The sequence below is a fragment of the Rhinolophus sinicus genome, chromosome 3 (assembly GCF_057876585.1).
Source record: "Rhinolophus sinicus isolate RSI-liver-muscle chromosome 3, RSI-T2T, whole genome shotgun sequence".
Lineage (NCBI taxonomy): Eukaryota > Metazoa > Chordata > Mammalia > Chiroptera > Rhinolophidae > Rhinolophus > Rhinolophus sinicus.
In genome coordinates, this window is record NC_142503.1 from 24,439,083 (window position 1) to 25,015,798 (window position 576,716).

General features: G+C 38.6%; 5 protein-coding genes, 3 long non-coding RNA genes and 4 pseudogenes across 21 annotated transcripts in view; 6 read left to right on the forward strand and 6 right to left on the reverse strand.

Annotated features, from left to right (window-relative positions):
- The window catches only part of NIPBL (NIPBL cohesin loading factor), a 189,437-nt gene extending 180,838 nt beyond the window's left edge, over window positions 1–8,599 (forward strand). For 3 of the 5 annotated variants that reach the window (XM_019737211.3, XM_074328993.2, XM_088796488.1), the window contains 5 exons: window positions 1,829–1,975; window positions 3,360–3,634; window positions 4,884–5,058; window positions 6,871–7,059; window positions 7,622–8,599. In XM_019737211.3, coding sequence (XP_019592770.2) covers window positions 1,829–1,975; window positions 3,360–3,634; window positions 4,884–5,058; window positions 6,871–7,059; window positions 7,622–7,987 — 1,152 coding nt within the window. In that variant the 3' untranslated portion in view covers window positions 7,988–8,599. Of the gene's footprint in view, window positions 1–1,828; window positions 1,976–3,359; window positions 3,635–4,883; window positions 5,059–6,870; window positions 7,105–7,621 lie in introns of those variants that run through there. The other 2 variants (XM_019737212.3, XM_088796487.1) reach the window with 2 other exon arrangements.
- A 14,560-nt stretch (window positions 8,600–23,159) lies between these two features.
- Window positions 23,160–28,774, forward strand: LOC141570720 (uncharacterized). The gene is made up of 3 exons (XR_016020609.1): window positions 23,160–23,422; window positions 27,784–27,860; window positions 28,638–28,774. It is a non-coding gene; the product is annotated as an uncharacterized LOC141570720 (long non-coding RNA).
- LOC148758465 (high mobility group protein HMG-I/HMG-Y-like) lies at window positions 23,502–24,737 on the reverse strand (annotated as a pseudogene).
- On the reverse strand, window positions 27,849–124,562 carry CPLANE1 (ciliogenesis and planar polarity effector complex subunit 1). 6 transcript variants are annotated; one of them, XM_074328990.2, is made up of 54 exons: window positions 123,937–124,348; window positions 117,121–117,249; window positions 115,035–115,170; window positions 114,803–114,922; window positions 113,718–113,950; window positions 112,161–112,267; window positions 111,047–111,203; window positions 109,896–109,999; window positions 108,572–108,754; window positions 106,105–106,354; window positions 105,779–105,934; window positions 104,831–105,600; window positions 104,072–104,280; window positions 103,792–103,872; window positions 101,149–101,313; window positions 96,685–96,858; window positions 94,949–95,177; window positions 93,737–93,876; window positions 91,159–91,376; window positions 88,769–88,933; window positions 87,599–87,737; window positions 86,401–86,510; window positions 86,091–86,249; window positions 85,868–85,976; window positions 84,375–84,675; window positions 82,094–83,003; window positions 79,399–79,547; window positions 78,633–78,799; window positions 78,034–78,116; window positions 76,312–76,391; window positions 75,152–75,229; window positions 73,483–73,675; window positions 70,784–71,074; window positions 69,823–70,590; window positions 68,458–68,621; window positions 67,143–67,275; window positions 66,206–66,260; window positions 64,414–64,518; window positions 61,812–61,880; window positions 60,531–60,652; window positions 60,030–60,213; window positions 59,666–59,815; window positions 55,812–56,080; window positions 54,017–54,104; window positions 49,288–49,464; window positions 42,085–42,115; window positions 41,437–41,568; window positions 38,584–38,749; window positions 37,134–37,192; window positions 36,507–36,674; window positions 34,885–35,009; window positions 28,709–28,887; window positions 28,400–28,457; window positions 28,148–28,313 (listed from the first exon to the last, which is right to left on the reverse strand). In XM_074328990.2, the coding sequence occupies exons 2-54, from the start codon at window positions 117,199–117,201 to the stop codon at window positions 28,297–28,299; spliced, it is 9,666 nt and encodes a 3,221-aa protein (XP_074185091.2). In that variant the 5' UTR covers window positions 117,202–117,249; window positions 123,937–124,348; the 3' UTR covers window positions 28,148–28,296. The 6 variants fall into 6 exon arrangements, 5 of the variants coding, with proteins under 5 accessions (XP_074185089.2, XP_074185088.2, XP_074185090.2 ...); XM_074328988.2 differs by lacking the exon at window positions 28,400–28,457 and having other exon boundaries at window positions 27,849–28,313; window positions 78,633–78,796; window positions 123,937–124,345; XM_074328987.2 differs by lacking the exon at window positions 28,400–28,457 and having other exon boundaries at window positions 27,849–28,313; window positions 123,937–124,344.
- LOC141570719 (uncharacterized) lies at window positions 28,882–58,991 on the forward strand. 2 transcript variants are annotated; one of them, XR_012495163.2, is made up of 4 exons: window positions 28,882–29,275; window positions 29,407–29,604; window positions 30,686–30,851; window positions 57,628–58,990. It is a non-coding gene; the product is annotated as an uncharacterized LOC141570719 (long non-coding RNA). The 2 variants fall into 2 exon arrangements; XR_016020608.1 differs by lacking the exon at window positions 28,882–29,275 and having other exon boundaries at window positions 29,323–29,604; window positions 57,628–58,991.
- LOC141570718 (uncharacterized) lies at window positions 123,439–141,491 on the forward strand. Its single transcript, XR_012495162.2, has 3 exons — window positions 123,439–123,749; window positions 138,943–139,084; window positions 140,536–141,491. It is a non-coding gene; the product is annotated as an uncharacterized LOC141570718 (long non-coding RNA).
- LOC109450177 (aldo-keto reductase family 1 member B1 pseudogene) lies at window positions 127,874–131,169 on the reverse strand (annotated as a pseudogene).
- Window positions 132,089–185,220, reverse strand: NUP155 (nucleoporin 155). The gene is made up of 35 exons (XM_019737278.3): window positions 184,931–185,220; window positions 182,529–182,666; window positions 180,879–180,975; window positions 178,481–178,551; window positions 175,327–175,419; window positions 174,397–174,563; window positions 172,628–172,733; window positions 171,840–171,913; window positions 171,454–171,545; window positions 169,638–169,735; window positions 169,004–169,156; window positions 165,164–165,264; window positions 162,658–162,828; window positions 160,807–160,917; window positions 159,770–159,864; window positions 158,940–159,028; window positions 158,216–158,278; window positions 157,546–157,693; window positions 156,379–156,445; window positions 155,213–155,328; window positions 152,895–152,992; window positions 150,553–150,683; window positions 148,053–148,244; window positions 147,243–147,381; window positions 146,381–146,516; window positions 145,551–145,704; window positions 145,229–145,333; window positions 144,493–144,647; window positions 141,487–141,616; window positions 140,031–140,144; window positions 139,221–139,341; window positions 138,672–138,782; window positions 136,570–136,706; window positions 135,473–135,579; window positions 132,089–134,856 (listed from the first exon to the last, which is right to left on the reverse strand). Exons 1-35 carry the CDS (start codon window positions 185,085–185,087, stop codon window positions 134,718–134,720), a joined length of 4,176 nt encoding a protein of 1,391 aa, XP_019592837.2. The 5' UTR covers window positions 185,088–185,220; the 3' UTR covers window positions 132,089–134,717.
- LOC141570436 (large ribosomal subunit protein eL33 pseudogene) lies at window positions 166,566–168,014 on the forward strand (annotated as a pseudogene).
- A 410-nt stretch (window positions 185,221–185,630) lies between the features above and the next one.
- WDR70 (WD repeat domain 70) lies at window positions 185,631–424,014 on the forward strand. The gene is made up of 19 exons (XM_074328991.2): window positions 185,631–186,081; window positions 190,631–190,783; window positions 190,880–190,945; window positions 193,037–193,120; window positions 199,142–199,262; window positions 208,395–208,587; window positions 235,357–235,416; window positions 239,611–239,744; window positions 258,676–258,829; window positions 276,702–276,778; window positions 336,569–336,743; window positions 378,789–378,888; window positions 381,578–381,662; window positions 383,121–383,259; window positions 399,996–400,096; window positions 401,683–401,762; window positions 403,757–403,873; window positions 406,049–406,211; window positions 423,834–424,014. The coding sequence occupies exons 2-19, from the start codon at window positions 190,759–190,761 to the stop codon at window positions 423,919–423,921; spliced, it is 1,962 nt and encodes a 653-aa protein (XP_074185092.1). The 5' UTR covers window positions 185,631–186,081; window positions 190,631–190,758; the 3' UTR covers window positions 423,922–424,014.
- On the reverse strand, window positions 375,790–376,721 carry LOC109450170 (cytochrome b-c1 complex subunit Rieske, mitochondrial pseudogene; annotated as a pseudogene).
- Window positions 424,015–454,067: 30,053 nt separating the features above from the next.
- GDNF (glial cell derived neurotrophic factor) lies at window positions 454,068–480,563 on the reverse strand. 4 transcript variants are annotated; one of them, XM_019737208.3, is made up of 3 exons: window positions 480,081–480,563; window positions 475,360–475,458; window positions 454,068–457,495 (listed from the first exon to the last, which is right to left on the reverse strand). In XM_019737208.3, the coding sequence occupies exons 2-3, from the start codon at window positions 475,430–475,432 to the stop codon at window positions 457,011–457,013; spliced, it is 558 nt and encodes a 185-aa protein (XP_019592767.1). In that variant the 5' UTR covers window positions 475,433–475,458; window positions 480,081–480,563; the 3' UTR covers window positions 454,068–457,010. The 4 variants fall into 4 exon arrangements, with proteins under 4 accessions (XP_019592767.1, XP_019592766.1, XP_088652619.1 ...); XM_019737207.3 differs by having other exon boundaries at window positions 475,282–475,458; XM_088796493.1 differs by lacking the exon at window positions 480,081–480,563 and adding an exon at window positions 472,969–473,088 and having other exon boundaries at window positions 475,282–475,415.
- Between the last annotated feature and the right edge of the window lie 96,153 nt (window positions 480,564–576,716).

Genomic DNA, 576,716 nt, shown 5'->3' on the forward strand with positions numbered 1-576,716 from the left:
TCAGTAGAATAGTCAAAGTATAACTGGAATATTTTTGTCCTGAACACCTGAGAGAATAATAGGATTGTTCCTAAAAGCAGTTTGAGAAGGAGTTGGCTTGGGGAGGACATAGAGGAGGAATAGTTAGAGCTCAGAAGAGAGACAACTAAGGACGAGGGTTTCAGGAAGGAGAGAGTGAATAATAGCGTCTGATGCTACTGAGAAGTCAAGGAGAATAAGTAAAAAAGAAATAGGGTGGGATACTTGGTGGACAGAAACAGTTAAGCATTGAGGCACAAAAGCATGATTTTAAAGAATGGTGGGGAAAACATGGGAGGAGCAGCCCTTGACTAGTCTTTTAAGAAGTTTGATTTATGAAAGGAAGGAGCAGTCTAGGACTTTCTTATGACCAAAGTTGAAGAATTTCAGAGTTTTTAAAAGGTTTATTCAGAGTAATCTTGAACATTCTCAGTTTTAGGAGAAAATACATGTATATAAATTATAGTGTTAAAACCAATAGATGAGGTAGAGATCTATGTCTGCATTTCCCCAATTTTAACGTAAGTGTTGATACATATTTAAAAATAAAAAATAGGATGAGAGTCTCATGAATACGAATAGCAAGTTTATTCCATGTGTCCTATGGGATTTTTGTTGCTGCTGCTGCTACTATTGGGTTTTCTATTGTTTGGATGGCAGGATAGGAGAGTGGTTTATTTTTTAAAGATTTTTTTACTGGGGAAGGGGAACAGGACTTTATTGGGGAGCAGTGTGTTTTTCCAGGACCCATCAGCTCCAAGTCCAGTTGCCGTTGTTCAATCTTAGTTGCAGGGTGCATAGCCCACCATCTCCTGCGGGAGTCGAACCAGGAACTTTGTTGTTGAGAGCGCGCGCTCCAACAAACTGAGCCATCCTGCCGCCCGGGAGCTCAGTGGCAGCTCCGCAGCAATTTGTTGTCTTCATTCTAGTTGCAGAGGGTGCAGCTCACTGGCCCATGTGGGAATCGAACTGGCAACCCTGTTGCCCAGAGCTCACGCTCTAACCAACTGAGCCACCCGTCCGCCCGAGAATGTTTTTTTTTTTATTGCTGTTTTTTCTTTTTCCTTTTTTTAAGCTATAAATGTTTTAAAGAAATTTAAGTTATTAATATGTCTTTCTGTTTATATTCTATATGATCATGAAATGCTGGAAGTCTCTGTTACTTCTTTTTAAAGCAACCAACTAGTAGTAACCATAATGTTTCCTTTAAGTCATGCCTACCTTAAAGTTTTTAGTGTGAAACTGTGTTTGCATTGTCAGAACAACTCTGATATTCTAAATCACATATACGTAGGAAACTGACAAATGTTTTATGAGTAGATGAACTTTTTTTTAACCCACATAATTAGTACTATAATTACCACTTATTTTTGAGGGCAGAATAGTAACTGTGTGTAACTGATCTCCACATGGGTTAAACTCTTAGAAGCACAATGGCAGATAATTATGAATTCATATGTATACTTTTTGATGTGGTATGGATTTATCCTAAAGATTCCATATACCCTATAAGAATATAGAGGGAATTCCACTTGGGTGCACCAAAAAGTTTCACCTCCTCTCTTCTTGAGGTACTATGGTATAAGTCATTATGAAATCTCTTTAAATGGGTATTAGATTATTTTATAAGATCCATTTCTGTCCCCCCTCCTCCCTTTTTCTTACCTCTGTCCCTCCCTCCCTCCCTCCTTCCTCTCTCCTGCTCTGAAACATTGAGGTGAAAGTGCCTATAATATTTTTTCTAAAAAGCCTTTTCGGATGGATTTCTATATTCACTAAATATGTATACCGTTTTTTTTTAAATCTACAGAAAACAGAAGTGAATATGCTCTTGTATATAGCAGACAATCTAGCCTGTTTTCCATACCAGACACAGGAAGAGCCGTTGTTTATAATGCATCATATAGACATTACCCTCTCAGTCTCCGGTAGTAACCTACTGCAGTCATTCAAGGAGGTAAGTTACACACATTACTATTCCTAGTGCATCTGTCAAAGTGCAGGCATGCTGTTATCACTGTTTTGTTTCTCATTGTTCTTTTTATTCTTTTCACAGGTTTCTTTCTAAATGAACTTACTGAAATCTGGGTAGTGCTTGAATTGGGGAGAAGTGGGTTGCCATTTCATTTCTATTAAGAAAGACCTAAAACTATTCCATTTCAGATCATTTAGGTGGATTGTGTGTGCGCGTGCGCGTGCGCGCTCGCTCCTATGGCTTGTCCTATTGATAAGCCATCCCACTTCTTTATTTCTCTCACTTTAAGCACTTGACCTTAAGTGTTTGGTGTCCATTCATATATTCATTTAAACCCCATTTAAAGCACCTTGCTATTCTATAGGTCTGGTAATGCTGTAGGTCATAATAGTATACTTGAAGAGATACATAGATAACATACCAAAAAAACCCACAGAAAATGTTTACTACTATTGCTTTCCGTATCTCTGAACAGCAGCATCATAATCAAGTTGGTGTATTATGTGCCCAAAACTTTACTAAATTTGTTATAAAACTTAGGTCTTCTCTTTCATGGTTTTTAGGAAGAAATGTAATTGGTTTAATTGTAAAAGCACCTGGTATAGCACCAGGCACATAGTTGGCACTCAGTAAATTGTTTATAAATTAATTGGAATATTTTCATGTGCCTGATGATACAAGTAGATCTCATTTTACAAAGTCATATTGCTCAAAACTCATCCTGATTAAATGAGTAAATCAGGGAGATTATTTCCGTACCTGAGGGTTGGATGACAGAGGTACGTAACCCTCGCTTCCTGGTGTGTGCGCCAACCCGGCAGCACTGGCCTCTCCTGACAGCATTTAGGACTGAAGAACCTTGGGCCCAGTTTTCATAAAGTAAAAAGCAATAATATAAGTATTTAAAAAAAGTTGCATATTGCTGAAAAGTTCTTGACAGGGAGAGTTTGATAGAAGCTGGGGGTGTTCAAGCCTATGGTATTATTCCCCAGTTAAATTACAATTACTGCTTTTTTTAATAATGGCTTATCTATGTACTAAATTGATACTTTTATAACATTTTTATTACTTTACTCTCCTATAAGAAAATTATTTCCCTTCGAATGATATTTCAGAAGGGTTTTTTCCTGGGGTTAGGGTGGGATGAGTGGTCAGCGAAGTGGATTATGTATGATTTTATTTAGTCTTAGAACCTAATAAAGGTTATATCTCCAGTCATTTATGGAAAGGCAGAGGGTTTTAGTATATAAACTATTAATATAAGGATGGTTTTAGAAGCTGTTAATGGAGTATATGTGTATTTGTTAGTGGTATTTTGTTTTTATTGTTTTTCAGTCAGAATAATTTCTTTTTTTTTTTTTTCCAGTCTATGGTAAAAGACAAAAGGAAAGAGAGAAAATCATCACCTAGTAAGGAAAATGAGTCAAGTGAAAGTGAAGAAGAAGTTTCCAGGCCTCGGAAGTCACGGAAACGTGTAGATTCAGATTCAGATTCAGACTCAGAAGATGATATAAATTCAGTGATGAAATGTTTGCCAGAAAATTCAGCTCCCTTAATCGAGTTTGCAAATGTCTCCCAGGGTATTTTATTGCTTCTGATGTTAAAACAACATTTGAAGAATCTCTGTGGATTTTCTGATAGGTAAGGTTTTGTAAGCAGGGAAAGAAAATAAACTTTACTCTGTTAAAATAATAAGGAAATATGAAACCCAGTTTTGATTGCACTCTTACTTTAATATTGAAAGTGCCTTTTTTAAAAAAGTTTGTTTCTTTTTATTTATATAGTATTTTGTTGTATAATTTTTCCATTCTGTGTTTGAACAAAGGAAAAGCATATTCCTTTACTTAATATTAATGCATTATAAGTTAAAGAACTTATTTTGTTGATTTCTTTAAAAAGGTCTTATTTGAGAATTAGTCTAATCTTAAAATAGATTGCAAATTTAAGTGTTTAAAGAGCTATGAATGAAGAATAGATGCAGACCAACTAAACTAAGCTCTAACAGAACCCAAATAGTCTTTAATGTACTCTATAGGTTAAGAGATAGAAAGTACTAATAGTGAATGCCCTGAAATTTTATTCACCATTAGTCACTGTAGGTATCTCTTTCCTACCTGTACCCAATGAATTTTGGTCATTTTTCACATTCATTGCAACCTTACATAAGGAATGACAAGGTCAAATGTTCATAGGGGACAGATAATGAAATGAGTCAAGTGGATCTGGTAGAAGATAGGTCACTAGCCAACTCAAAAGACAATGTTTCATCTAAAGGGCTCAGATATTCATCAATTTGTTGCCACAGACGAGAGGGGGCACAAAATGAGGTCAACAGCTTCTACTTTTTCAAGAGAAGCTAGATAATCCAGATCTTTATGACCCATATCTTGACGTTAAATGTTGGCAACTAATTCAAAGTAATTTAAAACCTTGAAAGGTCTTGGGGCAGTGCTAAGAAGTTAGAAAGATTTTAAGCAGAGTTGTTAACAATATGGTTGTAAACAATCATTCTGGCTGCTGTATAGGGAATAAATAGTGCAAAAAAGCAGAGAAGGAGTTAAACCAATTAGGTAGTATTGAGTAATTATATTAAAACTTAAAACTTCTAAAATTACAATCATGGTATTAAAAAGTAGACACGAGAAAACTACTTTCATTTAAATGATGTTTGTATTCAAGACAAATACTGAGGGAAACAAGAGAACATTATTCTTGTTAATCTTTGCCTTTATGTCTTTACTTCCTTTGTTAAAATTATATTTTGCGTCCAAATCACTGGTTGAAATTTGTATGACTAAAAGTTTAATTATTAGTAAATACAATTTAGGAGTAATTTAAATGTAAATGCCTAAAAATTTTTTTAGTTATTGGTTCTGTTTTTCCTAAACAGTAAAATTCAGAAATACTCTCCATCTGAATCTGCAAAAGTATATGATAAAGCGATAAACCGAAAAACAGGAGTTCATTTTCATCCCAAACAAACACTGGACTTCCTGCGAAGTGATATGGCTAATTCCAAAATCACTGAAGATGTGAAGAGGAGTATAGTAAAACAGTATCTAGATGTGAGTAGTAAAACCAAAATATATTTCCTTCTAATAGCTTTTGTGAAAAGTAAATTTGGGGAGGGAGTTGGTTACCCTCCTTTACATTGAAGGTAAGCTTCATGAACTATCAAAATTTTTCTCTCTGTAGTTATAAGGAATTACTTTAACCTTGCTTTCCAAGGAATGACTTTCAGCTTGCTTTCCCATTTCACCCATTGTATCATAATTATTTTTTCTTAGAAAATGCCAGCCTACCACTAATTTTATTTTAGCAAAAATGAAAGTTTTTTAGGCAAATTTTAGGAAAAAGCCATGCCCATTTATATATATATTTTTTATTCAATGGATTATTACATAGTTTAAATTTCATAAAAACGGTGAAAAGTTATCTTTCTACCCTCTTGAGCCATTCTGTTCCTCTCCTTTCTGGCAATCAATATTACTACTACTTTTTCACGTGTTCTTACAGAAGTAATGCAAGTGTGTGTGAGACAGGGAGAGAGGGAGAGAGAGAGTGTGTGTGTACATATATACATACATATATATTTGTCTCTATATATACTCAACAAGAATGTGAATGTATATACGTATAAAATATGCTTTTAAAATATCTTTAAGGATAGGCAAATTTATAAAGACAAAATAGAATAGAGGTTACCAGGAGCTGAGGGGTGGGAGTAATGGGGAGTTATTGAATGGGTACAGAATGAATTTCTGTTAATGATAAAGTTTTGGGACTGACAATGGTAATGGTTGCACAATATTGTGAATATACTTAATGCCATTGAATTGACACTTTAAATAATTAAAATGGTAAATTTTATGTTCTATATATTTCACTGCAATTAGATTTTTTAATGTTATAAATGTTGTTAAAGACTGTCTTAAAAAATAAAAATGAATCTTTTTAAAGCAGATAGCAGAACATAACTAATAACAATTTTTTTGATCCAGAATGAAACCTACACAATGTTTTTATATTATTCGTAGACTGCAAACCTTTAAAGTTGAAAATTATTTTATTTCTCATTTAAAATTATTCAACATCCTTTGCTTCCTCTTGTACCCTGTTTCCCCCAAAATAAGACCTAGCCGGTCAGTCAGCTCTAATGTGCCTTTTGGAGCAAAAATTAATATAAGATCCAGTCTTATATTACGTAAGACCCAGTCTTATAGTAAAATAAGACCAGGTATTATATTACACTACATTACATTACATTACATTACATTACATTACATTACATTACATTACATTACATTACATTATATAGTAAAAGACCTGGTCTTAATTTTTGCTCCAAAAGACACATTAGAACTGATTGTCCGGCTAGGTCTTATTTTCAGGGAAACACAGTATGCTCTTATCTTGACAGAACACAAAGAAGGCAGAAAATTTAAAAATGTCTATCAATTGTTAATCACCTGGTTGCTTTTGATACCTTTTACCAGCATCAGCAACTTCCTCCTTATGGGCCAAATCTGGCGTGTTTTTGTAAATAAAATGAAGTTCAGTTGAAACACCCATGCCCATTCATTTATGTATTGTGTAGAGCTGCTTTCACACCACAATGGCTGAGATGTGTAGTCGTGAGAGAGACTGTAGAACCTGCAAAGCCAAATACTGTCTGGCTCTTTACAGACAATGTTTGTCAGCCTAACTTGGACAATAGCTCACGTCTATTTCACCCACACCCAAACTACTGCCATAGAAAATATTTAAGGAAAAAAAAATTTAAAGAAAAGGAAACATGGAGGGATTTGACAGTCTTGTTTGAAATACTTAACTTAAAGTATGCTTAACTTAAAATTCTAAATATCTAATTCTTGTAGTTCAAACTTCTCATGGAACATCTGGACCCTGATGAAGAAGAGGAAGAAGGGGAGGTGTCAGCTAGCACAAACGCTCGGAACAAAGCAATTACCTCGCTGCTTGGAGGAGGCAGCCCTAAAAATAATGCAGCGGCAGAGACAGAAGATGATGAAAGTGATGGGGAGGATAGAGGAGGAGGCACTTCAGGGGTGAGGCGGAGGAGGAGTCAACGTATTTCGCAGCGTATTACGTAAAATGATTTTTATGTGCTTATATATGTCAGTCTTTTAAATGTACACCAAGTAATGTAATACTTATGAGAGAAAACATTTTGTAGATAGAGATTCTCTACTTAACCATTTATACATCCTTTTGTAGAAAGTTTAACATAAAAGACAATAAAAAAGAAAAAAACAGAAATGAGATTTATCCAGCATAAAGGGTTATTAATTTTTCTCTGGATTGTATTAATGTGTGTTATCCTTTTTTATTGTTGCTAAGTTTTATGTAGCTTTATGGTTCATATGTATATATAATTTTATATATCAATAAGAGTAAAAACACGGGTACAAATTAAGAGTTATATGGTTTTACAAGTATATGTTAACCCCTTGGCGCTGGCGGTCACGGTGCGTCTCATTGCCGGCAATGGAAGTGTGCTGGGAAATCCCAACTCCCGGCGTCAAGGGATTAAAAGCAATAAAAACAATAATTTCACTAAAATTCTTTTGTGTAACACTTGGTCTTTTTTCCCCCCTCCCAATGTTTTAGTCATTGAGAAGGTCAAAACGAAATTCAGACTCTACGGAGTTGGCAGCACAGATGAATGAAAGTGTTGATGTCATGGATGTCATCGCTATTTGCTGTCCAAAGTACAAAGATCGACCACAAATTGCAAGAGTAGTACAGAAAACCAGCAATGGCTTCAGTGTTCAGTGGATGGCAGGCTCCTACAGTGGCTCCTGGACTGAGGCTAAGCGCCGTGATGGCCGCAAACTGGTGCCTTGGGTAGACACTATTAAAGAGTCAGACATTATTTACAAAAAGATTGCTCTAACGAGTGCTAATAAGCTGACTAATAAAGTTGTTCAGACTTTACGATCCCTGTATGCCGCCAAGGATGGGACTTCCAGCTAATGAATTTGTACATGCAGCCAAATTTACAGGATTTTTTTTAAAGGCAGAAAAACTTGAAATATCAACATTCTGGCAAAAAAAAAAAAATCAGTTTTATGAAGAGTAAGAATGGAACCTGGGATGCAGGAACAAAAGGAGGAAATGTTGGGCAAACATTTTTGTGGGAGCTCCCTTCGCTGTTGTGCAGCAGAAACAGATTCTCAGTTCATTTTTACTCCCACTGTATTATAGTTTAACAAAAATTGTTTATATCTTGGAAAAAAACTTTCTGTTTAAAAAATAAACACGTGAATGTTGGAAATTAGTCTGTTAATGTTCTTAATAAAGTGTTCTTGGAGTTTAACCTAGCAGCGGATGGCTTTCTTTAGCTTAGCCCAGTTTCCAGGGAAGCATTGTTTTTTCCAGGCTGTAAAATGGCAGAATCTCCTGGATATATAATTTATTCTGTTGAAAAAAAAAAGCATGCAGTATCTATGACCTATCTACAGAAGGAGTTTTTGTAAATGTAGATTTTGATGTATTAGGTCACCCTGAAAACAATACAAGAAAAGGGATCCCCAGGCAATCTGGTGGAGCGAATACTGCAATAAATTTTTTTACTTCTCTTTGTTACTTGTCTGTTTCCATTTGAATTTCTTATTGTAAAGATCTGTTTAAATCCATTTATATTATTTTGCAGTCTTTTATGTAAAATTTATTATATCACTGGTTTTCAAAGCAAAACAAAATATTGTTTATACAGTTTGTATAGGCTGAATAATTGGTATCTATTATTTTCATTCCCATAAGAGGGTGTAAACAATTAACTCCAGGGTTTTATTGTATCCTGCAATATTTAGTATTAACTATATATGATTTAGCACTGTGCCAAACACATTTTCAAGAGTACATTTTGATATAAAAAGAAACTATAGTTTATTCCTTGTATGCTTCAATTTCTTTCTAGTGATGTCATGATGGTAATATTTATTTTTTAAACCTGGGGTGGGGGGGAATAACAATCTTGGGGAAAGGTAACAATCATACTATTTTGGGAAACTAGCAGTTCTCTTCGTTAAAAGAATTCCATGTGTTATTTTAGAAATATAGTTGAAACGAGAATGACACTTAGTAATTATATTACATTTTCGCAAGTTATTTTTTAATACTGGAAAAGGAGTAATTTTACTAGTTGAGATGTTTAATTCATTTTCTATTTTAAATGTTTTATACATCTTTTGGGAGCAGTTGTCTTTTATCTGTTTGTACTACAAATGGGGAGGTGGGTATTTAATTAATTGATTTACATTTGCATACTTAATGCTCAGGATTAGTAATGCCTAAAATCTACGGGAGATAAGGTTTGCTTCAAACTTAAATCTTTTAAAAAATGTGCACTTATTTTTAAGTCAGGTTTTAAAAATTGACCTCTAGAATGTTAAGTTTTATGAAATTGGCCAATAAATGAAGATAGATATTCACTTTGTGAGGAAGAGTGACATTGCCACAAATACCTCTGTGAACACCTATTAAACCACGATGAAAATAATTTCAGGATCTATTTCCTATGTGGAATGCTTTCAGAACAGTTTCTTGAAGGAAATGTTTTCTCTTTTTTTCTTCCACTTAATTGCATGTTTCCTCTTCCTTCTTACTGTGAACTCTGTGGGACAAAACAAGATTGGATTTTTTCCCCCTTGGAGTTTATTTTATCAGCAAAGGATTGGCGGTGGCTTATAAAAACAGCATGATTTATCAAAATGTGAAATACCAGTTAGAAGAAATATAAGACTATACATCCAGCATATAGAATATGAAAGAATAAAGATGTGGGTTAAAAAAAGCCAATTTGGAATGCCATGAGCCTAACATTTAATGTGTGCTGTCACTTAATTCTTTCAAAAACTTCTGCTAGTTAAATATTGTTTCCCTATTTTGTGGATAAGGAAAACTGAGGCTCAGAAGGAGTCAGTAATTTGCTTGTAAATGTTGTAATAGGGATTTAAATTTGAAATTGGAGTAATTGCATCTTAGTACTCTAAGCTAATTGAAAACAAGCATTAGTGCGAAGATCCTTGTTGAAAGTAAACCAGTTCCTAAAGGATTCTTGAAGTGTATGTACCTTAGGTTCCTAGAGTGAGCATTAGGAAGCAGGGACTCATTAGTAAGGCTGTCATAAATGATGGCAACAGGTGAATTTTCTGTGTTTAAGAATTTTCCATATGTCCTAAGGTCCAGTATTGTTTTAGCTATAAATATAAGCCAAATGTTGATACAACTCATAAGCCTTAACTTTTAAATACACAAACCAAAGTTTTCAAAAGTAGATTTCTCAAATACGACTTTTTAGGCCTTAACACAAAATTAAGTTAAGGCCTTGCCAGTCAAATATACCAAACCAAACTTCAAGTATATTGGAGATTTATAAAGTCCAATCTTAATCTATAATTTGTTGATAACTGTAGTAAGCCATATCATTTTTAATGACTTGTATTGAAAAGATGTCACATTTATATAAAAATTTCCAAGTATCTCTATTAATAGGAAATTTTAGTATTTTCTTATTTAAATTATTATTATTTTGACAAAGAATTGGTAGTTTAAAAAAAAAAATCCATAGCAAAATACAAGCAGAAAACACAATTTTGTCATGTCTAGTAGGAGAAATTTGAACTTTTAGAGAAAAGTAACTCTGTTCAAATGTTGAGTATTTGAATTGTTAGCAGGTAACTGAAGCACACAGACAATCTTTGACGACTAGTCTATCATGAATACAGGTAAGTGAAACTTTTTTGTCCAATGTAGATTTCATAACCAGCAAGCAAATTTATGAGTTCATTTAGGAAGTAAACTGGGAAAGTATATGGTTCTCCCTCCCCCACACGCCACTTTTAGATGCGCAGACTTCATTCTGGTTGCTATTTGAAAGTCCACGTGGTCTGCATATTCAGAACTATTGATGTAGACTGGAATAACGTTGCGTTTGCAAATATAAAACCTGTCAGATCACCGATTGGAAATAATGATGTAACTTTAAACCCTTGATAATTTTACTCTACAAAATTTCTATTTGTTTGAGCCTTTCACTGTTTGCTTTGCTCATTCAAAAACTTAGCTAGTTTTTGTCACAGGAAGCATATTTATTATACAAATTTATGTTTAATTTTTATTTATTAGAAGACTTTTTTAAATGCACTCCTTGTCCTGTTGGTACTATCTGAGAAACAGCTACATGTAAATATAGTGTGATAGAAAGGTCGCCAACCAAACATTGCAGTTCGCATAGTTTAGCGACCAAGAGACCCGAAAATCCTGGTGTGTTCTGCGTGACAGCGGAGTGAATACCACCAACCCAGCTGTCCTGTGTAAGACTCCACTTGTATATGGCTTCGTTTGCTCAGAGTAATGCACACAATTTTTTTCCTCATCAGAATTTTTTAAACTTTTTTCTTAGAAACCATCACATAGCTATTATCAGTTTCAATCATTCTGAATTTTTGACCACGCTTGTTTGAGTTACAACATACACTCCTCTTTCTCCTATTTTTCTGAAATTAGACATATTTCATCTATAAATATGTCATCTTTAAATATTGATATCAAATATCCAGTAAATGTTCAAATTCTCAATTTTCTCAAAATGTATTTTTTTAGGTCTTAATCCATAGGTTTCTTCATATGCCTTTTATTTTTTGCAAATTTTTCATGAAACAGTGTCTTTGGATTCTTAAGAAAATGGTTGATTTTTAGAGGAACAACAGTTATTTTCTGGTTTGTAATATTTTTTCTTACCTGAATTTATTGTAGGTTTGAGAGACATTGTCTCTTCCAAACTCATGTATTATTCTTGAGCCTGCATAACTAGAACAGAGGTAACTATTACAGACATAATGAAGTAAAGAGGTAGGTTCTGTTTTCAGAAAGATGGTGAGAAACAATCCTTTGAATATTAGTTGGCAAATGCCAAGCAGGCAATTGGAGATGAAGAACTAAAGTAAAGAACAGAAGTTTAAATAGGTCAGCCACTGATTTAAGTTTTTCTGTTAGTCAGAAAGTGTGTTAACTTACTGCTTGAAATACGTGTGCTACCGACTGATTATTACATAGTTTATAGGCATTCTAGTTTTTGTTGAATGGAATTTTACCTCTATTTTAGTATTTGTGATGTTTTGCAGTCACTGTTTAATCTCAGTCACTTAGAACCTTAGAAATGAAAAGTTATCTTGTGTTACTTTGTTCAAATAATTCTAGTGTCCTCACCCTTGACGTTAACCTTTCTTCTGCTAAGAAATGGCAGTGTAAGTTTGTCTTGAGCGTAACTTGCCTACAGTTACAATTTAGGGCTTAACCTTACTAGATTTAGATCCTAGAACAAAGAACAGGAGAAAGTAATTATAATCTAAGTTTGTTACAAAACGTAAACCAATAATGGATACACATTCCAATTTCAAAAAATATGTATGGAATCATCTAGTATGAGGGAGCTGAGAAATCATTTAACCAGATGTTCTTAGCCACATTTCATGAACCTCTTTGAGAAAGCCGTGATATCTCTCTAAAAAACTGAACAGAGTCACACCCAGAACTACATGCAATTCCAAGGGATTTGTGGTCACTCCCACCACAGTTCCATATGTGATCTGTCTTGGAAATCTATGGACTACAGGTTACAAGATCCTTTCTAATCCAAACCCTTTTTCTAAGGTGAAATTCAGGCTCAAAAAGGTGAATTGATATCTACAAGTTACGTGCCTACGTAGTACCAGAGTCAAGAGCAACGCTCGGGATCTTATCTCCAGATGAATTGTTCTTACAAGGAAGGTTTCATTTGGAAAGTCCTTATACAGTCACCTGTTAAGATCGGAATGTATGTTGACTACTTAATGACTAAATGTACTTTTATATCTTTTCAAAAGATCTACTTTTATATCCTCAGATTTTGAGAGGCTTACTTACTATCCTGTTTGATAAATGGAAAAGGTAAAATGCAATATTTTATGCGCTCTATTTTTTATTTTAATTATCTTCTACATTACCTGGCTTGATGTAGAGGACAAACTTGGATTGGTGAAAAGATGATTAACTTTGAAGTCAGAAGACAATCTGAAGCCTTGTGTTTTTGCAACAAGTGTAATACGAAGTTTGGTAAATAAAATCGCTTAGCATGTTATATGGGAACTTATTTAAAGAAATCTGTAATTATCTTTTGTGCATTTTTGGATCCGCAGAATGTTTGGTTAAGTGGGGAGATGGGGGATGACATTCTGAAAGTGTGGATAGCACAGTGAAGAGGAACCAGGGTGGGTGGTACTGTATCAAAAGATGAAGCTATAGAAAGGAAGGATGGAGGAGTATAAAATTTTAATGTCTAGGCAGTGGAAGGACTTGAAGCAATGAATTAAAGAGAGCTCACTGTCTGCTACGTAGAGGATAGATGTGAGGGTGTAAAGAAGAAGACACCGATGCAATAGTCTCCGAGATGGTGAGAGGGAACTAGGATGCTGATGGTAGTAGGGATAGAGAGAACATTGGAGACATTGCAGATGTATTTAGGAAATAAAAAAGCAAAAGTAGGACTTGGCCATTGAGTGAGGTGAAGGAAGACAGAGACATCAAGGGTAACTGTCAGGTTTCTCTACTTTGCATGACCAGGTTCAGGTTTAAATACATTTGAGAGTGAGTACCTGTGGGCTGTTTAGGTGATGTCCAGAAGGTGAGAACACACACAAGCATGACACTTCCGGGGGAAGTTTGGGCTGAGGCTGCATTTGGGACTCATCGACATATAAACTGTGGAGGAAGCAAAACAGCCAAAGGAAGACCTTGGAGATTACCAACATTTAAAGTGCAGTGGGAGGAAAACGAGTTTTTGGAGGAGACAGGAGAAATGATTAGAGGCGAGGAGAATGGGAGGAATCTAAGGGATTACAGAGTTTCAAGAGGGAGCTACAGAGCAACATATGAAATGCAACAGTAAGATGAAGACTGAAAAACGGCCCTGCCATTCAAGGTGCCCATGGTAACCTGTAGGGAGAGGAGTTTTAGAGAGGATGAGAAAAAACCCAGATTGTGGTTGAGTTGAGGAATGAGAATCATTGGGGGAGAATGGTAGGGCAGGAAGAGACAACAGTACTGAAATGTTGGGTGTTGAAGCTGGAGATAAGCAGACAATAAAGGGCCTAAATAGCCACATTCAAAAGTTTGGAAGGACTTTAAATGGGGTATAAATACACTCGGGGTTGGGGTTCAGGAAGATCACTCACCAGCTGCAATGTGGAGATTGTGCTGATGCCAAACTGCATGATTGTGTTCGTTTTCTCCATAGTGCTCAGCTGCACAACAAAAACTGATTTTTCATTGAGCCAGGATTCAAGTTTGTTGGAGGTACAGTTGAAGAGCCAGATGGGAGAAAATGGCAGGATCCAGGTTCAGAGGTCTGCATAGAGCAGAAGTGGAATAATGGAATGACAGACAAAGGAACGTGGGGTTTCTGAAGTCTGGTGGTTCTGGAAACAGTGCAGAGCGTGACCCATCGGAATGAACTATTTAGTAAAGTGAAGATGTTAAGTTTGGCATTGGTGAGATCACAGAATCATAGGCTACATTCTGCACTCCTTTCCTGAACTTGAAACATTGGATTATTTCTTTCCTGTCATACTAACAGTTTGTCTTGTAGATCACTTGGTATTGACATTAGTTCCATTGTTTTGACTTTGCAAATTGAATTGTTTGACAAGTTAATGTTAAGCAAATGCTGAGGGCCTACTATGAGCAATGCACTGTGATGGGCTCATGGGCAATATGCTTGTGTTCTAGTAGGGGAGTCTGGAAATGAACCACGAAGCACACATGGTTATTAAATTACATGGTTATTAAATTACAGTTGAAATGAGTGCTTGAAAGTAAGAGTAACAGAAATCACGACAGTATGTAGTACTGTACTGGTCTGGAGGGCTGGGGGAGATCAAAAGGCTTCCTGCTCCAAGTGAAACTAATTCTCAGAAAAAGCCTGACATGTAACAGTTATAATAGATACCAAATAATATTGTTTGAACCATTGAGAACTGGGAAATGATTTTGTTTAATGGCTCCCAGCAGTTTGTTCCATAGGGACATGATGGCCGAGCTCTGAAGTCTGCAGAAAAAAACAGACGAAGGATGCAAGGAGAATGGCAGATTGATGACAGCATGTGCAAAGGCCCTGAGGTAAAGAGCATATCGCTTTTAGAAGCTTCTAGTTCCTATGAATGGCAGGAAACAAATGAGAGTAGAAGGATGAAGCTGACGAAACAGGTGGGCCAAATCCTGCTTTCGTAGGCCATGTTAAGGAAGTCCTGCGACCATTAAAGATACTAAGATGGGTGGGAGTGAAGTAAGGATTTGCATTTGTGAAATCAGATTGGCATTTTTAATAGATCCCGAGCTACAATGTATGCAGTGATTGGGGGGATCCCAGATGGTCCAGGTGAAAGATGATGGCACCTTGGTCTGGGTAGTAAATGGAAGAAGTATCCTCATTCGTAGGACTGGTTAGGGCGTTCGAAGTGATCACACAACTTTGGTTGGCTTTGATTTAAATTGTAATAAGGAGAAAACAGGTATGAATTTTCTTAGTAAGTTTTGGTGAGTGAGTCAAGTCTTCCTGGGTAGGTATCCACGTAGAAGACAACATGATTTATCCCTTGGTTCTTCTGAGGACGGCCCATGAGGAATGACCATGATTTGAAGCAAGGAAAGGAATCAAAAGATGTGACATACAAAAAGGGGAAACGTCGTCATGGTGGATTTCTGCACAGCTTAAAACTGTCAATTGAATCTTTAAAATCCTGCCATTTATACAATTCAGAGTAATTCCAAGATAAAAATTTTAGTGAGACAGGCTTTTAACATGCTAATAAACTTTCTATTATTTAGTAGTTTAATGTTCCTAATTAAGTTTAAAGAAATAAGCCCTTGTTCATATAGGATACCACTTTTAGCTCTTTGGGTAGTTATATCCATATTTCTGTAAATCCAAATTACTGTTATAATTTATTAATTCTAGACCTTATATATTGAATTATATTAATGATCTATTGACTTATGTATGACTTAAATAAGGACTTGGCTCTTACACTCTTCCCTTCTCCTTCCAGTATGGGCATCACTATATTCAATGAGCACTTATGAATATAAAACTATGTAAATAGTGTTCAGTCAGAGCCATCATTTAGTGTACTATGAGTGTATTCCCTTTCTTCTATAGTCGGTTTTCCTTTAGTAAAATTGCGTTGCTTTTTTACTCATACAATTTCCACATAGAAATCTTTAAACTTTTTGGAGTGTTCTTTCATATCATTCCTTAGTTTGAATCTCTCCCCCTTGCCAGCCCCCACCACCACCACCACCCCTCTCTCCCCCCCCCTACCCCCCCCCACACACACACACGCACACATACAATTGCTACATCAAGAAACTCCTTGGAACCGTTACTTTTGCACCAATCTGGACTGATTTTTCAGGACTTCTTCAAAGGCATTGTACCAGACTTTTCTTCTGGTTGGATCCAGAACCTGTGTCTGGAACCCATGCCTTCTTCCTTTTGCTTAAAAATATTCAGTTTGCTTTAGTAAATCCTGCAGTAACTTCGTAAGAATGGACACATAGGAACAAACCTTTTGAACCATTAGATGTCTGAAAATGTCTTTATTCTCACCTCAAACTGATTGATAGCTGGGACTAGAATTCTAAGATGAAAGTTTTCCCTTGGAAAATATTTAGGAAATTTTCTGTATTTCTCATATTCTAAACTTTCAACCATGTTGGTCCTTAATGGATCTCTTTGTAAAAATTCACTTTGCAGGCATGTAATATAGACTTTTAAACTTTTAATGTGTCCTTAGCTATGAAGAATTTTCTTTGGTAATTCCTCCCTCCTTAGTTTCTTTATTTTCTGTGATTTCTGTTAGTCAGATATTCTTCCTAGACTGATCTTCTCAGTTATGTTTTTTTCTCATTTGTTTGTTTGGTCGGTCAGTCAGTTGTTTGGCTCTGTCTTTGAGTTTTTCAACTTTATCTTCTAAATCTTCTATTTGTTTTTTTTTATTAGTTTCAGGTGCACAAGACAAAGCAAAACTTAGACATTTATCATTTATATCCCTCACACTGTGTGAACCCTCCTCCCCCCATCCACTATCCCTCTGTACGTTCCCCAAATTAGTTTTCAAAACCCCATGGCCATCTTGTGGTTACCGACTATTTTCTAAAACTCTCACCTTCCCCTTATCCCCACCCCTCCGCCCCTCTAGCAACCCTCAGTTTTTCCTCCATGTTTCCAAAACTGTCTCTGATTAGTTCATTCACTTATTCTTTTCTTTAGATTCTGCATATAAGTGAGATCATACGGTATTTGTCTTTCTCTGTCTGACTTATTTCACTTAACATAATGTTCTCTAGGTCCATCCATGTTGTTGCAAATGGTAAGATTTCTTTCTTCTTTATGGCTGCGTAATACTCCATTGTATAAATGTACCACAGTTTCTTAATCCAGTCATCTACCGATGGGCATTTCGGTTGTTTCCATGTCTTGGCTATTGTGTATAGTGCTGCAATAAACATAGGGGTGCATAAAGATTTTTGACTTTTGGATTTCTCCGGATAGACACCTAGGAGTGGGATTGCTGGATCATAAGGTAGTTCCATTTTCAGGTTTTTGAGATACCTCCATACTGTTTTCCATAGTGGCTGCACCAATCTGCATTCCCACCAACAGTGCACCAGCGTTCCCTTTTCTCCACATCCATGCCAGCACTTGTTGTTTGTTGATTTATTGATGATAGCCATCTTGACTGGGGTGAGGTGGTATCTCGTTGTGGTTTTTATTTGCATTTCTCTGATGGTTAGTGAGGTTGAGCATTTCTTCATATGTCTGTTTGCCATCTGTATGTCCTTTTTAGAAAAATGTCTCTTCATGTCCCCTGCCCATTTTTTAATTGGGTTGTTTGTTTTTCTGGAGTTGAGTTTTTTATAAATTTGTGATATTAACCCCTCTTCTATTTGTTTTTTAATTTCAGCTGTATTTTAAATTTCAAAGAGTTTCTTCTTGTTCTCTGATGTTCTTCTCATACAGTAACTTGGTCTTATTTTATGAATGCAACATCTCATATCTGTCAGATTAAAAAGTAGAATTCTCAGTTCCCATTTGGAGGCCTGAGCTCTCAAATCACAGGCAATGCCTCATGTATTCAGGCTCAAGAAGACTGATAAATCACATTCCTCCCTCCTTTAAGTTCTGATTAGAATTAAACTAGAGTCAGACAGACTGAGATAAAATGAACAGCTTTATTGTCAGTAGAGCCAGAGTAGGGAACATATTGTAGCCCGAACCTGCAACCACAGTTCAGCTTGCTGCCATCTGTCCCAAATCTAGACCCTGAGATCCATCTGCTAGGTAGAGTATTCTGCACAGCAGATAATCTACTCAGCCCACTGAAGGAGAAATTGCTGCCCCTCACCCATCAAGTACCCACAGTAGGGAAGAGGATGAAACACATATACTTGGTTTTTAATACATGTATTGCACTTACTTGCCAATGGCAATCAATTGATATTGAACCCTTGTAACTCACCAGAAATAATAAAACCTCTTGAACACAAGTAACTTCATGGAAATGTGAGAATAGGGTTTCCTCTGTCATTGTCTGACCATTCCAACTTTAGTTCCATAAAAACATTTCCTCTATTTCCTGCATGACCTGTTTTCTCTATTATTTTGCCCATTTAATTTGAATTTTCTCCTTTTCATGATGCGGGCTTTCCCCATGTGTGCAGTGATGCTTAATTGTCCATTCTGGTTTTAGAACAAGCTACTAAAAACTTTATTGAAGCTCAGAGTGTCTGTGTGGATTTCATCTGTTGGGCTCCACTGCAGGGCAGTGATCAAGCTTTTTCTGTAAAGGTGCAAAAAATAAGTATTTTAGGCTTTGCAAGTCATGCTCTATGTAGCAACTATGCAACTAGATAGTATGTAAAGGGATGGGGAGGTTGTGTTTCAGTAAAACTTTATTTGCAAGAACAAGAGCGGGCCAGATCTGCTGACTTCTGCTCTAAGGTGATCAGAAGGCAGCTGGAGTCCTGCCTGGGGCAGAGCTGCTGGGAGTTCTCTGTACAAGGTTTGCAGAGATGAGGACGTGCAACTGTTCTACACAACCATGGTTATCTCACCATGCCCCTTTCTGTGCTGCTTAGCTCTGAATCTTAAGTTTACTATTCGTCACTATCCTCTTTGACACAAATTATATTATGGCTTCCTCTACCCTCATACACTTATTGCTACTACTTCTCTCATCCAGTAATATCTCCTCACCAATTCTCTGTATTTGTCTTGAATGGTACATTTTAAAATTCCTCTATTATCCCTTCACTCAGGTCTTAAGACAGAGAAGGAATAATTTATCAATATACTATTCATCTAGGAACCATTTCGAAATACTTAAGACTGAGGTAATTTTAATTAGTTTGTTTTTGTAGTTACTGGCTTTGAATTTTTTTTAATTAAAGTTTATTGGGGTGACAATTGTTAGTAAAGTTACATAGATTTCAGGTGTATAATTCTGTATTACATCATCTATAAATTCTGTTGTGTGTTCACCACCCAGAGTCAGTTCTCCTTCCATCACCATATATTTGATCCCCCTTACCCTTATCTCCCACCCCCCACCCCCCTTACCCTCTGGTAACCACTAAACTATTGTCTGTGTCTATGAGTTTTTGTTTCTCATTTGTTTGTCTTGTTCTTTTGTTGTTTTTGGTTCATATACCACATACCAGTGAAATCATATGGTTCTCTGCTTTTTCTGTCTGACTTATTTCACTTAGCATTATAATCTCAAGATCCATCCATGTTATCACAAATAGTCCTATTTCATCTTTTCTTACCACCGAATAGTATTCCATTGTGTATATATACCACAGCTTCTTTATCCATTCATCTATCGAAGGACATTTTGGTTGTTTTCATGTCTTGGCCACAGTAAATAGGCTTTGAATATTTTAAATACTTCTCTTCAAATTAGTATCACTGTTTTTTTAAAAATTCAATATAAAAAATTCACTTCAGCTAGGCCACTCCTGCCATAGAAATTGGCCCCAGGCCCACAGGTATAGGAACAGGCTGAGTCGTTCATTCCCAACTTACAAACCAACCTTAGCAGGGTGTTTTTCTCTCAGGTGTTCTCTAGATTCAATAGCTTTAAGAAAATAAAAGCATTAGTTTCCCTCAAGTTCTCTTTAATGGTATGAGGCCACAGCCCAGATGCTGAACACACACGAATGATCCGAGTATAAGTAATGCTTAGAGGAAAGTGGAGTTCTGGAGGGCTATCAAAGCAACTTCTGCACAATTATTAAGTGCGTTTCCTTTCTCCTATTTCCTCAGCAAGGTCCAAGGTTTGATTTCTTTTTTTTTTTTTTTAATTTTATTGGGGAATATTGGGGGACAGTGTGTTTCTCCAGAGCCCATCAGCTCCAAGTCGTTTTCCCTCAATCTAGTTGTGAAGGGCGCAGCTCAGCTCCAAGTCCAGTTGCCATTTTCAATCTTTAGTTGCAGGGGGCGCAGCCCACCATCCCATGTGGGAATTGAACCGGCAGCCCCGCCGCTGAGAGCTCACGCTCCAACCAACTGAGCCATCCAGCCTCCCAAGGTTTGATTTCTTGCAGAAAGGGTAAGCCGGACACAAAGCATGGTACATAATAATTATTTGAACTATTGAAATGGAAAATGTTATGAGCTATACTGGTTTGTCATTAGTTCATCAAACATTTATTGACTATATGCTATAGGCTAGAAGCAGTGGGTGCCGAAGTGAGAAAGTAAGTAAAGCTGAAGTCAGTGTTTTTAAACCACGTCGATGGAGAAAAGTTGGCAGCTTCCTTTGCTAACGGATTCCAAACGCACCCAGAATAAAGAGTAGGATGTACAGGTATGGTTTTGGTTTAGTGATAAACTCTACTAAATTTTGTGTATTTTCTAATAAAAATGTGAGCAAAGTAAGATTCAATTTTGAGAAATTGGGGAACCCATTTCATAATTGGTGGTGTTCCTGAGCACGGAAGTGCTTAAAATCTATATGGAAACTACATCTTTTAATCCATGTGTGGGGGGCATGAAGTCTGGGTCCTTCCTTTCAAGTAGAAGGGTCTGAAACACATTCATTTGGATATTTCCTCTGTGTTCAGACACACGAGGCAAAATCATCATATTGCAGTTTTTTGAAGACTGTGGGAACGTAGTCAAGCTAGACACAAAGGCTGCCTCTGCTGATATTCTCTGCCCTCCTTCATTTCTCATTTTCAGGTTTGTAGTACGGATGTATAGCGCACTGAGACTAACTGAAGACATCTTCAAGCTATGACAGTTACTGGTGTACCTGACTTACCCATAAAGTTGGACAAAATAATATATGTGAGGCAACTGCTTTTAGACACCGGACGACGTGCTGCACAAGACGGTGGCCCCCTGAGAAGGACGGCTCGTGAGGTGAGTCTCATGAACACCTAGCTGTCTGCTCAAGGATATTTTCCTGCCTCTGGCATAATGAGCGAGAGCCTGAGCAGACCCCGGTGGTCCCACTGAGCTGAGGACGCGAAGATCAGAGTCGAGGGTAGTAACTGGCGGGAATCTGCATGGTAGGGCAAAAAGAAAAGCAAGCTGTAGAGAGAGGACCCCAGATGTCTGTATGGGGGTTCCCTGTCAGTCCTTGGACCACAGCTGAGCGGCTCGTGTTCAGTGCAAGACTGCACGAGCCCTACCAGAAAGCAGTTACTACAAGGTCGACAGACAGCAGATACTAGAGGTTGGCGTTCTGGGAATGTTCCAGGCCCAGCCCAGCCAGAGTGGAGAGATCTCGTTAACACCTCCTTAGCGCTCCAGGCATCCAGTTCCTACACCAGAAAGGTCCATCCGAGAAGTAAAGACCTTGCCTGAGAATAAGGCTACAAACAATACCCTTCAAAGATGAGGGTGAAGATATAGTTCGGTCAATGAATCCTGAGAGAATTAATTGCTAGAAGATCTGCACTGTCAGAAATCCTAATGACCTTCAGGCTGAAGAGAAATATTAGATAGAAATTTGACCATGAGGATGCATATATCTTTTTTAATTAGTATTTTGGATTTCCCGGAATAAATGCTGGGTCATACGGTACTTCTCTTTTAAAAGTTTTGAGGAACCTCCATGTTGTTTTCCACAGTGGCTACACCAATTTGCAATCCCAACAAAAGTGCATGAGGGTTCCCTTTTCTCCACATCCTCACCAACACTTGTTTGTTGATTTTTTGATAGTAACCATTCTGACAGGTGTGAAGTGATATCTCATTGTGGTTTTAATTTGCATTTTTCTGATTAGTGACATTGAGCATCTTTTCATATGTCTATTGGCCCTGCGTATGTCCGCTTAGGAGAATGTCTATCCAGGTCCTCTGCCCACTTTTGTTTTTCCAGAAAAGGGTACTTTTTAAATTCAATTAGGAAACCAGAGGGAGGGGCCCAGGTTGGGACAAATAATGGCTACCTCCTCCCCAGCAGAACAGGGGGAGAAGGCAGCCCCCTACACACCCAACCCAGGACCCCCTGCTCACTCTGCTGCAGCATCCTCCCTGGGACTGGGGTGGTCGGTCACCCAGCCTGCTCTGCCCCAGGCTCCTTCCCCTAAGAACATCTTGGAGGAGGGGAGTGTGGGCAGAACAGGTGGCAATGAAGATGAACATTTGGCGCTGGTAGCAGCAGCAATGACAGATGTCTAAGAATGAAACGTTGAACAAAAACCACACTGTCCAGAGGTAGTTTGTGAACAGAGGAAAGATGGAACCAGAACCTTGGGGGACGGGGAGGCGCAGGGGTGGGAGGAGGCGAGGCTAGCTCCTTGTTAGTGCCCCATGTGAGGAACCGGCAACCTCGAGGCCTAGAGGGAAGCAGAGGGGATAGGGGCTCGAACCCCTCCATCCTGTGCCCCATGGGGGCCGTCCAACCTGGTGCAGGGACTAGGCAAGGTGGGGAAGGAAGAGAAGGGCGTGGGCCGCACCTGCTAAGACCAGGTTGGTTGGGAGCATCTTGGCCACACCTGCTGCTGCCACCGCCAGAATGGGGGGGGGGGGGCAGCCTGTCAGAGTGAGTGGGGCTTGGGCCCCTTTTAAGGCCAAGGGAGCCCTCCCAGGCCCCTTAATGGGAAGCCAGAGGGAAGAGTAGGGGAGAAGAATCCCCAAACCAGGAGCCCGTCAGCCATGTCCCGACCGCGGAGGGAGTGGGACGCCGGGGGCACCGCGCGCCGCTAAGTGGGCAGTGAGCTCTGTCAGGAGGGCAAGTGCGTGCTCATGGGTGAGGGCGTGCAGGGAACCGGGACCAAAGGAAAACTCCCCACTCAGGCCACCAGGGCCCTGCCGTGGCGTGCTGCGTGCTGTGTGTGGTGGTGAGGACGCAGGTGCAGGTGCGTGGCGGGGACGAGTGGGCCTGGGGGCGGGGGCGGGGCGTGGGAGCGGAGTCGCCCATCCCAGAAGGAAACTGCTCCTTGGCGAGGAATCCTGCGAGATGCCCTCTTCCTCCTCCTCCTCCTCAGTGTTTTGGGCCTGCCCCTTGGTTTCCTCCCTGGAGTCTTGGTCGTTTTCCGGGTCTTGGCAGCACCCTTGTTTTTGCTCCCCTTTGGTCGCTCCCCCATGCCCCCCCACACCCCCGGGTCTCTTAGGTGTGGGCACTTCGGAGGCTGCTCGGAGGCCTGCCCCGCGCTCGCTTCTCAGTGCCGTCCTTTCCTGCTTGGAGGCCAAGGGCTGGCGGGACTTCGAGCTCCACTCGCGCACCTTCCCTTCTCTGCGGAGCAGGCGGAGGAGCGGCGGCCGGGATGCCTGCGGTGCGCGCTCGCGGTGCTGGGAGCAGCGGTGCTGGGCGCTGAGGCCCCGTCTGGCTCCGCCGTCCCCGCCCGTAGCAAGTGCGGCTGCCTTCTTGGCGCCGCGCCACACCCGCCCTCCGCCCATTTTTTAATCGGATTGGGTTTTTTGATTTTTGGGTTTTTTTTTCGTTTTAGGCGTATAAACGGATTGTTCTTTTTGTTGCTAAATTCTGAGTTCCTTATATATTTTGGATATTATTATCCCCTTATCGGATGTATCACTGGCAAATATGTTTTCCCATTCAGTAGGTTCTTTTCATTTTGTTGATCATTTCCTTTACTGTGCAAAGCCTTTTTAGTTTGATGTAGTCCCATTTGTTTACTTTTGGTTTTTGTTTCCCTTGCCCAAGGAGACATATCCAAAAAACATTACTCAGAGCAATGTCAGAGAGGTTACCATGTTTTCTTCTAGGAGCGTTAATGGTTTTGAGTTTTACGTTTAAGTCTTTAATCCATTTTAAGTTTTTTCTTGTGTATGGTATAAGAAAGTGGCCTAGTTTCATTCTTTTGCATGTGTCAGTCCAGTTTTCCCAACACTCCTTATTGCAGAAACCCTTTACTCCATTTGGGTCTTTTTTTTTTAATCCATTCAGCCATCCTATGTCTTTTGATTGGAGCGTTTAGTCCATTTACATTTAAAGTAGTTATTGATGGGTATGTAGTTGTTGCCATGCTATTGTTTTCTGATTGTTTTTATAGTATTTCTCTGTTCCTTTCTTATTCTCTTTCATGTTCATGACTTTCCATTGTGTTATGTTTGGATTCCTTTCTCTTTATTTCTTGTACATATCTGACAGATTTTTGGTTTGTGGTAACTATATGCTTCATATATAAGAAGCTATTTTTATAGCTGTCTATTTTAAGTTGATGGTTGCTTAAGTTTAAACACATTCTAAAATTACTACACTTTTTACTCACTCCTCCACATTTATGTTTTTGTCATTATATTTTAGAGTGTGTGTGTATCCCTTAATTTATTGTTGTAATTACACATGATCTTCCTACTTTTGTCTTTTAACCTTTGTGCTAGCGTTATAGTTTTATCCCCAGTTTTTATTAAGAATTCGTCTTTGTCAATGAGAATTTTTTCTTTCCTGTATTTTCTTATTCATGTTTTTTATCTTCTTCTTAAAGAAGTCCCTTTAACATTTCTTGTAATTCTGGGTGGGTGGTGATGAACTCCTTTAGCATTTTCTTGTCTGGGAAGCTCTTTATCTGTCCTTCAATTCTAAATGATAGCTTTGCTGGGTAGAGTCATCTTGTTTTTTAGGTCTTTACATTTTATCACTTTGAATATTTTGTGCCAATTCCTTTGGCCTGCAGTTTCTGCTGAGAAATAAGCTGCCAATCTAGGGGAACTGCCTTGTAGATAACTAACTGTTCTCTCTTGCTGCTTTTAAGAGTCTCTTTGTCTTTAATCTTTGGCATTTTAATTATGATGTGTCTTGGTTTTGGCCTCTTTGGGTTCATCTTGTTTGGGACTCTCTGAGCTTCCTGGTCTTGAATATCTATTTCCTTCACCAGGTTAGGGAAGTTTTCTGTCATTATTTCTTCAAATATGTTTTCAATTCCTTGTTCTCTCTTCTCTTTCTGGTACCCCTATAATGCAAATGTTGGTATGCTTGATGTTGTCCCAGAGGCCCCTTAAACTCTCTTTTTTTTTTTAAATTCTTTTTTCTTTTTGCTGTTCCAGTTGGGTATTTTCTGCTACCTTGTGCTCCATATTGCTGATTCAATCCTCTGCTTCATCTAATCTGTTGATTCCCTCTAATATATTCTTCATTTAAGTTTATTCTTCATTTCTGACTAGTTTTTTTGTTTGTTTGTTTGTTTCCTATCTCTTTGTTGAAGTTCTGAGTTCATCTATTCTTCCCCTAAGTTCATTGAGCACCCTTATGACCAGTGTTTTGAAATCTGCATCTGGTGGAATGCTTGTCTCCATTTTGTTTAGTTCTTTTTTTGGAGTTTTCTCTTGTTCTTTCATTGGGGACATGTTCCTTTGTCTCATTTCAGCTGACTCCGTGTTTATTTCTATGTAGTAGGTAGATCTGCTGTATCTCTTGGTCTTGGAAGAGTGGCCTTATGTAGTAGGTGACCTGTGGGGCAGTGGCACAATCTCCCTGGTCACCAGATCCAGGTGCTCCAGAGGTGTCTTTTGTGTGGGTTGTATGTGCCCTCCTCTTGTAGTTTAACCTTGATTGCTATTAGCATGTCAGGAGGTGGGATTGACCCTCGAGCTGACTGGCTATGAGGACTGATTGTGACTACATTGGACAAGCTAATGTGCAAGGGCTGACCCCACGGAATAGGAGTCACTTTAGCGGGGCTCTAGTGCCAGCCTCCCTTTGGGTGTGTGGTTTGTGGAGCTGGTTGGGTGGTGCTCTGGTGTGGCCACCAGGTGTGTTGGTTCTGGAGCCTCTTTGGACGGGCTCTGGTGCAGGTCAAGGTCAGCCACCACTTGTGCCTGGCTCGGGGTCATCTGGTAGGAACTACAGAGTGATCTGCAGTTGGTTGCCACTTGTACTGGGCTTACAGGCAATTGGAAGAGATTATTTTGTGAACCAAGGTTGGCTGCCACTAGTGCCTGGCTTGGAACCCTTTGGTAGGCACCATGATGTGAGCTGAGGTCAGCTGCTATTTGTGCCATGTTTGTTGCCACGTAGAGGCTATGTCCCAAGCCAAGACTAGCCACTGCTTATGCCGGCTTAGGGCTACCTGATGGGAGTTACAGTGCAAACTGAGATCGGTCACTGCTTGTGCCAGGTTTGGAGTAGGTTAGCAAGAGGTACGGGGCACACCGAGGGCACCTGCTGCTTGTTTAGTGCTCGTGGACCTTTTGAGATTTTAGGAAAGTTCGCAGTGCCAGCTGAGACAGGCTACTTGTATGGAGGAGCCACTGGAAGGGGTTTGGACAGGTGCATGAGTTGGGTGGGTAGGATCGCAGGGAATCACCAGGACGGACGAACAGTGTTAGCCAGGTTTGGCGCCTGCCTGTGCTGGGCTGGCTGGGTGGTGGGTGGTCTCAAAGGAACAATGGTGCCAGCCAGCACTTCCATCCCTGTAGATGGCTGTTTTGCCCCTTCAGCCCTCGCCCTTAAAGCTCATCAATTTAATTCTTCCCCATGTGTTCCTTGTGCTTTCTGAGCTGCTGCCTCTGTGCTGGAGCCCAGAGTGAGTGAGCCTGTGTGTGGGCCCTTTATTCCTGCAGCTCTTAGGTCTCCAACAGCGCTCCATCTCACTCAGATGCAATCCCTGCTGGTTTCCACAACCAGATGTAGTGGGGACTCCTTTCCCAGGCACAGGAGACCAGGCCTGGGGAGCCCAGTGTGGGGTTGGGTCCCTTTACTCCTCAGGGGGACCTCCAACCCCTAGATTTCCCTCCCAATTTAATCGCCACACTGTGGGTGTGGGACCTGCCCATTCTGCCTCTCCTACCACTGTCTATGTAGTTGCTGCTTTATATCCTTATTATAAGGCTTCTGATTATCTAGTCTTCAGGTGGTTCTCAATGAAGGCTGTTTTATAATTTAGTTGTAATTTTGATATGGTCACAGGAAGAGGCAGGCGAGCAGTGTTTACCTGCTCCACCACCTTGACTGGAAGTCCTTTGGCACCATGGTTTTTACAAAGTTAACCTGATCCTTCTAAAGCCAGGAGTCATTCCCTTTCTTTTCCACCTACAGCATCCATCCCTGGTTCTTCCTCTGTAGCTTTTCAGGTTACAGGGCCGAGAACAGAAGATCTGGCCTCCATAAAACTTTTCTTTAGAAGCTCAGGATTGGTGAAAGGTGGTTGGTACGCCTAGACCAAGCCAGGTGAATTTTGGGATATGTTTTAAAATGGAGTTCATTATTCAGTGTCTCAGGTAAGATTGTGATTTTCTTTCTTTTTCCTATCAGGTTAACCCACAGAAAGTTTTTCCTCAAACTCAAGGGGTACTAAAGGAAGAGGCAAGACAGAAGAGTTTTACTGAAAGGTACAATTTATTTTTTCATCATTTAAAAAATAATACCTAAAGATAAGTCAAATGCAAACACATATAATACATCTACTGTTAAACAACCCTTTCCCATGAAGGCAAAGTTATTGAGAACTATTTCTTTTCCCTCTTGAAATGACCAATCCAGGTAACAATATGGCTGCAGGTGGTTAGTTCACATCACTTCTTTCACTGCTTCTCTCCTGTAAACCCACATCTTTCAGGAACACATCCCTGAGGTGCTGGCCTTGGCTTGGCACCAGTGACATTGAGGCCTTACAGGTCCAGGGCCCCGGGGATGGACGGGCTCCTGTCATCCACGCTGGCGACCATGTCCTCAATGGCGTTCCAGTCCAGCTGGCTGAGGAGGCTGCCACTGCTCTCAGACACGCTGTCTGGGCCGCCCGCCCGGAGAGGGGCCTCAGGCTCGTCTTCAGTGGGTGACAAGTCCTGTCAAATTGAGAAAGACAGGAAATGGTGAAGGAAATAGGAAGGGAACCAGGGCTGTGGGTGCCCGGCCATGAGCTGGGTCTCACCTGCAATATCGAGGTGCTGGCACCAGGTCTGAAGAGTGGACAGAATGGGTTTTTCTACCTGTAGGACAATGATCTGTTCTTACATTTGTGTGTGTGTGTTGTTTGTTTGTTTTTAGTTAAAAAGAAAATTCTGAAAGAAAGTTACTGGAGTATTCAGCCAAAACTGCCGTTGCTTTGACTCACTATTCCAAACTGACCTAACAATCTCAGTATCTCTATATTCCATCCCCCACCCCAGGCAAAAAACAAAACAACACTGAAGAACCCAGAGGAATCACTAGGCCAACTGAAATCCGGAACAGCGCTTACCTGTAGTAGAGAACTGTGACTCTCGTGAAGAATCTTCTGGATCTCTGAAGGTAACATCCAGGGACTCACTACAGTCTCTTCTCTCTCGTACTCGACACACACCTGCTGAGTTGGAGGTGCAAGCCCAGCACCTCCATGCTGCTTTGTACGCTTCAGGGTATGACATGGCGCAGGAGAGCCTTTTGAGGGAAAAGAACAAAGCACACATTGGCACAGAGTCATTCATTGTGACTTATCATCAAATCCAAGGCAGTCACATTTTACGTAATATTTGAATCACAAGGTCTGGATATAGTTCACTTTAGAGTTCTAACAATTCCTGTTCTGTCAATGTGAGACAAGGAAATTCAATTCTGGCCACCTCTTTTGATTTTAAAAGTAATGGTAATTAGCCCCTAGGACAGGAGTCCAGGGAGGCGAGGCGACTGAACAGAACTGTGGAGAAGTCCCAGCTTCAAAGCTGGGGGAACGCTGTGGAAAGTCTCGTGGCGGCGTCCTGGGAGTGATGCTTGAGGCATCTTCCCTCCGGCTCCACGCCTGCAATCGGCCTTTGGCACAGGCACCAGGGTAAGTGTAGTGACGGCACACTAGGCCCTCTCCCTCCTTACTGAGGATCAGCGTGTGTGGAAAAGAAACTTATCCCAGCCAGTGCCCAGAGGCAGCTTAGCAAATCCAACCTAACACGCTTAATGTTCCAGAGCCAATGTCACAGCACGTCCTCTGCCCCTCACCAAGGTGACCTGGGGAAACACCCAAGACATGGAGTATGACGGGAGGTAAACACAGGTCCCAACGAGCAGTCATGTGGCTCCCTGAAGAGGGGAACAAGAGGTAACCGAGTGGTGAAGTTTGGGTCAGCTGACCTTCTAAGCTCTACCAACCTCGTGTGCTGAAAGGTAAGGACCCCTCCCGGAAATAAGCACCCCGCAAACGGCAGCAGCACCCATTAGGCGCTGACTGTGGGCCACATGCACTCGCTCCCATGGACTTCCCAGAGTGCAGGGCCTGGTCCTGTCCTCTAACTCATCTGCACCTGCCCTGCTGACCTGGGCTATAAATATCAGCCGCATGCTGACGGCTCTCACACCTGCACGGCGAGCTTTACACAGCAAACTGCCTACTTGGCATCTTGACTTGTATGTGCGCAGACATCTCAGCCTGAACAGGTCCAAAACCAAACTGAGTGGAGTTTTACCGCTAAACCCATTCCTCCAATAGGCTTCCCATCCCAGGAAATGCTCAGGTGAAAATCCAGTTGTCCTTTAGCCTTCCCTTTTTTACACAGCCTCTACCCAAGCATCAGCAAGTCTTAATTTGGCCTATCTTCTCAATACATTCCAAATTTTAAAACTCCCACCATTTCTGGTGCTAGAAGAATAGTCCAAGCACCATCTCTGTGCCTGTCTGCCTTCTTCTTCTCCCACATGTTCTCAAACACCAATTATATTAGCTCCCTGCTAATTCCCTCCATGGGACTCCCACTGGATCCACAGTAAAACCCAAACATTTTGCCTTCGCCTGTAGTAAGTAGCCAGCCCCTCTCCCCAACCGTCCTTCCCATACTCATCTTTTCTGTCAGGCCATGATTGTTTCAGAGCTTTGAACTTGCTCTTCCTTATCTTTACACGACAACCCCCCTTGCATCATTCAGAACATTCACTCCAACACCCCCTCCTCAAAGGTGTGTCATATCTTAGTTTTGTGCTACGTCTGCGCTGTTGGTGACTAACAGTGCCGAGCATGTGGGAGCAGCTCAGTGGATGGCTGCTGAATGAATGCTCCTTGCGAAATCCTACAAGGAAAGTGTTATTATCTCCATTTTGCAAATGAGGAAAGTGAGGTTACGTAATTTGTCCAAGATGATGGACATGCTCTATGGCCAGGCCTGAGCAATGTGTTAACTTGCTATTCAGAGGGCCCTTTAGGATAATAATCGTATCTGTGGGTGAGAAATGGGTCTATTTATCTGTCCCACAGCTGGCTTCCTGGGTTAGAGCCAAAGGAGGAACGTGGCAGTCCCAGAGGGCCGAGGGATTTCCTTCTGACTAAGCCACGGGTCTGAAAGAGAAACCAGCTTAACATCATGTGTGTCGCTGTGCCTTCCTTAGCATCCAGTGTGACAGCTGCGCCCCAGATGTAAAAGGTTTGACTTTTTTCTGCTATTTAAAGACATCACTGAATTTTTTGGGATGTGACTGAAAGTTCCATGTTAAAGTAATTATTGAAGTAAATATTTACTTAAGGGACAAATTTTGAAAACATCTATGAAAATATTTATGAATATTCAATAGGAACACACACGGGAACAAACAGTGTAGTAAAAAAACAAGCAGCCATTAAAACAGAGAAAGTTGATATTGACAACATGAAAAAAGAGAAACCAGCAGGTGATTAAGCAGTAAAGTAACCATAAGGGTGGGCTGTCTCTCCAAAGTGGATGGAGGCAGGGTGCTGAATTCAAGTATTCAGGATACGATAACAGATTAGTAAAGGTTGTAACTAACAACTAATCCCACCCCCATCTCTGCTACAATGAATTTGATATCTAGACTTCGACACTCATTTTGTCAAATGAACATAATTATTTCCATCTAGAAAGAATGACAAAATCATCAAGTCTACTGAAATTAAGGTTAACAGTCGTGCGTTTCGGGAAAAATCTTTACCTTTGGAGTATCTATGAACCTCGAGAGGCTATCACTGGATTTCTCACCTTGCTTTACCCAAGGATGGCTCTGTAATTTCCTTCAGATCAGAGTGCATTTCTCTAGGATTTATTTGGGATATTCAATCTTGAGATAAAAATACAGTATAAAAACAATGCTGTGGAACTCAGCGTGTACAAAGCTTTTCAAGGTAGAGTGTCCCTGCCCCAGTGTGGACAGAGAAAGCTTTCTAAGGAAAAGGTAAATGATACATCAAGAAGAAACCCCACTGTGGGAATGAGGCCAGTAAGCGCAGCAGCTTCCCTCAGACGCGGTCTCTCTGTGAAAGCGACAGTGAGCGCTGCCACTCTTTTTCTTTCTACCATGTTGCCCGGCAATGTCCAGAGTCTAGCCTGACAACGTGAAGCGGAACAGTAAACTGCATCCATTACCAATACCACCCCCAAAAGAAAAGCCTGCTCCGCCTCTTGCCCTACCTGTGTCAATTACTGCGTCAAAGTTCAGACAAACACCCAAACTAGAAACGTGCAGTGACACTCCATTTCCTCCTCTCAGAGGCAGGGCTACCACTGGACAATGAAAGAACTTCTGTTGCCTCATGCTGGAGCATAACCGATTTCAAGAACACCAAACCCTGGATTCTCTGGAGCGTCCATAAACAACACAATGCAAATGTGCACATCATTTCATCTACTTTTAGGGGCAACATTGTATTTTGGGGCATTTTAACTAAACATTGCTAGATATTTGCTTACAAAAGAACAAGAAGCTATGGGATACTCCAAACTAGAAAACATTTTACCAAAGATGAAAATGAGAGACTGAAAGGCAAACAACGTAGCCTGGAATTATAAAATTAAAAGCATAGGAAATGATGCTTCTCGGACTCAAACTAAACCTAATAACTAGAGGCTTGGGTTTTAATGCATACAGTGGGGGGAAGTATGCAAAAGAAACCAAGCAGAATTTCTAAAAAACATAGGCATTCACATTGAAACTTGAAAGATGAGTTAAATAGAAGAAACACACATGAAGAGACATGTGGGAGCTCAAAGGTGACTCTGCCCAGAAAGGAGACAGCAGCGGGGACGAGGCAACCAGGAATAGACGCATTTGTTTTTCTCATAATTTTTGTGCATGTAAATCAGTGTTTTCATCACTAGCCCTACCAAATTTAGTTCTTTTCTGTAAATTGGCATGATGCCACAGACCTCACTGGATTAGTGTGGGGACTGAGATCATGCACGTGGGTACTAACACCCTGCTTGGCAGCAAGGCGTCCTCTACAACTGTTCCTGTTATTCTTGTTGTCCTGAGGGCTCTGCGTGGGGCCTAGGCCTCCTCAGCTGTGAGGTGGGGTCCGAGTTGCCCTGACTAGCTACCAGGGTCGTCATAGGGACCCAACAGGAGAATGAATGTGAAAGTACCTTTTAAACCGTGAAGAGTAACATGGGGTGAGCCTGGGCTGGGGGAGACATGAGGAATGAAGGTCATTAGGTATAATTTCCCTCTCTCTAGATGGGAGCCCAGGTAATTTGGGCAAGTAGCCAAAGATGGAGCAAAATCAGGCCCCAGATGCCAAACTTCTGGCTCTGTGTGCTCCATGCTACGTGAGCATACACCTCCTGTTAGCGCTGTGGCAAGCCCACTGCCTATGTTCGCACTGTTACAGTCCGTATTTTGCAGGCGAGAAAACTGAATACTATAATACTACAATACCTACCCATCAATATTCTCAAGCAATAATTAGTTTATAATAGTTCGTTTTAGGGGGAAAAAAAACCTAAATAGCCATTTCTTCATTTATCCAATTTTAAATTATTTCATTTGCTCAATATGAGGTGTAATCCGAGATGAAGAGAGAGTGCTGCTACTCTCAAAAAATGTGGTCTAGTGTGGACCTAAGTTTACAAGTAACTACAACATCAGACCTGTTGCAATAGTGACCCAAGAGGGGCATAAACATGTGACTGACCGCTCAGAGGGCAAAAAAGTAACGATTGCAGCTACCATTTATCTCTTAACATGCACAACCACCATGCAAGTATGAGCCCCAATTTAAAAATGAAAATATGGATGTTAAAATTCATTATATCAAGGTAGGAAGAACTAAAGATTCGAGATTAGGGATGTCTTCCAAGAACCAGAGGCGAGGTACGCAAGGTAGAAGGGAGAATTTTAAGGAAGGAATGGGGGCACAGACGCACAGCATGTGGATGGATGGAAAACAAGCCTGTATGCAGCACAGATTACATGGGGCGAGGGGCTGAGGAGGCTGAGAAGGCCAGGGAGAGGGCCTGGCCGCGTGGGGGGGCCACTGGGCGTCTGAGCCCAGAAGCAGTGGCAGCACCTCATCAAGCGCAATCCAGTAAGGGCAGGCGAGGGGACCAACCCAGTAAAGTGCGAGGTGACAATACAGGTCTACGTGGGACAGGTCCAAGAAAAAGACATATTTCCATAAAAGCCAAGACTTTTCCAGCCGATATTCAGAAATCATGGTTCAAGTTTAAAATCCTTGCCAATTTTGAATATTTTGAAATTTTGGCATATGTATCAGGTATAAAACAAAAACATGGTTATTATTTTGAAATTTTAGTTTAAAAAGAGCAGTATTTTCTTATTGTAATTTATCAGAAGCAAGAGTTAACCAAACTATGAAGTTTTATCAAAAGGATTGGAATTTATGGAAATTTCAATTTTCTAAATTGAGGCAGCACACTGAATGGTAGGTTCTAAGTGTGTAGGATCTAGACCCAGACTAGGTTTAAATCTTGGTTCTGCCACTTCCTAACTGTCTGATCTCAAGCTGTTTTATTTCAACTTTCTCTGCCTTGGTTTTCTCATCTTTAAAAGGGGAACATAATAGTACCTATCTCATAGGGTTGTAATTAAAGAGCTTAAACAGAATCTGGCACATTAGTTATTATACATTTTTAGCTGTATACATTTATATTACATGTTAGCTATGATTATACAATTTAATGTGCAATCATTTTACAGGTAAGTATGTTTTACTTTAGTAATCAAAACTCAAATATGGCAAAATTAACTAAAGGAAGGCTAGCCATAAAAAACAGGCATTAAATCTTTAAATGTGGAAAAGCATATTCAAAGGACGAAAAACAGGGTATTATTTCAATCTGATCTTCTTAGTATTCCTCTTCTGTGAGATATTCATTCTGACATCTATCAGAACCTGATTTGTAAAAATGCCCGCATCTTTAGCCAGACACACAAAAGAAACAGATTCCTAAATAAGTCATATCAGATTTACTGACTGTTCAGATTCTATTACAAAAAGGCCACTGGGTTAAAAAGATTCCCAGGGTCTTTTTATTTCAAAGCAATTAAACAAAATCCTAGTACAACTAAGTCTTTATTAATCTCTTGCATTCTGCTGAAATGAGAATTGTTTTGCACTAAAATTTATACTTTCTATTAATGAAAACACAACTTTGGAGAAGAAGAAACAATTCAAAATTTCACAAGATAATAAAGTTTAAGTCTTACCACGTGGCCAAGATGAGCCGTGAGGTTGTCCAAAAGGTTTCCCTCTTGGGATATAACTTGTTTTGGATATATAGCTGACTTTTCCAGGTCGATTTATTGGCAAATTGTGACCAGTTCTATTCTCTCTAAGGTAGAAATCACATTATTATATTATTAGAATCCCACGTGATAAACTATAATATTTCAAAAGGCCCAAATTGTAGCTCAGATGAATACATTTACTTAGTCTATACCTCAGTGATATATTTAGTGTATAACTCTCAACAAATTATTCGTCATATCTCACCTCAAACTTCATTTTTTCCCCAAAGAAACTATTAGGTTGGTGCAAAAGTAACTGCAGTTTAAAAGGTTAAAAAAAAAAATTGCAAAAACCGCAATCACTTTTGCACCAACCTAATACATATATATATGTGTGTGTGTGTATATATATATGTGTATACATATGTGTATATATATATATATGTGTGTGTGTGTATATATATATATGTGTGTATATATATATATTTTTCTTAAAATTTTTATTGGGGAATATTGGGGAGCAGTGTGTTTCTCTAGGGCCCATCAGCTCCAAGTCATTGTCCTTTAGTCTGGTTGTGGAGGGTGTAGCTCAGCTCCAAGTCCAGTAGCTGTTTTCAATCTTTAGTTGCAGGGGGCACAGCCCACCATCCCATGCAGGTATTGAACTGGCAACCTTGTTGAGAGCTCGCGCTCTAACCAACTGAGCCATCTGGCCGCCGCCCAACCTAATATTATTTTGTTCTTTATACATTTCAAATTCTGTGTATTTGGCAGTTTTTATGTATTTAAGACCCTGTTTTATTCTAGAAAAGACTCAAAGGGCGTCTGGTATTTTGAAACTACCCCAAATCACATACACACAAGTGATCTGACTGTATCATGGGTTGTGGTGGGTAGCGTTTCCTTTAGGCTCTGAAAGTATGTGAGTATGTTTATAATCTTAATCATTTATTTTTTTGAAGGTGGTAATTTTTAACAACATTGTACTGCCAATTGTTGTTCTCCTTACAGATCACTAACAAATAATATTTTGTGTATTTGTTTGCCATGTATAAGAAACTTTACACTTGGGTACTTTTCTTTAACATTCTATGTTTAGTTAATTCCTGCCTAATGAACCCACTCCATGTCATTATCATATCCAAACCTATTGCAGGTCATTAATTTAAGAAGAAATATGTCACAGTATCTACAATTGAATTAGTAATAACTGGGCAGGGTAGGAAGAGACAACAGAGGAAGAAGTGGTAAGCTGGTGGGGACTGTTTTTGCAAGAGTGGAGAAACAGAACAGTATTTCCTTCTGTAATTTACCTCCTAGCAAAAACTACAGAAAAGAAAACAGGATTGAGCGGATAAATTTGCATTAGGTATCTGCTTTGTTATATCTTAGTTAGACTGGTAATGCCATTGTCTTCTTCCTTGGTAATTCTATAAACTTAAAAAGGCCTCATAATTAGGGGCCATTTTTTTCTTCACTTTATTCTCATCGTAATTCTGAGCACTGTAGAAGCAAAAATGCTGAACTTGGGTCATAAAAGCGCTCCACTTCTTATCACGCCTGACATTACTTGCCCAGTGACATGCCAACCCTTGTCTTACCTTTTTGGAGAAAGGGAGCATTGCTGTCTGGGACTGTGAGCTGCTCTGGGTCTGTGAGGCAATGGTTTCTGTGCAGTTGCTGGTAGTTGTACCGATTCAGATAACAGTTCATTCATCAGACTGTATGCTTGTGAGATTCGACGACTGTAGTGGTCAGACAGTAGCAACCTTTAGAGAAAGAATTAAATGACATTTATTAAGAGTCACTTTCAGTCCATCTTTCTAGAACGCACATAGTGTTTGCAGACCACATAGCGTATTTTTTTTTCAGTGCTTTCTAAATGTACTTCAAATGCAACATCAACTTTCAGATGTTTGAAAACCATTAGGCAGTCTTATTAAAGGTACCAGTAGTATGGCCTTTGAGGTATTTTCAAAATATATGTATCTGGATTTGGAGAGGGAAAGGAATAGTAGAAATAAAAACCATAAAAATGTAATGGAGTAAATACTATTTGAAAAAAAATTCCAAAATAGGCTAGTAGAGTTTAATTATTTTCCTTGCAGTTGTCTCCCACAATTGACAAAAAATGGGACTCCTGTGAGAACTAGAATTCTTTAAGCATTCTCTGCACCTCACGTGAACAAGCTCGAGAGAATGCTCAAGGCTACAGCTACCAAACTCACCTGTCTTTCTCACGCTTCATCTTTTGTCTCAGCCTGATTTCCCTGGAAGTCATGTAAAACTGCAGAAGGAACATCCAGTTAGTTCGTTATTGTTCAGTACAAATAATGAAATCACTATGATCCATGGAACACATGAAAATTGCACTAATCAATTTTAACAGGAAGTTAAAACATAATCGTTATTTAGGAAATAGTGCAAAATACTGTCATATTTGATGAAGCTTCTGACCCCAGCACACAACACAAAAATATTAAAGCATTATGTAATTAAATAAAATCCAGATTAATAAATGGAATGCAAAATCTATTTCAGTAAATTAATGTATTTTCTCAAAAGGAGAGAACCTTATCAGCTGCATTTAAAAGGGAAAACACGAGCATTTTAAGGATGGAGACACTTAGGCTGTGACCTCAGTCTTGTGATTAATCTCACCAACAGCTTGGTTGACAAAGCAGAAATGAGCCAGACCTTTAAAACCATCATTTTGATGCTTTAAAATGCTTGAAGAAACCTACTGCAGTGAGTTCATTGTGACTTGTAAACTCTTCAAGACTTATGCACCAAGAGGCAGACTGGCAAAGGTCAGCCATGTGCATCTGACTCCAGGACACTGAGACTTATTGTGGAGTCACTAATGAGTTTAAGTCTTTTCACACAATTGTGTCTATAAAAACGTGCACACACAAGTGAATTCACTTTCTCAAGATCCTGTATAGAAGTAGTCAGTAACAAATAAGGATCTTACCGATTTCTGATAGAAATTCAAATGAAATTTTTACTTACATTAACCCCCCCACCAATCCCATACCTTTACCCAAATAGAAACTAAAAATAAAGAAACAAGGTCTGTGATCTTGAAAGATATGTCACAAAGTCTATAAACCAAACAGTTCTGATGCCCTTAGAGTTAATTTATTCTAAATTTGGACACAATTCTAACCATCTAGGGTATTTGCTTGGCTGACAGGGAGGGTGATATCAGAACTCCCCGGCCCATCCGTGGGGGTGGAGGCAGATACACACATACACGCCACTGTTCTGTTGGTACATACTCTTTAAAATTTTTTGTAGATATTATAGGGATAGAAAATTGAATTTTAAAATGGCTTTACCACACTCACTGTCAGTTGTTCAATTGCCATCGACTCTCATTGAAAATTAAGGGAACAACTCCAATTGGTCACCCAATCACTCAAACTCTTCATTTGTTTAAAAACACTAGAGCCGTAATTAGCCTGGGGAAGATGTTTCAAAGGAACGTGGTTTGTACAACACCCTGCTACATTTTGTTAAGGTAACTTCTTAACTTCACCTAACTTAAGTAAAATGCTGACTTTTCTGTCAAATAGACAATGCATTCAAATTACGTTAATCCTTTTCTTGAATTTGCCAGGACAAAACTACATCTATTCTGTGATAATTCCATTATCCTTGATACTGCAGACTTACTGGATTGCTCCGGGGACAGAAAGGATTGTGTTCTTGCCCTCTCTTTCCTGCCAGCTCATTTAAGTACTCTGCCATTCTTTCTTTTCGTTTTCTTTTCATCCAGACTTGAATCTCTCTTCTCTCCTTCTCAGTTCTTTGAGGATGTCTACCAGAAGGACGCCGAATCCTGATAAATTTAACAGGCAGGGTATCACTTGATTGTAAATTTGTTATGGAGATAAGTATCACAAGTAAATACTGTTTGTTTGGAAAGATTTTGCCCCATCTTCAAAAAGTAGTATACACTTACAATCTCTAGTCAACTTGCTCTAACTCTCCCCTGAAATCCACTGAAATGACGTCAGAAAGGCCATCAACGGCCTCTTTTCAGTCTTCATCCTACTGGACTTCTCTGTAACTTTGGATACAATTGGCTTCTCCTTTCTGCTTTAAACTCCCTCTTACCTGGGTCTTTTTCTAACTCTCAAAACACTATGCAGCCTCCTGCATTGGCTCCTTCCTTCTGCGCTCACCACTCCAATGTTAAATGTCTTTAAGGGTTCTGCTTTGGACTTCTTCACCTAGATTTATTCCTGGACTATCTCAATCACTTCCGAAACTTATAATACAGAGATGACTTCTAAAGTGCTGCTTTTGTGGATCGAGCCTCCCGGTCCTGCCCACAGCACACTTCCCAGGGGCTGGCCAAAGCTAATGACCGAGCATGGAGGGACGTAGCCGGCCATTCCTGCAAGACACAGGCGCCTCTGATGGAGACTTTGGCTTGATGTGTCACCACTGAGCTGGCTGAAAGGTTCTTAGAACTACACTATACTCCAAGATCCTACTTACTAACCCTCTTCTTTCCCTCTTTCCTTCACAGGGAGGGAGGCGTCAGACTTGCACTGCGGTCTGATGCCCCTCCCCACTTCTGTTTTTACTCCCTTTCCCCTCACATACATTTCTCTCATTAAACCTTGTGTACATCTAATCCCATCTTAGCTTCTGCTTCTCAGAAGATAACTAACACGAGTAGTACTGAGAGAGGCCCAAGCAAACAGGAGGTTGAGATGGGGATTTGGGGCAGACCCATCACCCAGTGTGTGAAGAGGACACAATCCTAAATGGAAGGTGGGCCAGGGACACAAACGATAAGGTTTATACTGAACACCTGCTTTCCTTCTGGGAGTCTGGACTTGGTATGCGCCAGGCAGACGGTGCCTACCTGACCAGCCTCCAATAAAAACCCTGGGCACCGAGTCTCGACAAGCTTCCCTGGTACACAGCATCTCACATGCAGTGTCACAATCCGTGGCTGGAGGAATTAAGTGTCTGTCCTGTGTGACTCGACTGGGAGAGGATTCTTGGAAGCTTTTGCTTGGTTCCCTCTGGACTCCACCCCATGCACCTTTTCCCTTGGCTAATTTTGCTTTGTCTCCTTTCATTGTAATAAATGACAGCCATGAGCACAGCCATATGCTGAGTCCTGTGAGTCCTCCCTGGGAATTCACTGACCCTGGGGTGATCCTGGGGACCCCAACACAGGGTGAGACGGCACTGGCACTGCAGTCTGACAGCTGTCTCCGCCTCTTCTAGCCCTACCCCACTTCCCCCCACAAATGTTTCTCCAAATAAATCTCTTGCTCATCTAACTCTCATTTTAGCATCTGTATCTGCTAAAATTAATGTACCAATGAATATCACCAACTGAATGTTCTCCTGGCACCTTATATCTAAAACTACATTCTCTGTTTTGCTAAAGGAACCACTATAAACTCAGTCCTCCAAGTAGAGAAAACCATTCTTCTTCCTGACAGTTTCCAGGTTTACTCACGCCTGTTACCCTACACTTGCCATTCTGAGCCATCTTGTGTCTAGACCACTGGAGTGACAGGACCTCTAACTGGTTCTAGTTTGAAGCCCTTTGCTGATGCCCCTGCTGCCTGCAGATGAGGTGACAGCCTGCCTCTGGCCCCCGTGGCAGCCAGCACAGCCAGCCAGACCCTCTCCCCTTCCAAGGCATAAACTCTGGTTACATCTAACGTCCTGCCCTCTGCAAACTGACCATCACACCTCTGCAAATTATATTCTTGCTGCCTAGAATACCTTTTCTTCTAGTTATAAGCCACATGAATTTCTACTGATCTTTTGAAATAAAGCTCCAATACCATAAGTGGGAGGCTGTCTTCTTTGACTGACTCTTTCCCCCAAACTCCTATAGGATACTGATATAATTTGGTCTTATGTCATACTTTTTATAGTTCTATCTACATTCAAGAGTAGAAACCATTTTATTTTTATTCCAATTATTGACATTTAATACATTTATGATATTTATAACATAATCATTAATTTAAAAGAATGCAAATTCCTATTTATGTGATTGAAAGTAACTAAAAGAGTTTTACAAGTAAGTTAGGGTTTGCATGGCCTTGACATGAAGTCATAATACACCGGACAATTTCTATCAGGAACCAGTTCTTAGCTCAGAAAAGGTTGCAAGGGGAAGACATTTTAACCTAATGTTCCATGGAAAGACTATTTAAAATGTATTCCAAGGGTTAAAATTTAGGATAAAGTGCTATCGTTAATTACTTCTAAGATGAAATAGGATAAATTTTTTGTTGTAATTCGAGTGATGAGACCTTGGGAAAACTCACACGATACAAATGTGCTGTATAAGTTAAATAAACCAGTCTATATTCTATTGGGGGAGGGAGAAAATGACACAAACATCACAAAATGTATTTATGAAGAAAAAAATCTAAGCTTTGAGTTTGTTTCATAACAATCATATTAAAATACTGCCAATTTGGAATATTCTTGAACCATAAACACTTTAAATGTGTTAAAAATTAATTATTCAATAATTACCTGGAGATACTTTTAGCTTGTTGTTCTGTTAAGCCCAGCTCCTCACTGGAAACTCCCTCTTTTGTTATAAGGTCATCAATAATGTCTGCAATATCAGTCAATCCTGTCACCTGGAGTGGATCGACTGAAACACTTTGTTTGCCAATGCAATTTGAGAAATATACGTCAGTATCTACAACTTAGTTACATTAAGCAATAATGAACATGTAAACTATGCTCTCCAAGATCATAAATGAACATAAAAATAATAAACATTTAACTATGTTCCTTCTGTTTCTTTAATTCCAGTAATCTTCAGTGGAAAAGCCTAATAACCAATAATTGATGACTTTGTACTTGCTCTTAAAAAAGCAACATAAGGCCCAGGAGACAACTTCTACCTGTCCTGCCTGCCGAAATTTAATACATATGCAGGAAAAGAAAATGTAGCCAATGTAATGTATAGTGTTCTAATTATCTATGTATAACAGTAAGGGATATAAAACAATCCTGTTTCTTAACACAACCCATTCCCGATGGGAATTGCATTCCTTTAATCCATGAAAAAAATGTAGACGTTCACCTACATATGAACAACAAAATTTCAAGAACACATTAATTTATACCCAACTCTAAGTAAAACTATGACTTAATTCTTAAGGTACTTACCTCTCAAATAACTCATCACTGTTATTCACACCTTAAAAAAAAGAAACACTGTTAATAAAAATTTCAGGTCAGCTATTTTTTTATACTTTCGATTATTTACCTGACTTAGAAATTCTATAACCAGAAATGAAAATATTTTTAAACTTTCAAATGGTTTAAAGATATATACATATAGCATATTTATCTTCCTCTTGAATATGCTATTGGCAGTAAATGTTGTCCATATTTTAACATTACAACATTTTTATCCAGAGTACTCTGAATTATACACTTTAGGAGGTACAATCTTTCTTTGCTTTGTACAGTTTAGAATACTGGAGTGCAATTTACTAAAACAATCATAAAAAACAACAGCAAAAATCCTCTGATGATCTAAAAGGAATACATTTGGGAAACTTTCTAATTTAAATCCAAGAAGCCTTTATTGGAAGAATATGACTCAAAGAACAATTGTTAAACCTTGTCCAATATTAACTACATGTATTTAAAGCAAAACACATAATCTACTCAGTTTACTATATGTTTAACCTTCAAAGAGAATTAAATTAATACAGGGAAAAATGTTCTGACATCTCTTCTCAAGAACATTTTCTTGTGAAGATTTTCTTATACTAAGATAAATCCACTCTGCCCCTAAGACTTATACATCCACGTGTTTTTTAATATTAACTAATTTTGCTTTCTTAAGCACATGTGTTTTTTCTTTTATTAATCCTCAAAACAAGGATATTATATTATCTTACATTATCAGTCTGGGCATTTGAGTTCTTAATAGCAATTAATTAAATTTAACCATTAAGAAAAGCCTCCACTACTGAAAGAAAACAATGATAATGGTGTAAGTATAGCTTAATCAGATATAAAACGTCTGTCTACTAAGGAATGAAACTGATTCCTTTTATCCAAGAGCAGAAAAGTGTTATATCCAAATGAATACATTTAAAAATAATTATATAGGAAGATTCTACCCTTACTTCATTTTAAACCATGTTTGGAACTCTTCCTGGGCTGCCGTCACAATTTGCTAAACACAATAGATCAGCTTCATTCCTTGACGATCACAATTCCTTTTTCAAATTTCAAACAGTGACACTCAGCCTGAGCGTGTACTTCACTTATCAGAAATGCCTCTGAATAACTTATGGCTGTTGCCACAAGTTAAATCCGTCCTCAGGGAGAATATTATTTGCCACTTTAAGAACACTCAGCAGAATGTGAGAAAAAGTGGAAACCAATTTCAAAAGAGGACATTTAAGCTATTTCTGAGCACTAGAGGTATAGGAATGACTATGTATCTTTCCAAGAGGCCTACTCTGAAGAAGAAAACACCTATTAGGGCATCTAAATCCTATACTTTTAAATAATAATTAGGTTTCTTTTGAAATTTACAATCAAACGTCAAGAAAAACATTTTAATTTATCCATCTTTCTGATGCCATTTGTTACTTCTCCTTTTTTTCCTCTTGCATCCTAACTTAAGAAGCTATAACAACCCTAAATGAATCACCTTGCACTTTCAATTCTTTTCCTACTTTCTTCCCTTTTGCCTTGAAACATTAGTTTGTATTTATCTCCATCTTGAAATGATCTTTAACTTCATTTGCTTTATCTCATTTTTCTACTTCTTTTTACTATTAGAATTCTTTTTTCTTTTTAATCCTTTTGTATTTTTTTCAATTACAGGTGACATACAATATTTTATTAGTTTCAGGTGTACAACACAGTGATTTAGACATTTATATACCTTACTGAGTGATCACCGTGATAAATCTAGTACCCATCTGACACTATACATAGTTATTACAATATTATTGACTATATTCCTTATGCTATACTTTACATCTCCATGACTATTTTGTAACTATCAATTTGTGCTTCTTAATTTTTTCCACTTTTTCACCCTTCCCCCCAACCCCTCTCTTATCTGTCAACCATCAAAATGTTCTCTGTGTCTTGAGTTTCTTTCTATTTTGTTTGTAATATACATAGACATACAAGCCCAGGAAGTACAGAGTCTCAAGCAAGATGAACCCAAAGAGGCCCACACCATGACACATCATAATTAAAAAGCCGAAGCGAGAATCTTAAAAGCAGTAAGAAAAAAGCAGTTAGTTACCTATAAGGGAACTACCATAAAACTGTCAGTTGATTTCTCAACAGAAACTTTGACAGCAAGAAGGGATTGGCATGAAATATTCAAAGTGATAAAAAGCAAGGACCTACAACCAAGACTCTCTAGGCAGCAAAGCTATCAGTTAGAATCAAAGGACAGATAAAGAGCTTCCCAGACAAGAAAGAGCTAAAGGAGCTCATCACCACTAAACCAGTATTACAAGAAACGTTAAAGGGATTTCTTCAAGAAGAAAAAAAAGATAAAAAATATGAATAACATAATGACAATAACTATATACCTATCAACAGTTACTTTAAATGTAGTGTGTTAAATGCTCCAACGAAAAGACATAGGGGGACTGAATGGATAAGAAAACAAGACCCTTACATATGCTGCCTACAAGAGACTCACTTCAGATCGAAAGACACACACAGACTACAAGTAAAGCAATGGAAAAGATATTTCATACAAACAGAAAAAAAAAAGCTGGGTAGCAATACTTATACCAGACAAAACAGACTTTAAAATAAATACTATAACAAGAGACGAAGAAGGAACCAGCAATCCCATTTGTGGGTATTTATCCGAAGAAACCCAAAAAACTTCAAAGGAACATGTGCATCCCTATGTTCATTGCTTTATTTACAATAGTCGAGATGTGGAGACAACCTGGATGTCCTTCAGTGGATTAAGAAGAGATGGTACAGGGGCCGGCCCGGTGGCTCAGGCAGTTGGAGCTCCAAGCTCCTAACTCCGAAGGCTGCCGGTTCGACTCCCACATGGGCAAGTGGGCTCTCACCCACAAGGTTGCCAGTTCAACTCCTCGAGTCCCGCAAGGGATGGTGGGCAGCACCCCCTGCAACTAAGATTGAACATGGCACCTTGAGCTGAGCTGCCGCTGAGCTCCCGGATGGCTCAGTTGGTTGGAGCGCGTCCTCTCAACAACAAGGTTGCTGACTCCCGCAAGGGATGGTGGGTTGCTCCCCCTGCAACTAACAACAGCAACTGGATCTGGAGCTGAGCTGTGCCCTCCATAACTAAGGTTGAATGGACAACTTGACTTGGGAAAAAAAGTCCTGGAAGTACTCACTGTACCCCAATAAAGTCCTGTTCCCCTTCCCCAATAAAAAAAAAATCTTAAAAAAAAAAGAAAAAAAGAAGAGGTGGTACATATATACAATGGAATATTACTCAGCCATAAAAAGGAATCAAATGTTGCCATCTGCAACAACATAGATGAATCTGGAGGGTATTGTGCTGAATGGAGTAAGTCAGAGAAAGACAAATGACATATGATTTCACTTACATGTGGAATTTAATGAACAAAACAAACAAATCAGAATTCATAAGGGAATCTATATTTATAGCATTTTGACCTGTCTTTGTCCCCAAACTGCCGCCTTCTACTCTTTTTTAAAAAATTCAATTTTATTGGGCTGACAATGGTTAGTAAAATTACATAGGTTTCAAGTGTACAATTCTGTAATAGACCATTTATACTCACATTGTGTGTTCACGACCCAGAGTCAGTTCCACTTCCATCACCATATATTGGATCCCCTTTACCCTCATCTATCGCCCCTCCTCCCGTACCCTCTGGTAACCACTAAACTATTATCTGTGTCTATAAGTCTCTGTTTCTTTGTCTTGTTCCTTTGTTACTTTCAGTTTTATATCCCACATATCAGTGAGATCATATGGTTCTAGACTTTTTCTGTCTTGACTTATTTTGTTTAGCATAATAATCTCAAGATCCATTCATGTTGTTGCAAATGGCACTATTTCATCTTTTTTTTTTTTTTAAAAAAGATTTTATTGGGGCAGAGGAACAGGACTTTATTGGGGAACAGTGTGTACTTCTAGGACTTTTTTCCAAGTCAAGTTGTTGTTCTTTCAGTCTTAGTTGTGGAGGGCGCAGCTCAGCTCCAGGTCCAGTTGCCGTTGCTAGTTGCAGGGGGCGCAGCCCACCATTCTTTGCGGGAGTCGAACCGGCAACCTTGTGATTGAGAGGATGCGCTCCAACCAACTGAGCCATCCGGGAGCTCAGTGGCAGCTCAGCTCAAGGAGCCGTGTTCAATTTTAGTTGCAGGGGGCGCTGCCCACCATCCCTTGCAGGACTCGAGGAGTTGAACTGGCAACCTTGTGGTTGAGAGCCCACTGCCCCATGTGGGAATCGAACCGGCAGCCTTTGGAGTTAGGAGCACTGAGCTCTAACCGCCTGAGCCACCGGGCCGGCCCTCATCTTTTCTTATGGCAGAATAGTATTCCATTGTGTATATATACCACAACTTCTTTATCCATTCATCTATCACAGGACATTTTGTTTTCATGTCTTGGACACTGTAAATAAAGCTGCAATGAACATCAAAGCATACGTCTTTATGGATAAATGTTTTCAGATTTTTGGGGTACATAGGAGAGAGATTGCTGGGTCATATGGTAATTCTATACTTAATTGTTTGAGGAACCTCCACACTGCCTTCTATAGCGGCTGCACCAGTCTGTATTCCCACCAACAGTGTCTGAGGGTTCCTTTTTCTCCACAGCCTCTCCAACATGTTATTATTTTTCTTGTTGATGATAGCCATTCTAACTGGTGTGAGGTGATATCTCAGTGTGGTTTTTATTTGCATTTCTCTGATGATTAGTGATGTTGGGGATCTTTTCATATGACTATTGGCCATCTGTATGTCCTCTTTGGAGCCCATTTAACTGGTGCCCATTTTTTAATTGGTTTGTTTGTTTTTTTGTTGTTGAGTTGTATGAGTTCCTTATATATTTTGGATATTAGCCCTTTATTGGAGGTGTTGTTTGCAAAAATCTTCTCCCATTCGGTTGGTTGCCTCTTTATTTTGTTGATGGTTTATTTTGCTGTACAGAAGCTTTTTAGTTTAATATAGCCCCATTCATTTATTTTAGCTTTTATTTCCCTTGCTTTTGGGGTCAAATTCATAAAATCCTCTTTGAACCAAAGCTCCATAACTTTAGTACCTGTGTTTTCTTCTATGCAGTTTATTGTTTCAGGTCTTATGTTTAGGTCTTTGATCCATTTTGAGTTAATTTAGGTACACAGTGACAGATAGCAATCTAGTGTCATTCTTTTGCATGTGGATTTCCAATTCTCCCAGCACCATTTGTTGAAGAGGCTGTCTTTTCTCCATTGTATGTTTGTGGCTCCTTTGTCGAAATACACCTGTCCATATTTATGTAGGTTTATTTCTGAATTTTCAAGTCTATTCCATTGGTCTGTGTGTCTGTTTTTCTGCCAGTACCATACGGTTTTGATTATTGTTGCTCTGTAGTACAAGCTGAAGTCAGGGAGTGTGATACCTCCAGCATTATTCTTTTTTCTTAGGATTTTTGGCTATTCGGAGTCTTTTGTGGTTCCAAACAAATCTGATGGTTTTTTGTTCTGTTTCTTCTACTCTTCATAGTACACTTTCTCGTGGCTAGTGAAACTGTTAGCCACTCACTTTTCTCTTGACAATCCCTTTGCCAGAGTCTGCTCATCTAGGGAAGGTCTCCTTGCTCTCTAATGGGTGACATTTCACAGGCTGTTTCCTTGGTATTTCCCCTTTTTCTATTTTTCTTGCAGAGAACAGATGAACTCTCTAAATCTTAACTACATAATTCAGTAAAAGGCTCTTATATCTGTTTTTCAAGCCTACACCTCTCATTAGCACTTTCTTATCAAAAAGTAGGTCCTAAATATGGCGACTTATATACTCCAGCATCACCTTAAACTGTTACGTTTGATCTGAAGGTACTCCCGAGTTTGACACCAGACCTAATGATACCCTTGCTCCTACAGTCTGATAACAACCAAGAGCCATTCACTTTTTCCTTCTCCTATTTTACCCACTTACTCAGAGAGTACCATCAGCTGCCTATTCAGAATTCTCCTGTATATTCTTTTCCCTTCCCACAGCACTAACCAGGCACTCACTATTTCACAGGTCAAATGAATTTAACAGCTATGCCTCCCTTCTAGTCTTCCTCAAAACCTCATTTTATTTCTCTGTTCAGAATTCTCCCATGATTCCAAGTATAAAATGGAACTTAAATCTTTTAGACACAATTAGAAGCCCCTATAACCTCTTTCACCTCATCTGTCAATTCTCCCCCAGAAGAGGAAAGAGGAAAGCCACAGGTGACCAAGAACCTACAGGAAACAAACAGATTCTCAGCTAGATGCTTCACATACAATACTCAATCTTCACAACAATTCTGTGAAATGGAAATGATTATCAGTATATGATAACAACTAAAATACAAATGGAATCTAGAAAGAACTAAGAGAAAAAACTACAAGACTTATACCAATTTCTTAATAGCATTTCTTTTATTTAAATGACAGCAATGGCTTTTAAAAATAGCAATTTTTACTGCTTATACTACTTCAATAATGGTAGTAAAACATATCATAAACAGTAAAATCATCATTATTGACCATCAATATCTAGGGCAAAAAAAAATTTTTTTCAACACCATCAATGGTTCGACTGTTGTATTTAGTGTGACCTAGTGTTCATAGGCCAAAATGCATGTTAGTACTATAGAACAGCATTTTTAATTGCCAGCTCCAAATGAAATGGAATGGAAAGTGGCACTGAAGTTTTCTAAATCTCAATATCCTCAACAGTAAAATGGTACTTACCTCAGTCAGGTTTGCACTAGGCTCAATGGATGTAAAACAGCAATGTCTGGCACGTGGCAGAGGCTCCGTGAATTACAACATTATTTTGTTTTCAAATTAAAACTCAAGGTTCTCATAATTGGCAGAGTGTGAATATTTCAATTTTTGTAAAAAGTAAATATAGTAATTCCAGTTATATATTTAACATTAATAAGCTACACAGAGATGACACGTGCTTGCAGCTTATCTTCTAGCAACAGTTCTTCATGTGAATGGTGCAATTTTTAATTTCCCTTTACCCGAAATTTATAAATATTGCAAAATGGCTTGACAAATTCTTCACAACTATATTCCCAGTAAATACTATTCAGTAGTAACAAGAGTATTTTGTTATAGTATATCTTGCAGTATATTAGAAAACAAGAGTGTAAATGAAAAAAGTAAAGAACAATACCAGGAAAAGTTGTATTCTGGGCACTGGAGAGGCTACCAGCTGAATCGGCAAAAGGAAACACACAGGTTTTCTGACTAGAATGAGTTTCTCCTCCGGAAAATTCAGCTTCTAAAGTGTGTTCTTCGTCACTTGGATCTTCCTTATTCATATGAGTCAGAAAATGCACTAATCCAGAGTCTATATTACAATTAAAAGAAAATAATAGAGAAAAACAATCACATGGGAAAGATGTAACACTTAGCTAATACTGCCACATGGCAACAGATATATTAGAAGTTTGGAACATATTATTCTGATAGCTTTCTACTGTATAATGAAATAACTTATGATATATAATATTCACACTCTCCCACTATAAAAAATTATTAAATTTATTATCAAGTTCAGAAAACATGGCAGGTGGGGCTAAAGTGGACAGGCTTCTGCCTGTTATAAAAACACAGAAGACATGCTAAATTTAAAACAAATTGATTACTACACAACAAAGCCCTATAAATAAAGAAATCCTCTGGTGCCAAAAAAGAAATAGGAACTCACAGCTGGACAATAGTGCTGGGATAGTCCAAGGAGGAAGAGAGAGCGTGTTTTCTGCAGAGTGCAGAGGGGGACTGAGCTAGCGCTATATGGCCCAGAGCACTAAAGGACAGCTCTGGCTTAAAAGGGGATAAGAAAACCCTGACCTGGAGAAGCAGCCAAGATGTCTTCTATCTGCCTGGGTAACGAATGGAAGAAAAATAAAACAGTCAGCTCTGTGAAATCAAAATCCCTGTCTTCCCACAAGCAGGTGTGGGATCTGAATTTATACTATCAATGGAGCACAGCTACTCCAAGCCAAGAAATATATACAAAAACTTGTCCTAAAATTTTTTTTCTACCTCAACGACAGCAAGAAGCAAATACAAAACCACTTCAAAGACAAACATACACAATTCAGCAGAACTTCCCTAAAGATGATAAAATATTACAAGTCAAACAAAGAAACAACCATGAAAGAGAGGCAGTATGCAGATTCAACAATTGAGAATATGCACGAGTGGAATAAAACAATCAGAAATGGCATACAATATTATTAAAGTCATTAAATAGATAAAGGGCATAGAAACCACAATAAAAGAACATGGTACTATACCCAAAGAACAGATAGATTTAAAAAAGAAACATAGACATAAATAATGTAGTCACCAAAATTAAAATCCAACACAAAGATGACATGGCAGAAGAGAGACTTAGTAACCTAAAAAACAGATCTGAAGAAATCACTCTGAGTACATCACTGTGAGATAAAAAGGTGGAAATTAAGAAGTGGTTAAGAGATGGAATAGAATCTCAAGGTCCGATGTACCTCCAATAGATGTTTTAGAAAACAGAACAGAAAGAATGGGAAGGAAGCAACACTCCAAAAGAGAATAGATGAAAAATTCCCAATGTTAATCCTGCAAATTAAAGAATGATTCCTATTCCCATATATAATAAATAAAAAGAAATACACACTAGAAACACTATCAAAAATGCAAAATAAGCCAAAACTAAAGAGAAAACTTTAAAAGCAATAAGAGATAAAAGAACAGCAATTAGACAGCACATACGTAGTATAAACTGAGAATTAGAAATGCCAGTAGATAATGGAATAATATCTTTATTTTTTATTTTTTAAAATTGTTTCAAAGGAGGGAGCAGCTCACAGTGGCCCATGTGGGGATCAAACCAGCAACCTTGGTGTTATCAGCACCCGCTCTGACCAACTGAGCTAACCAGCCACCCCCTTGGAATAATATCTTTAAAATGCTGAGGGAAAATACTCATCAACTTAGAATTGTGTACCCTGCTATAAGCCATCACTATAAGCTATTTTCAAAGACAGAGAGAATTTACCACTCACAGACTCTAAATGAAAGAACTAATAAAGGAAGAAGGAAACAATCCTCAAAGAAATTAATATAAGAGGCAATTGTGGGCAACAATAGCAGAGACAGAAAATGCCAGAGTGCATTTCAGGCAATAAGGGTAAAGGATTACTTCATGAAACTGTGTTTTGGTTTTATATACCTATTGTATACATATTTACATTATTTAAATCACAAGTTTTAAAAAAGCAATTGAGGGCAAAGAAAATGGCAAACATGCTGATAAATTCAAATAAATATTGACTTAAAAAAAGACAAGGGAGAATAAATGGGAGGTTTGAATACAAGGCAGAACTAGGGGTGGCCGGATAGCTCAGTTGGTTCGAGCACCAGCTCTTAACAACAGGGTTGCCAGTTCAATTCCCACAAGTGTTTTTTTAAATGTTGACAACCGGCAACATTTGAACACTGATTAGCTACAGAACAATACTAAGATTTTTAAATAAGGCCTGACAATATTATTATGACTATATTTTTAAAAACAACACTTTTTCTTTTAATGTTACATATAAAATATTTATGGATAAAATAATGTGCTGTCTGGGATTTGCTTCAAAATAATCCAGGAAAGGTGGGAAGAATGGGTGAGTATATATAATACATAAAACAGGATTGGCCATGAGTTGAAAATTGTTAAAGTTGGTTGTTGGGTACATGAAGATTAATTGTACTATCTGTCTTCTATTGAAATGTTTGACATTTTTCATAGTAAGTTTTTAAAAAGTAAAATGTATCAAAAAGAGATATACCAGGCAAAATAAAGCAGAAATGTAAATATTAATGTTAGAGAAAATTGACTTTCAGTCTAAAAGCATTATTGGAGATAAAGAGTCATCATTTAATGATAACAGAGACAAAATTCAACAAAAACATATAACAGTTATGAACTATACTCATTTTATGATGTAGTGTCAACTATATAAAGCAACATTTAACAGAATTACAAGGAGAAAGAAACAATTCCACAATCACTGTGGTTAATTTTTTTATGTACCCTATTAAGAAATTAATAGATCAAGGCAACCAAAACCAATTTGACACAATATAGAAAAATCTCGGGCCGGCCCGGTGGCTCAGGTGGTTGGAGCCCCGCGCTCCTAACACCCGAGGTTGCCGGTTCAATTCCCACATGGGCCAGTGAGCTGCGCCCTCTACAGCTAAGATTGTGAACAATGACTCTCCCGTCGGCATGAGCTGCTGTGTGCTGCTGTGTGCTACCAGGAGTGGCCAGCAGCCAGCATGAGTGGCTGGCAGCCGGCGAGAGTGCCATGACGTGCTGTGAGCAGCCGACCAATGACTGGCAGGGAACTAACTCAACTGGGGGCGGGGAGCGCAAGGCTCATAACACCAGCCTGGGCCAGGGAACTGTGTCCTACACAACTAAACTGAGAAACAATGGCTTGAACTGGAGTGGGGGGGTGGGGGTGGGGGGGAGGGGGGAGAAGCGGAAGAAGGGAAAAAGAAAATCTCAGTAAGTTATAAGTGTGGCGTGTGTGTGTGTGTACACAGTTGACCCTTGAAGGAGAGGGTTAGGTGTGTAGTCAAAAATTCATGTATAACTTTTGATGACTCCCCAAAAACTTAGTTGTCCCTCAGTATCTGCGGGGGCTTGGTTTCAAAACCCCTTGTATACCAAAATCCTCAGATGCTCAAGTGCTCTATATAAAATGACACAGGTCAATGCATACAGTTGCCTTTCCACATCTGTGAACTCCCAACTGTATTGAAAACAGTACAGGTATTTATTGAAAAAAATCCACATATAAGTGGACCTGCACAGTTCAAACCTATGTTGTTCAAGGTTCAACTGTATGTATATCTGTATCTATCTATCTATATATATATCCTACATAAACCAATAGAAAATGCTTATTTTTTTCTAATAAACATAGAACATTTATAGAAACTGATTATATATATTAGACCACAAAGGAAATTTTAACAAATATCTAAGAATTGATATTATCATATACTTATCTAATCACAATACAATGAAAATGGAAATAAATTACAAAAATATAGCCCAAATTCCATAATATCTGGAAGCCAAAAAACTCTGAGCTAAAGAAGAACTCCACACAAATAACAAACTATTAGATCTGAACAATACCCAAAGATGGTACATATCGACACTCTTATCTGAGTCCTTGCAGGAATATGTTCAGCCTCAAATGCATATATTAGAAAAAAAGAAAGAACAACATTAGGAAGAAAACCAAGAAGTCCCCAAAAACAGAAGAGATAATAAAGCTAAGAATAGAAATTTATGAAGAACAAAATTGAGAAGCAATAGAATCAACAAACCAAAGAATGGTTTCTTGAACACTTCAAATTGTTGACAAGACTGAATGAGAGAGTATAGATATAAATAACTATAGATGCAGTAAAAATTTAAAAAAATAACTACCCTAATTTCATCCTTTCAATAAGAAATGCAAAAACTTAACACTTCACCATTCCAGGCCATTTAATAAGAACCTCAAATCCCAGCTCAGCTGATGACCACAGATAAACAGCAACCTCAGCACAAAGCTGTGTCTGTCAGCAGTTTGTGGCTGGTGAGGTGGAGTCACAGAAATAAGATGCAGCCCACACTGCCCCACTCTGCTGTAAAAGCCAGAATAGGTGATACCATTGGCTTCTCAGAAAAAAAATGGCCCGAAGTAGGAGCCAGTCACGTTATCACTGAAAAAATCCTTATCTAAAAACTGGAGGGCTTGATGGCTTCAGCTCACATATGAAAACTGTATTTCTGGTATTCCCAAAAGGCAATACTTATTCTTTCAAAGCAAGGCTTCAGAATCACCCCACAATCCCTCACAAACCTTTTTTAGAAATACTAATTGTTCTTGAAGCCATTGTTTTTTCAGTTTCAGGGCCAGAAGACAATTCAATGTGACCTAAAGGTCGAATCTGTAGAAAAACACACAATATAACTGCTATAAATTTCAAATTATCATCAACAATTTTATGTAGTTTTTAAACATTTGCATTAATGCAACAAATGAAAGAAACGGGATTAAATCCAACATGAGCTAACCAGTGGGGATTGATGATGAGGAGGAAATTTTTACTTATTTGCAGCTTAACTGATTCAGCCTTTTAAGAGACTCAGGAAAATAGCATCATATAATTTTAGAATGGGGAGAAACGTTAACTACCATCTAGACAAAACCTTTTATTTTAAAGATGAGAGAACACGGTCCAGAGAAATTCAGTGACTTTCTTAGTGGCAGAAGCTGGGTTTGAACCCAGGTCTTCCTGGCTCCTACTCAGTGCCTGTCCATCGTATCCCTCTGCCTCCTTCAGGCCTATGAACTGTTTTCTTAACTAAAAGGGGCAAGTCAAAATCTTTATATTTATGTGTGCATAATAATAGAGAACATCTTAAACCAATATGCCAAATCCTTCACTTAAAATTAATGCTATTTCCTTCAAAGTAGTCACCTTGGAAGACTAAATACTTAGCTAAGTAGCATTACTTAATAGTAGTTCCACCACGTATATTTTTTCAGTGTAGTTTTGTCTTAACTTTTTTCTTTTTTAAACTGTTTATTTATTTTAAGTGTGTTTTTCCAGGACCCATCATCTCCAAGTCAAGTAGTTGTTTCAATCTAGTTGTGGAAGGTGCAGCTCACAGTGGCCTTGTTGTTAAGAGCACCGCACTCTAAACAACTGAGCTAACCAGCCGCCCCCTAGTCTTAACTTTTTAATAAGTGTTAATGTTTGGATTAAATAAATGCTATAAATCTAATAAATACATCTTTAAAATGTCATCATGCTAGCAACCTGGAATATTTGTTAGGTTAAGTCAACGATGGAATTCTTATCCTTCAGACCAACTTGCATTTCCCAATATAAGGCTTTAACACATTCAAAATATTTTTACAGTTTTTTCTTTAATTTTTATTTTATATAAACTTTACTTCCTAAAAAAAAAGGACAGGATATTTGTGCAAAATAATTAATGTTTGAGACTTCTATATGTCTAAATACCTTGATATACTAATATACATAAACATTAATCTATTATGAATACTTTTTTTTTTTTTAAGGAGGGCACAGCTCACAGTGGCCCATGTGGGGGGATCAAACCGGCAACCTTGGTGTTATTAGCACCATGCTTTAACCTACTGAGCTAACCGGCTACCCCATATGAATACTTTTTTATAAATACTTTTTAAAGATACAGAAAACTTCTAAGGAAGTTTCATTGCATAGAATATTTCAAAGAAATTGAGAATTCCAAATGTTAAGGACAACAATATTTGTAAAGTTATAAAAATCATGCTTAAGAAAATAATACTCTCGAGAGTGTGCTTTCCCCTTTTTAATAAACCCACTGCTTGCTTGGCTTATTCAGTGTGTCTTTGCATTCTTTCCTGCGCCAACCACTCTCTGCTAACACAGGGATGCTACCCACATCTTACAACACACAGGACAGCCGCCCACTACAACGAATTATCAGGCCCACTGTCAATAGTGCTGAGAGGTTGAGAAAACATAGCTTAACGAAATCAAATTTCTCATTATTTTGAAAAATCAAGTGTCTAAAACTTTATCACACTATAAATCTAATTACGTGATAAGAAACAAAAAACTGAAATAAAGACAGTCTACCTTATCACAATGTGGGTCTAGCATTCCGTGTCTGGGGAAATCCTGCTCTATGTTCTCAGCAATGGTCTGTATTGCTAGCAGCTGCTCATCAATTCTCTGAAGCTCAGAGGTGAGATGCTTTAGTCGGCAAGCTGCAGAGCTGGGCGCAGGACGAGTGGGGGAGTTGTCCTGCAGCAGTTCCTGCAGTAGGTGACCTCGCAGCCGATAATCTTCTGCAGCATCTGAATGTGAGCTCTGTTCTTTGAATCGAAAATCTGGTTTCGGCATATCTAAATATGAATAAAGGTAACATCAGAATTGATTATAATGAAAGGAGAGGCAGATGCTTATGATCTAATGTTTTTGAAGATTTCAATTTAAGTCCACATAACATTCCCTTCCAAATCAGTTTTAATTTAATATACTTAGAAATACCATTTCAGCTTCTCGACTTGTGAGATTTGTCTTTGTTGTAAGAATATATAACAGAAAAAAATAATACATAACAGTGTTACTATAACCATAACCTCCATAAACAAAGCAGTTTGAATGTTACTTTTAGCCTCTGCTACAAAACTATACTTAATCAAAAAGCAACTTTCAATCTTTATGGCTTTTTAAAACTCTACTTGAAAACCAACAATGTCATACGGTAAAAGCTAGACCCAATGTTGGCCTGATCCACGGGGGATTTCAGGCAAACGTTAAACGTCCTGAGACCAGTATCAAAGCAATGACTCTCCCTACTCTTAAACTCAATTGATTTCTTGTTCCAGAATTGAAATACTTCTTTCTTAAATGTGTTCTCTCCTGGCTTCCGGGTCTCCTCCCTACATTGCTCTTCCTTCTTAGTCATTGGATCTTCTCCTGCCACCTACTCCTTTGCATCAGTATTTCCTGGGGTACCAGTCTCAGCTGACTTGTCTTTTCACTCTTCCCACTCTCTTGGAGTGGTCATTGATGCCCTCAAATTCACAAGGCACTCTTTCTGAGCTCCAGCCCCTTAAATCCATCTGTGTCCTCGATATCTCATTTAGGCTGCCCCAAAGCAAGTTAAACTAAACTCGTTGCTTCTGCCCCTCCAACTCGCTCCCTTTCTTATTCCCAGCTCAGTGAATAGCATTGTCATTCACCCGGTTTCCCAAGCCAGAGACCTGAGAGTCTTCAAGGTTCTTCTCTTTCCTTCAGATCCAAAGTGACACCAAATAGCGATGAGTTACCTACCAAATATATCCTCCATTCCTACCAGCACTGCTTAGCTGAAGTTTCACAACAGATGGACCCCAAATAGCACCCCTGTCACTAACTTATTTCACTCCCATCTAGTCCATCTTCCACACAGGCCTAGAGAGATCTTTTAAAACACAATCTGATATTATCCTTTTTCCACATGAAATCCTTCAGCGTTTCTCTAATGCCTTCAGCTTAAAACCCCAAAAGCCTCAGTATGAGAGAAAATGGTATTCAGTCTTTCCTCTGCCTACCTTTCCACTCTCCAGTTCATCTCTTGCTAGTTCTTAAAAAAAAAAAAAAAAAAATCCCATACACAAAACTCCATTAACTCCAAGCACTCGGAACTTTAATTTCCTCAAACTCAGCAAGCTCCATCAAACCCGAGTCACTGTACAATCCATTCTCTCAGTCTGTGTGCCTTCTCTCACAAAATCCCACTTTTCTGTAAGATTCCACTTAGATGCCTCTCCCCTAAATAGCCCTAAGCCTCCCAGAGATGGATTGGGTGCTTTACTTCCCAAGAATCCGTCCATGCCACCAGGACAGCACTTTCCATGCTGTACTATAATCACTTCTATGTCTCTGTTCTCCTTTCGCCCTCTAGGTGAGCCACGGGCAGAGAACCTGGGCTTACACTCTTCTTCAGCTCTGACATCTAGTGCCTAACTTAGTGTTTCCTGAATGAAGAGTCGCTCAAATGAAGCTCATGATGCCTGTCCTAACTCACAGAGGTTTTCTGAAGATCAAAACACGGGACAAAATAATCTGGGAAACGTGAATTGCTAAATGAATGTAGGTAGTGCATATTATATTTCAGTCCCACCTGCCCTTCCTGTTTTTCAGCAGCCTGAAGTGTGTCCTTTAATTACTCTCAGGAAAGAATCTGGTGTACAATCTTCAAGTAGAAAATAAAGCAAAAAAAAGATGGACATGCTCAAAATCCAGCATGGCCTACACCCACAATGATCAAGCTTCCCTTTCTCTGGAGAACCTGCTCCGCTCCCGATGAGTAAGAGAAACAAGGAGGACTAAACGCTGAGTTCCAGTCACTCCGCAGTGCTCGCCCCCTGCCCAGCAAAGCGCTGCTTGTTATTGCTAACAGTATTCCGAGCAGAGATGGTTCCTAAAAGAGGAAGCTCCTGTCATTCAAAACAGTGAGCAGGTCCCCACCAAAACGGATTTTATTTTTCATTTTAAATACCTAGGGACGCTGTCCCTCTCTTTTTTGCCTGTAATGCAAATCCCACCCAACTCTACTGTATGGCTATATTCTGAGTATTTAAAGTATATTATGTAAATACTATGATGGAATAAAATATAAAACTCTTCTTTTTAAATTGGCATTTTAAAGTTCTTCTCTTTACTGAGTGCAGAAGGGTCCACTGACATATTTCATCACCAGGCAGCCTCCCCGGAGAAGGATCCTTCAAAAGGCTGATTATAGCCTTGATCTCACTGATGGAGGCTATTAACCTCCATCATGACAGGCTTACTGTCATTCTGAAATGCTGGCCTGAGATATTCAGGGGTCACAGAGAGATGGGTCTAGTTCCAGTTGAAAACAAAACTTCAAAATTCAACTGATGTGAAAATGAAGGGAAACTAACAGGGTACCTAAGTAGCCACCGGCGTTTGGTTAGCTGTAACCCTCCTGACACCCTATGAGGTGGTGTCCCACAGAGATGCAAGTGAGGATCAGATAAGGTTAATTTTCTTGCAGAAAGTCTCCAAAGGTATTGAGTAACAGAGCTGGGATTGATACCCTGTTCTGTTCCATTTGAATCTAAACTCTAAATTTAAATGATCTTTTCACACAGCCTGAAAGCTAGATGTATGCTAGCTTCACACAACCTTCCTCCACTACCCATGCATCTAGCAGCCCTATGACAGGAGAGAAAGAGAGGGCGATGGTTTCAAAATCGGAAATGCTGGCACTTACCTGTCTATGCAGCTGTAACATACATGCCCTGCCACCCATCCCTTCCTTGCCCCTCACTTCTCCTGAGCGTCCAATCTTGATACACAATGAACAGGCAGTGGACTCTGCACCCAGGTATCTGACAACCACAAAGCTGGGTTTACTCCTCGTAACAGCTGTGGAACCCGGAAGAGACATTGGGTCTCTGTTGTAGGAAGTCTGATTGCATATTAATCTAAACAGTCACAGGATGCAATAACTAGGTTTTGAAGAAATATTCTTCTAAATCTTGCAAATATTTAACAATAATAAAACCTGACTTGTGACCGTAAAATGGAATATTTTACTAATAATGTACTGTTGGCAACCATGCCTGTGTATTTTCTATGTCCTATTCTAGAATTTCCCACCATTTTAAATATGAGAATTCCTTTTTAACACCAAAACACTCATGAAATCCAACAAGGCATTTATTTTTAGCCTCATTAATTGAGAAAAGACATATGTACCAATAGATCTGTAGTCTCCTTGTGAACTATCCATGGGTCCCAGTTTTGGAACTCTATCTCTATCTATCTATCTCATTTACCTATGAGCCCCCATTCTCCACAGCAAGGGAAAAGCCTTTTGTTTCTTTTGCCATTACCACGTTCTAGTGCTTATTTCTAACAGAGCAGTCATTTGGGGGAGGGGCCGAGTCGCGCTATACGTCTACGGCACTCACCTTTGTCCGACTCTACATCTGATGCTGTAGGAGAGGTGATTCCAGGCTCCGTCACCTCTGTAATGCCTGCTCTCAGGCTACTTCCATCCAGACAGGATGGAGACACTTTTGTAGATTTAAAAAATAAATCCGTAGCAGAATTGGCAGAGTCTGTCAAGAACATGAAAGGCATATAAAGACTGAGTCTAAAGTTCTAAACAAGGTATTTAGAAGATGAATAGCACATTTCTAAGTGTGAATCTAAACATCTAAAAATACAGTGGGTTTGCAGGAGAGCTAAGAGATTAAGCAAGGTTAACAATGGTATATTAAAGAATTTTTCAAAATGTTTTTTAATTTATTAAAAAGTAGGAAAAATTAATACCTTGACTCTTAAAACTGCATGGGGGAACAGCATTAGTGACGGAAGCTGCCACGTAATGTAACTCTGCAGAAGATGGGACTTCTAGTGGCTGTTCGATGACATCATCTGAAGGCTCTTCTCTAACAGGTACTTCCTCTAGCTCATCAGCTTCGATGTCAATCACGTTTATGTAAGTGTGTCCCACCTGAGCCCAAACACACACAATCAAAGAGGGTTACATCCTTTTACTCTATATGGTCCTATAAAAAGGTTTAATTCTGAAGGCAAGAAGAGTTCATATGAGCCTAATTTAGGGAAAGCTGCAAGAAGTGTGCTTTATAGTCTTAGTTTACAATACTTTGGGGCATAATATTTAAATCTTAAATTAATTTTTGACATTTCCAACAAAGCTACATAAGTGAGATTTTCAGACTCATTTCATCTGTACAATTAAGTAACGAGGATGACCATAATAACTGTTAGTGTAAGTATATTATTAAAATTTGTGAATAAAACACAAACCAAATTTAGTACCCTATCAGATGCTGAAGATGACAAAGGTTTCTCCGATATTTCGTTAGAAAGTTTCAGATTTAGACATACATCTGGAGCCAATAGTTGAGGAACATTCAAAGATTCACATTCTGAAAATTAAGAAAAGAAAACTGAAGGATATAAAAAAAATCTGTAAATAGCTCTAAGTCATTAACTTTGTGAGAACAAGTTAGCAACAAACAACATAAAATGTACCCATTGAACACAAACTTCTCAGTAGAGGTTTTACAGGTATAATTAAATTAAAGCAAATGCTATTCTAAAGGCAATTTACCTTAGAGTAATTCTTAACACTTTGTAAGCGGGCATTTTCTCCGCCAAATCGCGTCGTAACGCGGGGTTTTTTTGACATTTTCTCGCCAAAATTAGACTTTCCGTAAAATATTCATATCTTTCGATATATTTGATATTTTTCTATGAAACTTTCAGTGTTTTAGTTTAAAAAGAGGTCTCTATTTATTTACTTTGCAAAATTTTTGCCGGTTCCAACTAGAGGCGATATGACGAGTTTACTCGTTTCCCACAATGTGTTAATTAAATGCAGATTGACTACTGCTTTTCTCATAATAAAGTGTATGTAAGTCATGTCAAGAAAATGTTGTATTTCCTATTTCCATTTCAGATACATTAAGTCATGATTGTGTATTTAGGAGAATTTCAATCAAACTAGATTTTAGGAAATTAACCCGTAATTGATTTATTGTTTACTTTCAGCTGTTCATCTGTTCATTTTAATAGCTTTATTGAGATATAATTCACACCCTTTAAAAGGATACAATTCAGCGGTTTTTAGTAAATCCACTGATCCCATAGCTAAATTTTACCAGTTAAGAGGTATACCATCTAAATATTATAAAACTCATTAGTTTCTTATTCAAAAGTAAAATAAAGAAACCTGTCACAATAGGTCAGCAGACAGTCTAACTCTGTGCCTTTTGTCCTCGGAGTCTAATCTTATTTGCTAGCATTTAATAGAACATTACTTTCAAATTCTATATGCAGAATATAACTCATTGTCATAGTGGGTACTGGAAAGTTGGTACCAAGGCTTGAATTTAAACCATACAGCAACCATAAAACTAGAAAAAAGGAAAGTGAAAATACTAAATTATCATTCTATCTCTATTAAATCAATTTTTTCGGTTTAATTTTTTTTTTTTTAATACGGGGTGGTAATTCCTGTTTTGGCATCATGCAGACATAACCTTTCATTAGTCATGGCTTCTCAAAAAAAAGAAAAAATCATACCTGATGTGGAGGAAATGATTTGTTGACTTTTACGACATTCAGAAACAACTTGAGAAGCAGCTTCTTTATCTTGTAGTCAATTAGGAGATTTGAGGCAAAAAGAGACAATAGAAAAAGAAAAAAGATTTCACAAACAGAAAAAATTAAATATATGAATGTAGATTTTTAGATATTGGTATAAAAGGTAGTAGAAAAGTAGATTGACAGCTTAAAATTTTAATTAAAAAAAGTAAGATAATTTCAGATGCTATTATTATTCATATCCTGGGCCTGAGAAACTAGATGAATAACAGGCTTCTAGCAAATAGGCTGCAGACTTTAGAATACTGCCAAGCAACAAGGAACTTCCAAGGGCTTTCTCCAAGATACATTTAAGAATGTCTCAAATGATTTATCTGAAGGAATCCAAAACACTAATTTGAAGAGACATATGTACACCTATGTTCACCGCAGCATTATTTACAATAGCCAAGATATGGAAGCACCCTAGGCGTACATCAATAGATGAATGGTACATTTATACAGTGGAATATTACTCGGCCATAAAAAAGAGTGAAATCTTACCATTTGCGACAACATGGATGGACCTAGAGGGTATTATGCCAAGTGAAATAAGTCAGAGAAAGACAAATACCATATGATTTCACTTACATGTGGAATCTAAAGAACAAAATGAAGAAACAAAATAGAAACAGACTCATAGATACAGAGAACAAACTGATGGTTGCCAGCTGGGAGAGGGGTTAGGTGAGATGGGTGAAAAAGGTGAAGAAATTAAGAAGTACAAATTGGTAGTTACAAATTAGCACGGGGATGTAAAGTATAGCATAGTGAATATGGTCAATAATATTGTAATATTAATAAATATATATGGTATCAAGGGGTACTAGAGTTATCGGGGTATCACTTCATAAATTATATAAATGTCTAACTATGCTGTACACCTGAAACTAATATAATATTGAATGTAAACTATAATTGAAAAAATAAAATTCAAGAAAAGCTCAAACGCACACTTATCACACAACATACATGCTCAACCTCATTCAGAAAGAAAAAAAATTGAAAAAACAGTGAGATGTCTTTTTTGACCTTTTGTATTGGTAAAGATAAAAGAACTAAATAATAGTGATGACAAAAAAGGCTCTTATGCAAGAAGATAACTCACTGAAACATTATGAGAGAAAAATACTGGAAACCACTAATGTATTCAACAATAAAGAATTAGTTAAATATTTAATGGCATATATGGAATAAGGAATATACTTACAAAGTACTTTTTGATGATATGGAAATGTTTGGCATAAATAGAAGTCATAGTTAAAAACAAAGGATACAAAATACAGGTAACCCTTGTTATCCAAATGTAATCCATTCCTGCAAATGTGCTGCACAGTCTTATACCAGGAGACTTTACTGCATTATTTCAATGGGAACAAAAAGGTTTCCCAGCCCATCCAATACTCCCAAACATCATTAAACAACTCTTAAACCCCTGAATAACTATCCATCAATGATTACTATATAATATAAAGCATTTTAAACATCACTTAACACATATTTAATCCATTAATTCGTGTGCAATAAGCAAAACAGAACATATCAGATACAACTTACCTTCAACACCACAGACAACATGTACCATAATGTCAGTAAATAATGAAATAATATGTTAAACGTACACTTTAACTAGATAGTGTCCCAAGGTACCTGGGGAAAAACAAACCCTGGAACCCATGAAGGGTTAAAAGTCTTAGGGGAGACAGCAATAATATCTGGAAAATGAGAGTGCAGACAATGAGGGTGCACACCTGTACTATGTATCACATCTAACTATGTAAAATGTACAAAAGAAGAGGATAAGAAAAAAATGTCAAAATGTTACTTTTGAGTGGTGTTATTATAGTTCATCTTCTTCATAGCTTGCTATATTATCCAAACTTTCCACAGTGATATTATTTTGAAACCATACCAATAAATACTATTTTACAGTAATATAAAATTAGAAGTTTAAAAAGGTTTTAAGCATTTACAAGGTTCCATACATAGTTAAGAGAAACTTTCCCAAATATCATACAAAAGAATTACTACAACACAAAGGGCAGAGCACTTATATTAATGAGGACAATTGTCAGGCAAAATTTCAAATAATAGCTTCTCCGACACTTATTTCCTCTATTCTTGGACACAGTTACATACACCCTTCCCCAATTAAATCCAATCTAGTCTTCTTCCCACTCAGCTTTACTAACCACAGATCCAGGCCTCTCACTGTTAAGCATGAAATTCCAGTGAAGACAATTAATGGAACAGAGAATTCAAATTCAAAACATCATTTCTACTGATTTAGGATGTAGTCCATCGCATTTTTGAACAAAAATTTCTATTATAATTAAGATATCATAAATTCAATTTAAAATTTGATTTTAAAAGTTTAAAATTTGTAAAGTATAGGCTAGGGTTGGGGACAAGAACCTGGAATGAGCAACTAAGATCATATAATTTAAAATTCTCTGTAAATCAATCTTGAAGAAAAAGTCGAGATATAGTAAATGTTGCAAAATATATGAATTTTTAAAACTAAAGTAAAACAGCATTTTACCTGGGTCTGTATTTGTACTTGCATCCTGACATTCTATAGCTTTCCTTCTTACAGAGGCCATGAAATGCAGTCCAGCTGAAGTATGAACATCATTTTGTAGCATTTCTTAAATATAACAACAAAACATTGGAAGCAATCATTGAGAAGCCCACATAGTACCAGGCGCCTAGAAGCAGGGTACCCAACTCAAGGAGGGTGAGGTGTGGGGTGTCAAGATGTCATCAAAATGGGCATCCTGAACGAGGTGGTATCTAAGTTGACTCTCAAAGGCAGCTCAGTGGAATCAAAACCAAAACTGTGGAGGACTCTATGCCCAGCAGAGACACCTAGATATTCTTCTGGCTGATGACAGTCCAGCAATGGTTAAGAAGGGAAGTGATATGGTCAGATTAATGTTCTAGAAAAACCACCTCAGCCAGTGTGTCTAAAATAGATTTGAGTGGATAAAACTGAAGTAAGGCAATCAGGTAAATGAGGTTGCTGCATCAGTTCAAATAAGTACCTAGTAATGGTGAGGGATGGAGGAGAGGGATCAATTAAAAAGTTACAAAGGAAGGAATATAGGAAGGAACTGGTTATTAACTGGATGGGATCTAATGGTGCAATTGGTTAGCGTTATACTCAGAATATAAACCCTAAAAGAATACTAATATCTCTAGACAGATTATGGGAGATTTTAAGAATCTTCTTATTCCCTATTTGTATTTTCTAAATTCTTTCCAGTGAACATGGACTACCTTTACAAAGCAAAAAAATATTAAGAATGAAAATGAAAGTGGTTTTAAGGCAAGTGAGTGGGAAAGAATACGAGGTGGATTAGGAGGCTGAGAGATGGAAGCCAAGCAGATGAGCTCAGAGGCCGCTGCTTGGCTAGGTGTGCAGAGGCCTGACGCAGGACAGGGGCCTGGAGAAAGGGAGGGAGGAGCAGGTCAAGGACTAAATGACGGAAGAGGGTAAAGAGGTGGGGAATGAACCAAGGGTGGCGTTCAAGGTCAAAATCTTGACCAGTCAAGATAATGGTGACATCACTAACAGGAAGATTCCAAATCAAAATTTGTTGAATTTAAGGTAAAAGATAAGAGAGGGCAGAAGTATATTTGAGTGTCATAAAAATAATCTAAGAGCTGAAGTCGTGAGAGTGAATGGTGTTACCACGCACAGGAGTGTTTGTGGGTATGAGTATGAAAATCACTGAGGAGAAAGCCTTGGGGAATACATACATTCATTCAGTGGCAAGAAATACATTGACAATTGAAGAAAGAAACTGATCCCTTTATTTTAATGTTCACGTATTTTCTATGATAAATTCAACCCTAAGCATGTTCTTTCATAATTTCCTCTTAGGCCTTATAACTCAGTATCTTATTTGAGGTTCTAATTAATTGCATTGCTGTACTGTAGGAGTCAGCAAGCTTTTTCTGTAAAAGGCCAAGTCATAAATATTTTCGGCTTCGTGACCGTGTGGTCCCTTTTTGCAAGAACTGAACCCCGCTGAAGAATGAAAGCTGCCACAGACAGTGTGTAAATAAATGGGCATGGCTCTGTTGCAATAAAACTTGTTTTTAAAAAAAACAGGCATGTTCTGTGGGCCATAGTTTGTTAAGCAAGCAGTGCTCTATTGGGTAACACATCAATGCACGCGTGTGCACATACACACACACACACACACACAATCTTATCAAAGGTAATGTGAGAAGAATTTGGTGTCATTTTTATATACGTATTTCGAGATATCTAGAAGGCTGGTTTTGACTCTGAACTTAGACATTACACTGATCATGCATATACATACCGAAAGGAACTTCAAAGTCATCCAAAGGCGTGGAACCACGATGTTCTTGTTGCTCCTAAATGAACCCCCAAATGATCAATGTATGATTAACTCAAGGACATTTATTTTGGAAAAAAAAAAAAAAAAAAAAAAAAAAATATATATATATATATAGTAGCTACAAGAATTGTTACATCTTAGGTCCAGGTTCAAATTCTATAGCTCTAGAAATATTTACTCTATCCAATTATTTAGTCTATCAAAGTAACTCTACAAAGGAGTTCACGAAATTCATAAATTCAAAAAAGAGCACTACCAACTTAATGCAATTACTAAATTACGATGTGCAAAACTCTCCTGCACAGTAGCTTTAACGCGATAATGGTATCCCCATCCTATCAAAATTATTCCTGGATTCAACATTTTTACTGACTCCAGATATGCTTTTAAGGACTTAATGAAAAAGTGTGCCTTTTAAAAATCCCTGTAAACAAAATGGTTTCTGTTTACTTAATTTGTTGTTGAAAAAATAGGTAAATAGAGTCACCAAATTTAGAAGGAATGTTTGAAAAGATCTGATTTAAAATATAGGTTACATAATAAACCTGTATTTGGGAAATCTTAGAGGTACCTAAAAGAGATAGGTGAAACTGTAACTGGAGAAACCCAAATAACAAATAATATGCATTACGATGTCAGAGAAAAAAGCAAAGGGTGATTTCAAATACAAAGTCACATAGGCAGATGCTCTAAACTACAGATTTTGATTTACCATCAAGTTGCTTTCCACATTCATAACTGTATATCCACTGTTCATGGAGGGACACAGCAGGGATTTATGCACGTAATGATGGAAAGATTCTCCTAGTCACGATCAGAAGACCAGATAACCCACAGTACATTCTAAATTCAAGTGTATATGCAGCCCAGGGAAGAGTGTCTAGTAGTTTTTATATACCTCGGGTTTCGTAACTATTTCTGAATAATTATCATTAATGATGGAATCCTCTGGGTGGAAAGTGACACTTGGTTTTCCCCTTAGTTTCTCTGATCTTTTTCCTTGCAGCTCTTTCTCAGCTCGTCGTCTTTGCCTGTTAAAAACAATGGTGTAAAATATATTTTTACTATTTTAGTAACATCAGATTTTTATCTGTATCATGCTATATAGGGAGACAGTTGTGAAAATTATATAAATAAATTATTTTCAATGGCATTTAATTAAATTAGCAAGATATTCTGCTAGAATACAAGCAAATATAAGCCAAAGTCAGGGACACATGAAAGTTGTTTCTAGTCTCTCTCCTACTAAACTGACTTTTCTGTGTAAGTCTCTGGAATCTCCAGTCAGTTACATCTTTTAGGTAATTTTCAAACTCTCTTTTCTGCGGATTCTGAGTTGGCCTTATGAGCCCTCTTGAACACCTCCACTCACCTATTTGAAGAAGTTAAGAACCCTTATTCACCTCAGCAAAATCCCAGCAAGGAGTAAAGAGGCCCCAAAACGTTAATGGGAAAACTTACTTTGAAGAGGGAATACCTGTTAAAGATGGAAGAAAGGAAACATTCCTGGGAAGAGAGCACTGGTAGTAGGTCTTATAAATGTAAAATTTTTAGAGTATTTTCTATACTCAGTAATAACATACTAGTCAATACATGTATTGAACATCCATTGTGAGTAAAACAGTATAAATGTTCTTCATCAGAAGTCACGGTCTTCCTATTTACATGCACATTTCTTAGTGCCCTGAAACAATTCACATCACTTGCCCTCCTGTTTCCTATACAAGAGTTTGGAGGATCTGGTAAGATGAGTAACAATAAACATTAGTTCAGTGGATTGGAGAGTACACGGAACATTGCATGAGATACCAAATATTTGTGCTGCACAAGATGACTGCTCACCCTATTACAGAAAAATGTAAAAGCATCCTCCAGCCTATGAATGCCAGGAAAGACTTTCTTTTTTATTTTTGTAATGAGAGTTTGAGTTTATTTGAGCCAAGCTGATGACATGCTGGGAAGCAAGCTCTCAAGTGCTCCCCAGAATTTCTTAATAAAATGGAAAAAATAATAGTATTTGTCTCTCATAACATAGAAATTCTCCTCATCACAAGATGTGTTCAAATGCATGACACTTGACAAGGAAATTGAATATGCAATTGTATACAGGGTAGGAGGCTGAACCAGATGACGTCCATCTTTATAACAACATTATTGTAACTAAAACTTGCACGTATATGGTATTCTCAAATAAAATTTCACTTAAAACTTGCCTTTTTTTACTGTCCTTTCCTTGTCTCACTTCAGATGGTTCTCTTTTGACCTTTAGAAGCTGAAGGTGTCCAGGGTCGCCTTGTTCAAATAAATGTGTTAGTTTCTGTTGGCTTTGTTTGAATGCAATGAGGTTTTCCAGTGGAATAAGCTGTGGGTTTTTGTACTAGAAGAAAGCAACAGCATATTAGTTTAAAATTACAAACCTCAATTATGCAATATGTTAATAAAAATTGAGAAAAACATTTGTTTAAATTAAACTAAGATGTGCTACAGATAGAACATGTCAAAAATAAAATTAATTTTGACTGGTAAAATGAGTATCCAGATCTTAAAAAATAAATGATTTTTAGAGTGCTGAAAATTTTGACTGGGTCATCCTATTCAGAAATTAAGCTAGAAGTCCTCATTTCTTAATTTCTTTTTCATATTAAAAATCTTCCTTCTTATAAATAAAATTATATAATGTGTAGCATTTAAAATTCTTTGGAACAGGGAGGGTGTAGAAGGGTGGAGATATGGATGGAACAGATTAGTGTGTTGATAACCCCTGATGCTGTGTGACGGTAACTTTGGAGTTCGAGATAATATTGTAATAAAAAAATTTCTTCATCATCCTTAAAATGTCTACTTTTCCACTCCTTTAATCCTTTTCCATTCCTTTAATCCTTTCTTTTCTGTTCACAATGTGTTCAGAAGAAAAGAAGCATGGTAAGTACTTGTTCTAAGGAAATGACCATTTTTTCCCCAGTATCATCTTTAAATTTTAAAAATACACCAGAGAATGAATTAGTCGATCACATTCCCAAGATGGTACCATGGAATTAAAAAATAGAATCTAAACAATTTGAATTTTATAAGTCAAAGTTTACAACTTTTAAAAGGATTTGGTGGATTTATTAAGATTCAATCTTTGTGTTTTAAGTACATACTTTAAAAAGAGACTATTTTTTAAATATGTACAACTACTTATAGACCTGAATCTGTTTAACAATTTTAACCTGTAACAGATTTGAAGGCAAATCCGATAATAATTTCTAGGTACCTCAAAAAATGCTCTCTCTCTCTCTCTCTCTCTCTCTGTCTCTAAACACACACTAATTAGAATACTGGTCATTTTATTTTACTACTTTTTTCTGAGAAGAAATATGGGTGAAAGATTTCAGCATATTCTGGTATTGATGCACAAGACGTAAGGCCTTTAAAATATCCAATTATTACTTTAAACCTATTTTTATATGTTATTTTCAATACAGAAGCATTACTTTTACAAAAGAAATGTTTAAGAGATTTTCATGGAATGTATAGTATTTTTAGTATGAAAAACACAGGACTGTGCTTTTGCATCACCCTGCAAAAATCATTACCATATTTTCCTGAGACAGACATGAATGAAGTAATGATAGTCTTGGGTATTTTCTTTCTTCTGCTACGGTGCTGATAGGTATTGAGGGAACTGTAACCGAAGCTCTTGAGACAGAGGGAAACATATAAGGAGGTTTAAGTTGCAGGTGCAATAATGGAAGTCCCAAGGAATTCTGAGGAGATATCTCCAGGGGCCGTGGCTTAACATCAAATAGTTTTTCTGGTTTTATAAATATTGAAGAGTCCTGTTGAGGTGTCAAGGTTTCTTGTCCCACATACTGATCCAGGTTCACATGCTTAGGGATTTCTGTAATTACAGTTTCTTCCCATTTCTTCTGTTCAACTGCCTTTTTCTTGGCGTCCGTATTATACTGGCTCAAATTCGACTGGGACAGCGAAGTCGTGTGCATGCCTCGCTGTGGCAAAGGAGGTCGGAAGGAATGGGATGACCCCCAGGCCTCTCTTGGCTGTGGCAGTGGCCTGAAGGGAACTTGCGGAACTCTTTCTGTGTGGAAGGAAAGGGGCTTAAATTCAGGCTTAGACTGAAATTGAAGCAAAGGAAAACCATCACCTGGTTGGAACGTTTTTGCAGCTGGGATAAACCTAGGTGTCTTTGGAATGGGAGGAGATGTGGACAAAAGGTAGAGGTGAGTATTTGCAGCAGGGGCTGAAGACAATGAAACTGTCGGTAAGCTTCCAGCTGCTGGCGGTAATCCTCTAGTCTGGGGCTGGTCCTCTAACTGACAAGACATATTCCCCTGGGGAACATTCTGGAAGAGAGAAAAAAAAACTATTATGTAAGTTTAGAATGTATTACAAACTCCTTAGTTTGTAAATGATGTTCAATATGCTTTTGGGGGTGGTGGTGATGAATGTAATAACTGCCAAAAATGTTATTTACTCAAATAACAGAAAACCAACAACTGAATAGGACAAACTTTATGGTATTTTTAAATGCATTACCTGTAAATTTCCATTACTATTTGGATCAGACTGCACACCTTTATGGCAGTTTGAGCTGTTCTTGCCAGGCTCTCCAGTGTGGTCTCCCATGGACTGCGGTTTAATGACAAATCTCTCCGTCACATGTCCCCTGGTAGCTTCAGTGTCACCACTCCCTCTTGAAGGGTGTGATACTTGGCTTCCCACCAAATGCACAGACTGAGACTGCTGTAGAAGTTGATGTATATCTGGGAGGTTAGCAAAGGATGATCCCACTATTTGCATTAGACTTATGAAGTTGATCTGTTGCAGCTACAATAAAATAAAAATTAAAGAAACATCTTAAAATATGATGAAAAAAATCTAAAAAATCAACAACAATCATCTGAGTATTTCAGTATTTCACAACAGTCATACCTTTGTCTTCGTACTATCTGTGAAACCCATGAATGCTGAGCAGGAAGCATAGCTGGGAGACAGTTCTTTTTTTAAAGGAAAAAAAAATAGCTTCCTGTGTTCAAGGAGTTGTCAACTGGGAATATGACTGAATGAGACTTGGGACCATCTGTAAAACAGTTTCCATAAACATCCCAGGGATCATAAAGGAGTGGTCTGATGGAGTGGGGTAAGAGTCATTAAATTATTCCTAAAATCGGTATGTGTAAACAGGTTTTCAAGCAAGAAAACAGCAAAGATTAGCAAACAGAGTGAGGAATTCCTATGGAAGGGACTGACCAGGTCAAAGACAAAAGCACACACCAGTGGCTGACAAACTCTGCTGCACATTAAAATCACCTGAAGCAGCACTTAAAAAACCCCAATGGCCATGTCACACCCCATACCATTAAAATCAGAATGTCTGGGGATGGAGCCAGGACTACTTTTTAAGATGACCAGGTAATTTCAATGTGCAAAAAGGTTGGGAACCACTAGCCTACACACTGGCTTAGATGGAACAGGAAATACACAGCAGCTCTAATGAGAAGATAGTAGTGCAGTAGTTCTCAAACCTGAGCGCGCACCACCGTTACCTGGAGGACTTAACTCTTTGCTGAGCCCCAACCCCAGAGTTGCTGATTTCAATAGGTCTGGGATGGAGGCTGCCCGAGAATTTACATTTCTAACATGTAAATGACACTGATGTTACTGTCCCGGGACCACATAGAACCAATGGACTTGTGAGAGTAGGGTGGGAAAACAGGGAAGGTAAAAGATGGTTATGGGGTCTTTCAAGCCCAACAGAAGAATTTGCACTTGGTAAAACAAACCAATAGGGAAATACTGCAGGTTAAAAAAAATGTAGGCACCCTTGAAATATAAAGGAAAAATACATGCTTGTTACCAAAAAAAAAAACCACAACAAAAAAACAGAAAAGCATAAAAAGGAAAAAATCATTCCTAATCTTATGCCCAAAGTTAACTGGTACTAACATTTTTCGTGTATTTCCTTTCACTATTTGTATTTTAAAAACAAGATTGATGTCATATAGTATATAAATTTGTACCTGAAATTTAAATAGGAAAATACAGCATTAAAACAATATCTGAAGAAGACTACCCTAGAAAATGGATATATAAGATAACGGAAGTTTGAAGTTCTAAGACTCTATCCAAGGTTAGCTATAGCTACCATGTTTCCCTGAAAATAAGACCGGGCTCTTATATTAATTTTTGCTCCAGAAGATGCATTAGGGCTTATGTCCAGGGGATGTCATCCTGAAAAATCATGCTAGAGCTTATTTTCCGGTTAGGTCTTATTTTCGGGGAAACACAGTATAGAAAGAGCAAATGGCTATCCTGACAGTGTGGATAAAAGAATGGAGAGGGCATATTAAAATGCTGGATACGAGTAGTGAAGAAGGCAAGGGTGATTTTTCTAAGACAATTATACTTAATCTTTTGTGAACATCAGAATTATTTGGAGAATTTGTTAAATATACAGGGCAGTGACCAGCAAAGTCCCTAGGCAATCCAAAAAAACAAAATGCTTCTTAAATTTTAAGCTGTTAAAACAGGTAGTGTTATTAAATAAAAAAGAAAGGACTAAGGAAAATAAAAATAAAGTCAGTTTCTGTAAGTTTCGTGGGGCAGTGGAACATGCTGAAAAAGTATTCTCATCAGGGCCCATAAGTTCAAAGAAATCAACAATCGCCAATATAAAATGATATGTGACATCACATAAAAGGACGTGGAAGTGAATGTAGAACAACACAGGAGAAGAGGATTAGATTTGAGGGAAATTAATGTTTAAGGAATAACACAAAGAGAATAATTTAAAATCACTGGTGGACAGAGAAAAGGATAACCAGACGAGGAAAAAGACAATGGAAGTTGAAGTGAACAGGACTTTAAAATCAGCTGCCAATTTCAAACCAAGCCAAACTCTGGTTTGAGGATAAGATGACAAGCTGTGTTAGAAAATAAACTTTGGATACCTTTGAGCAGGAGTCCATTGGTCTGGTTTGATTATCACCCCCCTCAATTTTGTGTGCAGCTCTGCATGTCAAAGAGCTCAGGAGAAAGAAGTTTCTGTGAGAAGCGGGGAGCTCAAACTGGAGTCTAGGCCTTAGAGTTATAAACTTCTGAATAAAGTGCCCAAAGCAGAGAAACCCTGAAATTTAATTTTAACTTGTCCGTTTCTGGAAGTCTGCACATATTTTTAAAACTTACAACATATATATCATGTGTAGATTCACTTATTTATATGGAGACGTGCTTACCTGAACTAATTTAAACATTTCATCTTGGAGCATCTGTCTAACAGAATCAGAAGAATCTGGTAACTGAGCCCTGGGTTCATTTCTTTGGGTCGGCTGGGCTGCTGGAACAGGTGTCTGTGAAGCAACGCTGACTCCATTTGTCACCAAAGATGGAACTGAGCAAGATTTATCTTTAAATGCAGAGATCTGGGCACTACTCGTGGAAGCATATAAATAAAAACCAAACATTAATCAAGAAAAAAAAAACAAATTAGATGTTTATGACCTAATATTTTGATGCCACTTTTTTCTTCTACTGTAAAGGCTTTCAGGAAGTTTTCAGGAAATTTAAACCCTGAAGCCTATCTCTCTGTACCCCTCGGTCACCAGACACATTTGTCATCAGCACAGGTATCCATCTGAATGCCTTTTTTAAGGGCCATGTACTGTCTACTCAGGCCTGGTGCCCTCCCGATGGTGTTACAACCCAGAACAGTTCACACATGTATCTTACTTGCCTGGTTCCTGTAGACATCTGAGTTTGACATCTGTGCAATCATTCTGACTAGCTGTACAGACTATGCAATTTAGTTTAAGAATATTTTTTTTGGCTAAATTTAATGCCCCAGAATGGAATTAAGAAAATTAGGGAATGTATGCTTTAAAAAAATGTTTAATTCTAAGATGGGTACAGCAAACTCCTGATCATCATTTAATGCAAAACAACAGTATTGTGAACATTTCATTTCCAAACAAATCACTGTCTATGTTTATAATTAAACTGTAACAACAAAGCTTATTTAGAAATAAATTTACAGGTCAAAGTAAGGTTGGTTATTTTTTTTTAATGATTGTTGGGAGATGATTCCTTAAACATAGCAGGTACTCAATGCTTTCTAAGCAAATCAATTTCATACACTAAATAGGGAGCAGGCATTATCATATCCAAATAAATTGACCATTGTCTTTAAAAGGAAAAGAACATATTGAACTGCATTTAGATTTATTGGGACTCACACTCATTCCCTTCCAGTAATGTTTGCCTTTCATCAAGCTTCTAATGTAGTCAGTAATAAAACTTTATTTGGCAAATCCATGAAAAACAGGCAGTACAACTGACTTGCCTGTTTTAAGACAACTTTATTGGCCTTTGCTTTCAACAAGAGATAAGAAGATAAATTCTAATTATGGACAATTTTTCTAAAGTAAAGCTGTGCTGTATTATCCTCCTATTTCCTCAAGATTTCCACACACTAAACACACTGTTCAACCTCCGTAGAAGAAATTCAAAAGACAGAACTGGATGAATCTGTATTTTAATTAAAATAAAAGAAAATTAAAAGCATTTTATATACTATTAGAAATCTGTTAGAGGTTGAAAACGATTAACAACTACATCTTTCAATAATAAACCCACTACTTGTTTTCAGAGAAGACTGTTCTAAAATAGTTCCTGTGTGTTTTTAAAACACAACTGTTAGAGGAAACTCTTTCAATAATAACCTTAAAGGTGTCAGAAATGTAGCTACACTGCTCTTTTAATGCTCGTGTTGGTTTCATTTTATTCTCTTCGTTTTCGTGAAAACATTTAGTAATTCTTTAAAAATGGTACAATAGGCATCATTTTATTCTCTTATCTATTTGTGAAACATGATTATATTAAAATGGTACATTATGCAAAAATTCTTACCTAGAAATTTCTGAACTCGTATTAACACCAAATGAATGAGGATTGGTGTGTTCAGGATTTGAAAAGGCTTCAGTCATACTATAATTAAAGATTAATAATTGATTAGGAAGCAAGATATTCTACACATTATTAAGGCACAGGTGACCTAATGCTCAGCCATCTCAAAGCTATACATCCTCTAATCCTCTCTGATGCTTAGCTCATAATCACAATCTGTTTACATGTCTCCATAGCAATTAGTACCAGATTCAAACAAAAGCAAAGATTATGTCTGGATGGCTTAACATACGACTTGAATACTGTTGACTGCTCAGCAACAGAAATAATAGAAATCTAAAATGAAGGGGGTTTAATAAGGTTAGCTGGGACCTCAAATTTCACCTATGGAAGAGACAGATACTTTGCTTAGGAACGCTACAGAGCCCATCATCACATTTGAAACTGTAAAGACTAGTTTTTATTAATAGAAATGCCTATATTACTTGTAAAGGCACGTGACATTAAATACATTCTTTTTGTTAAGTATCCACAGAACAACTGAATAAAATTTATATATTGAGAAAAGAAAATCCATGCCAGTTAATTCTAAAATTCTAAAACTTGAACAGTTCTGAAAATTAAGAAATTGTGCTCAAACTACAACAAATTAAACTGCTTTCAGCTCTCCTTGAAGCAATAAGCTAGCCAGCAGAGTATGTGCACATCAGAATAGTGTGTAGTGATTATATCACAACGGTGAAAGATTACACATACATATTATGATTCATAATGGTTCCTTATTTGATCCAATAAAAACAGAATCAATAGGGAAAGGTGGTTCCCTCATTGGCAGTTGAATAAACTCTGATCTGTTTACAGCTATATTTTACTTTGATAGGCTGATAGTGATGGGAGAACAAAAGGCATTTTAGATATTATTTATTTCACTTTACTGAGATTTAGGAGCATAACATTTATTAAAAATCATTTACCATTGCTATCAATTGAAGTCAGAATTTCACTAGGAACACAGTATCACCATAAAAAATACACTGTCAATTACAAGAAAAAAACAAACCTCTTCATCAAGTGAATCTCAGATGAACCTTGAGAGCTTAAGCCCTGCTCACACTGAGATAAATAAGACAGTTACAATCACTTCCATATTTTCCCCACCTTACCCTTTTTGTTCAGTTGATTTTTTCTCCATATATGTCTCCAATGGTTCTTCCCTTGGACACTGAACCTCTCCTGTGGAATGCTGTTAAAATTAATAGTACCCCCCCACCAAAAAAAAAAGACATGAAACAAACAGGTATTACTATTTAGGTATCTTGAGTTTCACATTAGCCATTTGCCCAGAGTAACAACAATTTAAAAGCAAGTGAGAAACCGAACATTAAAATGAACTCCCAATCCTTGTCTGACCAGATGTTCACACTGTGTGAATTGCCTTTGGCCCATCACTCTGAGCCACTGAGTATATTCAAGTACAGAGGCAAGTGATGTCAGGAGAAATCATTTACAATGTATTTACAAATATATTTACATATACCCATCACTACATAAGTAAGCACACTGTGAGAACAACTATAAAAGCAGGAAAAACTAATCCTTTTTAAAGGAATCGTTCCAATCATTAGAAATGTCTGGAAATACAGTGTATAGAGTTTTGAAAAAAATAATACATAAAAGTGCATATGCTTCAGCTGAGTTTTATATTTTGAGTATAGAACATTTTCATCACTCTTGATTAAATTAATATGCTGCAGCAGTTTATGAAATGAAAATTTCTATGCAGTTTATTGTGTCAGGTCTTATGCTTAAGTCTTTGATCCATTTTGAATTAACTTTGGTACATGGTGACAAATAGCAGTCCAGTTTCATTCTTTTGCACGTGGCTATCCAATTCTCCCAGCACCATTTATTGAAGAGGCTGTCTTTCCTCCATTGTATGTTTTTAGCTTCTTTGTCAAAAATTATCTGTCCATATTTATGTGGTTTTATTTCTGGGTTCTCAATTCTATTCCATTGGTCTATGTGTCTGTTTTTCTGCCAATACCATGCTGTTTTGATTATTGTAGCCATGTAGTACAAGCCAAAGTTAGGAAGTGTGATACCTCCATTATTGTTCTTTTTTAAGATTGCTTTGGCTATTCGGGGTCTTTTGTGGTTCCAAACAAATCTGATGATTTTTTGTTCTATTTCTTTAAAATATGCCATTGGGATTTTGATGGGGATTGCATTGAATCTGTATATTGCTTTGGGTAATACGGCCATTTTAACTATGTTGATTCTTCCAATCCATGAGCACGGAATGTCTTTCCATTTCTTTGTGTCTTCTTCAATTTCTTTCAAAAATGTCTTCTAGTTTTCAGCATATAGGTCTTTCACATCTTTGGTTAAGTTTATTCCTAGGTATTTTATTCTTTTTGCTGCAATTGCAAAAGGAATTGTTTTTTGTATTTCTTTTTCTGAGATTTCATTGTTAGTATATAGGAAAGCAATGCACTTTCGTACGTTGATTTTGTAGCCAGCAACTTTACTGTATTCGTTGATTGTTTCTAATAGCTTTTTGGTGGAGTCTTTAGGGTTTTCTATATATAGCATCATGTCATCTGCAAAGAGTGATGATTTAACTTCTCCATTCCCAATTTGGATGCCTATTATTTCTTTCTGTTGCCTGATTGCTCTGGCAAGGACTATGAAATGAAAATTTCATTACCTGAAATTATAAGACATCTTACTAATAACAGACTTTCAATGAAAGAAAAATGCTGCACTGCATGGCTATACTCTACAACCCACAGTGTACTCTTAAGAGAAACAGCCTTGGTTGGATGTAGTGAATCAAAACACTTAAGTGTAACTTAAATAACTTTATCAATTGTTTATTGACTTACTGCTTTAAAATCCTGTGGTGAAGTCTGCATGTAAATGGTAATATTGGGACTTTTGAGATTTTCAACAGGTCTTTTGGCATCTTCTGTAGGGAAACAAGGAGGAAAACAAAACTGACCATTTGAAAAATGATCACTTTACTTTTTAGAAGGTTCAGGAATATTACAGGAAACAAATATAATGGCAGAAATATTTTCTATCCTTCTTACAGAAACATTTTTAAAAAACATCTGGAGACAACCCCCCTTCGTCGAGTGAATCTGAGATGGGCCTTGAGGCCCCACATCAGTGCGCAGAACTTCATGTAAAGCTCCGAGAGTCTGTTTTAAGGAAGACTGCCTAGGAAAGGTCACAGCATGGATTCACAGGAAACATAAGGCCCATAACGTTACATAAGCAAGGCAAAAGGCCTAATAATTCAAATTCAGGTTATGAGTTAATGTGTTCAACATTTCATATGTACTATACGCTCTTTTAACTTTTGGTTTTATAGGCCATTATAAACATACTAATTTAGATGTAAGACTAAGTTATCACAGGTAATCATTCACCAATATCAAAATAATAAAGCCAAACAAAAAGATTAGCCAAATGAACTGACCTTCATAGTCTGATAGGAACGTGTTCATTTCCTCCTGTGTAAATGTTTCTACTTCTAAAAGATCTTCAACAATATCTATGAATTCTTCTCCAGTATCATCAGTGATAGAAATAATCTCATCGCTGGTTTCTTTTATTTCAGGATTTTTTGCTTCAGTTGGCATTCTACTGACAAAAATGAAGCAGCTAAAATTACAACTAATTCTTGGAAACAAAGAGCTTGCTTTCAATTGATTCAATTTATTGAAAAAGAACAAACTTGGTTTTCATATTTATAAAGTCTTTCGTTTTTTAACCGTGTCTGGCATGGCAATAGAAGCTTAATGGAAGGTTGTTCAATGAATGACTGAATTTCCCCATTTTTATTTACTCAAGAGGTAAGAATAATTTCTACTTAGCTAAATTTGCCATTCTCACAAAGGAATCTTCCTCCTGTAAAGGCTTCAGCTTTGGTATTCAAAGATATGTACAAATAGATTAAATGATTAGTTCAACCTCCTCTAACATAGTAAATCAATTGATATAATAAAGGGATCTCTCAGGATGAATTAGCTCCTCTCTCAGAAGATAGACGATAAACTAACAGCGAAGAAACATAATTTGCAATGAATTGTTAAAGCACTTCAGAAAGTAATCACTTCCTGATTCCCTAGTTCAAAGAAATTCTTATTCCTTTAACTTTCAAGGTTTCAATTCTTCCCTTTAAGACCAAACACCATCAAACAAGGTATCACCCACTGAAAAGGCGGCTATAATCAACAACTTACTTCAAAATACTTTGACAAGATTGATTTTGATCATTTGTTTCCTCAGTCCCGCTTTGAGTGGGTACTGCAACAGAACAGCCAACATCTGTTTTGCAATCATTCTCAACATTGGGTCCACTCTGAGGCTCAGTGTACTGATTCTCCTGCACCTAAAATGAGCCATTTACAATATTTACATTTCATTCTTGAATGGCATACTTTTCACTACATTTTTACATTACTTTCTACAGAACTTCTCCTGGTTAAATTTTGCAGCGCACATCTGTAACTCAATAGTTGATGCTGAAGCAACAATGAAGTCTTTATGCCACCTGGGAAAAACAAACCTGACTACCAAAAAGGAAGTCAGCCGTACAAATGTGTAAGGTATATCACCAATGTTTGCAGGCCACAAAACAATAGCAATAAAAATGCAAAGGTGCTTTCATTTCATTCTCTTTGCTATCATAAAGACATTTAGTAATTATTTCAAAATGATATAGGGGGCAAAAATACGTACAGCTAAAAATACAATGGATGTATCTCTTTTGTCTGTTAGAAATTTAGGGATGCTTTACCTAGAAATACAAATTTCAATGAAAACAAGTATTACAGTATCTTATAAACTACCTTAGGATAACAGAAACTAATCTCAAAAAATAAATAAATAAATAAACCCTGCCAAAAAACTCATAAACATATAAAACAACACACACACACACACACACACACACACACACACACACACACTTTATCCTGGAATAAAGTATTTTAGAATGAATGTACTTTAAAATAGACCAAATGTAGAATTAGAACGCGGAGGGCAGTCAGCTGAGATGATGACATAGGAGGCCCCTGAACTCACCTCCTCCCACGAACACACTAAATGTACAGCTACACACGGGGCAATAACCACTAAAAGAAATCCAGAAACTGACTCCTGAACATCAGGCAAATGACAAAATACCCACATTGAAACAAGTAGGAAAGGCTGAGACACAACCTCACCATAAACCCACCCCTGGCACAGTGCCCTGTTCGCAGGAGGGAACTCCCAACTCCCAGCTTCTCTCTAGAACTAAACGGCTTGGACCCCGTGGATAGCAGCTCAACTCTTAAGACTTCCACTCCAGGGACAGGGCCCCAAAACACCTATCTGTGAAAGTCATGAGGCTTGCATCCACAAGACCACAGCAGAAAAGCAGTTTCAGCAGCTGCGTGAGCACTGTCGCCCCTATCACCACAGGGCTCAGCGCAGAGGCAGGCAAAAGCCCCATCTCTCAGGCTTCTCCTGGAAGGAGTCCATGTCTACACTTGCTAGCTGCCGCCTGAGGGTCAGGCCTGTAAGTTCGCACACATGTAGGGGCTGGCTGTGATCCTCACCAGAGACCAGGGAAGCCGATGGACATCTCCCCCGCCTTCTCCACCTAGCCTTCGCCAAGCCACCAGTGTCTGCCTGGAAGGAGCTTGTACACACATCTAGCACCCAGCTTTTGCAGGTGCTGACTGAGGGATGGCTTCCCAGATCGCCTGTCTCCACGGGGCTTGCTCTCATGAGTCCCACAGGACTGTAGCAAACAAAGCAGCAGTTGTTCATGGGTGCAAGAGCCTCCCCCTTGTGCCTACGTGCCCAGGCCCAGGCCACAGAGAGCAGGCAAACACAGCTATCTCCCAGTTCCTCCCCACAACGGCCTTTACTCCATACTTGCCACATGCTGCCTGAGGGTCTGGCTTCCAATGGTCTGCATCTAGGTGATAATGTGACCCACCCCGAGGGACACTGAGGGGTCTGGGCATACCCTCGACTACTTAAAGCCACTAAGAACAAAGAAGGAGGCTTAGACAGTCACAAAGGTTTCAGAAACAACCAAAAGCTCAAGCCAGGTTGATTGATAAGATTCATCTCCTACACCAGACCACTCTGTCCAGACTGGGAGATGTGGCTATTTTATCTAATGTGCAGAAACCAATACAGTCTCAAGGAAAATGAAGAAACAAAGGAATATGTTCTAAACAAACGAATAAGATAAATCTCCAGAAACATGTCGTGATCACTCAAAATTATCTTCTTCCTTTTGTTATAAACATACATAAAGCCATAAAACTCATAGCCTCTATGAAAGCACTTTTACCCTAATTAATTACTTTTAAGAAGGAAAGGAACCACTTAAAGAAAAAAAAGGTGATACATATTATAATCGACATTATCATTAACTTAGTTTCTTAGTGATTTTTTAAAAATGGGGAAATATAAGGGGCCTGCCCGGTGGCTCAGGCAGTTGGAGCTCCATGCTAACTCCGAAGGCTGCCGGTTCGATTCCCACATGGGCCAGTGGGCTCTCAACCACAAGGTTGCGGGTTCAACTCCTCGAGTCCCACAAGGGATGGTGGGCAGTGCCCCCTGCAACTAACATTGAACACGGCACCTTGAGCTGAGCTGCCTCCCGGATGGCTCAGTTGGTTGGAGCGCGTCCTCTCAACCACAAGGTTGCCGGTTCGACTCCCGCAAGGGATGGTGGGCTGTGCCCCCTGCAACTAAGACTGAAAGGACAACAACTTGACTTGGAAAAAAGTCCTGGAAGTACTCACTGTACCCCAATAAAGTCCTGTTCCCCTTCCCCATAAAATCTTTAAAAAAAAGAAAAAGGGAAATATAAACAGTTTTAACCTAAATGAGAATTCTCATTTGTATGTAATAAACAATTCAAGTACTTACCTTACTAATGGCATTTTTTGCATTATATGTAGCAAAATAGGGTTGTTCCAAAAGCCACAGGGATGTAAGAATGGCAGCTGAAGAGGTCTTGACACGAATAACAGGGCTGTACTCACAGGATGACTCAGAGAGACTAGGCTCACACAGCATTCTTCTATCAGACCATCTTATCATCCACTCCAGCAGCCTTCTTATGCTGCCAAATGTGCTATTCAATGCTAGAGGAAGATCTTCCTGAGGGGTAATATCATTGCTTTGAATTGCTTTGAAAATACACCTTGTAGTTTTAATGGATTTGGGAGTCCAAGAAGTATGGTTCGACACTCTCTGGATTAAAGGTTTCTCTGCGTTGTCATCTTGTATTCTGTAAATTGACTTTTGTTTTAAACCAAACAGTCCACTCTTCCCTTCATTTTTATTAACTTCATTCAAAGGGTTCTCTAAAAAAGGTCTGCTCCCTTGATTAACCGTGACTGAAGCTGGACGTGCCTGGCTTTCTGATTTTTCAGCCTCATGTGACTCCAGAGCAACGGCAAAGCAGGAGCCAGCTCTAAATACATTCTGGCTTTTGGTTTTGCCCTGACGTCGTTTCAATGTTGTATGCACATCAAAAAGTAAAGAATTAAGTTCATGTTCTTTAAGATGTCCAGAAAAACTGGTTAGAAATGGAATGCCAGGATCCTTAGAATCGAGTAGGTCTCTTTCAAGAACATAACTCAAGAAAAGATCAAGGAATTTAATATATTCATCATCATCACGTTCAAATTCCCAAACTCCTATGACAGGAAGTGCATTTTGTAATAACTTTCCATGATCTTCTTTTCTTTCGGGGTTTTCCTTCTGATTACATATTTTCTTTTCATTGTTGGGCTTATCAATCAGTGTTAATTCCATGTGATTTGGAGCATTTCTACAGCAAAACAAAGTTGGAAAAGGCAAGATTAAAGATCACTTAATCAATAAAACATCTTAGAATTTATAAAAATTCTCTCCACTGATTAAGTCATTTTTAAATGCCTCAATTTCCTATCTTTCAAATGAGGGGGTTGGTCTAAATGATATCTAAGTGTTTACTAGAGCTGAAGATTCTGAATCTAAAAAACACAACATTAATAGCAAAAGGGAAAATTTGTGTTAAGAGAGATAAAATGTGTTCACAGAAATTTCCTTATTAAAAAATCATGAATTTTTTTTGGGGAAAAAAAAAAGTCCTCTAATAATAGGTCAGAATACAAAGTCAATAGGGGAAAAAAAAAAAGTCCTCTAATAATAGGTCAGAATACAAAGTCAATAAAATCACAAGCCACCAATACACATCTTAGTTTATGGTTTGTTTCTGTATTGCGTCTGCCCCTTTCAGTTTATCTGTACAATGTGCAACAAACAAGCAGGGCCGCCCTCAGAATTCCTTAGCATACAAAAGTTGGGAATTTTTAAAACACTTTCTACTGCTATTAAACCTGTTGGGCAGGTACCGTAACTGCCAACCATAACTATTTTTAAATCTGTTTTCTTTCAACATGTTTCCTAGGGCAGAACACAGATCCTAGTTTCCTCAGTAAGAGAAATAAAAGGTTCCTGCTAGGCACCTGGGCTGACGTGGTGATGCCTCTTCCTATTAAATATGCACAATAAGCAGCCCCCAGGGTATGCCTGTGCTAACATCAAAGTTGTTTGGTGAAACACACCCACCACTTACAATACTATTAGATATGGTTTAAGCAGATGTTTAAAGTAGATGGGATTATTTCACTTAAGCAAGATGGGAAGTCATGGGAATAAACTGCACTGCAGATACTAGGGTTATAAAGAAAAAAATCTGCTCAAATCAGAGTAACAGCGCTTTAAATGATAAGCAAGAATCTCTCAACAACTTATGGGCAAGTTTCAAAAACGAGTGTGCAATTTCTTTCCCTGGAAACTTAAAAATAATATAGCTAACCCGAAACTCTACATGACTTAAGTGTAAAGATTACCGAAAAAACTAAAAGTCCTCCAGGGAACTCTAGAATTCTATCTGTTCATTTGATTTTATATTTTCAGGTGAAAAAATTATTTCGTATTTGAACAATATTTTTAATGGATTTTCAAATGTACAGTGTCACTTCACATTCCTAACATCCTTGTGAGTGGGGCACGTAGCACTGACCATTCCCACTGTTAACAGTACAATGAGTGAGGTTGCTGGGACTTGAAATGAATTCATCAGTTGCATGAAAATATTGAAAACGTTGTTTTCCAAAGAAAGTGCATGCTTGCTATTAAGAGCTCTCAACGGTACCTTTGACAGAAAAGCATCCTACTTTTTTCTTCAACCGACTGAGCTTCAGAGACGGTATCTGCTGTGTCAGCATCACTGTGGGCCAGGGAATTCCCCAGTTCTGTGAGTGTGCTCCTGCTCAAACTAGTCCCCAGGGAAAACCTGTCAAAACCTGGAACTTCAGCTGGTTTTTCTTCTTCAATTGGTTCCCATACATTCATCTCAAAAGAACCTATATTTCTCTGCACACGTTTTAGGGCTTTCACCCTGACTTTATGGGTAGAATGCATGATAACAGACATCATTTCCTCAGTTTGAGGACCTAGAAAGAAAAGAATGAAAGGCTTTACAGTTCATTAAAATGTTTCAACTCAAGACATAAGGGAACCCAATTCTGATCCTTCCTGGGGACATGAAATCTAACTGAAAACTAAGACTTATTTCCACACTCTTACAGATCATGCTTTCTTCAGTATTCGTTAGAAAGCTATGGTCCATACTTTATGCAGAAGCTAGAGAAGGTCCATCAAAGAACAATAAAAGGAACAGGACCCAGACTCTATAAAAAAGTGTACCCTGGGGAAAAAAATTAAGTAGTAATTTAACTACCTCAAAAAGCAGAAGGATAATTATAAAGAGAATCACTAACGTTTTTTCGATTCCATCGGAGTGATAAGAGAAAAATAAGTATAATTTTAGCCAAAGAAACAAAGACACATTTCTAACTTCAAGTAATGGGAAACAATAGGAAGGAAAATTTTTCAAGGCTGCCTATAGAGAAAATTTTAAACATTATTAATACATAAACAGGACATTTTAGAGGATATCAAAAAGTCTTAAGAAAAATATAAATCACAAATATAACATAGTATATTAATAAAATAATGTGCAATCATAGGACATAACCAGAAAGACTAAATTACAGTTCTTAAAAAGCGGGTAATTTAAATTCTTTAAAAATCCTGTAACATTGTCAATGTACTTAATGCCACTGAAATATACACTTAAAAATGGCAAGTTTTATATTATGTATATTTTACCACAATAAAAAAAAAATTTCCACGAGGTCATCTTGAATGTATAGGATAAAATTAGAAGCTTAAAGAAAGGGAGAGGAAGGACACTAGTTTTCAATACAGTATCTACATTATGCAAAGCACTGTGTCCTCCTTTTACATATTTTATCTTACTTAATCTCCTTTCAATACACATGCATAAAGCAGGTATTAATATAGTCATTTTACAAACAAGGGAATGAGGCTCAGAGAGACTGAAAAACTTGCCTACGGTCACAGTTACTAACTGACAGAGCCACGACATGAAGCCAACTTCTCTGGTTCCAAAGCAACAGAACTGGTGCTTCTTTAATGGGGAAGTGCTTCTGCCTTTTCAGACTCCTATCTCCAAGGAAAGGAGACACGCATAAAAACATAAGCACTGGAAAATAAATGCGATCAAGACAAAATGAGAATCTTCAGCAATTTATCAGATTTCTAAGAAATGACAAAGAATACCTTTCACCACATAGTGTCTGAGTCTCTGTTGAAGAGAGTGATATTTTTCTCTTAAAGGAACCCTTATGTCCTCAGGATTAGGAAATGCTTTCACAAAAATTTCTGCTACCTTCAGAAAAATTAAAAAATGAATATTATGAGCAACATCATTCTTAAAACAAAATAAAAATCCTTCAAAGTCTCTAATTATGATTTAGTTTATTTCCACCTACATTCACATTACCTTTCTGATTGGTGGCAGTTCTCCAATAAGGCTCAAAATTAGATCCTGAATAAGTTCTTCAATATTGAAAAACCGAGAGAAGGGTAGCATTCTATAAGCCCATTCCACAGCACTGAGACAGTTCTCAACCATACAGGAATCAAACTCCACTTCGAGGTTCTAAATAGATATTGAAAAAATTCATTTCTCTTTAGATGGACAGACTAGAATGAGTTCAACAGAAAATTTTGCTACAAACAGTAAAATCTATCAAGCAATAATTCCATGAGTAATGCTTGTTTATTTTTCTTATTCTTTTGCAGGTAAATACCTTCTTTCCCTCCACATGTTCTCTTGCTTTCTGATATTGCCTGCAACAATAGGATAACTTATCACGGATATGCAGCATCCAACACAAAGCACAAAGTTCTCTGAAGCAACCTAAATTAGAAATACAAATACGAAAGAAGATTGCATGAGTATGTACATTAATATTATAATAACTTCACTACTGCTGCTTTTTTTTTTCCAAAATAAATGTCTTTATTTTTTTTATTATAAAAGAAACACATGCTCATTGTCAACAACTTACATAAAAGTCATGGAGAGCCTTCCAGAATTTTCATGCATGTTATTCTAGAATATTTTATGAATGTCATTTGGATGAAAATATTGAAAACATTTTTTAAGAGTAAATATCCTACTCTATTTACTAGTAGTTTACTTGCTTTAAACTTCACAATATACCGTAAATCTTTTTTTTTTTTTTTTTTTTGCCCCTGCCCCCCAGTTTTTAAGCCATTGTTTCTCAGTCTAGGTGTAGGGCGCAGTTCTCTGGCGGATGCTGGTATTATGAGCCTTGCGCTCCACCCACTGAGGCAGTCTTGGTCGCCGATCCTCAGTCGGTGGTGACCTGCTGCTCACGGTAGCACACATCAGCCCATGGTAGTACATGGCAGCCCATGGCAGCCCAGCTCCAGGGAGAGCCATTGTTCACAGTGGGAACAATGTGGGAATTAAAACAGAGGACTTCGGTGTTAGGAGCACAGCGCTGCAACTGCCTGAGCCACCAGGCAGCCCTGTAAATCTTTTTAAGACAATACATAGTTCTACTTAATATTATATAATTAATTTATTTGGAAAATCACTTATAGATAGGCATTTAAGTTTAAAATTTTTCTTAAACATAATTTTCAATATCAAACAATTTTTGTTATTTGAAGCAACACTAGTCCACAAAAATATATAAAAACATATTACTCTGTTTTGCAACTAGCTTTTCCTCTTCACCTAATGTATGTATCTTGGATATCTCTCCATGGTGGAAATATATATATATTTTTATTTTATATATATATATATATATATATATATATATATATATATATATATATATATATATATATATACTGTCTTTTCATTGCCAGTATAGTGTTCTGTTATATGGAAACTTTCCCAATCAAATGTAAAATATATTGTTATTAATATTTAGGGCTAATTTCTAAGCAAGCAGTTCATTTTGGACAAACCTATTGCTTTAATGGAAACTTCATCAAGCTTGTGATCGCCAGTTGCTCCAGGTCGAAAGAATGTTACACCTCCTTTACAGTAATTAAGTAACGACTGAGGGAAAGGACTCAATGAAGGAAGGGACCCTTTCATTCGAATCTAAAAACAAAGAATGATAGAAAATGTAAATTAGCAGTGATATAAATCAATTTTTTAAGGAAACTATAAAGCAACCAATAAGGCAGGTAAGAAAAACCATAGAGAATGGTGAACAAGCATGGTCCCTTTACTATGTAAGAAAATACTCCTGAAATCAGCTATACTACCTGCTGGCTAGGCTGTGGAACATTCTGTTTCTGAAAGATGCCTTCATTCCCTGGATCATGGCCCTTTTCAAAGCCAGCAGGGTGAGTTGTGTCCTCAGTCTTCTAATCTCCCCTTCTGCCTTATTTCTCGGCCCCTCCTTTTCTACTGCATGTCACTGACCGATTCTTCTGCCTCTCTTTTAAGGGCTTTTGTGATAACATTGGACCCACAAAAATAAACCAGGATAATCTCCCTATTTTAAGGTCACCTGATTAGTAATATTAATTTCATCTGTAAAGAACCTTCTGGTCAAATTAAAGCAGTATCTAGATGTGTTTGAATAACCAGGATAGAAGAATCCTATGAGCATCTTTAGAATTCTGCCCACTACTTGCACCAGGCTTTAATCTCTCATAATTTATTACTAGCAAAAATGTTTTACAAGGAGGAATGTCTTTAGCTGTGTTGCTAATTTTAAGGGAATCCACACAGTCTTTACATGCCAGCTGAGTTACTTAAAACTGGATTAAGTGATATTATTGTCAGGAGTTGGTAAGCTCAACCTTTCATGCAACTATAATTTACAACTTCAAGTAAATAGTTTTCTACAATAAACAATTTTTAAAATGAAGTTTCCTATAACAAACATTCAGGCTCAATAGATCCTGAAACTATTGAAACAAGCCTTTCTATAATACAGGAAAACTCTGCCCTCCTTAAGTAAAACTACTTAAAATAACTTTGGATGAGAAGATCTAGAATAAATGTAATTTTAACTTATATTTTCAAATCTTTGAGAAAATGTCACAATTGTAAGTATTGGTAGATATTAGTACATTTAAATTACTTAGCATAGCACTTAAATGACTGAGACATCTCCATACCTTCTGCATGACTTTTCTGGCCCATCTCAACTGCAAGATGTACCACTGTGCTACAGGAAAAGAACACCGCGCTGCCCGGAAGAGCAGGAGAACACGTTGAAGGATTCCAGACAGCTTTTGGCGATTATCTTTTTCAGCTTTTAAAAGAAGATCACCACCATCTTCCTGAAGAAAATAAATCAGTTTTAATAGCTAGTAATACAAAAATTTTAAATGTTAAAGTGAAAATAAAGATAGTGCTTCTCAAACTAGAATGTTCCTGGAGATTTATAAAGAAAAATTTGAGGCATGGCCTCAGAGATTTCAACTATAGCTATTTCTAGTGTCAAGCAACCATTTCTCTCCCCTCAGACAATGTAAAGGACCTAATTGACCCTAATCCCAAATCTTTGCCTACGACAGCTAAAGGCCACCACTCCTGACTCCATCTGTGGAATGTTGCAGAGAGCTTCTTTCAAGGAGAATGCCTTTTTCCTTCCTTTCCCTGGAAAAATCCTACTCATATTTCAGTGTCACCTCCTCTGTGAAGTCCTCCAACTCTGCTACGACGCCACTTTGCTCAGACTTCCATTACAGCTTTTACTAATTTACTCTGTACTGATTTATGTATCTGTTTCTCACTACATTGAGAACTACCCAAGAGCAAAGGCTTTGAGATACACATTTGTATTATCATAGTGCATAGAATAAAACCCAACATGTAGTAGCATCCAATAAATGTTTGTTAAAAAAACACTATTCAAGTCAGTAGCTAAAGATTAATTTCCCAGAAAATTAGATAATATGTTGTAAACATTTGCTTCCCCAATGTCCTCCTATCATTGCCACTTTTTAATTGCGCTCTGTTTTTATTGGGTATCTGCCCTTCCCCTACACAGCCTACCTGATCCAGGGAGAACTGATCCCACATCCCCAGCTTCCAGGGAAGATGCTAATTGATTGCCAAGCAGCACCTACCTTGCATTGCCCCCAGCCAAGGTAATGGATTCAAGGATAGGCAAGTGACCTAAGTCAGTCTCAGAAGAGTGTCTCTCAGTACTGCTTCGAATGCTGGGAGAGAAATACTTTTACTCTTTTTCTTTCTCCCTTCCCTTCTCCCTCTGGACATGGACAAGGTGGCCTTAGAAGCTGCTGGCAGCCATTCTGCTCCCACAAAGGGAGCCAGCCTTCAGCCGAAGCTGATATCTTCGAAAGCAAACTAGAAAGAAAGAGCCCATGTCTTTGGTAACATAACTGAGTCCTACCTCTGGCTCCTCAATTATGCCAGCCAGTTTTGACCAAGTTTTCTACTATGTGCTTCCAACCCAAGGGGTTCTAATTGATACAGAATGACATTTAAGAAAAATCCTACCATTGAGGATTTTAATGAAAAATAATAAAATGAAGCACTACTAAGAATAGTAACCACTCAAACTAATAGCACAGCATACAAAAATACCTTCAGTGTGATTTCTAATTTCTAAACCAATATATTGAAGACTAAGATGTGAGAGGAAAGAGGAATTACTGAGAAATACCACGGACTATTTATTCCTTACATTTGTAATATATTACATTTGAAATATCAAGAAATGAAATTTTTTAACCTATTGAAATATTAAATATAACAAATGAGAATACAGCTATAAAAAAAAAACAAGAGAAAAAACGAGAAAGATAGAAGTTGCTAATACTGAAACACTAAGTAGAAAAGAAAATACCAGAATCACTTCACAATATTAATCAAATATTAAAATAATTTAAATGTAAATAATTTACATTAACACTTTAAATCTTAAAAACAGCTAATTACAATGTTATGATTTTCAATAAGAGCAAAAGGAAAGTTCCTAAGAGGAATACAGTGTTGCTATTTATAAGACAATTGAATAGTGCAGGAGATAAAAATGATCTCTCAAAACAACAAAAAAAAAAATTATTTGCCTCTTTTAAAAGAGGCAAAGTCAATGAGGTGAATAAACACTGAAATAATGTATGGCTTCTAAATTCTGACATTTGTTATCCTAAACAAAAGTCTAGTTTTTAAAATATGGATATAGAGAAATGTCTCTAATTTTGTTTTATTATTGCAATAATTTTAACATTTGTTGAATGCTTACTATGTGTCCTAGGCCCTAAAGTAAAAGTTTTTACAGGACATCTTATTTAATCCTCACAATAATGCTATTGGAAGAACTATCATCATCTGCATTTTACAGATAAGGAAACTTAAACAGCAGTTAATTACATTACCCAAGATTCCACAATTAATAAACAGCAAAGCTGGGATCCGGAAGTCTGTCTTCAGAGCTTGCATTTTAGCTTGAAGATTATTATCAGGTTGATTATTTAAAAATTGGGCAAAATCATGTCAACTTTAAAGTAACTGAAAGATGAAATGCTAAGCTTACTTCACTAAGAATAGCTGGTTGTGGACAATATAATGGAGGAGCTGGAAGATACAGGCCGACCGGCACTAAGCCCCACAGTCTCTTACTGAAGTCCTTGGCAGAGGTCATCAGAAGCTGAAAGGTCTCTGAGAGAATATCTGCATCGGCCATCACTGCTGCTTTCAGCACTTCTTGCACTGAACCGAACAGCAGATTTGCATCTTCCTCTTCAATGGGATCTACCAAATACAAAATTAGATAAAATAGCTAAACTTTATATTATACTTCTTATGCTACTTCATAGGATGAAATCTTGTATCTGAAAAGCTGATCATCAAAAGTGAACATATTGGCTGACATGAAAAGCATCCAAACTTCTAGAGAGAAATTTAACAACTATTCTGTTACTTTAGGATTAAAGGCAATCAGAGCACAAGACTTTCCCCAGTATTATACAAGATACTGTAATAAGAACTATATAATAAAAATACTCTTGGAATACAGTCATGAGTCAAAAACAATGAAAAAATATTAATAGGAGAAAAATGTCAAGAAAGACACCAAAATAACATAAAACATTATATGAAGGCAGTAGGATAATTTTTTTTCTTTTTCTTAATAGTCAATCACAGTCCTTTTATAATAAAATAAAAATGACTTATAATATGAACCTTAAAAAAGAAAAATACAAAATGGTCATACAGTATAACTTCAATTATGTAAATATCGACGTGTCCCAAGAGGCATAATGCAAGGGGATGCAGGTGGCAGAACTGGAGACGTAGGAACGTCTATGTTAGGAAGTCATATTCCACTCCTCCTCTCAAGAGGTAGCCACTATCCAGAATTTGGTGTGAATACACTGGCACTCCTATTAGACATGTGTTGTGTTTTCCTATTTTATACTCTGTAAGGTTTAACTTCTCTTTCATATTTTCCATCTCTTTTCTCTACTCCTATTTTGTATATATGCATTTTTATCTCTCTCTCTCTCTCTCACTATATATGTATAGTGTGTATATACATATATGGAGAGAGAGTTTAAATTCATCTTCAGTTCATTAACCATCTGCTGAGTTTTTCATTTTTAAATTGGGTCACTGAGGTATAATTTACATACACTAAAAGTCATCTTTTTTAAGTATAATGAGTTGTGACTAATCTATACTGCCCTGTAAGAACATTCCCATCACCCCAAAAAAGTTCTCTTTTACCCCTTTGTTGTCAATTCTCCCCTTACTCCCTGGCAACCACTGACCTGTTTCTTGTCCCTATAATGTTGCCTTTAATAAAATGTCATATAAATGGAATCATACAGTATGTAGTCTTTGTTTCTGACTTTCATTCAGCATACTGGTTCTGCGATTCACCCATGTTGTTGCATGTTATCAGCAGTTTGTTCCTCTTTATTATTTATTATTCCATTGTACAGATATATTTCAATATGTTTATCCATTCACAAGTTGTGGGCATCTGGGCGGTTTCAAGTTTTTGGCTATCATGAAAAAGCTGCTAAGAAAAGTCATATACATGTCCTCGGCTGGACATGTTTTATTTTTCTTGGGTAAATACCTAGAGGTGGAATCCATTGAGTTTTTATTTCCTCTTTGTTTGTGACTCATGGAAATTTCCTTTAATTTCTTTAAAGCTTAGCCTTTAAGTGTGTATTTTTATATTTTATATAGAACGCATTTTATCTATTTTGGGAGATCATCTAAAACAACATATTGCCAGACCTAGCTCAGACTTGGAATTTTTCAGTCATTTTTTTCAAAACCAACTTTCATGTAGTTACATTATCTTTTCATTTACTAACATTTACTACAGAAAAAAAAAAAGAGAGAACATGACAGAAAATCATCAAAGAAAAGTTTTCAATTCTGAGTTCTTTCCAGAAAGAGAAGTTATAATTAGTAAGTTCTAGGAATCTAGAGTTAGAAGTCTCACTCCCTAATGGAGAATAGCACTAATGAAAACAAAGGGTCCCACAGTAATCCTGGTTTTATCATTATATACACAACTTTAAATAACTGAGTTCATTACTTTTTGTCTAAATTCCTCCATCTATAAAACAGACAAATTTTATAGGCACCTGGGTAAAATCTACGTAATATTTATATTTAATTTTGTAATACCACTTTGAACTTTTCAAGTTAAAAACAAAACCAACTCTATGATTTATGCACTAGGTGAGAGTTGAACTAAATACTTCTAACTACCCTTCCGTGTCTGAGATTCGATGATTATATGACTACAAAAGAAAATAATCCAAATGCAGCAAAATACAACTAGTATAAAGCTATATATGGAAAACTGGAATATGATTCAGTAATTGACCACTGTGTTTGAGCTGGCATCAGTTTTGGATGCTCCCAGGATTAAAAATAAATAGCATATTTTTGTATTTGCTAATCTTATTTCAAAGTGTTAACATATTTGTGGGTGTTTATAAGCTTTATAAATTTTATTTTTTTATTTATTAAATTTATTGGCAATACATTAGTTAGTAAAATTATATAGGTTTCAAGTATACATTTCTATAATACATCATTTATATATTAACCTGATATATGTATTAGACCATATGTAGGTAACACACCTGTAAATTGTTTGTATTTTGAGCCCATTTCATTTTTTGCTTCCAAAGATGCTGGCTGACCTAAAAAACATTGGAGTTTTTCCTGGAAAATCTGTGCTGGAGTCATAGTTAATAGTAGATTCTGACTCTTTCTCTTGAACCTGAAAACACATCAAATTAAGGGAAATTAATCCAAATTTTTAAAAGAATCATGAAATTTTAAGAAACAGTGAAATTCACTTTCTTTGTCTCTCTCCTAAATATAGGATGAATAATCAAGGAAATACTGCATTAAGAAGAGTTTTAAGGCTCTTCACGATTATGGTCCTAAAATATCTCCCCATCCTTATTTCCTACATATGAGTACATACTCTGTCCAAACTGAACCAAACCTGTTTTGCCGTATGCCTTTGCTCGTGTTTGGAATGTTCTCTCTCCCTAGAGCTACTCAGTTTGTCAAGATCCTGTCTTCTCCTTAATGCCCGTCTCAAATGACATTACTACATAAAGTATTTCCTGTCCTTCCCTCACTTGGTATTATTGCTCTCCTCACTGTACCACTGGCACTTTTCTTACCATGCTATGTAAATTACAATGTTTTGTCTTATTTTCTCTATTAAACTATAAATGCCTTAAGCATAGAAACTATGTACCGTTTAAGTTTATATCCACTAATATACTTGGCATAGATAGAGCTTGGTAACGAGAGGTTATATAATAAATATATGCTGAATTATTGAAGTGAAGCATATAAAAGGCACAGCAATACCATAATATCCAAAAGTTAAAATACAGAGATAAGTTTGATTAGCTTAAAATTCAAGTTCTATTTGGTATGGACAATGGACTCTCCCATTGACTATAAGCCCTTTGAGGGCATTACTAACAAATAAATGTTCTAAATAAACATTTTAATACAAATAAGTATACCGCTGAGCTGTCCAACACAGAACTCACTAGTTATATGTAGCTATTTAAATTTAAATGAATTAAAATTAAATTGAAAATTCAGTTCATTGGTCTTACCAGCCACATTTCAAGTGCTCAATAGCTATGCGTGGATAGTAGCTATCACATTGGACAGCTCATATAGAATATTGCCATCACGGAAGAAAGTTCTACTGGACAATGCTGAACTAAAAATTCCACAAAATGTGTAAATGAAGAGAAATAAACATTTCAGATGACAGTATTACACTATTTCTTAACTTAAGATTGCCCAAGAATACATACCTCGTGAAATTGCTATCTAGTTTACAGAACAGTTGGAAGGCCACACCAATTGAAACAGATGTCTTCCAGTCTCCAAGTTTATGTGCCAACCACACAGCTTCTGGAACCAGGCCACCAATAAATAGTAATTCAAGGGCATATTCAACTGTCCACACATTAGAAAGATTCTGATCTCTAACAACACTGGCCACCTTAGAGTGTTGCAGAGGAATAAATCGTAAGGATTGCTCTGTGAGTAAATTAAAGAAAATGGATATGACAATTACATACATCAGAATTCACACCTCCTTACATGAGTACATATATATCTCTTCAATGAGTATTTTCAATACAAAACCACAACAAGGAAGATACTAACAAAATGGGCTAAAATAATACTTAACATAGCCTAGAATCGTTTTTTTTTAATACTAAAGAATGTGCCTCATTAGTGGATCATGAAGCAAATGATAACATTCTTAAAAAAATGAAACAGCACAGAGTAGACAGAGAAACAGAAGAGACAGTATCAGAGTACATTAAGCAAAATAAAGGTAAATACAGTTTAGTGAAACTTTTGTGTCAAATATAAACATACTTACACACTTAAATGTACTGGGTCACAGTACAGAGTTTATTATTGTGGCTGCCCTGAAATACATGCCTATTTATCCTATGAGATTATGACATCTGGGGAACAGAGACTGCGTTTTCCCCGATTCTGCATTCCTCATAGTGTCATGCAATAAAAAAGTAATTTGAGGTAAACTCAAGCACATTAATTGTCCAATATACTAGTGTTTATAAGAAAGTAGAAAAGTGTGATGTTCAGTAATCCTGACTAACCGACAAGATCTTAGTCTAGCCTGGGATTAAATACAAAGGGTAATATCCTTCTCCGTAGCCTTCTACATACCTTTCCCTTATTGAAGTAACTTGAATAAGTAACTTGAAAATATGATGACATAACTGTTACTTTTTAAAAACACATATTGCTAAGATTTTCACTCATTCATTCAAAATAAAATTGGTAAATGATACATGTGGGTTTCTGCTCGCTGAAATTAGTTTCTCATGTGTCCTACATGGGCTCTGCCCACACAAGCACTATCATTTTATTAGCTCTGACAAACACATTGGATAGAAATAAAAAATTTAGTCAATCACTTGAATGCTTGATTCTGCATGGGCAGAGAGGAGATTAACTAAAATTTTCTTACTTTTTTATTCACTGAGCAAAGCACTGTACTATTAAAAGAACTCGAACAATTTAATTTTCTGAAAAATTTGTATACATGTTTATCTCCATGAGGGCAGGGCAGTTACTCAGCACATATTAGGTACATTTTTGACCCCATTAATGAAATGATTAAACAGAACAAAGTAAATGATCCAAATAAAATTATAAAAGTTTTACCAACGAAATTAAACTCAATAAAAGAAAATCAGCATACTCAAAATTTGTTAAATTTCCATATTTTTACATAAATGCAGGTGGCAGCCTTTTTACTTTAAAAATGAAAATTTTATAAGTGCCAATTTGTCCAAAATTTGTGATTAAAATCCATATTCAATAAAAATAAATCCAAGCAAATACCTTTCTCAGATTTTATTCATTCACAAGTAGTCACTGAGCATTCCCTGTGTGTCAGACAGCAAGCTATAACAGTATTATTTCCATAAAATAATGATCACTGTACAATGTGATTTTAAACACACTGTGCAAAACAAGGTGAGGAAATTATTTACTATATTACCTGTTTTAATATGAAGGGGAGGAAGGATATTCACATTGTGAGGTGGCAAAATGCAAAGAAGCTGATTGGTGAAATAGGCGGCCATGAACCGAGCCATGGACTGGATAACTCTCACGGCTGCCTCAGGATGGACATTTCCAGTCATTCCAGATACACACTGAGACGTCCCAGGATCTAAGGGATACAGCACGTGACCAAAGGAGATTCCAATTCAACTATCAAAATGTAGTAATTTTTAAGAGCCCAACATTATACAAGAAAATCATAATTAAAATTTTGTTCTGGGATGGGCACCCACGGCCTCTACAAGCTAATTTATAACAGGTATCTATACTTCTTGAAGACAATAGAACAAAAATAGTTAGCTCATAAGTATGAGCACATACACTTAGGAACTGTTTATGACTTTCAGTTACTAGTTTATTTAAAAACATGGAGGGATCTATACAAAACAAACCACCAGCCATGGTGGACCTGCAAGCTTGGTATTTCATTGTTTATTTTCCCTTCTTCCTTCCCTTTCCAATTTTTTTTCTTTGATGAAGGAAGCAAAGCTTAATACAAAGATAATCTGGAAAGCATCAGAACAGAGATTTTCAATGCTTTTTTCTGTACCATCAGATCTTGGAATTATGATATATTCCCATTAGTAAGAATGGCTCACTATGATGATTCTTTTGGGAGGTAGGAACAAAAGGAATGTGTGCGGTGGAGGGAGAAGGTGGGGGGCGGTATGCGGTAACTTACATCTGGATTCCTGAGGTCATTCTGATATAAACTAACGGGAGCAAATATGTATCATCCCTATTTGAGAACCAAAACTCAAAATATAAACTGGCATTCAAAAACTGGAAATAGTTAAAAACTATTAAATATATAGAAATACTAAGTTAGCATTACTTTTTATGAAATTTATGGCCCCAACAATAGCAAAACATCTTTCTTTCCCAGAAGTCACTTGGTACATATTCACCAGAATATTAGTTCTATATGTGTATGGACCATTTCTATCTTGTCACTATATACCCTAGTACCTACCACTCCACCTCTCATATAGCAGGCACTCAAAAGTAGTGTTAAAAATTCATATATATATAAAGGGGATCTTGAGAATATTTTATGAGCCTGCAAGCAGTATTTTTCATTTGGTCACTAAAAGTTTTAAAAAAGCCATACTATTTCTTCCCATTAAAGTTAAAAATATATGGGTAAGAATTTTTTCTCTTGGTAAAACTTACAGTAGGAAGTATACAAAGGCAAGATTTCCAGGAATGTTAATCATGAAAAACTCAGAATTTAATTGGGAGCAACTTGATTCTAAAACATACTGTCGGGGCCGGCCCAGTGGCTCAGGCGGTTGGAGCTCCAAGCTCCTAACTCCAAAGGCTGCCGGTTCGATTCCCACATGGGCCAGTGGGCTCTCAACCACAAGGCTGCCAGTTCAATTCCTCGAGTCCCACAAGGGATGGTGGGCAGCGCCCCCTGCAACTATGATTGAACACGGCACCCTGAGCTGAGCTGCCGCTGAGCTCCCGGATAGCTCAGTTGGTTGGAGTGCATCCTCTCAACCACAAGGTTGCCAGTTCAATTCCTCAACTTCCACAAGGGATGGTGGACAGCACCCCCTGCAACTAAAACTGAACATGGCACCTTGAGCTGAGCTGCCACTGAGCTGCTGGATGGCTCAGCTGGTTGGAGTGCGTCCTCTCAACCACAAGGTTGCAGCAAGGGATGGTGGGCTGCGCCCCCTGCAACTAGCAATGGCAACTGGACCTGGAGCTGAGCTGCGCCCTCCACAACTAAGACTGAAAGGACAACAACTTGACTTGGAAAAAAGTCCTGGAAGTACACACTGTTCCCCAATAAAATCCTGTTCCCCTTCCCCAATAAAATCTTTAAAAAAAAAAAAAGATAAAAATAAAATAAAAAATAAAAGATACTGTCAACAGAGTAAAACTGCATCAATTCCGAAGTAAAATTTGAAAGCATAATTCTGTATGTGGGACAGTGATGATGTTAATAATGGCAACCTTATACAATAAAAATTAAAACTATATATAGTTGATTAGATAAGTGTGCAGGAAAAGGGTAACATATTAGGCCTGGGTACTTTAAAGGCCTGCTTATAAGGTTGACCCTTAGCTGGCATCTGGGAACTTAGATTTTGGGAGGAGTCCCACCACCTTAACTGCTGACAGTGGCTCAATGGACCTGTTTGCACAAACAATGTGGTTTATACTGAATACTGCTTTCCTTCGAAGAGTATGGAATTTTAGTATGGGCTAGGCAGAGGATGCCTATGTGACCAGCCCCCAATTAAAAACCCTGAGCACTAAATCTCTAATGAGCTTCCCTGGTACACAGCATCTCACATGCGGTGTCACAATCCGTGGCTGGAAGAATTAAGTGTCTGTCCTGTGTGACTCCACTGAGAGAGGATTCTTGGAAGCTTTTGCTTGGTTTCTTCTGGACTCCACCCCATGCACCTTTTCCCTTGGCTAATTTTGCTTTGTATCCTTTCATTGTAATAAATGACAGCCATGAGCACAGCCATATGCTGAGCCCTGTGAGTCCTCCCTGGGAATTCACTGAACTTGGGGGGTAGTCTTGGGGACCTGACCTAGTAGAGATATGCTTGATATATTTTAAACAATCATCATTAAAAACTAAAACAAATACATTACTCTAGGTTCAACTTATGTTGAAAGTTAAATCATTTAATTACAATACTGCTAAAAAAAATGAAGACTATCCAATCCGTTAAAAAAAAATCACACATAAAAGTCTTTTGCTCATACAGCTGGCAGAACTTTCTGGAAGGCAACTTGACAGTAAGCCTCAAAAGTTTTAAAATGGTGGATTCTCTTTGGTCCAGGAACCTCATTTCTAGAAATTTGTCCTAAAGAAATTATTAGTAATACTTGCAGAAATTTACACTGCAGCATTCATTATTTAAAACAGTAAATAGTTGGTAACAACCTAAAACGTGCAATAACGGGGAAAAAGCTTAGTGGGTTTTTTAAAAAGAGTATTATTTGCATTGAAAAGTATTCATCATAATATGAAATTTTAAAAATTTACAAAATAGAATATACAGCTCTAATAATATATATGTATAAATGTATATAGAAAAGTGGTAGAATTATAAGTGATTTTATTTTCTTCTTTGCACTTTTCTGTATTTTCAAAATTGTCTAAAATAAACATGCATTTCTTCCATAATGAACACAAAAATCTAAAAAGATAAAAATCACAAAGAGTAAGAAATCTATTAACAAGTGGCTGAAACCACATAAAACTAAGTTGGCTCCATTTAGAAAGTCCTGATACATTGGGCCTTTCAGACACATTCATATGCGTAGTATACATCTAATGGTCTGTGACCCTATAACCACTATAAATACGTTATGTGTTCATTCATATACAGAGGGTGCCAAAAGAATGTATACACATTTTAAGAAAGGAAAAAACTGTATTAAAATTGTAAAACTCAATATACACTGATAATAAAGATGAATACAAGTCACGTTTGACTTCTCAAATTACAAGAGGTGCTCAAATTGGTTACCATCAGCGTAGTTTTAATAGATTTTTCCTTTCTTAAAATGTGTACAGTTTTTTGGCACCGTGTGTGTGTGTGTGTGTGTGTGTGTGTGTGTGATATATGTGTGTGTGTGTATAAATGTATACACATTTTAAGAAAGGAAAAAACTATATTAAAATTGTAACACAATGAATGATGCTAGCATTCATTTGATTAATGCCATCTTTTGAGTGAACGTCATACTACACATTGCTACTGTAATTCAACTCAACTTCGAAAAGTAATGCTTAGATAACATCTCTTAAAATGTGCACATTTTGTTGGCACCCCGGTATGTATCTATATCTGTCGATACAGACACAGATATAGACATAGATATAGATATATACATACATACACACACACCAGGAGTGTACACATTTTAAGATCCATAGATATATATACACATATACAAATGTATATGTGTATATATATCTATATGCATCTTTCACTCTGGTTATTGCTTAATTCAAATGTACCTTTTTTAAAAATGGCAATCCAGATACTCTACAGACTCCTAAACAGATTTTTAAAAAGAGTCAGAATACCTCAGTTAGTGATTTTCATCACTTTACTAAACCACCTTAAGCAACAGTTAAATATAAATATATTAAGGAAAAATACTTGAGGAGTACCTAATATTTTAACAAATATGGCTGTGAGAAAACAATTATATCAGTTCAGCAGGCAATCATTGCTAAGCTCTGGAAATTTTATTTTTAAAATGTTTTTAAAAAAACGGTTCTTGCTATTGAGAAGCTGTCAGTCCAAAATTTATCATAATAGGGCAGAACAACCAACTTTTATACATAAGTAATTTCATATCTAAACCTATAAATATAAATCAGTAAGATTAAAAATACTGTATTTTAAATGCATACCTGAACTATCTTCATTTGCTTTTACGGGGAGGTGGGACCATCTCAGTACTTCTCTCACTAGCTGATCACACAGTCCTTGGGCATCATTTAAATTATAGCTGTAGAGGTGGCAGTATAAAAGAGAAAGATAATAGCGAATCTGAAGAAAACGTGTCCTTCTTCCTCCTTAAACCGGAAAGAATTAAGCTGACATTAGAAACATGTTAGCAAAGTAATGTTCTTGATCTGGGTGCTAGGTAGACACTCTAGGAGTGTTCAGTTTATGGAAATTCATCAAGCTGTACACTCATATTACGTTAACCTATCTGTATCTGTTTTAGCCTTCAATAAAAGACTTTTTAAAAACCAGGTGAGCAATACTTTGTCCTTTTTCAAGTTCTGAACAATTTTAGTTTTCTTTCACCAGGCTACAGGATGACTGAGATTTCATCCAAAGAGAGCTGCAAATCCTCATCATGTCATCTCTAAGGTCCACTAGCAACATCTATCTCAAGTACCATGGTATGAAACAGAAGGGAATGTGGTTACACACACACACACACACATGAAACCATACGTATGTCAAACAGATGGTCAAAGAAAAACACTATCTAATAAGAGTTCCTGACCACTCCCTTCAAATATCTGAGGGAATTGAGGACTTAGGCTGCTGGTTGCCTGCCCCTTATGCATTCTTCCTGAGTAAAAGAATTCCAACTTCATTTTGGGGTTACAATGCAACCGGATCACAATTTCTCACTAGATGTGGCCATGTGAAAATGTGACTATGTTCTGAACCAAGAGATAATCTTGTGTAGACCTTCCAGAAAAGCTGCTTAAATTCAGCTGGGAGGTAGGTGTACCCTCTCTTGCCTTTCCTGCTTTCTGCCCTGCCTAGAATATGGAAGTGATGGCTAACAGCTCCAGCATCCATCTTAACTCATGTAATGGACTTAAGAATGGAAGCAATGCACTAGGGATGACAAAGCAGAAAAACTAAAGGTCTTTGAAACCTTAGAAACACCGAACCAGCCCCAGACTGTCAACTTCAGGCCTCTTTTCATAAGAAAGAAATAAACGTCTTTTTTTGTTGAAGCCAGTTACTCTCAGTCTCCACTACTGGAAGCCATTCTTAATGGATACAGTGGAAATCAAACTAAAAGGTCCCCAATGGAACTCAATATGAAATCTCTTCTTCATCAGAACTTCTCACCTTGAACACCACCCTTTTTCATCCAGTTGGAGAATCCCCAAATCTGAGAAGTACATTAGACTTCTTTCTCCAGATCTACTCAGTCACAAGTCCGATTGCTCAAACCTATTAAATATCTGTCAGATATGACCGCTGTTCACCAGTACTCTTGACATTGCTTTGGTTTAGGACCTCAACTGACTTTCTTTTTTCTAGGTAAACCCACATCTCTACGTCACTCCTACAAATGACCCTCCACACAGTACCTACTAAAGTGATCTTTCCAAATGGCCTATATTTAAAAAGTTCTCTTTCCTACATCAAGTAGCTTAACTGATCCCACTGTCCTTAGGATAAAATCTTAATCCCTTGGCACTGTATACACTGTTCTCTATCTACCTCTCACCTTAGCTCTCACCTCCCTGTCCCCAACATCACTGACATGTATCATATAATCTAGTCTAGTTCAACTTCTTGCAGTTTACCAAATTGCCATGGTTTCTCATGCCTCTTTGCTTTTGGATTGCTATATATCCTCTGATGAACCATCCCACTACTTTAACTGGCCAATTTCTGTTCCATTTTAATTGTCAACTCCTCCAGGTTTTCCCCAGACTGATGCTTGTACTCCAGTCTCAGACTGTGTATAGTGCAAACAACATAATGAGAAAAGGGCTAGTTGTTTATGGAATCTCTCCTGCAGACTGTAGGCAACTTGTTTATTTCAGTTACTCCTAGCACCTAACACAATTCTAGGAACACAGCAGGCTCTCCATACGTACTGATTAAATAGATGAATGAAAGAAACATACAATACCACAGCAGTCAAAAATACTTTAATAATTGGCCAAATCTGACCATGTAGTAGTTGTAATCAGAGTGAGTTCCAAGGTCGCTCAGAACCTCTGTCATCTTCGTCACACCCTTAGCCCTATATCATAAAAGCTATCACCAGTTTCTAGAATCCATGTCCTTATAGTCTCATCAAAGACTCCACATAGCCTATACCTAACCCCAATAAGTCTAACTCACAGGAAATTGTTAAAATTGAATTACTTAAGGGCAGAGAGCCTTAGCTCCATGTGTCTCTAAGTCTGTAAAAGGTGGTAAACTATTTAACCAATAGTTTCTCATTTAGATACTTTTCAGTCCCTCTAAATGACAAAAATTCATTAAATCTCATTTTTCCCCCATCAATAATAAATCACAAGTTTCATCACTAACCAAAAAAATGGACAGAAGGAGCCATATCTATAGATAACAGAAAAAATTCTTGGTTCGACAAATTCCAAGACTAAGAATAATTTTAAACAAGTATTTCTGACAGTCAAGGTGTCTACAATATGTATTCTATTGGAACATTAAGAAATTATGAGCATTCAGAAATTTGGAATTATTTTTATGCTCTAGAGAATGCTAAAATATGTTCTTACCAATATTATGGCAAATATTATTTTTTAACACTCCCCTACCATTTTCCTGGGTTTCTTGTAGAGCTTTCTCCCACAGTTGAACAGACTTTTCATATGATCCTAATAGGAAACACTCTTCACCTACAAAGTTTTTAACCGACAATTAGTTATGGTTAATTAAATTACTTTATAAAAATTTACTATGTTTTAAAATTCAGTGTATATAGCTCAGCCAGAAATTATTCTGAAAAATAAATAATTGCAATCAATTAATAAAATGAAAGCCCAGTTAACTATATTGCTTTTTCATGGAGTTAGAAATCGTTTATGAGATACTAACCATGAATAGATTTCAGCTCTAAGGTTTGGTTCAAGCAAACTCCAGCAGTCTGTAAGGAAGCCTGGATATGACATAGCAGGGACTTGACAGTAGATGCTTCGTATGTCATCTTTTCAGTTAACTGTCTGTCACCTTCAGGAACTCTTTGACTTAATTGTGTTTGATACCATAAAGTTTTATTATACAGCATTTTCCAGAGAACAATCAATCTGCATACAAAATCAGGTAATCATCAAAACCAAATTTCAGATAATAAGAATGAATATAGCCTCCTACTTAGCCTTTTTTTTTTGCCTGTATTCTTCACTGATGTAATAACATATACAAACTGACCAGATTTAAATATAGAACAAAGCCCACTGATCAAAAATATATATATACATATTTTTTAAATCTTCAGAAATGCATTATGTACCCGCGGTTATTTTTCTACAGTGCTTTACCTAAACAAAAATCTTTCAACAGTATCCTGGAGTTGCCCAAGACAAATAAAATATGTGTGTTGAATAGCATTTGGTGTAAGTCCTAAGATATTTTAAAATGAAATCTATAATGCTGAGTGCTAATGGACACAGGTTTCTTTCTATGGTGATAAAATCCTGGAATGCTAATATTTCTACAACCTTGTGACTACACTAAAAATCATTGAATTGCACACTTTAAAATGATTAATTTTATAGTATGGTAATTACATCTTATTTTTTTGAAAAGGAAAAAATCTATAATGCTAATGGTATCCTAACATTAAAGTAATTATACCTGTGTCCTGGCTGTTGAACAAGATTTACTACTTGAGGATGAATCTTGAAAGATGAGTTCCAAGACCAGTTTTCCTGAGAACCACTATCTTGAAATATTTGAAAAACAGGTACCACCAGTGAGTCTTGATTTGCTGTTCTACTTCCATCAGTTGAAGCTGAAATAATTTCAGGTTGAAGACTGTATATGCCATTCAAATGATCAGCTACCATTTTGAGTAAATGAAAACAGGCTGAAAGCCTCTCTGAGAATAACTGACCCTGCTGTTGCTGAGTCAGCAAAAGCTTTACAGTATTTGAGGTCAGCTTTACCAAATGTCCCACATCTTGTCTGTATCTCATATCCCAATACTGAACTGATAAACACTGATGAAAAAGTTGAAAGATACAAAGCACCCATGCATTATGTCTTGGGCTCTTGCTTAAAAAAAGATCAAATTTGGGGAAAGGACATTTTATAAACTGAAGGATGTAGAAAAAATGAGTGATACAAACTATCGTGTAATTTAACATTGAATTTTTTTCTGCCACATTTTTTGAAATTCCTATAGTCCATGCTGCAAGGAGATTTTTCTGAACAGAATGCAGTTCTATAATGGTTCCATCCGTCTCCTCAGTATTATCCTTTGCATGTATCGTATCAAACATGGATGCAAATTCCAACCTTCCCTCCTTGGCACTACTGAACAATGGATCACTTTTTTGGTTCCAAAAAGAGGATGAGTTGTTTATAAAATGCATGCCTTCATTAGTTTCTTCTGTTTCAAAATCCTAAAACATGAGTGAAAAAAATTATAGTTAATACTACTTAATACCTTACAAATGAATTACTTTGGTGTTCTCAAATTTCTCTTCCCTTCATTAACAAGAGAAAAACAAAATAAAATTTTTTTTGGAATAAAGTCAATACATAATTGTTCAAAGCAAATAAAACACTGCTACTAAGTACCTGTAAATCTGCTGTTTTTTCATTTAACTTCTTTGTATCCTCTACCTGCAAGAATCTGGGGACAGTAGAATCAGCTGAACTTTCATTTCCTTGGTGTTTTAACAGGCTCAACCTTAGGGAATCCAGTGATCGCAAGTTCAGCCCTTTGCCTTTTGGCTATAGAAGAAAAGACAGATTTCCAAGAGCAGAATTTTATCCATAATTCTATTACAAGCAGTAAAAAATTCTACAGACAACTATATACAATCCAGCGATATTACTGTCAGTGTAGTTTTTAAATCTGGAAAGAGGTCAACTTTTACTAATGATACCAAAAAGCACCATACCTTAGACAATATCACACTTTGGTATGTTTTCTCAAGCCTCTGCGTTGAATCAAGTAGAAGGGATCTCATGAGCACTGATGGAGATAGGTTATCAAGAAATCGAAGTGTTGTGACCATGTATCCATCAGAAATAATGAGGTAGGGTAACCGTGAGTGTGCTTTTATAGAAAATCTCTGTCTCATAGGGTCACTATCAGAAGCTGATGAATCTACAGAATTATTTGAATCTTGAAATGTAAACTGCTGTGGTCTAGCAAACAAACATCAAAAGTCAAGAATTAGTAAGGAAAAAATCTTAAGAATACATCATTATTCAAGAAAAAGCAAAATAATTAAAAGTTACAGAATGACGAAAAAGCAAACAAATTAAACACTAAATATTAAATGTGTATATATCTGTAAGGAAAATGTAAGTGATTAGATAACATATAAGTTGTTTTTTAAATTTTTCCCCTAATTGTGGTATTTATTTTGTTTCTAATCTAGTTTTATACAAACTATTTCAGAAAAGAATTAAGACAGTTCATTTTACCATTAAAGAGAGCTGAATAGTTAACTTTCCTTCTTACCATATATTTAAATATACTTACAAGAATAATTATGAGCTATGAATATAGGTGTTATTAAGGAGGAGAAAGAAAAGAAACTGAGAAGAACATTTGGAGAGGATGGTGGTGAGTAGAATTTTATCAGTTTAAGATTAATTTGACTGAGTTTCCATATAAATGTACTTATTTATTATAATGGTGATGTACTTGATTCTGATCACTTAATATTGCTGCTTAACTTTGGGGCTTTATAAATATGAAGAGGACAAATAAAATATAATTTTTTTGGTTAGGAAATTATTCAAATGTACATTTTATTAGGCAAATGATCAACAGTAGGAGATTGATTAATTGTCGAATATACACACCACAGGTATCTAAGGAACCATTAAAAATGGCTTCATAGAAAAACGTAGGTGGGGAGAGGGGTGGTATATGAGGGTAAAAGGGATCAAATATATGGTTATGGAAGGAGAACTGACTCTGGGTGGTGAACACACAACGTTATACATAGATGATGTATTACAGAATTATACACCTGAAACCACCCCAATAAACTTTAATTTTAAAAAAAGATACATTGTTAAACTAAAAAAGCAAAATACAAAACAGCACATATCATATAATTCATTTTGTATTAAAAAACTAATATTAGTATTATTATAGATGTCATATAATTTTCTTAATTTGGATTACACACTAAAATGTTAATAATTATCTCTGAAGAATAGATTACAAGTTTTTCACTTTCTACATTATTTAGTTTTATAACATTTGATTTTCAAGCTTTTTAAAATAATGAATATGTATTACTTTGTAATCAGAAAAAGCAATCCATTTTGAAAGGCCCCAAATATTAACTTTAAAGGAGAATGTGAGGAAATTCAAGTCAGTTATGAATCAAACCATAAAAAAATAAGGAAAAAATACTTTCACTGCAGGAAATAAATATTGATTCCATTAGAATTTTCTATTGCTAAAGGTTAAGCATCATTCTTTATATATATAGCAAAAGAATGATATATATATATATATATATATATATATATATATATATATATATATATATAAAATGTAATAAAAAAGAATATATATATAATGTAATCAAGGACGTACCCTTCCTCAATTTCCTTTCTGTAAAGCAAAGGGAATGGGTGAATTTCAAAGGTCTTTTACCCATTTTTTTGCTCTGCAAATAGCTGTGTGTATGTGTCTAGCCATGTATAATAGCAACACCAATAACGACAAATATTTACTGAGCACCTACTTTATGCCAGAACTGTGCAAAATGATCTATATTTATCTTACTTCATTCCCTCAACTAATCATCATCTTCATTTCACAATAAAAGAAATAGAGGCTTAAAGAATAAATTACCCAAAGTCATACACCTAATAAGTAGAAGAACCAAGATTTGAATTTTGATCTGACTCCACAGTCAAATTGCTACCCCATCTCACAAAAATTAAAATTTGGTTAAATTCTAAAATCTTCTAACCATTTCCAACGTACTTCTTCCCTTTAGGGAAAAAGGTAGATAAATCCATCTACCAAGTTAATTTTGAGTTATTAATTTATCTAAGTGCTCTTCTTTTAAAATAATAAAGTACATATCATGCTGTTATTAAGAACTTTTATATCAAAGAAAACAACTTTCATACCAAAGAAAATAAATTTTTAGTTCTGTTGAATACTTAAATAGCTTATACTTACATAGTTACAATGTCAAATTTTTACCAGGATTAAGCCACAAAAAGAAATAGAAAAAAAACTATAAATAAGAAAGATATTGAGATGACGACTTAAAGAAAGAGTAAGACAGTTTGAAAGATGAAATTTGTCAGAAAAATATACACAGTAAAGTAATACCAAAAGAGAAAAACTTCTATAAACAAATTAAAACAACTTAAATGTCTCACCTATATGTTATTAGCGGGTGAAGAGGAATAAATTCTGCTGGCCCAAATTCTATAGAGCAACCAAATGTAATTAATGTTAGCAGTTCACCTTGGCAAGTCAGTAAAACCAGGGAGCCACGTTTTAACACACAAGACAGAAAAAGACTATCATGAGTCCAGCTGATATCACCAACCCAGTAGGACCTAAAAAAAGCAAGATAATACGTTTAGAAAGGACTCTCTACAATGTCTTTAACAATTTATAATGGCCAAGCTGGGGTGAAACACTTCAAAAAATAAGAGCAAAAGGATGAATAGTAGGCAATTGATAACCATAGTTTATAGATTTCACTTCCCAGAAAAAAAGGTAAGAAAAAAGGAATTTGCTCATAAACATCTACTCCATACAACATATCAATTAGAAAAGTACTTAGATTCATAACCAAATCATAAAATGAAAATACTCCCTAAAAAAAGTTAAGCTTTTTAGTCACTCACATTTAATTAGAACAACTTTTAATCCTACTGGTGTCCACAACTGTTATTTATGATAGATTTAAAGGTCAAGACTGTGCCTGTGCTCTGCAGCCTGCTGGAGTTCCACTTGGCAGCAGACACCCTCTTCTCAGAGCCGTCATTACTACTCCTTAACTAGCTGATAATATGAATGTTTCATACAGACAAAAAGTAGCTCCATCATGTAAATGGACACTCCGTCAGACCACTGAACCGAAACCAGTAATACTTTTAGGCAGGAACTTTTGGGGAGGGAAAGAAAATGAAGAGGCAATGCTGGAGTGACCTGAAAACTTTGGAAATTCAAATAGAATCGATTTGAATTCAGAAAAAGCATTCAGAAAAGGAAATTAGGAGGTCCAAGAGGGAATCTTCCTACTCTGTAATACGTAGGTCCTGGTGGTAACTCATGCGCAGTCCAAAATCACCACTTCATGTTGCTATTGACCTATAGGCAAAGAATGCCAACTTTGTTTAAAAGGCTATGGACACCTTAGCCTCTCTGAGTATATGGTATTCCCAATCCAGGTTTTTTCATTTCCATCTCTCAAATTAAGCCCAGTATTTGTCTACCTAGTCACGACTTCACTCCTCAGACAACAAAGAAATAAGATCATGTATCTTCTACCCTACTATACCCTTCCTTAAAGTATTTAAGGCTTTCCTCATATAAAGCAATTTTTAGAATCTATGAAGCACAAATGTTGAAAGAAACTTGCATTACCTATCTAAATATTTATTTAGACATTATTGAATTGTCAGCCTTAAACTTATCAAATTGTTGGAAAAGAAAAGAAAAATAGTATTTAGAATATAAAAGAGTTCTTACCTGATAAGTGCAGCTGGAACCACAGGATTCTTATTGCTACATCCTTTAAGGCTGCCACGGAGAGTAACAAAAGTCAATGTGTTTATAAATAATACCTGAGTTGCCTAGAAACAAAAAGAAAAACGACAACAAAACCATTATTATGATCTCATTTATATGTGGAATCTAAAGAAAAGAATAAATGAACTAATCAGAAAGTCTCAGAGACATAGAAAAACTGACGGTTGCTAGATGGGGGGGGTGGGGATAACGGGGAAGTTGAGGGGATTAGAAAGCACAGTCAGTAACCACAAGATGGCCATGGGGTTAAGAGAGTTAATTTGGGGAATGTAATCAATAATGTTCTAAAGATTTTGTAGGGTATCCGATGGACACTTGTCTCAGTAGGGAGACCACCTCAGGGATGATGTAGATGCCTGATCACTGCCCTGTACACCTGAAGCTGAAGCTGAAGAATAATGAATGTCAACTACAATTATATATATATATATATATACACATACATATACATATACATATACATATATATATATATGTGTGTGTGTGTGTATACTTACAAGAAGCGGAGTACAGCATTAGGAACAGAGGCAGTAGAAATGTAATGGCTGTGTGTGATGTCAGAGGGGTAGTGGATGGGGTGAGGGGGGTTGTCACTGTGTGAGGGATATAAATGATAAACGTCTAACTATTACATTGTTTTGTGCACCTTAAACTAATAAAAAAAATGTTTTAAAAAAAAGCATTATTAAAATTATTTTACTTAATCATTACTTATAATTCTGGAGACCTAGCGATCTATTATATCAATAAACTAGGGTTCTTTCCCAATTGGCAAAACAATATTGACCACCTATAACTCTTCTCTTTTTTACACTACATTTTAAGAACATCAATTACTGCACTGCCCTTCTTTCGTCCTTTTCCTTTATCCTCTTTTTCACATCTGAAGACCAAGTTTTGAAAACTATGGCAGCTAATTTAAATAACTTCACCAATCAATGTTAAGATGGATCAGAAAACTCCAATTTAAAGAACATAAAGTAATATTATATTAAGAAAAAAAACTATCTTCAGGGGGAAAAAAAAATCTCAAACCTGGACTAAACTCTCTCTTTTATAGGTTACTTCGAAGACAGAGTACATTTACTGACCTTTGGGTCTTTCTGATTAAGAGTCACTGCCAGGGTAAGGCCATCTCTTGAAAAGGCAGAGATGAGAGCTCCTCTTGACTTCACTGGTTCACACTTGGGAATTAGACTACCCAGAAGGCAATCTTGTTGTGCCCAGTGAACATGGTATGGCAATGATCTAAGAAAATAATGAAATAACTGAAAACAGGAAGTATAGTAACTTTTAAATTAGTATATAGTTCAATACAAAAAATTAAATGGTCCAACTAAATTCCTACATATGCACATATATTAGAGGGCCTCTTTGCAAGCATTCAGAAGTTTCATCCAGGTAACAAAAGAGCAGTCACCAATGAAATAAGCTCAGTATCAGAGTTTTGTTAGTAACAGTATGATCCGTAGTCAACCCCAAATACATGTGCTTCCACTAATGGTTTCGATGGACATAGTTCTACATTGCTAACATTTTTAAAGGGATTAAATAGGCAGAGAAGAGGGGGATTTTAGGATAGTGGCAATGTTCTATACTTAATATGAGGATGGTTACACACACATATACTTATTAAAGCCCAGCTGTACACTTAAGATTCGTTCATTTTACTTTATACAAATTACACCTTAATAAGATATTGTTAGCATAAAAAAATAAAGAAAATAAACAGAAGAATCCCCTCCCCCATGTCACATTATTTTAGTAAATCTTACTTATTTAGGCATTATATGCTTTTAATGCATTCTTTCTATTTTATTGGGCTTTTCAGAATAAAACTATTGTAATAAAAAAGTACTCTAGCATTTAAAAGGTACAGTAGTAAATTCAAATAAGTTATGTGCCTCTTAAAATTCAATTACTTTACAAAATAGTTATTTTTATAGTCTTAAGACAAGACCATAGCCTCCCTTATCTTTTATGTATTCTCACTTTCAAGAAGGAAAACAAAGCAACAACAACAAAAAAACCTTTCTAGATTAAACATTTAAAAAATAAAAACCAAAGAAATAGAGCAATACTTATGGGAAGAAAGGATTTGTAAAGTCTCAAAAAAAGTTGAAATTTACATGTCATTTACTAATCTTATGTATTTATGGGTCAAAAGATACAGGACAGAAAATAAGAAAGAAACATTTACCTCACCTTATAGATGTAAATACATTCTCATGCCACCGAATTGCTAGAAATGTTAACTTCAGGCATTCCCCAGAATAAAAAGTAAATGAACATAAGCAGCAGTCTCCAAATAACTGTAGATAAATTTAATATACTTTAGTATATAATTAATCTGAAAATAAATCAAGATATATAATAAAACAAACATATTTCTCATCAGAAAGAAATGAAACATACTGAGATTCTGCTTATATTTTTATTAACATTAAGCTAAGCACTAAGTAATTTATTACTATTTCTGAGCCAGAGGCATGCATGTCTCAAACGGGAAACCAAGCTGTAGTTTATTCTCTTAAGAAAACACTGCAAGAATTGACTGTGGGTGGTGAACACACAATGTGATATATAGATGATGTATTACAGAATTGTACACTTGAAACCTATGTAATTTTACTAACCATTGTCACCCCAATAAATTTAATTTTAAAAAAAGTTTATTAGAAAAAAAAGAAAAAGAAAAAGAAAACACTGCCATTTATTGTGGCTATAACTGGAAAGATTCTTACATACTTATTTTTCTCTTCTTTTATAGTTATATATTATTTAAATTAGGACACTACCCTGTAGATGGGAGAAAGTAGAGGAAAATAATAGAACTTCAAAATACAACTTCTAACAATAGCGGACTGGGTAATAAAATGTTGGTCCATACATACACAGAGCACCATGCAGCTATTTAAAATGTTTTTTAGTTAGTGAATATTATTTCCTGGGAATTAAATGGCTTACTTAATATCACCAATTCTAGCTTGTTTTTCCCCCCCTTTCTTCCGCCTCCCCTTCTCCCCACTCCGGTTCAAGCTGCTGTTTCTCAGACTAGTTGTGTAGGAAACAGCTCCCTGGCCCATGCTGGTATTATGAGCCTTGAGCTCCCCCCCCCCACCCCCCCCACCCCAGGCTGAGGCAATTGGTCAGGGTCTTCAGTCGGCCGCTCATAGCAGCTCATAGCAGCTCATGGCAGCTCTTGCCGGCTGCAGGCCACTCACACTGGCTGCCAGCCACTCACACTGGCCACTGCCCACTCATGTTGGGCACCGCCCGCTCCTGGCAGCACAGAGCAGCCCACGCTGACCTCTGGCTGCTCATGGCAGCCCAGCTCCAGGGAGAGCCTTTGTTCACAATCTTAGCTGTAGAGGGTAGAGCTCACTGGCCCATGTGGGAATCGAACCGGAGACCTCGGAGTTAGGAGCATGGTGCTCCAACCGCCTGAGCCACCGGGCCAGCCCAATTCTAGCTTTTTAAATTAAAAAACTAGTTATATTTTGAAACTAGGGAAAAGTAAAACTAGTGAAAGAGAAAGGAAACTCTAAGTTCAAACCATTTTTAATAAACATATTTTAAAATATGACCGAGAAATACAAATATATCTTTACCATCATTTCACAATTAATGTGACAATCAATAGTGACTAGAGATCTATAGTTATGCCATTCCACACTCTGCTCAAAAGTTTGGGAGATAGTGTCTGTTCTTAAGAGTCTGAGATCTCAACTTCAGTAACACTCTGTCTGATTCGAATTTTACCTCATTTTTTATAAAAACAGCATGCACTACAGCTTCTTTATCTTCAGGGGATGGCAAATGAACTGCTTCTTCAGGTAGGATCTGGGACCACTGGCCCTTCAATGAAGGGCTTTTAGAAGATAAGATATTCTTGAATTCCAAATATTCCCAAAGACATATACATCCAGAAGGAATTATAAGCAGAACTCTTTTCCCATTTCCAGATACATACAAACACAGTTTCAAAGAGCTTGCTAAAAAAAAGAAAAGAAGTCATTAAACCTCTGAAGTTTCAATCCTCCCCAGAAGGTACATAATTTATCTATTCTGACAATAAGAAACCTAAATGATGTTACCGTTTAGAACAGGGGTGTCCAAACTTTTTTCAACATTTTTTACCAAGGGCCATATGCGGTAAAACACACAAACAGCCGGACTACTCACTCGAGTTGAAGTACGTATTGCCTCACCTGGTTTATTTAAGTAAATTAAATATATTTTTGGCATTTGCTGCGAGCCAATTAAAAATGGATTGCGGGCCACAGTTGGCCCACGGGCCACAGTTTGGACACCCCTGGTTTAGGATGTAAAACTACGAATCAATTAAAAGTACAAATATTAATAATAGTAACATTTATCACGTATTTATGTGATATTAGGAACCCACTATTATCACGGATATGTTAGATATGCCAGGCTTTTCTTCTTCAAGATGAATCTAAGTATCACAAGTAAATACCACCAAAGAAATACATACATATACATATATATATGGAATACCGGGGTGCCAAAAAAATGTATACAAGTGGATACTTGGTCAGTGTTGCTCAAGCAGTAGTTCGCCATAATCAGAAGTCTGGATGCTGATGGTAACCACTTTGAGCATCTCTTGAAATTGCAGAAGTCAAACGTGACTTGTATTCATCTTCTGTTATCGGTATATATTGTCTATTACAATTTTAATACAGTTTTCCTTTCTTAAAATACGTATACATTTTTTGGCACCGTGTGTGTGTGACACACACACACAGTTTTTAAATAGTAATAGAAAAATGTTTCATCTTCTTTCCCTCCTATTTATTAAACCAATTTAAAGAAATTCTCACCTACTGCAGCTTTAATCATTTCCTTAGACTTTTCAGTTGCTATTATAGTTTTCAAACAATCTTGATCTTTGTTCCAAAGGAAAAGCTCTTCTGTAGTAAGTGCCCCAGCCAGCCAGGCATCTGTGCGCAAAAAGGAAATGCAATACTTATAAACTAGTATTTCCCTTAATATTACCCCAAATTATTAAAAAATAGTTAACCCAGCCCTTTGAAAATATTAGTACTACTTAACCATTACTGGATGTTGTTAGGACAATAACATCCTTCAACAGAGGCTGCAGACTAGGAATTTTCTTCTTTGTCCTTCCAGATATCAAATTAATTTCATTTATGAATTTACCATCCAAAAGAAAAACAGCTTCATTTTCCTAAGAGATGAAATATGTGAGAGACTTAAAAGGTTCCACAAGTTAATTCAACTTATCTAAGTAAGTTATCTCAGAAAGGAAAAAGTGTCATTTAAGAAAGATTATAAATTTGTACTACAAATCATAAAATGAACAATAAGGTTGATTAGGTAACCTGGAGATTTTTCATTCTATCTTAAAATACCTCTTATTAGAATTACCTGGTAAGATGACCTAATGATTGCAATTTAGATTTCTTTGAAATTTACAACTATAGGAATGTCTTCCAATTCTGCTAGCTAAAACTGAGTTATCTGCTGTTTAATTTCATCAACTTGAACAATAGCATGGGCAAGTTTTTGAATTATTAAGTTAGGTTAAAATAGATATGGCTTCTGTAATCCCTATCCCTGATCATTTTTTATCATCTAGAACAGATATGCTGGGGCCGGCCCGGTGGCTCAGGCGGTTAGAGCTCCATGCTCCTAACTCCGAAGGCTGCCGGTTCGATTCCCACATGGGCCAGTGGGCTCTCAGCCACAAGGTTGCCAGTTCAATTCTTTGAGTCCCACAAGGGATGGTGGGCAGCGCCCCCTGCAACTAAGATTGAACACGGCACCTTGAGCTGAGCTGCCGCTGAGCTCCTGGATGGCTCGGTTAGTTGGAGCGTGTCCTCTCAACCACAAGGTTGCCGGTTCGACTCCCGCAAGGGATGGTGGGCTGTGCCCCCTGCAACTAGCAATGGCAACTGGACCTGGAGCTGAGCTGTGCCCTCCACAACTAAGACTGAAAGGACAACTTGAAGCTGAACGGCACCCTCCACAACTAAGATTGAAAGGACAACAACTTGACTTGGAAAAAAGTCCTGGAAGTACACACTGTTCCCCGATAAAGTCCTGTTCCCCTTTCCCAATAAAATCTAAAAAAAAAAATTTTAGATGATATAATACAGAATTGTACACCTGAAATCTATGTAATTTTAATAACAATTGTCACCCCAATAAATTTAAAAATAATAAAAAAAATTTTTAAAAAAAGAAAAGATATGCTGTTTTGAATTAACCCTATTTTCATATATATTGTAGGGCAGTGGTTTTCAAAGTAACCAGCAGCATCGGCAATACCTAAGACCCTGTTAGAAATGCAAATTCTTCAACCCCAACCCCAGACCTACTAAATCAGAAACTCTGGGAGTGGGGCCCAGCATTTGTTTTAATGAGATCTCCAGATGATTCAGAACCATTGCAAAGTTCAAGGGACACTGTTCTAGAGAAAGTTCATATCTCACAGAAATGAAACTGAACACCGAATTTTTAAATTCATTATGATAAATTCTAAGAGGACTTCATAGGTTTGCCCACTTTCCCTAAGGAAAGTGAGGGATCTATTCCACATATTGTGAAGGGTGTTCCTGTATTGTGGCCCATCTTTATTCCAGTTCTAAGGGGCACTTTATTGCACACTCATGAAAACCACAATGGGAGGAAACACTACACCGACAGGTCTAGTAGGGAAAGGTTCAGAAGATTATATATTCCCCTTTGATATATGCCATCTCAACCTTCTTAAGCATAATATGAAAAAAAATTTTTTGGAAGTAAAATATTTCCAATGGTATTGTAATAGCTATGTATGGTGTCAGATGGTAGATTTGTTGGGGTTATCACTTTGTGAGGGGTGTAAATGTCTAATCACTATGTTGTTTTGTACACCTGAAACTAATAATAAAAGAAAGTAAAATATTTCTTCTAGATAGACCATTCAACTTTCTGGAAAAGCTAACTTGCTCACTATAAAACAAAGCAAAATAAAACAAAACACAAACACACAAAACCCTGTTCAGTGGACAGCTGATCCTTCTAAAGATAGGTCTTATTTTTTAAAGCCCATACAACATTCTTCAATCTTAGATGCAGAGCATACATGTAACACATATTACAACTAGTGTTGTATGGATAAAGAAAAACCTACCTGTCCCAACCAGGAGACTCGTGGCCAGGGTTTTTTCTGCTTGATACTTGTTGATGTCAAAACTTCTAATCTTATCTCCATGCTTGTTAAGGTATCAATGGCCAATTAAGTAAAAAGAGTCAGAAGATACTGTAGGAAGCAAATAATAATAACAACATCAATAATAAATAGCCCATAATATTTACTGAGGATCTTAGAATTTGCATGAAGTTTTGGCAAATTACTTTTTCATCAGCTCAGTTATCTCCCCCCCCACCCCCAGTTATCTTTTTAAGGTAAGATACTGACAATGCATTCAGTATCTCATCTTATATCTTGAACAGTTGGGCTTTTTTGACAAATTATTTCTCCAACTATAAAGAGAAACAAGAACTAGGAAAAGATCTTGAAAATAAAGTTTCTGCGTGACTTGCTTTTCTCAGTGCAGCAGGTTGTATGTTGGCCACAATACCTCCCATCCCACATGCTCTTCTTACACTGTGACTTTGACACTTCTCTCATTGAGCGCTCTGGTTTATGCCTTGTCCCTTGAAATTGGGTGGGATCTTGACTCTTTTAACCAAGAATAAAATGGAAGTAATGCTATGCATTTCCCAAGGCTAGATCATAAAAGGCGGTACAGCTTCTACCTTACTCCCTGGAATAATCACTCTTGAAGCCTCATTCACCACGTAAGCACTCAAACTGCCCTGAGCCATCAAGCTGTAGGAAACTCCAAACTAGCCCGCATAAAAACGAAACCCTGAGATATCACGAAGTGAAGATGCCTGGCAAGTCCCCATGTGGGCTATGGGGACAGCTGCAGTGGACGCCAAGAAGCCTGTCAGAGCCCAAGCAGGGTGAGAGCATAAATCTTGGGCAAATGGTCCATTCTTGGGAGAATCTGAGAAGGATGTTCACACTGTGGGGTATCCTGGTACAGAGCATTGGAGCCTAAGCTAAGCTGAGTAAGGACACAGAAGCCACACTGAAAGGGATCCCACGGAAAAAACCGAGGATTTGACCATCAAAACAAATTATAGTAATGGATTTAAAATCCATGAAACAAAATAGGAAATCATGAATCCATGTAATTATAAACAAGGAAATAAATTCAACATTTGATGAAAAATGGTATGTTTACATTGCCTCCAAGTATCTTCCTATAAAATACTCATTAGTTACAAAGGAGAAAAGAGTAACTTTACAATGAAGAAGCCAGGCAGACTCCATTTAATCCATAGACACAGACAACAGTTTAGCGGTTACCAGAGGTTAAGAGGGGAGGGGAGCTGATAGAAGAGGAAAAGGGGATCAAATACACGGTGATGGAAGGAGAACTGACGCTGGGTGGTGAACACACAATGCAATAACAGATAGATGATGTATTATAGAAATGTACACTTGAAACCAATATAATTTTACTAACAAATGTCATCCCAATAAATTGAATTAAAAAAAAGAAAATTACTAGAAATGGGACAAATGAAAATCATATATGTACCACCTAATAGGTAAATGAGAAAAATAGCTGTGACGTATGTGCTAAAGATACATAACTTGAATCACAAGGAAATAGGCAAACCCAAACTGAGGGACATTCTACAAACAACTGATCTGTAACCTTCAAAAGTTTCAAGGTTATGAAAGTCGGGAAAAGATTGAGAACCTGGTTCAAAATGAAAAACCTGACAACTACACATAATGAGTAACTGTAAATTTTATCCTTTCATTATAATGGACAATATTGGACTACTGGGAAAACTTGAATAGGAAAAGAAACTGAGAATTAGAAGGTTGTAATGTATAAATGTTAATTTTCTGATTTTGATTGCTGTCTTGCAGTTATATAGGCAAATGTCCTCATTTGTAGAAAATACACACTACAATATTCAAAGGTAAAGGAATATGTTTGGCAGTCACTCTCAAATGGTTCATAAAAAAAGTTTCTCTGTACTGTTATTTGCATTTTCCTGTAAGTCTGACTATGCCAAATTTAATGTGTTTTTTTTTAGTTTTTAAAATTGGGAAATCTTGCACAATGATGGCATTTGGTCACAGGCCTGTACTGTGTTCAAGCATAGCCTTAGTCTTTCTTCCTTTTTTAAATTCCCTCTTCCTAATTCTATTTAGTTTATGAAATCCAAAAAATTTACATTTGGTACAATTGATGCCATGTGTAATAATAGCTGATTTTTAAATATAAAACAAGCTTTAAAAGACTATTCAATGGGACTGGCCCAGTGGCTCAGGCGGTTAGAGCGCCATGATCCTAACTCCAAAGGCTGCAGGTTCGATTCCCACATGGGCCAGTGGGCTCTCAACCACAAGGTTGCCAGTTCGATTCCTCGACTCCCGCAAGGGATGGTGGTCTCTGCCCCCTGCAACTAAGGTTGAACACAGCACCTTGAGCTGAGCTGCCGCTGAGCTCCCGGATGGCTCAGTTGGTTGGAGCGTGTCCTCCACAAGATTGCCGGTTCGACTCCTGCAAGGGATGGTGGGCTGTGCCCCCTGCAACTAGCAACTAGCAACGGCAACTGGACCTGGAGCTGAGCTGTGCCCTCCACAACTAAGACTGAAAGACCAACAACTTGAAGCTGAACAGCACCCTCCACAATTAAGACTGAAAGGACAACAACTTGACTTGGGAAAAAAGGCCTGGAAGTACACACTGTTCACCAATAAAGCCCTGTTCCCCTTCCCCAATAAAATCTTTAAAAACAACAACAAAAAGACTATTCAAGTCCAGCACAGAATGACCTATTAAGATTCTATCCAGCCTCATATTTTATACTAAAACATTACGCTTTTCAATTGCTCACAACTCTAACATTCTAGATAACTACTTCCTTAATATTTATTTTTATAAATTTAAATATAAAAATTATAAACAAGAAATTCTTTAAAAAGAGCTAACCAAATGCAAGAGTAATGATAGCATTAGAAAAGCATCACTTGCAGATCTTAGTGAACTAGATCTAGTCAAATAGTATCAGTGGCTACTAAAACTATTAGGTGAAAGTAGATGGGGAACTTCATAAGAAATGAACTGACATGCCCCAACCCCACTTTAAATCAATCTTTAAATTACTAACAGTGAAACAAATGTATGACATTATAGCCTCCTGATATGATGCTACATAGATAGGAACTACACAGAACCATCTATGAAATATTCTTACAAAGATAAAAAATTAAAAACAACCTGAATCTGTCTGAATCTAACCACCAGTTGACAAGAAATAAAGACACTGAAGGAACATACTAAAAACACCAGGAGAATAAAACAACTAAATTCGGAATGTAAGAAATTCTGCAGAATATATCTGCAAAATAAAATAGGAAACCCTGAATCCATATACTTATAAGTAAATGAATAGATTGAACATTTGATGAAAATGATGCATAAATTAGTTTCTTTAGCAAATAAATGGCATTTTAAAAGGGGGGAAAGGGTAGAAACTTATTACATATGTATTTTACATATACTAATGCATAGATAGATAGATAGATATGAGACATACAATCAAACGCAATACATGAAGATCGTTTTTGGACTTCAATTCAAATAAACCAGTTGGGAGAAAATATTCAGCAGCTGCTAAAAAGAATAAGGAAGATCTGTAATAATAATCTGTGAAGTGTAATTTCTAGAATATATTAACTGAAAAAAGTGCAAAACAGTATACATAGTATGCTACCTTGTGTGTAAGAAGAGGAAAATATTTAATTTTACAAAAGGAAACAGAAAAATAAAACAAATTAACAAAAAAGGTTAACTAAGGGTGGGGTCAAACTAAGTAGAAAGGCTAAGGAGGGAGTGATGCTTCTTAATATAGTTTTTGTACAGTTGACTTTTTGACTTATGTTAAAACAAGAATTGGGGGGACCTAAAAATACAAAGACAAGCAAATAAACCTGACTTCATTTCAAATGAAAAACTACACTGAAGAGAAAAAGGATTAATTCAAGTAACTTTTAAAGAGTATTTTGACTATATACTATCAAACTAAAGATAAAAAGAACAAATCTCAAACTTTTCTTAGGTTTGCTTTTCCTAGGTGTGTGAGTATAGAAATTATGAAGCTATTTTGTGTGTATTGTAGGATTGAGCAAATGAACGTATATATTGATGTTGATGGAAGCCAGCATTCTCATTGTAGAATAAAGGGGAAATCAATTATAGAATGGGGAAAAGGTAAGGAAGAGCTGTAAAGAATTGTATTAGAACTGGAAGTATTAGTATAAAAACTCACGATTTCTAGCTCTGTCCTCTAAAAGGGACTAGAAGCAGTGACACCCCAGAAGCAATAAGATAATTTTGCCTTCAAATCTGGGTTTCTAAATGCCATTCCTCAGTGAGAGGAATGAGGGCTCTTCGAAAAATGGCTGATTTCAGGGTTGGGGTAGAGCAGGGACCAGATGGACCTGGACGATCTTGTTCCAAAGTAAGGAAGTAAACATATGATAAGGGCATATCAAAAAGAAACAGGAACAAGACTGAAGGACCAAATCCCACAGGCTAAATTTGGGGCACCCTGAGCATCAAAATAAATAAAATGGGGGCAGCCGGATGGCTCAGTTGGTTAGAGCATGAGCTTTGAACAGGGTTGCCAGTTCGATTTCCACATGGGCCAGTGAGCTGCGCCCTTCACAACTAGATTGAAGACAAAGAGCTGCCGTTACTTCCAGAGGGGCAGACCGATGGCTCAGTTGGTTAGAGCATGAGTTCTCAACAACAGGTTGCCAGTTCAATTCCCTCCATGGCATGGTGGGCTGTGCCCCTGCAACTAAAGATTGAAAATGGCGACTGGACTTGGAGCTGAGCTGTGCCCTCCACAATTAGATTGAAGGACAACGACTTGAGCTGATGGGCCCTGGAGAAATGCACTGTGCCCCAATATTCCCTAATAAAATGAGTAATGGGTTACAATCTATTAAATAAATAAATGAGACCACAGTTATATGGTGGCAGATGTGGAAAATCACCATTTTGCAACCATTATATTAAAAACTTATTTAAGAAAGAACAATCAATGGATGCTAAATCAAGCAGAGGAAAATCCTGATGAGGAACAGGATATTAACATAATCTAGAGGTATCTCTCCACAAATTTCTTAATAATTTGCAAAAGAAGAAAAAATACTAATGATAGCGGGGAAAAGGGATAACATCTTAACCTATAAGGGGCTGACATTATTCTCCTCTGGTTGTGATAACTTGAAAAACACATTAACATTACTTATACAATATTCCAGCCAAAAAATGCAAACCTGCTTATTCATGTGGAAACATGACGACAATGATATAAAATAATAAAGGTACTATTCTTAAAAATATCAATGCCACAAGAAATAAAGGCTCAAGATCTGTTCCAAGTTAAAATTAACAATATAAGTAAATGCAATATAATACCCTGAACTGTATTCTGTACAAGAAAATTTGCAATAAAGGATATTATTGTGACTGTGACATAACTGAAATACGAACTATAGCAGAGATAAAAGTAATGTATCAATGCTAAATTTCCTGAACTTGGTAACTGTACTTGTTTATATAAAAGAAGATCATTTTTCTTAGAAAATGCGTATTGTACTGAGTATTAAGGTGGAAAGAAGCACTCTCAAATAGTTTGGGGAAAAACGTGTAAGAGCACATGTATAAAGAGCAGGATAAAGCACCAGCAAAATATAAACAAGTGGTCAAACTGGATAATGGTATAGGAGTTCTTTATATTTTTCTTGCAACTTTTCTGTAAACTTGAAAATACTTCAAATTCAAAAAAGGCAAAAGGAAAATTGAACACGATTGGGTATTAGATGATACTAAGACATTAATGTTATTTTTGGTGGTAAGTGGTAATTATATTATAGTTTCGTGTTTTTGTTTTAAGGGTCCTTACCTCTCCTAAATATGAGATAGAGTATATACTTAAGTATATATACCAGGGATTTGCTTTAAAATTTCCCAGATGTATACTCAGATATAAGTTTTGCAACTAAAACGTAAAGAATAAAAAGAAAGCTCAAGATGTGAGAATAGAGCCCTACAGGATTTGATGACGGGTAATCTCCCATCTTTTAGAACTCCAAAAGATGTTCTCATTGCCTGTTATGTGGCAAAGATGATTTCTGCTACTTACTCAGCTGACGATAAAACGCAAATGTTTCTGACAATAAACATCACGAAACAAGTATTAACAAAATCAGTTAATGGAAATAAAAGTAACCTCAATCAAACTCACAAAACATGTTAGGTGAGAAATGTTAAGTCTACCCAAAAAAGTACCTTTATTTAAAACACATGGACGACTGTAATTTAAAGTGAACCCTAGTTCGGTGGTTTTCACCACCTACGAGTCTAAGAAATGGCGTCCATTCCTCAATGTTCAACTAAGTTATCATCAAAGGTCAAACACGGGAGTTGCCCCACGACCACCTCGCACAAGCCACCCCCTGAGGTTTTCTACCGGACCCTGCGGAGGCAGCTCGGTCGCGAGGCCCGCCCTCTGCCCCGTGAGGCGCCCACCGGGGACGGGACGGGAGCCGGAGGACCCGGCGCCGCGGAGCCCGGCGCCCCCTCAGCCTGAGGACGCTGCGGCGGGAGGACGGCGCCCGGGAAGCTGACGAAGGCCTAGACGCGGGGAAGGGCAAGTACCAGGCCAAAGGAAAGGACAGGGGGCTGGGAGCGGCGGGGGACAGAGATCGCAGACGTGCAAGGCAGAAGGGTGAAGGGGGGGGGGGGGGGGAATGCAGCCGCCGCAGGAGGCCGGCGGCCCCACGGCTCGGGGAGGGGGCCGGGGACGCGAGGGGCCCCGGGACCCGGCGGGCAGTTACCTCCACCAGGGACTGGCCCATCCGGGGCGGGAAAGGCGCGGCGAGGCCGAGGACGTTTCGGGCAGCGCGGCGGGGAGGCGAGGGCGACTGCCGCGGGCCCAGCCGGCCGCCGGGACGCGAGACTGCGCCCTGGCGACCGCGGAGGGCGGGGAAGGGGGCGCGAGCGCCGCCGGGGCGCCTGCTCCGAGCCGGCCGGGAGCGCGGGCGGGAAGCTCGCGCTGTTCCTCCCTCCTCCTCTTCTCCACCGGGTCTCTCCAGGCTCTGTCCCTCGCGCTGTTCCTCCCTCCTCCTCTTCTCCACCGGGTCTCTCCGGGCTCTGTCCCTCGTCCTCGTCCCCTTCCTCCAGGGCGGCGCAGCGCCTCCCGCAGCCTCCCCGCCGCGCGCACCGTCTTCTCCCCGCCTTCGCTTGCTCGTTCGCTCGCTCGCTCGCTCTTATTCCTGCTCGCCGCCCACTCCCAGGCTCCTCAGCTGCGGCGGGCCTTCTGTTTCCTTCTGTTTCCTATCACCTGGGCGTTCCTCAAACACCTGCCCTTACAGGGCCCACGCTTCCCAGAAAACCGTCTAATCGACCACTATGTAATTCACGGGATGTCACCCCCGCGCCCTACCCCACCCGGTGGAGACCGCCACAGGCCCGAAAATAAAAGGGGTGTACACTGCCCTCCGCAGATTCGGGGAAACGTAAAGCACTGAGGAAAGGTTTGTCCTGGTAATCCCCGAGGACTGCACTGTTTTCGCTTTCTTCGCCCCTGGCCTGGTCCAGCCGACTGACTGGGAACAAGGGTCATGAACAAGCAGCTCCACGGCTGTTTGGCCTGGGAAAGCAGTGTTCTGTAGCTTAAATGTGTAAGCCTTCGGCAGTGGCATGCTCTTCGGTTTCCCTACCCGTCTTTCTCCTCACACGTTTATGTCACTGGCCTGGTGTATTAAGGCAGTTTGGCTTGTTACCTTTGGCTAGGATAAGTATGCTTTGCTGAGTAAATGGAAGAGCTATCCGGTTGGTTTATCATAGCAAACAAAGAATACAGGGCAGGAGAACTTCCTGAAGCATCATAAACCACAACTAACCCTCTGTTTCCATGTGGGATAACTGGCAGCTGGGATACTGGTAGGTCAACACCATTCATCTCAAAAGTTATAGAACTGAGATGGTTCCATTCCGCGGGAAGTCAGGAACACCTTACATAAATCTTGCTAGAGTTAGCACAAAAAGTCTCAAGCAGAAAAATTCGGAAACTGAGAAATTTTAACATTCCCACAGTTTTCTGTGTTCCCGTTTCTAGGCCTTAAGATTTGATACCGTGTTTCCCCAAAAATAAGACCAGGTCTTATATGAAGGTTTGCTCCAAAAGACATGCTAGGGCTTATGTTCAGGGGATGTCATCCTGAAAAATCGTGCTAGAGCTTATTTTCTGGTTAGGTCTTATTTTGGGGGAAACACAGTAATAATGGGATAACTCATTTTGCTGGATGGCCATCAGACCTAGTGGTATAATTCTGGAGTTGACTATTCCATATTCTTTAAAAATTTATGCAAGTGACTACAATTTGCTAAAATGAAAGTTATTGAATGCTTATTATGTGTCAGACATCAAATTAAAATAAGCTTGAGAATTTCCCATCGGATCTGGTGTTTCACAGTTATAGTGCCAGATATATAATAACTGAGGTCCTTTCGGTAGCAGATAATAAAATCAAATTTGACTAACTTGAGCAAGAAAGGGAATTTATTGCAGAGATTCTGGTGTATCCCACAGAATCAAAGGAATAGTTTCAACAACCATCTTTGGGCAAGATTGGAACCAGGACAGATTGTAGACTTTCTCTCTAGAGCAGCGCCGTTCAGTAGAAATTTCTGTGGTGATGAAAATGTTCTATGTCTGCTCTGTCCAGTATGGTAGCCATTAGCTACAAATAGTATTGAGCACATGAAATGTAGCTAGAGCAACTGTGGGGACAGAGCCCCAGAAAGCAGTTTCCAGGCTCTCGGCCTCACATAGAAAGCTGCTGGCTCAGGTAGTAAGTGGCCATCAACTGTGATTGGATGGCCATCAGCTGTGGCTAGTTGGCCGTCAGCTGTAACCAGTGAGCCATTGGCCACTAATATAACTGCTGTGGCTACGCTAGCAGGAAAAAATGGGGGCTAGCGGGAAGATGGAGGCTGAGCTAGCAAGAGCGGATTGCAGAGAGGTGGATGCCGCCAGAGAGAATATAGTGGTATGACTCCCCTACTTATGGCTCCGTGAGTGTTCCTTTTGGCCTCACCATATCCTGCGTTCTTATGTGGGGAGCGGGAGCGGGAGCAGAGACCCCGCCTGACACCCTGCACGACAAATGGTGCAACGAGCAGGGTCCCCCCCACGACAGCAACTGAGATATTGAATTTTTTTTATTAATAAAATTCAAATAGCCGCATGTGGCTACTGGTTCCTATATTGCACAGCGCAGCTTTAAAGCTTTGCCATAACACGACTCAGCCCCAATTATTCTCAGCTCCTATTTCAGTTCAAAATTGCAAACCTCTTGGAGGCAAAATGCAAATGGTGCAGTTTAGGTAAGAGATCCACTCCTGGATCAAACAGCTATGGCTAGGATCACACAGTACAGAAATGGCTGCTGAGGGCTTGTCTGTGTGTTTCTGAGACCGTTCCTCCTCCACAAGGGGAATCATTATAAGCTGTGAGGTCTATGATAAGTGAATTATTTAGGGTAAGACTAGGCTACGTAACAAAAAGTCCCTAAAATCAATCCATGGCCTACAAAACAGTTATTTCTCTCATTGTAACTATTACAAGGTGAGTAGCTTTTGTACACACAATCATTTAGAGATATAGGTTCTTTTATGATACTTGTTCTGTCATTCTCCAGCCTCTTATTGCTTAATCAAGATGGTCACAGTGGATTCCAGCCAAAGGAAAGGGGAAAAGAGAGGGAGAAGGCCCAGTCTTAAGACCTACGCTCAGAAATAATACACAATACTTCTGCTCATGTTGCATTGGAGAGAACTTAGTCATGGTCACACCTGCACGGGAGGCTGGGAAATGTAGATTAGCAATGTACCCAGTAAGACTGAAAAAATGATTTTGATGGACAATTAGTAGTCTTTATCACAAGTGGTTACAATACGAAAAGTAATAATACATATTTCCTGCCTTCAAGGATATCACAGGTTTGGTGAGGGAGACAGAAGAGTATTTAACTAGCAATGAATATGGAGCGTGCTGTAAAAACTCAAAGAAAAGAATACCTAAAACAGTATTTCTCAAACCTGAGTGCATAAATGAATCACCTGGGAATCTTGCTAAAATGCAGATTCTGATTCAGTAAGTCTGGAGTAGGTGGGACCTTGAGATCAGTTTTCCTAACAAGCGTCCAGATGACACCAATGCTGCTGATCCTTGGACCATATTTTGAGGAGCCAGTGATTTTAGATTCAGCAAATACCACGGAAGGAATGACAGACATTTGAACTACACCTTTCTGTCACGGTGCAGTGATTAAGAGACCAGCTTTGGATATTAGATATCCTGTTGAAGTCCCAACTCTGTGACTTACCTGCTGATTTAAATTACTTGTCTTTAAGCCTACTAAGATCTTAAATAACAGAGAACCTCACACAAACTAGATTTAACAATAAAAGAAGTTGATGCGCTCGTTAACACAGAGGTTCAGCAGGTTTCTTGCAAGTTTTCATCAGCAGGTCTTGGTCCATTTTTCTGTAATTCTTTTCACTCTGCCCTTTGTCTTCAGGCTGGTTTCTTTTGTGATAAATTGAGCAGATGGCAAATTTACACTCATTTTACAGAGAACATTGTAGTTCAAAATATTTTTCTATAATTGAACATTCTTCATGAGCCCCTTCCACCTCAATGTGGAGCACAGAAAGTCTTTTTTTTTTCTTCAAGCTCACAAAATATTTTTTCTCGGTGGCAAGGAGGAGGAGGCTGAAACCATTACAGTTCCAAGCAGCCAAAACCCAATTGTTAGTGGCACTATTTTTCCCTTTGTAGTTCAACTTAGAAAAGGGTATCAAGCCGTACTTACTCCAGCCACATAAGAAGAGCAAAGAAAACTGAAAGAGACCTCTAATTTACTGATGTGGCTCTTTATTTTTATTTATTTGTTTGTTTGTTTGTTTATTTATTTAGGGGGGAATGTAATCAATAATGTCGCAAAGATTTTGTAGGGTATCCGATGGACACTTGTCTCATTAGGGAGACCACCTCAGGGATGATGTTGACTCTCCTCTTTAGACCCAACACCAAGCTGGCCTAGCCCTCGCTGGTTCATCTGCAGGTCACTGCCCCACTGCTGAGGGACACAGGCCATACTTACTATATTATATACAGGGAGAAGGAGGCAGGGAAAATGGCAGCAGGTTACTTGGGGAAGAGCAGGCACTCACAACTTCAAAACTCTTCGTTGAAGGGATAATTCTTGTGGGAGGCACAGTTCCTGTTGTAGCTGAGTAAGGTGGTCAATTCCTCACTACTCAGTTCAAAATCAAAGACTTGGAAGTTCTCAGCAACGCGTTCGGGTGTCACAGACTTGAGGATCATGACCAAATTCCTCTGCATGGGGAGCTGGATCAGAACCTGGGCTGTGGTTTTATTGTGCTTGTCAGCTATTGCTTTGTTCCTGGGATCCTCCAGTAGGGAAGGGTCCTCAGGCTTGGTCCAGGGCCTGTCATTAGAACCGAGGGGACTGTAAACAGTCACCACAGTGCCTTTGGAGTGGCAATACTGGATTAACTTCTCCTGACTGAGATATGGGTGCACTCGATCTGGTTAACCACTGGCTTAATATTTTAAGCCAGTTTTATGTAAGATCTTCTCGATTTGGAGGTGGTTGAAGTTGGAGATTCCAATAGCTTTCATCAGCCCTTCATCCACCAGCTTTTCCAAGTCCTCCCATATGTCCACATAATCGGTGTCCTAGGGAATCACGTTGCCTTTCCCATGCAACAGGAAATATTTGTTCCAAGGCTTCAAGCCTGTCGGCCAGTGAATAAGGAAGAAGTCCAGGTAGTGCAGCTTCAGGTCACTGGATGACTTCTGGCAGGCTCCTCTCACCGTGGTGTGGGCTCCACAGCTCGCTGACGATGAAATGGTCCTCACACTTTACCATGTGCTCCTTGTTTCTCCTGGATGGCCACTCCCGCCTCGTTCTCATTCTGGTACACATCATCTTGACAACTAATGTCACTTCCATTTCTTCTTTGATAAAGTCTCTTTGAAATAAATGCTCTATCTTACCGATTTTCTTCTTCTCATTCCACTTACTCTACAGAGTAGATTCATGATAGTGCTAGGAAGGGTTCTATGCCTTAACAGCAATGGCGGAGACAGTGATTGAACTCAAACTTCATTTTCTATATACTTACCCATCACTGCTTCAGGATGTCTGATGTTTGCTCCTAGGTCTTCTGCATTGGTGTCTAATGTGGTACAGCTAGTTCCTCCTTGAGGATGCTACAGTGCCCACAAAGGCTCAGATACATCCTTCATCTTTTCATTCTTTTGTCTCTACAGTGGGGTCCCCTTGCTCTCAAACTCCTCCTCACCCCCCAAGAGAAAATGATATGTCCCTTGAACTTGACATAAAAGTTGAGAGCAGGTAAAGAATAATGACTCAGCTCCTTCCCCTATTACATGTTACGATATATTCTGCTGGGATCACCCCAAATTAGGGATGGGGGAATATCCTAAGAGACAGTCTCCCAATAACTGGGAAAAACTACTCTGCTTTCAACTTCGTCTTCAACCCCATCCCCATCAGGTTTTACCGTGAAATAATACGCGGATTCCTTGTTTCCACTAAGCCATAGCTTTCTTCTTCCTCTCCTTGACCGGGTAGTACTATTACCGTGTTTCCCTGAAACTAAGACCTAATAGAAAAATAAACCCTAGCATGATTTTTCAGGATGACATCCCCTGATCGTAAGCCTTAATGCATCGTTTGGAGCAAAAAGTAATATAAGACCCGGTCTTATTTTTAGGGAAACAGTACATATATTCTGAATCCTCTCTGGATTGCCCCTACATTGTGGTTTATACTAAAACTCCATATTCAGACTTTAATAAAATAATTATGCTTGGAAATTTGAAGCTGAAAACATAATCTTTGTTCTAGGTGGTATCTATCTTCTCTATAAAGGGGGAGTGTGATTGATTCAATGAATGGGTAGTGTGATGGCTTTGTAATAAGTGTTTGGCTAGGCTAATTTTCCAGAATTCCCTTCCCTGTATGTTCCTAGCTAGAATAGACTCCAAGAGAGATTAACAGCACTTGAAACCCAGTATCAGGGTCTCCAGCACACCACTGACTTAAGGCTGGTAAGCCACAAACACCCTGAAAGGGAGAACATCTCCTTGATAGTTATGAGAAGAGTGAAGAAGTTTGTCCAATACGTTCACCTCTCCTCGTATCTCATTAACCTAGATTGAGTCACTTGCCCCGAATATGTCTCAGGTTTCAGGAAACACTAGCACTGTGTGAGGATGGCCAGGTTGTCTTGATTGGCTTTTACCTGTGAGGACCTACTCATTTATATAGGGGGAAGGAAGATAGTCTAATGAAATTGGGTTCCTTTTAGGAAAGTGAAAGAGAAAATGGATAGAATTAAGAATTCATGATACCCAGTAACTTTATAATTGGATACCCCAAATCAGGTTGCTATCAGGAAGCTGAAGAACAGATCATGAATAAAAACTATCCATTATATCAAATACTGTATTTCATTTATTCTAAGATGCACTTCCCATTTTAACATCTCAAACTGGGATAAGTTTTACAAGTTGCCAGCCAGGTAACAGTAATTGCCTGTGAGTGTATGTGCATCAAAATTTGCAAAGTCTGTCAGCAACTTGACAGAAAATTCCTAAGTCGTCAAGAGAACACTTAAGAAATGGCTCTTTACCAACCTTCCAGATGGTCATAAATTATTTTTCAGGGTGTGTGGAGTTTGGTATGTTACCCTACTTGCAAGCTAATAAGCCCTCCTGTTACTGTGGCATGGATGCTGGCAGAAAACATGACTCCTGGGGTTAGAGACAAAGGACTTTATTTCTCCAGGCAAACACAGTAGGCAGAATGTCAGTCCATGAGGTTCCCCAGGCCTCACAATTTCCACAGGGGCAATGTGGGTGCTTACACAGATGAAGTGGGTTGTGTTACAGGAGAGGAACAGTGAGCTGGGAGATTTCCTGCTTTTATAGTGAGTGACCAGCTCATTGTACCGTGTGACCTAGCTGGACAATATAATATTATACCCAGTCCTATATTAATGTTTGCTCCAAAAGATGCGTTAGAGCAGATTGTCCGGCTAGGTCTTATTTTCGGAGATACAGGGTATGTCATTACCTCAGCAAACACAACCCTCCAAGGGCCTGAGTAGAGCAGTTAGGCTTTGCCTTGCCAGGCTTTGCCTGCTGGGCATACCTTGCTAGGGGGTGGGACAGGCAGGGTCAGGGCAGATTGACTATCCCATCAACACTGTGCTGGGAAACACAGACATCAATATCTGAGTCCACAAATAATTCAGGGCGGTTACTCTGTTAATGTGAAGTTGTTTTAAGAATACCTTTACCAAATTGTTTAGCTTCTACTTTCTTTTTATAAATAATAGGTAATAAAGAGTGAGAGAAAAAATAAAGGAGGCGCCATGGGAGTGGGCAGAAGGCAAGGAGAGTGGGAGATTTGGTCACGTTTTGACTGAGGAGCTTTGGAGGTCATCCAAATGGAAATGTTGCTTACACAGGTGGACACTCAGCTGTGGACTGGAGTATGGCAGTCCTGGCTCCACAGGGTAAACTGACCAATCTTACGAGTTTGTCTTCCTGCTGCTAGGAGTTGCCAAAATGCAAAAAGCGTAACTGAGAGTTTTAAAACAAGTGTTATAATTTCAAACATGTCATAATGCAGTAGAAGCAATGTTTATTTGAAACGAAAGAGTAAAAATAGTATTGTAATTACTCCAACATTTGAAGCACAACAACAAAACCGAATAAAAAACAGATTACTTTAGTTCTTACAAAATTTTGGATTTAAAAGTGTTATGTTTAGCTTCAATCTGTTTATGAGGAAAATTTCCTTATCGGGAAAACAAAACTTTTTTAGAAGGGTGTAAATGATTTACTAGAGGACTCAGACATATTCTGAAAAATGTTTTATTATTAAGAGAATTTAAATAAACTGATAGAAAATGAAAGGAAATTATGTGCCCTTTCAAGACCTTTGGAATCAATGCTCCTCTTAGTTCTTCATGTCCTTCATACGACTGTATCACTATCATAACTTTTCTTCTCACAGATAAGAGGAACACAGATGGAGGTGGGAAGTATCCTGAGGCAGAGAACGAGTAATCTGTGAGAGTCCTGAGATGAAATTAACTATAATACATAAAAATGAAGGAAGTTTATGTAGTTAGCAGAGATCTGTTCAGTGAACAAGTCCCTAGTGAGTCAGGTATGTTGTAACTAAAGAAATGTTGAACATACATCACATGCATTTCAGGGTCAATATCCCATAATAACTTGCAGTTATTCAGTGGTTACTCCTAACCATTTTGCCATACTGAAATGATCTACCTGAAACATAAATATGTTACAACCAAGGGCTTCAGTGACTCCTCACTGCCTACAATGAAAGCATTGTTTCATAAACTATGTTCAATTTATTCATTGCCTATATATGTTTAATAGTCCGTATAAAGAAGAATGTGTTGAATGAATACTCAGTACAAAGTATTATCGCGGTGGATACAAGAGCTAGAAGAGTGCGGCCCAAGTCTCACTGACCGCTGACACCAGCATCACAGTGGAGGCAGAACGCGAACCCGGTTTATAAGGCTATCCAGATGATTCTTATGATGCCAAAGTTTTAAAAAACACTGTTCCAGAGGACTAAAAAGGAGGGGACCTAATTTCTGTTTTTTAGGGAGCTTACCCTCCAAAGAGTATTGAAAATATCTGCTGTGCAGTCAGAATTATTAGAGCCTCCCAAAAGGTGCTATGTAAATGAAAGGGACAAGGTTCAGAGTTTTGACTCCTAAGGACAATTTAGCCATCATAACCTGTATCCCTTTTGAAAGAAGCTTCAATATTATGAGTTGAGTATATGTAACATATACATTAATATGCTCGTGTGTAAATGTACTTGAAACAAAACTATAGTTATATATGTTTTATATAACATATATATCTATACATGTATATGTATACATGTGTGTGTATGTATGTATATATATATATATATATATATACACACATACATAAAACCATGTATATTTTTAGGAGAACTGAGTCACGGCTAACTCATAATATTTAAGTGAGACTTTCATTTTAAGCAGCCATGACGAACTTTTAAATTTACAGAATTAACAAAGCATAGCATACATTCGTTTTCCATGTTCAAAAAACTAAATTTAAGGAACTGAAAAGCTGAAAAACATAGGAGGTAGTGGTACCTAATGAATGATATTTTGCCATTCTATTAAATATTATAAATTAAAGATTATAGGAGAAAGGAAGCTAAATTCTAAGAGAATAAATATGGAAAGGACAACCTATGTCTTGGGAAAAAATTGAAAGTGGGAGGAGAAATATTTTCAAAATGTATTTTAAAAATCACTAGACGTGCACTAGTGACAACAGGCAGAAGGTAACTAATCTTGGGAGCGTAAAGGGAGAGGAAAGGAGTGCATGTTCTTGCCTTTTTCGTAATCTTGGTCATTCTCACTCTTTTCTCCTCTCTTGCTGCCATGACTTTGGGGCACTTGGTTTAGTTATTCCAATTTTCTTAAAGACTAAAAACTGCATTACTAATAACTTAGCTTACACATTGTGTGTCTTAAGTAAAACTTGTGGGTTGTGGTTATTGATTGCAGTGGGAGAAGGAATTAAGTAGGGAGCTCATTGCACAAACTACTTGTATCATCCTCTAATGCTGTGGTTCTCAAACCTGACATGTACCAGATTGCTCTAGAGGACTTGTGAAAACAGAGTACTGGGCCTCACCCCAAATTTTGGATTCAGTAGGCTTGGGATTGGGCCCGATAATCTGAATTTCAAACAAATTCCCAGATGATGCTGATGTGCTGGTGTGGTACATACACCGTGAGAATCACTCTAATGAAATCAGTAGTCACAAGGCCAAAGAAGAGCTAGGTAGACACTAAGGAAAAACAGTATCTCCCTATATAGGTTTCCAGACATAGCACAACACTCAAGTTTATCACCTGCTCAAAAAACAACCACGCACATATTAATCTTCAAGGATTGTAACTGACAAAATTAGTAGGTGGAAGGAATTTCTTTCCAAGGATAAATTCAACACCTAAGTAACTTTTTAAAGGAGAAAGTGTTTGTCTATTTAAGGATTCTTGTGAAATCCAGTATTATGGGAATGACCTGCTCAGCTAGCCTGTTTAAGTTTTGATATCAACATCCTTGGACTAACATAAAAATGAGTATTACACATTCATAATTTCTGCCTGCAGTAAAATTCAAAACAAGAGTTTCTAAATATTTTTTATACTTGTGTTAAGATAACTAATCTTACCTAGGTTGTTTTCTAACCTTGTTAAAAAACCAAATAGTAACACTAAAAAAGAATTCATCTGGCAAATGTACTGTTTGTGGATAGTAACCACTTATTAAAAACACATTTCTATTACATTAAAATTGTTCTTAATTTCTTAGATTTAGAGCACCTGATTTTTGGGCCCAGCTGAGATTTTATTTTACAGATCAAAATGCGCGGATAAAAATACATTACAATAATTAATGAAGCCGTTCTAATTTAGCCTGAAGAGATTTAAAATTCCCTGTGATGGTTTGTACTGCTATTGAAGAGCTCATAGACTGGAGCTCAACCAGATAACCGCAAACAGCATCCAGGCAGAGATTTGTAAATCTTCTCCTGCAAAGGAAAACACATCTGATCAACTATCTATACATTTAGAAACATTTCTTCCTATATAACTTTCCTCCAACTTTTGCTAACATTACTTATACTCTCACATAAGAGCAAGGATCATGTGATTACATAAATGGCAAATAAATGGAAACAAAGAAGGAAACTTGGGGGGAGGTACATTCCTACACAATCACCATTTTTCTTTTGAAGATTATTATAATGAGGCTGTAAGGAATGACTTCTTAAATTAATATTAAATTATTGACATTCTTTTGGCCTTTTCAAACAAATATAAATTGGCCAATACTATTACAAAGCTATAACTGAACTGTCCTAGCTCATTAATTCAAAGCAGTAGTTTAGAAGTAATTTGTAAATTATATCCTTTTACTTGCAGTAAAAATTCAGGATGAGATGAGAAATGGAAAAAACTCTAACCTTTCATACATCCCAATTAACATCATTCAAATAGTTATTGTTAACATACAAAAGACTAAATCTCCTACACTTCTTTATAATCTCCGTATCTTTCCCCTTTGTCTCTAAATTTGTTACCCAGATATTTATTAGAAGCATTTAAAAAGCTTTTACTATAACACAGTATCTAATTCAGTTTTACCTTTCACAATTTAAAACCTGGCTAGGATTCTCAACATATCTTGTCAATAGTACATGTATACAATCCAAAAGGTGCAGTGGCTTCTTCATTCTGTTCCAGAATGGATCCTATAAAGAAAATATACATCGTGTGCTATAAGGCAAACTGTGTCAACTGATTTTTCAACCATTTATGTTAGTTAAAACAGCCATCAGAGTCTAAGACAAAATTTACTGATATTGAAATAAGCATTTATCATTATGTAGTTACTAAATTATGTATCTGGTTATGGTTAATATTTGAACAACATTAAAAACTGCATTGTGATGTTATTTATGAGTCAATCCACTTTGTAGAGCAGGTAAATTTCCTGTTAGGAACTTGAGGTAAGAGGAAAAAAACCCATCTCTTCCATGAGCTGTGATACCACTTTTACTGTGAACCTATGCAGATTCAGTTTGATATTGTAAATAAGAGACTAAATTAGTGAAAGAATCTTAATTCTAGTCTGGCTTCACCTGTTACTAGCCATGTGACTTGAGCAGGTTATTTAGCATCTCTTCCCCTGTAGTAGGAGAGGGGATGCTACGACCTGCTCATTTCCATCACAGGTCACTGTGAGGCTTAATGAGACAGACATACAAGTGCCTTATAAAAAACAGTTATGAACATTTTCATGATGCTACTATAAAAGACATGATTTAGTGCAAGGTTTTATTTGGATAAAAATTACAAAATATGTAGTCTAATAAGGTTCAATATGGTGAAAAAAATCTTTAAACAATGATATTTGAGATGAGGTTACAGTGAATAAATAGTTATTTTGTTCTTTTTAAAGTACATGATTTGTAATGTAATGTGTTTAGCCTATACAACCAATAATCAAGTATGTATTATGTTTATTAATATTAAAAAGTAATATTTAACTTTTATTATGAGATATAGCAAAGCCACTCTCATTGATTTTAAAAATCTGAATTATGATTTCTGATACTAAATCAACGAAGCAAATTTCTCAGGTATCAGACAATGAGATACTTATATGTATTCAGAATACGCCATCCCCATATCTAGAAAAAGTTAACTAAGTAAATTATTTTATTTAATATTTTCCTTACCCGTGACTTGAACAAGTGATCATATACTTCCAGCAGTCTAGGTAATGACACTCCAATTTCATTCATTGTCTGTATCACAAATCCCACGTCCCAGTTCAAAGCACAAACTTGCTGCTCTAAGAACTGCACAATAAAATCTGGGGAGGGAAAAGGATCAGAAATTAGGATTGTTAACTCCTTTTCTCCCCCCAGCTTTATTGCTGAGATATAACTGACATATAACATTGTTTAAGTTTAAGGTGTACAATATGATGATTTGATACATATATACTGCAAACCGTTTAGCAGAATAAGGTTAACACATACATCACCTCATATAATTACTATTTTTTTGTTGTTAACTCTTGATACTAAAAAGTAGGCCTTATTCATAAATGAGCAGTTCCTAGGGGAAATGCTTTAAAAAACAACTTTCTAAAAAAATTTGTTAAATATACTAGAATCGGCATATCTACAGAGATGGATAGATTAGTGGTTACCTAGGACCGGAGGGTGGGAAGGAGTTGGAAGTGACTGCTACATGGATTCTTTCTGGAGTGATAAATATGGTCTACGTTTAATTGTGGTGATGCTTGCAAAACTGTGAATATGCTAAAACTACTGAATTATACACTTTAAAACTATTAGGAAAAAAACTACACTTTAGTGAATTTGGAAAATACAGAAAGGTACAAGAAAATAGAGACCATTCACAATTCCACTACTGGAGAGAACCCACTGATAATATCTCTGTAATATACTGATATACTAGTTTCTCAATTTAACAGCTTTTCAGAAAAGAAAGGTGACTGCATCCTGATTTTAGAAATATTAAGTGTTTTAGAAATGCTGTTACCTCCCTCCAGATTCATGTTAGTTGTTTATTTTGATGGTTTTAATATGCTATCCCATTTCACTTTTTACTATGTGTCACATCATAAATAAGATCATAACAGGAACATTCAAATTCATATTTATAATACCTGAAATCTGAGAATGACCAATGTGAATTATCTATGGATAAGAAGAATCACTGAAAAAGCTGCCACTAAACCTACATCTCCCCTAGAATTTACCATACAAAGATTTTGGATAGTTAATAAAAATTCTAAAAACTCTAAACTTGTTCTAATTTGAAATCCCCTGGAGCTTGTTTGCCATTGAGAGACTGCTAGAAAAAAGAAGACCTCTTCTATCCTAAATGTCATTGGGCACAGAACTAAAAAGATAAGTCAAAGCAAAAATATCCTCTAAAGGGATTGTGTAGAATGTGGCCTTTTACTATTAAAATTGTCAGGTTTCGTGTGTGTGTGTGTGTGTGTGTGTGTGTGTGTTTTGCTCTTTATTTTTTAGTCAATGAAATGGCATAGCAGTTAATGGTGTACTTATAAGAAATAAGGATATGATTATAATGGTTTTATTTCTTACCATGTCCAGGAAAAAAATAGTAAATCACAGATGGTCTGTGAACAAGTCTGTATCCTCATTTATAAAAAGCAATTTAATGTTATGTTACATGCATTCTCGTATTTCTCAACATCTTTCAAAACCACAAAGTGATTAACATTCTACTTTATGAAAACGTATCTATGTTGATTCTATTGTCTTACAAGTGAAGAAAACATAATAGGTTGGGAAATGGTTCATAATAATTAGTCACCTACATAACAATTAGTCAGCATATGTGGTTAAGACAATGGTTCAAAAATTACATTTTTAAAACAACTACTCACTATTTTAAAGAAAAATATGCCCTCAATATAATAAGAGCAGTTGAATCAATCACAGATTTCTCATTCACAAAAACATCAGCGATGTTTCTTTTCTCTTTACAAATCTGTAGAGGGTTACCAACAATATAACCACTATGGTCTATTAGTCAACACTATCTCAACACATATATAAACTTGGAAGGTGAATCAAAGAAAGTCCCATCCCCAACTATTCATCAACAAATTCTGCTATTCTTTGGAGGTCTTTCTGGTGAGGTAAGAATTAAACTCTCAACTAAAGAGCAACAAAGAAACGACTTCACTCTAAATACCATTATTTTTCCATGTCTGTGAAGAAAATCATCAAAAGGAAAAAAAAGTCCCAGGACAGCACCTGAGGTTACTGCTTACCTAAAGGAAAGAAGCGAGGTGTGCCAGCATAAATTTTGCCATGGAGCACAATCTTCAGACTAAGCGCATGCATTCTATCTGAAGAGCTCAATGTCACACTTTCGTTCAATTCTGTAAGAAAGAGGCATGTCTGTAGAAATATTTTTTCAAGTGAAGTGTTTAAATTGGCTCTTTTATTGTTTCAACGTATAAAGTACTTTAGAACTGATATTACATTAATATAATGAGCAGATTCTGTTTGTTAGTTTGATATACTCTCTTATCTTACCAGGGCCCTGGTTGTGAGATTCTGAGAGAAGTGTCTGAGTCTCCCTTATTAAGTAGCACAAGCCACCAAAACTGACACACACTGAGAGTCTTCTCCAAAAGTCACTGGGATCCTTCTCTAGAGGACCACCCTCCACCATATCCAGGTAAAACTCCATGTACCCTCTACTTATACACATACAGTTTTCATGGGTCCTAGACATATGAGCCAATAGCAGTTTGGATTCCTTTACCAAGTCACTAAATAATATATGCTAAATGTACTTGTAAGTGGACACTTACCTTTCTCTATGATATCTTGCCAAAGTGTCTGCACCAATATAGGGTCTGAATAACCGGCGCAATGAATTATTGCAAGTTTACACTCTGCGAGTTTAAAGGGGTCAGCAAATTCCCCATAAAGCTGTGGGAGAAAAATGTCAACATTATACATCCAACCAGAGGTCCAAAAATTAATAGTGAAACACTATCTGAAAATAAAAACTAAAGATTTTATTAAATTTCCTAAAACATGATATAAAGATGTAATAATGTATAGCTGGTCGTAACTTTCGATTAAAAGTGGTGAATAAATAGTAAATATGTTCAAATAGATTGCAGTATGTGTGCATTTTTTCTTTCTTGGCTGGGAGATGTTGCAATGCCTTTTAGACTTAGTGTTGTCTAAAGTAGGGTTTGAAGAATAATGGAAATAATGATAAATCTTGGTTAAGGGTACTGAAGCCAAGTCCAAAAATAACTGAAGAAGGAATTGCTCAGAAGGGTACAGAGGCTTGGAGAGTTATGCAAAGATACTACTTTTTCAAGACGAGAAGCAAGGCAATAAAATAGCTGGCAGGAGTTTCAATAAAGCCCCATGTGAGACTGATAGATTCTTGATAGCTACCGGCCTAGAAAGAGAAACATAGCTCTTTCTAAGAGTCAAATACCACAGCAGTGATTTGTCAGCCCAGTGACCTGCTGTCAAGGATTGTTTATCTTATTTTATGGGTAGGTTAATCTTTTCCATGAAACAAAAAGTAAAATGCAAAAGAAACAAAGAACTTGTAGATATTAGGTGGCTGCTTGACTGCTATAGGGATTTTTTTATACCTTAGTTATGTCCATTAGCTCAGAATCCAGCTGAGAAATGGCATCTTGTACAGATGAATGATGGGAATATTGCCTTTGTAGTGTCTCTTGTATCTGAAGTTGGATCCTAGCAACCTGGTTGGGACAGAAAAAAGAAAGCCTTCATTTCTTTTTGAGAAATTAACAGGTACGCAAAGAAATAGGTCCTGGTATCTCACTTAAAAATAATGTGTAAATAAAGACTTCTATCATAATAGACTAGCAACTCTTCATCGCACCAAAAAAGATTTCACACCAAGTGTGCTGAGGCAGAGTCTTTGCTGCCTATCAGTGCCCATTCCTCCCAAGACTGGAGCCAGATAAATGGCTAGACCATACTTCCCAGCCTCCTTTGAAGGGAGGTATGCACATAAGACTAAGTTCTCTGCAAAGGAACATGAGTGGAAGTAAAGTATGTCATTTCAGAGCTAAAGTTTTTAAGAGTGAAAGTGCTTCTTATATGCTCTTCTTTCCCTTCCTCCCTCAGACTGAAGAAAAAGATAAAGCCATTCGTAATGGTAGAGCCAGAAAATGTAACTTGGATCCCAAAATCAACCACGTGGAAGAAAGCCACCTGCCAACTAAGAACACCCACTCTGGATTTTTGTGAATGAGAAGTTTTTGTATTTGGACCATTAACGTGTGGCTACTACTCAGTGTGGGCAAAGCTTAAGTATCTTTAGCACTTGAGTCTCTTAGTTAAGGCAGCTTAGCCCACTCTACTTCATACATCTACTTATTAGCTTCAAGAATAAATGGTGAGGGGCTGCCGGTCGATTCCCACATGGGCCAGCCAGCTGCGCCCTCCGCAACTAGAATGAAGTCAATGAGCTGCCGCTCAGCTCCCGGGTGGCCAGATGTCTCAGTCGCTTGGAGCGCAGGCTCTCAACCACAAGGTTGCCGGTTAGTTGCAGAGGGTGGAGCCCACCATCCCTTGAGCGAGGAGTCGCGAAAGGGATGGGGGGCTCCACCCTCTGCAACTAACAACGCAACTGGACCTGGAGCTGAGCTGCACCCTCCACAACTAAGATTGAAAGGACAACAACTTGACTTGGAAAAGTCTCGGAAGTATACACACTGTTCTCCAATAAAGTCCTGTTCCCCTTCCCCAAAAAAATTAAAAAAAAAAAAAAAAAATGTGAATGTAATATAATCTGCTTCATATTGCAACAGTGGGAAAAACCTTTAGAAGTGCCATAAAGAAAGCTTTTAAAATTACAGCAATGTCCTTTGACCCAAAATGCTGTATCCTTAAAATCTTTTAAAAGATTTATATCTAAATATGAAAATAAATTAAATAAATAAAGGCAGAAGATACTAAATTAATAATACTGACTGCTATAGATAGACCTATTATTTACTAGGGGAGGAAGAGAAAGTAAAATAACGTGTGGCTACTACTCAGTGTGGGCAAAGCTTAAGTATCTTTAGCACTTACTTCCATTTTTTCTTCCAATTCATGAAGGAATTCACCATCTGCAGCTATTGATGAAATGGCAGTGGAACTTTTGGCACTAAGAATGGCTCGAGCAATGTATTCTAGTCTCTGCTGAAGTGAAATTTCTGTGCTGCGGGAAAAAAACATGTATTTTTATTTATATGAATTCTTAAGGATCCAAGATACAAAAATATCAATTATGATGTGCTATTTGACCACAAAACACTATCTGAAACTTGAAAAAATTACTAGAGGATTTCTAATAAAAGAGACCCACGATTTAAAGCAACAAATAAAGAAACACTTATATTTGTGTCCAAAAAAGTAACTTCCAACTTTAAAATTTTAGTTCAGGATATTAAAATTTTGATTCTTTAAAAAATTAATGACAACATTCTTTACGGCTCCTCGTATTCTTCACATCTCTGCCTTAATATGGCAAATACTACATTTCATCTTCCGCAGAGCCACTAGAGTGACTACTTAAAAATAAGTTAGATGTCACATGCTTTCTTAAAAATCCTCTAATAGCCCTCAGCTACTCATCCCCTCTTTCCCCTCTCTCCCTGGCTCACTCTCTCTAACCCCACGGGCTTTCTTTCTTGTATCCCAAACATGATAAACTTACACTTGATTCAGTGCCTCTGCACAGATTCTTTTTCCTTGTGCTTGGATCACTTTCCCCCCATTTCTTTACATAGATGCCTATTGTTATTTCAGACTCAATTTTCATTATAATTTGTCTGAGGCTTTTTCTGACCACTCCTAAAAAAAGCAGATGCCCAACCCCCAGGCACTTTTGACTATATTATACAATTTTTACTGTATTTCTAGAAGCGGAACTTAATTGTCTGTGGTCTTTCCCCACTGGAGTGAGTGGCAATAGTGTCTACCTTGTATCACTGCTCCTTCCTGCAAGCCTTCAACATCAGTGGTGCTCAAAATCTATTTGCTGGTGGACTGACTGATGGTGTCAGAAAGTTCCAAGCCTGTATTCACCTCATGGTGTCCAGCTTCAGTTCATTCAAGTCCCCTAACTCTGTGAGACCTGGCTTTGACATTATAAAGCACTTTGGAATTAAAAACAAACTAACTCATTTAGTTGTTGGCAACCTCTCAGATCAACCAGCATTAAATGGAACTTTTAATATGCCAATTAATTCCAATACGAATCAGAAAACACTGGCTTTCTTTTACTTTCAGAGAAAGTCTTAAACTTTCCTTCTATATAGCTATGGCTCCTACATTTTCCCCTTCCAAAAACAACCAAAAGACAAAAAAAGAATTAACTCCTTTCTTTCAAAGTATAGTAGTATATCATAGTCAATTAGCACTGATCATCTCTGAAGGCTCTACATAAAGGACTGCACATTTTAGGAGGCTTGTCTCTAACAGGGCTTTCCTTTCTTTCTCCTCTCTCTCAAAAAAAAATCTCTTGAACAAAACATTTTAAAAGTAACATTTATTTCCAAATTATTTAATATGGAACATTCTATAGCTGGCAATTTATTTGGTGTATCCTATATATGCAAAAATAATGTGAGAGAGTAACATAATAGGTGGAAAATATTTTATTGTGGGGAGATGGTAAGCTGAAAGCTAAAGAGTGGATGGACAGGGTATCTCACACGAGGTAATTAGGTCTGGTGTGTGTGTGTGTGTGTGTGTGTGTGTGTGTGTGTGTGTGAGAAATATGGATAATGGGTGTTCTTAGAGGTTAGCAAGTTTCTGAATATTTTATAACAAAAATTTAATAATTGCTATAACAAGGGAAAAGGTTAATATTCAAGGAAAGACAATTAATTAAGAGCCACTCTAAATTTCTGAATAAGTAGTATGATAAAGATGGGTGACAAAAATTTATGTGGTAATGGTACCTAGGACGATCAAAAACGAACTGACAGGAGTAGTTCAGATATAAGAGCGAGGGCCTGGATGGGGACACAGTCCACAGGTACCTCCAGCAGAGTGCAGTACGTAAAAGACATTCAAACACTGGATAAAGAAATGAATTGTATAACCTTAAGATACAGAGCTACACTGAATTAAATATTTAATAATGCTGCCAATTCTTAATTACACAAACTATGAGTTAACCAAGGCCTTTTCTAGAAACTGCCTTTTAGGCCTTTACTAACTTAAATTTCTTTCCTTTTATTAAATCAAAAACAAAGAAATTAAAGTCACATATATATGTGATCTCCTGTATGTAACGGGAACTTATAAAAATCAAGTGACTATATGACCAAAAAGGGCAAAATACCAACAAGCCTTGGATCCACATATGCAATAAATCCCCCACATCAGTGCGCTGCGTGCACGTCCGTACCACACTTGCTTTTAGCCACATCCAGACTCTAAGCTACCATTCTGACTAACTTCATTTAATAACAGCTCTGCCTCAGCAACCTCATCTTCCTAACTGAACCGATCACCAGTTTTCAGAAATAGCACTTGTATTATTTTGGCAACAAAACTTTCAAATGCAAATAGAAGGTCCAATTAATAATCTGTCCAAGATTTTATTAAATTGTTTTTTGATATGATAATCTAATGAGAAATCACAATGCTTTCTTTAACAGAATTCTTAATAATCCTCTAAGATCTTTTCAGTAATTTAAACCAATGTCAGAGTAGAGAAAATTAGTCTGGAAGTAGTAAAACATTTAAAATCACAAAGCTTTTGAGAAGTACGTTTTGTCCTTTTAAAAACAGTAATTAATTGCTATTAGTAAGAAGAATCTAAAGACATACTTTAGAGAAAAGGATTTAGAAGATAGTTTGAATAGAGAGGGTCTTAGGTATTATAGTATCTCCTACATATTATTAAAAACAAAAGAAAAAGAAAAAGAAAACTGTAAACTTCAGGTAAATCCAAGTAAAAGCATAAAAATTCTACATATGTAAAAAACGTGAATGAGGTTTTATTTAAATTCTGAAATCTGAATGTAACTAGATACAACTAGGTTATAAACCGTTCTTCACAGTGAGACCATTAGGCCATACCTATGCATGTCAGCCAATTTGGACAGGACACGAGCAGCATTACTAAAACTTCTGTTCTTCTCATAATACCTCCAGAGTAAATCCATATAACGAACTTTGTTTTGATCAACTTTGGCCATTCGGACTAGATGTGGCTCCAGAAATGGAGAAGCAATCTGGAAATTGTACAGTTAGAAACATTTTCCCACCACTCACTTGCTCTTCACATAGTAAATATAACATTTTAAAGACAGGTGTGCCTTGTTTTATGAATATATAAGCAAAATTATAATCCGACAATAGGTAAAAGAGAGGGCAATTTTTCTCATAAATGATAGTTTTACCACAATTAAAGAAAGAGTTGCTATGTTAGTTGCATTAGGCTGATAATAATTTATTATTATCCAATTACAAATCTTTTAATAAACTCTGAGAACACAACTATTGATTCCTAGACTCTGAGCTCAAAGGCATCCTTGAAAAAAATCAAATACCATGTGTTTATATTACAAACTGAGAAACACTGAGACTCAGGGTAGTGAAAAGACATGTGAAGTCACATAACTTACTAGTAGACCTAAAACCAAGTTCGGGTCTCCTAACTCCTAATCCAGTAATTTCCACCCCATAACATAAACTATCCCCATCACGTGATAAATACCAAGAAACAGCACAATGGTCTACTTTGCCCACCAGGAAAAGACATTACATTGCTTATATAAATTAACATGACTGGAATAAAAAAACCATTTTTTACCTGTAGCAATTTATCTGCAAGGTCAGCTTGTATTAGCCAATTATAAAGGGCAATGCTAAAGAGCTCATCTTTGGATCGTTGAGATAATTTAAGCATTTGTTCAAACTAAAATAAAGAAAACAGTAAAAATTAGCACAGTTAAAAGCTCTGTTGCTGGTCATCACGAACCTTTAGCCTTATAACCCCCTGGTAAGACATTAAGATTCCTTAAGTGGTAAGTTCTAAAAGCTACTACTTCTCCCAAGATGATTATGCCATCACTACCACAGAGAACGTCTAAACACAATGTATTTTCAGAATGAAAATGTGCTGTGCCCCTCACATGATGTCCCGCTTCTTCATTACTCAGCATATTGGGATCAGATGACAGCACTGGAGGCCCAGGTTTTTTGGGTACACTGGGAGACTGAGGAGCAGCCTTACTTTGATTTACCAGTTCTTGAAGTGTATCTGTAATGCACTTGTAACTATTTAATCTGAAAAAGAATGGAAAAGGAGCAATTACATTAATTAGACAGCAACTGATTTATCTAATTTTAAATACACACAAGAATTTAAAAAGACTATTTTGGAGAATACCTATATGCACATATTTGGTATTAAAAATAGTAGAAATCATATACTTTTTAAATAGGTTTGAGAAGTGTTTGGTTAAACATAAAAGGGTAAAGTCATAAAAATGAATGTATTAACAAAAACCATGTCTTAGATAGGTTTCATATTTCCTTTATGGACACTTTTTCTTTGATAATCTCTACCAATTTTTGAACATTTAAAAATCGTCCTTTAAAATAAAATACTACTCTTCACCCACAACCAGAAATGGGGTAGGGGGAGAAGCAAGTGTTTCCAAGTAAGTTCTCTCATTTAAAATTGACCTTAATGAAGGATCAGAAAAAGCCACAGAAGCAAGTTTAAAAACACCTGTAAGTTCTTAAGAATTTTTACCAGACTCAAGTTTTATCCCTAGGCAAGGAATTATTATCCAGATTCAGGCCTTTGATAAAACAAGTCGTTTTAAAGTCAAAGCATAATTCAGTTGTATAAGGGTTGCACTTGAAATATTATTTCCCTAATACTATCAATCAAACTTTACACAAAGAAAAGTCTGTATCCATAAAGTCAACAGTCTGCTAAGGTAATAAAACTCGCCTGTCTTGGAAAGACTGAAGTCCCACAATGTCTTCTTCTGGTTCTCCATGTTTATAGAAATGAAGCCCAAGACCCTGAGGATCTTTTTTCTCTGCAGCAGTAAGAGAGAGCTCAACCACACCCTCATAAAATCGTACTAATGGGAAAGAAAAAGGACAAAGACTTAAGGCGTATTATTAAGCTGGATACATTTTTCCTTGGCTGGCTTATACAAATACTGATCAAGATTATCATGTTTCTGCTGTATATTAGTCACCCTGGTGACAATATCATATAAAATATTTCTGATGAAGTCTACCAAAGAACAAGATCCTCAAAGAATGAGATCCTAACATGCCTAAAAGGCAACTGCTAAATATATTTTCTGCATTGGAAAAAAACTTTTGTATTTAAAATAACAAAAAGGAGGGTTTCAGTTTATTGTTGAAAAAAATCTTGGGATTCAAAACTACCTTTGCTAACAGTTATTACTTTTACATTATGTTAGGTTTTATTTAATTTTAAAGAGAGCAGGCAGGTAATATTTTAAGAATTAACCAAAAAATTTTAAGCATCTTAATGCTAAATGTAACCCAGAAAGCAATTTAATACAGATGTAGTTTAACTGGATAAAGACTGAAACGCCAATATTAAAAAGTTACGTATTTCATGATATAAAAAGAGCATTATAGCTTTTGCAGGGGTCAGTGTAGTCACCACAAGGAAACTTAAAACACAAGGAATGAATTTCCTATGTTGCACCTGTGGGCCACTGAAGTTGAAGGAAGATTTGCCTTTTGGAAGAGGTTCTTTATCACTAACTTATTTTAGTCACAGTCATTTGTCCTCTTAAAGAAGATATGAAGATCATTTTGTTTTTCACCTTGTCTATACTGAGCACAAACATTAGAAAGGTCAACTTGATTGCTGATTTTTTGATACTCCTTTAATGATTCCCTTAACATTCTTTCCTTTTCAATCTTATTTTGAACTTGTCGGGAACGCTGGAGAAGCTCATTTGCCTAGAAACAGAGATGACAAGAACTTAAAGAGATATAAAATAAAGCACATCGATGGTGCTGCCAACATAAGTTTTAGTCTATGTCTAAATTTGCATCTGGTTTATTATAATCAATAATAAAAACAACTCTACGAACTGACTTCTTCTTAATTTTAGGCAGAAAAGTTTTTGACCAAAAAATCCCAGCTATTCTTAATTCCTCTCACAAATGTGTTAAGCAAGATAGCTTTTGACTGGTAAATCTCTTGCCTAGTCAATACATTACTGGTCAGCAGGCAGTCCACGTGATACTGACTTTTTAAATTATTTCCACCTGTAGGAAAGGATCAATAAAAATTGCCCAATTAACTCTAATTTATTACAGATTTAATTTAGGTTTAGTGATCATCCTTAATTCTAAGGAGGGGTATAGTTAAATATGGCCTAGAAATACTATCAAAGATTCTTTACGAAAAACTTAAATACATATGAATTTTAATAAATCATGAAAAAAAAACCCATGTATTTCAACCCCATTCTTACATAGACAAGGAACTGAGGACAGGAGATGTTAAGAAACCTATGAAGGTCATGTATTAAGTAAAAGAAGATGGTTCCTGATTCCAATTCTAGTGCACTATTCATACCATGAGACCTGTAAGAAACACTGAAACAGGTAACAAAGCATCGTACCTTAGAACAAACTGCATCATCAGTGCTATACAGAAGCGGGCAGATATCCTGTAAATGTAAACTAATGCCATCAACAGCAGCATTATCTCTGATGTAGCAGTTGATCAGAGAAGAAATTAATGCCCCAGTCAGTTCTTTGTCCCGGATTACCAGATCTTTAAAGGTGGTGATTTTCAATTGCTCTTGAAATTCCTAGGAGTATAAAAGAGAATCCTTTCTTCTGTCAAATATATAGGAATATCATATTTCCACATAGATCGAAATTTCTTTAATAACTTAACCAAAACATTAACAGACTTTTATAACTCAAAAGAGAAAATATACTAAAACTATACAAACTAACACATTTTTGGAACTTTCATAGACTCAAACAGAATTGGAAAAGAAAAGTTTAGTCCAAATCTCACTTTACAAATGAGGAAAGTAAAGACCAGGCAGCATCAAAATTAGAGCCGGGTCTCCTGACTTCAGATATAATCAGGAAAGAGCAATCTTAAGCTACATTAAAAAATGTTGGGCTTACATTCATTACTTTTCCTAATAATGTTAGAATTCTATCATTCAAGGCCTTCTAACATTGGAGTTCAATCTCATTTTGAACAAATTTGTTTGTGAAAATAGAGGTCTAAATTATTGAGGTGATTAATACTAGAGTAATTTTCTGTTTATAGAGATTTGACTATTTTATCTGTTTTTCAGCAAATATACAATCAATGTTCAAATTTTTAGACTAATATTTAATTTGTATTCCTTGAGCATAAGATTCATGATGCAAGGAACAAAATTTTGAAGATGGATCACAAAAAAAACCAACTATGTTAAAAATTTACCTACAGTATAAAACATTCTATCCGGCATAAAAAACGTTTTCATAATTAAATATTAGCTTGAGATTTTTTTTTATTTTTTCAAGTATGTGTTTGAAATAAATAAAACCACCAACAAACAATTCTTTGGACATTACTGGAAAGAACTAGGGGAATGCCTTTGAACTTTGAAAATTGTACTCAAAAGTTAAGAATTAAACATTTCAGGTTAACAAAATAGCCCAAAAGGACAAGGGAAAATTATTTTTATAGAATTGCAGTTAATAAACATGGAAGACATAAGATATAAAAAATTATTGTTTTGTAATACTTAATGAAATAACTCATTCAGGCAATGACTATCAATGGATGATGAAAGTCTGATGGAGAATTTCACAATGGCAGGATTGAATTTACCATTTGAATCTAGCAATCAATCTTAGTATCACTAAAAGTGGGACAGTCAAGCCTTGTGTGTCACCTAATACAGTCTGACACACAAACCACTACCTATGAAGTATTTTAATCTTCCTTAAATAAATGGACCTGAACTTTCAAGCTTCTGTAGACTTAACTTCCATTTTACAGAAAATGCAGGAAATAAAGGAATCCGTTTGCTACAAGGAAGGGAAAAACAACCTCAGAATGTTGGACATTCCACAGGATAGATGACCCAATATTTACAAGGCAATAGCAAGGAAAAAAGAGGAATTGCTCTAAACTGAAAGAGATTTAGGAGAAAAAACAATCCAATTCAACGAGGGAACCATCTCTTTAGACTGTGATTTGAATAAACTAATCTGTAAAAAGATATTTTTAAGACAGAGAAATTTCATTATTTTAGATGCTACCAAAGAATTACTATTAATATTGCTGAGTGTGATAATGACGTCGTTATTCAAGGAAATGCCCATCTTTTTTTTTTTAAGACATACATACTAAAGTATGTAGGAATGAAATGACATGATGTCTGGATCTACATTAAAATAATTCATTAAAGAAAAAGAAAAAAGAGGACAGATTAAGCCACGTTGGTAAAATCTTGAAAATGCTGAATACCAGTAAAGTGTGTCTGGGGATTATTTATACAGTATTGGCTCTATTTTCCGGTATGGTCAGAAATGCTCATGATAAGTAACAGGTAGGAATATAGTCCCCCAAATAACCTGTCTAGTATTTAGATGCATGCAAATTATCATTAAAAAGGATTCAAACAAGAAATGCAAGATAAATATGAAGCATTCATTTCCCACATTGTAAACATCTTTCTTTGAAGTAGGAATGTTTAATTAAGGTTAGTGGACTCCTTGAAGTCACGTGCAAAATTTCTGTGTCCATGTTTGTATGCATTCTTTGAGGGTGAGGAGAGGGAGTTTGATCAGATTCCCAAAGAGATCTGTAGCCCAAATAAGGGTTACAATACACTGTTTTAAAAGAATATTTTTGGTAAAGTAAAATTTCATTCACATACCACTCTCACAGCTCTCATATACTGGAAAAACTTGTGGCTCTGAAAAAGTGAATCCCTCAATCTCCAGAGCAAGTTTTCTATTACATATCACCTTTACCATAACCTAAATGCTTCCCAAAATACCCCCTCCCCCAAATCAAAGTGTAAGATTCAAGATCACTGAAAAGAAAACAAACTAAGCACAGTAGTAACAGTGTGGACTTAAGGGAAAGAAACATCCTACCTTCTGAAGTTCTCCCACAATGACAGTGAACTGATGTTCACAAAGAAGTTTCCATAAAGCCAGAGCCTGGTATGATTTTCGAACCAATTGTTGGATTGCCTGAAGTGAAACCTTTTCACTCAGTTGAGCCTCTAATTACAAAATACAATTAGTGAAGTTTGATAAAATGACACAGGTTAAGTTGTTTTATTTCATGTAAAACAATACTTTATTTCAAATAAAAACAACTGTAGTTAAGGCTGAAATCCTTATTGTTCTCCTCCCTGCCCCCCCCCCATCATAGACAACATGATCATGAGTTGCTGAATTCATGTTTTTATCGTCTCACTATATATACACGTGTGTTTGGTGTGTGTATAGGAACATAAATAAACATATTGCTGTTTCTAAACAATTTACACCATTGCTTTTTCTATTCAGTTATATTTTCACAGGCTATCCATATGGACCAATATAAATCTAATTCATTTATTTTAATTGTTGAATGTTCCATCATGTAAGAATACTACCCCACAATTAGGCGAACCGTCCACTTGAAGCACATTTATATTTTTTTCAGTTTTTCCACTAAAACAATAATGCAATAAATATCCTTAAAATAGGTCTCCTGGAAAGTACAGTGAGGTTTCTCTAGGACTGAGTTTCTTAAACCCTAGGTTAAGATGGACTGGTGAGTCACAAAATCAATTCGGTCAGTCCAGACAGCTTTTATTTTTCTTAAAGAGGAAATAAAATAAAATAAAAAAGGATAAAAATATTAGAATGTAGAACAAAGTTATTTCCTAAAATTTTGTTTTAGTTGTATGTGTATGCCTTTAAACATCTGGGTCATAATTTAAAATGTATTCCTTACTGTGGGAAAACAGTCTGAAAAGCCTGTTCTAGTATACCTATAAGTGAAACTGCTGGCTCTGAGTATATCTGCCTTCTCAGCTTTTACCAGCTATGGCTATACTGCTTACAAAGTAGTCAATTCAGGGTATACTGCCAGCACTTTGAATATTCCCATTTGTATAAATCCTCACCACTAATGCTTGGTACTGTCAGGCCTAAGGCCTTACTGAAGAACCATCAGCAGTACTGAAGAATTTACAAAACAGTAAACAGAAAACTAGGGCCAGCAGGAAGGGAAGAAAGTACCTTGGGACAAAAGTAAATGGCTGGGTCTTAATCAGCAAAATCCCATCAGCTAGAATAATTGGTTCAAACAATAGAAGATAGAAGAACTTAAAAAAAAAAAAATGAATGACAGGCAAAATTTAAGAAGTAACTTATTATTCCAATTCATATCTAGAATAATTGATGATTTTGAGAACTTTTTAGTTCTCTTGTTCTTTTCTTAGTTGTTACTAGTATTTATAACAGACAAAAACACAACCAAAAATTTGATTCACATTTTTAACTCTATAAAATCGAAAAATAACTGGTGACGATGTAGAGAATTGGAACCCTTTGTGCACTACTGGTGGAAATGTAAAATGGTGCAGTTGCCATGGAAAATACTATGTCGATTTCTCAAAAAAATTAAAGATTAAATTACCATATGATCCAGCAATTCCACTTCTGGGTATATAGCAAAAGAATTGAAAACAGGGACTCAAATTTATATGTATTCCACGTCCATAGCAGGATTATTCACAATACCCAAAAGGTAGAGGCAATCCCAGTGTCCAAGGGGATGAATAGATAAACAAAATGTGGCATATACATACAATGGAGTATTATTCAGTCTTAATAAGGAATGAAATTCTGACACATGCTACTGCATAAACTTTGAAGACATTATGCTAAGCGAAATAAACCAACCACGAGGACAAATACCGTATGATTCCACTTATAGGAGACACTTAGGGTAGTAAAATTCAGAGACAGGAAAAAAAAAAAAGAATTGTGATTGTCAGCATCTGGGGGCAGAGTAAAATGAGGAGTTATTGTTTCACGGGTACAGAGTTTCAGTTTGGGAAGATGAAAAAGTTCTACAGATGAATCGTGGTGATGTTTGCACAATGTGAGGTACTAAACGCCACTGAACTGCACACTTAAAAATGGTTACAGTGGTAAACTTTACGTTATACGTATATATTTTACAATTAAAAAAACTCATTAGAAAAAGTGTCTGTCATGTTTTCTGGTTGAAGGGAAAAAATGTATAGGCTGAAAATTATGGGAATACATGACATCCATACTGCCCCACTTTTCCCAAAATCACACTGATGATATTTTAATAAAAAATACTTGTTACCACAAACTTATCTGTTTGATATGTTGATTGTTTTCTATTCAACTAATAAAACCCTTTACTGGGGTCATATACATTTAATCGACCAGAAACAATAATTTACCATGAAACTTCCTCTGTAGCTCCTGTTGCATTTGCTGGGTATTTCCATTTTCAGGACGCATGAATCCAATCAGCCTCTGCTGCAGTTTGGCAGGAGTACTGAAACGGAAATTCCAGAATGTGTATTTGTCTTTCACATCTTTGTTGAGATATAGTTCATATACCATACAATTCAACCATTTAAAGTGTACAATTTAACTTTTTTAAATGTATTCGTAGGGTCGTGCAATTATTACCACGATCTAATTTTAGAATATTTTCCCCTCCCCGTTAGCAGTCAATCCCCATTTCCTCCTTTCTCCCACCTCTTCCCTAAGCAACCATTCATCTACTTTCTATGTCTATAAGTTTGCCTGTTCTGAATATTTCATATAAATGAATCCACTAGGGTGCCCCACTGTTATTATAACTCTTTTAATCCATTTGCAACTTTTTAATGGGTATAATCCATTTATACCCAGATGTAACTGGGTATAAATTTCCCTAAGATCTAATTATTAAAGGATGGAGAGAGCCAGTTGGCAAAGAATAAACAAAACAAACATCAAGTCTCATCTGGTTGGCTCTAGCATCCATGCACAGATTTCCTCTAGAGCTAAAACAAAGTCCATTAAATGCTGTGCAGTATGGACACTGCTACAGTCTCCCAACTCACTTGAGAGAAACTGCAGCTTCACTGGTCTGTTTGGCCCACTAAGGGAATAGCTGTCAGTTGACCTAATCACAGTTTCTTACCATCTTCTGGGCAAAACGATGCCTGGGAGTTTCACAAGAGCTTTGCTTGCATGGTTGGCTACTGAACAACAACCACAACTGCTAAGTGGGCAGATCTAGACAGAGAGATGTATCTATACTAATGAACAAACATATTCATTTACAAACAGAGCCAAAAAAATATCACCAAATATATTTGTTAGCTTAGAAAAGAAACTCTATGCTAGGACGTTGAAACCGGAGGAAAAATGAAGACTTGAAAAACAATTCCAGTTGTATTCTTAGTGAGATTTGGGATTCATAATACAAGTGCTAATTGCCATGAAAAAGGAAAAATTAGAAAATAAAAGCTCTTGGAATTAAACATATAATAGCAAGAAAAATATCAGAGATTGAACAAATGCTACATAAAATAGAATTAAATGACTGAGAACATCAACTCTAGGAATTCTGCAATCTACGTAACACACATAGGAAGGAAGGAAGGAAAGAAGAAAGGAACTATGGAAGAAAAGAAATTGAGGGTAGATTCAGGACAGTCAATATGATTCTCCAAAGAAAATAGGGAAGATGCAATAATACAATAAACAAAAAGAAAATTCACCAAAGTTTAAGTCCTTAGGTCTAAATGCTCATCGAGAACATTTTATTCTCAACTCCCATTAAAAGAAGACATACCTAAAGACACTGGTGTATTTTCTGAATTATAGTAATAAAAAAAGCAAAAGCATAAAAATTTCAAAGTAAGCACAAGTATTTAGAGAGGAAAGAAAATCAAAAAGGCAATGCATTTTTCCTATAGAACATTAAAATTTAGGAAATAAATGGGAACAAAATGTATATGAAGATTTGTTCACCTGATGACCTGACAAATGAATCAAAGAACTCATCCACCCTACATGTGGATCTTAAAAATACTATGCTAAGGGAAAGAAACCAAAACCAAAGGCCACATATTGTATATCTCCAGTTACACAAAGATCCAGAACATGGCAGAATCAGAGAGACAGGCAGATGAGTGGTTACCAGGCACTGTGGGAAGGGGAGCTAGGGAGTGCTGCGGATTGCGTGCTTGTGTCCCACCAAGTTCTTATGCTGAAGCCCTAACCCCCCAAAGTGATGGTATTTAGAGGCGAGGCCTTCAGATGAGGTCATGAAGGTGGAACACCCTTGATGAGACTAGTACCTTTAGAAGAAGACACCAGAGAGCTTGCTCTCTCATTTTCTCTCTGCCACGTAAGGATACAGAAAGACAGCAGCTGTCTATAAATCAGGAAGGGGGTCCTCACCAGAACCCGCCTGTACTGGCACCTTGATCTCAGACTTCCAGCCTCCAGGACTAAGTAAATAAATTTCTCTTGTTTTAGCCAGTCTATGGTATTTTTGTTACTAAGACAGGGAGTGACTGCTAAATGGGTATAGGGTTTCTTTTTGGTGTGATGAAAATATTCTGGGATTAGACAGTGGTGATGATTGCATAACCTTGTGAATATAGTAAAAACCACTGAACTGTATATTTTAAAAGGATGAATTTTATAATATGTGAATTGTATCTCGGCAAAAAAAAGGAAAAAAACTGAGTAAATAAATTCCATTTATTCTTACTTTGGATTTCCTAGTGGTCCTCCTGTAAATTGGGAGTTTCTGTCTAGAAATTCTTGTAAGCCTTTTAGGTCTTGTAGCACTGACTCCAGCAGTTGGGAAGGAACACTGCTTTCAATCTGTAAGAAAGGAAGTATTTTCAAAAGTTTCAAAACAGTGAAAAGGTGTATATATAAAAAACGTAATCATACTCTGTATATCTATAATTGAATATAAAGTGTTAATTTTGAAGTACCCTATCTTTTCTTTTTCCTATATCAATTCACACTTGGTGACCAGAATAAAGGGCTAGATACCCAGATCCCTCCTCTTCTCTCCTGGTTCGACTTAGATATAATTTACAGACTGTGAAATACACAAATCTTAAGTGAACAACATCTTGTTAACTTTTTACATTTTAATACAGTCACCACCCAGACCACAACAGAGAATACTTTCAACACCCAGGAAAGGTCCCTAATGCCCCTTTCTGGTCATTAGGTATTCCATTTCCCATGTAACTACTTTTCTTACTTTTATCACTGTAGATTAATTTATTCTTGCTCTTCATAAATAGAACTGAACAACAACATATACTACGTTCAGTAAATACATCCTTATTCTTAGAAATGTGAACTTGAAAAGAGTATCAAAGTTGAAAGGACATTTGGTATATTTTCATTTTAAAAAGTTTAAAATAAATTGCATTCATATTTCACATTTAAAAATATTTTACTACCTGAATTTATGATAATACAAATTTCTACAAGAAGTTTTCTTAAAGTATCCTAGAAAGTATGCCAGTGCATGGCAATTAGCACTGTGTCCATGTAGTTTTGGGGTATCTGAGTATAAGCAAAATATTTATATAATAGCTCTGAGCAGTATTAAGCGTTACTATTTACTCCATTTAACCCTCACAACAACCTTACGAGGGGGATATATTATTATTCTCATTTTACAGTGAGGTATCAGGCTTTGAAATGTTAAGAAATTTACCCATTAGTTAAGAAGTGACAGAACTCGGACTTAACCCAGGGGGGTGAACAGTTTATCGGACAAGTACACAAACATATACATAAAAGAATTATCATTGCATCTTGTTTAAAACATCAAGAAATGTGAAACAGTTCCATTAACATAAACTGGTCACATACAAATAACAGAACACTAGTATACAACACACTTACTGCAATGATCTCTCTGTTGCCACTCTTGAATACTCTTTCCACAACTAAACTAGCATCCCAGATATTTCTGGAACAAAAAGTGTATTAATAATTGTGCTGTAGATGAATAATAACAATTATAATATGTTATAAATTTCTTTCTATGTGTTTATTAAAGTGTAGCACTGGTTTCCTTTAACATTTTACTAAGTTATCTGAAAAAACGGAAAACAGGAAAATTTCCAAACCTAATATATACAAGCTATTTCATATAATGAAATATTGCTGAAGAAAAATCAAAGGCTCTGGGTAATGAATGATAAACAAGGAAGCTTATAATGAAAAATCAAATTTATAAGAGAGTTTTACACTGTTTCACATTTTTAAGCAAATAATTCAAATGAAAGCTTACATCCCAAATCTAAGAAAAACATATTACTATGTGTTATAATTAACTAGATAGTATGACAGACTTATTGCAAAAATGACTATATTTTATCCCTCCCTATATCTATCCCATTTACAATATAGCTTTGATGCTTCTCTCATATGGAGTTTATTTCCCACCTTTCAAATCTGGGTTGGCCTGGAGGCGTTCTCCTGGCCAAGTGAATGTGGTGGAAATAATAGTATGCCAGTTGTGCCAATTGTGAGCCTGGGCATCAAGAGGCTTTGCGAGTTTCCACTCTCTCATGGAACCTTGCTATCATCAAGTGAATGATCCCTGGGTAGACTGCTGGAGGATAAGAGGCCATGTGGAGGACAACCCAGCTGTCTGAGCTGAGACCGCTCTAGACCAGCGTACAAACATAACCCTAAACATGCGAGTCCAGCAAGATTGACAGAGCTGTCTTCAACTTCGTAACTAACTGCATATGCATGAATGAGCCTCGACAAGACCAGAACTGTCTAGCTGGTTTACAGGACATATTACTGAGTTAACATACATTGAGTTATATGTTAACATGTATAGAGATGTACTTTAAGATATATATAAAATACGGGAATATAGATGGTTAGATTAAAAAAAGCTGAAAGACAGAAAACAATATTATTAATGGATAAGTGAGCTAAAACTCTATGTACAATTTAATAGGAATAAATGATACTCCAAATTTAGAATTAAAAATATTAAACTATATAAACTACGACAAAGTGGGCAATAGTTACTTATTCCATGAAACTTACCCCATAATTCGAGAAAAGTAAATGCATATACCATTGTGTTTTCCAGAGTACACAATCTCCGGTCCAGCCATACAACTCATACTTGTGGCCTGAATTGCTAGATTTCCTGAAGCAGACATTGGAGTTGACATGACAGGAGAATGTATACCTTGTACAAACATAAGAAAACACATCTTAAAACTTAACTGTAAACATTCAGAATTCTCAATAATCCAAGTGTGCTGTATCTAGACCCATAGGTATGAGTATTTACAAAAATATTGGAATAAGTAGATACTTAATTTCCCTTGATAAAAAGAGAAACTTAGACTTGGATGGGTGCTCCCAGGTAGGTTTTCAAATGTCAGCAATGCAGAATAAAAAGGAAAGAGAGCTTGTAATCACTGTTCCTTAATGTTGGAAGTGAAAACAGAACTAATTACACAGATTTTATGGGTGGTGATTAAATCATGGTACCCAAATAAGGGGCTTTCCAGGTACTACTAACTGTGTTCCTAAGTAAAGGCATTCATGGCCAAATGTCAATACTTGCTTGGATGTCACTTCTATTAAATTATATTATTTTTAAGAGAATAGAGCAAATTAATCTTTTTCATACTAAGCATTAAGGGTAATGCACAATATTAGCTCTTCAAAAAGAACAGAAAATCTAAAACAAAGAAAGAGGTACCTTGAGATGGTGTTCCCAAAAAGGATGGATTTGGATATGAACTACCACTAGGAAGAGGAGAACCTAAAAAGGAAATAAGAATATAAAGATTTATAAAATAACTCCCCAATTTTTGAATCTCATCATAATCAGATACAGAAGCTATTACTAAGCATAAGAGTGAGGAATGGCACCACCCATAATATATTCAAGAATTAGGGACTCATCTCATTTCCCAGTAACGTTCTAACAATCCCTACACTGGAAAACACTGAGGTAGCTTATTATTAAATCATTCCTCTCTTTCCTTTTTACTAAATAACAAACGAGTTCTATAAATACTACTGTTTATATCTTATTTTGTTCCACAGTATACATTAAGAACTCAATATTAAGATATCATCACTTTTGGGTGGGGGGTGGGAGATGAGGGTAAGGGGGACCAAATATATGGTGATGGAAGGAGAACAGACTCTAGGTGGTGAACACACAATGGGATTTATAGATGATGTAATACAGAATTGTACACCTGAAATCTATGTAATTTTACTAACAATTGTCACCCCAATAAACTAAAAAAAAAAAAAAAGATATCACTTTTAAGAGACAGACATCTATAGAGTTATTCACCAATATAGTAGCATTAAGTAAAATATAATGAAAAGCTTTGTCTATTAAGATATACCACAAAGTTTGTAAAATTCAAACTCTATCAGAAAGTTTGGTTTCAATGTTTCATACTCACTAGCATAGACAGGGGACCCCAAGATGGGACCGACATTGCTCGGGGCGGGGAGAGCAGCTGGAAATCTCATCTGAGCTTCACCACCATACCTATTTTTACAACAACAAAGGCTGAGCTTATTCAGTGAAACCATCCACCTTAAAAGCTGGAATTGTTCCAAGTCCTATTTAGCTTTCAAAATAAATCCTTTAAACATTAGAGACTTTAATGTAAAGTGTTTACAGTGAAATATATGCATAGATACATTATAAAATATGTATTTAGTAAATGTTAACTTGAATATCAGGAAGAATTATGAGGGACTCTGGCAATTTCTAAAAAGCGTCAGCAATGCACAGAGTTTACTAAATGAGTATATGGCACTATAGTGTTCATACTAGATAATGGTTAGGCAGTACTTAAAAATAATTCTTTTAAACAAATCATATTTCAAATTCTTTACTTAGCTAAGTATCTTGCAAATAAAAATCTCTTTGATACCAAGTTTCCTTGATTCAGAATCTCTCAATGACAATGATACACATAAAGCAGAATTGGTATATTGTGTTTGAGGAAGTAAAAAACATACATGAGATAGTAACTCAGGTAGAAAGGTGTAGAAGGAAGACTAGAGTTAGAGGACAGAATCCAGAGAAAGGGTAACAACGCATAAATTGTGCTCATCTAGCTGTTTCTATTAGCATTGCAATCTTTCTAGATTTCACCTTTTTACAAATTTTAGTAACTTGTCTCTATAGTCACTGTAATGTTTGGCAAGCCCTTAAACTATCACATTGGCCAAGGCAAATACTTTAAAAAATGGCGAAGAACAAAAGAAAACTGACATATACCTGAAGAAAGCCCGAGTAGCCCAGGCAGACACTTCTCTATCACAGGCAGCCGTGGAACAAGCAAGGATAAGGCAAGTTGCACAAGCCTGGTCTTCCTGTAAAAAAAGAACACCTTCCCTTATATTAAATATAAACATTTAAAAAGAAGTTCTGTTTAATGCCGTATCCAGTGTTTAAATCTGTGCCTAGCACACAGGTGCTCAATAAATATTTGCAGACTGAATGAAATCAGTTGGTAAGAAAAAGGAGAAGTAAGCACTATTGGTTTTAAACTTCATCAAAGGTGCTATTATTAAAAGATGCTCTCTTTCCTTTTTATCTAGATTCTGGTTTATTCCCCTAATTTTTTCTCATGGTCTTTTTACCTTTTAGAAAATAACAATTAACAATTGCTAACATTTACTGAGTACCTGTCATGTGCCAGGCACTATTTTAATAGTTTACCATTTATTAATCACCACATCATACACTATTATAACATAACGCATATTTTACATACGAGGAAACTGAAGCCCACAGGATTCAAGTGATCTACTCTGGTGGTGAGTCTGGTGGTTTAAATCCAGAGCCTGTATATTTAACTTTGATCTGATATTCTTGATTTTACATTAAGCATTCCCAGTTCTACCTTGTTTATTCTAGTTATGGCTTTGAAATACTAATGTCCCCATCACTACTGCCTCCAGTTTTTTTCTTAGGTCATTAAGCAAAATAAAAAAATAAATAAAAGGATTTGTCCACAAATGTCTTGTTTCGAATAAAAATGCATTTACCATGCAACTTGAATACCAGCCTCTTACAAGCACACTTTAATAAGAATTTATCAACAAGAGAATAAAAATCTGATTTTACCATTGCTTTATAGTGTATTAATACTGCTCAAGTATCAGTACACATACAGTGATTAATGTAAAAAAAGGAAGTTTGGTAAGATTACCTGCTAATTACAGTATCTTTGGTCCTAACATAAAATTTAGCTATCATTCCCACCGTTTTACTGTTTAAATTATCACATTAAAAACAGTACATATAATTACCTGATGCAATTTAAAGAATCTTTCAATCTCTTCTCCATCTCCACCCACATTACTCACAAGTAGATGCCTTAGTTGATCCACAGGTCTAAGTTTATGAAACATAAGACTCCCCTAAGAAGTTAAAAAAAAGAACATGAATAATAGATTTATCAAGTTTGGCTGGTGACAACTGACCCTGATTATTTAATCAATGAAACAACAACAAAAATATAACTTCAAGAATACAAAGTAAACTGGTCAAAAAGAGCATCTACATTTCAACTCCCAACCTATACTAGATCTATATATGCATAAAGAAAATTTAGTAAGAAAACACTGCTCCATCAGACACAAACAATATTAGTATTGCATGTGCCATTACTATGCATAAGATAAAGGTTTATAAAATGTTATGTCTAAAAGAGCCAGCAACTTTTTTACTTATCTTTTTTTTTTTTAGCAGATGTATTTTCTTATTAAATTTGGAAAGTTCTGATATAAGCTCAAGTAAATACTAGAATTTAGACTACGAAAAAAGCTGAAGATTAAAGTTAGATTATCCATTACTCATGTTGGCACAAGTATGTTCATTTAGAAAAAAATGAAGCTGGATCCTTATTCATGCACACCAAGATAAATTCCAAACATATTAAAGATTTAAAGGACAAAATAAAACTATACTAGTACTAAAATAAACTATGGGTGAATTCTTTTATGAACGTGAGGGTAAGTTTTTCTACTATGATATAAACCTCAAAAAATAACCTGAAAATTTCAACTACTTATAAATTTATCCATATGGGAAAAATCTCAATCGACAAAAATCAAATGACAAACTGAAAAAATATGGAAATAAAATCACAGACAGTTCCTTTGATGCACGAAGAGCTTCTATAAATTAAAAAAGACAATTCAATAGAACAGTAGGTATAAAATAGAAATAGACAGTTCACAGAAAAATAAACTCGCAAAAAGATAGCTCATCTCAGTCTTAATAAGACAGCCTACTGTCCTTGGTGAGGACTGTAGGGAAATAGGCGGTCCACATTCACTGCTAGTGAATGTATGTACATACACGTATATATACAGGGAAATCTGGCAACATCTATCAAAAAGTATAAACGCATATACTCTTTGACCCAGCAGATGCAATTCTACATGCAAAATGATATATGCAAAAGGTAGAAGCATTATTTTTAACAGCTAAAGATGATCCATGAATAGGGGCTTATTTAAATATGGTACAACCATAGAAAGGAATACCTTTCAAATATAAAATAGAATGAGAAAGTTCTCTATATAATGATACGGAAAGAGCTCTACAACTGATTTTTGAAATACGAAAAGCAAAGTATAAAACAGTATATATAATATGCTACCCTTTGTTTAGAAGTATATTTGCATTGGTTGTAGATCTGTAACATATCTCGGGAAGTTTACACAGATGCTGATGACAGTGGTGTCTGCAAGGAAGGGACCTGAACTGGAAGGAAGATTTTACTTTGTATACCCCTTGTTATCCCATTTGAATTTTGTCAGGGCATTATTACTATTCAAAAAATAAATGAGAAAAATTTTTTAATAATTTAAGTGAGAATAAGAAATACACTTTGCTTATTTTATTTATTTCATGCTGCTAAACACTAGTGATAGAAATGCTACCTTAAAAGAGTAAAACATTTCATACAGAGCGTGTTCTTTTTGTTGCATTTTGGGGATTTACAAACTATCTCTTAAGAACATTTCAAGAGTAAACATTTTTAAGTACATACTAAATGACTCTACTAAGCAACTACTGCTTGCAATCAATACAAAAACGTTAACTATTGCTTCTCTTCTTTTTGTGTCCATATTAACAGAATATACACATACCTGTGCTGAAAGGAGAACAAATTTCTTTGGAGGCAACATGTGCTGCTGTACAACAACTGGTGAGTCCGTTATTGGAATACGATCCTTATTTAAGGGTGTAATTATTTTATCTACTTTCAATTCATCTATTGCGGAAAGAGCCCAGGAATGACCATCAACACGGGTCGTCATCTATGTAAAAGAAATGAAATGTTTTAGACTACTATTATTAAAGTTACATAAAGCAAAACGTTTAAAAGGAGAAACATAGACTCAATCTCTAAGTAAATGTAGAATTTAATAAATAATACTGTTACATAAACATTCTCAAAAGTCTGTATTTAATTTTCTACTAATTCTTTTAATCAGGCATGTTCTATGATGATAATCTTTCCACACTAGATACAGGCAAAATTTTCCTAAGATAAACTATAAATAGTATTCACTAGAATTACAATTCATTCTATAACCAAAGACTAACTACCTTCTACCATCTTTCCAGGATAGATTGATTTATCCTGGTTGGTCCAGTGCTTTTATTTTTGGTGACATGTAGATTTTTGTTCTCTTTTGAAGTTACATTTGCTTTCTAAGCTAAGATACTCCTTTAAAAAAACGTATCTTAATCTCCTAAAATACTTTTATTATAAACAATTTCAAGCATCCAAAAATGTTGGAAGTACAGTAAATGTCCATATGCCCAATACCTAGACTCAACAATTGTTAGCATTTTTGTCATATTTGCTTTCTCTATACATGTTTTGTCTTTTACTGAACCAATTGAAACTTATGGACATGGTATGTCACTGTTACTTTTTAATGCATCTCTATATAAGGGTATTTTCTTACATAACCATGATGTTATTAAAACATTTAAGAATATTAAAAGTAAAAACAATTAACAATTCTATAATATAATCTAAAGACCAGCCAATATAGAACTTCCCCATTGTCCCAATGTCTTCTAGAGCTGTTTCTGGGAGATTAGAACTTGGTCAAAGTTCATGTACTATATTTACATTTGTGTGTGTTTTTTTTTTAAAAGTCCCTATTTGTTTGAGAATAACTAAAGTATTATACAAACAAAATATGATGTATAATATTTGCTGTAAAAATAATTAACATTTATCAAGTGCTTCCTAAATGCTAGGCACTGTTCTGACTGCTACACACATGAACTCATTTAATCGCACCACAATCCCACAGAGGCAGGTACTATTATAGACAAGGAAACTGAGGACCAGAGACATGTTAAATCCTTTGAGCCACAGCTGTGAGGAGATGGAGCCAGAATTCCACCTTGCACCCCCTCACACAGCACACCCATCAGGACAAGGTTCATATCTTACCGAGTCCTGAATCCTCAGTCTATCACAATACAAGACACCTACAGGTGTTCAGTAAAGTTCAAATAATAAAGGAAATAATTTGAGAAAAGTGCTCTTTGCCTCCAGACCTACCTCCTGCCCTTACCCCAGCAACTTGGGCCATGCCACACACCTGGAAGAGCCCTTTCAAACCATGTGCCCATCCCTGTGAGTTGGGTTCTTCCTCCTCCCATCTACCCTCCCCTTTCTTACTCCCCTAACTAGAAGAGCTTAAGTTGGAGACTAACTAGAGAGCAGCTGGTGACAGCTGGAACCAAAATGCCTTCAAAGATGGTTCCAAAGAGAGCATAAGACATTCACACCCTTGTGGGGGTTGGTTTATGTGGGTTGATCAGCAGCTTCTGGGAGCAGGCAGCATGGACTATGCTAGGGCATCTAGGAGGACAGATGGGGGTGGGATAGGTGACACCAAGGAGCAGGGGCAGAGATGGACTTTTCTGGCCACAGCCTTAGGGATGCTGGCATCCCCTTAAGTCTTCATGGGCTGGGCTGCGACAGGCAGGGCCGCACTCCTCACCCAGAACTTCCTGGAGACTTTACAGAGACTTCCTGGAGAACATGTGGTTATTTCCTTTTAAAACAGAATTATGTATTTGTGGGTATACATTTGCATAAGCAGGGAAGAGATAAAACAAGATGGGGAAAATGTTGGTAATTCACTAACGTGGTGTTCAAGTTACCATTTTTCTCTATTCTTGTGTATGTTTGAAAATTTCTATAATTAAGAAAAAGTTTAAAAAAATTTAGGCAGAACTGTAAATTAAAGAGATCATCAGAATAAAATTCTAAGTCATAACTACAATGGATGGCCTCTTAATGAAATAACTAAAACTACAATATATTTAAATGGGACAAAGATCATTTCAGAAAAGATAAATGCATTTTCAAGTACATTATGAAAAACATTCTAAGAGGGTTACAATGTTTACCTTAAGGATATTTTTTAATGATTACCATAATGACCTCTAACCTCACAGAGAAAAAACAAAGATTAGGATACACTTCTTTTCAATATGATTTCTAATCTTGTGATATTTTTAGAAGCAAACAGTAATACATCAGAGGATAAAGTTTCTTATAATTTTATTCTTCACTTAAAATTATATAAAACGTTATTTGCAATTCTCAGGATAACTTACTTGGGTTTCCATCATTGGCTTTTGGAAAGGAAATGTATCATGGTTGACACACCACAAAATGTCATTATCTTCATTTTCCGAGGCTGCCATCAGTAGAATACCTAAAAGTTGAACACACAAAATTGTGTAATGCCAAATAATATGCATCACCAATAATGTTAGTAATATTGACATTAGTATGTATACTTTTTATACAAAGAATTCATTGTTGTAAGTACACAAGTTATAAAAATAAATAAAAATAAATCCCTTAAAGAACATATAATTATTGGTAGGATAGGATTGTTAACTGTTTCAGATCTTATATTGTATTTCTTTCAAGTAAACACTTTTTTCACAATTTAACATTTCTGAAATTAGGACACATTTAATATTCAATACATTTATTAATTTAATTAACTTAAAATATGTTTAATACATAAAAAAATGTTGACTCATGAAATAGAGTTCATGTACTGGTTAATTCAAACACACCATAAATAAAATTGATGATGTTTACCAGTAGAATAGCAGAAATAAATATACTATAAAAGCTACATCTCAGCAATACCAGCTAATATTACAGTTTGATTTTGAAATATATTTTCCTGGGTTCAATTCCAGGTCTCCCATTAATTTGCTCCTTCTATAGCGACTTTGGTCTTAAGTCCATAGGACGGTTGTAGGTAATGGGACCACAATTAATAAAACATATAACTAGCTTGTGAAAAATGGAGAGTAGTTGGAAGAAAACGTTTCTTAAAATTTAGCATATGGAAGTTTGAAGAAATGCAATTTGATCACATCATGTACATAATTAAAACCACAGTATTTTTTCCTCAATACATTTCTAGCTTTAAAACTTAATTCTAGGGGGCAGCCGGATGGCTCGGTTGGTTAGAGCCGAGCTCTCAATAACAAAGTTGCTGGTTCAATTCCCACATGGGATGGTGGGCTGCGCCCTCTGCAACTAAGACTGAAAACAGCATTTGGACTTGGAGCTGAGCTGCACCCTCCACAACTAGATTGAAGGACAACTTGGAGCTGTTGGGCCCTGGAGAAACACTGTTTCCCAATATTCCCCATTAAAAAACAACAACAACACAGAAAACTTTATTTATAATAGCATCAAAAAAGAATAAAACACTTAAGAATAATTTTAGAAGTGCAAGATTTGTACACACTACAATGCACACACATTCTAAAAAATTAAAGGTCCAATAACAAGATATCCCATGTCCATGGATTTCAAAACTTAATATTGTTAAGATGACAATACTCTCCAAATTAACCTACGTTTTCAACAATCAAAATCCCATCTGACTTTTTTTAAAGAAATTAAACTGATCCTAAAATCCATACAAAAATGCAAGTGATCCAGAACTGTCAAAACAATCTTAAAAAAAAAAAAAAAAAAAAAAAATCAAAGTTGGAATTTCAAAACTTATGACAAAGCAACAGTAATTAATACTGTGGGTTACTGGCATAAAGACAGACATATGGATCAATGGAATAAAACAGAGAACCTAGAACCCATATATTTATGGGCAATTCATTTGAGACAAAAGTGCCAAGATAATTCAAGGGGAAAGAAGTCTTTTCTACAAATGGTGCTGGGAACTGGGTATCCACATGCAAAAGAAATGATGTAGAAAAATTAACTCAAAATGGAATAAAGATCTAAATCTAAGAGTGAAAACTGTAAAACTCATAAAGGAAATCACAGGGGTAAATCTTCGTGACTTTGGGTTAGGGAATGGCTTCTTAAAAATAAACCCAAGTACAGCAACAAAAGAAAATAGTTAAAATGTACTTTATCAAAATTAAAAACTTTTGTGATTGAAAGGACATCATCAGAAAATGAAAAGATAACTTACAGAATGACTGAAAATACTTGCGAATCATATATCTGACAAGGCACGTGTCTAGAATATATAAAAACTTACAAATCAATAATCCAAAGACAACCTGATTTTAAAAAGGATAAAGGGCTTCTCCCCCCGCCATCTTGGAGCCTGTACAGGCGTGCTGGGAAGACTTGTGAAACGACAAATATGTCTGGAAGGCTGTGGTCTAAGGCATTGTGCTGAATATAAGTGGGGACTCCGGAACCAGAGAGAGCACATCGCTCTTCTTAAAACTGAAGGTGTTTATGCTCCAAATGATGCTGAGTTCTTCTATCTAGGCAAGAGCTGTGCTTATGTGTACAAGGCCAAGAACACAGTGACTCCTGCTAGCAAATCGAACAAAGCCAGAGTACTCTGGGCGTAACTCGTTTGCATGGAAACAGTGGCAGGGTTCGTGCCAAATTCCAAAGCAACCTTCCTGCTAAAGTCGTAGGACAGAGAATCCATGTAATGCTGTACCCCTCCAGGATTTAACCTTATTGGAAAGTAAATAAAATGGATTTATTCTCTTGTAAAAAAAATAATAAAACAAAATAAAAAGGGCAAAGGATCTGGATAGTTATTTCTCCAAAGATGTACAAATGGCTAATAATCATAAACAAAGATGCTCCACGTCATTAGCCATCAGGCAAATCAAAACTCAATGAGAAACCACTTCATAACCACTAGTATGAACATAATATAAAGCCAGAAAAACAAGGATGTGGGAAAAGTAGAACTCTCAGACACTACTGGTAAGAATGTAAAATGGTATAATAGCTTTGGAAAATAGTCTCGCAGTTCCTCAAAGGTTAAACAGAGTTACCACATGATCCAATAATGCCACTCCTAGGTATGTACCCAAAAGAAATGAAAACATGTCCACACAAAAACTTGTACACAAATGTTCACAGCAGCATTATTCATAATAGCCACAGTACAAACAACCCAAATGCCCATCAAATGATAAATGGATAAAAAAATGTGGTACAGTCACACAATGAATTATTATTCAGCAATGAAATAAACATGCTATATTAGATATTAACCTTGAATGCACTATGCTAAGTGAAAGAAGCCAGTCATATACTGTCTGATTTCATTTATATGAAATATGCAAAATAAGCAAAGAAAATAGACAAAGAAAGTAGACTAGTGATTTCCAAAGGCCGAGAAAAGGAAACGGAATGACTATGAATAGGTACAGGGTTTCTTTCTGGGGTGATGAAAATGTTCTGGAATCAGATAGTGGTGATAGTTGTACAACTCTGATTAAAATGAAAACCACTAGTTTAAAAAGCTAAATTTTATAGTATATACATTATATCTTAATAAAACTTATTTAAAAATACCAAGAAAGTGAATATTTTGCAATTGAATAAATGTTATTTGTTATTTTCATCTGGGTGTTGAAAAATGAAGTGTTGAAAGAAACATTAGAATAAGCAAAGAAAAGGCTTTAGAATGATTTTTAAAAAATCAAAAAACATTTTACAAATGCTTTCTCATCATGGGAAATAGCACATACAGATTTTTCAAGTTTTGATGTTTACTTAGAATTTCATTTTTTTGTCAAGATTTCAAATTGTTTCATGAAAACCTCTCCACATGCATAAAGACACTGACACAGCAGGAATGGTATTAGAAAAGTCATTTGAGTTTCCCTATCTTGAAGGAAGAGAGTTTAGAGTCTATTACAGTGGATATAACACTGATTTTGACCAGTGAGTTTATATACAAGACTAATGACATGCTAAAATTAAAACAATTTAAAAAGTACTTAGATATTTTTTAAATACTATAGTTTTTACATACATACCAATTGAAAATGCTTGCAATATAAGGTTAATATAAGAAAGTTGTTAGATAAGAAACCAAAACATCCTGAATTTTATTTGAAAAATCTGTTTATTTTCAAATGCCTCGGATAATTTTAATAATCCCATTTTCAATTTGATAGTATTTCAGAACTTACCTTTACTGTAAAAAGCTTTATGTACTTTTGAAGGCTTTTCCACTGTTGAAGATGCTGAGAATCCAGGAGGTAAGCGGACATGAACCAGTGTTAATGTATTAGGTCTTGCTAATGGCTGTCTGAATGGACAAGTGCTGAAATACAACCTTACACCTGATGATGGGATAAAATTTTATATCAGTAAAAAAAAAGAAAAGACTTTAGGTACATGTGTTATTGAAGCAATTCCGCAGAAAAAAACAGAATTCTGTTAAAGCCATACATCACTTTGCTGACTTATCTAAAATTACCCCGTGTACGTGTACTACCAGCTAAAGTGGATTTCTAAGACAAAGTCACTCAAAATTGAAAGGTGAATCAACAACTTTCAGTAGAAAGAACCTGGAACTAAGTCAAGGGAGGCTTTGTTCCAATTCAGACTCTGTCACTGAATGTCACTTTGCCTTTCAGACCTGGTTTTACATCTATAATGAGGAGACAGGAAGAATCTTCCAATTTTCAAAATCCTTAATTTTATGAATTATTAATATGGCTTGATAATATAGAAGTAAAAACATTTAAAATAATAAATTCCTAAATCTGAGGATTATCAAGTTATAAAAGCAATAATAGACATATAAATAAAACAACATACCTGCATGTGTGACAGCCAGTAACTGACAGTCCAGTGACTCAGAATTTTCAATCACTGCTATTTGAACAATTGGTTTAAAAACAGAACGATCTATAGTCCTAAAAGAAAGGAAAAAAACTAGTTTACCTAAAAAATGTGTCTACTAAATTAGAAGGAACATTTTACACCAGCATTCTTACATGTCTAAATACGTTAAAATAGTTTAAGACTAACTTCTTAGGGAAGTAACAAAACAGTAGCAAGAACTGACAAAAACTCTTGAATGTGTGTTGTTCATTTTTATAGTTAAGAGTAACCCTGTTTTTCAAAGACCATAAAAGGCTAAATCCATTGGGTAAATGGCTAATGGGGAGCAAGGTATTCTCAGAGCATCAAATTACCATTGTAAGAGTTACCGCTAATTAAAAGCAGGGCAGGGGGAGGGAATGAACCTTCTAATGGAAAGACCTGGTGAACACTGTCTTAACCAAGTGTTCAATAGTGGGAAAATTAGAATTATGTGCCCTCTGATGTAATGCTATGAAATTCACATCACCTATGTAATACTAGCTAAAAAAAAATATTACCCTGAATCTAATAAGGAAAAAAAGACAAATTCACAAATTAGGATATTCTAGAAATAACACTCCTGCTCCTCTCTCCCAAATGTTAAAATTTCGAAAAAGACAAGGCAGTGAGAGTTTTGTTTTATATTAAATCGACTAGTGATCAATGCAATTTATGAGCTCTGACTGAACCTGGAGAAAAATGAAAAAACAGCTATAAAAGATTTTTGGGATCATTAAGTAATTTAAATACGGACTGTAAAATTACAAGACAATATTACAAAATTATTAAAGTTTTTATGTGTGGAATTGGTATTGTGTTTATGTAAGAGACTTAGGAGATGGAAGCTGAAAGATTTAAAGATAAAAGTCTGCAACTTACTTTTCAAATAGCTCATGAGTGAGCAAATGAGGTCAAATGTTAACAATTGGTGAATTCAGATAAGGGATATATCAGTTTTTATCATGCTGCTCTTTTCATTTTTTAGTGTATATGAAAAAAACTTCCCAAAAAAAGTTGGAAGAAAAGGGAAACCCTTTATTTTAGATTGCCTTGGAAATTTTTTTGTCACTGAAAGGCAAAGAAAACACGTTGAGTTTTCACTAGGATATCTGAGTGTAGCAATAACCTAGGCACATAGATAACAGAAGCTGAAAATTTGAGGCCTTTGTTATATGAAGAGAGTATCTGTAGCTGAGCTAAATCAGTTGTATATGCAAACTGCTGTGTATCGCGTGTAAAGACTTGGATTCCAGCTTCGGTTCCAGTACATATTTAAGAGTCAGACCTCAGGCAACTCACAATATCCTTTAGTTTGTTTTGTCAAGAACATAATGCAAACAATACAACGACGAAGTTCTGTATTTCCAAACTGCACTTAATGTCAATTATCAGACCAACTATGTAGGTACTATGTAGGTACTATGTAGGCCTGTTGAAAAGGTGGAGTAGTTATGAGGGGGATCTTTGAGACTTGTAGTTTCCTAGACACAACGCCTGTAATGCCTCTATAGACCACCTGAAGTTTCAAGGAAAAACACATGGCAAGCTGTATTTTATACTATAAAATCAGTTACCTTATGTTTCAAACCATCCAACATAATAAGAGTCTCTAGCAGCTCTGTTTCAAACATAACTTACAATGTCATCTCCTTTAAAATGCCTTATCTTTTAGAGATATTCTCAGGATAAATAATTTTAGTAGGCTGCACATAAATAGTATCATTATGCCTGCAAATGAAATGTATGACAATACATTACATATTATTACCTAGCAATATTTCCAGCAGCAGAGACAATCGAATTCTGTGACACTGAGGCAACTCTGCTCATTCCTTGTCCATCGTGGCCCAAATCATAAACCTGTAAATAAAAAATTGTACCCACTGAAACATGACTATAAGCTATATACATTTCACAAAATAAACTTTTTAGTACAATTTTATTAAATACTTTTCCTTTTATGGATCCTTTCATTTTGGTTCTTCATATAGACATGGAAACATTGACAGATTTTAAATTTCATAAAAAAGGGGCCCTAAGAATTTTTTCAAAAGCACACAGTTCATAGGAAAAGTCTAAGAGTGACTGAATATTCCTCCTTAAAAACAGGGATGTTGTTCCCACCGTAAATGGCAATATAATGGTAATACTCACCTGTATTACTCCTTTCTCAGATCGTGTATATAAAATGTTTCTAGAATTGTCAACTGCAATTTGAACAACAGGATCTAAAAGACAAAAAAACAAAAACAAAAGAAAAAAAAGAAAAAAAATCCCAAGATTAACAAATCAATTACAAGAACCACTTATAACAAATTAAAATTGTTAAATTAGAACTTGGCATTCAGGGGCTTTCCTCCTGCTTTGTAGGTAAGTCCTTAAGGACATGTGCTTAAGAACAAAGCCAAGAAGCATTAAAAAAAAAAAAAAAGACATCAAACCGTGGCTGGGTTAAGAGTATCACAAGTTACTCAGTTCTCTAAATGAACCTTAAGCCAAACCTTCAGTCATATTAATGTTTTTAAGTTAACTTATCTTGTTTCACAGAAGCATTTTAAGTAAGTTTGCCTACCTAAATCTCTCATTTTACTGAAAACAGATGCTGGGAATTTGTTCTAGACCAGGCAAAACGTGTGTTCTCTCTCTCTCTTTCACACACACACACACACACACACACACACACACACACACACACACACCTGGCTTTAAGTATGTATAGCTATTTTAGACACGTTCAATGATGCTACATTTATAGGACCTTGGGAATAAAACTCACAGTTTCTATGTTTTATAATCCCTTCTTCCTTTAAGAGACCTTATGAATATATAACAAATGTTTTTTTAACAAGACAAATTATTTCAATTAAGAATGAGAATTTCTGAGGAAAATGTTAACGATCTAGTAAAAGCTTTATTTGCCAAATTTATTGTTTTCTACTTACCATCTTCTGAGAATGTGAATTGTAGCAATGAAGGAACAAGAAAAGAAAGTGAGCTCTTTGAGTGGTTTATTTTCCTACATCTTTGGCTAAACCAACCTGCTTCTGCCTTAAAAGAAAAAATCAAGAGAAAGAAGATTGTAAATGTAAGTGCACCCACGTTTACAAAAATCCTAAAATTTCATAAAATACTAATAATTGTAAGTAAACTGAGACATAATATTCAAACTACGTACTGAATTTAGTCCTGTAATTAAAAATAGAAAATGTAGTTAGCTATAATGAAATCACTGCTCTCGATAAAATCAGCTGTCAACTCCACTAACTTCAGCAGTGCATGTTAGTGAACTCGTATTTTATTTCTTTTAAAAACTCCTATTTGAAAGCATAAGGAACATAATAAGCATAGTGTGTAACTGCCCAAGATAGGATAGAAGTACTTGTATCACCTCTTCCTACTTCTGCTAAAAGGAAATTTTAACATTACCAGCCACCACCATCATAATCTACAGTCTACTTCTCAATGACTGAGTTTTGCCATACAAAACCCTTTTGTGGTAATGAACAAAGCCAAGGGAAATTGGGCAAGAAAGAGGCACAATGTAACACAAAAACCACAGCTGACCTGGGTTCTATCCTAGCTCTGTCACTAATTAGCTGTGACTATGAGAATACTACTTTATGGGTCACATATAACGGTGAAGGGAAGGAGACTAGACTTTGGGTGGTGAACACACAATGCAGTATAAAGACGTTGTATTAGAAAACTCTAGGTCTAAAATTTATATAATGTTACTAACCAATGTTACCCCAATAAGTTTAATTTAAGAAAAAAGAAGACGGCAACAATACAGTAAACAGCAACAATATAGTAAAGACAAACAAAGCAAAGGACACAAAAAGGCATTTCAGAGTAGAAAAACAAAAATGACCAATAAATACATGAAAAGATGCTTAACTAGTATTAAAAAAATAATTTATCTCCATCAGATTGGCCAAAATTAATAAGTTTGATTAATATCAGCATTGGTGAGAGTGAGTGGGCAGGAGGAATACATTCATAGATGACTGTCTATAGAGTCTAAATTTCTTAGAGGGCAATAATGAAAATACGAAATGTAATTTTAAACACATATAACTGTAACCCAACTATTTCAATTCTAAGTCTCTAGACACACACACAAAAAACACATCTAGACATGTGCAAAAGGAGGCCTGAAAAAGAACACTCATAACTTTATTTGTGAAAGGGAAAAATGAAAACCTGTAAGCCCATCAAGAAAGGAACTGTTAAGTACACCATGTACATCTGTTTTATGAACTACTATGTAGAAATCACCGAACATAACATATACTTATCTACTAGATAGTAACAAGGAAAGACTTTTAAGACATAGTTAAAAGCTGATTATGAAACAAAACATAAGCAATAATCCAAGTAAACACACACACAAAGTATACTATGTATTTATATGTGTGTATACACACACGTATAATGCGTATGTATAAATATTTATAGATATAATTATAGATATTCATCAATGTATGTATTATGTTCTAAAAGGACATACTCAGAACTGATAATGGCTTTTACCTCTAGAAAGAAGATTGAGTTTTGTAGGCATGACGTAGTCATGGAAGATGGTAGCTTTAACTGTATGTTCGAATACTTTCTCTAAGAATATATTAATGTGCTTATATAATTACAAAATCAAAATCCATCCCTATTTCATCAAGAGGGAGAAAAAAATGTTTGTAATTGCCAGACTTACTTGGTATGCTACTTCATATAAACAGCCATCCTTTCCAGCCAAGAAAATTCTGCCATTATCGGTGGAAGTTATTGTTAAAAGGTAAGTATTATCAGTGGGAAGAGAATACAAAGGATCTGGAAGCAACTGCATTCCACCACACATACTGTCATTAAGAATTCCAGAACCTATTTTTTTAAAGAAGAAATATGGGAATCAGTTTATCAGATTGAAACAATCATTGTATTATCTTTAGAATTGATATTTTTACTGAATTCTTTCTGATATAATAAAAAGCTTCTATAACATACATTTTTAAATTACTATAAAAAGCCTGATACAATTTGATAATTCAAGAGAAACAGAACCTAGAATATATATATACATATGTGTATGTGTATATATAATATATGTATGTATAATATGTAACATTGTAAAACATCAAAAAACTAAATTTTTTAATTTTGGAAAAGAGCTTAAGGATGTGGTAGTAACAATTTGAGTCACTGAAATTCAACATTATTTCACCCAAAGCAGATTACAAAAGAAACCATTGCGTGTGCTTGTAATTAATTGAGGGAGTCTTACTTTAAAGAAAATAATAATGTATCATATTATAGTGCTTCATATGTTAAAATGGCCATTCGAAAAAAATCAGAAACAAAGAATTTGAAGGCATTATTGAAAAACTCACTATCATCAATTATTATTATTCATCTTCTACTACCCTCCCCTTATACTGTACATTCAAAATGTACACATTAATATAGTAAATACATCCAAAATACTTTTTTGGTGGAGCCACTATCTTGAAAGATACCATCTTCTATAGGGCAGTATTATTTTTCTATAAGCAAATAGCCTGGAAAGTTAACTTAGTGAAAAAGATTGGTTTTGAATTATAATATTAAGTTCACTAACATATTTTTAGTTGAAAAAGGGTTGCTATACCTGTTTGCAAATTAGCGTAGCTGAGTCCAAGAATCACTATATCCACAGGGGTTGCCAAAACCAGAAGGTGTCGTACATGAGGTTGAAAGATGCCTAAGATAAAGTAGACATGGGTTAGGTACTCTTTTCCAACAAAAAAATCCAGTATGTAAGCATTAATGCAGTAAGGTTTTACCATTACAATGAGGTAGTGATTAAATACTATATGAAAAGTCTGAACCCAATTTAGTTAATTTTGATGTTAAAATATTAATACCTATGATCATTTGAAAAAGTAGTTTATTAAAATACAAAGACTTTTATTTGTATATGCATATTCATAGCAGCATAATTCACAATACCCAAAAGGTAGAAGCAAATCAAGTGTCCATTACCAGATGATTGGATAAATAAACAAGATGTGGTATATACATACGATGGAATATTACTCAGTCTTTAAAAAAGGAAATTCTGATACATACTACAACAGGTATGAACCTGGAGGACATTATGCTAAGTGAAGCCAGTCACAAAAGACAAATAGTATATAATTCCACTTACATCAGGTACCTGGAGTAGTCAAATTCATGGAAACAGAAATGAGTTTATACGTCAAATACATTTCCCAAATGTGTTTATGTATCAAAACCAGATAATTTACAGTTTCAGAGGGGACATTACCAAATACAAACTTTTTTGTTAATTCATGCTAAGGTATTGTTTAACTTGGTGGAGTGGCATGAGATGCTCTGTATCTCACTGTCATATGATTTCCAAACATAGTGTCTCACCGATAGGAATACAAGGAAATACATCTTATGTTACGATTATAGACATGTCTTTATGTATATACATTTGGCCTACTTAAGGGTGTTAAATGTCATAGAAAAGACAATAAAGTTTATATCACTTGGTTTTACTTTCACTAATGAACCTCAAGGGGCCCAAAACCAGTTTTGTGTACCAAAGTTCAAGTCAATAAAGCTGAAGGTACAGACCGTCTACTTTAATGACCTCAAAACATACTTGGTATTTCACAAGCTGATTTAAAAAGCTTGAACTTTTTGAAAACAGCTTTCGATCAATAAAAGCCATATCTCAAAGTATTTGGTCACAATGCTAAGCCAAAGACTCATCGTTGATTATAGAAACCTTAATGAAGTTGGAATTTTATAGATTGGTGGAGCTGGTTTATGGCTCGGAGTAATGGAAAAGAAGTAAAGCAGTGCCTTGTCAAATCATGTCATCTTTTCTAAAATCTTTCATAATTTATTTAAGTATTTTGTAATAGATGATAGAAATGGAAGTCGTTTCCTTTTAAGATGCAATAGGGTCAAATGACTGACATTTCTCACTTTAGTCAATTCTCATTTATAAAGTACACGTCTTTTTAGCACCTTTTAGACACTGCCATCGTTTAGGTCTTGGGAATGGTTCAGTTTCAATGCTCAATAAAAACTTGAAAGAAAAAGTTTGATATTTGTGTACAAATATGAGCATATATGATCCTTTGCAATACATCCGTGTTTGTTGCTTTGATGAAGAAACTCAACAGAACCCTAACTCACTGCATTTTACAAAGGCATGCATTGGCACCAAAAGCTTGGCCAATGCTACCTTCAGCTTAAAAGGCAACTTCAATGACAGATATTTTGTCCTGAAATAGGAAAATATAAAGTTCTTCTCTTTTACTAAGATCACTGACCTTCCAGAAATAGCTGAGTAAACTTGAGAAAGCAAGTTTACTTTATTAGAGACGAGGAAAGACCATTCCAAGAATAACTTGCAAGTCCTGAGTTTATACATGATTTGATTTGGTGACAGCTCTACTGGGTCATATAGATGAGGTAAATTGTTAGACTCATAATCACATAATCACTCAAATGAATACTGCCCCAAAGCAATAACCTCTTTCAGCTAAATTACCTCCCTGGATGATGAGATTAAATCTGGACCACTAATTGAATCTTTCAATACATGAGATATGCTTCTTTGTGAGTAAATCTTGTTAATTTCTCTGTAAGCGATAATTTGCAAATGTAAGAAAACATTGAAGAATTCTTATGTTTTATTAAAAAAAAATCATAAAATTGAAACAAGGATTCATAATTTTCTTGCACACCTAGCAGCATCAATAAAGCAGACTACTGTTAAAGGCTTAGTTGACTTAGAAATCAATGACTTTAACTTGAGTAATGTTTCCTTGCAAAAGGCAAAAATGTAGACAGTGTTCGCTGTAACATGGTTGAGAATCAGAATTTTCCATACTTGTAGAAAGCAAAGTCAAAATTATTATCAAAGATAACATTTTTGTTGCCATATCAAACACTATGCCATAGTTTTAATTTTGCATTAAAATTTACATTTGAGTAGAACAAAATTTTACTATTAATTTTAGATGGACAATTTATATTACAATAGGGGGCAAGAACAGGTGTTGACTTTTATATGAATAAACTTTTAAATGAAGAAGTAAGACGGAGATACATTAGGGTAAAGAATGCTTTGAGATTCTATATCTTAGGAAATACATTTCCACTGTAACGTCATAAACAATGTATAAAACTGCATATTTGTACTTGCGTCAATTATTATAATCTTAAAACTGCTGTGACCTTAAAAAATTTTATTTAGGCCTTGCAATCAAGTGAATTTTGTCCATTTCCTCTTGTAGGAAAGTGTATTCAAGAGGTGTGTATTAAATTTAAATCTATCAATTCTATTTGTCAATAGCTCTGATAAAAGATCTCACATAATAAAGTTGAAACTGTAAGTTAAACAATGCCTGTGACTTCTCTAAGATTTATTCTGAACTCTGTTCTCACCTCCATGAGCTATCAAGACTAAAAAAATGCAGAGACAAAATGGTTTTAAATTTACATTCAGTAACTAATAAAAAATATATTATGCAGGATACTTTAGGTAAATCAAAGAGTAACAAAAAGTAAACAAGATAAAATTAAAAAATTATAGTTTAGCAATTTTAAAGGCAGATTCACTTGCACCATAAAGTGAGTAAACTTAAATATTTCTAGTCACTTCATGTTTCTAATTAGAATTCAGAATAAAGATTCAATAGGAAAGTCAACTACTTAAAATGTGTTCTCTTTCAGTCCTAAAATATTTGAAGTCTATGTATATACAAAAGTAATTTCATCCTTATATTATTTCTTACCAGGTTTTGGTTTCACAAGTCCCACAGCAAGAATAGTCTCACTAAGTCCATCAAAATAGGCAAGGTCTCCTCTGTCAATAGTTGAAGAAAAACATGTTATACACATACAGAAAACAAAGTTTTCTCTTCCAATGCTCTTTAAGACTATGGAATATAATGAAAAATAAACTGTTTCAGTTCCAAGACTCAGGCACACATGGCTGCCTACTGCCAAGCATAAACCAGGAAAACAGGGAGTGCTGCTCCCTATTCCAACACCCCCCTTTCCCCCACCCCCACTCCCCCACCAGGTTGCAAGTGTCAAGTAACAGCAAGGGGCAGTGGTGCATCCAGCACAACAAGAGCAGTGGGAAGCGAGAAGGGCAGCACAAGGTTAAGAAAGAGTAGATGAGAGTAGAGTGCAAGCTGGGCCAAGGGACTCAAGTCTCAAGCACTGAGCCCCAAATCGGGCCAACGCATATATTTCGTTAGTTAGGTGTGGAAGTAAAAGAAGTAAAGCTTGTCAATCTCAAGATCTGTGAATCCCATACGTTATAATAGGAACCTGATTCAAGCCAGTCACCCTCGCCTGTGGGCAGCAGGGGCAGCATGACCGTAAGTCGTAAGTCTCAGGATAAGTACTTCCCCAAGGGACAAAACCTTTATGCATGTGAATAGGTGGAGAGCACATCAGTGAGTCACTTCCCCCGCAGGTTGTGGGAAGGAATGCAGCCACAGAGGCAGAAGCTGTCCTTAGACAGGGGGCGGTGGGGGGCTGTGCCCACCTCTGTGAACCCCTTGGATTGTCTGTTGGTCCCCACGCGGCTGTGCCTGGCTTGAGTTGTCCCCCCTGTGGGGACTCTTACCCGTCATTGACTAACCAGCCATCTTTCTGGGGCCAAACAGGGAGACAAAAGGTGCAAGCACAGAGGTGAAGCAAAGTCCCTGAAAGGATCCGTCTCACAGACTCTCCTTTCTTTAGGGGCAGGTACGAGGGGACAGATGGGTAGGCTGCTGCGTGGCAACAGGTCAGGGGCAAAAGCATGGAGAGGACTCTTACAAGAACAGGCTCATAGGGAAAGCCTATGGCTGAGGGTGAAACAGGAATATTGAGAGAAAAATCTCCAGCAACCCAATCTATACCCAAAGTGCAAGGTAATTCTAAAGAAATTTGAAATTTGTGGTCCACTGAGGGTAACCACAGGAACAAAACCAAACTAAACTTTAAAAAGTTACTTGGAAAAAGTTAACTCCTCCCACAATAAAGGTCTATCTGCTAAGTTCTAGCAAAAGAAGAGACATGCCCATTTCTTTTATTTTAACTAAAAAAAATAAATTTATTGGTGTAACATTGGTTAATAATATTATATAAATTTCCAGCATACAACATTATAATACAACATGTCTACTCTATTGTGCCATCACCATCTATTTGACCCCCTTTACCCTCATCGTCTTCCCTCTAGATGCCTTCCCCTCTGGTAACCACAGTTTCTATGAGTTTCTGCTTTTTGTTTTATATCACACATCTGACTGAAATCATACAGTTCTAAGACACACTCTTTTCTAAGGATAAATGCTATTTACTGCACTATCCACTGTCCTACACACGATGTCTGGCTTTCAATAAAAAAGTATGAGACATAAAAAAGCAAGGGGAAAAAAAAATCCCACTCTTAAGAAACAAAGCAATCAACAGAACCAGACTCGACTATGACCAGATGCCCAAACTAGTAGTGTTATTGTTGGTGCGTGGGTTCATTCCTAACAAGTGCATTAATTACTCAGGCATAAGAGGAACATCTTAACTACTTGGGCCTTCCTATCCCACACCTTGCCTAAAGACAACACGGTGAAGAACTGGAAGTAAGCCAAAATTGATCTCCAAAAAGCCCAGAGCGAGAGCACTAGATCAACAGACTTTAAGCAAGAATACCTAGGGCCTTCACTCAGACTCTAGTATACGCATTAAATTCACATGCCGGCCAAGGCCACAGAATAACAAAACAGTTAAGTCACTTTGATAAAAGTCTCCCACTCCATGGAAATGCAAGGAAAACAGAGGTGTTTAAAATGTCACACCATGTTTCACAGATTTAGTGATAGTACTGCAGGGTAAAGAGCTTGGGAACTAGACCTCTGCTACTCAGAGTGGTACCTAGACTGGCAGCATCACCCCTCCCGCCACCCCCCACCAAGCTTGTTACAAGTGCAGACTCTTGAAACTTACTCAGAACTACTATACAGATCCCACATTTTAACCCTCTCCCCAGGTGATTGGTAAGCACACTGAGAAGCAGAGCCAGATATTAAATGACTGAAAGATAAATGAGGCAGCTTCGAATGAGCAGAACACTAGCTGCAATAAAGATAATCTAAATTCTAATCAAGCTAAAGCCAGCCAGCCTTAAATACATACCCATCTTCATAGTTCCACATAAATATGTCGCTGTCAATTGTGAGCCACGCTCTGTTGATAGGAGGGAACACGCCCATCATGCAGTTACACTGCATATCTGAGGTATGTGGATGTAAGGTACAAAGATCTCGATCTCATCTTTCTTAAACTTGTTTCAAACGATTGATTTAAGTTGTACGGTTAAAAAATCATGACCTGTCCACTCTTTAATAGAACGAGCAAGTAAAATATCTTGATTTCCAATGAGTTTAATGAAAGCCATAGTGTATGACAGAAATACTTATATAATTTCTAATGGTGTCTAACCACTTGAAATGTATTCTGCACAAATGTAATGTTTACCACTACTAACTTAAAAAATATGGATTATGAGTAACACCATTGAATTTTGACATTAAAAAATTATTTATTTTCCTGAACCAGTTTTTCCAATTGTATATGAGCAAGAGTGATAAAAAAGCACACGGTATGCTAAAGTCACAGCTTGGTGACAATTTGCAAGCCTCTTGTAAATAGTGCTATTGAAAAATAGGCAAAGATTTATGTTATATAAGACAATGAAACAATTGTGAAGAGAAAATAATTTCCTAGTTAAAGGAAATGTCTCTTGCAAAGTAAAGTATTATCAGAGGATTAAAAAAGACTATTAAAAAACTAAGCAAGGGTAGAGTATGGGATAAGGTAGATTATATACTTAATAACACTATTTTAAAAAAATCTCAAAGAAACAATGAAAATTTTAGGGAAAATATCTATTAGATTTTACTACTTTTTCTATTTATTTTATAAGCGTTTTCCATTTCATTTAAAAAAATCTCCCTGTATTGAAATATGAAACCCTTTTACTCTAAATAGATTAATATACATTTAAGTCTGATTAAATGTTAATGTAGCATCTTGATGTCTTTATTATGAGAGCTATAGATGGATAGATACAAAAGCGTCCCAGCAAATAATTACAAATCTAGTGTTTTTACAGGGTATGCTACACTTTAAGAAAATCAGATACAAGCTTTCTTTTTAGGGGTAAGAAAACTTCTCTAGCTACTCAATCTATGAAGATGCATTGTATTTTGGTTTCTTATATCTTTATATACAGATTATGATCCTCAGAAGTAAAGTCACATATAAATTTCAATTCTAAGACACCAGTAAATGTAAAACCACACCAAAAACTTTTTTGGGGGGAGAAAAAAAGGAACACATAGATGTTTCTGTTTGTTTTTAATCATATTTAGAGCCACATCCCAGTTTCAAAATGTTAAAATATGGGAAAAAATAAAAACGAAAATTATGGGCTTTGAGCTAAAAAAAGTGTGGTAGTAAAAACTTTTTCGTATAGTACTTAACAGGAAAGTAATACTTTGTTAAAAATGCAGAGTTCCTTGTAAAAAAAAATTCATTCTTGTGAATGTCCAAAACAATTAAAATGTGACTCAATTTTCAACATTCAATTTTATATGAAATTTTCTAGGCAATTTTATATGAAATTTTCTATATGGCAAACTACCGATGTACTTAAATATATCTTAAATGAAACCCTTAAATGAATATAAATACAACACTTATTAAACACAAAACAGGAATTAGAATAATGAGAATACCAATTTAAAAAAAATTTAAAGAGTTAAATACAAAGTAAAAGGATACGTCCAAACTGTTCAACAAGTTCAGGTGGGAGAGGAACTCTTCGGATGGAACTGATCTCTGGAAGGTTGGGTACTGACAGCAAACCAGGTCCTTGTAGAGGGTAATCCATATCTGACATGCCAGAAACAGTGGGATTATCTACAAAAAATAAAACGAAGCATTTATTCAAAAGTAATAATGTTTTGGGCATCAACTGGGCATACAGAAGCACTACAAGCGACAAAAAAAATTGTGCATCTGGTGGTTCTGAAGACAACGGGAGAATAGGTCTGACCTGACATTAAGGGCACCGGAGAATTCCAATGTTAAGGTGGGAGAAATCAGTGGTTTCAGCACTAAACAGGTTATCTTTGCCAAAGACTTAATCCATAAAAAAGGAAATGTTTACCTCGATTACTTAGTATTTTTCTATTATTTTACTAAACTGAAATGGGTTATATTAGTATGTAGTATAACAGCTTTGTGAGTTTCAGATCAAACAACCGTGGACAAACCAAATATTGATTGTGGAAAATATAGCTGTTTCCTTTCCCACTTAAACATTTATAGATGAAAACAATCCATGCCTTTTTCCCTTAGATTTTTTCCCCCATAGACCATTAAGATAAATACAAATAATACCACAGAAGCAATATTTTACTGAGAAACATCACAGATTGCTCTACAAAGTATTCTCATCTGGCAACCTTTCTCTTGCTTTAAGACCCAGACACTAAAGGCAGGCAGGAGCAGGCCGGTCCTTCAGCCTATCTTTCCTAGTCCTAAACAAGGTATTCTTTAGATTTGACTCACGAGCTATTTATCCCGGGCACACTTTCAGGCCCTCTAAAGTACAAAGATGTTGGGGAAACCTTACATGTAAAACAATTTTTAAAGGTATTATGGAAATTTAAAAAATATATACTAGAGAGAAAATTGCAATCAATCCCTGTGTACTGACTACCCAGCATCAACAATTACCAATAACATGCCAAATCATATTTCATTCTTATCACCATCCATTCCTTCCCTAATGGATTTTTTGAAGCAAATTCCACACATCCCATTTCATCTTAAAACATAATTTTAATATAACATTGCATGTGTTAAATGGCAGTTGGGACACAAAGAATAGAATTCATATTTCTGGTGAGGATGTGAATGGTTAAGAAACCCTTCACCAACAAAGTGACATTTAAGGGGAGTCTGGAAGAATCATTTGTCAGGCAAAGAAGAACGTTCCAGAAATGAAGAGTGCCTGTAAAATAAAATCCTGATGGGGGGACTTCTTACAGAAAACAGGTTAAATTCAGCGTGACTGGATAAAGGGGGCTAAGAATAGGACAGAAGCAGAGGAAGAGATTAGGTTTAAGAGGTAGGTGTGTGTAAAGATGGGCAGGGAGGATTAGGGCCAGACATGATGAAGGACCAGAATGTATGGATGGTATTTATATCCTGTTTTCAAACCTAAGGAGGTCAAAGTGAGTCATGCTGCTCAAGAGGAGAGCTCATTGGCCACTCAGTTCTTGTAAGACAAGCCCACTAAGTATCTGTCAGGAACAAATACTATCTTTGGCTTTGTTTTTTTCTTTTCTCTGATTACAAGTCTGCTCCATTACAATTTTCATAAGTCGTCAGAGGTGTCTTTTAGCTTTACATTGCATGGATTATCCTGGTTTTTTTTTTTTTTTTTTCGGTTCTTGCTTACCAAAAATCTTGTCTCTGTCTCACTTCCACTTCTGTGCTATTCTGGAATCTGTCTCACAAAGGAGTCAGTTTTTTTTTTTCTTTTTTTTTTCTAGCAACTTATGTAATTCCACATGTCTTGAGGAGCCCAGCCATAATTTAAAACCGTTAAATAAAACATTTTTCCAGCCATCTCACTCTGCCTTACCCTCCATGTCCATCATCAATGATTCTCCTGTTCTCGTCCTTTATTCCACGGGTAGTTTTAACACCTTCCATCATGTCATATTAGATATAACGTCATATAACTCTACACATAATAAAGCATATCTTTGCGAGATAACATGGTAAATTTCGTTTGCTCTTCCATGTTATTCTAATATTAACACGAGTAATTAACGAGGATGAGGCTTGGATCAGGGGATCCTCCTCATCTGGCCTTAGCGATAAACACTTGGAGGCAGTAAGCTCAGTAAGGTTGGGGTCTTTGCCTCTTTCTGCTTCAAATGGGGGCTTGCTCTTCAGTCCTACCCTCTCAATCATCTGCAATGAAGAGTGAGAACGGGGGGAAAAATGAAAATGGCTCTTTTTTGCTCTTCGAAATGTAGCAAACGGGGCCCTCCATATCAAGATGTCTTCGCCGGGTCCGCCGTGGGAATAAGGACCAAGTTAGGGAGTCAGGCGAGAGTCCTTTCGATTAAGAAAGTAGAGTCACCAAACAGGCACCAATCACTTACTGGGGGCAGACACCATGAGGAGGTCGGAAAGGTCCGGGTACATGCGGTCTTCTTGCAACTGGCGGTCGATGAGCCGCCCCGCATTTTCCAGAGTTTCCTGCAGGGCTGCGGCCGATGCGGAGGCCGGCATCGCTGAGCCCAACAAAGAAGACGGCATCTCAAAAATCCGAGATGCCAGCGTCCGGAAAAAGTCAAAAACCGAGGCGATACGAGAGAAAACCCAGCAGCCTAGCTCAGAATCGCGCCTTAGGGCGCGCGCGCCTAACGAGCGCCTCGGCGCCTGTGCATGACGCACTTCCGGTTCGTCTGGTGGGGAATTTGAAGACTCCGTCTTGGAGTTGGGAGGAGGAAGCCGTTGCGGGGGCTGGACGTTAGGGGTGGAGCGAGCGAGCGGGAGGCCCTTTCTTGGAGGTGGCTGGGTGTTTAGGGTAGGGAGGGGGCAATCAGGGAAGGTTTTCTAGGGAAGGAAGGAAGGGGAAAGGAAGGGACTAGGGGAAGGGGAAAGGGAGGACCCGGGGATGGAGACGGCACAGGGTCGGGAGGGCCGGGGATGGGGGAAGGAGCGGGGACCGGGAGGCCGTCCGTTGGGGACCGCGCAGGTTGCTGCGGTTCCGTTGGGTTTATCGCGCGCTGGCTCTTGCCCCCTTGAGCTTCGCTGATCCGAATCCCGCAAATGCAGCTATTTAAAAGTATGCGCATCACTATCTTTGGTCCTCCAAATAACTTACCTTCTCAGAGTGGCTAGGAGTTGGTAGCTTGTGAGAAACAGTTTACATATGAACCAAAATCTCACTACGTTTCTGATGGGCATCAGTGTAAATTAAAACTCATGAGGCTTTTCTATTTGTGTGTCGCTACCGTTTGACTTTGGAGAATTAGGTGTTTACAGAATCATTCGCTGCGCGCAGGGAGCTGCTCCCTTACTTTATTCCCTATTACAGGCAGGAAGCAGACGGTTATAATTCATTGGTGCATTCCCAGCACACAGTAGAGGGACTGGTATAAAGGTCACCCAATAGACCACCCAGTCCTACAGAAACTGAATTCTTAATTTGTTTCAGGGATCGTGCGTGGTGATGGGAATATCAAACTGACACAACGTTCCGGCCCTCGAAGTGCTTTATGCATGGACTCAAGAGCAAAGCAATGAAGTGAATCACCGTAACTTATCAATGGGGTTTGTAGTAACTGCAGTAGAAAGCGAGGAGAAATGAGGGAGAAGAGGTCAGATAGGCTTCATTTCATGCGGCAGGCAGCTCGAGTAGTTAAATCAAAGCACTCTTCTTTAAAACGAACAGTCTTTATTTAGTCCTTATGTAGAATCTCATCCAAGTAAACTCCAGTTCTATTCTTCATAGTTTCTCGAGTCAATGACTTTAAATTGGTCTTTTGCTATGTGAATTACTTTTTACTTCTTCAATAAGGGTTGACTACATTTCTGAATATTAAAGTTCTGTGACATTACAGATCTATGTGTATAATTTAAGACCTCATAGCAAATATACTAGGAAAAATTAGATTTGTGTTATTGATGAATAAATAGTCTGATGGGTCTCCAGCTGTCAGTTTTATTTGGTAGACAACAGATTGAAAATGAATGTTCTGGCGCAGTGTTTGTTTTTAATTTGAGACAAAATATACAATTGAGCGTTTTCAATTCTACAGATTGGATGGTCTAGTAATACTGGTATAATATTCCAGCACAGCTACCACATTCCCAGAGGTCTAAGTCCAACTTCCATCCATTCACATATTGTCTGTAGCTGCTTTCCAGCTACAACAGCTGAGTCAAGTAGTTGCTACACAGACCACAGGGCCTCAAAAACAAAAATATTTACCTTTTAGCCCTTTACTGAAAAAATTTGCTGAAGTCTTCTCTAGAACAGCAATTTGAAAACTTTCTGATCTCAGAACCTCTTGATACGCTTAAAAATTATTAAGAACTACAAAGAATGTTTGTTTTGTGTGGGCTATATTTATGATAATTACTAATATTTCATAAAAAGGAGAAATTTAAAAAATCATTTAAAAGAATAAGCCTAATCCATATTAATATAAGTAACAATTCATGAAAAATTACATAGATTCCAAAACTAAAACATTAGTGAGAGGAACAGCATTATTGTACATTTTTGTAAATCTCTTAAGTGTCTGACAATAAGAGATAATAGAGTCTCATATCTGCGTCTGCTGTTACTATGTTGTGATACGTTGTTTAGGTGAAGTATATGAAGAAAAGCGAGCCTCACACAATTATGTAGTTGGAAAATGGGAGAAGTATTTTAATAACTTTTAAAACCCCTTGTGAATGTTCATCTCTGATAGTGTACCAAATCTTGACAAGTGGTAATTTCTTAAAGTCTAGTTGCGATGTGCAATTTGAAACGATCAGTGAAATTTTTTTGAACTTGATTAAAATCCATTGGTCTGTCTTGTATTTTGAATGGATTTTTTTTTTTAATCCATGCATGGTTCTATAACATTATGTGTTGGTCATTTGGAAAATACTGGTTCTCTGAGTTATGCAGAACTTCCAAACATTGACATACTTCATTAGCCAATAGAAAAAAGTGATTATGTTAATATCACTACCTATCTTATCCAAAAAATCTTTAAGTATTGGGAAGCTATCAAGCTTATGGTCATTGATACAAGTGTTTCAAGATTCTAATTTTCTCTTGAAAGCTATAATTTTCACTAGCAAGAGGTACAGTGAGTTTTGTTCTTTGAAGGGACAAGCTCATTTCATTCATTTTTGAGGAAATGTTGGCCAAATACTCAAGTCTGAATAACTATAGTTTGCGAGTCATACTTTCAAGTAAACTTGGTGTTTCATGAATAAAACTAACACTCAATTGCGCAAGTGGTTTCTTATTTGAGACAACTACATATTTTGATAGGCATCAGAAGTGCTTTACAAGTACTTCTCATTTTGTCACACAATGTATTTGAAAGACGTACTCATGGGTCCAGATTTAATAAAATTAACAATGTTATGGCTTTATTATGGACATTTTTAAGGGAAACTGGTTTTGTTTACAGTAAATATGTAACAGTGAAGAATGCAATGACTACTACTAGCAGTTTGCTTGTCACTGCCTTGATTTATGCTGAGACACTAGCAATTTTACCTACTATTGCTTTTGTATCAGCAGTGTAAATATCAATAGAGTGAAAAGGGCAAATGATGTCTTAGTTTATTATGATAATAGTTTTGATCTCATAGACACCCTTAAGGAGTATAAAGAATACACTTGGAGAAATACTGCTCAAATACCTTCATATGTTGTTTCTGATTGGACTATCTAGCCCCCTTAGGTATTTAAGATTTTTTGTTTTGTTTTTTAAATCTCTTCGTTAGAATGGAAATTCCATTAGGGCAGGGAATATGTTTTTTGTCTTCACCACTCTCACAAACATCTCACACTTAATCATGGCCAGCATTTATTGGGTGTGGAATATATGCCAGGCACAGATGAGGAATTTGAAGCATATAGAGTCTAAGTAACTCACCCAAGATTTCATTATCGGAATCAGGATTTAAGTGCAGACATTCTAGTTCTAGCACTCATTTCCAACAATTGTGCCCCTCCATAATTGCTCAAAGGAGTTGAAAACTTGTCTACTCAAAAACCTGAACATGGATATTTATATCAGCTTTATTCATAATTGCCAAAACTTGGAAGACACCAATATTTCCTTCAATAGGTGAATGGATAAGTGTACTGTGGTACATTCAAACAATAAAATATTATTCAATGCTTAAAAGAAATGAGCTATTAAGTCATGAAAAGACATGGGGGAACTTGAAATCTATATTACTAAGTGAAAGCAGCCAATCTGAAAAGGCTGCATACTGTATGATTCCAACTATACGACATTCTGTAAAAGGCAAAACTGGAGACAGTAAAAATACCAGTGGTCGGCAGGGGTTGTGGGGAGGGGAAAGAGGGATGAATAGTCAGAGAATGGAGGATTTGGGGGGCAGTGGAATACTTGGTATGATACCATAATGATGGATAGATGTTATTATACATTTGTCCAAACCCATAGAATGTACACCACCATGAGTGAACAGTGGAATTCAGGTTATTATGATGTGTGAATGTTGGTTCATAAATGATAACAAATGCACCCTTCTGGTGGGGGATGTTGATAATGGGGGCAGGCTATGCATGTAGAGAGTATATGGGAAATCTCTATACATTTTTCTCAAATTTTCTGTGAACCTTTAACTGCTCTAAAAATTAAAGTCTTAATGAAAAGGAAGAAAAAGTGTATGTATCACCTCAAGCCTTTACCCACAAGTTCTTGACTACTGAGGAGCTGAAATACTTATTTTTAAGGTTGGGGTATGGTTACATAATGAGCTGTATGCATAAAGTTCTATTTTATTACCTAAGGCTTGTTTATCTGTATTCGGAAAAGAGACAGTGACATTAATAATAACTTGTTTTGTTAAAGGTGCAATGAATTAGCCCACTGATTGGAGTTCACATTGACTTTTGACTTTTGTGGTTCAGTAATCTGTGGGGCTGAAACCAAACTTTATTCTCCCAAGTTATGTAACATCCTGCCATGTAAGAGGAGTAGCTTTTGCCTTTACAACTACTTTTTCTCATTCATTCATTTATTCGTTTTACAAATATTGAGCATCCACTGAGGCGTTGTGCAATTAAGGAAGGTTATTAGATTACATAATAGAGAGACCTAACTTAGTTGGAGGTCTGGAAAGCTTTGTAAATGCTTACAAGAGCATTGAAGTTTGAGACCTGAAGGATGAATGAGGTTAAATGAAGGGCATTAGGCTTGGTGACGAGTCAGAGGTTTGAGAACATAATGTTCTGAGGCTTCTTATAGAGCTGAAGGAACGCTGGTGTGGTGGAAAACAGAAAAAGATGAAGTTAGAAAGGTTTTGGAAGCCATTTTATTTTAGGAGCAAATGGACATTGCTTGATCATTATCATTTAGGGTGTATAGGTAAAGCATAATTTGAGGTACACTAAGGAAATAGTGGGGCTAATGAGTAACTTTATGAAAAAATTTTCATTCAGCAACATTTATTAGGATGATACATAGTTTTGGTAGAATTCAGAAATATAGAGATAAGTAATGTGCCATTAGGTTGTAGCATAGATAAGGAGTCATGTAAAGAAATTAAACCCAATAAAAAGTGAAAATATAATAAATATGTGAATAAAATGCTTTGGGAACCCTTGCTGTGGGCTAGGAAACTATAACCAAGCAAATAGGGGGAGGCTTGGACTAAGAGTACAGGTTTTAGAGCATTTTCTGACAACTCTCAGCTAACTTAGGTCTTTCTGGCTTCTGATTGCTTTTTAGTAATGTAGTAGACACTCATTGCTTCCTTAAAATATGCTCAAAAGGTGGAAGATTGTGGGAGTTTCCTCATAGAGAAGCACAAAACACACAGAAAGGGCGTCTTTAGAAACAGGACAAAATTGTGGAAATTTCCTCATAGAGAAGGACAAAACACATAGAAAGGGCTTTTCTTTAGAATTCTGTGAAGATTAAGTGTCACCTTGGCGGTAAACGCGTCTTAAAATGTAAAAGGTGTTAACAGAAATTCCAGATAATGTTCTCATCCAGTGGGGTGAGCTGGAAGTCAGCCTCTGCGGCGCTAATGCCCCGCCAGTCCGCGAGGGCGGCGCTGCTCAGAAGGCCGCCCTCTTTCCGCAGAGGGCGCCGCTCTTGGCGTTTGCAGAGACGCTGATGATAGGAGGCGACGCTTCCTGCTGGGTTTGCTGTGAATCTTCTGCAGCTGCTTGGGCTGCTGCTGATGCTCATTCTGCAGCCGGCGGAAAGCCATGGAGCGCCCTGGACCCAGCGAAGGTGGGTTCCGTTAGGCGGGCCCGGGCAGGCGGGACTGAATCAGGGGCTCTTGGCCGCCGCACTAATGAAGCCCCCATTCGCCCCCTCTTACTCCAGTAACAGGCTCAGACGTATCAGGACCCGACCCGCAGCTGGCGGTCACCATGGGCTTCACGGGGTTCGGTGAGTGACTGCCTTAGGCACAGCCTCATCTCCTTTTGCAGGGGTTTTAAGGGCCGCAGGTTGGGAGGGAAGGCCGAGCTGTCACCTCTGTTCTTTACCTTCCAGCTGTGCCAAATTCTAATTGCTTTAGGCTGGGGTATATCTTGTAGTTTCTTGGAACTCTCTTCCCCATCTATTTTCTAACTCCTGCCTGTCACCTGGGACCAACTCAGGTGACACTTATGGGAATTCTTGTGAGAAAGATGCTTTGTGACCCACGCGGTGGAGAGTGTTGGTTGGTGGAGGGAGTTGTTTCTTTGCGTCCTGAGACCGAGAGGTAACCTCTGACTGTGGTCTGTAATGTGATGGTTCTTTTGGCAACAAATGGGCCATTAAGTAATGTAATAATGGTTTTAAGTCCTTTTTGATTCAAGTCTTTCTTCTCCAGCACCGTCACTTCATTCTCTCTGTAGAGCCTAGTCACGTCACGTTATTGACATAAAGAAAAACGTCTCAAACAGATGTCGTCATCTATTGAACACATTAGTCTCAATAAACAATAAATGTAAATTGTTTTCTCACCGCATTTTTGTTGGGTCTTGGAAAGAACAAATGCCAGGCTAATGTGTCAGGTCTCTCGTTTCTTCTTTCATGTAATCATTTATTCTGGTAATGTCTTGAGCCACATTTTTACTATCTCCTAGGTGGTCTGAGGAAACACACAGTTTTGTTTCAGTTCTTTAAATACAGCTTTCTCCCTAATTTCAAAAGTGACACATATTAATAGCAGAGAATATAAGGAACACAAAAAATGAGAAGAAAGTAAAAGCATTCATAATTTCATGATCTAGAAATCAAGACTTAAATGTGAAGTTTTCCAGTCTTTTGTTGTGTCTTTATTAAGAAAATTAAGACCATATGTATATACAATTTTATATTATTATTATATATATAGTTTATTTAACTCTTAATATTTTGAGGATTTTCCACATTATGAAATGCTCTCCCAAAACATGATTTTTAATAGCTAAATAGTCGCCTATTTAATAGAAGTTCCATAATTTGTAATATTTTTACATAGTTTTTAATTTTACATAGTTTTTAATTTCTCCTTACATAGTTTTTAATTTTAACTTTTATCAATAATATTAAAATGAAAATTTTTATAAATAACCTCTTTTTGTAAAAGGAATTTTATATGTATTTCCTTGGGTAGATTTCTAGAGGGACTGCTTTAATAAAAAATGTAAATATTAAAAAATAACCAAAATTTGAGTATGTATCTTTTGAAAACTTCTTGATATATATTGTCATAATACCCTTCAGAAAGGTTGTTTCAATTTATACCAAAATCAGTGTTATGTAAGAATGCCATTTTTACCATACTCTTACAAAGATGGAGTAGGTATTATTTTAAAACAACAACAACAATAATGAAAACAAGTACAACATTGTTTCCAAGCTCATTCAGGTTGTTGTCAAAATTAGGTACCTTATGGTGTTAGGGCTAAGGCCCCTGTTTCCTTACTGACGATAAAGTGGGAGTCTTTTAGCTTCTTAATGTACCTGCATTACTTGTCATCTTGCTCCCTTCATCTTCAAACAAACTGTAGTACCTTCCTTCAGTTCTTCTGAAACTCCAAATCTCTCTGACTTCCCCCGCTGTATTTGTTTTACATCTTTGCTTGCAAGGGGTCCTGGGATTAGATTAGGCCAACCAGGATAATCACTCTAGTTTAAAGTCCCATAACTTTAATTATATCTGCAAAGCCCCTTTTGCCCTGTAATGGTACATATTCACAGGGTCCAGAGATTAAGGTATGGACATTCTCCATTCTGCCTACCATATCAGTCTTGTAGTTTTCAGAGAAATGGTCTAGAGGAATTAGAGGAGGATGGGAAAATTGGCTGGTTACTTAGTGATGAGATTGTCCTTAAAAATTCTTTGGGAAGTAAACTCTTTCTTTCTGCATATTTTCTGGTTATTGTGTAATCATGCTATAAATTAGACAGACGAGGTGGTTATTGATCAATCAGTAAGTACTTACTGAGTACCTAAAGTTTGGATAGCTTAGTGCAAGATCATAATCTGCTACTTAATTCCTGTTTTAGGAAAAAAAGCTCGCACATTTGATTTGGAAGCAATGTTTGAACAAACTCGAAGAACCGCTGTGGAAAGAAGTCGGAAAACACTGGGTAAGAAGTTCAGTTATCTGCTGTTTTATTGGTTTAAATACGTATACAACTTACATAAGTATATTGACAGTTATTGTAAGACTGTAAAACAATTTCAAAAGTTTAAAATTTCTTAACAGACCATATGTACTGGTTCTTTTGGAAGCAGAGGTTTCTTTTGTTTTGTTTTTAAAACATGGTAAAAGTTGAATCTAAATAGGGTAAGAAGGTCTGAGTGCTAAAATTTCTTAGTACTTTGAACAAACAAGGATTCTAAATTAATTTATAAGAATCAGAATAGCAGTTTCTTTATTACCTCTCCTTCGACCTCTATCTGATTCTCATTTCATTTTTTTCTTTCCTGCTTACAGCGGAACCAGTATTTGGAAGGCTGGGCGAGAGGTGGCTCTCACAGCTGTGTACACCACTGACTGTTGACGCAGGCAGTATAGAAAATTGAGACATATAGTGAAAGTGGCTGCTGCTGAATCTCTGCATTCATGAATCATATCAGACATTTAACGAACGTCTTAATTTCAGACTGTCTGGTTTGATACCAGGTGGTTGGCAATTCTAGGTACCACCTCAGGGTCTTCAAAGGAGACTGACTCCTCTACTGCTTCCTTGGGATTTGTTTCAGGTCATTCTTTACTACAGAGAAGGAATAGGTGTAACCTAATAGAGCAGAAGGGGCTAGAAATCAGAGACAGGACACCTGGGAAAATTTAAGTGAATGTTGTTCTGGAACTTGTCAGTGTTGGTTGTAAAATGATAAATTTCGTAGCAGTAATATGTAATATTTTGGAAGTGAGCTTAACATTTATTTTTTTGTGAAAAGATAGCTCGCTGCATATTTATTATGTGAAATTTCAAACACATACAAAAAGTACAATAATGAACTCCCATGTACCTGTCTCACAAATTTAACTACTATACCAATTCATGGCTAGTGTTATACTGCCTCTCTCAGAGTATTTTGACACAAATTTTAGATACATTGTTTCACCCGTAAATATTTTAGTTTGTGTCTTTAAGCGATAAGGATTCTTTTAAAAAACTTAAATTTTTTTATTACAGTTGACATATAATATTATGTTTCATGTACAATATAGTGTGTAGACATTTATATACCTTACAAAGTGATCACCCGCATAAGCCTAGTAGAGATGAGGATTCTTTTAAAAAACTTAATCAAAATACTATTATTACTACACCTAAAAATGTTAAGTAATTTAATATCATCAAACAAGATACAAGGACATGATATCTGAGGCATATTTATAAATGCCTTAAACACTTAATTTTTAAACATTTTAGTGAAAGAATAGTATGCTATACTATTACAGCATAGCTTTCTTGTATTTACCTTTTTACCATGTGATACAAAATGCTTTGAACAGGAATTGTTCATCTGAGGAAGTTTTATGGTGCCCAGTCCCAGCCTTGCCAGATTGGTTCTCAGTATATATTTCAGAAGATTGAATTGGATATAGGATTGTGAGACTGCCTTTTACAAAATAATCCTGCCTGTTTGGAGGATGTTTTAAAATGGTATGATCCACTATAGAGAGACTGGGATTTGGAATTGAAGGATCTAGGTTTGAGGGTCAACCCCGCATTCTACTAGATGAGTAACATTGGATGGGTTTTCAAATTTCAGATCCTTAATTTTCCCGTCTATTAGGTGGAAATGATAATAAGACCTCTCTTAGAGGTTCTTGAAGGGATTAAGATGCCAACACCTTCGTACCTTTTAAGCAGTAAAGTACTTTATAAATGTCAATTTTAATTCCTATCATTTTTCTTAATAAAACACGTATACATTTAGCACCTAAGAGGAATTCCAGTGAAGTTATTAGATTTTAAAAATTTTGAAAAATTATCTCAAGACCTTGTTCTTCTGTGATGTTTGTGGATGAACGTAATGTGTTGAATGTTTTTGACTTAGCTTTACGTCCTTTGTCTTGGACTGCTGTTTCTATCCCTGATCTAAACGCATGAATCCAAAGTTTGACTCACTTTCTTAAAATAAAAGTTCAAAAACTGTGATATGTGCCTTATTTATCTCATGATTGGTATTGGAATCTTTCCATGGACATTGATATTAGACATGAGGAAAATAAGAACTGTAGTCCCTTTTAATAGCAAGTTTAGTTGTCTGTGTATGTGAATATGAACTGTTTTAGTTTTTAAATGCTCTAGTAAAAGGAAGAATTACTATAAAACCTTAATAAAATATGAGTTATGTAAAATGTCAGGAAATAATAATGGTAGAAATTGTTTTTTTAATATTTGTTATATTCGTGAAAGCTGTAAGTGTATCTTAGACATATGAAAGATAGACCCCTTCTTAGAACTGTTAGACTGTTGAGATAAATGGGGAAGAAAGATTTATTCAGACGCTTGTTTTGCGTCTGGCCATGCTTTGGATGGATTATAAACCTTCTGTTATATGATTGTAAAAAACTTCCTTGAAAAAATGATTAAGATAGGATTGACTATGATTTCAATGGATGATTTAATGATCCTGAGAAGAAAAATTGTTCCAGAAATTTTAGAAATTAGAAAGATAGATAGATTTATTTATTTATTTATTTATTTATTTATTTATTTATTTATTTAATCTATCTATCTATCTATCTATCTATCTATCTGAAATCTCTAAGGCCTTGCTCGTTTTTACCTTTTCTAGGCATTCTCTCAAAACCCCTCTGGACATAATAATTGTTCCCTGCCTTTGTTTCCATAACTCTTTAAAAATATTATAAATTTATTTTAATATTGTTCATGTCTTGAGGATAAGAATCTTGTTCTTGATTTTGATACAAGGCGTAACACAGAGCTTGGTACATAGTAGTTACATTTCTGGATATTTAATGGAGAAATGTAACTAATATAGTTAAAGTGTTTTCTTTTTTCTTCCTAGTATTTTGGCATTAAACATTTAAAATTAAATGTCAACTTTTATGAAATTGGTAGGCTAGTGAATTGTTTAAATTAGAATAACAAAAACATTTAGGTAAATATTTAATAACATGTAAAATATTTAATTTTAGATACAAAGTATATCATCATCAGAAAACATTTATTCTAGCTTATATTTATAATAGTTTTATTTCCTTTGTATTTTGTTTAATTTTCATTTCTTCCTTTAAGTTAAGTGGTTATAATGATTGGCTCTGAGATTTTCAGGTGCCAAATTCAATTCATTTGAATCTGCAATTTGTGTGAATCAGCCCAGCTGGGACAAGGTAGATTTGAATAGTTTGCTGTTAACCTAGACAAAAGCCACGTATGTATGGGGTGTTTTTGCAGAAATGGCTATCCAAAATTCGTTATTATTTGAAAGTAGAGAGATATCAATAAAATGAGGTACTTGGAAGAATAAAATGGAGTAGGTTAATTCACTTTTGTTAAGGAAAGACCTTTTTATAGTGTTTACAGTGTGCTTAATTTCACATTCGGTAGAAATGCACAAAACAATTCCCTCTGTCAGAATTAGAATCTATTGAATTGTTGCCTTTTTTTCCCCCCTCAGTCAACAATGAGGAAACAAGTTTTCTCTACAGTGTCCCCCCCTCCCCCCTCCTCGCCCACTTTAATGAAGCAGGTGACAATAGGAACCCCTCGGAATAGAAAATTCTTGCTAGTATAAAAAAACAGTTAAAATTTTAAATAAAAAAGTTAAATGCTTCACTATGCTGGGACACATAGTTTGGAGTATTTATCCACTGCTGAGGATCTCTAGTTAGATACGTGGGTGGGTCACAGTTTCCAGGTAGTCTGGTGACAGGCAGTGAAGGGCTGTACTTTACAGCCCTTCGAGAGAGGTAGGCTCACTGTTACATAAGGTAGGCGGTACTTGTTGGATAATTTTTTAGTCTCTAGAAAGTCTGGTCACATCAAAGAAAGATCTAGTTGTGGAGCCTCAGTTCACTGCTCTGGGACTTAGTGGTTCTGTGTTAACTTCTCTGTGCCTTAGGATTCCTCAACTGTAAAGCGAGGATAATAAATCATACCTACTTCGACTGAATTGTATAATTGAAATTTACTGAGAGTAGAACTTCAATGTTCTTATCAAAATAGGGGAAAAAAGGAGTAAGTTTGTGGGGTGATGGATATGCTGATTGACTCCACGGGGAATATCTCTTACAGTGTGTATGTGTGTTGTTAAGTCATCACGTTGTACATTACATATCTTACAGTTTTGTCAATTATACCTCAACAAAGCTGAAAAAAGCATCTATTTCAGAGGTTGTTAGGAAGATTAAAAGATTATAGCCAGTGCTTAAAACAGTATCTGGTACATAGTAAACTCCATATAAGTATTAGGTGCTGTTATTTTTGTTAAATTAAGGCTGATATTAAAGATGCTTTTGGTTACTTGCAAAGAAGTTATAGAAGACTTAATTAAAAATGGCTCAGAAAGGAAACATTTGTTATCACACGTGACAAGAACTCTAGAATGGGGCTCTTCCATCTTCTGATTCCCAACATGAAGGACATGCAGTGTTTCCCCTTTGCTGCTTTGCCAGATTTTGGGTGTTGGCTTTTCCTAAGCTGGCTGACCTCATGACCCAAAACTGTCAGCGGAATTTTATTGCATGCTGATGACCACATCTACAAGCTGAAAGGAGACTGTTTTGTATATCTCTGTTTAGGAGTAAGAAAACCTTTTTTAAATGTACCTCTAGCTGACTTCCCCTCATCGTGTTGGCCAGTAGTAATGGGGCACATCAGTTCCAAACAAAGCCATTGGCAAGAGCAATAGGATTCACGTGAAGCCAAGATTCTCCCTCTCTGGGCAAGGAGGGGCCCAGCGTCTCCTGAAGCACAGTGCTGGCTCTTTCTTACCTAGAGAAAATTGCGGTTTTCTTAGCAAGGGAAAAAGGGGGAAATGGTTGTTGGGTAGGTGGGTTGGTATTGTTTCCTGATTAGGGTCAGGGCTGCCCCTAAAAACCTGAGCCTAGAGTCCAGTTTCCCCCCACCCCCAACCTTGCCCTGTGCTGGAGCGTATGGCGAGATTGATTGGAGAAGAGGATGAGGGTAGGAGCCAAGCAAGTGCACTCTTACATTTGTACATTATACCTGCATTTTTCTCCCCACCTCCAGCTATCAGAGTGTAGAAGTGTTGACTCCTAACCTACCTCAGCCTAGTGGAGAGCACAAAACAAAAACAAACCATGAGTGAGAGCTATAGCTTTTGCCTTCTTCCTGGAGAATTTTATCTTCAATGTTTGGAATGAAAGACTATCTAGTTACTTGTGGACGTTTGCTGGTTATCTCGTTTCTCATCCTTCATATCTTAGCAACGACAGATCCTAAAGAACACAAACATTCCAATAACTAAGTGCCCTTTGATACTGCTTGACTTTAGGTGTATTGTTTTTCATTATTAAGGAAAAAATGTTAAAGGTTTTTTCAGGTTATTGAGGATGGTAGCAATTGAGAACCAGACTATTCATATCATTCATTTCTTTCCTGTGTGTGTCCCCCAATTATAGAGTGGGATTATTGGAGGAAAAAGGTTAAATTTCCTTGAATAATTTTTTTGTCTTTCCAAGGTAAACAGCTCCAGAAATCTAATGTAGTTGAAATGTTCTCATGATTTTGGCAGGAAGTTTCTGATAAAAAAATCCAGTGTGGAAATTCAGAAATGCTGAATTTATCACTTAAAACATTAAAAGTAAAAAGTGAAATTATGTAAGATCTTACTTTTGAGTGCTTTATTTTTTACTTATCACCTTCCACATCTTTTTACATAATGCAGTCTGATTTATAATATATTCACATGCTAATTTTGCTTAGCATATCTTAATATTTTCCCAGATTTGTATATTTTCCGTCAATATTAGCTGCATTTTATATTATGTTATTGTATAGTAAGTCAATTTTCCTAGTGTTAGACATTTAGGTTGATAATTTTTTGTTGTTACTGGTAATACTGTAAGTTACATCTTTGTGACTATGTTAATTTTAAGCCTTTTCAATAATGACAAATTTTGAAGTCTAACTGTTGGAAAAATTTTTAAATCTTTCCAGAAGCAAGAGAAAAAGAGGAAGAAATGAACAAAGAGAAAGAATTAAGAAGGCAAAATGAAGATACTGAACCAACACCTTCAGCCTCAAATGTGGTCAGAGATTGCTCTAAATCATCTTCCAGGTGCTTGATTTTCCCAAAAGGATTCTACTAAACATATTTTCTAGAACACAAGTTCAGAACACAAGTTAGGCAAAATTCCTGATAGTAAAAGCTTGCATAATTTCTCCTGTTTTAGACAATAGATGTCCCTAGGACCGTGAAAAAGTCCTGTCACATCGTGAATCAATTGAGTGTCTCTGAAGCATTCCAGATGTAGTGTTAAAATCTATGCCTTTTGACTGCAGAGCATACTATATAAAGTGGAAAGAGGCTGACAAGTTTGTAATTTTTGTCATGTTTATTTTGACATTTATGTCTTTTGTCCCTTTTTCCAAAATTCTGCATTCACGATAACTTTATTTGGTGGGATCCTTTACAGAAATAGATAAGAAAGAATATAAATAGAGGTTCTTTATAAAGTTTACTAGGTTATAGGAGAAAGCAGCCTTTAAAATTCCTTTAGAGTGAAATTTAATACTATGTAACTTAATTACTAGGAACTTTAAAAGACATAAAAACCATATATAGATATCAAATCTGGATGGAATAATACGAGAAATCTAATGTTGTTTTAGGTGTATTTTTAATTGTCAAGTTGGTTCCATAAACTTTTCATGGCAAAATCTACCATTGGATTGACATTTCGTTTGTTCATGTTAGAAAAACATAAAATGCCTGAATACACAAAATATCATTTATGCTATGTAATACTGTGTAATAGTGTAATACTATACTCTTTCATTTTTTGCAAATCTGTTCCCTGGTACATGTCTTTGGTACCTCAGTCTAGGCCCTTGAGCAGAGTCTCACTCCACAAATCTTGTTCTTTTCTATAGTATCTTTGTAGGGAGGGGGCACTATCTACATGGAAGTACAAGTCAGGTTCTCTGTTTTCGTAATAGTGCAATCCTAATATCTGTTTAGTCTGTGAAGTGTGTGAGTATCTTGGTATACATTAGTAAAGAGCGAGGGTCAGCAAACTTTTTCTATGAAGGACAGATAGTAAATATTTTAGGCATTGGGGTCGATACAGTCTCTCAACTACTCAACTCTGCCATAGGTAACAAAAAAAAAAAAGGGCTTGGCTGTATTCCAGTAAATCTTTAAGAAACAAGCACCAGGCTAAAGATTGTCACCCGCCACCAACCCTGCTGCCACTTGTCATTCCTTTATATGCTAATCAAAAAATTCAGTTTTGTTTTGTCTATGGTTTTGTATTAATTGTCAATCTCACGATGTCCCTGGGTTTCAACATAATACAGGGAAAAAACCCTCCTTTTTTTAAGAGGAACATTTAATATTTACCTTTGGTTTTCTTACTTTTGGGATGATTTAAGATGTCAAAAACAACTGTTTTGTTTTCATCTTATTGCTGAGGTTTTCACAAACATAAGGATTCTATTAATTGAAAATTATAAAAATTTCAATAATTCTAGTGATTCTGTATTTTGCTGCAATATTAACTTTAAAACCTAAAGATAAAAAGCATGCACTGCTGGTATTGGGAATATATTTTATTGATATGACAAAACCCAAACATTACTTTTGTCATTAGTGATTAAAATTACAGAACTTTATTGAAATTATAAAATATAAAGGTAGAAATAATCAAGAAAAATATCATAATACAACCTTATTATTGCATTTCATTGATCAAAGAATGGAAGTTTGCTTATTGCAGTTTCAGAAGGCCTCACGTGAATAATCCATGGCAGATGAACAGATATGTCAAAAGCTTAACTGAGGATGTGTTAATACCAGATATATTTCATGTAGATTTCCTATAATCTATTATATGGATTCTTTAAACTCTTTCTGTTCATTGAATTATGTTACTGTAAAAGAACTTCACTGTGGCTAAATTTAATTAAAACTTTAAAGTCTATTTAAATAGCCTTTTTAAGAACACATTTAATGCCTACAAGATACAATCCAAGATATTGTCTACTATATTAGAGTGCATATAATAAGTTATTTTTTGAATTTAGCACCTGGACCAAAAAAAAAAAAAGTCCCTCCCTTCTCTAAATGCTTTTTCTTATAATAGACACATAGAACACTATTTCCCTTTTTGCCACGGTTCCTAGAAAGCTTAGAACTCAATTTAGTGTTCTTTTGTGATTGTCTTGTCCCAGAACTCCAGTTTAGGAAACAATGATTTTGAGCTGGGACCAAAGATCATATACTGGGAATTGTTGCAACCGTCTGGCTAAATTGAGTATTTAGTTATCTCAAATTGCAACATTTACTTTTATTCAAAATCTTAGTAAATCAATGCCCTTAACATTTGTCATATTAAGAAAATACATACAAATGTGCAGAAATCAAGTAACGTTTACAAGGCCATTGAACTCAGTGATTGAATTCGTAATGGACTCAAACAAAACATTGCTGAGTTTTTGCCTGTCTAGGAATTGTTTTTCCCCTTAAGAAAACAAAATATGTTTGTTATAAAGTATGTCATACATATAAAACTTTAGATATCCTACATTTAAAGTAAAGAGAACCAGTGAAACAATCACCCAGCTTGAGAGATAGAGCATAGAGCCTTAACAATACCTTTGAAATTCTCTCCCTACTCACATTTCTCTCTTCCACAATGGAAACCTTCCCTGTGTTTATCCTTCCTTCTTTTTTTTTTTTAGCTAGTTTTACTATATATAAATATATTCCTAAATAATACGTTATTTTGTATGATTTCTTATTTTATATAGATGCTGTTAATGCTATAATGAATGCAATTTTCCCTTTGGCTTTTTTTTCATTCAATCAGGTGTTTTTGAGATTCATTCATGTTGACAAGTGAACCTATAGTTCATTTTTAATGTAGCCTAGTTTTCTATTTAGAAATATACTACGATTTATCCACTGTCTAGTAAATTTAGGTTGTTATTTTTCTGTCTTATTAGAAAGTTTGCTTTTACTGACGTCCTTGTAGCCATCTTCTGTTTTATATGGGAAGAAGCTTCTTTAGAGTATGTGCCTAGTAGTGGGCACGCTAGGTCTTTAAGTACACATTTACCTTTGCTAGCTTTGGCTGAATTGTTTTCTAGAGTTTGTACCAATTTACAATACCGCCAGCAGAGTGTAAGAGTTCCTGTTACTGCACATCCTTGCCAACACTTCTTAGACATTTTTATTTTTGCCAGTCTGATTGCTGTGAAGTGATAGTCTTATAATGTTCATTAGTATTTTGCTAGTTACCAGTGTGTTTGTACATCAGTCAAAAGTTTGTTGGTAATATATTTTCTCTTCTGAATACGATAAAAACTATCTTCTGCAAGATTTTTCTGTTGGGCTGCTTGTGTTTGCCCCTTAATGGATAGTGTATTATTATTTTTATTTTTCAATGGAGTCTTTTTTTGGTTTTTTTATTATTATTAGTTTCAGGTGCACAAGACAAAGCAAAACTTAGACGTTTATCATTTATATCCCTCACACTGTGTGAACCCCCCCCCATCCACTATCCCTCTGTACGTTCCCCAAATTAATTTTCAAAACCCCGTGGCCATCTTGTGCTTACCAACTATTTTCTAAACTTCTCACCTTCAATAAAACATCAGAAGGAGAAATTAAAAAAGCAATTCCATTTACAATTGCTCCAAAGACTATAAAATACCTGGGAATAAATTTAACCAAAGAAGTAAAAGATCTGTACTCAGAAAATTATAAGACACTGAAGAAAGAAATGAAAGAAGATACAAATAGATGGAAACACATACCATGTTCATGGATAGGAAGAATTAATATAGTTAAAATGTCCATACTGCCTAAGGCAATATACATAGTCAACGCAATTCCTATCAAACTACCAATGACATTTTTCACAGAAATAGAACATATAATCCTAACATTTATATGGGACAACAAAAGACCCCAGATATCCTCAGCAATCTTGAGAAATAAGAACAAAGTGGGAGGTATAACAATACCTGACATCAAATTATACTACAAGGCTACAGTAATCAAAACAGCATGGTACTGGCATAAAAACAGACCCATAGATCAATGGAACAGAACAGAGAGTCCAGAAATAAATCCATGCCTATATGGCCATTTAATCTATGACAATGGAAGCAAGAATGTACGGTGGGGTAAAGACAGTCTATTCAATGGAGTTTTTAAATAAATATGTTTCAAATTTTAATATATTCTAATTTATTAATTGTTTCTTTTGTGGCATGTGCTTTTGTATTCTGTTTAAGACATGAGTCCTTACTCTGAAGTCATAAAAATAACTTCTTATATTTTCTTCTAAAGTTTTGTTTTTCATATTTAGATCTTTAATCAACATAAAATTGATTTTTGTGGATACTCTGAAGTTGTTATCCAGTTTTATTTTTTTCCTCCATATGGATAATTAATTTGGCCAGCCCCTTTATTTTTAATGTCTAAAAAAATGTATTTTAAAGCAGTTTGAGATTCACAGCAAAACTGAATAGAAGGTACATTTTCCATCTGCCTCCTGCCCCTGCCCCCGTATATTCATAGCTTTCCCCATTGTGACATCCCCCATCGGAGGGTACATTTGTGGCAGTAATGAACCTATACTGACACATCATTATCACTCAGAATCCATACTTTACAGGAGGGTTCACTCTTTGGTGTTGATTCAGTGGGTTTGGGCAAATATATAATGACATGTGCCCACCATTATCGTATCAGTTGGAGTAGTTTCACTGCCCGAAACATCCTCTGTGTTCCACCTCTTCGTTGCTCCCGCCCCAGCTGCTACCAACTACTGATTTTTAAATTTTTATCTAAGTAATGTATACACATTACAGAGTCAAACATAAAGCTTCATTTCACCCTGTTCATGATTCTTGCTTCCCAGAGGAAACCATTAAAATTTTTAAAAGGTTTTTCTTCTTCTATTTACCTCCATATTTCTAAATTGTATCCTGTTACTACTCTCTTGATTTAAAAAAAAAAATTATTTTTAGTATGGCAAAATTTTTATAACAAAATTTGCCATTTTAAACTTTCTAAAGTATGCAAGTCAGTGACATTAATAACATTTATAATGTTGTGCAACCATCCTTATTTCCAAAAATTTTTACCACTCCAAACAGAAACTAGAATTATTAAGCAATAACTCCACACTTTCTTCTGTCTTTAGCTCCTGGTAATCTCTAATCTACTTTCTGTCTTCATGAATTTGTGTAGTCTAGATATTTCAAGTGGAGTCAGATAATATTTGTCCTTTTGTGTATAGTTTCAATTTACATAACGTTTTGTTTGTGTTGTTATCAGAATTTTATTCCTTTAAGTGGTGGAATAGCATTCTATTGTATGTATATATGACAATTTGTTTATCCTTTCATTTGTTGATGAACACTTGGGTTGTTTCCACTTTTGGGTATTCTGAATGCAATGAATATTGGCATACCAGGGTATGTTTCAGTCTTTGCTTTTAATTCTTTTGGGTAGAAATATCTAGGAGTGGAATTTCTAGGTCATATAGTAATTTTATGTTTAACTTTTTGAGGAACTGCCTAAATGTTTTCCGCACAGTGGCTGTACCATTTTACATTCCGACCAGCAAAGTATGAAGGTTCCAGTTTCTCCACATTCTTGCCATCGTTTATTTTCCATTTCATTTTTTTATTATAGCCATCCTAGTAGGTGTGAAGTGGTATCTCATTGTGGTTTTAATTTTCATTTCCCTAATGTCTATTGATGTTGAGCATCTTTTAATGTATTTATTGTCATTTATGTACCTTTGGAGAAATACTTATTGAAGTTCTTTGCCCAATTTTAAATTGGGTTGTTTGTCTTTCTATTGGTGAGTTGTAGGAATTCTTTATATATCCTGGTTATTAAATCCTTATCAGATATATGACTCGCAAATATTTTCTCTCATTCTGTAGATTTTCTTCTCATTTTCTTATTAATGTCCTTTCTTGCATGAAAGTTTTTAAAGACCAACTTATCTATTTTTTTCTTTCTGTTGCTCACGCTTTTGGTTTCACAGCTAAGAATCCATTGTCAAATTACAGGTCATGAAGATTTCCCCTTGTTTTCTTCTAAGAGTTTTATGGTTTTAGCTCTTATGTTTTGGTCATTGATCCATTTTGAATGACTTTTGTATGTGGTGTGAGGTACGGGTCCAACTTCTTTTTGTTTTGATTTTGGCTCCTCTTAGTGATTCCAGTATGTAACGTAAGGGATGATTCCACGGTACTTTTTAATTTTATTTTATGGATGTTTAGCATTCATTACATGGTGATCATTTTTTTCTTCACTATTTTTTAATGCATACTTGTTATATATAAATTATTTCCTATGATAATTTGAATAGAGGATTGCTCTTCTGTTCTCTTGCCTGTATTTTTTTAGTCCTATATATTTTAAGATTTTTCCTTTGTAGCATGTTGAGAGTCTATTTCACAAAACATACAAATAATTTTTTGAAAATCTACAGTGTTAAAATTTGGTTCAGCGAAAGACAGTCATCGAAGACTACCACTTTTCTTGATTTTAAAGAAATATTATATAGCTGTAAGTTGCTATTCAAAAGTCAAATACTGGGGAGAAATATGTCATTTATCCTATGAAATATAGCTATAGAACAGGAGAGAAATATTGATGTACTTCAAATTTGTAAGGTGGGAATCATTTAGACGTCTGCATTTCCTTTTAAGAAATTAATACCAGAAACAATGAATTTTGCATATGAATTTAATTCCTAAGTTGAAATTGTAAAACCGTGCATCTTAGTTAATACTTAGCTAAGCTGTCTTTTAAGGTCAGCCGAGAAAAAAATTAGGATTTGATTCTTAATTGTTTTCTCATCCAATACATGTTGTTTTTCAGGCTCTGGTTCATAATTTGGCACCACACTGAATCAAAGGCATATTTTAAACATGGAATGTTTTCTATTTTTTGTCAGGGATATTTTTGGACATATTTTATGGACTTTGTTTTTCAGAATATTGAAAATATGTTAAAAATGGTTTACTTTTTTGGCCTGTGTACATTAGAAACCAAAAGACAGAAATGGAATTAGAAGCTGTATAGAGAAGCTGATGCTTTCCATCTAGTTTCATGTGGGTATTAGGCCTGCATAGTCAGCCATGAAATCAACATGGATCCATTTAGTTCTCAGTTCAGTGCTTACTTCTGAACTAGTTAACTCAGTTAAAGTGTGGGTGTTAAGGATTAACATTTCAATTTAGAGTTCTCTATGGCCTGAATAATTTTGCATTAAGAAAGTCTGACTTCTAAACCAGTACAGCTGGCAATTTGTGATTTAATCACAAGGGAGAAAATTTGGGAGTGTGAATACTTTAATACAAATTTATTCAGTCATTCAGTTATTGTTTATTTATTGAACATCTGTTGTGGGTTGGGCACTGGTTTAGGCACTGGGGATACAGCAATTAGCAAGTCAGATGAGATCTATGAGCTCAGGTCGTGAGAGTATTTGAGAGGATGGATAACAGATTATAAACAGCTAAGCTAATCGAATGAGATAACCTAGGATGTATGTAATAAAGATAATTAAAGTAAGGTAATTAAGGTAATGTTGATGGATAGGGGTATATCTGAAAGTTTAGAAAAGGGGGGCTGTGAGGACAGAGCCAGGAGTGCAGTTTCCAGTCTCTTGGCCTCACAGGGAAAGGTGCTCACTCGGGTAGTAAATGGCCATCAACTGTAATTGGATGGCCATCAGCTGTGGCTAGTTGGCCGTCAGCTGTAACCAGTGAGCCATTGGCCACTAATATAACTGCTGTGGCTACGCTAGCAGGAAAATGGGGGCTAGCAAGAAGATGGTGGCTGAGCTAGTAGGCAGCGGAGTGTGGATTGTGGATCGTGTGGCTCCTGCCTCCTGTGTCTCCAACCCAGCTGCTAGCGAGAATATAGTGGTATGACTCCGCCACCTATGGCTCCATGGGTGTTCCTTTTTGGCCTCACCATGTCCTGCGTTCTTATGTGGGGAGCGGGACTAGAGACCCCATAGGCCGCCCCGCACAACAGGGGCCCTATAGGCCTCTTTGAGGAGGTGACATTCGAGGAGACCTGAATAATGAGAAAGAGGCCATGTAACAATCAGTTCCAGCAGAGAGAACTGAAAGAGCAAACACCCTCGTGCTGAATCAAGCTTAACCTGCCAATTCAATTAGAAGGAAGACCTGTGGGACTGGAGCACAGTGAGCTAGACCATTGCAAAAACAAAGAAACTCTATGGAGGTTTGCTCGTCCTACCTTTGTATAAGGGTAACATGTATGTGAGAATGTATTCCTTTCAGTGGTGAACCTCGATGAAAATCCCACTGTTTCTTCAATGAATATGGCAGGCATCATTTAGCTGCAAGAAACAGCAATGAAACACAACAGAAATTTCTGCTTTCATGGAGCTTACATACTAGAAGTACTTCATTAGAAGGCCATGATACTTTGAGTCCTAAAAAATAATTGATTGACTAATTGATACAATTAAGAATGCAATTCTCAACCATTTGGAATGGGATAGGAAGTGGAGGGATGGTGGGTGATGGTGGTCTTCAGAATGCCTAGAGATTTTTGATAAAGACCTTAATGAGAGTTTGTAACAGTTCTCAGGTGTGCTGGGTAGAAAAACAGTTGAGAATCAATATGATACTTCCTAGAGGAAGATAATTTTTATAATCCAGAATGCTGCATTTAACATTTTAGCAACTCAGCAAACTTGGATTAGAACTGAGAAACAATTTGTATTTCAGAAAATATATTGAAACATTTTTGGGAGTAATATTAAGTTTCTTACATGACTGGCTTTATTTGTTCCTATGACAAATGGGATTCAAATATAGTAGATAGTGGTTTTCTTTCTTATGGATGTATTAATAGTATTTTGTGGTTTTTCTTACACATTCCAGTTGTTCTGCTGGCTCTATGAGTGAGGATGATTGAATGGACCTCTAACGTGTAATTGTTGTGCCCTTTATTTCTGACTTTAATTTATGCTTAGGTAAGATAAGCAGAAAAAGAAGTTTTTTACTTTCCTAAGATAAAATATTTGAGTTACACATTTACCATTTGAATTACAAATTTAAAGACATTTAAAATACTCAGTTATTAAGAGGTAGGATTTCCTGAGAAATCCATACTATCTTTAGAGGGTGTTCTTTGTTGCAGCAGAAGCAAAGAGTTCCGTTTTTGTATTTTCAGTGATACAAGCAGCAGTGGAAGTGAAGAGAGTGATTCTTCTTCTGATGAGTTAATTGGCCCTCCTTTACCCCCTAAAATGGTGGAAGAACAAGTTACTCACATGGAGGAAGATATCAGTCGGTTACCGCCGCCTCTCAGTGAAGAACAGGAAGATGATGACGATGATGATGATGGTGATTCAGAAGAGGAGGAAGTAAGTATTTCAGTGGTAATTTAAGAATTTAGTGGAGTAGCATCATCAGTTCCCTGTTTTTCATGAGTGAGAGCAAATCAAAAAGAAAAAAATCTGAGTTGATTACTGGCAGCCCTTGTTCAAAGAACTCTAAAGGATGTACTTCAGGAACAAGGGAATGGAATTCAAAAATAATAAATGGAGAGCAGGAAGAACGTGTTAAAGCAAACCATTGGTATACTTTGTATATTTGATATCTGGAGTGGATCATTTTTTAATACCATCCTCCTCTGTGTGACAAATTATTTTCAGTAGTAATTATGAAATAAAACAAATAATGGTCAGAAAAGAAATTGACAGCTTTTGCACATCTGTCAGTGACTTCACAAAATGGGCATTCTTTGCATATTTACGTTCAGATCCAGTATATCAAATTTGTCAGTATGTTTGTAGTTGATCAAAATAAGCTTTTAATTTTAATTTTGAAAAAAAATTTTATGTGAAAAAACAGATATACACATATATCTGTATGTATGTGTATGTGTGTGTAGTATTAGGAAAAGAGGCATAAGGATAAATTTGGCAGTTTCATGAAAAATCTTGTTTTACAATAATTCCCCAAATTGCAGTGTTGACCATGTATTTTTTCCTTTGATATCAGTTCTAGTGGTTTCAAAAAATATCTCTGTTCTTGAAATATTGTCACTAAAATCTATTTGATAGAAAATTCATCATTTTCTAATCTATTTCATAAAAATTTCTGAAGTTTTCTTTTGTAAAAATCAGATAAAATGGCTAAATAATGGCAAATATTGCTTTAGAACATTTTTGATGGAATCAATTGAGGTGTTTGAACACTACCTTTCTGAATTATTCTGGCAGCCTAGTCTACCATTTTTGTCTTTTCTCCTGGCATTCAAAGAATAGCAGAATGGAAGATACTCAAATTTTGTTTCTTTGTCTTAATCATTGTTTTGAATATGCTGTTTAAATGAAGAAGTGTGTAGTACAACAAGGGTTGGAGGTACGAAACTACCCTTGAAGTAAGCTTGAATGATTTTGAACTATTAAAAACATCTGAAAATGTGTGTAGCTGAGGTTATATGTGCATATATGTGGTGCAGACTGTATAACTGGGAGTTCTCCAAATTAACTTTATGTAGAATACAAGATTAAAAGATAATAAAACTGTTAATTTGTAGCTTACATATATTATCAAAACTCGGTACTAATCGTAGCAAAAAATAACAAAAAACAAATTTCTAAAGTGACGTTTTTAGAATTGTCAGCAAATGGTGATAATAAAAAGCATATTCATCGTTAGTTAATTTTTTCAGTGCTTTTAAATTCTCAATAGAAAAGTGCACTCCCTCTTATCTGCACCACTCCACTGCAATGCTCTTAATATGCCATTAGAGAAAATTCAGTTGTTCCAATAAAAGGCAGGAAGGGAGAAACAAAAAGAAAATCTTGGTAAATAGAGATGACAAAATAAAAAAGTAGGCATAAATACAAATATTTCAGTATTCACAATAGATGTAAATGGACTCAACTTGTCACTTGAAAGACAAATTCTCAAATTGGATTAAAAAATTCAGGCATATTCTGTTTATGAATATGTATTGACATAGAAATGTTGAAAGAAAAAGGAATAGAAGACAATATAACGGGAACATACTAATCAAAATGTAACTACAGTGTTTCCCGGAAAATAAGACCTAACCAGAAAATAAGCCGTAGCATGATTTTTCAGGATGCTTGTAATATAAAATAAGCCCTAATGCATCTTTTGGAGCAAAAATTAATATAAGACCCAGTCTTATTTTCGGGGCAATATGGTAGATCTTTTATTATGAGCATCCTGAAAAATCATGCTAGGGCTTATTTTCCAGTTAGGTCTTATTTTTGGGGAAACATAGTAATTAGTATTATAAAATTAATGTAAGACAAAATAATCTTTAAGTTCATAATCCTAATTAGCAAAATGCGTGTCATTACCTATTAGTAAAGAGAACAATTTATTCTCCAGGAAAATCTGGCAGTCTGAGCGTTTAACACAATATACTCTAAGCAAAAACTGATAGAATTACAAGGAGAAATGGAAAATCTATAGTCATAATGGGAGATTCAGAAGTTGTTAAGACAACAATTAGTAAGAGCACAAATTTGAACAAAACAAATGCATTGAACATATTGAACATATATTGAACATATTCTAGAACCCTTATCCAGCATTTTGGTTTCAAGCACACAAGGATAATCAGAAACAAGAAGTATGCATCTAAGTCCCAGCATGCTATGGACATGAGAAAGATACTCTTAACTTTGGGTGTTTCACAGAGTAGATAATATTTAGGTTGATCTATGAAATGTGAAAATGTTATCTATTGAATGTGTGCTCCCAAAGTTTGTATGTTGAAGCTCTAACCCCCAGTGTGGCTATATTGGGAGATGAGCCTCTTTGAAAGTGATTAAGGTCAAGTTAGGTCATAAGGGTGAGTCCTGCTTGGATAGGAGTAGTGTCTTTAGAAGAAGAGAGACGCCAGAGAGCTAGGTCTGCACATGATGGAGCAAGAAGGGCTGTCTACAAGCCAGGAACAAAGTCCTCAACCGAAACCGAATTTGTCGACACCTTGATCATGGACTTCTAGCCTCCAGAACTGTGAGAAAATAAATTTCTGATGTTTAAACCACCCAGTCTGTGGTACTTTGTTATAGTAGTCTGAGCTGACTAATTCAGGTTTGCAAGGCTGACCAGGGGCTGGAGAACAAAGAATGGAAGAAAGAACGGTGTTACGAGCAGGAAAAAAATTGCTAACGTGAAGTCCTAAGTCTCTGCAAGTCCATGTTGTCGTGGGGAAATGTCATGTGATTGGTGCCTGGCTGAGTTCATTCTACTGGGGGTGAGGTTAAAGATGAGGCAGATAAGATCGAATCCAGAGAACAATACACAGAAGGAATACTTTTTGGAGGAGGTGGAATGGGAATGAGCCTTGTAGAAGATTACGTTTTGATGGTCTGGTGGGGATAAGCCACGTCCTGTCTATGAAGAGTTGATGGCAGGCACCAAGGCACAGTGTACAAGATTAGATTCAGGATGATGGGAAATCAACTTGTCTGGAATAGACAGTTGATAAAAGAAAGACCAGACCTTGGACGTGGAACTGATGTGTGAGTAGACCCAAAGTGCAGTTTTGCAGAGAAGTAAAAACATGCCTGGGTATGGGGCTCCGAAGCCCATTTGTAAACTTTAGCCTTTCATGGCTGTAATTAATGTCTTCAGGATACTGAGTGTGGGAACAGAGTCCGAGAGCAGTTTCCAGGCTCTTGGCCTCATGTGGAAAGGTGCTGGCGGGGTAGCAGATGGCCATCAGCTGTGGCTAGTTGGCCGTCAGCTGTAACCAGTTAGCCAATTAGCCCATGATATAACTGCCGCGGCTGTGTTGGTTGGTAAGTCAGTTGGTTGGCAGGCAAAGAAGCGGATGGCAGGTTGCAGGTCGTGTGGATCCAGCCTCCAGTGAGACTATAGTGGTATGACTCCGCTATCTATGGCTCTGTGGGTGTTCCTTTTTGGCCTCACCATATCCTGCGTTCTTATGTGGGGAGCGGGACCAGAGACACAGGCCACCCTCACAACACTGAGTAACATTTGGCTTTTAAAAAAAATAAGAATATATGCATTCATTCTTTTTGGAAATAAGTCGTTAAGTCTTTTTTTTTAATGTCTTTTTGTAAACATAGTAAAAAGAAAATGCCGATCAAGTAATACGCAGGTCAAAGCAAGACTGTTGGTGACGTGTGCTAATAACAGCCTCCATTTTAAAGTGTGCACTAATTGATAATGCAGAGCTTATTATCACTGTTTCATGGATTAACTCTGAAACTTTAGAAGGGAGACAAAACAGGAGTGGGAGTTCCCTTGTTTCTTTTCCGTTTCTCCTATTTTTTCTGACATACCACAACCAGGATTTCCAAAGCTAGGGCAGAGATGGTGGGTAAAGCAGACAGTTTGGACATTTGGAAATGTTGTGGGTGTGGCTTTGTAGTGGCCTTCCTTGATTCTGATAAGTTACATTGGCCTTACATGGAGGCCTTTGGTTTTCAGACTTTTTGGTTTGATAGTAGATGAGTGGCAACCTCAGGCTGTTTTTTAGGTTCTGAGTGAGAACAAAACTTCTCTGCTGTGTTGTATTTGATATTTTGGATATTCACAGCCTTCTACATCCAACAATAATAGAATCAGGGGATCATAGACAGAGGAAATCTGCTGTTTACTGTCTTGAATGTGAATATTGTGGGATCCAGACAGACAAAACAGCATGATTCATTTTAGGTAATTTGCATAGCAGTGTGTGGGGACAGAGTCCCAGAGAGCTGTTTCCAGGCTCTCGACCTCACGTGGAAAGGTGCTGGCTCGGGTAGTAGATGGACATCAGCTGTAATCAGTGGCCATCAGCTGTTACCAGTTAGCCTTTAGCCACTAATATAAATGCCATGGCTACGCTGGGGCGTTGGTTGGCAGAGAAGCGGACTGTGGATTGTGGCTAGCAAGTGTGGTTAGCAAGCAGATTACATTGTGGATCGTGTTGATCCTACTTCCTGTGTCTCGCCTGGCCACCAGCGAGACTGGGGTGCAGGAAGACCCCTTGTTGGGGTACTGGCAGATGTTTGCTTTTGTGTCTCGACCAGCCGCCAGCGAGACTAGTGGTATGACTCCCCTATCCATAGTTCCGTGGGTGTTCCTTTTTGGCCTCACCATATCCTGCGTTCTTCGGCGGGGAGTGGGAGCTGAGACCCTGCATTACACAGTGTTTGGCTTGTGTTTCAATATTGAATTCAAATGTTTCTGGCCTTTGAAAGAATCTTGTTTTTGTGGTTGGTTGAACGTAGGGTCTAGTTATTTTTTGCTTGTGGATTCAGAAACTGAATTTCGTTCCTTCAGGAAATCAGTGTGAGGTAATGCGAAGCAAAATTATGAGATTGTTTTTTATATCGGAATTATGTAGGTGTTCTTGATTTCTCCTCCTTTTTTTCTCTCATACTTGAATTCTTTACAATCAAACTTTTCTGTCCTTTGTTTCCTTTTGTGCTTTCAGCCTTTTCCTTTCTACTCACTCTTGGCTCTAAGTTTGCAAACATACTAAAATCTTCCTTTAATGCAGTTTTCCATTCAAGCTATGCAGTTTTTCTTTCTCTTTATCACCATATGTCTCAAAAGCAGTATCTATATTTCCCACCTCTGCTTTGTAACCACACATTTTCTCTTTAAATCTGTGTTTTCAGTTTCTGCCTAGATTCCCAGTGATAAACTCCAAATCTCCAAATCAAAGGCCCTTTCTCCGTTCTCATCCTGCACCTCTGCAATATTGGACAATACTGCTTTCTCCTGCCTCGAAATTCTTCCTTTGTCATTTCTTTACACTATTGGGTGGCTGCCTAGCTTTGTATATTCAGCAGATATTTATTGAACACTTCTTATGAGTCAAGTTCTTTCTAGATGTTGGGGATACAGCAATGAATAAAGTAGACAAACTCATCTCTTATGGTGCTTCCATTGCTGCTAGAGTTTGTTTACTAGTTCACATTTCCTTATGTTTCCCCAACCATAAGCATTCCCTGAGGATCTGCTTTTGCTTACCTTGTCATTTCATGTTTGACCTGCATGGAGCTTTGTACATGTACATCTTCTTGTCCTCATGGTTCCTGTTCACTCAGAGCAGCTGGAAGGATTGCCGCATCTCATTTGAACTTCAGATCCTGCTTTCTAACCACTCATGAAACATGTCCGTATTTAAGCTCCAACAATATTCTAAATTCAACATGTAAGATCACACGCAGGCTTTTATTTTTCTCCCACTTAGACTTTTGCTGTAGCTGCTTAGGTTTGTCTCTTTGCTTCTAGATCTTTCGTTTTAATCCCTTTCCTCACTGCTTCAAGATTAAACTGTTTGTAACATGGGTCATGTTGCAAAGAATAGTACTCATTCCGTAAACGAGTAAAAACAAACCACCACAGCAGGCAGGACTCCCTCTGGGGATTCCTGAGTACAATTTGATTATGTTGTTGCTCAGAAACGTACAGGCTCTGTGGCTTTTTAGAGAGACATTCTACTTAGCAGGAGAGCAGCCAAGTTCACATAGTTGAGTGGCTAAATATTTCAGCAAGTATTATTGAAATTAATGGAAAAAATTTTTTTTTAAAATAACTTTTTTTTTTTTACCCCCGTAGTTCTTAGTCTGAATGTAAGAATCAACTTTGGTACAATTAAAAAATAAATATACTCAGGCTCTGTAACATGGAGATGGATTCAGTAGGACTGGGCTGGACTCTGCCTGAACACCTGCAACCTGGTTGTAGCAAAAGGCCTCATAGCTCAGCCTTCTCCCAGTCCACCTGTGGTGGCACATCTTCCCGGTCCACTGGCTTAATTACTTAAATGGTCACAGTTGGGCTCAGAGGTTAACTGGGTTAGGGTACCTTCATAAGTTATGATCGGTGTCATGCGTCATGGATACTTAAGGACATGAGGTATTGCTTGCAAAATAATGCTGCTTGAAAAGAAGGATATGGAATTGCTGCCTTGTTTCTGTGTGACAGTGAAACCACTTTGAAGTTTTCATATAAAATTTATATAAGAACATTCTTTCCCCCGAATAGCTTAGAAGTAATATTTATTTTGATTATTTCTTGAAAAATATTTCTTTCATAACATGTGAAAGTTGATGTCTCTCAAAGTGTTAGTGTTTAGTTGTTTCTGAAGATGACATGAGACTGACTGATGGTAAGCTCCTGGTCTTTTGAATTGTACTCATTTTTATGCCTATTTTGAATTATACCTATTAAGTCATAGCCATCATAGTTTTTGAAGAACTACTGCTATGAACAGGTGCCTGTTCTGGGAATTGAGCCAGTAGCTCTGACAGTGTTTTTTATTATTGAAACTATATTACTAAGTATCAAGAACCTTAAAAATGTCCCTTTCCTTTAAACTTAATACTGTCACTTCTGCAATTCTATCCTGAGGAAATTTAGAAAAAGTTTTATGCGCATAGATTCTTCTTACAGTACTACTTATAATAATGGCGCTCGGAATATGTTCCATGGCGCATTGTGGGGTTGGTGACAGAATGGGATTGCTCGTATCTATTTGCATTTGAGGGAACTGAGGAGAGTGTGTCCATCTCACTGGGGTTACCAAGAAACCAGTTTCCTTGTATTAAGTGTACTTCATGTGTTTCTAATAACGCGACTTTCCAGAAAGTGATATTTATTCTGTTTTTTAAAAGGCAAAGTGTAAATCAATTTCATGATTCCCCCGCAAAATGTTAGGCTTGATCAGAGCTTTCTCTTGACAGAAAGGTCACATGTCTAAAAATGTTTGAAAATAACTCATCTATATAAAATATAGAATAATTAGAAATAACATAAATACCTAATAATAGGTGGAAGAACAAGTAAATTGTTAGTCATATAAAATATGCAACTATTAAACATGTTTAGAGTTTTCAGTAGCACTAGGAATGGATGTAAACATGTAGAGATAGTATGATTCCAAAAACTTAAATGATACACATGCATAGGAAAAAGTATTCCCATTGTTTGCTTCTGGATTGTTGGATTGGAGTTAAGGTTTTTTTCTGCCTTATATTTTTCTATTCTTTTCTAGTTTCCACATTAATCATAGGTGCCTGTAATTAGAAATAAATAATGGGATTACAAGCAATGAAGGATTATAGTCTTTCATTGTAAGGCAATTAAGATCTTAATTTGAAAATCTAGAACAGATAGGAAAAAAAAAAACCCAAACCAAATTTTGAACACCTATATAAAATAAGTCTCAAGTACCAGTGAACAAATGTATATCTTACCTTGTTCTCAAAAGGATTTAATGAAGTGAAATGCTATAAGAAAGCATAAATTAGGAAGAACGAAGGAAAATAGAAAACCAGAGAACATAAATAAAGTTAGTACATGGGAAACAGAGTTCTAAATATTTGCTCATCGATTCCTATCTTTTCCTCCTCCCCCACATCCAACCTTTAATTCATTAACAATTCTCAGAGCTCCATCTCCAAATTGTATACCAGATCTCTCCATTTCTCTCCGTCTCCATTACTACTACCTTAGTGAGTCCAGTGTCAGTTCAACATCAGTAGCCACTTAGGTTGTCTCCCAGCTTCCGCTGTTGATTGGAGTCCTATAATAGTAATCCACGCAATGAAAAGAAGTAAAATACAGATACAGGGAGGGATTATAGAGTCGTGATTACAAGAGTGGATTTTAGAGCCAGGCAGAGCTCCTTCACTTTCAGCTTTGCGACTTTAGGGAAGTTACTTAACCTCTCATATTTTCCTCTTCTGTAAAATGGGGCTATTCAGCTGGAGATGTGTGGATGAGTGAATGAATAGTATGTAGAACCCTTAAATGAGTGAATGAAGAGTATATAGAACCATTAGAATGATATTTATCATTATGGTCATCTATTTTAATAGCAAAAAGTGAATTAAAAAAATTAAGCATGATTTCTAATAAAAACATTTAAAAATGAAACTAAAAGGAAACTTTTTAGACTATATTAAATAATTCATTCATGCTTCATGTCTGCAGTCAGTGTTATAATTAAGGAGCTTTAGAGGTATTCTCTTTAAAATCAGGAATACAATGAAGATGGTAACTCACATTACTATATAGTCTTAGACATTTTTGCCAATTAGATCAAACTGGAATAATCAAGACTAGATATTAGGGCTGGCCCCGTGGCTCAGGCGGTTGGACCTCTGTGCTCCTAATTCCAAAGGCTGCCGGTTCGATTCCCACATGGGCCAGTGGGCTCTCAACCACAAGGTTGCCAGTTCAACTCCTCGACTCCCGCAAGGGATGGTGGGCAGCGCCCCCTGCAACTAAGATTGAACACGGCACCTTGAGCTGAGCTGCTACTGAACTCACAGATGGCTCAGTTGGTTGGACCACGTCTTCTCAACCACAAGGTTGCTGGTTCGACTCCCACAAGGGATGGTGGGCTGTGCCCCCTGCAACTAGCAATGGCAACTGGACCTGGAGCTGAGCTGCACTTAGTTGTCCCTCTACAACTAAGACTGAAAGGACAACAACTTGAAGCTGAACGGCACCCTCCACAACTAAGATTGAAAGGACAACAATTTGACTTGGAAAAAAGTCCTGGAGGTACACACTGTTTCCCAATAAAGTCCTGTTCCGCTTCCCCAATAAAATGTTTTAAAAAAAAGACTATATATTAGAAAGGAAGAAGTGATATGTTGTATTTAATATGGCTCTACCTAAACCAGAAAGGGACAAATAAAAACTTTTATAACATTAATTTAATAACATCCAATTCAAAAAGTTAAAAATGAAAACAGATAACCTGTTTCAGAACAGGAGCAACAACAAAAAATTAGGAGTAAGCTTAGTGAGAGATGTGTCAATATAAATAAAACTAGAAACCTTTTCAGTACAAAAAAATCTGAATAAGTAAGAACAACTAAATAATCACTAAATTTTTCTCATTTTTTCCCCCCTGAGTGGTTAAATAATTTGCCCAATTTGCTTATTTGCTCAGTTATCTGGCTATTAAGTGGTAGAGTTGCAAGTCAAACACTGGCCATCTATGCTTTTAATACTACTACGCTACCTCCCATACTGGGAAACCTGTGGAGTTGGGCTTTGAGCCTGTTTTAAGAGGCCAACTTACATATCAGTTAGTACAGTATTAATTTGGCTGCTCCTGACAAAATGGAAAACAACAATGGCTTAAACAGGATCGAAATCTTTTTTTTTTTTTTTTCTTTCTCACATAAATGAAACCAGGAATTAAATGGACCAGAATTAGTTTGCAGGTCCAGGATGTCACAGATTTAAGGTGCTTCTGTCTTTTTGTTCTGCCATCCTCAATATGTGGGCCTCAAGACGGATGCTCAAGCTGTAGCCATTATTTTTGCACTTTTGTCTGGTTACTCATTTTGAACTTCGTATCTGTCTCACACATGAGAAATACAATGTTTACTTTAGGAAGCCAGTACTCTAGCTAAAATTTAGTGCTTCCGTTACAAAAGATGGATAATGGGGAGAGCCAAACAGCAACTATGTAGTGAGCAATAATGGCAAATTATTTTTTCACTTTTTGGGGGGGACATTTTAGCCATTGTGTATAGTCCTTTAGTATTGCATAGCTTGCATGTATGTATGCTATTTAATTTTATTTTATTTTGTTCGTTGTGAACATATTAGTTGCCTTTCTCCAAAGGAACAAAAACCAAAGTTCATTGATACTAATGCAATCTTTAAACTCTTAGGATTTAGTTACTCTATGAGCATGCACGCATTTCATTTGAATTCCTTTGTGTCTGTTGTGTCCTGCTGTTTAGTTTTTCTGCTGTTTTTATTTCTTCAGAAAATGAGTTGCAATTTTTTTGGTTCTTTTGTTAAAGAAAGATTCCATAAAACCAGACTTTGCTAAGATTTTAGTCAAGTACAACTATGTATCTATCAAGTTCATTTATATAGAATCATCAAAACATTCATAAGAAAATAGAGGTACAGAAACTGACTTTTTAAAAAATTTACTTTGCGAAAAGATTCCCAGTAAGAGATCTTCATGTGAAAGTGCAGTTTAAATTGCTTCACTTGGGGGAGTTGTGCCCTTTTAGTGAAGCAAGTTATATCTGTAAACAAATAAGCAAATTTCCCTCAATTAAGTTCATGATTATCATTTTTTAAAAGGAGTTTTACCTCCTCCCTTGCTGTCTTTCCTCCCTGCTGTTATTTTCCACAACTGACATATAATTCATTCCCCATTTAGCATTGGCTCTTTGAAAAGTTCAGGATATGTTTTTTCAGGGACATGTCTAATCTTTCATCAATATAGGCTAATATTTAGAAAGTCTGATTCCTAAATGTATCAGACCTCCCCAGTTTCCATTTCCCCATTAATTCTCTCTGAGAAAGCAGCCTGCCAGTTTTGAGTTGATACTGACCAAAGCTTTAATGTTTTCTTCCCATTCTTCCAGTTTCTGCTTGTTAAAATTCTGTCCAGCCTTTATGCACCTTTTCAAAGTGATTTCCTCCAAGCAGCTTCTCCAGATACCAGCTGCATGTGTTACATCCCAGGCTTGGTTTCTGCCTTCTATAGCAAATTTAAACGATTTTCTTTGTTAAATCATTATTTGTGTGCTTGTCTGCACTCCTCGCCTATCCTTTGCAACCATATGTAATGACCTCAAGTACAAGGACTTGTGTATAAATGGTACAGTAATTTTTAAAAACATAGCTTGTAGTGGAGTGTCTTTTATATAGTACATACAGAGTATATATTTGTCAAGTGGAATTGAGTGTATTTAATTTTTATAATTGAAAAGCTTATTTTATGATGTTTGAGAGTGTTTCTTTTTTTTTTTTGTGACATATCCCTAGTTTTTACATGGAAAATTGAAGTAGGGATAGAGGAGTGAACAGAAGAAATAGAAATGTAGTTAGACATCTGTTTCTGTAAGAACCGTTATATATGTGCCTTGTCCTAAGCTTAGAATTTAGTTACATAATAGTTTAATAATTCTAAGAGCTGCCCCACGGTCGAATATTATTAATTAGTTAATTTAATTGTATAACTACAACTGCTTATGAACCTACCTGTCAAGTGAGACCGAAAAAGTTGTAGCTTACTCTTCTTAAGACAGTCTTACAAAAATTAAAAAAAAAAAAGTGATGGTTTTTATTGAGGTGTAACTTCTGTATATGCACAGATCTAAGGGTTCAGTTTGATGAGTTTTGACAATTGTATGTACACTGTGTTTAGCCACCATCAAAAATAAAGTATAGGACATTTCCATCACCCAAACAGTTCTTTGTGCCCTGTTCCAATCACAAAACTTAACAATGAGTTTTTGATATGTAGCACTAGAATGGGAAGGAAAATACCAGAGAACATAATCAGTCAGTACATTAAGAACTACAATGCCTGGTTATGATTTTTTTATATTTTATGTGCATTTCACATTAGTAGTTGGTCTAGTGATACTGCTGAAATCATTGGATTGGAAATGTTAATGTTGTGTATCCTAATTTCTTTTGATGACAAGCTTGCTTTTCACTCATCCTTACGTTATTCCGTTTTACTTATCTACAATGGTACTAAAATTGTTCTTTCAAATATGTATAACACAAATGAAAATCATACTTATGCAAACCATTATTTGTCAAATTACACTGACTGTTAAATGATTAGGAATATTTAGTATTTGAAAGTTTATTATTAGTTTTTTGAACTTAATAAGTAAATACAAATTCAAGTGGGTAGGGTCAGAGAAAAGAGGTGAAAAATCATTTTTAAACCATATCTATTACTTCTCCATGTTATTATTTTTTTTAAAGGTAAAGAAAGTTGTAACTTACAATTAAATGGAGACTTTGGGGTGATTGGGGTTTTCCATTATCCTCACTATCCTGTTTCCCATTAATACAGAAAAATTGAAAGTTGCATTTTTATGACTGTAACTAAAGGCTAGATGTAACAGTGACGTTTTAGTTCTGAGCACCTGTTTTCCGTGAACTTTCTCTGACTCCCTGGCTGGCACGTTCTGTGGTGGAGAGTCCAAGTTTGGGCCACCACTGTGCTTCTCTGACTTCTGGTCGGAGGCTTCCCATCCCCTTGGCCTTGGTCATTGCCAACCACCTGTATCAGTCAGTCTCTTTCTCTCCTGCATAGAGAAAGTTGAAGAATTAAAAGTGGGGAACAAGCTCTTTAGTTCTCAGGAGTTAATGTGAGAAACAGATAATTCATGTAAACACTTAGCATAAGGATTGACACATAATTGCTGGTTTTTATCATTGTTTTCATCATGATTACCAATATCTGATTAATGACGAATTTTAATTTAATTGCAGCTGACTGGAAAGAAAAATAATTAAAAAATGTGAGGAAGCTTAATGATTTTAACTTCAGAGAAAATTAATGCTCTTTAAAACAGAGCAATTTAGTTACACCTGCATGATTCTGTCAGCAGAGGATGCTAGAAGCTCTATTCCAAAATCAGTGAATGTATTCCTTAACCATTTCCAAATTGCTAATGTGCAAAGGTCTTCATTCTTTAAGATGGGCACTAGGGGGCAATAGAGACATTTTGGCTTTTGGCAAGAATCCATTTTTTCCCCACTGTCTCTGGTCCACAGTGGAAGAAAAAAAAATGGAAGAAAAAAAAAATGGAAGAGAAAAAAAAAAAAAAGAACCTTATCAACAATATCTTCTACAAATCGGAACAAGTGAGATTTAGGTTGAGATCAATGCTAGAATAATTACTTTAAAAAATAATGCAGAAAAATTCTTTATATTCTTTGGTGATTTGACAATGTCATACCAGAAATACAAGTATATTTATAGTTTTTGTTTTTTAAGCTTTTTAGATCAGTAACAGAGTCATGTATAGGATAAGGCTTTATGGCAGGAATATTAAGGCTAGCCTCTTTACAATTTAAGATTTAAATCTGTGAGTTCAGATAAGAAGGTTTATTTCTCTGATCACAACAGTAATCCAAAGTTTAAAAAACACATATCCAATCTTGTTACTTCCCTGCTTCCCTGTCATTTTCCTCTCAGTAAACCCTCCAATTTCTTTCAGTCACATTATTAAGAAATCCAAGTGCCATGCCTTGCCCTGTAAAGCCTTGCATGACTTGGCCTCTTTAGATGTCTCTGACTTCATCCCTTTCTGTTCCATCTTGCTCACTCTTGTCTACTCACATTGACCTATGTGTTTTCTCTTAACAACTATGCTTATTCCCTCAGAGAACCTTTCTATATATTCTGTACTCTATGTGGAATTGCACTCAGCACTTCACATGACCCCATGATTTCATTTGGATCTTTGTTCAAGTCTTTCGTTTTTCCTGTCACTGCTTTCTGGTACTTATCATTATCTGACAGTTTTGTTTATTGGTTTATTGTCTTTCTCCTCACAGTAATGTAAGTTTCATGAGGGTGGTTACATTGTCTCTTTTCTTACTGTATCCCCAGATACTTCACTGGTACCTGGCACATAGTAACTGCTTAAGAAATGTTTGTTAAATGAATGGCCATCCTTAGCTGTGGTCACAGTTACTCTCTTCCTCCTAAACATTTCATGGAATCAAAGTCAGCTTCTGACTCAGTTACAGTAATCATTTAGAAACTCAGGAGTCCACGTCCACGTTCCACCCTCACATTTCCAAGCTAGCCCTGCCACAGTTTCCTCGTCAGAAGGCTGTCGTACTTTCTAAGCTTCCACTGCCACTTGGGTTTTTGTATCCTCTTAGGTGGCTGCCAGGGACAGTCCCTAGATTGGGTCTTTTCTGCCTCTGAGCAGTGGTTTTTATTTTGTTCAACAAACATTTTATATAACTGCAATGTGAATGACACTGCTAGTATGGGCCATTTTCTTTATTCGCACTAATTAGTGTATAGTGGGGAAGATGGATTAGTTTATGCAGATAAATATGAAGCATAATTTAAGTGCAATGAGGAAGGCAGGAGGGTACTTTTTATCTGACAGTTTGATTGTAATCTCAATTACAAGTTGTTTAAGCATGTAAATATTCAGCATTAAACTCTGGTAAACTTCTGTCAATATTATATATACTGAATCGCAAATCTAACAGCTGTAGAATTGTGTTAAGTCTATGGAAGTTATGTTATGGGTGTCCTTCGCCCCACCCCAAGCCAGTGTCAAATTAGGATCTAATTTTGAGTTAGATCAGTTCTTAATTGAAAAAGAGAAAATTTATGAAGGCCTTGAATATTTTTGGGGCAAACATCCTTCATAATAATCCTGGAAAAGTAAGTCTATAAAGTCTGTGATGCTATGTTATGCTGTTATAAGTTTTCGTTGGAAAAACTACCTCATACTTCCCATAACTTAATACCTGATTTGTTCTTTGTGGAATCTAAGTGTGTTCTGAGTTTCATGCAGTTATAATTTAAATTTTGTTAAAGATTAAATAAACTTTTATCCACAAATTTAAATTTATTTTGAAGTATTTTCAAACCTTTTCAAATGACCCCCTTCTATGAAAATTTGGATCTCCTTTTCAATTGACTACTACTTTTCTTGTAATCATGAAAAAACATTATGCTCTTTCTCCCTTGTATCCTTTATCAATTCTTCTAGCCAGGTACTTTATCTTCTGGATTCACAGAATTCTTGTTCATTTCTCCAAAAACCCCTTGGCACATCCATTGCTTTCTCAAAACCTTTTTTCCTTTACCCAAGGATATTTACTATCCTCAGTACTTTCAATGAAGTAATGAAATCCACCTCCTCTTTTTCTTTCCCCACCCTTTCTGCTCATAACACTGATTCCACCCCCCCCCCCCCATTTTGTGTGTTTGCTCTTAGGTACAGCGAGTTGAATTTTCACACTTCATAGTTCTATTAATACTATTGTAATTGGGCCTTCCGAAGTCTTTCACTTGTTGTTTATGTGGGATTTTTCTCTTTTTCTCTTTTGCTTTCATTTTTCTTTTCTTTCCAGTTCCTTATGCCTTCCTACATCTGCGTCATCTGTTGGCTCTGTTGCACTCATGTTTCATTTTACCTTAAAGCTTTTTTAATAAAAAAACCCAAAAAAACTGAATTCAGCAAAATTAAAAAATATTCCCCCCGATTTCTTACTCTCAGTTTATTATATTAAAATTTTACTTTTGGTTGCTTTACTTATTGATCTCATTTTGTTTTCTTCTGCCTTCCCAACTAGACACTATTTTTTAAAAAAATTTTATTGGGGAGTATTGGGGAACAACGTGCCTCTTCAGGGCCCGTCAGCTCCAAGTTGTCCTTCAATCTAGTTGTGGAGGGTGCAACCCAGCTCCAAGTACAGTTGCCATTTTCAATCTTCAGTTGTAGTCCCACCATCTCATGCGGGAATCGAACTGGCAATCTTGCTGTTGAGAGCTCACGCTCTAACCAACTGAGCCATCCAGCCACCCCTAGATAGTATTCTTAAGAATGAGGGTTAGGTAATTCATGTTTGCATTCCTCTAAATATTAAAGAAGACAACCATAGCTAAGGCACATGGGTTTTTCAGTTTAGTAGGTATAAGCACAGTGTGGGGGCAGAGCCTCAGAAAGTAGTTTCCAGGCTCTCGGCCTCACATAGACAGGTGCTGGCTCAGGTAGTAAATGGCCAACTGTGATTGCATGGCCATCAGCTGTGGCTAGTTGGCCGTCAGCTGTAACCAGTGAGCCATTGGCCACAATATAACTGCTGTGGCTACGCTAGCAGAGAAAGAGGAAAGAGAGAAGAATGGGGGCTAGCAAGAAGATGGTGGCTGGGCTAGAAAGAGCGGATTGCAGAAAGGCGGATGCCGCCAGCGAGAATATAGTGGTATGACTCCCCCATCTATGGCTCCGTGGGTGTTCCTTTTTGGCCTCACCATATCCTGCGTTCTTGTATGGGGAGCGGGAGCAGAGACCCCGCAGGTCGCCCTGCACAACAAATGGCGCAGCGAGCAGGGTCTCCCGCATGACACACAGTATTTGCAAGTAAAACTGCTCCCTTGATCTTTCCTTCCTTCTGTTTACATGAGTAAAAGCGGAAGATTTACATGTGTCAATTTTGAAAAAGATTTCTTAAGGCTTTAACCTTATAATTTAAAAAAGTGCTTTTACAGAATTTTTAGAAAGTCGTGAATATTTACCAAAGTTAATATAATTTGTTTTTCAGTGGAATTAGGTACTTTCCTATTACTGTGACTATAAAGTTTGCATGTTCATAAATTTTGTATTTTAAGTGCCAAGTTGATAGAACAACATATACGTACATGTTAAAGCAGTACCAAGGGAGAGCTTACTTTTTCTTTATTCTATAGACTTTGATCCTTATTTGGAAAGACATTGTGTTAGAAGTATTTATTCTGAGTGCTAGAAGTGCAACTAATTGTGAATTTGAAATAAGACCAAACCACCAAGTTGATTCACATAGCCTACCAGATAGTCGTTGGATGGTAATTTTGCCATTTCACTCCCGATCTGGATTGGAATCAGGGAGTCTTTATTCAGTTCTGCATCCCACAGAGCCTTGTACACTATAAATGGGGATCAAATTTTTTTGTTTGTTTGTTTAAATGAAGTAGTGGCACAGTCTTGATTTTTATTAACATAAAAAGTGATGTGCGAACAAACCAGGAATTTACTGTTAAGCCACAGTTCTGCCTTTTCAGTCCCCTTTTGTTTGACTGATGAATAAATAAACAAATGCTCAAATCTAGAACCAAACAATAGTACTAATAGTAGATCTTTCCTTGGTGTATCAATGTTCTAAGCACTTGAGGTGAAATAACTCATTTAATCCTCCTGTTTTGACAGGTAAGGAAAATGGCACTCAGAGATGCTAAGTAACTTCCCCAAGGCCACCCAGTAGCAAATGGTGGAGCCAGGTTTCGAATCTAGGGAATCTACCCCAGAAACCACGTACTTAACCATTATGCCCTTTACCACGGATTGTGACCTATCCTGCTTCTCAAGGTCATCCTCTCCTACACTTGCCTCATGCCCCATCCATTCAAACTGAGCAGTTTGAGCGCCTGTGTATTTCAGACACTGTGATAGGTAATCAAATAAGTCATAGTACCTGTCCTTAGGGATCTTACAGACTAGGGGGACATAGCAAGCAGACAATCTGCTTCTGTTCTGTAGCAAGAAATGCCTAAGAGCAATGTACAATATTTGGTTGTAGTGGTGGTGGCTTTAGACTATGGAAAGTATGCGGAAGTGTTAAAATGTGTTTGTTCCATATTTGGTAGGATGACTAGGGTGTATAATTGCAATAGCTAGAATTGCAGAATGAATCCAAAAGAACCTATACGTTGGCTTTTGAGATGCCTCCAATTTTCACTGCCTTTGACAATTATGAAGCATATACGTGCTTGTGCCTGTAGGGAGAGTTAAATTAGATATATCTGTTCTGCCGTGTTAAGTTTTTAAAAGAGCTGTAGCAAGTGAGAAGGATAAATATATACTTCTCCGTATCAGGTAAATTTAATAAAAATTTATTATGCCTCAGGCTTCTTTTTTCCCCCAAAATTAATTCCAACCTGAATGACTGATAGTTTGGCACTCTTTATAGTTAAAATTAGTAGAATTTGTATATCTTTAACTAAATATAAAAAGACTGCCCAAGCAATAACTCGATTTTTATAAAAAAGGTATGAAATCTTATGTATAACTCAGAATATTACAGTATATAACCCATGTCAAACTAATTCTGCACTGTATATCTAAGATTCTGAAACTTGGTTGAACTTTTCTATCTGAAGGCATTTTATACCTGGTCTGAAATAATTTCTAAAATGCATACTTTCAAGATAAAACCTTTGTAGCCATAGGCTCATGATAATATCTTATAATGGGATATAATTATACACTGTTTTGTCAAATTAACTCATTTGATCATGACAGCAACTCTGTGACACCAACAGGGCAGGTATTGCTATGGAGGAGGCATTATTGTGTAAGGATTACGTGCATGGACTTTGGTGTCAGACTTCCAAGTTCAAATTCCCTCTCAGTCACTTACCAGCTGTGTGACCCTGGAAAAATTACTTAACTTTGCTGTGCCTCAGTTTCCTCATCTTTACAATGCAGTGATAAAAGTACCTACCAGAGAGTTGTTGTGAGGATTAGATTACTTAATATATTATCTGGTGCTTTGAGCAGTGCCTGGCCCATGGTGTGTGTGTATACTGTTACTATTATTATTTATATCCAGTAGACGGAAGGAAATAGAGACTCCAAAGAGAAGGGAATTTTCATTCTTACCACTAGTAAGTAACAAAATCCATATTCTTGTCTTGTTCTTGACTTGTCTGTTTAACACAGTATGAGTTTTTTTCATTAAGTAGCTGTTGAATGAATGTTTGTATGAATTGGGGGGGGGGAAATCCATATTACCTGTCAGTTTTGGAAAACTGAATTATTTTGCTAAGTAAAATTGATTTCCAGGATTTTCCATTCGAGTATCTTTTTTAGGTTATGGAAGTTATCTTAAGATGTACGTAAAATGTAGCTCAGGCATTATACTACCAAGCTGTGAACTTGTGTTGCAATTAAGTGACAATCTCAGAAAACTTTTGCTTCTCACATCACACTTTCATGTGTATACAGATCTCCTGGGGACCTTGTTAAAAAAGCAGATTCTGATTTAGTAGGTCTGGGGAGAGGCTTGAGATTCTGAATTTCTGACATGTTCCTGGATGATGTTCCGGGGCTGCTCTGGACCACACTTTGACTAGCAAGGCGTTAGAGCACATTTTTAGCTTCTCAGAGAACTGGGGATATTAGGCTGAGGCGTGTATTAATTTCTTTCTTTTTTCTTTTTTTGCTGCAGGTGTGGATCTTGTTCTTTTTTTTAAATACGTTTTTCTTTTTCAATTACAGTTGGCATACAGTATTAGTTTCAGGTGTACAGTGATTAGAGATTTATATAACAAAGTGATCACCCCAGTAAATCTAGTTCCTACCCATCTGACCCCATGCATAGTTATAATGTTATTGACTATATTCCCTGCTTGTATTAATCTTTACTCAACTTATAAGAAGATACTTTGTTTCCCAAGTAACATATTCTAACACATACGTATTCTTTGCAGACAGGAATTTAAGGACTTGAGGCTTTGAGGGGACTGTTAGTTCAAGTTTTGAAGCTGTGAGAATGGTACATCCATTGTTGCCACTGACATGGTTGAGGTGGGTCTTTTTTAGGAATAGGACAGATGGTAAAACTCGGGGACCCAGTCTGAGCAGGTGAAATCCTCCCTCCTCCTGTATAGTTGTAAAACAAAGTCTTCTCTTTGGGGTGGGGGGTGAAGGAATGGGATGGGGGAGTTCCATTATAGGGGTCCTAGAAAGCCAGGTAGCTCCTTCTTAATTGTTACAACCCCCCCCCCCCCCGCCCGCCCCACTTCCCTGTCAGGCTCACCTCCTATATTCTTCCATTCCTGCCTGGAATGGTTAATGCTGTGGGTAAGGGTGGGCTCTTAAAAATACATTAATAAGTTATAAGTGAAAAATAAATATCACTGCAAATGATAGGAATATTGCTAGACTCTTGAGAGTAGTATCATATAAGAAATTACCTGCTTTTCAGTTATGTATGAAACTTTCTTGTTTTCTTAAATGATATTTATTTTCCAGCTTTATTGAGATATAATTGACAAAAATTGTACATATTTAAGGAATACAATGTGATGTTTTGATGTATGTATACATTGTAAATGATCACCACAATCAAGTTAATTAACACATCCATCTCTTCGTATAGTTTACTACTCTCTTAGTAAACTTCAAGTATACAGTATGGTATTAATTATAGTCACCATGTTGTACATTAGATTTCCAGAACTTAATACATATTGTAACTGAAAATTTGTACCCTTTGACTAGAAACTTCTTAAAAGCATTAATTTTTGCAACTTAACTTAGAACAATAGTTTAGTCAAATGTAGAAAATTTCTAAAACAAAAATGGGTGAGTGCTGTGAAATGTCAGATTGCTCCTAAAGGTGGGGAGAGCCGGAGAAGGTTTTCAATGAAATGACCTGGAAAGACTAACATCACGGTAGTGAGCAATGCAGAGAAAACTGGAGAAGATGGAAGTCACGGAAGGACTTTCCGGTGACACAGGGTAGTGTTCATAGTTCCAGATGTGAATAAGTTTAAGGTAAACCACGTCATCATAGAATATCATGAAATACCTCTTTCACTTTTATAAGTGAGAAAGCTCAGTTTCTATACGGTTAAATGGCTTAACGAAGGTTACAAGTGGAGTTAATCGCAGAGTCCGGTCTAGATTTCACATCTTTGGATTTAGCAAATAAGAATAAGAATGAAATATTCATAAAATTTTAGGGTTTCAGGAAATGATAAGGCATGTTCATGATAGCTTTTGAAAATAAATGTGTCATTTGGCATAAATCCTGTTGACTTATCACCTGCCATTGTTGTATGATAAATAAACAGAAAATTGTCCTCTTTGTATTTACTGATAATGTCATGGAGTTTTAAAATAATAATATAATTGCTGATAAAATATAAGAATGAACTATCCTTTTTGAGTTTCTCAGCCCTCACACAAGTATAAAAAGTTATTTAACAGTATACTCTTAAGTCACATTACTGAGACATGTTCTCAAAGATTGCAGCTTGCAATAGGGCATAAACAGTTTGAAGGTAATTTAGAGGTGGTTTGGGAATACTACTAATTGGAGGATTGGAACCAGCTGTGAGAATTAAGTAGGAAATTGTCTTTCCTTCCTGCAATATTTTAGACATGTAACTTTACATTTTTGGAGGAAGATTTTAAACATTTGATAAAGTTTATTAGAGCATTGAGAAGTATTCAGGCTTAATAATATGCATCTTTTTATAATTTTTTTTGGTATTATGTGGGTTATACCTATTAAAATTTATTTTTTAGTTTTGGTAAAATATGCATAACATAAAATTTACAATCTTAACCATTTTAAATGTATAGTTCAGTAGTGTTACATTGTTGTGTAACCAATCTCCAGAACTTCTTCATCTTGCGAAACAGAAACTCTGTACATTAGAGTTCAATAACTATCAATTTCCCCCTTGCCCCAACCTTGGCAACCACTATTTTACTTTCTGTCTCCATGAATTTAACTATTCTAGACTAGTCTAGATACTTCATAAGTGCACTCATACAGTATTTATTTTTTTGTGACTGACTTATTTCATTTAGCATAATGTTCTGTAGGTTCATCCATGTTGTAACATGTACCATGTTTCCCCCAAAATAAGACCTAGCTGGACCATCAGCTCTAATGCATCTTATACTATATATAAGACCCAGTCTTATGTTAAAATAAGACTGGGTATATATTATATTATATTATATTATATTATATTATATTATACCTGGTCTTACAGTAAAATAAGACCGGGTCTTATATTAATTTTTGCTCTAAAAAACGCATTAGAGCTGATAGTTCAGCTAGGTCTTATTTTCGGGGAAACATGGTATCAGGATTTCCTTCCTTTATAAGACTGAATAATATTCCACATTTTGTTTATCCATTTATCCATTGATGGACAGTTGGGTTGCTTCTACCTTTTGGCTATAGTGAATAATGCTGCTATGAGTGTGGTGGATGTATAAACATCTCAAGATACTGCTTTCAATTCTTTTTGTATATATTCACAAGTGAAATTGCTGGATCATATAGTAATTTTATTCTTAATTGTTTGAGGAGCCACCATACTGTTTTCCATAGCAGTTGTATCATTTCCCTCCAGCAGTGCATAAGGGTTCCATTTTCTGTACATCCTCTCCAACACTTTTTTTTAAAATAAATTTTATTGGGGAGTATTGAGGAACAGTGTGTTTCTCCAGAGCCCATCAGCTCCAAGTAGTTGTCCTTCAGTCTAGTTGTGGAGGGCGCAGCTCAGCTCCAAGTCCAGTCGCCATTTTCAGTCTTTAGTTGCAGAGGGTGCAGCCCACCATCCCATGCGGGAATTGAACTGGCAACCTTGTTGTTGAGAGCTCGTGCCCTAAAAAACTAAGCCATCCAGCCGCCCAACTGAGCCATCCGTTCGCCCCCCTGGAAGCTCAGTGGCAACTCGTTGTCTTCAATATAGTTGTGGAGGGTGCAGCTTACTGGGCCATGTGGGACTCTAACTGGCAACCATGTTGTTCAGAGCCCGTGCTCTAACCAATAGCCATCAGGCCGCCCTCCAACACTTTTTTTTTTCTTTTCTTTTTAGCAATAATAGCCATCCTAAGTGTGTGTGAAGTGGTATCTCATTGTGGTTTTCATTTACATTTATTTCCCTAATGATTAGTGAGTTTGAGTATCTTTTCATATGCTTTTTGGTCATCTGTATATCTTTGGAGAAATACTTAAGTCCTTTGCCAGTTTTCAAATTGGGTTGTTTGTTTTTTTGTTGTTGTAGGAGTTTTTTTTTTTTTTTTTTAATATATATTCTGGATGTTAACCCCTTATCAGATACATGATTTGCACATATATTTTTCCTGTTCTGTAGGTTACCTTTTCCGTGTGTTGATTGTATCTTTTGAAGCACAGAATGTCTTGGTGATTTGTTTGAAAACTCAAATCTTATCAAATTACATGGCTCAGAGCTTAAATTTCAGATTGTTGGCATTGTATACAATCTGGCTCCTAGCTAACTCTCTGGGTTATGTGTGTGTGTGTGTGTGTATAAATATACATTTATATATATACATGTATGTACATATATATACATACACACATATACGTATACATATATACACATATGTGTGTCGTGTGTGTGTATACACACACACACACACACACACACACACACACGACACACACACCCTTCCCCTTTTTCCTGCCCAGCAATTTAAACTGTAGACATGCAAAAATATTTGCAATTCAAAAAGTGTCAAGATTCATCTTATTCTCTTCTAGATGTCTTCCACATTCACCTAGGGAACCTCTATTTATTTTTCCAAAGGCATCTCAAACATTTATTTAATGAAAGCTTTCTAATCACCCTCTACTTCCCCAGGCAGAATGGAATTGAACATTGAACCTTGTGTATCCTTCTGTCATAGCATGTGAAACATTTGAGTTTGCCTGTTTGTTTTCCTGTCTGTTTTGCTTTATTGGACTGACAGTTTCCTGTGAGCTGAGTCTTTGTTTTTGGTCGTTTATTTTTAATTGTAGTTCCTGGTATGTGGTATGTAATTAAATAATAAATGTTTGTTAAGTGGATTTGTATGATTAGTGAGTGAATGAATAAGTGAATTAATGTTAAGTCAGTCTTATTGGATCTCCAGACTTGCACTAGAATAGACTCTACTTCTGGTTACCTGTGGTACTCCACTGGTAACTATTTCCAAAATAATTTCTGGGAGAAAGTAGCACTTATTATCAAGCTCCTGACTGGAAATCCCTTTTCTCTCCCTCTAACTCCCAGCGACTTTGTGGCAGATCTTTGTTACTGAGTAGACTTTTTATTATGGGTTATGGTACCATACTATATATGCTATATAGTCAAAAATTATGTACCATATGTAAAAATTAAATTACGTTTTAAACTTATGACAACTTTACCCCAGAAAGGTTACTTCTGATTTGCAAGTCTTTTGAAAAGACTGTAAGGATGTACATCAGATGGAATTGCTCATGTTATTCCAGATATGTTTGGTATCATTGTTGTTACTGAGGGTGAACCAAAGAGCCTGGGAAATAATCCTTTGGTTGGCATTTAAAAGCAAACGAAAACAAAAACTGGTATCTTTTCCCCTCTTCCATTATGCCTGTAGCTCTTGTTATGAATTCTAGTAATAAATGACTTCATTGAAGTCTTGTAGTTTATGATGTCCCCTGGCAGGAAAATCTTGAAAATATCTTACTGTTATAGCAAATTTCATACTAACCCATATTTCAAAGAGTCATTAGTAAAAGTTCTGGAAAAAGAACAGTCACCATCAAATGATATGCTACCAAAAGATGGATTGCTACTATTTTAGATGATTTAGTTGTGCCAATTACATGGGCTTTTTATGAGTTATGCCCTATATGATTTCCAGTAAAACTTTGATTTTAAATGTAAACAGCATTTATTTAAACATTTAATTCATTCCTAATGTAAATACTAAGTTGTTCTGTATTCTTGTAAGTTTTTTTTTTAAGTGTCAGAAATTGTCTATATATAGGCACATTCTGCATTGAATTCAGTGAAACAATTTTCATCCCTCCTGTTGGTGACAGTGTTTCTGTTTCCTGAGTGATGAAAAAGTAATTAGTTATGAAATAAGACACAGACTATGATAGATTCTTCTCTAAGTGAAACATGTGAACTGTTCTGTTTCTTTCAAGGATACTAGCACTTACCGTTTTCCCGAAAATAAGACCTAGCCGGACAATCAGCTCTAATGCGTCTTTTGGAGTAAAAATCAATATAAGACCCAGTATTATATTATATTATATATTACATTATATTACATTACATTATATTATATGTGGTCTCATATTATGTAAGACCTGGTCTTATTTTACTATAATTTACTTACATATTATGTAAGACCGGGTCTTATATTAATTTTTGCTCCAAAAGACACATTAGAGCTGATTGTCTGGCTAGGTCTTATTTTCGGGGAAACATGGTAGGAGGTAAACCTTAGAATAAGTGGTGGCTGCCACTTATTGAGCATCTCTTTTGTGTCAAACTCTGTTTTGGAAGCATATGCTATTTGCAAATGAGGAAACAGAGTCATAACTCTCCTGAGGTTATGGCAGGGCTAATGAATGGCAGAGTTAGATTTAAGAACTCTAGCTTTTATGGCTTTTTGTCTAGGATATTTCCTCCCAGGAAAGAACAGTTTCAAGAGGGAGGAAATAATTAGTAGTTAAAATGCTGTTGAAAGGTTAGGTGTGCAGGTTAAGTTCTGAAAAGTGTCCAAGGGCATTTAGAGTAACTTGTTTATCCATTTAAGAACTATTTACCAAGAGTCTCTTAAGTGCCAAAACTGTGCTAGGCTTTAGGAATTAAATGACAAGTGCCAAACTGGTAGAGATAGAAGGATGGGTGAAAGAAAGTAGAAACAGTGAAAGCTGTAGTGTGAAAAAGCTTGACTGCAAAAGAAAACATAGTGATGCAGCAGTAAATGTTGGGGAAATTAATGTGTGAGTGAGTGTGTGTGTGAGTGTGTGTGAGTGAGTGTGTGTGTGAGTGAGTGTGTGAGTGAGTGTGTGTGTGTCTTTAATATGGGAAGTACTTTAATTGTTTATATGTGGAGGAGAATGAGCTATAGTAGGGGAAAGATTTGAAATCAAAGAACGAGGAGAGACAGGGACCAAAGTCTGTTAGATTGCACCTATTTAGTTAAGTAGATTGCAAGATTATCTTAACATGAATATGTGGTGGCCATAGAATTTTAGTACGATTATCCTGCTCTTGGATAATGGAGACTTGACTAAACAATGAAACTTTTTATTCAAATGATCACTGCGACTTCTTATGTTTGATTGTTGCATCCATTTTTTCTAGCCTACAATTATTCTGCTCATACCCCTGTCTATCATAGCACTTGTTATACTGAAGTAGAATCATTGATGTCTCCCTTTTGGACCGCATGCTTCTTGGGAGGGGAGATGAGTAGAGACTATATCTAATGCCACTTAGCATCTGGTATAATCTTCCTTTAATAAATTTTTATTGAATCAGTGAATCAGTAAATGACTCAGTTCCTTATCTGTATCATTTTTGAACAGCAGTTTTGATTTTTAAACTTTTATGGGTTAAAAGGTATATATATGTGTATATATGTGTATATGTGTAAAAGGTATATACACACACACATATATACATGTACATATATCTATATCTATATCTGTATCTGTATTTATGTATCTACCTAGTGCAGATTTTGTTGTCTATTATAAATTAAGTACATAAGTACTTTAAGGTATGACCACATACCAATGAAAAGAGGACTTTAAATATTTTTGATGCTAAGAGGGTCTTATGGTTTCATACAACCTAGAAAATTTCTTAGGTTTATCTTTTTAGAGATTTAAGATAAATTCATTATCATCTTAAAGTAACCAATTGTAATCTATCTAGATGTGCAGAAATATAAATACCCTCAGACTTTTTATTCCCTGGTTTTTGTTTGTTTGTTTTAAAAAGCCAGTGATGCAAATTTTAAAAATAAATTTTCCTGTGAATGTGGTATGTAGTTTTTACCCCCCAAATATATTGTTATTCATTATGTCATGGAATTTTCCTTTTTCAGAATCCTGTTCAAAAGATCCCTGACTCTCATGAGATAACGCTAAAGCATGGTACTAAAACTGTAAGTTTTAAAAATTTGATTATTTTCTCTCAATAATAGGGCTCTTATGGAAAAGTGAGTTAATAAGATAACATTTATCGTAAGGCTAATTATACCATCAACAGCTAACACAAACACTCTAGACAGTAAGGAACGATTACTTTTCTGTTCAGTCAAAATAGCCATTGGGTTTCATTAAAAATAGGGACACTTATAATTGTCATTGTTATTGTTGGCTTTAAAACCTCTTTTTCTTTGATATAAGAACATTACAAATGAAAGAAATGAAACTCAAGTATGGTTTTCTTTTTTATGGTGTGGGAAAATTTCTCATTACTCTTAGCTTTATTTCTGTACAGTAAAAGGCCTGAGTTCATCTCTTAGATGAATGTTGAGATAAGAAATGAACATAAAATAGTCACTGCATTGCTCTTAGATTATATTACTTAGATTTATGGATTATATTGTTATATTTATTTGTTATTTAAAGTTTAATAATATAAATTTCTGAAATATAAGATGAAATCATTTTATCTTCTTACAAAACCATTAAAAAGTGTTAGTTGAATAATGAAACCTGCTTATGAATAAGTGAAAGAATAAAATTATCTTGATTTTCCTTTACAATTAAGTTACCTTTTTCTAGATGTCTGACATGTAAATAAGCAAGAAAATACATCCCATAATGAGGGGGAAACATCAATCAATAGAAATAAACCCAGAAATGACACAAATGATAGAATTAAATACATTTGTTTAAGTGTTTGTTAAAAGATAGGTTTATTGTTATTTTAAATGACTTGAACAACAAATACTTTAAAATGCCTTAGTTTTAATTTCTGCTATAAACATTGATACATATAATTCACATAAACAAACACTTTTTGGGTCCTCAGTGATTTTAAGAGTGTGAAAGGTTTTGAAACCAAAGTATCTGAGAACTGCTGCCTTGAGAAATAATTTCCATCTAGTTCTTGATATTATATCTACTTTTTACTAAGTCAGACTTTTGATATTTTTATTCTGAAATCGTGACAGAATTTTAAGAACTTTCATATTTTTATGTATAAGGAAAAGAATTATAGACTGTTGATACTTAAAAGGAAGCTTTCGTACCATTTAGTTCAGAGATTTTGTTTTTGTAATTAAGAGATAGTACATGGGTTTCACACGTTTTATTTAAATATTTCCCTTTTTTCAAATCCAATTTTATCTTTTATTAATTTTTCTAAACTTTAATTTTATTTTTTTTTAAGGAGGGTGCAGCTCACAGTGGCTTATGCAGGTATTAAACCGGCAACCTTGGTGTTATTAGCACCACACTCTAATCAACTGATATAACTGGCCATCCCCAAATTTTAACTTTTAAAGAAATGTAATTAAAAAAAAATACTCCAAGTTATGTTGCACATCAAAAATCAATTAGAACTTCTAATTGTACTGTAAGGTTAACTAATTTCTTTTTTTTTTTTTTTTTAATAAAAAGAAATGTTTTAATCCAAGTACCACCATGCAAAGACATAACATTAAGGGAGTAGTTGCAGCAAATATAGGTTTGTGATTGGCTCATTAAATTTTTTTCTTTTTTTTTTTATTGTTGAACAATTTTAATCATAGAAGTGAAAGGAAAAGTTTACATGATTATATAAGGCTAATACTTACATTACAGATTTTTGTTAGACTTTTTTTTATTAGTGTCAGGTGCACGAAACAAAGTAATACTTAGACGTTTATCATTTATATCCCTCACACTGTGTCTACAGCCCTCCGCCCATCTACTACCCCTCTGACATCGCACACAGCCATTACATTTCCACTCTCTATTCCTAATGCTGTACTCCTCTTCTTGTAAATATATATACATATATATATACATATATATATATATATATATATATATATATATATATATATATATATATATGAACTTGTAGGTGACATTCATTATTGTTCAGCTTCAGCTTCAGGTGTACAGTGCAGTGATCAGGCATCTACATCATCCCTGAGGTGGTCTCCTTAATGAAACAAGTGTCATTATTTTTTTTTACATACAGGTGTTTTCTTTTGTAGCCAATTTGTGACTATACAACTTTGATAAAAACAAATGTTACATTTTAAAATTAATAAAGGTACTATTAATACTTGCACATAATAAAAAATGGTCAAACAACACAGAAGGGAGTCAAATGGAAAGTACATTCCTCCCTCTCCACTTTATCTCCCCAGCCACTACTTCTTTCTGTGGAAATGTTCTTTCTTACAGATATAGATGTAAATATAGATATAAATACACATACAAATACAAAATATAGATACATACGTGGTGTGATAAAAAAATACGGTGAATGTTTACATTTAAAAAATTTATTACAGTATAAGACACACTACCATCAACCCCCCAAAACACTCCCCCTCACTCCGAACACACCCACCCCACCACCCCTGCCACCCTCCGAAGCAGCCCCGGAAGTCCTCCCTCGTGAGTGTCCTTAGTTGCGCTGTCATGGCTGCCTCCATGTCCTGAATCTATTTGAAACGTTTACCTTTCATGGTCAAACTAATTGCTTTTTGCAGTCTTGTCTTTGCCCTGCGTGTATTTCAACTTCTTGGAAATGTATCAGCTATTAGGAAGGTGACTCTTTTGTTTGGTTTTGTTTTTTGTTTTTGTTTTCTTCCAACTAGTTATTATAAAAATATTTACATACTCACAGAAGTATAGCGAATACTAAAAGGAATCCACATATTATTTATTTCTGAGCCTTACCAATTATCTACATAAATCCAGTCTTGTTTCCCATGTACTTTACATTTCTAGTAAATCTCTTCCCGCCCCCCTCCCCCACCTTGTGGGATTATTTAAAAGTGAATTCCAGACTTCATATGATTTCATCTCTGAATATTTCAGTATGAATCTCTAAGAGATGAGGTTGGTCTGTCCCTCTCCTCCTCTCCCTCCCCTTCTTTCTCTCGTAATCAGAACATCTTTATTACATCTAAATTTTGTTCAGTAATTATTTAATATAATCTAACCCCACAGTTTTCAAATGTCTTCAATTGTCCCATACACATTGTTACAGTCAGTATGTTCAAATCAGTATCCAGATAATATCTGACTCATTCTTAAGAGAGCCATCGTTTGTTATGTTTCTCAATTTGTAAGTTTTTCTGCTCTCTCTTTTCCTCCTTGCCATCGAAGAAATATGTCTATTTGGAGAATATACTTACAATGGGCAACTGTGTATGCTATGTGATAGTCAACTGAACAGTTCCAAGTGATAATATAGTGTGGTTTGATTTTACTGATTTTTATGTTTATCACGTGAAATAGGAAGAGTTGTTAGATACTGTTATCGTTTTAAACACTGCTTTTCCCCTTACATCCTTCTAGATCAGTTTGATTGCACAGTATGTTGACATTGGAAAGCCAGCTTAAAAAAATTGGCAGATTATTATTGTGTACAAATGTTTGTCTGTGTATGTCAGCCTTTTGTCAATATTATGGGCCAAAATAACATCAATAATTGTATTGAATTAGATCTATGTGAATAAGTATTATACTAGGCTTATTCACATAGATCCAATTCACAAATAATTTATGGAACCAGTGTAAGTGCTGTTATAATGTGGATAGCCACTTACAAACTCAGCTTTAAAAATAATTGCTTAAGGTGACTATGCTGAGTATTTAGCCATATGCACAAGATAATCATTTCTACTTTGTCCTAATTTGTTTAATAGTTTTCTTAAAGTTCCCGTTGCTGTTATTCACTTTGGTAATTTTAGATTCATGTGTTCTTTATGTAGTGGTAGTTAAACTATCTTGAAAGGTTTCCTCAAAATTGTACATTGAAAAAGCTGAATTGTTTGTGAGATTTCTACTTATATAGAAAGCAATTAAAGCAACTTAGTTTATCATATGAAATAGCACTCATCACTATTGTGAGTACGTGATAGATAAGGTGAGACAAACCTGGTGATTAGAGAAATTAAAATATTTTTCTTTTTATTATTTCCAAAAAAATAATACTTATAATAATAAAGTCAAATAATATAGAAGGTGCTGTCCTTTCCTACTTTTTAGAGGTAACAACAGTTGGTGGTCTATCCTTCCAATTCCTATAATATGAGATATGGGGTTACAGAAAGGAAATGGGTGTTATAATGGACTGTAAGTATCTTTTCTCCAATTAATGTGTTTTTTTTTTTTTAAACCAGGTTTCTGCTTTGGGTCTGGATCCCTCAGGTGCCCGTTTGGTGACTGGAGGATATGACTACGATGTTAAGTTTTGGGATTTTGCTGGAATGGATGCTTCTTTTAAGGCATTTCGATCCCTTCAACCTTGCGAATGGTATGTATCACTCACTTCATGTATCTTCCTATTTGAAGATAGAGTGCTGTTGTCATTTGTATTCTCTCTATAATGGTTTTTACCCAGGTACGATAAGTTTATATGACTATATATTACCTTCATTTTAAAAATGAAAGTAAAATGTTCTTTAAATTTCTTTCCTTAATTTCATTAACCTCTATTTTAAGACATTTTCTGTCTTTTTTAAAAATTATTTTTATTTAGAAGTTGTTACCTTGCTTAGTTTATTTGAAAAACACTCCAATGAATACTGTGTAATATTCTGTACGTGTATATGACATGCGTTCAGCCAACACCACTGTGCTGCTGTGCTCAGCACTGTATCACACAGGGCTTCATGTGGTGCCACTGAAGCCACCTTTTAGTTCCATTTTTGACCATATTTGATCTTTTAGCATGTTGGATATCAAAAATGGATTTTTATTGGTCAAATTAGTATCTTGTTAACTTGCATAATGTTTGTTGGAAATGGGCTCTTATTGATGACATTTAAAGATAGTCAAGACTGGTGAATTAGCTGAAATTGCTTAGACCCCGTTTCCTACTCTTGCATGAATGGGGTATAAGAATCTAGTTTCACCTTTAACCTGAACTCTTAGGGATGATGATTTTTTGCTAAACTTCATATCCATCTGTAAATCCTGGGTCCTGTCAGCTATGCGGAGAAAGTTTCTGTCTCTGGATGATGGGTGTTTGCCTCCAGTGAACCTTTTTGTGGTTGGAGCATCTAAAAAGCTAGAGAGCTGAGCTTTTTCTTAAGCCTGCAGAACAGGTTATATGAATTGTTTGTGCTTACTTGCTAATAAATGCTTAGATAATAAATGTCTGTATGTGGATCAGGTTGGGTCTGAGACCTCAAATTTCTCTGGGAGCTGAAGTTATCTAGCAAAATAACCATTTTGACTAAAGTCACTCTGGTCATTTTTCTACAAATCATTGATTTGTAAATTTTGAAGTCATAATTCTTAAGCTATCTAGTAAAGACTTGTGAATTCCCTAAATGAACATGACAGATCTATGATCAATTGGAGCCAAAAAAAAAAAAAAAAAAAGGAAAGCACTGAGTATCTCCAGCGATAGGTGGATTTAAAATAGCTGTCGTGATTTAAAATAATATGTTACCTTGAATTAGTATGACAACCTTTTAAAAATGTATTTCAAATATGTTGTTAATCCCATTTCCCCACACGATGGTCTCTTGATTCACACAGGGATTGTGTTTTCCTTCTGCCTTTTCAAATATAAGCCGTCGTGTTCAGGACTATCCAGTGCTCTCAGCTCTGTCAGAGCTAATAATCAGCTCTGAATAGAATATGTGTCATGAGTGTCAAGCCAGGCTCTATCACTAAACTGTGCCAGTTGTTGTAATTGAAAATGCAGAAAAGCATAAGAATAAGCTTTTTTTTCTCTTCTATAATTAAATTGTTGCATCCTATCTGTAATACTCTAATACTACAAACATTATGTGAATGTTACTCTTTTGAATGATGAGAACTGTTCAACTTTGCCATCATTTGCCTCTCATTTCCAAATAATGTGACTCTACTTTTTATCACAATGGTTTTCTTGGACTCAGCATATATTTTCCATCTATTTATATTTATATACTTATCTGTAATTCACTTTTTTCCTTTGAAAAATTTCAAGCATAGAGAAAAGTAGTGTAATAGCCATCTACGCTTTACCTGGATGTAACAGTTATAAATGTTTTTCTGTATTTGCTTCATCTTGTTTTTGTAATTTTTGAAGTATTTAAAGGTAAAGAGACATAACTTTTACTTTGAAATACTTCAGTGTGTATCTTTCAAAAATATAGACATTTTCTATATAATCATAGTCCCATGATTACTTCTAACAACATTCTTTAGAATTCCTTAATATTTCTAATAACTCTTCCATATTTAAATTTCCGCATTTGCCCTCACAGTGTATTGTAATGCTAGTTTGTCAGACATGGATCCAATCAGGTAACATACATCACATTTATTTTGAACCTCTCTTATGTATCTTTTAATCTAGAACAGTGTCTCCTTCCTACCATTTCTTTCCCATGACTTTAAGACTTTGTTAAGCAGACACGCCCAGTTATCCTCTGTAAGGTTCTTCCTCTCTTATTTTGTAACTGATTAACTGTTTCTTTGTCTCCAGTATTTCCTATAGAAGATCCGAAGGCTTGATTATCAGCCATATTTTATCATATCAGGTGGCATGTATTGTCTAATTGTTGCCACTACTAGTGACTAGCAATTAAAGTCGATTCCTGGATTAAGTTGGTGACATCTGATTCCTCCATTGTAAAGTTAATACTATATATTTGAGATAGGCAAGAACTTTGTGGGAAGATATTTTGGTACAATGTAAATATCCAGATTCACCTTATCTTTTCCCTTAATAAGTTTAGTATCCATTGATTATTGGTATTTAGTATCCACTAATTTTCTCATTAAGTGTTGCAAGTTGGTAATTTTCTAATTCTGTTATTTCATCTATATTTGCTTGCTGGCTTTCTTCTAAAAGAAGAACCTTTCTCATTAACTAATATTATTTGATAACCCTGAAATACAGCTCCTACTGGAGAGGCAGGATAAATGCTTACTTATTTCCTATTAATTACTCATTTTCAGCTGAAGGGTTAGTGGTGATAAATGAGTTGTTGCTGTTATTGGTGGTGATTTTTCTTTTCTTTTTCTTTTTTGAGTATCAATATTTGGGATTTTAAAATTTTCATGTGTTTCAGTCAATTGCAGTCATTATTCTTTTTGATGTTTAAATTGTCTCAGATTTGGCCAGTGGGGAGTCCCTGAGTGCTATGACGTGACTGCATTAGTCTTTAAAAGCTTATTTTCTGGCATGACATGATGAGGGCTTCCTGGTTCATTCCTTTCCATGTACTGGAATCAGCATGTTCCCATGGAGACCTGTTTTATAAAGTGGGAAGGGCCAAATTTATAGGCCAAATCTGGGTATGACATATGCTCATTGATATTGGGGTATCATTGCTTCTTGACTTTTTCAGTGAAAAGAGGTGAACAGTATAGGTACATATGTGTGCGTGCATGTGTGTTTAAATGACAAGATGATATTGATATTTACATTTCAAATTTTAGCAAACTTTCAATTTCAGAATATTTTTTAATTTACAGAAAAGCTGCAAAGATAGTTCAGAATTCAGGTATATCCCTAACCCAGTTTCTCCTATTGTTAACATCTTATATTACCATGGTACATTTGTGACAATTAAACTAATGCTGGTACATTAGTATTAACCAGACTCCAAATTTTATTTGGATTACACTTTTTTTTTAAACTAATATCCCTTTCAAGGTACCACATTACATTTAGTCTTCATGCTTGTTTAGTCTCCTCTGGTTTATGATAGTTTCTCAGTCTTTTCTTGTTTCTCATAACCTTGAAAGTTTTGAGGTGTTCTGGTCAGGTATTTTGTAGACTGTCCCTCAATTTGATTTTTTATGATGTTTTTCTCACGATTAGATTGGGGCTGTAGGTATCTGAACTGAATATGACAGAAGTACAGTGCTCTTATCACATATCACGGGTGCATGCTATCATGTTTAATAAATGCTGCTCACACTTGGGAGAGTGGAAAAACTGAGCTCTACCTCCTGGATCGAGTGATATGTACATGAACTACTTGGAATTCCTTTGTAGGGAAGAATTGTCTCTTTTTCCCATTGATTTAATCATTTTTTCTATCAGTATTGACTAATGGCTACTTATTTCATACCTTTAGTTGTAAGCCAGTGCTGTATTATTAACAGTTTGTTTCCACTGTGGCCTTTGGAAGCTATTTCAATTTGGCTTTTACGGCCCTTTCTTTGACATGCCTCTTTTTTTTTTTGTCATTCCTTACTTTTTGGTATTATAAGATGCTTCAGACTCATATTTTTTCCTGTCCCAGTCCTAGGATCAGTCATATTTCCTAGGAGAAGGGTGTCAGAAAACAGTAGGTAGGTTCTTGATGTGCTTGTTGCTCTTGGGGTGCCACTGCGTCTAGGCCTTCCTCAGACAACAGATCTAGGAAGTGAATGCATGTATACTGACCTGTGTATACACTGTATCTATAATTGTTTATGTAGCTTTTTTGCCTCTATATTAAGCTAACCAAGGCATTCATACTCAGGTCTCTGACTCTAATCCAGTGCACATTGGTTCATTCTAGCCTTCCCTCTTCCTCCTCCTCAGAAACTTTTCAGCTTTCCAACACTGAGAAACCTGGCTCCCAACACTCATCCATATATATGTATTTGTTTAACCCCTCTATACATGTAAAACAGTTTCAGAATTGTAAATCTGTAAAGCTGTTCCAATTTAAATTTAACATTACAGAATGTTTACTTAATGTCTTTCATTTTCTACTCAAATTCAAAGATAGAACTTGTTTTTGAGAAAGGGCTTACTGGACAAGACCAGGAGTTGGCAAAATTTTTCTATAAAGGAAGGGTCTGATAGTAAGTATTTTAAGCCTTACAGGCAAAAATGATCTTTTAGAATTTATCTGTGTGTGCGTGTCTATGTTATATAATATTAAATTAAATTTACATTAAATTTTTAAGTAAAGAAAAAGGAGCAGTACAGGTATTTATATTCTTTTCATTCAATTTCATTTTCTTTATTTTGTTAGCTTCTTGTTTTGATTCTGACATCCAACATATTAATGATCAATCCTTTTTTTTTTTTTTTTTTTTTTTACAATTGTAAGTTTGATAAATGTGCAGTAAGTTCTCATTCAGTTGATAATGGTTAAATATGGCAGAGTCAGATTTTGGTATGCCATTAGGAGCTTTTCTTTATTTTGACACTGATCTGTTAAACAACCTTTTGGATTAAGTTATTCACCTACATGAGAATCCATGCATACCTATAACTCAGCTAAATTCTTCCATAACTTTTTTGTCTCCCATCCACATTTTTCCTATATCATCTGCCAAGAAAACTTGAGGGAATTTGTTGACTGTCTTGAAGATGTAAAAGCACAGGATGCTGTTTTCAGGTCATCTTCTCACCTGTAATAGCAGATGTCAGAATTTGGCTGATTTGCAAGAGGCAGCATTTGGGTGAATCAGTGGGTGTCAAAGAGGCATTCACACTTAAAGAACCCCCTACTAGCCATTCAGGAGGAGAGGTAGAAGTCCTAAGGATAGGAATAGACTGTGCTAAGGTATTCTGGATTTAGGGCAATTGTGATGAATTTCTCCAAAGGACTCTGGTGCTGTAATGTTCTTGGCCTGGTTCTCAGTCACTCCCTTGAGACACCTTAAAAAGATTGATGTTAAATGTTTTCTTGATTTATTCTATAAAAATCAGATTTTAAAAAGTGCTATATTTTTGTTGTTGCTCGACTTCTTTTTTGGTATTTTGAAGTCTGTTTAATAATTTGTTTTGGACTTTTGCCCAGTCTCGATATTAGATTTGTTATTAGGATCTCTAGTTTCTAAAGTCAGTCCCATTTAGTGAAAATCAGTACCACATTTTCTCTGATGCAACCTGCTAGTCGTCTTCTGTTTTCTCTCTGTTTTCTCACAGGTTCTCAATAATTGTATATGCAGGTTTAAAGAGTCAGAATCCTTGGAATCACAAACCCTTCCTTCAGATATATCCTCTATACCAAAAAACAAAAACAAAAACAAAAAAACAAAAATATATAGATGGAGTAAAATTTTTCATAAAATATCAAGAATTTTGGGATTACTTAGGGTAACCCAAGTTAAGAATTCTTTATCTTTTGACTACTTAAAAATGGCTAGATACTCTCCATTCTCTTCTTTTTAAAACATTTTAATTAAGTAATATATAACATATTCTCATAAAGAAATTAAAACATTATGGATAAAACTAAATTTCTTCCTTGATCACCTTCATTTTAATGTCTCTCCTAGGTGTTACTACTATTTTCGTCATGGTATACATGCTCTGAGTTTTTTCCATGCAGTTATCAACAGTTATATGTACCTATTAAAAACAGGTATATACTCTATTTGTTTTCATAAATGGTATCAGATGGTATCTCATTCTCTTTTATCTTTTCATTATAAAATTATATAAGCTTAAGGAGTTTTTTTTTAACTTTCCTGGGTTTCCACTATCCTCTATAATTGTCATCAAGTTACATAATTTTGTGAATTTTATCTCGTTAACGAAATGCCGGTGACCTCTTGGGTGGTATCTCAGCTCGGATGTCAACTCCTCAGAGACCTTTATTAATCACCCCATCAAAAGTAGCGCTTGCCTTCATCTCTCCACTGCTACCAACTCTATCCATTGTCCTGATTTATTTTCTTCATAGAACTTCTCATTATCAGAAATGATCTGTTTTTTTACATGTTTACTTGTATTCGGCACCTGGAACCGTGCGTGGCCTATAGTAGAAACTTATTATTCATTAAATAAGTTGTAAATAGAATCTTTTCATATTTTTCTCTAAAAATTTCTTTTTGTATGGAGTAACAACCAAGATGTGTCACCAGAATGTTCCTATCTTTCACAAAGAAGGAAAGTATAAAGATTTCTTTATTATTTGTCCCGGAGGATCTAAAATCTTTGGCTTAAAGTCTATCAGTTCAGGGCAAAGAAGGAACAGGCAGTTCTTAAAATGTCTGTACTGTTGGTGATGCATTGGGCTTCTGGCCTCAGGCTGATATGTTTAGCTCTTAAAAAAAAATAACACAACAAAACTGAGACATGTACTCTCAAAATAACTGGTTAATGAGTGTTATTGCATCTTATGATTTACATTCATTTTGTGTTAAAATTGATTGCCACTGAGTCACAAGTTCCACTTTGTAATGGCATTTGCAGTTCTTGGTATATATCTTTTAGTTCCTTCTTTTGATTAAACAGTCCTAGAGTTCAAAGGAAAAAAACAAAACACCTTTACCTGGTATTCGCCTTCCTGAGTGAGTCTTAGATTTAGAAATTAGAAATTTTTTCCTATAAGAAATCAGAATGGATGAATCATTTCTCTAGCCATTGGGCATGATCCACCATACTTTCTGCTTATTTAGCTGGCTTGTGTCATAATTGTCAGTTATTGTGTGGCTGGGGAAAATTTCATTACTCTCTGACTTTCACTGAAGTATTTTTACCCCCTGTTTCTTTTCTGTAGTAGACTGATTTATGTAAAATTCAGTCCTACAACTAAGTATTACTCTAGAGTCAATGTGTAGGATAGGTTAAAACCTGGTTTCTGAGTCACAGAAATTTGAATTCTGTTTCGGCCAGTTCGTTTGCTGTATGACATGGCAAGTTATTTAATCATTTTGACCCTTGGCTTCCTTGTCTGTAAAATAGAATTAACAATATCTATTTCTTTGGGTTGTGGTAATTATTAAATGAATAACGTATGCAAAGTCGGCACACAGTGACAAAGCATTCAGTAAATAGTAGCACTTAGTATTTTATAATTGTTTAAAATAAAGGAATTCTAGGACAGACTCTCACAAGTTGATATCTCAAAGTATTACTTCACATTACTGAGATTTTGTTCACATCAGAAGATTAGATTTTACTCTAAAAATTAAGACTACTATTTAATCTGTTATCTGACCTGATTTTGTTTTTAGGAGCACTGGCTATCTAGTTTTGATTCTCTTTTAGCTCTTTTCCATTCTCCTTTTTCTTCTTTCTGACCCAGTTCTCTTTATCTCCCCCTTTTTTCCTATAACCTGTAAAAATCTCATAAGTCAATTCACTACTAATTTCTTGCTGTTTTAATTCAGTACCTTAATGTTTTTAGTGAACTTCTTAAAAGTCAAATTATTTTACATGCAGTAAAATTCATTCAAAAAGAATGAAAAGAACGAGTTTTGAGATATGCATACAGTCATATTACCACCACCACAATCAAGTTATACAACATTTCCATTATCCCAAAAAATTCCTTCCAGACACTTCTCTTGACCCCCAGGCAATCAGTGATCCAATTTTATTGTTGCCTCTATCAATGGATTTCTTTTCTTTTTATTGCTGTGTAGTATCCCGTTATATGAATATACAACAGTTTATCTGTTCATTAACTGATAGACATTTGGGTAGCTTCCAGTTTTTAGGTATAAAGAATCAAGCTGCTATAAATGTTTCCATACAGGTATTTTTGTGGATAGATATTTTAATTTACTTGGGTAAATACTTAAGAGTAAATTGCTGGGCTGTACAGTGTGTATGAACTTTATAAGAAATTGCCAAACGTTTCCAAAGTGTTGTACCATTTTGTTTTCTTAGGAGCAATGTGTAAGAGTTCTAGTTACTTTACGTTTTTGCCTATACTTGGTATTGTCTGTGTTTTTAAATTTAACCATTCTTTTGGGTGTGTAGTGATACGTAACTTAATTTCCCTGATGATTGCTGATATTGAGCTTCCTTTTATGTTCTTATTTACTTTACATATTAATCTTCTTTGGTGAAGTGTCTGTTCAGATCTTTTGCCCATTTTTAAGCTGGGTTTTCTTTCTTAGGTTGGTTGAGAAAATTCTTCATAAGATATGTGTATCACAAATGTTTCCTCTTAGTCGTGGCTTGCTTTTCATTTTCATGATGGTGTCTTTTGAAGAGCAGCTTTAATGTAATTTTTTAAATATTTTTATTTTTTATTTTCTTTATTAGTTTCAGGTGCACAAGACAAAATAATACTTAGATGTTTATCATTTATATCCCTCACACTGTGTGAACCCCCTTCCCCTATCCACTATCCCTCTGATATTGCACACAGCCATTACATTTCCACTGTCTCTATTCCTAATGCTGTACTCCGCTTCTTGTAAGTATATACATACATATATATATATATATATATATATATATATATATATATATATATATGTAAAATTATAGTTGGCATTCATTATTGTTCAGCTTCAGCTTCAGGTGTACAGTGCAGTGATCAGGCATCTACATCATCCCTGAGGTGGTCTCCCAAATGGGTCACGTGTCCATCAGATACCCTACAAAATGTTTATAACATTATTGATTGCATTCCCCAAATTGATTTTCAAAACCCCGTGGCCATCTTGTGGTTACCGACTATTTTGTAATCCCCTCACCTTCCCCCTTATCCCCACCCCCCCCCATCTAGCAACCCTCAGTTTTTCCTCTATGTCTCCAAAACTGTTTCTGATTAGTTCATTCACTTATTCTTTTCTTTAGATTCCTCATATAAGTGAGATCATATGGTATTTGTCTGCCTCTGTCTGACTCCTTTCACTTTGCATAATGTTCTCTAGGTCCATCCATGTTGTTGCAAATGGTAAGATTTCTTTCTTCTTTATGGTTGCGTAATACTCCATTGTATAAATGTACCACAGTTTCTTAATCCAGTCATCTACTGATGGGCATTTCGGTTGTTTCCATGTCTTGGCTATTGTGTATAGTGCTGCAATAAACATAGGAGTGCATAAAGATTTTTGAATTAGAGTTTTGTATTTCTCTGGATAGATACCTAGGAATGGAATTGCTGGATCATAAGGTAGTTCCATTTTCACTTTTAAATAGTGTTCTCTGTCATTGCACATTGTCTGCTTGTTATTATAAACCATGCTTTCTTGAATTTTTTTACATAGAAAAATTTCTACAAATATTTATTAAATGAAAAATAGTTTTTCAAAAATGTCCCATTTTTATAATATATAACTTAGTATTTATGTTTTTCAATTACTAGGCAAAGTTTGGGATATTCATTTTGGGAATGAACATATTATGTGGAGGAAATGGAGAATTCCCACTTTCTACTTTTACATGATATGGCAAAACAACATGAATTGCTTTTGTAATTTAAAAGATACCTTATACTTCAGAAAACAAGATATCATAAACAAAATTAAAATACAAAGGATAAACTCAAAAAGTTGAAATACGTATTGAAAACAGTGGGCTACTATCTATAATAGAGTTTCTGCAGAATTAAAGAAAGGGATATTTGAAAATTAAAACTGATCCATGGAAATGAATTAACAGATAGAAGAGATACAACTGACCAGTAGACTTGAAAAAAGATGCACAGCTTCACTAACCATCGATGAAGGAAAAATTAAAATGCCAGTGAGGTACTACTTGTTACCTATAAGACTGGAAAAGACAAAAAAGACCTATACTGTCCACTGTGGGGAGGAGACAAGGTGGGATATCAACTACTAAACTTTTTCTCTACAGAGCAATTTGATAATACCTATTAAGTTGTAAAATGTAAACTATGATGATAAGGTTTGGTGAAATGACTACTTTTAGGCATTGTTGATGGGAATGTAAATTGGTACTATTTTTGGAGGGCAATTTGGCATGATGTTCCAAATTACAAGCACAGATATGATCCAGTAACCCATGTTTAAGAATTTCTCTCATACTGACACATGGAAATGACCAAGGAATAAGTTTATTTATTGCAGCATTGTCAATAGTAATAGATATGTTTTCTTGAATTTTATTTTTAGCATGAAACAATGACAGTTTAAAAATATCTTTTTTCATATAACTATGAAAAAATAGTTCTTAGCTATATTCTTTGTCTTTTATGCTCTAAAACAGCAATTGGCAATTTATGACTAGACGGCCAAATCCAGTTCATGGCCTGTTTTTGTATTACACTTGAACTAAGAATTTTACAATTTTAAAGGGTTGTAAAACAAAATACAACAAGGAATATGTGATGGAGATCATATATGGCCTGCAAAGCTTAAACTATTCACCCCCTAGCCCTTTACAGAAGGTTGGCTGACCCATCCTCTAGAATCTCTTCACAAGCCCCGTACTATTTCACTGTCCTGCCTGGAGACAAATAGATGGAATAGATTCTTCTTACATCTTCTCACTTCCTTAAGGAAAATAGCTGTAGCTAGTGGAATGAGGCTGTGGTCTGAGGGATTTTCCAGGGGACTGGGTCTGAGAGTAATCCTTACAGGGGAGTCTCCTCTTCTTGTGATGGATACTCTGTTTTCAGGGAACCTATTCTGTTAGGTTTCTCACTAGTGGGTACATCTTTGTTTTGTGAACCTCTGTGTCATCTCTTGAACAACCTTTTCAGCTGCCAGCTCTCTACTGTTGTGAAACTGCTTCCATAAGAACAGCTTTTCTACTTTGAGAACTTGCGGCTGTAGGAATTCATGGTTTGTGGGATATTTTCAAATGAGGCTGTTTTTCTAATCACTCTGCTCCTTGTCTTACAGAAATTTCTGGATCGTTTCTACCTTTGTTTCTCATTCAGTTTCCAATTCTGATATTTCTCCCTATTGTTATATTTTCCTAGGTTATTTCTTTTGCTATTTGGACTAGGTTAGCCTAATGGATTCCTCAAGCAGCTATTTTTCCATAGACGTCTTTTATATTTCCTGTTTTTAAGTTTTGCAGGACTTCATATTTATGTTTTTTTTTTGCATCATCTTCAGCATCTTCTCTGCACTGGAAAGATATACGTCACATTCTTGTGTGACCTTCCACGTGTCCTTAATTTCGAAAGTCTATGTTTATGTTTTTATCCCGAACTTCTAAGGACTTTGTAATCGTCATCTTTATATCTGACCGTGTTTCTTATTACTTTGTAACATGAAGTCTTCCTTGCGGTCAGTTTAGTGTCCTCTTTCCTTCCTATCCAAGTACTTGGTCCTTTTCTTCACCTTACCTTTTTGCGTCTCTTTTTGCCCCGCTAATTTCTTCAAAATTCTTCCTTCAAGATTCAACTCAAACGTCTTCCTAATTAATTGAATCTCACTTAGAATACTACTGCAGTCTCTACTGTTTTTTCCCTACTATTCATGCTAAATCCCTTTAATGCCTTCCTGACGCATTTTGACTAAAACTCAAATGTCTTGCCATGGTTTATAAAGTCATTTGTGCCCTGGCCCCGGATGATTTCTTCTCTTTTCTTAGTATATGCTAGCAAAATGACTGAGGGATTTTTTTACACAGTACTTTTTTTTCTGCTTAGAATGCTCCCCCCCTACCTCTGGTACCTGTTCCCCCTTCAAAAACATGGTTAATACCTTCTTATACTTAGGCTTCCACCTAAATGTCACTTTTCCAGAGAGGCTGTCTAAAGTACGGCCCTCCCATTACTTGCTCCCTCAACTCTTTTTATTCACTGTTAGATGCAGAGCCCCTAACTGCTCTTATTCTGCTACTAGAATTAAGACTTAAGTTATTTCTAATATCAACATTATAAAATAAGCTATTGGGAATAATCAAACAAGTCTTAGTTTTTGTTAATCATCGTCATTGATTGGCTGTTTTTGATATTTCTTTAATCCTCAGAAGACATGAAAACATGTTGTTTAAGTATTTATTACCTTTTGGACTTATCGTATTTTAGCATGGAACTTGACTGTGAGACCATATAAAGTCATAAAGCTTTAATCTCTACTTGATTGGGTGATAGAGTAGTTTTATCACATTCCTAAGTAAGAATATACATTTTAATGGAAAGGAAGGGTTATTGATTGGCTTTAGTAAATTTATATTTAGTCTTGGATATAAATTTTCTCTAGTTTTGTTTGAAAGACGTATGATTTTATCAAGTTAGTACAAGCTTTCTAACCATTAGTATGTTTAAGCTATTAGGTGATATACGTATTCCTAATTAATTGTGAATTGGAAATCTGTATTTATAAATTTAAAAGCTCAAATGTTGAAGTAGCTGAACATTTATTTTCGCATGGAATAAATTAGTGTTTTTCTGATATTCTCATTAGAAACGTTAGATGGTTCTGCCCCATGTCTATTGCGTTTTTTGTTCTGTTTTCAGCACTAGATAATATATGTTGCATACCTAGAAGGAACAGACAGTTTCATCAAATACTATAGGAAGATGGCATGCAAATCTGAAATTATATTTTCTCTGTTATTGCCTTTCATTTCCAAGAATGAAGGGGTTATATTTGACATAGTGCTTGAGTTTTTTGAGTGGGTATGGAAAATCAGAAAAAAATATAAGAATATTTCTCTTGAGTATTTTGGTAAGTAATAATTAAAAACACATGCTAAACTTATACTAACTTGTAATGAATTTAAATGTTCAATGTATTCGATTCAGATGTATTCATTACAGTTAGCTACCAAGATTTTATACCCCTCAAATAATCTCAAGAAGACCTTGGAAATAAAGAAGTAAGAATCATAGCAGCTACTTATTTCACATACTGTGCTGGATGCCTTCATGTGTACTCTTTCTAATCCTCACCCGGTCCTGTATCATTTCTCCTGGTTTTTCGGTGGAGGAAACCAGGACTCAGCACCGTTCGTTATACAGTTAGTGCATGAACTCGGTCTCAGGAGCACGTCTGCAAAGTGCTGCCATCTAGTCCCATCTACTCGTTTTCCAAAAAGCGGGGAGACGGCGGCTAGTGAAGCCGAAAGACTGGCTCATCACCACACAGCTAGTTAGCAGCAGAGCGAGGACTGGATCCCTGGCCCTCTCGCTCACATTCTGGTACACTTTTCACTACATCAGGACACCTTGGCTCCTGAGCCCCAAGTGACAGCCCCAAACAGCTGTGTTTATCTGTCTTGCATGTCTCAGCTTGTTTTGCTAGCAGAGCAAAAACTACTTAAAAGGATCCTCAGTCTTCACCTTTCCACTCCCTTCCACTTACACTCATATCGTCTCCCTTGCCCCATGAATAACTTCGCAGAAAGAATTGTGCAATGTCAGTAAGCCTTCCTCGGGTGTCAGAGTTCCTCCCCAAGAGAACATTCGCTTCCTCACGACTCCAGTTTACTGTTAGGATTGGCTTTCCCCCGCTTCTCTTTGATGGGAATCTTAGTTGTTTAGGCAGGAATTTGAGGAGCAGATGTTATACCCCTTGAACAAGCCCTTTAATTCTCCTTACTTCTGTGTCTAATAACTCTTAATCCTGTCCTTTTAACTCTGTGGCTAGCAGAATTAAGAGTGAAGTGGCACAGGAATGGTGAGCTTGGTGCTGAGGTTTCATTTTAATGTTGGCAAAGAGAGCAGGTGAAGAACAATGAGGCAGAGGGAAAACATTATGTTTTCCTATAAAGCAAAAATGCAAGGTGAGTAGTAGTGTGGGATCGCTGAGATTTTGCATGTCCCTCCAAATATAACTAGAGCAGTTTGGTAGAGCAAATAGCCAGATCAGTGGAGCCACTGACTGTTTTTACTATGTAGTCTTACTCACTGTTTTTTAGATTTTCCTTCCTTTTAGAAATAAAAATGATTCACCTGAAACAAACCAAAGTGATTGCTTACAGTACTTGATATTTCATGGTTATGGAAGAAAATTAAGATGTCCCCAAAATGAGGGGACTGTAAACAAAGATGCCCTGTGAACTAAGCGGTTCATTCTATTCTTACTATTAATATATAAGACTTAGCAGTCTGAACTGTCTAATTATTGTAGATCTGGTTTGGGAGCTTCAGTTGCTCATCTACCTTAATGCTTTGATCTTGGGCATATGGTGAAATTCCTCACACCGTCACACGTTCTAACCCCAGAGCCCACTCGGATCTTTGTTTGAATTATCTAGCCATTAGCATCAGTACTGTGAATTAGTACATTAAGAATGGCTTTTGAAGAATAAATATGTCAAAAACTATCAGGTAGAATTTTAGCGTTTTAGGAGGAATGGTCAGTATAAATTTTGAGCAGCAGTTTTTCGTTACTGGTGGCTGTGCAGAAAAGCAGTTTCAAATATAAGTGTCTGATTTGTATTTGCTAACCAACCAGGAAGAATACTTCTATTGAGACCTAGCCAGACACACATAAAATTTAGTTTTTTGTATACTGTTTCTAGAAGACAAAATTATGAGTTAATAGTTTTTTCTTTTTTTTTTTTTCTGAAACACCCATTTATGTCTCAGCCTTGAATTATGGACTCAGAAAGTAAATTGGACTAAATAGCCTAAAATTTTGTTAAAAATTGTCTTATCACTGAAGTTTATTTTATTTTATTTTGAGATTGGCCTGTTAGGATAAATCAAGGAATTCAATTGATTTTTTGCTAACAAAGTTACATTCATAAAGGAAGCTATGAAGACAGCTTTAAAAAAAGAAAAGTTCATTTTTTTTTTAAAATTTTTATTGGGGAACATTGGGGAACAGTGTGTTTTTCCAGGACCCATCAGCTCCAGGTCAAGTCATTGTTTTCAATCTAGTTGTGGAGGGCACAGCTCAGCTCCAAGTCAAGTTGCTGTTTTCAATCTAGTTGTAGAGGGCTCAGCTCACTGGCCCATGTGGGAATTGAACCGACGACCTTGGTGTCAGGAGCACTGCACTCTAACCAACTGAGCCTACCGGCCGCCCAAAAGATGTTCATTTTTATTTTTGAAAGAGAAATTTTATATTTGGGACTTCAATTATTAAGTTAGTTTTCCACAAGAATTCTTTATGGATTTGCGTATTAATATCTATTTAAGGTGTATAAGTTCTTTCCGTTGGTATTTATTTGGGGATTTTTTTTTAAGAGGATGGCACCTGTGGTAGCATACCTTTAAAATGGCTCTGGTCTGATACTTTACCATATCTCTGAAGAATGTCATAGACAGTTTTTTAGCATGGTGAGTAAAAAATTTTTTACCTGAGGTGTTTATTTCAATAGTCATTTCTAAATTTATGTCTGAAAGTGACATTTAGGGACTGCACAATGAGTTTTTTAGTACTGGTAGTTTTATTGTCCAAATGGCCTGTAAAGATTTCATTAGGTTTTTCTTTTGTTTTGTTTTTAAAGAACATTTTACTTAGTATTTCACTTTTCATCTATTTTATGAGACAGTAAGAATCTTCTGTTGCTCCAAAGTGGAGACTGTTTTATGTTGTTTATTTCGTATTGTTAATGGCTGAACTGTTCAGTGCACTAGCCACTGGCACCTGTGGCTATTTAAATTTAAATGAAATGAAATGAACATTAAGTTCCTTAGTTGCAGTAGCCATATTTCAAATGCTTGATAGTTGTGATAATGTGGCTAGTGGCTCTTGTGGTGGATAGCACAGATATAAAACGGTTCCATCATCACAGAAAGTTCTCTTGGACAGTACTGGTCTTCCAGTAGGTAGGATGCTGCTGACAGACTCATATTGCAGTTGTTGTGATAGCTTTCCTCCTCTTTGGGGTAGATTTTTTTTCATTTTACAACCCTAATAATTTTTCAGGCTCTGGGAGAATTTTATAATTTACTCTTTCTGGTTAAAATAATATGTATTTCATTTTGCCCTAACAATTATGTATGTATATTTTTCAAATTATACACATTCCTACCACATGGAGGTGACTACTATTAACATTGTGGTATTTGTCCTTCTAGCTTTTCATACTCCCATATGTAAATACTTTATTTTATAAAATGAGTACCATTCTGTGCGTATTGTATTGTAACCTCCTTATTAATGTTTATACACATCATAGACAGATATAGGTGGAATTTTTCTAAAATTTATATCCACTTGGCAAATATTTATAGAGCACCTCCTGTGTGCCAGTTATTGTTTCAGGTTTTGAGCATAGGATACTATATAACTATAGCCCTGTCCTCATAGAGCTTTCCATCTAGTGAGGGAAGACCAACTACAAACAAAACACATATAATAACAGATGGTGATAAGTCCTGTGGAGATATAACAAACAGGATGAGGTGAGTTACACAGTTTCATTCTTAGGGACATTTGAGAACCATCCCCCTCCCTTTATATAATTAAAAAAATTAAATTTATTGGGGTAACATTAGTTAATATGAATTTCAGGTGTACAACTTTATAATACACTTGTTTAATGTGTGCTTATCACTGAAAGAATCTCCTTCCATCACCTTGTATTTGACCCTCTTTACCCTCTTCATCCTCCCCCACCCCCCTTCCCTTCTGGGAACCACCATTTTGTTGTCTATATCTATAAGTTGTTTTTTGTTTGTTCATTTGTTGTTTTTGTTTTATTAATTTTTAAAAATTAATATTTGTTAGTGTTAATTTTGGAAGGGTGGTTCACCATAGGCCTCTGATGGACCTTCATTATCAGCAACAGTTAGGTCAACTTTGGAGAGTTGTTCTTGGTCCCATACATAACTTTCATCCTTTGCACCACTGCTATTTTATTTATAAGACTATTGCATTAGCAACTTGGTTGTTCATTACCTGTTTTGAAGTTGATGTTTTCTGTGGTTAACATGTGATACAAAGACCTTCATACTTGGTGTCCATTTTCATTTGTCGATCTACATGCATCTTCCCAACATATCCTTGGTCTCGATTTCTTGATCTTTTCTAGGGTTTATCACTCATTTCCCTGAGACCATGTTTCTTATCAATGTACTTGTTACTTTTTGCTCATCTGATTCAATTAGCATAATGATATGAAGATTAAGGACCAGAATGAATTTTTTTGGATTGTCCAGATGGTCCAGGTTCCTTGGGACTATGTTTGACAAAGGAAAATTAATATAGCCCTGGTTCAAGCATGTGCGTGTATGCTGCTGTTGGTTGCATGGGTTGTATGGGAAAGTCAACTGCTTTTGGTCCTCCTCTCTAGCAGAATTAGAAAGACACGCTTTCCCAGGTCAGTGACTGCATACCACTGACCTGGCAGAGAACAATAACCTCTGTCTTCTCAATGTTGTCTTTAATTGGTGATTAATCATTCTGAGCCTTTCATTGTCTTCGTTGTATTGAGTGCCCCTAGCAATAGCTATCCAATTCCATAGTTCTTTTAATTACTATTTTTCTTGTAGTAGTAATTAAATGCCTGAAATACTGCACCAGCCAGTGCCTTCCCTTTCTCTGATAACCTTTTAGAAATTGCCATTGCACTGCTGTACATATCAGAGACGGCATACCATCAGTGATGGTTCTTCATTGCTGGCTAGTCAGGGATTGATACTGCTCCAAAATCTCATTTGGGAGTCAACTTCATAGGACCACTTTTGATACCAACTTTCTCAGGTCAGGTTCCTCAAAAACATACTTTAAAACTTCAGAATTTGCATACAGGAGGTTTGTTGAGCAATGTTTCTGGGATCAACCCCCGTGAGAGAAGGTGCAAGGGAAGGAGCATTAGGAAGATGGAGAATTGACTTGCCATGTAATTGCAAGAGCAGCCTCACCTGATCCTGCAGGGCTTGCTGAAGCTAGAATAACCCTTCCAAGACATCCCATATTGAAGCAGAGGGCTGGGCCACCTTACTGCTTGTCAACCAGTCATTGAATGTGAGCTGCTTTGGAATGGTAACATAAACTTGGGTGAGGGAGTTCTCTGCAACTTAGGGAAATTCTTGGGGATTTAGTTGTTAGCCATCAGTAAGCCAGATCCTGGGATCTGGGATAATGAGTACTTTGACCCTGGAGGGGTAAAATCTGGGTGGCACACCACAACATTCACTACAGCCACAATGGCAAGATTAGTTTTAGTGGAGTGGGGAGGGTGGAAAGGATACTATGGTGCTGAAGAGATAATACAGGAGATGAAAACTTGTTAAAACAGTGAACCTGTCAAGGGGAAGAGAGAGAAGATACTCATTAGAAGTTCCCGAGGAGACTGGAAAGGATGGGATCAAGAATGTAGGTAGTAGAATTGCTTTGTGCAGGAAGTGGTTCATTTCCAATATTGTAATCAAAGAGAAGAAGAGAGTTCAGATGAAGATAAGTTTATAACATTAATGGGAGGAAGTTGAGGCAGTTCTTATTTGTTTCTTTTGGGAAAGAGCTGTAAGAATCAACAGCTGGAGGAGGGAGAGTTGGTTGGATTGAAGATTTGGAGTAGAGATTTTAATGGATTGACATGGAGAGTGGGAGAAGAGAACCAACAGAACCACCACTGGTGTTGAAGGCCCATTTGAGGTTGATGTTCCTTATTTTGTAGAATTATTTGTGCAGTCGTGTGACTTTTTCTCTGACAGCGTTTAATGTGGTTAAAGTATAAACATTATGCCCAGGGTCTTACCAGATTATTTTCTTTTTCTTTTGCATAGCCATCAGATCAAGTCATTACAGTATAGTAACACAGGAGATATGATTCTTGTTGTATCTGGAAGTTCTCAAGCCAAAGTGATTGACAGAGATGGTTTTGAAGTAATGGAATGTATAAAAGGAGACCAGTATATTGTAGACATGGCCAACACCAAGGTAAGCATTAAACAAGTATTTTAGTGAATTTAATTAATTCAGCACACATTTGTTAACAACTTGTTGGAGTTGCCCTAATTCACCCCAAAAATTAGTGTCTTGTTTTAAACAATTTGTTATTTCTCACAATTCTGTGGATTGACCAAAAAGTTCTTCTGCTCCATATCATGTCAGCTGGGTCCCTTGGATGGTTATCAGTTCCAAAATGGCCTCACTCAGGTGGTTTACAATTGGTGCTCTACCCCATGGCATCTCTTTTTCTCTTCCTCCTCTCCCCTCCACCCTTCTCCCTTTCCCCTCCACCCACTCCACATGTCGAGTTTGGGATTTTTCATAATGTGGTAGACTTAGTGGGGTCTGACTCCTTGCTTGATGTCTGGGTTTCATGAAGGATGAACATGGAAACTCTAGATTTCTTAAGGTCTGGCTTCAAGTCTTACATAACATCATAGGGACAGCTCAAATTTAGGGAGAGGGGAGATAGACTACCAACTGATGGGTGATTGGCAAGATCACATTTAAATATCATGTGGGATGGGAGATATGGATGCAGCCATCTTTGGAAACGTATCTACCACAAAACTACTGTGTACCAGGCTTTAGGACAGGAAGGAAAGAGGGTCTTGTCAACCTTTTTTATATAAAGATTTTTAGTGGGATAATGATATTTTAAAATTAATGTATAAGTATATTAAATATCAATTAACTATAGCCACAATAATGCTATAACTTAATGGCTTATTTATAATTGCTAACGTATCTGTGGGTTGGCTGCTGTTGGCTAGGCTTGGCTCCAAGCTGCAGAAAGAGTCTAGGTCTGTTCTGTATGTGTCTGTTCCTCCTTGCACCAGTCAACTCTGTGAAGGCATGTTTTTCTCATGGTGAGGATAGACAAGAAGGAAACCCCAACTCTGGAATCACATTTAAAGCCTTTGCTCATATCATGTCCATGAACATTCCATTGGCCAAAACAAATCACATGATCATGGGTAACATCAGTACAGTGGAGAAGTATTTCCAGTCTTTATTGAGAAGATCTAAAGTATCACATGTCAAAGGTTTTGGATACAGGAAAGCTTGATGGATTCGTAACAATAATGCAGTCTACCACAGATCTATTAAAGTGTCAATGGATATGGTCGATGCAGAATTTTGAGCCTTCATTTTAATTCTGATTTTTACTCTTTCTTCCCCGCCTGTCTAGTACCTTCTCGACACACTAATCCTCATGGTTTGTGTCTATATAAAAATCTTGTATGAGATTTGATTGTCTAAGAAAATATAGTTTATTCTTATTATTCATGGTTTCTGTATTTGCAAACTCACCTACTTCCTAAAATTATTTTGTAACCCCAAAGCGAATACTCAGGATTGCTTTCATGGTCACTTGCAGACATGCACTTGCACTCAGCAACAAAAAAGAATTGGAACTAAGTGATGCTCTGTCTGCCTTTTGTTTCAGCTCTCATACTGTAGTCAAGTGTCCTTTTTGTGGTCTGTTTAATACTATGTTTTTTCTTATTTTTGTGCTTTTTGTTGGTGATTTTGCTGTTTAAAATGGCCCCTACATGCAGTGCTGAAGTACTGCAGTCCTGTCTAGTGTTCGTAAGTGCAAGAAGTCTGTGATGTGCTTTACAGAGAAAATGCATGTTAGACAAGCTTCATTCAGGAATGAGTTATAGTGCTCTGTTGGCTTTGAGTTCAATGTTAATGAATATACATATATATATAATGATATAATGTACAATATATATAATGAATATATTATATATATATATAAAACAAGGTGTCCTTAAACACAAACATACATAAAACGAGGCTATATACAGGTAACCCTGTATATAACATGGTTGTTAGGTTCCTAAAAAATGCCTTGTTATGTGAATCCGTGTTATACGAAACAAAGAACTTGTACAAAAAAGGGGGTTAGGTTTCAAAAATTAAAAAAACATACTATTGTATTGTTATAATTAAGAGAAATATCTTTATTAAAGCAATTTTCATCACAAGCATAGCATATTAATATGTATTAAATAATGTTTTCTTCGTCATCACTACTAAGCTTTTATTACGTTTTGTGTTGTTCGGGGATTTCCCTAATTTCGAATGAGATATTTTTTGCTCTTAAAATCTCTTACCGTGTTTCCCCGAAAATAAGACTAGGTCTTATATTAATGTTTGCTCCAAAAGACGCATTGAGGCTTATGTTCAGGTCATGTCATCCTGAAAAATCATGCTAGGGCTTATTTTCAGGTTAGGTCTTATTTTCGGAAAAACACGGTATTGTGCTCCGTGTTGTTTGGGGATTTCTTTAATTCTCAAATTGTGTTAGAGTGAAACTGTGTTCTAGGATGCCGTGTTGTACGAGGGTTTTCCCCAATTCTCGAACCATGTTATTGAAGTGCCGTGTTATACGGGGTTACCTTTATTGATTGGTTGATGAAAATATAACTAGAAGCTTTCAGAAATCGAATCCTGTATTCGATAATTCAATGTTTGCAGGGCTTTATACACCATAACTACTGTGAATAATGAGAATTGACTGCAATCTATTTTAGGTGCTATAGGTTGACCTATTGGAATAAAGTATGTTTCAGATTGCCCTCTGTTGTACTCCATTGAAGTGACTCTCAATTCTAATGAGGATTGCAATCTGATGCCTTTTGTTTATTTATTAATTGTTCATTGCGTGTCCAGTATGTTAGATTATTCCAACAGAATTCAAATATAATTTACAGATAAAATTATATACAATTATATTATAATGATGGCTTGAATAGTGTTTTTTTCCCCCCATGTATTCTACCAGAGTTTCTCATTCCCCTCTCCTTAAAATTATCCCTCGGGATTCTACCAGACATTGTTTTGAGGGTGATTGTGGTAAGGAAATAAAGCAGATGGGTCTCCAGATCACTCTCTCTATCTTAAACTCAAATAGTTCTGTTTTCATCCATTTTATTTGAAGTTTCTGGGAATCCAAACTTTATTTTAAACAACTGGTTTGTGGAAATGAAGGCTTAAAAAACTCCTATTTAATTTATTCTTTTTTTTTAGTTTGTGCATACCAGAGACAATTTTTCTTAAAAAATGTGAGTAAGATCAATTTTTGCCAGCCTCCAAGGTCTGTAATGATTTCAGTCACTCAAGGCTACTTACATTATAAAAACACTAATACTTTGTTGATTTAGGTTTCAGCCAAGAAAATTTAGAAAAGAAAGGAATCTGAGTGGTTCTGTGTCAGGCTATTTCTGCAATCTCAGACTTAAACATATATAATAGTACATGTAGTAAGATGATTAGGAAAGTAGGAAAAGGATAGATAACCAAGTCTAGGTAGAAATACAGGAAATTAAAACACTATTAATTACTAATACGTAAAAAAATTATGTATTGTAACTATATTATAACTGCCCCCTCACCTGCCTAATATTATCTCCATTTTGATTTCAAAACCATGGTTAATATTTATTCTCTCCATTTCCCAGAGGCAAATATAATTAATTGATCATTTACTTGTCTAGGAAATGTTACTGGTATCTTAATTATAGTGTTTAGCTTGAGTGATGTGTTTTGGAAATGCAAGAATTATTATTTGAAAGCAGTAGATTTCGTGGAACACTTTTTTTCTTAACTTTTTAACCTCTTTTTTGATTCCAAGAATAATTAGTAACTGTGGCTTTACTGGCAATTCAACGAATAGGCTATTAAAGGAAACAATTAAATATATCTGATCTATTATGATAAAATATTAAGTACTTCAAATATAAACAGGCCTTTCTAATTATATTGTCAAATTGTTATCTTGTTAAATTTGTATCTCTAATCTTTATATCATTTTTTTTGTGTGTATATGTAGATATATGTATTTTTTAAGTGCACTTATAGTGGTACAGAAATTTTTTTCTGTTACGTACGGCAACACAATACATTACAGGGAGGGTAATTACACTTATACCCTTTAAAAATAAAGTTTATTAGGTTTCTAACAATAATTCCTGTCGACTATAGAAAATTTAGAAAATAAAAAAAGAAGGAAACATTACTCACAATTCTACTACCCAAATATAATCACTATTAACATTTCAATTTCTATATGTATTTTTTCCTTATGCATCTGAAAATCTTTTTCTGATCACACCAGAACCTTTACTTCAGTTATTGCTTGGAGCCATATTTTGCGTATTCCTCAGAATCTTGGGATTGTATGCTGGTTCCTCAGGGGCTGCTGTGGGGGTGGGAATGAGAGGCCTTGGGGTGGGACACTGCTCGTTCTGTTTTGTGGTCTGTGTTCTCCATAAAATATCTTTTGAAAAAAATCAGGTTTTCCTGCTTCTTTAAACTATTATTTCAAAATAATTTTTTAAAAATTTATTGGGGTGACAATTGTTAGTAAAATTACATAGATTTCAGGAGTACAATTCTGTAATACATCATCTATAAATCCCATTGTGTGTTCACCACCCAGAGTCAGTTCTTCCATCACCATGTATTTGATATTTTAAAATAATTTTAAATAAATAATTTTAAATAAAATGAAATAAGGTACAATAAAACTTATTTTATCTTGGAAATGGGACTTTACTTGTTCAGGTTTAGGTGATTGGGAAAGTAGGACAAGGATAAACAGAATCAACCGTTAAGCCATCCAAAAACATACTTTTAAAACTATAGTTATATTGTCTTCTAAAACTCACTTATTCTAAATCAGAATTTTGGTATGTTACTTCCAGTCAGAGTGTTTTTCTCTATTACTTTGAATTCTTACGCACATACTTTGCTTGGGATTCAAATGGGGCTCTTTGGATGAGAGCCCATAAATGTGTAACTGTAATTTCTGTCCCTCAGAACTCCAGAACAAATATATATAAAACTTTATGACAAATCAATATTTAAATTCTAAAGTGTCTTGATAGAGTATTAGTAAGTGAATGACTATGATAATACTTCTACAGTCTCATTTGTTAAACTTTTGTCAGTTTACCTACAGTTGATATTAAGTACATTTCCCTTGGATTGTCTTCAGCTCTTTTCAACTTCAAAACAATCTGTGCCATTTATTTCTTAATTACAGTTGGGCACCGCATAGCATTTTGGTCAAGGACTGCATATATAATAGTCCCATAAGATTATAAGGAGCTGAAAAATTTCTACTGCTTAGTGACATCGGAGCCATTGTGTCACTGTGCAACACATGACTCGCATGTTTATGGTGATGCTGGTGAAACACATCTGCTGTGCTGCCAGTCATGTGAAAGCGTAGCACACACAGTTATGCACAGTACATAGTACTTGGTAATGATAATAAATGACCATTCCTGGTTCATGTATTTACTGTGCTATACTTTTTATCATTATTTTAGAGTGTAGGCTTTCTACTTATTAAAAAACAGTTTACTGTTAAAACAGTATGCCGTGTTATGCTGGCAGCAGCCTCAGACATCTCGTGTTTACCGCGACTCTTGATTGCATCATTTTCTCTTGTGCTTGATTTAATCTCGTTTTATAAATTTAGTGTAGCCTAAGTGTGCAGTGTTTATAAAGCCTGCAGTTGTGTGCAATCATGCCCTTGGCCTTCACATTCACTCACCGCTCACTCACTGACACCCAGAGCAACTTCCAGTCCTGTAAGCTCCATTCATGGTAAGTGCCCTATACAGGTGAACCATTTATTATCTTTTATACCATATTTTTACTGTCCTGTTTCTATGTTTAGATAACACAGATACTTACCATGTGTTACAATTGCCTACAGTGTTCATTCAGTACAGCAATAGGCTACACCATACCGCCCAGGTGTGTAGTAGGCTGTACCATCTAGGTTTGTATGTTCACCCTGGTGGTAGCACCACGACGAAATCTCCTAGCAATGCAGTTCTCAGAACGTATGTTAAGTGGTACTTGACTCTGGACGTGACTGAAGTGGGAGAGGACAGGATCAGAATGCCTGGACCTTTTAGTGGGTGACTTCTCCATGAATATACTTCAATTATGGAAATTAGAATCTTTAGAAGGAATTTCAGGAAAAAATATTTTCAAATGCTTTATTAATATTTGAATAGTACATGTAATTAGTTATTCTGATATCCAACAGCTCTAAAATATTGCCCTTGTTTTTGGTTTATATACCACATATCAGTGAAATCACATGGTTCTCTGCTTTTTCTGTCTGACTTATTTCGCTCAGCATTACACTCTCAAGATCCAAAAACAACAAAAGAACAAGACAAACAAATGAGAAACAGAAATTCATAGACACAGACAATAGTTTAGTGGTTACCAGAGGGTAAGGGGGGTGGGGGGTGGGAGATGAGGGTAAGGGAGATCAAATATATGGTGATGGAAGGAGAACTGACTCTGCGTGGTGAACACACAATGAGGTTTATAGATGATGTAATACAGAATTGTACACCTGAAATCTATGTAATTTTACTAACAATTGTCACCCCAATAAATTTTAAAAAAATAAATAAATTAAAAAAAAATAAAAGAAAAAAAATATTGCCCTGTATTTTGAGATGAAATATTAGTCATAACTTTTTAATGGTAAATATTGTTTCCTAAGCAGTAAAATATTTTAAACTGTGAATCTAGGTATATTTTTGTTTGTTTTTTAAGCAATTTTAACTGATGGTTTTAACTGTAAACATTAACTCTAAGAAGTGCAGTGATTTGAAGTACATTGTGTTTCTTTCCACTACCTGAATACTTCCAGAGTTTTTTATCTAATAGAAACTGCCTCACACTAGTTTCTGTCCTTTTAATGTATCCCCATCATTTTGGGGGTACTTTCTTATACTCTGGGACAACAAAAGGTTCCAGACTCATCTTGTACTTGTCCTGCCATGATGTTGCCCTTTTCTCCGGTTCTTCCATGGCTGCCTTTAATAGGGAATTCTATTTATAAATCAAGATCTGGGCATTAGATATGTGTATTGCTGCTGAGATGTCATTGCTTCTAGATGATTTCAGAAGACAGAGCTGGGTGGGGAGATAAACCAACCAATTAAGAAAAAAAAACATGTAAAAAGTCATGAGTTAGTGCACACTGATGTATCAAACTCTAATTCAACCTCCGAGCTTTAGCTATTCCTGTTTGTATTTGACTTCTCCAACAGTGAGAAACGGGGCTTGCAACAGCATCCTTATATTTGCTCATTTGTTCAATGCTACGGTACCTAGAAAGGAGTTTCAGAACAGTGGTTCTTGTTGTAGACAGATTTCTACCCCATGACTGTGGATGGGAACCGTGAGAGTGATGAGCTACCTCTGTGATTAGGTTACATTATATGACTTGGCCTTAGAAAAGGATGCTTATCCTCAGTGGATCCGACCTGGTCAGGTGAGCCCTTAAAAGAGACTGGGCTCTTCCTGGCAAAAGAGATTCGAAGTGTGGGAGGGATTTGACTGGAAGGAAATTCTCTGTTGCTGGCTTTGACGATGGAAGCAGAACTAGAGTGATGAAGTTGGGAAAATACCTAAGGAGATATCCAAGCAAAGTGTTTTGCTGCCGATAATAAAATATGAGCGAAGAAAGATAAATTGAAAGAGTCTTGATAAAAGGGAACCAGGACTAGATGACTTAGTTAATTTTGAGCCTATACAGATGGCAAAGAATGTTGAAATGAAGAAATTACTTCTGAAATTGTGGTACAGAGGAAAAACCAAGGGTGTGGCTGTATAATCTTTAGCTAAAACCTTAGAAAGATAAAGTCAGAGTATGTAGTTACACCGAAGACTCTTCCAAGAAACTCAGCCTCATAGGTCTTCTCAACCAAACCAGCTTCTAAGTAGGATATTAATCCTTATCTATTTCAACAGGAGCTACAGATAAAGAAGGGGTTGTTTTGCAGAAATTTGGGGGCATGTCTTTTGTCTAATTCAGATTCAACATGAGAAAGAGTCTCATGTGCTGGCTTTGAAGATGGAGGAATCCATGTGGCGAGGGAGGCTTCTCGGTGCTGAGAGCAGCCCTCAGCAGAAAGATAACAAGGAAGGCGTCTCAGTCCTACACCCATGGGGAACGTGGGTTCTGCCACAACCTAAGCGAGCTTGGAATCGGATTCTTCCCCTGAGCCTCCAGAAAGGAATGCAACCCTACCGACCTCCCAATTCATCTGTGAGACCTGAACAGAGAATCTAGCCACATTGTGATAGGACTTCTGACCTATAAAACTGTTAGCTAATAAATTGGAGGTGTTTTAAGCCCCAACGTTTGTGGTAGTTTGTTACACAGCAATAGAAAACTAATATAGTTCTGCAAAAACAAACAAACAAAAAATAAAAACTCACACTAAGTAAAAATGCTAGTCCCTGAGAAGATGGTGGTGATTGTGATTAAGCCTAAGAGCAGGAGTTAGCTTTGAGTGGAAGGCGGGAATGTATGTACACTGGGAATGGAGGGCTAAGGATGGGCTCATGTGCAGATGCGTTTATAGGGGGTGGGCCTTAGACAGGAAGTTGAAGGCGTCACCATCTACTGGCAGGGTCGTTTCCTAGTTTTGTGTTCCCAGATGTTGGGATGAGGCCATCAGTAGGTTAGTAAAAACTTAAAATAACAATTGATAGTTGTCAGAGAAAAATTACTAGAAGAATAGTGGGAGCATTAAGGGTTATGGAATGTCAATTCGTAGGGACGACCATTCTGCATATTCCTATGATACCCTTGCGTGTTTGAATGGAATACAGTGACGGGGAGGAGGGAGTTATTCCAGAATAAAAATTGTTCATTGTAGGTACAGCAGAAAGACACTCAGGTTTATATTGAGAGAGCAGTTGAAGTTTAGGGTATTGAAAATGAAAGGGTGATAGGAGGTTGTGTGACTAATACGGGGACTATCTAGAGCCTAGAACATACCAAATGATAAATATTTGTTAAACCAATAAATACTGGAAGTTCATGATTTCAGAAGAGGAACCATGTGTGGTAATTGCAGAATTAGCCATAGCTGGGGTTGCTGAAATATTAGGTCATTGGTGATGAGTAGATAAAAAAAGAATGAACTTATCGCTTTGATGTGTTCAAATGGATTTTAAAATTGCTCAGGAATTAGAAAGACTTGGACTTCAGAGTCCTTGATTCACAGAAGGAAATGACTAAGAGTGTGATGGATTGCAACAGGGGTTGGTGAACTAGGCCTGTGGGCGAAATCCAACCTGCGCCCTGTTTATATAAGTAAGATTTTATTGTAACACAGCGATGCCCATTTATTTACTATTGTCTATGGCTGCTTTTGTGCTATACTGGTAGAGCTGAGTAGTGAAGCAGAGACCTGTGGCCGGCAAAGCCTAAAATACTTACTGTCTGGACCTTGAGAGAAAAAGTTTGCCAGCTCCGCAATTAAATCTCTGAACATTTTCTCCAGTAAAGAGTACTCACATAAAATTGTGCTGACAATTTCAAGAAGTTTGGTGATTTTTGAAAGCCTGTGAATGGACTCTGGTTAAGAAGAACTTTTGGATCAAAGCTCATAGTAGATTCCCTGTTGCATTTCATCTCTTCATAGGAGTTGCATCTGTTAGCTCATCATTCCTGAAACTCGGGACTGCAAATGGCACTGCAGCAGAGCAGCTGTTTTGCAGCTTTTGTCATAGGGGCAGCCACAGGAGTGTGGACAGATCAAGCGTGTGTGCGTGTGTGCGTGTGTGTACACGTGTGTGTGTGTGAGTGTGTGTGTGTGTAGAGGAAGCCAACATTGGTCGTGCATCAGTAATACTCTTTTTTTGCAAAGTATAGCATATTATGAGAAACAAATAGATGCTTAATTCTTTCTTCTAGGCTGTTTCCAGTTAAGCCTGTTAAATCAAGGAAGGGATTTTTTTTCTCCCTCAGAAGTAAGTGCCTTTGTTTAGATAAAGGAGAAAGAGGGAAAAAGTAGTTTATTTGATGAAAAAGTGTTTTAGTCACTGACTGTTCTTTAGTAGGTGTCACTTTAAAGTTTTTTCCACTAGTTAGCCATGGTACTGGTTCTGTTTTGGTCCATTTAAGAATCCTTAGTTGAACTTCATTTCTGTTATGACTAATCTTGGTCGCTGTTTTCATACAGGCTGCTTATCGTTCCCGTTGCCTTTGTCATGCTTCTGTCTTTATAAACAAGAAACAACACTCACAGTTTTTCAGATTTTTTTCAGTTTAACTTACTGTTTGTGCTCATGTCCTGGGTACTCAATAGCTAAGAAGACCACAGGTTCTTTTACCTTAATGTTCTTTGTAGCAGGGATCATTTTCTTTTGGCCTCTTAAAAATAGCCTTTATATTCCAAGATGCTATTTCAACTCTAATCAGATATCAGTAAGAGACCTCTTTTCTGGGGCCTGCCTTCAAGGGCCTGCATAGGTAAGGTTAGTTGCTGGCTTGCTGGTAGGACAAAGTACAGGAAGTGAGGCTCTACGGGCTGAATTCGGCTGCTCCCATCTGTAGAATTTCTGAGTCTGGAAGTGGGAGAAGCAAATGGTAAACTAGGACCTGCCTGGGAGGTACGCAGACTGACTAGCATTAGATTAAGGGACCAGGTAGAGATGTCAGCGGAGGTGAAGCTGAGTCAAGCAGAGGAGGAGAATGAGGGTGTGTGGAGTACAAGATGGACAAAGCCAAGGCAGTTTAGGTTTAAGTCCCTAAACGCTGGGCAAGTCTTGGGTTAGTGAAGTGTTCCTTTCATTGCAAATCAAGAGCTGTTTTCCGGGCCCACAGGCAGATATTTATGGGGTGAAATTAGACTGGATACCTCTTTACTGCTTAGCATTAGAGTTTGTTTGTTTTTTCCTTAAATAACCATGGACTGACACATTTTTGTTTTGGAAAGAGATTAAGGGACCCCTGACAATCCTATGGGTTTTAATCTATCAGCAAGTCAGTTTATTATCTTTCAGCACCTTAGCTGCGCGGAATTGAGAGGAACCTAAGTCACTTCTCTGGTCATGGCACTGGCTCATCATACCATCCTTTTCTGATGGTCAGTTCTCAGTTCTGAGAATACTGTAACTTTCAGCAGCATTTGACACAGTTGTTAACACTCTTCCTTGAGACACCTTCTTTATTTGAGTTCATTTCCCTTGAAACTGTGGTTTTACATGCGTATGCACATTAATAATTGTTATGTATTTTTGGTTAATTGACCCTTTATCATTGTGTCATGTCCCTCCTCAACTGCTTTGTGTGATATTAATATATCCTCTCCAGCTTTTAAAAAATTACTATTTGCTTGTTGTATCTCTTTTTAAAATTCATTTATTTAACATTTATTGAGTTTCTACTATATGCAAGACATGAGTCTAGGCACTGAGAACTCAGCATTAAAAAAAAAAAAAGGCAAAGCCCTCATGGGGTTTGTATTCCAGAGAGAAGACAGGCAAATATGTGAAAAAAAAAAAAGGGAAAACAAAAATTACATATATATATATATATATATATATATATATATATATATATATATATATATATATATATATATATATGTAACAAAATCAGAGGGTAGTAAGTGCTATGAAGAAAAGGGAAGCCAGTTAAGGGGATGGAGAGTGACTACGGGCTGCTTTTAGATGGAGTACGCAGGGAAGCTTCTCTGAGGAAAGACTTTCGGAGACCTGAAAGAAGGATCCATGAGGGAGCCAGCCAGATAGCCATGGATATTTGAGAAAGAACCAGCAGACAGGAATAGCAAGTGTAAAGTCCTGGGACTAGGTGCTTGTTTTATCTTTTTCATTCCTTTATTTTTAACCGATCTATATCATTATGCTTCAGGTGGGATTTTCGAAAGAAACATATTGTTGGGCCTTGTTTCTTTAATGCGTAATGCAATCATTGTCTTTTAATTGGTGTGTTTAATTCACTTAAGTTTAATGTAATTATCGATATGGTTGGATTTAGTTCTACCGTTTTATTCTTTTCTGTTTGTCTCTCTGTTCTCTGTTGCTTGCTTCTCCTCTCCTGTCTCTTTTAAATTATTTGTGTGGTTTTGTAATTCTATTTTTATATACCTGTTGGATTTTTATTCGATCTGAGTAGTTATTTAAAAGTGGGGGCTCTAGAGAACAAATTTTACACAATCTATTTAGAATTAATATTTTACCATTTCAAGTAAAAAATGGAAATTGTACAACCACATAGGGCCCTTCGCCCACTCCTGATGTAGTTGTCTTGTCTATTACATCTATATACTTTGAAAAATCCCATCAGGCAATGATATAATTTTTGTTTGAAACAAAAGTTAAAGGTGAAAAATAGTGTTTTATTTACCCTTTCTTTTGTTGCTTCATTGCTTATATTCCATGTTTCTCTTTGTTATTTCCCTTTCACTTAAGAACTTCTTTTAGCATTTCTTTTTAATTTTACTGCAATAGAATTCATATACCATAAAATTCACCCATTTAACTTGTATATTCAGTGACTTTTAGTATGTACAGTGTTCTTTAGTATATTCATGGTGTATGCAGCCATCACCACAATCAATTTTAGAACATTTTTGTCACCCCTGGAGAAATACCTGGAGATAACAAAAAAATCAGAGGTTGTCAGGAGTTAGGGAAGGATGAATAGGCCGAACACTGAGGATTTTTAAGACAATGAAATGAGTGTGTATATATACTGGTGGATACACGTCACAAATTTGTTCAAAGCCATAGAATGTACGACACCAAGAGTGAACCCTCATGTAAACTGTGGACTTTGGATGATAATAGTGTGTTGGGTAGATTCATCAGTTGTAACAAATGTAACCCCTCTGGCGGGGGACACTGATGGTGGGGGAGGCTGTGGATATATTGGAGCAGGGCTACATGGGAAATCTGTCTTCCTTTCATTATTGCTGTGAACCTAAAACTGCTCTACAAAATCAGTTATATTAAGAACAAACTCCCTGTCCCTTCTCCATCATCCCCAACCCTTCAAACCCCCTAAGCCCTATGCAACCACCAATCAATTTCTATCTCTGTAGATTTGCGTATTCTGGATATTTTGTATAACTGGAGTCATACAACATGTAGACCTTTCTAACTGGCTTCTTTCACTTAGTGTAATGTTTTCAAAATTCATCCGGGCTGTAGAATATATCGATAATTTCATTTCTTTTCATTGCAACATAATATCCCTTGTATGGCTATGCCACATTCATCTGTTCTTCAGTTGATGGATATTTGTGTTGTTTCCACTTTTTTACTACTATGAATAATGCTACTATGACATTCATGTACAGTTTTTGTGTGAGCATATGTTTTCACTTCTCTTGGTTGTATACCTAGAAGTAGAATTTCTGGGTCTCACGGTAACTCTATGTTTAGCCTTTTGAGGGACTTCCAGACTGTTTTCCAAAGTGGCTGTACCATTTAAAATACCAGTAGTGTATAAAGGTTCCAATTTCTCTACACCCTCCTTAACACTTGTTATTTTCCTTTTTTTTTTTTTTTTTTTCTATTTTGACCTTCGTAGTTGGTGTGAAGTGGTATCTTAGTGTGGTTTTAATTTGTGTTTCCCTGATGGCTAATCACGTTGCATATCTTTTTGTGTACATGTTAGTCATTTGTACATGTCCTTTGGAGAAATGTCTATTCAAATCCTTGCTCATTTTTAAATTGGGTTGTTTGTCTTTTTATTATTGCATTCTAGTAGTTGTTTGTATAGTCTGGATACTAATCCTTCACCAGATAAATGATTTTCAAATATTTTCTCCCACTCTGTGGATTGTATTTTCACTTTATTGATGGTGTCCTTTGAAACATGAAGGTTTTAACTTTTGATGAAGTCTAGTCTATTTTTTCTTTTGTTTTTGTGTCTTTGATGTTATTGCATAACCCAAAGTCATGAAGAATTCCACCTATGCTTTCTTTTAAGAGTTTTATAGTTTTAGCTCTTAATTTAGGTCTATGACCCATTTCGAGTTAATTTTTGTGTATGGTATGAGGTAGGTGTTCCACTTTATTCTTTAGCATTTGGATATCGAGTTGTCCTGGCGTCATTTGTCGAAAAGAGTATTCTTTCCCCTATTGAATTGTTTTTTTCTGTTCTGTAAAAAAGGAATGGACTAGAAATGTTTATTTCTGGATTCTCGATTCTCTTCCATTGAACTATATGTATATCCTCATGCTAGCACCACACCGTATAGCTTTGTGGGTAGTTTTGAAATTGGGAGGTGTGAATCCTCCAACTTTGTTCTTTCTTTTCATGATTCTTCTTGAAATAATAAATATTTCTTGAAATAATAATTTTTGAAATTCTTTGTTATTCTTTGAATTTCCATGTGAATTATATGATCAGTTTTTCAATTTCTGTAGCCTTTCTTTTAAAACAGGTCTACTGATTTATTTTAGAATGTCTTTATTTCATCTTCATTCCTAAAATATATTTCTGTACATTTAACTTGGCAGAATTTTTCTTTCAGTACTTTAAAAATGTTGTTCTACTGTCTTCTGGTTTTTATTATTTCTGATGAGTGATCTATAGGAATTCAAACATTTGTTTTTCTATGTGTAATGTGTTGTTTTTTATGTTTGCTTTTAGGAGTTTTTCTTTATCTTTGACTTTCAATAGTTTAGTTATTATGTGTCTAGGTGTAGGTTAAAATTTTTTTTTAATTTCTTTTTTTTGTTTGTTTTTTGTTTTTGGTTCATCCTGTTTGGCATTCACTGAGGTTCTTTGATCTGTACATTTATATCTGGGAGATTTTTAGCCATTATTTATTCAAGTACTTTTCTACACCTCTCTTCTCCTCCTGAGTCTTATATAAGATGAATACTAAATCTTTTGATATTATTTCATAGGTCTGTGTGATTTTCCTCATTTTTTTCTTCCTATTGTTTAGATTGAATTATTTCTATTTTTCTGTCTTCAAGTTCACTGACTCTTTCCTCTGACACAGCCATTCTGCTATTGGGCCCCTCCAGTGAAATTTTCATTTCCATTATTGTATTTTTCAATGTGACCAAATTTCTGTTTTTTAAAATAGTTTGTTTTTCTTTGCTGAGAATTCTGTCCTTGCGTGTTTCAAAAGTGTTTGCTTTCCCTTTTTGTATCATGCTTAGAAACACCAATTTAAAGCCTTTTCTGGTTATTCCAACATTTGGGTTGTCTTGTGGTTGGCATCTTTTGTCTTATTTCTTGAGAGCTGGTTAGGTTTTCCTGGTTCTTTGTATGTTTAATTTTGGATTGTATCCTTGATATTTTGAGTATTGTGTTATGAGATTCTACATCCTATTCAAAACCTCTGGTGAATGCTTGTTTCTCTCTCTCTCTCTCTCTCTCTCTCTCTCTCTCTCTCTCTCTCTCTCTCTCAGTTGTCAGTTGCAGGCTGCCCTGGAGCCTAAGTCAAGAAATACAGAAGTCAAAAACATCCCCAGGAAGTTCATCACCTCACTGCTCCTTAAGACCTCGGTTCTATACCCTTTTTGCTTGCTGTTGTCTACTATTCAGTGTCTTATGGTAGTTCCTTTATTTTGTTCAGAATTTTTTGTTGTAATCAGATGGAGAAATAGGGTGGAGTGTGCATATTCTATGTTGAGTGAAACTGGAACATCTTGTAATACATATTTTGATTCACTCAAATTCTCTGATTAAAATTATGAGCTAGGATTTCAGTACCTATTCTTAGCTGCATGCAACAGAAGCTGACTCTACTTGATTTCTGTGTAATGAGAATGCTGGAAGGGCTGGTGAACCACACTTGATGTGAAATGCAGGAACAGTGCCCCAAACCATGCTACAAACCTGGTTAGCTGATAAAATTGTGATGGTCATTACCAGTCATTGGTTGTCATAACTAATACCACTGCTACTTAAGAGCAAGTACTTAATCTTGCAGGAGATGCAGTACTGCTGCCCTTAAGGAGAGTGCTATGGTCTGAATGTTTGTGTCTCCCCCAAATTCATATGTTGACATTTAACCCTGAGGTGATGTTATTAAGATGTGACTATGTACAGAAAGCAGGAGCCAGAAAGTGTAAGTTGTTGTAGACCGTGGAAAGAGTTTAGAAAGCCAGCAGAGGACAATGAGTTCAAGTGGCATTTTTAGAAGTATATTTTTAATGGACTCTGTTAATTGCTGTGTGTAGCAGATGAGGCAAGAGTATAAGCAGAGAGACTAGTAACAGACCTGTTACATAATAACTCATGTAGGGGTCTGAGATAATGTTGGCTCAAATAAGAGTGGTAATGGCGAAAAGAAGAAAAGTGGATAGATTTGAGATGTATTATTGGATCCAACTGACAGGACTAGCTTGCGGACTGAATCTGGGTGGGTAGAGAGGGGCTTTTGGGGTTATAGTTATGGAGTATTTAAGGATGGCTTCCAAGTTTATAGCTTTAACAACTAGAAAAGACAGTGATCACAAATGAGGTGGGCAGTGAGAATTAAGATTTCTCTATTGGAACTATTATGTTTGAAATATCTATGACATGCAAATGGAAATGTCAAGTTGATAGCTGAATATACAAGTCTTGTGCTCAGGAGAGGAAAATGGAATCTCAACTTTCTATCTAGTCCCTCCAGGGGTTATTTCAGTCCATGCCTCCCGACTGCAGGAAGAGGTTCCGCATCCGTATTCCCCATGTGTGCCCTGTAAACATGAGCAACATGTCAGGAGTTGCCCACATACGACTTGAGGCATCGTGGGGGACTTGGACTAGAGATGGGTCCCCAGACCCATGTGTGGGTACCCGAATTCCAATGTATTCTTTCTGTAGAGCTATAGTGATTTTCCTTCTAAGTCATTTAAATATGCACATTTTACTCCTTGTAGCATAGCTTTATTTTGGGCCCTTTCAGAATAAAAGACTTTGACATTATTACACTAAAAAGTATGAGGGTCTTTTCTGCCCCGTCTGAACCTGTCTTATTGTATGGGACCACGCTAGCTGCCTTTGCTACCCAGGAGGGAAGTGGTGTGTGTGTGTGTGTGTGTGTGTGTGTGTGTTTGATAGGTGCTCTGTGGTTGATGTGATGTATGTCTGTTCTTATACCAACATCACATTGTTTTAATTACAATGTTTTTATATTATGCTCTTAGTAAGACTAATCTTCCTGAATTATTTTAAAGATGTTTTTCTTTTGTTGACACATTTTTTTAAAAAATTTATTTTATTAAATTTATTGGGGTGACAATTGTTAGTAAAATTACATAGATTTCAGGTGTACAATTCTGTATTACATCATCTATAAATCCCATTGTGTGTTCATCACCGAGTCAGTTCTCCTTCCATCACCATATATTCGATCCCCCTTACCCTCATCTCCCACCCCCACCCCCCACCCCCCTTACCCTCTGGCAACCACCAAACCATTGTCTGTGTCTATGAGTTTCTGTTTCTCATTTGTTTGTCTTGTTCTTTTGTTGCTTTTGGTTTATTTACCACATATCAGTGAAATCACATGGTTCTTTGCTTTTTCTGTCTGACTTATTTTGCTCAGCATTACACTCTCAAGATCCATCCATGTTGTTGACACATTTTTAAGAAGCATGGATTTTTTTTCCTCCTAACCTCTTGCTTTTGCCTTGATTATTCGTAAATACTTTCTATTCTTAATTTGTTTCCATTGAGAATAGTCTTTAAAGAGGGCCTATCTCTCTGTCTTTCCTAAAGAGAGGCTGTCATTTCCCCCTCTTCTTCCTTCCTTATCAAGCACCTGTTCTACGTAAGCACGGTGCTAATTCCTGGGCAGCAGGGGTGGGGTGGGAGCCTGTTACCCAGTGAATTAAAATGCAAATAAACGAAGTGAAATAAAGCATATAATGAAATAAAATTGGGATAAAATAATATCAGTTTGTAATTAAAATAGTGTGCTTTTGAGAGGACTAAAAAGTTTTACTTCTAAGACTATGTCAGTTTCTGGTCAGTTTTTTTTTTTTTTTTTTTTTTTACCTCTGTTAACTATCTTTTTATTTTTTTAAGGGTCACACAGCAATGCTTCATACTGGCTCATGGCATCCCAAAATAAAGGGAGAATTTATGACTTGCTCAAATGATGCGTGAGTATTGTTGATAATTCATGTAATGATTCATATGTTTTAATATTTTCTTATTTTTCAGTTATAGTTGACATGCAATATTATATTAATTTCAGATGTACAACATAGCGATCAGACATTTATATAACTTGCAAAGTGATCACCCTGTTTTCTTTGATGTTTGTATTGTAACAGCCGTGCCAGTAAAGTAGGAGATAGAGTGTTAGGAATCCCGATGTTTATATATTCTTCTTCTTAACTTTATTTTGACTTCAGCTGGTTGTATAAGGTTTATTTAAATAAATATAGAAACTGTGCAAATGAGAGTTGGTATAAATTCCAGTGGGGATTTTTAGGGAGCAGAGTGGATCAGATTGAGGCTGTTAAGTGGATTTAGATGACTGAAATTGACTAATTACTTGTTACTTTTTATAGTAAAGACTGATTTCCATCTGAATCTAATAACTAATAGAATATGTTTATTGTTTTTATTGCTAATATATTTATATAATAGAAGTATATTGTTCATACGACTGTTTTTAGAAATGATAACTGAAAAAATTGATTCATGGTTACTAAGATTCTTTTCCATTATATCTGTTGGCCTAGGACTCCAGAATATTACAGATACAATGTGGGCAGCTTTTTCCTGTATTGTCGTATTGTATGATTCATTTTTATTATTAAGAATAGTTCACCAGAATGTGCTATTTGTAACATTTAATGAAATTTAGAAGTCTTTCCCAGTAAAAGTTCCAAGTAAAATAGGAATAGGAAGAGATTACTGAAACCTGATAAAAAACTATTTACTAAAATTCAAAGTAAATATTATATTTTGTGTTGGAGTACTGAAGCCACTTGCATTTAAATATGAAACAAGACAGGGATTCCCATCACTATATAGAGAGTTCATGTAGTATAGATTTAAAGACTTTATACAGTGCAGTAAGATAAGAAGATAATTAAATTGATATTAATTTTGGAAGAGAAAAAAGCTAATAAAGCACAGAGGATCAGGCTATCTATTCTGGTTAAAACTTAAGCTGAATAAAGCAATTGGGGAAAAAAAATCTCTTGTTCTCAGAACTACTTAAGGACCAGTTTGAATGGTGGGCTTTCATAGTTGCTAACAATAACTTTTATGAGCTCTACAGAAGCTTTACCCAAGTTGGTTTCCAGGATATGTAAATTGGTAGTTTGAAGAAAGTCATTCCATGGTCTAATAAAGTAGAGAAACTTTGAATGTTATATTCCCAGGTCAGTGCCCACAATAAACATTTAAATGGCTTTGAATGGGATATAAAGAAACTTATTTAACTTTGTTAATCCTCTAAACAACAGTAACGTTCTAAAGCATGACATCATTTTACTGGGTATACAATGTAGTTTATCCCATTCCTTGAAAGAGCAATTCTTTAGTTCCTTGCCCAAATCACTGACTTAGTCTGTTGTACCTTTGAAAATGTGTTCCAGTTTCTTTTTACACTGTACAAATTGGGCTTTCTTTGTCCATAGTTCTTTTATTATTTTTTTTCATTTTTGAGTTACAGTTGACATACAGTATTATATTAGTTTCAGGTGTACAACATAGTGATTAGACATTTGTACACCTTACAAAGTGGTCACCCCCATAAATCTAGAATCCATCCGTCTTTGTCCACAGTTCTGAGTGAGGATCAGTGGCCTTTAACCACAGGCCCCCTTTGCACTCTTTGCCACCTTTTGGAGAAATCTGCCACTAATAGATTCAGGTCATTTGATTGACCTTTCTTGGCTTTTGACTCTGAGGGTAACAATTAGAAATGTGCTAAGCTTTGGGAAGTCAGTCCAGCTACCTAATTCAATCAGCAAATACAATGTTCTCCATGTGTGTCAGGTACATGGGGGGATCTAATGCTGCCGTCATGGGGCTTACATTCCAGGGGACGTAAGTGCTGGGAGACAGACAAGGTGCAGATACACTGATACAGTCATAGAGTTTTATGTAGTAATAAGTGTTAAGAATAAAGAAAAATAAAAGGCTAGAGAAAGAATAGAAGGCTGTGATTGTCAGCAGACGGGGAGCTCTGACCAGGCCAATACCAGCCATTCATGTGAGCAGCACATAGTAATATGAACTGATTTATAATAAGTTGAGATGCAGTAGGAGTGAAGAATCGACAGCTTTGTGAAAAACTATTCCATTGGAGTCCAAGGAGGCACACGTTACCTTGTTCTCGCCTCATGTGTGCCGAGTTAAATCATGGCTGTTTCTTCTGAGTGCGGAGTTGCTAGTGCCTTAACTTTTTTATTTTTATGGGTTTCTCTATGAAACACAAACCTGGGATCAGACTAATTTAGGAATGAAAGGGAAAAAGGAAGAGGGCAATACTCTAGTCTTTGGCCAAGTTTACCAGACAAAATATAGATAATAGAACAGAGATTACTATATTATGCTTGGAAGTAAACGTTAATGAAGACAGATAGTAATGAAGATAAAAATGCTTATTTATCCAGTGGCAGTCCATTCTGCTTGTGAATTTATGGTCTGATATGGAGCCATTTTATAATGTGAATTGTAGTAGTGTACAGAGCGAGAGTACAAATGATACTAGTGTGATCTAAGTCCTGAATTTGTGCTAAACAAGTTCCAGCTCAGCACAGAGCTCTGTCTGAGGTACTGGTGAGTGAATCAGATTCTTCTGTTACATACCTTGAGGGTTTTTCATTGCTTACTTAGGAATTTGTGTCTCAGAGGAATTTGTTCAGATCTGTTGCCATTGCTTCTGCCTCTACATGCAGTTAACCAATGAAGAAAAAGCAAGAAAATAATGAAATGCACAAATATTTCACAGTGAGTTACTGCAGAAAAATAGAATTAGATAAGAATAACAAACTGGGGAAATGGCAAAACTTCACAAAATAATGTCTCCTTCAACAGTCGGGTGAGAAAGGAAGTATGGACGAATAGGTAGATGGTGGCAGCCCATGGTAGTAATAATAATAATAATAATAATAATAATAAAAGGTTGGCACAGAGAAAGAGAATCTAGACGGGAGTAAAAGAGGAGGAATGGGTGGCTGTCACAAAATAGCCACAGGACCCATCTGTAAGCACTTGTGAAAAATGACTCGCCAAGTATTGAAGGAGTCTTTGAGGGCTAGAATCCTACAATAGCTGACAGAATTAAGAGACAGAGACTTTTTCAAAAATCAAGGTGAGACCAATTTTCACACCAGGCTGCAGTGATCTGGGGGCTGCCCATGCAATAATAGAAATATCCATTGGCAATGTGGCCGGTAGGTATAGGGAGCAGGGAGGAAGGGTCACTAACACTACTTGCTTGGGAGAAGCAGGGAAAGCGTTACACAGGAGTTTGAAATATATGTATTGGTATAAATTCCTCTTGTGGAAAAGTGGAGATGTGATGAGAGAGGAGATGGACTTACAGAAGGATACAGGAAAATCTTAATTTGGGCCCTCAACGATATTACAGTCTGTGCAAAATACATAGTGAACCGTGATTAGATGATTTTACCTTTAAGTAAAAGACATAATTTCATATTAGGTTTTATCTTATGCACTATGAAATGAATATTTGTAGACATTACAATTTAGTCAGTTTGTTTTCTTTTGAGTAACTGTATGTCATGAAATGTCAATATCATAAAAGAAATAAAGGTGAGGGCTGGTTCTAAATGAAAGGATTTGTGGTGAGCGTTATACACACCATATAATTTGTGAACTCTGATCTTATTTCCTCTGAAGAGAAGGAAGGGAAGGCAGGGAAGAAAGGAAGGAATAACCAAAAAATAGCAATAAAGATAATTTTAGGGACAGTTGGGGAAATTTGAAAATTAGGTGATATGACAGATTGCAAAAATGGCCAAAATTTTTCATGTCTCCTTGTATCCATGCACTTTGCAATGTGACTTTGCAGCTATTCCCATTAAGAGCTGGAGTCTATTTCTCTGCCCATGAATCTGGGCTGGCCAACAGAAGGTGGCAAGAATGGTAGTGTGCCATTTCTGAGCAGAGGCTTCTTATGCGTTCTTGCATGTTTCCACTCTCTTGCCAACAATTATGACATCACTGTCTCATCAAGCTCTGACTACCCTGCTGGAGAATGAAAGATTTGGTGGAGGAAGTTTGTATTGTCCCAACCGAGGCCATCTTAGATCGGCTTATACTCAGCCACCTCCTAAACTTGTGAGAGACCCCAACCTGGATCAGCAGAACTGACCACAGACGCATGAGTTAACTCAGCTAGGGCAGAGCCACCCAGCTGACTGCTAGAGTAAAATGCAGTAATATATGCCTGTTGTTTTAAGCAATTAAATTTGGGGTACGTTTTGTTACACATCAGTTGTTAACTGATACAGATGGAATTACTGAATCATGTTATGAAGCAACATGATTATATAGAAGAATATCTTTGTTTTTAGAAGATACCAGCTGATGAGTTTAGGTGTGAGGTATCATGAGATATGCAACTTGCATTTAAATGGTATAGAAAATAAAGTGTGTATATTTATGTGCATATGGAGAGAGAGAAATTGAGAATGTATATGTGACAAAATGTTAGGATATATAGTGTTCATTGGAAAGGGTAAATGGGTGTTTATTATTCTTTTAACTTTCTTGAAAAGCTTTGAAGCTTTTTTAAAAATAAAAGGTTGGGAAGATCTTCTTAATTTTGGTTTATTTGGATGTCATCACCTTCACCCCTACCTTCCTTTTCTCTGAAAGTTGAGTATAAGATGGTATAAAAAGGGTCATGAAGATTATAGTTATATTCCACTCATTCAAGTTTTTTCTTATACATTTTTTCAGTATAGTTTAAGTTTCTGCATATCAGTGCTGGTTTAGATAGTGAGATCTAGTGGTCAGGGATTATCTGCGTACATTATATGTAGCAGGATTTCCTGTGTTCCCAGGAATGCTGGTACCTGTAAGTGCGTCCATGAAGAAAGCGTTGCTTAGTCCTCCACTTGGAGAGTCACAATGCCTAAGACTAAGTTCATTAAACATCCTGAGAAATGCTTTAACAGAAGAAACCAGCATTACCCAGACATATTGACACAATTCCCTCCCTTTCCATACAGCCAGGTAACATCTATTACACTCTGGGTATAGTGTTCCCAGGAATACTCTTTGGGAATGAAGATTGCCACTAGGAAATACTGCTGACAGTGGGATTCAGTAAATTGTAAATATTTTTTATGTGGTTGCATCGTAAAGATGAGTTATGCAATTAAATATTTGGTAAATTTTGTCATGGCATTATAGAAAGAAAGTACAGTTTACAGACCTAGAGTAACTTGGGTATTCCGCCACTAGTCATGGCTTTGAGCTACTCATTTAACCCTGAGACTCAGATTACTATAAAATGGGATAATCTTTGATTTATAAGGTTGTAATCTGGATTAAATGTGTAAAGCCTTGTGCATAGTTAGCATTCATGCATAGGACTAGCCTTGGATTCATTTGAATTGGATTAAAGGCTCTAGATACCGTGGTTCCCCAAAAATAAGACCTAGGCGGGCCATCAGCTCTAATGCATCTTTTGGAGCAAAAATTAATATAAGACCCGGTATTGTCTTGTGTTGTCTTATCTTGTCTTGTCTTGTCTTGTCTTGTCTTATCTTAATTACATTACATTACATTATACTCGGTCTTATGTTATATTGTATAAGATCCGGTCTTATAGTAAAATAAGACCGGGTATTATTTTAATCTTTGCTCCAAAAGATGCATTAGAGCTGATGGTCCGGGTAGGTCTTCTTTTTGGGGAAACAGTAATTTTCAGTCTAGTTTTTCTTAGAGTTTTTCTCACATCTGATGAGCATCTCCTATTTGAGAGCATGTTTGAGGCATATTGGATCTCACGGGCTTTTGCTGGAAGGCAGCTAGAAAGATTTCACTTGCTTTTTATAATCAATAACATCTGTAAATATAATTATAAAATTCTCCAAGGAATGATGCGGTTCACATAAATGGATCCCTAAAAATTAAATTTGTATAAGTCAAAGTTTATTTCTTCCCTATTTTAAGTATTTTTTGGGAAACTTAAAAAAATTACGTTCTTTTCCTATATTAATCATAAGTATTTTGAATGTAATTTAACATCATAATTTATAACTTATTATATTGTGGTATAATATGCTTTAGAAAGTCTTGGCATATGTAGGCATATTTACATCCTTTTGAGTTCTTGACTAGTGTTTTTACTTTATTATTATTATTATTATTTTTTCTGTTCATTGTTACTTGCTACTATTGGTGTGACAACTTATACAAGTACCTCAGTTTTTCTCCTCAGTTTTGTGCTTCTAAATAAGCTGTGGACTGGGGCTGGGTAGGGTCTCAGGCTTTTTATAATTGGTATAGAAGAAGAAAGAATGAGTAGTTATTGTAGTATAGTGTATGAATTTTTTTTTAAGCACATTAATTTTTGCCATCTTCTTTGGCTGCTAGGAGATTTTTTTCTTCCTTACTTTCTGGTTCTGGGCAGAGTTTTGTACTGTCCATGCTGCCAAATAAGTAAGGTGGTGTTTGTATTCCTAATGGCTGTTTTTTGGTGATGCCTTCATAGAAACAGAAAATAGATCATGCTTCTGCAATCTTTTATCACTTTAATTTAATTTTTTGTATCACTTTTATCTAATTTAATTTTTTGATTCTTTCATCCAATTCTAATTATCCTTTAATATCCTCTCATAATTTTGCAGTTTAAAGCCACAAGGATGCTTTTAAAACTGTTTTGGTGATTACCAGCATTTAAAAAATTAATAACTTTGATTTTATTTTTGTTGTGCGGGTAATTAAAATACGTCTATCCATTTCACAAGCCTTCTATTTGTTAACAGAAATTTCACAGAAAACAGATAGCTTTGTTGAAAAATTAATTAGGATTTAACAGTAGAGCCTAAATCCTAAAAATATTGCCATTCGAACTTGTTGGTTATAGTAAAATATGCTTACAATAAAAGGCAAAGTTTTCTCAGACACTTTTCAAAGCTTTTTTCCTTCATGAGTTGCAGGAGTAATGAGAATCTATTCTCAAATTACTGCTGTAGTTGAGGTATGCATATTTTGGTGTTAGTGTAATTTAGCTTCTATTGACAAACTGCTTTTTGGAGTCTTGAATGGAGTCGAGATATAGGTCTTTCAATTTTATCATAAATTCATTTGGTTCATCTGAGTTCCTTCCTCTCAAAATAGTTTGCTTTTACTCTGCTCTGTTTTATTTTTATTATATTGAGAAACACACAGTAGGTAAAAAGTCTAAGATTAATATTAATAATAATAATAGTAATAATAATTATAACCCATTGCAGAGCTACCAGGACAGATTATTTGAAAAGTCAGGTTTAGAATTTATGATTAGGGCTTATGGTTGTGGTTGCCCATTCTAAATATCACCATTCAAATTAATGTGTGATCATCATAATTTTAAGTCTCTGCCTTTATTTCAACCATTCAAAGCCTTAGTGTCTGTATTATAATATTTGATTAAATATAGAAAGAATTTTTGTTAATTTTTATGTGGGTTAATTTGTTACATTGAAGGCTGAGGTTGGATGTTTTTGTGTTTTGTTTGTCATCTCTTCTATTTTAAATGGAAAATGTCAGTGTTCTCAGTTTCTATCATAAAAGATACTATTATGAAACTCAAAATCCTGCAAACATATTACTTTAATTGGAAAATGAAATTGACAGTTTTTGCGAACCACAGATTATTTGGAAGTTTAGAGTTAGTTTTCCCTTAGGAATGGTGAGAAGACAAAATAAGGCTTTATTTAATCAGTTATTTAGAAGTGGTTTGAAAATAACACATCAAAAACAGTCTAGAGATTTATTGTATTTTGGTTTTGTGGTGACTTAAAGTAATTGGTGACTTAATGTCATCTAAAGTAGTCAAAGTACACAGGAGGAGGATTTTCATGCCTGGCTTTAGAGATGAATCGTATATTACTATATTCACTGTTGACATGATGTGGTCCACTAATAAACCTATTATATAATGTCTTGAAAAATTATAGCATGATTTTTCAGTGTTATTAATGAAACAGATGCAGAAGTATTACTGTCATTTATATTCTGTAACTAAAACTAAATGAATAAAATCATATTGGGGGAGTTGAATTTCCTGAACAGGCAAGAGTTATTTATAATTAACCATTTTAATTTTTTGTGCATTTTAATTTTCAAATTCCTATTATGCTTGAATAGCCTTTGTTTGATTTTATAATTTTCCTGGTACTTTCAACTTACTTAGATTTTTTTTTATAATATGTTTACAGTATGAAACTTTGCCTCATATCTTTAGCAAGCGTAAGAAAATTTAATGTCACATTTACCTTGACGTAAGTTTTATGTAATTTTTATACAAAATGTTTCATGTGTACTAGATTGCCATATATAACAAGGGTAAGATGTGCACACCTTGAAAAACATTAGAGGAAAGTGTGATAAAGTCCAAGTTGGTTTTGTTTTACTTCATTTGCACACTTTTACAGTTGTTAATCAGTATTATATTTTAGCTATAGAAACATCAGTGCTGAGCAGTCATGCCTGTGTCTGGATTGGAAACTACAGAGCAGGCTCTTTTGTGTTTTCTTTGTTTATCTTGAAATCCATATAAAAAAACATCGTTAATATCATCGTACGTCTCTTAAGTGTTACAGCAATTCAATTTTTAAAATATTTATTTGTTCCTTTATATATTTATTTTTTTTTAAGAAGGACGTGGACATCTCCAAATGTTGAAGGGCAGGGAATGCTTGTTACTGGCATCTTTAATTTACTGAGGATTTGATAGAGGGCAGTCTGAATATCGTCTGGGGACTTCTAGGCCAGGCAAGGTAGTATCATCAGGACACCAGTCCACTCCATGTGTGACTGAGTCCGTACGTATGACTAGTCCACCAGCCCTCTTGTGGTGTGTGGTGGCCCTGGCCATGTATGGAGTAATCACATGTGAAGAATATTGTTCCTATGAAAATTGATGAATTGAACTTAGTTGCAGACATGGGAATAAAAGGTGTCTCCATATTGTGGATTTTGCAGTTCTTGAAACTTGTAATTAAAATCAAAATGTTTCTTTGTTTTTACTCTGTTTTTCCGAAAGGCTTGAATACAATAAGTTTTCTTTTTTAAATCATCCGTTCTATTTCTTTTTTAATGTTCTATGACTACATGGGAAATTTCTATGTATACTACGTATTTCTGAGTCCCTTCTTTTATGCTGTATAAGCCTGTTGAATCCATTCCCAACTTTGAAAAAAATTGTCACCTCATCTTTTCAGTTTCATGTTGACAGTGTGGATGAAGTTAGGATGGCAAGTTAACAGGCACTTTGAAAGGAAGTGTGAATAATGAGTTGCCCTTTTCCATTGCCTCTTTCTAGATCTTGTAAGTTTACATGACTTTATAAAACTATTTCTGTCTTATAAACTATCCTTTCCTGCGATAATACTTCTAAAATTTGCCTTGATGAAAATGTTAGCGTTTGTTACTGCTTTTAAAAATGTGCCCCAAGTGAACATAGTTTACTTTTTTTGATAACACTTTTCTGATCTTACAATGGTAATAAAATAGAGACTATAAAATAGAAAGATCTGATAAATTATTAATTACAGTCTTCCCTTTGACACATATTTCCTTAATGGGCTGGGTTCTATTGATTAAAATAAAACGAATGATAGTTTTGGAAAGCTGTCCTAACCTGTCAGCATACAGCCAGCATAGACTTGTTTAACTATACTTCATACCATCACTTAAGTCTTGCAATATCAGTCAAATGCTGTGTGTTCATGGAGGAAATTCTTCACAGTGACTTTTTTTCCAACAAAAATTTGGTTACGTAGCTTTACCTCTATATAGAATAATTGAAGAGGTAAGGCAGCTTCTGGTTTATACCACATAACTATGTTGTAGTCAGCATTCTTTACCTTACCTAGGCAGTTTTACTTATATGTCCCCAGTAGGCCAAAGATTGTAATTCTTTTTCATAACCCATCACATAATTTTTCCACAGCAACATATATCCTTTGCAAATACACCACTTTTAACATTCTCACTTCCATCTGTTCTTCGAAAACCACTTTGTCTCTGTCAACCAGCAAATATTGATTGATGGCCTACTATGTGTGCAGCCTCAGCTAAGCACTGGATAAATTAAGCAGTCTTGCTCTTGTAGAATTTATAGTATAGCGAGGAAATAGACATTTGAAAACCTTATGAATAGTTAAGTAAATAATTATGAGTGTGTAAAGTGCTATGAAGGAGCAATATGTGAGGAAGACCTAGCATAGACTGGAGAGTCAGTAAAAACTTCTGAGAATGTGATGCTTAAGCTGAGATGTGAAAGACGAATGGTAATTGGTAGAAAGAGACAGGAGGATGTCATCCCAGGCAGAGCAAACTTCCCATTAAAATGCCTGTTATAGGAACTGAGAAAAATCCAGTGTCACTACACAGAGGAAGATGGAGAGCAGCAAGAGATGACAAATTTGCTGAAGCAGGTGGGACCCTAATCACGCAGGGCCTTATAGACCATGTGGAACACATTTGGATTTTAGTCCAAGGACATGTGCAAGAGATTAAAGGATTTTAAGCAGGTGAATGACACAATCATAGTTGCATTAAAAAAAATCACTCTATCATCTCTATGGAGAATAGATTGGATGGGCGAAGGTGGGGGCAGTTGTCATCATATCATAAGAATTTTATAATGAATGGCTTTCATACTGTTAGGTCAGTAGTTCTTTTTTCTGCCTGTAGAGTTTTCACATGTGAAACACACTCCCATCAATAACACTGCTCATCATTTGTAGTGAATCTAATCTCTCTGTTCATATGCTACCATCTCTGAGGTGAGAATCACTGAGCTAGTCCAGCTCTTATCTCATGTCACTGATATGAAAATTGATGCTGAGAGAGGTGATTTATCCAAAGTCACATAGATAATTAGCCAGGGGCAGAGCAAGCACTTCAATCGAGAAAATCTTTCAGAGCCCCTTTTACATAATTTCTCTTAGATTTAGGAAAGTAACATCATCCGAATGTACGAGGTATGACAGTTAAGTTCGCAAACTTGCCACCATGTGCTTACTTTGGCAGCACTGTACAAACAGCTCAGTAAGGTTTTATAACCTTGGTATATCAGTGTCTCACAGCGTGTTCGTGTCAACATGTGGCGGTGTCTTGCTGAGTGGCATTCATTATTGTTGTTGCATGTTTTTGTGTTCCGTCGCAAGACTGTCTGAGCTGGAATTAGAGCAATGAACAAACATTAAATTTCTTGTTAAACTTGGCAAGAGTGGAAATGAAATCAGGGACATGTTAGTCTAAGTTTATGGGGATAATGCCATGAAGAAAATGGGAGTGTATAAATGGATTAAATGTCTTTCTGAGGGGAGAGAATGCATCACTGATGAAGAGAGGTCAGGGCAGCCAGTAACGAGCAGAACTGATGAAACATTGCAAAAATTCATCGAATTGTGTGTCAAAATCATCGACTGACTGTGAGAAGCATAGCAGACCAAGTAAACATCGATAGAGAAACAGGAATATCTTAACTGAAAATCTTGGCATGAGAAAGGTATGTGCAAAAATGGTCCCGAAGGAGCTCACTGATGCACAAACGCAAAGAAGAGTCGAAGTTTGCCAAGACCTGTTGGAGAGACAAGATGATGTTTTGGGCTGTGTTATCACTGGTGATGAAACATGTACCGATACGACCCTGAAACAAAGTGTCAAAGTGCACAATGGAAGTCAGCCAATTCTTCACAACCAAAAGTGTTCCGTCAGTCCAAATCAAGAATCAAAATGATGTTGCTAAACTTTTTTGATATCAGAGGGATTATTCATTATGAATTTGTACCAACTGGACAAACAGTTAACCAAGCTTACTATTTGGAAGTGATGAAAAGGCTGCATGAAAGAGTTAGACGAAAACGACCTGAACTTTTCGCCACCAATTCATGGCTCTTGCATCACAATGCACCAGCTCACACGGCACTGTCTGTGAGGGAGTTTTTAGCCAGTAAACAAATCACTGTATTGAACACCCTCCCTGCTCACCTGATCTGGTCCCCAGTGACTTCTTACTTTACCTGAAAATAAAGAAAATATTGAAAGCGAGACATTTGGATGACATTCAGGACATCAAGGGTAATATGACGACAGCTCTGATGGCCATTCCAGAAAAAGAGTTCCAAAATCGCTTTGAAGGGTGGACTAGGCGCTGGCGTTGGTGCCTAGCTTCCCAAGGGGAGTACTCCGAAGGTGACCATAGTGATATTCAGCAGTGAGATATGTAGCAAACTCATTTTCTAGGGTGAGTTTGCGAACTTAATTGTCAGACCTTCATATTTACTATGCACTGTGGGTTTGCTATTGGGTAACATAAAATATATGTAGCAAATTCTCTAGAGATACCTTACAGGCAATGATGCAAACCAGTAGTTTGCAACACCAGCGTTCAGAATGTTGTCCATCGACTTCTGGAGGCTTCTAACATCCTTTCAACTGGTCCACAAGGTAAAAACTATTTTTGTAATACTATTAAGGCATCATTTGGCTTTTTTCACTGTGTTGATATTTGCACTGATGACACCAAAACAGTGGTGGATAAAACTTCCGGTATCTTGGCCTTAAGATAGTGGAACCAAACTGTATTAATAATTGTTATATTTACTACGACACACTCATGTTTTTTTAAAGCCAGTTTTACTTAATATCCTTGATGAAGCTGTAAACATGATTAGTTTTATTAAATCTCAACACTTAAGTACGTGTTTTTAATATTCTTTATGACGAAATAGGAAGGGCATATAAAGCATTTCTGCTGAATACCAAGGTATGATGGTTGTCTGGAACAAAAGCATTTTTGTGATTGAGTTCTGAGCTGCTTTATTTCTTGGAACATCATTTTACTTGAGAGAACTATCGATAGACAAATTGTGGTTGTTCAGACTGGGTATTTGGCAGACATTTTATTTTTAAAAATGAAGTCACTTGTCAGTTTAAGGAAAACAATTTGGCAGTATTTGTTTCCAATGATAAAATTTGAACCTTCAAGTAAAATTTAGAACTGTGGAAATTTGTAAATGCTCCTTTGAGCTTGATAGCTGTCAGTACTTAAAGCTATTTTTTAATGAGATCAATTATCATTTTAATGAATTTGGTATTTTTTTGCAATTGTATTACGAAATGTATCAACATTTTGAAGGTTTCACAACCCAGTGACCAATATTTTTCAAATGATCAATGCATGATGCTACAAAATTATGCATTGCTAAAAGATCCATTCAAAGTAGAAAATAGACTTACAGATTTTAATGGAAAAGTATGAAATGTATTGACATGGTTTCAGATTCCACATTGCAACTAACTTATAAGAAACTGCGGCTAGTTGAGTTTTGGTGTAATATCAAAGAACATCCATAACTAGCTGAAAGGGCTGTTCAAAATATTCCTTTTCCCACTACATGCTTGTGTGATTTCACAAGAACATATTGTAACAGATTGAATACAGAAGTGGTAAGTACTGCCCTCTACTAAGCTACACTTTAAAGTGATTTGCAAAAATGTAGATAAGTACCACTTTTCTTACTATTTTTTTGTTTGCTTTGGAAAATATTGTTATATTTTCATGAGACATTTTTTGTTTATATTTTTTTATAAAAACATGCTAATGTAATGAGTTTATTAATATAACTGAGTTAATAAATATTTCAAAATTTTGTTTAATACCTATTATGGTAAGCATCCATAGATATGGCACATATAAACAAAAGCTTCTTGAAGTGCACAAACATTTTAATGGATGTTGATACATTTTGTTAAATTGCCATCCATTACCAGCCTTTAAAGGATTTCTTTGTCATAGCATAATATTTAATTCTACTGGTGGCATGCAATTAAAATTTCCGTATTTACTATTAATAGATTTCTTTAAAATATGTAACTCAGCCTTTTCTGCAACTCATATTGGGCTTCTCAAGTTAGTACAGTCTGCTAGCAAGGTTAGTACATAAGCACTGGCAGACAATTTGCTATAATATTTTCAAAGCTCTATGTTTTTTCATGTCACTCAGAGAATTTACAAGATAAATATTTGTACAACTTTGAAAGTTTGTTGTAAGCTTTAAATGTGATAATATACAGAAAGCACAGTACCTGGCACACAGTTGTGTTCAGTAGAAGTTTACTTCCACGTATTGTTTTCTTTGTTCTTCAACCAAATGCATTTAAAATATACAGGGCCTGGCAGCCAGTTGGCTCAGTTGGTTAGAGCACAGTTTCCATGACACTAAGTGTTCGATTTCCACATGTCCCAGTGAGCTACGCCCTCCACAACTAGATTGAAAACAATGACTTGACCTGGAGCTGATGGGTCCTGGAAAAACACACTGTTCCCCAATATTCCCCAATAAAAATTTAAAAAAATACACAGGGCCAAGTGTGCTGTTACTATAGTGCAGAGCTTAGACTACAAATCAGTTTAATATCTGTCATCTACTACCATGTTTCCCCGAAAATAAGACCGGGTCTTATATTAATTTTTGCTCCAAAAGACGCATTAGGGCTTATGTTCAAGGGATGTCATCCTGAAAAATCATGCTAGGGTTTATTTTCCCGTTAGGTGCTATTTTCGGGGAAGCATGGTACCTGTTAGATCTTAGGCAGCATACTAGCCCTTCCTCAACCAAAGTCCTTATCTGTAAAATAAAAATCTTAGCCTACATCAATTTAATGCTGGCCTTTCAAGAAATACCAGTTATCTATGTGAAGAACAATTCTTAAACTACAGAGAAGTAGGCCAATGCTAAGTAGACTTTGAGTAGGAAGGAGGAATGAAAGAAGTGGATAGTATATAAGTGGTTTTCAAGTAGTGTTCCCATCTGCTGTGGGAATGTAGGAAGAAAAGGCAAAAAGGATGGATACAGAAATGAAACAGATGATGTGGGTTTGCGTTTGGAGGATTTCTTCAGTTAAGCTCAGGAAACATTTATTTCTACATCTATTGTCGCTCAGGCCCTGCATCAGGCACCATGCTTTGAGCTGATTGCACAGAAATGAATACAGAAGGGTCCTTACTATCCAGGATGCTTCTCAGTCCCTTGGGGTCATTGGGCACGCAGAGCACTATGTTTTCCAGCAAGGGGATGGGTGTGTGTGTGTGTGTGTGTCATTCTGGATTGTTTCTTCAGAGGAACAGGAAGCCCTGTTTGCTGAGAGACATGGGTCACGTAGTGCAAGAGCAGAGTTTTCCTGTAGGTACTTTGCAGTCTGGAAATTAGCTCAGACTCACCTGGGAAAGAGAAAGTTTTTTCAAGATGGCGTGGTACTTTAGTCTTCAATTTCTTGATCGTTTCCCATTTCAGAATAACTCCACCTTTGCTTTTATGAAAACTACTTTACACTGACAGCATAAACTCAAAGCGTTGGTGTGGGAGGAAGAAAATAGCCCGTTCATTACACATGTTGTGGGCCTGGAGCTTTGTATTCTGTCTCACTCAGTCCTCACAGTGTTGGCTCCAGGAAGGAGCTAAGTGACTTGCTGGGTCACATATCTCTTTAGGAGTAGAGTAGGGATTGGAACTCATGTCTGGCTCCCTAGCTTTAGTTATCTTAAGCCTACAACCATCTGTATCCTGTTTACGATACCTTCCTTCTGGTTGTGTAGTAAAGCTGAATTTCCAAACTGCATTTTAAGACCCTTTTTGGGTCATGACTCGCATTTTTTACAAAATAAACTGGAGTCGAAATTGTTAGACTGTGTCATTCTGTTTTCTGAAATTTTGTTTCAGTTGTGTGTGTGTGGGCAGGAGGGCCGGGGTGAGGGGTGAGTGGTTGTGGGCATATGTTGGGTTTTAGTATAATGCATTTCCTACTAGTGAAAGTCACTCCCTTTTTTGGGGACTAGAAGATGGTCACAAATTCGCCATTGTGTCTTTTCTTCAGGCTTTGAAAACATTCCATATTTCAGTTATAAGGCAGTAAAATGAAGGTGTTCTCAGCGTGGACTCTGGAGCCAGTCAGGCTTGAACCCAGGCTCTGCCATTTTCTAGCTGTGTGACCTTTGGCCAGTGATTTTTGTCTCCTGGCCCATGTTTTGTCTTCTATAAATTGGGGTTGTGTGAGCGTTTAATGAATTTCTGCACCCGAAGTGCTTAGGCTAGTGTTTGTCTCATCGTGACACTTGGTGAGTTATTTGCTGTTATGGTTGTTACTGCTGGTGTGGTTGAAAGGCTTCTGTCTCTCTCAGCGGGATTATGGACATAATGCCTGAGCAGCAGCCTTGCACAGCACACTGGTGATTCATCTGGTTAATTCATTTGTTGCAAACTTTTCATGTGCTACAAGAATGCTAACTTTGCCATTGGTTTAATGCAATACTCCTTTTATGCACTCAGATTGTTCCTACTTGGCCAATCCCAGCAAAGACGTCTACTAAGTCATGTGTCTCTTTAAGAGTTATTGTGGAAAATTGTGAGCTTGACTCTGCCAGAGCTTGGCCTGTGAAGAACTGGTTAGCTTTATAGACTGATTTAATCCTGGTCATAGGCCAGCATTACCGGCTCATAAAATACATGCGTAGGCCCTGGTCCACTGCATTGCAGAGGGCTAAATAAGCACGGTCCCAGGGCCACCTGCTTCAGAGTCTGTGACAGGTTTGGAGGAAGATGTTGCCTGGCTGATCAGGGGAGGCTTCACAACGGAAATAATATTTGAGTTTGGGGTTGAAGGATGAATAGAAGTCTTCTAGAAAAGTAGTTAAAGGAAAATAGTACCAGGCACCAATAAGATTTCATACTAAGCACTGAAGCTTGGAACTCTTAAAATGGTCATAGAAAGACAAGAATAAGCAGAAGGAGTGAAAAGGAGAAACTCGAGGTTGTTAACTTCCAGGCTATCAGTTACAGATTCTTATAAGAACTTACTGGGGAAAAAAAAAAAGAAAAAGGTTAACTATGTGTTAGAGAATTATTTATATTTCTTTATGTTGTATTTCTTATTAGTCAACTATATCTTGTAGTGAATTGTTAGCTACATTTTATTATGATTCCTGATAAAATATTATTTTGTTTACAGAATTGTATTTTGTGCTTTAACCTCTATATCTGGACTTGAGCTCCTGCTAGCAGGCACCACGTAACGGCAGCTGCTAGACTCTCAGGCAATAAATGCCCTGCAAAATTCGTAGGACATTACAGGAAAAGCCCAACCTGGTTTGCAGAACAATTCATATAATATGGTGATATGAGTTAATCTTTTTTTCAGAGAATCCTTAAAACTTATATTAATAGCTATTCATTATTCATAATGAACTAAAAGCATTCAACTAATTGTATCTCATCCCCACCTCATCACATAACATTCTGATAATACAAACAAACGTTATAAGAGATGAGTTCTCAAATGCTGCTTAGGTTGACAAACAATATCTCAAGGTTATGAAGTTATAAGTTCCTGCCATTTTTCTAGTGCCCTTTGCATTTCCTTATTGCTTAATTTTTCTTTTTTTAAAAAATACATGTTTTATAATTATAAAGTAGCATAACAACATTGCAGAAATCTTAGGCAGTTAAGAGAAGCAATCCCTCATGCATTGTTGCAATGTAACTACTAATATTTTGAGGAGAGGAAATACCTTATATTTATGTGTACTTGAACATAGCTGTAATTATAGTTTACACAAAATCTTATTTTTTTAACCTTATGCTAAAAGCTGTATAACCTTATACTAAAATCTTTTCCCTGCTGTGATATAGTTTCTATCACCATAATTTTTAGTTGTGGCATAATAAATATCTTTAAGTACCATAATTTATCAAGCCATTCTAATACCTGTTTTTATCTATTATAAATAATGTGTTGACAGACAACAATTTAGTGGTTACCAGAGGGTAAGGAAGAAAGAAGGAGGTGGTAGAAAAGGGTAAAGGGGGTCAAATATATGATGATGGAAGGAGAACTGACTCTGGGTAGTGAACATACAATGAAATATATAGATGATGTGTTATAGAAATTTACACTTGAAACTTATATAATTTTACTAACCAATGTCACCCCAATAAATTTAATAAAGATAAAAAATCTCTGTTGAATATTTGTGCATGCAACTTGTTTCATATTTTGGATTTTCTTCCCTTTTTGAAAAAGTATATTTGCTCTCAGTGTCCACATGTAGATGCATACAACTATTTGGCAAAAAAAGAATCTCACTTTCCAAAGAATTTATTTTTGTGTGCTTATTCTTTGAATTATATGATTTGACCAATTCTGTGGTAGTTATGATATCCAGTTCATATCATATAATATATGGCAGGTCAGAAAGGACTGGGTGGACTATCCCTATGGGATTTCCTTAATTCAGCTGTTTTGGGCATGAAAATTTTATTGGAAAACTAGTTTACTTAGTCTGGAAAAAAAATTATTTGGTTTCTCTTGTAGCACTTACAATTGAAATTTTTAGTTTATATGTTTGAATCATAATAAACATTCATTATATGATCTTAATTCACAAGTGACATTTCTTTAGAGGTCCTTGATCTTAAGCAAACTTTTTATTAATGTTGTGTGAAATACCAAACACATTATTCACCTCCATGTTTCAATAAAGTACTCTTTTTAATGTTCTTTTAATTCATCTTATAATTTATGTCAGATGTTAATATCTCTTCTTAACACCAGTGAATACCCCTTTTACCCAGGCGGATGTCGTAGGACTATGAGAAATTACAGTAGCAATTAGAGGAAAATAAGGAGGGTGGGCTGGTCAGTCTTGGAGAGCAGGAACAATGGAGCCCATTTCCAGATGATAGTAACAAAATATGAGGGTCATAGTAAATTCCTTTATGTAGATTTCAAACTTAATAATGTTAAGTGTCAGCTTCTGACACAGTAAAACCTTGCCATAGCACTGTGAAAGGAGCCACACGTACTCAGTGGAAGAAAGTGCAGAATGCTGTTACACACAGCCATGTTATAAGATTGATGAAATGACGGGGATGAGCCTGCTGTAGAGAATGGGAGCCAACCGCCAGTTGCTTTATATCCAAATTAGTGTTAAAGAAGTGCTAATCAAGGGGCACTATCAAGGGGCTTCACTGGATTTAATGTTTTTGTTTACTTTTTGAAATGAAAGCATATATTAGAAATGAAATCATTGAGATTTTGTTTTTAGACACAACCTGACTAACTTCCAAAAGAAAAGATCCGCTAACTTCAAATGACTCTATCTGGTGGTACTTGTATTATGGAATGAAATGTATGACCAGCCAGCATGAAAAGAAGTTAGCTGGTGTTTCCAAACAGCAGAACTAGTGCTTGACATTTATGAAGTTCAGTTTTTAAAAAAGCTTAACAAAATCGCTGATGTTAATGACCACCCAAGTAGCTGCTGTAATTAATGCTGATGGTACTTGAAGAGCACTGGCCATGCACCGCTGATGCGGAATAGATCACCCATGAGTTTACCAAATATGGGCTATTTATTCTTCCTAGAGAGTTCATGGAGACGTGGACTTTTGTAAAACACTGTTTTTGTACGAGGGTAATAGCCAATGTTATTGAACGCTTGCTATGTGCCAGATGCATTCTTCTAAGCACTTTGTGTTAACTTATTTAATTCTCTTACATAAGGCAGGTTGGGCAATTGCAAGATCATTGTGTTTTTCATCTTTTCCGCATCTACTTTTTGTGTCGGAATCTGAAATCATCGCTTTGTTCTGGGGATGCACTTCGTCAAAGGATGGGAGGTGTCAGTCTTAGTGGTAAGAGGGACGTTTCAAAGTTGTAGTAGAGTTGGTGGTGAATCTTTGGTAACTACAGTTGCAAATGTTAGGCATCTTCCAATAAGAATTTTATTCTGGGTCGTGGTAATTCTAAATATCTTATTAAATAAACATGTTTGTAGTGACTAATCCATATCTCCGGTAATCAACAAGAGTTGACCATAGGCATATAATAAAAATGAATTATTTAGATTTGTACTGTGTGACCATCTAATTTAGGTTTCCTCTTGGAATTTATTTTGAAATATATTGCGTATTACATGTATTAATTTATAATCATATTAATTTCTTAATATTCTTAATATCAATCATATTTAAGACTATTATAATTCCTGTAAGAACCAGCATGGCCTGTTTCATTCTAAATATGTCAACTGCCTTGGCTATTCAAGTTCCATTAGTAGTAACATTCTGTAAGAATTTCAGACATTTTTAGATGCAAAGAAAGCCCTTCTGAATGTTGAGTTTAAAAGAGATGCCAGACTATTTAGGAATGCATATTATGATGTAATCCTGTCTAGATTTTCTGACATAGTTTGCTCTTTATTTTTTAAAGCTGCTGAATTGCATGGAGTTGCCATGTTAATTAATATCTGTTGTTCCTAATTTTTTTTGTTTTGAACTCAGCATATTTAATATTTTTCTTTGATTCACAGATACCACTTTCTTGGTGAATGTGTATGTCCTTGTTCTGTATTATCTACCACTGTCTATGTTATTGGTGGAGTTTTAATTCCTTTGTAGAGAAAAGCAGGATCTTCTTCGTAGGAAGCCGACTGATTTTTTTTTTTCCTTATACCTGCCCCCAACCTACTCTAGCTACAATATTAGTAATTTATTTTCCTTTGATACTTGTTCTCATAATTATGTGTATTCTTACCCTATCTTTAAGCAAGATGTGTTGAACTTTTCTCTCAGTTTGGTGTGACATCACTTATCACTTCTCATATATTCTTCCCCCGTCTCTACTCTTCCTTTCTCTCTTCTCCACTTCCTTTCCCTCCCCTTTTCCTCCCTTCCTCTTTTTTTCTTCGCTCCTCCTCCTCTGCCTCCTTAATCTCTCTCAACAACAAATACTAATCCAGAGTATATTCCTGTAAAGTTGTATAGAAGTATTGATTTATTTGGGTGTTTGTTGATTGCTAGAAATGTGTTATTCAGTAGGAATATAAAAGGATTTTTGAAAGCCTTGGGAGATTATGGATTGGCTCTAATAATAGTAACTTAAAATAATTTTTTTTTATTGGGAATATTTGGGAACAGTGTGTTTTTCCAGGACCTATTAGCTCCAGGTCAAGTCGTTGTCCTTCAATCTAGTTGTGGAGGGCACAGCTCAGCTCCAAGTCCAGTTGCCATTTTTAATCTTAGTTGCAGGGGGTGCAGCCCACCATCCCATGGAGGGAATTGAACCGGCAACCTTGTTGTTGAGAGCACGCACTCTAACAAACTGACCCATCTGGCCGTCCTTCTTGTTATTCTTTAATAACACTAAATTCATTTTGTTTTTCTAAATTAAAAACTTTCACCTCTTTTAGTTGCATAGTTTGTTTTACTTTGACTAATGTATGTATTGCTTATGTTCATAACTTTTAGAAGATAATTTTATAGGTTTTTTTTATACTTTCTTTTTGATAGAACAAAATTTTGATATTTTAATTAGCCACGTTATGGGATAATTTAAAACCAAGAAAAGCCATTAATAACTGACTCCTCCCAAAGTAGCTTGAATTATGAGTTTATATAACTCAAGCTAGAGAGGTACAAAAGTCTATTTTTTAAAATGTAAGTATTGTAAAATGCTAACATTGTGGTGGTTTGGGGTGGAGCCAGTTATTCGTCAAAATCTTTATGCATTAAGCACTGCCTTTTGATGAATCGTTTTCTTTCTACTGGAGCCAAAGACGTCTCTGATGTGGTGCAACATATTTTCCCATTGTTAAAGTTATGCGGTTTTCCTGACAGGTAGATCACTAGTTCAGCTCCTTCTGTTAAGGAGTACAGTTTATAAATTACACTATATCCCCTCCCAGAACTTCAGTTTAAAGTCAAACAGGGGAGTCTGTCTGGTAAGCCAAATAGTAGGAGCCATTACCTGTCTATATCAAATTAACACCTTTCCTTCTTATCTTTTATGCTTTTTCAAATCTTAATAAAACAGATGCCCTTGATTGAACGTGTATTTGTATTTCTTAATTATCACTTATTCCTAATAATTTATTCAAACTGGACTATTGCGTATCTCGAACTACAAATGAGCCTGTCTGCACTGCTTTAATAGTGCATTATAAAAAATCGGACTAAGCTTATATTTTAGAAACTTTGTGACAATTGGAGTCGTGGGGACTTCCAAGGACACCCCACCAGCTACTCATCATTTAATGGATTACATGAACAAGGATTGCAGAAGCCAGTCCTGAAGAAAAAATACAAGTCAAAGCAGTTGATCTAGTCAGGCCTTGGCTTTGGCTAAGCCAGCCACTTGGTACACAGCACCTATGACTGGCAGGCTCATGCATATGTTCACCATTACTATATCAATTGCATGCTTCCTTTGATTGCATGAGAAAAGTGGTCTATTACACAGACTGTTGGGGACATCTACTAAGAAGGATGTCTGTGATTGACATCTAAGAAGGATGTCTGTGATTGACATCTAAGAAGGATGTCTGTGATTGACATCTACTAAGAAGGATGTCTGTGATTGACTACTACAGACTCAGTATATCTCACCTCATGGGTATTGCAGGAGAAAGACCATTAGGAAGCAGAGTGTATAGTACCATCCACTTAAGTGTTTTCTAACCATTTTCAACTCTGTTAATGTTATCACTTTAAATATGACTTTAAGTGCCATGAAGGCAGGAAAATTTTGTACTTCTTATATCGCCTGTAGCTTCTCTCAAAGTTCTAGCAAAATATAATTAACTAATATAGAAAGCTAAGAATTAAGATTATTTCGGTCAACCTATAAATTCGTATGTTTGAATTCTTTTATAAATAGAGGCCTATTCATTAATCAGTATTACAGAGATGGCATACACCGTGTTAAAACAACTGTTTAATTAAAATTGTATAAAATAGTTGTATGAGATACATGGTCAGAACACATGGTGACAGCAGATAAGGTTGGCTACCTTGGTGGGAAGATGAAGCGACGATTCTTCAGAATCAAGAAGAATTCATTTTTGGCAGCTGTTACGTTGGCATGGTACTAAAGCTTGTTTTGTCCCCAACAAGGACAGGATCTGCTGTAGGAGGGTCTCGGCACCACGCCATATCATTATGGGGGTTATTTTTATAAAGCAGGTCTCATTGCATTGGCAAAGCTTAATCCTCTGGTGGGTAGAATTCTTTTGGTTACAGCTTATGACATACTGCGTTTTCAGTAATAAACTAGAAAAGTCCTCTCTGTCGATTTAACATAAAGATAGCATCTGAAGTTGTAAGTGCATTTGCTATTTACATATAGAATAAAAAGTGTTTCAAGTCTTAATGTGGAAAAGGAAAAAACTCATGGATTTGGAGAAAAAAGGCTGAAGGAAACAGTGGAAGGAAAAAAGAGGCATTTGCAGGCACTGTAGGTACCCCTTGTGTAGGCACCCAGGACGCCCTCATGGTCCTGGGGGCTACATATGAGGAGATGACATCAGAGGCATACTCAAATTTTGTGTACTCAAGTGGAAATTTTTCTTTGTTCTTTCAAATGACATTCTAGAAAAATCAGAAGACTCAGGTTTGAAACCTGCAAGTTGGTCAATGGCTTTGAAGCTCAATTTCCTCTTTGACCATTATGTAGGCATGGTATTGGAGGAAACTAAGCTCTTTAGACTGGAGACAGAAATTTCCTTTTCCTCTCTTCCAGTGAAATTGTGAGGCTAGGGTTGGTATGGCACTGATAAAACGTATGATATAAAAAAGCATGAGGTTATCTGTTTATACTATTACAGTTTTTCACTAATAACTCTTTACCTTTTTTCATTGGAGTAGTTCTGAGTTATGGTGTTAGGAAAGATTCTTTTCCTATTGATGTTGACATTTAAAAAAAATGTTTGTTTTATTTCAAAGGCAACTTAAATGCATCTCATGTTTTTATGCATAAACAGTTGCAGTAACTCATGTAGTTAAAATTTAAGTGCAGGGCCAGCCCGGTGGCTCAGGCGGTTAGAGCTCCGTGCTCCTAACTCCGAAGGCTGCCGGTTCGATTCCCACATGGGCCAATGGGCTCTCAACCACAAGGTTGCCAGTTCAATTCCTTGACTCCCGCAAGGGATGGTGGGCAGCGCCCCCTGCAACTAAGATTGAACACGGCACCTTGAGCTGAGCTGCCGCTGAGCTCCCGGATGGCTCAGTTGGTTGGAGCGCGTCCTCTCAACCACAGGTTGCCTGTTCGACTCCCGCAAGGGATGGTGGGCTGCACCCCCTGCAACTAGCAATGGCAACTGGACCTGGGGCTGAGCTGCACCCTCCACAACTAAGACTGAAAAGACAACAACTTGACTTGGAAAAAAGTCCTGGAAGTACACACTGTTCCCCAATAAAGTCCTGTTCTCCTTCCCCAATAAAATCTTTAAAAAAAAAAAAGAATTTAAATGAAAAATAAACTATATTATAGGCCTTTAGAAATAACATCACCATAAACATCAACCGCTTTATATGATATTTTATATGATATTTTATATGATATTTTATGATATTTTTTATATGACATTTTACAGCAGATGATCTTGTAGCTCTTGCTCTTTCTTGATGTTCCAGTTGTGGCAAATTGACTCTGATATTATAAGGTAGGGTTAAGAAGGAACTGTTAATATAGCTATATGAATTTGAAATATCTGTAGAGAGCTTACAAGTTAAGGAAAAGTTTATTGTGCTACTCGTCAGCACAATTCAGAAATAGTCATCTGGACACATAAAACTCTAAAGTCTAAATAAAAGTTACAAAGCATTTTACAGTGTGGACACATTAGGTCTTTTAAAAATCGCTTCTTTTTTCTGTTTGCTGCTTCCTGCACTTCTGCTTTGTGTCGTTAGTAACCGAGCTGGTGAAGTAGCTTAGCTGGTCGGCATATTTTGCTGCAGAAGTCATTCCCTTTTGATCTTAAGATGAGCCTTAGTCATTTATCGTTAGAGTCTTATCTTGTTGAAAGAAGAACCTTGAGTAGATTTATTTTATTACACATCAGCTTGATGTGTGAAATTACTTATGTTGTCTGTATTTACAACTGTTAATTCCCAGGAAAACAGGTGTCTTTACATTATGCAGCCCACTGGAATTTAAACCTTTTAATAAAAATGGGCCTGTCAGTATGTCAACATCTTCAATATTTAGTGTCATTTCTATGTTTTAGAGTTATGAGAGTTGTTAGAAGCCTATGGATATAGACAGTCATGAGTTGTTATAAGAGTTACAAGTTGTTAGAAGAGTTGTTAAAGATTGTGGATATTTAAGGCATTAGAATAACTAGAAAATAATAGACAAAGCAGTTTATAGATAGAAGATTTGAATATGCTCAGCGTATTACCGTGGATTAAATAATTATTTTCTTTTTAGAAATTCACATAGGTAATAAAAATATTTAGCGTTACTTGCTTTTTATAATAACTTTTTTGAGCTATAATTCATATATCATAAAATTTACCCATTTTAAGTGTACAATATAGTGGTTTTTAGTATATTCACAGAATTGTGCAATCACATATCTGATTTTTAGAAGATTTTCATTGCCCCCAAATGAAACCACATACCCACTGGTAGTCACCCCCCATTTCCCCTTCTCTCAGCCCATGGCAACCAGTAATCTACTTTTTGAATTTTAAAATGGTGCATTGAACGTGAAATAAATAGTAGTTTAATACACTGATCCTTCATGTTAATGAAATTATGTCATTAAGTTCTATATCATTAAATATTTATAGTAACATGTTATTAAAGTTTTATGTTCCTTAAGTTGTAAACTAGCTTATTATCACTGCATACTTTAATTAGGCAAACTATAATAGTACTTTTGAATCCACCTCGTTTTTTGTTTTTGGACATTTGGGATAATGTTTCTTTCCTTTAACTCCCAAACTGGGATAAATACAGTGAACTTGGTTGTATTTATCTTCGCTTAGGACACCTTTTTTTCACAGTACAAACGAGTATTTAGATAGCAGTTATAATAGAAGTAACGTCCTTAAAATAAACTGCAATTTTTCTTCGTCTTAGAAACATCTTAGAAACACCTATTTTGCACACAAACAATTGACATTCTTTACAGATCAATCTCATTTATTCACTAATGCAAACTGTCAAGGTCCTTGCTAGTTGTGCGACTTTGGGCACCTGATTGATGACTAGTGGATTAATCACAGATATTTGCTTGTCATACAAGGTTAGTCTAGTTTTGCCTGGTTTAAATCAGAGGTTGCAAGTGAGCGGTAAAGGGGAATAGTTTTTGAAGTTGTCAGGTGTACTGAGATTCCTGTTGGTGTGGAGAGCAGTTCTATAGTTCACCTGGGATTTAGTTCAGCTGAGAACTCTGAGAGTCACGCAAAGACGAATGTGTGTAGGGAGTGAAGAGAATTTGTAAAATTGATTATATACAAATTCTGGGAGAAAGTCCCGTTTAGGAACATTACTATAAGGCTTCTCTGATTCTTCTTGGAAGTGATGACGGAACCTGGGGTCTCCAAAAGCAAATAATAGTAATTTACAGTGACTATTCTTATAAAAGCTGTTTTGCACTGTCTCTGTAGTAATAAGCATTGGCACATACCTTCAACAGCTAAGATACTGCAAGAACCCACAGGTCGAACAAGTACTCTATTCTTGAATTCATGCCTCAGGTTTCTCCTCTGGATATAAAGTCAAAACATTATTCTTGAATTGTAAAGAAATGAAAGGACTAAAACATTACCATTGCTGGATATTGACAAGAGATGCTTGGAGCCTGGATCAGCGGGGCAGGTAGAAAATGAGTATCATAATACACACGGACATCACCCTACAACTTCTATTGTGGTACACAAAAATATAACCTAAAGTCATGGTCTCGGGAGCATGCTTTATATAGATACACATGTTGGATTTTATAATAGCTCTCAGAGGAAGAATGGGTTTCACTTTACAAAATTTTGTTCTGCCTACAGAATTTTAAGAATAAATCTCTTGTATAACTTGATGCTCTTATGTAAAATTTTTTTTTTAAAAAAAGGAAAGTTACACTGTTTAATTATCACAGAATAAGCCCTGATAAGAAGTTCTAATAATATAATTAGGTTCTGAGTTTTTTGTGTTATATTCAAAAAAATTTTTCATGCTAGGTTAGCTTCCATGTGCAGTCCCCAAAAGATGTATCTTATTGCTGTGTCTCATGTGTTTTTTCACTAAGGTTGAACAGGCAGCTTTGTCCATGCCTGTAGAAGACTTCTTTCACTGCTGCTAGTTACCATGTCTGGCTCGTGTAATTGGGCAGTCATCAGAAAAGGGGGGGTGGGGGGGTTAACCTTTGAAAGTGATACCCTCTTCAGCCTTGGCAGGTCTCAGTGTTCTATCTTTGTCTCTGAAATCCACATCGGAAATGCTAAGAGTTCCCGTGTTGGAGTTAGGAGAGGTTGTTGTCAGGAGGATCCTGTAGCACTTTTCAGAAATTAGAGGGTCATCCAGCAAAACTAGGCCACATAGTCTAAGGATCAAGTGCACCCACTAATATCGCTTGGATTTGAAGATCTGCATGCTTTTAAGCTTATCTGTAATTTGGTCTGGTTTCTGTTTACCTATTCAAGTCCAGCATAGTTTTTGTGGTTGCTGAAAAATACCTTACTATTATCAGTTTGTACACGTGAAAGTATTTTTCCATTTTAATCTAATTTTCTCTCTAGTAGTTTGCCAGGTTTGTGTGTGTTTGCCATAAGAATTTCTCATTTAGCCCTACCCACCTACTCACCTGGCTCCTTGTGCTACAAGGGTACAGTGAGTAAGCCCATCAATATTTTTAGAGAATTTTATCTGTGTGGGGCAGGTGTTTAGGAAGTGAGTCCATGGCTGGTCCTTTTCCTGAATTATATAAATATGGTTTTCCTGTATATTAAAAATATCTGACTTGGGCTTAGCTCTTGTATACTTTAATAGTATCCTTTCACCAGTGATAAAATGGACTGTCCTATTACTTTTTCAAGCCTGTTGGTAGCGCTCACTGTGAACAAACAGAGTGCACTGTGGTAAAAACACTATTCTCTGAAATCAGTGGGAATGACACCACAATAAAGTGACTTATCCAGTGGAAATCTTTTAACCTGCACCCTTATCATGGCAAGCTTTTTATAATATATCCTCTGCCTATAATATACTATGTGTTATTTTAATGCCTTGTTGAATCAGAATCATCACTGTGGATATCATATACTGAACTGTACTACTCACAGGTAGATGCATGTGTGGGGCCAATTAGTCTGTGGGAGATCGATTATAAAACTGGCCCTGATTTTTCTCTCCCTGTACCTATGCTCCTTGCAATGTGACTCTGCAGAGGTAGAGTTTATTTCCTCACGTCTTGAATCTGGGCTTACCTTGTGACTTACTCTGGCTAATAGAAATGGCAGAGGTGATGGTGTATCGCTTATGAAGCTAAGCCTCCAGAGGCCTTGTGCGGTTCCGCTCACGCAACCCTGTCTAGCTGCCATGAGAATAAGCTTGGGCGCTTGCTGGATGTGTCCCTATCACATCTGTCATAAGAGCCAGCCAACCACAATATATAAGGGGGAGGCCATTCCAGATAAGCCAGCCAATCTTAGCCAACCTATCAGACTATTGCAGAATCACGATGGAGCACAGCAAGGAAGGAAGTGCCAGTTGACCTGTAGAGTTAAGAGTGAGAAATGTTCATTGTTTCAAGCGCCCGGGTTTGGGGTAGGTTGTTATGCAGCACCGTCTAACTTCTGTACATGGTTGGTCTTAGAATGTGTTTCTTTAGAGGAAAAAAAAGCTTCAAACATTATTTTACTTCTGCAAAATTAGTGAATCAAAGACAAAAGCAGCTTATTTCCATTGTTTCTGGCTACCCTTCCAAGTGTTTGGAGAATTGAATTACCCTCTTTCAGATAATCTTTTCATTGCTTTTGTTGTCCTTTTACAGTTGCATTTCATATAGTGTCTATTATGTTGACCTTATTAGAAGGGGTCCCACAGGAAGTCCCCTGTCATCCTGTACCCATTTTTCAATCTTATGTGTACTCAGTGTTTTGATGAAGTATGTTAAGGTTTTCCTCATTTGTTTAGTCATGACACAGATAGTTTTTGAGCACTTATAGTGTGAATAGGCATTGTGCCAAAGGCTTTTATGAGCTTACAGTCTAAGAAGGCACTGACTAGTAAACAGCAAATTAAAATACAGTAGCCGCCTCCACCCCCATCCACGGTTTCATTTTCTGCGGTTTCAGTTACCTGTGGTCAACTGTGGTCTGAAAATATTAAATGGTCAATTCTAGAACTAAACAGTTCATAAGTTTTAAATTGCACGCTGTTCTGTGGACTGTGATGAAATCCTGTGCCGTCCAGCTCCATCCCGCCAGCGAGGTTAATCATCCCTCTGGCTATTGTCTCCACACTTTATATGCCACCTGCCCATTAGTCACTTAGTAGCCATCTCGGTTATCAGATTGACTGTCACAACATTGCGATGCTTGTGTTCAAATTACCCTTATTTTACTTCATAATGGCCGCAAAGCGTAAGAGTGGAAATTCAGATATGCAAAGAGAAGCTGTAAAGTGTTTCCTTTAAGTGAAAGGTGAGTACAGTACAATGAGATATTTTGAGAGAGAGAGAGACCACATTCACATAATTTGTACTGCAATATATTGTTATAATTGTTCTATTTTATTATTAACTCTTGTTACTCTTTTACTGTGCCTCATCTATAAACTTTTTCACATGTATGTATGTATAGGGAAAAAACATAGTATATATAGAGTTTGGTACTATCTGCAACTTTGGGTATCCACTAGGGGTCTTGGATCGTATCCCCCACGGATAAGGTGGGACTACTGTGCAGCGGGATAAGAACACCTATGATAGGGACACATAAGAGGAAGCAGTTGGACAGGTACATTCAAAGCTGCTCAACACCACTAATTATCGGGGAAATGCAAACCCAAACCACAATGTGATAGCACCTCACACCTGTGAGGATGTCTGTTTTCAAAAAGACAAGAGGTAGCAAATGCTAGCAAGGATGTGGAGACCAGAGAATCCTGTGTGCTGTTGGGGGGTATGTAAACTGGTACAGCCACTGTCGTCCTGTACCCATTTCCTTCCTGTACCTGGAAAACAGTATGGTGTTTCCCCAAGAAGTTTAAATCAGTACTGCCATATGATCCAGTATTCCCACTCTGGTTATATATCCAAAGAAAACAAAATCCTTATCTTGAAGACATATCTGTACTCCCATGTTCATTGCCACATTCTTCACAATAGCCAGGACATGGAATCAACCTAAGTGTCCATCAACGAATGAATGGATAAAGAAAATGTGATATACAAATGCACATACATACATACATACATACATATATATGTACAATGGAATATTATTCAGTCTTAAAAAAGAAGAAATTATCATTTGTGACAACATGGATGGACCAGGAGGAGGACCTGACTAAGTGAAATAAGCCAGACAGAGAAAGACAAATACTGTGTGGTATCACTTATATGTATGTGGACTCGTTTTTGTTTTTGTTTTTTTAAATGCCCTCATAAAAACAGTAGAATGGTGGTGGCCAGGGGCTGTGGAGTAAGTGGGATGAGGCTAGGGAGAGATTGTAAAAGAGTACAAACTTCCAGTTATAAGATGAATAAGGTCTGAGGATCTAATGTATGACATGCTGACTGTAGTTGATAGTATTGTATAATTGAAATTTGGTAAGAGAGTAGAAGTGCTCTCAACAAAATAAGTAAATGCATGAGGTGATGTGCTACTTAACTTGATGGTGGTAATATTTTTACAACGTGTACATACACTAAATCATCACATTGTATACTTTTATATCACAATTTTATTTGTCAATTATACCTCAACAACAACAACAAAAAAATGCTGAAAAAAGGCCCCATTCAAAAAGAAAAAAAGAACTAAAACAAGGTGAAGCAGTTGGGGAGTAAGTGGCTTCCCTGAGGAAATGATGTGTGATTTTAGATCTAAAGGATGAGTGGGAATTAGCTAGAAAAAGAGAACAGAAATAACCTTTTATGAATGGGAAATGTATGTAGAAAGACCTAAAGACAAGATAAATGCTTGAATATGGCTAGAAACATAGAGTATGTAGGCGTTAGTGGCAAGAGTAAACCCAGAATGTAATTGGGAACGAGATCCTGCAAGATGCTATGAGACATAATTGTGTAGGCTGGAGGGAAGCAAGACCAGAAACAAGACTCCTGGTAGGAGGGCTGTGCCGTCATCCTTTCTGCAGGATATGGTGGGACCTAAATGAGGACAGTAGCAGTTGGGATGAAGGGAAGTAGACGAATTCAAGTAAAAGGCACAATTGACAGGACATAGGGACTGAATAGGTGGTGTGTGTAATGGAGAGAGAGGAGCCGAGGACAGTGCCCAAGCCGGCTGTCTGGCTGTCTGAGGTGGGGGGCATCGCAAGAGGAGAAGGGGCTTTGGAAGGAAGACCATTTAATTTTGCAAGTGTTAAGCTTTAGGCACTTGTTTAGTTTTAAAGAAGTGTCCAGAAGACAGCAGTTATTTGGCTCTCAAAATCGGGAACTATCTGTTCTGGAGATACAGATTTGAGAGTCATGAGTATATGATCATTGAAAGTGTGGGAGAGAACCAGGCGGCAGGGGGGAGCCTTTTATTTCTGGAAGAAAAAAACAAGGAAAAAAAAACCCACATCTGGGACGAAACTCTGAGGAAATGACTCTGTATAAGATAAAAAGAGGGGTGTTCAAAGAGTACTAAGATCAACCAGAGGGATAGGAAGAAGACAAAGAGAGTATGTGTCATAAAACTCAGAGAATGTGTCAAGAATAGAGCGTGGTCCTCAGGACCACAAGCTGCTATGAGATCAAATGAAGTGAGGTCTGAAGAATGTCCTTTGGTTTTAGGAACATGGCTTCTGTTTCCATGCACAAGTTGTCCTGTCCACTTGGAATGTTCTTTATCCCTTTCTGTATTGGAGTTTTCTGGAACTCTCAGTCTTCTTTCAAGATGTCTCACATGTGCTTTCTTCTGTGAAGTCTTCTCCCAGCAAAATTATTTCCTTGCTGTGGTTTCGTAGCTAGTGTAACATGTATGAGCATTCTCACAGAGGAATTTGAGTTCGTCTGTGTACCCTGACAAGATAGCAAGTTCCTGAACTCACCAAGTTTGTATTCTGTTAGGACTGGCGTCTTATATTACTCACGTTTTGCTTCTTAACACTTTTTACAGTGCACAACAAATAGGTGTTGCTTGATAAATGTGACTTTGTGTGCTTGATTTTGAATATAATCCTAGGCAAAAGCAACATTTACAATTGGAAGAATCATAGTCACTTCAAACCCAAAATTTCTAAATAGTGCTACCTGTTGGATGACTTTTATCATATGCTCTTTTCTCTAATAACACTCACAATACAAATCCTATTCTGTAATATGCATTATTAATGTAACATTAGAGAAGGAGTCATTAGATAGTTTTCTGTACTTGGCCAGGAATAGACTAGGATTGTTCTCTCTTAATAAGCCTTTGGATCCAAAATGATCTTTTAGGACAGTGCCAAAATATGTAAGAGTCAGTCGAATACTTGGTTGTTGCCTAGAAGTTAGAAATAAATTTGGTAACTTTTAGTAACTTTAAGTCCATGTGTCCATTTGGGGTAAATAATTGAGGCACTTCCTGCTGAATGATTTAGCTATCCCATGGGTTTACCCTGGAAGAGTTACTCTTAAAGGTAATATTTACCTTTGAGCATGCAACACTCATAATGTTGCATTTACGGGATATGATAAAAAAATATGGTGAATGTTTAAATTAAAAATGACACATTACCATTAATCTCCCTCAAAATACTCCTCCGTGCTTCAAACACACTTATTGTTCTTACCACTTTCTGATGCAGTTCTGGAAGTCCTCTTTCGTGAGTATGTTTGGTTGTACTCTTGTGGCTGCCTCGATGTCCCGAATCAATTCAAAATGTTTCCTTTCATGGTCATTTTGATTTGGGGAAGAGCCAACGGTGAATAAGGTGGATGTCAGAACATTTTTATTTGGCAGAAATTGCTGTTCCAGAAGCTATATGTGACACGAAGTGTTTTGTCATGATGGAGGATGAAGCAAAGACTCTCACGAAAGAGGACTTCGAGAACTGCTTCAGAAAGTGGCAAGAACGATGGGATAAGTGTGTTTGAAGTGAGGGGGAGTATTTTGAGGGGGATTAATGGCAATGTATCCTTTAGTGTAATACAATTTTTTAAATTTAAACAGTCACCATATCTTTTGTTCACGCCTCGTATATATAAACACCTTACATTTTTCATTGTAACTTTGAATTGGTAATATCCCTTCTTCCCCCTTCCTGGTAATTTAACTGTACTTAATTTCCTCAAATTCTTCTTTTCTATACCTTTTCTGATACACACACACACGCACACACACACACTCACACTCACACTCACACTCATTTATACTTTGTTTCGCAGGAATGATAGGGGCTTGATTATTTGTTGTGCTCCTATGTAAAGGATGTTCAGTACTACAGAAGCAGAAAGAATGACGTCTGTAATGAAACACAAAAGGCTAAGAAGTGTTCAGATCTGGTTTATGGAGTTGAATGATTGTTTTAGATAAAAGGCGAAAGAAGGGACCAGCTCATAGCACATGTTACGGAAGGAGTTCTAATTCCTGGGAGAAGCCAGTGATCACAGCTTCAGAAACTGCCCATAAGTAAATTGCTGGACTGAGGGCTAATGGCCTGTTCCTAAAATATGTGTAAAATTATGTGTAAAGGTCAAGAGAGCGGCATTAATATGTATGACCAGATTCCAACTCTAATAGGCAATCCATCCCCTCAGGCATAAAATGAGATAGTTGAGCATTGAAGGAGATACATGCTGTGTAAGCCTGTGTTGTGTATTACAATTGTGTTACACAGTTGTATCTTTTGGTGTTAGTGTTGGGGTGGGACTGGAAAAGACTTGGTATGCCACCAGGAAAAGTGGTCACTGCATAATAGGGTCTGTGGGGCCCTGAGAAGTTGGTGGGCATCAGTTACGCCCAGCTGATTGAGCCAGAGTCTTAGGAACTATCCTTGATAATTCCTTTTCTTCTAACCCCATTTTCGCCAGTCCTATAGATTCCACTTCTGAAAATACATATTGAATCCATTTGTGTCTCTCATTTATTAAATACTATTTGAACAAATGAGTGAATGCATTCAACTACCCAAGTTCAAATCACCATCATCTCTCAGTAGGTGTTTGACTTCTGTTTTCCCCCCACTACACACATAGTTCTATTTTGTAAAAATCACAAATAGGTCATGTGAAGTCCCCAGCATAAAACCTCTAGGCTTTAGGCTAAGCTCCAAAATATTTATCACTTCCCACGTGACCTTGAATAATCTGGTCTTGGCTTTCTTTATTTAAGTTACAGCAACTGGTTTTCTGGCCTCCAGTAACTCAAACTCTCTCCCACTCCTTGGCTATAGCACCTGCTTTTCCCTCTTCCTGGAATGCTTTTATTTCCACTCTTTTTCTGGTAAACCTGACTTCCTCAGAGATACTGTCCCCAATCTGAATTAGGGTCCCCTGTTAATGCCTTTTGAAAACCTAGTACTGTTCTTTGAGAGCATTTGTTCTAGGTGGGAGTTATATAAGCAGAATTTCTAGAGTGAGTGAGCTATGTGTAGTCTCTGTTCCTTCCCCACCTGTCATTCACCCTACAGCCCATTTCAATAAGGTTTGGTTCACACCACTCCACTGAAAATGCCTTCAGATTCTCAGTGACTTGCATTTTGCCAAATTCATTGGTAGTTCTCCTTTCTTTACTTGACTTCCATTAATCCATATCACAGCGGACCATTTCCTCTTTGAAACACTCTTCCTGGTTTTTGTCGCTGTTTGCTGTGGTCCTCTAGGATTCAGGTGCTGAGATGGAAGGAGGTGTGTAAGAGGCTTATTAGGGGGGAGGGCTTGCCTGTGATATGAAAGGAAGGAAGGAAGATTGGAGCGGTCAGGTCTCCAGACCAAGACCTAAGAGCCGTGAAAGGAAAGAGGGGAGGAAGCAGGACTGGGCAGGCAAAACCCAGACAGTGATGCAGTTCTAACAAAGTCTCGGCAACCCTACTGGCAGCTCTGAAGCTCATGAGAAGAGACCTGCATTAAGCAGACTTGGTCAGGCCATAACTACCCCTGGTATGTTCAGTGACCAGCTGGGGCCACCTGGGAAGAGTAGCTTTGGCTCAAAAGCTGAGCAGAGCCCGACGCTCTTACCAGCTGCTGGTTGTCAGATAACTGCACTCCTTACAACTGAATGGCAGTTGGTTTCCTGGTCGGAGATCCTAGCCGCACACCTTCATGACTTGCCACAGTGATACTGCACGTTTCCATATTCCCTCTATCTTTTAATTGTTTCTTCTCAATTTTCTTTGCTTCCTTCTCCTTTGCTCAACCTCTCAAAGTTAGAATATGTCAGGGTTTGATCCTGGATACCCCCCTCATTTGTAATTTGTTCCTAAATCCCATGGCTTTAAATCCACCTCTGTGGCCAACTCCTAGTTTTACATTTGTAGTTCTGCTCTCTCCACTGAACTTCAGGCTCCTAAATCTAAAAGCCTCCTGGATAACGCCTTTTTGGTTGTTTAGTAGATACCTCACCCTATATGACCAAGCTAGAACTCTTGGTTCTCTTCCCCAAACGTGCACTTCTTCTATTTCCCCCCATTTCAGTAAATAACACCACACCCATTAATGCAGTTGTCCAGACCAGAGACCTGAGTCATTCTGATTCTCTTTCCTTCACCCTTTCTAATCCTATCTGTTGTACCTCTAAAATGTAACCCGTGTTTGTCCATTTCTCTCCATCTCTACTGTCACGTGTCTTATCCAAACCGTCATAATCTCTCATGTGGTCTCTGCAGTGGTCTCTTAACTAGACTCCTTGATTCCTTTTTTGTCTTCACAGAATACTCTAGAAGGAAAGCTCTGTGTGGGCAAGGGCTTTATCTGTCTTGTTCCCTATTGTATCCAGAATAGTATCTGGTACATAGTGAATACTTATTAAATATTTGTTGAATGAAGGAATGAATGAGTGTATCAATTCTCCACTTAGAATTTATAACATAAATCAGATATATCCTTTTCGTGCTTCAAATTCTCCAGTGGTTTACCAATTTAGCATAGACTCCCGACTGTAAGATTACAAAATCTGGATCCTGCCTACGTCACTGACTTTATCTCCTACCACGCTACGCCCCAGCCACACCACCCTTCTCTGTCTCTCACATCAAGCTCTTTCTCACATTAAGGCCCTTCATTTGACCCTTGTAAGCTCTAAGGCTGGTTATAGCCCCTTATCATCCAGATCTCAACTCCAGGATGTCACAGGCTCAGAGATAGTTCGCTGGCCACTGTATGGAGTTTAGCACTCCTCCCCTTACCTTTATCCCAATTTTGTAACAGTTGTATTTTATTTCCTTATACCACTTAATTGTTCTTGCTTTGTAGTCTTTAAACTCTGTTTTGACTTAGGGCATTAGAGCAACTAGGTTCTTTTTTATTTTTAATTAGTTACTAGGTAGCCCTTCTTCACAGCTCTATCTACCAAACCATCCTTTTGTACCCTCCAGTGTATCTAACGAAAGGGAACCAAAGAAGGTGGACTAGAGCCTAGAAAATTGAGTTTAGATTAGGACCATTTTAGGAAGATCCTGGTGCAATGCCATAAGCATCTGGGACTTTTTTCCTATAGCCTTCTGAACCCGTAGAGGCTTTTCTTCAGGACAGTGACATCATCAAATTAATCTTTTTCATAAACAAGAACATTATTTTTATGATAGGGTAAAGAGAGGCTAAAGACAGGGAGCTCAGTCACAAGGTTGGTTGTAGAGTGTACACAATAGGTAACGATGGCCCAGTCCAAGGCACTGGTGGAAAATAGGGAACAGATGTGGGGCGTGCTTCAGATGCGTTCATCAGAACTTACCTGATCAGATATTCATTCAGTCATGAGTCATTGGCACCAACTCTGTGTTACTCCCTGGGTTCCATGGGCTCCCAGTTTAGTGGAGGAGAAAGACACTAATGAATTCATAATTATGGTTTGTGATCAGTCCTTTGTGGCAAACCTATAGGGACAAATGGATGGCATCATGATAATGCTGATGATAATTATGAGAGAGAGGTCAGGAAAGACTTCTCCAAGAAGGTGGCATTTTAGTTACGAACAGGGTACTTAGGCCTGAGAGTCATTATATAGCGGGTCGAAGCCACAGAGCTTTGTACAGTTACTTACTTCAGAACCCTGAGGAGCACCAGCTTTTGAAAGGCACAGGCCAGATGTGGTTCATCCAGAGAGACAGGAAAACTTAAGGGCAGAGGAGGAAAAGGCTTCAAGGAAACGATATATCAAGGATGCAGATAACTGTTGTATTTGACAGCCAGGGAGTTATTGCTGGCCTTTCAGAATTTAGTTTCAGAAAAGTGGCAGGGAAAAAAAGCAAGGCTTCCTAGAAAACGTGAGAGGTGTTGGTGGAGAAAGAGAGGGGTGGAGAGGTGGCAGTAAGGGAAGTATCATTAAGAGCGAGGCATCATCAGTCCCGGCAGAGGAGGGAGGAAGAATGAAGCTAAGGATTTGATTAATTATAAACATGTCAGCATTTTGGAGTTTTGCTTTGCCTTTTTACAGACCCTGTACCAGATCATTGTCATTGTATTAGAGCCCTAAATGTAATAAACCCATTGTTAGTAGAGACCACATGACTGTCAGAAAGTGGCACAGGACAGTATAACCAACACCTGGAAGCAGTCTTCCAGTAGTGAACCGTCCAGCTAGAATTGTCCCCTCTTTATGAAGTTTTAATGACTTGCTGATCACTTGGCTGTGTACCTCTCGGTTCTTAGTTTTATTGAAGGTCAAAATGCGTTGTTTTTAAAAATTTAATCATTAAGATACAGCATTTTGGGTAATTTTCTTCCTGTAATTAAAGGCTATCAATTCAGTAAACTTACTGGAACTCATTTGCAAGACATAGCTCTTGGTACTAGGGACGCAGAGATGTACAATACTGGATTCTGTCCTCAAAGAGGTCACAGTCTAATGTAGGAGAGAAAAATGCACAGTGTAAAATGTAATGTGATGCGCAAGTTTTATACAAGAAGTGTAACATACTCAACCCAATAGAAACACAGAAAAAGTGATACATTTAGCCTGGAGAAAGGAGGGGATGCTTCCACAGGTGGGCCCTGACCTGACTCTGACCCATTTCTCCCATATAGTATATTCTCATTTAAATAGCATACTTCAAGTTTAAATTTTCCTACGTAGTCTTAACCCTGATGTTGCTAGTAAATTTTGTTTCTCTAATTTCTAATGTAAGTGTTTCTCCAAACTCCATGTCCCTTGAAGGCGCGCAACAAGGAGATATTGAAATGAAGGCTGTAACAAATGAATCAGTGTATGTAACTAGACTAATAGCTTCACAAGGACATGGGGGTTTGTTTTGTTCGATGCTGTGTTTATAGCACTAAAAGCTTGGTGCATCAGTAGGTCCATGAATACCTTTTGACTGAATAAAAGCAAAAGGGAGGGAGGGAGAGAAGAAAGGAAGGAAATTATAAAAAAAATATATTCACTTCTGGAAGAGCAAAGCAAAAAAAAAGGACAAAAATCCAACTCTGACAATGAACAGTTTTGGAAAAAGTAAACATTTAGAACAATCAGACATTTGATTATAGCCGGAAAGAAATTTGAATTTTAATGTATTAGCTTTTATCTGTGTCATCATCGTGAATAATCCAACATGGAGTCATTTTCTTTCTTACAGTTATCAATAGACTGGGCACCCACAATGAAATGTTTGTGATAGGCAACAGCTTTTATAAACAAGTCCCCTAAACATTTTATAGTACATTCTTCTTTAGAAGATCATTTCTACTTTGGCTTCATAGTTCCTTCTCTTTTGTATTTCCTTAACAGTCTATTTTAATTTTGCTGTCCTAGGATTTTCAGATTATGTACTTAAAAATTATTGGATTTCATGCTATCTTATTGATTCTCTACAGGTCATGCTTTTCTTCTTGGAAAAATATTTGCTATTCGGGAATTCTTATTTGATGTATGCACAAGACAATATATAACTTCTTGAAGGTATAGATAGGATGGTAGCTATAGAAACTCAAACAATCCTGATATCAACATGTTGTAGTGAAACTGTGTTATAAGTTTATCTATTTAATGAATTCATTTAATTTTTTTCATTGCCCAGTTTTTAATTTTCCACTCTCCACATGTGAATCAAGTTAAGATAGTTTATTTAGAAGCTGTATTGCCAGGCAGCTATGGAAAGCTTCTTTGGCTTACATTTTGAGTTTTTCCCCCTTTGTCTTTGGCCAACAGCTCCACCCCTTTGGTGTCCCATCTGCTTACCACACGACAGCTATGGCACATTTCCATTCATCTGAGGCAGAGAATGAAGAGACCTTTAAGTCAGCCTGGAGATTACCTGCCTTTGCTGTGGGTCCAATACAGTTAAAGACAGGAAACTTCCGTCCCGTCCCCCCACCCCCGGGAATTGATACAATTAAACTCATTATTGTGAATTTATAGCTTCTTTTAGAAATGTCTCTCATTGAATTCTAGAAGTTCTTTAACATTCAGAACATACAAGCATTCACCTCAAAGGAATAGCATGTTGCTGCATTCCCCCATTACATCATCACTCTTCACACTAAGTTCTCATCATCATTCTGGTGATTTGTTTTGCTATTTGACTGATGACTCTTGATTCAACTTTCCTTTGAGAAGTCTAAACTAGTCTAGGGCAGATCCTACTTTTGGAAGTAAAAAGAATAAAATTTTCTCCTGACGCTGCAGCTAATATAACCCATGAGTTGGGAAAGTAACTTTTTTTTTTTAACCCAAATTGCCAACGGTTCAAAAATGGCACTATTTATTTTTTCTATTGGTTTGTTAATTTATTTATTATTATGCATCTTATCTCATTCCAACAAAGAATTCAAAGAATCTCAAAATAATTATAGTAACACACATTATAAAAAATAAAGCGTTCTGGGCCATGGGAAAGTAAGTGTGAAGGGATAAGATCAGTTCACAAAAAATTATTAGGAGAAGGTTTTGCTACTCAGTTGGTAAGGTCAGGTTGTAGATTCAGCTCTAAACTTGCTAGTGACCAGAGCAAAGATAGAGACATGCTTGTTAAGAGTCCCAGGATTTGCAAGATGAAAACAGAGCTTTTCCTTTCAAAAGAGTATAAAAGAAAAATGTTTCCCAGGGACCCGCATATAGAGTGTACTGGTTGATGTGGACGATATCCTTACAATAAGCACAACAGTAAATTTATTAGGTTGGTGCAAAAGTAATTGTGGCTTAAAAGATTAAAAATAATTGTCAAAGCCACAATTACTTTTGCACCAACCTAATGTAACAATTGGGTTTTTACTATGGACAAGGCACTGTACATAGTACTTTATGTGCTATGTACATAAAACAATCCATAGATCTAGAGTTGGGCAGCAGAGAGTCCAGAGCACTAAACTCTGATATATATGAAGTGTGTTAAATGGGAATAATTTCTTGTACAATAACTGGCCGTTGAATATTAGATGGCTTGTCCTTTCTAAAGTCATAAATCAGGAGGTAATTCACTAGATTCCAAACCTCAGATCTCACAGGACTTTAGACAATTCTTGGGGGATAAGGGAAGAGCAGGAAAACTTTCAAATATTTATTTAAATTTACTAAGCGGTATCTGCCTTACTAGCATATTTGACCTTTGATGGTCTCATTACTCAATTACAGGATGGCTCATTTTAGCAGTTGTATTCTGGTCCTTACTTCTCCTGGATTAAATTTAAGTGTTATGCTGACTACTTTATTCAGACTAAGTAACTGTAGGGGTTGGGGTGAAAACCAGATTATGAAATTAAACCTTGTAACATTTTAGGGAGACATGTTGTAAAAGTCCCTGGAAACTAGATTAACTACTGTAAATAGTACTTTTCAAAGTTCCTACATTAGGAACATCTAGTAATATACCCAAGAATACTACTCACTTAGTATTGTCTGACCCACTTTTATGTAATGGTTATACAACCAGAGGTCTACACACAACTATCCTTTAGGTATTAAAAACCTCTACACCCAGCTTGACCTGGTTTAGAATCCTAACTCTGCCACTGACTGTGTGATCGTGGACAAATGATACAACTTCTCACACCTCATCCAAAAAACGAGAATGATGAAGATACCAACCTCAGCGTTGAGCTTAAAATGGGATAACGTGTGTGAAGTTGGCACCATGTTGGTGTAATACAGACATAACACGTGTTCCAACCTTGAGGAGGTAGTAGGTGCAATAGTTGATTATCCCACTTATTTGACTGTTGACATTATTTATTACTAAACTCTTTTGTGCCTTAGTTTTCCTCTGTAAAATAGTGATAATAGGTGGGTGAAGGCAGATACTTAACAGTGACGCTGCAGACCGTGAACATCTCTTTATGTAGCCGTAAAGGCATTGGGACCAGAGAGCATTTGGAGAGTTCGCTGAGTTTCAACCTCTGTTTCCCTGCCCTGGGGTGTAGCACTTCTCTGGCCTGGTCCTCAAGCTCACCTTGTCTCAAACGACCTGCTTCTGATGACACAATGCTACGTGAATGATTCCTCTGCTCTATTGATCCTAGTAGTTCCTAGGCTCTGCGCAAGGTTTTAAACTATGTGTGGTGAGTTACAACTTTTCCTGGATGCACCTTGTTTAGTTCCCCATTTGAACTCTGCATCGGCAGCTGCGGATACTCCTACATGCTGTTTCTCCTCCCTCCACACCGAAAACTTATCCGCTAAATGTGTTTTTTAAGAGTGTCTACCAGAGCTTATTCAGGGGGAAAATTCCCGCTGATGAACAGATGTGTCACAGGTCTGGGGTATGGAAAACCGTGAGGGACGGAGGACAGAGACATGCAACTATAGTAAATGGAATCCCTTATCCCTGTGTCCTTTTCGGAGTATTTCCTCACTGTCTTCATAATGAGCAAAGTTGGTCTTTATTTTAGTAAATAGTAAGGACTACGTTTCTGTAACATAGTATACTTTATAATCATGAGTCTTTTAGAGTCACTGCTTATTCGTAAAAGATGTACAATACGAATAATATTCAACTTCATTTTGCATTAGTTGTGCAGGTGTGGAAAATGTGCCCTGTTCTTTCTCAAGTAAAAGTATTACTTGAACCACCAATGTTTATAGCACATCAATCCAAAATTGTTGTGCCCTTACCTGTTTTCATGGATCCATATAGATAATAGATTAAAACTTGAGTAGGTAGTAGGTGCAATAGTTGATTATTCCACTTATTTGAATGTTGACATTATTTAGTACCTAACCCTTTTGTGCCTTAGTTTTCCTCTGTAAAATAGTGATAATAGTACCTCCTTCATAGAGTTGTGAGGATTAAATGACAAAGTGCTCAGAATAATGCTTGTTTCATTGTGAGCTTGTAAATGTTACCTGTCATGATTATTAGTCCAAATCTTCACTTGTTTCCAGATTATTAGTTCAGTATTCTGAATTCATTATCAAACGCATTTTGGTATTTAGGATTTCTGGAAATAATCCTTTAAGTGCAAGAGTTCTGTTGTAGATTAATTTGCTAGCGATACTGAAAAGGTTCACTACTTTTAGTGTAAACTTCTAAGGTAACATTGACTTCACTGCTTAACTCCACAACTTGATTAAACATTGTTTAACTTTTTAGTCAGGAAAAAGCATCCATTCCCTTTCAAAAGAAGAATATTTATCTCATTTTCAAATTTGCACTGAATCAGTCTTTGGCACATAAAATTTTATTTTTAGAATCTGTTTTGCAGATGTGGAGTCTGCTGCTTTAAGACTTGGTTGGTTGAGTGTAAATTTCATATATGTATTATATTTCAACAGCATTAAAAAAAAAGAATAATGGCTGTGATTCTGAAGAATAATTGTGCTATACTTCAGTGACTTGTTCGAAAGCCTGCCTGCACCTGCTAATATCCAGGGAGAAGTGGTCCAGAAATAACTCTTGAGCCCTGGCAGCACTGGGGTAAAGGGTGGGTAGAGGCAGATTTCTGTGAGATTTGTCGTGTCCACGTTATCCTGTGTTGGCTACCATATCCTTTTCCGCTTTCCCCAGACCTCCTCATTTTCCACCTCCACCCACCGTGCTGTCTTTCTCTTGTCAGGACGTAGCAATTACTTCTTAACATAAATTAAACAGTCATCTGTAATTACAGCCACACCACATTTTTCTCCACCTTTGAAGGCCAAATTCACATGATTTCTTATCTTGATACATGCTAAAGAGTAATTAATCACACCGAGTGACTTGCTTTACGTCCCAGGTGGATTCACGGTGAGTTTCCCACTCCCTGATCAAGTATACAGAGAAATATGGTTGGAGAATTACAGAATTCTTCTGTCCTTACTGCTCTCTCCAGAAGAGTCGATTTTCATCTGTGACCACTTTGTGTTCCTTTCCAGTTGGTCAGAAATATATACTATTGGAAGCACTGGATCTTTACTTATTAAATTTCATTTTCTGTGTCTTTCTCTCTTCTCAGATTCTCCATTTATGGTAACAACAGCATCATTCTCCTTTGTCCAGGCCCTTTGTCAGTCACATTGTCTTCATTCCCTCTTGGTTCCATAGTCTGTAGCCACGGGCCAGGCCCTTTTCCGGAAGCACCAGTCCAGGCAGACTTTGGAGCACAGTGCTTGCCCAGGAGGGGACTTCAGGCCTGCCCTTCATGATCCCAAACCCCTAATTGGTGCTGACCCTCTCTTGCTTCCCAGAGTTTAGAGAATGCTGTGCATATTCCTTGACTGGGTCTGCAGGGTGTTTCCCAATCTAGTCCAAGCCTGTTTCCATCCTCATCTCAAGACATGTGTCATGTGTGCAATCCCCTCTCACCTACACACACACACACACACACACACACACACACACACACACACACACTGTAACTATAGCAGACTATTCACCATTCCTTTCAAAACCTTTGCTCATGGTATTCCTTCTTCAAATCTACCTCATGACCCCTTCTTCCCATTTAGGAGCCAAATAGAATGTTATGTCCTCTCCTCAGCCTCTTTTCCTAAGTTCCATTCCTTCTCATCCTACCCAGGTTTAGGGGATTCTTATCTGTATTTAAATAGAATTGTATGCAGGAGCACTCTTCACCTGCTATCTCTCCCTTATCACTTCCCACTCAGAATTCCATAGCATTCTGACTTCTGCCCCCGTCATTCTACTGAAATTGCCCTTGCAGACCTCATCTCTGACCTTTATTTTCATCCAATGAAGGCCTTTCACTTGTTTTAGGCTTTTCACTTATTTCAGTTAGCATTCAATGAAGGCCTTTCACTTAGTATCTCTTAATATCTCTCTGGAATGGACACTCTTACACTTTGATTTTAAACTTTCCCCTTCAGCATTCCTGTCACTGCCCTCTCCTGTCTCTCTTACCTCTTTCTTGTCTCCTGTCTCACTCCTTTTCCTTTTTGCTGCCTGGTCCTTAAGTATTTGTTCCAGGGTGGGGGTGGGGGTGGGGTCTGCCTTCTGTGGTTCCCACAGTTGTATGTCTGTCTACATTCTAATGACACCTAATTATATTACTTTCACCTGTGCAACAAGATTCCCCACCTGGTTCTCACACAAGTATATGAACCAAGTTACTGTTCTTACCCCCTTTAATATTACCTTTTTGTCTCATACCACACCTTCTCCTCTGCAACGCTGCCTCCCTAAATGAATGGCACTACTTGCCTAGCCCGCAAAATTTTTTCTTTTACACCCTCCCCACCTATTGCCTTAGCCCAGGCCTTGCTCATTTCTCACCTGGATTTTTCAACCTGCAGACTTGTTGCCTCCAAGTAGTCTTCACCACTGACACCCACGTGGTTTTCTACAATGCAGGTCTGATTATATAACTTTTGTCATTTCTTTATGTAGAGGCTCCATAATCTTCTAGAGTATAAGAGATATACCCGTAATTCCAGTGTATCTCATAGGATACCCTTTACAATCTGGTAATTGCCAATAATTGTTACAATCTCTATCTTCCACTTGTGCCCACTGGTTACTTTATCCTCTTATCAAAGCAAAACAAACTGGCTGTACTTTTGCAAGCCTCCTTATCTTTGTATTTTCTATACCAATTTCTAGGATTTACCCTCCCATCAGATTCACCTGAAGAATCTCAACTGTTCCCAAAATAAACACGTCTGGTGGAATCCTTTCCAGATTAGCTGCCTGTTTCTCTTCCTGGGTGCTGCCTCATGATGTGATGACATTCCCCCCCCCCCCCCCCCAGTTTTTCTCCTTCATTAGATTATGTGTTGTTGGAGAACAAGCACCTTTAAATCCCCAGGTATCTACCAAGATACCTAGCCTATAGAAAATATTTAATGTATATTTATTGAATTGGGGCCCTTTGGCTTATTGCTTATACATTATTTCTACCAGTCAAGCTGTGGTTTCTGTGAAGGCAAAGGCCCTGTCCTAGTCAATCCTTGTTTTTTCAGAGCCAGAAACAGTGCTCATGCCTCAAAAAAAGTTAATTGGAGAAAACTGTTTTGAGGAACATTTCAGGAGAAATTGAGTAGAGCAGTACTGAAAGATAGATAGATAGATAGATATGAGGTGATCAAACAATATGTGAATGTTTAAATAAAAAAATTTATTACAGTAAAAGACACATTGCCATTTACCCCCCTCAGAATACTCCCCCTCACTTCAAACACACTTATCCCATCATTCTTGCCACTTTCTGAAGCAGTTCTGGAAATCCTCTTTCATGAGTGTCTTTAGTTGTGCTGTCATGGCTGCCTTGATATCCTGAGCCATTTTGACTTTGGGGAAGAGCCAGAAGTCACACGGTGCCAGATTCAGTGAATAAGGTGGATGAGGACACACTGTAATGTTTTATTTGACAGAAATTACCATAACAGAAGCGATGTGTGACATGGAGCATTGTCATGATGGAGGATGATTTACGGCACACTTCAAAACACACCTCTCAACCATATCTCACACCCAATTGACTGCACTGAACAAGTTGAAACTTGTCACACACTGTTACTAAAGTTTGTCGCACCACTTCCTGTATTAAAGATCCCTGCCTTTCCATTGGATGGCACTGGGCAGCAGCATTCACCGTATTTTGTAATCATAATAGAAAGGCTGCGTGTCACACATCACTTCTGGTATAGCAATTTCTGTCAAATAAAAGCATTACAATGTGTCTTCATCCACCTTATTCACTGAATCTGGCACCCTGTGACTTCTGGCTCTTCCCCAAAGTCAAAGTGACTATGAAAGATAAATGTTTTGAATCAGTTCAGGACCTCAGGGCAGCCACAACAGCACAAGTAAACACACTCACGAAAGAGGACTTCCAGAACTGCTTCAGAAAGTGGCAAGAACAATGGGATAAGTGTGTTTGAAGCAAGGGGGAGTATTTTGAGGGCGATTACTGGCAATGTGTCTTCTACTGTAATGAATTTTTTAAAATTTAAACATTCACCATGTTTCTTGATCATACCTTGTAGATAGATAATGACATATATTATAAATATGTACGTCTTTATATATTTAATTATGTACGTCTGGTATAGGATTTTAATTTTATTGAAAGCCTATTATGTGTACAAAACAATGCTAGATATTGAGAGCATAAAAGGAGTCAAAATGGGTATCTGTTTGGAAGATTTTGATTCAGTATTTTAGAAGGTGCATGACGGTCTTCATATATTGTTTTGAAATACCTGTGAAGCATTTTTGCCATAAATACAATTCTAAGCATCTACCTGTTGGTGTTCTCTTAAAACCTATGCTGTATTTCTCATGAGCTTCATGATAGGTTAAGGTAAAAGGGTTTAGAGAGGGAAAAAGGAACCCACTGCTTCAACATATTTGGTTATATCTAAGTTCTCCCTTCCCTCTCTTCTTATATTTAGGGTCACTTAATGAGATATAGACATGAATATATAATATATGTTTGTGTATCTGTATATTTCCTATTTTTACACAAACCTCTAAGCAGTTGAACATTTGACACCTGGCATAGAGTGTTAAGTTAACATTGGTAGGAAGCTGTTGAGTCCTTCACCTACAGTGGTCCAGCCGGCCACTTGCACTAGACCTCTATGTAATTCAGTTCTTCACTTCTTAACCTGAATACTTGACCCTGATCTCTCTTGTTTGATTTAATGAAATAAAATACTTAAAAAGTGTTTAGTAAAGAGCTTTAGGGTTATTTGGTTTATAAGAGAAGAAGAATTTTTGTCTAATGAGAATGTTGGTATATGAGCATATTTTAAATTGAAAAATCTCTTCTAATTCCATTTGATGGACTCTCTCATCGGAGGTTTCCTAAAGCAGTCCCCAGACATGTTTAATTACTGATAATCATTCTAGACATTTAATGAGACTTTCAGCTATACTGATCCCAGATGAAATTAGAAGAAGATGGGGTCAGTAAAATGATTTTAGTGCATTTACAGAGTTGTGCAACCATCACAACCGTCTAATTTATAATATTTCCCTTCCCTAAAAGGAAATCATGTTTAGTCATTCCGTGTTTCTACCCCCAGCCCTAGGCAACCACTAATCTGCTTTCTATCTATATATTTTCCTTTTATGGATATTTCAGATAAATAAGATCATACAATATATGACGTTTATGTCTAGCTTCTTTAACTTAGCACAATGTGTTTGGAGGTTCATCCATTGTTATGGTGTGTAGTGGGTTGAATGGTAGCTCCCCAAAAGATATTTCCATATCAAATTCTTAGAACCTGTGAATGCTACCTTACTTGGAAAAGGGATCCTTGCAGACGTAATTGTTAAGCATCTTGAGGTGAGATCATTCTGGATTATCCTGGTGGGCCCTAAATTCAACAACAAGTATTCTTATAAGAACCAGAAAAGGAGAAGACACACAGAGGGAAAGGCCATGTAAAGATAAAGGCAGAGATTGGAGTGATGTGATTATAAGCCCGGGAAGCCAAGCCATGCCGACAGGTACCAGGAACTGGAAGAGGCAAGGAGGAATTCTCCCCAAGGGTCTCCAGAGGGAGTGGACTTCTGGCCTTCAGAGCGGTTAAAGAATCCGTTTGTCTTGTTTCAAGCCACCCAGTTTGTGGTTGATTTGTTATGGCAGCTTCAGTCATATATAGTATGTGTCACTGCTTTGTTCCTTTTCATTGCCAAATAGTTTTCCATTGTATGGTAGTTTCACATTTTGTTTGTCCATGCATCAGTTGATGGATATTGGATTGTTTCTAGTTTTTGGCTGTTATTCTCTGGACATTCACCTTAAAGGTGTTGCGTGGGGTTATGTTTTCAGTTCTCTTGGGTGGATTCCTAGGAGTGGAATTGCTGAGTCATGTGGTAAATCTATGTTTAATGTTTTACAAAACTGCCAAACGGTTTTCCAAAGTGGTTCCACTATTTTACACTTCTACCAGTAATGTATGAGGGTTCCAGTTTCTTTAATTCCTCACCAGACCTGTCTTTTTTATTATAGCTATGCAATGGCATCTCATTGTAATTTTGATTTGCATTTATTTTCTTAATGACAATATCAATCATCTTTTTATGTGCTTATTAGGCATTTGTATATACATATTCTTTAGTGAAATATATATTTAAATCTTTTGCCCATTTAAAAAGCTGGGTCACTTAGCTTTTTATTGAATTTTTAAATATTGTAGATACCAGTCCTTTATCAGATACATGATTTACAAATATTTTATCCAAGTCTATGGCTTGTGTTTCAACTTTCTTTATAGTGTCTTTCGAAGCACGTAAATTTTTAGTTTTAATGATGTCCAATTTATCTTTTTTTCCTTATCATTTGTGTTTTTGGTGTTGTATCTAAGAAATCATTCCCTAATCTAGGGTTATGTTTAAAGTGTTTTACATTTATTTCTATGATCCATTTTGAATTAATATTTGCATGATGTGAAGTAAAGGTCTGTATTCACCTTTGTGCATATGGCTCTCTAGTCTCAGCATATTTTTTTGAGAAGACATTTTATTTTCATTGAATTATTTTGGTATCTTTGTCGAAAATCAACTGACCATAAGTGTAAGGGTATTAAGTAGTTAATTACTGTAGCATTATTCCTTACTCTTATACTACATTTCATAAGACCTAATTTTAATAATCGGAAGTATAAAACATTAGTACCAAATACATGTCTCCTAAATGCAAATGTATTCCTATTGCAATTACTGTGTGTATGTATGTGAATTATATATGTTTATAAAGATAATTGTGGGTTTATAGAGAAGCTAGAACATTTTTCCCATTTCTGTGGAACTTCAGTACCTTATTATTTGGGGGTTTTTGAAAAGAAGGTCATTCTTGTTGGATTTGTTCTGCCAAGAGAGCCAGCAAGTTTCAGACTCTTAAATCACTCAAGTTGCTTGTGTAGTGAGAAAAATTAAACCAAGATCTCTTAAGTGATTTCCACGCAAAATTAATGCTTCCCTTGATTTCTGCCAAATGCTCTGATGCATTTATGCAACAGATGCCAGAAAGTTTAGAACTTGTATCTGGAAAGAATTCAGAATTTTAAGACAGAAAGCATTTGTGCCTTGTGGCCATGTAATGACCCCACCTGTGTCTTTTTCTTGTCTTCTGTGTGTTTTCATAGTGTGTCCGGAAGGGCCCAGCCAGATACTTCTATTTTTAAATCTTTTTAGGAAGCACAGTTTTAATTTTACAAGACCAGGTCTCACTTCAAGTTGAAAATATGTGTTCTTCTGCATAGAATGTTTTGACAGACACCTAATGGCCTAGCACTTTAGCATCCATTTATTTTTTTTTTAAGGCAGAGATTCAGAGAATCAGAGCCATAAAACCACTAGTATAATTAGTCACCATCAGATCCTATGTATATTTATATCTCATACATCTATATACGAGGTTAGCTGCTTTTTTTTTTCCTTTCTGTTATTTAGATAACTAGCTGAACCTGTTAATATACCACTGAAATAAGTGGAACATACTTAGATTTATTAGCTTTAATATTTTATTTGTGGTCTAAGCGGAAGAGCAGAAAGGAACTAGTATTTATTGAGTGCCTACTGTGTTCCAAGTACTGTCTTAGATACGTTTGTATCCCTAATCTCATTCAATCCTCACAACTCATTGTGGTATTATTATCCCAGTTTTAGAGGTGAAGAGCTTCAAACAAGCCAGATAAGGATAATGATACTGTGTGGGCCTTCCATGTCATAATTCCAATGTATCATCTTGAGTTTTGGAGATGACGAGTTATAAAAAAAGGAGAAGTTTATAGTTTATCCCCACTGTTGCAGAGCCGAGGGTTAGAAAGAAAAGGCACAGGAAGTATTTCTCCACATTTTGTGTAGATTAACTATGAGAAGCACAGTGAACAGAGATAAGAGATAAGTAAGCAATACAGAATGCATTCAGTAGGGGGTAAGTTTTTATAATACTCAGATACAAATGTTGCTGGGGCAATTGGGTATTCATATGCAAAAAAGAACTTTGTAGCACACATAAAAGCTAATTCAAATAGGTCATAGACCTAGTTGTAAAGCTAAAAACTATAAAAGTTCTAGAAGTAAACATAGGAGAATGTCCTATGACTTTGGGTTAGGCAAAGATTTCTTAGATATGATATCAAAATTTGATAAATAGGACTTTATCAAAATTTAAAACATCTGCTATTTGAAAGACTATTTTAAAAAATGACAGGCAATCTACAGACTTGAAAAATATTTGCCAAACACATATCTGATAAAGAACTTGTATCCAAACTATCTAAAGAACACTCAACATACAAAAATAAGAAAATAACTAAATGTTCAAAATGGACAAAAGATTTGAAGAGATACTTTACCAAAGAGGAGAAATGGATGGCAAATGGTACATGGAAAACTCCTCAGCATCTTTAGTCATTTAGGAAATGAAAATTAAAATCACAATATCAATACTCACCTATTAGAATGGCTTAAGAAACAACTGATAAACCAAGTGCTGGCAAGGATATAGAGCAGTAGGAACTCTCATATGTCGCTGGTGGGAATGCAAAATAGAATAGCCACTTTGGAAAACAGTTTAGCAGTTTCTTATAACATTAAACATATACTTCCCATATGACCAGCAATCCCATTTCTAGGTATTTAGCCAAGAGAAATGAAAACTTATTTTTACAAAAAACAAAACAACAAAAACCTGTATGTGAATATTTACAGTGGCTTTATTCATAATCACCTCAACCTGGAAACAACCCAATATCCTTCATCTGGTGAAAGGAGAAACAAAATGTTGTATATCCTTATAGTGGAATGTTATTCCTCAACAAAAAGGAATGGACTACTGATACTTATAACAACTCAAATGCATTATGCTAAGTTAAAGAAGCCAGGCTCAAAAGGCTACATACAGTATAATTTATAATATTTGAAAGGGTTAATGTATAGGGATACAAAAACAGGTCAGTAGTTGCGAAAGGCTAAATAAAGATGGGGAGGCAACAAACACAAGGGAAGTTTTAGAGTGATAGAACTACATATACGTTTGCCAAAACTTGCAGAACTATACATTTAAAAAATAGATTTCATTGCAAATATGTATGTTATACCCCAAATAAGTTTATCGTCTGTCTGTCTGTATGAGTGTATGTGTCTCTTTCAGAGAAATCTAGACATGGGCATTCCAGAGTAGGTTTGGTGGCTCTAGTGTCATCAAGGACCAGCGCACCTTCTATTTTGTTGCTCTGATAAGATGCTGCCTGAGCACAGCCTCACATCTAGATTGCTGGCAGAGGAGAGGAAACAAGAAGGGGTGAAGAAAGATCTGCAACCCTCTGTTAGAGACTTCCTCAAAGCCCCACACTGCCCTTCCACTTACACCACACTGGTCAAAGCGCAGTTGCCACATTTCATCACATCTAGCTGCAACAGAAGCTGGGAAGTACAGATTTTCTCTGAGAAGAAAGGAGAATGGATGTTGGAGTACGCTGCAAGCAGTATCTGTCACACTGCTACTGGCTTCTCGCTGTCAGTGTCTTGTAGAATGGAAGTTAATTCTCCTGGCTCCCCACTAGGTTGCATTAAGTCCTTGAGTTCCAACTTGCCTTTCTGTTGTTCTGTGTACTGTTCCCAAACCCTTATTTGCTTACGTTTTGCCAGTGAGTTCTAAAATTCACTCACAGAACTGTACATTTAAAAAATAGATTTCATTGTAAGTATGTATGTTAATCTTACTTCAGGCACTGGGACTGACATCTCCAAAAGGGAGTGTTTGGTAATGCCAAGCAATTGATTAAGTTCCCAAACAAAGCTTAGGGGGAAGACATGCAAATGTTATTAATAAAAAATACCCTTCATTTGGAATAAATAATAAATATTTGACAGAAAATGCTGGCTGTTTGAAATCTGTACATTCAAAAATCAATTGCATTTCATTGTATGTTGGTTATACCTAAACAAAGTTGATTTCTAAAATGCTTTGATAGGCAGTGAATTTCATTCATTCAACATTTATCGAGGAACTAGTATGTTATGTTAATATGTGTAATTACAAGTTATGTGATTACATAGTGTTACAATGTGGGAGTTAAAAGCTAAAATGGGAATCTGGATAGACTTCCCTAGTTTTGTTCTTTTTCACAATTATTTAGGCTGTTTCAAGTTGTTTGCATTTCCGTATAAATTTCAGAATCAGCTTACCCAATTTCTACACCAAAGGAACTCTGCTGGATTTTTGATTGAGATTGCATTGAATCTAAAGATTAACTTGGGAAGAATTGAATCTTAACAATATTGACTCTTTTGATCCATGAATACAGTGTATTTTCTCATTTATGTGGCTCTTCTTTCATTTTTCTAAGAAATGTTTTATGATTTTCAGTGTACGAATACCACACACATCTTGTCAGATTCCGTGTTTATTCATGCTGTTATAAATGGTATGATTTTCATAAAATTTCAACATCTAATTGCTTATCTATACAAACAAAATTGATTTATGATATTGACCTTGTATTCTGTGACTTTGCTAAATTCACTTATTAGTGCTTTTGTAGATTCTTGGGATTTTCTATATAAATGATCACGATCTTCTTTCCAGTCTTTAACCCTTTAATTTATTTTATTTGCTTTATTGTACTGGATGGCAGCTCCAGTGTAAAGAAATGTGGAGAGCTGACATCATTGTTTTGTTCTCAAGGATAAGAACATACCTGTAAATTTTTCATAGATGTTGAGGAAGTTCCATATTATTCCTACTTTGCTGAGAGTTTTTTCTTTTTAAATTATGAATGGATGTTGGATTGTTTTTTCTAATTCTCATTTTGTACCGATTGAGGTGATCATATATCGTTTTTCTTTTTTATAGTCTGTTGATAAGGGTGAATTATATTGTTTAACTTTCAGTCCTTTAAATCCTCCTTCGCGTTCCTGTCTTAAATACCATTGAATCATGATGTATTATCATTTTATGCACTGCTAGTTTGAATTTGCTGATATTTTGTTAAGAATTTTTGTGTCTGTGTTCATTGGGGATATGGATCTATAGTTTTGTTTTTTGTAGTGACTTTGGTTTTGACATCAGGGTGATGCTGGCCCTATATAGAGAGAATTGAGCAGTGTTTCCTCTTCTGTTTTCTGGAAGAGTTTGCATATAATTGGTGTTATTTCTTTCTTAAATGTTTGGTAGAATTCAACAGTATTTTTTTCATCAATCCAGCTAGAGGTTTATTAATTATTGAACTCCTCAGAGACCGAGATTTTGGTTTTTCTACTGCTTTTATGTTTGCTATTTTATTCCTTTGTACTCTCATTTTTATTATATCCTTCCTCTGCTTGCTTTGGATTTAATTTTCTCTCTTTTTTCCTGGTTTCTTACAGTTGAGTCTTAAGTCAACTGTTATTTTATTTGAGGAATTTTTTCTTCTTCTTTTTTTTGGTTCTCCTAGATTCTGTATTTGTCTATTTGGAATCCATTCATCACTAGGCCAATTATATTAACTATATTTTCTTATTTTCTGTATTCCTTTTTAAAATATTTATTTTTCAATTACAGTTGACATACAATACTATATTATTTTCAAGTGTACAACATAGTGATTAGACGGTTATGTAACTTACGAAGTAGTCACCTCAATAAGTCTAGTACCCATCTGACACCATACATAGTCATTACAATATTATTCACTATATTCCTTATGCTATACTTTATATCCTCATGACAGTTTTGTAACTGTCAATTTGTACTTCTTGATCCCTTCCTTTTTTTACCAATCCCCAACCCCTCTCCCATCTGATAACCATTAAAATGTTCTCTGTATCTATGAGTTTGTTTCTGTTTTGTTTGTTTATTTTGTCTTTTAGAGTCTATATATAAGTGAAATCATATGGCATTTGTCTTTCTCTGTCTGACTTACTACATTCAGCACAATACCATCTAGGTCCATCCATGTTGTTGCAGATGGCAAGATTTTATTCTTTTTTATGGTGGAGTTATATTCCATTGTAAATATAACCACCTTTTCTTTATCCATTCATCCATTGATGGATGCCCAGGTTGCCTCCATATCTTGGCTGTTGTAAATAATGCTGTAATGAATATATAAATGCACATGTCCATTTGCATTAGTGTTGTAAGTTTATTCAGATAAATACCCAGAAGTGGGATTTCTGGGTTCTTCTTTGTCTCTTGTTATAGTCTTTGTTTTAAAGTCTATTTTGTCTGGTATAAGTATTGCTACCCCAACTCTATATTTTTTTCCTCATTTTTATGAAATATGTTTTTCCATCCCTTTACTTTCAGTCTGTGTGTGTAAATCTGAAGTGAGTCTCTGCTAGGCAGCAATGGAAGGGTCTTGTTTTCTTATCCATTCAGCCACCTTATCTTTTGATTGGAGCATTTAACCATTTACATTTAAAGTAATTATTGATAAATATGTATTTGTTATTATTTTATTATTAATATTTTTTATCTCTTTCTCTTTTTTTAAAAAAAAGTGCCTCTAAGATCCCTTGTATTTGGTGGTGAAGAACTCCTTTAGCTTTTTCTTGTCTGAAAAGCTCTTTAACAGTCCTTTGATCCTAAATGATAGCTTTGCTGGGTAATCTTGGTTGTAGTTCCTTGCTTTTCATCACTTTGAATATTTCCTGCCAATCCCTTCTGGCCTGCAACGTTTCTATTGAGAAGTCAGTTGATAGTCTTATGAGAATTCCCTTGTAGGTAACTAACTGCTTTTCTCTTGCTGCTTTTAAGATTCTTTGTTTGTCTTTAACTTTTGTCATGTTAATTATGATGTGTCTTGGTGTGGGCCTCTTTGGGTTCATCTTGTTTGGGACTCACTGCACTTCTTGGGCTTGTATGTCTATTCCCTTTGCCAGGTTAGGGAAGTTTTTTGTCATTATTTCTTCAAATAGGTTTTCAATTCCTGTGCTCTTTTCCTCCTGGTACCTAATGATACAAATATTGGTACACTTGATGTTGTCCCAGAGGCCCCTTCAACTATCCGCATTTTTTTTGGATTCTTTTTTCTGTTTACTGTTTTGATTGGGTGTTTTCTGCTACCTTAACTTCTAAATTGCTTATTTGCTCCTCTGCTTCATCTACTTTATTGTTGATTCCCTTTAATGTATTCTTCATTTCAGTTATTGTGTTCTTCATTTCTGACTGGTTCTTTTTTATGTTTTCTATCTCCATTTTTGTGTTTCCTATCTCTTTGTTGAAGTTTTCCCTGAGATCGCTGAGCATTCTTATAACCAGTGTTTTGAACACTGCATCTAGTAAATAGCTTATCTCCATTTTCTTTAGTTCTTTTTCTGGAGCTTTGTTCTGTTCTTTCATTTAGGACATGCTTCTTTGTCTCCCCATTTTGGCTGCCTCCCTGTGTTTTTTTCTATGTCTTAGGTAGGGCTACTGTGTCTCCTGGTCTTAGTAGAGTGGCCTTATGTAGTAGGTGTTCTGTGTGACCCAGTGGTGCAGTCTCCCTGGTCACCAGAGCTGGGTTCTCCAGGTGTGTTCCTTATGTGGATTGCACATGCCCTCCTGTTGTAGTTGAGCCTTGGTTGCTGTTTGCACATCAGTGGCAGGGATTGATCCTCAGGCTGATTGGTTGTGAAGACTGGCTGTGACTACACTGCAGGAGCTGCTGTGCAGAGGCTGACCGTATAGAGAAGGATTCAATTTAGTAGGGCTCTGATGCCTTCCCAGTTTGCCCTTTGGGTGTATTGTCCTTGGATGCAGCTGAGTGCTCCTCTGGCTCAGTCCGAAGCTGGCCACCGGGTGTGCCAGCCATGGGGACAAGTGGGAAAGGACCCACTGCAGGCCAAGTTCAGCAGCATCCTGTACCCAGCCCAGGGCCACCTGGCAAGAGCCACAAAGCAATTTGCAGATGGCTGCCACCTGCACTGGTCTTGGAGGTGCCTTGAGAGGCCAAGCCTCAAACCGAGGCTAGGTGTCACTAATGCTGGGGCTTAGGGTTGCTCAGCCAGAAGTGTGAGACATGCTGAAGCCAGATGCTTCTTGTTTGGGTTTTGTGAACCTTTGGGAGATTTTTAGGAAAGCCCGCAGCATGAGCCAAGACAGGCAATTTGTATAGGAGATCTACTGGAAGTGGCTTGGATGGGCCCATAAGTTGGATGGGGTGGGGTCTCAGGGAGTAACCAGGGTGGGGCCAACAGTATTAGCCAGGTTGATGGAGATTCAGATATGGTGGCTGCATGCATCCTCACTCTGGGAGGGGGGAGAGTCAAAAAAAAAAAAAAAAAAAAGGATTCTGCCAGCACTTCTGTCTGAGAGAAAACTTCCCCTGCAACCCTCGCCCTGAAGTCAGACAATCCAGTTCCTCCCCATATGTCCCTGGTGCCTTTCAAGCTGCTGCTCCAGCACTGGAGCTCAGAGTGAGTGACTGTCAGAGATTTAAGTCTGTGTGTGAGCCCTTTATGAAGAATGCCTGGGATTTCAGCTGCCCTCCATCTCACTCATCCACAATCACTGCTGGTTTTCACAGCCAGAAGTTGTAGGGACTTTTCTTCCTGGCTCTGGAACCCTGGGCTGGGGAGCCTGGTTTAGGGCTGGGACCCTTTGCTTCTCTAGGGGGATCTCTGCAGCTGAGATATCCCTCCTGATTTTTAACCTCTACATGGGTGTGGGACTAACCTGTTCCACATTTCCACCCCTCCTACCAGTCTCAAGGTAGCTTCTTCTGTGTGTCCTTAGTTGTAGGACTTCTGTTCAGCTAGACTTCAGGTGATTCTCAATGATGGTTGTTCTATACTTTAGTTGCAATTTTGATGTGGTCATGAGAGGAGGCCAGCACAGTGTTTACCTACTCCTCTATCTTCACTGGAAATTCTATTTTTTTTTTCTAGTATATACAGTTAATGTTACATTTTCCTTATGTGCTTTGTGTTAGCTGAATACCATGAATTTTTATATATTTTCATATTTATTGGATTCGAAGTATTTTCTAATATCCTTTGTGATTTTTTTTTTGACCCATGGATTATTTACTATTGTATTTCTTAATTTCTTAATGTTTTGGGAAAGGTATATTTCCAGATGCATTTCTGTTATTAATTGCTTTATAAATTATATTTTTGAGTGTACACACTTTGTATGAATTCATGCATTTTTAGTGTGTTTAGATTTGTCTTATGACCCAGAATATAGTCTATCTTGGTGAATGTTCAGTGTTTACTTGAAAATAATGCACATTCAGTTGTTGTTGGGTGAAGTGTTATATAAATGTCTATTAGCTCAACTTGTTTGGTAGTATTTTTGTGGTCTTATATATCCTTACTGATTTTTTTTGGAGGGGGAAGAGGGATCTACTTGTTCCATCAGTTACTGAGAGAGGAGTGTTGAAGTGTACAGCTATAAGTATGGATTTGTTATTCTTTTATTTATATTAAGTTTGATTATGTATTTTGAAGCTGTGTTATTAGGGGCATATGCATTTAGGATTGTTATGTGTTCTTGATCAGTTGACTCTTTATCATTATGAAATATTCCTCTTTGTCTTTCTGCCTTGTTCTGAAGTCTACTTTGTCTGACATTAATATGGCCACTCCACCTTTCTTTTGATTATGTTCACATAGTATGTATTTTTTCCATCCTTTTTCTGTTACCCTATCAAAGTCTTTCTACATAAAGGTTGTCGTGTGCTTTTTAAAGACAGAATCTGCTGAATCTTATTTTTATTTAACCCAATCTTACAGTTTTTGCCGGTTTGAGTTTTTAGGCCATTTCCAACTAATGTAATTATTGATGAGGTTGAATTTAAATCTACTGTGTTGTTCTTTTATATTTATCCCATAGCTCTGTATTATCTTTTTCTGTTTTTATAGGATTAATTTTTTGTTTCCATTTTATCTCCAGTATTATGTGTTTGCGATTACTTTAGTGTTTGTATACATCATTAATATATCAAAATCTCTCTTCAAATAATAGTATAGCATTTCAAGTACAGTATAAAACTATACTTCCTTCCCACCCTCCCAACCTTTGTGCTATTATTGTCATACATTTTACTTGAACATATGTTATGAACCTCACAATGTTATTACTTTTTGCTTTATAGCTATTTATCTTTTAAAGATATTTAAACATTTTTAACATGTATTCTACACTTACCATTATTTTTGCCACAATGAGCACTCTGTTTCTTTGAGTAGATTTAGATTTCCATTTGTGTCATGTTTATTCTTACTGAAGAACTTTCTGTCATATTTCTTGTAGTACATGTCTGATAGAAATGAACTGTCCTATCTGTGTTCATCTGAAAAAGTGTTTATTTCACCTTATTTTAAAATATTTTTTCACTGGCTATAGAATATTTGATTGACATTTTTTTTCTCACATAACTTTAGAGATGTTGTTTTATAGTGGTTTGACTTAGACAATTTCTGCCAAGAAGTCACTGAAGTCATCTTTGTTTTTCTATATACTATGTTTTTTGTTCTTTCTCTACGTCGGACAGATTTTATTTTATTTTTTATTTTTATTAAATTTATTGGGGTGACAATTGTTAATAAAATTACATAGATTTCAGGTGTACAATTCTGTATTACATCATCTATAAATCCCATTGTGTGTTAATCACCCAGAGTCAGTTCTCCTTCCATCACCATATATTCGATCCCCCTTACCCTCATCTCCCACCCCCCACCCCCCGCCCCCCTCAGCCTCCCTTAATGATAGTACTCCTTTGCCTGTTAGCAAGAGGGTATTCTGTCCCCAACACCAGCTCTAGACTGCTGTTGCTTATTACTTAGTGAAAACTCATAGGCATATAGCCTTGGTTTTACTCCTTCCCCTAGAGGTATGAGATCTTTGCCTAAGCCCTACAGCAGGACATCATTCTTTTTTAGTGACCTATTTTTTCAGTGTGTTTTCTAGTGTATGTTATATTAACACATGTAAGTAATTTAGAAATTGATGTATGTATATGGGGGTTGTATGTTCAACACTCATTCTGATCAGAGTGTATAGTCAGGACTGTCTGTGGGCCACTGCTTTAGAGGGTCAGAACTAATAACTGATCGATTTGAAGTAGAATTTGCCATTTGCTGTTTGATTTGATGACAACACGATTCAGATGGTTCACTTTATTTCAGTGAGTAACCTCATTTATAAATGGAGAATGTCCACATGCTGGTTTTATAATGATTATTAGATAGATTTATATGCTTAAAAGTTGATGCAGTCTTTATGGACTTGTTTGTATTTTAATCTTCTTTCTTTTTTGTAAATGAAAAAATCTCCTTATTCATTTTAGGACTGTGAGGACATGGGAAGTTGAAAATCCAAAGAAGCAAAGAAGTGTATTTAAACCACGAACAATGCAGGGTAAAAAAGTAATTCCCACCACATGCACATATAGTAGAGATGGAAACCTCATAGCAGCTGCCTGCCAGAATGGAAGCATACAGATCTGGGACCGAAATTTGACTGTAAGTCAAGGACGTTTAAGTCCATTTTTCTTAGGAGAAAACCACCTTATAAAGACAAACATCATGTTAAAATATTATGAAGATCAATTTCCTGAGTTTAGCCTTAATTTAAACTTCAGTGTTAGTTGATAAAACATTGGGACTTTTGCAGTAAACAGAATTACAGCAAGCATCCCAGCTTAGTATTTTCTAATATTAGATTTTGTTTTTAAAATAAATTAGATCTTTTGGTATAAAATATAAAAAGCACAGCACAGTTTATTATATGACATTTCAGTGCACTTGATTTTGAAAGTGAAGGATTTGACAGTAACATAAAACAAGACTAAGCAGAGAACTAGAAAATACCCTTTAAAAGATTTAAGAAAACCATGAAATGTCCAGGATGATCTATCAGTTGTTTTGCAATTATTTCTGTAGTAATTTAAATAACATTTTATCTTAACATTCCATGACAGTCCATATGAATAGATTTCAGAATTTTCCTTTAGAGTTTAGGTCATTATTAGAATAAATAAATTTTGGAATTCAAAAGGATCATAGAATTTTATAACCATAGAAATAATGACTGTAAAAGACTTTGTCTAATTCTGTGAATTACCAGTAACCTTTAAAAAAAGGGCTTTGTTGTGTGTATTGATGGTAAAATAAAAATTTTTGATAAGTGGAATGATTCTAGATTACCAAAGTTAAAATGAAAATCGACACTAATATTATAATACAATTTGATTATGTTATTTTAGTAAAAGATTCTGGTCTAATTATTAATTAAATAAACACTTATTAAGTACCTACTATATATCAGGCACTATTCTAGTTGTGGAATACTGCAGATTATCAAAAATTCCTGCCCTCATGGAGTTTGCATTCTAGTTCCTTTAAAAAAATTATAAAAATGATATTCTTTTAAATAAAATTGTCTGGGATTTACATTTTGAAAGGGATCCCAGGAAACATAGTTGTCTTTTCACGCAGATGAGTTAAAGTCAGTTTTGTTGGGAAGAGGTAAAAAATAATAGTGAAAAAAGAATCCATGTTTATAATGCTGGAAATATCTTTGGCATTTTCTGTTTGTCAGATCTTTTTATTTCTGTTTTCATCTCCACTGTAAACCCCATAAAGCTTCATAACAGCACAGAGATTTTAAAAGTCCTTTGAATTGTAAACTGAGTTTTAACCAAGCAATAAATTTTTTAGTAACTGGCTTTCATCGTCTCTGGGTGCTGTTGATTTAAACATAGAAATTCTAAACCATGAGGTTTTTTTGTGTAGCTTTAATAGTGGTGTGTTTGGTATAGTGCATATATATAAAGGTGAATATAGTTTTTAAAGATTGGCCTTACTTAACTCTTGAATTAATGAGTATCTTCTGTTTCCAGTTGTATAGAAAACAAAGCTGTTTGAATGCCAGTTCTCCCTCCCAAATCTTTTAAGCAATTCTGCTAATCAGTCTTTGATTCTATTTTGTTAGACTGTAATAGTACCTGAATGTATAGCTTATACCAAATCCCATTCATTTTATTTCATTTATATTTTTACATTTCATGTGTCACCTAAAGACAAATCAAATTGAGAAGAAAAAACTTGCTATCAGTAAACACAGCTTGATATAAAAACAGGTTTTAAAGAAATTCTTAACTATTACTTCAGCAATAATAAATCATCCACAGGGAAACACTAAAGCTGAGGTAAGAAATCCTACTAGCAATAGTTTTTCCACGCAGTCATCAAAGAATTATAGGGTAAATAATGGTTAACACATGTGTTTTGTGACAGTTAAAATAAGCTATCGTAATTGTCATATTTAATCATAGAATTCTCATTAGTCCAAATGGAACTTTAGCAAATTAAATGGGACATTTTTTGTTTTTGGAAGGTGTCTGTCTATTAAATTCCTGTGTTCTCAAGTCCTACCTTTATTGTAGAATTATGCTGGCCAATGTGGTAGCCACTAGCCATTTGACTATTTCAGTTTAAATTAATAAAAATAAAATACAATTAAAATTTCAGTTCCTCAATCATATTAGCCACCTTTCAGGTGCCCAATAGCCACATGTGTCTACTTATTGAACAGCACAGGTAGAGAACATTCCCATCACTGCAGAAAGGTTTGTTGGATAGTGTTTGCCCAACATCCCCTCACTCATGATGATGGCCTGCCTCTCAATGTGAGGAGAAGGCCTCTTCAGAGGAGCGTATACATTGCCTCCTCGGTCCCTCCATCCAGTCACCAGCATTTATCTGAGCAATAGCGAGGAGGCCAGTGATTGACTGGAGATGCAGAATACAGAGAGATGACATTGGAGAGGTAATGGCATGCGCCCTGACTCAGGGCCTTTGCATATGTTGAACCCCTCAGCCTGCAATACTGTTCTCTTAGATGTCCCCATGGCTGCTTTCCCCTCACCGGTTTCAGTACGATGCTGAGATGTCCTCTTTCCAGCAAGGCCTTTCCTGACTCCAACCTATATAAGACTAACTTTAACCCCACCAGTGGCGTTCTCTATCCCTTTATATTCTTCCCTATGCTGATCACCAACCGATATACTCTACTATGTATGTACTTATTTGTTTATTGGCTGTTTCCCTCCAGTAGGATAGTGGCTCCATGTGGGCAAGAATTATTGTCCATTTTGCTCCCTGCTGTATTCCCAGAGCAAAGACCAATGCCTGGTATATAGCAGATTCTCAATACCTATTTGTTGCATGAATGAGTGAATGAGTGTAATCTGAAAAGGTAACATAAAGTGAGATTGGCAGTTTATTTCTAAGAAGACATTAAAAATAGTAGCATCAAAACTATGCTACTTATATGAAAACATAATGAGATACGTATGAGACAGATATTGAGGTGATTTTGGATATATCCTTACTAATGAACAAATACACAATCTGTATTAACATAGGTGGATTTTTAAAAACAGTTTTCACTTCTCTCTCAAGTATGATTTCTGGCTTTTAACATATTCCAGGACGTATAGTCTTATGAATCCCTAGTGACTTCTGTCCATATTAAAAAAAACGCCTATCAAATTCTTTGGGCATGTTTTGCTGAAAGAAGTGTTGCTGCTCTTTAATAGCTGTCGAGAATCTACAATATGTCAGACTCTTTACTAAAAGAACATGCTATATTTACCTGTATTGCCCTCACTATTCATTACACTAAGATTTTGGCAGGAACATGGGGAGCCATCGTATTCATGGAGTTTTAGCGTCCCTGGACATAGGTGGGAGGGAATAATATTTGAAGTTTGACTTGGCAATAGGGTACGACCAGCAACTTGACCCACTTTCCACCTGCCTGCTTTCTACTGCTCCTTTGGCCTGCAATCCCAGCTCAGATTCTGGGTCTGTCCCTTTTGGGAACATGACCACACACCACAACCCCTCACCAGGAACGCCTCAAGCCTGTGTAATACTGCAGAGACATTTCTCCAGCTCAGTGGTTGATCAGTGCCTACTCTCTCCCTGCCATGCTAGAGAATGGTGGGTATAAATCAAAGAAAGCCAAGGGAAGAACTAGTAATCACATAAGATAAGCTTCTGGGCAAATAAGCCCCTGGTGAATAAGAGAACGGGAATTAAGGATAGAGAATACAGGAAATGAAGTCACCTATAGTAGCTTACATCCAGCGTACCGCAAATCTTTAAATGTCTCCAGTCACTGTCAGATACCCCTGTTAAGATTAGGTTGATTTATGTCCTTCTGCACCTTTCCCTTTATTTATATTTATATATGCAGATTAAAAGGTTTTATTTGTTTTTATATGTAGAGAATTTGTGATTCATTTACTTGTAAATGAATAGATATAGCTCTAAATTGCTTTTTTCAAAAAATTTTAAATTTAAATGAAACCATAATTTTACACACATGAAATATATACTTTAAAATTTTTTATTAGTTATTATTACTATTATTATTTTATTATTAACTGCCTCTGCTTTCTACTTTCATGTTCCTAATCTGCCACATAAAACTTGTAAATTACATTGTATGTATCCTTCTGTACTTTTCTCATGTCTCTATATCTGTATCTAGCTAGCTAACTACCTATTGTAGATCAGAAAATTTCACCTTGTGTTTTGAGTACCTATCACCTTACTGAGAATGAGACAAAAACAAAAAGGTGTCTTTTCTTTCTGCAAAGACTGATCACTTAATAATTCACAGCTTTTACTAAATATTTGTTGTTTAACTTAAAGCAGTGAAATATTGACTATGGGGGGGAGAAAAGTACATTATAGAGGAAAAATTATATTTTATTTTTTAAACAATTTTTAAAAATCAAGTGATTTAGAAAATGATTCTATTATCATCCTTTGAGAAAAAATGGTATATCTTTGTAAAAATATAAAAAGCAATGTTAAAAATTCAACTGTAGGTTTTTGTGTTTTCATTAGGCTTAATACTGGGAGTCTAGAAAAATATATATGGACAGCTAAAAGTTTACTGCATAGTTCTGTAGCATATTTTGTAAATGACACCTGAGATATACAGTTATAGTACATTACTTGAGACTTTCTGTCCTGAGTTTTTAAAGCTCTTTACCCCTCATTTTCTTTGTTCATGAAATCAAGGCATGATTTCTACTATCCCAGATTATTTTGAGGATTATATTCAGTAATGTATTTAAAGCACTCAGAACAGGTCTTACATGTAACAGGTCTTAGTAACTGTTGGTCGTCTGCTTCCTTTTTCTTTTGAGCTCTTAGGAGGTTTACAGTTTTGTAGAATGGTGAAGTTAGATCTCAAGATGCTATTTAACTATGGCTATGAAAGTGTCACGAATCTGAGTTTAACACATATATTTTGGTGGCGAAAGGTATGGTTTAGGAAGCTAAGAGTGTAGATTCCTGCTATAGCCAGTCATTTATATATTGAAATATAACTATTATCAATAAATAAAATTGTTACGTAGCCATTGGTTAGTGTGCCTGCGTAGATAGATGAATTATGGTTTTTTTAAGAAACACACAAGAGAAAACATCTGATGTACAAATTACTCTGTAGTGTTTTTAACATGCTTATTTTTTGAAGCGTTTCAAAAAAGTATGTCATTGATTTAAAACAAATAGCCATCAAAACTGCGAAATTACCTCAGGTACTAAAATTAAGTTCTAATTTGTCAAGTATTTTAATGAAAGCTTTAAAGGTTTTCTTATAATGCTTGTGTAAAATGTCATACATTGTTGGAAGCATTATTTTTAAAAAAATGAGAATATACTGGCTTTTGAACAAGTTAGATTAAAAGGCTTTCTTTAAATTATAGATGATTATTATCCTTTTTTTTTGAGGTAAGGGATAATAGAATAATTGAATTTAAGACTTCCAGTTGCACATGGTAAGTTAAACACATTCATTCAGCTCTGTTCTCTCCCGAAACCCCACTAAAATGACAGAAAAGGCATTTTTAAAAAACATAAACCCATGTGGACCCAAAAAGAATTAGAGAGGAGATGACAGCAGAAAAGAGAAGCCAAGACACTTTTGGAAGCTAAAAACCAGATGCATGAATGGTAACTGATTGGCCAACTAGAGAGAGTGGAAACTTTAGTCATGGTGGGAAAAGCCTGTAAAAGACGAACTGGTTAATCCTGCAATTCCCTCTTCTACCCTGTGCAACCAGATTACTGCTCTTCTCTCACCTTCCCTCATCCCACAGAAGGATTACTTTTAGAGTGGGTCTGTCAGAGAGACTCTGTATTCCAGTCAAAGCCAAAATGAGGTAAAAATCTTAACAGAGCTGTGTTTCTTCTCCTTCCCACCCCCCATTGTTATTAATAACATTTACTGAGTACTTACTGTGGGCTGGGCAGTATTTGAAGCACTTTACATGTAACATTTCATTTAATTCCTACAACAATCGTATAATGTAAGTACTGTTACTATCATTTTACAGATGAGGAAACCAAGACACAAAGAGGTTGAGTTAGTAAGTGAGGTTATAGTTAGTAAGTGGCAGAACTGGGATTCAGTCCCAGGCAGTCTGGCTCAAGACCCTAGACCAGGGGTCAGCAACTATGACCCATGTGCAAATCTAGTCCACCACCTCTTTTTGTATGGCCCACAGCTTACGATGGTTTTTGCATTTTTGAATGGCTGTATTATTTTCCTATTGCTGCTATAACAAATTTATCGCAAACTTAGTGGCTTAAAACAACACAAAATTATTATCTTACACTTCTATAGGTTATTAACTCACTGGGCTAAAATCAAGGTGTAGGCAGGACTGTGTTGTTTTCTGGAGGCATTAGGAGAGAATCCATTTCCTTATCCTATCCAACTTCAGGAAGCCACCTACATTACTTGGCTAATGACCTCCTTCCTCCATCTTGAAAGTGGGTCAGCTCAGCATCAGTGAGTTTTGTCCATTTTTTATGGCAACACTGTGACCTTCTCTTCTGCTTCCCTCTTCTATTAAAAACACTTGTGATTACACTGGGTCTACTTGAATAACCCAGGACAATCTTATTTTGAGATCAGTTGAATAGCAATGTTAATTTAATCCGAAATCTTAATTCCCCTTTGCCATGTAAGATAGCATTCACTTCTAGGGTTTAGGACACAGAAATCTTTTTTTTTTTTTTTAAATGATAATTTATTGGGGTGACAATGGTTAGTAAAATTACGTAGGTTTGAAGTGTACAATTCTGTAATACATCAGCTATATATCACATTGTGTGTTCACCACCCAGAGGCCGTTCTCCTTCCATCGCCATATATTTGACCCCGTTTACCCTCATCTACTACCTGCCTCCCCCCTTACCCTCTGGTAACCACTAAACTGTTGTCTGTGTCTATGAGTTTTTGTTTCTTTATTTGTTTGTCTTGTTCCTTTGTTGCTTCCAATTTTATATCCCACACATCATTGAACTCATGTAGTTCTCGACTTTTTCTAATTGATTTCGCTTAACATAATAATCTCAAGATCCATCCATGTTGTCACAAATGGCACTATTTCATCTGATTTTCTAATGGTGAGTAGGCTATTTGAGAGTTGAGAATTTAGATTGCATGAAAGCCTACTTCGATTTTGTGTTATTTTAGCTAATTTTGAACAGTTTTATTATCTTTTATCAATTGGTAACATAGTACAAATGCTCCCTAATTCTTTAAAAAAACAAACAAACAAACTTGTTGTTTTATATAGCACAAGTAAAGCCCTCTGCAGCTGTCTAGATAGGGCTGTTATGTCGTCTAAAATGGTCAGACTCTGCAGGACGACTATAGTCTCTAGAAAGCCTATATAAGGGATGCCTCTCTCTAGGAGAGAGATTCCCTGAGCTGTGTTTCTCAGCTTCAGGACAGCTATGATTTATTTTGTAAGCTGACGAGGCCAAACATTACTGGTTTAACCATTATAAACAAAATAGTAAATGTTAAACGTTCACTCAATAGAGCCACTAGTAGGGCTTTTATACACAGAAAGTACTGTCTGAGCCAAAAATGTGAAGCAGTGCTCTGGTCTGCGTGCATTCTCTTTAAACTGATTCAGATTCATTGCAAATAGAGAAGTGATGCAACCGGTGATGATTTGAGGTCCCAAACGTTCCGTGCTATTGCGAGTCCTCCCTGGTTTAAAAAAATGTCTTCCCTTTCCTTCTTCTAATTACCCAAGCCTTCATAATTTACCACATTCCTTAAAAAGTCTTAGGAACTTTTATTTTTGTATGTGAGACCCAAATTGAAGAACATTGCAAGATGCTGCTAACGCTCAACAATTCAGAGTATTTTAAATATTTGCCAGTTTTGTGACTTATTAGAGTTTTTGTGGCTTTTAGCTCTATTTTGCAAAGTAAGACAAGGATCAAATCTTAATTCAGAAGTATTTTTGATGTTAATGCCCAAATTTATTTATAGTTAGTTATATAAAGAATTATTTTCACTCTGAGCTGTCTGATAAAGAATTTTACAGTTGTCCCCCGTTATCTGTGGGGGATATGTTCAGGACCCCCCCTGCATGCTGGAAACCATAGATTGTATTGAATCCTGTATATACCATGTTTGTTCCTATACGTACATACCTGTGATAAAGTTTAATTTACAAATTAGGCACAGTAATTGATTAACAATAATAAAAAAGTAGAACAATCATATCAATGTACTGTAGTAAAAGTTATATGAATGTATCTGTCTCAAAATATCTGATTATACTGTACTCACCCTTCTTCTTGTGATGATGTAAGAGGACAGTATGCCCACGTGATGCGTCGAAGTGAGGTGAATGACGTGGGCATTGTGACATAGTGTCAGGCTGCTATTAACCTTCTAATGACATGGCTAAGTGAGTATTGGGTGGGTAGAAGTATACAGTGTACAATATGCTGGACAAAGGATGATTTCCATCCATTTAGAACAGAGTGGGAATGGCCTGAGATTTCATCACTGCTCAGAACGGTACAAAATTTAAAACTTATGGATTATTTACTGATGAAATTTCCCATTTAATATTTTCAGGCCACTGTTGATTGCAGGTAACTGAAACCATGGAAAGTGAAACCACAGATGGGGGGGATTACTGTACTTTTTGCTGTGAAAGTTTCACCCTGATAGGTAGGAAGCACTGATGCTCGTGGGACAGGTGGGTAAGGATCTAAGTGCTGTGTGTATCATGTGCTAACCCTGTTTTATTCCAAAGAACAATTCTTACACTCTCTTAATCTGAAAATATAACACAGAGAGAAAGGACTTCATTGTCTTGTGAAGCTATGTTTCTTCCCCACAGTATATTACATTTTACTTTGTGACCAGCTACCCACATATCTGCACAGATTGATGTACGTACCCCCCCCACACACACACAAAAGTTTACCGTAACAATTTCTATTCTTGCAATATACAATGCATTATTTTTAAAAATTCCATTCCGTTTCATTTCTGAAAAGTACTGATCATAATCTATCAAATCGATTTTATGACCCACGAATGAGGTAGAATCCAGAGATTGCAAAAACACTTCTAAAGCATGTCCCAAATATAATTTGATCTTCACAGCAACCTTGTGAGGTAGGCAAGGCTAATATCAATCCTTTCAAAATATAGTTAAAGCCTACACTTAAAAGAGAAGCTTTGATAAAGGAAAGAAATGGTTTGGGGCCTTGGGTGACTGGAGGCCATCATGAACCCAGCAGTTGAACCCTGAGGGAGAGGAAGGGGAACTCCAGAGAAGTAATTGTGGTTTTTGCAATTGTTTTTAACCTTTTAAACTGCAATTATTTTTGCACCAACCTAATAGAATGGGAGGCAGATGGATGCAAAAGATGTTTTGCCTGCCTTGGGATTTTTGCCTACGCCTTGAAGACATCTGGTATGCCACCAGAAATCACTTGTGATTAGAAGATACTAGGTTGCTTGGGTCTTGAAAACCTACCAAAATTAGTTTGAAGGGCTTTACTTGTGAAATTCCTGTAATTCACTCCCAGAATTGCCATCCATACTAATCCAGTCCAGTTTCTCTAACCGTTTCCCAAACCTCATTTGTCTGCATGTTAACTCTCATAATTCTTTCGTATCTATACACCACCTTACTGTTTACTTAATTTAAAAACTTGATTTATTTAAAGATTATAAATACCTACAACTAACCATTATAAAACGTGCAGCTCAGTGGTCTTTAATGTATTCACAGTGTTGTGCAACTACCCGCTCTTCCTACAATTTAAACTATCAAAATATCTTTTTATCACCCCATAAAAACATGCAGTGCCCATTAAGTAATCCCTCCCCATTTTCCCCTTTCCGAAAGGAAACATTATAACACTGTCATAAATAGAAAGCCAATGTTACTATAAATAGAAGATAACAGTTTTTAAAATTGTGTTAAAAATAAAACAATTATAAATACTAGTGAGATACTATTGTCTGCAAGGCTCCGTGTCTGAAATTTTTCCATTTTAAAGAGATATTAGCGAGTATTATGGAGGTGTTAAAGACACTTAGTGCTACATCAAGACTTTCTGACTGGTGTAATCAGAAGAATTGCAGAATGTTAAAACCAACTTTCTCACTATGAGATTCACTATTACTTACTGCTAGTCCCTTGTACCACCTAAAATTTGTCTTGCTGTAGCTGAATTCATCCCCAGCCCTCCAAACCCCAGGTTCTCTCATTCACCTCATTGTTAAAGGGATTGTGCATTATTCCCCGTAGTTTTCTATAACTGAAACTCTGGAATTCAGAGTGTGTTCTACTAAGTATGGTGATTGCAGTCTTCATCATTATCCTTGATTATATAAAATCAGCTATTTACCAAATAGTGAACTACATGCTTCGGGAGTTTTAAAGAAAAGGCAGATACTACTCTCAATATAAATCTTTGTTGCGAAAATCAATTTAAGCACAGTTAATACTTAAATTGATAATTGGACACAAGTGGATTGTATTCTAAAAGTTCACTGGTTTAAATTATTTGGAACTTGTATACTTTTGCCTAGATAGAGTGTTATATTAGCTATTATTGTGAGTTTTCTATAATAGCCCAATGTAGCTCTTCTCTCTGTACTCTTCTTTAAGTTCCGCAGAGGTAACTCTGGTGCGATAAGAAGAGTACTTTGCCTTCCAAACCTCAGTTTCCTCTTCTGAATAATAAGCTTCATCTGCACCTGGCTATAAGAATCAAATAAGATAACTTTTGTGACAGTGCCCAGTACATGCCTGATAATTAGTTGAAAGTCTAGAAGTATGCATTCTTTTATTCAGTTACGTGTATTCATAGTCTATTTAATATGTTATAGCTGCATCAATTCCATTTGCCGGAAAACGTCAGTTAATGAATTAACTGAGACTGAGTTATTTATCTAAGGACACACAGTAAGGAGTTAGGTAGAACTGGGGTTTGACTCCAGGCAGTCTGGCTGTAGAGGCTAAACTTTTAACCACAATCTCTTGGGCCTCTCAGAGAGTGGAATCCCATTCATCCACCCCAACTGAAGGGGCCATCAGCAAGGGAGGGACTCTGCAAGGCTCATTCTCCTCTACAGGTTTTCAAAAGCCAGGAAATGCATATTATCAAGGGCAAAAATGTATGATAGAGGCTCTGGTTTACATAGAAAAATCCAACTTCTGTGTCTGTCTGGAGAGAGCCTGAAGAGCTGGGTGACTGGGGAGTGGGCACAGGAGAGAAGGAAGAGGTAGGAGACACCGTGCAAAGGGGATTCCTGGGCCCTTGTATTGCAGCTAACAAGGATCGAAATGGAATAGAGATGAAGAAATCAGCTTAGACTCAAGTAATTAGGCAAGGAGTGACTACCAGAGTCTTTCCCCCTTAGCTGTATTTCCAAGTGCCATCATCTAAATTGACGGCATTAGAATTACTTCTAAATTATATATCTATTTCCCTTGGTGGAAATACTGTGTGTAGTCTTAATATATTAAAGGAATAATTCAATCTGTACTATATTTATGTTTTACATATCTTAGTACTGAGATAGTGAATCAAGATTTTAGAAATGGCATAAAATTAAAACATTTTGCTAAGTTTAAATGGCCATAACTTAAATGGAATTCTTTGTCATTGACTAGATCTAGTAGCCAGATGCCATTTTGCTATTTTATTTTTAAAACGGGGAAGATTTGCCTATAAACCATTTAGTAGCATAGCAAACTTTCCAAATGCTATGAGTTAAAACATACGGTGATACTAAAGATATTTGCATGGGGCTTGAATGTTTTCCCACATTTAAAATGTGTATATCAAAGAGGGGAAGACATTTTAGACATTTTACTGAAATACTAGTTTGAAGTTATAGCAAAATACATGATAAGATATTGTTTTTATATTGATAAATTAAGAGTGTTTTTGTTAGATATGATAAGCCAAAAAATAACAAATCTCTACTGTATCCGAAATCCATATTCTTAGAAAGTGATCCTCCTTTATAAACCTGTAACTGATACAGTAGGTGTGGTGTGTGTGTGTGTGTGTGTGTGTGTGTGTGTGTGTGTGAGAGAGAGAGAGAGAGAGAGAGAGAGAGAGAGAGAGAGAGAGAGAGAGAGTTTGAGAGTGATTGCTCCTTTGTATGGGGTTTCCCCATTTATGAAAATACAACTTGGACCATGTGCTTATATTTTATCTTGCAGGAGAGTATTTTTCACTGTTTTAAAAACCACGACGTTTTCTGGGTTTTCCAGTTATTTAAGAAGACTTTGTTAGGCTTCACTTTGTGTGCTCTGTCTGTTACAGAGACGGGATAGACTGAATGTGCTTTCCAAACACATCTCCGTTCTTACCCCACACGGTGGTTCGCCAGGCCTCTCTCGGTGGCCCTGGGGTGGCATAATGTTGAGGGGGAGGCCGATTCCCCCCCCCTCTATAAATGGCAATAAGCAAGAGAGATGCATGATCAGACCTCGGTTTTTGAAGAATCACTTTTTGTCTGTATGGGAGATAAATTGGAGGGAATTAGGCAAGAGGCCAGGGGGTCAGTTAGGAGGCAGGTCCCAGTGAGTCCAGTCCAACGAGAGGTGATGAGGACGTCAGTCAAGCACATGGAGTAAGATTGGAGACCAATCCAGGGAAGTGGACTACAGAGCTATTTGGATGTGAGACGCACACGACCTGGCAAATGTTTGTATATGAGGAATGAGGGATGAGTGACTGACTAGAGTGAGTATCTGAGTCCCACGCCATCCATCAGGGCCGGGAGATTTGCCTGAGGAAGAGGAAGGAGAAAGGAAAGCTATAAGAAATTCAGTTTTGATCATGTTCAGTCATAAAATCCTCAACTCCATATCCAACTCAGTTGAATAAATGAATGAATAAACTAATTATTGGGGCTTGTATCCATGCCTATGACTTCCTTTCCCTGAATTTTGACTGAAAAATGCCCCAACTCTTCGGCCCAGGGCTAGACTTCTATTTCCAAAACTTCACTGAGATCTGATTCCTTCAGGATCTCCTAGCCCGATTTCCTTGTTTCTGCTGATTGAATTTTCCATGCCTTGACCTATGCCTCCTGTACCTTTATCACCACCTAGCTTAGGGCCGCTGGCCCATGTTTAGCTATGATCCTTACCAACTCCCTTCCTGCCTTCCTCAGCTTTGGATCGGAATCCCATCTGGATGCATGTACCTGAGAGAGAGAGCACAGTGCACCTTATCAGAGATGTGTTCTCTCGGTGTCCCAATGCACTAGTTTTGATGGGGATAGGACAGGAAGAGTATTGTGTACTAGCTCTTATGCCACCTCTGCTTCAAAACTAGCTGTTTAAAGTAATCCATTTTCTGCTACAGTTGAGAACTCTGACAAAGTATAGATCTGCTAATCTTTAGGTGTTAGTAAAAATATGAAGAGTAAGACAGAGTCCTTTAGCATATGATTTTAATGGATTTAATACCTTCTTCCTATGATTTAATAGAGAGCTACCTGGAAATTTAAACAGTCTCCATCTTTCTTATGCTGTCTATTACGACACTAAAATGAGTTTCTGTTGCAAGAGTTATTTTGAGGCATGTATATTTTTTAGCACTTCAAGGTTTAATGTGCTTTTATATATATTATATTGAGCTAGTCAGTTGAATTTGAGAGTCATAGCATAATGGTTAACAGTGTACACTCTGAGATATGCCTGAATTCAAAACCAGGGGCTCTGCCATTTATTATCTGAATGACAGTTTCTCCAGTTACAAAATCGGGATCATAACCGCACCTATCCCCGGGCTCGTTAGGAGGGCTGAGTATATTTCTGCATGTGTATACACATATGTATGTATGTGTGTATATACGTATGTCTACATACTGGTATATATATGTGCAGTGTGTGCACAGTGTTTGGCAGGTAGTAAGCTCTCTAAGTGTTGGCTATTGTTGTTAATTCGATTTTCATCAGCTCAGAAGTTTATTTATGTTTGTTTTTCTGATTGATTTTAGTACGTCAGGTCCTTAAACTCTCTGTGTCCTGAGTACCTTTCCTCTTAGTGGACCTCTCTAGTATATCTTACGGAAGAAAGTTCATACTGATGCTGAGATCTTAGATTAAATTTGTGAACTGGTATGTTGCTGAATAAACTGTTACTGGAATCTACACAGAATCTGAATTTTTAGCTGATTTTATTATAAGGGAAAGTGATAACTGATACCCCAACTTCAGAAGGAAATGAATTTGTTGTTTTCAAGAGCAAGACTAAAGTATTAGCCTCAATGAATTATCTTTGAGTATTTCTAGAATAATTTAATATACATAGCACGTAAAAGAGAAAAAAGCATCTAACTTCATTAAATGGATTTTTATAAGCCAGATGAACAAAATTAAGCTATTCATTGACTGCCTAAGGGATGAGTAAATTAGAACATTCGGAAGAAATGGAGAACATAAAAACAACCCCAGAGAGAGCATTCATTTCAATAATGAACAACAGCTTCATTATGTCAAGGCTTTGAGATTCTTTCCCTAGTTGCCTATTGGAGTAAGTTTTCCTTAAGAATTATCATACCAATATGATGGAAAAAACCTGAAAAATTCCCCTACAACTTCCTACTTTCTGACCATGTGATTGGGACTCAGTGAAGCGATTTTAATCATTATAATATGGCTGTGTTTCTTTCCCCAAAGATATGAACGTCATTATCCATCTGTGAAGACTCATCAAAACTTTCCTCAAAGTTTTATTGTAGTCAGTTAGCAGTTCATTAAAGGGAAGCCCATATGATCACTGGGGCTGCAAGTGAGACAGGAAGAAGTTAAAAAATTATTCTCTAATAATTTTTAGAGAATTAAAAATTCTCGGATCCAGGAACTCTGATCGATGAACCTTATTTATGCATGAACGTTGTCTTAATTCCATCACTGTCTTGGCTTTTAAGCTCTTTCAGGCCTGAGTTTGTTGTACAGTTCTCTGTCATGGCGCTGGCCTTTCACGTGTTAGTTGATGCCAGTGTCATCTGGTTGGGATTATAAACTCCTTGAGGGCAGTGACTGTCTTTTGGCTCGGGATCTACGACATTCTGATGGTCATCGCAATGATGAAGTGGTTTGCTCCTTTGATTTGAAATCTCCTCTTGTCTTCTGGTTAGCATAGTCTGAGATTGAATAATATTGCAACTATTTCTTAATATTCACCGCCTCCTCAATTGCCTGTGTCATACAAAAACAAAATAATAGCTATTGTTTGTTGATCATTTTCTGGGTCCCAGAAGGGTGTGTGAGCTTGTTACAGTTATTATTTCATCTAATTCTCACAACTCCCTGAAATTAGTATTATTTTCTTATTTTAGAGATAAGAAAAATAAGGCTTAAAGAAGTAAAAAACGAGAAATATTAAAGCCAAGGAACCCAGGTCTGTGCTATTCCAAGGGCACTGCTTTCAATTACTGTGTGGTGGTCTTCTTTACATCCGCAAGGATATTTGTATGTGCTATTCATTCTTTTATGTCTTAAATCTGTATTAAATTTTTTCCTTGTAGAATGCTTATAGAGAGTTATCATAATGCTAATAGTATACCATTGAAGAACAAGAATATTTTACTGATTTGTCTTTGTTTATTAGGGGAAACATTCTAAAAGATCTTATTATTTCATTTATCTAACATTGAAAAACCTGTGGTAATGCTATGTTATGGGATTGAACATTCCTGATACTGTGTTTCCCCGAAAATAAGACCTAGCCAGACCATCAGCTCTAATGTGTCTTTTGGAGCAAAAATTAATATAAGACCTGGTATTATATTATACCCAATATTATGTTATATTGTATTATACCTTATATTACATTATATTATACCTGGTCTTATATTAAAATAAGACTGGGTCTTATATTAATTTTTGCTTCAAAAGACACATTAGAGCTGATGGTTTGGCTAGGTCTTATTTTCGGGGAAACACGGTAGTAGCTGTCAGTGTTGATACATTTTGTATTTCCATGATAATTCTTCTATAGCTATGTCTTAGCGTTTCTGATGTGGTATTCACTAGTCTTTGATAAATAGACTATTGTGTGGTTTTTTTTCATTGAGAGAATGATGGAGTTAAAAATAATCACAATAATAATTTAAAAAGAACATGCTGACATTTAGATCTAAAGACTTTCTCCTCTAGGCTATAAAGTCTTAAAAGTGGGTCACACTTTGGGTTTAAACTCTGAACAGATACTTGCCCTCTGTATTAGCTTACCTTTTGATCTTAAAGCAGCGTTTATTCTTGACTTCAATAAATTTTAAATTGTTCTTCCAAATTTGGAAATACTGTATCAAATGAAAAACCACTTATAGGAGACAATTAAAGAAACAAGTTTGTACTTTTCCGTTCTGTCCTCTTGAAGAAACTGGAGCTTTTCTTCAATCAGTGATTGATGCTAGAGATATGAGGCAGTTGAGAAGTACAGAATTTCACACTCACTTGAATAAAATGAAGTATAGGGTAGCATGCTTCAAATCCTCTGTAGGGTTACCTTTTATTAACCAGAGGACAGTAGAGTAAGAGATTCTTTGTAGGCTATACCCTAAACATCGCCTGCTTTACTGAGTTAGCATAATTGACATTTCACTTGTTTTCCAATACTCGATTCATTACAACAAAATTGCTGTGGGCCTTTTGAACTATTTTTTCCTCAGTTCTACCACCACCAGAAACCACTGAGAACATGACCTTTAGCCTTTCCTCTTTTATTTCTCTGATTCATAGCATGCTTTCTTATACTTAGAATTTCTCTCCCAGATTCTCCTGCCCTATACTGCCTCGTTCCAGTAAGTATAAACCTCAGGTTCATTTCTCTGCTGTAGATACGGATGCCTGAACCACTTATTTTTACAAACTGATTTTTGTGGTTCTGTATAGTGGCGTAAACTGTTTTAGATGTCAGCTATTTTAGAAAGGCCTGTTCTATGGCCAGAGAAGTTTGGTGGGTGGTGGAGATGTAATTAAAAGTTACTTTAAGTGTTCTAGATCTAGTAACGTTCAATAGAATATTTGATTTAAATATATCTGTAGGAGTTTTGAAAGCATGATTGCTGAAAATGTGGTACCTGTTTACTAGAGTAGGTATCCCTTTATTAGTATAAATTCCCTACAGTTATGTAAAGTTAACAAGCATTTATTTCCAGCTCAACTAGCTGGTGATGATTTATTTCACATTTTAGTTCTCTGAGCCACTATTATCACCTCCCCACAGTATTACATGATTCACTGTTCTGTTTCTTTCTCTATTAACTCTAGTTTTTCCTCCCAAATGCTTAGTAGAATTCTTTCTTTCTTTTTTCTTTCTTCCTCCATCTCTTCATTGTCTTATATGGAAAGTAATAGTTAACTAAATTCTTTAAGTCTAGAAAATAAGAATTATATTCTCTGTCTTATTGTTATTTTATACTTGACATTTTAATCTTGATCTCTGTTGCCAGGATTTAAAATGGGAGCACCGAGACATTTGAAAGTGAGCATACAGATTACTACCCTATATCCAGATATTTGAGGGGCCCCATTTAAGATGGTCTAAAGGAGAATATTTCCAGCTTAAAACTGTCTAGATAAGACACATACCAGGTGTTCATGACAACCCGGAAATGGGGAAGTATAATTAGAATTAGAAAAGAGAACTCTGTTTCGGTGAGCAATAAATAAGTGATATGTTTTGCTAAAGAGAATTAAATCTTTGCCAATTTAATTAGTAAACTCAAGTATTTTGAACTTCTGATGACTGTTCTTCTGTCAAATATAGGATTAGATGAGAGGTAAAACATTCTTCAGAAAATGAACATTATACTTTCAAGAAAATTATCAAGCTTCAAATTTTTATTTCCTTGAACATTTGGGGAAATACTTTTAGATTTTCTAAAAGTAATATTTTAACCTTTACTGAAATGAAAAGACAAAATAAGAAATAATTCCTTTTCCAGCCTTTCTTATAGAAAGGCTAGAGCTTTATTTCTGTGGTTGTTGCTACTAAACAGTTTCAAAAAAGGTAGTAAAACAGGTGGGGTCTTTTCCAGCGGCCTTTTATATGATGTGTGACTATCGTGGTACTCTAACCAGATACAGACTGTAACCAGATACTTTCAGCAAAGGCTGAACCTTGTGAAATTTCTCATGAGACCTGAAACCAGAGTTGATACTTGTTCTTCTAGGGAGTACATAATTTATAAAAGGAAAACAACAGTTCTGCTTTTTGATAACCTGTGATATTTCCAACCTTACTGAACTATGCCCTCTGTTAAAATGAGAAACAACTGAAATTTATTTTTAAAACTTTGCCAGTCAGTAGAATAAATTCAATGTCTTTTATTCTGTGTTGTGTCTGTGACACTCTTGAACTAATTTGGCCACTTTTCCTACTTTACACTGGCGTACATCAACTATATCCAAATGTATAACTGTGTGAAATAAAATGCTAAATGTCGATACTTTTCTCGTGAAAATAAGTTATGTTTTAGCTTTCAGTGCCTCAGACACAGGAGGCACCCAGTAACTTTATTGACAGACTGAAATGTGTGTGAAAGAGAAGTTTCAAAAATATAAAATAGTTGTTTCATGGAAATAAGTTCATTTTCCAATTCTTTCCAACAAAAAACTCTTCCCCATACTTAAAAGAAACTCATCAGTAAATATATAGAAAGATCAAATGAAAAATGTTTATTTTTGAGAGGATGTACCTAATAAGTACTGTACTTCAGGATCTCTTTTTCCTTTACTTGCTTGTCTAAAGTGGTGGTAATATCTGCAATATATGAAGAGCTCTTGGTTTCTGTTTCTAAATGTCTTTCAGGCATGTTGAATTTCCTTCTCTTTTTGTCTTAATTTATGAAGCTACTTCATTGTAAAGTATGAGGTTATCATTTACTAACTCATTGTGATTAATCCCAATATTGACTTGAACTTGTTAACTTTTTTAAAGAATAAAATTTTCCAGAGAAAGAGAACTATTCTTTTCCTGATAATCTGTTGGTAGCTATCTTGTCAGAAGTCACTATAAAATATCAACAAACATCCGTAGTACTCCACTGATTTTTTATCATCTGGAGCTTATGGACAAAAATAGTGGTTTGATATATTTCTTTGGCTTTAACAAAACAACCATGTGAAGTTGAACACTTCCTACTTCTTTGTGGTTTGTTATTCACGGGATTTTGAATTGTAGCTGAAATAAGTATGTCATAATATTTATGAAAGGAAAAGTAACTGGATTTTTCAAATATGAAATTTTATTTATATATTGAATTTTTTGATAAATTGTGGTATATGTATTTATGTGGTATATATATTTAGCCATAAAAAATTAAATCTTTCTATTTGCAATAACATGGTTGAAACTCGAGGGCATTATACTAAGTGAGATAAGTCAGGCAGAGAAAGACAAATATCATATGATGTCTTTTATATGTGGAATCTATATATATTTATTTACACACACACACACACACACACACACACACACACACACACACACACACACACCCTTATAAAAACCAAGCTCATAGATAAGAGAACAGATTGGTGGTTGCCAGAAGTGGGGGCTAGGAGGTGGGAGAAATGGGTGAATTTTTTTTGTTTTTTTGCTTTTTAATTTAAATAAATTGAATTGAAAAAAAAAGTTACAGCACATCTAGAAAATGGTAATTTGGAGCAAGAATTTTCTCTGCCATTTTTAATTATCTCTTCTAAATTGCGTTGAGCCTATTAAATTTGCTTCTCATTATCCTATTGAATTTTACTTTTAAGACATTAATTTGGTCTTCATCATTAACATTGTCAGTGGACTCTCAATGATTTTTGAAATGATCTTTAGAAACCATTTAGAAATGACATAAAACTAAACAATGTGAATTTTCAATGATAAACTCCCTAAAAGCGTATTCCTGTACCCAACTTTAAAAAACCAAATCTTTAAAAATGTATTTAAAAAAGAGTGCTGTGTATATACTAGAACAGCTTCATGTAATAAAAGTTGCCTGATCTAAGACATGCGGGATAACTATAGGGCAAGCAGACAGGAAAGAGGCAGCTAAGCAAAGAACATTACAGACTAAGGTATCAAGTGATCAAGTGAATAATGGGTCTTGCCCAGTGACCAAGACCATTTGAATTTATTTAGAGCACAGGATTTTCATTGGGAGTAAGAAGTATGACCAGGAAGCTAGGTTTGGGTCAGACCGTGGAGGAACATGAATATCACTTTGCCTGGTTTTAGACATTCATTCATTTATTCACTTATTTACTTACTTTCTTACCTGTTTACCTACTTACCTTCTTATTTTGTAATGACAATTCCCAAACGTCTACACATATGGAAGTAACACGATCAAAAAAGTTTTACAAAGAGTAATTTGGTAGGTGTATACAATATGATTGGGATAAGAGAAAGGATATCCCATCTTAACTTAAGTTGTGTTAACAGTTGGGATGGAGCAGGGAGCATGATGGTAAGTGGGGCTTGTGACCTTGAGCAGGTTAGTTTACCTTTCTGATCTTGTTCGGTTTTTGAATGTGGGCAATGGATGTGATAAAAATACCTTTCTGAATTGTCTCACTGGCTTGTTGAGAGCATGAAATGTGATAGTACACATAAAAGTACTTTGTAAACTGTGAAGCTTGTATACTTTTAGGCTGATGTTACTTATTATATTAGTAGTAGTATTTATTGGCAGCTCGGGTATAGGCCATCATACTAGTTACTAAAAGGAGGTGTTAGATGTGAGAGGGATTGTATCAAGGGATACTTAGTAAGGGTCAAAGACGATGCTCAGTGACTAAAAAAAGTGTAGTAGGTTAACTAAAATAAGGAAGTCAGGATTGGGAGCAGATTCGGGGGTAAAAATGTATGAGTTTAATTCTAAGAATATTGATTGGAAGAGATGATAGCACATCTAAGTGGAAATGGCTAGACTTAACAGGCTTGGCTTGAGAGAGAGTTATGGAATAGAGTGAGGTTGAAATTTGGGGATCATTTGCCTGGTAGGTAATTGAAGCCATGTGCATTCACGAGCTTTTGAAGCAGTAGGTATGGAAAGAAAAGCAGACAAAACTTAAGGGCAAAGCCTTGCCTGTCTTTGTTCCCTCACATACTCTCCCTCATTTGCTCTGCTCCTAGTTTAACAAGGAAGAGAAACTGTCCTTTATACCTCCCTGAACTGCACGTCCACCCACTCTTTTTTTTGTAGTGTCTTGAAACAGCAACACTTCCTTCAACAGAACTTCCCTGAGGGCCTTCAGAACATCAACCAACAAAATGTGCTTTATTTTTTATAGGGGCTAACTGGCTACTTACCACTGAAAGGGGAAAGAGAGAGTCTTTTTATCTCCTGGGTAGATCTCTCCTCTAAGTCATTTCTTGTACTGACCTGGAGATTCTGGTACTAAAGTTGACGTGTTAGTGAGAAAGGCTGAGAATCAATCAGCAGATGGGGCCCTGGGGACAAGACATTTATTGCAGTCTAAATCCCTTAACCTGGGCCATTGCCACATGGCCACCTGGTAGGATTGTGCACTTTGTGCCTGTCATGAAGGCCCTTGATAATCTGACCCCAGGAGGTCTTTGCGTTTTTCTACATGTCTGGATTCTAACTAAACAAACTTGTCATGTTTCCAAAACAGGCTGTGTACTTTCCCACCTCCATACCTTTGACTAGGCAATTTCCTCAGCCTTAGTGTCTCCTCCCCACCTTCTATGGCTAAGGAAAACCAGTCTCCTTTCAAGGCCCAGCTCAAATGGTTTCTCTCTGTGAAATCTTAATTGGCCTGCCAGGAGAGAAATAATTGTCCCTTTCTTTGCTTTTCCAAAACGTTTTTTTATCGGGTACACATGAGAGGTCAAGTTCCACAGTCAGACTTTGTAGATTTAATCCCAGCTGTAGTTAAGTATGTAACCTGTTTCCTCATTTGTGAAATGGGAGGTTTTAAGAAGATAAAATAAAATAATGTAAATAAAGTGCTTACTCTGGGCATGGCACATAGTAAGTGTTCAATAAATGCTATTTTATGGTGATTATTACGTCTTGTAACTGTAACAGTAATTTCACTCTTTGTTATTCATAGACATGTGAATTGTACAGTTGTATATATTTTTGTTTCCTTTGCAAGTTTAGGAGATTTGCATGGGTCAGGGACCTAGTTATCTTGCTCCCCAAGGAGCCTACCATATTTCCCCAAATATGAGACCTAGCTGGACCATCAGCTCTAATGCATCTTTTGGAGCAAAAATTAATGTCAGACCCGGTCTTATTTTATTATAATATAAGACCAGGTCTTATGTAATATAATATAATACAATATAATACAATACAATATAATATAATACTGGGTACAATATATTATTTTATTATAATATAAGACCAGGTCTTATGTAATATAATATAATACAATATAATACAATACAATATAATATAATACTGGGTACAATATAATATAATATAATGTAATACCGGACATAATATAATATAATATAATATTGGATATAATATAATATAATATAAGACCAAGTCTTATGTAATGTTAGACTGGGTCTTTATAATATAAAATAATGTAATGTAATATAATATAATATAAATAATATACTATACTATAAGACCGGGTCTTATATTAATTTTTACTCCAAAAGACGCATTAGAGCTGATGGTCTGGCTAAGGCTTATTTTCAGGGAAGCACGATAGTACAGTGCCTCATTTACAGTAGAAACTCAGTAATTGATGATAAGAATTGAGGCACCAATTTGGTGTTAATATGGAGCAACAGCAACTGTCTGGTCTGTCTTCCACTGAAACCACAGTATCTTGAAACCAAAATTTAAAAGGCTAACACTTTGTTTTATTTCCTTTCTAAATTATTGCCTGTTTTCTCCCTGACATCCCCTCTCTTACAAATACCATGACATACTCACCGTAATCATGTCACACGCTGACTGCTCATGTTATTATATAATTAATGTGTTTACACCCAAATGTTAACAATTCAAAAAAGGAATTAGAACTAGAAGTCATGTAGGGAAATGACAGGGAACCCAAACTTTACTTTTTGTTGTTTAGGTGACATTGTTTTTAATTAAACATAGATAACAGTCTCTAAAATTATGAAAATTGGTAAATGTGATTATAGATTAGTGCTCCTACACTATCTCTGTTTTGCAATGAGAAAGGAAAATGTGTACATATGTTCTTATTTTCCCATAAAACATTTGCTAGTTAAATAAGATGTATGTATTCACAGAAGGTAACCTTTTCAGTGGGAATTCAAATAGAATCAACTCTAATCCTTGGTAATAGTGAAGAGGGTCACCACGAATATTCAGCTACCTTGTCATCTCTAAACATGCTATGCCTTTGCCCACTCTCTGCCTTAAAAAATGATGTTCCTTCTTCCTAGAATATACTTTGCCCCTTTCTCTGCCTGGCAGCCTCCTAGTTATACTCCAAAATGCTCCTTAAATGCCATTACCCCCGTAAAAACATTCCTACCCCCTATGCAGAATTAGTCGTTCCTCCTCTCTATCTGCCTGTGTGAGCGCCCTTACAGCTCCCCTGCCACACCCCACTGTAAGTTTCCCTAAGCAATTGCCACCTCTCTAGCCGTAGCTTCACAATTAGGTACTTTATTAGTGCTTAGAGAGTGGATAATCAATGAGTAATATAGACATCCACAAATAGCCAAATTCAGGTTTTTGATAAGAGTGATAGAGCAGCAGTTTGCTCTCTCTCATCTATTTGCCAGCCATTTTAAGACAGAATAATTGAGTTAAATTATGGGACATGGAGCTGGTGTCATGGAGAATTGCTTGGTGTGAGGAAAAACCCTCCACACATTTGGTGACCGGAAGTGTCAGAAGTGAAGTGTTCTGTGTGAGTAGTAAAGAAAAACCAGTGAAAACTGGGTGATTTTTCCAAATACATTCTCCATCAGCCTGTTGTTGCAATGTGAAAATAAGGGGATTAGATCTTTTAGTTTATTAAGAGAAGCCAAAATCCTTAATTTCTCGAATGCCTGTAGAGTGTTATAAATTTTTGTTTCTTCCGTCTTCTTTCTTCTTCCAATTCAAAAATAAATGAAAATACTTTCTTAAAAAAAGTTTTCCTCTGACAGTTAGTACTTGGTCAGTGTTCATTTTTGTGGTTTTAGTTGAAAGAGTCACATCACCAGGATCATTAACCAATATAATGAACAGGGAAAAATAAGAAGTTTTTAAATAAGTAAATGTAAGTTTTTAACAAATAAAAACATTATTAAAACTCTTAAAATATGAATTAGAGTGTAATCATCTTGAAGGCAGGGATTGTGTTTTTGCATTGGTTCCTATAAGCATGGCATGGCATAATGCCAGGGACGTAGAGGTCACCAAATAGACGTTTGTTTCAAGTTGATTTCTAAAGTGAGTGAAATTGGAACACCTGCTTTTTTTGAAATGAGTTACTACTAAGCTCAGAATAAGCAAAGTTTTGATACTATCATTGTTGGTTGTGAAGCCGTGCTTTTCAAATAAAGTGTATATTTAAAAAAGGAGAAAAGTTTTATTTTTTAATGGAGTCGTCAAGTTCAAGTTGCATGACATTGACCTCAACTTTGACTTTTGGTGCAAATTCAAAACACAAATTCAAACCAGTTAACTCTGGGGCACAGTCCTTGGACAAAAAGGCAAAAAATCACTTGACTTCTGCAGTACACATTTTACCAAGATTTTAAACTGTGCTTTGTTTTTTGTTTTCTGCCCTGCAACCCCAGTAGTAGGGTTCCTTTGCTTCCTCACTCTTGCTGTAAGTCCAACTTGACAAAACCCCCAGTTTTGCAGGTTGGCACTATTCCAGATTTATGGTATACATTTTTTTCTTGGCCTTGTCTTTGGTAATCGCTTCCTTTTTCCTATCCAGTCATCTCTGTCATTTCATCTCATCAGGTATTTTCAAACTTACCCAGCTCTTCTCTGGTTCGTCTTACAATCCGCCACTCCCTATTCAATCATCTCCCCTCCTTTACATGGAAAAGTAAGGACAATAGCTGGACTTCTGTCAGACTCTTCGCCCTCATATGAATAAATGTATCTTGTGTTCATGCCTCCTTGGTCTCTCAGCCTCCTTCCTTCCAGTCTCCAAGGAAGAGGTCTTTTTCGTGTAGTTCCTCACTAATCCTTCCACCTGTGCACTTGATCTTGTCCTTCCTGCTTCCTCCAAGACCTAATTCTATCAGTTGCTCCCTTTCCTGTAGTTTTATCCTTTTCATCCCTATTGGCTCCTAGAAAATATGCTCAAGTTTCTGCTTTTTATTTCTTTGATTTAACAAAAGCCTTCTCCAACTCTTCTTTCAACGTCGGGTTTCTACCCAGAATAGACTCTATCTGCTGTGTCCACTTCACAGATTTGCTGAAACTGCCCACACCAGAGTCACCAGCTACAACTTACATTGTTCTCAGACATACATACTCTGCCATTACTCAGCTTCAAGCCCTCACCTGCTCTCATTGGACCACTGCAGGTGTGTCTTAACTCATCTCCCTGTCCTCAGTCTTCCCTTTTCCAGGTTGTCTTTCCCACTGCTGCAGGGTGATCTTAAAATACAGATGTGATCATATTACTCCTCTCTCCTTAACACCCTTCAGAGGCTTAACATTGCCCACAGGGTACCCATTCAAACATCATAGAAGGGCATCCGAGGCTAATGATTTGACCTCCAGCTCTTCCATCTTCTCTGCTACTGGTCTGTTCGTAGTACCACTTGTGGTTCGAAAAGCAATGGCAGTTTCACACTTGGGAGTCTTTTATATTCTGAGGCTCTATTGGAGTAACCCTTCTTTGTGTTTCTAGTGATCCACTTACCTTCAAAGACCACAGTTAAGAATCCTCACCAGTCTTTACCTGATTTCTCTTTCCTCCACTGCCAACCTGTCACCCTTAAAGTTCTACCGTGGTAGAGTTGACCATTATTTTGTGCGCTTACTATATATTTTGTGGATACTGCCATTATTTATTGCACAGTGCATTGCATATATTTGTTTTTATGTTTGCCTTCCTTTCTAGACAGATCTCCTTGAGAGTAGGGAGCCATTTTACTAATATGTTACTCCTTTGCAACACTTAGCCTCGTGCCTTGCACGTAGCAAGGCCTCCATAAATATTTGTAGAATGAGTGAATAAACAGCTAGACTAATTTCTGCAAATATTAATTGGTGCTTCTTCTACAGGCTCAGTATTATACTTTTAAAGTTAGATAATAAGTTTTGGATTATATGTCGTTGCCGTCACTGTACTTAATGCTGGCTGCTATGTCATATGGTTCTAGAGAGATCTAAAGAGCAGGGATGAGGACGTATTTGTAACTAGTGACTTAATCTGATAGTTTATCTGAATATTTAGGTCTTTTCCTCAGACTGTCAGGGTGCATAGTAAAAGCTCATCCATACATTCCTTTCCTAACCAAATTGTACAAAACTGGAGAAAAGATTCCTTAAAATTTGTTTCCCCCTGGTTTCCAATCTCCCTCTCCTCCATCGCCATCTAGTTACCAGAGAACTCCATCTAAAATGCACATCTGATGATGTCCTGCCCTGTTTATGACCCTTCAACTCTTTATTTCCACTTTCTCATATTTTAGTAGCTTTCATAGTCTCCTGCTTGATCAAATTTAAGGTCTCGTTCTTTGACTTCTCTTGAAAGTTTGTTGTCACTAACAGAACTGTTCTGCATCCCTTTTTGCACCTGCAGCTGATAACACTCACTGTTCTGCACTCAAGCATATGGCTCCAGAGGATAAACATAACAACACACTGGGAATGTTTATGTTAAACGAGCCAGTCTTCCCCAAGCATCTGCTGCACAGGCGCAGAAACAGATAAGTGGTTTCGGCTATTGGCTGCCAGGGGAACAGAAGGGTTGCCACAACAAACTTGGCAAACAACCCCAAAAGTTTATAAGAAGCATAAACTCACGCTGCTGGAAAATTAAAATTAGTAAAGGACTGTGCATTTTTTCATTCTTGACCTTCACTTTGTCCCCTGCATCCCTATGTAGAGATTGGACTGTTATCTGCAGCAACTGGGCCATCTTTAGAAGAGTACATTTGAGATCCACTCAGCTTTTGAAGGAAAGTGTATTTGAAATCTCTCTGGTCCCTCAGAAGTTGCTTTGTAGTGGAGTTGGATTATGCGTCGCTTGGAAGCTCGGTCTTTTGACTGACATCGGTAAGGTTGGCTCCAAGGAGACCCAGCATCCTCTTTGCCCTGGCGCCACTCGGCTCGCCGCCGTCCTCCCCCCACCACTCCCTCTTCCTCCCCCTCCCTTCTCCACCACCTCTCTATCCCTCACTTGAACTGGCTGCCAGAGTTCACAGACAGCTGGGCAGAGAGTGGCTAAATCTGCCCAGCTGCCCGGGAAGCTTGGCGGCCAGGCTGAGGGAAGGAAGCATCGGCTTGCTTTGAAGGTCGCCTGCCAGTGAATCTCAGGCAGCTGGACTTCAAAGGGGTGACTGCCAGGGCTTTCCCTCCTGTCTAGGCAGGTCATTCCGCGGCACTGTGCTTCCGGTGTTGGCATAGTGCTTTCAAGCTCCTCTTCAATTAAAGAGCTGAAGTGAAAGCTGCACTTGTGTTCACATTTGTGCTTCTTACGTGATAGAGACAGTCTAAGATCCTAACTCCTGTCACCCCAAACTAAAGAGTAAAGATGGAGGAGGAAACGGAACATACAGTGCACAACTAAGGAGATCCACAGCAGTTAGTGGGATTTCCTCACCGCCAGCTGTAACTTGTGTTATTTACCAAGTTTTAAGTTACTTCAGGGCCTCTGGATGGGATCTTGAGTCAGGGCTAATCAGCCTATGCTTATGGACTGAATTTAACCAGTGATCTGGAATTGGGTTGTTTAGTCATTGGCAAGGGTTTCATCTGTTTCCAGAAAGTGGTGGAGGGCTCCTCCCTGCCCCACCTTTCGCTCGCTTGCTGCACTTCTTCACCTTTCTCCTTCACACTCCCTTCGTGGTTGGGGAGAGGGCTGGCCTAGTAAGGAAACAGCAAGGGTGCTGCGCAGAGTCCAGGCCCACCTCGCTTATAAATGGGGGCCAGAGCAGAGGGAGCCTGAGGTCAGAAGAGCCGTGGTCTGTATGTCTATAGAGGCGGTGAAGAGTGTAGGCCCTGGAGCCAGATTGCCTGGGTTCAAATCCTGGCTCTGCCACTTACTGACCACCTGACCTTGGGCAATTAACCTTACCTTTCTGCACCTCCACGTCCTCCCTGAAAAGTGGAGATAATAATAGTATTTCCCTCATAAGGTTGCTGGAAGATTGAAGGGGTTAATACATACCCTGCACTTAGGATAGTATATAGCCCATAGTAAATGCCCAATAAATGTTAGCTGCTATTATCATGTACCAGACCCTTTGACTGGGACTAGAGGGGGGTGAAAAAGGACTGGTTTGTGATTTTTACTGCGTGTGTGTGGATTAAAGACTACTAGCTTCTGCCTTAGGAGGAATTTGTAATATTAGATTGGTGCAAAAGTAATTGCAAAAACCGCAATTACGTTTGCACCAACCTATTAGAATTTGTTTCAGAAATCCCTACTAGCGTAAAAAAACTGTTATATAGTCTGAAGGAGAAAGAAGTTACTTCCTGTTATCCATCTCTCTTCTTGCACTGCCCTTCCTGAGGATATAAGGAAATGCAATTCATTTAGGGCCATTACTAGAATAATCTATACAAATCCAAAAGATACCTGGCAACTAATAAACACAAACACACACACACACATAATACATATAAATAAATAAGCAAAAAGAGGTGTTTTAGTGAAGAGTAGTTTCTGTAGTTAGAATCAGGGTTTGAATTTTTGCTCCGACAATTCACTTAGTTACCTGTCTTTGGGTAAGTTACCTCGCTAAGCCTAAGGTTTTTTTGTTTGTAAAATGACATAATAATTACACACCTCAGGAAGCTTGTTTTAAGAATGAAATTAGAAGATGTATGTTTTACTGCACAAAGTAGCAGCGTGTTCAATAAACATACCTGTTGTCATTATTATTCCCACCACTATTAAGTGTTACAAGTTAAAATTATTATTGCATCACGAGAAAGCCTTTAGTTTATGTAACAGTGATTTTACAGATTGAGTGCCTTTTCCTAAGATTTTTGTGCTCTCTAGATTAGAGGTGAGCACACCGTGGGCCAAATCCAGCCTAACACCTCTTTTTGTAAATAAAGTTTTATTGGAACACAGCTTCATCCATTTGTTTATGCATTTCCTGTGGCTGCTTTCACGCTATAATAGCAGAAGTGAATGGTTGCAACAGAGACAGTATAGTCAGTCAGTTCTCAAAGCCTAAAATATTTACTGTCTGGCCCTTTCCAGTAAAAGTTTAGTGACTCTTGCCTTAGATGCATGTTTCCCCAATTAAGGTCCAGAGAACGTTAGTTCTATTTGTGTTAGTATGTACTATCTGGAAAAAAAAAAAAAGGTTCCATAGTCAAATAAGTTTTGGAAATGTTAAAGAGGTTGATTTATTCTAGGACTACTATTTAAAAGACTCTGGCTTTTAATATACTAATGTGCATTGCGAATCTTCAAGACAAGGCCATGGCATGCAAATAAACTCTAGTTTCCCAGACTTACTTGAGTATAGAAAGACCCCCACCCGCCACCCCACCCCTGGACATGCTGATGTTACACAAAACATCCTCTGGGAAACCCTGCTTTTGGACTGTCTCTCTGGAAGGACTTTCTTCTTAAATCATCCCTCTTGGTGATTTAGGTGATATCCTCCCTTGGAAACCTACAGAATATCATAAGAGATTCTGTTACCTCATTTCTCCCTAGAAAAAACATTATACTTTGTTTAAAATCAGAACAGTAAAATATACCAGATATTTAAATGGTCTAATCAGATAATATCCCCGTCTTTAAATGATTCTCTATGATGTCTCAAGATTGTAAAGGAGTGTCAAAGTCCAAAGTTTCATCTTATGCCTTCTTGAAATTCTAAAAGCATGGATCTTCGGTAGGGCTTTAACATTTTTTTACATCTAAGTTTTCTTGAAGCATAACTCTACAGTTCCTAACTATTCTACCAACTGCTCTCAGCTAGGGTTTATAAGAAGGAAGATTAATGTGAAGGTAACTTGTGCCTTAGCCATAAGGGGTTTGTTTTATAGACTAAAGTAAACACCTTGAATTTCAAGTGGCAAGCACATGGGGAGCCAGAAGATTCCAGAGCAGTGGCGTCATGTTCTGCCTGTGACTCACGCATCTCAGTGGCTGAGCTTTCTCCTGCAGCTGCAGCTGCAGCGTCCAGCTGGTCATCAGATAGAGCCCTAGGTAGTCACACATTGCAGTCACCTGGTTTGAGATGACCAAACAGGCATGTAATTGCAACATTATCTAGTTATGAATGAAGGCTGGGCTATCTCTTTGCCAAACACAGTCGAAAAATAAATGCTAAGTCATAGCTGGTTTCTGAAATCACAGTGGTTACACAGTGAACCTGGACTGAGAGCAGAGAACGCGGCTGGAGAGTTCAACCATGGTCATACATGCTCACGCTGACTAGTTCTCTGTGCCTCTGTGTTTGTCCCTCTATCTTTCTCTCACCTGTGAGCTTCTCCATTATGGCACAGGCCAATTCTTAGTCGTTTTGATGCTCCCTAAACCTGGCTGAAAGTTGATGCAGTGAATGTTTTATGAGAGAATAAGGGTTTTACATGTTTCTCTCCCTTTCCCAACTTGCACATCATTTGGAAAAAATTCCCTGTCATCTCTCCGTTTGTATATCTCATTTTTGTGTGTATAATGGGTCCTCAGTAAACGTGGTTGACACTGTAAATGTGAATTCTAAAAATTTCATTATCACACTTTTATGGGGGATGGTGAATGTACTTTTCAGAAACCTTTGTCAGATATCATTTCTTTTGTCTAACTTATTTCTTTAAAAAAGAGAAGGGAGGGACAGAGGGGGAGAGAGAGAGAAGGAAGGAATGAGGGAAGGAAAAAAACATCTTGGCTGGAACAATAATTATCTTTTTTAGAAAAGTTGGAAACTTGGAAAACTGTCAGCTTACTGTGAAATATATTGTTTCCTTGAAACATGCTCAAAAGTTCAGAGTTTCATTTGCTATATTTATTAAGTATGTTCATCTTGTAAGCACCATGATATGTGATGCGTAACATATTATACTGTACTCTGAGGCTCACTGGGGTTCTTGGAGTTCAGATGACATGCCTGGGAAAGAAAGAATCTGAGGCTGACCTACTTGAAAGAAAGGATCAGAAATGTGGGGAAAGAGCTTTCATCTTAGTACCGTAAAGAAAAGCAACTTAAACACAATCCTCCCCTCATGGCCTCCAAGAATGAGCTGTTTTTAAGCATTTTTCTTCTCTTGTTTAATATTGTCTGCTGGAATCACTGTCTTATTTGGTTTCAAATAATATACAGAAGAAATGGCTGCAACTGTTTGGAAACAGACTACAACTATCTAGAGGCAATGGGTATGACAAGCAACCATAGCAAGGATTAAGAAACATTGCTAGAGAGAATTTTTGCTCTCACAGACAGATGCAAAAAGGCAAGAGAAGAGTGTGGTGGTTATATAAAGAACAAGACATGATAAAGTTGAATAAATTTTAATTGTAGGGTTGCAGGACTAGTTTATGTTAGATATTATTTGGCAGAATGCTAATTAAGTAAGGTAGAAGAGAGAGCATCGAACTTTTAAAAAAGTTATTAATGCCCGTATAGTAGCATCCAACTTAAAATAAGGACAAATACTTACATAATGTTGGCTATCTGTCAGGCACTAGTCACACCCTGTATATATTGCATTAACTCATGCTGCATAACAAACGACCCTAAAACTTAGTAGCTTAGAACAGTGAATATTTATTATTTTCATGATTCTGTGGGTCCGTTGGGCAGTACTTCGGGTCTGAACTGGCTTGGTTGATTTCTCCTGGGTTCTCTGTTGCATTTGCAGTTAAACTATTAGGTTGTTGCAAAAGTAATTGCAGTTTTTGCAATTATTTTTAACCTTTTAAACCGCAATGACTTTTGTACCAACCTAATAATAGCTTCGTTGGGGCTGGATGGTCTACGATGCCCTCACCCACGTGTCTGGCTGTTGGCTAGATGTGAGCTGGTGCTACAAGGATGATTGGGCACATGTCTCTGGTTATCTAGGAAGCTAACTCATGTTTTTTCACAAAGCAGCTGCATTCCAAAAGCAGCGAGACAGCAAGTCCCCATGTATATGCCCTTACAAGTCTCTGCTCGTGTCTTCTTTGCTAATGTCCTGTGTTGTTAGGGATGCTAAGAAGCAGATGCTAAGGCGGCATTGGATATGTCAGAGATTTCTTGCCAAAACTCCCATAAGGGAACAGTGGGTGGGGAACCGGAGGAGACTAGAGACTATCAAATGGTGATGCAGGTTTGACCCCTATGAAGGAAAGAGGGAGGGAGGGAGGGAAGGAAGGAAGGAAGGAAGAAAGGAAGGAAGGAAGGAAGGAAGGAAGGAAGGAAGGAAGGAAGGAAAGAGTTGGCTAGGAAGCATCTAAGACTGCCATGCAGTTCTAAGAAAGCTTTGGCCAAGCCAATGGGAAGTCCTTAATCCGAAGCCACCCCAAGCCTTTGTTAACATGCACCAGCTCTGATATCTCGTTCAGCACAGCAGCTGCCGTTGGGACTACTACTTACGTCTGTACCAGTAATCCCTTCATGGGAGGACTAGAATGATGGTCCCACTGAGTAGCACAGTGTTTCCTCTTTGGAATCTGGTTACCTCTCTAGTCAGTAGGCTCCTGATCTGAAATAGGCTCAGATAGGGAAACAGAGCAAGGGAGCATGACTTTTTATTGGGGTGATTACCCTTAGGCTCCTGCTCCTCCATTTGTCTCTCTTTTCGATTGTAAATATTAAGCAGTGCCTTTGTTGTCCGCCCATGTCTTCTGCTCAGAGGAATGCCAGGTTCTGTCAACCACAGCCACAACTCCCTGCACATCAAGCCCCCTTGGTTGCCTCTATGACCTTGTCAGTCACTATTCATTGCAGCTTTTTGGCTTCTAGCAACTAAACACTGCAACCCAGATTTTATTACTTCAAGCTCCATCATCCCTATGGATGTTGATGGCCCACCTCTGTGACATTAATCCTGGGCTACAGAGGAGAGCTGCCACTGAACTTCTTGGCGATGCTGGCTCCCTCTTACCTGTGCATTCCTGATGGCCTTTGGTGAATGGTATTTCCTCCGGGCCCTCCCATGGAAAATAATATTCTGTGTTTCCTGGCTTGATACCATGTATACACTCTCGCATGCCCACTTCCCCCAGCCTTCTTAGTCTTTTCTGTCATCTGCCAGGGCAATTGAGGTGTTTTTCTTTTTCTCAACATTGGCTATCACTTTTCCAGGCCTCTGATAGCATCCTAGCAGCAAGGTTGCCCCATCCCCTGGTGTCCTTGTCAAAAAATGTGCCCCCAAATCAATGAATCCTGTTTACGTAATCTTACATCAAGGCCCCGTTGATTAAGCATCTTCAAAATCCAAACTCAAGGTACTTCATGGCTCCGGCCAGTAGCTGCTAGTTAATTCTCACATCTTCTAGTGTGATCTATCGCCTTCTCTCTTATCAGGCCCAGCCACTTCTGCAACTTAGTAATATTGGGTTTCAACCCTAGTCATTGGCTTAGCCTAGTCATGGGCCAGGAGAGGAGGTAGGGGCAGATCCTAAGAGAAGGTACCTGCTGCCTTGTGGAGGTGGAACAGTTGTAGCATCATCCATTGCAAAGGAAGTTGTAGCTCTTACGGGGCAAGAGCGGGCCATTTCTGTGAGGGTTCCGGGGGGTCTGCAGATCCAGCATCCTATGGGCATCCATCCAAATATCCTCTCCTTATGTTTCATGGTCTCAGGTTTCCCAACTAGAGCTCTGACCTTAGAATAGCAGACCTGCCTTGGCTGAGCGTTTAAATGTCTCTGGAGCTCTATAAATCTAACCACCAGATTGCTTTTGTATGTTGCTCAGCTGTGTCTGCTCTTCCACTACAGGAGACGAGGGCCTCTTTGAAAGCTACTAAAGTGGCCCTCTGGTTCTGCCACTTAATCTTTAACTGTTAATGGTCCTCCGTTTCCCATTAGCCCTCTGCAGGGTATCCATACGACTTAGCAGTAACCAGCAATTATTGTCTTTGTAGGCATTGTTCCTCCCATATCTTTTAAATGCCTAAAACATCATACCCACAAGGACATTCCTCTGCACCAGGAAGTTTTCTGAGGTCACCTCCAGTGAAATCTGTAGCAGCTGGACCACTACCAAGGGCTAGAGTGTATCTGCGGTCTATATTCCACTTAGGATAATATCCTCCTTACCTACCAGGCGATGCATGAGGCAGTCCCAGGTTTTCACCTTAACACCTGTGTTGTCAGATCACTCCTGGCACCACTCGTGTTAGTCTAGGTCCTCTGAGAAACGGACACTGTGGGGGCAGAGCCCCAGAAAGTAGTTTCCAGGCTCTCGGCCTCACATAGACAGGTGCCTGGCTCAGGTAGTAAATGGCCATCAACTGTGATTGCATGGCCATCAGCTGTGGCTAGTTGGCCGTCAGCTGTAACCAGTGAGCCATTGGCCACTAATATAACTGCTGTGGCTAGGCTAGCAGAGAAGAGGGAGAGGAGAGAGAAGAATGGGGGCTAGCAAGAAGATGGCGGCTGGGCTGGCAAGCGTGGATGGCGGTTTGCGGACAGTGTGGATCCAGCCTCCAGTGAGAGTATAGTGCCGCCAGAGAGAATATAGTGGTATGACTCCCCTACCTATGGCTCCGTGGGTGTTCCTTTTTGGCCTCACCATGTCCTGCGTTCTTGTATGGGGAGCGGGAGCAGAGACCCCGCAGGCCTCCCAGCACGACAGTCTCCCGCACGACAAATGGCGCAGCGAGCAGGGTCTCCCGCACGACAGACACCAAACAGGATTAAACACATAAGAGATTTACTGAGGAAAGGCCTGTAAGGGGACATGGGGAGGGGGCCTGAGAAGGCAGGGGAGAGGCAGAGCATGAGGCAGGTCATACCCCTATGAAAGAGAGAGGAAAGAAAGGAGTGTTAAGTCATGTCCGTACCCAGACTCAAGGTGTAGAGAAATAGATGCCTCATCTCCGATAAAAGAACAGCAAAGTCATATTGCAAAGGAATGTGCCACATTTGCATTGAGTCATTAAATTCTCACAACAGCTTGTGAAGTGGGCACTATTATTATTCTCATTTTGTAGATGGCGTAGAGAGGCATAGGGAGATTAGCCCAAGATCATGTAGATGGTAAGTGGTGGAGCCTGGATTCGAACTCCACAGTCTGTGTTCTTTGTCATTATACCATATGTTCATGCAATATATTAATTTCAAGAATTTGAGAATTAACTGGAGAGGTTTTATTGTCCATTTTCCTTCACTAAAGTGAAGGCATCATGGGAATAGGGTGTGGGCGAACCTTTACATGACAGTCCCTGTACTCTTGTACACATTCTCCTCATTAGCCTTGCAGTAGGTCTCCCAAATCAGAGAAACGTATATTGTGTTCAGGAAATTATATTCAGTCTAGATCTGTATTTATTCTGTTTTTTAATCTGGACCCTTAGAAAAACCCTGGCATATTTTGAATCCAACCCTAACATGTGATTGGAAATATAGAATTGATTGGAATTGCTTGGTTATCCCTAAGCTTGAAAATAGAATGAAAATTTATGAATGAGAAAGGAAATTTAAATTAATTGAGAAGGTCCTAGAAATAGATTTGAAAGGACAATCAAATGTTACTGCATCTAGTTCGTTAGATGGCCTAGCATTTGCTTCATCTTGCTCTTGGAGTTTGTGTCTTGGTAGCACAGTGCGTTTCAGCAGCGTTTTGAGAGGAGGTACCCATGACAGACTTGCTGCATTTGTGATACTGACCAAGGCAGGGAGACAGTAGGTCAAATGTAACTCAGTCTCTTTGGGAGTTGGGGAGAAGGGTAGAACTGAAACAGTATGTAGGGCATGTTATTTAAAGATTCATAAACTGAGGGACAGATAAGCAACTACGCCAGGGTCAAACGAAAATGTAGTTAAGGTGTAATTTTGGATCCAGTTGGCATGGCTCTAGGACCAGTATTCTTTCCATTAGATATTTCTCTTTTCAGCCCAGCAATTCGTGACATTTCTCTTATTTAAACTAGTTTATTCCACTGTTTCTATTCATTACAAAACATGTTTTGATCATTTTGCGGGCTGTCCTTCCTCTTGCATTGATGCACACACACTGGAGCCGTAGAATGATACTGGGATCCAGGCAAGCGGCTGGGTGTACACTCACCGACCATTGGAACCACTGTAGAATGTTTGGATTATTCAGGATTTCAGGAAGTGACAGACTTTGTGGAATATTTTAAAAATATGTTTAAGTTTTTGTGTAAGGCATCATATTTTTCTTTGAGAATCTGCCAGACTCCATCAGAGAAGAAACACTAGAATTAGTCAGCAGAGCCACAGAAGGCAGGACCAGGACTTATAAGCAGATGTTAGAAGGAGGGACTCTTGGACCCAGATTAAGAAAGGTGTTGCCAATTAGAAACACCCAGAAATGGGCTGATGTTGCTTGTTATGTAGTGAGTTTGGTACTGGTAGAGGCTCCATAACCATCTGCTGAGAAGGGATTTAGGGACAATTTTGCTAGTTGGGAGTTTATACTGTATGATCTCAGGCCATTTAAAACTCTGGGTTTTTGTGCTTGCGTTTTCCATCACTATGACTATTTGAGACTTGATACTCTCCAAATCATAACATAAGGCACTCCTAAAAATAGGAAACCTATATAAAGGAGTTAATAACTCAACTTCCCTAAAGAACAATGTTCTTTGCCTAGGATGATTGTAAAAACAGTTAAAGGAAAAGTTGCAGTTTTAGATTTCCCACATTGTGCCAGAAGTGTTGTTCAGTCAGGCTGACTTTGTTTTCAGAGTGTGAGGGTATTTGTCATCATGGACTGTCTGGGTGTTGATGTTTTATGCAAGTTTAAGATCCCCTCTGGCAATCTATTTCATTGGAATAAACTTTTGTTAAAGTGAAGTTAATAATAGAACAGCCCTTTTCACACAGAATCTGTGAGCTGTCCGTCTCATGTGAGGACATTTTGCCTCTGTTATATTAGGTCCTTTAAAAGAGGAAACACTCATAGATTCTTTTGAATACAATCTCTTTCTCTCCTTAATTATTAATATGCAGTCATATTATGCATAATATGCTACTTTAAAGGGTGTTGCACTAAGATGTAAATCTATCAGTAGAAAATATCACGGGAAGTCAGAAAGACAGGGTGGGGCTTGTTTGTTGGCTCTTTCTGCATTACATATATTCTGCATCATATATATTCACTCTGCATTATAAAACATGAATTGTCAAAGCTTCAAAACACCCAGTCTCCTCCATGATGGCCATCTAAAGTAGTACCTTCGGGAGGAGATATAAAAGTGTAGCAGATGAATATGTGGTTCAGTCCTTTATTATTAGATTAAGGCAAAGTCAACTGCAGTCCAAATCGCTTGTTCCCATTCAGTTCATTGCATTGCATTTGCACTGTCACCTGTTAGGTCCAGCGGAATCTTTTCTTAAGTTTCGAAACAGATCACGTTTTCTTTACTTGAGCACCACATGACTTTTTGTCTTTAAACCCTAGAATCTTACTCAGGGCAGTAAAAAGAACAGGGGAAGCAAGACCAATGTAGGAAGCAGCAGATTCACAACACCATCTCTCCCCTCTGGGGCAACAAGGATTAGAATTAGGCTAACAAATGGAACTACCTGCTTGCTTCTGGGCTCGCGCTGAACTTTACAGTTATGATTCCTTTGGATGCTACACCTCTTAAGGTTCTTTATCCCACTGTACTGGTATATGTATACGTACATGTCTATGTGTATATGTGCATTTGTAGTTTCGAATATTGGCATTCAAGATCTACTTTGTCCTATTAGGAATGTACATATTGGTCAGTTAGTCAAACTATAAAAATATTATGTATTTACCGGCTTTTGTCTTTTCACTAAGAATAATAATGCTGTAAGTAATCTTAGAAATCATCCAGGTCAATTATTTAGTTTACAGAAGATAGAATTGTGATCTGAGAGGTTAAGTAATTTGTCCCCAGTGGCACTGCCAGGTTTTGACTGAATTAGGTGTAGATTTCCTATCTCTTGGTCCGGGCCCAGTGCTCTTTTTATCAGACACTGCCTTACTGTCTCCTGAACTGTGGCTCGTCTTTCTGTTTAGATGTATATTTGTATTTCTTACCATTAAAAACAAACAAAACATTTCAAACAAATTTAAAAAAAGAGCTAAGTTAATTTCACTGAGATGCCAAATTTAAATATAGGACTTTTTGGTAAAACTGTTACCACTACAGTAGCTTTCAAAACCTTTATTTAGAGTTTAGTCATTGATCACTTGGTGAACTATAATGAGGTGGTAGATTTTCCTGGTTGAGGTTGGTAGCAGCGTTTTGTTTTTTCCAGGAACAAACTTTTCCCAACCTGTTCTCCACATGGGTCCAGAATAATCTTTTAAAAGTAAGCAAACATAGTCATGCTACTCCACTGGGAAAGCTCCCCCAGCAGCTTCTTTTTGCTTCAGGATAAAATGTTGGTTCTTAACCGGCCTGCAAGGCCCCTGGTGGTCTGGGCCTTTTTCACATCATCTCCCCACCTCTCCTTTCCCTCTACTCACAGTTCACTTCTTTCAGTTCTTGCAGTGCAGCCAGCTCTTTTACCTTTGGGCCTTCCAGTATGCATGTGTTAGTCTTCTATGGTTTCTTAGCAAACCACCGGAAATTTAGTCACTTAAAAATACCAATTATTATTTTACAGTTTCTGTAGATAAGAAGTCTGTCATGGTGTAGTTGGATTTTCTTCTTAGGATGTCACCAGGCTAAAACCAAAGTGTTGGCCTGGGCTGTGGCTCTCTTCTGGGGTTCAGGGTCGTCTTTTCATCTTGCTGGTTATCGGCAAAATCAAGATCTCCGTTTCCTGGACGCATCTCTTAAGTCTACAGTGGCATGTCAAACACTCCCCTCTCTGATTTACTCTTTTTTCCTAATTCAGCAGTGTTAGCAGTGGCTGCATTAGGTGAATGCTTGAAAGTATGCAACATTAACTTCGACTTACTTCATACTGACATTTGCAAATACATTCTTAGCAATCCTTAGAAATGTTAAATCAACCAATTTGAAGTACAGCTGGCTTGCTCTCAAATAACACTCCTGAGGTGACATGAAGACTGAACGAGCCTGTGACTTGAGTTCAGGGCCCTCGCCGACAATCACTGTATTATCACTGGGGAACTCATGTGAGGGAACTTCAAGGTTAAGAGGTACAGACCCCATCCGATCCTGCCAGACGCATCATAGCGTGACCCATGACAAGGTCACACCCCAATCTCCTGCATTTGCAATGGGCACACAACCAAGATGAGTGCAAACACCTATCAGGATAATCCATTCAGGTTTCTTTACTTGCTCTAAATCGTGCTGTGGGTCCCTCAACTGGGACACTTCAACGGCAGCTTCCTGGTCCGTTTCCTTCTTGATTCTGTGGAGCACAAACAGAAGTTTGCCTCTCCATTTGAAAGCCTCTTCTTGCCTTCTGGAATATTGGATAACTTGATTTCGATTTATGACATGAGCAACACATCGGCCGCAGTACTGATGCTAGAAACAAACTGGGAGATGGCATTCTTGGTAGCATATGCCACAGCCACAGTAGTTGGTGCAGTTACCAAATAGGAGAAACCTGTTCTAGCCTTAGAGCTCTCTTTTGAAGACTTTGTTCTATCTAACACTTCAGTGCGACGATAATCAGAGCAGTCAGGCACTCTGATGTCTGTATGGGAATAAGGGGCAGAAGCAGGGACATTGAGGCCCACAGCAATGACCCAAGGCTGGCAGAGGAAGGGCCGCCGCACGCCCAGCACTGGCGGCTCCAAGGCGGTGGGCACTGCAGCCTGTACCAGGGGCCACAGCGCACCTGCCACCCTGCGGGACAGGACTGACTGGATGGGCGCGAATGGGCCCAGTCGGTCTGTGACCAACAACATGGCAGCAGCTGCTCTAAACACCCTGATTTACTCTTCTCTGTGGCTTCCTCTTCTGTCCTCAGCCAGGAGAGAGCTCTTCTTTTAAGGACTCACTTTAGTGACTGCTTCAATCCCACCTGGATAATCCAGGATAATCTCCCTATTTTAACTAATTAGTAACTTTAAGGGACTTAAGTCCCTTTTGCCATGTAGAGTAGCACATTCATGGGCATAACAGCAGGGGGCGGAAGTCTTAGAGATCAAAATTCTGCCTACACAGTTCTCTGAGTGGAATACTCTTTCTTGTCCCTGCATCCTGCTTCTTCTTCGTCTGCTAACTCTTACTTTGTCCACTGGGTGTCTGATTTCTTTTTTTCCCCTTAATTTTAATTAGATTTATTGGGATGACATTGGTTAGTAAAATTATCTAGGTTTCAAGCGTACAATTTATAATACATCATCTATATATTGCATTGTGTGTTTACCACCCAGAGTAGGTTCTTTTTGCCTCTCTTTTGCCCCTATTCTCAAGTTTGGGTTAAGAACCTCTCATCAGGGCTCAAGTAGTACTTTATACTTCCCCATTGTGCCACTTGTCACTCTGTATGCTCATCCATGTCCTTTCAGGGGACTGTCAGCTCTGAGGAGAGAAGCCATGCTATGCTTATCTCGGCACGTTGGGTTTCTCTGCTTAACCTCGTGTCTGCTATACAGTTGATACCTAATGAAAAAAGGTTGAATCAATGAATTATTTGTATCTGTGAAAGGTAGAGGTATCATATTTAAATGTCTTTAATGCAAATTTGTAAGACTGTCACCCAGAAGAAGAGAGGGGAAAATTTTAACTCAGTATATACAAATTATTAAAACAAACAAACAAAACTGCCTGCTTATGTGAGGTAGTGTGCTCATCACTAGAACCTTTTAGGTGGAAGCTCAGTGATGGTGTATCAGTGATATTGTTGGGAGGCTGATGTTTATGAGCTATTTTGTGACTCATTCTTTGTTGGGTTTTCTGCAAGACCAATGGAGAGGGGGTCACTTGTATTCCTATCCCTGTGGCTCCTAGGAGAAACCTACATGCTGTCATTGCTACAGTGTCCCTGTCAACTCACTGTGGAATTATCCAGCCTGGTGGATGTGGGCTAATCGACTCCCTAGTACTTTGGCCTATGTCGGTTACTGAGTCATAGCTGAATGGCCATGTTAGTAGAGTTATTTTATAAGTCATTAACCATGCAGAAGCGACAGTAGAAGTAAAAAGACCATGAACATGAATCAGCAGAGGAGGAGTGTGGTATAGTGTTTAAGAGCAGGCTTTTTGGCTCATACTCCCAACTCCGCCGCTTGCTAGCCATGGGACAAGGTGTTTCATGTCTGTGTTTCAGTTTCCTGATCTATAAAATGGAGATGATCATGGTAGAACCTAACTTGTAGAGTGATTGTGAAAATTAAATAGGCAAGATAGTAAAGGATATAGTGCCTAGGAGATAATAAGCATTGTATGGGGGGTTAGCTGTCATCATCATTTTCATCATCATCATCTTCACCGTCATCATTGTCGTCGTCATAGTCACCTTCAGCAACATTATCCTATAGGCACATTAAAGACAGTTCAAGACCTATAACCACATGCACAGTGTCTGGCATATACTAAGAATACAATGATATTTTGGAGTTAATAAATGATATGTTCATCTGTAATTTTTATTCATATCTACTCTTTCAGATTACTATAGGGAATGGTCCCCATAACTATATAATGTACTTTGTAAGTATATTAAGGAAAACTAAATGCTGTGGTAATCTTGAGTTGCTCAGAGCTTGCTAAGGTAGTCTGAAAAATATCTCCTCCTAGGACTTACCTTATCTCTTTTTGTTCCTCTTATTAAAGCAAATAGATGTTTTTAAAAACCTTTTGAAATTTTTTCCCCCAGAATAAAGAAAACCATAATCAGGTAAAATTAATATTTTACATATAGATGTATATATCATTTTCTGGATGATAAAGTGAAATATTCTTGCCACAAAAACGTTCTCATTTGAATTCAGATGACATGTGACCATTTTGCTTTTCTTCTCAAACAGGTTCATCCTAAATTCCACTATAAACAGGCCCACGACCCGGGCACGGACACTTCTTGTGTGACTTTTTCCTATGATGGAAATGTCCTTGCCTCTCGTGGAGGTAGGTTAAAAACTTCTTTTTTTTAATGTGTTGCTATATACAAAATGATCATAGTTAACTCTAACAAATGTCACACTGATATTCTAGTGCTTAGTAAAGCTAGCTGTGCTTCTGTTAATGTATTTAGCCAGTCTGATTTTTTTTCATGAAAATGCATTTCCAACTTGGCAATATTGTTTTATTAAAAAGTATCAAATAAAGTTTAGAAAATAGATACTTTGGTGACTAAGTTTTTATTTTAGCTTCAAATTACATCAGAGTTTGAAGGCTGCAAGGATGACTTTGCCTCTATCTTATGGAATTTTGTAGATGATGATTTATATTATTTTGTACCATTTTATGGTCTGGGTCTGGTATTTCAAAGTCTTCTATTTGTTTACCATTGATTTTTTTTCTTTCCAGTTCACACACTAACTCAATTTGGTTAAAAAAGATTATATACCTGGATGTTACTTTTTAATAGCTATGCAGTTGTGTGTTGTCGATTATAAGTTTACTGATCCACACTCAGATGGTTGAATATAGGTTGTTTCTAATTTTTGGCTAAATCTTTCTCACTTGGATAAGCTGTGTGTTGCTAGAAGGAAATAAAAGAATAGTGAGGGCAGCTTATGAGCAAAGCATTATGAAGAAGTGTGGGACATGACAGAGGATCTTCCAGGAGGCCTATTTGTGGGGAGAGAAAAGAAACAGTAGGGTAAGTAGGTTGAAGCCATGTTACAGATGGTGTTAAATACCACATAAAAGATTTAGTTTTGATTCTGTAGGCCAAATTAATTTAGCAGCACCACATTTAGTCATTCATTCACTTAACTACTATATATTGAGCAACTACTCTGAGCTACTGTTAATGCTAGGTGATGGGTATAAACTGTGAACCTCATAGACAGAGTTCCTTTCCTGAAATAATTTATAACCTGATGTAGAGGGTAGTGGAAGTGAGAAGGAGATGAGGAGACGTGGCCCAGCTTTCCCCTCAGTTTAACCAGTTCATGTCCTTGTACCCTCGGGAATTCCATTCAGGTTCTCTTTGCTTCCAAGAGGCCTTATCTGTTATATTCAAACTACCCTCACTTACATTAGTCAAATAAATCAAGCACATGTACACGTGTTTCCTGTTCGTGGTATACATGGTGAAGGTGGATATGTATAAAATAATGTATTTTGGTCCATCCATTGTAACCTGCTACTCGAGTCTAAGATGACTTTTAATTAAGACTGTATATACTCTTACAAACAGTGGTTCTTACCCTAAGAGTGTTTCTGAGTCCCCTGGGAAAGTTTTTCAAAAGATAAATGCTCTACTGGAAATTCTCACATTCACTCTTGCAACCTTAGAGTAGTATATCCAAATCTCCCAGGTGGAGTGGGGAGAGGAGAGGGGAATAAGGGGGAAGCATACTTTGAAAATTCTTCCCAGAGGATTCTAAAACAGGCCAGCCTCGACCCAGCTGATAATCACTGCCTTAGAAGTACAGGGCTAATTCCATTTCAGGCAAAGTCATTTTGGTGACGACGCTTACCTTCCCCTTCCATCCTGTAGTAGCTATTGGGTAACATGTTGTCACCACCACGTGTATACTGTACTTCATCACTTTCCTTCCTGAGTGTCTACAATACAGCAGATGGAAGGCTGTTCAGCAGAGTCCACAGGGTGTTGTAAGGTGCTCTTGCTAGCTCCAGAACCAACCAGATTAGCTAAACTGTTTAATGGAGGTTAATGTTTTCTTATTGTTTGCGAATTGTGAACAGATATAACCTTTTTTTTTTTTTAAGACTAAAGCAAAAAGGTGAGTCTTACAAAGTTATTCCAATACAAGCAGGTCCCTAGTCCAGCCAATTGTGGATTAGTGCACCTGTCCAAAATTGGGTTTCAGAGGAAGGACCGCTGGGGAGAAAATGGGGGTTTTTATTGAACTCTCTACTCACCTCACTTGTGCCTGATACTGATTCCTTACTGGACCCGAGGGGTTGAGGTGGGTCTCAGCTGTGGACTCTGGGGAGAAAGAACAGCAAAGTCGTTACTTGTATGAGTTCTGGCTTTCATTCTGGTCAGGAGTTAGTAACACTATAGAAATGTGAGACAAAAATGATTGATTTTTAAAAGAATATGCATTATACTTTAAATAGCTTGGAAAAGCTGTACTCCCAGCAAAGTGAAGAATGATAGCCACAAGTAGAGTTACACTGGAGGGAAGGGAATTACATAGCGGACCCCCATAACATTAATGGATAGCTTCAGGTACACTCTAGTGGGAAAAAGAATCAGTTGTGAATTGAACTATTTGCAGTCCTGATGGTTGTTAAATTAATGTCTTCTTAAGAAGTCAGGTTATGCTCATGTATATCACAGGGGAGCTGCCATCTGCTCTAAAATCACTCTTTAGAGTGGATTCTCTAGGGTTCCTTTTAGCCTACAGATGCTACATCAATCTGGAAAGTAATTTCTAGACGGCCAATTCATGATCATATATCTTTCTACTTTTCTTGCAACGACTGCTTTCAAGCTCCCCAAACAGTTAAAAAAGTAAAACATGCCCATGTTACATCTCCTTACCTCCCTCCCTCCCTTCCGTTTTTTCTTCCTTTTTATAGTGAATACGCTAAGTTTAGCAAACTCTAAACTTGGAGGTAGTGCTTTTTGCACAATTCACTTTGTCTTTTTTTTTCTTTCTCATTCCTCTATCAGGTGATGATACATTAAAGTTATGGGACATCCGACAGTTTAATAAGCCACTTTTTTCAGCCTCGGGTCTTCCCACCATGTTCCCAATGTAAGTAGCATATTTTTAATATTTGATAAGCATAAAAGAGTGGAAAATAAATTTCTTCACCTTAATGTTCATTTATATCATGTCTTTTAGATCTTCTAGAAAAGGGACTTAAAGAGTGATTGAAACAGGTTTTTTGAAAGTTGCGTTTTATATTTCCCTTTTCCTTTTGCACACTCTTTAGACCTATGAAATTTTTTTTGGAAGTTTCAATGGTACATATTCGTGTGTGTGTGTGTGTGTGTGTGTGTGTGTGTGTGTGTGTGTTTATTGGATGCATGCATAGGTCTTTGGGTAGTAATGCTATTTTTAGGGCTTGTTCTTTTTATATTGTATAAATGATAGGGTGGGCTACGTATTTATTGTCTTTTAAAATTTGAACCCTTATACCATCAAAGCAATTTTTAATAGTTAGCAGCATTATTATATATCATTTTCTTAATTTTTTATCATCATTCTAGACAGCGGTTCAGTAACTGTCTTGCTCTGGGTAGCTGAACATTGTTGTTTCCATTCTACTAAGTTGACGAGAAAAGCATTTAAAGATTGCTGAGGCAGCTGAGGTGGAATCTGACCTTTAAGTCCTACAGTTGGTGCCTGAACAAAATTTTTTATTTTGGTAGAAATGAAATCTCACATGTATATTAAATAATGACCAAAAAGGAGGACATGAAGGTAATGGGAGCATCAAATGGAGGAAGCTGAATAATAACAGATCGCTGACTCTAGCGTGATCTGTTGGCCATGGTATTTATCTCTTAAGACAAACAGATGGACGAACTAACATGAATTTATAGCTGATGAGAATTTCTTGAGCTATTATTATGCTTGCTACGAGTAATGCTAACTACATAAGTTCTTTGGGTCATGTCTTAGATAACTCAGAATCAGGTGGCCGGACCTCTAATACCAAGAGCCCTCAGTTAGGTCCCAGCAGTGCAAACTGCTCCTAATTTCATGGTGCTTGACTTGACAAAACTCAAATTATTTAGGTGGCGGTGATGGTAGAAAATAATTACAAAAGTGGTCAAAGTAATCATTACTTAGTCATTAGTCATACAGTGTCTATTTGTGTATAGATACTGTCAGTGTTTATATTGAGTTTTTCCCACATCCGCTCTACATGAAAACATATTATTATAACGGGTAGAAGTTAAAAAAAAAAGCAAAGATTCTGGAATCAGACTGCCTGAGTTCGAATCCCTTTCTTTTGTGATCTTAGACAAGGTTTATTTAACTTCTCTCTGCCTCAGTTTCCTCATCAGTAAAATGGGGATAATAATGTCTACCTCATAGGATTATTCTGAAGATTAAACACATTAATATAAGATCTTGACTTATTTTAAGCCCTATATAAGAGTTATCTCTTCTTATAATGGTCGTGTTTGTACTTCATTTGACTCACTCATTATTGTTGCACTGTTGTGGGGTCATAAGCTTATAAACTCTTTTTGTCTGTAGGACCGACTGCTGTTTCAGTCCAGATGATAAACTCCTAGTCACCGGTACATCTGTTCAAAGGGGATGTGGCAGTGGCAAACTTGTTTTCTTTGAGCGCAGGACTTTCCAAAGGGTATATGAAATAGACATCACGGATGCGGTATGTATATATTCTTTTCTCCCCAGCCTTGAGAATGAAGTGAAGTTTGCCTCTTTTGTTTTGGTTTTTGGTTTTTAAATAGAACCTAAGCCCTGGTCCTTAGAGTGCAATGGTAGCTGCTCTTCCTCCAACACAGGAATTCTTAGTACATTGTAGACTGGCTTATCTACCCTCTACCCTTCCCTGGCCCAGTATTTCCTACGGGCCCATACTTCGGTCAGAATTTCAGCTGGGCCAGTGATGTTTCCCTCTTCTGCCAACCAGTTTGGTGAGAGCAGAACCTGATTGTCAGGTAGAATATAGAAATGAGCTTCCCACAATGTGCGTGTTTGTGGGGATCTGCGGATTGTGGATAGAAGTGAAAAATTATGCCCTCAGACAGTGAGGAAGTATATCATTGTTTCCTAAACCTTGAAAACTTTGACAGAATTCTGCTTGTCCGTGTTGTCATTAAGACTCAGCTTCCAATCAGCTTAATTTCTATTTAGTTATTTGGAAGTTAAAGACGCTTCAGATTTAACTTCTACGTCTAAAAAAAAAACCAACCCTTTAGTTTTCTTTCCAGGTTAATATGAGTACTAAAACACCAGCATTCATTCATTCATTCATTCATTCATTCATTCATTCATTCATCCTGAGACTGGAGCCATAGGTAATATAATAATAGTAAAGATTCCCAGAGGAAAATCTGAATTCCTTTAAAGTCTTTTAAAGTATATATTATTATTTAGATGGTGAGGCAAATCATTGTTATTTTCTGAGTATGAAACAGGCCAGTTAATGTCTGTGTAAATTTTCTTTGGCTCATTGTCAAATTCTTTAGTAATATCCTATATCTTAAACAGTGCTCTTATGTAGGTTTCTCCAGTTGTTTCAGCTCTTTGTAAACAGTTGAGACATATTAAGCACTTAAGTGATTCAGACAATTGAACAACTGTTTCTAAATCACCAGTAAAAAGCTCATGTCTCTAATGTTCTAGTATTACTGTGGAGTCTTAATTGTAGGCCCTAAATTTGAAACCATGGTATAGTTAGAGACAATATAGAAATAACAATGAGACTAATTCTAGATGAGTACTTAAGTTTTATAGATTCTAATCTCATGACATAATTTGAAATGTGCCAACACTAATAATATTTTTTTGGGTGCATCCAGAAGCCAACTAAAACACTAGAATCAAAGAAAAACACTCTTGACTCTATCAACTTTAATCTCAAGAAAATAAAATTATTGTAATTGGTTGTCCCAGAAGTAAGCCGTGTTCTGTTATGCCTCTCAATGACTGTACATTTAAGTATTATTCTTGGTATTGTGTTTTTAAAATTGTAATTTAAATTGAAACGTAAGTAAATTAAGGGACATGGAAGTATGATTGCACTTTTGAAGACATGCTGGATTTCTGTAGTGTACAGAACATGTTGTTTGCTGTGTTGCTCTCAGTTGCTTGTCTTAGCTAGATCTTTTTCTCCATAGCACTTTCCCACCACCTCATCTATTGCATATTTGTTTCTTTTTATCTGTCTTCTACCACCAGGATGTACACCCTTGAGAGCAGAAACTTAGCCTGTTTTGTTTACTGCAACATATTCAGTGCTTAGAACAGTGCCGAGCACGTAGATGGCGCTTAATCAATATTTACTGAATGAGTGACGGGTACAGTTGGCCCTCAGGATCCATGGGTTTTGCAACTGCAGATTTAACCAACCTCGGATTGAAAATATTTTTAAAAATTCCAGAAAGCTGATCCCTAAACAATACAGGATAACAACAATTTATATAGAATTTACATTGTTAGGTATTACAGGTGATGATTTAAAGTATACGGGAGGATTGTGTAGGTTATATGCAAATATTATGTCATTTTATAAAAGGGACTTGAGCATCTGCAGATTTGGGTTTGGGATGGGTCCCGGAACCAATCCCCCTGCAGATACTGAGGGACGACTGTCCTTAGGAAGCTCCAGAAAGTGATGCACATTGTGGAGCACATTGTGGTGTCTTTGGAGAGTGAGGCAGGAGAGAAGTACCTAGAGATGGAAAGGCAAGGGAACCATCTATACAATTAATTTCCTAATAACTAAAAACTGTCCTACAATCCTCACAATAAACACCTTTTAAAAATATAACAATTAAATTTTCCATATTTCTTTTCTGTAACAGACTTAGAAGAAAAACTGGGTATAATTCCACTCTCTGCGTTGTCATATGCTCTGAATTTTTTTTCTCTATTCAGTGTAGAGACTCTTAACTCTCCTTACTAGGAGGTGACAAATGTTCAATTCTGCTGAAATTATTTTTAGATGTTTCCTTTGTAGTCCAGTTGTGTTTCCTCAAGCTAAAAACACACACTTGCATATTCCTCACATCTAATTCTTTGTGATTTTAAGTAGTGTGCTTAGCTTTTTTTCTACAATAAATTCCAGAATATAACTTGAATCTTGAGTTTACAAACTCACTTTTGTTTTTGTGTATGACGGGATCCTAGGCTTTTTATATATTATGTAAAGACTTCCATTGCTTTATGTGATAAAAGTGTAGAAGTGAGAGAATGGACAAAATATAATTTGGAGATGACATATCAATTTTTTAAAAAACAGCTATGTTTAGAGGAAACATAGAAAAGTGTTTAAACCTTTCAAAATTCCAGTTATTTTGGGAAATGCTCAGAAATAATATTATAAACTATTATTAGCTTAGTAATTTTTCATCAAACTATAATTTATTGCAGACTGACTAATAGAATTTCCTTTTTAACTAATATAATTCAAAGCACATCATTTATGCAATTGTACTAGCATATAACCATTTATACTCTTTAACCCACGCATGGTGAAATAAAGTTGTTTTGACCTAGTATTATTTAAGATGGGCCTCTTCACCTCAATTGCTTTTGACAATAATTTGAAAGAGATAACAGACATTTCCTTGGGTAAAGATAAGAAACGTGGAAAGGAAAAAGCCAGAAATTTCACACCTGATCCTGACTTCTCTTCTGATTTGTTTGTTTGCTTAGGTACTTAATTCAGTGACCTCTGTTTCTGTAAACACTAACTGATCAAAGTGAGGAAACAAAAGAAAAAAGCTAAACCTTTCTTTTTAAAACAGCTGTAACGTCTAGCACAACTGATCTAGCTAAAGGGAAGGGAAGGGAAATTTGGTTTGGTATCTTCCACTAGACTGCCTTAAGAATTTTAAAGTTGATTAAGCATCTTTGTGCCAATGTAAGTGAAGGTCTTTTAAGGAAGAAAAGAATCATTTGTGATTACCTAAGCAATATTTGATTATCTTTAGGAACATTTTTTTAACCACCAAAGAGAATAGATAACAAAGAACAAGGATGTATTACATATTTGCTTCTTTCCACCACTACTTCTTCTCCAGAATATCCCCTTCCTGTGAGAAATGAAATCAATATTGTGCACATATCATTTATGTTCTTTAAAAAAAAAACCTCAATGTCAACTATTAAGTATCTTCTATCAGTTTGAAATCTTGTTATTAATTTTTCATGGAGTCAACTCTATAGTTAGAGAAAATATGTATTCTGGATCTGCCTTCCTGGAACTTTATCAGTTATTTTAATTTTCATCAAATGGAGACAAGTGAAATAAAAATAATACCTTCTTAATTTGTTATTAATATTAACTGTGGCCTTCCTCTAAAAGATAGGGACAGCATGAAGTTTTCCTACCAGATTTATTTACTTGCCTACTTACTTACTTAGTAAACAAGTGGTCTCTCCCCCTTATTAGCATGAGTATTTGTTGAAAAAGAAGTAATTGTTAGTAAAAATTATGTTAATTGAGTTCTAACTTATATGTTTCCCAAAAGGAGGGGAAAATTTCTTATTTAAGACCCATATGTCTGATTATAGAGACAGCCTACTGTATATATTGAGGAGAAAATGAGGTCCATATTGGGTAAAAAACTGATTTCTTTTAAAAAACAAACAAACAAATTTTCATGAAATATCAACTGTGTTTTCATTATTAGGTGGAGTTCTGAAGAGAACTTGAACTTACATTGTTTTTTCTTATAAAATCTGGTTCTTCATCTATACCTTTCAATGGGGACTATCAGATTAGCTTTTTGTGTTTTAATTCCAGTTTTCTGATTATAAAGGTAGTATATATTAAATCTAAAAACAGATCATTAAGAAAGTACCATATTTAATCGTATCACCCATAGATTATTCCCAGATATGACATTTAAATTAATAAATTTTGATGTCCAAGAAAATTACTGTGTTAACATATGAAATGACATAACACAAAATGAAAATATTGCCAGTTTTATTCCATATAAAAAGTTTTTGAGTTCTTATTAGAAAAGAATATTGATATTTTAAATCTAAAGAGATTGAAGAGGAAGAATAAATGGATATAACAGGGCATGAAATAATAGACCCTTCACGAAGCTAGCCATCTATCTTAATTTGTAAGTGTAGGGGACGTGCTGACCATTCAGACTATAGTCACCTTCCATTATTCGTACATATGGAAGGGAGCAGAAAAGTCATTCAAATTAATGGATATTCCAGAAGTCCTCAGGAGAGTTGGCTTTAGAATGTATCTTGGTTCTTACATTTGAATGCAGATATAAACTAATCTGGAAATTCACTTCAAACGAATTAATGAAGCTACGCCTGTGACAGCTTGTCTCTGAAGTTGTTGAGGAACTCATCTGTTCTTCTATTTTGTACGGGGGATAGACTAACGACGTGTCTTACTGGGATACAAAATCCCAGCTCAGACAGAATTGCACCTCTTTAAAAGTTTTCTAGAAATGAGTCAGGTGGTGTCCTTGCCCAGTCAGGATTATACAAGGAACAGTACACGGAGGGAACTTGAACGATCGGCACTGCAAATGCCAATTGAAAATAAACTTGAAAGAAAGACTATATTTGGCATTTATGTGCCTTCTAAAATAAGGTGAAACCTTCTTAAGGTGTAGCACATGGGGTTGGAAAAAATGGGCTTTGAATTAACTAGCTTTCCATTATCTGATTTTATTAAAGAGCAATCAGGCAGCTGGTAGACTAGGGCATAGTAGTTGTTTTGAATTATGTATTATTTTGAATAAAGAGATATCAGCTTAATGAAATTTTACTGTAATTCACTTTCTGGGGAAGATTAAACAATGCATATTCTCGATAGGTCCTGATGAGCATATTTATGTTTAATGAAATATGTATTTTTCCCCACAGCCAAGTGTAAGACATCATAGGTGTATGGAGCATTTGCTCATCGAGAACAGAAAGGCAGGGATATGAGCACTGATTATTTCCTGGTCTTCTGAAATGTATGAATGTTTGGAGGGAACCTGGGAGTAAGTAGGAGATGATGGAGTTTTAGTGTAGATCTGCCAACACAGCAGTCGCGTAGTTCTTTCTCTAGCACTACCTTTTCCAGGGTCAAGAGCTAACTCCCAGCATGACTATTAGGACAATATTTTACTGCCAAGAAGCACAGTGATCAGTCAGTACTACTTTCTGTAGGAGTATTTTCTTTAATTACAGAAAAAAAGTGATGCCATTGGGCTATGATGAAAAACAATATTGTATTTTTGGTGCTTTTGTGAGTTGGATTACTAAACCCTTTCTTGGGAGTTTTCTGAAGTAAGCAGCATCCATACCAGAGTTCAATATAAATAGTAACAGGAATTCAGCTGGGGTCTCCTACTCAGGTAGCTTCACAGTGTCCAAGGGTGAGGCGGGGGGTGGGGGGGAGGCTGGTATCAGTAGGACTTGAATCAATGACTTCTCCGTTCTCATTGCACCTAAAGGTGTCATGCTATGGGTGTTCCAGGACAGTCGTTTCCCGCATTTGGAGAAGAGGCAAAAGAGAATAGAGAGAAAAGGAACCACAGATTTCATGGTGGTTTAACTGTTAATATCTGCCTTATAAGTCTTAAAATGTTTTAGGTAGGAAAAACGACAGTAACTAGTTTAGTGCTGATTCTTTTTTATTATTTTAAAAAATTATACAGTAAAATTGATCTCTTTTTAAAGTGGACAGTTCTGTGATTTTAAAAACACATACATAGATTCATATAGCCACCATCAACACAAACACAACAGTTGCATCGCCCCCAAAACACTTTTTTGTGCCATCCTTGTGTAGTCACACGCTCGTCCCTTCCCCTTCCCCTCACTCCTAACCGCCGGCATTCACCTATCTATTCTCACTATATAGTGTTGCCTTTTCAAGAATGTCTTGTAAGTGGACTCATACAGGAGTTAACTGGTTTAGACTGACTTTCTGCAGAATGCCTTTGGGATTCATCCAGGTCATTTGTGTCTATCAATAGTTTGTTACATCTTTTTGCTGAGTAGTTTTCCACTGTATAGATAAAGCATAGTTTATCTGTTAAAGGACATTTGATTGTTTCCAGTTTTTGGAGATTATAGATAGAGCTGCAATAAGCCTAGGTTTTCGTGTGAACATAAGTTTTTATTTCTCTAGGGTAAACACTTGAGAGTAGGCTGGCTGAGTCATATGGTGAGTGTCTGTTTATTTTCATAGGAAAACGCCAAGCCATTCTTCAGTGTTGCAATACCATTTTGCGTTCTCGCCAACAGTGTATGCATTTTCCATTTGCTCCACATCCTCACCAACACTTTGTATTGTTGGCATTTTTAACTTTATACTCGTATATTCTAATAGGTGTGGTGTGGTATCTCATCATGGTGATGATTTGTATTTTCCTAATGGCTAGTGATGGTGAATATCTTCATGTGTTTATTTTCCATTTTCATATCATGTTTGGTGAAGTACCTATTTAAATTTTTTGCCCATTTTAGGTTGTGTGTTTTCTTACTGTTAAGTTTTGAGAGTCCTTTATATACTCTACATACCAATTTTTTTTAGACTATGTGATTCGCAAATATTTTCTCCCAATCTATTGCTTGGTTTTTTTTTTTAATCTTCATAATAGTGTCGTTTATGACGCAAAGATTTTAATTTTGAGAAAGTCTAATTTATCAATTTTTTACTTTCATAGAATGTACTTTTGGTGTTGCATCTAAGAACTCCTTGACTGACTGCAGGTCACACAGATTTTCTTCTAAAAGTTTTATGTTTTATATTTAGGTGTGGTCCATTTTGAGCTAAGTTTTGTGTAATAGAGCGAGATACAGGTTGAGACAGGGCCAGGATTAGGATCAGGCTCAAGCACAAAATTTAAGGAGGTGCCAGAAAACTCAGTAATTAAGATAAATAACATTTTAATGGAACATTAAAAAAAAAAAGAAAATTACTGCAAAAAATTCATGATGCAGAAAACACAAATACTTGAAGTAAAAACGGGATCAGTAACAGTGCTCTGCCGAGCTGTATTAAAGCCTGAGGCAAAAGGAAAACTCGGTCTGATACTGTCCTTAGGTAGAATTTTGATACTTTGTTCATCACAGATTTTTTTTTTTTTTTAGTGGGGGAGTGGAGTACCAGAGTGGGGGAAATTGTAAACTCACTGATGCTTCAGCGATACTTTGAATTCTGGATTCCTTCCCCGATCCACCTTCTACTATTTACTCTTCAGAGTCCTCAGATCGGTGTTCCATGCCTTCCGTCCGCGTTTTATAACTGTATTCAGAGGGAGAGACTGAGTGAAATGTGTTTCCTCTGTCTCACCCAGAATCTGGAGTTTTTGGTGTTTTTTTTTTTAATTAAAAAATTGCAGCAGTGCTGGAAAACACACAATGAAATCGTACAAATTGCAGCACATGTGCCTGGGAGGAAGCTTCTAAGATTGCTGCACATATGCAGGGACATTCATATTGTAGGAAATAAAATAATGTCACCAATCCCCATGTGAGTCACCTCTCACTCTGGTGGTATGTCCCCTTGACATAGCTACGCCACAAGCAGAGCTGCTGGCTATGGCTTAATTAGCTGCCATCTGGCATCAGGCATCCTCTGCTCTGTTTCTCAATAGGATCTTTCAGAGTCAGTCTCCTTGCCCACCTGAGCACTGCAGCTTAGCTCTCCTATATGAAAATTAGACTGACTTTTACAACCCCCGAGGGAGGTCATTCTGTTTATGAAATCCCTTGCCATCGGATCTTTTTTCCTTTACTTTTAGCCGCACGTTCTCAGGCCTAGAGCCCACATCCTTTACCTCTAGTCCTCACGGAGCTGGAGAACAGCTGCTCAACTGCCTCTGTTTCCTTGAAGATTATAAAGTTACTATTCAGTGTTCTCCTGTCTAAAGGAAGCACACTCGTTGTTGTTGTTGTTATTGTTTTTCACATTTCCTTGTGGTGTATTTTCTCCACACTTCTGTTACCTTTGATACTCTTTTCTAAGCCATTTCTAGATTCTTCAGTGACCGTATTGGAGTGAGAGTCTCCTCGGTGCCATGTGGGTGATACAGACATTAGAATGCTTAGCATAACACATGGCACATAGTAGGTGTTTGGCAAAAATATATTTGTTAATGTTACATTACCTCTTATTATATGTTCTTCTGGTATGTTCTATTGGAACTTACTGTAATGGCCTCTTCCCTACCACTTTCTCTTGTTTTTTGTTTTTTGTTAATAGTTTTTAAAATAAATTTGGAATTTCAGAGCATAAATGTTTTATTTTAGATTTGAAGGAAGAATTACATATGTTAATTGTCAGCTTCTTTAAAACTTGAGATGATCTTTTTTCAGTCTTACTAAAAATAGCTGTTTTGAGTTCAGTAGAGGAAATCCAAATTTACTGTGGATGCTTAAACTGCTCATAATTTAAAACTCTAATAAATATAATTTGGTTGTTATATTGTTAATGAATATGATCTGTGTCCTGGATCTATTTTGTAAAACATACTCTCCTTGAAGTAAAAATTAGTTGTTGGAATTTATCACTATATTTTATCAAAAGTCTAATCATTATTCTTCCTTAGGATGGAAGACAAATTCTGATACACTTATCACTTCATTTCTGTTCTCATCCCAAGTCTTTTAAAAAAAGTCTTATTTAGCCAGTAGACTCCTAATTCAGGTACAATTATTTAGTTTCACTGTTCAATATTCTCTTCTTTGAGATAATATTTACTGTAGGAGCCCAGATTCAAAACCTACAGGAAGATGCCTTTTCCTATAATTATCTGTTTGACAGTGATCTTATTTTGGGAGTTACAGTGAGAGGAAAGGCCTATTGCATGCTGCTTCAGGTTTCATAAATCGTAGAATGCAGAAGAATGAAGAATAAAAGGAGGGCTTGTCCAGTTTAATAGTTTATCCATTTCCTAGTGTCATTTACCTTGCTGTATATTAAACGGCATCTACTACTTCTTGGTGTCCGCAGTTTCAAGGAAATACTTTCCGTTTACTGTTTTGCTTTTATTTCTAGTTCTTCAAAATAGCAAAAAAGTCAGCATTTCCCTTTTGGTTAAATAGAAACATTTTTTTCCCTTCTCTACACAAATGTCTGGTGTTTTATTTTATTGGTATTTAAACTTATCTATATTTCCTTGTACACATGTAGACATAATTGCCATAATGGCAAAACTGGATGAGGAATCAGCCTCTAGATAATACAACCCTGAAGGAGAAACATACTTGACTCCTCTATAAAATATTAAAAAGGAGAACTTGATGTTGTAGATGTTTAAAGGTGTTCAAAGTGACACGCTGTTCTTTATATAATGTGTAATATAATACAACAATGACTACTGCTCTCTTATCTAAGCCCAGCACCATATTACTTCTCACGGATAGAAGACCAAGTGAGGGACTTTGTCTTGTAGAATTTTCTGTGACAGTTTCTTCTCTCCCAACCTGAATTTGATGAGTGATCTTTGGTAACAAGTTTTCCAGCTGTTCTATCAGAACTCTGGCCAAACTTTCACAATTATATATAGTGTGGGGAAGAACGAGGTCTATAATTAACACATATCCCAGTATAGTGTTTTCTCCTTTTTTTTGGAGTGATAGATAATGCTGTGTCCTGTATGAGGAGGGGTTGTGAGACCCCCCCCAAAGGGCTAAATAAAAGAGTATGATTTGTAAAACCTCTTTCCGTACTATATTGAGATAAATAGTGCTTTACATATCCTGGATAGTTCACCTTCGAAGATTCAGCTTTCCTGTACTTTTTTGGTTTTACATACTTGATTTCCAAGACCGGATCATATATCTGTATTTCTCATGTAGTAGTTAGGTATTTAATAGTTTTATCCATTTGTGCTTTGTTGATACACATAAACAAAGGGTTTATGGTTATTACCTTTATGTCCACCTTTAACTACTGATAAATGAAGAAGAGCAAAGGGGCCGGGGTCTGTGCAGATTTGATTGACAGAGGTGGCCTTAGGTAGGGCTTCCCGTGCTTTTTCGCAACCTGGTCTTCATAATAGTTGATAATATGTGATATAAACAGATAAGGCTACTCTTTGCGGGAAGTGGCTTGCCTGAGGCTCCAGCTGAGGGGCTCCACATCTTGGCACGTCCTGTGCCCACCAGTGGCAAGCTCTGCTAGAATGTTGAGAATGTGCTTTCCAGTAAGTGCAGCTTCTAAGTGGATCACCGTGGTATGATGCCTCTAGGGTAGTTGCCTTAGGGGACCCGCCACCCACCAGTGTCACTCACCCTGTGGACTCCTGTTTGTTTCCTGCTCCCAGACTGTCATTGATAAGAATAATTACCAGATTTTCTTTAATCATAATTTGTACTTTCTTTGCCTTGTAAATTCTTCTCAAAAAGCGGGATTAGACCAAATTAAAATTTAGTGTTTTGAATTAGATGAAGAAAATTGTGTTTAATTTTCTTACCCAGGAGACTTTCCATTTTCTCTGAGAACTTTTTTTCATGATGAAATTCTTTAGGCAAGTTTATTATCAGATACAGATGTGACTCATTTAGTGCCAAGTCCAACTACCAGATTCCAGATTTTTGCTGCTTTAGCGGTTACCTTAATTTTAGAGCATAGGCTGTAAATGAACTGATTTTAATAAATGCATTTTCCATAGGTTTGAGGAGAATTAATTTGATAATTAGATGCCAGTTTTTAAAAAGTGGAATCTGTGCATCTCTACCAAATATTTAGAGCAATGCTTTTCCCTGTTTGGTTTTTCTGCAGCAACAAAAGTGCTCTGGCATTTTTTCTTTTCACCATTGGGCATCTATCTGGTTTATCAGAGAGAGAATATCTGGGGCAGGGAAGGAGGAAGATTGAGAAGATTTCCAGCAAAGAGAGACAGTTCCTATGGTGGAAGTTTCTTGGAGTTCGAGGAGTGTGGAGGAGGAAAAAGGATAGATAAGGTACATGCTCACTTAGAGAGAAGAGCAGAGAAAATGTCTGTCTTAAACCTTTTCCATTTGAGGGATGTCTCCATGGAGATCAGGTGGGTGTTGAGGAATCTTATTTATTGGAGACTGAGGCCCACTCACTAGGTGCTTCCTGAACCTTAGAGGGATGAGGGCAAGCCCCATGGCCCATGTGTGCTGCAAAATAATCCAAGTTTGGGAAAAGCAAGGCATTGGGAGGACAGGACAAATAGCCCGGAAAAGTTAAAAAATTCCCACCTTTTCTACCTCCCCGGCTCAATATTTTAATGTGGGAAGCAGTTTTTCTTTCTCTGTGAGTAAAACTTGTGACAGTCGGAAGAAAGTTCTTTCTCCAGTACTTTTCCATTTTCCTCTGCCTTCTTTTCATTTGCTTTGGACTCACATCTTGATCTGTGTTCTCAGCCTTGGGGATCAGCACACACACGGCCATTCCAGTGTATCCGATAGTCCTGCGATGGCCATGACCGTGAGGCCCCCTCTAACAAGTCTGCAAGGCTGCGGGACAGTCCTCTTCACAGACAGGTGTAAGGCTCTTGATTTGAAAATTCGGAAAAATGCTTGTCCTCCCCAGGAATCACTGAGTTGGCTTATCCATTCTTATACTTAATGATAAAAAAACAAACAGGAAAAAACCAGATGGAGTTTGGTTTACAGTGTGGGTCAGCAGCTGGGAAGGATCAGGAAATGGTGTTTCATCATAATCGTGTTTCAGATATAAAACTATGAAGGATGTTGGGTCTCTTTTCACATGTAAAGTAGAATAAGGGTAGTGTTTAGATATGTGCTTTACAGACGCCCAAGATGTTACGCAGGCATTGATTTCTTTTGTAGTAACATTTCCGAACTGGGTAGCTAGGTGGGCTTTTTCCTTTATGAGTTTAGTAACACCATCTGCTTTTAAATATAAACTTGCTAAGATTTCTACTTCTAAGTTAGGTCAGTTTGGAAATGATATAAAAATCTCTGCCGTCCCTTCCTTTTCATATTCTAAAATAGGACTTTGCATAATTAGGTAGTGTAAGGGAACAAGCATTGGAGTTGGAAACCCCTCACCTTCCCCCCAATCCCACCTCCTCTATGTACAAGTTTGTCAGCTTGAGAAAGTTATCCACCCTCCTACAAGCCTCAGTTTCTTCTTGTGAAATGAGAATAAGATGCCTAGTTTTGTAGTACTGTTGTGAGAATTCAATTAAGTAACATAAAGTTCCAGATACTTAGTAATTCCCATCCCACCATGTCCTAAAATATAAATTTATTTCTCTTATTGGTTTCCGTCTCCTCTTCTTATTTGCTTCCAGGATTTCACTTAAAGTAAACCAAAAAGACCACAGAAATAAATTATTTGGAATTTTCTGTGGCCTTTTTACTTGTGCTTAGGGGTAATTCCAAAATCCCTGTTTCGGAATTTTGACACTGCCATTTGTACACAGTTCTCTCTTCTTCCCCAGCCCACCTTTTTTTCCCTTTGGTCTCTGTAGAGAGAATCTCTATGTTGAACACATTAAAAGTCTTGTGACTCCTTCTCGTCCTCTTGCTTATGATCTCCAGCTCCGGTCTCTCTGTGGCTACTGGTAGAGTTGTATACTTTTGGGGAGCAGATCCGGGTTTACTCCGCACTGTCAGATTATAATGCTAAAATGAAAGTAGGCTTTGGTTTAAAAGACTAAACCTAATTTTATGCTAAAATGGAGTTTAGCTTAAGCAGCTAGAAGAAGCCATTAGTGGTCCCACATGTTTTGGTAAGATGAGATAGATTAAGAATAAAGTGCTGTATCAATTTAAAGCAAATCCATATGTTAAAACATGCAGGCTAACTTCAGAATCTCGTTCTTTGCATTATAGTGGTCTGCTGCCACTTGCAACTCATCATATAATGTGAAGGCTTTCGCTTTGATTCTTGTAGATCTTATCATGCCATTCTTCTCTGGTCCTTTGATTCAGATACGTTTTCTGCCCTTCGTTTGCTGTGTGGCTCAGTAATCTGTAGGTCTAAATGTGTCAAGCCCCCAGCCACAGAAGCATCTCTTCGAGAACAGAGCATGGAAGAAGTCTTGGGTGAATGGTTGACGGAGTGAATACACTCTTTCAAGTAGTTATAGCTGTCTGTCTTCTGATAGGTCCGTGGGCTTCTAGCAGGCACGCGTCCCATTGTTGTTAAATAAAGCCCGGTATGTCTGTTTGACAAGTTAGCAGCATGGCACATCTCTGCTAGTTCCCCAGCCTCGCCGCCGTCTCCAGGATTGTTTGGTTTGGCAGATGGCCAGCTCTCTGCTATAAGATGCATTTCCTTGACAGGACAAAGTGAGGAGCTGCATTAGCTGCAAAGTTTACAAAGGTTAGCTAAACACACACAATAAATATTAATAAACAAAAAAGGCCCACCCACCTTTGACTTTGAATTCAGTTTCTCCATTCCATGTTTTGGAATCCCTGTAGTATTTGATGGATAACTAGTCTTAGGGTAATTGAGCCTTAAGTATTCTTTGCCTAAGTCAAACTTCTCGCAGGGCCCTCATTGGTTGCTTTAGTGACTCACTGCCACAGAGGATGGAGCGCTGGAATGACTGTTTAGTTCAAGGGGTCTCATTTGCCTTCTGCTTGCGTCCCTGTGAAAAGGAGTATAAATGTGCTTCTCCACGAGTGCTTACACTGACCAGACGTGTGTGTCTAAGCTCTGGAGGGTAAAGGATGTGCCCAGGAATAGAGGTGCAGTGCCCTGAGCTTGGACTCCCTGGAAAGCAATCAGACATTGGTCTGTTGGCCTGGGCAGTTGCCTCTCTCTAACATTTACACCCTCAGCGTAGAGGGAGAGAGTAACAGTAACCTGCTCCCCTGGAAACTGCCGATTTGGCTGGGTGTCTTGGAATTTACCAGGCCTACATTGTGGATCTTTTCCAATTCTGCACCCTGCTCACTTGAAAACGTATTTGAGAACCAGTAATCTTAGACTTAGCCAGACCTCTGGAGAACCAAGGAGGAGAATAACTTTAATACTATGTCCTTAAGATTGTCCTGGGGTCATTTGTGAGTGGCTGAGATTTCCGAAGGCCCTTGGAAGCCCCTCTTACTAACTCTCTTGGTCTCTGGTTCATGCACATCCCTCTTCTTAGGACCACATTAAGAGGAAATTAACCCTACTGCACCTATAGGATACTTGAGTATAATAATGATCTGGACAAATAAAATTATTCCTCATAGATAGCAATATTTTAACTTGAAAATTATCTCCAACTCCGCTTCGCAAAGCAATCTATCTAGGCTTGGATCAACTGCAACTTTTAATTTATCCTTTCAGCAAACAGTTACTGAGCACCAGAAACTAATGTAGGCACTCAGGAGACGTTGCCACACAAACCAGACCAAGATCTCTGCCTGTGTGGAACATACATTCTCGTGGGGGAAGCAGATGATAAGTACAATTAACAATGAATTATAGATTATGTTAAAAGGTGATATGTTGCTGTGAAAAAGAGAAAAAACAAAGTAAGGGGAATTGTGGGACACTGTTTTCAATAGAGCAATCTGAGTAGCAATGACATTTAAGCAAAGACTTGAAGGAGATGAATATTGGTTTGGATGAACTTATTTTAGATAGGGGTTGTGACGTTACGTTTTTGACTCTTATATTTCCATATATCTGGCCGTGACCATCTGGAAATTTCCAGTGGTCTAGGCATGATTCTCGAATTAGTCTCAGTAGCAGGGCACATGCAAGTCAGGCTGTGCTTTAGCAGTCTTTGAACTATTGATATACTTAATTTTATTTTACCAGTGACGCACAGTTTTATTAGGAGAAAATGTGACTTTTATATATGCATGCATTATAAAGTAGGTCCCACAAACATACGCACGAAACAGTGACAACCCTCCCAAAGAAGTCAAACTACATACGATTTATGATGTTCAAGTTTTCCTGTTAATATTAATATTCACTCACTATTTTATATATATATACATATATATGTATATATATGTGTGTGTGTGTGTGTGTGTGTGTATGTGTATCTTTTAGCACTTGCTAGCAGGCATTGAATAGCAGACACCATAGATTTGAGAAAAATTTTAGAAAGAAAACCTAAATTGTGAAAACCTGCTCTTTTAATTTCATTTCCCCCCTACTGACAGTGAAAACAACAATTCTGATCTGATTTTCTCAACAGCATATCTCAATCCTTTCCATCATTCAGAGTTTAAGAACCACTCTTCTAGAGTATTATCAGACAGGAATTAGGAGTCTTGCAGACTCTTTTACATTTCCTCCTTTGTTGCTCGGCTATCTCAGAGAAGGATTTGTAGCCATTTAACTATAGGCATTTTTTTTTTCTTTTTTGTCAGTCAGTTGGGAGCCAGAATTTCTATCAAAAGGAATTGCAGAGATTCTCAGATATTCTGTCTTAACAAAAGAGTGGGATGGTTAGGGAGAAGAAACCAAAGAAATTCAACCCAAGGTAGATTTAAGAGACAAATTCCACGATTTTCGTTTTACTATTAGAATGTAAAATCGCAGTATCTAATTATACCCTTTTTCCTTTGTCCTCGCACATGGCTTGGTGCGTGATAAGTTGTTAATACACTGAATTGATATTTCCACTCATTTGTTGTTCCATCACAGTGAGATTCGCAGAACCTAGCACATGGTGTTTCTTCCAATCAACTTTAGCCTCATCTTTTTTCCCCTTAATTCTCTCCCTGCCATCCCTCCCACTTCTGCCCTCTTACTGCAGACAAAAATTAAAACCAGGTTGTAGTTCTCACTCAGAACTCTGTGGTTCTTTTTGACCCTAGAGCACCACTGACTTGCCTCATGAGTAATGAATTCAGAGGATCATAACTTCCAGTGAACCTTCTCTTAAACAGCTTTTCATTGAGGCTAATGTCAAATCTTCGTATTCTTTATCTTTGTTTTACTTCTGCTATTGTCCTGCTGGTTTATCTCATAGGTAGGGAGATATTATTCAATGCTTACAAATATGTGTTGTTCTTGAAAAAGCTTTATGAGATTTGGATCTCTGTGTACTAAAAACAGTAACCACCTGGCCTCAATCTGCTGTCCACGGGGACATATTGTGTGTGTAAATGCAAGAAACACTGAGATCTAAATTTCCTTCAGTGGTAAGCAGAACTGAATTATGTGTGTGTAGTATTCCAAGATGCCAGTCTCACATGGCAGTGGAACTGGGAAAGACTGACTGTGGTTTCAAGGCTGACAGGAACAGAGAAGAAGGATGTTAGGAAGGGAACATCTTTTTTCTTTTTATAGGGTATCACACAGATAGTAAGTGGTGGAATGGAACTTAACCTCAGGAATAGAACCTTATGGTTTAGAAGAAAATGATCTAAAAGTTACAGGTAACCATCAGGTTGATACTCAGTTTAATAAACCAGGCATCAAAGTACCAGCAGGATTTTTTCCATTTTTACTTGGCCTCTTTAGTTGATTGCCATGCCTTTCCTTTTCAGAGTGTGGTCCGCTGCCTGTGGCATCCAAAGCTGAATCAGATCATGGTGGGAACTGGAAATGGACTGGCTAAAGTCTATTACGACCCCAACAAGAGTCAGAGGTATTTCAGAAGAATTGCCTGTTTTAGATGGATGACAGCAACTGGCTTTTTTTTTTCACTGTGCTTTTATTTATTTCCTTCTTTGATGGGGATCCACCGTTTTGGAAAATGCAGCTGGCCTAGAGTAAAGCCTCAAACTTTTAGTATTGTGCTTTAAAGAGGATTTGGATATCACCCTTGATCCATAGAGAATTCAAAGTGAAAGTTTCCTGGGGATTTGCAGTTCTTTAGCTGAAACGTTGAGTGCAAGTGGGGGGAAGTCTTCCTACTTTGCATACCACCCTGGACAGTGGCATTAGCCGTGATGCATGTAAGGGATTAACAAAGCAGGGAACTAACCACTTACACGAATGGAAACGGCTAGTCTGTTTGGCCTTTTATCAGATACTAGTTGGATGTTTGGCAGGGTGGTTCTCTGCCAGCAGAAGGGGACAGCACAAATACTTTCCCCTTGTAACCCCATGCCCACCCCAAACGCCAAACGAAAGCATAGCAATGTGTTTCAAAGGTCAGAAAACTTCACTAGAAGCTCAGTCAGTCCCACAGTTATTTCCATTTTCCTTGGGCACAAAGATGCATGTGTGTCACCACCCACAAAAGGATGGTTTTGTTTTTCTCTGTTAGGGTACAGTGATTGGTTAGCTCTTTCTTTAGAGGAGGCCTTGGTTAGCTAGTATTAAAATTCACATGCTAAATTCCATGGGACCCCCCATAATCCTGTTTTGAGATCCCATATCCTTACTGGGAAAGAAAACCCATCCTTTATTAATGAGTATTCATTAACCATAATTTGGTTTTGAATGGAAGCAACCGGCCCTGTCTTCCTTCAGAACTTTCTGGACTAAGGTTGGAACCCTTGCCCTATAAAATAAAGTTACATATTGTGGTATTTAAGAACAAATAGGTTTTTATTTCTTTTTTAATGAAGAAATTAAAAATGCTGATATAATTAGTATGAGAGGGAGTCTGTTTGACTTGAGAAAACGATGAACACCATCTGATAGCACACATTTAGAAAGCACTATCCTTGGAATCTTTAAGAAATTTGCTTATTTATATTTGCTTTTCCTGAAAGGGATAACTAAGGAGAAGTAAAATGTTCTAAGCACCCTTTTGGTTAATTCCACACATTCTTGGGCTGTAGCCCCTTGGCAACACTGCCAAGCCAACTCAGTTCCAGACACTTGTATTTAAGATGTGCACAAATGCCACTTGTAGACCACCCAGATTGCTTTCATCTGGGACACAAACTAAAATTTGAACCCTCTGACCGTTAGAGTAAGAAGGTTGATTAGTGTTATCAATATCTCTTTGAGATTTTTATTTGCATAATTTTTTAAACCAGCCTTCTGCTGCCCAGTTACCTCTCCAACCCTTTCACTCAGTAGTAACCACTGACTGTCAGACTTGCTTCCCATATGTTTAATCTCATCACTGAGGGCTCCATATGTTACCATCCCTTAGAAAGTCAAGGACTTGATGAGATGGTGTGCACAGTGTGTTCCTGAAAGTTTCTGATGGTTTCAACATAGACTTTCTGTTTCTAAGACCAAGTAAAGAAAATAATATGCTTTTACCCTCCTTAGGGGAGCAAAATTATGCGTGGTTAAAACCCAGCGGAAGGCAAAACAAGCTGAGACTCTCACCCAGGACTACATCATCACCCGTAAGTTGTTACCGCGGTCACCGCATCCTACATCTCTTTTCTGCGTTAGTGTGGCATTGATCTCATGGCTTTGGCGACAGGAGAAGGCCTCAGAGTTCGGCAAATATTACAAAATGTCCCATTAATGTGGACAGGACTGTGAGTCATGTGACAGCTAACCCCGTTAGCTTCTGTGACTCATCACAGAGACAGTTATTTCATGTAACTTTCAACCCAAAACGGAAAAGCCTATTTGAGCCTAATGCATTACTCCATAGCAGCCTTTTAAAGAATAACAATCTGTTCTAAGAATAAACAAGAAAAAGTACTGGTCTTGGAATCAGGAGACCTGGATTTGTCTAGTTCAATTACTCATTAGCAGTGTGATATTGAACAACTGAACTTTATCAGGGGAGGGAGGAGACTGGGGTCTCCTTTAGCTCCCTCCGACATTCTGGGACCATGTGATAGACGGATCAGGGGTATTTAGATACAAAATTAACTACCTGGGGTATGATCAGGAATCTTACCAGGACAGAGCAGTTTCTCTTGGGTCTGTCACACAACCTCATTAATCTGGCAGATTTTTTTCCCCAGAGCCATAGTCGCAGACTCCTTTCGGGTCGCGTCTAGAAAGGAAATCTTGGGTACTATAGGAACTGTCATTAGCAGATGCCCCCGTGGACAGTGTCTCCGTCTAGAGCCCAGGGGGCGCTGTACTGCTGGGTTTTCTCCCTGGTGGTGGGTCTCATATAAGACCAACTCCCTTGGAACTTATGATCAGTAAAGAGATCCAGTGACACTTTTTGCAAGAGTAGAAGTGTTAAAGTCGGTGTCATAACCAGTCTAGCTCATGTAATTACACGCGGCCTACTTAAATTCCTCCAGTCGTTTGAAGTGAAAAGCTATTTTTCCCCCTCCTAAAAATACTGTTGTGTCGTGTTGCCCGATAGAGTGACGGGAGGCTGTGTTTCTCAGCTCCCCTGACTCACAGCAGGCATGTTTCACTGGTGAGTGATACGGTCCTGGCCCAAGGCTAGCTGTTGGGGTAGAGGGTAGGGGATACTGGAAACGGTTTTGAGGTGTTACAGACATTTCTATCAATCATATTATAAGTTCCTTTTAAACTCTTATTATTTCTTTACCTTCCTCACCCAGTCCCCTGGAAATAGTTTTCCCTTGTAAAGGGGGTTTTGATCTACATGTAAGCATCCAAAGAAATTATTGTCGTACGTCTTTTGGTTTTAAAAAAAAGAGATATTTAATTCTCTTCCCAAAATTTTCTCCCTTTCGCCTCCCTGAATATCAGTTTCCCTTTTAAATTGATATCCTCTCTTATATTCTGAAATTTAATTCTGACACTGAGTAAACAAGCAATAGTAATTAGACAAATATTGCTTTGATTTTGAATTCTTTTGTTTTGTCTACCATGTAGAAGTAGGACTAAGTGACCACGTCAGGGCATGTAGGCACCTCCGTGCATTCAGGGCAACCTTTATCCCAGTTTCAGCGGGATAAGTGCTCCTCCCTTCCGGTTACTCAGTGTTGTCAACTCCTCCTGAGAGGTGGTCACATTTCAGAAACGTGTGAAGTGATTCCAGTGTTTATGAGGCATCTGAGGAAACTTCAGGGCTGACAGGCAAGCTGTTGGCATGATTCACGTTTGGGTCCTATAAGAAAAAAGAAGAGGAAGTCCCATGGAGTGTATCTTTTCAAAACCACAGAAATTAAGTTTAACTGCTGCCCATGGTTTGGGAAATGGGGAGCCTCACCAATCTTTCCGTGACATTATTTGACAGTATTTCCTGAGTGCCACTGGTTGCCAGGAGAGGTGAACAATGAGCCTGGTCTCAAACAAAATTGGCTAATTGGTTACAGTAAGACTGTCTTTTATTATTAGAGGAAGGCTGTCATTATGACTTCCATTTCATCTGTTGGTTAGTCATGCTTCAGCTATGTTTTTGGATGGAAGGGTTATTATTATAATGAAATTTTTCAAATGTGACTTCTCGTAGCTCATGCCTTGCCTATGTTCCGTGAGCCCCGCCAAAGGAGTACAAGGAAACAGCTGGAGAAGGACAGACTGGATCCCCTGAAGTCTCACAAGCCCGAACCTCCTGTGGCAGGCCCAGGTGACTGTGGTCTAGTGACCTGCAGAAGGGATGGAGGGGCACGAGGGGGTGATTGGTGTAGCATGGGGAAGATCTTTGGGGCCAGGATGCTTTGTTGTCTTCACAGAGATGTTACTAAAAAGGGATTTTCAAACATTTTCCTTTTAGCATCAGAAATTTTTTTGCTTAAATATACAATGCAGAATCCCAGTGCGTAAAACCGATAAAAGTGGAGCTGCTGTGTTGATGTAAAGAGCCCTTTCTGTTCGGTGTCCCACTTGAGCGCTTTAGGTGACCTCAGTGGAACTCGGGGCCTCCTGGGAACCCAGTGTTAAAACCACTGATCTCAGTGTTGGCTTAATGTGCAGCATCGGGTTCTTTGACCAGAATCCAGTCTCGATTAGGTTTCACACAAGGTAGAAAATGGCCATCATTTCGTTCTGAGTTGGTAAAATGGAGCTGCCCATTTCCATAGTATATGAATAAAAGTCCTTAGAGTTTTTGAGAAAATCGGTGCCAGGAGAAAGCAAGGCGGCATTGGCTATAGTGCAGCACATACCTTTACTAGAAACCCATTTTATCTTATCACCTGTGTCGTTTCCTTTTGTCCTGGGCTCACAAGCCTACACCGTTTGACTTGATTCTTCATCTGAATCCGAGTTGTGGGCCTACATATCTGTTTGGCCTGCCCCTTCAGCACTGAAAACATTTCCCGTATCAGTCTCATTTCTTGTACATTTGCTCTGCCACCATCCTAATCAAAGTTCCTAAACAGTATCTTGGCCTATATTGTTGAAAAACCCTTCTAACTAGGCGCCTTATCTCAAGTCATTCTCCTCCCCACCCTGCCTGCGTTCATCTTACGCACAACTTTTATTCCTAACTTCTGTAGCATTCATACTGCTGCTATCCTCCAGACTTCATACGCTTCCCATGGTCTGGTTGCATTTCCAGAGATTCAAAATTGCCTGCAGTCTGACTCTAACCACTTTTGAGCTTTACACCTCCCTTCTCTCCTACTCCGATTTTCAGATATGACTCCTGCCCCCCAAATGCCCGTTGAATTTTCCTTTCTAAACTTTTGTACTTAAACCATTCTGCTTTTTGAAAATAACCTTCTCTGTCTTCTGAGGTTTCCCAAATTAGATTAATCTCTTCCTAAAGACCCCCCTAGCCACCTCAGACTGAAGAGCTCTCTCCTTTCTCTAAGTATTGTAATAATTACTGGCCATACAAATTCTTTGGCAGTTAATTATTTCCTGCCTTATTTAGTCTCTTCATATTTTGATTTATAAAGTTAATCTTTTAGTGCAATTTGGCTTTTTATGTGGTTTGGTTTGGTTTTTCAATCTTCCTAAAAAGTCTTAACATTTTTGAGGACCAGGCATGTTGGGGATCTTTGGGGAACAAACCCCTGCCCTTCCTGTCCATTAGAGCAATTACAGTACAGAAAAATAATGCAAATCAGTGTGTGTAGCTTATTTGTTTTCTCTCCTACAAGTTACTTGGAAGATGGTAAGACCCTAGATAAAATAGCATCTAACGAATATTGGTTATTTTTATTAATTAAATTTCAAATGTTTCGGGAACGTACAGAGGGATAGTGGATGGGGGGAGGGGGGTTCACACAGTGTGAGGGATATAAATGATAAATGTCTAAGTTTTGCTTTGTCTTGTGCACATGAAACTAATTAATAAAAAAAAAAAAAGAAAAAAAAAAAATTTCAAATGATCATGCCGGAGGAATATTTTAAGGTATATACATGACAAAGTATTTGTAATTCTTCCTATATTGGTATCATTATGTAAATTAAGCGACTAATAGATAACAAAAATGTCTCTTTCTATGTAAAAATGTTACGGGGGAGTTGAGGTTTAGTGGTTTCCTACTGTGGTTGTGATTATCATAAATGAAAGCTGAAGGGACCATACGCAAGTGCTCTTGAGATTTGTGTGCTTCAACCAAGTCTGAGGAAGCCCCAGCGTGCTCAAGACGGTGATTCTGTAGGGAATGACAAAGAGCGGGTATACCTGAAGCGCTGGCCCCGCTCTGCCATTCCTCTAACCAGCCACCTTGGAAGCTAGCACTGAGGAATGGATTCTCAGCCTTGTCAGATAAGTACAGTGTGCACGCAGTATACTCGTATGTTGTCACGCTCATGCCGTCTCTGATTTGGGGCTTTTCCTTTGAAACAGGCCGTGGCGGCCGGGTTGGAACCCACGGGGGCACTCTGTCATCATACATCGTGAAGAACATTGCTTTGGATAAGACCGATGACAGCAATCCCCGGGAGGCCATTTTGCGCCATGCCAAAGCCGCTGAAGACAATCCGTACTGGGTTTCTCCAGCATATTCCAAGTAAGGAAGAAGCCTTTTAAACTAGAAAATTATTATGTTTAATGAATTGGGAAGGACGTAACAATAGCAGCTTTGAGGCTCTAACTTCTCCATGTCTTACTTTCTTCTTGAGCATGAAAAATAGGCCAGGTACCCATAGTTCTGAAACCTACTTGTTTGTATCTTAGAACTCTACAATGGTGAATTTTTAAACTATGCCAATTCCATTAGAGTGCCAGCCTAGTGTAAACCATTAATTATGTGAAGCCCATTCTGCCTATGATTAAAAAACCACAAAAAATCACTGCCCATATGCTTTGTCTTAGTTGAGCACGGTTAAAAGCAAGTGAAGGGGAGGAGTTCGAAGGTCTGTTATTGAGGACTAACTTTTATTTGTAGAGCTTTACATCTAAGTAACACTTACACAGGCAGAGTAGAGCCTGCCTGCTCAGATTCCTTTAAATAGCTTAACATGGACGAACATTTAGTGTTTCCTAACCTAGCTGCATTTACACTAATGAAATTAGACTTAGTTATGAAAACAGTACAGAGAATTCATGTATGCTCTTCACCCAGCTTCCCCTAATGTTAACATCTCACATAACCATTGTACGATTAATTAGCAACAACACAAAATTAACAGTTATGCAATAGTTAACTAAGCTACAGACCTCATTTGATTTTCCCAAGTTTTCCCACCAACATCCTTTCTCCATTCGGGGACCCTTTCCAGAATCCCAAGTTGCATTTAGTTGTTGCTCTTTTGTCTCCTTCAGTCATAACAGTTTCTCAGTCTTTCATGACCTTGTCGCTTTCAGTGAACATTGGTCTGTTATTTTGTATACTTTCCCTCAGGTTGGGTTTGTATGATATTTTCTCATGATTGAAATGAAACTATGCATTTTTGGCAAAAATAACACAGGAGTGATGTATCCTTCTTAGTGCATCATATCAAGGGCTTCACGTCGCTGTGTCTTACGACTGGTGATGCTGACTTTGATCACCTGATTAAGGTGATATCTGCCAAGTTTCTCCACGTGACAGCTACTATCACTGCATTTCTGAATTAAGAAATTTCTTGGAGGGTGATATTTTAAGACTAGGCAAATCCTGTCTTTCCTTAAACTTTGCTCTCTAATTTTATCATCCATGGGTATATTTGCTTGTAACGGTTATCACTATGGTGCTTGCCTAATGGTGATTTTCTGTTCCACTGTTTTCCTCTGCATTTTTTAATCGGAATTCTACTGTAAGGAAGAAATGTTCCTTCTTCCTTTTTTGTCAAATTTATTTTTCAAGTATATTTTATATCAGTATGGACTTTAAAAACATTTGCTTTAATCTATGGGTTAAAATCCAATACTATCATTATTTAGTTTGTTACTCACGTCATTCCAGCTTTGGCCAATAGAATCTCCTTCAGAATGGCTCCTGCCTTCTTACACGTCACTATATTTTTTGAACCCTTCCTTACTTTCTGGCACCACAAGATGTACGAGGCTCATCTTTGTTTTTCTTGCCCTGGTCCTAGAATCAACCACTTTCCCAAGGATCCCTGATTCCTTTGGTTGGAGAACGATGTTTAGAAACAAAGAAGTTGGTGCTAGATGTAGTCATTCCTACTAAATTTCATTGCTTCTAGGTGCTCTCAACTGACATGTGTGTATGTACACTAACTTATGCATATGCACACATACGTGTTTATATTTTAAAACCATGAATATAAATGACTGCCCCTGATTTCAGTTCTGTACTACAGGGCTCATTTAACCTGTCCCCCTTTCTGTATTGTAACTGCTTTCTCTAATAGTGAGAAACCCAGCTCTCACTATTTACAATATATTTATTTGTTCGATTCTAATCTACACATAAAGTCATTTCAGAATTGCTACCCCACCCCATGAGAAACGCTTTAACTAGATTACAGCATTTGTGTTCTTTTTGTCTTTTTTTTAGCCTTACAGTATCTAGTCAAGATACTGTTTGCCAAAGTTACGTAGATTAGATCTTTTATTCTTCACTGTCAGTGTGATTTTGTTATTTATTTGAAATGTAGTTAGGCTCATATGTTAGTGTTCCTTTTTTTGGGCTTCCCTCACATTCTGTTTGTTTTCTATTTATTTATTTATTTAGGGTGTGTATAGACGATATGAAATATTACCTCAGTGCTAGAAGTCAGAACTTTAAAATAGATATATTCAGAGAAGTGTCACACCCTCTTCATCCCTGCTCCCCTGTTCCAAACACATCCCAACCCCATTTCAGACCTTTCCCCACTTACTCCCTATAGGTAACCAATCTCTTTAGTTTACGGCTTATCGTTCTGGTATTTCTTTCGCACAAATAAACAGACATGTATTTTCTGATATCCCCTTCTTTCTTGCATGAAGGGTAGCCATGGTGTAAATACTCTTTTGGGCTTTGCTTTTTTTCACTTAGCAGTATGCTATGTTCTGCATCAGTGCATAGAGCTCATTCTCGTTGTTTGTCCCAGCCGCATAGTACTCCATTGTATGGATATACCACAGTTTTTTCAACTACTCTCCTACGTATGTGTATCTAAGTTGTTCTCAGTATTTTGCAATTACTAACAATGCCTCAGTGAGTAAATTTGAGCATGTGTATGTATTTTTGTATTGTTGGAAGTGTATTCAGTTTTCTTGACGTCTTCAGGTATCACTAAAGCTTTCTCTTCAATTATTAAAAATCTGGACCCTGATCACTTTTCAAAACATTAATATGAGGAAAAAATCCCTTATGAACTACTTCAACTTACATGATATATGGATATCAGTCCACTATCTGCTAATCCTTACAAGCTATTTTGCATAAAAGAAAAACACATTGTCTTAGCCTGGTTTCCTTTGAAACAGACCCTGAAATAAAGTCTTGTAAAGGTGGCTTATTAGAAAGTGTTCCCAGAGGAAATCAGCAGGGGAATGGAGAAGTGTTATGGAGCCAAGCAAGGGTACAGTGCTAAGCAGAGTCCCAGGAAGGGTCACTTTGGCTCCGTCCGTAGGGTAGCCCTGGATACCCTGGTCTGAGGCTCAGTAACTGGAGTGTTTGTACTGTTGCTCATTGGTAATGGCTGGAGATGGAATTGGGGAGACATTTGTAGGCACCCCAGCTCTCCAGGGCTTTAGCTACCAGCTGACAGCCCTCTGACAAAGAGAGAGAGATGCTGCTGCTGTGAGTGAAAGCAACCCGCACAAATCTGCTAACGGCATTGGGGGGCACCTGTGGGGAGCACTGAATCCTCTGCTACATGTGTTGACTTGACTGTGTAATGTCAATGGCGGCCGCTCACAACGTGTATTCATAACCAGACCGTACAGATGGAACATCTCTGAACAACTAGTTGGATAATATTACAACAGCTACGAGGGTCATCTCAAGGCTGGCCAGCTAAATAGTGTGCATTTTGCCTTCATTTGTATAGAATTGGTGTGTTTGTGTGTGTGTGCAAGCTGTATTACCACATCATTGGCAGTCAGATAAGCTTATAGATTATGCCTCTGTTGACACTTCTGTTTTTAATGGAGTGGTTATTTTCTGTTATTATACGTCAAAAAACTTGGTTAGAAACATACCAAAAATTAGCTGAGGAAAGAAGCATAAACAGAGCCATGGTTTAAAATTTGCTAAACATAGCATCATTTTGAGAGTGAACTGCTCCACATAGATGCATATGTTTACACACGAAGTAAATCATTGAGGTGTCTCCACAAATACTGAAATAATACTGTTTGCTGATTATCGACTGGTAATAGCAATATATAATTTTGCTAATGTCAAAGATCTAATTTACTATTGAAGAAAATGAGACACTAAGAAGATAACTTAGAACCTGCTGGATATCAAGTCATTGTTAGAACCCAGGCCAGGAATCTGGCTTTAGAATTTGCAGGTTATTGTTCCAACTTCTAACAACTAATTATTTTGATAGAGGATCAGACTTAAACTCAGTATGAAATTTTCATGTCTGAGATTTTAAGTAATATGAGGTCAGACAATTAAGTCTGCAAACTCATTCTAGAAAAAGTGCTACATACCTCATTACTGAGTATCACTACGGTCACCTTCAAAGTACTCCCCTTGGGAAGCTATGCACCGACGCCAGCGCCTAGTCCACCCTTCAAAGCAATTTTGGAACTCTTTTTCCGGAATGGCCATCAGAGCTGTGGTCGTATTACCCTTGATGTCCTGAATGTCATCAAAATGTCTTCCTTTCAAAATTTCCTTTGTCTTCAGGTAAAGAAAGAAGTCATTGGGGGCCAGATCAGGTGAGTAGGGAGGGTGTTCCAATATAGTTATTTGTTTGCTGGCTAAAACCCCCCTCACAGACAGTGCCCTGTGAGCTGGTGCATTGTCGTGATGCAAGAGCCATGAATTGTTGGCAGAAAGTTCAGGTCGTCTAACTTTTTCACGCAGCCTTTTCAGCACTTCCAAATAGTAAACTTGGTTAACTGTTTATCTAGTCGGTACAAATTCATAATGGATAACCCCTCTGATATCAAAGAAGGTTAGCAACATTGTTGCAGCAAGTTCGTGAACTTAATTGGCAGACTTGATGCATGTACTCAGTGGGGAAAAAAAAATCCAGCAGTGCTAAAGGGTAGCAAATGGAAATTTGGAAGCCTCTCTTTCACTTTAACACCCAGTTTCTTCATTTTACTACTTAGTGATAACCACTACTGACAGGATCTTGTATTTCCTGCCAGAGAGAGTCCATGTATAAATGAGTAGATATGTGTGTAGATACATTCATTGTTAAAAAAGAAAAAAGGAATGTAGCATATCTCATGAGCTGATTTGTTTGTTTGTTTATTGGTTGGTTTTTTACTTAAGAGACCGGACCAGATCCCACGGGACATATCCACATCTGCCTCATTCTTTATACTTTCTTGATATTTTCCATTGACGGATGTCTTATACTTTTCTAAGACAATAACACCCTATTGAAGGACATTTGCAGTATTTTCTCTCTTTTGCTTTCATAAACAATACTGAAATTAATGTCTTTGGACATATACATATTTGCCCACATGTGCAAAACTTCTAGAAATAGCATTACCAAGTCAAAGGGTATTTGCATTGTAAATTTATATAGAAGTGCCCAGTTTTCCTCCAAAGAGACTTTTTAACCAACTTACCCAGTGTACCAGTGTCTCCTTCCCTCATCCTTGTTACTTTTATCTTTTCCATTCTGATAGATGAAAACTTGTATTCCACTCTAGTTTACATTTACATTTTTAAGCATTTTTTTTCATATGTTAAAATCCTTTTTTCCTGTGAACTTTTGTCTTTTGCCCATTTGTCTGTTGGTTGACTGGTATTTTTCTTATTGATTTGTAAGAGTTCTTTATATTAAGGATTTTAACCTTTTGTATGGCATATATTGCAAATATTTCTCTCAGTCAGTCATTTTTATTTTACTTTCTTTGTGACATTTTTCCCATGTGGAAAAAAACTTTATTTTAATATAGTCAGTTTTAAACATTTTTTCTTTCTTGGGTATTTTTTTCAGTTAGGGAGGCCTCCACTAAGATTAGTCTTTAATAATTTTTTTTTCCTTTTTCACCCACTTCACCCATTTTTCCCTCTCCCTATACCCCTTCTCTGGCAACCACCAATCTGTTCTCTGTATCTGTGAACTTGGTTATGTATTTATTTATTTTGGTCCCACATATAAGAGAGAGAGCATACAGTATTTGTCTTTCTGTGTCTGACTTATTTCACTTCACAAGGTTGTTTTTCAAATTCCCACCCCCTCTTTCTATTTAATATATTTTTTAAAGAGTTAAATCTTTGATTCACCTGGAATTATTTTAGTGAAAGGAGTGAGGTAGGTGTATTCATTTCTGGTGGCCACCGTAACAAATTACCACAAACTTGGTGGCTTAAAAAACAAAAATTGATTCTCTCACTGTCTGGAAGCCAGAAGTCTGAAATTAAGGTGTCAGCTGGAGCTGCACCCCATACAGCGGCTCTAGGAGGAAATTTGTTCCATGCTTCTTCCAGTTTCTGGGAGTTGTATGCTTCTTTGGCTTGTCGCTACAACTCCAGTCTCTGATCAATCTTCACATAACCTTCTCCCTGTGTCGTTCTCCTCTTCTCTCTTGTAGGATACCTGTGATGCCATTTGGGGCCTACCCGAGATAATCCAGGATTATTTCCTCATTTTAAGATCCTTAATCACATCTACAAAGACTTTTGTTCCAAATAAGGTCACTTTCACAGTTCCCAGGGATTTAAGGTAGCTGTTTTGTGGGGTACCATTTTTCAGCCTGCCACAGCAGAGCTGCAGTCTAATTTTTTCTAGTTCGTTAGCCAGTTGTTGCAATAATTTTTAATTGGATAATCATATTTTACTCGTTGAATTGAAATGACTTCATTATATATATATATACCGCATTTACATATGAATTTTAGCCAATTTCTAGGTGCTCTGTTCTGTTACTTGGTCTATATGCATATGTATTATTAATATTTAGGTGTTTGTTTCATACGCAGCTCTTTACTGTGTTTTCCTATTGTTTTAAATAATGTTTTGCTCAATTTTCTTGGGGTTTCCTGGCATAAAATTATATCATAGGCAAATAATGAGAAATTTAGTTCCTCCTTTCCAATTTTTATGCCTATTATTTCTTTTTCTTGTCTACCTATATTGACTAGTACTACCAGAATAATATTAAATAGTATGAGGGATAGTACACATCCTTTCCTCACTTTGAACTTCAACAGGAGTGACTCTATTAGGTTAAAACATATGTAATTGCCCTTTTTGTAGGTAGAAAAAAGTCAAATACCAGCAATTTCATATTTTCAACATAATGGTTTTTCCCATAAAGCATGATAACTTTTAAAAATACACACGTGCAAGATGTTAAGGAAGAATGCTTCTCTTTATTTATTTATTTATTAATTCCACAGAGTTTTATTGAACACCTACTGTGTGTCAGGTACTATCCCTAAGTTGTGAGGATAGAGCAGTGTTTATGGAGCTTATATTCTAGTAGACAGATAATAAATAAATTTATAATGGTTAGATGGTAGCAAGTATGAAGAAGAAAACTAAAGTAGGGTGGGGGACGTAGAGTGACCAGGGGGAGAAAAGGGTGCTACTTTTAGCTATGGTGATCAGGTAGAATCTCTGCTAAAGTGATCTTTGACCTGAATGAAATGAGGGAGTGAGCCATGCCAATAGCCGAAGGAAGAACAGCCTATGCAAAGAAAACACCATACAAAAACCAGAGGCATGTTCATCTGAAATAGATGCTGAATTGTATTGAATCCTTAGTTGTCTTTCTATGGAAGTGATCATATGATTTTTCTACTTTGATCGATGAATGTGATGAGTTATATGGCTGAAGTTTCTAATTTTGAATCATCCTTGCATCTTCTGTATGGCCCTCACATGGTTATGGTTTAGTCTTTATAGTTGCTAGGCTGGCTTCACAAAAATTGTGTATGCTTTTCTTTCCTATATGTACTCTCAAACTGTTTTGAATATCATTAAACCTACCTTGCAAAGATTGGATACAATTCATCTGTGAAAGTGTCCCAGCCTAGTGCTTTTGTGGAGGTGGGGATGAGCAGTAATTTCTTTTCACTTTCTTTTCCATTCCCTCTTGGTAAATAGTCTATTTGGATTTTCTGACTCTTCTGAATCTGCTTGGTAATTAACATTTTCTTAGAAAAGCATTCATCCAGATTTTCAACTTTCTTTAAATAGAATTAGTTGAAGAAGTTGTTTTTGTTCATGGATGACCATTACCCAATGATATTTTCCTGTGTTGTAGGTGATTCAATTATATTTACAATTGAATAATATGCTAGTTTAATAGTACCTCTGCAAAGTGGGTGGAGCAGGTGTTGTCATGTCTTTACCTTACATGTGGGGAGGCTAAACCTTAGAGACTTAACAATAATTGCAACTAGAACTAGACTTCAGAACTAACTTCATTTCTTCTGATCACTGATGTAATGAGCTTTTCAGAGGACTGTGATCTCTCTTCATATACACCGTTCTGCCACTACATTTGCTTCCATGTCTTTCCTTCCACCCAATTTTGTCACCTTACATTTATTGCATGCTAACTAAGTTCAGGGCACTGTCTGTCTATGGCATGTAATTTCTTAGCCAGGATGTAGTGCTATTTCTCCTGTGTTCACCTGCTAGAGTATACTGTTTACTGCCAAGTGGCAAAGCGTTTGAAGGGAAGCTAATATTTAAAAGGATCTTTTCATAAAGGTCACTGTAATTGAGAATGTGTGTCTGGTTGTTTTTCTTCACTGCAATTGACTTCTGTCAGTGATGAAATGAAGATTTACTGTATCTTGCTTTATCACAGAAAAGCACGATTAGACATTATACAAATCTACCTGCTTGTATATGACATATACTCACCTTTATTCTCCATTGATGATAAGAAAGAGTCTTTGAACACTTTACGGTTATCGATTGAGTGTTTAACTTTCATTCTTGGCACTAGCAGTGTAATAGCCATGAAAGTTTTAAAACACAGCAGGATCACAGAGGACTCTTGTTCAGTCACACATGGGCAGATTCTATTACAATTTCTTGTTAAAAGACATTGCTGGAGGGAGGGGGAAAGAGCTGGCTGGAGAGTGGGCAGGATATGGATCCAGAATGCTATTCGCTTACACATCAGACGGGGATAGCTGTGTGTGTGGGAGCCTGGACCCTGGCCAGTGGCCTGACAGCCTGACAGCTCTGTCAGCCATGGTCACTTTTCTTGCCAGATAAACTGCCATTATTGCTGGTTCAGTCAATTTAATTTTCAGTGTGCATGTTTTGTCTGATACAGGATACGTGGATGTGTGTGTGTGTGTGTGTGTGTGTGTGTGTGTGTGTATTAAAATATCATTCCCACCATTTAAAGTCATGTTGAGTTAAGAGGCAGTATTTAAAAAGGCCACTCTTTGACTGACTGAAGGTTTATTTGTGTCAAGAAAAGACATAAACCTATGGGGAAAAATAGACTTTTTTTCCTGAGTTATACTGAAGTGACTGATCGTCACTGACCACCATATTCCTATGTAAAGGCCAGTGTTTCTCAAAGTGGCTTTGTGGACTGTCTTTGTCAGTCAAGGGCGGTAGTAGAAAGGTTAAAAATGAAGATTTCTAGGCTCTGCCCCAGACCCACTCAATTAGACTGTAACAGTGGGTCTGAGAATCAGCAACTTAAGAAGTTCCCCTGGTGATTATTCTGCACACTAAAGTTTGGTAATAATACAAAAGTAATTATTTAAAATAGACCACAAATCATTTGCCCTTAAAAAAATTCAAATGTTCATAATAGATTATTTTGATTATAGCGATTCATACTGAAGACAGATTACATAACAGAGTATTTCCCTCAGGATTAAAAAAAAAAATAAAGCGTTTATATTGTATTTAATATATAAATTATTTTATCAAATATGTTCTAAGTACAATTTTTTAGAGATTATACCTATTATATACAGTGATGAACACCTGATAGTCAAAGCAAAGTATATTATAATAACGACACTTTTATTACACCATGCCAGGTTTGTTTAAAAACTTTTTATTTTATTCATTTAATCCTCACAACAGTCCTGTGAGGTATTATTATTGTCCCCATTTACAGATGGAGAAATTGAGGCTTATAAGTTGACCAAAGCTGCGTAGGTAGCCGGTGGCAGAATTGGGATTTGAACACAGTGACCTGGCTTCAGTCAAGTTTCTGCTTTTAATTACCCCAGTGTACTGCCTCTCATCACAAAGCAACTGGTAGTAGGTATTGAGTAATAGTGAAACAAAAAGATTGTGTGCGACATCATGGCACAGCAGAACAGTAGACTAAGATTCAGAAGCCCTGGGATTTAGTTCCTGCTCTGAGATTCTCTTACCTTCACTGAGACTATTTCCCCATTTATGAAGTCAGAGAGTAGGGCTATACTGATGCCCAGCTTCGTACATGTCTTTGAATAGAAATTGCGGCACACACAGTTATATATTTTATAAATATGAGCTTAGAGGGGACACTGATGCCATCTGGGCTGCTTTCGGTTTGTGTTCTTTTCAAACATTTAATCATTCTAACTTGTTTGCCCACTTGGTGACAAGGTAGCTAATGATGATTGTAGAGGGTTCTTTCTGTCCCTTTTTTTGTTTCCAGTTTCCACAGGTTTCCTATATCTCCCTTTCTCCATCCTCACCAGTCTTTGGACTCTCAGACATGTCATTGTGAATTAGTGTGCCCTATTTAATGAGTCTGAGATATGTTTATCTATTTTCCAAAATACTATTGCTCATTTCCTGAAGAAAATAAAACATTCTTTATCTAGAAACATCTTGTTACCTCTCATCTTCTTATGGGTCCCTAATATCTAAAAAATAAAATAAAATTATTTTTGATTAGCTCTTCACCAGAAAGAAGGGACCATTTCCAGTGGAATCTTTTGGTCAAGCCCTTTATTTAGCTTTAATAATTCTGCAATTGTGATGACTGGGTCAGAGTTCGTCTGGATTGTATTCATCCTAACAGGGCTAACAAGTGTGTCAGATTGTCAAGTCATGGCTATAATTGACTTTGGCTTTGAGGTTTTCCTGCATAATAAACAGTGGGCCCTGAGCCAAAAAGGCTTGTGGTTTATACTCACATACTGATGACTAAATATTACAAGTGATTTCCCCTCATATTCATTTTATTATCCTGGATCTCACTTTATATTTTTTGAATGAATCATATCAGAAGAATATCTATAATTAAAAAGAATTAGACACGTGGACTTTCCATTGCATCTGAAAACATTTTGAGACTTCTCTGGCCTGAGAACCAGAGGGGAAGAATTATAGAAGGCCTAGGTTAGAGCGGAGTCAGAAGAGAAAGGGCAGCCCTGCTCAGACTTGGAATCTCTTATGTAAACAGTGCACCCCAAAATGCCCTTTTAGAAGGTTACAGGGGAAATCTTTATTCATTACTGACTGTTCACACGGAATTCCTCTGCATGGAAACACTGAAGGTGGGACTCGATTTCTTTTGGGCTTCTCTCATTTTTCTGTAGCACACAGTTGCTGGAAAAGACTCACGCTGTACAAATAACTTTGAGAATTCAGTTTTAAAAATGTTCCAAGGACAAATTAATTAGCACAAAGTATCAGATAATCAGAATTTATAAATTTGAGAAAGGCATTTGCTTAAGCTTGTATATTTGTTTCAGGGAATAATAACTATTAGCAAATGTAGAGTTTACTGAAGCTAAAACCAAACCAAACAAAAACCCTTCAGCCCTCCTCTGATTGGTTTATTTAATAGTTAGCAGCAATAACTATGTTGATATCTAATCTGCTCTCCTTGGTAACTCTAGTAAACAAGTTGACATACATAGTCAAGTGAAAAATGTTTACTATTCGCCAAGTGAGTTAATCAAACTGGAAAACACAAGTTTCACATCAGCCTTCTGTATGTTTAAATTTCCAGTTAACACTTAGAGAAATGGGTAAGTGTTGGCCATAAGCCAGTAATAAAATAAATAGTCTGGATAAAGTGATTTCAATAAGGTGGGTACTTGACTGGTTCTCAGTGGGACTTACTTTATCCCCATAAACCTGCTGAGCACCCACAGTGATTCTACCTTGGGCTGAATGGAATGTTCCCCTTGCTTTCTTTTTCTTCAAGTCAGTCCCTTTATAGGCTTTGTTTTGGGCAACTGAGATACATCTGCCATGAGGCTGTAAGTTTGGGTTGACAACTTCCAGCTTCTTGAGAAAGGAGGTATAGAATTCTGGAAGAACTGATTAAATAGAAGACGGGGTCGGTGGGTAATGGAAATGCTTTCGTGGGATATATTTCTTGGACATTATTTATTTATTTGTGTATCTCCTGAGTTGCCGCCGTGTCACCTTCGGTGCCCATTGGGTTTGGTTAGTTCTACTCTCCCTCATGGAAGCAGGCGGCAGAGTCAATGTTAAGAGCAGTGTACAAATTCCATTTCTTCAACTAGCCCAGAAAGGAATGCATTTTTGTGGCCGGCAACAATGTTAGTAGAGACTCAGAGGGCTTTTTGTTGTTGTTTATTTGTTGGCTTCCTACTGATTTTAAAAACAGGAATTTCTGGACAAGCTCTTAAGTGCTTTTAAATCCATTGACTTTTTAGCTTTTTGCATTTGTCATTTTACTCCTGCTTGACATTGTTGATTTATTTGTATAGTAGTTTTTCTATGCCGAGGGCAAATTAGGCCATCCACCAGGGAAGAAATCTCCTGCTTCTGTTCCTAACTCTGCTAGAGGTTGCCTAATCGTCGCTTCCTCGTTGTCTTGAAAAGTGGTGACTAAAGAAATCTCTTTTAAATGCCCCAGATAATCCTGAATTGAATCTTTTTTTTTGTCTTCCTCATATATGGATTTCCAAAAAATTCAAAAGAATAACTGCTGGAAATACATTCAAAGATAAAAATTGCTGACAAAGAATAGCTGCAAGATTGAAAGCTGAAGTTCCCACTTTGCTTTTGTAACACACTGACATTCCCTAGACTGGACAGAGGTGTTCAGTGTGCTCAAGTCAAATCATCTTTCTTGAAGAACCTTGTCTTTATTCAGCAAACAGCATACAGCCCTGATAGAAGGTTCTGAACCATGCTGTGAGAATGTTGGTTTGGGGGGCAGGGTGGATTGCACTGAGGGAGACTTCCTTCTGTGATCCACAGCTCCCTTCACCTCCCTATGCCGAACTCCCGAGAATTAAAGACAGCCCCTAAAGGCTGGGCCTGTGAGTAGGCAGCCTCAGACTTCATTCTTCACCAAGTCTTCTGTAGCATCATACAGGGCCAACTTCTCCAGATCGGAGAAGTATTCTCCTGCAGCTGGGGGAAGCTCCTTGTGTAGAGAAGTTTATGTTAGGAAGACAAATTCTTACTCTCCAGCCCAGTGTCAGAGCCCTGCTGTACTCCTTTCTCTCCCAAGCGAGGGGAGGGATGGCACGCCCAGCAGGTGCTCTTCACAGTAGAGTCGAGCAACCAGTGCACCAAGCTAAGGGTAAGAATCGAGAGTACTTAGCAAATTTCATGCAATGTGATATACTTATTGAATGTAGTAAAAATTTAGACTCATATTTCATAGTCTTTTTATTTTTCTAGAAATGTAATATTTGTCTGCAAGGGATTGGAAATTAGAAAACAAAGACTGGTCTTGTACCACACATGGTTTAAGAAGCACTGCTGTACCATGGCCCCAGGTTAGAGTCCGAGGCCCTCTCCAAGGTGCCTCCTTTTTATCCCAGGAAGGGGGATTCTTATTCCTTATTCGCAAGGCCAAGAGTCTAGTTCTTGTGTTTTCTTAATTAAAATCTTTTAACTTTGGTAAAATACACATAACATAAAATTTATCATTTTACAGCATTTTTAAGTGAACATTCTGGTAGTGTTAAGTACATTCAACTTCTTGTGCAACCGATCTCCTGAGCTCTTTTTATCTTGTGAAACTCAAACTCCATACCCATTAACCAACTCTTCGTTTCCCCTAGCCCCTGGCAACCACCATTCTACTCTCTATCTTATGAATTTGACTATTCTAGGTACCTCTCATAAGTGGAATTAAACAGCATTTGTCTTTTTGTGACTGGCCTATTTCGCGTAGCATGTCCTCAAAGTTTACCCATGTAGCATGTGTCAGTATTTCCTTCCTTTTTAAGGCTGGATAATATTCCTTTGTATGTATTTGCCACATTTTCTTTATCCATTCATCCTTCCATAGACAATTAAATGACTTCCACCTTTCGACTACTCTGAATAGTGCTGTGCTGAACATGGGTGCACAAATGTCTCTTCAAGACCCTGTTTTTGGGCATATATCCAAAAGTGGAATTGCTAGATCACATGGTAATTCTATTTTTAATTTTTTGAGGAACTGCCATACTATTTTCCATAACAGGTACACCATTTTACATCTCTACTAACACTGCACAAGAGTTCCGATTTCTCCACATCCTGGCCAATACTTGTTATTGTCTGCTTTTGTTTGTTTGATTGATGGTGGCCATCCAGATGGATATGAGGTGTCCTCATTGTGGTTTTGGTCTTCATTTCCCTAAGGACTAGTGATGCTAAGCGTCTTTTCATGTGCTTATTGGACATTTGCCCGTCTTCTTTGGAGAAATTTCTATTTGAGTCCTTTGCCCAGTTCTTATTGGGTTGTTTGGGTTTTTTTGTTGTTGTTGATGTCGAGTTGTAGGAGTTTTTAAAATATATTCTAGATATATTAATCCCTTATCAGATACATGATTTGCACATCTTTTCTCGCATTCCATAGGTTGCCTTTTCAGTCTATTGATTGTGTCCTTTGATGAACAGAAGTTTTTAATTTTGATGTAGCCCAATTTACCTGTTTTTCTTTTACTGCCTGTGCTTTTGATATCATACCAAAGAAATCATTGTCGTATCCAATGTCGTAAAGCTTTCCTCTGTGTTTTCTTCTAAGAGTTTTATAGTTTTTGCTCTTAGCTTTAGATCTTTGATCCATTTTGAGTTCATTTTTGTATATGGTGTGAGGTAAAAGTGTACCTGCTTTCACTGCAGACGGATATACAACCTTGCCAACACTGTGTGTTGAAAGGAGCCTTGTTCTTACACTCAATTTTTCCCTACTTGGCCAACAAAATGAAAGAACAAGTGGTAAACAAGCATTGCTGGAAAAATTTGGACGCTGCTTTATGCCCTGATTTTGGCAGTTGGGGAAGGGGGGGTCATGGCTGTTTGAAAGCTAAGTGTATGATTTGATGTTGCATGCACATAACATGGTGATTTTGCTAACAACATTGTTATTAGCTCAAAAGTGGAATATAAAATAAATTTTGTAGAGTTTTGCAAAGAAGACCATTCCACCCTCCAAACAAGTTGATATCCTCTAAGTTAAAATACCTAGAGAGGAAATGGAAATTGTGTGGTCTGATCATTGAAAGTGACAGTGTAAGCGATCCTGATGTAAAAACGAACTCAGTGAATTTTGCTGAATACAACGCTAGAGGGGAAAAAAAGCTGTCTCCTTCAAAGAACTGATCTTTTCCTTTTGTCTTGGCTGCGAGGAAATTCAGTGCTAAGTTTTAAGCTCAGTTACATATCCTCTCATTCCTTGGCTCTTGACCTTCTACACATTTGTTTTGTTTGGATTTTTTTTATGAGTCAATTTTATTGAGGTATAATTGACAAACAGTAAAACACAAAAAACACTCATTTCGTCTTGACAAATGTATACATGTGTATAATCACCACTCCAGTCAAGATTATAGAGTATTTCCATCCCCCCAAACCATTCCCCCGCCTCACTGTAGTCATTACTCCCTTTCTGCCCCTTGTTAAATAGTTCCATCGATACTGTGCCCTTCTATGTTAGCCACCAATCTGCTGTAAATACTTTTGGAAGTAGGTGGAATAGAAAAGAGTAACTACATAAATGAAATAGCCTTTTCAAGCTGTAGGTTTTCTTCCTGTGATCTGTCATTCATTTTCTTTTCTAATATCCCAAAAAAGCAGCATTATAGTTCTTAGTACTTAAAAGTCCCATTGCAACTAACATTGATGAGCCAGTGTCTAATGAAGTATTGCCAGATATCTTTAGAAGACCATATTTGTTTTTTTCCTTAGAAATGAAATCTGTAATGCAAAGAATTTTTAAAACCAGACAAACTTATTCCTGCATGGGTTTGTCCATACCTAAGTGGTCACCATCTTTGCCAGAGATGAAATATGTAATGACCACCAATTGCCTGTTGTAGCATGTTAGAAAGCCAGAGCTCTTGCTTTCTAGTAACTCAGCAACTCATGACCTGTAGAAATCTGTAGCTGCTTTTGGAAATGTTAGAGCTATGCTTGTGTGTAGATGCCATAACAGTGTCTTGAAGTGACAAGAAGAAGTTTAACCAACTGGATTGTGTGTGGGGACAGCTTGGGCTCTCTAGGTAGATGTGTGAGGTAACTGGAGAGACAGGAATTGTGACCAACTTACACTCGAAGAATTCTAGTACATGACTAGCGTCAGAACACCATCAGCGTGAATATGGATGGTTTATACTTCTTTCCCAGGATAATATAGAAGCATCAAGAAGTAATACAAGTTTTTAACACCATTTTCACTTGCCAAGTAAAATGAATTATTGTTGTTGATGTTACATTTATCATTCTGGAATTACCTTGATATAATGAATTGAATTCTAAATGAATATGTAAGCTAAAATATATCATGTTCAGATATAATGCTTTAGTGTTTCTTCATAATGTGATAGAGCTGTTTTTAAAAGGAAATCAGCAGTAGCATGACCGAAAGGGACATAAATTGTAACCATTTGACATTTTCTTGGAATTATTTTCTGTGTGAATGGTGTAAAGAGGAATGTCACTGAACCAGGTATGTTTCCAAAGCACAGAAAGGCCTAATGCAAAGATTGCTTGACGTTCTGCGTGCGCGTGTTACAGCAGTGATGCTCGTGATGTTGCCCGAAATGCTTGACGTTGCCATGCATTGGTCTGGATATTGGGGTGGAGGAAATGTTCCCTTGTTTGTTTTGTTTTGTACTTTTGCTGGCAGTGCTCAGATTGCTGTATATGCTGTCTTTATTGTAAACTCCTTAGATAAGAAAACTACAAGGTGTGATCACAAAATACAGTGAATGTTTAAATTTTAAAAATGTATTACAGTCAAAGACATATTGCTGTTAATCCTCCTCAAAATACTCCCGCTCACTTCGAACACACTTATCCCATCATTCTTGCCACTTTCTGAAGTAGTTCTGGAAGTCCTCTTTTGTGAGTATCTTTGCTTCATCCTCCATCATGACAACACCCTGTGTCACACATCACTTCTGGTACGGTACTTTTTGTCAAATAAAAACATTACAATGTGTGCTCATCTACCTTATTCACCAGATCTGGCCCAGTGTGACTTCTGGCTCTTCCCCAAAGTCAAAATGACTGTGAAAGGAAAACATTTTGAATCCATTCAGGACATCGAGGCAGCCATGACAGCACAACTAAAGATGCTCATGAAAGAGGACTTCCAGAACTGCTTCAGAAAGTGGCAAGAACGATGGGATAAGTGTGTTTGAAGCGAGGGGGAGTATTTTTGAGGATTAATGTCAATGTGTCTTTTACTCTAATAATTTTTTTTAATTTAAATATTCACTGTATTTTTTTAATCACACCTCTCGTTTTAACTCAAATTCTTCTATTCATGGCACCATAATCACACATATATGGACTACTTAAGTCTAGGAAAAGCCCAGAGAGCTATAAAGATCATGTAGGTTTTCACTCGGTGACTATTATCTGGTGTCCTAAACAGTGCCGGTTAGTTTGAGTTTGAGGTAGAGGGTGGTTATGGATGTATGAGGTTCCACTGGAGTTGATTCGTTTTCGCTTTATTTAAGGAAGACAGCAGACGTCGTCTACCACATAGAGAAACCTTTAAAAGACTCCTTGGCTCTTTTCTTGAACATTATTAAATTTTCATTATCCTTTTCTTTGCCAGAAGTTTAACTATTGATATTTAATAATTGAGGTGTGCTTGATTTCCCAAATGTGCTTCCACTTGATGAAAAGTAGGAAAGTCTAATAAACACTTGCTGACTACATTTTTCCTCTTCTCTTTAATTTTCTTTTAGGACTCAGCCCCAAGCCATGTTTGCACAAGTTGAATCTGATGATGAGGAAGCAAAGAATGAGCCAGAATGGAAAAAACGTAAAATTTGAAGAATCTCATATCAGAGCTATTTGCATGAAGGGGGAGGGATATTGGACAGTTTGTTTTTGTAATGAAATAAAAATGAAACATTTTTATGAATAGATTTGTGTCCTTTGCATTATTGAACTATTCAAATATTGGTAGCTACTCTTCCCTAAAATTGTGCTCACATTTTCTTATCTACAGCTATTAAACTATATTATAAGTAAATAAGAAACAGATTCTTAGCCTATTACGAAGTACTTTAGGTATTTGGAAACTTTATTCAGCAATTATTGGTCCTGTGCAGATTCCCCCAACCTTGGAGGAAGGGAATGTACACAGAGATATACATCTGTCTTGAACAATTCCAGGGGTGTAATGTGCAAATCGACATCAAAAAGTTTAATATTTCTGTATAATATCACAACGGTTGTTTACATGACTGTAAATAATTAGGCGGAGTTCAAACTAAAAGCATTGCCATGCTAGGAAAGAACATATATCTGATGAGCCTTCAACAGCAGAATACAGTGGTTGGGAGTTGAAGTCAGACCCATGTGGGTTCAAATCCCAGCTCTGCTCTTTACTGTCAGGGTCAACCTTGGGAGAGTTGTTCAATTTCTCTTCTAGCCTTAGATGATAATTGTACCACTCTTGTAGGTTTGTCAAAAGGATTAGATGAGACAGTCCCATCACTTCTCGGCCTTTTGGCGAAGATCAAGTGTAGATGAGACAGTCCTTATACGCTGTTTAGTATAGTACCAGGCACACAGTAAATCTACACTCAGTGTTTGCTGTTTTAAAATAGAGCTAATGATATCTACTTTGCTTGATTTTGATCGGTATTGAATTAGCTATAGAAATGCTTCGTAAATGTAAGAGCTATATCAGTAGAAGACATAAGAATCATTCTAAAAGATCCTTGTACTCTTGTGACTAGAAAACTAAAACAAAAGTTGGCAGTTTGTCCAAAGTAATAATGACTCAATGGAATAAAATTCTATGGAGTGATTTCACACAGACCTAGGGTAGCTTTTGCATGTCAAATACTTCCCGCTAGATGATTTGTTTTTTAATACCTTTGCCTTCTGCCTTCCTGCTCTCATTTGCCCTAGTGAATTAAATAATTATAAAAGTGAATGATGATCCAAACTGTATATCAGAAAACTCCTGGTTCTACAGGCTTCACATACCACACCCTACCCGCCCTTTGTACCAAAATCTTTCTTAACCATCACTCATGCTCACACAGCTTTCTTACCTCTGCAGTTCTGAGGTGGGCATTCTACCGTCGATAAAACCTAAGAACCTTCACTCTTGTAAACGATTCTGTCCTTTTCCCCTCCAACTCCCGTCTTCATCCTATTCTCCTTCCTTTGTTGTCACTTAGTTTATAGATAATAGGTTAGCAGAGGAGGAACTAACATTTGCTGAGTGCCTGCTATCTAATGACGACTATTCTAAGCTCTTTGCCTGCTCACTCATTTACTCCTCACAAAAACCCCATGAATAGGTAAAATTGTTAAACTCATTTTATGGATGAGACAAAAGAGGTTCAAGACAGCAAACCTGTGTGAGAGTACATTAAAGAGGGCTAGATGGAGATACCCAACATCTCTAAATATTAGTAATTAATAAACTGCCCCAAGTTTTCTATTCCTGTTAAAATACCTTCATCCAAAATCAATTACAGACCAATATTTTGTTCCAGCTGTTGAGGATTTGTAAATTTATTACTTCTTGGATGAAATTTATTGAAAGCATCTTATATTTTTTTCCTGTGTTAGCATAAGCATTGCACCATATGGAAGTATTCGTCTTACACAGCCAAAAGTTGCAAAGGCGGGTTGGAGGGAGGAAAAAACCTTGATCATAGTGGTCTTGGCGGACGGAGTCTGCTATGATGTAAGGCGAGAGAAAGGCAAACAGAGCACAAAGATGCTTTTCTCATTGTTACCCACAACACAAGTGGCTCTTTTCATGCTTGACCTCATCTAGCTCACTTGAGAGAGTTTTATAAAAAATTATTTTTTCCACACGAGATTGGCAAACTATAAGTATTTCAATCTCGATTTTGGTAAGTGCGACCTTAAAACCAGGACAGAACCAATAGTGGGCACTCCTTTGACCCGTAGTCCCATCACCAGGACAGACATCTCCACAGGCCCTCAGGCCTCATGATCTTACCCCACCAACCTTGTGTGTCCTATCTTGGTCCCCTTCATTTCTATCTTCTCAAATATGGCACCTGGATGTCATAATAACGACTCCTCCCCTACCCCGACTCTCCTTCATTTCATCACTTGCCAATTTCTATCCATGCTCTCTTCTGAGTCTCATCCTTGACCTTCATTGCCTTCCCTACTGCCCTTGCTAGAATTTAGGCCGTCTTTTATCCTTCCCAGGACCTCTCAGAAGCCTCCGTCCCAAGTAATCTCCCTGTTTTTCATTTGGTCCTCATCTAATCCATATTTTATTCTGCCGTCTGAGTTAGCTTTCTAAAACCAAAAACTACCATTTCATTCCTCTGCTTAGAGCCTTCAGAGGTTACGTGTCAGTGGTTCTAACCCGTTTTATGGGTGTGTGGCACTTCGGACACCCAGGATTTGGCCTCCCCCTGTCCTTCTTGCTTTAATTCCCACTGATCTTGCACATACTTCGAGGTCCAGGCTCACTGAACCTGGAAAGTACCATGTTCCTTGGCGCCTGAATGCCTTTGCACATGTTGTCCCTTCTTCCTTCCTTGTCTGCCTATTTGTTTTTGAATATGGGGATCAATTAACCTTCCCTGACACACCCTGGCAGACAAGTGGTTGCCCTCCTCTGCCCCCATAGGTGCATATATATCTCTCCACTACAGCCTTCTTTTACGTTGCGTTGTAAGTATGTCCATGTGCGTGGTTTCTGGGCCTGTGCGTGTGTTTCCCCCACTGGGACACAGACTGTAAAAACTAAAGCATATTGCAGTCTAGGAATATTCAATGAATTTGTGGAATGAATGAGAGGAGCCATATTTTATTCAATTGTGTGTTCCTAGTCCCTAGCTCTGAGGTAGGGGTTTAAAAGGTACTCATGAAATATTTGGTAAAGGAAAGGAGGGAAACAGGGAAGAGTGAGGAAGAGATGCGAAGAGCATGAAGTGTGAGAAGTATTTCTGCCTCACAGCTGGGAAGGGGGATCATTAATACCAAAGCTTGGTCTGTATCCAGGCTGCTTTGCCTTTCTCTGTTGGGACTTATTCACAAGTAACTGTTGTAATGGCTCAAGGAAGAAGGATTGTAAATAGTTGTCCGTGTTCCTGGCATAGCCCAATAAGCCCTCAGTCTCCATGACATCCTCAGGCACTCACCTGTCCTGAGTCACCAAAGACCTGAGGTATCTCCAGCATGGGGTTTCTTAACCTTAGCAAGGTGTCTCTGAACCCCCTCAAAGTATACAGCATACTTCACTTGTGCTCATGTACATTCTTTTGTAGAGAGGATCCACAGCATTAGTTAAAATTCTGGGCTATTGGGTGTTGCTAGCAGCTCTGTCATCTCCCAAGAGGACTGTATAAAATTGGGCCATTCAGACTTGAAAACCAGGACGTAACTCTCACACACAGTCACACATATACACAAAATACCAAATAGAACAAACTAAACTAAAACCTCTAATACACTGGTTCCCATTTAATCTTAGGCAGTTAAATCTTACTGCTATGTAGTCAGACCTTAATATTTATTCTTTGAAAGACTATTAGCCTTCTGTCCAATCAAAAACTAAAGAGATCAGCTTCCTGATTACGTGAAGATCACATAAGCACTTCTTTATGTGATCTAAGAGTGAATATGATGAGACTTGAGAAAAGCTTTTAAGAATCAATATGACTATTTCAAGCAACTGAGTACTTCATTGTTTAATAACCACCGAGTCATGTGGTAGGAGAAAGGGTGGGCAACCAGGTGCCTGCTGGGATATACAAATACAGCCTAGTCAGTCACCCTTTGCAGGTTGTGAGCTTCATTCATCAGTCTTCTTGTGTATGAGGCGATCAGGAAATGGAGGGTTGTTAACAGAAACCTTTTGAAAAGTGTCTGTGTGGCATACCACAAACCACCATGAGCAGTGCTCTAATTTGTACTTAATATCCTCACCAAAGAATTGAGAGAAGACCAGACCAGGGGCAAAGTGCACAAAGATGGGAGATTTCACGTATGTGCATGTGTGTGTGTCTAGAGGTATATAGGTGGGAAGGAGCTTTGAGGGCAAAGAGAAGAGAAATTTGTTATTTTAAGTAGTTTTATGGATTATCAGACAGTTTATATTGGGGTTCTCAAATTTTTAACTAAAACAATTTTAAAGGTATTTCACATAGACCAGACCCACTTGTAACAATACTCATTAAAGAACATTTGGAAAATGTTGACTTACAATGGTAGATTAAAGATGGCTACAAATTCTTTGGCATTCCTCCCATCAAAAAGACCCCCTCCCCTTAAATCTGAGCCAGCTCTGTGATAACATAACCAACAGAATATGGCAGAAGTGGTACTGTGCTAGTTACCAGGTCCCGACATTAAGAGACTTGCAGGTTCTACTTCCATTCTCTTGGAACACTTGTCTTGGAGCCCAGCTGCCTTGCTGTTAGGAAGCCCAAGAAGCCCATAGAGAGACCTGCTTGGAGAAGAACTGAGGCCCTGGGCAGCAACCCCAACTGAATGCCCAGCTGACAGGTGCCACCAATATGTGACTAAGCCACCTTGGAAAGCAGTTGATTCAGACCCAGTTGATTCATATCAGCTGTTGTTGCATGAAGCAGAGATGAGCCTCCCCTACTGAACCCTGCCCAAATTGCAGATTAATGAGACAAATAAACAATTATTGTCACTTTGAGAAGTCATTTGTGGGGTTGTTAGTTATGCAGAAATATATAATTGGAACAACCTAAAAGAGAAAAAAAAAAATCATTTGATCATTCGAAAACAAACAGTGCTAATATTTTATTGAATTACTTTCCAATGTTTTTATGTACAATTTTGAGATCTATTTTCTTTTTAAAACAATTATTGGGGTGGTGCAAAGGAATTGAGGTTTCTGCAACTATTTTTAACCTTTTAAACTGCAACTACTTTTGCACCAACTGAATATAATACCTATTAAAATATGGTTTATTTTTCACTTGTTAAATAAACACATAAATTTTTTACATTATTACAAACCTTATATATAATTTTAGAGGCTACTTAGTAGTTCATTATATAGATATATCTTCTGTACTTATTCTCATACTATTGGAAATAGAAATTGTTTTCAAATTTGCTATTATAAACAGGCTGCTTTGCATTAAGCTCTATGCCTTAAGTTTCTTTATGTATGTAGGATTATTCTCTTAGAATTGGCTACCAAAATGGAATTATGGGGGGGTCAAAAAGTGATTAATATTCACTATGATAATAGACTCATTGTAATCTTGGTAGTTACCTTATCAGTGAATGCCCAACTGGAGAGGATAAAGCTGATTCTGAGAAATATTCCTAGTATACTGGGTTGAGTAGTGACTCCTCAAAATTCATGCCCACTCAAAACCTCAGAATGTGATCTCATTTGGGTCTTTGCAGATGTGATTAGTTAAGTTAAAAGGAAGTCATAGTGGGTTAGGGTGAGCCCTAAATCAAATGGTCATGTAAAGACCCAAAGAGAGACACACACAGAGGGAAAAAGAGCATGTGAAGATTGAGGCAGATATTGGAGTGATATAGCATTTAAGTCAAAGAACTCCAAGGATTCTCAACAACTGTCAGAAGGAGGCAAGGAAGGCTCTTACCCTAGATCCTTCAGAAGGAACATAGCCCAGCAAAGCCTGGCCAACCCCTTGATTTCAGACTTCTAGGCTCCAGAACTATGAGAGACTAAATTGCTGTTGTTTTAAGCCATCCAGTTGGTGGTAATTTGTCAAGGCAGCCCTAGGAAATAAATACACCTAGCAATAAGATAGAGGAACATGTGGATCCAGATGGGGGTTTTCATGACTGCATATCACAATGCATTAAGGGCTCAGGAAAAGAAAAAAAATTCACCAGAAGACTTTCCAAGGTCCAACATGAAAGTTTAGACCCTGTTATCCTCCCTCACCCCACCCTCACCTCCACCCTACACCTCAACTGTTAGTATGGACTTGACTTATGTTGGTGGTGTTTTAAGCCACTAAGGTTTGGGGTAATTTGTTACACAGCAATAGTTAATGCAGCTCACATTTTGAATATCTAGGGTGGACTCATTAAGAATTTGTCTTAAGACAGTGAGGTCACTTGGCTTTTCTTGATAGGATGGAGGGGAGGGGGCAGATTTTATTTTATAGGATGGGAAGATGGTCAGGAACCACAGGGGACAGCCCAGAGATTATAGCTAAAGGAAATAATTGTAATATCCTTTCTTTCAGTTTCTTTCAGTCAGAGTTTCTGCCCCTTTCCTGTTTTCCCCTCAGTTGACTTGGTTAGAAGTGGTTCCCTGAGCTGCTATGGCTTCCACACTTGGTCTTTTCATAAACCCATCTGCAGGACAGACAGATGGATAGCGTGGTAGCCTCCTAAAATATCCATGAGATTGTATGCCTGTAAGTAAGTTTTCTTCATAGCCTTTTTAATTCTGAGACGTCTATGGCTGAATAACTGATGATGGTTTTGCTATTTACAAGTCACTTTGAAGTGTGGGTGACTGACAACTGGACTCTCTTCTCAGATCTGCCTGACAGAGCTGATGTGACCAGATGTCTGGTGCTGCTTCTCAGATGTCTGAAGTTGATCAACCATGGCAAAACATAAACATATGATGGAAGAATATTTACGACACTAATCAAGGAGTTTAATTTATTGATATGGCTGGTATCTTAGAAGTAGCATGAAATATGAAGTCAGAAGTTTTGGGTTCCTGTTTCTCCTCTGCTAATTTAGTAATTCTGTGAGTTTAGGGAAGTCATATGAACAGTGAGCCTCAGTTTCTGCATCAGTAGAATGGGGACAATATTAATTACCCAGCCTACATTCAGAGGGGTGTCATTCAAATCAGAGAGAGAGAGAGAGAGAGAGAGAGAGAGAGAGAGAGAGAGAGAGAGAGAGCTTTGCAAACTATGAAATGCTAATACAATTGTTGGCTCTTGTGGTTATTTATTACTAGTATCTCACGGAATGTACATGGAAGGCATATTCTTAGAAAACAAGCTTACATCCATATCAGCACCATAATTAAGAATAATTGTGATGGTAGATAGGACATTCTGCCCACAGAGAGAATTTGATTCTGTGCATTTGAGAGATTCTGTGTGTGTTGCCATCTAATGGGGAAGTTATTGAAGATTTGGCTAAGGTTATCAGGTGGGCTCTGGTGCGGGTTGATTCAGCTTCTCTTGGCACCTATTGGGTCCCTGATCCACCTCCTGTTGGCATCACTGTTGGCCATGTTAGACTCAGTGACCCTCGTGCTGCTAGTGGTGACAGCATCGAAGCCTACCCAAATTTAGAAAAATGGGAAAGTTGTCTTTTGCATTTCTCATAGGCTATTTTGATACTGCTCTTTCCTTCTTTGCTCCTGTTTCTCCCCAGCATTAGAACGCATTGTGTTCACTTCACTGGGTGCCATGCAGTTTTTCCCTTTGACTCTACTGCCTCTTGTTTATGAAATAAAGCAAGTCAACTGTGACCAATGGCCAGCTGCCATCTTGCCTCCAAAGTACAGAGACTTTTTTCTTCCTCTTATTTTGTTTTAAAAATAGTAAGGTATTTTTCCTTTGGAGGGAAAAAAAAATCTTATTATTCAGAGATACAGAGCATAGAGAAAATCTCTGGAGTCAGGAGACCTGGGTTCAAATCCCAGATTGGGCAAATTACATAAGCTCTTTGGAGATTCAGTGACTCTTGGGGATGGTATGAGGATCAAAGTGTGAAAGCACTATGCAAACACCAAAACACTATGCAGATGTTCTTATCCCTGCTTCTCTTTCAGAGGCACCCTAACAGGAGTAGGAAGGCTTTTCAGAGATTCTGGTTCAGGATATTCCTTGGAAATGCTGTATCGTGGCGTATGTGTATTTGATCTGAAACAAGAAAGCCCTGAAGAACATGTTGCAGATTTATTTCGCACCTCAAAAAGTTGTGACCCTACATTTCAAATCCAGCTCCTACCGGCTCAATGCCCAGCCAGTTATGGCCCCACCTACAAATTGGAGACTAGACTATGGCCCCTCCCCTGAGCCTTTCTCCTGTTGATCTGCCCTAATGGTCACGGTCTATTTCATCCAGCTCCAAGTCTGGCTGAACCCCAAAGGGATGTCTCGTGATATCTTTCTCTTTTGCCTGACGATGTGTGGCCTGGAGGTGAGATGCATGAATCTGCTCTGGGCCAGATGTGTGGTCCTTCCTAGCTGTGCTTGGATTTCCTTGCATCTTCCAAGATCTTTGTCATTATAGACAGTCAACAGCAATCAACCTTATTCTTTTAATTTATGTGTAGTCAGCTTTCAGTTTTTCTCCTTTATTGAGGATCACAGGAGCGTAAATAATGAGAAGACAGACTCGCACAACAAAAAAATGTTACCGCTTTTATCTCTGGGGATGTCTGACAAGCTGTCCCTCCTCTTTGCCTCCGTGTGCCTTGGTCACTGTGTCATAAGGTGGCCCGTGGCAAAACAGACACTTATCGAGTAGACTGTATTTTACCCATAAGAACAGTGTTGTAATTGGGAAGCCAAGGAGATCAAGGACTAAGCACCCCATAAGTTATGGTTGTGACCAACTGTGTGTCATAAAATCCAGAGCAAGCAGCAAAGGCCCCTAGAATAATGTGAAAGAATGAAGCTGTAATTAGACACTGGTAGACTTGGAAAAGATATTAGAGACCATCTACTCTGAGTCCCATGTCTTTCAGATGAGAATGTTTGATAGCAGACCAAGGTTCCTGTAGCTCTACTATTCTTTGGGGTCACTGATTGGAATGAGGCAAACCTAACCTGGAATCCCAGCTCTGCTATGTATTGTGACCTTGGGCAAGGTTATTTCACTTCTTTGAGCCTCAATGTCCCCATCTGTAAAACTGAGAAATCAATACTGAATTCATGTGGTTGTTGTCAAGATTAAATGAGATGATTAATGTAAGAAAAAGACCTAACCAATGGCTGAGACAACAGTAAATAATCAGTAACCATTATTATGATTATGCAAAGGGCCAATATATCATAAAGTACACATAAATCACTCTAGTATGACATAAATTTGGCCTAACTAAAATGAATTTCCCAGCAATTCTAGACTAATCTCTCAGCTTGTTCTGCCTTCTCCTGGCCTTTGAGTAGTTTTGAGAAGTAGATCTGGGTTATGTCTTTCAAATTCAGGCCACAGAAACTGAAATCAATTTCTCCATTTTATCTTTCTAACTTTCTCAGCCATAATTAGTCATATTGGAGTCTTTTCATAAATCTGAGACTTTTACTTAAAATTCAGATTAGAGAATCCAAATATTTAGAGACCTCACTAAAGACGTTAGATTTTGAGGATTTTGAGTGTATGTCTCTCTGGGTCTAGTCTCCCTAATCTCCCCCGTCCCCCGCACCCCCCCTTCCCATGCCTCTTTTTTTTAAAACCATCAACAATTTCAGGGCTACTTTGAGAGGAGTACTATCCCCGGACCACCTTAGAGGGACTGACAGAAAGCAGGAAGGAGGGGCACACCAGCTGTTTGCCTTGGTGGCAGCATACAAAGGCCCCATTGGGTTCCAACAGCATTGGCCGTGGACCAACATGGGCTAAGGGCACCGAATGGGGGACGTCAGGCTGCTGAATTCCAGTGTGCTGCAGGAGCAGAGCAGGGAAAGGCCTAGTGCTGAAACACCAGGAGGCCTTGTTTGTATCAGATTAGAAGGGGCAGCTGACTTCCCTTTGGTTCTGTTCCTTCCGTGTGCTGCTTGGCAAGACCCAGAGTATGAGCCACAGCAGGTGGAATCCATTTCGATTTTCAGCCTGGTCTGAAAATCCCAGAGCATATATTCACACGGGGGCATCTGAGGGTGTGCTGAGCTTTCTCTTCTGCACCACTCAGCCTTCTGCAAACCCCGGTTCTTTCTCCTGGCCATGCTTCTTAGAGGCAGGGCAGTGAGAGAGTTTCTGTTTTGTTTCTAAAGAAACCGACAGACAGAGACTTAACTAGACTTAAATTAGCAGGTGTAGCTAAACCCTGGCATCAAGAGTTTCTGTCCCCCCGTGGTAGCATCTTATAGGCATTGTGCATAAATATCCTGTTAACCCTCAGCTATCGGAAAAGTGCTCTGGTCTTAGAAAATGCCAGACCAGAGATCCCGCAAAAGTCAAACCCATGACTGGGGTGTAAGTCATGCCCTTGGGCAGCATCTGTCTGGTTAGGACATAACTGTGGCCATTGCAGCATTACTAACCTCTTGCTCAGCCATGTATTGAAGCCATCATTCTTTGGGAAACGGGAGTTGGACGCTTCTCCCTTCTGAAATCCAAAATGCCATCAGTGATATCCTTCTCTGTACTGCCCATTCTGTCAGCTTGTGGTGTCTTACAAGTTGCTGAAAGAATGTTGCCCGGAGGAAGGCTTTCTGGGTTAAGACCCGTTATGGATTGAGCTTTCCGGTGTGTAGTCTCGACATAAAACGGTGATGCAGTATCGGGAAAAACTGATTCTAAAACATTAGACTGCTTATCTGGGGACAACTAACTAGAAATACCAAATCTTGGGCTCCACCCCCAGCCATTCAGATTCAATATGTTCCTAGGGCAGGCCCAGGAATCTGTATTTGTCCCAAGTGTCCCAGGTGATTCTGAAACAGGACATCATGAACTCTGCTCCATGAAACACTTCTCAAGACAATGTAGAGTATTCATGTTCCTTCTGATTCTGAACTTGAGTAAATCTGGAAAAACTAATGCCTCAAGTGCCCTCAAGACCTTGACGGCAATATGGATGAGTTAAGAAAATGGCTGCCTGAGCTGAAAAGACTCACAGAGTGTTTCAGTCTTGGCCCCACTGCAACCTCTCCGTCCTCTATTTTCCTGTCTGTAAAATGAAGCATGCTGTACTTGCAGTTCTTCAGAGGAAAGGTCCCGTAGGATGATAGAGTTGAGTTGGTAGAACGTGTGCTATCTTACACTACACTTAGATACAATTTAATAATAGCTTTCACTTTATCTTTGCATTTCACAATAACCTCAATAGAATTTCACAAAAATTCTTTCTGCATAAAGATGCTGAGACACAGATGTGTTCTAGAGCCAACAGTGACACCATCATTCCATTAGCTGGAGAACTGAACTTAACGTTGGGGTCCTGCCTTCAAACTGCCCGTTGGAGCATCTACGTGGTTGAAGGCCTCACCGAGGAGTTGGGCTGCAGTGTTTGGCTATAAGGAGGTCTCGTGAATTTGGTCCTGATGTTCTCCATTTCTTTGCCCAAGCTCTGCCCAAGCTCTCATGGAACTAGACCTGGAACTTGTACACAGTCCAGTTGCCAAGGCAGTGGTTTTCCCGGTAGACCCTCCTGCCTTTCTGTACAAAAGTGTCATATTGGTACTGACTATTGGAGATAGATGTTGCCACTGTTACCTTCATCCATAGAGTTACCAAAAGAAAGTTTTAAATGACCAGGTAAAACCTGTAAGTCTTTTATGTGATCAGAGTCTGAAATTGTACCAGCTATAGCTAAATAGTCTACTTCCATTCTCTTAACACAGGTATCTCATTCTTGGCATGGATTATGATGGGCATTAGGAGAACTGAGTTCTGGTCCAATAATTTGGCCAATAATTTGCTGTGAGCTTGGAAAATTTACTAATCCCTTGGAGTCTCAGTTTCCTCATCTATACAATGAGATTTCTTGACCCGAGCTCCCTTTTGGGTCTAATATCCTTCAATTTAACTCCCACCAATCCACTGGGAATACTAGGGATATGTGAATAAGTGCCTTCGCCCAGGAGCCAGCCTGAGAATAAGAAATCTTCTTAGTGAATTTCCAGGGATACAGAAAGCAGAGGGCTCAGGGCATGGGGAACACACAGCAGTGGGATATGTTTACATTGTCTTGCCCACTGGGCATATACAGATGCCTTCAGCTTTTATTTTGCTTCCTGAGAGAAGCCCAGGACCTCTTGCAGTCAGAGCAGGATATGGTGAGGGGAAACTTACTGAGGAGACATTGGATGCTTTGCTACCTGGAAGTGAATATGAAAGTGGTGGACATTTCTAGCTACAAGCAGGCTTGGGCTTCCCGGGCCATCTGACCTCATGACCAGGCATGGGAATGTTGCTAAGAACTGATGAATCATAGGCTGAGCCTTCCCAGGCACCTACTTCACCTCCAACTCCAAATATATTGGCAGTACATTTGCTAGAATCTGGATTTAGAGTAGGTCAAGGGCAGGGACCATGCTTCAATGATATCCCCAGAGCCTTAGTAGTAGGTACTCAATAAATGCCTACTGAGTGAATGAACATTCTTGGCAGGATGGATCATAACAACCAGAGACAAACAATCTATTTACCCCTGGGTACAGCTGTTCCTAAGCCTGGACCATGGACTGCCAGGGCCAAGAGTATGAGCTCAATCTTGTGTTGGTCCCAACTTTCTCCATTATAAAGACCTTCGAGGAAGAAAGGTGGCTGAGGACCAATTTATTTAAAAAATTCTTTGTGGTAAAAACACACATAACATAAAACATACCATCTTAATTATTTTTAAGTATGTAGTTCCGTTGTGTTAAGTATATTCATATTGTTGGGAGACAAGAACTACCTTTTTTAAAGAGTAACTCCTGAGACCTGAAAAAATGCATAAATTTTTAGGAATGAAATGTCATAGGAGAAGTGGGTATGGCATTTCTAAAATTTAAATTCAATTTTCTAAAAAATTATTAAGGAATTGGTCCTATGATTTTATGATTAAAAAAAAAAATCCTTCAATAGTTGAGTTTAAAAGAAAGAGTTAACATGGTGGCCATGACTATTACAGATGCCTTTGTTGCATCTTTCCATTTTGAGCTTTCTCTTATATATGAAATCTTTAGCTATCCCGTTGTTGCTTATTTCCTCTTTGGTTAATCAAGCATCTTCTGAGTCAAAATAAAGCGATGAGTTCTGGTAGCACACGTCATTAGGTGCTACTATTTGCTATAATAGTAAAGGGACTGAAAAGAGCTGAACAAAACTTATTTCCTTCTTCCTTTCTTTCCCTACTGGGTGCCAAGTTCTATGCTAGGCCCTGCAGATACAGCCATAAGCAAGGGAGACGTACAAGTCATTATAATAGGAGGCAGTAGGTTTAGAAGAGGGGGAAGCCCAGGATGCTGTGGGAGGACCAGGTTGCTCTGCTGTGGCGATGCAGGTGAGGCATGAAGTGGCCTGCACCAGGGCAGTGGTCTTGGGGTTGGAGAGATTTGGGTTCGGAACAACTTGGTGGGTTCATGTTTCTGTGGAGGCCATGGATCCCAGAGGCCCTGACCCCTTTGATCACTGTCCGCCAGACGTAGTAGAATGGTCCCTTGCTGACCTGTTTGGTTTGGCTCACATGGTCCTCTGTTTTCATTGTGCATTACTTGCAAAAATGAAATACAGGCTTTTTAGCTTCTCATGAAAAGATTTGATTACACAAGGGATGGGAGAAGGTCTAGCAGCAATTGGCTGGAACCAAGGCATGGCAGCCCTTTCAGGTGGGGCCTCAACCTCTCAGCCAGCTTGTTCCCACGTTTGGGTTCTTACGTGTTCCATTTGAACAGGGCTAGTATTTAGTGGGTGTGCACTGTACACCTGAACCAGTTGTTAAATTGGTGAAACCTTCCTGTTCTATTGGTAAATAGCTTTCCTGAGCTCCCTTAGTGTCCCTCTTGCTCCAGGGGGGACATTCCCCAATAGCACTTCCCTACAATCTGACTATGAAGAGGTTCCATCTGGTGTCAAGAACCTGCAGCTCCCCTGTTCCAGCAGCTCCCTGCTCCAGCTCTAAGTCTCACATCCGTTTGCTGACTGTGTGTTCCCTCGCCCTGAGCCATTATGGCTGTTAACTACTTTGACTATCACCCCTGCATTCAGGCCACGAAGTCGTGGCCCCTGGGCTGGACCATGCAATCTGGCCTCCTGGAGCTGGGGATGTGTTCAGTCACAGATGGCTTTGGAGTTTGGGTTGATTTAAAAAAATCTTTTCATTGTAAAAGCTGTTTTATTTCCAGAACTGTTTACATTTCCATTGTACGGTGCTGAATGTGATCAATCTGGGGATGGTTAGGTAAATTTTTATAACCTAAGGGAGACAGGAAATTATTTTTTATTTTTGCTTGTTCTGACACATTAAGATAATGTGATATTTTTCAGCCACAAAATGCCATTCCAGAGACATATGTAAGTTCCTTGCAGTCAGCATCAGGTAGCAGTAGAGCTAAAATAATAGTAATAACAATAAATAATAATAACAACATCTATTTGTACTTTCTAAAACCAGCCTGTTTGCCTTTCCTTCACAAACAGCCCATCTATGTGAGACCTGAAGGCCAACTTTAGAGGAACCTGTAGCGTCTCCTCCAAGAAATCTTTCTGCAGCTAGAGAAACACTTGTTCGTTTTAATTAGAAACTGGTAGGGCGCTGGGCTGGCTGGCTGGCTGAGTTCAGGCCAGGGAATCTGAGCATATCTTCAGGGTGAGATATTTGATTACACAAGGGATGGGAGCTGATTGCCAGTCCTCCCATCTGGAGAAAAATCTCTGGGTGGCAGGAGCTAAGGATAGGGTGAAAGAAAGTGATACACTGAGGAGAGTGGGGTGAGGTGAGGAGAAGAGGCTGGGCCTTGGCCCGGTCTGTATCAGCTTCGAGGAGGCCAGCATTGACTCTCCCCTGTGTCTATCCAAAAGGGAACTCAGCGGGACTAAACCAATGTGGCGTTCAGTGTTCTTTCCCACTGGTCCACAGCTCTCCCTCTTCACGATCACCCAGATAAACCCATTTTTCACTGCCCTGGCTTCTGGGCTAACTTATTGGCACCTCCCTCTAGGTTTTCCTGAGATGATGGAATGGAAGGAAAGGCAGGATCTTCTTGAAACCCCTCCCGCCAAAGCAGAGGTCGTAGCTCCCTCCATCTTTTCCCCCACAGCTGGGATTTACGGTAGTTCCCCCATATCGATGTGGGATGTGTTCCAAGACCCCTAGTGGGTGCCTGAAACAACAGGTATTACTGAACCCTATATATGCATACCTTTCACTGAAAGGACACATGTTACGACTTCTCTTTGGCATATCCGATTGCCAGCATCACTACTCTTGTGCTTTGGAGCCATTATTAAGTAAGAGCTACTTGAACACGAGCACTGAAATACCATGACAGTTGATCTGATCACCGAGATGGCTACTAAGTGACCAACAGTAGAATAGCATATGCAGTGGGGATACACTGGACAAAGGGATGAGTCACGTCCCGAGCAGGATGGAGGACAGACTAGGACGGTGCAATATTTCATCACGCCACCCAGAACAGTGCGAAATTTAAAAGTTATGTATTGTTTATTTCTGGAATTTTCCATTTAATAATTTTGCCTGCAGTTGACTGCAGGTAACTGAAACCACAAAAGGCCAAACTCAGATAAGGGGGTACTGCTTTACTGCTTTTAATACCTCACATCCCAACTGGGCCTACAGCCCTGTCTCCCCACTAGAATGCAAACCTTCCACTTGCTTGTAGAGCCAGTACCTCACACCATATCTGGCACAGGGTAAATTGAATAGGTTCAGTAAGTGTTTGTCGACCCAAGGAAGGCAAAATCCAGGCTGGTTGGAAATAGCATTGACATTATCACGTGCGTTCTCCACAGTTCTGCTGCTTTCAAGGATCCAAAGCATAGCAAGACCTTAAAGTACTGGGGGAATCATGAACGCAGAATGAGTCATCCAGGGAGAGCAGAGTGAGGCAGACACAACCAGTACAATTTTAGATATTGAATCGCGTAAGAGCTTGGAAATTGGTTGTTGCTTTATGTTAAATAATAACTCAGATATGTGTGTGATCCTGAAATGTCAGTCTCAGACATTCTGGGCAAATCAGAGTATACTATTTGTACAACTTATATTCCCTTACATTCCATTGTGAACTTTTCATGTACTCTGTTGGAACTGGTTGCGACCACTTGTTGAGTTCTGGCCAGGAGCCACGCCCGTGTGACCCACTGTGCAGGTGTTAACTGTCATGGCGGTACCGCGAGGCCGAGATCATCCTCCTTGTACAGGTGAGGGACCCAAGGCTCAGACTGACCCTGTGCAGCATGACAAGGCACCATGACCCTGTGCTCGGACAGACGCAGGTTCCAAACTCTGCCTTTTATGATTATGGGACTTTAAGGGAGTTCTTTAACCATAGTCATTAAAATCAGAATATCTGGAAATAACTGAACGTTTGTGTTGGCCGGACCACCTGGGTCAGTGCAATTAGAAGAGCAGTGGTACGTGACTGTCTTGTGGCCTGTTGGACATGCACATATTGACGTGAACTTTGTGACCTCCATGTTCCCTTTCTTTGGGATAGGAGGAGAGAAGACTCTAAGGTCAGGCATACTTTTAATTGTGCGAGTTCCGGAGTTTGGAAGAGACTGTTCAGCTCACAAGCTGGACTGGCCTTTCTTTTGGACATGAAAGACTTATGACCTGTTCAGCCAAAAGCCCCACCACAGAAACCTCATTGAGCTTGTTACATATTATATTCCAAATATCAACTCAGATGAAAAGGACTGTCTGGCCCACAGACAATTATCCATTGGCATCTGTACAGTGTGTTATTGTACAGCGCTTCCTCACGAGCTATAATTAGGTGATTGTGTAAGGAGTCCACAGTGCACGTTTGAATAGCGACTCTATTTGGCCCATGATGTCACTCGCTCACACTAGTCCCTTCTCATCATATTATGGCCTTCGCCGTGGTGTGGTTGGAATTCAGTATGCGTGAAATCAGATCTTCATTGAGTTTTCCATCTATGGATGGAAGTAATGATAGCCCTTAGGATGAATCACTTGGGACAAGAGCCTTTACATACCTGAAATAATTATGACGTCAGAGCTGAGAGTTCTGGGGAGTTCACTTGCTAGCTCTTCAATCTGGATAAGTTCCTCAGCCTCTCAGAGAGAGACTGCCTTTGTTCATCTGGAAATTGGGGCTCATGGTACCAGCAACCCCAGTAGGCTATAAAGTATAGAGCATAAATTACATCGCTCTTTCTCCCCTTTCACACCGAGTCAATGACCACATCCTGACCGTTCCACCTCTTAAGTATCTCTCAAATCCTTCCATGTTTTTCTGTCTCCATGGCCATTGTCTTGGTCCCAGGTACTGCCCTCTCTTGCCTTAGACGCTACATCAGTCTGTTGACTGCTTTCACGGCACCCACTCCTACTGCCCTCTAATAGACTTGTTGCTTCCACGGTGATCTTTCTGGACATTCACTTGGGACATATCCTGTAGCTTAAAACTTTCCAGGGGCATCTCTGTGCTCTTGGGATAAAGCCAAAAGCCCAAGTTCCTCATCTTGACCGATTTAAGCCCCTGCGTGATCGGTCCGTCTGTGTCTCAAACCTCACGTCATGCCACTCTCCCTCTCACTGCCAGCGTTCCAGCTAAACCAGCTTATTTTCAGCAACTCAGATACATTAAGAACTCTCCTCTTGAAAAGACCTTAGCACTGGATGTTTCTTTCACCTAGAACATTCTCTCCTCCTTTCTCAACTTCCTCCTATGCCTTTCTAATTCCAGATCTTCCTTCAAGAGCTAATTTGCAATGCTACTTCCTTGAGAAATCCTACTGAGAGAGACACCCTCCTCCATTATATAATCCCCTGATAAATGGTCGTATTCCTTCATAGCACATGTCACAACTCCAACTAAATAATTACTTTAGAAAATATTTGTTTACAGTCTGTCTCCCCCTCTGGGCTGTTTCTCGAACTGAGTCTTCTTCCCAAGATACCATGTGGTACGTGCTGGTTCATCGATTAACACAGTGGAGGGGATAAAATTCACTACTCCTCTCTGAACTTAATTCTGCCATTTTTTACAGTTGAACATCCTTTGCTGTTTAATCTCCAGCCTCCTCTTGGTTGAGAGGGCAGATGGCTCTGTGTGGGGGAACCCCATCTCTGGGTTTTCTTAGCCGCCAAGGGTTGGTTGGAAAGCGTGGTATCAGTCAGGAAGAGTCATCAACCTGCTAAATGTCAGCACTAGAAAGAAGCTGAAGGTTCAGCGAACTCTATGGCCACATTTTACAGATGGGCAAACTAAGGACAAGAGAAATTGAATGTTATACCCAAGAGCAGAAGTAAGGAATGGATCCAATGTCCCCAAAATGTTCTTTTATCATGCTTAAATACAGATATACAAAAACATGTACTTATACATGATTTGTAGAACATTTTGTAGTTTTCATTTCTACTGCCTCATTCATCCTCATAGCAACCATGAGAAGAAAGTAGGGCAAGCATTGCTTATCCTCATTTTATAGATGAGAAAACAAGAAGAGAGAGTATAGGTGACTTATACCAATGCCCAAGGGCAACCCAACTTACAAGTACAGAAGCCTGACTAGGTCCCTGAGCTTCTGGTTCTTGGGCGAATGTTTGTTCTACTGTATCACTCTGTAATTCCTACAAATAAATACATGGGAAACTCTGTTTCTGGTAAGAAATACATTGGCCAGGGAGCCACAGCTGTGAACAAAGTAAAGTTCTGCTTCCTTCTCGTCCTTGCTCATGCAGTGGCAATCACATCTGTAACCCAGCCTTCCATCTGTCATGGGAAACGGGTTAACGTCAGAGGGCGTGAGGGGAAGAGAGTGCATGTGCTGCAGTCAGCCTCCACTGGGTTTCAATCCGAACTCTGCTACTTAGTACAACTGGGCGACCTGAAGCCGGTTACTAGGAACCTCAGTGAGCCTGGGTTTCTGGCTGTAAAATGCAGTTACTGATTGTCCCTCCTTAGCTTTGTTCAGGATTAAATGAGGTAGTGCTCAGAAGGTAGAGAGAAAACGGAAGGCACTCCTTTCACAGTATTTATCCTAACATCAAAGGTAGCCTTCAGCAACAGGTTGAGGAGATAAACATCAGAAAAGGCCATCCTCTGGGTAGAAGAAGTATAGAGAGTTGGGGGGGAGGGGCAAAATGAACCCTGCGGGTGTGGGTAACAGGGGAGCAGGTTTGCAGGCTGATGTGGATTGTCTGTTATCTGTAGTCTCCTTGGCTGCCTCCTGGTTCCATGTGTGTCTCTATGTGTCATGGGTCCAGCCCGTTGTGTGTGTGCGTGCTTGCTCGTGGGCGTGGGAAGAGCAGAGCAGGGTGCAGGCAATGTCCCAGCAGCACCCCTCCCCCAACAGTGTCAGCGCATTACGTTTCCTGTCAAAGCATTTGGATGGGGAAAGTTTAAAAAAAAAAAAAGAAAAGGGAGAAAATGTTTATTAATCTGACTGCCTATCTGAGAGTGGTTGCATTCTTAAAGCCATTTGAGAACTTTTGTTTTTCTAAGCTATGACTTTGCAAAAATGTATCCAGAAATGGTGCTTTAAGGAATTTTACTGAGCTATGAACACAGTCATATTAGGTGTACCTTTTTTCCCAATCTAGAAGTAGAAGTCTAAAAACACCATCCCTAAAGATTAAACTAGAAGGTATAGATTGAGGATGGTTTTTCGTTATCAACATTTAAATTAAAATTCTGTGGCAGACTCAGGAGCAAGGAGGGAGGGTTGTGGAAAGTGGTTGCCGATGATCAAAGTAGTGAGACCCAGTTAAAAAAAAAAAAGAGCCCAACTCATGCTACAGAGGACTGTCTGCTCCCCCGTGGCTTCTCAGCTGGGCAGAAGTCATGGCCCTGGGCAATTTACCAGGTCAAACGGCTGTGCTTCAACCCATAGGCTCTGTCACTGCATTTTGTCTGCAGATCAAGGGCAAGTCCAGGGGTGGACCCATCCTCCCCAAGCACCCAAGATTAAAATGAAAGCAGATGCTGGACTAATTTCCAGTGCAAAATCACTATGTCAAGGTCTGGAATCCCACACTGGCTTCACAGGCTGGTTCCCTCCCTGCGGCAGACACCAAAACCAAGTCCAGTCAGAGGAGTCGAATGCCTAACAGAAGGAGGGAGAGAAAGCTTTTGAGTCAGTTCTGCCACCACCAGGGCCCAAGGGCACCAAGTCCCCAAGCCAAGGGTCCTGTTCCTTAGGAGGACACTGCCCACATCTGTATCTGTGAGAGCTCTGCCCTGCTCCCATTGCCACCAAACCCCATTTTGAGGGCCACGTCTTTCTTCATAGGAGAAGGCAAAGCGTTCTCTCCTCCAGTGTTGTATAGTCATATCGTATAGTCCCCAAAGACTGAAAGTGCTGAACTCAAGTTAATGAACGAGATATTCAGGGTGGCAAAGAAATGGGGCATGTACATATTTCTTGAAATATCTTCTATGTATAAAGGACAAGAAAGCAAGTGCTAATATTGCTACACGTGTAGAGGCGGGGGAGAAAGGAAGGTGGTCTCTGGTCTGGAAAATGGGATTCTGAGTAGCTTAGGTCAGTTAAGTTGTTAGTTAAGATCCCACATCCCCGGGATCTCAGCCATCCCATGGGTGTTGGTGACCCTTAATTCTCTATCCCCTTTCCTTCGCCCCTCGCTTGGGGCTCAACTGTCTACTATCTGTGAAGACTTTCACATCCCCAGGCAACCTAAAAGCATCACATCCAACATGGAGAATGCATCACCAACCATTGGCCAGCCCTTCCATCAGTCCCAGCATCCAAACATAAACCTGGGAATAAGTCACAAGCCCACTTTCTCCCTCTGCCCTCAAATCTAACCTGTTACCACATGCGGTACATCATTTCGTCTTTCCATTCATTGTACTGGTCTTCTGCTCTCCTTCCCACCCCAGCTTTTAGTGCCTTTGTTCAGACCTTTACCCACATCTTTCTCCTGGGCCACTGTAATTGCCTCCTGACTTGTCTCCCTGCCTCTGCCCATCTCTCTCCCAATCATACTCCACACTGATGCTGCAGTGATCTTTCTGCAGCACAGATATAACCATGATGCTACCCTCGGAAGGCTCCGTGTTACCTACAAGATAAAGCCCAAAGTCTTCACTGAGGCAGGTATAGCTCTCCTGGATCTGGAACCTGCCTACCTCTCCAGCGTTCTCTTTACTTCACCCCTATAACTTCTTTACTCCATGCATGCGTATTGGGGACCTACTTTGTTTCTACATGGTGCCGGGGATACAGTGGTAAACAGAGCCATCACCCCGCACCTTACAATCCATCTTCGCAAAGCACATGCTGCTTCCTGGCCACGAGCCTGCTGCTCCAGGCTTCATGCCTTCACTGGTTCAGATCTCTCTGCTGCTCTCCTGAGATTACCCGTTCCTCCCCCACTTCTACTGGCAGATACCTACTCCACTTCCAAGACTTAGCTGAGGGTCCCTTCGTTTTTGGAGCTGTCCTAGAACTATCCTTCCTCCATGTCCCAAACTGCCACCTGTACATAGTTCTTTATTTGTGCACTCAGAGTATTCCGAAGTAGGCTCTACCACATCCTACTATGTGGGCTTGGGTGAGTCACTTTGCTACAATTTCCTCATCTATAAAATGAAGACGATAATGATATTGTAGGGGAGGCAAAACTTTGCATCAACTTGTCTTTTAACAAAAAAATTAACAAGAGAAAAACAGTTTATTAATGTGTGCAGCATTCATCACGAGGGAGAAACCTGAACAAAAAGTAACTCCAAGTCGTGGCTTAGAATTTCGGCTTATCTAGCATCTCCGACAAAGAACAATAAATCTGTAGAGAAATGACAGAACAAAAGAAAGCAGTTTTAGGCTTCCAAGTATGGCAAATTTATATCTATCTGTATCTATCTATTCATCTCTATCTATCCATATCTATCTATCTATCGATCTAGATAAGTAGATATAGATAGAGAGATGATAGATATAGATAGAGATATAAATATAGATATATCTATATCTATATCTGTATAAATATATATAGGTATAGATATACATATACATATAGAGATATATAAAGATAAATTTTAACATGAACTGGTAGACCTGACTGCCAAAATTATTCCTGTGACACATTATATATACATATATTTAAATGCTCAATTGTGTGAGATAAGTAAGCCCCTATTTTAAGTCACTGCAGTAGTGTTTTCTATTAATTGAATCTCTGTTGAACTGTCCTTCCCATGGAGTCCATTACAACAGAATTTTAATCTGATAAATGGCATAATTAAATAAAACACTCCTTCATTTATCATGTCTCCATCCATCCATCCATCCATCCATCCATCCATCCATCCATCCATCCACCCACCCACCCATCCATCCATCCAATATTGCCTCTTTTTTTTTGTAAAAAAAATTGAATTGCTAATCCTCTTATTTCTCTCATTTATGCCCTAACTGGTGCCCCCTACTCTCTGCTGTTCTGTTTGAATTGTTGTATGAACTTGTTGTTATGGTCTGACAAGTAAACCAAAATGGGAACATTCATTTCTTTAGCAGTTGGTTGTCAAAATTGATCTGAAAAAAGAGATGCCAAATTGTTTTTGCTGGAATGTGCCATCACAGAAAATGATTCTGTCTTGGACGTCTGTCATTTTTGCCTGCTCAGAATCCCTCTTCCAATATTTAGGTCACAGCCCCCAAATTTCCTTTTCAGAAACTCACCTCCTGTGTTCTTATTCCACATGGTTCAGTGGAGTTGGTCCACCTGCTGGCACCAGAGGTGGGCAGATGTCCTAGGCCAGGACAGAATTATCCATCACTCTGGCCATAGTGATTGGTTGAGACATTGGCATCTGGCTCTAGTTAGCCAATCAGAATCTCCTCCAAGATTCATGGTGGAATTATCAAATAATAAACTCACTATTTCTACTGGGTACCCAATATAGTGGGTTCTAAAGCCTACAGCTTCCATGGGACATCTTCAGCATCACGTGGGGAAAGGCAGTCAGAGAATGAGGCCAACATGGCGGGAGTCAGTGAGGCAGGAGAGCATGAGAGGGGGCCATTCCTCATGATGTCAGTTGACCACCAGGATCTAGCCTTTTCTGAAGCCAGATCCACCCCAGGATTTTTTAGTTGCATAAGCCAATCAGTTCCCTTTCATTGTTTAAGGCAACTTAAGTTGAGTTTCTGTTACTTGTAACCCAAAGTCCTGACAACTACAGATGCTTTTTGAACATCCACTAACTACATGCGAGAGCACGAGCTCAGGGTTCTTCAGGATTCAAAGATGAGCCAGACATGGCCCCTGCACTCAAGGAGCCCTCAACCTAGCCGAGAACATATGCGTAAGACCAGTGCATAATTATCCACAAGAAAAGGGACCCATCCCATCAGCCTGATCTACACATGAAGAGTTTGTCTGTAGGACCACAGGGAAGTGAGTGTTGAATGTCATCTGGTGAGGATTTGGAGCATTCAAGAAATGAGGGACTTTATTCCTGGCAGAGGGAAAGGCTTGGGCATGGTTCAACCATGGAAAGTGTGAAAAGCTCAATGTACATTTTGAGATTCTATAGGTTATCCATAGTGACCAGAAAGGTAGAGGTTAGGTTACAAAGAAAGATGTGGGGGGCAAAAACAAAACTAGGGGAAAGATTTGTTTGAAACAGATTGTGGAGGGTCTGATTGGAAGTTTGAAGGATTTGACTGGCAGCAAGAAAGTCCAGAGGGATTCTGAGTAGGGGAGTAAGATGAGGAAGAATACTTTGGCAGCAGTGAGCAGAGTGGAAGGGGAAGGGTTGGGAGGCGGGGGACCTGTGAGGAGGGCAATGCAATTGTGCGTTGAACCTCAGTGCAGGGCTGGAAAGGACCAGATGGAAAAAGAAGGCTGGAGGCAGATGGAATCCCAGCCTCTAAGAGAACATTCTGCGGAGAGGCTTTGGCCATATTTGCTCAAGAATCTTCCTCGTGGTATCATTTGAAAGCCATACTTTTTATTTCATGCTAAACATTGTCAGAGGGAGCAGTGGCAGATTCATCCTGAACATGAGCCAACTGGCCTGGCATGCACACTTTTAATGGCATTCCAGACCTTGGAGCCTGGCAGACTCCCTTAGATTCCTGCCCCTGCACTGGCTCTGGCCTTATGCAGTGTTAGGATGTCAGGAGGGAGCGTCTCTCCTCTTACTCGGTGACCTTCCCAGCGGGAAAGGTCCAGGGTGAGACTCCAAGTCTCCCCTACCTGAGACACATACTGGCCTTCAGAGAGATGCCACTGCTTTGGCTTCAGACTCGGTACCATTCCGATCGCATCTTCATGCCTCTCGCTCTCTTGCCCTCCTCATACCCAGTCCTTCAGCATATCCTGTTAGCGCCGCCATTGCTAACCCTGGTCCAAGATGGTGACTACGGATCATGGCAGTGGTCTACCTCGTCTCCCTGCTTCTCTTTCTGCCCCTCTACAGTTTCTACTCAACAAAGCATCTAGAACAATCCTTTAAAATCACAAACCAGATCCTGTCACCCCACTTCTTAAAACCTCTGATAGCTTCCTGACTATTTCTGAATAAAATCCTAAATCCCTACCATAGCCCCAAAGATGGTAAATGACCAGTGATTACCTCTTCAACTTTATTTCCTACCACTGCCCCCTTCCTTTGAGCCTTTACGCTTGTGCTCTCCCTACCTCTGCTGACTGCTCTCTTTCTCTTCATGGCCCGTAAGAGTCTTATCATAATAAAAGTTTGTATCTGTCAGGATAGGTAAAGACATACTGTGGTAACAAACAACCGCTAGATCAGTGGCTCAGATAACAAAGGGCTATTTCTCTTTCACCACTCCATGCCTGTTGTGGGTTGGCAGAGTAGCTCTGTTCATCATAGTCGCTCCAACTTGACAGAGCAGTCACCATCATGAATGTTGCTGGTTGCTATCCTACAGGAAAAGAAAGAGATTCTCAAGGATCTCATAATGGCAATTAAATGTTAGGCTCAGAAGTAACACATATCATGTCTGTTCATGCTCTTTGTCCAGTCGCTGGCAAGGAGATCCAAACACATAATCTTACCATGTGGCCAGGAGTGCAAGGTCTGTAATTATTTAGTGACCAGCCCTAATCATGACCACAATGGCTGATTTTTCTGTGTGTGTGGCATAGATTAAACTCCTTGGAGTGTCTTCCAGACCAGCAATAGTGAAATATGACAGGGTCAACTAAGTGGGGTTAGGGTAGAATGTGGGTGGAGGACAGTAGAGAAGAGTTGGTTAACTCAGCTCAAGCTCAAGGAAAAATGAGAACATGGCTGAGTTTGGCTGCTCACTGGACCTGTCCAATTGATGCGTGTAAGAAGATGTGGTGGCCATTTGTCAGGTCCTTCAGGCCAAGGGTACCTTATACTGATGGTGGTTTGGAAAGATACCCCTGCCCAGAAATAACTTACCCCCTTGTGTCCACAATTTTTCCATTAGAGATTCATTCCTTTGATTCTAAAGTAGCATTTCCCAAGTTGTGTCCAGCAGAACACTTCTATTAGATGTCAACAGATGCTCCTTGGTCAGATAAGAATGCTGAGTTAAACCAAATTAAACAGCTTTTGTCTGTAGGCTTTCTTAGGGCCTTATTTAATGTGCTGACGTGTATTGTCTCTCCCTGAGAGGAGAACAAAATGTGGAGAATTTCCCCAATTTTTAGGAATCCCTTCCTCCATAAATGCCTCCCTAATGTTCAATGAAGCAGTTTGGGAAATGCTGTTCTGGAGGCCTTTTCAGTCCTATTGAGTCCCCTGTGGAAAGTAGATGTTCCCTGGAAGGGCTTTTTGTGGAGAATGAAAGCAGTGCAGACAAGGCCTTGAGAGAATGGGACTCGAGAGAGAAGTTTGGGGCAGCAGAGGGTCTGAAAGGGAGAGGTCAGGTGTGAGGAACGAAAGCAATCCTTTTCCCAAGGATGGCCACTGAGCTGGAGCCTGGCAGAGTAAGAGCTCCCTGTCTCCCATGCTTTTCACCACCCCTGGCCTCACTACTTCCTTCCCTCTCCTTCCCAATGAAGCTCATTAGTCCTGCTTTCCAAAGCTCTGGACTTGTCCCCATCTCCACTTTGCCCAGCCAACTGCACACCAGGATATGTCTAGTCTTGTTGGCTTAGTTCTCAGAGTCCCTTCTGCCTGTAATGCCTCTCTTCTCCCAACTCCAGTCTGGGAAATTCCTACTCATTCTCTAATAATCCGTTCAGGCAGCCACCTCCAGGAAGCAGTCCCTGATACCTTTGCCTCCTCCAGCCTCAGCTGGATTTTTTTGTCCCTTCTTGAAGCTCCCACAACATACTGTGAATTTTTATCACCACCCTCCTCATGTGTATTTTCATTCTCTATTTGTGTCCCTCTAATCTGGGAGCCCCTCAGATGAGAGCTTTGTCTTAATATCCTTTTATCTTTATATCTTTATGTCCTCCCCTGGTAGGAGATAGATGCTCAATAATTAATTGAATGAATGAGGCCCAGGCACGGAACAAGAAGTGGATTAAAATCCTCTACATAGATCACTTTAAAGAATTGCCCAAGTTAAATGAATCCACTCCACATGTTTATAAACCTCATCCTTGCTCGTCATCACCGACTGCTGGTTCTCTGCCTCCCTAAATCCTGAGGTCTCCTCCCTCTCTCACCATCTGCCTTCTGTCTGATCTGTTCTTCTTGCCGTCACATCTCCTTGACTGTCGGTCTGCTCTGGGTCTCCGGGTTCATGTTGTCCTTTTTCAAAGACAGTGAACGAGTCTTGGAATGTTACTGGCCTGCCCTTAGGTTTGTTTCCCTAAGGAGGAAGTAAATGCAAATATCTTAGGAAGACGATCTAACAGGAAGGGTGGGAAGAAGGTATTTTTAAAGATGAGGTTGGCTTTAGTGATTGAGCGAGAAAGGGAAGACTAGAAGAAAACTGCAAGGAGCGGACACGGAAAGATTGTTAGTAGCAGCACACTAGGTTTGCAGTGTGACTTTTGTGGGTCCTAGACACTTTTGCCTTTGTGGGCCCCTTCTCCATGAAAAATAGTAAAAATTATATGACTGTGTTGGTATGTAAAGAGGAATATAATCCAGGGTGGATTTGTTATTATAGATTCATTATAGTTATAGTCATTTTTTTCTGATTTTAAGAATATTAAAATTAAAACATTGTTTTGAACGTCTAAAACTCTTGTGGCCCCTGGGCAAGGCGTCTGCTCTGCCTGAACCCACTGCCCTGTCCACGGCTCCTGGAACACACAGTGCCCTTCAGTCTTTTTGGGTCGCACTGTTCCTTCCGCCTGGAGTGCCTGTCCCACCCCCACCCTTTGCCCCCATCCACCTGACAGATTCCTGCTCATACTCAAGACCCAGCTCGAATGTCACCCTCTCTTGCCAGATTTAGCAAATTAAAATGCAGGATGCCCAGTTGAATTTCAGATAAACAACAAGTAATCATTCTAGTATAAGTCTGCCCCAAATATTGCATGTCCCAAATCTTGCATGAGACAGTTATACTAAGAAATTATGCATGTTTATCTGAAATGCAGATGATCTGGCAACCCTACTCTGTAGCCATCTGATTCATTTTCCTTTCAGGTTTTTTTTCCCCACTGCTGCTTGGCGAAGAGTGTTCTAGCACTCTGTATGCACCCATCACCACACATCCTCGACCTCAGTCTGTATTCCCATCATGGTTACCCTCACCTGCCACTGGGCAGGATGTGGCAATGCTTTAGTTGTCACATATGAGTAAATGGGTGCTTTCCTTTTATTTCCCCCACTATCTAGTTATTTTCAGGGGTGACTTGGCAGCATTCAGTTTTAATTTCACCCAGGATATTGTGTGGTAAGACACAGGTTGAGGTAACTCTTGCATGGGATCAGGTTAACTCTTCTGTTAACAAAGATGTGTCCCCAAAAGATACTTTGGGCTCAGACGTTTCGTTACCTGATAGAAGAAAGTCTGACCTGCGGCCGACACCTACATCCCCTTCTTGCTGCTGCTCTGAGAAGCAGAGGTGGACAGTGTGAGGTCTCTGGATCCCTCACTTGGTGATTCTGGGATCAGATAGCATATCAGCTATGGCCCAAGCCGGACCCTGCGTGTGAAGGCGGGGGTGCTTCCTGTGTTTGAGACAGGTTCAGGAAACTCTGATTTTCCACCCTTACTTTGGGAGGTGATTTAGTTTTTGAAAACTTCTTTTAAACCTTTACATCACTCATCATTGGGAGAAAACCAGCCTGCGATTATCTCATGGGCATAGCCACGTGAGACTGTCAGTGTCTGGTGTCTGGGGTCCTGATCCAGTGCTCTCACACTATTTCCAGTAGCAAGGAATTCAGAAGCCCAAGGAAGGCAGCATTCCCTCCGGGAACCACTGCAAGGGGCACTCAATGCCTCCGGACTGGGAACCAGCCAAAGCACCAGCGAGTCAAGACAATATGAACCTGGTGAGGGTTTTCAGTAAGTGTGGTGAAAGTTCCCTTTCTGATTGCTAAGAAGTTCCCAACTTTCAACACATTCTCCTTTTCTTGGGAGAAATGCATTCTCACATTCTCCCTTTGGAAATGAAATTTCCCAAGTTGACCACTGTTTAATCACGCTGAGTGAGAAACCACCATGCCCCCAATGTCCAGAGTATGTATGTTTTCATGGAGGTGTCCTTCCAGTGGGAGCTGCCCAGTATTTTCCTGCTTTGTTTTACAGATCTCTAGCCCCCTTCCCCACTCATCCTGATGCTTATGTGAGAAGGCAACATGGCCCAAGGTAGTTTCAAGGGACAGTCAACAGGTGTTTTGAGAAAGAAAGCAATACCACAGGTGGTTTCCTGGTCCCAGGCACCTGGGGAATTCGCATGCTATGCCCCTCCTGGACTGTCACAATGTTCATTAGTCTGATAAAGGCTCTGATAACTTCCACACTTCTCTTTTTAACTTTTAAAAACTGTTTGATGTTATTTAACTCAACGTTTTGCAAACTTATTTGATCAGAGAACCACACCATCCTCCTTTTTTTTGAGGATAATCTTACCAGGTTATTCATCCTGGGAACACACTTTGCGGAAAGGGCTCTAAAATAGGAGTGGAAATAAGCAAGCATTTTACAAACTCTTACATTTCCTCTCCAAGTCATTAACTTCATACCAGAATTTGGCATAAACAAAATACGGCTGGCCTCAGCACTGCCCTGGCAGAAGGACTGTCAATGCCCTAGCCCACAAGTGGGTACCTGAGACCCCATCAAGCCTCAACATGGGGAGTCGGCGAGTATCAGGAAGGAAGAGAGTTTTAGGCAAATCTGAGTGCTGTCTGCTGGAAGGCCTAGGCTGGCGGCCACTTCGAAGAGTCATAAGAGCATCAGGGTTTTGATTTGGGTTTAAAACATCACACAAGGCCACCTTTTAATAGTCACAAGGCCGCCTGTGATATAACACGGGGTGTGTCATCCGAGGAGGAAGCATGTTTTCCTCCCCCAACCTAGGGCACTGGCATTTCCTCTCTTTGGTGTGTTTTTCTTGCCACCAGAATACACTAAGCTCAAGGCCCCCATTTGCACAATTCCAGGGATTCTGCTACATTGCCACATAGAACCGATGTGAATGGCGTCACCCAGAGTTGTGCAAAGTGGTGGCTCCGTCCAAGCATTTGCCTGCCTCAGGGTTTGCCAGGATGCTCCTTATTTGTTGGCACTCTTTCTTAAGTCCTGCCTCAATGTCACCTCTAATTAAAGCAGGCTCTCTGTTATTTTATGTTATAATATCTTGGTTGGCGTCTTTATAGCAATTATCATCACTTGGATCACTACATATTTTTACTTATTGAATATTGTCTCTCTCCACTCAGATAAAATATCAAATCCATGAGGGTAGAGATTTTTGTTTTGGCAACTTTTGAATGGCTGGTAACTTGAACAGTGAGTGCCTGGCATAGTATAGGCAAAATGTAAGTATTTGTTGAGTGAAGAAATGCAGAATGATTTTGCAAGTTTTTCCCCACCTGGATAGTGATTGGTTGTGGAGAGTTGATGGACAAGGTTATTGACCAACCAGTGGACTGTGTGGTGGTGAAGGGGATGGCCTTCTAACCTATGGCTGGCTGATAATAAATCCTTGTGGATGGCTGTATGGTCCAGCCATGGTCCCCGGCCACTCAAGGAAGTATGGAAGTATAGAAAGCAATAGAAATTAGTTTTTATTTGTAAAAAGTTACAAAATGATATTGTACAAAAATAAAGTCTGTAGCGAACTTTGGTTGAATAACACAAACGACCGACAGAGAAGTCAGAACTTCCAGAGAAGTGATCTCCTTACTGGATCAGGTGGTAATTGTAACGATTAAGAAAAATCACAAACTTTACCCTTTTGTGGATTTGGTAGAGCGATTTGCTTCCGTTAAAACCTGCTTATGGTGTGTAGGTGACACTGGGAACAAGTTGTCAACACCCACTGAATCCTAGAGGCTCTCTGGGCAGGGACTCTCCAAAGGGAGCTAGGGGCTGAGTTGACATCTGGGGACACCAGCCATCAAACCTGCCAGGACTGTCTGAATAGGACAGATGATCCTGGGGAGACATCAGATTGTGCTTTATGAATGACCAGACTGCTAGGTCTGTCACTACTCTAAGCAGGCTGCTCCTTGCTGAGCAAGGTCCCATTCTGGCCCCGGGAGATGGGGAGGGAGGCATTTTCCTCTAATTTTGAGTTGTGCAAGGGGAGCAGAAAGGACAGAAAGGAGCAGAATGATGGAGAACTTGGGATTTTGGGGCTGCGGGGAAGGGATGTGTAACTGCCGCCTCTTGGTTACTTCGAAAAATTAATATGATTATTTGAGGGAGGCCAGTAAGGTCATTTAATTGCTAAACCTGTCATACTTTTGGGTTAATAGCCTTGAAGATAGTGATAGATGATCTCCTTGACAAAAATTCCTTTTATGAAGTATGTGACAAGCTCTATTACAGGGCTTAGTGCATTGTGCATGGGTCGGCTGCCAGGCAAATCCACGATCTGGGGCACATATGAGGTGGTTGTTCCCATCCTACTCTCTCCCCTCTGAAGATGTTCATCATAAAGGTAGTGCAGGGTTGGCCTGCTGGCTCACTTGGTTTGAGCACGAGCTCTGAACAACAGGGTTGCTGGTTCGATTCCCACATGGGCCAGTGAGCTAGACTGAAGACAATGAGCTGCCACGGAGCTGCCAGAGGGGCGGCTGGATGGCTCAGTTGGTTAGAGCATGAGCTCGAAAACGGCAAGTGGACTTGGAGCTGAGCTGCGCCCTCTACAACTAGATTGAAGGACAACGACTTAGAGCTGATGGGCCCTGGAGAAACACACTGTTCCCCAATAAAATAAAAAAAATAAAGGTAGTGCACTCTGCGAGCTCGAGCCTTGGTGTGTGGCCAGGCCAGACGTCTTCCTCGTCCACCCTTCTGGGCCACCTTCTTCCCAGGAAGGGATCAGGTGTACAGGAACAGCAACTATTGCCCTGAGATGACAGCCAACGGGCTTTTATGGCAACCAGCAGATCTCACTTCTGGAAGGCCAGCAGTGTACTCCTCCGCTGTACAGCACACCCCTGTTTCTCAAGAACAGTGGGTGGAAGGATGGAGGAAGAGTGTCCTCTCTGGGCGGACTCCTGGCTACCTGACAGGATTTTCACTTTTAGGTCAACATTGAATCTAGGACTACCTACTAAAAGAACTTAACCTTTCATAAATATGGTTATGCATATCATAAATAGATATATGTGGAGGGGAATAAGAGCTTAAAAACAACAGAAAATGGAGCATATGGCATTTCTGTTCTGAGATGGAGCAACGAAGAAATAAAACCAAGTGCCAACAGTCTCTGCACATGGCTCCCGAAAAGGGGCCTGTCAGAAACATTCCTTCAGACACATTTCTTTTGTTAAAAAGAAAACTAGGGAAGATGTTGAAATGTGGGGAGATTAATGAGGGCTTTTCTTAAAAAGGTAAAGTAAGTGATTTTTGCCTAGTGAAAAACGTTTTAATACTTTGAAAAGCATGGACCCTTGTTCCCAATTAAAATTTCCTTTGTCACCTTTCTTTGCATTTTGCGAGCACATATACTTTGGCACCTTTGAAAAGAAACTTTAATAAATAAGGGAAGAAAGAGAAACTCATTAGTGAACGGTAATAAATAACAATAACTTAAATCTCAATAAATATCTTCTCTATATTTCTGTATCTGAAATAGATGCATTGCATCGAGTAGCTTCTCTGGTCACTGGTGACCACGCATAAACGGAGCTGCGGTGTATGTAACATCTGTCTCTCTGTAAACCGACAGGCCGGTGGGTCTCCCTGCCCCGGTGAGCGGGTAGCCTTCTCCACTCGCTCTCCTGCAAGAACGCTGCCGAAAACCACAACTGGTTTTCTGTTTCCAAGGACATGAAGGAAATACCTTCAGGTTGGTTTTTAGTCATGAGGACAGCCTTTTTTGGTTCCTAGCCAACTTCTTCCCACCCCACACACCATGTTCAAAAATCAATCACCAGCCATTCACCACATGCTGGTTGTAGTAAACCTCAGGCCTCAACTTTCAAATTCAAAGGTTACTATCTCGTGTCTTTGCTTTTTTTCCCCGCCCCCTCTTTTCCGGGGTATGTCTCCACTGAGTGACAGAAAAATAAACCTTTCTTGCTTTCAGCAGTAAAACGTCAAAACAAGGAATGACACCGGGCTTACGTTTCCCTGGTGTCTCCAGACGTGTGAAAACAAACCACAGGAGATACACTGGTTTGGTTTCAAGTGCATCCGCAACTGTGCCCGTGACCGGTGATGGTGGACTGTATCAGATGAAACGATGGCAACACCCAACCAGGGACACCAGCCCTGAGCTTCTGGTGGCATCGGCTGCCATCCGGAATAATCCAGACGGCCGCTTTCTCTCTCTCCTGTCCAGTTTGCTGTGGCTGGATCTCCCTCTACCAGGCTCCCACAACGGCTGCCTTCCTCCTTCTCCTTCTCCTCCTCCTCCTCCTCCTCTGCTTCCTTGGTCCTCATCTTCCATTCTGGGCAAACATTTCCTGGGAACCTTGGTCCCTTTCTTTGCACTGTAGCAGGAATGCAATACACAGCGGTCTCTGGAGCCGGAGTCAGATACATCCACACCTTTTAGCGGAATGCTTTCTTAGAATATGGTAAACCAGGTTATCATCTAAAAATGACAGGTCGTCATCAAAGGCGATGGGTCTGCAGCAGGCCTTCCCTACTTTGTCACTCACCAGCCTTTTACTTTTTGATAAGTTTTTTAATATTTTGTCGTACATTGTCTCAGCAGCATCACAGGAGCCGCTGCAGTACCGAAAAATCAGTTCCTCCTTGGTTTCGTAGCCCAAACCCAAGTCAGTGACATTCAAATGGACGGCAGTTAGGACACAACCCCGATTTTTGCCCCTCTGGCCTCGCCGACCTTTCCCCCTGGAATTCTCCATGTGGGCAGTGGCAGCCTGCCGATTCCGCTCTCTTCTGGGAAGCACTGCCATTTGTTTGTCCGGTGACCTTTTCAGTCTTTTGATGGTGGCTTGAATAAAATCCATGACATCGTCAAACTGATCAGGATAATCCTCCGGCATATTTGCTGTTCAACAAGAAAACAGAAACAGCCACGTGAGACAAAAACAATGATCATTTCAAGCCGTCCTCCAGATAACAGCACCTCCAGAAGTGACCTCCGACTGGACCCACAGCGAAACTACAGCCTGTCAAGCTAAGTGACCTCTGTAGTCCCCCGAGAACAGAAGCTAAAATCCGCCCTCCAAGACTCCGCAGAAGGAAAATTATTCAGTTGAAAGAGGAGACTAACATGGTGGCTGACACACTTCCTTGTTGAAAATAAATTCTTAGGAGCATTTCCATCTGACTAATATCTGCCATTGTTAACAAGTCTGTATGGAGGCTGATCCTGGAAGACCATTTTTCTTGTCTATTAATATAGCTTAGAGTAGTGGTTTGTAACTTCAGCGTGAATGAGAATGACCTGGGATGCTCAGTGAGACACAGATTACTACCCTCAGGGGGAGGTGTGGGCAGGGGCCGAGGAATGTGTATTTTTAACAAGCCCGGGAGGAATTCTGATGTAGCTGATCCACAGGCCGTACTTTGGAAATCCTGAAAAAAGGATTATTCTTCCAACACGGCTACTTTCTTCGGGAATACCCAGTTCTCTTCCCTGAAATCTATCTCAACTTAACACCTCTGCACGCTGAGTGGGACAAGAACCATTTTGATAGAACAAATGAAAAGTTCGTGAACTCAACTGTATTTTAAAAAATAAGAGACTGATGAACAGCGTTCTTCTCACTAACAAAAGGACTAACTTACCACTTCCTTGGAACAACAGGAATTAAAAAATATGGTAGTACTGTCAGATGACATAGAAACGTGCCACAGCAATAAGTGGAATGAGATGCTATTTGTGGATCGATATAGCCTGACCCCCAGGATAGGGTCCAGCCTTTGCGGCAGGCTGTCACACAGGCTGTCACATGACTCTCACCGTCTTTGGTTGCAAACAGGATAAGACATGTACTTTAAGACCATCACAGGGAGGAATGATGAGGCAATGCTGCTAAGATATTTGAGACCTTTGGGTAAAAGCGGGAATTAGGTGTCTCTTGGTGTTTTCTGCTGCGTTTCAGCATTTGCTTTGGCTGATCAAGTAACAGAAGACTAACTATTTGAACAATTTAATACATTTCTAAAAAAGGAAATCAATTCAAACACCTGTTATTAGGTACTAGACCTTTCATGCTCCCCTCATCCCATTTTCAGTTAATTTAGTATGTTTAGGGTTATAGTGGCTGCAAGCAATACACCACAAAAGAGTTGTTAGCAAGAGGGAATGAATGTTTTTGGCCAAGACCATGTTAAAGCAGAGAAGGATCATATTGTGCCTAACCCACATCCAATTGTTTTGTCATGAACTGATTGTTAAAATAGATGATCAGGTATCCTATTGCATAAAACAAAATACAGCTAAGGCGACTTAACCACATAGATAGATAATATATGTAAACTATATGGCATATAGGAATGAATAGAGTGGGGATTGTGTGAAATAGCCAGAGCTCCTCGTTGCCTGATATCTAAAATTTGGCCTTGGGTGGTTCTGCTGCACAGAAGTCAGGAAGCTGCTTCCGCCTGGTCTGAGCCCCATTATCTCTTGCCTGTTTAACCTCAACAGCCACTGAACTCCCTTACCCCTGCCTTACTGTCCTTCGGTCTATTTTCTACTCAACAGCCAGAACGACACTCCAAAAACTTTTAATGCAGCTCACGTCCCGCCTCTGCTCCAAACCCTCCGCATTTCTCTAGGAGGAAAAGCCAAAGTCCACAAGGGCCTCAGGCCCTCCCTGGCCTGACCACCGCCTCTCCCCCAGTCTTTGCTGCCTCTGATTTCATCTTCTAAGTCTCTTCTCATCACTGTTCTTCAGACATGGTTTCTCAACCTCAGTTGACAGTTTGGGCTGGATCGTTCTTTGTTGTGGGGGGCCGTCCTATACATTGTAGGATGTTTAGTTGTATCCCTGGTCTCTACTGAAGAGATGCCAGTAGTACCCCTTTCCTATCCCAGTAGTGAAACTAAAGTGCCTCCAGACATTGCCAAATGTCCCCTGGTGTCAAAATCGCGGTGGATTGAGAATCACAGGTCAGACTCAGGCACAAGCAGGGACTCAGGGCTGTTTTCTCTCTGCCTAGAAATTGTTCCTCAGAGCACACAGTGGCTCACTTCCCATGTCCCCTTCAAGTCTTGGCTCAAATGTCCCCACCACCTCCCTGTTTAAAATGCAATTCCTCCCCAAGCCCAGATCTAGACCCTCCTGCCCTGCTCTTCCCTCCCCACCGTAATACTGCCTTCCAACACTTGGTATAACTTATTTGTATTTGTGATTTATTGTCTGTCTTCTCTGATAGAATGTGAACTCCAGGAGGCAGGGACTTTTGCGTGGCTTGCTCACCAATGGATCCCAAGTGCTTAAAATAGGACCTGTTCCCTGGAGGCCCTCAATCATTTTTTAATGAATTTAGGTCACCATAAGAGGGAGGAAAGAGTCAATTTTTCAAGGGGGGCACTTGAACTTCAGCTGTGAACTACACCATTATGAAATGAAAGGCTCCAAGATAAACAACCCACATCACATAGCCGGAAGCGTGCCCTGACTGGCACAGTCGTTTTCCTCCTGAGAGTTGAATAACCATCTCCAAGCTGACTTTCCCTCCCCAGGCCAGCTTCCTGCAGCTTTAAAGCATTAGCTCTCAATGCCTACTTCATCCTGAGTGTTCAGAAAGGGCTCATGCTCTCTGGGAGCAGTAACATTTTCCCTAGGAGAACTGGAAGAGGGGGCGAGCATTCTGAATTTGTCATTTCCTCTGAACCACTTTCTGACTGGACTTTCCTTAGAAAGTTTTCTGTTTTCTTCAACAACAACAACAAAACAAACTTTAAATCACTCTGATTTTAAAAAATGAACTACTTATTTTGAAAATTGGGCTGCTTATGCCATTTTTGATTTCTTTCAATAATAAGCTATAAAAGAAGAAATTAGGTGTGCTCAGTTTCAAAAATCCATACTTGTACAGAAATCTGAACTCCTAAAACTGATATATTAGGGGTGATTAATCAAAGCACAAAAAGTCTTCAAATTCCAAAAAAGACCTTTGTTTTTATAAAAAGACACACATTGGGGTCCCTGGAGCCATTTAAGAATTTCTGAATTCTGTTCCCAGTTAGAAAACTGGGAACATAGAAATTTAAAATCAATGAAGAATCAACTGAAGATTAATAAGAAATGAGAACTAAAATTTTAGCATAAACTAATGGGAAAACATTTGAGTTACAAAAGTTCAACTTACACTGGTTTAGAGACTCATTAATTTATATTATATGATAATTCACATCATTTTATAGGAGTAGAGTTACAATAATGATTTGAATTGGCATCTACAATGTTCTTATTTATTGCCAGATACTTTCAAAGTTCCTGAAAAACATTTTCCCTCATTTTTAAGACATTTTGGCTACACAGTTTAATCCATTGGCTTTGCTTACCAGATAAAATATAAAACACTTAGTTAAATTTGAGTTTCAGACAAATAGCAAATACATTTTCAGCATGAGTAGTCCTCAATCATGTTTGGGACATACTTATACTTCCTTATGACAATGTTTAGTCCCTTTTCCTCTATTTTAAATTCCTTTTCAGGGTGATGCCTGTAGCAGTGTGAATGCACCAACCACTTAGGCTTTTGGATGAGGTGGTGAACAGATTGACCCTGAATTAAAAGGCTTCCTGGCACCGGGGAAGCAGTCAGTAAATGTTGAAGGGTGCAACTAATGAGAACTTCTCCTTTTGATGGGAGAATCTCCCTCATACCTTGTTGTTAATGTGGACATTTATTTAAGCCCTGAGTTCAGGTCATAGGCAATTCTTATTGAGCTGAAAGATTCCCCTCCTCCCTTTTCTTCTCCTTGAAAAATACAGCAAAAACATATTTATGCTGAAAAGTTTTACGTGGATATAAATTTTGGAAACCAGAAAAGGGCAACATTATATTTTCCAAACCACAGAGCAAATACTACTGTTTCTTCCAACTAAATTCCTAATTCTAGGCATTTTGATGCTGACTTGAGTTCATTCGTAGAGAGGTCTCAGTTTATCAACAGTAGGCATTTGGGGGGGCATCAGGAGCCATGCACCTCACTGAGCCTGTCCTTAAAAATTCTGCAGAGGCCTCCAAACCTGCCCAGGCAAGTGAACTCCCGGTGACGAACCAAGAATCCCACAGCTGCCTCAATCTTCCAGGAATTCACCAAGCTGAGGGAAAAGGTGTTTGGGTTTGGATTATTTCCCTAAATTAAGACTTAAAATCACATCACTTTCTTCTTCATCCTATAAAGGACTTGGCAGGAAGTCAGCTACACAAGTAGCCCTCATTAGTATTAACTTTGATAGCAAAATACTTGCAAACCACAAAAGAGGAGCATCATTTTTTTAAAAGGTCAAACATTTGCTCATTTCCCAGACCCACTTGGAGGAGAGATCTTGGAAAACATGTCCAACTAAAAGCTAAAGTTTTTGAAAAATCAAAATGCATTTAAGTCACCGTTCAGGGTGCAACCAAATATCTTTGGCATTATTCTATTTAAAATACTTTAACTTTGATATGCCCTTTGTATAAACAGTGTTGTTTAAACAAATGAAACCTTGTACTGGGGCATGACTCTAGGAACAAACGGTTCACTGCAGAAACTTTGCTTCCCTTGATTATGGGGAGAAAAATACGTCACCTCAAGAACAAAGGACTGAGATATTGACTGTTTTGTAAAATTAATTGAGATTTTATAGGAGCGATTGTGAGGCCTCAGAGTATTCCCTGTAGTAGCCGAACTAAAAGGTATATAATTCAAAACATTATCTTGTTTAGGCTGGCATTCAGTGGATAGGGTAGTCTCCTAAATGTTAGAGTTCTCTTAAAAACAGTACAGGTTAATTGTATTTTAATTAAAGAGGTCCTTTTACACTTGTATCGGGTTGTCCCCTCCTCACTTCTGCCAGGCTGGGGGTGCTAAGCTGGCCTTCAGCCTATCTTTAACCTGTGGGCCCAAGAGGAAGGCAACACAAAGTTGTGTGTAAGGAGATAACCCTTACCCGGAGAGGAAGTGGGCTCCGAGGACAGGACAGAGGAAAGGTCTCTGTGGCTCTGGGGTGGCAGGAAAGAGGGGGCTGGATCCTGGTACCCACAGTGGCCCTCTCTTAGAGGAGCCATCTTAGAGGCCAGAGCTAGCCTCAGGGCCACAGGGGCCACAGAGCGAAGGCCCAGGTATTTCTCGCTCTGGGGAGGACCAGCCTCTGCACTTCACTGGAAAGCATTCAGCTTCTGTGTATTGCAAGGGCAAGGGTAGTATGCTGAGGTCCACAGAGCTGAGCTATTACCTAAGCCAAGGCCACACAGGTGAGACGTGCGTCTGGAACGAGTGCCCAGATGCCCTCACTCCAGGTAGTGCCCTGTTCTGAGATGGGCTGTGCCTGGGGCTGCTGAGGTGCTGGGGAGCCCGTCCTCACATGGAAAGCCTCCCCTGAAAGGTTGTCAGCAGACAGGAGGCAAGTGGAAAACCTCCTGGGGTGAGGGACATTTAATCAGATATTCTTTGTCTCCCTGTACCCCAGGTAAAGTACAAATTGCTCTGTAGACCAAGTATTATGAAAAATGGAAGTTCTCTCTCTCTCTCTCTCTCTCTCTCTCTCTCTCTCTCTCTCTCTCTCTCTCTCTCTCTCTGTATTGAGGTTTTTTGGGAGCAACCTCATACACACATATGTATGTATACACACACACACACACACACACACACACACACACACACACACATTTATATGAAAAGATCAGCCTAAGATTGAAATAACCCCTTGAGAAAATTCCCAACTAATGTCATTTTTTAAAGAATAAATTATTTTTACTTTTCAATAAGGTAGAAATAAGATTTTCTTTCACTACAATGGAAATACTATAAGAACTACATGATGGAGGCTTACCTTTATAATTCTACAATTACAAAATTTCATCATTTTATATTTAAATAACAGCTTCTGTGATGGAGTTAAAAATGTTAACAATATAAAAGTGGGATGTATGCCGACTTTCACATATTAACTTTAAATCCAACAACATGCCTGCAACGCTAAAGGAGGGATTGCATATTATCTTCCCTTTACAAATTGGAAATTGAGGCTCAGGGAAGATCACTATTTGCCCAAGCCCACGTGGCTTGAAAATGTGGACTTGGTTGGTTTGGTTTCGAAGCTGCAGGCCACCTATTTGTTTTTAAGGAAAAGCTCGACTACTATGCAACTTTCACGTCTCGAGGCATATGGGAATTTACTCTAGAACAAGAGGAACGAGATATGCTGATTTCACCTGAACACATGCACGCACTTACCAAATTCAGAACACGAAGTGAGAAGTACGCTTGTATGGGGAAAATTCAGTATGAACTGAGGTACACTGAGCAGATTCTGAAATTAGGCTGCCTAATTTACAGAATGCAGTAAATTGTCCCCAAAAAGGGAAAAGCCATGGCATTCAGGGGCATCTCTTCCATGTCCTGGTTCTTACATATCAGTCTCAGGCAGATCTGGCATTTTCCCAGTTAAAACCGGAAAACCGGCAGCCAAGGGTGGCGGCAGATTCAGACAGAGAGGCCCCATCTCCGGAAGCTCCTCAAACGGACTCTGGCACCAAACGATGAGGCTGTTGCTGCAGAGCTGGAGAGGACACGGCCCGGGATTCCAGTCCAGGATCAGTCCCTGCCCAGCCTCGTGACCTTGGCCTACTCACTCAACCCTTCTGAGGTCAACTAGCCCCCCTCTGGGGCCCTTCCTAGGGCTAAATCCCTAAGATGCGGACGGTCTAAGTCTCGGTGGGAAAGTGCTGCCAGACATTCACTTTCAGTCAGCTCTGTCAAGGAGGTGGCCGCCTTGGCTAATGCCCTGGCAGCCTTCTGCTCAGCCACCAGCATCAGGGGCCCCATGAAACCCCACAAGAGGTAGTTTAGGTTCTAGCAGTTCTTCGCCGTTTTTAACCCTTTGACTCAATGTCTCAGTTACGTTTGAAGTAATCACCACCAAATGTCTGTCAACTCATCAAGTTGTCCTCCTAAGCCCTACTTAGGAGAGGTGGAAGGATGTGAAGAAAGCCCTGTATTTGAGTCTCAAAACAGCCAGGGGCTAGTGGGAGGGAGACATCCTTCTACCTCATTCTCTGTCTGTAAAGGTAAAGATGGCGCCAATGGCTTCTGAGAGGACATCTTAGGACAACGTGCTGCAATTCTTAAGTCTCTATCACCCAAAAACCAAATACAACGTGGCATTTTCTTAAAATCTCTATTGTATTCATTTCTGTTTTTTCTCCTTGAAGTATATTTAGGTCATACCCAGCTCATGACCCACTGCAACTGCTACCAAATCGATCACGAGAGCCTCACAACTTGCCTTGGAAACTGTTGACCCTTGCTCTTCTGTGACCTTCAGCAACATCTGAAATATGTAGTGTTAATCTATGAGAACGTTCCAGTTCTCTGAAAACTTCTACACAGTTTTGTCATCACTTCTATTTAAGAGAGTTAATTTTGCCATTTATTTGAACTAATTTAAAAGAAGCCCATAGGTCACTGAGCACCGGAACGCTGTGCATCTCACACTATGTAATGACCATCCTTGCTTTGCTATTTTGGACAGAGTACCCATCTAGCAGGAGATAGAACATTCTGGTCCTAAGCTACTCTTGGGCTAACTTCAAGAGGGGTCCATGGCACCTCCTTTCCTAAGAATAATCACCAGCTGAAGCAGTTTACTGAGTCAGGTGGCCATTGCCAGAGCTACTGGTGCAGTCTCTCCATGACCACTGGTTTGTTGACAATAAGGCATGACATGGGTTTATTGGAAAAGTATTTGCACTGTGAAAACACCAGAGTTTTGTTATTTTTTTTAAAAAGCATCCCTGGATCCTCTCAAGGCAGAAGAAAAAGACCAACCAGAATGGAAATCATTTCAGAATATTGAAAAAGGGGCCTTGGGAATACTTTTAAAAGCCACATTGCCCACCAAAATGTCATTTTATTTATTTGCTATCTGCACCTATTGTGACCAATGTCGCACACACTTATTAGTTATACTGTGTCTTGAAACTTTATCCTACAACTTAACTAAGAAAACTTATCATAAGTATAATGGAAATTACTTCATTGAATACAAATAGCCAAAAAAGCCTTGCTCAGGGGGAGACAAACTGTATTTATTTTGTTACTCAGGTTCTAATTTCCCTGCTCTGATTTCCACCTAAGTGCTCCATACTGCTATTATAGTTACATTAATAATTTTACAGTAATAGAGCATAGTTCTCCTGGGGAGAAAATGTTCTTTCTCCTGCTTTTAAGTAGGGAGAACACCCACCAGGGTGTCCATTTGTTAGCTAATCCAAGCACACCTGGTGTGAGCTAAAAGCACTGGCAGTCGGCAATAAACACCCCATGCTAAAGAGTACACATCATGAGATCTGCTACTGCCCTTATAAAAATTTAATGGGGGAGGGCGAGAAGCTTACCCAATAAAATAAAGTGCACAAAAAGACACTTGGGAAAATAATTCTTGTGGTGTTATCAGAGGCAGGCTGTTTTCAAGGGAAACCCCAATGGAGCCTGGAAGCAAAGGAACCTTCGCTTCTTATTCACACAAAGCCCTGCCAACAGCCTGAGAAGCTCCAAAATTGCTGTGGGATTTGCCTTCCCTCAGCCCTTCCCAGGGGCCAGCTAAGCAGTGGGTAGAAGGGCCTGAGGGCCTTGGGCAAGAAGAGGAGGGACTGAGAGATGAAAGGAAAATAAAGGGGGTGAAAGCAAAGTGTTCTCTACCATTTGAGCCTGTCTCATAGACCTGTGGTCAGAGGTGAGGAAGGACCTTCTACCCCCACCCAGTGAATATTGGAATCTCAGACTCTACAGATAATCCGCTATAAGTATCATTCAAAAATGACTGCTTCACAAAACCCCAATTCCTGACTTTTCTTCTTGCTGACTCTCTGTCATAGCCAGGAGAGTTATGTAGCAGTGTCCTGAGCTGGTAGGAAGTGATCCTGTGGCACAGTCACAGAGTGCGTGCTGGGCTCAGGCTGCCCTGGGTCCGGAGTCCGGCTAAGTTACTTAACTATATGGACCCCCAACTTCCCCTTAAAATGGGGATAGTAAACCTTTACCATAACGGAAGAAAAGTTTTCAGCTCAGTGCCTGAAAGCATTTAACAAACGGTGCCTAAAGTAAATCCTTATGGTTACCATGTCTGTGGTAATTCTTCAACGATGTCTACATAGAGGGTAGCAGTGTAAAGATCCACTCCACCAGCTCTCGGCAAAGCAAGATTACCCCAAAGGAGACGCAGACTCTGGTCCCTTGTCAGTCTAGCTGTTCCACAGAGGAGAAGGCCTGCAGCCCCTGGCATGGTGGTCTGTGGGCAGAAGGAGCAGGCCTGTCTTGGGAGTATCTACTGTGTTGTGTCTGTGTTCCTAGAAATGACCCAAAATTAACCACACAAACATCAAGCCCATGAACATTATTTTTGTGTCCCCTATGGCATAGATCAGTGTCTTCAGACTGAGGCATGTGTCCTTCTGGCGACATATAAAGACTTTCTACAGTACTTATAGGTAGTTTTAAGAGAATCAGTTTCCACACGTGCTGCTTCCTAAAACTGGTCTCCTGCAGCTGGTTCTCCTGACCCACCTGTCTGACCGAGAGAGGTGTAGTTCTCACCCACCTCACTCATTTTACTGGGAAGCACAGTCCAGGGGACAAACTGAAATCGGTGGTTCCTGATGTGAGGACACATCATCATGAACTTAGTATTCAGAGGATGTCCACCTGAATTGAATCACATGGAAACAATCACATAAATTGAAGGGCAGTCTGCAAAACAGCAAGTAAGATCGCCTGGACTTTTCAAAAATGTCAATGTTATGGGGAAAAAAGGCTTGGGAGTATTTCTAGATTAAAGGAGAATAAATAGACAAGACAATCGAATGTAGTTTGTGATCCTCGACTAAGAAAAAAACTATAAAGGACATTATTGCCACAATTGGGAAAATTTGAATATAGGGTATCAATTGGATAACAATAGCGTATCAATTAAATTTCCTCAGACGGATAACTGAATTGTGGTTATATGAGGTAATGTCCTTGTTCTTAGAAGGTACCTGCTAAACTATTTAATGGTATGTTTGCAACTAATTCTCAAATGGTTCAGAAAAGACAAAAAAGCAAAATACTAACAAGAGGTCAGTCTTGGGGAAGGGTGCATGGGGGTTGCTTGTTACTATGGACACCTACTGAGGGAAAGTCCCGTATGAATAAACCAAGAAATATCGAAGCAGGTGTTTCCATATTTCATTCTGGCCTGGCACTCCTGGCAAGACTTGGTGCTTTATGCCCCTGTCTGTCCATCCACCCATCCATCTATTCATCTTCTAGTTAGGATCTAGAAGTATGATAGTTTTCGTGGATGTGTATTAACATGTGTATTTGAATTGAAAATGAAATTGGGCCTTTTCTGACCAAAAAGTCAATTTATTTGGGCTGATTAGTTTGATAGTTTTCTGTGAATTGAATAAGCTAAATCTGTAGCTCCCAGATTTTACCCAAAACATATTTAAAGCACATATATAGTTCCCAAATGGGCTGGAAATTATATCTGATACAACTAATTAAACTTATGATAAAAATTTTTAGAAGTCACTTTTAGAAGTGTGCAACAGTTTTTAACATTACTGTTGCAGTTTTGCAAAGCAAAAAAAGTTTGAAAACTTAAAAGCACGACTTCCCACCTCTGTTATTAATGCCATTCAACAGTGGGTTTTGTCTCTACTGAGCTAACTAGTTGTTTCCCAGTGGTCACCCAAGCTCTCTCTATGCAAACCCACTCCTATTCCCACTGTGGCAATGGTCTGGCATCTGTGCAGTCCCCTGTGATTTCCCATGTGAACTCTCCCTTTCCCTGGGCAGAACGGGAGTGATCTGAGAACAAGTACCTTCCCCAGTGCTTGTCAAATGGCTTCCCAAATGCTGTCAGCCTATCAAGTATTCGAGAAGGCCTCGCTATGTCCTAAACAGTTAGGGAGACTCGTCTCATTGCAAAAGGTACCAGCATTATAGGAGTATGTAGAGATATTCACATATCTCTCTTTAAAACGCCCTGCTCTGGACTGTGAAGTCACCATTAATAATACAATCTAGGCCCACTGCAGCCCAAACAGAAATCAAAGAAAGGGCCTAAAGGAAATCTAATACTCTCTGCTTCTTTCTGTTAGATTGCTCATTAGATTTTCTTGAAAATCTGTGTTTCAGGTTTAGGGAATATTTTCAGCAAGCCAGTGTTTATGTTTTCTTAATCTACTGATGTGGGAGCACAGTCTACGTTAAGCTAAAATGCTCGGCTTTGGGACTAGAAATTTGAGGTTTGAATATTGGCTTCACCACTTACTGGATTTGTGACCTTGCTTGAGCAACTCTCTAGGTCTCATTTTTTCATCTGTAAAATGGGGACAATAGTATCTTCTTTTGTCTGATAGAGCTCAAACGTACTTGAGTTTAGGAGATATAAAACCTATTTGTTAAAAACTGGGTTATCCAAGTGGATAACTAAGAGGTGCTATTATGATACTAACTTTAATATTAAGTTTTATTTGTAACTATTCACTTACTTGAGAATTCACAGGTTGATTTAATTGTGCCTATGCCTAGAAGCTTTTTAAAAATAAGGGCCCAATACTTCAATACTGAAAATTACGCCTATGCTATGGATGCCCCTCATGAGCAGCCTGGGTACTTGAATAACTTCTGCCATACGACGGCTTTGCAGCCAGATCCCATTTGCGGCCACCTCTCAGCTCGAGGTGCTCTGGTGGCACCCCGTTGCCATCAAAAACACAGCAAGCACCTTCTTTTCCTGGATTTTACAGCATCTCATAAACTGGGTATCACCTACAGAGAGATCCTAAATTTCACACCACTTCCCGCCACCTGTTCCCAGTTCTTGGCGATGGTCTGGCCTCCTCCAGTATCCACCACCTGCCCCTTCCCCATATGGTGGCCACAAATTCGCCCATGCTTCTCCTTGGTTTGGAATGTGCTCTTTTCCCTCTCCCGCCCTTTCCTAATACCCGTCTTTCAAGTACAGGCTCAAACCCTCCCTCTCCCCCGAATCCTTTCCTGCTATGATCTCCAAACCCCAGTGACTTCATTGCTAGGAATTCTTACCATGACCACAGCTAACGTAAACCTTTTGGCAGACATAGCTATCTGTCTGACAATCCGCCCACCCACCCACCCATCTGCTCATCCATAGTTTACAACTAGATCATAAGCTATTCAAGTTCACAATTTTGCCTTTTAGATGCCACACAGCACCTAGCACATGGAAGATATTTAATGCTTGCTTCTTGGTTGATTTCAAGTGATTAATTAAAGAAAAAGTATTTGAATTGAATAAAGGTGCTATGGATCATTAAGTGCTAAATAAATAAAGACAAAAGGAATGTTAGGAGGGGAAATTGCCAGATAGCTTTTATTTTTGTATCAGCAAAAGTAGCATCTTTTGAGCATAATTCTTCGGCTGTGGATCAGCCTAACTAAGGTCCTAAGACTGGCAAATTCAAATTAAGTCTGAAATAGATTCCTCTAAAGAGTAACAGTTTGAAATAGGTCTCTACACTGGGGCCAGACTGGGATGTTGGTCTCAGCTCTCAATTGAGGAATCAGTGCCTCCTAAAAGTCTGACACGCAATTTCTTGCTTCCAAATGGCAGAGCCCCTTTCCAGCTTAAGTAGTTACTGTATTACAGTATTGCTCATTCATACAGTCCTAAAACAATAAGAAGCAATAGATACATGGTTTTTACTGTGTTTCCCTGAAAATAAGGCCTAGCTGGACAATCAGCTCTAACACGTCTTTTGGAGCAAATTTTAATATAAGACCGGGTCTTATATAATAAAACATAATATAATGTAATATAATACAATATCGGGTCTTATATTAATTTTTGCTCCAAAAGATGCATTAGAGCTGATTGTCTGGCTAGGTCGTATTTTCGGGGAAACACAGTATTTATTCTGAACTCTATATCCCATAACATTACATTTGGAAGCTTAACATTTAACCAGCTGGTTGCACTAGAAGCTTCCTTAGCTAGATAACAATGGGTTTAAAGTCTACTAAAGTTCACTAAAAGTTTTTTGCGGGGTTTATGAAACTTCTTAATTTAATTTAAATGACCCAGCTGGGATCATTTAAAACAGAAACACTCTATCTCAGTACAGGTGGCCTCCAATTCACGGACCCCTTATCACTTGCATATAAGAATCTTAGTCTGACCTGACTCCCTTCTCCCCATGGGGGAAGAGGGTCTCCCTTACATGATCCTGGGAATTTGGTGGGAAAAATTCTATAGGAACTATGTGGGATCAGAAAATGGGGAAGGGAAAACTGGGAAGAGCCAGGGAGAGCTGACCCGGGGCAGAATCCCAGGCAAGGCTGACCTGCCTACGTGCTGACCAACCAAATGACTGCGGGTCCCAAAATAGCCTCCTCACCCAGCCTGCATTTCTTTCACTCTCCGTATTATGTTGTGCTGCTTGAAATTCCACCATTTAGAGCTGCATCTTGGCAAAGGCTGAAGTAAAAGGCTGTGGTGGCAGAAAAGGCACTCGTGGGGTGACAAATAACCACTATAATACTTATCTCTGGGCCAAGGGCTTTACAAAGCATTCTCTGAACCTTCCCAGCAACCTCATGAGGCAGGCTTAATATTATCCCTGTTTTATAGATGAGAAAACTGAGGTTTCAGAGACATTAAGTAACAACAGCTGATTAAGTGGCAAGGCTAAGATCCAAACCATAGTCTGATCTGAATGTGTGAACTTGAGATCTTATTTGTTGAAACACCTTGATTTCTTGCTCTTTGCCCTCCTTCTGCAGATTAAGGGAACTAAACCCTGGAAGAGACTCTAGCCTAATAATGGTGTGAATTATATTTTAGTCATATAATTGTTTACATAGATTTTTATGGACTAGCCTGGAAACTTGATAGCTTGATTTATAAGACTGTTTCTACAGGCAATTTTGTGACTTGCTACCAAACTGATGGAATATAATCCCATTATTTGATGACAAATTGTGGGCAACCTGTAATTACAGTTTAACGATGTTCAATGTTTCTTCTAGTTGGCTTCCAGTCACACAAAAAGCCCATTTCACCCACCCAAGGTTTTCCGTGTTTAGTTTTAGCTTCCCCAATTGTACCACACATCATCCATTTACTAGATACCATGTTCCATGAAGGCAGGGGCTTCTGTCTATTATGTGTACCAAGGATTCCCTAGCACCTAGGACAGTGCCATGCAGGCACACATCAATTATTTGCTGAATGAATATGTGCTTTTAGATCACGGATTTTTTTTTTAAATTAGAGTTTATTGGGGTGACAATTGTTAGTAAAGTTACATAGATTTCAGGTGCACAATTCTGTAATAAGATCACAGATTTTTAAAGCCACATGCACTTTATACTTTTCCTTGTGAAGTACATTTAGAGCTTTCACACACGGCTGAGTCTGGCATGTGACTATGATGAACTAATAAATTCTGACAACCTTGTGCAACACGGTTTTAGTCATTAGTTGAAGACCTTCCTCCCATATAAAGTGTTTTTCCCCAAGGTAGCAAAACCGAATGCTCTGCATGCATTTCAGTGGTTTGGGGAAACTCTGGTGCCGGCTTCCGCAGACCTGCGTCCTGGCACTTGGACAAGCTGCCTTATCATTTCAGGCCTGAGGACCATAAGGAGTTTCCTTTTAGCTCTAAAATGCTATGACATCTGTGAGTTTCACCTTTTAGATTCTTCATGCCTGCTCTAATCGCCCCTTGGAGAAGATACTGGCAAAAAGCAAAATAAAAGAACCAAGAGAGCTGAAGGGAAAAGTCTCGGATGCCCCCAAAAGAAAATCACAAGTCCTTGAGTTTAGACAAACTCGAAGTTGCTATGGGAGGCAGCCACAGCACATTTACTTTATAGCCAACCTCTAGGGAAGCAAGTGAGCCAATTATGATTTCTATTTGGTTTGTTCATCCTAGGAATAGAATTCTGGCTGTTTCATTTACATTGGAACCAACAGAACACATGCAACCTCACGGGTGAGTGTGTGGATGGGGTACAGTCCAGTCCTTTGAAGAGCACAGAATGATATCAAGGTGACATGAAAGACCCTTTGCTTAATCACTTAAGTTGCAAGCATTTGAAAAGAAGAGCAACCAGTATTTATGGTACTTTATGTTTCCAAAGGGAATGAGTGACTTAATGTTTTTCTACATAAGCCTTAACCAGTTGCATGGTGTACAGTGCAGGATATAAATGTCAGCACTGCGACAGGGGCGTGTTGACATGGTCAAGTGTTCAAAGTCTGCACACTGTCATTATTCTGCCTCCCCTGCACTGACAGCTTGCTACCGAATTGAACATACCTGGAAAGAAGTCAATCTGGCTTAGAATGCAGCTCAGTTTCTCTTTGGGAACGTTTCTCTTTCAAGTTTCCTCTGGGATCTACTGGGTCTTCCCATAGATAAAACAGAATTGGGTATGTTCTGCTGGTTCAAATGTAAATAGAGTAGTCAGAATCTTGTCCAGTGATGACTTAGCATCAGTTTTGGAAAAGGGAAGTCATCTCCCTTTCCCCACAACATACCCCCCACCCCCCCGACACACACACCAATCAGTAGGATTAATACGACTTTGCTTGCTTTGTGACTGGTGGTACCTTATATGAGGCACAGATTTTCTTAGGGTATTATTAGGTCATAGTGATTCAACCCTGACTGCACATTAGACTCACCTGGGGAATATCTACATATCCAGATGCCCCAGTCACACCCCAAACCAATTAAATCAGAATCTCTCAGGGTGAGCCCCAGCATCAGTATTCATTAAAGTTCCCCAGGTAATTCCAGTGAGAAGGGGTCTCTTCTTATGAATCTCTTCCCAAAGGATGGGTAGGGCAAGGGCATGACGGCCAGGGGGCAAATCTCATAGCCACTGGCATTTTGAAGTGGAAAGGTCTCCCTTTACTATACAGTTTTAAATTGTTTGTTGAGTTCTGAAGTAAGTAAGTCACTTGTCCAAAGTCACAGTTAGTTGAAAGCAGAGCCAAAACCAGGAGCCAGCACTAAATAAGCCTAGGTAGACAGGATACTAAAATGCTAACTAAATCTCCTTGAATTAATCAGCGTCATTATCAGGCAGGCCTTTTTCTCTCCTGCGTGCGCTGGTTAGAGAACTATTATCTACCACTATGTTCCTGTTATTTAGGCCTAGGTTGTATGACTGCAAAGCCACTTAGCTCTCTTGGGCAGTATTCGGAAGACAATGGTATAAGAGACATTTTAAATTTAATTAAATTTAATTAAAGGGGCAAAGTAAATTTAAGTTGGAGAAACATTTATAGAGACTAAGATGGAAATACGTGGTTGAAATCAAATAGGTTTATACAATACAACTAATTGACAGAAACTCTAAGAACAGTCACTTTAATTTCAAGGAATCAACCATGTTCTCTTACTAACCCTAAGTCACTCTTGAAGTCTTAATTTGCCTTAGAAAAAATGCACTTTTTCTTTTTTGGGGGACTTCTGGCAAAATATGCTTTTATTGTTGTAATTAAGCATAAAATAAACACATCACATTTCCTAGGCTGTTCTTAGCGCAAGGCCACAGAGTTTGGGGGACTCTTGGCAGACAGCTGACCTGCGGGGTCCTTCTGCCATGAATAGGACCACAGTATATTTCAAGGGCAAAATAGCTGGAGGGGTATGGGGAGGGGGGAGTAGCCAGGGTGACATCCTGGCCACAGCTCACTACTTACTGCTTTATTTTGGGATTGTGTCACATATTCTACCTTTGTTACCTACAGATCTCCCCAGTGGCCTCTAACTTGTAATGCAGCATACCTTACTTTATGCAACAGATAAACTTCTGAAGAGTGGAGGGTACATTATATCAAATCATAGCTGACATGCCCTACTAAAGTGCTTTCTAAAACATTTTTGAGAGGCAAAATCACAGATTTATTTTCTCATATGAATAACCTGGTCTTTTCTTAAGAGTTAAGATTGTCATGTGTGGAGTGAACTACAGCTTCTACACCCCCCCCCCCGCACCTCCCCCCCCCCCCCCCCCCCCCCGCCGTTCCAGCTAGCACCATTTACCCTAAGTCTTTCTAGAACCCGAACTTTTCTGAACAGGTTTGACTGTCCAGATACTTGTTCTGGAAATCCAGGCCCTTCTGTGTTTTCTCTGACTCTGGCTTGGTTTTGTAAAACCTCAGCCTCTTCCCTTGCAAGGGCAGTTTAGGATGGAAGTGCAATTGTTTTCAGAAACCAGCACAGCGGGGCACACCCAGAGAAAGGGCTTTGGAAGAAGGAAAAAAACGGTGTGTGTGTGTATATATGATGGGGAAGCAGAGAAAAGGGGACAATTGTGTTTTCCTGTGGTGGTGTTGGGGAAAATATCTGTTCATTGGCATGCTAAACCGACAGCATAAAAATCTGATACCTTCTCTGCTGGGCAACCCAGCACGTGTCGTATACAGACTAGGCGTCCCGGGCCTTTGGGCAGCTGCGGGCAGCCACGCACCAGAAAGGGCTGCAGCGCCAGCGCGGCTCTGCCCGCGGGTCGGGGAGGCAGTGCTGCTGTCCAGGCTGGCTTGGGGTGCGTGCGGGCGGCGGGTGGGGGTAAGTGGGGGTCCGCCGGCGGGCCCCCCGCGGGGAGGGAACGGTTCTTACAGTCACTGCTCAGCGCGAAGGGCGCGCGGCGGCGGCCGAGGGAGCGGTCTTCGGCGGGCGCCTCGGGAGGCCTCTTACCGGCGGGCAGCGGGAAGGCGGACGCGGTGTGGAACAGCACCAGGCAGACAGCCACGACATCACATAACTTCATCTTAGAGTCCCGTCCGGCGGCGGCACCTGCGCCCGCGGGCGAGAGAACCGGAGAACGCATGTTAGGCCTGGTCGCCGCCATGGGCGCGGCATCCCCGCGGGACCTGGCGTCCCCTCAAACTCGTCACCGCCTACTTCCAGGCCGCCGCAGCCCAGCGGATCCCTAGGCATCCCCGCCCTCTTCTAAGTTCCCTACTAGCTCCCCTCCCCCGCGCGCCCCAGGTGCGGCCCTCGCTCGGTGTCCAGCCACAATTGCCCTTCTCTTCCGCCATCCGATCCCAGGGGTCAGATTTTTGACCAGGGCCGCTGCCCCCGCCAGTCCCACTACGACACCAGGATTCCTGACCAGTCCCCACTACTGGCTCGCAAAGCCCACCCCCATGCCCTGAGGGGCAACCGGGAAGCCCCCATGCTGTGTCCTCCACCCCAGCCAGAGACCTCTGCCTCCCCTCCCAGCAGCTCCCATAAGCTCCTGAAAACCAGCTGTCAAACACAGGCAAGCGACTGACCTTTTATATTAGAATAAAATCAAGCGCACGCCAGCCCGGGGGTCCCGGATCCTGCTCTCAGCAGGCGGGTGAAGGCTCTGTGACACCCCTCATCCTACCTGTTCCCCCCGCACCCCCGCGCGTCATTCTTCCCACGTATTTTGTCGTCGGAACAAGAAGTTAGTAGAGACTTGGAGGCTTTTGGCCGGTATGGGAATATCTACGTTAAGTTACATAACTCCCTGAAGCATCAACTCGGTTTAAAATACTAGTTGCACCTCTTAAGGTTAGAGCATTAAATAACGTATTTTGAAAAGGCCCACAGGAGCATAAAGTATGCGTTTAATCAATGCTTTAATATTGCTGTTAGGTAGGGATTGCGTTTGTCCTGAAATTTTAATCCTTCGTGGTATACCCGAACACCTCTGAATGTTTGCAGTTTTGCGAGATTCCTACGCTAAATCCCTTCCCATCCCAGAGGAGTTTCGAGCTCCCCGCGCTCCGGTCACGGTCACTCTTGTACGATTGTACCCGGGTCCCGGACGCCGTAGCGGCGCACCGGCACCCGAAGCCCTAGGCCACGAATACGCGCGGGGCGGGGGCAGCTCTTCTCAGCGAGGGGGCTCCGTTTGGCTTCTCAGTCCTCACACTCCTGCAAAGGAGGGCCGTGCAGCCGAGGGCGGGCGAGAAAACGGTATGGTCAATTCTGGGCCAAACTCCACCCAATTAAGAGGTGGGGAGGAGGCCAGGGGACCTTAGCGTGCGGTGTTACCCAGTATCTTCCCAATGCCAGTGTTCCAATATCCAAGGGAATTTTCAAGTGGAAACTACGAAATTCATGCAGTTCATTATGTCCTCTACTACAAATAAAACGGACTCTTAGGAAAATTTCCTTGAACTTTTTCCATGGAGAGAGTACTACGACAGTTTCCAGGTAATGCAAAAACCTGGGCGCTGTTCTCCCTTATTTCCAGGCTCGCCCTCCTCCCTTCCAAAGGCAGCCGCCCCTTCTTCCCCCCATCTCTACCTAGAACAGCCGCCCGGGTTCGCGTGCAGGCCACCCGATGAAGCGTTTAATTCGGCTGCTACTTCCAACTGCTGCGGAGACGAACGCATTTTCCACCCCTAGGGCGTCTGTTGGTTCGCCGCGCAGCTGTTGGACTCGGCGAATGAGTTGGTAGGGACTAGGAACTCCCGACAACCTGCAGCTCCGCGAGCCTCATGCCGCGCTGGCTGGTTCACAACCCCGGCAAAAAGCAATGGCTCTGGGTTCGGGCGCACAGACCCAGGCAATACTGCATCCAGGCGGCGCAAGATGAGCGCAACGAGGCGCGTTAGCAGAGAGGACTTGGGAGGACGCGAGGCCTCCTGCCTCTTCGCCTGGATGCCAGCTGCCGGGTGGGTGCGTGCGAAAAGGCTGGCGGCCCTGTGAAGCAGCGAGGCGCGGGTTAATGCGCCATTCCAAATCGCCGTGCCCGCCAGCAGGAAGCGACAGAGGCACCAGATTTCCCTTCCGCATTAAGAGGGTTTTTCCTTTTTTTTTTTTTTTTTTTCCTGCTTGGCCGACGGAGAGCTTTTAAAATTGGACGTGGAGATCCTCAATTAGAAGTGTGGCGAAGCTGGCAGAAGAGAAAACGGTGGAAAACTCCCTGCATCGCCAGAAGTGACTCCCAGCTCCCGCTCTCGCCCTCCGCCCGGTGAGGCACACGCCCCAAAAGAGCTCTCCCATCTCCCCCGGTACAGGGAGCGTGCATTCTTCCCTCTGAGCACCGCCGGGGCCTGCTCCAATCGGAGCGGCTCTTTAGCTCCCGGTATTCGTGGGCGGAGGAAGAGGAGGGGGCCTAGGGGCTGGGCACACACAGAGGTCTACAAGGACGTTTTTCTCATTGCGCGTCTGGGCACCCCACACAATCCCCACACCCCCCGCGGCTTCCCTGTTTGTCTCTTTATCGCTTTGTCAAAGCACATCTGCCCGACGTATTTCCGCCGCCTTTAATTTCTTAACTAGCTGCCACGTGCGGTAAACAAGTTGTGGCTCAGAAGTCGGCGTCCTTGTACCTCACAGGCTGGTCCCCCTCAGGGCAAAAGGGAGACCTCGTGGGCGCCTGCACCTGGTGGTCCCCAGGCCCGGGGCTGAAAAAACGCGCAGGAGAGCCGGAGGGCTCGCAGGAGCCGCCGATTCTGAGTTCCCATCACCAGGGGGCACCAGAAACCGCCTGAGTCTCGTAGCGCTCACGCAGCCGGGAGGCTGCGTTATCATTTAAAGTATAAACCCAGTGAACTAGCAATCCTCCTCAAATCCAAATTATCCCCGTAATTTTTGGATGTCCTCACCAGCATCCCCTCTTTCCAGGCTCCTTCCCTCCATCCTCTCTTCCTAGTTTGTCTCTTCCCACTTCACCTGAGCTGGTTTCCCTGCAACCTGCACTTAGAACTTCCCCTCCCAGGATTCCCCGCATCACGGTGACAACTTCATCGTGGGTGAGCGCTCCCGCCGCCAGTGCCCCCGCACCTTCCTGTGTTTGGCAGGCTGGGAGTTTTGTTTGGGCTTTGCCTTCAAGATCCAGGTTTCAGCGAGAGAAAACGGAGGGGCGGGTGTGTGTGTGTGTGTGTGTGTGTGTGTGTGTGTGTGTGTGCCATCCTGTAACTCGGAGTTTTCTTTTGGGGTAGGGACAGAAGTTGCTGAAAGATGTATTGCTTTTCTTAACTGTGCCTCGTGTCCTAGAATGTCAGAGGACTTTTTGCTGAACTGTTGGGTCCGAGACTGAGGGAAGGAAAAAGAATGAGGGACGCCTTCTGAGGACAGTCTAGGGAAGTGGTGTCTGTTAAAGGGCCCGAGGCTAGGTTTCAGGTCGGGGGGCACTCGAACCCCTTGCGAGAATGGGCTGGGGATGCTGCGGGGTTCCCGGACACCTGACACTTGTCACTTGTTGAAAAGGACGCTGTCTCCCTACCCCGCCAAAGCGAAGGCGTGGTGAAACAGCGAGGGCGAGACCTGACTCGGGCCGGGAGGAAGCGCAGCAGCAACCACTTGGAGGCTTCATGGGAAGAGGTGTGTGCGTGAGGGTGAAAGCAGCATCTTCCTTGTAATATTTAAGTGTAGGTTCAAAATATTGAGGAAGAGAAGGGCGCGCGCTAACGTATCAGCGGCAGGGGCCCGAAGATTTGTTTGTCCCGGCCAATTAGCAAAATGTTGGGAGCACGGGGTTGGAAAGCACCCTCACCCTCTGGGTACGCACGTCTGGTCTGCGGGCTGGTTCGCCACAGCCGAAACTAGGGAGGCGCCAGCAGGCTGGGGGTTCCAGAGAAAGGCTGTTCCCCGCCCAGATGAGGGTTCATTTTCACCGGGTGGGCCAGAAAACCAAACCGCGGCGAAATCAGCTCTGAGGGGGTGTAAAGTAGTGAAGGGGGTGTTACTGGGGAGGTGGCACAGAGTACAGGAGAAAAGAGGTCATTAAAATAATCACTTCGATGGCCTGGCGGAGACCTTGGGGAGTTTCAAGCGTCTGTTCGAGCTGGAGACCGGGGTCCTGGACTGTCCAGGGAGCCCCTCTCCTAACTTAGACGGGGGTGGTTAGTTAGAGTTTCTGGCATTAGGATAGTGCAAAGCAACCGGGTTCCGAAAAGGGCGAGGAATGTAGTTTTGCTAGACCGCGCCGGGAGAGGGGGGCCCTCTATTTTTAGCTTCTCAGCACCTTTGCATCAGTCCCTACAGGGCCTGCGCTTTCCCTCGGAACAGACCCAAACTCCCAGTAATGATTTCTATGCAGCTGCACGTCCAGAGAGGATACTCTGTGGTAGCGGTGGGTTCAAAGATGACCCCAGCCCCTTACCGTCCCGGGACTTGATAGAAGAGCGCCCCACCAAGTCCGGGAGGGAAACTACCCCCTGGGACATTACGAGGTCTAGAGACAGCAGGGGCACCAGAGATCTTTGCTCACGTGGAAAGGCAACCTTTCCCTCAAGACCAGCCTGTCTCCCGTTCAACTTCTCTCTTTTCTCTGTCTTCCTAGGACCTCTAGTCTTTCTTCTTTACAATTTCACAGCCTGCTCTGGGGTCCAGCCGCACCCCCAGCTTCTCCAGCGACACGCAGCCCTCTGTGCCCGCCGGCGACTTAGGCGCCACCCGCCTCCTCCACCCCGGCCCGCTCTTCCACTTACCTCGGATCTGGTCTCCGCAGACCCCCAGTTGGACATTAACTCCAGGAGCCCCAAGTCCCAGCCAGTACACCCATCCGGGCCGAGGGCAGGAGCGCGGAGCCCCGCCCCACAGGTCAGGGGCACTACAAGTTCGCAATCCTGGGGCTGCTCCGGGCTGCGACGGCGCGCGGGAGGCGGCGGCCAAGGTACCCGCCGCCGCCGCCGCGAAAAGGGCGAGGGATGCCGACAGCTCCCCGGCTGGTTCCCGGCACCCGCAGAAGCCCAAGTCAGAGCAGCCGGCGCTGCCTTGGGTGGGGGGTGACACGGCTGCGCGCGCTGAGCTTTTGGCAGGGGCTGCGTGGGCCCGGGGCGCGGCAGGCGGCTCAGCGGCGGCAGCGGCGCTCTGCGTCTTCTCCGGGCGCAGCTCCTGGGAGCTCGAGATGGGCCGGGCTGATGCTGCCGCCGGAGCTGAGGTCTTGCCTGGAAATCCGAACGAGACACCACGTCAACCAGCGCGGGGAGTCGCGTGAAGACATGAGGGCGCCAGGAGCGCAGGCTGGTCGTTGAGAGCCCGGGCCGGGGGGCCGGGGTGGGGGAGGGGAGGCGCGGGGCCCCGGGAGGGGAGGGGTCGGGAGGCGGCAGTGGAGGAAGGAAAGGAGAGCAGCGAGGAGGCGCCCGAGCTCCCGAGGCGGGGGCCGGGGGTGCGAGTGGGTGACGCGAGGCGCTCCTCCCCGGGGTGCAGGGAGAGCGCTCAGCGCGTGGAGACGCTGCCCGGCTCGCGCCTCCTGCTCGCAGGGTAGATCCGGAGAAATGTGCGGAGCGCGGTGCAGTCCAGTCGAAGGGGGCAATATGAACTTGACCGCGGCGTGCGCGCTTGGGTTCGCCCGCTCGCCCTGCTCTCGGAAGGAGGGCGCTTTGTCAGGTGGAGGGTACACTGGGCGTTCCTCGAGCCTGTCGGAGGCTTTCCTTTCTCCTCGGTGTCTAGCCCTCTTGCTTTTCTGTAGGGCAGAGGCCAGTGGCCAGGAGAAGAGCGGCTGGCGGGAGTTCTCCCTGCACTACGAAGGAGAGGTGTGGAGCAGCCAGTGAGGGAAGCCGAGTGTTTGCCAGGGGACGCTGAGAGTGGGGGTGAATTTATAGGGCTCTCGCTCCGTGACGTGCCCTCCAGTGGCTTTTCTGATTCGCTTTCTGACCTAAACACACATTAGTTTAGTCCCCATGCTGGGCCAACACGGTCTCCAAATATCTGCTGGCTGAAGTCAGAGGCTTGCATATCATGTATTACATGGCAGGCAATGAAGAAGGCTTCTGAGGCTGGCCGGCTCCTCAGTCCTAGGCTCCATTTTCATGCTGTTGTAATATAATACCAGACATGGGGTAGGCACATACATTCAAAATCCCAATTCCAGAGGCGTAAGATCACTTTTATCAGGAACAGGTTGGGGCGGGGGAGGGGGGGGTGAGGTTGGGCTAAACTTGCATTTATCTAGATTTTCGAAAATGCAGCTGGGAAAACTTAAGAGAGCGCTCCCTCGTGTGCTGAGTTGCCAGTGAACAGGGGCCCAGCTCCCATTCCTGATCTCTGTGAGACCTTTTGGGCATTCCCTTTGTTGGTTAGTTACCATCAGAAGCAGCCAGAGCCTTCTTTTGTAGAGGACATGAGGAGGGCAAGTCCTTACACACCCTGCACATGACTCTACCCATAAATATGTTTCATTCACACAGGTCATGAAATTAGCTCTACCTTTAAAACACTGTACCAAGTAAGGTACGTCTTTGCTAAGCAGAAACCTGCTTTCCAGAAGCCATTGGCCCTGAATTCAGTGGGACCTCTTTTATTTTATTAGCTGGGGCCAGGGAAAGCGTAAACAGGCTCAGTTTACATCCATGTACCTCTTATTTTATGACTCATGTGGTTGTTGGGGAGTGTGTGTTCTTCAAGTAGCTGATACAGACAATAGACAGGGGAAATGTGTGGCAATGTCGGGGGAACATCACATATTATTAAACTTCTTCAGAGTCAAAGATCAGCTACTTTGGAGGTTTGTCAGTGAAGCTAGTGTGGGAGGAAAATTGTTCTTATTAACATTACTGTGATTTAAGATTTAGCAGAGTGAAAAATCAAGTCATCCAAACATACTTCAGCTGAAATTAGGATGCTCACTGTAGTTCTGCGGAATGTGACATGTCCTTTGACAGATTTATGGTAGAAATGTAGATGGCTTTGGAAACAGGAGGGTGGCATACGCTTAATCTATTTATCCTACTTTAGCATTGTTTTTGGAATTTGAAGGTGACTCTAGGCAATGTTCTTCACCATGAATGATTTCTTCATTTTCAGAAGGCTTTTTACTGGGTCTGGTCATGATATCCAAGCACCTGCAATGATTTAGCACTTGTTATGTGCCGGGCAAAGTGCTAGACCCTGGGAATTGTGTTGACTGGGCTTTGGGGGATGCAGAGAACAGACACCACTGAGTTTACCCTTAGTAATGGGAGTTTACTGTGGAAGGAAGGCTGACCAAGGCTGACCGGAATCTCCACCACTGAGCCACGTGTCTCCGAAAAGCCTTCCGGAAAAGCCACCCAGCCAGACCTCACGAAAACTGGATTGAAGTTCAGGAACTGGAAGGTCATTCAGGATGCAGCTCTGTGACTGGGTTATCTAGCTGCCCCCTGAACAGCAGGCATCTGCCTGCGAGCCCTACCCACAGGCTTAACCGCCACCGTGATTTAGCTCCTCTCTCTTGCTCTTTTTCTCTGGGTGTCTCTTGGCTTCTGCTCCTACTACCAACTGCTCAGCTCTCTGTTGATCTCACATGTAAACTCCATTAGTGAAAGGATCTAATTGGCCCTGTTAGGCACTAACCAGGTGCTAGAGTTGGACTGAGCTTCTGCGTCAGGCCTTCAGTGGGTTACTAGACACCCTGTTGCTCAGCAGACCTTGGTCAGGTGCTTCTTCTTGGGCTAATCACCCACGTCCATGTCGTTGGGTCACATGGCGCAGAGCCTGGCCAACTTTACTTAAGAAACTTCCTAGGGTTCTTCCTTGACTTCCCGCCACAGGATTTGTGCCTCTATGGCAGGCATTTGGAGCTTAACAAACCTCTGTCTACTACAAGATTCAAGGATGAATAAGACCAACTCCTGGCTCTCCTAAGCTTGCTTACCATCTGTAAGGGGAGGAAGACATGCACAAGTAATCATAGGATAAAGTGATAAATGCTCAAATAGAGGATATACGAGGTACTCATACGTGATCTTCACATGGCCAGTGAAACCCTCGGGAGATTACAAAACATACCCGTGCCTAAGCCCTATCCTTGGGCCATTAAATGAGAATCTCTTGGGTAGTGGAGTCCAGAAGTTGGTATTTTTTAAATATTTCCCGGATTGCTCTAAGTGCAGTCAGAGCTGAGGTATCAATTAGCTTGATTCCCCCCCCCCCCATGGTTATAATCACTTTATGATTCTTTTTTTTTGAGAGCAGAGCTAAGAGACTCATCTATTTTGATAGGTTCTAGGACTAAGATTCTTCCAAAATATTAAATTCCTTTTGAAATACTACTAATTATCTTGAAACAGTAATATAAAGGAAAATGTAAAATTTAGAGTTAAAGCAAATACTTCTAGTTTTGAAAGAACATTCATTTGCGTGATTACAACATTCAGATGACTGCAGAAAAGGTGAAAAGTTCTAAAATTTTCAAGACATCCTACTTCAAAGCCCAACATTTAAATGCACTATAATTGATATTGAAAAACATCTCCTCAGACTCACCTTTATAGACAAGGAAAACAAAGTTTCCTCCAGTGACTGCCAAGAAGCAAGCATTTCATGCCTTGGGGACAAGGGGATGGCTTGATAGTCACAATCTCAAAGCCCCCAAATGCTGAAAGTAGAGACCGTCATAGCTCCATGGCTCCATCTTTTTTCTTGAGAAAACAAAGATTGTTTGGTTTGAAGGTGTTCTTCAGCAAAGTCCAGAAGAGAACAATTTGCAGCACCATTTTTGCTCTGAATAGGTAGATTGTCCACTGATAAAGTAACAACAACACACTGCTAAGAATTCTCACATTGTCCCTGGATCTCAGCCTGTCATCTGGAAAACCCTGCCTGACAATCAGAAAGAGAGAAGCAAGTATTGTTCAAGCATCTCATCTCCTCTTAGAGAGAAAAGGTTCAAAACCCTACTAATTTCCCATTTCGCCATTATCATCATCTTCATAGAAATTTATTGTGGATCTCTAACTGATGGCTGTGTAAATGATGGGTGCTGTCTGTGCTCAGGGATCTTACAGTTCTGGGAAAGAGAAAATACAAACATAACATGATAAAAAATAGTACAGACCATGGGCTATGAGCCTTGAGTAAGTATTACCATATTTGGAACTCAAATAAGGCCTTGTTTAGGATAGGTAAGCAGAGAGTGACTTGGGGGTCGTTCTGGAGGCTCAATGCTGAATGCTGCAGTCTGTAGGGGCGGTGGGGCTGCGGGTCAGCCCTTGGCCATTCACACAGTGCCCTCGGCGAGCTCCCAGTGGGGCTCTGCAGCTGCTTTGCCTGTAAGAGCCAGGACCTGGGCCCCTGGACTCCCTCATAACATGGGTCATGACGTCTGAAACAGAATCCATCACTTGAACAGAGCAATTTCCTTTTCAAAGTCACTACTTTATTGGGCAGGGATTTATTTCTGTAACAGTCATTTTCACCAATGATACTGTTACTCATAAAGAAAAGATAAATTTGCTATCTTTCAGAGCACTTAAAAAAAGAGAAAAGAAAGAGAGGAAAATGAACTATAACGGCCTCTTTGCAAAGTAGTAGTAAGAAAAAAATTCTTGGGAGTAAATTGTTTCCTCATAAGATATCACTTCTGACATGGACATGGTAGATTTGTCAATGATTTCCGGGAGTTTCTTTTATAAGGATCATATTATTTAATTATCCATTAAGGTTGATTTTGGTTCTTGAGGTAACTTTATGAGACTCATCTTTTCCAGGAAGGAAACATCAATCAGGTGAGAGGGTTATATTAGACTTTGTTAGTATGCAGATGGTTCGAATGGATTTGATCTGGGGTTGGCAAACTTTTTCTGTAAAGGGCAAACATTTTCTGTATAGATAGTAAATATTTTAGGCTTTGCATGCCATACAGTCTCTGTTACAGCCACTCAACTCTATCCTTGCATTGTATAGTATAAATGTATTGATAATATATAAAGGAATGGGCACGGCTGTGTTCCCTTAAAGCTTTATTTAGGAACACTGAAATTTGAATTTTCCATAATTTTCACATCATTGATTTTTTCCCCCCAAACAGTAAAAAATGTAAAACCCACTTGTAGCTTATAGACCATACAAAAGTAGGCAATGGGCAGAATTTGGCTGTAGTTTGCCTACTCCAGCTTAGGTTAAAATTGTAACTTAAAGAGGATATATCAGCTCTAGAATTATGAAATTCCAGACCTGAAAGAGACTTGATGCTTCTAATCCAATCTCCTTATTTTACCAGGAGAGAAAACTGAGGCAGAGAGTGGTTAAGTGCCTTATCCAAAGTTACTCTTTGACTGAGTGACATACCCCTACTGTACAAGAAAGTGTGGGATCAAATTACTTTACTGGCGTGTGTGTGTGTGTGTGTGTGTGTGTGTGTGTGTGTGTGTGTGGTGGCAACGGAGTATGTGGGAGTTGTGTTGTGTCATCTTTCACATTGTGATTTAATATATTTTGTTGAGGTAAGAAATGTATCAAAATACAGATAAATCAACTGGAATCTTTACTGGTGGGAGAGGCTGACATCAGGTTGAATGGGGAACAGAATTTTGAAAAGAAGTTGATCACTGCGTTTTAGAGCATAGCAGAGCTCCCAGGCAGAGTAGAGCACTAAATAGATTATTTTTCCCTCCTTTAAAGGCCATTATATTTCTGTGATTGGTTTTTAGACAGCAGATACACAGGATCTCATCACAAGGGCACAAAGACATGAGAGAGAGAGAGGGGGGGAGGGAGAGAGAGAATTTGATTGGGGAGTCAAGATACTTGTATCCTGTTTTGTTTGTAGACCATTTAGTACCGGTTGCAAAGCTTTTGGAACCTTCCTAAAGAATTGAAATTCACAGGCGATAGGAAGGATACTGCCACAGAGGAGAGCTGAATCCTGGACAGGGACTCAGCGTTTGGACCTTCAAGCCAGAATATTCCAAGGGACCTCATTGCCATGTATTAATTACACAATACGAACTTCAGTCTAGACTCTTCTCTTCTTTAAAATAGGTGAACTATTTGACCATTTTCAACTCTGACAACAAAACAGTATGACAGTCTCTCTTCTCCACTGTTTCTCAGTGTAGGAAAACCAATTAATCAACTAATGAATCCCCGTCAATATTTGTGGGTTTAATAGAATCAAGTAGTCAATGCAAGTGTGAATTCTGTGGTCCCTTAGTAGTTTCAAGCAATTACCCAACTATCCCTCATTTAAATTAGCAGCAGGGCTGAGACTAGGGGAGACAGCTGAGGCTTTTACTTTTGCACTGTACTCACCTCTATAGTCCTCACCCCGATTAGCAGAAACTTAAAGCCCAGAGCCCCAAATCCTGAAGCCACTAATTAGAAGGAAGTCACGCCTACGATCAGGCGACACAAGTTGAACCTCTGCCCCTGACAAGCTGTGGGAGCTTGGGAAACTTCTAACGTCCCCAGCCTCACCTATTTTTCTCTTTGTGCTCTCTCTCTCCCTCACTGGGATACTGTGTGAATAGATGAGATAATAAACCAGATTTTCTGAGTTCATAAATTACTCCCTGGGAATAATTTATACCACACGTATACTTTCTGGCCACTGGGGTACTATTCAGTAAATTACTGCCCTCCTGCAGTGCTTTAAGTGGAACCCTAGTGACCCCAAAGAGTTAACGCCTCCCTCTAAGCAATTCACTTACTCCTGGGGCATAATTTACACTCTGTGAGGACCTGGCTGACCATATGTGAAGTGCTCTGAGTTCTTTGAAAGAAAGTCGGCTCTAGAAATGTAAGGAATTCATATTACAAAAGGCACATTGATAGGCCATTTTTCAAGGAATCCGTCATGTAAGTTTCCCCAGAACAATTCTGTGAGGTGGGTCATTAGCATCCTTTCCAGAGTCATCCTTTAGCCAATGAAAGATCAGTTAATAATATACCCAACATGAGGTTAGGGAATAGCATATTTGGAAGATGACTTCACTATTTGAGAAATAATGGATGAAAGATTGGGAAGTGCATTTTAGAAATCTGAGCAAAGGAAAAAAAAAGCAAAAGCTGAAAGTAAGGTAAATGTATTATAATAAAGTTTATCTGCTTTACAATGTTGAACAGTAGGGATATGACAATATAATGGATCAAGTTTTATATAGACACAGGAACACTTACATATTAAAATATATCAACATGGTCATCACCTGAGGAGACTATCTGCATATCCTAATATGCAGCTGTTGCTCAAAACACTTGTATGATGTGTGAATGGATTTGTTCATTCAACAAGTATCATTTAGGCATGTCCCTTCCTAAGGTCCTGTGTTGGCAGTTATCAAAGGATATAAAAAGGTATGAGATAGCATCCCTATATTCAGTAGTGACAATTGTCTGGATGAGTTTAATCTGGGGCAAAGGCCAAATCATCTGAAATAAATTCTAGTGAAAGAGGTGGGTTATAACCATGAGAAGGTAATTAAGACTGTTCTTCTGGTATGGCGTGGTGGCAAACTGCAATGATGGGCTCAGTTCTTCTCCCTGCTCTCTATTCGCATTCTTTGCCATATGATTTTGCAGATCTTTTTACTAAAGAAATGGTGTCCATTTCCCCATCCCTTGAATATGAATTGGCACTCAGTGTTTTTTTTTGGCCAGTGGAAAGCAGTGGTAGTGAGGAAGGGCCACTATTGAGACTATGAGCCAAGAGGCTAACAAGCTTTTACTTACTCTCGCAAACCACTGCCATTACCATGAGAACATGCTTGGACTAGCCCACCAAGGATAAGAGACACGTGGAACAGAGTAGTGTCAGTCTGATTGTCACAGCCAAGGTCAGCTTAGATCAGCTGACAGTCAGTTGACTCCCCCACTCCAGACATGTAGGTGAGTCTAGTAAAGATCAGCAGAGTTGCCTTTCTGAACACTCGAGATAGAGGAGCAATATATACTTCTTATTGTATGGTACTGGCTTTTTGTGGTTGTTCCACAGCACAGTTACGGCAGTAGATAACTGATACAGCTTATAAACGGATTCCAGAAGAACTCCCAACGCTGAACAAGAACAATGTTCCTGGAATACGTGGTGTCTCCAGGTGACTGCTAGGAGGCTGCAACATACATTTGGGGATATCTGCCCCAGTGTTTATTGGGCATCCATCCTCTGTTCCTACTGTACTTTGCACTCATTGCATGGGGTTTGCTTGATGCATACCGAATGTCCTGCAAGGGCAGGAACCGCTTTTCTTTTTGCATCCTTGGCCTCTAACACATGAATGGTATTTGTTAAGTGAGGAAAACTGAAGAATTTCATTAGAAGTTATAACTTGCATTGTGTGCTTTTAGTAGCTTTGGTCTGTTCATAACGAGTTTGGTGTGTAATATGTAATCTTAAAAACTTAATTAATGAATGCAATTACTTGACTAGATTATACATGCACATGTCACACCTTTCAAAAAATGCAAAGCCATTTTCCGTGATAAGTGATTCTTTCTCTCATGCCATCTTCAAGTCTTCCATTTCCCTGGTAACACAATTACTAAATTCTTACTAATTCTTCCAGACAATGTACAGTCATTAAAATAAAGCTTTTGTCTAGGAAAGAAAGAACATTTCCAACCATTATATTATAAAATCTGCACATTTTACAATCCCGCCCCCCTTTTTTTGTTGCATGGTTGGACCTATTGGACGTAGCCTTAGGTTCTTTCTAGAATGTTGGGAGAGCTGTTTACCTTGAGTTTGTTCCTTTTTGATTCAGCAACTTTTCCTCAGCTTGTGTTAAGGTTTAAACATTGCTGGAATTAACGCAGCTGTTTGTGTTTACTTTTTTGCTTGTATGCTTCTATCACATGAGATGTCAGCCCAGGGGCCTGGTAAGTACCATGGAACCAGGCAGCAGAGGGAGCAGATAACCTCCAAACGTTGAGTACTGTGGGTGACAAAGAGGCAGGAGTTCTGAAGCCCTAAAAGGAACCTTTTATCATGGAGAACCCATGCCCCTATTTGATGATAGTGGGGTGAGTATAATTTTAATTTAAAACTCTTAAAGGAATCTTTACAAACTAACATGTTGCTTCTGCTTTATAACAATGCAAAGATTTGTAAACTGTGGCAAAATCATGTCGGCATAACCATGTTAGCTGGAATAGAGCTGGCATTGTAACTTTTAAAGCGTGCTTTAGGGGTTCTATGAAGTGGTTTAAACCAAAGCCACAAAAATGACAAAAAAAATTTATTGTCAGATGAATTTTAGTAGACTGCCGACTCTTAGCATTTATGTGCTAAAGATGCATACTTTAAAAAAAAAACTATTTTAACAATTAAATGGTTTAAAAATATTCCTCCTCATGATTCATGGAATTTCAGACCCAATTAATTTTTGAGCACAAAATATGTGCTAGGTACTGTTTTAAATGTTTGTATGCATATTTTCTCATCCAGTGAAATATAATTGTTCATTAAATATGATGTTAAAAATATCAAAACAAACAAACAAAAACAAATAGGAAATAAAATGATGTATTTGTTTCATATCTGCCTTTTATGGTTTGTGGAATCTGGGTTTGCATGACATGGTTGCCCATAATCTCTTTATAGAGGGGAGTCTTCTGTATACTTTACACCAGATTCGGATGATTCATTTACATTCATCTGATGGCTGCTCTCAGATGAAAACCTGCTGCAGAGTGGCATGCATGAGATGCTAGTATTTTCTTTATGATTGAGGGACTGTTTCATCAAAACATTGTTTCAAACAGATGTGTCCTGGTGTTTACTGAGGGGAGAATTTAAGCCAGACTGATTAATTAGCAGTTAGTCAAGATGTTTCCCTACTCCTATCTGGAAGTCTGGGGATTATGAAGCTGTCAGTAGGTTATATTCAGATGATGAAAAAAATGACAGCAAACCAAACCTCAGATCACTATGCTAGCGTGTAAAATATGGTGTTCTAACCACACTACATGGTTTTTATTGAAACATGAGTCTTTTGGAGTGTGCATGATAGGACCAACACGGGGTCATCATTCTTTTCCTGTAAAGGGGCAGGTAGTAAATATTATAGGCTTTGTGGGCCATACAGTCCTGTCACAATCACTCAGCTCGGCAATTGTATCACTAACGTACTTGTAGACCGTATGTCAATGAATAAGCATGGTTGTATTCCAATAAGACTTTACTTATGGACATTAAAATTTGAATTTCACATAATTTTCATGTGTCACTAAATATTATTGTTCTTTTGATTTTTGTCCAGCTATTTAAAGAGGTGAAAAAATTCTTAGTTTGCCAGCATATTATTTCGCCCATGGACCATAGTTCGCCAACCTTTGGCAGAGTCTTAAATCCGTTTTAGTCCTGGTTCTTTTTGTTTTTTATATACAAGACTGGTTCTTTTTTAAATCTTAGTTTTTATATTTGTAAAATAAGGGGTAATAGTAGTTGCACTATCTCTTCCCAGAATTGTTGGCAGGATTAAATGATACAATGGATGTGAAAGTATTTTGAACAATGTGAAGTGCCATGCTGATATAAGATATTGACTATGTTATGATTTGCATCAGGAATGTGTTTGGTTACAGGTAGCTGAGAACTGGCTTAACAGTGGCTTAAACCCATGAAGACATTTATTGTTCACTTACCTGGACATACAAGGTCCCAGGATTGATGCAGTGGCTCTACCATAATGTCACTCAAGACCCGATGTTTGCTCTCTACATTTTGCTAAAATCCATGTGTTCATGAGACCTACATTCACAGTCCAAGATGATGTCATAACTCTACAAGTCATGTTCTCACTTGACAGTGTCCCAAACAAGAAGGAAGAAGGAATCTTCTTCCAGCCTTCTCTCCTCTAGCAAGAGGAAAATCCTTCCTGGTCCTCCCCCAGCAGGCTTCTCGTCATATCTCGTTGATCAGAACCGATTCACTTGCCTCTTCTAGCCTGTGACTGGCAAAGGGGAATTGATGTGCTCAGCTTGTAGACCAACCATGAATCAGCTTCTGGAATTGGGTACAGTACTGCCTGGACATTCAGGGTTCTGCTAGCAAGGAAGATGGGGGGGCACCTAATGGTGTCTGCCACACTATTTCTCTCCCCTATTATGAGTTGTGTGACTGTCAAGTTGGGGGTGTAGCTGGTGAGCTAATTCCCTAAGAATGCTCAAAGATGAATCCTTCAGGTGCCATACAAGCTGTTCCCACACGTACATACAGACAAAAACCATCGTAATGAGCTGGCAGAGTCTGGCGAGGAGCTGAGACTGCATGAGTACAGAATTTCCACATCAACCTGTATTAACCTGAGAAGGAAGCAAAATAAGGGAGGAATTTGAAGGTCATCTCCATATGGCTTCTGGAACATACTAGAGAGAACCAGTTCAACCCCCGCCTATTATACTTTATTATGATAAAATGCTCCACAATCTTTTTTTCTGAGGAATCCCTTTATTCCTGTATAGTCCAGTATTGGAAGTACCTTTGTCTCATTTTCAAAAAACTCAGATAAAAAATATGGACCCAAAAACACAAATTAGGAGTTAAATAACCTAAAGTTTAAAATATACTTCATTTTATAGAAGAATTTACTTTATAATCCCTTTAAATAGTGAAATACTTTGGTCCACTTTAAATGAATTTACTGAAGAAAATATGATTTCCACATACTTTATATGTTTTTCAATTGCCGTCTGTGTATTTGGCCCATGGACCACAGTTTGCTAACCATTGGCAAAAAGTCTTGAATCAGTTTTAGTCCTGGTTCTTCTTCTTCTTTTTTTTTTTAATACAAGATTAATTCTTTTTAAATCTTAGTTTCTAATCAATAATTTATCATTCCATGTAAAATATATGTTAATTTATCATTCTGTGTAAAACATGTACACACACACTCACACACGCACACACACACCCCTATTAAATTGCATTGAGCTATGTAGACCTATAAATTGATTAAAAAGAATGAATAAAATAATCTTGTAGAATAAAATCATCACTGATGTGAACTAAATTAAACATCTTAGGATTTCAGGGTACCAGGGTAAATGACATTTTCCAAGGAATTAAATACCTACTTCAAAAACAAGTTTTACACAAATTTTACATTCTGTATACAAGCCAAATGTCATGACAATGCAGAGAGTGCTACATTGTGTGAAAGTTTGAATCAAAGGTCCCTTAAAACTCTAAGAATCTTTCATTTTGTGAGTATAATTTGACCTTCAAGGTCACTTCTTTTCTTAAATACTGCAATTCTATGATTATAGTAGAAATGTCTGTAACCAGGTTCTAAGCTCAAAACCCACTATTCGTCCATTCACCTATGCATTCATTTATTTGTTCATTCTCTCTCTCTCAATCTCTCTCTCTCTCTCTCTCTCTCTCTCTCTCTCTCTCTCTCTGTCTCTGTCTCTGTCTCTCTTTCTCTCTCTCTCTAAGACATGGTACCTGCTGTTATGGAGTTTACATCCTAGAATGAGGAGATCAACATAAACATCTATCTGATTATACTGATAAATGAATAAGGACATACAGATTAGTGCTCTGAAGAAAGGCACACTGCACTGTAAAATGACAATGAAGGAACATGAACTTGACTGGGGATCGTGGAAGACTTCTTTGAGGAAGCAATGCTTGATCTGAGAACTAATGTGTGGGTAGAGTTAATTAGTGAGAAAGGTAGAGTGGGATGGAAAGAGCATTCCTAACAAAGGTATAGTGTGTTCATCTGTCCATCCGTCCATCCATCCATCCATCCATCCATCCATCCATCCATCCATCCATCCATCCTGTTTTACAAAACAGTATAGTACCAAGTGATCATAGATAGAGTTGCAAACAAGTAGAAATCATCTCTGTTTTTGAAGTCTACAAGTCCATTTGTGAGATCAGAGATGTACATGTTAAAAAAATCTTCAGAAAATGTTACGAGGTTATTTTAAGTAATACTAGATGTGAGGCAATTTCAGCCCTTACTCTTGGTCTTATTGGAATGGGATTTGCCTGAGTGAACACCCAGAGGCAGCTTTCCCAGGTATCAACCTCACTGCTTTTTTCCCATGGAGAAGGTGCAGAGTACAGAGGATAAGACCTATATGCCAGCAGCCTAACACTGCTTCCATGGGAACTGCAATTTGCAGTTAAAAATTGAAGCAAAATCCTGCATTAACAGGGGAATTTATCTAATTTTAGAGTGAGTTACTTTTTTTCTAGTGCTTTTAGGATCGACCTAAAAGCAAAATTCAATATTTAAAAAACGGGAATTAAATTGATATCTATTCTACACAAAGAGATTTCACCATCTCATTGTGACCTCCAAGAATATGGTTGCTTGTACATCAGAGGTGATGTGAGCTGGCTTTCAGTGGTTAGCAAATTTCTGTTTATGGTTGTCAAGTTGATGGTAAATGTTCCACCGAGTTCACAGAATCTTGGCCTTCAATTTATACCTGGAATGAGCCTAGCGATCCAATATAACTCCCACCTCACACAAGAAGAAATCGAAAGACAGATGGGTTAAGTGATTTTTTTCAAGCCACTTAAACACTTACGCCTCACATGACTCCACAGGCTTTTGTGATGGCTGTGCGAGCAGCACACAAGCTGGATCTAGGATCGTCTAACTCCTGGTTCAGTGTGAAGGGCTTTGATGTCTGACTCTGCACTCAAATCCTTGCTATTTACTAGCCTTGTGACCTTGGAAAATTCTTTAACTTCCCTAAACCTCAGTTTCCTCACGTATAAAAGGGGATAATAATTCTAACTACCTCATGGCACTGTTGTGAAGATTCAAATGCATGGGAAGAGTCAGCCTTGTAGTAAATGCTCAGTAAATGCTTTGCCACATGTCTTTGGCCAACAGAAAGGACAGAAGTGACGATGTGTCAGTTCCAGGTGGGAGTTTGTGAGCCTGGGCTACCATAGTTCCCTCTGTTCTCTTGTGCTCTTGGACTCGACCATGAGAAAACTATGTCCTGGGGAGTCAGTTATTGCAGGGATAGTAGACAGATGGAACAAATCTGAACTATAATGACTAATGTCACCAGGAATATTCTTGTACAAGTGTTTTTGTGTGCATATGCATTTATTTCTTTTAAACAGATACCTAGGAGTGGAATTACATTAAAAGTGGCCAAACAGTTTTCCAAAGTGGTTGCACCACTTTACGCTTTAACAAGCAACATGTGAGAGTTTCAGTTGCTCCACATTCTCACTCACCCTTGATATTGTCAGTCTTTAATTGTATCCGTTCTGGTGGATGTGTGATGCTATCTCGTTGGCAGCTTACTGAGTTGATAAAAGTTTCTTGCTTGTTTGAAAACTTCTAACGCTAGCTTCTAGGTCCTCTGTTTCACCTAGAGCACAAAAAATGTGACTAAGCCCAGGCCCAGATTTGTCACTCAGCCTTGCTCATCTACAGTACCAACTGAGAATTGGCCAGACCAAGCACCCCATCCCCCAGAAACATCCAGTTGGTTCACGAGAACTCGGTGCACCTTCCAGGTGGCCACACTGCCTTAATGCCAAAGTTCCTGGTGCTGACGTGGCAAATGTCTGTGAGTGTGATGGAGAGGTAGGGGAGGTCTCTTCTACACCTTCTGTGTATTTAAAGAACAGCAAAAATTGACCTTTATACTGGACTAAAATCATATTGTCTTTGTGTAGCTCATAGAGGGTTTTGTCAGGGATGGGGAGAACAGACGGTAACTGCAATGAACTTTCTAAATCATCTTCCTCTTCTGCCCTATCTACTTCTATTTCTACCATCTCCCCTTCTTTCTGCTTCCTCTCCTTTTCTTTATCCTTTTTCTCCTCTTCCTCCTTGTTTTTCTCCTATGAGCAACTGAATAAGAATTGCACAAAACATCTGAACACAACTTTGAAATCACCAGAAAAATGCAAACCCTTGAAACATCATGTGTCTGCCCATGTCCCTTCTGAATGTAATGTAGTCCTGATTTATTTCATATATCATTTTAATGTGTATATTATTAAGAGTTCTATTTTGTCCTATTATCATTACTTCATGTAACTATTTCCATATTTCTAGATAACCCGCATAATTATGATTCCTAATGTCGACATAATAGTCCATATATTAACACACCCGCCTTCTGAGCCTTTCATCTAATGGTAACATGATATTCTAGAGTATGGATATAGCAGAATTTATTTGAGCAATCCCGTTTCATGGGACAGTTATGTTCCTCATAGTTTGAAGCATTAATAATGATACAGAAAATATTCTTTTCTATGAATATCTGCATTTTTCCTTTTTTTCTTTAGGATTAATTTCTAGACGTAGAATTACAGAATCAAAAGGTAATGGACTTTTTAAATGTTCTTTGTACACATAACAAATAATGTTCCAGAAAGACCTGACCAACTTTGTTACTAAAATTAATACATGAGAATGCCTATTTCATAGCAAATGAAACTTTAAAAAAATTGTATAATTAAACAAAACAAAAATCTTTTTGTTACAAAGCAATACCTATATCTGCTTCCCAAACCTCAGTCTTATAGAAGTGCATGTTTATTTCTGTAAATGTTAGGATGAAGACGGGACTCACTTGGGGATCTACCCTCTCATTTGCAGGATTCTATAGTCAGTGGTAGATGCTGCTGACTTAGGACAGCAGCCAGGATTTCTCAGTGTGTCTTCGTCAACAGCAGTCTACTGCTGGCCTCTCCCTCCCTTCCTCCATCTTGGTGGTCAGTAGTGCTATTCCCCAAATCTTTCTGGCTTTTTGACTTCCAGGTACAAGGCAAGATTTTACTTCCTGGCCCTCAGATAGTTGAGTGACTAGCAGTTGGGCCAGAGGATAGTTCTGGGCAGTAAGATGTGAGTGGAGAGGAGGTGTGTCACCACAAGGTCAAGCCTGTCATGGCCGGTGTGAGGATGTACAGACTTGTCTTTCCTCTCCCACATGGCTGGCTCCATGTGAGGGAGAGGTAGTGGAGTGGGAAAGATGCCTTTTTTTTCTGTGAGATTTTGGTGGTGTTTGCTACCACAGCATAAACTGGCCTGTTCTGTGTGCGCTCCCATCACCTCTCTCCCTTCTCCTGACGTTTTGAGGGACTCACCCATAACCATCAGAGTCCTGTGGCCTTTGCCCTGACCCTACGGGTTGGGAGACAATAGAAATAGATTTGAATCTCATGTTACACGATTGACATAAAATGCTTATATACAATTACCACTTAATTTTTTAAAAACCCTAGTGGATGGCAAGGAAACAAAAAATACCTTTGTTTATTCAGAGAGGCTCAAGAACAAATAAATGGATGGTTGCAGGGGTGGAGGGAAGGCAGTGGAAAGAGAAGAGATACTGACGGGCAGCAAAGAGAGAGATGGAAGTCTGACTTTTAATACTCAAGAACCTGCCAAAAGAGTTTTCTGCCATGTGCACAGATAGGCAGGGTGTGTGAGAAATGGTGAAGAAACTACATGCCCAGTGGAAAATGATGCCCCTTTTAAACAAGCTGAGCAGGTCTTGCTGCAAGGCAGTGTGGTCTTGCTCCTTTGTTTACAGAGGAAGCCTTTCATGCAGGCATGATATATCGAGGATTTAAACCCTTGAGATCCTTTATGCTAACAGACCGTTTGTCTTGGATTTTCCAGGTTTCCAGCTTGTCTTCAGGAGTACACCATTGACTCTGAAATTAGCTATTGTGTGGACAGATACATTACAGGTCTCTAAATTATCTAGCTGCAGGAACTTGTCATTCCAATACTTTAATGGAGTCTAGCTCTGTTTCAGCCCTCCCTCCCTGCTGTCCTTAGCCGTTGTCACACAGGCAATTTCAGATCCCTTTTGCTTTCAGAAGTCAGAGCCTCTGCTGCTCCTTGCTTTCCTTTAGCATCAACATTCCCAGGCACTATTTCCTACTTATCTTTCTTTTTGTGTCTGTGATACATCCAAACCTCAGATTTTCCCTGAAGGGAAAGTGGGTCTTTTACTGTAGAAGTGGATGGCTTCCCAAATTGGGCTCAAGGGCCCTTTTCAGACTTTTAGGGAGCTAAAACACTTTGGTTGCTGGAGTGTGTGTATGTCCTTTACTGTCACAGAAAAGAAACATATTTAAATTAAAGTAAGTTGAAATCTTTTTAAGGATACTTGAGAATTTCCCCAAAGAGGTGTCCCAGGCTGGCATCAACTAACCCGATGTGGGAATTACTTTCCTGGAGACACTCAGAATAAAACGTTTTTTCCTTCTAAAATGATTTCCTTCTAGCCCAGTGCCTCTAACAGTTTATCATCTGAATCACAACCACCAGGGTGGAAGTTACTATGCGGAGTCCTGAGTTACACCCAAACCCACTGAATCAGAGCCTTTGGGGGCTAGGAGCTAGGAATCGGCGTTTTACTGGCACTCCAGTCTTAGAACCTCTGCCTCCTAGCAGATCTCCCACTAACTGGAAAGCATCGTCAATCTACCTCACTTGCAACAAAGCTGGACTCTTCTGTCTCAGAGCCAGGGGCTGGCGGGAGGGCAGATGTCATCCTGCCTCTTCCAAAACTCTCCTGTATGGCTGGGCCTAGTGTTTGCGAATGAGAAGGTCATGCAGGAAGGTCAGTGAAGAAGACTTAGGAAATACACAAGGAGTGAAACACAGATGTCAGAACCTCTTCTGGTCAGGGATTAGGAAACTAAGCACCATTTAGTTTTTTCATTCATTTGTCCTCAGATATGTATTGTTTACTCTGTGCCAGGCACCAGTCTGGCTACATTCCACCAAACTTCGCATCCCTCAGTTTTTTTGTCCGATATGAAAAATGAAGCTGAGCTTTAAGCTCCAATTAGGCAGGAGCGGCAAAACAATTAGGAGAATTAAGATAATTCTTGCCTTTTCCCTCTGTGTACATACCTCTGTGTCTCTCACACACACATATGGGGGCTAGGGACTTTAGCTTGTGTTTTCCAAACTTATGTGTATAATTTATTTTCTTCTTTCATTCGTGCACTTGCTTATTCATTCAGTAAACGCTCATCCATTCAGTCATCCAACTAGTGTCTGTTGTAGACCTACTGCAGTGCCAGTCCAGTTAGTAGAGATACAGTGATGAACGAGACAGTTCTCAGCCTCATGGAGCTTTTCTTTCAGTGTAGGCAAGGCTCTTATATGCTTACTAAATAAATAAATCCGATTTTACAATTTACCTTCCTACTAGAAATTGGCAATTCACCACCATGCAAATTAGAGCACAGAAGCCCCGCCCCCTTGCTTTCCTCTTCCTGGCTTTCTTTACAAACGTTCTTTGCAGCAAAGTTGCCTTTCCAGACATTTCATTACATGCTTGAAATATTTATACACATAACTGGGGAAAACGAATTAAAACTGTGAACTCTACATGACACTTAAGTCAAAATAGGAAGTTGAGTTATTCAGCTGTAGATTTTGACTGCTTCCCATTAGAAAACCCCTTTCAAGAAAAACCTTCACGGAGCAACACACTTCAAAGAGGTTCCCAGTAATGTTGTGTTTGAAACGTGTTAATTGGACCTAATTGCAAACAGCTGCCCAGTTTAGCCACTGTTTGGGTTGGCATTCATCCACTCTAGATGTAGGTCATCTTTTTGGTTACATTATATTCATATTGGGATGTTCATATATTTGTTATAGTCTCAGAATGTGTCGCTATCCAAAGGATTATGAGATAAATAAAAACATGGAGACAACATATTTGTCAAGTTTTGAGGTCACTGCCAAGTACGAAAGCACATGAGAGTAGATACCCTATTAGATACACTGTGTGGAGTCATGTCATGTCACCTCACTTAAACATATGGGAAAATTTCCAACAAAAACAAAAAAATCTGTGGTGTTTGCTGGCTTTTGTATGTGGGTGGAAGCATTGAATGATCTTTTATTGTCTATTCTCCTCCACTTAACTATTGAATTTTAGTGCCATTGCAGGAAGAAGGAGGGGAAAATAATAAATATTTCTCAGTTTATTAGGTGAAATTGCTGTTGGATCTAGTTTTATAGAATACTGATGTTTCTCAAGTACTTGTGGGAACAACTCATTGGTTACAAGGAAGAAGAGGTGGTTTTCAAAATATTTATTAAATAGGAAAGCATGAACACTGAGCCATTAGAAGGAACACTCACTGGCCATAGTAACTGGCACGGCCAAAATCATGCGGGCGTGTGTAGCATCCAAAGCGTTCATTATCCGACAGGTTATCACCGAGGGTAGCTGGAACGTGACCCTGTCGGGATTCAGTACAGAACATACGCCTCGGAGTTATCTTGCCCTAGGAGTGAGAGTGCTGGGGTATTTATACCTACTCCCATCTGACACTGGTTGAAAGCTGCTTCCTGAGCATCAATTCTCCAGCACCTCTGTCTTGCTCTTCAAGTGGCAAAGTGGGCTTTGGAAGACTGAGGATGCCCTTATGCAAAGACATACTGGGGCTGGCAACTGGAGGTCACGCTTCTGATACTGAAACAGTATATGCCCAGAGGTATGGGTGGGGCGCCTGCTATGGTGGTAGCGGGTGCTTTTGAGCATATTGGTGGGGCCAAAATGGGGATCATGAAGTATTTCTCTTTGTGTGTTGTACACATCAGTAGCGATAGCCTTCCTGAGATTGTTTGAAACAAATTGGTCCTCAGAATATGACTTGTAAGTTAAATGGGATTGGAGTGGGGGACGTGGAGTATGTAATGAAAATGATGATGACCATGAGAATAAGATAAGCAGTTATTACTCATTTTTATTTGTTCTCACTGTATGATAGCCATGCCTTCCCCATTTTCCAGATGAGAAACTGAGGGTTAGAGATGTGAAATAACTTGGCCCAGGACACACAGGTGGATTGGTAGAGACAGGATTTGATTGGCCTTTCTGACTGTGTCACAAACTCCTGAAAGTAGCAAAGGCTTAACATAGGTCCTTCCCTTTCTCTTTTCTTCCCTCCCTCCCTTCCTCTCTTCCTTCTTTTCTCTTTCAACAAATATTTGAGTAGTTATATGTGCCAGACACTGTTTTAAGCACTACACAGCAAAGAAGCAATGTGGTTTCGATCCAGAGAGGGGGTCCCATCCTTGCCTTAAAAACTATTTTCCCTTCCCCAGGCCTTCTCCCTAACTTTTGTGGGGCCCTGACAAGTGTGTAAGTGGAGGCTCATATACCATATCTAAATATTTAAAAGTGGTAAATCAAGCTGACAAAGTGTTAAATAAAATGTTTTGCTCTCCTGCCTCCACAAGTGCATCTGCACGGAGGGCAGGTTTGAATGAAGAATCGGTGGACTCCTGGGGCGCCATGCGGAAGGTGGTGGCTCAGTGAGTGTGGACTCCCAGCCCACGGCCTGCGCCTGTCCTCACCTCTTCCTTTCCTGGCAGCCCCGCATGAGAAGGACAGTACATGTGTGTGGACATCCCAGCCTGCCCATCCAAGTCCATCCCTGCAAACAGCCACCCTGTGGCCACGTCTTGGTCTTAGGGGTGTGCATACTGGAGGTGTGGCCTGCTCCTGACAGAACCGGCCTGGGGAAGGCCCTGGAATTGGGCTTAGGACCATTCAGGCAGGGGATTCCAAGGTCTGGCACCCACAGCATGGTCTGGCAAAGGAACTGCATGCTTCACGTGGGCACGCGTCCATGGCCTGACACACTTCACCTGTGGAAAGGGGCACAGCCAGGGGAGGACCCAAAGTGGGGGATCCAGGCGGCCCCTCTTTCCTGGGCCTAAGAGTGTGCTGGTCCTCCCTGTTCTGGTCTTTCTCCTAAAGCTCAGTCACATGCCTTTTTTTTTGTTTGTTTGTGTTTTTTTTTTGAGATTTGGCCTTCTGAGGTTTCTTTCTTTCTTTCTTTCTTTCTTTCTTTCTTTCTTTCTTTCTTTCTTTCTTTCTTTCTTTCTTTCCTTCCTTCCTTCCTTCCTTCCTTCCTTCCTTCCTTCCTTCCTTCTTTTTTTCTTTCTTTCTTTCTTTCTTTCTTTCTTTCTTTCTTTCTTTCTTTCTTTCTTTCTTTCTTTCGGTAAAGAAAATGTAGAATTCAAACACTACTTATTGAACAGAGGGAGGGTCCGCTGAGGTGGACAGATGGTAGACATTCCAGAAAGAATAAGAGTGGGATTGTGGAGAAAGATCCGCTGGCCCCTCTCTCTGAGGCCTGATAAACTTCTCTACGTTCAACAGCTCTATAGAGGAAAGATAAGCTTCCCAGAGCTCTGTCTTGAGATCTTGATGGGCTCACCCCAGGCTTCTGGAAATGAATGAGATTTCAGTAGTATCAGCTCCTCACCCTATGTGCTTCTCTAGCCGTGACAACCTAAAGTTCTGGATAAACTCCAGAAATACGCACACACGCAGTGCCTTTACTGAGTCAGGTTATCCTGGGGGAGCGACACAGAAGAACATCTGAGCCACACAGCACATGTCTATGCTGGCGTGTGTTCCCCTCGCTGCCCTGGGGAAGACAGATGGTTTCCTACGGGCATACCTCAGAGATTCTACAGCATCGGGTCCAGACGACCACAATAAACAGTCGTAATCTTTTTGCTGGTGGAGCGTCTTGTCTTCAGTTTGTATAAAACCAACATCTCTGAGGTGCAAGAAAGCAAAGCGCGATAAAGTAAGGTATGCCTGTATTTATGAGAACCAGGACTAGAACACGTGCTGACATGTCCAGTAGGTGAAAATGATCTTTATTAATTCAGTTAGCGCTAAAGGCAGGTGTATGTAATGTTTGTGTTCCCTCTTCAGGTGATTATTGTCTCCTGGGCACAGGTAACTGCCAACAGGTGTGTGCCTTTTAGTAGATCCTGGATGGCATTAGCTTATTTAACATGCCGGCTTCAGTGCAGCGGCTGGCAGGACGCTGCGATGGGAAGGGTTCTGCACTCACACCCAGGCTCACTGAGCAGAAGTTCTACGAATGCCCCGAGTAAACCCAGCTGGTGAACTTACCAGGGAGCTGCCACAGGGGGACAGGATCAAATTGGAAACACAGCCAGACCTCAGGGGTATGTGACTCCGGTGAGGACCTAAGTGGAGCTCAGTCAGCAGGGGCCTGGCCAAGCCAGGAGAGCTCAGAGCAGACCTCGAACAGCCACAGACTTCAGCATTTTGGCCTTTCTGGGAGGGCTCAGAGGACCTGGATGATGGAATAAGGACCCCCCCCCCCTTTCATGCCACCATCAGATAAAGTAAACTTCTCCCCCAGGAGCTGTCTTGGAGAGGAATGGGAAAATGGGTGAGGAACATGGCAAGCTTGAAATATCTGGGAGACTGTTTAAATGATTAGATTGGATGACATTTAATTTTCTGTCTCTACGTAGTAAGGTGAAGGGCTCAGGAGAAAGACTCGATCAATCATAGAAAATTACGAAGCTACATTGTCTTTGTGTAACTAAATGTAGGGTGATTTTGAACTTGCTAAAATGGTCTTTGCCCAGCATCTGTTCACCCGTGCCTGCATGCATGCATGCACATATGTGCCCGCACGCACACACACAGATGGCACTTCTATAAGATTTTCCCTGCCACCACCTCCCCCCTAAAATCTATACCCACAAAAGCAGTAGTGAGACATGTAGGCATCACTGAGGATTTCAAAAGGGAGATGAAGGAGAAGGTTTCATTGCACACTCCACAGTAAACAGGTTTATAAACCCACTTGGATACTGCATCATTTCCAGGATGCACTTTTTTTTAAAAAGATTTTATTGGGGAAGGGGAACAGTGTGTATTTCTAGGACTTTATTGGGGAACAGTGTGTTTTCCCTAGGGCCCATCAGCTCCAAGTCAAGTTGTTGTCCTTCAATCTTGGTTGTGGAGGGCACAGCTCAGTTCCAAGTCCAGTCACTGTTTTTCAATCTAGTTGCAAGGGACGCAACCCACCATTCCATGCGGGAGTCGAGTCGGCAACCCTGTTACTCAGAGCTTGCACTCTAACCAACTGAGCCACCCGGCTGCCTTGGGATACACTTTTTTCAAATGTAAATATTTGATATCTCTGAATCAGAATCTGTCTCACTGTGATGGTGCGTCATAGTATATAATTGGCAGCACTTTCACAGCAACACATAAAATAATGGTGTGTCTTATATTGGCACCTTCTGCTATCTGATGAAATCCTTGGAGCCTTGGGCTTTGCTGCTGAGCTGTGACCAGAGGCTTCCCCAATGAGGTGGTTGAGTAGAGTGGTTCAAAGCACAGGTTCCAGGTCTGACCATTGCTCACGAGCTCTGCCATGCATTAGCCAAGTGACCTTGGGCAAGTTACTGAACCACTCTGCTCTGGGCCTTTGTTTCCCCATCTGTGAAATGAGGATAATATTACTAACTGCTTCATAAGGTTGTTGTAAGAGTTAAATGAATTGATACGTACAAAGAGATTGCAACAGAGCCAGGTAGAGGTAGGCACTAGATGAGCAGTTAGTCTTATAGTTATTACCTCTTTCGTCTCCCCACAGGCCCAGACCCCTGTTGCCTACTGCTTTTTTCCTTCTTTCCTTATGAATAGTAATTCAGTGACCACTGTTTGCTATTTGAACACCCTTGAGATCTTGCTTTTCCTCCCCAAGTGGTTTGCCTAAATATTTCCTCCAAACAAATCTGTTCTCTTTTTAGAGGAGTTCTGAGAGATAAAAATTGTTGAATGTGATGACATGTCTTTGTCATCATTTCTGAGGTATCTATGGTAGATGCAAGAGGAAGTGAGGTTTGAGTCTGCCTGGAGTGGAAGAAGTTTGTTGAGGGGCACTAGGGGATAAGGCGGGAAAAATGGGTTGGAACCAGGTGGCCATTTGAAGGATTAATAGGACACTTTTCTAATACAGCCTGTGTGTTTGACCACAGCCTTCCATGCTGTGGATACCCACTCACACTGGCCAGCCCCGAGAGGGTGGACAGGGTATTCACACTCACTTCAAGTCACTCTGTATGGGCGGCAGCTGGTTCTGCGCACCTATAAATCTGGCCCTAGAAGGCAAGTGAGTGGATGTGAGCTGAGAGATTAATGTGGGCTTCGGTGAAAGGCGGAGATTCAGGAACAAAATTTCAGATATAGCGGCCTTAGAGAAAGATCGACAAAAACAAAGAAACACTCCAGCACATCTGGGTCCGAGATGTGTCACAGGCCTGCATGCCCTCGTAAGACTTTCCAGACCCTTGGAACCGGAGTGTGAATGGCTGTAGCCTTGGTTTCCTCTTCAGAGAGGCTGGACAAAATCATCAACTCTAGCAAACGGAAAATTTCTGATGTGTGGGGTTAGCACTCCCAGCTCCAGAAATCAAATATACAAAAAGCAGAGTGTGTCTTGGCAGGGGGTGACCAGTACCCCAACTGGTAAGTACTCCACCCTGTTAATTTATTTTGCTGGTGATCTTTTCTGCAAGAACAAATATCTTTCTAGCTGGTCACTTCTGGAACAAACCAAGAGTCTTTGAATGGGGATTAAAAAAATATTTTTGGGGTTTGTTTTGGGTTTAATGAGTCAATGCTTTATTTTACTAGGAGTGTTTATAACCAAACCTAAATGTGCGTAGGGTATTGAACCTCCCTCCCCCGAAAACTATTTCCTATTTGTTTCCAGAAGAATTCCAATGCCAGATTTTGTCATAGCAACCAGAGGCAAATATCAAGACCGCAATACAGAACAAACTCAGGGAAGGGTTTCCCTGCAATGCAGCTTGAGTTTCTGTAGGGCATCCATCGTCTGTGCGAAGTCTGGAGGGCCAGAGTTGGCCCTGCGGTTCTTCGTGGGGGGGTCTAGTGGAGTCCAGCTTTGCTTACTTCCGGAATGCAACAGGAAAAGCATCTCTCTGTTGGCTGGGCCAGGTGCAGAAAGACTGACTTGCTTGCTCCTCAGGTCTTGCACCTGTGTGTGAAGATCTTTATTTTTGTATGTCAGGTTTTCAAAATTAAACATATTGAATTATTATTATTCCATCATGCTTTTCCTCTGAGAAGTTTAATAAACAAACCAGTTGCTTATTTCCTGAATAGTCCCCTCAAATGCTCTCTGGAAGAAGGCTGGATATATATAAATAAGCAAACAGAACAATAAGACACAATAGTCTTCCAATACCTGCCCACAATGTCGCTTGTACTATTCCTTTCCTCTTTGTGATCGCTGTCACAGTGATGCTGTAAGGTCAGACTCCTTGCCCATAGGAAAATCATATCTAGTTTCCCTACAGTCCAGCCTCTTGCTGAAAACACCTTTTGAGTTTTGAATCCGTTTTTTTCATGTATTGGTTCTGAGTAGCAGTGTGATGGTAAATGCTTAACAACTAGTTCTCAGAGATAAAATTGCCTTCATTTATAGAATGTGCTGATGTCTGTGGTGTAAATATTCCCTCAATGGCCACTTTCAAGCTACCAAGTGACCCTATGAATGTGGAACTGGAAAAAGATGCACACAATTGACTAGGGAGCTGGTAGGAGCTGGCAGCACCATGCCACCGATTCTGTGGACGAGGCCAGGGTTCTCAGTGTCGGTACTATTAACACTTAGGGGCTTGATAATTCTTTGTTGTTGATGGCTAACCTGTTCATTGTAGGATGTTTAGCAGCATCTCTGGCTTCTACTGGGTGCCAAGAGCATACTCCAACCCCTATCCCCCACCACCTTAGGACAAAACTATCTCCAGATGTTTCCAGATACACCCTGAGATGGAAAAATCCGCCCCCAGGTCTGGGTCATTCTGCATAGATGATGTTTAGAGGGTCCATTCAGTAGACAATAGGCCTTTACCAGTTGTTCTCTATGAACCACCTGTAACATGACCACCTAAAGAGGTGGTCTTTTGGAATTTTGAGCATAGTACTAAAAGAAAAAACACTGTATGCTTCCTTGAGGAGTCTTGGGAAGAGTGATGTTACAAAGAATTAAGGCACCAATACATAACATGGCCACTAGGGGAGAATCGAGGTAACGCTGTGAGACTGGAATCAAGAACAGGAAAGATCATGATGGACTGTAGGGGTCCCTAGTCCAGTCTTTTCTTTGTGTGGGAGAGAAATGAGACTCAGAGGCAAGAAGTGACTTGTCCAAGGGCACAGAGCAAGCTGTAACATGGCTGGGGGCATCACAGAAGTGATGCGATAAATGCTGTGAAATGCCTGTTATGTACTGGAGTTGGGACTGATTCCACTTTGAAGCTATAAGACTTTTCTAGGCTTTACAATATTAGGTTTGATGGCCATATTTTGACATCTCCCTGTCCCTAACTTCTACCCACTGCCTCCCCATCCCGGAAATATCTTCTTATACAAAGCACTTTATAATGAGGTACTTCTGTTTCAGAAAGAATGATGCCCATCAGCTCCAGGAATGAGTAGTTTATTCAAATCTTCTGTTCAGGAGGGTCAAGCTGCTTATCATTAAAGAACAAATGTTGACGATTGTCATTGATTCCTTTCTCCTTCCCACATCTGCTCTGGGCCTTTTCGTTGATAAAGTATCTCAGGCCATTCCCAAAATGCTTTAAGAGAAGGACTTATAGAAGAAACTGACTTTCCAGTGGAAAAGTTAAGACCACAAGATTAACGGGATAGGAACTAAGAAAGCCCTTGCTAGTTTGTGTTTTCAATGCAAAGAGGTGCCCAATCAGAAAGGAAATATTAGGGAGGGATTATTTCCATCGGTAGAGTTCCTTGGCTTTGGAAGTTCCAGTTTAATTAGGGCAATTACATACCCATAAGTCAAAACACTTCAAACGCCAATCAATTGGGTAATGAGGAGAGCAAGTCTGCTTTTATTAGGGGATTGAATAAAAGTGGAAGGAGTGCTTCGAATCATGGATCTTTGAAAACACATCAACATTTGAAAAGAATTAAATGTGATTTTGTGTGGAATAATTCATCACTTCACTCCAGATTAGTTTTTTTTTGCAATAAGAAGTGCTGGCTCTTGAGGAAATTTCCCATAACCAAAGTTCATTGTCATTCCCTCATGCATCTCGTATTGTCCTTTGTCACACCAGGTCCACAGCGATCATGCAGACCAACCCTGTGGCCCCTGTCCATTTCCTCGCATCAGGGTTACCTTACACCCGTCCTTCAGGGCTCTCTGGGCAATGTGGACCAGTTAGATTTTTGCTTTCTTTTCACAGAGGACAATTTGGTCCAAATGTCTTCATTGAAAGGGGTCAATAATAAGGGGTGTCAGGCATGGATAAGGATAAGAGGGGGAGGCATTTTGGGTTATGGGGAGCATTTGCTACAACTCTGTACAACATACCCTACTCAGCAATATTCAGGCCACACAGCCCCACAAGGAAAGGCTTCATGGGCCACCAAAAAACGTTTTCTTTCTTGGCCTGGATTCTGAATGGATCTCATCTTGATTTTTTTAAAAAAGCAGTTAATATTTTAAATCTTTTAGAAACATTTTAGGCATATATTGTCATGAACTCTTCAAAAGGCTCATTATATGTTTTGCCAAATTATTGTCCAGAGGAATACACCAATACACGTTCCTACCTACTGTGTATGAGCACCTGGACTAATGTAATTGAAAAAGTACTATGTTGGGAAATATCTCACTCTCATTTTTGTTAGAATTTATATAACTAATGAGGTTGATTACAGTCATTTTGCATGTTGATTTTTTAAAGACTCTTTTGAGAGCAGTTTTAGGTTCACTACAAATTGGAGGGGAAGGTATAGATATTTCACATATATCCCCTTTCCCAACACATGCATAGCCTCCCCCATTATCAACATCCCCCACTAGGGTGGTGTATTTGTTACAATGGATGAACCTATATTGTCACATCATCATCACCCAAAGTCCATAGTTTACATCACAGTTCACTCTTGGTGCTGTATAGTCTACATATTTAGACAAATATATAATGGCATGTATCCACTATTATGGAATCATCAAGAGTATCTGCCCTAAAATCCTCCGCACTTTGCCCATGCATCTGTCTCTCCCCCTCCCAACCCCTGGTGACCACTGTTCTTTTATGATTTTTCTTTTTTTCTCAAAGTGCAAAAGGAGCAACAGGTTTCGGTACTGAGGAAAGGTCTTATTAAAATTCATAAGCCCTGAAAACTAAGGCTGCAAAATTGAGGAGCAAATAGAGTACAGAATTTGATCTATAGTATTTGCCCTTGAGCTGACACCTGAGTCTCAGGACTTAGCACTGTTCTCTTGTGACACTGCCCACGCTACAAGAGCAGTACCAAAAGATGTCAAGACATGAGGGATATTGGTCATTAGAAACAGCTGATTCCAAATAACTGTCTTGCTAGACTATTCCTTCTGAAGATTTGTTTGTGCCAACTACTTGTCTTTGTCATATGATCCTCCCTGGCTCTGCAACACAGATGTGAGAAGTGAAGAGAGCATGCCATTGGATTTCATTTCTAAAAGTGGAAAATATACAGTTAACTTGGGGACTTTAAAAGTATTACTGTTATTCCCCATATGTGTCCGTAGCCATATGTAGAAGTAGATCTAAAGGTTGATATAAAATGTACATTGCTTCTCACTGTAAAATGGTTAATAAGCCTAATGCATTGTTTCAGGTCATGTTGGGGGTTGGCTGGATGCATGGGCCAGGATCTGGTCCTCAGTTTGTAGCCTGAATGCTTTAATTTAGTCTGTGCATTGAAGGTGCTTAAGTGTTGGGGGTTCCACTCGCCCTGTCTACATTCACAAGCCTATTTTATTCATTAGAACAAGTTATTGGACTGTGAGACCCTTGGGGATAGGACTTACAGCTTATTTTGTATCCTGAGTGCCTAACAAAGTGCCAGGCATGTAACAGGTTCTTTTCTTGAAAAGTATTTTACAGCTTATTGAAGTATAAAGGATGTAGAATCAACTGCACATTTTTAAAGTTTTTCATTTGATGAGTTTTGATATATGTATACACCCATGAAACCATCACTACACTCAAGATAATAAACATGTCCATCAGCTGTGACGTTTCCTTGTGTTCCTTGGCAATCCTTTCTTCCTTACTCCTGCTGTTCCCAGACAACCACTGTTCCACTTTCTGTCACTATAGGTTAGTCTGCATTTTCTAGAATTTTATTTAGATGGAATCATACAACATGTATTCTATTTTTTTGAGGGGTGGTGGTCTGGTTGCTTTCACTCAGCAAAATTAGTTTGAGATTCCTCAATGTTGTTCGATATATTAATAATTTGTTCCTTTTTGTTGCTGAATAGTATTCCATTGTATGAATCATAATAGGTATTTAACAAATGTTTGTGGTGTTACATTGACTTGAAAATTAACTTTTAAAAATAAAATTGAGGGAAGAGTCAGGAAGGGGGATACCACTCTATTTCTGTTGAGTTGGTCCACTTAGGAAGTGAAAACAGAAATCAGGAGGTGAGTTGGCATGGCAGGAACTCTTGTTGTTATTCAATATCTGTTCTTCCTTCTTTTATACTAACAGAATGCCTGAATTCTGGCTGGGCACAAAACTGTCTGGACTAAAGACTACATTTCCCAGGATTCTCTGCACCTAAGTGTGGTCATGTGACTAAGTTGTGGCTAATATGATGTAAACAGAAGGGGCATGTGAAACTTTTTAAAAGTTACCTTAAAGGAAAGGGGATTTCCTTCTCCTCTTCTTCCTCCTTCCTGCTGTCTAGAATGTAGTCATAATGTCTGGAGCTCTAGCAGTCATTTTGAATCAGAAGTGTCCTTGAGAATAGAAGCCACCATGGCAGAGCAATAAGGTAGAAGAAGCCTGGGTCCCTGAAACCGTGAGTGCTGTGCCAGCCCTGGACTAACTACCTCTAGGCTTCATCAGTGAGAGAGAGAAATAAATTTTGGTGAAGTGTAAGCTTTTAAACGCCTCTTTGGTTTTTTCTGTTTCTTGCAGCCAAAACAATCCTAACTGGTACAGGTCGTAAGGATAGAATTAGAACAAGAGGGAGTTTAATGTTTCCAAAAGGTCATTTACATCATGATAACATGTCCATCTTCACCCTAAGGATGTTTCTGAATAGAAACCTGGCATCAGTTATTGGAATCACTTTTGGTGAGTTCTGGAAAAATACTGATAAATCATTGTTAACAATTCTGCTTTTCCCAACCATGCAACACACTCTCATCTATTTGTATCCATCATTCACATTTTAGACTTCTCAAAATTAACTTTATTTTACATTTATTTCCTTTGAACTTGTTGGCTCTCTGGTGGGATATGGGATCAGCCTAATCTCATTAACCTTTTTTATAAACCATAGTTATGGTAGCTTATTTGGAAATGTTTTCTATAGCTGTCTAGTCTCATTCATCATGTATGAATTCTTGTTATGTTTAATTTCTAGTGATGTTTGGTTTGTGATTCATTCTCTCTCTCATTTGAAATAGTTCAAACATATAAAAGAGTGTATGTGTAGATGTCATTTAACTGGAAACTCTATGTAGAATAGTAGCTGTCAACTTTATTTATTGATTTAGCAGTGGAACCCTGTTTTCAAATGGCACTGTATGTAGAACCCCATTATATAAAACATATCAGAGCTTCTCTGGTTGAAGTGGAAGTGGAGAGATTGGAGATGAAGCTCCCCCTTGCCTACCTCCTCCCCCCTGTGTGGGGCCCCTGAGATGTGCTTACAGAGCATGGAGGCCCTGTGAATGTAGCTGAAAACCACAGGTTTGGAATATGTTCAAGATCCAGAGCCCAAGCTAAACACTGTTCTCTGATCACTCAAAATAAGTGACACAATGCCCAAATGTTTAAGCCCATACAGTTAGTTTATAAAGGAGCCTGTAAGACTCTCATTCAGATTTCTGTGTCATGATTCTAGGCATAGTTCTCGCAAGCTTTATAATATGGCTTCCCAGTCACAGAAGAATAGAACAACTCAGAGGGGAAGATAGTCAGACACAGCCGGACACTACTGCTAGCAGTTGGACCAATCACAGAGGAGGGAAGGATGTTTAAAAAAGGTAAACACAAGGCATTAAAAACCACCTTTTGAGGTCATTCAGGGTAAACATAGTCTCCTAATATATTCCAGTGGGTCACAAAGGCATGATTTTATATATTTATATATACAGAGGGTGCCAAAAAATGTATACACATTTTAAGAAAAGAAAAAAAACTATTAAAATTGTAATACTCAATTATATACCGATAACAAAAGATAAATACAAGTCACATTTGATGTCTGCCATTACAGGAGGTGCTCAAAGTGGTTTCCATCAGCGTCCAGACACTTCTGATTATGGCAAACTACTGCTTGAGCAACATTGATCATCTCTTAAAATGTGTATACATTTTTTTGGCACCCCTGGTATACATATAAATTTGTTTAGTGTTTATGATGATGACCCTGGAAAGAAAAGCCTCATTTATCTTTTATATTTTAAATTTGGTTACAGTGATAACAACAATACTTATTGAAATGTGCCAGGCACTGTGCTCGGTGTTTTTATATAGTAATTTAATCCTTACCACAATTTTATGGAGTAGGGACTATCCCAAGACACAGATAAGTTAAGTCCGTTGCCCAATGTCACACAGCGTGCATGTGGTGGAGATGGGATTCAAACCCAGTGTGCTGGCTCCAGGGCCTATGCTCTTAATGTATACCATATCTTAGGAGAATTTCCAATATTTAAACAATAAAGTGCAAACATCTTGTAGCTGGCAAATTTCTCATTTGTCTGGAGCGTACACTTATCTAATAGGTGGAAAACTCACTTGTCCTCCAACAGTCCTGGGTAAATCAAAGAACAAATTGAATTGAAACTGGAACCCAGGTCTCCTAATGTCATTTCGTAAGTGCTTTCCCCTCTGCCACATGACGCATCACGAAGGCCACAGAGAAGCAGACTCACCTGAGCTGGTCTGAGTAACCAGAAAATGTCCCACTGTCAGACTTGGCAATGGAAGAGAAACAAATGGACCCAAACCATCTGCAAGATTTTTGTGTTTTCATTTGTAGTGTTGTTATCTTCCTTGTGACTCCAGAGGTATTTTGGAGTTGACATAAAAGCTACTGTATTTTTTAGAGGGATTTTCTTTCTGGCCTGTGTTTATATTGTGGTGGAAGAGTCAAAGGCTTCAGGCTTCAAAAGTGAATCTCGTTTCAAGTTACGAATGTGTCAGGATGTGGGGTGTAGTTCAGCAAATGTCACTCAGGCCCTGGGACTGGCTTGACTTCATGTGTGACTTCTGTTCTTTGTGCTTGGGGTTGACACAGAAACTGCTTTGGCATTTCCTGTTGTTATGCCTGTAGGTACAGACTCATTTCCACCTTTCTGGAATGAAACATTATTTGAAGGAAAGCTTCTGATTATAAAAGGTCTGCACAGTCCGAAGGAAACCCAGGAGCACATTTTCTTATAGGGCTGGTGTGTCAGTCAGTTCAGTCTACTACAACAAGATACCATAGACTTGTTAAACCACAAACATTTATTTCTCACAGTTCTGGAGGCTAGAAGTCTGAGATTAGGGTGCCAGCATGGACGGGTTCTGGTGGGGACCCTCTTCCTGGTTTATAGTACGATGCCTTCTCGTTGTGTCCTCATTGGCAGAGAGAGATCATTTCTTTCATGTTTCCTTTTATAAGGGCACTAATTCCACCATGAGGGCTCTACCCTCCTGACCTAATTATCACTCAGAGACCCCACCTCCACATACCATTACACTGGGGATTAGGGCTTCAATGTGTGGATTGTAAGGCACATAGCAGTCGGCGTGTTAATTTATTATACATTTCTCCTCACTGTTATGCTCATGATTGCTATAAGCAGATGAGTCAACATGCAACATATACTGCACACGTACATATGGTCCATCAACCAGGCTTTAAGGCAATACTTTTCTTTCTTTTTTTTTTAAAGAAGATAAGTTAATCAAAACTCGAATAAACAAAAATGCTTAGCACATTTACTGAACTCTTAGCAAAACCAAATTCCTGATAATTTGTTAGTTGCACATACTGTTTCAAGCCAATCCTACTTAATCCCCTTTTCTGCACACTTGCTTGCCTGGTGAACTCCTATTTATCTTACAAATTCCAGTATTTATGTGACCACCTTTGTGCTATTTATGAACATTGAATGTATCTCTATTACAGAATATATCTCATGGAGTAATTATTGTTTGTTGCATATCCACTGCCCTTGTTAGGAGGTGAGTTCTGTGAGGGTAGAATTCATAGCTTATGTATCACCATACTCTTGCACATAGAAGGTGTGATGTACAGAATTCTAAGATAGCCCCCGAGATTCCTACCTCCCCCACGCTCCACCACCCATCCCTCCCACCCGCCGGCGTACACACTTTATATAATGACCTGTGAATGGATGTCACTCCCCTGATAGGATGTATTGTATGGCTAAGGTAAGGGGTTTTGCAGATGTAATTAAGGTCAAATCACCTGATTCTGAGTTAATCAAAAGGGAGATTATACTGTGTGGGCCTGTCCTAATCAGGTGAAAGTCCTTGCATGAGGACTGGGACCTTTCTGACGGCAGAGAGAGTCTCCTGGTGGCTTTGAAGAAGTAAGCAACCATGTTTTAAGAACATGTGCCCATATGGCAAGGAACTGAGGGTGGCCTCCAGTAGTTGAGAGCAGTTCATGGTCAGTAGCTTTCAAGAAAATAGGAGCTCAGCCACACAGCTACAAGGAAGTGAATTCTGCCAACAACTTGAATGAACTTGGAAGTGGATTCTTCCCCAGTCAAGCCTCCACATGGGAATGTAGCCCCACTGACACCTTAATTATAACCTTATGAGAGCTTGAGCAGAGACCCAGATTACCCATGCCCAGACTCCTGACGCATAGAAACTATTAGATAGTAAATATATGTTGTTTTAAGCCACCAAAATTGTGGTGATTTGTTACACAACAATAGAAAACTAATACAGCATGCATTGCTTAATGTTTGTCGAATTTAATTTAACCAGGGAAATAGAATATTTAAAATGAAACTTTACTATGAAGTTTTGGCCAATTTTGAGAATGTAGACATCTTAAAGATTTTCTGTCTGTCTTTGAGTCTTCTACCCACTCAGTCAACTTTACACACTTCCAGGGTTTCTATAAATACCAGCTTCTGATTATCTGGAAATAGGAAGTGCGATTCTCTTCAGCCATCATTCAGAATTCTTGGGAGATAGAATGGATAAAAATTGATGTTGAAATGAGACCACCATCATTTTTCAGTCTGCTCACTATGTACAGAGCTCAGGATGATTAGAAAATACAAAACACATGTGACTGGCTCAAGCCCCTTTAGTAAAATCACATTTACATAGATCAGTTTTCCCAAAGGATATAAGTGAGCTGAACTTAAGCAATTAAAAAAAAAAAAAAAGACAAACCCAAAACACAAAACTAGAACCTCTTGCTAAAGCCAAAAAACATGGATGAGTTAAACCATATCAGATGTAATGGTTTGTTTTGAGAAGTGTTTGGTTTGTTGTCTATCTGTGTGCGTGTTTTTTTTTTAAGGCAGGTAGAAAAGCAGAACTCGTAGGTCTTTAGCTGCTGAGATAGAAACCCAGTATCCGAGGTTTAGTTCCACCGCAGCAGTTGATACCATCAGGATCCCCCATGATACAGGTCAGGGACGTGCGGCTGGCTCTCCATTACATTCCAGAGCCACCTTAGGGGATGTGGCAACAGAGGGACTGTGAACTGGCTGAAAACAAAATTGGACTCAACCCTGGCCTTGGTGTTTTACCCAGAATAAGTTTTCAGGCCTTGAAATATCACCTGGGGGTGGAGGGACCCTCCTGGCTGTTCTGCCATGTGCAGAATACGAACAACCTTTGTTCCCCCAGAGTCTCTCCGCCCCCCCCACTGCCAACATTTTCAATTCCACTTGCCCTTGGCTAAATGTAGCTTCCTGTTTCTAAGAAAAGAGTCTGAAAGAGCCTTTTGAAGGCCTCACAGGCAGTCTCGGAAGGCTTCTTGCGCAGCAAACAACTCTTAGCAAACAACAATTTGATGAGTTAAGTGTAAACGGATCAGAGACATATGGATTACATTTTTGGGGACGTACACATGGGCTTACAATGTAAAGCAGGGTAGTGGGGGTAGGGTGGGGTGGAGAAGGGAATGCTTGGAAAAATGTGGTTTGGGTCTTGCCAATTGTACAATGTTAGAAACAAATAATTTGAGAAGTTTTGCCCAACCTAGAGCACGGCTGGATTCACCCCTTCCTTCTATTTACGTGTCATTTTCAGACTCAGCACACATGCTAGTGCTGGTTTGGGTCTTGGGTGGATTTTTTTAAATGCAGTTATTTTGAAAGATCCTGGCATGTGATTGCTGTGTTGCCTCTGAGTGTGAAGGGTGGGGTGGTGCTGGGGAAGAGCTAGGCATTGAGAAACATATCTCTGTGTTTAGGTCAAACTGGTCCTAAGCCTCTCTGGTATATTCACTTCATTTGTGGAGGTTCCAAATCCAGGCTGTGCTAGTGAGATGTGTCAGCTTGAGAAAGTTACTTAACCTCAGTCTCCCCACCTGCAAAGTGGGGAGAGTACCTAGCCCAGGGAGATAGAACGGTTGTATGGTGTAGTGTAAGGAATGTGGTCTCTGGAGGCATATTCCTGGGCCACACATCCCAACTCTGACACCTGTGTGAATTTGGGCAAGTTCTTTAGCCTCTCTGTGCTTCACTTTCTTCACCTGTATAATGGATAGAATGTTAGTATCCATCACATGGGGTTACCTTGAGAATTACAAGAGCTACTACATGTGAAGAACTTAGCACAATGCCTGAAGTATTTGGTAAGTGCTAATAATTGCTTTCATTGTTTATAATTTCTCTTGTTGCATTAAGCATTTGGGCACTGTGAAAAATAAGACAATTTCACCTCGAGACTGGGGACAAGGGTCACGCCCTATCCCACCTGTGGGGGTCTCCTCCAGCTCACACGCCTTTTCTGACTGCTTCAATTTATAGATTAATTCTTTACTTCTTCTACCCCCAAATCAAAAGCAGGTAGATTCCTCAGTCCAAAATTAGGCTCATCTTTTTCTCTATCCTGAGATCCTTTTCTCTCATCTACTTTACCACCATCTAGTACCCAGAGTCTAAATTATACTTGAGTTTGAGGGAATTCTGGGGGCTCACCTGGAAAAAAAAATCATGAGCTTAGAGTTGTTTTGGTTTAATGCATTGCTTTTTAATTCTTCACACATTAGGGTGAACTGGAGAGTATTAAAAAGAAAGAGAGATTTTGAGGATGGAGCTTGGGCATTCGTAAGTTTTAAAATTCTCCAGATGCTTCTACTATGCAGCCAGGGCTGAGAAACACTCTGGCTGAGGCATTCAGTGGGCATTTCAGGTGCTTCCCACTTCTGACCTTCACCCTTTTGAACTCATTGGCTCTTCCTTCAGAAGCCAGATACAACCTGATGTCTGTCCTCCATGAAGTGGACAAACTTTCCTCTGGGGCTCTGTCTTTGAGGTTTGCAGAAGCAAGGCCACATCTCTGAACCCCAGGCAGGCTTCGGGTCAGAGTTGCCCCCCACCCCCCGTTCACAGCTTTGCTCTGAGGGCTTCTCTGAATCCACCCCTTTGCTTGCCTAATGCCTTCTAGCTGTTGTTTCCCCAAAATTGTTCTCCAAACAGTTTTGCTTCTTTCTGTCCTTTTTGCTCATTGACTGCCACCCTCTTTTGCTCTGTCAAATGTCGTCTCAGAGGCTCCTAGTCTCAGAGGCTAGTGTGGTGGAGGAAGAGGGAATTTGGAGTTCGACCCAGGTTTACTTAATCTCTCTGGGTCTCAGTTCCTCATCTGTAAAATAGGAATAATCTTAACTAGATGATTATACTGCTCTGAAAATTAAGGGAGACATACCCTGTTTCCCGGAAAATAAGATCTACCCCCAAAATAAGCCCCAGTTAAGATTGTCAGCCAGACAGAAGCATTCAGTACATTATGACAATGTTCCAGAAGAAGATGTCATGACTGTATTTGAATAAATGTAGATTGTTGTACATGAAAAATAAGATATCCCCTGAAAATACACCCTACTGCATCTTTTGGAACAAAAATTAATATAAGACCTGGTCTTATTTTTGGGAAAATATGGTATAAGACCCAGTCTTATATTCAGGGAAGCATGGTAATTAGAGGTGATGGTTGTGGTGGTGGTTGTAGCAGCAGGTGACAGCAATGGTGATGGTGATGGTGGTGATAGTGGTTGTGGTGATAACAGTGATGGTGGTAGTGGCGGTTTCGGTAATGGTGATGGTGGTTTGGTAGTGGTGGTGACCATGACAGTGGTGTTGTTGGTGGTAGTAGTGATAGAGATGGTAGTGATGATGGTGATGGCGGTGGTGGTGGTGCTGATGGTGGTAGTGGTGGTTTTGGTGATTCAGTTGGGGGTGGTGGTGGTGGTAATGACCATAACAGTTGGTTGGTGATGGTAGTGGTGATAGAGAGGGTAGTGATGATGGTGATGGAGGTGGTAATGGTGGTGATTGTAGCTGATAGTCCACACTAAAAGTTCAATCAAGAAAGCTGAAGCTTGGAGGAAATGCCAATGTTTTGTTTAGTGGAGCCACATGTGACAGAAGGATCATTGTTTGCATTTGCTGAGGCAATGGGAATAGCTGGTTGTATCAATTAGCATTTGATCAGGACAGCAGAGCTACTCTGAGTGACAGCAATAAGAGACTTGTTATAGAGATTACGCTTAGTCCATATGAAAGCTAGTGAACAGTCTATGCCAGGCTGTTGCCTCTGAGTGTGGTGTTGAACCTGAAGTTTCTTCAGATCAACAGTGCCTGCATCCGAGACAGAAAGTTGGATGTGAAGTGGGAGCAGCGAGAGCAGACTGTAGCCTGCATCTGACTCTTACAGCCTCCAATCTGACAACACAGGTGACCTCCAGGAAAAGCAGGTACCCATCGTCACAGAGCTGCACATGTATCCAGTCCAGGATTCAGAGAAACCGGAGGAGATCCAGCGAGAACTGGAGATGCTATGGGCCCAGCTACTGTTACGCACCACCAAGGTCTGAGACAATGTGTGTGGGCTGCCACTGCACCTGGTATCCTAACCCGACCTCTTGAGTATAAGGGTCACTGCTTCACTCCACCTCCCAAATCTCATGCAGATTTCTTGTGCATGCAGCCTTAATCCAAAACGACACAGGAAAGGAACTCTGGGAAATGTAGTTTCTGCTTAGTTCTTGTGACACAGCACAAGATCACCATAGTAAGGGCCTCACGTAGGTTAGACCGATGAAAAGCTTCAGTATCTGGAGTGGCCTATGTATCATACTCACCCTAGCATTTCAAGCTTGGAGAGACAAGGATAACCAGAGCTGAGATAGGGCCATGCAGAAGACTAGACAGGGAGCCCTTTGGACTCTGAGATCAAGCAATGGCCTACCTGTTTCATCTCATTCCTGGATGCTGGGGTGTTTGGGCATCTCCCCGGCCCTCTAACCCTGAGGCAGCCCATCCCTTGTACCAATCCTTGACTTTGCAATTGTAGGCAGGGAAGGCTGAAAACATCTGGCCCTCTTTGGGATTCTGATGTGTCTCCAGCTTTACCAGGGAGTCTCTTTAAATGGCTCTTTTTCTTGGTATTGACTCAACTCTGTTTCTTTCATCTATTTCTGCTAAATCCTTTAGCTGGACCTATAGGGAGGTCTCTTTGGTGGCCAGTATCCTCCGAATATGGGTGTTCCCTCTGGTGCTCCGGAGTTACTGCCTTGGGAAAGCTTCTACCCTCTTCCTAATACTCTAGCTTCTGAAGGCTTCATTTACCAACAGGTAGAATTATGATCTTATTTTTATTTTTTCATTGGAAAATTTTTTTCGTCATAGACGCATTTAGAATTTAGTTCAACTATGCTGTCTTCCATTTTGTCTGTCACTGCTTCACTGCTCTAGCCTGCATCAAATCACGGATGGTTGGCAGGAATGGAAGTAGTCGGTTCTGAGGTTTATACTGTGAAATGAGTAGTTTGAGATTCAGTAGTCGGAATTGTACTCTCCCTTCCCCCTTTTTATTTATTTACTATGTTACCTGGTTTGTCAACATTTTTCTCCAGCTGCAAGCAATTTATACAAATTGTAAACTGTGTAACTATTATCATCTCTGTAACTGTGAGTAGAGGGTGGAAAATCACCTCTTGTCAGCAGATTTGAAAACTCCTCTCACTTGTGGCCTCATGTCTGATACTTCTCAGATTGTGGCCAAGTTACTATGATTGTTTGCACTTCAATTTTCTTATCTGTAAAATGAGAAGGTTGTCTTGCATTTCATGTGGTGTCCTCTGAAGCCCTGGGGGTTGGCAGAGGACTCATTGGGAATTTGGGGCGGGGGGAACGTGGGGTCTAGGCTCCCCTCATCCCTCATTTAACTAGCAAAGAGCCACGTATGTCTATTTTATATGGTTTCTGCAACAGATTGGCTCATTGGTCAGCAAATAATCACTCTCTTCTATTCTCCCTTTTGGAGCAGACGTCACTCCCCTATCCTTCTAACTTAGGGCTTGGCCATGTAACTTACTTTGACCAATGCAGGGTGAGAGGATGTGATGTGAGTAGAGGCTTTAAATGTCGTTGCGTGGTTTGGCTTGCCTCTTGTGCTCTTCCGTTTGTTATGAGAATGTGCCCACTGGTCCAAGGAGAAGGAGAGAGCTGTGGAGCAGACCTAAGCACAACCTGTAGCCTGAAACCGAGCTTCCTGGCTGAGTCCTGCCTAGGCTAGCTTACTGTCACCTGCAGATCTGTGAGCATGAGAATAAATGCCATTCCATTTTGTTAAAAGCCATTCTATTTTGGTGGTTTGTCACATGGCATTACTACAGCCATAGCTAAATACAGTTTACAAATAAGGTTTGGTCAATAATCAGATCCTTTGCATTAAAAAAAGTTTGAAAAGTAGTGGGTTTGCTTGTTTTTTTCAGGTCCCCCATCCAGTTCTAATATCCTGTGGTTTGTTCTCTGTGTGTATATAGGAGGCAGAGGGAGAAAGAAAGGGTCTTGGAGACAAGAAAAGTCTTGTGGAAAGAAAGAAAAGATAAGATAAGAGAAACTATAAGTTGTTCTTTTTGAGGAAAGAGGGGGTTGTTAGGGAGCAAGGAGCAGAGATGGACACATCCATACTTTTATGTTTTATTTCTTCTTTGAATCCTCAAATAAACAGATTTCTCCATGGGCATTATTCGGCACTGTTCCATTATTTTGTCCATTTTTGTGTTCCATTTGCACAACCTCTGAAATTCAAGGAAGAAGGCGAAAGAATAACATTGTACGTAGCCCTGGGCCGTGCTGTGTTTATTTCACGATGGACCAGTCACTTGGGCTTAACCTCAAATTGACCTTTCTGATTCCAGACAAGACAGCAAAACTTTGCTAACAGATTCACAATCATACTCTGAAGGAACAGAAACAGCTCACTTCCCTGACCAAAGATGTTTCCATTTACATTATTTGTGTCCCTGGTCACAAATGAGGTTCCATGGAGACCATTTCTAGGAATTCCTAGAGTACGTCACTGCTAAAGCTCATTCATGGATACCCTGGGGTCTTAAACAATTCCACCCTAAACTCTGGATATATTAGCTGCAAGATGGAGGGAGGGAGAGGAAGGTCTTAGGCTATTTTCAAGCCTGTGTTGCTCCAGACGTTTGCCCCATGGTTTCATTTGATTCTTAAAGTTTTAAGACCATCTCAAATGTAAATGTAAAACCATTGTCCAAACCCAAGAGTAAGAGATATTTGGATGACTTCTGTTCCAGGGAGTATTTAAAAGGTTACCATATCATGTTTGACGGTAGGTAGCCTTTTCAAGGATGAACTACATTTTGGATCAGATTGTGGAAGGATGTTTCTATGTCCCAGAAAGAGAGTCTTTGTGAGGTTTGTGAGGCCAGCACAAGGCAGGCTGGCCTTTGTCTATGGCAGGGGCTGAGTTTGAGGTCATCTCTGCCATCAGCCTATTCTCAGGTTGTGTTCTACACTGATGGCCATCTGAATTTGGGTATCAAGTGATGTGTTTGATTGTTTGTACTGGATTGAATGCCTCTGAGGACAACAAGAGCTGCTTGATATTGTTGAGCCAGCACTCAGTACCACCTGTGCATAGGGAATTCTAATGCTCTTGGGGACCCGAGTCAACGACCCACAGTGCCACGTGGGGAGAAGAGGGTTCTAGGAGACAATTTAGTTTAGGTTGACTTACTGTAATCTCTGTAACTATGTACCAATAGTTGTAGTTATTGAGGGCCAGAAGATTTTATAATTAAAGCCCTTTTCTGGCAACCTCTAAAAAGAATAGCGAAAGACATATTTTCCTAGTTAATAGGAAGAGAACAAGGAATTTGAAAAAAGATAAAATCTATCTAAATAAAGGCAAGAAAAAAGGGAAAGGAACACAGAACAGTTTGGACAAATAGTAGGGTAGGATATTTAAATCCAAATGAGTCAATTAGTACATTAGATGTTCATGAACTAAATATTGCAATCGAAACGTAAAGGTTGTCAGACTGAATAAAAAGCAAAACCCAAGTATATGTACCTTGCAAGTCACATGCCTTAAAATAAGTTCACCTGTGTCTATAAATGGCCGCAACGTTTTGTTAAAGCAACATAGTGGTATATACTAACAGTCATAAACTTGCTCACACCTTTTGATCTTATAAATCATTATGAGTTCAGACCTCAGAGTCTGGAGTAGGATAGACCCACATTCAAATCCCATCTCTGCCCTGTACAAACTGTGTGACCTTGGGCAAATGACAATCCTTCCACTTTCATCTTAAAAATGAGGATAATTATACCTTTCTCATAGGGATGTTGTGAGGAGTCAGTGATATTTTGGGTGTAAAGTGCTTAGCACAGAGCCTGCTATATAGTAACTGCTCAATAAGTGTTAGCTAATATAATTGCTGCTGTTTTTCTTAACTGTTTATTAAAAACAGTTTTGGTTAAAACTGCTGCTGCTGCTGTTGTTATTAGATTATCAAGATTAGCCTTAGGAATCTACGTGGTGTGGCAACTAAGTTTGTGAACTTGTTGCAACGATGTTGCTAACCTTTTTTGATATCAGAGGGATTATTCATTATGAATTTGTACCAACTGGACAAACACTTAACGAAGTTTACTATTTGGAAGTGCTGAAAAGGCTGCGTGATAAAGTTAGACGACCTGAATTTTCGCCAACAATTCATGGCTCTTGCATCATGACAATGCACCAGCTCACACGGCACTGTCTGTGAGGGAGTTTTTAGCCAGTAAACAAATAACTGTATTGGAACACCCTCCCTACTCTCCTGATCTGGCCCTCAATGACTTCTTTCTTTACCTGAGGATAAAGGAAATTTTGAAAGGAAGATATTTTGATGACATTCAGGACATCAAGGGTAATACAATGACAGCTCTGATGGCCATTCCAGAAAAAGAGTTCCAAAATTGCTATGAAGGGTGGAGTAGGTGCTGGTGTCAGTGCATAGCCTCCCAAGGGGAGCACTCTGAAGGTGCCTGTAGTGATACTCAGCAATGAGGTGTGTAGCACTTTTTCAAAGACGAGTTCGTGAACTTAATTGTTAGAGTTCGTATGTCAGGGAACTGATTAAGCTAAAGAAAAACATTACATGCATAAAGATGCTTATTGCATGCTGTCTATAGTAATAAGAAATTAGAAACAATGTAAAGGTCTCATTCATCCATTCATCCAGTCAACTCAACAGCTGTTTATTGAGATCCTATTATGTTTGGGATACATAATAAATGAGACAAAGATACTGCTTTTGTGATGGGGAATGTGTGGCTAAACTGTGCGGTGAAAACTCAATGAAATGTTTTGCAACTATTAGAACATTAGCAATGAAGACATGGGACGGCGTGGTATCATGTAAAATCAAAAAGCAGACAAGGAAAACACAGATGCTTTAAAATATATGTGTGGGAGGGCAGAGACTAAAATGGAGCATTTGAAAATGAAAATGGTTTTATAAGAGTGATGGGATCATGTTTTTTGCTTTTTAATAATTTATGAAATGGCTTTACAATGTTAGAAAAAAATGTCATTGAGAGAAGTGAATTGGCACAATGAAAAGCTTCTTATGGTTTAGGAATCAAAGTGAGGCCTGTAGGCAGAAGAGGAAATTGCCTATGTAAGAGGGAAGAGAAAATTGCTATTTCAAAACAGAAATGACTGTCACAGCTTCCCTGAGCATGGATTTCATGCCAGGGGAAGGCGGTCCTTGGGTAAGGAAACCGTATTAAGCAGATGAGTAAGAGGTCATGAAGCCCCTGGAAAGGGGGTAGTTCAGACTTAAAACATGTCTAAATAATAAAGTAAGAGAAATTTTCATTTCTTCCTTGGCAGTTTAGGGATGGAAGGAAGCATTTGGAGCCTAGATAACTGGGAAAAGATGAGCGAGGAAAGAATCCAGTAGAGAGGGTGAGAGTCATAGGGTTGAATAGCAACTTTAAGAACACTGATGGCTAATACTCAATTTTAAGCTATTTTCTGTTCTTTTTTCCCCAAACCTCTGTCAAAATGTGATTATGTACAACAGTGATTGTCCATTCATTTGGGGAATGAATTGGGGGAAGGGGTAGTATCTGAGGGGAGGAGAGTACAGTCAGATGTACAGGGAAGACCAGAATCGCAGGAGGCAAGATGGTGAGCACAGACCAAGGAGTCCCTGGAAAGGAGAATTTAAGTACGAGGTGGCCAGGACACCATAAGTCCCCCATTCGCCCTCCCTTAGGAGTCTGGAGGAGGGCACTGTACTCCCATGAGATGGAAGCTCAGGCCATTTTGTTTGGATGTTAAAAGAAGCCTAGTGCCATAGGACATGAAGCCTTCACATACACAGAGTCAGAGGGTCCTGGCCAGAGGCTACCTTGTCCATATTGACCCTTCCTGGAACCTTGAATTGCTTCATTGCCACCTTTGGCAACCACATCTTTAGCAAATGGACACCGCTCTATGTAGGGGTCCTGGAATTTTAGGTGCAGTGAGATCTAGAAATCCTGCTTTTCCACGAAGGCCTTAGGGAGCATGAGTTTGGTGGATCAGTTAGCCACTCAGGCAGGAGGCGGGGCAGGTTTGAATGGTTGGTGGGGTAGGGAGAGAAGGGAACACCAAGCAGACATGAATAAGAGTGATTTCAGGGTGCCGAGGCAAGGGGGGTGCGTGGGTGGTGGTGGTGGTGTTAGGGGAGGCAGCACCAACACTCCTAGAACAAGTGGGGAACAGTCTCTAGACCCTGCCTGACTCCTGCTCCCAGGGGACCCTGTGACAATGGCCATTGTAGGAATGGTGCTTAATATAAAGGCTTCTAGAATAGCAACCCTGTGTGTCCTTGATGTACCAAGACGGGGTTGGGTAGGAGCCATTTGCCCCAGGTGCAGGCCACAAGGGGAAGAGGAGGAGAGTGCATTGTCTGTAGACTATTTAGAAATAGTAATAAAACACACCGCTTTTTATTATATTCATGTGCTGACAACTCTAAGCACTGTGGTGATAAAATACTCCTCCCTGCTGGGACAGATGGTTTAGGCCATCCTGTCCCCTGCACCACTGCTGCTGTGGGGTGCAGAACAGCTGAGGTGGGGAAGCCAGAGGGGCACATGCAGGACAGAAACCCAAATTCCTCAATCTGCTAAATAAGAGACTTCTCAGGACTGAACTTGAAAAACATGAGCCGGGCCAAGGGCGGGACAAGAAAATCCTCAGAAGATGGCAGCTGAGCAGAGGTTAAACAAACATCGGTGCCAAGCGGGTGGCAGCTCAGTAAACAGCAGCTCACATCCTCCGCAAGCACTCAAGATTAGTGTCTTTTCAGAGAAATGACAAGACTTAATCTCAGTTGTGGCAGGGAGAGAGGGCTAGAGCCTCTTTTGTGAAAGATCACAGCCCCAGCAAGCTTTGGAGAGAATCTTCTAAGAAAGGCTGGAAAAGGTGCACTTGGCCATCCTAGAGCCCCGGGGCATTGCCCAGGGATGGGAGTGGCCCAGCCCTTCTCAATCCTAGTGTGTATAGGGGATGGAGTCCAAGAAAGTTTAGCGCAGTGGGACCCAGAGTGTAGTCCCAGCACTGCCAGCAGCAGCAACACCTGGGAAACTGTTAGAAATGCAGATTCTCAGATCCCACCCAGACACACTGAATCAGAAACTCTGGGGCTGGGGCCAGAAGTCTGTGTTTTAATAAGCCCTCTTGATGACTCTGATGCTCACTAAAGCTTGAGAACCACAGGTTGAGAGCTAACCCTGGGGTTTGGCTTCCTCGGTGAGGTGGTGGCAGCTAACACCCCTCTCCCCTCCTGCACTTGGGCACGTAGGCTTATGGGGCTGCAAGGTGAGTGATACACAGGATGGGTGACAAAGATACAGGTCTTTTGGAAACATTTGTGGGGGACAGCTGGCTAGCTCAGTTGGTTAGAGCGCGGTGCTCTTAACCACAAGGTTGCCCGTTCGATCTTCACGTGGGCCACTGTGAGCTGCGTCCTCCACAACTAGATTGAAACAACTACTTGACTTGGAGCTGATGGGTCCTGGCAACATACACTGAAAAAACAAAAAACGAAAAACAAAACAAAACACACACACACACACACACACACACACACACACACACACAACATTTGTGAATAGCATTAGTTACCTATTAGTTACTTACTGGATTTGTGGACTGTCTTATGTAAGATTCCAAGGAAAGATAACTCGATAATTCGGTTTCATGCTTCTTCTTTTGGGAAATTTAATCCAATGGTCTAACCCAATTCTTAAGGTTTGGGCAAGTTTTTCTGATTGTCTAATCCAAAGCTCCTCTACTGTACATTAAATCTTAAGGTAATGCAGCCCGAGAAATGACAACTTTCATCACAAGGTTGTTGATCCCAAAAGTCACAGAAAGAACGGGAAATGAGAGGGAAAGGGCTGGCTAGCAATCACATCCCATGGGCTGGGCCCAGGCAGCCCTGTGTGTAGTACACACTCCCGGTCACTTGACGAGGCCTGAGACACGAATAGTGGCCTATATCATCATTGTGTTGGGAGACTGTGTAATGAGGCAGAAAATACATCAGTTTTGAGAGTCAGACAGGATGAAAATGTCGCCCTCCTGTTTATAAGCTATATGATCTTGGGCAAGTTTTTAATCTACCTTGAGTTTCAGTGTGCTCATCTCAAAATTGGGGTTAACTCACCAGAGTGTGGTGCAAAACCTTGGGGGTGAGGTTTTGATGTGGTTGTCCACTCTGATTGGAAGGTGCTGGAAGGAGGGGAAGCTAGAGCGGTGTGCAGGGGCCAGATGGTGAGGGTGTTGTATATACCACCCTTTGCAGAACCACTGTGGACAGAGTCCTCACATGCAGAGCCACCCCAGTGGATGGAGACATACTTCATGTGTCAATGTAAAGTCCTGAGGTGGTGGGGTGAGATGGCACATTATGTCTCCGAGGGCTTTCTCAGAGCCTTCCAGGGCAGTATCTTAGTGTTTGCCAGCTTATCACCACAAATGGCATTATCCCTCCTGAACGCGGAGAGACTCTGGCTGGGATGGGAGAGTGGTGGGGTGAATGCAGCCCAGGCTCTATGCTGAGGGAGGATATGTAGGACGGGAGAGTCCTGATCAGGAGGGTTATGTTTAAGAATAGGCAATCAGACGGAAGGTGGATGTGAGTCATCTAAGGTGACTGGGTTTAAAGGCCAGTTTGTTGGTCAAGTTAGGCACTTATTCATGCATCAGAACCTGCTGACTGCTGTCCATGGTCAGACACTGGTTAATAAGAGTGGAGGGGTCCCCTGTTCAACTGGCTCAATGTCCAAGGCGGCCCCAGGTCAGGGTTGTCAAAATGTCTGCACTTCCTTGTGTAAAAATGACATGAGGTATTATTCAGTTTTCACATTCTAGGCCCACAAAAGTGCACGAAGCACTCGAAAGTTGCCCTTCCTGTCCTCTAGGTGCTTGTGATCCAAGCCCCCTCTTCTGCCAATCCCTCAAATCAGGGAGACCTTCCCTCTCTGCTCCCAATTTCTAGGCCCATTTTTTTAAAAATAAAAAAATGATACAATTCGTAGGCCCTGGGGTTTCAAATAGCTCTTGGTAGATTAGACTCAGTAAATATTTCATTGTTAAACCCGAAATAGCAACCTGCCACTTCCCTAGTAGTAAACAGATTGAAAACGTCTCCACAGTGGGAAGTGGTGGGAAAGAAAATCACAGCAATTGAAGACATATGTGGATAGAGTGGTTTTACCCTCTTGGCTGTGTCAAAGAGACAGACTCCTAAAGTATATTCAAGGGTGACCTGCCAATATCAGCACTTTGTCCAAATAAATGGCAAGGCCTAGAGTCAGAGGTAAAACACACATATATGGCTGCAATTTGGGGAGGTTGTAGCTCCCAGCCCTTGAGATTGCTATGTCTATAAGAAGCATGCCAATAAATCAGGACTAGCTTATATGCACTGTCTAAATAAGTCTAATAACCCTCTCTGACTTGACTTCAAGTATCAAAATTAGGAACAGTTGATTGAAACTGGTCCCTTCTGTGGAAGATAAAATGGATGAAATAGAAATATCCTTCTGAGAAGTTAAAAGCCTTCCCATTTACACCTGACCATTGGGGACATTAATAAAGACAGAATTCCCCAAAACGCAAATTACTCACCTTTTCCCTAGAAATTTGTTCGTCTATTATGGATTTGCTAATAGTTGTTTAGTCCTGGCACTTAATAACGATCACAGGTGGCCAGGGGAGTACTGAGCCATGAAGTAGAAGGAGGGGGGATTTGGAAAGTACGGGCTTGGGCCGGCTCCCATTGGCCATTGACCTTCCAGGACCTGTTCTCTTGCCCATCAGATTGTTCTGGGCAGCCTTTCCCCAATTTGGTCCATTCTGCAGAACTCTAAGGCAAAGCTGGCACTTTGAAACCCCAGTTTTATGAATGTCTCAGTTACGGATTTCTGGTCTTAATTACGGGTTGGAGAAGTGATGTGTGTTTTCTAAGATTAGCTTTTACACCAGCTACTGTAACTGGCGAGGCTGGAGCTCTTGCAGAAGCAGCCTGGCAGCTGGAGAGAAATGGTTTTATGTGTTGGGGCAAAGAATCATTGGCGTGTTTGGGGAAGCTTTTACAGAAACCCTTTTTACTGTGTGGTTTACGTGTGCTGGCTGAGGATTTTGACTTGGAAAGGAAAAATGGTAAGTAAATGATAGTTAGTTATATTTTTAAAAGTTTGGAAGTTAATGATTTTGTGACCATTCTGAGCACTGTTCCATCGTAGGATCTCTTACAACCAGTTGTTTCCCTCAACCAGCACATACCATGTTTCCCCATAAATAAGACCTAGGCGGACAATCAGCTCTCATGCATCTTTTGGAGCAAAAATTAATATAAGACCCGGTCTTATTTTTGCTCCAAAAGACACATTAGAGCTGATTGTCCGGCTAGGTCTTATTTCCGGGGGAATCACAGTATTATTGAGTACCTGTGACTGTCCCTGTGCTTTGCAAAGGGGATACAATGGTGATCCACCCAACGTAGTCCCTGCCCCCATGGGTCTTGCAGTCCAGTTTTTGCCCAATTGTTCTCACCTTATTTTATTAAATTATTAAATTATTGCTATACAGTTTTTAGTGTGGGCACTTTTATCACTTATCTATTACCACAATAAAGTGTGTAACAAACCACCCTGAAACTCAGTGACTAAAAACAACTGGTTTACTAAGCCTATGAATAAACTGCAGGATGGCAGTTTAGGCTGGGATTTTCTGGGCAGTTCTTTTGTTCTTGGTTGGGCTCGCTAATATGACTGATAGTCACCAGGGCTGGCTGATCGAGGATGGACTCAGCTGGAAGTTTCTTCTGGTATCAGTGGAGTTCACTCACATATATTAGGTTGGTGCAAAAGTAATTGCAGTTTTTGCAATTTTTAACCTTTTAAACCACAATTACTTTTGCACCAACCTAATATTTCTGGCTGTTGGCTGGGGCAGATGGGGTCATTGGACCATATATTTCTTATCTTCTAATGCACTAGCCTGGCATGTATTTCAAGCAATCACAGACAAGAAAAAAAAAAAAAAAAAAAAAAGGGAACACTCGAGTGCTTATTTTTAAGCCTTGGCTTATGTCAGGTCTGCCCATTGGTCAAAGCAAGTCATAAACTGAAGTTGAAGGAGTGGGAAAATATGTGCCACCTTTTAATAGATCGAGCTGCCAAGTCACATTGCAAAAGCTGAGTATCCAGAGAGGGGTGAAGGGTTGGAACCTCAGCACAATCAGTCTACCACAGTGCTTATTGATGATATGGTCAGCTTTGTCTTCTTATTAGCAGAAAAGACAATTATATGTACCTGTGGTTATTTAAATATGTTCTTGTTTTGGTTGCAGACTAAACACTGTAATCCTCAGTAGGAAAAAATAATTTGTCAATGAATACTTATTTAATAAATCTTTTTTAATAAAGAAAAAAGGGACATAGAGGAAGAAAGCTTTAGAAAGTTTGGGATAATGAGTAGACTTACTAGCTATGAAAAATAATTTGTTCTGGAGTAGGATGGGGGGAGGAAAATAAAGGTAGAAAGTTAGCTTGGAAATAGATTATTAAGGACGTTGATTTTCAAGCAGAGGAATTTGGACCTTTTCTTTTCATATGAGTAATGGGAAAATTTTTTTTTTTTTTTTTTTTTTAAATCTGAAAACTGGGATGACAGTTGAAAGTGACATTGAAGTTAAATAATGTAGAAATCCCTTAAAAAAGGAAGATGCTTTGTCTAACTGCTTGCTTTCTGCTTTTATTGAAACACTAGTGTCAATGGATGGATGGAAATGCTGTAGTATGTGCTTCAGGTGGCTTAGAACAGTTTTCATAAAACAAAGCCCCCAGTTTAATCCTCTGGTGGGTCCAATGACTTCTTCTTTTTTTGTTAGGCTCAGTCTTCATAAGAGGAGGAATTACATTCCTTCAGGTTTACATATATTTTTATTGTCTAATTCTTTAAAAAATTTTACAAACATTTTTAATTACAGATGACATAAAATATATTAGTTTCAGGTGTACAACGTAGTGATTAGATGTTTGTATCACTTACGAAGTGATCACCCTGATAAATCTAATACCCATCTGATCCTATATATAGTTATTTCAATATTATTGACTATATTCCCTATGCTTTACTTTACATCCCCATGACTATTTTGCAACTACCAATTTGTATTTCTTAATCCCTTTCCCATTTTCACCCACTCCCACCCCTCCCAGCTAACAACTCTCAAAATGTTCTCTGTATCTTTGAGTTTGTTTGTGTTTTGCTTGTTTATTTTGTTTTTTAGATTCCACATATAAGTGAAACATGACATTTGTCTTTCTCTGACTTACTCTACTCAGCACAATACCCTCTAGGTCCATCTATGTTGTTGCAGATGGCAAGATTTCATTCTTTTCTATGGATGTGTAATATTCTATTGTATATATGTACCACCTCCTCTTTATCCATTCATCCAATGATGGACATTCAAGCTGCCTCCGCACATTGGCCATTGTAAATAATGCTGCAATGAACATATGGATGCACATGTCCCTTCAAAGTAGTGTTTTGTGTTTCTTTGGATAAATATCCAGAAGTGAAATTACTGGGTCCTTCTTTGTCTCTTATTATAGCCTTTGTTTGAAACTCTATTTTGCCTGGTATAAATATTGCTACCCAAGGTTTTTTTTCTTCATTTTCATTAAACATCTTTTTCCATCCCTTTGTTTTCAGTCTGTGTGTCTTTTGATCTGAAGTGAGCAGGCAGCATATGTAAAAGTCTTATTTTTTTATCCATTCAGCTACCTTATCTTTTGACTAGAGCATTGAACACATTTACATTTAAAGTAATTGTTGATAGATATGTAATTTATTTTATTATTATTTTTTCTGTCTTAAAGAAGTCCCTATAACATTCCTGTAATACTGGGTTGGTGGTGATGAACTCCTTCAGTTTTTTTCTTGTCTGGGAAGCTCTTTTTCTGTCCTTTGATTCTAAATGATAGCTTTGCTGGGTAGAGTAATCTTGATTGTAGGTCCTTGCTTTTCACCACTTTGAATATTTTGTGCCAATCCCGTCTGTCCTGCAAAGTTTTTGTTGAGAAATCTGCTGACATTTTTATGGGAACTCCCTTGTAGGTAGCTAACTGCTTTTCTCTTGCTGCTTTTCAGATTCTCTCTTTGTCTTTAAGCTTTGGCATTTAAATTATGATGTGTCTTGGTGTGGGCCTCTTTGGGTTCATCTTGTTTGGGACTCTCTGTACTTCCTGGGCTTGTATGTCTATTTCCTTCACTAAGTTAGGCAAGTTTTCTGTCATTAGTTCTTCAAACAAGTTTTCAATTCCTTGCTCTCTCTCTTCTTCTTGTACCCCAATGATGTGAATGTGGTATGCTTGATGTTATCCTGGAGGACCCTTAAACCATCCTCATTTTTTTGGACTCTTTTCTGTTTACCATCTGATTGGGTGTTTTCTGCTACCTTAGCTTCTAAACCACTGATTCGATCCTCTGCTTTATCTAATCTACTGTTCATTCCCTCTAATGTATTCTTTATTTTGGTTATTGTATTCTTTATTTCTGAGTGGTTCCTTTTTATATTTTCTGTCTCCATTTTTATGTTTTCTATCTCTTTGTTGAATTTCTCACTGAGATCACTGAGTATCCTTATAACCAGTGTTTTGAACTCTGTTGGGTAGATTGCTTGTCTCCATTTTGTTTAGTTCTTTTTCTGGAGCTTTGTTCTGTTTTTTTTTCATTTGGGACGTGTTTCTTTGTCTCCCCATTTTGGTTGCCTCCCTGTGTTTGTTTCTATGTATTAGGTAGGGCTGCTATTTCTCTTGTCTTAGTATCGTGGCCTTATGGAGTAGGTGTCCTGTGGGGCCCAGTGACGCAGTCTCCTTGGTCACCTGAACCAGGTTCGCCAGGTGTGTCCTTCGTGGGTTGTGTGTGCTCTTCTGTTGTAGTTGAGCCTTGGTTGTCATTTGCACTTTAATGGGAAGGATTAACCCTCAGGCTCATTGGCTGTGAGGACTGGCCATGACTACAATGGAGGAGCTGCTGTGCGGGGGCTGATCCTATGGATCAGAATTCACTTTAGCAGGGCCCTGGTGCCTGCCCCGTCTGCCCTTGGGTGTGTTGTCTATGGAGGCAGTTGGGTGGTGCTCCAGCTTGGTCCAAAGTCAGCCAACAGGTGTGCAGGTCCCATGGCCTCCTGGGAGGGGCCCTACTGCAGGCCAAGTTCAGCTGCAGCCTGTGCCCTGCCTGGACCCACCTGTCATGAGCCACAAAGCAATCTGCAGGTGGAAGTTATGCTCATTGGGCTTAGAATTGCTTTGAGAGGCCAAGCTGTGAACCAAGGACGGCTGACAGTAATGCCGGGCTTGGGGCAGTGCCGCATGAGGTATGGGGTATGCCAAGGCCAGATGCTGCTTATTTGGGTTTTGTGAACCTTTGAGAGATTTTAGGAAAGGTTGTAGCAGGAGCGAAGACAGGTTGTTTGTATGGAAAAGCCACTGGAAGCAACTTCGGTGTGCCTGTAGTTTGGGCAGATTGGGGTCTTAGGGAATCACCAGGGCAGGGAAAACAGTATTAGCCAGGCTGATAGAGACTCAAATATGGTGGCTGCCTAAGTCTGCAAGCCAGGAGGGCACACACAAAGAAATAATGGTGCAGGGCTCAACAAAGAAATAATGGATTCTTCCAGCACTTCTGTCTGGGAGAAAGCTGCCCCTCCAGCCCTTTTCCCTGAAGCCAGATAATTCAGTTCTTCCCTGTATGTCTCTGGCACCTTTTGAGCTGCTGCCCCAGTGCAGGAACTCAGTGTGAGCGCATCAATGAATAAGTCTGTGTGCAGGCCCTTTAAGAGGAGTGCCTGGGACTGCAGCCACCCTCTGTCTCACTCTGCTACAATCTCTGTTGGTTTTCACAGCCAAAAGTTGTGGAGACTTCTCTTCCTAGCACTGGAATCCTGGGCTGGGGAGCCTGGTGCGGACATGGGACCCCTCACTCCTCCAGGTGAACCTCCATAACGGGGATATCCCTCTTGATTTTTAATCACTGCACGTAGGTGTGGGACCTGCCCATTTTATGTCTCCACCCCTGCTACCAGTCTCGAGGTACTTCTGTGTGTTCTCAGTTGTAGGACTTCTGTTCAGCTAGACTTCAAGCAATTCTCAATGATGGTTGTTCTTTAGTTTAGTTGTAGTTTTGATGGGGTCATGAGAGGAGGCAAGCACAGCATTTATCTACTCTGCCATCTTGACCAGAAAAATTGACTTTGTTCTTTACTGTAACTTCTTGCACACCTAATATCGTATAGCTACCCCACAAATGCATGAGTTTCTTTACAGAGAAGACCAGGTGAGTAAGCAGGGATAAAATGAACTGGTGGTCATCTCCTTCAAATGCAGAAAAACATTGAAAAATACATATGGTACCACTACCACCAGAAATATAGCTGTATCTCTCTGTCTGTACTTAAACCTAGTAAATGAGGCTGTACCTGAGTGTTCATTAGTATGTTTATATTTCACACAAGTTACTTTTTAGGGTTGAGGTCCATGCTCAGCCAAACCTTTCTGGTTTTTGTAATCAAGACAAAATAGTTTTTGTGGGGGCGGAGCCCCAGAGAGTAGTTTCCAGGCTCTCGGCCTCACATAGACAGGTGCTGGCTCAGGTAGTAAATGGCCAATTGTGATTGCATGGCCATCAGCTGTGGCTAGTTGGCCGTCAGCTGTAACCAGTGAGCCATTGGCCACTAATATAACTGCTGTGGCTACGCTAGGAGAAAGAGAGGGAGAGAAGAGAGAATGGGGGCTAGCAAGAAGATGGCGGCTGGGCTGGCAAGCGTGGAAGGCGGTTTGCGGACAGTGTGGATCCAGCCTCCAGTGAGAGTATAGTGCCGCCAGAGAGACTATAGTGGTATGACTCCCCTACCTATGGCTCCGTGGGTGTTCCTTTTTGGCCTCACCATATCCTGCGTTCTTGTATGGGGAGCGGGAGCAGAGACCCCACCGGACGCCCTGCACGACAAATGGCGCAGCGAGCAGGGTCTTCCGCACGACAGTTTTCTTTTTCTTTTTTTTTTTCCAACTGAAGCAACAAACTCTACTGCAATGGAGCAGTTGTTCTCAACCCAAGCTGCACATTAGAGTCATTCAGGGAACTTAAAAAAAAAATCCCAGTGCCTAGAGTCTCTGACGTTAGGGCCCAGGCATTATGAGTTTTAAAAACTCCCAGGTGATTCTAATATACAAGTAAGGGTAAGAACCACTGCAAAGGGCGAATAAGCAAGCTCAGTTTGTGAATATCCCTGCTGTGGGCATTTTCTTTGTTAGGTTTTTAGCTTTTACAGTGTGTTTTCTGCCAATGCATCTGCATTGGACGAACCACCCCATCCCTGATTGTTAACCCTCCCTGTAGTTGTAGTATGCCCAGGAAGCCACTACAAAGCAAAACAAATTCCCTCAACTGTGCTTTGAATTACCCTCCATTGGTTCCTGCTGCCCACCTACTGCCTTTCCTGTTGGCCTCCACTCACTTGTTATCCACATGTGAAGTTGTGGTACAGAGCAATGCCCTGCTTTCCTGGAGGCCAGCACACTGGGTGCCATAACTTGGTACCCGTGAACCTGCACTGGGGTCCCTTTCAGTCAGGCTTACAGTGAAGGTCACCCTTCTAGGGTGTTGTGAGGACTCAACAGGATAACACATGCGTAACCAGTGGATCGAATGAGCTGGACTCAGTGGGGAGAAGCAAAGAGTCGTGCTTTTTTTGCTCACGATTAATTTCAAACAGGTTCTTTTGGCTTTTCCTTCCTTGTTCCTGGAAGATTCCATAGATGTTTGGTCGGGTATTTTAGTCTTGCTTTCTGGTATGAAAAAGTTATGATCCAAGTCAAAATTTCATTTTCTTTCAATTCAGAACTTCCAGGCCTGACGGGCTTGGAAAGTTGCAATGAGGAAGAGCAGAGTGTTTTGTTCTTCTATGATTTTTCTTTCTTGTTTCATTCCTCTCCTGCCTCTTACTGTGCTGATGTTAGTTCTTTGTGGATTTAGACTGATATTAGTGCAGTTGTACGTATTCTAGTGTTGAGGCCCTCTGAGTGTTGGATATCCAAATGCTGGTGTTCGCTCTTTTGGGGTGCTTTTGTAGGTCTGAGGAGATCTTTCCTTAAAGAGGTGACAGGTACTGCCCACTATCTTGTTCCCAGACTCGGGGACTCACCCTCCTCCTGACCACTTATGGTTCCTGTCATGCAGGGATTCAGCTCCCGCTCCCTGCACAAGAACTCAGGATATGGTGAGGCCAAAAAGGAACACTCACGGAGCCGTAGATAGGGGGGTCATACCACTATATTCTAGCTGGAGGCTGGTCAGAGACACAGGAAGCAGGAGCCACACAATGCGCAACCTGCCGTCTGCTTCTCTGCCAACCAGCCAACCACCAACCAACCAACCAACCCCTTACTAACTGCAATCCATGCTTGCTAGCTCAGCCACAGCAGTTATATCAGTGGCCAATGGCTAACTGGTTACAGCTGACGGCCAACTAGTCACAGCTGATGGCCGCCTACTACCCGAGTTAGCACCTTTCCACGTGAGGCCGAGAGCCTGGAAACTGCTCTCTGGGACTGTCCCCACAGTTCCTCTTTCCCTTTTCTGATCTCTCCCTTCTACCAAACTTCATGCTGTTGGAATCCCCTTGCCTTTGAGGTTGGATCCTTTCAAGGTGGCTCAAATATCACTGTCCCCCATGATGTCCACCGCTCCTTGGAGCTATTTTGTATTGGCTCTGTGAGTTTCTGCAGCTTCGCAAACATCACGCTGAAGGGCAAATGCCAATCTCTCTTTCAGGTAGTTACACCCACCCTCTAAAGCTTGAGTCGGGGTGGTAAATGTCTCTTCATACCCACCCGCCCCCCAACTGAAATGAACAGGATTCTGTAAATCAAGGTCACAACTCTCTTTGAGTAATCCATGCTCCCCAATCTTCCTTTGATTATTTTTATTTCCTTTCATGTATTGGCTGAAGGTAAGTAAGTGATGAACTATAGGTCCTAGAACCAGCCTTTCCCCCAATTTTCACATCTTGAAACAATTCCAAACTTTCAAAAAAAAGAAAAAAGAAAACAAATGGAAGATCATTGCAAAGAATTTTGCCCCCTGAACCTTTTGATAGTAAATTTCCAACCTGTATTCTATCACCCTGAAATATTTTAGAAGATGTTTTCTACAAAAAAATGAAAGGCATTTTCCTATTGTGGGGGCAGAGCCCCAGAAAGTAGTTTCCAGGCTCTCGGCCTCACATAGACAGGTGCTGGCTCAGGTAGTAAATGGCCAACTGTGATTGCATGGCCATCGGCTGTGGCTAGTTGGCCGTCAGCTGTAACCAGTGAGCCATTGGCCACAATATAACTGCTGTGGCTACACTAGCAGAGAGGAGAAGGAGAGAAGAATGGGGGCTAGCAAGAAGATGGCGGCTGGGCTGGCAAGCGTGGATGGCGGTTTGCGGACAGTGTGAATCCAGCCTCCATTGAGAGTATAGTGCCGCCAGAGAGAATATAGTGGTATAACTCCCCTACCTATGGCTCCGTGGGTGTTCCTTTTTGGCCTCACCATGTCCTGCGTTCTTGTATGGGGAGTGGGAGCAGAGACCCCGCAGGCCTCCCCGCACGACAAATGGCACAGCGAGCAGGGTATGGTGCCGGCCAAAGCTCCCCGAAGGACGGTGGAGCAGTTTGTGTGTATGAACACTCAGTCTCTGGAAGACCAGGAGGAGCAGTTGCCGGAGAGCTGGACCCCCGTGGAGGGGTGGGAGGACATGGACGGTTCTCCCACCAGCACAGGAAAAGCCATGCAGCTGCTGGAGAGATGGAGCCCCGCGGAGAGGTGGAAAGATGTGGACGGTTCCCCAACCAGCACAGGCCGGAGAAAGCGAAGGTCGTTGCGGCCCTGTGGGCCGGGGGGGGGGGGGGGAGGGGTTCCTGCTCGGGCAGCCCGGATGCAGGACTTGTAGTCCCAGGAGGTAACGCTTGCTGAGTCCTCCATGGGAGATGAGGGTGAGGTCACGGTCGTCCCTCACTCCCAGGACAGCCCTGGCGAATGACTATGGACTATGGGGAATTGCCTTCCATCCCTAATTTAATGGACCGCTTGACTGTTTGTTTGGGAACTGTTGTTAGTGGAACTGGGGGATATTTGCTTTTGTCTCTTGACTGGCCGCCATTGAGAATATGTAAGCACCTTGATTGTGAGTCGCTGTTGTTCCAGCAGGGTACCCTGAGAGGCACAGAGAGTGGCAGTGCCCTGAGAGCCCTGGCTGTGTCCAGGAAGTGTGGCTGTGCCCACAGAGAGTGGCAGTGCCCTGAGAGCCCTGGCTGAGTCCAGGAAGTCTGGCTGTGCCCTGAAGATGCCCTGGCTGTGCCCAGGAAGTCGGGCTGTTCCCAGAGAGAGTGGCAGTGCCCTGAGAAATCCTAGCTGTGCCTGGGGAAACTAGTGGTACCCTAAGAAGTCCAGGAAGTCTGGCCGTGCCCAGAAGTACTGGTGGTGCCCTGAGAAACCCTGTCTGTGTCTGGGAAGACAGGTGGTACCCTAAGAAGTCCAGGAAGTCTGGCCGTGCCCAGAAGCACTGGTGGTGCCCTGAGAAACCCTGTCTGTGTCTGGGAAGACAGGTGGTACCCTAAGAAGTCCAGGAAGTCTGGCCGTGCCCAGAAGCACTGGTGGTGCCCTGAGAAACCCTGGCTGTGTCCGGGAAGACAGGTGGTACCCTAAGAAGTCCAGGAAGTCTGGCCGTGCCCAGAAGCACTGGTGGTGCCCTGAGAAACCCTGGCTGTGCCCAGAGAGCCTGGCTATGTCCAGGATATTGCATTCACCCCCAGGCTCCTCGCACAGGTCCCCTCGCGGAAGATGCTTGTCGCGTAGATTGTGAGGCGAGAGCCTGTAGGGGTGGAGTGTGGGGGCAGAGCCCCAGAAAGTAGTTTCCAGGCTCTCGTCCTCACATAGACAGGTGCTGGCTCAGGTAGTAAATGGCCAACTGTGATTGCATGGCCATCAGCTGTAACCAGTGAGCCATTGGCCACAATATAACTGCTGTGGCTACACTAGCAGAGAGGAGAAGGAGAGAAGAATGGGGGCTAGCAAGAAGATGGCGGCTGGGCTGGCAAGCGTGGATGGCGGTTTGCGGACAGTGTGAATCCAGCCTCCATTGAGAGTATAGTGCCGCCAGTGAGAATATAGTGGTATGACTCCCCTACCTATGGCTCCGTGGGTGTTCCTTTTTGGCCTCACCATATCCTGCGTTCTTGTATGGGGAGTGGGAGCAGAGACCCCGCAGGCCGCCCCGCATGACACCTATGTAACCACAATATAGCCATCGAAATCGGGAAATTAACATTGATACCTGCTATTATCTAATCCTCACACCTCATTTAAGTTTGGCCAATTGTCCTAATAATGTCCTTATAGTGAAAGGATGTAGTTTAGAATCATGTTCTGCATTTAATTGTCATGTCTCTTAAGCCTCTGGAATATACCTTGATTTTTATCACTTTGGCACTTTGAAGTTTATTGATCAATTATTTTGTAGCAAATTTCTCAATTTAGGTTTGTCTGATGTTTCCTCATAATTATATTCAGATCATGCATTTTTGGCAGAAATACCAGAGCAGTTATGTTATGTTCTTGTCATTGCATATTATCAAGGGGCACAGATGTTTCTTTATGGTATTACTGGTGTTGTTACCTTCGATCACTTAAGTTAATGTCCTCTAGACTTTTCCACTGTAAAGTTACGCTTTTCCCCTGTGTAATTGATATGCATTTTGTGGGAAGGTATTTTGAAACCATATAAACATCCCATTCCTTATCAAACATTCCATTGATTTATCTACTTATTTATATCTCTATAGACTCATGGTTTCCTATAATATAGTATTAATTTTAATTCTTCTGATTTATTTTGATGCTCACATTGGCCCTGGTTTCACCAGTGGGATCTCATTCAAACTGGCTTCTGTATTCCTTTCACATGAACCTTATCTTTCTTTGAGTGCTTCCTTGCTTTCTGGCACAGTAAGATGCTCTAGTCTCACCTGTGCTTTCTGTGCCCCAGTCCTGGAATCCGCCATTTCCTCATGGAGCCTGGTCTCTTTAGTAGAAAATAGTATTTAGAAGCCAAGATCTGAGTGCTAGGTGTGCTTATTGTTATTGGGGGATTGCTGCTTCCAGTTCTGCTCAATGGCCAGAACTAGTGTGTATATGTGTGTGTGTGTGTGTGTGTGTGTGTGTGTGTACACATTTCTCCATTGAAAAATGTGAGTTCACACAGATGTCTCCAATTGTAATACAACACCAAGGCTCATTCTAGCTTTCCCCCTTCCTGTATTTGTAACTCTCTTTTCCAACAGTGAGAAACCTTGCTTCCGTTATTAATATATTTATTGATTTGATTAATGTCCTTGTATGTAACCAGTCTCCCATCCCTTTCCTGACAGGCCCATCTTCCTTAGTCTGTTGAAACTCTGATATGCCACTCAAAGCCACTGTGGCTTCCTTCATCCCTGCCACAGAACTACCTTGCTCTGCCCCAATTAATGGCTTTAGGACTGAATTATTCAGGAAGGACCTGGAAGCTCAAGGGGCCTGAAACCGTTTTGAGTCACCAGTTAGCAAGTCTCTCATAGATACTCCAGCACAGTGTTCTTAGCCTGTCTGGTGTTAATAGAACCTCCCACCCCAACTGCCTCCCCTCCACATGCACAAAGTGTCCATGTAGAAAATTCAGAGGGTCTGTGAACTTTGATGGGAAGTCTCTAATTTTGATAGGAAATAATCACATTTTTATTCGCTGACTTCCAACCAAATGTTGCCATCTCCTTCAGTTATAAATGCAGGCAGCCCCCCAGGAGTATGGACAGTGCCTGTGACTTTGTCAACAACAGAAATCACACATATTGTCATATCATATTCCAGTTGTTGCAGAAATTCGTATTTATGCTCATTGCTATGTTACAATGATGGGCCTTCTGAGACTCCTTAGATCTCATTATTTGTTGTGCTAAAATAAAGAAGTCTGTGTATTATGATACCACAAAAGTATTTTTAAATTATTTTGATAATTATCTTTCAGCATATTTAATATCCTTTATAATCCTATATATTTTATTTTATGCCTTAAAAATAATTGTCCTAAAGGGAGGTCCACAGTTACCACCAGATTGCTGGAGTCCAAGGGAACAAAAGTGGTTCAAACCTTAGCACTTCTGTTAAACATGAAATTATATCTCCCTCTTACTTTAAAATTTGGGGCCTGAACCAGATGAGAAAATTTCCCTCTAAGAAACTGTGTGGCGTGCATCTGAAATTATTCCCCCTGGTAGGTGGTGGTTACTTCAGGGGTATTAACTGCCCAGCACATCTGGCCTGTTCTGCCTGTGGGCTGAGTGTGCTTCTGAGGATAGAGGAGATACTCAGGCAGGGAGTCGCAGGCGGTCCTTCCGGAGAGACCTGTCTGCAGGTGACCTTTGGCATAGGCTGAAGAGATATCAGTGGGCTACCAATTGTGTTTGCCGCCCACACTCTTCTCTCTGGGCCTCGGCTCTTTCCTCTGTAAAATGAAAAGGGACAGTCTCTAAGGTTCCTCCTTGAACCTCTAATACAATGTGAAGAATTTGCTTGGCCCTGGAGAAGGACACAGGGCACAGCTGGAATGGAAGAACCCGCCCTACCTTTTGTATCTTCTCAGGTGGCAGGTTGAGTGTGTTGCTCTGGGCCTCCCTTATAGCTCACATCCTCTTCACTGAGATGCCTGAGTTGAGGAGAGGGGAGGAAGGCCCCAGAGCGCTCAGAGAGTGCCTGGTGGTCAGCCCACTTGGGGATGAGTTTGCCCCTCCTCCCCCTTCTCTGGGCCCCAGAAAGTCTATTCTGCAAATGAGCCATCCCATCTCTGATTGCTCTTCTCCAGATTGGGTTTCCAGACCTTCATGACACTCAGGTTACTGCTTGGTCTAGTTCAGGGTATCACTTTCTATAACATCCTCTCCATAAAGCCTCTTCAGCACTGTCTCCCCAGAGGTTCTTGACCTACATACTCAGAGAGCAGTTGGCTCTCCCTGGCAGAAAAGCAACATAAAGTGAGTCGGTGAAGCAGAAGGTATAGCAGAGGACCTCCAAAGGACACTATTCTACTATTTCTGTTTCTACTACTGGGACTCTGTGGGACTAGCAAATATGTCAGAACTTATGCAGCCAAGTGGGTGTTGCCCTTCCAAGGGGCTACATTGGGAATACCATTGCTTAAAACATGAGTGTGGCTTCCCCCCTTTCTCAAAATTGTTTTATAGAGTGGGTTTATGAACCACAAAAGGGAACCTCTCATGTTGTGTTATCTTCTCATCTTGCTTTTGAGCAGAGGCACTGTTGCTTTATTTACCAGGTTTTAGTCCAGATGGTTTTTTGATTATTTCCAGAAGTTTGCTTCACCCACCAATGTTGAAGATAATAGATACCATCCATCTAGTTCTTCGTGTTTTCTAGGCACTGTGCATACAACATGAATTTTCTCGTTGACAATCCTGTGAAATAGTCATGATTTTCAGATGCATAAACTGAGATGTAAAAAATTTAAGACACTTACTCAAAGTCACACAGCTAGTGGAAGTTGAATCTAAGATTTGAACCGAGCACTAAGACCAGAGTCTGACTCTTAACTACTGATGAACTTCTTATTAATTGATTGATTAATTTATCAATTCACTAATAGTATGTGTCAGGCACTGAGGGTTTATCAAAGAACAGGACAAACAGAAATTCCTGTGCTCTTGGAGCTTAAATTCTAGTGGAAGAGACAGAAATAAAGAATAACATACTAGATAAATAAATACATAGTATGTTTGAATGTGATACAGAAAAAAAAAAAAAAAAAAAGCAGGGCCAGAGTTATTGGATGGCTACCCAAAGGTGATTGCAGGTACAGACAAGAGATGATGGTGGTTCAGACCATACCTGGAAGACATGTCTATGCATCCAGGAGTTGCATTTGAAGTTGCTACCAGGTGTGTGAATTTGTCTTCAAACTGGGTAAAGCCCAAATAAAGACAATTTGGAGGGCCTGGGCATATCTCTCTATAACAAAAAAATTTAGAAGCAGCAGGGTAAGCAAGAGAACGTGTTTGGCAGAGAAAATAGTCACCAGTGTGGTGTTCACCAAGTTTTCAACAGAACCTTGGAACAGGAGTTGCATGAGAGGAGACTGTAGATTCAGACTAACCTAAGAAAGGTCAAGAGAGGACCTCCAAAAGACTGCAAGCTCCACATTGGGAAGGTGGAGAAAAGTGTAAAACAGGGGGAGCTGGTAAGCTTGTAAGGGTTTGGTTTCTTTGATTTCATAGGACACTCGTGTCAATGCTCCTACAGTAGAGGAGGGCCCAGGTCAGGCAAGGGGCACAGGCAGATTGTGGCCAGAGATCGGTGGCCAAAGGTCCAGTACAGTTAGGAAGGTAGAGCAGAAGAGGAATCCTAGTGTTTGGACATGGGACAGGCCTTGGGATCCAAGGTTTGGAGAAACAGGTAGAGCGGAGCCACCAGCAGTACATCTGAGCTCAGGACTGTGGCCTCTGTCCTGGTTTTCGGGAGCTTTCCTTTGGGCGTGGCCTAGCCATGGGCATGGGGCACGATTATATGCAGCTGCAGTAGACAGTGTTAGGACTACACCAGCCCGGCCGAAATGCAAAGGTTTTGAAACATTCCTAGGACGAGTTCTGGTTCTTGTTATCTGCACAGGAGATTTAACTAATAACTAACATGGGGTTTGTGGTTATCTGTCAATTTCCTTTATCCATGCTCTCTCTTTCCTGTTACCAGGGAGAGAAGAAAGGTCAGGGAGCTGTTGGGCTTGGGAATGCCAAATGTGGAATTGGAAGACCCAGAGATCACAGAGCTGTTGGTAGAGCAATGATTCTCACAGGGCTTATTCCAAAGTTTCCTCATGGACATGGGGCTGGAAGAAGGGAGGAGGAAAGGAGAAGAAAAACTTGTGTTATATTGTCAGAGGAGAGCAGACTTAGTCATTTTTATGCAAAGATGATCTGCCTTACTGCATGTAAACCACGTGCCAAATCTTGAATAATGGGAACAGACGTGAAGGAAAAGAAAAGCGGGCACTGACAATGACTGAGAGAGTTGTAAGATCCCAACCTAAAGCCCTGGAAAAGTGTGGATGTCTGGTACACGGCCGGTGCTGGTCATGGGGCTGATGTGCTACCTGCCTCCTCAAAGACTCAGCCTGCTCTACCTGACATGCTGCCTTCCTGTGATGTTGATGTATCTCCACTTACTGGGGTAAGGGCTTGGGCACTCGGGAAAACCTCCCTCCCAGGATCTAGGTCAAAAGTGTTTCTTTGGTTCAGAGGGCTTTGGACACCACTTTCTGGTTTTGCTGATTCTAGCTTTTCTGGGAGCTTCAAGGAACGTAATCATGGCTCCAGAATCTTTGAGCAGGAAGGAACCTTGGCAAGCATCGTAATTGGAATCTCTCATTGTAATGATGAGAGCTGAGATCCGGAGAGGCCCAATGGCTTGTCCAAGTATCTACAGCTTTTTGGTCCCAGAACATGTACTAGAGCTCAAGTTCAGTAGTTTTAAAAGCTTATCTTGGTTTTCCTTTCAGCAAATATTTATTGAGCACATGTCAGATGCTAGGCACTGTGCTGGGCATATCGGTGAGAAAGGCAAAACCCCTGTCCTGAAGGGATTCTCCCCAGTCTGGTGGAGGAGAGAGTCAATAACAAAATGAACTCATACATAAAACAATTACAGATGGTGATAAGAGCCATGAGGGAGGTGAACACAGGGAAGAGTCAAGGAGTGGCGGAAGTTGTGCGGTGACTGTTTTCGAGGGAGGTCAGTGAAAATCTCCCAAGACTACTGACCTCCCCTGGCTTCCCCAGGTAAAGGACATCGCCATCTATCCAGCTGGTGTCTCTGCTTCGACACCTACGAGTCATCCTCAGTGCCTCTCTTAACTCATCTCCCAAGTCCATTGTACCAGCAGTTAGATCAGTTAGATCAGTTGACCTGAAACTCTCCCCATCTCTCCACCTCCTCTGCAACCGGCACCCTTAGCCCAGGCCCCGATCCTCTCTCACGTGGACCACCACAGTGGTCTGATGCTACTCTTCCTCATACAGTGTATTCTCCACACTGCAGCCAGACAGATCTTTGAAAACATAAATCAGTTCTTGTCATTCACCCAGATAGACACCCCCAATGGCACGTCATCACACCTAGAATGAAGTCCAAGTTCCTGACCACACCTGCCTCATTTCCCACTCTTCCTCCCTCTCTCTGCTACAGCCACATTGACCTTCCATCTCTTTCATGTGTATTCTAAGCATTTGGCAAATAACAACAAAGGCAGTCCCTTTCTAATGCTTTATTCTCTCATACATAACTGGTCATTAAGGGCAATCACATGGCTTGGCCCAGTATTAGCACCCTCTTTTACTTTGAGCCTTGTCCCAGGTTAGGCCATAAGTTATGTGGTCATCCTGTCATTAAGGATTTGGGGGTAATCTCTACATGGCTTCCTTCCTCTCTCCTGCCCTCTCTCTGTTCCTCAAATATATGTAGAGTAGCTACTAAGTACCACACATGTACCAAGTGCTGGAAGGTGGAGATACCTGAAAATAAATGAGCCTTGGTTATGCCCTCAGGGAACTTTCAAACATCTGCACAAACACTGAAAAATCAAACAAAACAAAATTACAATGATGTGACCTAGACATTTTCAGATTTGATGTTTGCTATTCTATAGACAAAATGGCTTGCTATTGGCTTAAACATTTTACAGTTTACCCAGATGTTTGGCACCACCTAGACACAGCCTGATTTCCCTCTCCCACCAGTGGCTGTCAGCCCTCCCTCTCTTTCCTCCCTTGTTTGTTCCCATTACTCAAGGTTTGGCAGGTTGCATGCATGCACCATGCCAGAACTTCTTCACATGGAACATGATTAAGACCAAGGCCTTGGGTCTTTCCTGCCTCTGACAATTCACTATATAATTTTCTTGTTCTTTCTCTGTTCCTTCCAGACCCCAGTCAGCCAGGAGGGATCTAAATCAGCTTCTTGATGGCCCTTGTCTTCTTGCCAAGAGTGTTTTTGATTGCTTGGCCTCCAAGTTCCGTGTATTCCAGCCCATGGTAGTGCCCCTGGGGGAGCACACGGAGGCTCCCAGCCCCAGGAGTGCTGTTTGTCGGCTGGACTCTCCTACTGCAGAGTCAAGAAGCCCACCCTCCACGTGGGAGCCGAGAGAGGCTCCATGTGTGGTTCTGAGAGAGGGCGGGGGTGGGGGTGAAGCTCAGGAACACTTAACTCAATCTTTTCGGAGAAGTGCTTTCTGGTGGTCATCTCTTCCTCCTCCTCGCTTTGCTGGGTATGGAGTTGGTGACCATTTACACGGGATGGCACCAGCAGGCCAAAATATTACTCCTCTATCAAAGGATTCCTCTTGAGCCTACACTGGATTCTGAGAACCCCACTTCTAGTTATACCTTCTATTGTTCTTGACGAGGCATCACCCATTAGCTAGCAAATGCATCAGGTGATAATTCAGTTAACATACATCATCTCCCAACACCTCTGGGGACAAGGGACAAAAACATTGATATGTTTTTTGATGAGAATGGAAAAGGTTTGAGGGGAAGTCAGGATTGTGGGGCTCCATTGGGCACGGGAGTGTCTCTGGGCCGAGATTGTGAGGGAGGGTCCCAGAGGAGATGCAGGAGGGAGAAGGGCGTGGTGGAGGCATTTTAAGGACAGACTGCCTCGGGCCTGTGGAAGATGAACCCTGGTACCCTGCTAGCTCTACTCATAGCATGGCCGGAAATGGAGTGGTGGTGCTGTGAGCAGGAAAATTCATTCTTCTTGTCTCTCCTGAGGCTGTGGAAGTGGGTGGTGGAGAAGAGACTGCATTCTGTGCTCAGGAGAGCTCTCCCAGGCTAAAGAGAAATGGAGAAGCGGGGCATGGAAGAAGGTGCATCCGGCTTCAGGAGAGTGGGCACATAGAGGGACACAAACCCTTCGCCAGATAAGGTTTCCAACATTTTCTCAAGGGCAGCAGGGTCATATTTATATAAAAGTCAGAGCCTCTGTGACCCTGGGAGACAGATGACTTTCACCAGGAACGTAGCGGCTGTGACTTAATTCTGGCCACAGAAGGTACTTTATTACAAGGTGTTATTGGATCCAGATGTCACATGTCCCATAGATGCTGTCTGGTTGAGCCTTCCCACCAAAATCTGCATTCTACTAGGGAAGACAAAGGCCCTAGGGAGGAAGGAGTTGGGACTGATACAGACAGTCACCTAGGACAGGGATGCAGCTGCCAGGAGTGTCCACGGAGTAGGATGGTGTGAGTCATGTCCTGCAAAAGTAGGAAGGACTTGGCTTTTCCCAGTCTGGGCAGGTGATCTGGCTGGGAGCAGGGAAGGAGCTGGAGGTTCAGCATTTCTTTACTGAAGGAAGGAAACAACTAGGGGATAATAAAGCATATAAATGGAAAACATGTTTCCTAAAACAAGGCCTTATGTCAGCTACAGACAGGGCTCCTGAGACAAATTCTTTTGTGAGGATGAAGCTTCACAAGAATACACTCACATATTGTTCACACACATGAATTGTGCAATGCCTGCACATGTGCAAATGTCCACCCAATATACTCTTATACATAGAAATACACATCAACCCTGTGTTTATATATACCTGGATACACACACACACACACACACACACACACACACACACACACACAGTACTGGCATTGATTTCCTACATATATGTACATAGATAAGCCAATTCCCAATTACCTACCCTTATCCACTCTTTTATCCACCATGTTTTTCATCTGAGAATGGCTACTTTCTCTTACTGTGTGATCCCTGGGTCTGTGCTTATGGAATGTGATTATGTTGTATTTGCCATTCACCCTCACAGAAATACTAAAGATTGATTAACTGCAGAAGAAAAGAAGAAAAAATTTCGAATCCAAATGCCAACTTATACTATTTATTCTAAAGTCAGACAAAAATGAAGTTTGTAGAAATGTTTGAATTTATTTGCATCTTCTTAATAATTGGTACTTGCTATAGACTGAATGTTTGTGTCCCCACCCCACCCGATCCCCAAATTCGAATGTTGAAATCCTAACCCTCCAATGTGATCTTTTTTGGAGGTAGGGCCTTGGTAGGTGATTAATGGAATTAATGTCCTTATGAAAGAGACCTTGGAGAGCTCCCTTGCACCTTTGGCCATGTGGGGACACAGTGAGAAGACGGTGTTGGTGAACTAGGAGTGGGGCTTTCACCAGATACCGACTCTTCTGGGGTCTTAATCTTGAACTTCCCAGCCTCCAGAAGTGTGAGAAATACACTTGTGTTGTTTGTAAGCCACTCAGTCTATGGTATTCTATTGCAGCAGCCTGAGTGGACTAAGATAGCACCGATATCTTGGTAAGTTGACTGGGTTTTATTGGTGCTTTAAAGTCTTTCCTTTTTCCCCTTTTCTTTCTGGCATAGACGAACGGACTTCCACAAATTGGGAATATCTTTGATATGACAGGCAGAACCAGGTGTGGGACATGGCTCCTAATCCTCCTACTTGCTTTTGTACACACACACACACACACACACACACACACGCACACATTCACACACTCACACACACACACTCACACACACACTCACACACACACACATACTCACACACTCAGACACACACACACCATACACTTGTGTTTAAATGTCTAGTCTTCAACTTTTGAAAACCTATAATAAAATTGAGGAAGACTTTGTCCTGATGAGTTTTTCAAGACTCTGTGACAGAGGGCTGTCTTCCGCAGTGGACTCTATTATTACAAAATCCATGAACTTGGGGCTGATGCTTGACACCATGTTTCTCCGAAAATAAGACCTAGCCAGACAATCAGCTCTAATGTGTCTTTTAGAGCAAAACTTAATATGACCCGGTATAATATAATATAATATAATATAATATAATATAATATAATATAATATAATATAATATAATATAATAATATAATAATACCGGGTCTTATATTAATTTTTGCTCCAAAATACACATTAGAGCTGATTATCCGGCTAGGTCTTATTTTTGGGGGAACACGGCACTAGTACTTTTAATGCCAAAAAATGCCTCCTCTTGCGGTGTGCATTCAGATCCTGCAGACAATGTTATGCTGGGGACAAAACAATTAGAAACTCTCTGATGAGACTTCTAGAAATAAATCTGTACTTAGGTAGTCTCTATTCAAACTTAGGAGAACTAAGCTCCTAGGGTGTGGGGGTTTTTCTAATAATTGAATATTTGGAAAAGAAACTCTTTTTGTCTCAACCATTTGGTTGAAAAGCTTGATCGAAAGTGTTAATACCCTTCCTGGTAAATTCCGTGACCATAATTGGATCTTTCTTTCATTATTGAGGCTTGTGTAGAGAGACTAATGCATTGGATAAACAGAAAATAAAGCAATAGAATAAGTTCAGGAGATTCTTTTATTTATTTATTTATTTTTTTCAATTGGGGAATACTGGGGAACAGTGTGTTTTTCCAGGACCCACCAGCTCCATGTCAAGTCATTGTTTTCAATCTAGTTGTGGAGGGCGCAGCTCACTGGCCCATGTGGGAATTGACCTTGGTGTTATGAGTACTGTGCTCTAACCACTGAGCAACTGGCCACGTTGGAGAGTCTTTCTGCAACTGGGATTTTCCCCATTTTCCCCTAAATTCCTAATGTCCGTATGTTTCTTGTTATTATGAGGATGATTATGATTCTGAAGGCTTCTACTGCCATCGTGGCCACTTATCACTTCCTGTGCCCTTTCTCTGTGCTTGCCCCAGTGCTGAGACCTTTCATATGCACCTCATGAAGCTTCATGACAGCCCATTTTCCAGGTAAAGAAACTGATGCTGGGGAGCTTGATAACTTGCTGAAGGTCTTGCAGCTGGAAGGCTGTGCAGTGGGATTCAATTCACATCTGACATCTAAACATATGCTCTCAGTCACTGTAGCTTTGGTTCATTTCCTAAAAGGGAGCAAATGGAGGTTTTGACAAGTTAGGTTAATACGTAGTTGCTTCTCTCTCTCTCTCTCTCTCTCTCTCTCTCTCTCTCTGTCTTTAGATTCATTAAGTGTAAGCTCAAGTATTTTACTGAACTTTTTTATTATTTGTCCCATTACACAGTTAACATCCTTGGATAGGCTGGTGATTTTATATTTCCCCCCACACACACTCCCCCCACCAAACAAAATTTTTTTCTTGCTCTCTTAGAGACCCCCTCAGTTTTACTTTTTATTTTTTTGCTTTTCCATTTCCAGTAAGCAACTACCCCCCCCCCCCCTTTTTTTTGAGTCAGAAACTTTAGCATTGCCTATTGTCTTTTGGCTTAAGGGTGAATTTTGGTGACTTAAGGAGTACCAAACAGATATTTAAAGTTTCTGCCAATTTATTTGCAAATAGAATTTTAAAAATGGAATTTTTTTCTTTTTGTGGCTACTTTCTAGAAGAAACCTAACCTCTGGAGATCCTTGCCAAGCACAAATGCAGAGAAGGTATTGCTTGCAGACCATTGTCCTTGAGTTCAGATAGCTTTCCCCTGTCTCCTGGCCCCAGGGTATAAACAGAGAGAGACACAGAGGAGACTGGCAGAGGTCTTGCTGACAGCCCTTCCAGACTTCCAGAAAAGATGACTTGCTGCCCATAGAATAGTCTGTCTCATGATCAGGCAACTACCCTGTCTCCTGTTGATGACAATTCCCTTTCAGAACAGTGGCCCCTCTGAATGCCCTGGCATCTTTGTTTCTGTCCATCTATCTGTCCCATAGTCAGCATTTATTAAGTACTGGGATGAGGACACGGACAAGAGGAGCTAATACCCCTGGGAGCTGCCAGTTTACTTGAGGAGACAGACACATAACTAGGTGACAACATGACAATATGTCCTTGGAGAATATGGAGGAAGGCCTTGGGAACAAAAGAGAAGGAGCCATAGGTTCTACCTGGGGGTGGCCAGGGGGACCTCCAGAGGAGGTTACATTTGAGCTGGGTCCTGAGAAATAAGGAGCTTATTAAGCAGAGGGACCAGCACAGGCAAGAGACCAGATTTGCTAAACAGGCTATTGTATTTGAAAAATGATGACCTGGTAGATGTAACTGATTAATTCCACCATCCATTTCTATGAAATTCGCAGCTTGTGTTTTTGGGTGAGAAAAGAGGTAAGAAAAACAGAGACTTCCCTCTCCTGCCTAGTTTGGCAGCGTCACCCGGCGCTCTTGTTGAAAGCGTTGAATTGATTTGCTTTCCCCATCTGGCCTTTCAGGCTGAAGCCCTGAACATTTCTGCTCCTCTTCATTTTCTATCTACATTCTTTTTGGAAACTGTTTTGAGAGATTTAAAAGACAAAACTTCCATTCTACTTACTTCCCTTAATCAAAAGCCTCTGCAGCCACTGGCAGTTCAGCATTTCTTCCTCTCTGGCCTCCCCAGGAGACGCACTTGGAGATGGGAGATGGGCCGGAAGTGTGTATAGTGTGAAAAGTGGAGGCCGAGATTGCCTGCCCTGAGCCAGTTCTTCTCTTTCAGTGGCTGTGTCCATCAAGGTACATCAGGCCCCACATCCGGTGAAGGCTCGCCCTTGGCCGACGGTCTGCTCTCTAGCGAAGATTTTCCTCTTCCTCCTTGGAACCAGTCATTTTCTGGGCCTTTACCCTTCTGATGGACCATCAGCCCCTTGCCATCCATTCTCCACCCACTCTGCTTAGTTTGCTATTGTGTTCTCTCCATTCGTTTGGGACTTAATTCTGTGTCTGTGTGTGAGTGGGGAGAGCATGTCGGTGGAGAGGGGAGAGGATGGGATTGTTCTGGATTTGGGGGCAGGACAAGGAACAGAATGTGTAGACTTACGCTATAATGAGAGTTTGGTGCAAGTGACCATGAACTGGCAGTGTTTGTGGAAGGGACCCTTACAGTTAATAACTCAAAAGATCAGCCAGTTTGATATTGCTTGATTTTAGAACGCATTTCTTAATTGACCTTTGATTGTCTTATAGTTTGGTCAGGAACCATGCAAGATTTCAGGGTCTTGAAGTGTGCTGGGTTCCCATCAGTTCCACTGCATCCTTGTGAGGTGATAAAATCAGGAAACTGAACTCATGTGTGGGAGCTGGGAAAGGCTAGGACTGTGCATGAACCTGATCCTTCAGGCCAAACAAGATGCTTTATTTTGGGCAAATCTTTGGTCCAGCCTTGTTTTGTTCAGGCATTCCTTATCAAGATGTCTTACCTGCTCTTTGGGTAGTTGCAAGCAACAACAGCCACGCCTGCCATTCTTATGAAAACAAGTCCTTATACCATACAGGTGGCTTCCTTCGTAGGTGCACAAATGAGGCCCCTATGACACAGCTCCTCTAGTTGAGAGGACATAGAATGTGAGGGGGTTGGTTGAGCCTAGAGCCCATCTGTCCTAACCCTTTGGAGTCCACTTTGTTCCTTAGCTCTTGCAGGGACATGTGCTTAATGGCAGAAATAGGAATAAACCCTGGACTTGCCAATTCCCAGCCTTAAGCTTTTTCCACGTCACTGAGCTGCTGTTCTATGCGTGTGAAAGCTCTTTCAACAACCGTGAAGTGATCAGGTTGGTTCTAACTAACCACTCATTACTGGAACTTCTAAGGGAGTGGTTCTCGGCCCTGGCTCCACATTTGACCAATTGGACCTTAATCTCGGTGTGGGGCCCCAGCATGAGTACTCTAAAATATCTCCCCAGCTCATTCTAAAATGCAGAGAAGATGAAGAACCCCAGTCTCATGTGCAGAAGGAAATAAAGCTTTGCCTAAGCAGCTTCAACTTGCTGACTGGACAACAGTCTAATGCAAACCTAATGTCATTCATTTTCCTGAGAAAATAGTTCTCTCCCGGAGCAGGTTTGAGCAAATTCTTTTCTTACCCCAAATTTGTAAGTGATCCAGGTACTCCATGACTGATTCAAAAGGGAACCTGGTCTCAGAAACCAGAAACAAATATAGAGGATGGAGCTTTCCTTCCTTTCAAAAACCACTTGGAGGACCATCAGCGAGACCAGGGACCCCATCCTCCCCTGTTTTACCCTCCATTGAAATTTGACAGTAAATTTGTTTTACATTAGAGATAATTAATGACAGATCTTGGATCAGTTTGTTACAACAAGGCAGCTATTTATAATACAAATGCCTCAGGGTTTCTCACAACCTGTTTTTTTTTCTCCCCAAAATCCCTACAAAGGTGTTTAAAGGGTAACAGCCTAAGGCCATCACCTTCCCTTCCAAAATTGTTCCTGCTTCCCTTCTTTCTCTCTCTTCTGAGAGTGTGAGAGGAAGGGGACCCTGCTCCCTACACTGGTATGGGAGCGCTGATCTCTCGTGAGCTCAGGGGCATTTCTTCCCCTTCTGTACATTCAATGACTTCACATTGATAGCTTGGAATTGGCCACAGTGTGAGTGTTTGCACCATCAAAATTGGCAAATGCTACACATTGGGGAATTTTTTCGCCCAGGAGGACAGGTTATTAAACATTTTCCAGCATACCACTGGTCACAGGTCTATTTTCTGGTTAATTCCCAAGTAGAAGACTTGAGTGTTGTCACTGGAGATTATATTTTAAATTATTCTCCAAAGAAGTTTCTAGAAGCCTGTGGTATTAACATCACACTTTCATAAGATATCTAAAAGCCATTTCCAACTTCTCATGCCTAAAGTGAAACATCCAGATTTCTATCTCCCGCCACCTCAAATATGTTCCTTCCACAGTCTTTCCCACTTTAGCAAGTGAAAACTCCCTCATTTCCACTTATTCAAGTGAAAATTTTTTGAGTCATCTTTGACTCCTCCCTTTCTCTCACACTCCCCAGACTGTACTTTAGCAAATGCTGTTGAGTTTACCTTCAAAATATGTTCAGTTCTTATTAGCTCCACTGTTGCTACCTCGTCCACGCCACCATCATTCATCATCGGGATTATTAGAATGGCCTCCTAACTGGTCTCCCTGCTTAGAAATAAACCCTTGTCCCTCTAAGTCTGTTTGCCACATACCACAGTGAGAATAATCTTTTAGGCACATATGTCAGTTTATGTCATTCCAAAGCTGAAAACGCTCCAGTGACCTCCCATCTCACTCAGAGTAACAGCAAGGCTTTGCCAGACCCTGATGGCCTTTCTGACTGTGTCTCCTTTCACTCTTCCCCTTTGGTCATTCTCTCTCTCAGCCATGCGAATTTTCTTGCAGTTCTTTGGTTATTGAATGTGTCAAGATGGTTCCCTCCCAGGGCTTTTCCAGATGGTGTTGCTTCCACTTGCAACCCCTTTGCCATAAATATCCAGTGGCTCACTCTCTTGCCATATATCTTTCAGAGCTCTGTCCAAACGTCACCTGATTCAGAAGAAAGAAAAGGTCAGGTGACCTGTTTCTCTGTTTCTTCTGATCCTATATCAAATAGAACACCCTACCCAACTCCGACAACCTCATTATTTTCCATAGCAGTTATTACTGCCTGACATGTATTTGTTTGTTATTTTGCTTCTAGTCAGTCTTAGAAAGTAAGCCCAAGTAAGCAGAGCTTTGTGTTTCTTGCTACTTACTATATCCTCGGTGCCTAGAAGAGCATTTGGCATCTAGCAGACAATAAATATTTATTGAATAAATGAGTATGTATTTGTGAGGGTGTATGCACAGTGAATGTGTGTATATGTGTGAGTGTATATGTATATGTATATTTGTGTGTCTGTGTATATATATATATATATGTATATATCGAACCACATGAAATTGTCAGTATTTGACTATATATTCCAGTTGTTACTGAGCAGTATGTGACCTCAACAACCATTTAACTCAACTCTTAATTTTACATATGAGGTCCTGGAGGCTGCAAAAGGGCAGATGACTTGCTTGGGGAATAGCTAGTGGTGGGAACATGTTTTTCTTTTATAAGCAAAATGTTTTCCAAAGCAGAACACCCAGATAATATCAGTCAGCGGTGCGTGGGATATTGTCCTTTCCATGTGTTATGGTTTTTGTCTTCACCTCTGAGCACAGCTAGGAGAAATGCTTTCAAAGAGACTTTCATCCCCTTTGGGTAGGATAATGCTTTCCAGTGTGCTCTCAGGGAACGCTCAGAGCTGCTCCTATACCACTGTCAACGTGGGGTCCTTGCACACCGGCTGGACGAGGGCCAGGGAGCACCTTGAGCTTACTGTTTTGAGCTTTTGGCAAGAAAGCTTGCAGCTGGGTGCCTTCAGTAGTCAGCTATGAAGTCTAGACTTAACTACAGGTCTTGAGTGAGCGAATAATAAGTTAAAGCATGACTGGAGCCACATGGCTTTTTAATGCAGCAGTCTCAGCTCTGCAAGTTTGTCAGTCCTTATCTGGGCCAAGACCCTCTTCTTGGGAGTCCTGCCCCAGAGGGAGAAAGATCTCAGTGGCCCTCCCCTATGAAAAAACATGAAGAAGAAATGCTGATTTCTTTGGAGTGTCCACTGTACAGTGAATTTTACTAGTTTTAACTGATATTTCCCAATGAATAATGTTTGATGTGAATTTATTGCTTAATCAAATTTACTGGGAAGGAATGGGGTGGTGGGAAGACATTTGGATTGATTTTCAAACAAATTAGGATTTGAGAACAATTTGAGATGAGAACTCTCATGCTGATGCTGAACAAATAGTGGGAGTCCTTTTCAACCAAGCTTGCAGTTCTTTTATGTGAATTATGACTGAATGTTCTAAGGATGCTGAATTTTCTTTGGCTTCACCTGGAAAGCTCTTTGCCCTAGGAGTAAAATTTAGCTACAGACTTGCATGCTCAGCTTTGGGTACTTATGTTAAGAATTTTCCTTAAAAAATGGATACATAGTCCCCTAAAAAACAGGTTCAGTTTGTTGGAATATATTTTATAAATTTTCTCCCTGAATATTGTACCACTGGATTTTTCAAGGCTACAATTTATGTTGGGATAAGCATCCCTTTAGGATGTTGGTACTGAAAACATAGAGCTCTGACTGCTGACATGTGGAATTTTGCCAAACACATTCTGCTCACAGTTGTGGTGAGAGTTAGTTTTTCACATGTCTTGCTCAGTAGCCATGTCTATAATTGTATGGCTGGCTACAGAATTTCCTGTCAGGATTTCATCCTCCATAGGAGCTGAGAACTTGTGTATGGGTTCACTCCCTTAGTAGGCTCCCATTTCCTCTGTTATGAGTTCTGTAATATATTCCCTACAGAGACTGGACTGCTTCCCAACTGGGAAGTATGTCCAGAACATGTGATCTATGCTCCTCACACTATGGTTTAAGCTTGTGAAGGCGTTTTTTGAACCATTATTGCCTGGGTTCAAACTTCAGCCCTGCGAGCTGTGAGACTTGGGGCAAGTTATGCATCCTCTCCTTGCTTCAGTTTTCTCGTCTGTAAAATGGGATAAATAACAATGATAATACTGACTTCGCAGGGGTTTTGTGGGGGAATAAGTGAGCTAATATAGGTGAAATGTTTGCAGTCAATACATAGCAAGCACTCAGGATATATCATTACTGTAATAATATCCAAACTTGCCTGCATTTAACCAGCTTCCTTTGATCATCAGTGATTCTTTGTTGGTTGGCCATTCACATCAGCTCACGAACTGCACACGGTAGCCCATGGCAGCACTCAGCAGCCCATCAGCTTACAGCAGCCCACAGCAGCTTACGGCAGCTTACGGCAGCTTACACCAACCTCTGGCTGCTCTCAGCAGCCCAGCTCCAGGGCACAGCAGCCTAGCTCCAGGGAGAGCCATTGTTCACAATCTTAGCTGTGGAGGGCGCACCTCACTGGCTGATGTGGGAATCGAACCGATGACCTTGGTGTTAGGAGCATGGTGCTCCAACCATCTAAGCCACTGGGCCAGCCCCTGGATCATGCAGTCTTATAGTACTCTTTTGTGCTTGGCTTCTTCTGCTCAATAAAATGTCCATGAGATTCACCCACATGGTTGTTCATATTAGCTGTCTATCCATTTATTTTTATACTATGTTGTATCCTACAATTTATCCACTCTCCTGTTGTTGGACATTTGGATTATGTTCGGATTTTGGCTACTATGAATAAAACTGCTAAGAACATTCTGTACATGTTGTATTTTTGAGGGCACACACATTTATTTCTCTTGAGTAAACACCTGGGAATGGAATCACTGAATACTAGGGTTGTAGATACTACCAGACAGCTTGACAGTTTTCTAAAGTAGATGAACCATTATTCATAATTATGAGAGTTCCAGTTGCTCCATATCTTCCCTAACATGTGGTATTGTCAGCTGTTTAAATTTTAACCACCCTCATCTCATTAAAGTTGTCATTTGCATTTTTCTAATGAGTAATCATGTTAAATATTTTTTCATACATTTACTAGCAATTAGACCTCTTCTTTTGTGAAATGCCTATTCAAATCTTTTGCTCATTAAAAATTAGTTTTTTTTACCTTTCTTTATTGATTTGAAGAAATAGTTTGTATGTTATGGACACAAACCATTGCTCATTGTGGCTATCTTCTCATAGGCTGTGACTTGCTTATTCACTTGGTTAGTTGTGTATTTAATTTTATGAAAATCCAGTTTATTCATTTTCTTCTAGTTAGTGCATTTTGTGTCCTGTTTAAGAAATCTTTGCCTACCTCAGTGTCACAAAGATAGTCTCCTTGTGATTCTTCTGGAATTTTATTGTTTTACTTTCATACTGAGGTCTACGATCTACCTTCTGATATCATTATGGTTCTTATTCCTTTGCATATGTTTTTTATCCTCCTGACAAGTTTTAGTTTTACATTATAACATAGATATTTTGAGATTTCACTGTTATATGCTTTGATGTAGGCCTGTTTTTGGTCACTGTGGATGTATTTAGAGAACCCTTTTAACCAGGAAACTTATTCTGCAACTCTGGGACATTTGGGGGGTATTACTATTATTATTCAATCCTGGGATGTAGTATATTCTTTATTACTACATAAGAAGGATAATAGTAGTCCATAGATTAACAATTACATTATGTATCTAGTGTCAAAATATCATGCTACTGTTCTTTTTAAAATTAGTTTCACATGTACAAAACAATGTAATAGTTATATATTTACACCCCTCACAAACTGATAACCCCCCTCCAATCTACTACCCCTCTGACATTGTATAAAGCTGTTACAATTCCATTGACTCTGTTTCCTATGCTGTACTCCATATCCTGTGACTATGTATATATATATATATATATATATATATATATATATATATATATATATATGTTTATATTAAATTATAGTTGATATTCAATATCATTCAGCTTCAGCTTCAGGCATCTACACCATCCATGAAGTGGTCTCCCTAATAAGATAAGTGTTGGGTATTATTTCTTGATAATTTCCTCTATTCTCTCACTTGGTTCTCTTTCTAGAATCCCTATGAGTCAGCATTTGGACTTCCAGGATTGGTTATCCAAATCTTTAATCTTTTCTTTCTTATTTTCCATCTCTTTGACTTTTGATATACTTTCTAGGAGAGTTCTTCAACGTCACTACTAATTGTTTTATTCCTTATCATTTTTAATTTCCAAGAGCATTTTCATTTTCTTAAGTGTTCTTTGGAGAGTAAGTCAGGCTTTCTGCAAGCACTTATGTTGAGCCTTCTCATTTTTAAAATCAGTGTGCCTTCCTCCAACCACTTTCTGTTGCATGTGTTGTTCAGTGCTATGAACTTTCTTGTTCACTTTGTCATTGTGTGTTTATACCTTCTTAAATGCCCTAATATCATGCTAGCATAGTTTGGGGAGGGAGAAGATATATACACTTGCCATTGATCTAGATTCTCTCCCATTGTTTCTGCTCCCTTCTGTTTATTGCCAGATATATATATTTTTACAGTATATAGCCATCTCTTGAGTTCCAGATACACCAAAATTCCTGTGGGAAAAATATCACCTCAAAGTCAACACATCCATAGCCATCATCACCTTTTCCTAACCTATTTTTCCTTCTGAGTTCTCAGTCTTGGTGAATGGTATTAACATTTTTTAGTTGTCCAAGCAGGAAAGCAGGGAGTCATTCTTAATTCCTCCCACTCCTTTACTCTTACATTGCATCATCCCCAAATTCTGTTGATTCTTTCACTCTCTCTTATCTGTCCCAATTTTTCACTCTCACTGCTATAGTTTAGACCCATGTTACTACTCACTTATACTATTGCAATTACTTCTTCTCTGGTTTCTCTGCTTCTCATATCAACCAACCTCTTCTAATCCATTGCCCATACTGTTGCCACAGTGCCTTTTCTGACACTGACATTTGAACTCCGTAAGGGCAAGGATTTTGTTTTTGTTCACGCAAATCCTTGAACAGTGCCTTGCTCTTACTGTGTTTCCCCGAAAATAAGACCAGGTCTTATATTAATTTTTGCTCCAAAAGACACATCAGCGTTTATGTTCAGGGGATATAATCCTGAAAAATCATGCTAGGGCTTATTTTCTGGTTAGGTTTTATTTTTGGGGAAACACGGTAGTAGGTACTCAATAGATATTTGTTGACTGAATAGATGAGCAAATAAATCTCACACTGGTACAACCTTGCTCAGGACCTTTCAATGCTTCTGCCCCTTTCCACATCATCTGCATTATAAAATCTGAACTCTTTATTGTGACATGATTTAGCAATTGTCAAACCCCCCGCTCCCCCGCTAACACTGGTTAACACTAAATGACTTGCTCCCAGAGAGCATCATGGTCTCTTAGGTCCCCAAGGCTTTGTACATGCCAGTCCCTCTGTCTGGGACACCTCCTATTTCTTTACCTACCTGGCAAGTTGCTACTCATTTTAAAAGTTTCATCACAAGAGTTATCTCCTTGATAGAGGCTCTTCTGTATACTCGAGGCAACCTTAGGCTTTCCTTTCTTTGTGACCTCATCAAACATTGTATACCTCCTGTGGAAGACATGAGTGTTTTCATCAGTTTCTAGTTCTACTCTACTTCTGGGCATTCTTAATGGGTTATACTTCCCTGTCCTTTTGAAGTTATGTATAGCCAGGTGACTCTCTCTGGCCAGAGATATATAAATGGAGTTGTACTGAAGTATACTTAAAAGCTGGATACAATTCGCCATCTCCTCTTCCCTCTGCTAAGACAACGAACTACATTCCATATCATGGAGTTTCTGTTAGTCTATGAGTCTGAATAAGGATGAAATAGAACAGAACCCCCACTTTCTCATGATGGACATGTAATATGAGCAAGAAATAGACCTTTAACATTTTAAGCCACTGAGATGTTAGGATTATTTGTTACTGCAGCATAACCTAATCTATCCTGACTAATACACTTTCATCGTAGCCATTATCCTGTCTCTTAACAACATCAGTTTACCATTTCTTTGAGCCCAAGAACCATATCGTTGTATTATTTTCATAGAATAGGCACTTGAATATATTTGTTAGCTAGTCCTAGACTAGAAAATTTAATATTTTTTGAATGTCTGCAATGTATCTGGCCCTGTGCTAAGGATTTTACCCATGTTATCTCATTTAATCCTTGCAACAACCCTATGAGGTAGACATGACTATTCCCACTTTACTGAAAGCCAAAGAGACTCAGAGGGATTTGGTGATATTTTCAATGTCCCACAGCTGGTGAGAGGCAGAACCATCAATCAAACCCAAGTAGATGTGATTCTTAAACCCACATTCCTTTCACGGCATGCAACCTCACGAGTTAACAGAAGAATGCTCTGCCTGCTGGGAGGTTCCTGTCAAAGCAGACATTCCTGTCATGTAAAGGACAACAAAACAAGCATTTAACAAATGGAAGAGTCAAACAAGTAAGTAAACAAAATTGGAAACATGTTTTTAGCATCTAAGGAAATTCTTCAGATAACTTTTTTAGTTCTTGAGGAAAAGCCAATTACGTACCGTGCATTCACCAAAAATTCCTTCCATAGTGCGATGAGAGCCAACCCAGAGCATTGCTTCCTGGGCCCAGTTCTGGTTAGCACAGTTGACTTCTGGACCACTTTCCTTGGTGGCCTCTATGAACATGTACTAATGATCAATGACGAGGCCCAGCCTCCAGCCCGGGTATGGCATTCACAGAAACACATTGGAGGGTGCACTCGCTGGATACTCACGCAGCTAATAGATGATGCATTGAAGTGGGTTGACAGAGGAATGAAGACATGCTCAAAGCCTCACAGAAGCATGAGTGGCACCATGGTCCACTGAAGGAACAGCAACAACGAAAGGGCTAGTGTCTCAGGCCAGAGGGAGCTTCCCAGAAGAAGGCAATAGCAGCCTGACAGGCAAAGGGGCTGAACACCAATAACTGCCACGTGGAAGGTTTTCCCATGTGTGTAGGAAAACCATGAGTGTGAACCTCAGAGTTGGGCGTGGACCTAGAACATTCTCATTTCCTGTAAGCTGCTCTGCTTAGTTCTCAGTTGATTTTTGTGTTATTGCTTTCTTGCTCCTTTAAACTTTGATAGCACGTAAGATTCATTTGGTATTTTTCATGTATTACTATCTATAATACAATAAGTATGTATCTATCCATATACCAGGGTGCCAAGTATACACATTTTAAAAGATGTTATCTTAAAATGTGTATGCATTTTTTGGGCATCCTCTGTAATATATACAGAGAGTGCCCAAAAAATGTATATACATTTGAAAAAAGGAAAAAACTGTATCAAAACTAATAACATATACTGATAACAAAAGATGAATACAAGTCATGTGTATACCTTTTTTTTGGCACCCTGGTGTACATATTTGGGGAAGATGAATGTCATTTGCACAACCAGTTTATATGTTTTGGAAAGCAAAGAGCAGGGATTGTATACCTCGGTGAAGTTATCTAGCATGAGGCTTCACACATTTGTAGCTTTGTCAGGTAATCCAGTTTATGCCACCTCTTTGGGGAAGCAACAGTTGGCCACCGATAGCATCTTTGATCCTGAGAGCACTAAGGACTCAGAGTACATAAAACAAGTATCCTTTGCTGATCAGATTTACTTTGATCCTAGTTTGAACCATAAGTTTTTTAAAGTTATCTGGTTCCTGGGTTTTAATAGTGAGAAATAGGAGTTTGGATAGCAAGAGTGTTTTGATTGTACCCAGGATTTTATTTATAGAAGTGACTGAGTGATAGCATAGAGAGGGCAAAGCCATCAAAAGAAGAGTTTACTGCTTATGGTTTTCAAGAGGAAGGGGACGCCATGCCATGCAGGGCTTCATGGGGATGCACCAGGGTTGGTCAGGAGGCAGAAAGAGCAAGGGGAAAACATGGGCAGGAACCTTCATTGTGGTTCCTGTGGGAAAGGCAAGACGGGGAAGGGGAAATATCTTAGGATTAGCTAGTTTGAGTCATTTTGGCAGACAGAAGGCTGTAAGGATGGTCCCTAGTGTCTAGTACCTGGTCCTCGGGTGACTTAGGTTAGAGGAAAGATTGGCTTAGTGTGTGAGTTAGATAAAGGAGGTGATTGGGGACATGGGCTATGGATTGTTTGGTCTGCATAGGAAAGGCACACTCCAGGCAAGTGGTTTGCTATCTCTAGGAACTAGCTAACCCTGAAAGGTGTGGTCTCTTCCCTGCTGGCTCGGTCCTGAAGATATCAAAGCATCATAAAATATAGAAAACAAACAAACAAACAAACAAAACATGATTAATAGAAAGGGCCACCTGACCTTACTTCTGTAGGAACTGGACTAGAAAATTCAGAGAGCCCTTTCATCTACCTTTGCCTTCAGTTACTCTTCCCAATAATACCATGAATGGATATGATCATTCCCATTTTACAGATGGAGAAACTGATACAGCTTACTTCAGGCCATACAGCTGGCAGCTGATGGATTTGGGATTTAATTTCAAATTCTGCCACTGCACTTTGGGGGTTTATTGAACCTCACAGAGGAGCAACTTTTGCTCCATCTGTGCTTGAGGCAGCACTGTAGTTGTTAAGGGGCTTGGAATGTGAATGGTGGTAATTAGGCCTCTGAGTTTAGTACAGGCTAAGCAAAGGAAAGGAAGTTCATGTCTGGACTAGCGCTCAAAGCCCCTGCACTTCCTTTATTTGGCTTTGGTGTCAACTGGAAGGGTTGATTTTTTTCCTTAAGCTAAGCTTTCAGTTTGTACATCCATCAAAACCCAGGGTTTCTGCAGATTTAACATGTTAGTAGCTGCTGGAAGCTGCCTGAAGGGCAGCAGACAGGGTTAGGGGGGTGGCAAGGCTACACCTACTGAAGTGTAGCCTTCAAATTAGACCCAGTGGAGAAAAGCCTGGAGTGGGGAATCAGGACCCTTGTGAGGTGTTTGGCTCTAGAGGGAGTGGGCATAGAGTGAATCTCTGTGTTTCTTCCCTTCCCCACAAGGACACTTTCTAGCTCTTGCTGTGTGTTGGTGGCACACTGGTGACTTAAAACTTTGGCATTTATTTGTTTTAGAATGCCATGTGAAACTATAATGTTTGCTTAAATGACTGCCCAGAGGGCACTTTAAAATTCTAAATAGGATGTCTTTGGGTGTGTGACAAGGGCCAGCCTGCCCAGGGGGTCTGCTCTTTAGGAGCTAGCTCAGGCACGTAGGTTTCAGATGTGGGGACTCTGGAGTGCCACTGCTGGCTTTCAAACCTTGGCACAGCCACTTTCTGACTGTGACCTTGGGCAAATGACTTAATACTAATAAGAGCTAACCCTTAAAACTAAATTGTCACAGGCCAGGTACCATTTCTAAGCCTCTTGTATAAAATAACTCATTTAGTCCTCAAAATCATTCAGTGTGGAAGGTACAAGTATTGTCCCCATTTTGCTGATAGGGAAACTGAGGCACAGGGAGGTTATATTACATAACCCAGGTCAAACACTTTAGTCAATGGCAGACTCAGGATTCAAATCTTTGCAGTCTGGCTCCTGAATCCATAGTCTTAACCACAGTGCTCCAGTCTCACACTTGGACTTGTAGAACTTTTGTTTCCTTGTCCCATAAAAGCATATTATCATAACCCCTGCTGCATAGAGTTGTGAGAGATTAATTGAGATAATATGTAGTGAGTGCTCAATATGTGTTTGCTCATTTGTTATTCATCATAAGCCAATGTGTCCACTTCTCTTTTTTCCAGCTGTCTTCCTTCCTGCCCCTTCTTTGCATCTCTAGGATATAGGTGGGACTTGAGGGCTTATCTTCCTAGATAAGTTTACAAAAGAAAACTATCACAGAGCATATAGTGACTGCATGATTGTGCTGTTCTCTCTTGTGCCTCCTGACCCTGGTAAACCTCTGATGGGGGTTGCACGCCACCTTTCAACCATATATAATCCAACCATATTTTAAAACCAACACAGATTCACCCCTATATGGTTTTCCTAGTTGACCTGTGATGACACCCGGGCTCAGGAGAGGGTTAGTCTTTACACTGTCTGCTAACCCTAGCTCCACCCCCAGGTGCCCTCTACGCTAGGATAGGTGACATTAGTCCAGCAGGGGGCAGGAGAATTCCTCTGGGCAGGTTTTACGCGGCCAAAGGAGGAGTCTGGAAATTGAGACAACTATTCTGACTTATTTTCCAGGATTGTTCTAGTAATCTAAGCAGACAACTTACCTCTTTTAACCCCATCCCAACTTTTTTCTTCCCTTGGTTACCCAGACAGGATGAAACAGATTTATATCACTGTAAAAGAGTTTAATGAGATGTAAAAGAAGATTCTTGTCTATAAGACTATTTGAAAGGTAATGAGAGGATGAAAAATCTCCATCCATGAGGACATTAAAATATTTTAAAAATAGTTTTCCTAATTAAAAGACATATACACATTCTTATTTTGAAAATGTAAGAAAATATAAAAATATTTTCTGGATTGTTTCACTGTCCAGAAACAATCCTACCTTATTCTGAAGTGTTTTATAGACCCACTAAAAGTTACACATGAGTATATTTTGTTTTTAAAAAATTGAGATTATTCTGTATTACAGAACATTGTTTTATTTACATATATACTTTATCATAAGAATTTTCTCTTTTGTCATTAACTTTTTAATGACAAAAAAAAGTTTGTTTGTTTTTTTAGAAACACATGGACACTTTAGTATTAGGGCAGGCAGCCAATTGTCTTGGGTGGTTTATGAGTCAAGGTGTTGGTGCAGAAAACTAAGAGGAAATAATCCTCCTCTTTAGTAGACACTCTCTATTAATACTCTTTGTGTAAAGTGTGGTTTCATGATAAAATTCTAGTATCAACTTTAGAAGGTCATTTCTGAGTGTTGGCAGTGTAGGAAAGGCAGAGGAACAGAGAGAAGTGAATGGAGAAGGAAGGTTTCAGGGCATCTGATGGAGTCCTACCAGGACCCGTGGAATTGGGGACTAGGGCTGATCCAGACAAGGTCTGACAACTTACTGGGCTTGAGGCATATCTGTCAGCCCTGTGGGTGAACTGAGAGAACTTGTGGCAATGATCAGTGCAGGGCACTGAACAGTTCCATATCTTCTTCCAGGCACATGGTAGGGTGGTACTTTCCCGCTCCCTTGTGTTTCATATGGCCATGTGACATGCTTTGGCCAATGAAATATGAGTGGAATGGATGTATGTTACTTTTCGATGGAAGCTTTAAGAGCCAGTACATGATTTCCCATGTTTCTTCTGTCTCAGTGACTGGCAAACCTCCAAAGGGTGGCAGACCCATCTGGGTCCCTGAGCAAGGATGACACAGACCAGGGCTCACAACTGAGCTGTAATAGACACTCTTCCTTTGATGGAGGAAGTAGAATATGCTTGTGGGGGATGACATGATGCAGACAGGAGCTCTGGGTAATAGTATTTGTCTCCATGGACCCAGATATTAATTTAGAACAAAAGATAAAAGAGACTGAACCTCAAAAAAGGCCAGAGCCATTCTTCACAGCAGAACACACTAGAGAGAAGAGGACTGGAGGGTAGTAGGGACTTCTAGGAGTCACAGGGGACAGACCTGATATGGGACACAGTGGTAGGTACCACATTAATGCAACTTCAGATGGTGGAGTAGGACCCACAAGCATTAGAGCAGCATGGGAGAAGAAATTCCAGCCTGGGGCTAGAGAGGGTGAGCTAGGATCCCACCTGTGATCGTTTATTTTATGTGTCAACTTGCCTATGGTACCCAGTTGTCTGGTGCAGCACTAGTCTAGATGTCGCTGTGAAAATATTTTGTAGAGGTGATTAACATCTGCAATCAGTTTGCATTATTTTTTATTAAATATATTGAGGTTAAAAAATTATATAGGTTTCAAGTGTACAATTCTATAATACATAATATGTATATTGCATCACGTGTTCACCATGCAGAGTCAGTTCATCCATCACCATATATTTGAACCCCTTTTCTCTGTTCTTCCACCCCCTTCTCCCCTTGCCCTTTGGCAACCACTAAACTGTTGTCTGTGTCGATGAAGTTTTGTTTTTTTTTCGTCTTGTTTCATTTGTTGATTTTAGTTTTCTGTCCCACATATAAGTGAAATTATATGGTTCTTGACTTCTTCTGTCTGACTTATTTTGCTTAGCATGATAATCTCAAGATCCATTCATGTTGTCACAAATGGCAGTATTTCATCTTTTTTTCTGGCTGAGTAATATTCCATTGCATATATGTACAACATCTTTATCCAATCATCTACTGAAGGAAACGTTAGTTGTTTTCATGTCGGCTTTTGAAAAGAGATTATTCATGATAATATAGGTAGGACTTATCTAATCAGTTTAGGAGATTTCTCTTGATAATATGGGTGGGACTAATCTATGTGTCATCATTCCCTCACCTCTCTCTCCTTCACCCCAGCCCAAGCCCCTTTGTACCCTCAGCTTGCCTGTAATCAGTCCCTCAATACCCACCAGTGCCTGGACAATGCCTCCATGCATTTGGACATTTCTTCCTTAAACCATCAATCTTTCCTTGACTTTGGTCCCAAAGCTATTGGGTTTCATCTTCAGGTTCATAACAACAATGAATCAAATGTTCCATGGCTAATGTACTAGCTCATTTCCACCTAACTTGAGGAGTTACCTAGCCCCACTTTCTTTACCACATGATGGAGATCTATGATTGGAGCAGTCACTTCTCAAATTTCAGTCACCCAGTGGTGTGCAGGAGCTAGTTCACATGGGCTCATGAGAAGTGGTAGTTAAATATTCAAGAATTTTCCAAGATGATTGCTAAATGGTAGGTACTTGGAGATTGGCCACAGTAGGAGTATTTATCCCAATGGAAATTGGCAATCACCACAATCAGAGATTTTTTTCTTTTGTAGAAAGCTAACTTACCCACCTGTCACTACATCTATCCCTCCTCACTTACTATAAGGTATCCAAGTGAAGTATCACCCAAAATCTCACTATTCACAGGGTATGGGATGTGAGTTGGAAGATGGAGTGGAGGAACTTCTTGCCTCCTCTGTAGATAAGAAAACCTTTTATCATTTATCCCTTTTGTCCTCATTAAATTTTATCCTTTTGATGACCTTACTTTATAACTATGATCCTCCATGTATTTCTTATTTGAATAACCCCTTAATTGTTTTCTTCTCTATCTTGATGGGAATTTCTTTTTGGAAAGGTGATGTATTTTATAATAAGAGAAATATTTCAGGAGCAACATATCACAATAAAAATTAACATATGCTGAGGGAATTGTGGAACACTAAGGATGACACCTTTTGGGTTGTTGAATGTTAACTAGGGTTGAAGAAGCAATTAAAAGGTAAACATGAGCCTGGGACACTTGTTTACTGACCATCCAAAGAGAGCACCTCAGAGGCTGAGAGAGACCCAGTCCACTTCTATTTTTTTTTAAGCTTCTAGAAAAAAAATGGGTAAATGCCTTTTACAGGTGTTCCTCGACTTAGAATGGGGTAATGTCCTTATAAACCCATGCTAACTTGAAAATGTCGTAAGTCAAAAATGCATTTAACATATCTAACCTACTGAACATCATAGCTTCATCTAACCTGTCTTAAACATGCTCAGAACTCTTAACGTTAGCAGGATGTAACCCCAATGTAAGTCAACGAGCACTTGTAATTGCTTTCCTCTTCTCACCATAAGCAGGAGCTGCAGCTGGGCATTTTGTAGACATGATAGGATGTGAAAACACAACTCACAATATCCAAAAAGTCACTGGCAACACTGCACACTGTAGAGTATTGGTCGTTTACCCTCATGGCTGCCTGGGCGCTGCGGCTCACTTCTGCTGCCGAGCATCAAGAGCGTGTGTCATACTGATTCTCATCAGCCTGAAAAGAGATCAAAATTCAAAATTCAAAGTACAGTTTCTACTGAATACTTTTTGCTTTCACACCATTGTAAAGTCAAAAAATTATAAATCAAATGACTGTAAGTCAGGGATGATCTGTATAGACAGAGTCATTCAAAAGAGTAAGAGGTTGGGTTCTAGAGGAGCAGATACTCCTTATCTAGAACACACCATGGTTGGAACATGGAAACAATGACTTTTTGCAGGAAAACTATTTGCCTACCTGCTGCTTCTCTAGACTGCAGGATCCCTGAGGACTGAAAGTGTATTTCATGCCTGTAATCCCAACTCCTGGTACAGTGCCAGGCACCCAATGGATACCTCCATAAACAATGGTTTAAAGAAAGGTACAAGTGAGAAGAAAGGGCAAGAGTCATCAGATGGTGCTAAAGTTAGTGAGGTCTACCTTCTCCAGACATTGGTTCCTAGACATCAAACTTCACAGGTGAGTACAATTGTTGAATAATCTTGAGGACAAACATAGAATTGCCAGAATTCTTATTTTGTCCAATAGTGCCACTAAAAACAGGTCAAGAGCTACTATCTAGTGCAACTAATATTTTACTAGGAAGAAAAATATTTTGATGTGAAAAATTAGAAGGAAAAGACCCCAAGTAGTCACAGAAATCTTGAGAAAGAAGAACAAAGTTGAAAGTATTAGAATACCTGATATCAAACTATACTACAAGTAATCAAAACAGCACGATATTGGCATAAGAGCAAACACAGATCAATGGAACAGAATAGAGAACCCAGAAATAAACCTACACCTATATGATTAATTAATCTATGACAAAGAGGCAAGAATATACAGTGGGGTAGTCTCTTCAATAAATGGTGTTGGGAAAACTGAACAGATACATGCAAAAAAATGAAACTAGACCATCTTCTTACACTATATATATATATATATATATATATATATATATATATATATATTCATATATATACATATATGTATATATATATGTGTGTGTGTGTATATATATATATATAGTGTATATATATGTATATATATATATACATATATATATATATATATATATATATATATATATATATATATCTGTGTGTGTGTGTATATATATATATATATATATATCCAAAAAATGTGTACAAGCATACAAGTGGACACTTTGGTCAATGTTGCTCAAGCAGTAGTTCACTGTAATCAGAAGTGTCTGGACTCTGATGGTAACCCTTTGAGAACCTGTTGTAATTGCAGAAGTCAAACGTGACTTGTATTCATCTTTTATTATCGGTATATATTGAATATTACAATTTTAACACAGTTTTTCTTTCTTAAAATCTGTATACATTTTTTTGGCACCTTCTGTATATATATTCTTGCCATACATCCTTGCTGAATGTTGGTGAACTTGGATTCCTAAGGATTTCATCAAAAGTCCAAAGAAAGTCTTTAATAAGCCCTACTTCCTATTAAAACAACAAAGAAAAAATTAGGTAATCGTAGTCATCACTTATTGATCGTCCACCTGTTGAGTGGATATAGGTCATTTATTGATTCATTTGGCATATGAAGCAACAAATATGAAAACCAGTGAATGAGATGCATTTCTGAGATTAGACTGCTCCTTGAACATTTGTAAATCAGAATTGGTCTGGCCTTGGGTTCTGAGGATACTGGGAGATGGAAGGCATGGTTCTGCTTCTTAGCCCCACTTTGGATTTACATGAATAAATCTGAGGGTTTCCCAAGAGCCTCAGGACTAAGCATGATGCAGCTGGAATGGCAAACCTAGAGCTCTGAGGGACACGTGGGGCTAGATTCGGGATCTCTGTTTCATTTTCTGTAAATGCAAGAGTTTAATTGGGAGACCCCTAATGTCTATGAAGTTGATGTAGACAAAATTCCAGAGATTTGGCTCAAACAGTCTTAGGAATACAGTGAATATGTAAATCAGCTGTTTGTTTTACTAAAGAGGGATCTGCTCCTACATTTGATAACATATTCTGGGTTTCTTTGTCTGGAATCTTACTTCTCGAACATTATCAATAGACTTGTTGAGTTACCCACTATATGCAAAGATAAATGGTAGACTGTAGGTGACACACAAAAGTAGAAGGTATTCTCCTTACAATCCCTTGGCCATTAAAGCTTTCGGTCAAGTGGAAGAATTGGGATGGATAGATATTGTTTTAAAATTAAAAAAAAAAACCAAAAAAAAAAAAACCCAAAAACTTCCTCCAGAAAATTAGGTATATATATAATGGCAAGTTAAGAGTAGAAGCAGAAAATCTATAAACATTCATAGGAAGCAGAGATTTCTGGCTGAAATGTTTAGGAAAGGCTTTAAGGAGGAGGTAGCATTTGGCTGGGCTTTGAACATTGAAAATAATTTCAAAGGTGGTGAAAGCACCCCAGGTAGGGACTGAATAAGGGGTTCAGGGATAAAACACAAGGTGGGTTTGGGGACAGAGGTTAAGACAACTGGGCCTGGCAAAAGTCTTAGGAGGCAGTGGGAGCTCAGCCTGGGTGGCTGTCCAAGGGCTGCTGGTAAGGAATGTGGAATGCGGGCAAAGGAGAATGGGCTAAGCTTTTCCAGAAATGAGAACCATCACATGCTTTTTTCTCTTTTTTTAAACAAAATGACAACATGATAAATAGAAGGGATTCCACTTTGCATAGACCTAGCTTTCTAATGAAACAGTGCCCATTTCCTTTGGATTGAAGGATATGCCTGTGAACCACCTGACCCAACCACTGAGAATGGGATGGATTAGCTTGAATTCTTTGGATGCTGAGTTCATGCATGCTGGAGTTTGGGGCCTCAATGTAATTTAGAGAGAGAGGATCGCTTTGAGCCTCCCCACTTGATGTGTTTATAAAAATCCTGGAGAATTATTTTCCAGACCATGGGTGGGGAAACCAGTATGTTTAGTAGTGATCCTATAAACACATGAAGAGACTTTGCAATAGGAAGAGACTGAGTGAAATTATTTTTGTGATTGGAGGAAACTGCTGATTTCTGGGATGGCTTAGGCAGTAACAGTTTGTATTTTCCTATGCTGACTTTCTCTTGCAAGGAGAATATTACTTATTTTTACCGGGAACACTTAACATCTTCTCATTTCAAACTCAACATGAATGTCTAGAAATTGACATTGTGTGGCGGTGTGGTTCTCTTGGGAGCTCAGCTACCCTTGAGTGAAGTACAAAAGGGAAAAGATAAGAAGGAATGACAGTCTTCATTTCTCCAGAGCACACCTCATGATTGCAGATCAGAACTGCACTTCAAAGAAATCTTTGTGATATTGAATCTTAAGTTTCTCGTTAATATGATCAGTTTGAGGAACTCTAGACTACCAAGGTTCGTATACTTTAAAAATTACAATTTCCTTCTATTATTCTTTAGAGCAACAACTGGCATTTCTATTTGAAAGTTAGAATGGGTTGAAGCAGAGAGCGAGGCCCAAAGTAGGTTCTCACCGCAAAGTGGGGTGACGATTCAATGGCTAATCCTTTATTTAGACAATAATGTTGAGGTCTTGGCCAGAGGACAAATCTCTCGTCCTATCGTGTCAGGCACTTGTGAGTATTATGGGCCAAGTGGCCACAGACAGACTTGATTTTGTTCATAGATGGACAGAGGATTGTGTTGTGCAGGCAGTTTTACCTGGTGTCTGAAATTCGTCTTGTCTAAAAGATGGGGGTTTAAATGACAACGTTTGATCTGGAAACCTTGACACATGATTGACCAATCAGAGTGGAAGAAAAACTCAAGAAGAATGGGTGGAGGATGGAGGAGGAAGACCCTGAGGACAGCAATGCTGAGGGGCCTGAGCAACCCTCACCTGAGTGCTAGAGACGCTTCAGGCATGAACATCAGAGAAGAGAGCTGCAGGCCACCAGAAGCTCCTGTGAAAATTACCATGCAATCCTACCCCTTGCAGAAAATGCCCCCAGTCTACAGCGTCTCTCCCACTATTGCTCTCTAATGTGATTAAATGAGTTAGCCAGATTTGCTGTTCAAATCCTTGAAGTGAGGGGCCAGTGGGTTCTGAAGTGACAGCGAGAAAGGAAAGTCTGAGTCACCTTGATAGAGGACTTCTGGAATAATCCATTGTTGGCAATAAACATTTAAACTTTTTCCATAAGATGCTACGTTTGTGATATAGTTTTAAGTCCCTTTTTATTAACCCATCTAACAATATGCCAGGCCCAGCATAGAATTCTAAAACGTTAGAGCAAGAAAATGCTCAGTGACCTTTTTGGTCTAGAGGCTTTTGAACTTTTTATCTTTTTAAAGCAGTGCAATTTTTTCTTCCAAAGAAACCAAACTGAGAAGTTCCACATAAAATTTATTTTAAAATGGAACAGTTCTGGTTAATCCCAGGGGCTCTTCTGAAGCAGCTAAGCAGAGAGATGAAATGATTTACCCAAAGTCATCAAAGCTGGGGAGTGATTCAGCCGGCCCCAGAGTCCTGGTCTCTGATACTCTGTTCACTGTACCATGTGATATTAAATAATCATGTGCTATGTGGTATTGAATACTGAACTGACAAACAATTCACAAAGCTGAGTTGGAGGTATGGTGTAAAGCTATGGAATTATTCGTCAGTAAATGTGGGTTTTCTAATATTCAGAGGAAGGAGAGATGAAACCTGGGATGGTGATTCTGGGGACATTGAAAGGATAAGAAGGAGTCACACTGTGCTAGAAGGAAATTCTGCTGCTTAAGTCCTTTCATATGACGATGATTCCTCCCTTTGTTGTTCTGTCCTCGTATCTTTAGTTTTTACATTTATGGTATGTATAAAGCATGGGTGCAAGACTTGCATATGGTTTAAGAATAAAAATATGAAGACCCATGGCTCTTCCTTCCCCACTGCTTAAGAATGAGAATATTTCTAATACTATTGAACCTCTCTGTGTGTGCCCGGCTGCTGTGAATCCCCCTGCCTCCTCTAGTCACCAGTCTGAATTTTGTATATTTTCTTGCTTTTCACTGTAGTTTTACCACCATATATGCATCTTTAATTAATAAATTGTTAGTTTGTCTGTGTTTAACTTCACTGAAATGGAATCATTGCTTTCTTTGCTCAACATCATGCTCTAGAACATCTCTGCACTGCAGAAAGTCCCTAGATATTTATCCATGATTTTGAGTGGAGATTCATCCATACTGTTGATCATTAGTATTCATTGCTGTAGAATGGTCTACTGTCTGAATAACCACCATACATTTATTTTACAGTTGCTGGATATTTGGTATATTTCTACGTTTTTGCTCCTATGAAATGCATCTGTCAATACTGTAACTGCCTTCTGTTGTTAGAGCTGTTCTAGGGTATCCACCCAGGAGTAGACATGCTGAATGAAAGATGAGAATACAGTCAAATTTTACCAGATAATAACTGATAGCTCCCTTCCCTTTCCTCCCTTCCTTCCTTCCTTCCTTCCTTCCTTCCTTCCTTCCTTCCTTCCTTCCTTCCTTCCTTCCTTCTTTCCTCTGTCTCTCATCTTTCTTCTCTCTCTCTCTCTCTCTCTCTCTCTCTCTCTCTCTCTCTCTCTCTCTCTCTCTCTCTTTCTTTCCTTCTTTCCCTCTCTCCCTCCCTTCCTTTCTTCCTCTTTTTCCCTTCTCTCTCCCTCCCTTCTCTTCTTTCCTTATCATTGGACATGAGACACTTAAAATTGGATCAAACACAATCCTTGGCTCATGACACACTATCATTATTGCACCATGCACGGTTCTATCTCTATCTATCTATCTATCTATCTATCTATCTATCTATCTATCTATCTATCTATCTATGTATGCATCCATTCGTCTATTCATCTATCTATTTACCTATTAAAGAACATACTACCCAATGAAAAAGTAGATATTTACTAATTACTTAGGAATTATTTGTATTCTCTTATTGTATCCTAGCCTTTTGCCTCCCCGGTAGAGGTAACCAGTATACTGAATTTTGTATTATAGTTTTTTTTGGCTTTAAAAAAATGTTATTTTTACACACATAGACATGCTATGATAGTTATCAATTGTGATGTAGCAAATTACCCCAAATGCCAATATCTTAAAACAAAAATTATGTATTGTCTTATGGTTAGTGTGGGTCAGGAATTCTGAGAGGGCACAGCAAGGGTGGCTTGTCTCTGCTCCATGATATCTGTGGTCCCAGCTGGGAGACTCAAAACTTGGGAGGCTGGGATCATCTTCAGGCTTAAACGGGGCTGGAGGATCCACTTCCAAGGTAGCTCATTCACGTGGCTCGCACGGTGACCATGGCAGCTTGGTTCCTCTCCATGGGGCCTCTCTCCGTGTGGACTTTCCCACAGGGCTGTTGTGTGTCCCCACAACATGGCAGATTGCTTTAGGGAGGTTGTGAGCCATGGTTTATTCTAGTCTAGATGCTATCTCAGAGAATTACTTGATGAAAATCATCACGTTTCTCAAAGTAGAGGGTCTTGAATTTTGGGGAAAATAATCTAAACTACTCAAGTGCAATAATAGGCTCTGGATTACCAGATTCAACCTAGAAAAGGGTATGTGGCTAGTGAAGACATTGGCTGCAAAAAGCTAACAAACTCTGGTCATCATTGAAAGGTACTGGAAAGTGAACTTATTATTATTATTATTATTGTCCTATTATTGTGGAGGAGAAAGATGGGTTCACCCCCGGCAGACTTTGTGTTGTGTTGTGTTCCAGCACTGTGTCACAAGAAAGAAAAGATGCCTTCTGAAAAGAAGACTATGGGAAGATAAATAGAATCTAAACATAAACACAGGAGGGTGAGAAGATGGAAGGGGTAGAGAGAGGCAGGGGCTGTACGAGAAAGGAGTGAAAAGGTCAATATGTTTCAGCTAAGAAAGGTAAAGGCTGAGAGGATGCAATCATGAACAGTTCACATATCCTGAGTTTCTAAAGGAGTATTTGTTGACAGGTAAACTTGTTATAAGGAAGTTCCATTTCATAGAGTGGGTGATGTACATTTGTTTCTTACTACTCAAGAATTGAGGCAAGCTCTGAAAATTCAAATTTACAAGGCTTATGTGTTTACAGTTGGTAGAGCTCGCTGTGGAGGAAACAGAGAGATTTTTATTTTTTTAAGTTCTGATCTGACTTTTTGAGTTCACATCAAAAAGGACAAACAACTGTGCCCTTCTATCAGATGCTTCTTTGGGTCTCTGTTACATAGTATCCTGACTCAGAAGGGTAGCTCTTCTGTTTGTATAAGAGGATTCACACATATCTTAAGTGTCTTCTGATCTCCCGGTACTGAGTATGCAGGAGAATCCACAGATGACGCTCGCACTTTGGGGTAGTGATATGTCTAGTGTTATGACAGCAGCTGGCAGTTCATACTTTTTTGCTAAAAACTAGATTGAGGAGAGCCAGCCCCCAGAGGTTGGCAGAAGTCACAGGGAATACTGTGGGTTCAGAATTACTGCCAATATCCAGTGCCACTGGCCACCAAGTTTGAACTCTGTGTGGATAGAAGAAACATTGCGACATAGAGTAGGAAAGAAAAAGCCAAAGCATCCTGTCAAACAAGCCCCTCTTGGACACCAGTCATTTCCATAAAGAGACTGATAAAGCAATGGATAAGAGTGAGACTATCTTACGTATTTAACACGCAGCATTCAGAAAATCCAAGGACAATTTTGTCTTGGGTTTTTAGCTTCCTTCTCTAAAATAATACATAACTTCGTTTAACCATATGATTCAAGGATCCAGGTGTATTGCGATGCAACAAGCACATTTTCCTAAAATGTTTTGTAAATGATAGAAGCATCTGAATTTTAATGTCACAGGACATTTAATATCAATTTAAATGGCGTCTCCAAGCCCCAAGAGGGCAGGTCTGTCTAGTTCATCATCAAGTCCCGGTACCCAGCTTAGTGAATGGCCCATAATAGATGGCCCACGAAACAATTGGATTGATAAACTAGTAAGTAATGCAAGAATGGCATGGCATTTCCTTTCTAGTTATAGTTACATGTATTAAGTAAAACTGTTGGGCTTAATTTATCAACACCCATGTAGTGGTTAACTCAGATAAAATGGTGCATGGTTTGCTTTGTTTCTTAAAGAAAAAAACAAATGAAAATAAAGATTCCACTAGGTAATTTTGGTGTAAATGAGCATCTGGGGAGATGGAATTGGATTCTTAATAAGAGGCTCTAAGAACATTCATGCTTGAATTCTTCTGGGGTGAGAGAGTATCACCCTCCAGATCTTAAGAGTTCTTAAAAGGGAGGTGTAGTATTTCAGAAACAACCCTTTCAAGCCTTAATGCCTTTCATCAAAGGCTTTTAAAGCACTTTGCCTTTAACAGGGTCCATGTCTACCTCCTGCCCAGCTTACACACATGCCTCCTTTTGAGGTCAGTAGAGGCGACCAGTGCTGAGAAAACAAGCCAGTGTACGCAGTGGAGGCTGCAACCTCGCCTTCATGTGAGCGGGCACCTGAGACTTCAAAGAACTCCATGGAGGCCAAAATGAAATCAAGCATGAGGGCCAAAGAAAACCAGCTGCCCGATGAAGGGATCTTAGGTCTCATAATTAGAGCCCTCTCAAAACGGAATAGTCTGCCATGGGATGTAGTGAGGTCCTTGTCATGGGAGATATTCAAGCTGAGGGTGACTGACCGCTTGGTGGCAATGCTGTGGTAGTAGGGTGAGCAGGACCTACACTCTAGGTGGAGGGACTGGCTTGATGGTCTCTAACATCCCCACCTCTTCATGTCTAGGAGTCTATGAAATCAAGTCTGCCTCTCTTTCCTGGCATGGGTCGTCCAGAATCTGTGATTTACTTGGACTCTCACCCACCCACGTTTCCTCCCTATTACTTAGGTGTAGTGAGAATGAGATAAATGATTTCACCCCCCAACAAAAGAGCAGCAGGAATTGGAAAAGAACTGAAAAGGTGAATGGAACGAATAGCTTCCAGGGTAGGTTTGGGGACTAGAACGCATTCCTGTCTGGTGTTCCAAAGGAGGACCCTGAGCCTGGAACGAGTCTGAATCACCAATGATTCTGCTGAGTTTCCTAGTCTCTGCTTGTCAAGGCAGGACATGGCACTGGTAGATTTTATCAGGGTTAATCAAGCCATTAATTGTCAGTGTTGACATGGGGATCTGTGTCAGAATCTTAGC

Coding starts and splice junctions, on each gene's coding strand:
- CPLANE1 (XM_074328987.2), bottom strand. CDS start 117,201: ATGGAGATAAGATTAGAAGTTTTGACATCAACAAGTATCAAGCAGAAA. Junction 70,591..70,783: donor ATAGTAATGGAAATTTACAG/GTAATGCATTTA, acceptor TCTCTCTTCCAG/AATGTTCCCCAGGGGAATAT. Junction 37,193..38,583: donor TCTGTCCCCGGAGCAATCCA/GTAAGTCTGCAG, acceptor TTCCTTCTGCAG/TTTTACATGACTTCCAGGGA.
- NUP155 (XM_019737278.3), bottom strand. CDS start 185,087: ATGCCGTCTTCTTTGTTGGGCTCAGCGATGCCGGCCTCCGCATCGGCC. Junction 159,865..160,806: donor GATTCTTTAAATTGCATCAG/GTAATTATATGT, acceptor CTTTTTTTACAG/GAAGACCAGGCTTGTGCAAC. Junction 147,382..148,052: donor ATGATGCAGTTTGTTCTAAG/GTACGATGCTTT, acceptor CTCTGTTTCTAG/GCAAATGAGCTTCTCCAGCG.
- WDR70 (XM_074328991.2), top strand. CDS start 190,759: ATGGAGCGCCCTGGACCCAGCGAAG. Junction 190,946..193,036: donor CATGGGCTTCACGGGGTTCG/GTGAGTGACTGC, acceptor TTCCTGTTTTAG/GAAAAAAAGCTCGCACATTT. Junction 403,874..406,048: donor ACCTCCTGTGGCAGGCCCAG/GTGACTGTGGTC, acceptor CCTTTGAAACAG/GCCGTGGCGGCCGGGTTGGA.
- GDNF (XM_019737207.3), bottom strand. CDS start 475,432: ATGAAGTTATGTGATGTCGTGGCTGTCTGCCTGGTGCTGTTCCACACC. Junction 457,496..475,281: donor CTTCGCGCTGAGCAGTGACT/GTAAGAACCGTT, acceptor CTTGTTGAACAG/CAAATATGCCGGAGGATTAT.